The sequence below is a fragment of the Pleurodeles waltl genome, chromosome 8 (assembly GCF_031143425.1).
Source record: "Pleurodeles waltl isolate 20211129_DDA chromosome 8, aPleWal1.hap1.20221129, whole genome shotgun sequence".
Classification (NCBI taxonomy): domain Eukaryota; kingdom Metazoa; phylum Chordata; class Amphibia; order Caudata; family Salamandridae; genus Pleurodeles; species Pleurodeles waltl.
Window position 1 is genome coordinate 89665034 of NC_090447.1, and position 576716 is coordinate 90241749.

The 576716-nt window shown below is 45.2% G+C and overlaps 1 protein-coding gene across 1 annotated transcript; it reads right to left on the bottom strand.

Moving 5' to 3' along the window:
* Window positions 1-91522: 91522 nt before the first annotated feature.
* Window positions 91523-471244, bottom strand: CHRDL2 (chordin like 2). The gene is made up of 11 exons (XM_069203810.1): window positions 471131-471244; window positions 356498-356610; window positions 309684-309777; window positions 287679-287821; window positions 240727-240820; window positions 224858-224913; window positions 222131-222296; window positions 218107-218301; window positions 203638-203820; window positions 191665-191757; window positions 91523-94630 (listed from the first exon to the last, which is right to left on the bottom strand). The coding sequence occupies exons 1-11, from the start codon at window positions 471219-471221 to the stop codon at window positions 94545-94547; spliced, it is 1314 nt and encodes a 437-aa protein (XP_069059911.1). The 5' UTR covers window positions 471222-471244; the 3' UTR covers window positions 91523-94544.
* Between the last annotated feature and the right edge of the window lie 105472 nt (window positions 471245-576716).

Consider the following 576716-nt stretch of genomic DNA (forward strand, 5'->3'; position numbering starts at 1 on the left):
TGTATTAAACATACGCATTGATTTGTCAATTGTTTCCTATTTGACTCTTACTTCATGTACAATCGTTCAGTTATATTGTCTTCCTTTGTTGTCTATTCTGTGTTAACAATTATGATTTTCTGTTTGCTTAATATACGTCTTTCAAATTCCTAAAACTTCTTTTTTAGTATTCTCAAACTTCGATTTACAGATATTAGTAAAGTGATTTATTTTTCCACAATTTTGTCATGCCATAGAGCTGGACATATTCTGGTATGAGAAAATTATACGCCACACCTATAACATAGCCTCTTATCTTTCTTTTGGCTTTCAAACTTCTCATTATTAATTGTGAGTTTCTTTATCATTTGTTGTGCTTCCTTTATTCACTTAATTCTTCATTACTCCATATTAGCTGCATGGATTTTTGTTCTCAACTCTATGCAAGCCATTTGTGATATAATTTGAGGATCAATAGTTTTTTTCTTGAATTCTCGTTATAAACTTGAATTATCTTTACTTGAGTATGTCCTTCATTTTTAAATTTTCCAAACTCCTGGAATGCTACCAGCTTGTACAGCATCCTAGCATATTCATCTATTCATTTTTCTTCTCCTTGGCAGGCCATGTTAAATGTACACTTTGCTGTGTATCTTGTACATGTTTCCTTTAGAAAGTGCTTAAATATTCGTCTCCATTTTTGCTATCTTGATTCAACACTTTGCTAGTCAGACATGGTAAGGTCACATAATTCTTATTTTAGTCAAATAAAAACACCATCTTCCCATTGTTATTGTAGTCTTTGTTTATGTGCCTGACCTTGACATGCCTGACTAAAAAATCCCAAAATATCTGCTGAGAATTCGGTTTCTCACATTGTTTCCTTTGCCTGACTTTGAAATGGCACCTTCTACTGCAATACTTCTTTGTGGCTCACTGCTTGACTTCATTATGGCTAGCCAGCAAAATCTAGTGTCACTTCTGACAAGCTACATTCAGTTGATAACGCATCCCAATCTAGATAATTTATTCCCTCTGGGACTCGTTTTAGGCCAATTAATCTTTTGACACTGATTGAAGACACCTTAGGAAGAGGTAACTAATTAGCATGTCAATCAAAGATCGATAACCTAATCAATATTCACAATAACAAATCAATCACATTAATCAATAACATCGAGAAGAATTAACCCCACCATGACCCTTTAGTCATGAATAACCACACCAGATTTAGTAAGATTTATGACATTTATTCCTAATTGATTACACTTCTACGAGTAAGTTCATTAGTTTCAATACCAGAAAACACATCAACAATGTCACAATATGGCAACTCGAATAAGATTTCATTAAAGCAAAGATCATAAACATTAGAACAGAAGCACGACGTCAACATGGATTATCTTTAGCAGAGTATCATTAGCGCATTGTTCAACAAAGCATAGATTCAGTCATTTGTCTATTTGCATCCGTTTTTGTGAACTCCTTAACTAACCTCGAATTAGCATTAGCATGTTGGGCTTCATGCAAAACAATTTAGCAACACAAATTTAGAAAACATCTAGCTACGGTCTCTATCAAAAGAGCAGTTGGTACCTAGAAAGGAAAGGCAAACAGACAATTACAATTTTATTGTCATATAGTTACCCTCCAGAATGAGTCAGCATACAGAGTCAGTCTTCGTCCTGAGGACATCAGTTGATTCGCCATCAGCCAGGAAACACAGCAAAGTTCAGCAAGGCAGAATAATAATGGACACTTCCCTCATAAGGAGGAAAAGTATGAATCGGACAAGACAAGGAAGGTGAGGATAGTTTTGGAAGTTAATCAGCAAGTCAGAGTGACAAAGGGCCTAGGACAACGGCAAAGAATGGCAAGGAATGGCTCCTAATAATGGCAGAGAATGTCTAATTTCTTCTTGTAGCATGACATTATATTAATCTTGTTGTACAGTCCCCTAATTTCCAATTGGGCAAATTTTGGTGCATCATTATCTCCATCCAATAATCAGGTAATCACCTCATTAGAATTGTCACTATAGAACAGTTCTCACGTAGTTTATTGGCTCCAACGGGTAGAATGTCAGGTACAATTTCATAATCTTGTGGTCCTCTCACAGTCCCAGTCAGTAGTTCCATTGTCTTCACCAGTTTAGGCGACCTTGTACCTGTTGCACGTTTGCACTGTTGCATTCAGCAAGAATGTCTCCTTCAGCAAGTCGAGTCTCATGAGAAAGAATTTACTACGGTTACACACATCTTCTAGCTTCTGGAAAAGTACGGCTACATGTCCTTCAGCAAATCAGCACATTGCACGTTAGGAAAACACATTTTATATGAAACTGGGCAGCTAGGCCCTGACTCATGCTAACTAAGGCCTAGTGATTAATTAGAAAAAACCTCAACATATAACTCTTAAATGCTAATACAAAATCACACGTTAGTACATTAATATTAATTATTAGTCAGTTTCATTTATCATCGTATACATTGGTGGCCACTCCCCGTGGGCACTTTTCACACACACGTGTTAAAAGCATATTAATACATTTTCTATGCGGCATTATTATACATTAATTCGCAAACATTTCATGTTAATTTTGATTATAAAACTACACTCCAACACAGTTACACACAGGCTCTTTGAACAGTAGCCCTTTTGCAGGACAGTGCTTCAGCATCTCGTCTTTCCTTCAAAAGCATGGCCTCTGCAAGTTCTGCATCTTCTGGGCACAACAATAACAGCTGACATGTACGGTAAAGAAAACAAGCTTTCCCACGTCATTGATTAGTGTCAGCTGCCTCCTTTCTTGAGAGTCAATCTAGCTAGCCGGTGCTAAAATGTAGAAGCCATACTTCAATGCAGCCAGCAACACTTGGAAGACATAAAATAGGGCCTTAGATTGTTCTTGGAAGTGGCGGCTTTATGCACCAACATAATGGGCAAAAGATGTACTGCAAATCCCCTTACATCATTCAACTGATTACCATTCCAAATGCCTCACTATGTCCCTCTCACTTGCGCTCTTTATCTCCTATCCCCCCTGTGTACCACCATGCCTTTGCCCCTCCCTCACTCACTGCCTCTATCACTCGTCTTTCTTTTTATCCCCACCAGAAAGTTGTGATTCGTTTTCGAATCTCAAATTTCCCAAAATGGTAGACAATCCTAAAATGGCGGCCCTGCAGTTACAGCCCATTCTTGAGTCATGATTCACATGCAATTAACTCCACTTGTTCCTGGTATATCACTCCTATACTCCTTTCTTCCAAACATTTATTTCCACCATACATTGATCCTGGCGTTAGGCAGCTTGCATGGTCTGTCCCACCGCCTGCTGATTTTTTCCTATAGCACTAAAGTCGTGTTTCATAATGAGTAACAATATTCAAGATAGGGTGAAAATATTCTAAAATGGCCATCCTCAACCAATCACATTTGTCAAAAAATTTAAATGTGATTGACAGAAGTCGCAAATCACAAAATTGCAATTCTAAACAGCACAGTTATGTAAAAGAGTTAGCACCTTGTAGCTCACCCAGCAACTTTTTCAAACATTCATCTCCTCAACTACTGAATGGGTTTATGCTAAGCCAGCAAAAGCATGTTTTCTGAGTAAAGTTCTTCTTACATTCCAAGTTTGGTGTTAATCCATTCAACATTTTTGGCTCAAGCAAAATTTCCTATGGGAGCTAAAATAGGAAAATACAACAGTTTCTTCACCATCCCTTAACTTTTTTCTGTGTAAGAAAGTGCACAACATTTGGCATGCCTGACCTTAGCTGGCTATGCTGATTGGCTACCACATTTCACTTAGATCCAGCCTGGGGAATTAAAGTAACAGAATCATAAAACAATGCCTTTTTGAGACAGTGCAGAGGAACAGTAACGAAACAGTGAAAATAGTATGTAAACTTCTCCCTGTACTTCTATATTTATATGTAGATATAATCTAAGAACATAAATACTATATATTAAATTAATATATACATACATGCAAAGTATTGACCCTGCAAAGTTATAAAAAATAACAATACGTTAAACATTGTTTACCTGATTTCACCACTTCAAAGAAGATCCGGCCCTGCAAGGATGCTGTAACAGTCACTACAAGTGTCTGATATTGATTTGGTGGTGCATCACCTCCTCCTCTGACAAACTATTTCCATGTGTGACACCTAAGTGCTCCTACTGGAGTTTCAAAAAGTTCCCTAAAAAGAAATATGTGAATTGTTCAGAGGCCCAATTTTAAGGAAACAGTACCCCTTTGGTCAATTTCTGATCAAGGTCATGTAGCATGGACAGTTTGCATAGTCGTTAATCCACTCTGCTTCCAAACATGAACACACCTCCAGGTGACTGCCTCCCTCTGGGTCCCTGCAAAATCTAAGCTAAGAGGTGAAGTCCACAAATGTGTAAAGGACAGCACAAATCACAAATACATTTGAACCATATTTGCCCAGTCTTGATATAGGAATTGCTATAGCACTCCCAGGGACAGAGTTACTAATACCTTGCATACACTTTGGCCCTCATTCTGACCCTGGCGGTCGGCGGAGAGACGGCGGTCGGACCGCGAACAGACCGGCGGTATTAAAAATGGCATTCTGACCGCGGCGGTCCCCGCCGCGACCGACCGCTACTTCTCCACTCCGACCGCCGCGGCGGTCATGACCGCGGGGCTGGAGTTTGCGCACTCCGGCCCGGCGGTCGTCCCAAGACCGCCAAGGGTATTATGACCCTGCCTACCGCCGCGGTTTCTTGCGGGCGGGAACCGCCGTGCGAACCATGGCGGTAAGCACTATCGGGGCCAGGGAATTCCTTCCCTGGCACTGATAGGGGTCTCCCCCACCCCCCACTACCCACCCGAGTCCTCCCCCCACACCCTCCACCCCCCTGCCACCCCCCAGAGGTGGTACGAACCCCCTCCCCACCCCCACCCCGACATGCACATACATGTACCCCGACATGCACACACCCCCAACATGCACATATACACACCCCCTACACACACATACATAACGGGGACACATACCCGCACACATACATGCCGACATGTGCACCTGCCGAACAGCACACATTACCCATAGACACAGCAGCACCCCCCGCCCGCATACACGCACTCACACACCCCCTCTACACACTCACACGCACACCCCCATGCACGCCCACATCACACAACACCCCCCCACCCCCTCCCCTCACGGACGATCAACTTACCTTGTGCGTTGGTCCTCCGGGAGGCGACGGGAGCCATAGGGACGTGACCGCCAACAGAAGACCGCCAACAGAAGACCGCCACACAGAAATGTGGGTCGTAATTCTGTGGGCGGTGTTCTGCTGGCGTGGCGGTGGAGGTTGACCAGTCTCCACTTTCCCGCCGACCGCCAGTGTGGCTGCTGGCGGTTTTCCGGCGGAACGCTCCCAGCGGTCAGAATGCGCACAGCGGCACACCGCCGCGGTCGGCGGTCTTCACCGCGGCGGTAACTCAGCGGTCTTGCGAAAAGACCGCCAAGGTCAGAATGAGGGCCTCTATGTTCACAAAAGTTGAGATTTTTTTAATATGTGAGAAGGTTGTTTTGTATTTCCTTTCGGCAGTGCCTTTGGCTTACAAGAGTCATATGGTGATTAACATTTATGATTCATTTATCATTGTTCATACATCCTTCTGATTACGAAAGAACACGCCTCTTATGCTTTTAAGGTCTGGCGTTAGCCACGACCAAGAACTTTAGAATTTCTTTAAAAATATACGTATGATATACTTATTTAAAGATGCTTTCTGCACCATGTCTGCATCCATTGGTCTGTTGGTGTGTCAGTCACATTTTGCTTCTGCCCACTACAGCACAAAGCATGGCATAGGGGGTCAGCCCACTTCATCCACAGGATAACTTCACTTTGGGTAACTGCATTTCGCTCTTTCACAAGGATCACATCCACACACAATGTAGTTCTCTTCAGTGCCAGTGTTTTTGTTTTTACTCCATTGCTTTGGTGTTGCCTTTGCGTTTGGAGTCTGATGTGGAAGCAGGAATCTTCTCCCAGCTCTTCTATATTGAACACATGGCACATTCCAGCTTTATCAGATCCCGTCTCCTGCTAAAGGTGTTGTGAATTCCTTTTGGAGCGTCTTGTTTTTCTGACTGCTGCTATTTCACAGTATATCAAAATGTGCCCATTTGAAGCTGCTCTTCATGGAGTTGCTATTTTTCTAGAATGCAAGCAATGGAGTACATGTATAACTGCACTCCTTCATGTCATGCTGGTATGTATTTTAACTGAGGACTGCGGTTATACTTGTAAACCAATGTAATCTGTATGTCCTACTTCTATGTCTTTCTGTATGCTTTCAGTGCTCTCATAAGTATTGCTCATATAGACAATTAACTGTTATCTTTCTAATTTTAGCATTACTAATTTTAGCTCTGCTGTTTATTCCTATCTATCTATCTATCTATCTATCTATCTATCTATCTATCTATCTATCTATCTATCTATCTATCTATCTATCTATCTATCTATCTATCTATCTATCTATCTATCTATCTATCCATCTATCTATCTATCTATCTATCTATCTTTGTAACACTATCTATCTATCTATCTATGTTTGCAAGTCTCTCTAGTCATCTGTCTTTGCAACACTATGGCCCTTATTACGACTTCGGATGTCTTTTGAAAAGACCGCCAAAGCCGCGGACGCCAACATACCGCCAGTGTTGCCGGTATGTTTGGGACCACGTCATGACATTTCCGCTGGGCCAGCGGACGGAAACAGCGTTTCTGCCCGCTGGCCCAGCAGAAAAGTCATCACAACATTGCAGCTGGCTCGTAATGGAGCCGGTGTCAATGTTGAAGTGCGTTGGGTGCAGTAACACCCGTCACACACTCCACTGCCCGTAATTCGGGCAGTGGAATGCGCGATGGGGCTGTACATGGGGTCCCCTGCAGCGTCCATGCCAGGTGCATGGGCTCTGCAGGGGCCCCGGAGTCACCCATACCACCAGCCTTTCCATGGCGGTTTTTACTGCCATGGACAGGCTGGCGGATTGGGACTCGTAATCCCCAGGGCAGCTCTACCCTAGCAGATTACACCCGCCTGGACCGCCAGGCTGCAGGCTGGCGGCAGCCTTGCGGTATCAGCGGTATTATCGTCGCGGGACTGCCACGGTCATAATTTAGCGGTAAGTACCGCCAGCCTGTTGGCCGTACTACCGCCAAATTATCGCCTCACGCCGGGGTCAAAATTACCCCCTATATATCTTTGAAAGCCTATCTATTTGTAAGAACTTTTTACAAAAATATTACAAAAAAAATGTAGGAACAGCAAGAGGCTGGCAGCCAAGGTCAGACCAATTAGCTTTTTAGGTCTGTTATTAGCCAAGACCTTCTAACTTTACTACAATTACAGGATAGTATAGTTATGCGTATAGGTTTTCAGCCAGGCTTCATCCATTAGTCTGTTGTGTTATTCACAGCTTTCTTCCTGCCACTGCAGCATGTATCATGGGGCAGTAGGTAGCACATTTCAGCCTCTGGATTATTTCACTTTGAGGTACATCATGCTACCCTTTCACAAGCAGCACATCTACCAAAGTAGTCCCCTTCAGCGTCAGCGACTACTATGGTAATGTGTGCTTTTTGTAAAACAAACAATATATTTTTAACTTTAGCCAATGCTTTTTAAGATTGATGATGGCCCTGATGCCTCACCAAGAATAAGGTTTTGCATAATCCATGAAAGAACAAAGTAAGCATTGCCAAAGCCAAAAGGCTGGCAGCCAACTCAGACCTATTGGCTTTCCCAGTGCTGGTTGCATGTTAGGGCCAATACAGATTTTTCACAGAAAAATATAATTTGTTTGATTAGATTTTTTTGTAACGTCTGCTGGGCATGCCGCCTGCTCATTTGCAGATGACATACCACTGTAGATTTACGTTCTACTTTTATCAGCTTTTGTAGATGTATTACTCCTTTTTACAGGCTAACTGTACTTGTTCACATCATAATGTAGTGAAAAGGGGAGTTCTCTGCCATTTAACTAGGAATTCTTCAAATGGAAAACAGGCGTCCTCTGGTCAATGACCATTTAGCCTCAGGATGTCCAGAGCAGACAAAGATGCCAATACCCATAAGAGACAGCTCAGAAGGCTGTTTTCTACACCCCCAGGTCAGGTCATCCATAGGTTAGGATGGAGCATGTAGGTTAGGAAGATTCCTGGTATTTGCTCCAGCAGACAAAAGCCCAGTTGCCAGGATATTTATGCTTCATATCTTCTTGTCCAGGTTTGCACTGAGGAGCAGTGGACTCTGCATGGTCTCTTCATGAGTTAGGATTAGTATTTCATTGATAGGTGGACTTGGTGGGAGACTGCAGGCCTGCAGATAGAAGCCCATAAACAGCACAGTGAGAACAATATCATGCTAGAGTGGAATGGTGTGGGACAGAAAAGAAAGAAAAGGCAGGGAAGAAGAAAATGTAAGATGGGAAAGAAGAAATCTAAGGGAAGGGAAAAAGAATAGAAAAAAGGGGACAGAGTAAAGAGAAAGGGAAGGAAAGATAAAAAGAGAAGATCTAAAAGTGCAGATGAACCAAGAGAAAGAATGGGTTCAGTGGATGTGAGAGAACTGTGAAATGAAGGGGAGGAAATGAGAGAGATGCGCCTGACTGGGGTGACTGACACTACTTGAGACCCATGCTCCCTATAATAGGGATGCATGCTTAGAGGAAAAGGCAGCCACTAGTATTCACCAGGGGAGGGACATTAACATCCTAAGACAAATGTTGATGCCCGCATGACATGCTTATAAGCATCACTAAAGTGTAAACGTGTTGCCCGGGGAGGGACACCTTTCTGCCACCACCTCTCATGCAAACTAATGATGGCCCCTGAAAAGTCTTGCTCAAGCCCACAGTGCCCAAGCAGTATCCTGACCACACCCTTCTGACTCAGGGACATCTCAAGGATTTTCGGGTCTTGGGCCAAAAACTTTTTTGTGGGTTACCGTTCGGAACAGCTTTGAATTTATGATCCAATTTCAGCTCTTTCATGCCCTCTTTTGCCCAGGTCACTGACTGTATAGGCACACTCATCCAAATTCTAAATGTGTTTACATATAATATTCAGGGATAGTGACCTGTGTTTTTAATATTGTAACACAGAAGCAGCTCACTAATATCATTGCAAATAATCCCTGTGACACTCTCCCATTTCTCATATGTGACGTCCTGTTTTGATGTAAAAGAAACTTTTTATGGCTGTTGCATGAAACATAAACATTTCTCTGCAAAAAATCTGTAATAGACGATCACATTACCCACATTAAAAATGCATTAAAGGCAACCAGTTGTTCAACCAGTCTGTTTAAGAACTATTCATGGTCACTAAGGCCCTATCAGGGGGAAGGAACCCCTCGGAAAGGTTGGGGCTCTGGGGAAGAACCCACTTTGTCCAAGACTAAAAAACGCCTCTGTCCTGGATAGTTGAACGCTGGCACTACCTTGTTTTCTTTTAAGAAGTAAAATGGGACTTTGTCTTCTGAATTAATGAATTACAATTGTATAAAAATGATGTTCACGTCGAAAATGTGATATGTAAATCTTGTCTGCTACACCTTTAAGTACTAAAATGCTTTTCACTCGCCCTGCACAATGTAAGTTCCTTGTGTGGCAAAAGTATGTTGTAGGAAAGTACCCTCTTCCTTGGCATGATTACCCCCATTTTCTGCCTGTTGTCACTGTGTTTGACTGTGTTCACTGCGATCTTGCTAACCAGGACCTCAGTGATTTTGCTCTCTCCCTTCTAACTTGGTAACTTGTACCATCTTCATCCCACATTTGGCAAACTGGTACCTACATGTAAGTCCCTAGTAGATGTTACACAGGTACCCAGGGCATTGGGGTACCAGAAGATCCCCATGGACTGCAGCATGCCACCCCTGGGGAGCCCATGCAAAGTGTTCTGCAGGTCTGCCATTGCAGCCTGAGTGAAAGGGTGCATGCACCCCTTTTCACCATAGGTCACTGCACCAGGTCACTATATGTCACCCCTATGGCAGGCCCTCCTAGCCCACAGGGGAAGGTGCAACACCTGTGTGTGAGGGCACCCCTGCACTAGTAGAGGTGCCCCCATGAACTCCAGTGCCATTTTCATGGACTTTGTGAGTGCAGGGACACATTTTATGCGGTACTGGACATACGTCTCTACCTATGTCCAGCTACATATTGGTAACCTCGAACCTAGGCCTGTTTGGTGTCAAACATGTCAAAATCATACCTCAATACTGTTGCCAGGATTGGAAGTATGATTTCATGCTCTCTGGTGGCTCCTTAGCTTTGCTCCAACCAGCCTTCTACGGTTTTCCGGGCAGCCCAAGCTGCTGCCACCCCTCAGACAAATTTCCGCCCCCCTGCTGCTTGAAAAGCCCAAGCCCAGGAAGGCAGAACAAATGATTTCCTTTAGGAGAGGGGGGTAATATCCTGTCTGTTAGAAATGGGGTCTTTGGTTGGCAGTCAGGTTACCCCCTGTCCAAGCAAGGACCCTCACTCTAGTCAGGGTAAGTCACACACAATCCAAATTATCCTGTGCCCACCCTCTGGTAGCTTGGCACTGAGCAGTCAGGCTTAACTTAGAAGGCAATGTGTAAAGTATTTGTGAAATAAATCATACAATAACATAATATAGCACCACAAACATACACCACACAGTGTTTAGAAAAATATATAATATTTATCTGGATATTTGCAGGTCAAAACGATAAAAGATGCAATATGAGATTGTAGAGATATCACTGAAAAGTGATATAAAGTGTCTTAAGACTTTAAAAAGTAAACAAAGTCTCTTTCAAGCACAAAGTACCTGGTTTGGAGTGGAAAATCTCCACAGAGGGCCGCAGAGGAGAAGATGCGTGGAAAAATGGAGTGTGCGTCGGTTTCGCCCCTTCACACACGGACTTGCGTTGTTATTTTTCACTCGGGGAAGATGTGCATCGTTTTCCGGCATGTGGACCGCCTCCTTCTGTGGGTCCCAGGATTACCAGATGTCCCAGCGTCTGTGCGTGGAATCCTAGGCTTGTTATCCGGCTGCGCGTCATTCCGGTGGGCTGTGCGTGGAATTTTCTTCCTCACAGCAGGCGTTGCGTTGATTTCCTCTCTGGAAGTCGGGTGGCGTTATCTAGGCGGGCCGTGCATCGAAGTTCCGGTCGCACCGCAGGCGTCGCGTCGGCGGCGTCTTTCCGGATCGGCGTGCAGTGAATTTTTCACCGCGGAGCAAGCTATGTGTCAAATTTTTCACCGCACAAGGAGTCCAGTTGAAAAAGAGAAGTCTTTTTGGTCCTGAGACTTCAGGGAACAGGAGACAAGCTCTATCCAAGCCCCTGGAGAGCACTTGTGCAGCAAGACAAGAGTTCAGCAAGGCAGCAGGCCAACAGCAAGGCAGCAGTCCTTTGTAGAAAGCAGTCAGGTGAGTCCTTTGAGCAGCCAGGCAGTTCTTCTTGGCAGGATGCAGGTTCTGGTTCAGGTTTCTTCTCCAGCAAGTGTCTGAGGTGGTAGGGCAGAGGCCCTGTTTTATACTAAAATGTGCCTTTGAAGTGGGGGAGACTTCAAAGAGGGGCCTAGGAGTGCACCAGGTCCCCTTTCAGTTCAATCCTGTTTGCCAGGGTCCCAGTAGGGGGTGTGGCAGTCCTTTGTGTGAGGGCAGGCTCTCCACCCTCCCAGCCCAGGAAGACCCATTCAAAATGCAGATGTATGCAAGTGTGGCTGAGTACCCTGTGTTTGGGGTGTGTCTGAGTGAATGCACAAGGAGCTAAACCAAGCCAGACGTGGATTGTAAGGCACAGAAAGATTTAAGTGCAGAGAAATGCTCACTTTCTAAAAGTGGCATTTCTAAAATAGTTATATTAAATCCAACTTCACCAGTCAGCAGGATTTTGTATTACTATTCTGGCCATACTAAATATGACCTTCCTACACCTTTCAGATCAGCAGCTACCACTTCAACAATGTATGAGGGCAGCCCTAAAGTTAGCCTATGAAGGGAGCAGGCCTCACAGTAGTGTAAAAACGAATTTAGGGGTTTTACACTACCAGGACATGTAAACTACACAGGTACATGTCCTGCCTTTTACCCACACTGCACCCTGCTCTAGGGGTTACCTAGGGCACACATTAGGGGTGATTTGTATGTAGAAAAGGGGGAGTTTTAGGCTTGGCAAGTACTTTTAAATGCCAAGTCGAAGTGGCAGTGAAACTGCACACACAGGCCTTGCAATGGCAGGCCTTAGACAAGGTAAAGGGGCTACTAAAGTGGGTGGCACAACCAGTGCTGCAGGCCCTCTAGTAGCATTTAATCTACAGGCCCTAGGCACATATAGTGCACACTGCTAGGGACTTAAAAGTAAATTAAATATGCCAATCATGGATAAACCAATCAACAGTACAATTTACACAGAGAGCATATGCACTTTAGCACTGGTTAGCAGTGGTAAAGTGCCCAGAGTTCAAAAGCCAACAACAACAGGTCAGAAAAAAATAGGAGGAAGGAGGCAAAAAGTTTGGGGATGACCCTGTAAAAAGGCCAGGTCCAACACTGTCCCTTTGGAAATAGGTGTTACATGCTGTGTGAGGAGTAGCCTCCACAAGCCACTGTTATGCTTTGAAGGGCACATTTGGTGGCTCCATGCATAAACCAGTCTACAACGGTTCAGGGACCTCCAGTCCCTGCTCTGGCGTGAAACTGGACAATGGAAAGGGGACTGACCACTCCCCTGTCCATCACCACCCCAGGGGTGGTGCCTAGAGCTCCTCCAGAGGGTCCCTGGGTTCTGCTATCTTGAATCCAAGGTTTGCAGGGACCTTTGGGAGCATCTGAGTGGCCAGGACAGACAGGTGACGTCAGAGCCCCCTCCTGATAGGTGGTCACCTGGCTAGATGACAGTCCCCCTTTCAGCGCTATTTAGGGTCTCTCTCTTGGGTGGGTCCTCAGATTCGGCTTGCAAGATTCCAGCAAGACTCCTCTGCAACCCTACTTTGACTGGACCCTCCAAAAACCGACAATCTGCATCCACGACGAAGACTCTGCTTGCAACATTGTTTCCACAGCTCCTTCCAGATTCTGCAACATTTCCTCTGAGGGAGGCTAATCTTCAGTCTGCATGAGAAGGAAGAAGGAATCTTCCTTCGAGGGAAGGAGTCACTACCCTGCATCCGCAGGCACCAACTGCAACGACGACTGGACGACTGGCTGCGTGGATCTCCTCTCATCCTGAAATGCATGGATCCTGCATCACGGGTGGTGGTCCAGAGTAGTCCTCTTGGTCCTCTCTGCAAGCTTTCCAACTTTGGTGAAGGTAAGCCCTTGCCTTCCCACGCAGGACAGTACCCCCATGCACCACATCTCTTGCAGTTGCCAAGGCTTGTTTTCATCTCCTCCAAGGGATCTTCAGTCTACGTGTAGCCCCAGCCCCCAGCACTCCTTCCTGTGACGCACAGCCCTCTGTGAGCTTCTTCTGTGGCGTGGAACCCTTCTCCAGTAGTGCTGTGTGGACTCCTCTGTGACTCCTGGTTCGTTGTCCAGTGTGTCTCCTGTGGAGGCTGCCTCTTCTTCTTTGACTCTCTGCCTTGTTGAAGGTCCCCCTTGGACTCCTTCTGTGGGTTGAGTCCTCCTGGACCTTGCCGGTCCCTGACAGCTCCACTTTTGCTTCACCTCGACTTCTGCCTTTGCCAAGGTTTGTTTGTGGCTTTTCCAAGCCACTGACCGCCTGCAATCTTCCATCCGGCATGGGACATTGACTGCATCCTCCAGGAACGCTTCACCTGCTCCAGGGCTGCATGCCCAACTGTCTTTGTCTCACCGTCAACCAACTCCTGCTTCCACAGCTGGGTGGGTAGTAGCTCCTACTCCTCCTGGACTCTTCTGTGACTTCTGGACTTGGTCCCCTTCTTCCACAGGTCTTCCTCTTCAGGAATCCACCACAGTTTTTTGTAGTCTTGTCTGGGTGTTGCATTTTCTTCTTTTTGGATGGTTTGTGGAAAATCTAGAAATGTACTCCTTTCCTCCTGGTCGCTAGGATGCACTGTGGTACTTATCTTTGGGGTTTCCTAGTACCCTCAGCTCCCCTCTACTCATTCCTCTTACTTAGGTGGGGGTCCTGTGTTCGCATTCCATTTTTTTGGTTTGGGCTCCTCCTCAGCATCATCATGGTCTAATTGCATTTGCACTGTTTTCTATCACTTTCTATGCCTATTGCTGATAACTAGTCTATGTATTTAGTGTGTTACTTACCTCCTATTGGAGGGTTGCCTCTCTAGTACTTTTTGGAATTGTGTCACTAAAATAAAGTACCTTTATTTTTGTAACACTGGGTGTTTTCTTTCATGTGTGTGAGTGCTGTGTGACTACCGTGGTGTTGCATGAGCTTTGCATGTCTCCTAGGTAAGCCTTGGCTGCTCATCCACAGCTACCTCTAGGGAGCCTGGCTTCTGGACACTGCCTACACTACACTAATAGGGGATACCTGGACCTGGTATAAGGTGTAAGTACCTTAGACGCCGCAGCCGCCGCAGTCCAAAAAAAACATGACGCTATAGTGGCATAAGGGGCGTGTAAATGAGCCCCATGGTTCCTTGCTCCCTTCCTAATATTTCGTCTTCCTCCACTTGAACTCTTTTTCCGCAACTTTTGTGCTCACCATCATACTCCGCATAGTATGCATGTCCCTTCCTGCACAAAAACAATCCTGCCTGCAAAGGAGGCACCCTTGCCCAATCACGCAAGAGTCGCTGTGTTGGCACTAGGCTACACTAAGGCCCATATTTATACTTTTTTAGCACCGCAATTGTATTTTGTAAGTACGCGCCGCTTTTGCGTCAAAAAGCGGCACAAATTCGGCGCTAAACAAGTATAAATATGGGCCTGAGTGAGCCAGCGCAAGGAGAGAGAAATCTTGATAGATGGCACGTTCCTGCCCTCTCCATTTGATGCTGCGCATCATGTTGTCTTGCTGTGTTGTCCTGCGTCAAAGTTTGCTAATTGTGGCCCAGAATGTTGACATAGAATGATTGCCAAATGAGAATGGCAGGACATAACACAATCCCATGTCCTTATGAACATCAAAACAAGCACAATTGACCTTTTTTCTACAGGGCAAACTAATCATTCATTCATTGTACAAAATAAATGCAATTCTAGCTTTGGGAATACATTTTGACATTCAGTCTCTCTCTCTAACAAACTCTGTCGAAGAACTTTTGCTGGCCTTGGGCTTGAGGGACTTCCCTGAATCCTGGCCCCAGAGGCACTGAGACAGACGACCAATAAAACGCTGCAGGCACCACTGACCTCACCACAGACATTAAATTGGTTTCACGTGCAGGGATATTTCTAAAAAAACGAAAAGGACACCTATTGTGTGAGACATGTTTTTATAGAGCATAAATTAGGATCTTGTTGGAGTAACTCGCAAAGACTGTCCCACTGTTTGGAAAATTCCTTCCCTGTAATCCTCAAAACAGAGTTGGAGTTCACGGAGCAGTCACCCCTTATGGAGGAAAGGAAAAGAAAGTATCAGAGGAAGGCGCCATTTCTTTTCTCTTCTGTACATACAGTTAAAAGACAGATGCAATTTTATCAACGGGCTATTCTATGGGGCCGATAGAGGTGTGCTCCTGCCGGGGTCCTGGCCTTCCATGCAATAATCTCCCTAAGTAGGGTTACAATCAGACCACACTCGCCACCTCCCTCTGTGTCCAACTTCTTCTAGGCACTGGTTCCCATGCACTGCATTGCATTGCAGGACATGGTGGTGCTTCCTTGTGAAATATTGCAGTGCTGACAAACTCTACAAAAATATCTGCATTGTTAGACCTGACAGCCTTAGGGTGGTCACCCCTAACTTTTTGCCTGCCTCCCTCCACTTTTGAGATACTGTTTTTGCTGGCTTTTAGACTCTGCGCTCTTTACCACTGCTGACCAGTGCTAAAGTGCATATGCTCTCTCCCTTTAAACATGGTAACATATGATCACACCCAATTGGGATATTTAATTTACTTATAAGCCCCTAGTAGAGTGCACTATGTGTGCCCAGGGCCTGTAGATTAAAAGCTACTAGTTGGCCTGCAGCACTGACTGTGCCACCCACTTAAGTAGCCCTCAACCTTGTCTCAGGCCTGCCATTGCAAGGCCTGTGTGTGCAGTTGCACTGCCAATTCGGTAACCCCTAGGGCATGGTGCTGTGTAGGTAAAAGGCAGGTCATGTACCTGTGTAGTTTACATGTCCTGGTAGTGTAAAACTCCTAAATTCGTTTTTACACTACTGTGAGGCCTGCTCCCCCAGGCTAACATTGGGGCTGCCCTCATACATTGTTTGAGTGGTAGCTGCTGATCTGAAAGGAGTAGGAAGGTCATATTTAGTATGGCCAGAAGGGTAATAAAAAATCCTGCTGACTGGTGTAGTTGGATTTAATATTACTATTTTAGAAATGCCACTTTTAGAAAGTGAGCATTTCTCTGCACTTAAATCTTTCTGTGTTTTACAATCCACGTCTGGCTGGGTTTAGTTGGCAGCTCCTTGTGCATTCACTCAAACACACCCCAAACACAGGGAACTCAGCCTCACTTGCATACATCTGCATTTTGAATGGGTCTTCCTGGGCTGGGAGGGTGGAGAGCCTGCTCTCACAAAAAGAACTACCACACCCCCTACTGGGACCATGGCAGACAGGATTGAACTGAAAAGGGACCTGGCACACTTCTAAGCCACTCTTTGAAGTCTCCCCTACTTCAAAGGCACATTTAGGTATAAAAACAGGGCCTGTGCCCCACCAACTCAGACACTTCCGGGAGAAGATACCTGAACCAGAACCTGCACCCTGACAATAAGAACATTCCTGGCTGCCCAAAGGACTCACCTGACTGCTTTCTGAAGAGGACTGCTGTCTTGCTGTTGCCCTGCTGTCTTGCTGCTCTCTTGTTGTGCTGCAGAAGCGCTCTCCAAGGGCTTGGATAGAGCTTGCCTCCTATTCCCTGAAGTCTCAGGACCAAAAAGACTTCTCTCCGCAGTTGAGATCCCTGTGCGGCGCAAATTCGACGCATCGCCTGCCAAGAACGACACAAAGCCTGCTTGCAGTGAAAAATTCACCGCACGCCAAGACTGGAACGATGCAGTCTGGACTTCGCGACAGAAGAGCGACACAGCGGCAGCGACACAACAGGAACTTCGACGCACGGCCCCACTGTATCGACGCAAGCCGACTCAGAACGACGACGCCTGACTTCCTGAGAGGAATCGACGCAGGGCCTGCCGTGCAGAAGAAAATTCCACGCATCATCTACCGGAATCGACGCAGCCCCTGTGACTTCGCTCCGCAAGCCCAGGATTCCACGCATCGTCCCCGGGGCGTCTGAAAACCCCACAACCCGAAGAGGATCCAAGTCCGTGCGCCGGAAATCGACGCAACGTCTTCCCCGCGTGGAAAATAACGACGCAAGTCTGTGTGCGAAGGGGCGAAACCGACGCACACTCACCGTTTTCCACGCACCTCCTCCTCTGCGGTCCCTTGCGGGGATTTTTCAACGCAAACCAGGTACTTTGCCCTGCAAGAGACTCGTCTTATTTCTAGGAGAACTTAAGACACTTTTTATTGCTTTTACAGTAATATTTCAACTCTAAGACACTTGATATCACTTTCAGTGATATCTCTATATTTGCTTATTTCATCTTTAATCGTTTTGACCTGCATTTATCTCGATAAATATTATATATTTTTCTAAACACTGTGTGGTGTATTTTTGTGGTGTTATAGTGTGGTATTGTATGACTAATTGCACAAATACTTTACACATTGCCTTCTAAGTTAAGCCTGACTGCTCAGTGCCAAGCTACCAGAGGGTGGGCACAGGATAATTTGGATTGTGTGTGATTTACCCTGACTAGAGTGAGGGTCCTTGCTTGGACAGGGGGTAACCTGACTGCCAACCAAAGACCCCATTTCTAACAGAACTTCTTTGTGATGCAAACACAATTTACTGCACTCCAAAGATACTCTTTGAATTTAGAAACACTACCTCTGCTTGGTGTTGAGAGGACTGTGTCCACATATGGACGTGCCATGATCACAAATGTTCTACTACAACGTGTTGGGGAGCGTGCAAGTGTTGGCAAGCTCATTGAGCCTTGCGTAGAAGGTGTCCACGATTCCTTCGGAAGTTGTCTGGCCTGACTGAGAAGAAACCGCTCATAGTCAGGGTTTGCAAGCGGTTTGAAGTGTGCAGTATGGGCCCGTTTCAGTGTCTGGTAGGTGAATGGGGGGCCTTCCTCCGTCACTGACTTGCTTAGCTTGTGGATAGTCGCACCCGAGGTGTAAGAGCATGGGGTGTTGTCTGTCATTGTCTAGCACCACAGCCACAAAATAATGCTCCAGTCTCGCCACCCATTTCTTCCATCTTGCAATCTGCACCAACGGGGGACCGAATGTTACGAATGGTTTTAGAGCCTGAAAGGACGCCATACGGTGGCAGTGGCAGCTCCCTCAGCCAGAGGAGACGTACGTGTATGGGCAGCCGGTGGGGTGGCTGTGTGCCTCTTCTCAGTTGAGGGTGAGTGAGGCAGGTGTTCGCCACAAGTGGCAGTCACTGTGCCTTACCCGTGTGCCAGTGATTGTTTTATTAATTTCATTTACTGTCCCCTGTTCTCAAGCGATACATGTCTGGGTAGGCATTCAACTCTGTGCCCTCATTTAGTCATCTTATGGGTGCCTCGGGTACCAGCTGTGTGGTATTGTGTGAGCCAACGCATTGCAGTCTGTGCCCTGAACCAGGGAAGTTCATAATGGGGAGGGAAACATGTAGTGGCACCCAAGAAGTTGGTTTTGTTATGTGATCATTGGGTGTTTATTTGATTTCTTATGTCCGTTCCTTCAGTTATTTGTTTTTGCACCTTATTTCCATGTGGTGAGAAACGGAAGCGGTGCACATGCGTTGAGCTGCCCGCTGATACCGCCTCCAGTCGGCAGAGTATCTATGTGAGCGTGGGTCTGCCCTCCAGCTCCATGGAAGCGTATGTGAAGAGCGGTGGGAGGGGCCGCTGCAGGTCTCCCGGTCGCAAGCTGAGCGGTGTGGCTGCCGGAGAGTAGTGCCGTCAGCATTTGCAAAGGGTGCCGCAAGGAGTCACAGGCAGCCGGAAACTCACCACTGCAGAGCACCGCGCAGCACGCCCTGAAGGTGAGTGGTGCACCAGATATGCTGCTACGATAGCGCGTATGTAGCGCACAGCCAGCTGAATGCCACTGGATGTTGTAGCGTGGCCTCAGTGTTGGAAAGGTGGTGGGATTTCACCACCACCCTCATTGCCAGTTTGTTGGGTTGTAACTTTGGTCCAGTCAGAAGGGTGGCAGATGGGCTATCAATAAAACACACACAGTGTAGTGGGCTAATCCCCCAAGGCAGGAACCGCCCAGGCTTTTTATTATTTCCCCCTCGCACGTCATGAACCATACCAGTCCTGACAGACGCAAGGGGCTTTGACCATTTCCCCCACCTTCTGGTTTTGGATACAATCCGAGATAGTATGTCCCGACATAACAGTCTCCAGTTTCACATCCTATAAGGCTACTGTTCAGAAATTTTAAGAGTACCTTGCAAAATTGTTCAGGGTCCTCGTCATTTTTCTTACCAGACGTGGAGGGTGTAAGAAGCAGGTTGAGTAGCATGACTGGGGGAGTTGTGTTGGTCTGGTGAATGGCTGCTCTAAAGTTGTAATGTACTATATTATTAGGGATTCGCCTGTACAGATCACATGCCACACTCTAGTTCTGATTCACAAAGGTAAACTTACACTTTAGTGTAGATTTATGATTTTTGCAAATTCAGAAAGGAATTTCACCAGTAGTATCTTCACGACTGCCTATTTTTTTATGTGTGGAGTCACCACCGCATGTGTGAAGACTCCGCACTCATAAAGATACTACTTGTAAAATTCCTTTGTGAATTGCAAAACATTATGTCCCTGATTTATAATTTTTTGAACCACGTTAGCGCATTTTTTGACGCAAAAGCGGAGCAAACTTACAAAATACAATTGTATTTTGTAGGTTTGCGCCACTTTTGCGTCAAAACATTACACTAATATGGGGCAACAAAAGAATAAATTAGGGCCTATAATCTTACAGTGTAGTGTAAGTTTATCTTTGTGAGTCAAGTCTTCAGGGGTTTGCTAGATGCAATTTGCAAACCTAGAGGTGGCACCAGTAGCAGCCTTCTGTGGACTCCACTATTTACTTCACTTCATGTTGAACGTATACTACTTTCACTGAACCTAAGGCATTCTAGAAGTTATATTCTTGGTTCACAAATGAACTAATTAGAATTTACATAATTGAAAGCAATACTTAATAAAAGGAACGCTTGACTGTTTATAACCCTCAATGCTGACATGGTGTGATCTGACAGTGCACTTTAGCGTCCGCATTATTCAGTGTACCAGCAGATTTAGGGCCTGATTTAAGGAAAGTGGAGCTGCACCCAGTACAGGGCCACTTTCCTTGCATCCGTTAGCTCCTCCCTAACGTCACCATGTGTGCGCTGTATCTAACATACGGCGCACAATGGCGGTAGTTATGGAAACTAGCATCAACATTTGTAACACTAGTTTGAAGCTTTGCAGTATTAGCATGAAAAATGGTGACGCTAATCCTGCAAAACCCATTGAGGCCCTTTGTAAACAACGGTGTGCCTCCTTGTAACGCCTGGGCAGACGTTAAAAGTGACGAAAAAAATGATGCAAAGAAAGGCCTGGCGCAGGCATAATGTAGCGCAAAGGGATACAAAGTGGTGCAATACATGCATTGCGCCACTTTGTAAATTTGGCATGACGATTTTGGCCTCGTTGGGCCACATTAGAGTAAAAAAAAAATGATGCTAATGTGGCACAAGGAGGTCCTTGGGGCTCTTAAGTATGCCCCTTAGTGGCTGAAACAGGGCACACACTAGCATTAGGGGCTCTACAGAGCACATGTACCTACAGGGGCTGCACCTCATCACATTCCAGAATGTGCATTCTTTATTCAGATCTAGAAGCTGAGGCATATGTTTACTTATTATGCATTGGCATCTAAAATCTCCCTTAGTACATTGTACTCTTGTCAAATGTATAGAACTTCATAGCTGGTATGTTAGTTCATCAGTCTTATGCTGGCTGTGGAAAGCTGTGTAGAAGGAGTGCAGTCACAGTTACAATTCCCAGATAGAGGCTTAGCACCTCACTCATCACTCATCTCATTCATCATTTTGTGCATGTAAAACTAAACTATTATAATTATCAGAATATTTTGTCTGTATGACTTTGCTAAACATATCACTGATCAAGCTAAGAATGCTGACACTAGAATAAACACCCCAGTTTCCTAAGAACATAGGCCCTCATTATGTTACTGGCGATTAAAACCGCCTACCGCCGCGGTGACGGCTGCCAAAAGACTGTCGCCACAGCTACCAGCCGTCCTCCGTAATATGACCACCGACGGATTTCTGCCAGAAGGATGGCGGAAATCCAGCTGTGGCCGTGCCGGCAGATGCCGGTAAGGTGGCGCTGCTGCCAGCAGCAGCGCCACGCCAGTAGACGCCAGTAGACCGCCGCCAGCCGTATTATGAGAAATAATACAGCCTGGCGGTGTTCTGCTGGCGGACGCTGCTGCCCGTCCCGTCTCCTGCCGGAGGACCCCCTGCACACAGGTAAGTGGGTGCTCCGACAGGGGAGGGGGTGGGGTGTGTTGTGTGTGTGCAGGTGTGCGTGTATGTTTGTATGTGCATGTATGCAGGTGTGTGTTGCATGTTGGATGCAAGCGTGCATGTATGAAGGTGTGAGTGCGTGTATGTTACGTTTGTGAATGCGTGTGTGCGTGCATGTTTGTAAGTGTGTGCAGATGTGTGTGTGAATGGAGGTATGCATGCGTGGATGCTTGTGGGAATGTGTGTGTGACGGGGCGTGAATGTAAGATATGGCGTGGGGCATTGGAGAGGAGGAGGTGTGGGGGGTAACTGGAGAGGGATGGGGATGGGGGAAGACTCCTATCAGTGACAGGGAAGGAATTCCATGTCACTGATAGTGCCTACCGCCATGGTTTTCGTGGTGGTAAGGAAGCCACGAAAACCATGGCGGTAGGTGGGGTCGTAATACCGCGGGTGGAACAGTGACACCTCCGGGCTGGAAATAGATATCTCCAGCCCAGCGGTTGTCACCGCCATGGCGGTCAGAGTGGTACATTGGCGGGTTGGCTTCAGCCATCCTGCCAATGTCATAATATGGCGGTACGTACCGCCTGCCTGTTGGCGGTACTTACCGCCATATTTCCACAGACCGCCGGGGTCATAATGACCCCCATAGTGAGTTGTTAGGGGCAGAATCCACACAATTTAGTATGCTGTATTAGCTGAGTTCCCATACAGACTTATTCTGAGAGGTGTGTGAGCCTGCAAACATGCTCTTATGAGACTAAGAGCCAGATTTATAAAAGCCCTATCCTCACCGGAGCGTCACTTTTTGCGACGCTCTGGTGGTGCTAACCACTGCTCCATATTTACAAGGAGGTGTAACGCCACCTTTTTGTGGCGTTATGCCTCCTTGTTAATATGGTCCCCTCCGACATGGTTTTCTGCGTCAGAGGGGCGTGCAATGGGTGTTGCTGTGGGCGTTCCATCGCAACACCCATTACTTTTGACGCTGCCCCAGATTTACGAGAAATTGTAAATCTGTGGCAACACCAAAAACTAACGCCACCCCAGGGGTGGCGTTAGCATGGCAAAAGGAGGAATGCTTTTATTTCTCCTCGTTTTTTGCTTTTTCTGTGTGTGCTGCATTCTGCAGCACACATTGAAGTAACAAAATGCCCTGGATGATTGTTTATGTGCAGGAAGGTGTCCCTGATGCAAAGATGACGCTTTGGTACTTAAGTGCCTAATCAACATGGTAGGTTGTTTATGTGCAGGAAGGGATACCTTCCTGCACATAAACAATCACTCCCATTAACCAGACACCCTTGTACTACGGTGCAAGGATGCCTGCGTTGGCGCAGACAGCTTAATTTAGTGCATGCACAGAGGGAAACGCAGGGCTGCACCATATTCTTGTGAATACGGTGCAGCCCTGTGCTTCAAAACTGGCGCAGCGTGGCACTGCTGATTTTGGCGCAGCAGCACGCTGCACCAGTTTCTTGAAAATCTGACCCTTAATGTGGGCATATGGGTATATTAGGGCATATGACCTGCTCTGCCTTAGCGGCTCTACTTGGGAATAAGATGGCTGTACTTTAGAATATGATGGCTGTATTACTGGACCATGATGGCTTCTATCAAGTGTGCACCTCCGGCATACCACAGCTACACCTTGATTATTATATTGGTTATGGCTTTAAGAGAATTGTATCAGCTTTGTTAGTGTTTGTTATTTTGTTAATTGCTTTTATTGTTGGTGGTTTCGAAGTTCAGTGACAGTGACTACTGTAATATAAACAGGGTCAAAGGACACCTGACATAAATTCCTGTGGTGTTATCATGGTCAAAGGTCATGTGAGGTTACTTCTGGAGATGTCATGATCTCTTCTCTGCACGAAAGAAAAGAATAGTCATATCTTTACCTCCCTTCATTTCTGTAATCAACATAACATCATTAATGCAATGAGGAAGTGCAAACATCACATACATGTGAATTCTACATATTATTCATTGAAATGTATGCTCCACAATGTTTTAACAATTTAATATTTCCAGGAATAGGCTAATCCTGGCTTCAGTGTCCATAACAGAATCTAAACTTTCAGATGCAAAAAGATAGAAAATATTGGGGGTTATTACAACTTTGGAGGAGGTGTTAAACAGTCCCAAAAGTGACGGTAAAGTGACGGATATACCACCAGCCGTATTACGAGTCCATTATATCCTATGGAACTCGTAATACGGCTGGTGGTATATCTGTCACATTTGGGACGGATTAACACCTCCTCCAAAGTTGTAATAACCCCCATTGTATTGTTGCTCATCACCGGAGGTGAGCATCGTACTAATTCAAGACGTAGGACTGTATTTAGAGTTTGGTGGATAGGATACTTGTCAAAACGTGACAAATGTCCTGTCCACCATATTACAAGTGCCATAGGCTATAATGCCCTGTTACTATTTGCACTTGCCACATTTGTGTTGGAGGTCCGTGTCCAATAAACTCTTAATTATCCCACAATTTGGAGACACATTGGGCATAGCTTTGAAATGGAGTTGTTCAAAAGAAGAATCAGTGGGCCTACCTGCTGATTCCACAATCTCTCCCATCATGATCCCCAAAACAAAGGACTTAGGGGCATATTTATACTCTGTATGCGCCGGATTTGCGTATTTCTTTTATGCAAATCCGGCGCAAACTTAACTCCATATTCATATTTTGCCTCTAGACATGTCTAGCACCAAAATATTGGAGTTAAAGTCATTTTTTGCCTGTGGAAAACTACCTTGTGTCAATGAGATGCAAGGTAGGTGTTCCCAGGCAAAAAATAACGCCTTATTTAACTTCCTGTGCAAAAATCACACACAGGAGGAGGAGGGCCTTAAATAATGGTGCTAAGCCTGCTTAGCGCCATTATTTAACGCCTGGGTATGGCCGGGCATTAGGGGGCCTGTGAGCCTTGTCCCATGGTCAGAGACCCCAGGGACACCCCCACCTACCCGCACCCACACCCTGAGGACACCTAAGGATGGGGGGAACAATCCCAGGTAAGTCCAGGTAAGTATTTAAAAACTTTTTCGAAGTGCCATAGGTGGGCCTAACTTGGGCCCCTTACATGGCCATTGGGCTGGGGGGGCATGACTCCTGTCTTAACTGAGACAGGAATCATGTCCATGGGGTTTTAATGTCAAAACATGACGCTAGTCTGGGCAGAGGCATTTTTTTTGCCTCTGCTCGTACTAGCATCATCCTCTGACGCTAAGCCACCTGTTCCCCCTACGCCTCCCCTACCCGGCGAGCGTCCTTTTCTGTGGTACTAGCTGGACCTTACCGCTGGCTAGCGTCATACCATAAATATGATGCCCGGCCGGCGTCTTGGTATGGCCCCAGCCGGCGGTAAACTTTTTGACGCTGAACTGCAGTAGCGCAGTTCAGCGTCAAAAAGTATGAATCAGGGCCTTAGTAACCACGGCTCCCCTATAAGAGTGAACTCCAAACCTGTCAGTGTCTATGCCTGCTTCCATTATCATCCATCTGATCCAAGAGCCAAGAGACAGCTGAATCTGGGGCAAAGAATTCCAGATACAAAGAAGTAACTGTCTCATCTGCGAGGCTCCCGTTCTCCTATTCTATCCCATTCTCTTGGATATTTTACTACACAAAGGCGAGGATTGTCAGGGAAACTAGGGTACCAGGTGGAACCCAAAGATCACCTTCCTAGCCACAGTGAATGGAAGCCCTTCCTGTGTATGCACCTTCACAACACCCTCTTACATGAAGTCAAACAGCACAGCACGGCCATATTTGGAGATAACACTGCATGAAAGGTCTTTGTTAGAAGGTCTTTGTTAGAAGGTCTTTGTTAGAAGGTTGCTGTTCAAACGCACGTTAACATCCCACAAATGTGAACAATGAGCCTCTGGTGGAATCGACTAGCAAATTAATTTCAACACCGTACACACTGTTAGGATGTGAAAGGTTCCCTGTGTGGCTGTGGAGAGCGCGTGCCCCTGTCTTGAGTTCCCATTAAAAACTTACAGCTTTTTGTTTTCTATCTCAGCACACATGACATTCATGGGTGTTTTGCGGGATCCCTGTGACGTGGATTGAGACCTAGAGGAGGGTTTTCTGGCCTGGGAGGGCACACCAAGTGCACCTTCTGTTAAGGTTTCACAAAACGCTCCGAAGTAAATGTGTAATAGCGCCTTTCATTCGTCATTGAATGTTACTCAACTGTCAAAATGGAATGTTTTAAGTCATGGGAATGGTTGGGGGAAAACATGAATATGGATTGTACCATTTACAACAATACAAAGTGTCAAAAAAATGTGATTACATAAAATTATAAGTTGTTTCATATAGAGTTCCAGCCTGACAAGTCAGTGGACTTCTGTCATTCGCTGTGCTATAGAAGACTGACAGTTCTGGCAGCACCAAGTTCTAGAGGTAGGACAGGCCTTTGTATCTGCCACCTACTAGCAAGAGAAGTATACTGTCCTCTATGTTTTAAATTGGCCTGTCGAAGCATTAAGGTTGGGTCCCTCCAGTGCTTAATTTGAGCCGGGGTTTTGCCGGTGGGGGGCACCAGCAATTCTTTTTGTGGGTTGGCACCTATTTTACTGCATCAGGCATTTACTATGAGCAAAAGACACCTATGGGAAAGACGGAGGAAGAGAAGGACGGAAAAGTGTCACAAAGGGATTAAGCAGAAAGCTGCAAGAGTGAGCTGAAAGGGCACGGAGTGCCAGTAAATGGATTTAAGAGGCTCAAGATGGTTTCAGGATTACGCTGCCTCAGTATACTGTGCTCACACATTTAAATTGCAGCAGCTGTGTTTCAGAGGAGAGCTTTGAGCACCTGCACATTTTTATTTACAAATTAAGCACTGGGTCCCCCACTCCGTCCATGTGGGACATTGATGGCACACAAATGTAGGTGTAGTAAACATGTACATTGGAAAGTGCACGGAGCAAGCATGCTGCATAGGACTGTGGCATGCTAAACACCATTATTATTTCTTGAGCCAAAGTGGAAGCTGGAGAAAGCCCCAGAAAGCAATGTAATGTAATGGGCATTTCTAAAGCACACTGTTACTCCGAGGAGTGTCCTGGCACTCTGCACCACTTGTGAGAACTAACTGAGAGGAATAACACTAATCCTACTTAAAAAGCCAAGGGACTGATTTATGAAAAGTTAGCACTGACTTTGCGTCATGTTTCGAGGAAAAGTGGTGCAAACTCACAAAATATAATTATATTTTGTGAGTTTGTGCTGCTTTTGCATAAAAAAATTACGCAAAGGCAGGGTTAACTTTACATAAGTCAAGCCCCAAGTTTTTAGTTTCTTCTGAAACTGGGAAGTGGCTGAAACACTCCATAGCTCTACAGGAAATTTGTTCCATAGTGAAGGTCCTAGGAAGGAAAAGGTCCTACCCCTTTTTCTGGACTGCCGAATCCTAGGGGCTTTGGCCATAAAAGGTTGCCTGAGTGTAGGTACCTAAGTGGCGCATAAAAGCAATTTCTTTCTTTAAGGTAACCAGTGCCAGACTGATAAAGTGCCGTATGTGTCAAGAGGAAGGTCGTTATTAAGGCTGTACTACCAATTTCCGAACAAGAAAAGTAAGAAAATGCAAGACCTTCCTCAATAAACATAACAGACCAAAACAGGTCCAAACTTCTGCACTGACCTGAGACAGAAAAGAGAGCTCACCATCAAGCTTGTTTTTTGACAAAGCTAGTATGATGAATTGGCGGAGGAGCCTCCACTGGCCAAAAGGACTGCCAGGGCTCATCTGCTCTTCCACCAAAGAAGAGTAACGCAGTCTTTCCCGCATTATGTTTAAACTGGTAGTAAGTCATCCACTGAAAGGCTGCTGACAAGCAGGATCTGATTTTTTCACAAGGGAACACTTCATCCCTGAAAATGTAGCTGTCCAGCGAAATGGCTGAGTCATGAATTAGACTGGGCTGCTGAATGCCCATCATAATCTCCTCCATCAGCAAAGAAAGGGGAGACTGGCTTGAATATTTACAACCTTGTTCTGGAAATAGTGAGTCAATTGTTGGCACCATCCCACAGTGGGCTCCTGTCACCCAACACAGACCTCCAGGGATATGAAGACTTTCACAATTAAAAAAATTACTTTAGACGTTGTGACAGGTCGAACAGTATAAAGACAACGGAGAGGCGTTGTTCTTACTTTGGTAAGTGGTTTATTCTAAGTTATATGGTGAAATAAAGTGTTTTCTTAACAAAAAGTACGATTGGCTTTTCCCGTAATTCTGTCCTTGTTCTTTCTCTTTTCCCGGATAGGTGATTTCTTATGTTGATCTTGTTGTCTTTTCCAGGTTGAAGTACGGCCTTGCCCACTCAGAATGAATCCAGGAAGATACCGGAAACAGAAGGAAAAACGCTGAGGTAAGTATTGGGACTATAACCAGGTTTTCTCTCTCTCTCTACTATCGCTGACTGGGGAAAAGGTAAACACAAAAAGGAGGGGGTTGGTGCCAGTGAGGAGTTGGGGAATGACGTGACCGCATCTAATTTTAGTGAGGAACAAGTGTCACAGATGTGCTGGTCGTGGTGCCCCTTTCTAGTCCTCCCTTCCCACCCCTCCTCTATACCCCCTCCCCAGTCCCCTTTTTACTTGTGCCTCTTTTCTGTGCCCACAAGGACCGTACCTTGTTTAGCCACGACCCTCCAGGGTCGTGGCTGGCGTCGTAGTGATCCTCCTGTTTGTCTCCTTCCTCCAGGCTCTGGCTCTTCTCTCTTCTCCCGTACTCCTTCTGTGCCTCGCTCTCCTCTCTCCTCCCGTCCTCCTTCTGTTCCTCGTGCTCCTCTCTGCTCTCGTCCTCCTTCTGCTCCTTGCGCTCCTTTTTCCTCCCGTCCTCTTCCTCCTTGTCCTTCTCTCCCCGTCCCAGCGCGTCTCCCCCTTTTCTTTTTCCGTCCTGGGAAACCGTCTCGGTTTCCCAGGCAACGCCGTCCCGCCTGCCTCGCTCTCGCCGCATTTCCCCGGCAACGGGAGACGCGGAAGTGACGTATCGGCACCGTCCGATACGTCACTTGTGATTCTCTGTGCCGGGAACACCCGGCCCACACCTCTCCCCATGAACGGTCCTGCTCGAGGACCGCAGTAGAGTCCGGGAACCGAGACAAATAATCAGCCGGGGCTTGTTGGGGTCCTGGTATGTGACGGACCTGAAAAGAAAATGGTTGTAGTTCAAGGAACCATCTTAAAATCCGTGAATTGGTATCCTTATGAGCCGATAACCAAGTGAGGGGAGCATGATCCGTAAATAGTATAAACGGTCGACCCAAAAGGTAATACTGTAATGTATCCACGGCCCATTTAATGGCCAAACATTCCCTTTCGATGGTTGGATAGTGTTTTTCCCGGGGAAACAGTTTTCTACTGACATATACTACCGGGTGATCCCTACCTTCCCCGTCGGGTTGGGCCAGTACTCCCCCCAAACCTACATCCGAGGCATCCGTGTATAGATGAAAAGGTTTCGAAAAATCCGGGCACCGGAGTATTGGGTCTCTGGTCAGATAGGACTTCAGTTGCTCAAAGCTAGCTTTCTGTTGATCCGAAAAAGGTGCTAACCGATTAGGATGAGATTTAGATAGAAGATCTGTGAGAGGGGCGGCAAGGGTGGAATATTCGGGTATGAACCTTCGATAGTAGCCTACCAACCCTAGGAACGAGCGCAAATCTTTCTTGGTTGTAGGATTAGGTGCATTTAGAATGGCATCTACTTTCTTTGTTTGAGGTTGTAGGTTCCCTTGACTGATTTTGTATCCTAAGTATGATATGTCGGGTTTTCCTATAACGCACTTTTTGGGGTTGGCAGTTAACCCAGCGGTGGTGAGAGTGTGGAATATCTGTTGTAAATGTTTTAGATGATCGTCCCAGGTTTCACTAAAGATGACTACATCATCTAGGTAAGCTGCTGCAAAGGACTGAAATGGGTTTAAGAGTCTATCCATTAACCGTTGGAACGTAGCTGGTGCTCCATGGAGACCGAATGGTAGCACAGTGAACTGATAAAGACTGGACTGAGTGGCAAAAGCTGTTTTCTCTTTATCCTCTGGAGCTAAGGGAATCTGCCAATACCCTTTTGTCAAATCTAAAGTGGACATTTATTTTGCTTTTCCTAGTTTTTCTAGGACGTCATCTACTCTGGGTATGGGGTATGTGTCAAACATTGAATTTTCGTTAAGCTTCCGGAAGTCAATACAGAATCTAATAGTACCATCAGGTTTTGGCACCAGAACAACTGGGGAGCACCAGGGACTAGTCGAAGGCTCTATCACTCCTAATTCGAGCATTTTCTGTATTTCGGTCTCCATAAGCTGTTTCCTTGCCTCGGGGATACGATACGGTCGTACCCTAACAATTTTACCTGGTGTAGTTCTTATTTTATGGGTTATCAAGGTGGTTTTACCTGGCATTACTGAAAAGAACTTTCGGAAGGGCTCTAGTAAGCTATATACCTGTTCCTTCTCTGATCTCGTTAAGGTTTCATTTACTGCGGGTAGTCCCTCCTCCTCGTTGTGTTCGGTTGGACAGAACTCGATATTTAAGTTGTTGCTAGGACATAGGAATCTAGCCATTACTCCGGAAGTGCCCGAGCTATCTGGTTCTTCCCATTTTTTTAGGAGATTTATATGATAAATCTGGGTTTTCTGAGGAGTGTTCGAGATTTCAACCAGGTAGGTGACAGGAGAAACAGCTCGTAGTACCTTATAGGGACCCTGCCATTTGGCGATCAGTTTTTGTTCAGACATGGGACGCATTATTAAAACCTGATCTCCTGGTTGTAAAACCCTTAACTTACTCCCTCGGTCATAATACTGTTTTTGAGTTTGTTGAGCTCGTTCCATATTTTCTCTGACTGTTTCCCATAAACCTTGTAGCTGAGACCGTAAATTGTGGGCATATTCTAGTAGGGGTCTTCCTCCTTCTTCTGCCTCTTCTTCCCAGGTTTCAATGGCCATATCTAAAAGGGATCGAGGCTGTCTTCCGAATACGAGCTCAAAAGGGCTGTGGCCTGTAGAGGCCTGTTCATGGGTTCGTATCGCGTATAGCACTAATGGTAATTTTTGATCCCAGTCTCTCCCTGAGTCTTCTACTACTTTTCTCAGTAAGGTTTTTATCGTTCGGTTATACCGTTCCACCAGTCCATCCGTCTGGGGATGGTATACCGAAGTTCGAATTTGGGAAATACCTAATGTCTTACACACCTGCTTCATGAGAGTAGACATAAAGGGAGTCCCCTGGTCGGTGAGTAGTTCATGCGGAAACCCAACTCGAGAGAAGATGTTTATCATTGCTTGGGCAACCGTTTTGGTTGTCATACTTTTTAGCGGAACGGCCTCGGGGTATCGGGTGGCGTAATCAACCATGACTAGGATATACGTGTGACCTTTCGTTGATGGCAGTACAGGCCCAATCAGGTCCATCCCTATTCTACTGAATGGAATGTCTATGATGGGTAGGGGCATTAGAGGGGCTTTCTTAGGTCTACCTGGTTCCGTAAGTTGGCATCTGGGACATTGGGAACATTATTTGCGTATGTGGGCGAAAACCCCCGGCCAATAGAACCGTCGAAGGAGATATTCTTCTGTTTTTTCCCTCCCATAATGACCCCCACCTGGTTGACAATGAGCCAGATTTAGGACCTGATCTCTATAATGTTCAGGTACCAATAATTGTTGTTTATGTTCCCCTGTACGAGTAGTGGTTATCCTGTTTAAGAGATTTTTCTTAATGAGGAAGTAGGGACCCACCTCCTCGGTTTCCTCCTCTTTTGCTGACTTCCAAGCTTGGGCGAGAGAAGGATCTTCTCTTTGTTGCTGGGGAAAACTGACAGGGACCTCATGTGTTTCGGCAATAAGACCTGAGCTCTGTCCTGGTACCTCTTTCCCCAGGTGATTCGCTTTTTCTACTCGTTTTTCTCTTCGCGACAATTTCCTACGGGTTATGGGGCATTCTATAACACTGTCAGAAAAGGGAGCTTCTGTCCACCAGTCCTGTGTCAGTTTGGGTTGTCTAACATAATCCAGGATCTCTTGAAAATGTTCATAATCAGTTCCGATAATACACTCCTCGATCAAGTCTGACATTATTCCCATAGGTAGGACATCCCGGTAAGTTCCCCATTCCACCGTTATTTCATGTAAGGGGTATTGTTCTTTATCTCCGTGAATACAGCAAATATTCACCCATCGCTCTGCGTCTTTATCTACCACGTTTACTATATCTTTCCTCACTACAGATTGGCTGCACCCTGAATCAATAAGAGCCCATACCGCTCGTCCATTGACGTTCAGGGTCTGCTTAAACTTCTGGTTACCTCTTCCGGTACACAGTACCTGTCGCCGAGTAACTCCGATCTCCATTGGCTCACTACTATCCTGTTTCCTCGGGCACATTCGGGCAATGTGTCCCCATTCCCCACAGTTGTAACATTGGGGTCCGGCTATCGGTGGATGGTCGATTAATCTGTGAGGAACTGGTGCATCGGAAAGGGCTCTTGGAGTGTTTTTAGGGTTGGAAGGCCCCGGTTTTAGGCTGGGTCGGGGTGGTACACTTCTTATATCCGTCGATCGATGATAGGCACATGCTAATTCGATCGCCATGTCAGTATTCACCTTTGGATGTTGACGGATCCAGTGTTTTGTGGACGTAGGCAGGGCCTCCAGATATTGTTCGAGAACGATTGTTTGGATTACTTCCTCCCTACTATTCCCGGAAGGACCCAACCATTTCAACGCCAAATCCTTTACTCGATAATAAAAGGTTCGGGGATCCTCATTCGGTCCCCATTTGATTTTCCTGAATTTGACCCTATAGTATTCAGTGTCATGTCCCACACGTTCTAAGATACTAGTCTTTATCTCTTGGTATGGCGTGGTTCCGCCTGGGTTGGCTGCTTGATAAGCTGCTTGTAATATTCCTGTAAGTAGGGGGGCGACATACTGACCCCATCGATCCTCAGGCCATTGGGCTGATGAAGCCACTCTCTCAAAATTGGTGAAAAAGGCTTCGGGGTCTTCCCCGTCTTGATATTTCTGCAACACAGAACTAGGTACATTGGGGTGAACCTTACTACTAGCGATCGTCTCAGTCAATTTCTTCATAGCCGTCTCGTGGACCAGTTGATTATTCGCGAGGATTGTTGCTTGACTTTTCAAAGCCGACTGCAAGGCTTCCCTGTCCTCTTTCGCTTCTCGCTGGTGTGCCTCCCACACCAACTGCAGATGTCGCTGGCCTTCGGCCAATTGTTTTATCATATCTTCCAACGAGGGGTTGTCACTCATTGTATATACTGTTCGTTTGTCGGAAAGGGTTCAACAGGACTGAATCCCACTTCTGACACCACTGTGACAGGTCGAACAGTATAAAGACAACGGAGAGGCGTTGTTATTACTTTGGTAAGTGGTTTATTCTAAGTTATATGGTGAAATAAAGTGTTTTCTTAACAAAAAGTACGATTGGCTTTTCCCGTAATTCTGTCCTTGTTCTTTCTCTTTTCCCGGATAGGTGATTTCTTATGTTGATCTTGTTGTCTTTTCCAGGTTGAAGTGCGGCCTTGCCCACTCAGAATGAATCCAGGAAGATACCGGAAACAGAAGGAAAAACGCAGAGGTAAGTATTGGGACTATAACCAGGTTTTCTCTCTCTCTCTACTATCGCTGACTGGGGAAAAGGTAAACACAAAAAGGAGGGGGTTGGTGCCAGTGAGGAGTTGGGGAATGACGTGACCGCATCTAATTTTAGTGAGGAACAAGTGTCACAGATGTGCTGGTCGTGGTGCCCCTTTCTAGTCCTCCCTTCCCACCCCTCCTCTATACCCCCTCCCCAGTCCCCTTTTTACTTGTGCCTCTTTTCTGTGCCCACAAGGACCGTACCTTGTTTAGCCACGACCCTCCAGGGTCGTGGCTGGCGTCGTAGTGATCCTCCTGTTTGTCTCCTTCCTCCAGGCTCTGGCTCTTCTCTCTTCTCCCGTACTCCTTCTGTGCCTCGCTCTCCTCTCTCCTCCCATCCTCCTCCTGTTCCTCGTGCTCCTCTCTGCTCTCGTCCTCCTTCTGCTCCTTGCGCTCCTTTTTCCTCCCGTCCTCCTCCTCCTTGTCCTTCTCTCCCCGTCCCAGCGCGTCTCCCCCTTTTCTTTTTCCGTCCCGGGAAACCGTCTCGGTTTCCCAGGCAACGCCGTCCCGCCTGCCTCGCTCTCGCCGCGTTTCCCCGGCAACGGGAGACGCGGAAGTGACGTATCGGCACCGTCCGATACGTCACTTGTGATTCTCTGTGCCGGGAACACCCGGTCACAGACGTGTTGCCAGATTTTATAATACTATGATCAAAGAAGGATTTTTTCGCATTTTTGATCTCTTTGTAATAGTTTTTTTACGCAGCTTTATATGTATCCTTAGCCGTTGGGGTGTATGATTGCCTCCACTGTCTTTCAAGATGTTTGCACTCGCTCTTAATCTGTTTGAGGGAGTCCCTGTACTGGGGACAGGAAGGCTTAGCTTAACGTGAGAGCCGAGAAAGTTAGGGCGTTAGCTCGCACGTGGTGGAGCCAATTCAATCGTCCAAGAGGCCAGCATCTGTATCCACATCCCCTGAGAGAGTAGGTTTTCTCTCCTCCAATGCCCTACAGAATGCCGCTGGCTGGATCCTATGAAAAGCTCTTGACACTGAGACACCAACCCTCTTGCCACATTCCCATCTAAATTTGATCAAATAGTGGTCCGACCAGACTAATAGGGTAGGAGTATTCACTCACAATGTTACAATAGAGAACATTTGATCTGGAACATGTCCCACTCAACGTGTAGGCTTGAACTCAAATTGAGACAAGGCCAAGAAAGAAATGCTCTCCTGAAGGGAGACTACCTCCTTCTCCTCAGAAATATCCATGCGGAGATTGAAGTCTCCCAAAAGAATAAAGTGAGCGCATCTCAAGACCAAGTGTGTTAAGGCACTGTACAAGCAATTGAAGAAAGGACCTGCCGGGCCCGGAGGTCCATAGACTAATACTCCCCCCTAAGGATTGATTAGGAATTAGGGTGAGGCAAAAACCCAGTGCCTCTGCTCCTACCAGCCCCCCAATAGGGATTAATGTGCAGTTAAAGGAATCTGAATTGCTGGGCTCCTTCAAAGTAATTTTAAAGTCCTGTGTAGTGGACCAGTCTCTAGGATATGGAGGAAAAGCAAGAGAGAGTTCTAAGTGTAGGTAAGTTCCCCTGCCCTTTCCTCCTTCATTGTTTCCTAGAAGTCTTACCCCCAACAGGTTGACTGATACTCAGGTGGGATTCTCTTGTTGCCCTTTGTGCATTTGTTTTGAATCACTCCAGACTAGATACTTCCAGCTCCATCCCACCACTATGCTGATACAAGACAAAGACTGTACGGTAAACAATCTGGAAGGAATACCCAAATTCGGGAACTGCTTGAAACGAGTCCCACACTCAGCTTACCAAATACTCATACTTTGCAAACTCTGGACCTGATTTAGAGTTTGACGGATGAGATACTCCATTACAAACATGATGGATATCCTGTCTGCTGTATTACAATGTCCATAGGATATAATGCAATCATAATACGGCTGACGGGATATCTATCATGTTTGTGACAGAGTAAACCCATACACCAAATTCGAAATCAGGCCATTAGTCTAAGTGTGGGGCAGAAAACACCACCTAGTGTTCCAAGATTTCCCTACCATAATCCAGGATCCCTCAGTAGTCATTGACAAGAAACTTTTTTGTCTGCTCTAGGATTAGAGGACTGACAGCAACCTCCCCTTGCTATGTTTGGGAAGAAAAACTTTGGGAGTTTGACAGCCTGCAAGAAGAAGCTGCCTTATGGGAAAGATCTGACCAACTGCTTAGGAGGGGTTTTGGAGGTGCCCTGGCAAGAGGAAGCCTCCCTAGAAGAGAGGGACTGCCAAGAGCTGAGGCAGGACTACTCGAAGCTGCCGACTGTGACGGACAAGGACCAGCATTCCTAGGCCGTGAAACTCGAGTATCCAAGTCAAAGTGCCTGTGACTACGAATACCAAAAGGAACCACACACCTACCTTGCAGGTTTTGCACCATAACAAGATATAGAGCTTGTGACACGCAGTGCTGAGAAGTAGTTACCACAGTTGACAGTCTCACCTGAAAAACTGAAGTGCTTAGAGAGATGCTGCATTAGGCTAGTATTACTCCCCAAGGTTGTTTGGGGCATCCATCTACACCTATTCATAACTCCTGCTACTCAGGGTGTCTCTTTGCCTTGTATGAATTGTAGGCTTGTGTGTGGGTGCAAGAAAGATCCCTCTGTGAGGTTTAACCAGACCATGAACAGCAAGACCTGACTGTGGCACTTTAATAACTGGTGTAAGCAGGGCCCAGGATTATCCAACCTGAAAGTGGAGGTGCTTACCAGATACAGACCACAGCAGCAATAGCTGTGTTTGGGCAAGATTTGAGCGATACCACTCAGGCGAGTGTGTGAGGACATGTACCACCGACGCCAGCACTCACAGTCACATCCTGCAGGCAACCAGGTACTGTGCAAGTATGAGGTGCTCGCAAGGAAGTAAAACATTGCACTGGGACTGAGATAACGTCAACTCTGGATAAGGGTCCGCAAGACCTGCAAGAGCAACACATACACATTGCCTACTAGTTTTCCCAGAAGGGCAAGTGTGTAATTTGCATTGCACAACCATGCAATACATGTTCTAATGGTGAATAGAGCCTCCATGCAAACCACGGTAATTGTTATTTAAAAACTGTACAGTTTGTGATGTGCCTTCTGATGATTATGTAACAGTATTGTGTTGTGTGCTGAAATATATTTTTGTTCCAAGCAGAACTGACTGATCTTTGATTTATTAAGTGTTATTGGATGTTTCATTGAGTGCTGAGTATCTAAGCTCCACACCCACTCCCTAAATATCCCCAAAATGTGTTTATGTGCAGGAAGAGACACCTTCCTGCATATAAACACAATCCCCTCAATGCAGACACCCTTGCACTATGGTGCAAGGATGCCTGCATTGGCGCAGGGCAGCTAAATTTAGCGCCGGCGTGGGGGGAAATGCAGGGGTGCTCTGTATTCTTGTAAATACGGCACATCCCTGCATTTCAAAACTGGTGCAGCGTGGCGCTACTGATTTTATCGCAGCACCACGCTGCGCCAGTTTGTTGTAAATTTGGCCCAAAGTATTTCTCCATGTTGTTCCATGCTAACACCACCCCGAGGGTGGAGTTTTTGGCACTGCCTCAGATTTACAATTCCTTGTAAATCTGGGGCAGCATCAAAAAGCAATTGGTGTTGCATGGGTACGCCCACAGTAACACCCACTGCAAGCCCCTCTGCAGCAGAAAACTGCAGCGGGGGCCATATTTACAAGGAGGCATTAAGCCATAAAAAGTGGCTTAGCGCTGTCTTGTCAACATGGCTCAGTGCACAGCGCCAAAAGAGCGTCTCTAAAAGTGACGTTCCGGTGGTGCGAGGGGTTTGTAAATATGCCCGCTAGATTTTTAGACATGGCTGTTGCAGTCTCTGATCGCCTCGCAGCGCTTGTATCTCTTTTGTCATCTTTCTTCCCTTCTCTAAGAGGCGGGGCCCTGGGTTTTGCCAGGCTTTTTAATTATTTGCTTTAAGGCTTTAAAGCTGGCGACACCGTTCTTTGCGCTTTGTCATAGAATGTGCCACAAATATCCTTGAAGAGAGCGCGGCCAAGCATGTATGTTGTGACCTGCTCCTCAACCAGGCCCAAGGTCTGGATATATTTCACCCTGGCAGCCGCAAGGCTGAATGTATAGGCTAATGAAAACTTGCTTCTATGAGTACCAGCTAATTGTATAAAAAAGTAGGCCATCTGATCGGGGTGAAGGGTGAAAATAAATTATGACGACCTTGTCCCCAGTCTGTATATTTCTTTTTGAAGAAAAGACTATTTCGAAAGTGTTTTTTTCTGAAAATAATGTTCCCTGTTAGACCCAATAGCTAGCTCTGATGGTGCAGTGGAGGCACTCATCCTCTGCATTTGGGTTGGAAACATTAAGCTTCTGTCACATAAGTCAAGAACCCCTGGGGTGGCCGCATGCTGTACCAGAATGACGTATGTATCTAATAAAAAGCTAAAAATAATGCCTTATACCACTCATAATATAATATGGGACAGATTTTAGCGCCCCTTATTGCCCCCTAAAGCCACCATGTGCGCACCGTATCTAAGATATGGTGCACCATGGCGGTAGTTAGACAACGAGCGTCAGAATCTTTGACGCTAGTTTGGAACTTTGCAGGATTAGCGTAAAAAATGCTGACGCTGCTCCTGCAAAGCCCATTGAGGGCCATTGTAAACAATGGCGTGCCCACTCTTAACGCCTGCTCTGAACCGGCGTTAAAAGTGCTGGAAAGAAAAAAAAAGGCGGCATTATTTTGGCCTCCCCCTAATGGGAGAACGACCCCCTTACATACATTATGCCTGGCGCAGCATAATGTAGCGCAAAGGGGTACAAAGTGGCACAATGCATGCATTGCGGGCACTTTGTAAATATGGCGCGGGGAAAAAAAGGCCACCGTAGCGTCCCTTAGCATACTAAAAATGACGCTAAGGCAGTGCTTAAGTGGCGCTAGGCCCTCTTAAATCAGGGCCCAAGTATTCAATAGTTCTACTCCACAAAGCCATCAAGGGCTGTAACCAGGAGGCGCCTCTATGCTGCATTTGCTGATGGAGATGGTTAAAATAGATGAAGTTACCAATGAACTTTTAATTGCAAGATCCATATGTTGATGAAACATTAAAGGCTAATTAATGTTGTCCGAATGTTCCTTCTTTGCTGTAAAGTTTTGTGGGTACATAATATTTGAACCATCTGTGGTTTTCCAAGGCTGGTGGCAGAAGACCAAGGTTATGCCCTCGTAGGACAATATATTTCCGGTTGAGACAGTCCCCCTGACAGTGCCAACCCTGTCCCTTTCTGAGCGAATGACATGTTATTTGGATGCCTTGAAGTCGATCCAAACCTTTAAAGCTTACACATGTGACGTGTGTTTGATTTGGGGCATTAAATCCCAGCAGAGGCCATTAAGCTTACAGGAAGAGGCATATTTAGGAGCACCTAGCTTCACCTTAGCGCCAGCACAGTGTCATTTTTTACGCTAAGGAGCGCTAAAGTGGCTTTTTCCAGCGCCATATTTACAAAGTGGCACAACGCATGCATTACAAACCCTTGCTCCACATTATGCTAGGAGGTCTGTAAAAATGTTGCAGTGTAATTTAACAGTTTTCGCTGCACTAGTTTTGGTGTCAGTTTTAATGCCTGCTCGGAGCAGGCGTTAAAATGACGCTCTCATAGAAGCCTCCCTGTGCGTTGCTGCACTAGAGTCAACATTTTTGACAGTAGTGTAGCAAAGCACTACAACTTTGATGCAATTGTGCTAACGACCGCAGAGGTGCGCCGTATTGTTAGGTGGCGGTAGGGTGGACGAAGAAAAAGTGGGGCATCAGCTCTGATACGCCACTTTTTCTTAAATCTGGAGCTAAGGCCCGTATTTATACTTTTTTAGTGCCGCATTTGCGTCACTTTTTGACGCAAAAGCGGCGCAAACATGCAAAAAACAATTGTTTTTTGTAAGTTTGCGCCGTTTTTGCATCAAAAAGCGGTGCAAATGCAGCACTAAAAACGTATAAATACGGGCCAAAGTTTCACAACTAGGAGTATATGTACACTGCAGACAATACCTCTGCAGTCTCTTCAATACTTCGCCTGTCTCCTTGCCAAAGAGAGTGATGGCACTGCCTTAGTGATCAGAACTTCAGGTTCTTCTGGTTTATGGCTAAGGAACACCACCACAAACCCACCATCAATCCAAACGGCCTGGTGGGAGATTGTGCAATATAATTTATTGTAAAAGTGATCTTTTTCACACAAAACTAGCAAAGCTAAAAAATGCGCCATTTAGCAAAGTTGCAAAGGTTTTCATAGATTTTTGCAAAGGCAGTAGGAAAAAAATGATCTCAAAACTGGGTTAAAATGTTAGGCTGTATCATTGCTAATCTTTAAATGGAAAAGTCAAGTTTACAAGACAGTGTGGTCCAAAATTACACAACCATGTACCAGAACAAAATTACAAAACCATAACATATTAAGCTTATTTTACAATCCATTGCATTTCTCGATGCTCATTAGAAATCGGTGAACCTTCAGCACTTTTTATGAATTGTTTAAAGCAAAGAGAAAATCCATTGCAGACTTGGTTGACCAAATCAGAGTTTCACAAAATAAAGGCTGACTGAACAGTGTGTAAAAAGCTAAGGGGCATATTTATACTTTTTGACGCAAACCTGCGCTAGCACAGGTTTGCATCAAAAAGTTTACAGTAGGCTAGCTAGAGCCATTCCATAAATATGGCGCTCGCCGACGTCCAGGAATGGTGGTAGCCGGCGGTAAGGCCGGCTAGCGTCTTAAAAAAGAACGCTAGCCGGTGGGGGAGGCGTAAGGAGAACAGGGGGTTTAGCGTCAAAGAATGACGCTAGTATGGGCAGAGGCATGAATATGCCTCTGACCATACTAGCGTGATTTTGTGACGTTAAAACCCCATGGACATGACTCCTGTCTTAGTGAATACAGGAGTCATGCCCCCCAGCCCAATGGCCATGCCCAGGGGACTTATGCCGCTAAGGCCATATTGTCATTTTCTGCACTGATGCAAGGTAGGTTTCCACGTCCAGAAAATGGCGTTAACTCCATAACTTTGGCGCTAGACGTGTCTAGCACCAAAGTTTAAATATAGAGTTAAATTTGCGCTGCATTAGCTGGAAAAAAATGACACTAATCCAGTGCAAAGTAAGTATGAATATTCCCCTAAGAACCAAGGGCATAAGAGCAGAATAGGCATAAAATGGAAATAATCTCTTTTCCCTAGAATCCCATTTAACAAAATGGTGAGAGCAAAGAAACCTAAACAAACCTTGAAAAAAATGCAGCAAAACAGCGGGCTCAGTAGAGTTACCTTATGACTTAGCAACAAACGAAGGGAACTTTTAGTAAATGTGAATGCATAATCCATGCCAACATGTTTACACTTTGGAAGGCAGGGCTTCACAATTCTTCCTAAGAATTCACATCATCCAATGAAAGGGTCTGGGGCCCGGGAGTAGCCAGAAAATTAAAATACCCCCCACTTTGAACCAAAGCTCTCATGGTACCGAGCAAGCGAAGCAAGTCATCACAACCATCCCCAGAAGAACTTACTTGTCTTTTCCATCAAAACATCTATCCATTCATCTTTTCACCCTTCCATCCACCCCCTGAAAATCACCATTTCACATTGAACATTCTGTTATCCATTCAGTCTTTCATCCAACATTCAGTCTCTTGTAATTCGGTCCATCACTCAGCCCACCAATGTCCAGATCTATCCATCTATCTTCAAACCTATCAATCAAACATATCCATCCTTTCACTCAGTCATCCATCCTTTCACTTATCCTTCCCCCTTTCATCTATTCATCCATCCATCCATTTATTCCTACTCCATCCTTTTGCTCATCAATGTACCCTTTCTCTTGTCCATTGTTTCTCTCCATCTAGCCTTCTTTTCACTCGTCCATCCTTTCTCTCCATACATCTTTCATCCTCCCTTTCACTCATCCAGCCATTCAACTTTTCACTCAGCCATTTATCCTTCCACTCATCCATCCGCCTTTAGACCCATCTATCCATTCAACCATCCATTCACTTGCGCTTTCCCTCATCCATCTTTTCACTCATCCATCCATCCACCCACCCTTTCACTCATTCATCCATCCATTCACCCTTTCACTCATCCATTAGTCCACCCTTTCATCCATCAACCCATCTACCCTCCCTTTCACTCATCCATCTATTCCTTTACTCATCCATACTTACATCCATCCTTTCACTCATATATTCATCCATGTATTCTTTCACCCATCCACCCATCTACCCTTTCACTCATCCATCCACCCTTTCACCTATCCATCAATCTTTTCACTTATCCATCCAATCTTCCTGCCTTTCACTCATCCATCCCTTCACTCATTCATCCAGGCATCTATCCATTCACCTTTTCACTCACACATCCATCCATCCATCATGCGTCCATCCACCCATCCATTTACCCTTTCACTTATCCATCCATCCTTTTACTCACTCATCCACCCAACCATTCACCCTTTCACTCTTCCATCCATCCACCCTTTCATCCAGCCATCCATTCTTTCACTCATCTGTCCTTAAATCCATCCTTTCACTCATTCATACATCCACCATCCATTTAGTCTTTCACCCTTTCAGCCACTCATCCATCCATCTTTTCTCTCATCATCCATCCATCCACTCTTTCACACATCCATGCAGCTTTCCTCCCTTTCATTCATCCATTCTTCTATCCATCCATCCATCCACTCACCTTCCCACCCTTTAGCGTTAATTATGAGCCTATGTCTACCAGTTGCGGCCAGAAGAGACCCATCAAAACCTTCCCCCTACTGTAGCTGCTAATGTGGGGGATGATGATGCCCCTGCTCTGAGGTTTAACATTAAGCCTCTGGGCCATATTCACAAACGTAAGTATCCGTGCGGAGATCTCTGTGTATGGAGAGCCCCACATCTGCCTAGGTTGGGTTCTTCTCAGGGATGGAGTTCATCATTTCCATGCAGAGATCTCTGCTTAGATGTCTCCATCACCTCAAAGAAGCGATGGAGACTGCAACACCCAAATGTAGAACCGTTAAGCTATCATTAGTAACTTTCTGACTGATTGTAGAAGTCTTTGCCACTGGGACGGAGACATCTGTATAGAAACAAATATGGAAAATTAATTAAGTAATTCTGAAAACATAAGATATATTAATTTAATTTTAAAAATATAAAACACCCTTGCCTAATTCCTCTTTACTATGGACTATCACCAGGGGTGGCTCGTCCATTAGGGCAGAGGAGCATCGCCCCCCTGCCAGCAGCTGCAAAACCTTTCAAAGAAAACAATAATAAACTATGCTTATTATCATTTTCTTTGAAAAGGGCGGGGCCACAGGGGTGACGAGCAGTGAGGGGGAGTGCACAGCACCTGCCTCAATGCACATGTATGTTTGGCCGGCCGCCTCGGGCCAGCCAAACACACATGCGCGGTAGGTTCTCTCCACCCTAGCAACACAGTTGCCAGGCTGGAGAGGGCCTACACAGGCTCAGTCTGCTTGGGAGCGCCCTGGCTGGGCGCTTCAGAGGAGCAGAGCTTAGCTGTGCGATGGCGAGGAGATAAGTGTTTTTTTTTCTTAATTAATAAAAAATGTATTCCCCCGCCACATGCCGCCCCGCGAGCCGACACTGACTATCACCCAAACAAGGCATGACACACCAACCCCAAAACATAACATCCTAATTAATAATTTTTTGAATTAAATGTTTTACATTTAAATTATTTTTGTAATAAATTATGCTAATTGCCATGTTAATTTCCCACTTTAATGTAGTTATAATTTACATTAAGTTACATTAAAATGGAATTTAATGGTGCAGACATTTAAAGAGCATTGTAACAAGTCCATCCAGGTAGATCTCTTAATCCGCCTTACCTTTGTTGGATCCATAAAATTTAAGAGCGGACAACCCATCAATCATTCACACTTGTAGAGCGCAAAGCTGCCCAACCACGCTTCACAGCACTAAGAAGCAATGAGTAACACATCAAGGTTGACGTTAGTCATGGAAAAGCAGAATTTTGAGCTGAGATCCCAACAGGTGTTTGTTTGATATTCTATGTAGGTGGAGGGTTAGCTTATTCCAGGCCTCGGTGACCAAATAGGCAAAAGAACAGCCTCCAGGCATGGCGAGCTGAAACTTATGAACTCTCAATAGCAGAGCTTCCACTGATTTTAAGGATCTTGCAGGCTGGTAATGATCTGTTAATCAGGTAACTAACAAGTACTAGTCTTATAGAAAGCTCAATGGGCAATTCCAGGTGCTTCAAATGGGATCCTCTTTCCACTGGCAGCCAGTGCAGTTCTTTGAGCCTGTGGGGTTGTCTGTGAGGAATTTGTAAAGTCATCCTCGCTGCCGCATTCCGTCTCTGCAAATGCTCAACTAGATATTCAGGAAGCCTCAAGTACAGAGTATTGGCCTAGTTAAGCCTGATGTTATTGTTGCATGTACAATTGCTTTCCTAGTTTCAATTTGGAGGAACATCCTGGTTTTGCTTATGGCCCAGATCAAGAATAAGAAAGTACTTGCTCCAGACAGAATCTGGGGACGAACCACCGATCCTTGGACCAGTCTTCCAATGTCTTACCAAACAGCAACACCTCCGTCTTATCAGAGTTGCATTTCAGGCAGTTCTTTCTCACCTACTCAAAAACATGGACGAGAGAGTTGTTAAAAGCTAGCTGGGTTGCATCTGTCTTCTTGACTAGGGATTAGGTAAAATGAGAATCCTCTGCATAGAAGGTGAATCCTGTGGGACACCATAACTCAATGCTTTAGGTGCTAATGTAAATAGCTGAAGGGAGACCACTTACTCCCAATCAGTGAGAAAATAATAAATCCATTGTAAGGCTGATCCTCCTGTCCCTATTCCATCAGGCACATCGAACATAGGAAATCTGAGAACTGAAAGGAAAAACTGCCAACACAAACAGACCTATAGGGTTAATCAGAGCTGCCACTAAGAAAATGTGTTTCTGTCTCTCACACCACCATATCCATCACACTTCTGTGGTTAATTCCAATATAATTTCCAATATGGAAAGTCTGTGGTTAATTCCAATATAATTTCCAATATGGAAAGTCTTGCTACTCTTAAAGCAGCCTTTCAGCAAATTCAGGGCAACATTCCCACACACTTCCAGGCCTAGTGAGATTTCCTGGGACTGTCCATGAATTCCCTGAATTGCGTTTCAGGAGTCAGTCTAAACCTTCTGAGTAGGCCCTAGGGGGCTTATTTACAAGTCCTGTGGGCCTTCGGAATGTCCCTTTTAATGACAGATCGGCAGTGCACACTGCAGAGGCATGTACGCAAGTCCTCTTAAGACCACCCTGCGTAGCTTTTCATGGCCTTGTAGATATGGGTAAGGCAACACAGTGCAAGTCTCAGCATTGGCTCACTCTGCGGTAGGGAGGTCTGCCATGGGCATTACAGTGGGTGTTCTCATGTAGCATTTGACACATTCCCTGATTTACAACATGCTGTAAACTTGGGAATGCTTCAAATGCCTACGCCTTCCCAAGGGAGGCGTAAGGGAGGAGCAACAAGGATAAAAAAAATAGAAGTTTTTCCCTGCAGCACGCATAGTAAGAGGAAATTACCTCCATTGATTGTTTTTGTGCAGAAAGGTGTCCCTTCCTGCACAAGCACAATCATACCTACAATGTAGCATCATGGTGCAAGGGTGCCTGCATTGGCGCATGGCAGGCAATTGTGCACCAGCGCTGGGGAAAAGGACAAGAATGCGGTGTATCTTATAGATACGGCACATTTCTGCCCTTTTCTTTTGACGCAGGGGAGAGCAGCAAGAAGGCTTGCAACGCTACCCTGCACTAAAAATTTGTAAATGAGGCCCTTGGTGTGTTTTTATTCAGTGCATTGTGTGAATTGTAATGTCAGGAAGACATCCTACTCCATTGAAAGTCAGAATGGCATCTTTTCCAATTAAAAGTCTGCTCTAGCATGCCTGGAAGCCTCCAGCGAGTTCAAGGATTTCACAGATATGGACACAGCATCTTCTCTACCCGGGCTGGTTTTAGGGAGGGTGCTGTGTTTAGAAATAACTTATGGGTTAAAAGCACTTGCTGCCGAGTTCCTTGTCTTGCCTGCAGTTTTCAGCCAACAATGTAAATGTTCTCTGGTGATTACTGTTCCTGCCGAAGAGAGAGATGAGATTTTTGCCTAGTGGCAGTTTTGACTCATTATAAAATAACACACAGGGTTGATATTCCTGCTGCAAATAACATGTCCCATGCAGCCCACAGAACAGTATTTTATGTGGGTAGCTCAGGTGTTTACCTCTTTGTCACACAGATCCTTTTGTTACTTGCAGTTCATAAGTTACAATCCTACTATAGCACAGAGACCTATGAACTGTCATCAAAGAGCTGCAGGCAAACTACATGGTGTAGGTTAGTTCGTTATGTTTTTTCTCTCAGTCTTTCGTTATCTTAATGTTGGTAAAATGCGTTTGTTTGGGTAGAAATGCATTCCTATTAGTAAAGCTAACCCTAACCACTGTGGTATGTTTCAAATCCTGAGTTTGTGCTTCTTCAGACCAAACACTCTTAAAATATACTGCCTACTCGTATGGATGACATGTGATCCCTATGCCTCGTAATCCTCACTGCCTTATGTAATATGTCCTATAGAATGATTTACACAAGTATGATTCATAGTCTCTGTATAATGTGTGTGTGAAGTAAAGTGCCCTGACACCCTACACTGGTACAAGCAGCGCTATAAAACAAATTAAATGTATGTGAGAGAGGGTCTATGGAGAGATGAAGAGCACAATTGGAGGGTAGCAGTGAGGAATCCATAGAGAAGGAGGTCATTGTGGGGCACCAAAAAAGATTGTCACAGAGGGCACCACCAGCACTAAAGGTGGTTTTCTTTTCTAAGAGCGGTCAGAGAAAGCCGTCTCAGGAAACTACTGCTGGCGGAGGAAGTAAGCTGTGCGGTGACTATATGGCAAGCACCAGTGCTTAATTTGTAAATAAAAATGAGCTGGTGCCCAAAGCTCTCCACTGAAACACGCGGCTTCTGCAATTAAATTTGTGAGCACATAATACTGAAGCATCTCGGGCCTCTTTAATCCATTTAAAGCCACTCCCTGCCCCTTCAACTCACTCTTGCAGCTTTCTCCCTTTGTGACACTTTTCCGTCTTTCTCTTCCTCCGTCTTTCCCATGTGTTTTTGCTCATGGTAAATGGCTGATGCAGAGTAATAAGTGCTGATTCCCCCCACCGGAATCCACCGGCTCAAATTAAGCACTGGCAACCACACTTCCTCCATGCACAATGTTTTTGATGTCTTGCTCTTCTCTTGGCCTTACCCTTTGGGAAGATATCCAGCGCCAGGCTAGCATGCATGCTAGCCAGATACAGCTGGACCTACATGGTCCAGTGTAAGTCCTGTGTCTCTGTAGGCTTGCCCACTGTGTCCCATGGGTCAGACTGTAGCTTGCTCCCGCGATAAATAAGGTTTCTGGAGACTCAAAGAGAGTGAGAGTATCCATTTTCCAAGTTAGTGGGGAACACCAGCGTCCTAACCTTTTGCTAGTGCTTGGTTGTCCTTGCAACTGTAAGGATAGCTGAAAACACCTGATAGTTTACCAGTTTACAACAGCAAACGAAGGAGAGTGATGAAAATGAATGTAAAGACTTTGCAGGAGCCTATCTATCACTAGTGCGACTGGTGCACTGGCATCAGAGTCATGGGCGATCAGGACCATCTGTTACCATACCTATTTCTGTCTTTTAGTGGGGTCAGGCAGGTCTATTTTCCTTTGTCAAAAAATACAAGGGGACACCAGTGTAGTCCACAGTGTTCATCCAAGTCACAGAGTAATGGGTAAAAATCAAAGTCCAAGACGCGTTTCTGTAGTTGATTGAGGTTTATTCTTCTCAAGAAAACAGTAAATCCAAAATACAGGAGACACGTGTTTCGTCATTTAGACTTTCTCAAGGCTGCAGATCAAATATGCAAAGAAAAGGGTACAATAAGAACGTAAAATACGGTAACAGGGAATTCTCATTGTGTATTGCCAAATGTTGGGTGATGAAAGGAGATCTCTTAGGTGGTCATGCTGTCTAATAAAATGGCCGATATCCCTATGGGATATAAGGAGAGTGGACATCTTAAATGCAGGTGGAGAATAGAGATAGTGTGCATGCAAAGCACATGCCTGGTATCATTGGATCATTGAATGTGCATATAGTAGAACCCGTGTGAGGTTAAGATAAGTATTATAGTGCCGCCATGATGCCAGACAGCACACTAGATCTTCGGGAAAAAAAAAGAAGAAGAACGTACCCAAAAGTCTCTTGAAGATAGTATCCAAAAGTATTTATTTAATATTCCCCCAGTTGGAAGGAAAAGAAACAACTGTGAAGTCTTGAATCAGGCTGAATTCCCTGTCGTCTTTCAATGCATATGTCTGTAAGGAGTGGCTATAATAAGCCTGAAAGAGACTCGAATGAGTAAGTGAAGTGGGCCAAACAAAATAAATATCAAGACAAAATAGTAGTGATGTAGAGAATGTTGTCACACAATGGGGCTACCCCCAAAGCATTATATGTATAGCCAGCAACAGGATCAAAAAAATGAAACAGTTAGTTCTACTGACTACATCGAAAAAAAGGAAAAAACATACAGCAAATTATCTCTGATTACCCCTCACATTGCTCTAAATCCACAGATCTACAAAATTTTGCACAAACATTGGTCTTTCAATCCCCTTTAGTAAGGGCCTTCCCGGTAGACCCAGCGTCACCTACAGCAGAGGTCGTACACTATGCGATTCCTTATGTCATAGTTTCCTACCACCCAACATCACTGATACATGGTTACCCAAACCGCCCAGTGGTTCCTATAAGTGTGGGTACTGCAATATTTGTTGTTACATAAAAGACAAGATGGTCAGTTTCCAATACAACACCAAGACTTCTCAGAAAATTCTTAAGTTCATCAACTATAATACAAAATATGTTGTGTACTGTCTAATATGTATCTGTGGCCGCATTTATGTTGGTAGTGCCATCAGACAACTAAAGGAGAGAATCCAAGAACATATAAGGGCCATTCGCATGAACAACACCAACTACCCTTTTGCCACACACTATAATACTGCCCATGGACAACAGGAAATCTTAGGCATTACTGCACATGGGATGGACGCTATAAGTGCACTACCACAGGGCGGAAATAAAACACTGATCCTGAGACGTTTGGAAAGCAATTGGATTATTAAACTCAGGACAGTGGAAGAGGGACTAAACATGGAAAAAGATCTTCATGTGTTCCTTTGATTAATGGTAAAATCTCTGATTGTTTTTAATTTCTTTCTGCTCAGCCATAAGAACAACTTTTGTCTAATATGACCTCTCTTGTTTCAAACAAACCAGTAAGGAAACAAAGGGAAAGATTCCCATATTCTAACCTTGTTTGCCTATGTTTTTTGACGTATATGTTAATTTAATGCCTAGTTTTTCTCTGGGATCAATTTGTTACACGCAATATATTCCATGTTTCCCAACACAAGTTACTGGTTATCGTGCTTCTCATAATTACTCCACTACAAGATGGCGCCAATGGTCTTTTCCTCACTCCTCACTGGCTAGTCCACTTTCTATTTCTGTTATTGCACATAAGTAGTACACTCACTCGTGAACGCACCAGATACAACCGCCTTACTTTACACGGCACTAGACTCTGTCGATCAGCTGAGTGCGCTGACTTTATAGATGGAGGGGCGGGGGCAACATGATTTCTACTTTTTCTCGTTTTGGCACTTTGTGCCCTTGATCAATGCTTTGCCATACTCAATTGTTGCATGTTACCGGGGTAGTGATTAACAGAAGAGAATGCTCGTTCACAAGAAGGCGTAGATTTTAACTCGTCGACAATGCCCTTACGCCACGGCACGGCTGGATACTTAATGATAATCTCTTGAACTCTTGCTCTTACTGATGATACGATATATGATATTGATAACCAGGTGGGCCTGCTGGGGCATCAGCGCTGCTACGGTATGGTTTATTATATATTGGATATCCTAGCAAATTATTATTCATTTTTACAATATATTTGGTTATAACGCTTGCACAGTACGGCTTGCCAGATATGTTATTTTTAACAATTCCTGCTTACACTTACTACTTTCTGGAATGGTTTACTTACCTGATGACAACTGTTAGACCTGACAGCCTTAGGGTGGTCGCCCCTAACTTTTTTCCTGCCTCCCTCCAGTTTGTGGACACTGTTTTTGCTGGTTTTAGGACTCTGCACACTTTACCACTGCTACCCAGTGCTAAAGTGCATAGTAACATTTGTTCACACCCAAATAGCTTATTTAATCTACGTATAAGTCCCCAGTAAAATGCACTACATGTGCCAGGGCCTATAGATTAAATGCTACTAGTGGGCCTGCAGCACTGATTGCGCCACCCACATACGTAGTCCCTTAACCATGCCTCAGGCCTGCCATTGCAAGGTCTGTGTGTGCAGTTATACAGCCACTTCGACTTGGCATTTAAAAGTACTAGCCAAGCCTTAAACTCCCCTTTTTTATTACATATGTCACCCCTAAGGTATGCCCTAGGTAACCCAAAGGGCAGGGTACTGTGTAGACAAAAGGCAGGACATGTACCTGTGTAGTTTACATGTCCTGATAGTGTAAAACTCCAAAATTCATTTTTGCACTGCTGTGAGGCCTGCTCCTTTCAGAGGCTAACATTAGGGCTACCCTCATATATTGTTTGAGTGGTAACTTCTGATCTAAAATGATTAGGAAGGTCATATTTAGTATGGCCAGAATGGTAATACAAAATCCTGCTGACTGGTGAAGTTGGATTTAATATTACTATTTTTGAAATGCCACTTTTAAGAAAGTGGGCATTTCTCTGCACTTAAATCCTTCTGTGCCTTACAATCCATGCCTGGCTAGGTTCAGTGACAGCTCCTTGTGCATTCACTCAGACACACCCCAAACACAGGATACTCATCTTCACTTGCATACATCTGCATTTTGAATGGGTCTTCCTGGGCTGGGAGGGTGGAGGGCCTGACACTTGCATGTCAAAGAACAGTATCCTGCCCTCACACAAAGGACTGCCACACCCCCTACTGGGACCCTGGCAGACAGGAATGAACTGAAAGGGGACATTGTGCACTTCTAAGCCACTCTTTGAAGTTTCCCCCACTTCAATGGCACATTTGGGTATTTAAACAGGGCCTCTGCCCCTACCAACTCAGACACTTCCTGGAGAAGAGAACCTGGACTAGAACCTGCATCCTGCCAAGAAGACCTGCCTGGCTGCTCAAAGGACTCACCTGTCTGCTTTCTGTGAAGGACTGCTGCCTCGCTGTTGCCCTGCTGTCTTGCTGCTCTCCAAGGGCTTGGATAGAGCTTGTCTCCTGTTCCCTGAAGTCTCAGGACCAAAAAGACTTAGGTGGTCATTACAACCCTGGCGGACGGTGTTAAAGCTGCGGTAATACCGCAAACAGGCCGGCGGACAAAAAAAGGGAATTACGACCCTGGCGGAAACCGCCAACTAAGACAGCCACTTTAACACACCGCCCGCCACGGCGGTACAGACAAACAGCGCGGCGGTCACCGCCAACAGACAGGCGGAAGACAATGTACCGCCCACACTATCACAACACACCAATCCGCCACCTTTTCCGGGGCGGATTCACCGTGGATAAAAACACGGCGGAAACAGCCATTTCAAAGGGAAAACGCTCACCTCTACACATCCCACGAGGAACGAGGACACCATGGATCCGGAACTACAAATACTCCCTGCCCTTACATTCCTGCTCATCTACGACCAACAGCGACGTAGGTGCCGAACATACCGGTGAGTACAGCACCTACGACACGGGAGGGGGAGGCAAAAGTTACGGGGACACCCACCAAACACCCCCACCCCCACCCTCGCATATTACAACATACACACCAATGCATTCACAAAAATCACAGTAACAACCCACAATCCCCCCGGAAGAATGCAAAGACAAAGCGAATAGCGGTCAAACTTTGTATTGTGCCAATATACTACTCATTAAAAAATATACGGATATACAGTATGTAAAGAAATGGCTCCCTGTTGCAGTTACCCCCCCACTTTTTGCCTGATACTGATGCTGACTTGACTGAGAAGAGTGCTGGGACCCTGCTAACCAGGCCCCAGCACCAGTGTTCCTTCACCTAAAATGTACCATTGTATCCACAATTGGCACACCCTGGCATTCAGATAAGTCCCTTGTAACTGGTACTTCTAGTACCAAGGGCCCTGATGCCAAGGAAGGTCTCTAAGGGCTGCAGCATGTCTTATGCCACCCTAGAGACCCCTCACTCAGCACAGACACACTGCTTACAAGCCTGTGTGTGCTAGTGAGAACAAAAATGAGTAAGTCGACATGGCACTCCCCTCAGGGTGCCATGCCAGCCTCTCACTGCCTCTGCAGTATAGGTAAGACACCCCTCTAGCAGGCCTTACAGCCCTAAGGCAGGGTGCACTATACCATAGGTGAGGGTACCAGTGCATGAGCATGGTACCCCTACAGTGTCTAAACAAAACCTTAGACATTGTAAGTGCAGGGTAGCCATAAGAGTATATGGTCTGGGAGTCTGTCAAACACGAACTCCACAGCACCATAATGGCTACACTGAAAACTGGGAAGTTTGGTATCAAACTTCTCAGCACAATAAATGCACACTGATGCCAGTGTACATTTTATTGTAAAATACACCATAGAGGGCACCTTAGAGGTGCCCCCTGAAACTTAACCGACTGTCTGTGTAGGCTGACTAGTTCCAGCAGCCTGCCACACCAGAGACATGTTGCTGGCCCCATGGGGAGAGTGCCTTTGTCACTCTGAGGCCAGTAACAAAGCCTGCACTGGGTGGAGATGCTAACACCTCCCCCAGGCAGGAGCTGTAACACCTGGCGGTGAGCCTCAAAGGCTCACCCCTTTGTCACAGCCCAGCAGGGCACTCCAGCTTAGTGGAGTTGCCCGCCCCCTCCGGCCACGGCCCCCACTTTTGGCGGCAAGGCTGGAGGGAACAAAGAAAGCAACAAGGAGGAGTCACTGGCCAGTCAGGACAGCCCCTAAGGTGTCCTGAGCTGAGGTGACTCTGACTTTTAGAAATCCTCCATCTTGCAGATGGAGGATTCCCCCAATAGGGTTAGGATTGTGACCCCCTCCCCTTGGGAGGAGGCACAAAGAGGGTGTACCCACCCTCAGGGCTAGTAGCCATTGGCTACTAACCCCCCAGACCTAAACACGCCCTTAAATTTAGTATTTAAGGGCTACCCTGAACCCTAGAAAATTAGATTCCTGCAACAAGAAGAAGGACTGCCCAGCTGAAAACCCCTGCAGCGGAAGACCAGAAGACGACAACTGCCTTGGCTCCAGAAACTCACCGGCCTGTCTCCTGCCTTCCAAAGATCCTGCTCCAGCGACGCCTTCCGAAGGGACCAGCGACCTCGACATCCTCTGAGGACTGCCCCTGCTTCGAAAAGACAAGAAACTCCCGAGGACAGCGGACCTGCTCCAAGAAAAGCTGCAACTTTGTTTCCAGCAACTTTAAAGATCCCTGCAAGCTCCCCGCAAGAAGCGTGAGACTTGCAACACTGCACCCGGCGACCCCGACTCGGCTGGTGGCGATCCAACACCTCAGGAGGGACCCCAGGACTACTCTAAGACTGTGAGTACCAAAACCTGTCCCTCCTGAGCCCCCACAGCGCCGCCTGCAGAGGGAATCCCGAGGCTTCCCCTGACCGCGACTCTTTGAACCTAAAGTCCCGACGCCTGGGAGAGACCCTGCACCCGCAGCCCCCAGGACCTGAAGGACCGGACTTTCACTGGAGAAGTGACCCCCAGGAGTCCCTCTCCCTTGCCCAAGTGGAGGTTTCCCCGAGGAATCCCCCCCTTGCCTGCCTGCAGCGCTGAAGAGATCCCGAGATCTCTCATAGACTAACATTGCGAACCCGACGCTTGTTTCTACACTGCACCCGGCCGCCCCCGCGCCGCTGAGGGTGAAATTTCTGTGTGGACTTGTGTCCCCCCCGGTGCCCTACAAAACCCCCCTGGTCTGCCCTCCGAAGACGCGGGTACTTACCTGCAAGCAGACCGGAACCGGGGCACCCCCTTCTCTCCATTCTAGCCTATGTGTTTTGGGCACCACTTTGAACTCTGCACCTGACCGGCCCTGAGCTGCTGGTGTGGTGACTTTGGGGTTGCTCTGAACCCCCAACGGTGGGCTACCTTGGACCAAGAACTGAACCCTGTAAGTGTCTTACTTACCTGGTAAAACTAATCAAAACTTACCTCCCCTAGGAACTGTGAAAATTGCACTAAGTGTCCACTTTTAAAACAGCTATTTGTCAATAACTTGAAAAGTATACATGCAATTTTGATGATTTGAAGTTCCTAAAGTACTTACCTGCAATACCTTTCGAATGAGCTATTACATGTAGAATTTGAACCTGTGGTTCTTAAAATAAACTAAGAAAAGATATTTTTCTATATAAAAACCTATTGGCTGGATTTGTCTCTGAGTGTGTGTACCTCATTTATTGTCTATGTGTATGTACAACAAATGCTTAACACTACTCCTTGGATAAGCCTACTGCTCGACCACACTACCACAAAATAGAGCATTAGTATTATCTATTTTTACCACTATTTTACCTCTAAGGGGAACCCTTGGACTCTGTGCATGCTATTCCTTACTTTGAAATAGCACATACAGAGCCAACTTCCTACATTGGTGGATCAGCGGTGGGGTACAAGACCTTGCATTTGCTGGACTACTCAGCCAATACCTGATCACACGACAAATTCCAAAATTGTCATTAGAAATTGATTTTTGCAATTTGAAAAGTTTTCTAAATTCTTAAAAGTCCTGCTAGGGCCTTGTGTTAGATCCTGTTTAGCATTTCTTTTAGAGTTTAAAAGTTTGTAAAAGTTTGAATTAGATTCTAGAACCAGTTGTAGATTCTTAAAAAGTATTCCAACTTTTAGAAGCAAAATGTCTAGCACAGATGTGACTGTGGTGGAACTCGACACCACACCTTACCTCCATCTTAAGATGAGGGAGCTAAGGTCACTCTGTAAAATAAAGAAAATAACAATGGGCCCCAAACCTACCAAAATACAGCTCCAGGAGCTTTTGGCAGAGTTTGAAAAGGCCAACCCCTCTGGGGGTGGCAACTCAGAGGAAGAGGATAGTGACTTGGAGGAAAATTCCCCCCTACCAGTCCTATCTAGGGAGAACAGGGTCCCTCAAACCCTGACTCCAAAAATAATAGTCAGAGATGCTGGTTCCCTCACAGGAGAGACCAACACCTCTGAAATCACTGAGGATAACTCCAGTGAAGATGACCCCCTGTTAGCCAGGATGGTCAAAAGATTGGCTTTGGAAAAGCAGCTCCTAGCCATAGAAAGGGAAAGAAAAGAGATGGGCCTAGGTCCCATCAATGGTGGCAGCAACTTAAATAGGGTCAGAGATTCTCCTGACATCCTAAAAATCCCCAAAGGGATTGTAACAAAATATGAAGATGGTGATGACATCACCAAATGGTTCACAGCTTTTGAGAGGGCTTGTGTAACCAGAAAAGTGAACAGATCTCACTGGGGTGCTCTCCTTTGGGAAATGTTCACTGGAAAGTGTAGGGATAGACTCCTCACACTCTCTGGAAAAGATGCAGAATCTTATGACCTCATGAAGGGTACCCTGATTGAGGGCTTTGGATTCTCCACTGAGGAGTATAGAATTAGATTCAGGGGGGCTCAAAAATCCTCGAGCCAGACCTGGGTTGATTTTGTAGACTACTCAGTAAAAACACTGGATGGTTGGTTAACTGGAAATGAAGTGTGTGACTATGTTGGGCTTTATAATTTGTTTATGAAAGAACACATTTTAAGTAACTGCTTCAATGAAAAGTTGCATCAGTATCTGGTAGACCTAGGTCCAATTTCTCCCCAAGAATTGGGAAAGAAGGCAGACCACTGGGTCAAGACTAGGGTAACCAAAACTTCCACTGGGGGTGACCAAAAGAAAGGGGTTACAAAAACTCCCCAGGAGAAAGTGGGTGACACTAGAAACAAAGAAAAAGAGTCCTCAGTAGGCCCCCAAAAACCAGAACAGGTGGGTGGGCCCCAAGACACAACCCAAAACAAAGGTGGGTACCAGGGTAAGAACTGGGATGCCACTAAGGCATGGTGCCACAACTGTAAACAGTCTGGGCACCACACCAAGGACACTTCTTGTCCCAAAAACAAACCCCAGAACAAAATTCCAGGGGTAACCAGTGTAGCCATGGGAGATGACTCCTCAGATGAGGAGGTCTTCCTAGCCTTCAACTGGAAACAGGGCCCAACAGGTGAGTTGGAGATTCCAGAGGGAAGTAGACACTTCCACCACCTACTGGTGAATGGAATCCCAACCACTGCCCTGAGAGACACTTGTGCCAGTCACACTATTGTGCATGACAGGCTGGTGCTCTCAAACCAGTACATCCCAGGTGAGACTGCCAGGGTAAGAGTTAGCCTAGACAGGGTCACTAAGAGGCCTGTGGCTTTAGTGCCCATAGAAGTGGGTGGCACTCTTAGCTGGAGAAGGGTAGTAGTCAGTACAGACCTCCCCCTTGATTGTCTCCTTGGAAATGACTACCCAGAGGTTAGTCAGAGCCCAAGAGAGAAACTGGTCCAGTGCCAGTCCTCTCCCAAGGATTCTGGAAGTCCTGCCTCTGCAGTAAATGCAAGCAGGCCCCAGAAGAAGAAGAAAAGAAAACAGAGTAGGAAGGGTGGACAACCTTTAGCCAAGGTTACAGCAAGCCAAGGAGATTCTGCTCCAGTAGGGGAGAACTCCAAAAATGGCCCTGATAAAGTCCAACCTGACCCACAAGAAGTCCTGGCTAGTCAGGCAACTGTTAAACCTGAGTGGGTGGCTCCTCAGCTAACAGAAGAAAGAGTGGAAGAAGGGTGTTTACTACAAGATGTGGTAACCCCCCACTCCAATACAGCAGACAGGCAACCTGAACCCAAAGAAGCCTGTAACTTAGCCCCTTCCCTTTTAGGTGAAGAGCTAAAGGTGTGGTTCTGGGCACTGACAGCTGTCAGTGGCCTCTGCTGGGTGTTAGCCTTTATGGCTGCACTATCCTTAGCATGGTGGTCTGACCCCATGCCAAATAGCAAGTTAGGCCCCCTGACCCTATTGGTCATGGTGGGGTTACTCCAGCTCTGGGTAACCTCTCTGGGTAAGCTAGGGGTAACCCTGGCCAAGATAAGATTAGCAGAGGTGGATACCTCTAAACCCAAAATAAAAAGAATGGGTGGAGACATTGAAGAGGCAGACAAGAGGCAATTCAGACTAGGTCCTATCACTGTGGAAGTGGGTCAGTTCCCCAAAGGGAATGACCTGAACAGAAGGATGTAAGGCAGAGTAGGCCCTGCAACTAACCAGCCTATTTCTCCTACTCTTCCTCGCCTGACAGACTAGGAAGACTCTCCCAGCTTGGGCTGAGTCTCCTGGCCTGTGGGCTGGGGGGGGCTTGTGTAAAGAAATGGCTCCCTGTTGCAGTTACCCCCCCACTTTTTGCCTGATACTGATGCTGACTTGACTGAGAAGAGTGCTGGGACCCTGCTAACCAGGCCCCAGCACCAGTGTTCCTTCACCTAAAATGTACCATTGTATCCACAATTGGCACACCCTGGCATTCAGATAAGTCCCTTGTAACTGGTACTTCTAGTACCAAGGGCCCTGATGCCAAGGAAGGTCTCTAAGGGCTGCAGCATGTCTTATGCCACCCTAGAGACCCCTCACTCAGCACAGACACACTGCTTACAAGCCTGTGTGTGCTAGTGAGAACAAAAATGAGTAAGTCGACATGGCACTCCCCTCAGGGTGCCATGCCAGCCTCTCACTGCCTCTGCAGTATAGGTAAGACACCCCTCTAGCAGGCCTTACAGCCCTAAGGCAGGGTGCACTATACCATAGGTGAGGGTACCAGTGCATGAGCATGGTACCCCTACAGTGTCTAAACAAAACCTTAGACATTGTAAGTGCAGGGTAGCCATAAGAGTATATGGTCTGGGAGTCTGTCAAACACGAACTCCACAGCACCATAATGGCTACACTGAAAACTGGGAAGTTTGGTATCAAACTTCTCAGCACAATAAATGCACACTGATGCCAGTGTACATTTTATTGTAAAATACACCACAGAGGGCACCTTAGAGGTGCCCCCTGAAACTTAACCGACTGTCTGTGTAGGCTGACTAGTTCCAGCAGCCTGCCACACCAGAGACATGTTGCTGGCCCCATGGGGAGAGTGCCTTTGTCACTCTGAGGCCAGTAACAAAGCCTGCACTGGGTGGAGATGCTAACACCTCCCCCAGGCAGGAGCTGTAACACCTGGCGGTGAGCCTCAAAGGCTCACCCCTTTGTCACAGCCCAGCAGGGCACTCCAGCTTAGTGGAGTTGCCCGCCCCCTCCGGCCACGGCCCCCACTTTTGGCGGCAAGGCTGGAGGGAACAAAGAAAGCAACAAGGAGGAGTCACTGGCCAGTCAGGACAGCCCCTAAGGTGTCCTGAGCTGAGGTGACTCTGACTTTTAGAAATCCTCCATCTTGCAGATGGAGGATTCCCCCAATAGGGTTAGGATTGTGACCCCCTCCCCTTGGGAGGAGGCACAAAGAGGGTGTACCCACCCTCAGGGCTAGTAGCCATTGGCTACTAACCCCCCAGACCTAAACACGCCCTTAAATTTAGTATTTAAGGGCTACCCTGAACCCTAGAAAATTAGATTCCTGCAACAAGAAGAAGGACTGCCCAGCTGAAAACCCCTGCAGCGGAAGACCAGAAGACGACAACTGCCTTGGCTCCAGAAACTCACCGGCCTGTCTCCTGCCTTCCAAAGATCCTGCTCCAGCGACGCCTTCCGAAGGGACCAGCGACCTCGACATCCTCTGAGGACTGCCCCTGCTTCGAAAAGACAAGAAACTCCCGAGGACAGCGGACCTGCTCCAAGAAAAGCTGCAACTTTGTTTCCAGCAACTTTAAAGATCCCTGCAAGCTCCCCGCAAGAAGCGTGAGACTTGCAACACTGCACCCGGCGACCCCGACTCGGCTGGTGGCGATCCAACACCTCAGGAGGGACCCCAGGACTACTCTAAGACTGTGAGTACCAAAACCTGTCCCCCCTGAGCCCCCACAGCGCCGCCTGCAGAGGGAATCCCGAGGCTTCCCCTGACCGCGACTCTTTGAACCTAAAGTCCCGACGCCTGGGAGAGACCCTGCACCCGCAGCCCCCAGGACCTGAAGGACCGGACTTTCACTGGAGAAGTGACCCCCAGGAGTCCCTCTCCCTTGCCCAAGTGGAGGTTTCCCCGAGGAATCCCCCCCTTGCCTGCCTGCAGCGCTGAAGAGATCCCGAGATCTCTCATAGACTAACATTGCGAACCCGACGCTTGTTTCTACACTGCACCCGGCCGCCCCCGCGCCGCTGAGGGTGAAATTTCTGTGTGGACTTGTGTCCCCCCCGGTGCCCTACAAAACCCCCCTGGTCTGCCCTCCGAAGACGCGGGTACTTACCTGCAAGCAGACCGGAACCGGGGCACCCCCTTCTCTCCATTCTAGCCTATGTGTTTTGGGCACCACTTTGAACTCTGCACCTGACCGGCCCTGAGCTGCTGGTGTGGTGACTTTGGGGTTGCTCTGAACCCCCAACGGTGGGCTACCTTGGACCAAGAACTGAACCCTGTAAGTGTCTTACTTACCTGGTAAAACTAATCAAAACTTACCTCCCCTAGGAACTGTGAAAATTGCACTGTGTCCACTTTTAAAACAGCTATTTGTCAATAACTTGAAAAGTATACATGCAATTTTGATGATTTGAAGTTCCTAAAGTACTTACCTGCAATACCTTTCGAATGAGCTATTACATGTAGAATTTGAACCTGTGGTTCTTAAAATAAACTAAGAAAAGATATTTTTCTATATAAAAACCTATTGGCTGGATTTGTCTCTGAGTGTGTGTACCTCATTTATTGTCTATGTGTATGTACAACAAATGCTTAACACTACTCCTTGGATAAGCCTACTGCTCGACCACACTACCACAAAATAGAGCATTAGTATTATCTATTTTTACCACTATTTTACCTCTAAGGGGAACCCTTGGACTCTGTGCATGCTATTCACGCAATATATTCCATGTTTCCCAACACAAGTTACTGGTTATCGTGCTTCTCATAATTACTCCACTACAAGATGGCGCCAATGGTCTTTTCCTCACTCCTCACTGGCTAGTCCACTTTCTATTTCTGTTATTGCACATAAGTAGTACACTCACTCGTGAACGCACCAGATACAACCGCCTTACTTTACACGGCACTAGACTCTGTCGATCAGCTGAGTGCGCTGACTTTATAGATGGAGGGGCGGGGGCAACATGATTTCTACTTTTTCTCGTTTTGGCACTTTGTGCCCTTGATCAATGCTTTGCCATACTCAATTGTTGCATGTTACCGGGGTAGTGATTAACAGAAGAGAATGCTCGTTCACAAGAAGGCGTAGATTTTAACTCGTCGACAATGCCCTTACGCCACGGCACGGCTGGATACTTAATGATAATCTCTTGAACTCTTGCTCTTACTGATGATACGATATATGATATTGATAACCAGGTGGGCCTGCTGGGGCATCAGCGCTGCTACGGTATGGTTTATTATATATTGGATATCCTAGCAAATTATTATTCATTTTTACAATATATTTGGTTATAACGCTTGCACAGTACGGCTTGCCAGATATGTTATTTTTAACAATTCCTGCTTACACTTACTACTTTCTGGAATGGTTTACTTACCTGATGACAACTGTTAGACCTGACAGCCTTAGGGTGGTCGCCCCTAACTTTTTTCCTGCCTCCCTCCAGTTTGTGGACACTGTTTTTGCTGGTTTTAGGACTCTGCACACTTTACCACTGCTACCCAGTGCTAAAGTGCATAGTAACATTTGTTCACACCCAAATAGCTTATTTAATCTACGTATAAGTCCCCAGTAAAATGCACTACATGTGCCAGGGCCTATAGATTAAATGCTACTAGTGGGCCTGCAGCACTGATTGCGCCACCCACATACGTAGTCCCTTAACCATGCCTCAGGCCTGCCATTGCAAGGTCTGTGTGTGCAGTTATACAGCCACTTCGACTTGGCATTTAAAAGTACTAGCCAAGCCTTAAACTCCCCTTTTTTATTACATATGTCACCCCTAAGGTATGCCCTAGGTAACCCAAAGGGCAGGGTACTGTGTAGACAAAAGGCAGGACATGTACCTGTGTAGTTTACATGTCCTGATAGTGTAAAACTCCAAAATTCATTTTTGCACTGCTGTGAGGCCTGCTCCTTTCAGAGGCTAACATTAGGGCTACCCTCATATATTGTTTGAGTGGTAACTTCTGATCTAAAATGATTAGGAAGGTCATATTTAGTATGGCCAGAATGGTAATACAAAATCCTGCTGACTGGTGAAGTTGGATTTAATATTACTATTTTTGAAATGCCACTTTTAAGAAAGTGGGCATTTCTCTGCACTTAAATCCTTCTGTGCCTTACAATCCATGCCTGGCTAGGTTCAGTGACAGCTCCTTGTGCATTCACTCAGACACACCCCAAACACAGGATACTCATCTTCACTTGCATACATCTGCATTTTGAATGGGTCTTCCTGGGCTGGGAGGGTGGAGGGCCTGACACTTGCATGTCAAAGAACAGTATCCTGCCCTCACACAAAGGACTGCCACACCCCCTACTGGGACCCTGGCAGACAGGAATGAACTGAAAGGGGACATTGTGCACTTCTAAGCCACTCTTTGAAGTTTCCCCCACTTCAATGGCACATTTGGGTATTTAAACAGGGCCTCTGCCCCTACCAACTCAGACACTTCCTGGAGAAGAGAACCTGGACTAGAACCTGCATCCTGCCAAGAAGACCTGCCTGGCTGCTCAAAGGACTCACCTGTCTGCTTTCTGTGAAGGACTGCTGCCTCGCTGTTGCCCTGCTGTCTTGCTGCTCTCCAAGGGCTTGGATAGAGCTTGTCTCCTGTTCCCTGAAGTCTCAGGACCAAAAAGACTTAGGTGGTCATTACAACCCTGGCGGACGGTGTTAAAGCTGCGGTAATACCGCAAACAGGCCGGCGGACAAAAAAAGGGAATTACGACCCTGGCGGAAACCGCCAACTAAGACAGCCACTTTAACACACCGCCCGCCACGGCGGTACAGACAAACAGCGCGGCGGTCACCGCCAACAGACAGGCGGAAGACAATGTACCGCCCACACTATCACAACACACCAATCCGCCACCTTTTCCGGGGCGGATTCACCGTGGATAAAAACACGGCGGAAACAGCCATTTCAAAGGGAAAACGCTCACCTCTACACATCCCACGAGGAACGAGGACACCATGGATCCGGAACTACAAATACTCCCTGCCCTTACATTCCTGCTCATCTACGACCAACAGCGACGTAGGCGCCGAACATACCGGTGAGTACAGCACCTACGACACGGGAGGGGGAGGCAAAAGTTACGGGGACACCCACCAAACACCCCCACCCCCACCCTCGCATATTACAACATACACACCAATGCATTCACAAAAATCACAGTAACAACCCACAATCCCCCCGGAAGAATGCAAAGACAAAGCGAATAGCGGTCAAACTTTGTATTGTGCCAATATACTACTCATTAAAAAATATACGGATATACAGTATATATCACAAAATCTGTCAAAAATAAATGTACAATACAAGAAGTAGTGCAGATATGTACACAACAATGTCCGTGCACCAACAGTCCAAAAATGCATGGGCGACGCCCACAATAGATACCTGACTAAAATCCGAGAGAACACTTCTGGGGCATCAGATAGAAACACTACAGGCACCTCAGGGGGAAGGTGAATGCGAAGCCAGATCCACGACGGGGCTCCATTCCCATTGATGTATCCTGGGGAGTGCAAAGCCACAGTCTCTCAAGTCACTTCAGTGGGTGGGTTGCCCACTGTTACATCCTGGGGAGTGCAAAGCCACAGTCTCTCAAGTCACTTCAGTGGGTGGGTTGCCCACTGTTACATCCTGGGGAGTGCAAAGCCACAGTCTCTCAAGTCTCTACTGTGGGTGGCTTGCCCACTGTGACATCCTGGGGAGTGCAAAGCCACAGTCTCTCAAGTCTCTACAGTGGGTGGCTTGCCCACTGTGCCATCCTGGGGAGTGCAAAGACACATCTTCGCAAGTAGATGCAGTTCTCTACTGGTACTGGGTGGGACTGGTGCCCAGACTGGATGAGTCTCCCCGTGAAAGTACATGTCCTGTCACAGTCCCAGCTGCACATGGGAGAACGATGCCTGATGTGCCGGACTATTCATACCCACTCGGTCTTTGCCCTGTTCAGCGGTGCTTTGCCATGGCAGTATTTGCCCTGTTCAGCTGTGCTTTGACATGGCAGTATTTGCTCTGTTCAGCGGTCTTCACCATGGCGGTCTTTGCCCTGTTCAGCGGTCTTCACCATGGCGGTCTTGGCTTTGTTCAGCGGTGCTTTGCCATGGCAGTCTTTGCCCTGTTCAGCGGTCTTCACCATGGCGGTCTTGGCCTTGTTCAGCGGTGCTTTGCCATGGCGGTCTTTGCCCTGTTCAGCGGTCTTCACCATGTCGGTCTTGGCCTTGTTCAGCAGTGCTTTTCCATGGCAGTCTTTGCCCTGTTCAGCGGTCTTCACCATGGCGGTCTTGGCCTTGTTCAGCGGTGCTTTGCCATGGCGGTCTTTGCCCTGTTCAGCGGTCTTCACCATGGCGGTCTTTGCCCTGTTCAGCGGTCTTCACCATGGCGGTCTTTGCCCTGTTCAGCGGTCTTCGCCATGGCGGTCTTGGCCTTGTTCAGCGGTGCTTTGCCATGGCAGTCTTTGCCCTGTTCAGCGGTCTTTACCATGGCGGTCTTGGCCTTGTTCAGCGGTGCTTTGCCATGGTGGTCTTTGCCCTGTTCAGCGGTCTTCACCATGGCGGTCTTTGCCCTGTTCAGCGGGCTTCACCATGGCAGTCTTGGCCTTGTTCAGCGGTGCTTTGCCATGGCAGTCTTTGCCCTGTTCAGCGGTCTTCACCATCGCGGTCTTGGCCTTGTTCAGCGGTGCTTTGCCATGGCGGTTCTGGTATGGATATTGGTGTGTGGCATTACGATCTCCACAATGGACATTGGTGTGTGGCATTACGATCTCCACAATGGACGTTGGTGTGTGGCATGACGAACTCAAAACTGGACGTTGGTGTGTGGCTTGACGTTCCATCATTGCCCAGCGGGGCTGTGGGATTCTGGACCCTCCTGGGCTGTGACTCCGGCGGTGGCGGTAGTCTCCTGACCAGTAACGATACTTGGGCCCTCCTGGGCTATGACTCTGGCGGTGGTCTCCTGACCAGTTACGATACTTGAGCCCTCCTGGGCTGTGACTCCGGCGGTGGCGGTGGTCTCCTGACCAGTAACGATACTTGGGCCCTCCTGGGCTATGACTCTGGCGGTGGTCTCCTGACCAGTTACGATACTTGAGCCCTCCTGGGCTGTGACTCCGGCGGTGGCGGTGGTCTCCTGACCAGTAACGATACTTGGGCCCTCCTGGGCTGTGACTCTGGCGGTGGTCTCCTGACCATTTACGATACTTGAGCCCTCCTGGGCTGTGACTCCGGCGGTGGCGGTGGTCTCCTGACCAGTAACAATACTTGGGCCCTCCTGGGCTATGACTCTGGCGGTGGTCTCCTGACCAGTTACGATACTTGAGCCCTCCTGGGCTGTGACTCCGACGGTGGCGGTGGTCTCCTGACCAGTAACGATACTTGGGCCCTCCTGGGCTGTGACTCCGGCGGTGGCTGTAGTCTCCTGACCAGTAACGATACTTGGGCCCTCCTGGGCTATGACTCTGGCGGTGGTCTCCTGACCAGTAACGATACTTGGGCCCTCCTGGGCTATGACTCTGGCGGTGGTCTCCGGACCAGTAACGATACTTGGGCCCTCCTGGGCTATGACTCTGGCGGTGGTCTCTGGACCAGTGACAATACTTCGGCCCTCGTGGGCTATGACTCTGGCGGTGATCTCCGGACCAGTAACGATACTTGGGCCCTCCTGGGCTATGACTCTGGCGGTGGTCTCTGGACCAGTGACGACGGTGCTGGCGGTTGTGTCTGGACCGCCGGAAATGATGGCGCACTTCTCCGCCGTGACACTCACAACAGGTTGGGGAGACTTCCTCGGGACCTTCCCCACCTTCTTTTGAGTTACAGATGACTCACCAATCGCCTTGGATCCCATTTCACTGTGTGTCCCACCAGGAGTCTTGACACAGTCCCGTCGTCCACTCTCCAATTTCGGAGCCTTTACAGGGGGTGGGCTGACAGTGCCTTGGCTCCGGGTCCTACTGCCTGCCCGGGTGGACGGGGCACTCCAAAAACCTGGTACACGCACCACTGGTACTGGAGGCTTTTTGCCTGAGGCGCTACAAGGGACTGATGAATTGGAGGGGGGGGCAAAAAGGTCAATTTGACATAGGGACAGTTTCTGACGTACACTGGGATGGGTAGCTGGAGGGGCTCTGGGAGTGGAGGAAGAGGAGGTGGTTGTAGGAGGTGTCACTTTAGCTGTTTTGGGTGCAGGTACTGGAGGCTGTCGTGAGGTGGATGGATGTTGGGTGAGTGATTGCCGGCGTTTGTGTACTTTGGGAGGGGGCGTCACAGACATACTGGGAGAGGACACAGGGGACGTGCATATGGCAGTGGAGGTTGTGAGTGCAGGTGAGCGGCTTGTGGTGCTGGGTGTCCTGGTGCGAGTCCTAGTGCATGTAGATGTGGTGCATGCAGGTGTGTGTGTAGACAACACTGGGAGGGAGGAGGGAGAAGAGGAGGAGGGGGACACAGTGGAGACAGTGGATGTTGCTGTGTCTGTATGGGTCTGATGCTTGTGTGAGTGCCTGTGGTGTGTGTGGTGCCTATGTTTGCTTGAGCTACTTGTGTGTGTTGACTTGTGTGCATGCTGGTCTGTAGGTGTGCTTGGGATGGGCTGGGGTACAGGGGATTGGGTCTGGGTGGAGGAAGTTGGAGGGGGGAGGCTGGACACAGGGACAATGGCTGCCATCAGTGCTGAGACCAGAGATTGCAGGGTTCGCTGAAGGACAGCCTGACCAGAATGAATGCCTTCCAGGAATGCATTACCGTGTTTCAACTCTCGTTCTACACCCTGGATGGCATTCACAATGGTAGACTGCCCAACAGTGAGTGACCTGAGGAGGTCAATGGCCACCTCACTGAGGGCAGCAGGGGTGACTGGGGCAGGGCCTGAGGTGCCTGGGGCGAAGGTGATGCCCACCCTCCTGGGTGAGCGGGCACGGGCGAACGCTGAGGGGCTGCTGGGAGGGTGGTGCTGGTAAGGGAGGTGGCGGCTGTACCTGTAGAAGTGGGGCGCACAGATGGTGCCGCCACCACAGGGGAGCTCCCATAGGCGGACGAGTCTGTGTCGCTGTTTGGTGATCCTGTGGCCGACGTGAAGCTCCCCTCGCCCTCCGTCCCACTGGTGAATTCAGAGTCTGTGGTGTGGCCCTCCATGGCCATGTGGGATGCAGCTCCCTCGTGCTCCGGTGCCACTGTACCTCCGCCTGTTGATGCTGATGTACAGAAGGACAGGGAGAGCAGAAAAAGGGTGGAGACAGAAGAAAGAGAGTTTTAGTGCATGGCATACCGCTACCGTTGGCGGACAAGACAAACTCAGCAGCCCCCTGCATTACACCGCGCTCCTGCCCTCTGCACATGCAATTTCTGGGATATGGCCTACATGGCAATGGTAGAAATCTGCCCACATGGATGGCAAAGGGGCAACTATACATCAATTTGCCTTTTTATTGAGCTGGGGTAGAGTGCCACATGGCCTACATAACGGAGGGGCCTTGCCTACCTAACTCGCCCTGGCCTAGGGACACCCACAGCCCACCCCCCCACCCAGACAGCTCCACTGCACGCAAAGTCCATAGGATGAGGTTGTACTCACCCCCTTGTGTCTGCTGTGATGTCCTTAAGCGCCCATCCAACTCCGGGTAGGCCACCGCCAGGATCCGGAACATCAGGGGGGTCATGGTGCGACGGGCACCCCTCCCACGTTGGGAGGCCATCCCTAGCTGAGCCTCCTCCGTCTTCTTGCTGCAGCGGCGAATGTCCTCCCATCTCTTCCGGCAGTGGGTGCCCCGTCTCTGGTGGGCCCCTAGGGTCCGGACTTCCTTGGTGATGGCACGCCAAATGTCCCTCTTCTGGTGGGCGCTGACCTACATGACATGGACAAGGAAAGAGGAACAGTCATTACCTACAGCACCGTCGTTGTAATTGGCCCCCTCCCAACTCTATCCCTGTGGCCCATTCATCCCCATGCATGACTGTTCTATGTACTCTGCCCCCTTCCCTCATCCACCCAGCCCTGTCCACCCAGGCCTAGCCCATACGACGTGCTCCCTGTGTACTAACCTGTTGGTCTGGAGGACCGTAGAGTAGCGTATACTGGGGGAGGACCCCATCCACAAGTTTCTCCAACTCCTGTGCAGTGAAGGCAGGGGCCCTTTCCCCAGACGCAGCAGCCATCGTCGCTTCCAGACCGAGGTCACAGCAGCACTAGCAGTGTAGGTCCTCTCCTGTCGAAGGTCAGGTATCTAGTGATTGAAGAAATAGAATATGGTGGTGACGCCCGCGGCGGTGACGTCCGCGGCGGTGCGCATCATCACCGCCAGCGCACCTGTTCATTGGCTCCTGGGACCCATAGGGTCCAATGCTAACCAATGCAGCATTGCGCCGCGCTCTACGACCGCCTACCGCGACGGTGTCCAACGCCAGCGCAGTTACCCCACAATTCCATTGTCCCAGTTTAGAGGTCAGGCAGCCGCCATTTCAGGGGCCCACATGGCTTCAATTACTACTGCGTCACACATACCGAGGCCTACCCTCAAAACCTTTCCCGGATGGGTTAATTGTCTGGTGTAGTCTTGTGTGTGACTGTGGGTACATACCTGGAGGAATGCTGACAGTTTTTTCGCTGTTGCCCTTCTTAGGCACCGTCAGTTGGGACATATTGGAAGATGGCGGAATCCGCCGGTGTACCGACCGCTTGTGGACCTGTTGACAATGGAAGAGCGAAATGTCATCGTGATCTACCGGTTTGACCGTTCCACAATCCGGGAACTATGTACCCAGTTGGAGCCAGACCTGATGTCACCAATCCGCCATCCGACTGGAATCCCCCCTGACGTGCAGGTGCTGTTAGTGCTCCATTTCTTTGCAAGTGGGTCTTTTCAGACAACAGTGGCCATGGCATCAGGGATGTCCCAGCCTATGTTTTCCAACGTTTTGTCCAGAGTGTTGTCTGCCCTGCTGAAACACGTAAGGAGATATATCATTTTCCCTGAGGTGGCGGATTTGCCTACAGTGAAAAGTGACTTCTATGCCCTTGGACATATCTCCAACGTCATAGGTGCCATTGATGGGACCCAGGTAGCTCTGGTCCCGCCCGCAGGAATGAACAGGTGTACAGGAACAGGAAGAGTTATCATTCGATGAATGTCCAGATGGTCTGTTTGGCAGACCAGTACATCTTGCAGGTAAATGCAATGTTCCCTGGCTCAGTGCATGACGCCTACATCCTGCGGAATAGCAGCATCCCTGATATGATGGGTGAACTCCAGAGGCACCGTGTATGGCTATTGGGGGACTCTGGTTACCCCAACCTTTCCTGGCTACTAACCTCAGTGAGGAATCCCAGGACCAGGGCAGAGGAACGCTACAATGAGGCCCATGGGCGGACTAGGAGGGTGATCGAGCGTACCTTCGGCCTCCTGAAGGCCAGGTTCAGGTTCCTCCATATGACAGGAGGGTCCCTATTCTACACACCGAAGAAGGTGTGCGACATCATCATCGCCTGCTCCATGCTCCATAACTTGGCATTGTGACGCCAGGTGCCTTTTCTGCAGGAGGATGATCCAGATGACGGTGTTGTTGCAGCGGGTGAGCCTGTGGAGCCTGTGGACAGTGATGAGGAGGAAGCTGAAGAAGATGAAAACGACAACAGGGAGTCAGTCATACAGCAATATTTTCAATGAGACACAGGTGAGTACAATTTCATGTTTCACATTATATTACATTTCACACGTCTACCTCTATCCTCTACCTACATTTCACTCCCTATTTGGTAACTGAGTTGTCCCCTTCCATTTCAGTTTCAGTAATGTGGTAATCTAAGTGTCAACAGCTTGCACCCTTGAAAGGCTTGTGATGTGTGACATTGGTATGTTGACCTTCCAATGGGTAACCTTTTTTAACACTGTAATTGACAATACAAAGTTCACAATCATTGACTGACTCCAATATTATTGAGGTTTCAAGGGTGTTTATTGAAGTGCATAAAAATATAGGGGGGTTGTGAAATGGGGAGAGGTCATGGTGGAAGAATGTCCATGGCAGAGTCCAGTCTATTAGTCTCACAGGTACATTGCACATCTGGCCATTGGTAGTGGAGCTGGGGCAGTTCCAATCTGGACAGGGTAACAAAGTGGGACAGTGGGGGACAATCAGGGTGGTCTTATTTCCTGGCGGGGGTCTTGCCATCTTGCTCTGTCCTGTTCCTGGATCTCAGGGCCCGCTTTCGTGGTGGTTGTCCGTCTGCAGGGGGTGGGGTGCTGGTGTGGTGGTCCTGTGGCGGGGCATCCTGTCCACTAGCGCCGGCGGAGGTGGTGGGCATTTCATCGTCCTGGCTAGTGTCAGGGGCCCCTTGGAGTGCCACGGTGTCCCTCAAGGTCTTTCGAATGTCCGTCAGCACCCCTACGATGGTGCTCAGGGCGGAGCCGATGGTCCTGAGCTCCTCCCTGAACCCCAAATACTGCTCTTCCTGCAGACGCAGGGTCTCCTGCAACTTGTCCAGGACCGTTGCCATCGTCTCCTGGGAGTGGTGGTATGCTCCTATGATGGAGGATAGGGCCTCGTGGAGAGTGGGTTCCCTTGGCCTGTCCTCCCTCTGTCGCACAGCAGCCCTCCCAGTGCCCCGGTGTTCCTGTGCCTCCGTCCCCTGGACCGTGTGCCCACTACCACTGCCCCCAGGTCCCTGTTGTTGTTGGGGTGTTGGGTTAGCCTGGGTGCCCTGTAGTGGTGGACACACCGCTGATTGACCTGTCCTGGGTATGGAGGTATGGGCCCGCTGGGTGGGTGCTGTGCTGGGGTTACCAGAGGGTGGAAGCTTGGTGTTGGGCTGTGGCTGGGCAAGGGGAACCGACTGTCCTGAGGCCCACGATGGTCCGGGCTGGTCATCAAGATCCAGTAGGGCAGAGCTGCTGTCTTCACTGTGGGCCTCTTCTGGGGGTGGAGTGGTGTTGTCTGGACCCTCTGGTGTGGTGACGTTCCTTCGGGTTCCTGCGGGGGTATAAGTACATGATTATTGCATGTGTGTGTTTCATGGTGTGCAATGGTTGGGTGTGCGTGAACCCCAGTGCAGGCATTCCTGTGTGTGGGCTTGTGTGGTGATGGTTGGGGGGTGTTCTGGGTCTGTGCAGTGGGCATGCTTTAGTGATGGGTGTCCATGCTTAGTTGTGTCATGCAGGTCTTGGGGTTGGGATGGGGGGTTGGTGTTATGGGTAGATTAGTAAGGAGTTAGGGTGATAGGTGAGGGTGTGAGGGTGGGGGTGTGTGATAGCATGCAAGTAGGGTGGGGGATATGATAGTGAAGATTTGACTTACCAGTGTCCGTTCCTCCAACGACTCCTGCGAGGCCCTCAGGAAGCAAGATGGACAAGACTTGCTCCTCCCATGTTGTTAGTTGTGGGGGAGGAGGTGGGGGTCCGCCGCCAGTCCGCTGTACCGCGATGTGGTGCCTGGATACCGTGGAACGCACCTTCCCCCGTAAGTCGTTCCACCTCTTCCTGATGTCCTCCCTATTTCTTGGGTGCTGTCCCACAGCGTTGACCCTGTCGACTATTCTTTGCCATAGCTCCATCTTCCTGGCTATGGATGTGTACTGTACCTGTGAGCCAAATAGCTGTGGCTCTACCCTCATGATTTCCTCCACCATGACCCTGAGCTCCTCCTCGGAGAAGCAGAGGTGTCTTTGGCGTGACATGGGGTGTTGTGTGTGATGTGTGGGGTGGTGTATGTGTTGATGAGTGTGGTGAGTGCAGTGGTATGTGGTGTTTTGTGTGTGGATGTTGTGTGGGTGATGGTTTAGTGTGCCTCTGTTTGATGGTGTTATCTATTCTGTACTGTCTCTCTCTGGCCTTCGTCTCTAATTTGTGGTCGTAGGGGTTTGTGGGTGATGTGGGTGTATGTTTTATATAGTGTTGGGTGTGTGGGAGTGCTGTTTGTATGTGTATCAGGTGTGTGTCTTTGTAATTGTCCAATGTGGCGGTGTTTTGGAGCTGTGTGTGTATTTTGAGCGCGGCGGTGTGTACTGCCAATGGAATACTGCGGTTGAAAGACCGCCTGTGGATTCTTGGGTCGTAATAGCATGGGCGTGCTTCTGTTGGCGTGGAGGTGGAGGATTTGTTTCCGCATATTTATCGCTGACCTTTGGTGTGGCGGACTTGTGTGGGTGTCTGAATTTCGGCGGATTCCGTGATGTGTGTCATAATAGCTGTGGCGGTCTCCCGCCGCCGCTGCGGTGTATTGGCAGTCTTCTGCACAGCGGTAAGCGGCTTTTACCGCCAATGTTGTAATGACCCCCTTAATCTCTACAAGAAGGACTTCTTGTGTGGCAAAATTAGACGCACAGCCTGCCAGAAATGACACAAAGCCTGCATCGCAGTGAAAATTTCACTGCATGCTGAACCGGAACGATGCAGCCTGACTTCGCAAGGAGAAGATGGAGGCAGTGCCAGCGTAGTGACTGGAAATTTGATGCACAGCCCTACCGGATCGACGCACAGCCAAGCCGGAACGACGCAGCCCGACTTCCAGAGAGGACTCGACGTATCGCCTGCTGTGCGGTAGAAAATACGACGCAACGCCCACCGGATCGACGCAGCTCCTGTGACTTCACCCTGGCAACGCCGGAAATCCACGCATCATCCCCGGGGTGTCTGAAAACGTCACAACCCGAAGAGGATCCACGAACGAGCGCAGGAAATCGATGCACAGCCATCCCTCCGTGAACACGAAACAACGCATCACCGTGTGCGGCCCGACAAATCGACGTACACCCCTTTGCTTCCACACATCTCCTCTTCTGCAGTTCTTTGCTGAGATTTTTCACGCGAACCATGTACTTTGTGCTTGAAAGAGACTTTGTTTTGCTTTTAAAAGACTTAAGACACTTTATATCACTTTTGAGTGATATGTCAACATATACTTATTGCATTTTAATCATTTTGACATGCATCTTATCAGATAAATATTCTTTATTTTTCTAAACACTGTGTGGTGTATTTTTGTGGTGCTATATGGTGCTATTGTATGACTTATTGCACAAATACTTTACACATTGCCTTCTAAGTTAAGCCTGACTGCTCAGTGCCAAGCTACCAAAGGGTGGGCACAGGATAATTTGGATTGTGTGTGACTTACCTTGACTAGAGTGAGGGTCCTTGCTTGGACAGGGGGTAACCTGACTGCCAACCAAATACCTCATTTCTATCAACAACATTCTCTACATCACTACTATTTTGTCTTGATATTTATTTTGTTTGGACCACTTCACTCACTCATTCGAGTCTCTTTCAGGCTTATCATGGCCACTCTTTACAGACATACGCATTGAAAGATGACAGGAAATTCAGTCTGATTTAGAAAACACAGAACGTTCAAGACCTCATAGTTGTTTCTTTTCATTCCAACTGGGGGAATATGTACCTCCCAACACTTTTGAATACTATCTTCAAGAGACTTTTGGGTAAGTTATTTTTTGATTTTTTTTTATGATCTAGTGTGTTCTCTGACATCATGGTGGCACTATAATACTTATCGTATCCTCACACAGGTTCTACTATATGCACATTCAATGATCCAATGACACTGGGCATGTGCTTTGCATGCACACTATCTCTGTACGCCACCCTGAATTTAAGCTGTCCACTCTCCTTTATATCCCGTAGGGATAGCAGCCATTTTATTAGACAGCATGACCACCTAAGAGATCTTCTTTCATCACCAAACATTTGGCAATACACAATGAGAATTCCCTGTTACTGTATATTACTTCCTTTTGTACCCTTTTCTTTGCATATTTGATCTGCAGCCTTGACAAAGTCTAAATGATGAAACACGTGTCGACTGTATTTTGGATTTACTGTTTCTTGAGAAAAGTAAACCTCAATCAACTACAGAAACACCTCTTGGACTTTGATTTTTACTCTATGACTTTAATGAACACTGTGTACTACACCGGTGTGCCCTGGTATTTTGTGGCAAATTTCAATCCTGATTGGTCTTCCAGTTAGCATATTCGACACTTTTGGTGGTTGGGTGTTTAACCAGGCTGGCACCCACCTTAATTTTTCATCTCTATAGGACAAGGAATTCCACCCCTAGAATTATACATACAGATTGGATTGGATGTGCAAACTCTATAGCATAAACCACCAGTTTTGTTGTATTGTAGGTCTATTTTCCTTGTTCATGTGAAAGTCTCTGGTCCTTGGTACATTGCTGAAATTTTGCATTGCTGTAAGTAGACGTTGGTCAAAGTCAGACTTTGATGAGATGTATACCTGAGACAAACTATGCAAAACAGTTTCAAAGTTGTAGGATGTCATACTTGCACACAGTCTGTGACAAAAAAAGAGGCAAGATTTTCAGGAGTCAAAAAGGCTAATTTGCGTGCTTATAACATCACCGAATATTACATCTCAAGACCATTGCGTGAACAAGGGCATCACAGGAACTCAAATAACATGTAATTGAATCTAGATGAGAGGGAGTGATTGTGTGGCATCTGACCATGATCAAAACAGAGTAAACATAAACTACATGCCATATGTGAGTAACCTTTTTTTATGTCCTCATGTGCCATCAGATGTCTGATACCAAGTGCCCTTGCCATTTCAACACCAATATCGCCAGGGAATATCTTCTGCCCCCTCAAAAGGTTGGCTTCTTTTGGCTTAATCATTGGACCCATTATGTTTTGTGCTTGTATTATTAGGCTGCTTTCCTCCAGGGTATGAAATTCGACTGTAGGTCGCAAGTTTTCTTGCTCTCATTAGTTTCTACAACCAAGCAGTGTACTCTATCCACGGACTCCCACCAGATCTGTCCTATGGAGGATTAGATTTTACCAAATTTATATATATCTTCCTTCTCACAAGTAAAATCATGTACAAGTGGAATCTTCTCTGGACCACTGGTAAGATCAAGTTCAGTTAGATTTCAGTGTCAAAGAAGATCGGATAGAGGCTTAATTTGATTTTTGCCCCTGGTATTTCTGAGACTGTTTCACTTACACAATTCAAGTATCTTTCCAGTGTCTGGTAGATGACAATCATGTGTGTCATTTGCAGCATCCTCAACACATCTTTTGCAGCATGCTTTGTCTGATTTGCTGAATTTTTCACATTTCCTCAGCATGAGGTATATTCTGTGGAAAGTATACAAATGGTTCTTCTATAAGGTAGCATATTTGACTGTAGAATAAAGGAGCATAAAAGTTACTTGCTATTGAGTTGGATGGTCTAGTGATGGCAATGTCCTTCTCACGGATGCGCCAGCATCTTCAGATTCCTGTAATCAGCCTTGACTAGCTCCCAATACCAAATTGATACCCACTTTTTTAACTGCTGCGAGTTCTGTATCTGACCTTCATATTCCTTGCTTTCTTCCACACTCCACTTCTGTACCCTCCACATGATGCTGACTGAATGTACTTGAACCTTGATAGTGAATCGTTGGTAACCACATTGAAATTTTCACAAGAAACTAGATCCGGTCCCTGTTGTATCTACCCCGGCACCCCCAATATTTCAATCCTGCCTTGATTGGGGGGGTGACTAATTTGATTTGGAAGCCCAGGATCGCTGGAGAACCACAAATGGGAGCATTTGTTATGTAATATTCAGAACCCAGAATTCTCCTAACTTTGTACCAAATATCTGTAGAGGTCCTCAACGTTTTTATCTTTACCTTCTTCAAGAACTTAGTAGAGCTGAATTTGTGAAGGAAACTGTGCTGACCTAAGATCCCCAACATGGTTATAAACATTCTCACCGTACATGAATTGTCTGGTTGTTCCAAAATCACCCTACAGTTCTCAAAGTGTAATAATACAGGCAGGCATCCATCAGCGCTAGGCCTCATTTACTTAGCCTTCTCCTCAATTTCCTCCACGCCAACCTCCTTCCATTAGAAGCCCTGATATAACCACCTAGAAAAGTAAGCTTAAGCAAAATTGACATTTTGAGTAAGTTAACTTGACCATATATTGCTGTTTCTGATTCTCCCATCCTTTCCACAGCCCATCTATCTCTTTCATGGTTTTCATTAGATTGACTTTGGGTATATCATCAATCCCTAGTGTGATAACTATGTCCAAATACCTCAGCTTGGATTAACTGGTATAGCTTGTCTTATTCATAATCCAAGTCATTATCTTGGTCTTGGACGTATTTATCAGGTATACTGAAATTTTCCAAATTCATCTACTATGTGAACCATGCAAGGTAATGTTTGTGTGAGGGCACTGGTGTATAGGATAATGCCATCCGAATGAAGGGCTATTCTATGCTCTAATTGGTTGGTCTTAAATTAACTTACTTTTTTTCCTGTATGAAGGCCTAAGCTAGGGGCTCTCTATTTAAATCAAAGAGTAATGGGGAAAGAGGCCATCCCTGCCAGGTGTCTCTAGTTATGTTTATCCTCCTGGTTAGATTCCCATTAAATGAAAGGTGCCTTATGTAGGTTCTTTATTCCTCCTATAAATATAGTACAGAGTCTGAATATATCTAGTGCTTCCCACAGGTATGCCCAGTTAACTCAATGAAAAGCTTTGGCAGTATCTATCACTACTGCTAGCGAATTAGAATTCTTGATGGCCAAATCTATTGAAGAGATTCAAATATTGTCAGGTCATGCAACTGCCTCCCTGGACCCCTTTCTGGTTGGGATGTATAACGCTGGTGACCACCTTAGTTAATCTATTTGCGAGGATTCCAGCATAGACTTTGAAATTGCAACTAAGCAGGGAAATATCCCTGTACGAGTCAACATTTTATTGATCCGTATTAGGTTTTAAGATTAACATGATTATAGCATCCTGCAAGGTGGGAGGGCTCAATGTTCTGTTGAAATAAACTGAGTTAAAAAGTTCCAACCAGATGGGAGAGATAAAGGCCCAAATTTAAGAGGACCTAGCGCCTCCTCGCATCACATTAGCATAATTTTCTGTGACGCTAATGAGGCTCGACGAGGCCAAATTTGCAGTGCCAGATTTACAAAGTGGTGCAATGGCATTGCGCCACTTTGTAATCCCTTGCGCCACATTATGCCTGCGCCAGAGCACAGAGCAGGCATTAAAAGGTGCCACACCATTATTTATAATTGGCCTCCATTTACTTTGCAGGATTAGCGGCAACATTTTTGGCGCTAATCCTGCAAAGCACAATAGTGTCAAAAATGTTGACGCTATTGTTCCAAACCTGCGCCATGGTGCGGGGTGCTAAGAGGCGCAAAGAAAGTGGCGCTGCGTATAATGCAGCGCCACTTTTCTTAAATTTGGGCCAAAGTCTCCTAAGGTTTTATAACACTCACTTGTCAACCCAAATCCATTCTGCAGCTTTACCCTTGCTAGATTTCTTAATCTGCTAAATTATTTCTTCTACAGGATTTCTTCAATAAGGCTTAGTTAGTCATCCTCTGTAAGAACTCCCATCTGCTTATATTTTAACAGTCTATTTGCCCCGATCAATCTACTACTTTAGTTTCAGAGTAAAGTCTCTGAAAGACATTTAATATAAATGCCTTCATATGATTAGGGTCAACCGAAATCTCTCCACTTTCTTCCAATCTGTAAATCATAGATATGATTTCTCGCTCTATTGCTTCTTGGTTCAAAGGTTAATAATCTGGTGCTCTTTCCCCATATTCAAAATGTGCTAATTTGCTTGCCTGTCACTTTTGCCTGTGTCTATTCTCCAATCCCTTCTTAAAATCATTCTGCCACTCCCCAAGTTGTTCTTTGTTGCTCATCATCTGATGTGGATTGTAGCAGTGCCCTCTCTATTAACCAATTTTCCCCTCTACCTTCTTTTCTCTCTCTCTCACTTCTATTCATTCTCGCTCCCTTTTACATATGATGCCTCATATATATGCCTTGTATGCATCCCAAGCTATGCCCAAATCATCCATCTACTGATTAAGCTCAAAGTATTTCCTTCTTTCAAACTTCAACTCTCGGATTACATCAGGATTTAGTAGTAGAGTTCTGCTTAGTATCTACCTAGTGCAGTGTTAATAGCACCATGGAGTGAACCGAGCAGTGTGCAGGCAAACCAACAACCACTTTTATCTGAGCCACTAATGTGTTGTCTACTAGGAAGAAGTCTAGCCTTGAGTGGTGTCTGTACTTTTTGATATATCAGGTGTTTTCTTTCCTTGCACAAGCTCCTCTGTGCAGTATATTACACAGCTCAGGTTCTGGATCAAATTCCTCACCTCACTCCTCACTTTAGGGATGCTTATTCTCCTACCTCCCTCTATTCGAGTAGTGAAATTGCCACTGATCTGGATTGGGGAGGGGCATTCTCAGTTTGTCACCAGGGTGCTGATAAATTTTGGGTCATCATTATCTGATCCATAATACCCCACACACATAAAGGTCATTAGACTAGATCCTGACCTAAATCTCCCAATAATCCACCTGCTGGAGCAGTCTGACTTAAAACTAATAAGTTCTATGTCTGTGCTCTTCTTAATTATTAGCTCCTCACCCTTGATACATCCCACCTGATCCATACTTGCCACCACACTCATCCAACTTAGGCCCATATTTAAAAGGGCCTAGCGCCTCCTTACGCCACATTAGCGTCATTTTTTTATGCTAATGTCGCCCAACGAGGCCAAAATCGCAGCACTAGATTTACAAAGTGGTGCAATGCATGCATTGCTCTACTTTGTAACCCCCTGTGCTACATTGGGGGTCATTATGATCCTGGCAGTCTGTGGTAATGTGGCGGTAGTACCGCCAACAGGCTGGCGGTACATACCGTCACATTATGACATTGGCGGGTTGTCTGAAGCCAACCCGCCAATATACCACACCGATCGCCATGGCAGTAGCAGCCGTCGGGCCAGAGATAACAATCTCTAGCCCGGCAGCCGCTAATGTACCGCCGGCGGCATTTTTATCCTGCCTACCGCCATAGTTTTCGTGGCATTCGTAAAGCCACGAAAACCATGGCGGTAGGCCCTACCAGTGACCGGGAACTCCTTCCCTGTCACTGGTACAAGGACCACCCACCCCCCTAACACTACCCAGACGCCACCTACCCCCTCCATCCACGCTCAACCCGTTCCAATCCCCCACTCTCTCATACACGCACACTCGCAGACACGCACCACGCATACACACACTCACTCACTCACACAGGCATACATGCATTCATACACCCATGTATCCATTCATTCTCAAACACTACATTCACACTGACACGCAGACACGCATTCATATTTCCATTCATACACGCATTCTCCCACACGCACACACACATGCAAACAACACTACACACATTCGCATTCACGCACACACTTACACAATTATGCACACACACCCCACACACACACACACACAACACCCCACCCCCCTCCCCTGTCGGAAACCCAATTTACCTGCATCCAGGGGGTCTTCTGGCAGGGGACAGGGCACTGCTATAACCAGCAGCGCCAGCCAGCAGAACACCGCCAAGCCGTATTATTTGTCATAATACGGCTGGCGGCGGTCTACTGGTGTGACGCTGCAGGTGATAGCAACGCCACCTTAACACCATCCGCCAGTACGGCCACAGCCGGATTTCCACCCTTCTTGTGGCAGAAATCCAGCTGTGGTCATAATTTGGTGGACTGATGTTAGCTGCGGTGACGGTCTTTTGCAGCGGCAGTCGCCGCTGCGGTAGGCAGCATTTACCGTCAATCTCAAAATGAGGGCCATTATGACTGCACCAGAGATAAAGTATGCAAGGGGGGTGGTCCCTCATTAGGGGGGCCCGAAAAAATGGTGCAAAGAAATTTAAAAGATTTCTTTGCACCTTTTTTGATGCATTTTTAAGGCTTGAACAGAGCAGGCGTTAAAAGGAGGCACATCATTATTTATCATGGGCCTTAATGTGCTTTGCAAGATTAGCGTCAACATTTTTGCTGCTAATCCTGCAAAATGCCAAACTACCCTAACTACCACCAGGGTGCGCCGTATCTGAACTCTGGCACACACATGCAGGCGTTAGAGGGGCGCTAAGGGGCACAAGAAACGTGGCGCTGCATTGGATGCGGAACCACTTTTCTTAAATCTGCCCCTTAGTTTGCTAGGGGTCATTCTGAGGGTGTCAGGTGTGTTTCTTGAAGTATCAATAAATGGGCTTCACTCTTGAAGAAACAGAAAATGTACCTTTGTTTTCTTTTGATATGGAGGCCAATGTCATTCCGTGTGAGTATTTTAATTTTTTTGTAATACCACACCCAGGTTTTTTGTGCTCTTCTTTTCCAATTCAACTTCCTGTTGGAGCTTTTGGCAGGCCTGAATCTTATCTGATGCCGGTGGGGAATGAAGACTACTTTTTTGTTTTTGTTACAATATACTCACCACTATGTGGTCATCCCAGGGGTACTCCCCGAAATTCCCTGAGAGCTAATTTTGATGACCTATCTGTGAAAACAAACAGCCCCAAGTACCCCCATCTCTTTGCTTGTCTGCAGCTCTGCATATCACCTTATCTGAGGCCTGTATACTTTTAATCAGCTCGTCCAATACCTCTACCCTCCTTGTATCGCAGATCCCATTCTTCAAAATGACAAAGTATTTCAGGGAACCTCAGCTGCACCTTGCCTCCTCTTTCTGCACATCCCTCCATTGTCCCAGCTGCAACTGCCTCAGTTCCGTAGCCATGCACATGTCTGATCTGATGATATATGAGAAACATTCCACCTCCAAAGTTTTGGCTTTCAGAGCCAGTCCTAGAATCTGCTCATTCACACTTTCGGGCAGAAAGTTTGATAGGATTTTCCTTGGCGTCTTCTGATTTTGTCTAAAGGTGAAGGGATCACTATGTGCTCTTTGGATATCCTTCCCAAGTCTATCTCTGGCTTGCTCTTGAGCACCCCCTTGTTAAGTAGCTTGATCACAAAACCCTTGAGGTCCGAATCTTCTACCCCTTCAGGTAGTTTTTAAATTCTCAGATTGTTACATCAGGAGTGGTTGCTAGCCTCTTAAGATCATATTATAGACCTGAATTTTGCAATCTCAACAGCTCAAAAATCTGAGAAGAGTTGTGTTTTAAGTCCTGCTGTATTTTGCCCATACTAAGTTCTCTAGGTGACTTCATCAAGTTTAGCTTCTACAGCCTGGCATTTCCCTTGAATAGGTTTCTGATTCAATTCAGATATCTCAAATCTTTTTTGTATCTTGGATCAAAGGTCTAGGAGAAAGTGTTGCAATGAGGTTGGTTCTGATGGGCTAATTGAGGACCTACCGGAATTTGATGTTGTTAAACTGGAATCACCCACTTTGTTCAAGCTAGTCTTCTCTTGCTTTGTCCCTCCCTCACAATCTCGTGAGCCATCTATCATACATCTTAGTGCCTGAAAACGATTGTTAGTTGGCACTCCCAAGCTGGTTGCAGAGCAATTTTGAGAGGTATTCTAGACTCCGACCTCCCCCGTTTCTATCCCCTGGCGGTGGGGTGCCTCTGCAACTATCACATCCGTCTCTGTATTTACCAAGGTGCATCCATATTATGTTCTACATGGGTGGTTGGGCTGCTTCCATAATGTGCCATGATTCTGAAACATGAGTTGTGATGGTGTAATCTTAGAACTCATAGATGTATCCTGTGTGGGTTTACAATTACCTTTTCCCTTCCCCTTAGTATGTGCACCACCTGACTTCCTGACCAGTTATTTAAGGGGCTGCAACTCTGCAGTTTTTACCGGTAAGGCAGTCTCTATTTTAGCCATATAGTGGCTGCCTATGAGTCTACTCTGCCCTGCTCTTCCTCATTTCTATCATTACAAAATGGGTTTGTGAAGGAGATTTATTCCTTATGTAAAGCATGTAAAATTATACATTGTAAATAAAACAGGCCTTTTTTAATTTCAAGATGATGAATTTGGCCACTGTAGCCTACATGTATAGGCTGCATTGTCTGTCTTTTTCTTAAGTGTCTTTGCAGGCCTTCCTGAAGAAAGGTGAATATTTCCGCTTAAGAAGACATATTGAAGATCTTCTCTGGGGTCCCCACACATGGACGGGACTATTCAGTGCTTATGACTATGAGAGAACACTGTTTACATTGGTAAAATACGCTTATAGCTACAGGCATTTTATCATATATGCTTTGTCTTTCCAGTCATTGATCATCCCTCTTTGCTTTTGTGTGTATTATTCACATCCAAACGTAGACTACAGACAAAAAGGGATTTGTCTCATTTTAATTATTCAGAGCTTCATCAATCCTTTTATTAAGCAACTGCGGGCAATAGCACACGCTCAAAAATGAAAAGTTATAATTTTTGCAAAGGTAGACGTATACTGTGACAGCATACATTGAAGATATATTTTTCTCGATTCCATCAGTTTTGGGGGTAATAGAAGCAAACAATGTCATAAACCTGAAGTTATGTAAAATATAAAAATGTGTTCACTTTTCAAAAACATATACTTTGCTATTTTTACATTTTTTTAAAACTGATGGTACTGGTTGCATAACTTACAGGACTGAGCTACAAGGCTTTTTATAAGAGTAGATTTAAGTAATTTCTGGAAATTTGGACATTTTGCATGTGATTTATGGATGTGCTGTTATAGCCTACTTTACATCAGTGTGTCTTCCAAAAGAAGTGTCATAAGCACAGTCAAACATTATGATTGTTTTCTAGTCACACGTCTAACATGTTTATAAACAGGTGTATACATACATCAGCACATTAAAGTTACATTTCAGTCACTGCAAGCACGTCAGAAAGCTGCATGTATTGAACATGCAGTGTTTTGCCCATTTTCTAACCTAATTTAACAGAAAAGGTAAGGTTGATTTGCTTCAAAATTGTGACATTCTTTTTGTGCTCACACCTGGTGGTAAATGGGAGAAGATTTGTCCATAGAATGTTGAGCCTACACATGGATTTGAACCTGGTAAATTTGGGTCTGCGTGTTATTCCCCCATTCATGAGACAACAACTGGATTATCCATACGTCGACGTTGTACTTGCCACAGAATCACATACCCTAAATCACTGTGGGGGTTATTACAACTTTGGAGGAGGTGTTAATCCGTCCCAAAAGTGACGGTAAAGTGACGGATATACCACCAGCCGTATTACGAGTCCATTATATCCTATGGAACTCGTAATACGGCTGGTGGTATATCCGTCACTTTACCGTCACTTTTGGGACGGATTAACACCTCCTCCAAAGTTGTAATAACCCCCTGTATCCCCACACCTAAATTCAGCCCACTGGTAATGAAGGTCATGTGTTTGTGCAATCTCTTGAAATCTTCGAGTTAATAGACAAATGGGTTGTGGAGGACATCATTCAAGGAAAATGGAAACGAGGTCTCAGAAACAAACATGATTCAGGAACGAAAAAATATTTTTAAAATACTTTAATAGGTTGAATTAAAATAGATACATGCAAAATAAATAAACAGCATGTAAAAAAGGAAAGGATGAATACACTGTACATTGTTACCATGATATATTTTAAACTCTCCGCACCCCGTAGGTGTAAAAATGTTTAGCAAGCACAGAGATACCCTCTCGTCTAACTCTGTGAAACAGTATGCAATAGCTATGATGCTCACACAGCGGATTCTGTAATTAATTGGATCTTGGATAATTTGACTTAGTACCCAGTATGCAATTTGTAGGAAAAAAATCTTAATATAGATGTTGTATTTGTAAACAAAGATCACATTGTCTGGTTTTGGCATGAAAACATCTACTCCTATTCTGGGCTTGTTTCAGAGATACAAATCTAGATTTATTATCCATCATTGAAATAGTCAAATAATTCTGAGCAAGATGTAGCAGCTGCCTTGTCACAAAAAGCTGTCACAGACTGGGCACTGACTTCTGCAACCAGTATTTGTGGTCAGTTCTCAAAATGAGGAATCTCCAGGGCTCGCAGAATGACCCGTCTAATTAAAGGTCATTAAGGAGGTCACAATTTGCAATTGGCAACACTGACAAGGATGGTGGCTTGCAAGGGACATCACACCACCATCCCTGTGACTACATTCTATATTTTTTAATCAGCCCGTAATCCTTAAAGGAATGATGGCTGCTTTAAAAACAAAACGTTTTCTATTTTGGAAAACTTCAGTGAGGGTAGGCAGTGGTCCTTGCCAACCGTTTGCAAATTAATTGCAAATGAATTGCCACCCCAACATGGGGTTGATCAATAGATTGCAACTGATGTGGTAACAAAACTATTGATACATTCCATACCACCTCGCAATTGGGAAGGAACACCCCTTACATGCTCCTTCTAAATCATGATTCAGTATGGGTCATAAACAGCATTTTATGATTTATAAAAACTTTTCCAACTCGCAAAATGTGGTATTTATGTAAAAGGATTTTAACAGCCGCAAACCCTGAGATTTAGCAAATCACAGGGTTTGTGACTGCAAAACCCCTCAGTACATCCGGACCCTTGTTTTCAACAGATTGCATATGGGAACTACACATTCTATAGTTCATAAACAACATATTGCAAATTCAGAACTATAGTCCAAGGTCAAAGTACTCTCTAAGATAATTGTGTTGTACTTACTGGTACAACAGAACAAGAAAAAAATGGAAGCTTTCAGACTGACTTCCCATTATATGGTTCTCAATCGGTGCTTAGACATCCCCTCGCTGAGATTCATAAAACACGTTTTGAGAGCATCGTAGATCTGCTTTTTAGCATATTCTATTTAGGAGCAAATTAAGGATATTTTTATGCAACATAGGGGGTCATTACGACCTCGGTGGTCTTTCAAAAAGACCGCAGAGGCCGCGGGAGACAGAATACCGCCATTGCCGGCGGTATTCCTGTCTCCCTATTTTGACATTTCCGCTGGGCCAGCGGACGGTAACAGTGTTACCGTCCGCTGGCCCAGCGGAAATGTCACATCAACATTGCAGCCAGCTTGTAATAGAGCCGGCGGCAATGCTGATGTGCAGCGGGTGCAGTAGCACCTGTCGCGCATTTCACTGCCCGAAATTCGGGCAGTGAAATGCGCGATGGGGCTATGCCTGGGGGCCCCTGCACTGCCCATGCCAAGTGCATGGGCAGTGCAGGGGCCCCCACGGGCACCCCCAGTCCCCTTACCGCCAGCCTTTCAATGGCGGTGTTTACCGCCACGGACAGGCTGGCGGTCGGGGACTCATAATCCCCAGCGCAGCGGTGCTTGCACCGATGCCCTGGGAATTATGCCCGCCAGGCGGAAACCTGGCGGGAAAGTGGAGGGGCCGGCGGTATGACCGTGGCTTTTCCGCCACGGTCATAATTGCTGGCGGAACACCGCCAGCCTGTTGGCGGTGTTACCGCCAACATACCGCCGGCCGCCAGGGTCGTAATGACCCCCATAGTAGTAAGCCCCAGGTTGATACTTTGCAGAATGATAGTGATCATCCCCGGCGGCTTTTTAGCATGTCAGGTATATGTTTTTTGCAGATTTTTGACAATGAGAGACATAGGTTTTTATTGACCAGATTTCACCTCCAAACAATACATTTTTGGTGGCTTTCCAGCATAAAGGCACATGGTTTTGTTCTCTCCCTGTTTGACATTGTGAATTCCCATCAGAAAAGAGCACAATGCACTTTACGCTGATTTGCACTTTTTACACTGCTCAAAATGACAGTTTCTTTGCCCTGTCTTGTGGGCAGTGAGTTTTAAATCACATGTTGCTGCTTTTGCATATTTGTACCAGCTGGGCGATCAAATGGTTGTTTATGCAATTTTAAATTTTATAATGAGCGCTTTGAAGATACGCTCCAGATATTGATCATTGTTTGCTGTTGTATTTTATTTTGCTTTTATTCATGTGTGGGTTTTTTTCTGTGACTTTTATGGCTCAAATAAGTCGAATAGTGTTTGAAAGATGAGACTTTCCATTAGGATTTGTCAGAAACCTTTACACGCAAGACACATGATGATCTGCTGAGCTTGAAGAAAGATAGAACGTTTTCTAGTAGTTTGCTGATTTCAGATTTTGTCCCTTGATAAGATCAGAAGAGAGAACTGTAGGCCTCCATATGCTCTGCAAAATTGCTGTTAGTAAACCCCAGTTTGCCAGTCTTTCAGGATCAGGCAGAGGCAGAGGAGAGATCATTAGTGCAAGATATCGGCTTTGTTTGGAAGAAGAAATTTACAGACTCAAAAATTCATGTACAACTCCACAGCTGTTTATGTAGGCCCAGATTTAAGAGGCACTAGCGCCACATTTAGGGTAATTTTTTTGATGCTATTGTGGCGTTAGGCTTCAAAAATCACCACGCCATATTTACAAAGTGGTGCAATGTATGCATTGAGCCACTTTGTAACCCTTGCACCACATTATCCCTGCGCCAGACATAATGTATGCAAAGAGAGTGTTCCCCAGGTGGGGGAGGGCAAAAAAATGGTGCAATGAAATCTATAAGATTTTTCTAAAAGGGGTATTTTTTAACGACTGCTCTGAGCAGGCGTTAAAAGGAGGCACACCCTTTATTAAAATGGGCCTCATTGTACTTTGCAGGACTCGTGCCAACATTTTTGGCTGCAGTACTGCAAAGTACATCAATAGAGTCAAAGATTTTGACACTACAGCACCTACCTTGTGCCATGGTACGCCATAGATTAAATACAGCACTCATATGGTGGCAGTAGGGGGGGTGCTAGAAAAGTGGCCCTGCATTGGATATTTTTCTTAAATATGCCCCGTAGATTTAAAAAATGTTATTTATGATTTGTTATTGTGTGTTGTTCTGCAGATGGATTTGGTACTATATAATAAAGGCTGTATATTGTACGTTTTGGTATTTGTTACATTTGGTTCACTATTGCACAGCAGTTTTCATTTTTCAAAAAGTGGAGGTCATAGACATTTCCCGGCTGGCCTCCCAATATGGCAGAGGCTAATTTAACATGTAAAGCACAGCAGCCCTGTCCCTTTTCATCTCAGTTTAAAAATAAGAACTACTGGAGACCAGAACTAAGTTGAAAACATCAAACCCTACTTCTGATGCTATTCCTGGTTCCACCTGTAATGATCTCTCCAAACAGCTCCTACAATTTTGGCCCACCCTGGTTAACTTTCCCTCAAACAAGGCACTTTCTCAGACAATCTCAAAGTTAGCCAAATCTATCCTTTTAAAAAAAATATATCACTGGCATCGGTGACCTAACAAACCTTTGTTAGTTTTCACCCTTCCCTTCTTAGGTAAGGGGATAGAAAGCTGAGCAGCCTCTCATTTATTATCGCACAGTCATGCAAATAACCTCCTAGACACTCTCCAATTTGGATTCAGTTATGGTTACAGCTCTGAGGCTGTCATTCTGAAGATTGCTGATGCCACAAACCACATCATTGACACTGGAAAGTCATGTCTTCTTGTTCTCCTCAAACTCTGGGCTGCCTTTGATTCAGTCAACACCACACTTTGATCAGCATCCAGAGGAACTGAATGGGCTTCCAAGGGGCAGTTCTTGACTGATTCATCTCCTATCAGACGAACCGTTCACATGCAGGGAAAACTGAGAGCTCTGCCTCTTATCAAGTCAGCCTGCAGCAAGGGGTTCATCAAGGCCCGACCCTTTCACAAAACCTATTTAAAGTCTATTTTATCCCCTTTGTGAGTACCTCAGGAACTCTGGGATCGTCTTACTCCAGTATTCTGACAATACCAGATCTACCTGAAGGTCTCTTCCCTGGACAACATTATTCTACTTTCCAACACCTTGGCAAGAATTTAAACATGGATGTCAACTCATCACCTTAAAATGAACCCTATACAATTAGAATTCTGTCTTATATCACAGAAGAAATCCAACCTACCTATACAAGAATTAATCAAATCCCTTTATGCCCAGGACTATCCACCCAACACTGAGCAGAGTGCCAAATGGCTTTGCTTCACCCTCAACAGTTGGTTCAACCTTTAGAGTAAAAAGTGGCTTCCAACTAAGGCTGCTCTTGGTGATCAGGCAGCTCATTCCGGAACAGGACTTAAAATCAGTCCAGGTGCTGGTTTTCTCTACACTACACTACGGAACTCACGCCTCTCAGGCATCCCCAAGCACACTTAGCTCCACTCAGAGCAGTTCTACCTGCAGCGCCCTGCTATACTGCAGAATACAAGAAATTTGATGACATCACATTGATCCTGTTATTCCGACAATAGTTCAATTTAAAATTGCCTAAATCACACACAAGGCCCTGCATTTCTCTTCACCCAACCGCCTAACTGGAAAATTGAAAATCTAGGAAGCAAAACCTGGGTTCGAGAAACACACAATCCCTTCCCTTCTCCCACCTTCAAAGAATAATGATACATGAACCAATTACTCTCTGGAGCTGCCACAAGACTTTGGAACACCCTCCCACAGCCCTCCGTGCTACCTTTAACAAGGAACTTAAGACTCTTCCCCTTAATAGACACAGGGTAAATCTGTGATATTCCACACACTCTTGAATGCCTGTTTTTCTCTTTTCTTGTGCTGTATCTCGAATACATTCTCACCATGACTGTTGGCAATTGAACTCAAGTAAAGTTCTTTGATGTCACTGGACCAGGTCCGCGCTATATAAAATCACAAAAAATAAAAATACATAAGTAAAACAAAAATATATTTATTTTGTCTGTGCCTTAAGGAGGGGTTCAGGTTGTGGAACTTCAGACATGTTGATTCGAGCCAGGCTTTCTTAAGGTGAGTCAGAAGGCTGTCACTGAATAGTGAACGTTCTATGAAATAGTAGTACAACTTTCTAGAGATCTTGTTGGGCACAGTTGTTATCAAACTGGATATCAATGTAATCTTCACCTCTCCTTAGTATAAAATGACCCCAAAGTAGCATTTTTTGCCTGCAATTGTCAGCGAGGAAGGTACATTTGCATATATATCCACAAGGGAATACCCACATCCAGGTGTGAGACGGGATGGTGACACAAATATTTCAGAGTAGGATAACAGTAGGGTGCATTATAAAGAGGGTTGAAAATGCACATGTGAAAGAACGTGTTTTACTGGATAAGGTTCCAATTGTGAAAGTTGGGTATCTGTGTTCAGTTCCTCCATTTCTCACTTGGCCATGTTTGCGTGATTCTGGGCAAAGCAAATGGCCCGATTTATCCTAATTTTCTGGCTGGGGCATGTCTTTTCTAACAATACTTAGTAAGAATAGCTGCACTAAATGTGTTTGAATCACTACTCTGAAACTTTGAAGGGAACACATATCACTTTTCAACACAATGGCACCTACAAATAAAGAACATACTGCATGCTTTATAGGATTCCTTCATTCAAAAGGGACACCCCCAACGCCAAAGTGGCATTGTGAATTGCCAGTCAGTTTTGTATGTTGAGTTTCACATTGTTTTTATATGGAATTATGGGTTTGTGACTCAAGCGCCATTTCTCAGTGATTCAGTGCCCTCACCTTCCCATAAATTGAGAGAGCATAGAAGCAAGCTAACAGCTTGTATTAATTGGTACATAAAAAATGGAAATTTAAGTAAAAAGTTGTTTCATAGGAAATTCAGGTGACCATTTTAGGGTATAATAGCATGTGTCTCTGCAGGCCCCACTGCTGCTATCAGTAGCCTAGCACTAATGCTACTGCCTCTGCTAGTGAAGGGTATCCATGGCAGGATTTATGTCACAATATTAGTGTCAATAATAATGACCTAAATATCTATTAACTCTAGAATATCATCTACCAACATGCCATCAAGGTAACCGTATATGGGCAAGTACACATTCTTATTTTCACATCTACTTACCTTGAAGATATGTTGGCATTCAACATTGTTGAGTTGATATAAGTGCAGATCAATATTAAAACTTCAATATTGTGCTAAAACACCACATTGCAGATACTGTGTACCTATAAAGTATTTAACCACACTGCTTTTCTCCTAGGCTAGTAGTCTGTGTTATAGTCTTACCAGGATTTTAGATGCGTACTCTTGAATATTCCAAGCAATGCAAACCTGGTTGTCCAGCGTTTTGTAAGAAAAGGAGGCATGGCAACAGAATTCATTTGCAACTTATTTCTGACTGTGGTGTTACAATTAATCTCCTGCAGCTGAATGTAACATTACTTATTCTGAACACATCTGAGAGTAGTAACCCTGTCCGGGGTTTACCTGGCAAAGGCTGTGACTATTCATGTCAGACAAGTTTGAAACATTGGAAATCCCTGCACAAAGTTAGCAAAGCTTATGACATGAACTGTGGAATTGCAATACTCAACTTAATTCAACTTATTTCAAATGAAAGCCAACAGATAGACAATGATGTAGCAATACAGCTCACTGCTAAGGGCTATATAGGTTGTTAAAGGCGCTGAACCTGTGTTGTATGCCCAAGCAGCAGGCATGAGAGAGAGAGGGCCTTTAAAATCCATATATCTCAAGGCTGATGTTCTATAATGTTAGTAGAACATTGCAGGCACTAGGGGAAGAACGTTCTAAATTAAAAAGTGAGAAGCAGAAAGGCAATCTGAAGGTTCATATGGCTATTGTCTTCAATAGAGAACCCAACATTCTAATGTTCTTGCAATAGCATGTTTATTACTAGCTCTGAATGCAAATATTTTGCGACGTGCTTAAAATAACAGGTGTCACTTAGGTCCCATTTATTTGCTCTCTATTTATGGACCACAGGAGGGTGAATCACTATGGCCAGATTTGCAAGGCCCCAGCGCCTCCTTGAGCCACACTAGCGTAATTTTTTTGTACGCTAATGTAATGCAAGGAGGCAATTTTCACTGCACCATATTTAAAGAATGGTGCAATGCATGCATTGCTCCACTTTGCGACCCCTTGCGCCACATTATGCCTGCATCAGGCATAATGTATGCAAGGAGGGCGTTATGAGGCCCGCAAAAATGGTGCAGTGAAATCTGCAAGATTTAACTGCGCCATTTTTGGCGTAATTTTTAACACCTGCTCAGAGCAGACATTAAAATGACGCAACCATAGTAACCTATGGGCCTCCTTACACTTTGCTCCACTAGAATCAAAGTTTTGACGCTAGTGGAGCAAAGCACCACAATAGCGTCAAAAATTGTGACGCTATTGGCCTAATGCCCGCCATGGTCCGCCATATTATAAATACGGCACACACATGGTGCCATTAGGTGGGGCTCGAGCGACTCAAGCAAACTGGTGCATCAGTACTGATATACTAGTTTCTTGTAAATCTGGCCCTAAGTTTCTGTCCCTGAACAAAAAAAACCTTGCTCCCACAATGTTAGTTGTAGCCCATTCGTACTTGTGTGAGTTTAGGGGTGGGAATCCCTGATGATGAGGAATGTCATGAACTGTGGGTGAGGCCTTGCAACTCCAAGTGGCACATCTTCACCAAATTGATGCCTACAGATATACTTAGCTCTATTCTTCTTCTTTTTTGTGTGCTAAAACCCTGCGTTGGTCTTGCTTGCATTCAGATATGTGACCTACAGATCACATCGGGGGCCTGACAACCAACTAGGAGTATGGCCTCAGTTTGTGCCGGTGTCCCCATGCATTAGCTGCACACAACTTAGATAGGGCTGTGCTCTCAATTAACTAAAACCACAAAACTTTCTGCTATGCGTCTCCTAACTTACCAAGTTATGATATACAAGCACAGTATGGAAGCACAAAGCAACAGTTCAGCAGTCGCTCTATTGTTCTGTGAAGATGGCCCCCAAACTCTTGAGAAGCATGGAGGAGGCCAGGCTTCACAGATTATCTCCTGTGACAGAGTACTCAATGCAAATGCCTCTTGGGGCATTACCGATTTGCCTTTGAAGGTTGGGGTCTGAGATCCCCTGCAACGAGTGCCTTGGAGGTACTTGAGACTCTTAGGGGCATATTTATACTCTGTTTGCACTGGATTTGCGTCATTTTTTTAATGCAAATCCAGCACAAGCTTAACTCCATATTTATATTTTGGAGCGACATGTCTAGCGCCAAAATATTGGAGTTACAGTAATTTTTTGCCTGCGGAAAACTACCTTGCGTCAATGAGATGCAAGCTAGGCGTTACAGGGCACAAAATGACTCAAAGGCCCTAGCACCCTATTTATCCTCCCATGCAAAAATGGCACACAGGAGGTAGGTGGGCCTAAATAATGGCGCTAAGCTTGCTTAGCGACAATATTTAACGCCTGGGTCAGGGCAGGCGTTAGGGGACCTGTGGGCCCAATTCCATGGTGGGACACCAACCATGGAAAGAGCCCACAGGTGCCCTCCCCAGGTCCCAGGGACACCCACACCCCCACCAGAGAGACTGCGGAGGATGTGGGACCCCATCCCAGATAAGTGGAGGTAAGTACAGGGAAGTTTTTTGTTTAATTTTTAAAGTGCCATTGGGGACCCTGAAATGAGCCCCCCTCCATGACACATGGTGCAATGGCCATGCCAGGGGACCCTTGTCCCCTGTGCTGGCCATTGGGGTGGTGGGCATGACTCCTGCCTTTTCTAAGGCAGGAGTCATGTGGCATTGTAGGTTTAGCGCCATAAAATGACGCTAATCTGGTTAGAGTCATCTTTTTTTACTCTAACCAGCCTAGTGTCATTTTTTGGAGCTAAGCACCCATCTCCCATACCTCCACCCTCACCCGGCTAACGTCATTTATTTTGACGCTAGCCCACCCTTTGCGCCAGATTGCGCCATTCCATAAATATGGCGCCCGGCTGGCATCCTGTAATGGCGCAAGCTGGCGCTATACTTTTTTACACAAACCTGCTCTAGCACAGGTTTGGGTCAAAAAGTATAAATATGGGCCTTAACGCCCCATACAGATGGGTGCACCAGTTCCTGGGTGGTGCACAGAGAGTGTCTTGCATCAGTGCTTTTATGCTTACATCAGGGTTAATACACAAGAGCAAAGACATTTCGAGGTCTGTCTGATGTCCTGAACACTGTGCGGGCTTTAACCCTATATCCACAGAATGGGTCTTATGGAGGCTTCAGAAACTTTGGATGGTCCTCCTGCGATAGTGAAGTACCACAAATATACTAAATACTCATTTTTACACATTTTCTCTGATTGCTGATCCAGAAAGAAATGTGCTTAAAATGTGCACAATTGACTGAAACTCAGCCTAAGCGGGTAAAGTCTTTAATGTATGAGGCATGACATCATATCATATGCTAGGGCCTGATTCAGAGTTTGGCATACGGGCTACTCCATCACAAATGTTATGGCTGTCCTCTCCCCCTCTTTACAAGTGTTTTATCTCCTGTGGCACTTGTAATAAGGTGGGCAGGGTATCCAATATGTGCACTCAAGCCCATATAGTCATAAATTTGGTTCCCCAGCTGGCTCTGATCCTAGCTAAGCATCAGATAACAATTAATTGGAAGACTTCAATAGGACCTCAAGCAGGAAAGTGGAAAAAGGAACAGACTTGGGTGGGCAGAGTATGAGAGCGGTGTATCTTTGACCCACGCTAAAAGGGGTAGGGGGTCAATGGAAATGACAAGAGTAGCACAAAGCCTGTTGGACAGTATAAAAGACTCAGACTCCTCAATAGCCAGTCCCCCTCACCCCCTCAAGATGATTGGTATCTAGAGAACACAGCAGGCTTGGGATCCACCACTAGGCATGTTTTGGGGGGCCTCAAGCCCACTGAGAGGCACAACACCCCAAAAGGCAGGTCTCTCCACCCTCACACAGGTTTATAATTGCCTACTACTAGGATTATCTATGCAGATGATTCATGGCGATGGAGTACCTAACTATCCCACACTAGACAAATCGGGACCAGAGGTGGCGAGGAGGGGGGGTGATAAAGTTATAAATGAATTGATAAATGAATAGGGATGGCTGAAACGTCGGAGACTCCAGGCCGGAGCAATGGATGTAACAGAAACCTACAATATACTGCACTGAATTGATGGGCACATAAATTGATATAACACAAACGCGCCAAGCTGGGCAGGACCACAGCTACTGTAGTGTGCATGGTGCAAAGACACCTGCATTGGCGCTAGGCTCCAATTTTTGCGCCGGTGCAGGTGGAAAGGACAGGAATGTGTTGTGTGTCATGAATACGGTGCATTCCTGTGCTTTCTTTTTGACACAGGGCAGGCAAGAGGAAGCCTTGCGGTGAAGCGCTGCACCAAAAAGTTGTAAATGAGGCCCTCAGTTTAAAGTCTTTTATAATGAGGGGTATTCTGAATGATTAAATAAACACAGAAAGTAACATATATAATTATACACATCACCGAAATACTGGTAGGATACTGGTTCAAGCAGAATATCTTGCGGCCACAGCACACTTCGGGTTCATATTTAAAGCTCAAACCAGTTTTCAGGGAGCAAGAAATCTGCAAAATTCACATAACCAGGCGGGAAAAAGTTACCTGAAATATGTGAAACATAATTACATAACATTTTGCTCACATAATTAATTTTGCTCTAAACAATCAAAACAGGTATTTGCGTTGCTCTTTAGTATGTCAGTATAGATGCTACAGAGATGATTAGGAATACCAGAGATGAACTGTGGTTGTACCCCAACCAGGGGAGCAATGGCATCAGCAATATCAACTCACTTCGGGATTGGCTAGCATAGCCGGGCGTCACCAGTGGCTAATCCATCTCTAATGCCTGCTGTGTAGCCCCACTAGGCCAATGGCCACTCGCTCATGAGGCGGTCGCAACACTCCAAACATCTCTGCTACCAGGTGCTCTGTATTTCTTAACATAAATTGCCCCAGTGCACAACAGAAGTCTCTCTTATTGAGCTAAACTCTTCCAAGCACTCTGATGTAAGTAAACTGGAACACAGTTATTTAGCAATGCATACAACAATGGATTCAGTCGCCTTCACCGTGTGGATGGCCACTAAATACAGCTAATGTGCAAATAAGTGTTGCCACTGCTTTAAACACAATTGTATTTTTCCTGGTCACCAATAGGGTAACATTTGCCCGTTTAATGAAAACCATTTGTAGTGCTTTTCCTCCATTATAACATCAATACAATTATTGTGAATTTTAAAAAATGCAGGTACAAAGTACTTGGACTCCTTATGTTCTAACAGTGAGTACTAGCACTTCTCAGAAGGAGTGCAATACTTGCAATAAGAGGGGTGTCAGCACTTCTCAGTAGCAAGCTGGTACTCTGGGCTCTTTTATATTTCTGTCTGTATGTGATTCCGAAATGCAGATACTTACATTGCCCAAAATGCCTGTTTTTCTCCAGATTCCATTTAGTACTTAGTATTCAATACTCTTGCGGGGGGTTAAGGGATTCCCGTGGCACAAAATGTATCATGTACATGTAGTGACTACCAGGATGCCACTGAAATTTACACTTTGTGATTGCTTTGCTGGCCCATACAAAATAAAAGAAGTCAAAAGCTGAAGCAAGGAAGGCTCACAGACTGTATAGCTCATCAATCATCTCATGAAAAGTGCCATGAAGTCAAATATCTGGGAACCAAAGCTACATTCCTTTCCGTAAGGAAGACTTTAAGCATCACTGATGGTGCCTTCTGCTTTAGCCCGGCAGCCATCTTGGATGCACATTTTCTTTGATGAAACCCAGTGTCCGTTTGCTACCCTAAAGATGTCCTCTGTTGGGGCTGCTGTTCCTTTCAACTTCTTGGACAGTCCATGGGTATCTTTTTGTTCTGACTTGTACTCCTTTTTCCATACGTTACAAGTTCTTTGTTTCCTTTTCTGGACTTTCAGTCATCTTGAGGTCTACAGATGGGGATGGTGCTTTGAAGGCATTCCAGTTACCTAAAGGAAGAAGAAAGAGGACAGCTGGGTAGAGAGTATTTAACGTGAATTAGAAACAAAGGTTTATTTATTTTAGTGTTTTGTAAAGCAGTTTGCTCTGTTATAGTGAATATAAAAAAAGAGACAAGGTCCACTCCTGCCAATGCACGCATCAGGAGAAAGAAGTGCAGAATTGTATGTGGTCAAGGACAAACATAAGCCCAAGCTGTTTATGATGTTAGAATAACCTCTTCGCTGCCAGGCCTTTCCCCCCTCCTGTGCCAAGCCTTTTTTTGGCTATTTGGGGCAGTTCGCGCTTAGGCCCTCATAACTTTTTGTTCACATAAGCTACCCACGCCAAATTTGCGTCCTTTTTTCCCAACATCCTAGGGATTCTAGAGATACCCAGACTTTGTGGGTTCCCCTGAAGGAGACCAAGAAATTAGCCAAAATAAAGTGAAAGTTTTGTTTTTTTCAAAAAATGGGAAAAAAGGGCTGCAGAAGGCAGCTCGTGGTTTTAGGCACTCTGTTATAGTGAATGTAAATAAGAGACAAGGTCCACTCTTACCAATGCACGTATCAGGAGAAAGAAGTGCAGAATTGTATGTGGTCAAGGACAAACATAAGCCCAAGCTGTTTATGATGTTAGAATAGAGAGCCAGAATAGAGGGGGGCCTGGAGGCAAAGCAGACACAAGTTCTAGTAGATAGGGGAATATAATTATTAAACACAGCAGAAATGGAAGGTCACAGCATGCACCACAGCCATGCAGTGCAGTACAAGTCTCTGAGAAAAAATGTAGACACAAAGAAACAAGATAAACATTGCAGAGCAGCAGACGCGTAGGGAAGAAAGTACTCATATGCTTCAAAGCATGAGACCATGAAGGACACCACAGTTTAGAGTAGGTAAGAAATGTATCAATAACTTGTGCACTTCAATCAGAGTCTGTAACGTGGGTTAGATGATTTTGCAGAAACTATTGCTTCTGTGCTTGAGCAAGCCATTGATTAGATATGCATACCAATGAATAACACATTATTGTGGTTTTGAGACTATGGGGGTCATTATGAACACGGCGGTGTTTACACTGTGTTCATGCTGGTGGTCATTTCACTGACCGCCAGCCCCCCTGGGACCCTGCCAGCCACAAAATGAATATTCTGCTGGGCCGGCGGGTGGAAACATTGTTTCCACCCGCCAGCCCAGCATAATGCATGGCCGGGACATTGCCGGCGGCTCATTAATGCCGCTGTGCGGCAGGTGCAGCTGCACCCCTCGCACAGATCAGTGCCCGCCTGCACGAGGGGGCACTGAACAGGGGCCCCTGCACTGCCCATGACAAGTGCTTGGGCATTGTAGGGGCCCCCTGTGGGGCCCTGGAGCACCCCTTCCGCCAGCCTTTCCATGGCGGGGGGACCCGCCAGGGAATGGCAGGTGGCAGAAGGGATCATTATCCGAGTGGCAGCGCTGCCCTGTTGGAAAATGATTCCCTCCACCGTCAGGATGCCTGTCAGCGGCAATCTAGCGGTGGAGGAGGGCCGCCACAGGCGGCCCTCCCTATGTTGTTTATATGTCGGTTCAGACCGCCATGACGGTGGCGGTCTTTTCCGCTGTCGCTGGCATGGCGGTCTGAACCGACATGTACATAATGAGGGCCTATATATGACACTGTCTGTATTGTAGCAGTTTGAGTTCAGTTTCAGTTTTACAGAACGGTTCTGTCCTCCCGACTGTCTTTGATAAAAACATATACTATATTGCCAACCGGAGTTGTGTCACTTCTTTATTTCTTCTCCGACAACAGCTCCATGGTTTAAGCTATGTCCTTGCTTATAGGTCCCTAAGTTTCTCATTCTGCTTCTTCCTTATTCTTTTTTTCCTCAACCCTCTCTTCTCTCATCTCAATCTAGACTTTCACTTTCTCACCTCCATAGTCTCTTCCACTCTTTTTCTACCACTCCTTTTAATATACTTTCTCCTTTTGTTACTTTATCTTCTCCTCTTCATGCTCTCCTTTACCCTCTCCTCTTCGACATTCCCTCTTCCCCTCTCCACTAGTTCTCTTCAATCTATATGCTTCTCCCCTCCCCTTAGTCATCCTCTCCTCGCTGTCCTTACTCCCTTTTGCTTCTCAATCCTCCTCCTCTCTGTCACTCCTACAAATTGTCTTTATTTCTCTTCGTCTCAACTCCTTCCTCCCTTTCCTTCTCCTCCTTATTACTGACATCCTCATTATGACCCGGTGTGTACGGCTTGTCTTAACCATCTTTTTATTAGTTTTTAACACAAATAGAAATAGTAGGGACCAAACGTCACTTGCCAGTGTGTACAGCTCGTCAGGGCTGAGTTCGCCAGTACCTACCAGGGGCTTATCACTATCATAGTGGCAGTGACTCGTCCCCCAAAACCCCAAGTCAAAGTCAGCGCAGAGCCAGGCCCCCGGGAGAAACTTACAAAACGTACTCCAAACATGCAGCTTTTAAACCAAACTGCAGCTGGTGCAGAGAATGTTGGAGACCTTCCCAGCTCTGCGGCCTGGCGCCACTGCACTGGTTGCACCACTGATAGACAGCTCACTGTCTATACCAACCGACTGTTTGGTAGGCCCCACTCAACTGCACCAGTATACAATTGCACCTAATACCAGAACCTGTTCACGATGAATGAGGATGGGCCATAAATTGGCCAGCTGACCTTCTAAAGTTGAATTTTAGTAAGTGGGAGAAATGAGCAAGGGAACAGATTGAAATTCCAGGGTCCATAGAAGAAGATACAGCTACACTTTACCACCTGGCCTGGGAGCTGCTGTGTCAGTATCCTATGGAGGGTTAAGTGGATTACTTCTTTAAGGAAAGGCTCACCAACTAACAGGCCCGTAATACAAAATTCCAGAATCACCCCCCTTTTAAACTTTTCTATTGTGACTTCTGTTAATTTGTTTCCATCTTTAACTATTGTAGAAGGGAGTATCCAAGGCAAAGTATCGACAGGTCACAATATTGAGACCATAATATTGAGGTCCAAAAACCTAATTGGTACGTGCTCAGAGAAGGTATGGAGTTACGATTCTTAACGCTACCTTGAATATATATACATCATCGGCATACATATGTGTGGAGTTCGGTATAGAAAATGTATACAAAGTTACATTTCAATATTTTGTCACTTGTTATTTAGGTTACAACAGTATGACCTGTCGATATTCTGGTTTAAATCTTTATTCACGTTTCAACTGGCAACAGCCATCTTTCACCCTCATCTGACCCTTATCTGACACATCCAAAGTGAAAAAGGACAGGCTACTTTGTTACCTTATGTGGTGCACTCATGCCCATGCATACACAAAATTTAACAACAAGTTTTTAAACCTGTCATTTAAAGTTTAATATCTAGAGGAAACAATTTAGCAGTTAGAAACACATTTCTATATTCTGAGCCTACTACAAAGATGTCAGTTTGAATTAATTTAGGGTTAACCAGGAGCCACATAAACCAATTTCAGATACATATTTCTTTCCACAACTTTCTTTTCTCACCGAAACTATGCAGAACTCAACATGTGCTAGAAATGGAGTCCTTGGTTGGCAGTCAGGTTACCCCCTGTACAAGGAAGGACCCTCACTCTAGTCAGGGTAAAAGAGAATCACCCTCAGCTAATCCCCGCTCACCCCGTTGGTAGCTTGGCACAAGAAGCAGGCTTAACTTCTGAGTGCTAGGTGTAAAGTATTTGTACCAACACACACAGCAACTCAATTAAAACACTACAAAATGACACAATACAGGTTTAGAAAAATAGGAAATATTTACCTAAACAAAACAAGACCAAAACAACAAAAATCCACAATACACAGGTCAAGTTATCAATAAAAATGCAAAAAGTGTCGCGCCGCGTGGTGCGGCGTGAGCCGAGTGTTCGGCGCAAGCCGGGCGTTCGGCTCGGGCCGCGCAGCGCGCTTCCAAAACGCGGCGCGCCCCTAGCCTTTCCTGCACATTAAGAGGCCCCAGAATTGGCATGGGGCCTCGCTCTGCTTTTCCTCACTGCATTTTTGGGGACTCCTGACCCCTCTTACCTGTTCTTGCTCCTTCCTTTTTCTTTTCTTCTTTCTTGGGTCTTTTTGTTGTACCTTCCTTTATGTCTTTTCCCCCTTCCCAGGTTACCTTTTTCTTCCCAGCATTCCTTGTTCCCTATTCTCTATGGTTCCTACTCTATTCTGTTCTATGTAATTTTCCCTGTCTAAGATGGTGTCCTTTTACTTCCTGTGGGTCACTTCCTGTTTTTTGGTATTTAAGGGATGTGTTTTCTTCTTGTCTTTGCGCTGCAACACTTTCTGTTCGGATAGTGTCTTCGCTCCTGATTTCCTTGCCTTTCGGTTCTGCATTTCGTCATTTCTGTGTTACCTGAAATTTGTTATTTTTGATTCCTGTTCTTTTGTCCTTGTTTTCAGGAATCTTTCTGTTTGGAGGTTTTTTCCCCTTTTTTAAAGGTTTTTTTTCCCTCTGGCGCTATTTTCTGAAGGGCACGGTCTGTTCTTGGCGTCTCCATTGCCTACAGCACCTTGGCTACCAGAAAGAGTCGCCCCTTTTTGGGCCAAAGCCGAACACTGAAGACCCACGACACTAGATCTGCAAATTCCAGGCGCAAGCAGCACGTGAGTCGTGACAGATTGCAGCGCCAAACCATTCCGACGTCCTCAAACACCATGGATGACACAGTGGCGGCGGCTGCAGATCCTGATCCATCTCTTCTGACAACGATTCAGCAACAAGCTCAGGAATTGCAACAACTACGCAATGAAAATGCTGCGTTACGACAGGCTTTGGCTTTTCGCAGTAGTGATGTTCCGACTATCTCCGCTTCAACCCCTCGTTTCTCCGGTGAACCAACCAAACTACGTGAGTTCCTTGATGCATTAACGGTGTACTTCGCCTTCCGACCTACCCAATTCTCCCATGACAGGACAAAGGTGGGTTATCTTATCAGTGCTTTATCCGTTCCTGCCTTGGCCTGGGCAACCCCGATGGTATCATCCAACGACCCGGTATTGTCGGACTATTCCACCTTCGTGAACCGCTTCAAACAAATGTTTAGTCGTCCAGGATTGGAGGCCTCTGCGGAAGAAGCCTTATGCGACATCCAACAAGGCTCACAAGATGTCCTTCAATATATAACACGTTTTCGTCAGCTAGCGGCAGAGACCACCTGGGTGGAACGTACTCTGGTGACTTTGTTTCGTAGAGGACTCAAAGAAGAAATAAAAGATGAATTAGTACATTCCACCAGAGTGGAAGATCTTCGTGGCCTGATGGATCAAGCACTTTCCATCGAGTACCGTCTTCAGGAACGGAGATCGGAGAAGAGAAGGAGTAGAGGGTCTTCCCAGCCAAGCACTTCACAAGCTTATCTGCATCGTTCTGAGGAACCTCGCCCTCCTGCTAGAGACATCGAAGGGGAACCCATGCAGGTGGATACTACTCGAGGCCCGCTCTCCGCTAGCGAGCGAGAAGACAGACGTAAGAAAGGGTTGTGCCTGTACTGTGGTTCTGCTGGTCACATGCTTCGTACCTGTCCTGTACGTCCGCCCAGGCCATCGGGAAACGCCACTTCCCGTCCTCTGTAAGAAGGGAGGGGACGGGATCATCGGCTATACCTTCCATCAGCTCCTTTAATGACAATACGACATCCTTGTTCATATTACCTGTCATGTTACAACTTCCTGACAGCCGTCAAGAAAAGACTATGGCATTACTAGATTGTGGTGCTAGTGGTATTTACATGGATAAGACGTGGGCCGCTGCTCAACAAGTTCCTACACAACCTAAAGAAATTCCCGAACAAGTGCACACAGTGGATGGATCCTTGATATCCTCTGGTCCAGTTGATACTACAACCCTGATGTTAAGTTTACAGATCGGGAACCATCAAGAACACATCTCCTTTGATCTCATAACATCCCCCAACCATACCATCATTCTTGGAATTCCGTGGTTCATCAGACATAATCCGTATGTGAATTGGGTAACCCGGACTGTTTCCTTGTCTTCACAATTTTGTCATGAGAACTGTTTTGCTTCCGACAAGTATTGGTCACCGAAAAGATCCATATTTACTGAAGGTACTACCGGTTATTCCATTAATACTGTCCAAGGAGTCCCTGAACACTATTTGGAGTTTCAAGATGTGTTCCAAAAACCATCCAAACCTGTGTTACCTCCACATCGAGACTACGATTGTGCTATTCCCTTGGAACCCGGCACAATCGTTCCTTTTGGGAGGATGTATTCCCTCACGGAACCCGAAAAGGAAGTACTAAAAGAGTATCTGGAAGAAAATGTACAGAGTGGTCTTATTGTTCCATCGTCTTCTCCGGCCGGGGCTCCTCTCTTTTTTGTACCCAAGAAGACAAAGGATCTTCGTCCTTGCCTGGATTTTCGAGGCCTGAATAAGATAACTATTAAAGATCGTTATCCTTTGCCTCTCATCAGGGATATTCTAGAAGCAGTCAGAGGGGCTCAACGTTTTACCAAACTAGATCTACGAGGAGCCTACCACCTTTTACGCATTAAAGAAGGAGACGAGTGGAAGACAGCTTTCAGGACCCCATTTGGTCACTTTGAATACAAGGTTATGCCTTTTGGTCTCACTAATGCCCCGGCAATCTTCCAGAGATTTATGGACTCAGTGTTTTCTGACCTTCTGAACCAGACAGTTGTAATTTACTTAGATGATATTCTTATTTATTCTAGAAATCCCGAACTCCATTCTTCCCATGTGAAACAAGTCCTTCAAAGACTCCGGGCACATCAACTATTTTGCAAACCAGAAAAGTGTGAGTTCGACAAAACGGAAGTCAAATATCTGGGTTATCATTTAAGTCCTACCGGCATAGCTATGGATCAAGAAAAAGTACAAGCTATTCCAGATTGGCCTTCTCCTTCCTCTATTAAAGAAACACAATGTTTTCTAGGATTGGCAAACTTTTATCGGCAGTTCATCTTAGACTTTGCGAAACAGACCAGTCACATAACTCACACTTTAAAGAAGGAAAATGTAACGAAAGGGTTTGTCTGGACTAAGGCGGCTGAAACAGCTTTTCAAGATTTAAAGAGGGCTTTCACTCAAGCCCCCATCTTAAGACATCCATATACCAACAAACAATTTATTGTTGTCACCGATGCTTCCGAAAGAGCCATCGGAGCTGTCTTACTCCAAGAACAAGAGGATGATGGTCTTGAACATCCTGTTTTCTATTTGTCTCATATACTCTCTACCGCAGAACAACATTACTCAGTACTTGAAAGGGAATTATTGGCTCTGAAAACAGCCTGCCTAGAATGGAGACAGTTTCTGATGGGTTCCAAGGAGCATTTTGAGGTGAGAACAGACCACCGTAACCTACAATTTTACGAAATTTTGTATGCCAGAATAGTCGCCAGGCTCGTTGGGCCTTTTTCTTCAGTCAGTATGATTTTTACATCACTTATATTCCTGGATCCCAAAACATTCTGGCTGATGCTCTGTCTCGCCGTTATCCAGATTGTACTCCTTCCCCATCTCAGTATCTACTGGAACCTAGTAAGATCATTGGAGTGGCTCAGTCTTTTCTGGAGGAGGTACAACTGGAATACGCCAGCCTATCTGACCACGAAGTAGAAAAACTAAGACCTTTATTAAGTAAGAGACAAGGATATTATTATTATCAGAACCTGTTATTCCTCCCTACTAACAGAGTTAAAGAAAAAGCATTACAAATGTGCCATGATTCACCGGTTGCTGGTCATAGAGGCCTCAAGGCCACACAAGAACTTCTTTCGCGATTTTTCTGGTGGCCTACCTGCAAGCTGGATGTTGAAAGATACGTTCAGGCTTGTCCCATATGTGCTCAAGTCAAGATTCCCCGTACCAGACCTGCAGGATTGCTACAGCCTTTGCCTGTTCCGCCAGCTCCATGGCACACCATCTCTACTGATTTCATGTGTTCGCTCCCACCATCAGCAGGAAACCGGGTTATCATGGTCACTGTGGATTCCTTTACTAAGATGGCTCACTTCACTGCCCTGAAAAAGCTACCTACATCCCAAGAACTAAGCTAGATATTTATCGATCATATCTTCCGTCTCCATGGACTCCCACATACCATTATATCTGATAGAGGACCTCAGTACATTTCCCGGTTTTGGAGGTATTTTTGTAAAACACTTAATATCAATAGAGCCCTGTCATCGGGGTTCCATCCTCAGACCAATGGACAGACCGAGCGTCTGAACCAAGGATTAGAGCAATACCTTCGCTGTTTTTGCAATTCTACCCAAAGCAACTGGAACACTTATCTCCCTATTGCTGAATTTTCCTACAATAATACTGTCCATAGTGCCTCCAAGGTCACTCCTTTTTTCTGTTCTTATGGCTTTCATCCTACCTCTTTTCCTACTTCTCCTCGGTCCACCTCTCCCCTGCCCGCTATTACTTATCTCTCCAAACGACTTCTACAAATCCATAGACTAATTCGATCCAATTTGTTACACACCAAGAGATATATGAAGAAAGCAGCAGACAAGAAACGTAGGACCACTCCAGACTATCGCCTGCAAGATAAAGTCTGGCTTTCATCCAAATTCTTACCCTCACGTCTTTCTCCGAACAAGTTCACACCTCGCTACTACGGGCCTTTCCGTATTCTTCAGTTGATTAATCCTGTCACTGTCCGTCTTCACTTGCCTCATACATGGAAGATTCATCCAGTCTTTCATGTTTCCCAGCTCAAACCTTATGTACCTGACCCTTACTCTCGTCAGTTCCCTTGTCCTCCTCCTGTACTAGTGGATGATGTTCCTGAATATGAGGTACAGGAAATTTGTGACTCTCGTCTTTTTCACAAACGTCTTCAGTATCTGATTCATTGGAAGGGTTATCCTCTCAGTGAATGCTCTTGGGAAGATGCATCTTCTGTTCATGCACCTCTTCTGATTGAACGCTTTCACCGTTTATTTCCTCTCAAACCTGGACCTTCGGGAAGGGGACCTACTGTCGCGCGGCGTGGTGCGGCGCGAGCCGAGTGTTCGGCGCAAGCCGGGCGTTCGGCTCGGGCCGCGCAGCGTGCTTCCAAAACGCGGCGCGCCTCCAGCCTTTCCTGCACATTACGAGGCCCCAGAATTGGCATGGGGCCTCGCTCTGCTTTTCCTCACCGCATTTTTGGGGACTCCTGACCCCTCTTACCTGTTCTTGCTCCTTCCTTTTTCTTTTCTTCTTTCTTGGGTCTTTTTGTTGTACCTTCCTTTATGTCTTTTCCCCCTTCCCAGGTTACCTTTTTCTTCCCAGCATTCCTTGTTCCCTATTCTCTATGGTTCCTACTCTATTCTGTTCTATGTAATTTTCCCTGTCTAAGATGGTGTCCTTTTACTTCCTGTGGGTCACTTCCTGTTTTTTGGTATTTAAGGGATGTGTTTTCTTCTTGTCTTTGCGCTGCAACACTTTCTGTTCGGATAGTGTCTTCGCTCCTGATTTCCTTGCCTTTCGGTTCTGGATTTCGTCATTTCTGTGTTACCTGAAATTTTTTCTTTTTGATTCCTGTTCTTTTGTCCTTGTTTTCAGGAATCTTTCTGTTTGGAGGTTTTTTCCCCTTTTTTAAAGGTTTTTTTTCCCTCTGGCGCTATTTTCTGAAGGGCACGGTCTGTTCTTGGCGTCTCCATTGCCTACAGCACCGTGGCTACCAGAAAGAGTCGCCCCTTTTTGGGCCAAAGCCGAACACTGAAGACCCACGCCACTAGATCTGCAAATTCCAGGCGCAAGCAGCACGTGAGTCGTGACAAAAAGATTCTTCATGTAATTTTAAACACACACTAACACTGTTAGCATGCAAATGTACCTTGGGTGTGTCAAAAATAACCCCGAACGGGTGAGTGTGCATCAAAAAGGGCTTGCAATGTGTTGATTTCATTCACAAGCGAGACCTTGCGTTGTTTCTCCTTTCATCGGGTCGGGTGCGTAGTTTCTTCTCTCCTCAGGAGAGCAATGTGTCGATCCGGTCAGCACTCTCGGGTCCGGGCAGGCATGGCGTTGTTTTTACACGGATGGGCACCACTTGGCAGAGTAGGAGTCTCTCCAGAGGCTCCAGGTGATGGCAGAGAGACGTCTTTGCTGTCCCTGAGACTTCAAACAACAGGAGGCAAGCTCTAAATCAAGCCCTTGGAGATCTTCACAAGATGGAAGGCACATAAAGTCCAGTCTTTGCCCTCTTACTCTGGCAGAAAGAGCAACTGCAGGATAGCTCCACAAAGCACAGTTACAGGCAGGGCAGCTCTTCTTCCTCAGCTCTTCAGCTCTTCTCCAGGCAGAGGTTCCTCTTGGTTTCCAGAAGTGTTCTAAAGTCTGTGGTTTGGGGTGCCCTTCTTATACCCAATTTCTCCTTTGAATTAGGCCTACTTCAAAGCAAAGTCTCTCTTGAATGTGAAATCCTGCCTTGCCCAGGCCAGGCCCCAGACACTCACTAGGGGGTTGGAGACTGCATTGTGTGAGGGCAGGCACAGCCCTTTCAGTTGTGAGTGACCCTCCTAGTACAGATAGCTCATCAGGAAATGCAGACTACACCCCAGCTCCCTTTCTGTCACTGTCTAGTGTGAGGTGCAACCAGCCCAATTGTCAAACTGACCCAGACAAGGAATCCACAAACAGGCAGAGTCACAGAAAAAAAGTGTAATTTTCAAACACACAATCTTGAAATCAACTTTACTAAAAGATGTATTTTTAAATTGTGAGCTCAGAGACCCCAAACTCCACATGTCCATCCGCTCCCAAAGGGAATCTACACTTTAATCATATTTAACAATAGCCCCCATGTTAACCTATGAGAGGGACAGGCCTTGCAACAGTGATAAACACATTTAGCAGTATTTCACTGTCAGGACATATAAAACACATTACTATATGTTCTACCTTAACCATACACTGCACCCTGCCCTTGGGGCTCCCTTGGGCCTACCTTAGGGGTGTCTTACATTTCAGAAAAGGGAAGGTTTAGGCCTGGCAAGTGGGTACACTTGTCAAGTCGAATTTACAGTTAAAACTGCACACGCAGACACTACAGTGGCAGGTCTGAGACATGATTACAGAGCTACTTATGTGGGTGGCACAACCAGTGCTGCAGGCCCACTAGTAGCATTTGATTTACAGGCCCTGGGCACCTCTAGTGCACTGTACTAGGGAATTACTAATAAATCAAACATGCCAATCATGGATAAGCCAATTAAATACACATTTTGAAAAGGAGCACTTGCACTTTAGCACTGGTTAGCAGTGGTAAAGTGCCCAAAGTAATAAAAACAGAAAAAGAGTCCAGCACACATCAACAACCTGGGAAACAGAGGCAAACGTTTAAGGGAGACCACGCCAAAGATGAAAAGTCTAACAACATGCATCTCGACCTATAGTTAATAGTGGGAGTGCATGGGAACAATAATTGAAAAAAATTATCTGTTTTAAAATCACAAGGGTGGTGTGTGCACATTACGCCAACCATCAAAGCATTCTCGTCGGAGTTTGGAGCAGAGCTCTAATTCTGAGGTCTCCCCACCACCCCGGCCTATTTTTGCCCCAACGGACCAATGGCTGAGCTGCTTAATTGAGGAGATGGCCAGGATGTAAGAAAGGAGAAGGAAATTGGCACCTATCTATGAATCCACAGAGGAGCCAAGATCGAAGCCAGAACCCCCCTGGCAGAGATAAGCTGAGGCCTGCCTCATGGATAACATAATCTCTGGGTGGCGGATGGAGGAGATCTGTGACAGAGAAGATGAATGGGAGTCCATACAGATTGGAGCCTCAGTTCCTCAATCAAGACATGAAAATCTTTCTCTTGGCCTCCAGGCAACCCATGTCTAGAGCAGAAATTACAGTCAAATATATAAGACCAACGTTGATATTCTAGGCCCCTGGATTCAAGGCTCCTCTAAGTGCTTGTATCTTAAAGGAAATAGTCAAGGTTTCAAACTTTGCACAGTAACAGTTCTCCACAAAACCCGAATAAAATAAATACATAAATAAATAAATAAACCAGATTTGCGAATTCCAGAATTTTCAACAAGGAATCTGTGAGCAATAATGATTAATGCAAATTTCATCTTAATATAAGCAACAAGAAATTAAGGGCCAGATGTATGATTCTGGCCCATTGCGATTCGGTAATTGTGATTTTTAAGAAATCGCAATTACCGACTCGCAAAGGGCCATGTATCACATTTGCGATTCGGTAATTGCGATTTCTTAAAAATCGCAAATGCAATTACCGAATCGCAAATTGCGATACTGGCCCCATTCGCAGCTATGGGCCTGTTGGCCCATAGCTGCAAATTTTTTGCATTTCCTAAATTGCGATTTCTGAACCAGAAATCGCAATTTGGGAAATGCAAAAGGGCAGGGTGCTGGGGGTCTAAGGCCCCCTCTCCTGCACCCCAATTTTTTTTTTTTTACTGCCAAAAGGGCATGTGTACTTTACATATTAAATTTATAAATGCAGTTTCACTGCATTTTTAAATTTTGCACCAGGTTACCACCTGGTTGCAGACAATGGTATTTTGCATTTGCAATTTGCGATTTTTTGCAGAATAGCCTTGCGACCTGGATTTTGCGAATCGCAATTTGCGATTCGCAAAATCCAGGTCGCAACGCAGAAAATCGCAATTTTTGCGATTTTCATTTTGTGGTCTGCGAATGCCTTTGATGCATTGCAGACCATGATTTTGCACTCGCAAACGGCCGATTTCGCAGTTTGCAAGTGCAAAATCATTTGATCCATCTGGCCCTAAGTTACTTACCTGCAACTGTAGTTCTCCAGTATTGGAATCTTTTATAGATTCAAAGGCTTAAATGTTTCCCTGTCGTCAAGATGGGAGTCCCATGGTACCTTAAAAAAGCAGTGCAATGATAGGTATGGACTAAAAAGACCCTATGCCCTTCACTTTACTAACATATCCTAGTCATTTTTAAAAAGGAGACCAAACTTAAGTGTTAACCAATCAGGTTGCACCACCCTCTAGGTGAGGAGCTCTATTACCTCAGATTTTCAGCGCATGAGTGTATATAAGAAAAACACCTACTGAGAGAAATAAGGTGAGCTCCCCAGGGGGGGGTCGGGTGGGTCGGATGTGAATCTATAAAAGATTCCAATAATGGAGAACTACAGTTAGAGGTAAGTAACTTAGGCCCTCATTACAATATCGGCGGTAAAAGCCGCTTACCGCCGTGCAGAAGACTGCCAACACACCGCCGCGGAATTCCGCCACAGCTATTATGACCCACAGCACGGAATCTGCCAAAATTCAGACACCCACACAAGTCCGCCACACCAAAGGTCAGTGATAAACTGGCGAAAACAAAACCTCCACCGTCACGCCAACAGAAATACGCCCACACTATCACGACACACAAATCCACATGGTGGTCTTTCAACCGCAGTATTCCATTGGCGGTACACACCGCCGTGCTCAAAATACACACACATTTACAAAACACAGCCACATTAGACAATTCGAAACACACACACCTGATACACATACACACACCACACCCACACACCCAAAACAATATAAAACACACACCCACATCACCCACAAACCCCTACAACCAAAATCCCGAACGAAGGCCAGAGAGAGACACCACAAACAACTACCAAGCATCCACAGGCAAACAATACCATCACCCACAGAACTTTCACGCACCTCACACAACACACCACTAAATATCACCCCACTTATCACTACACACACCACTCCACAGATCACCCACACCACCCCATGGCACAACAAAGACACCCCAGGATCTCTGAGGAGGAGCTCAGGGTCATGGTGGAGGAAATCGTCCAGGTAGAGCCACAGCTATTCGGATCACAGGTGCAGCACACCTCCATAGCTAGGAAGATGGAGCTATGGCGCAGAATAGTGGACAGGGTCAACGCAGTGGGACAGCACCCAAGAAATCGGGATGACATCAGGAAGAGGTGAAACGACCTACGGGGAAGGTGCGTTCCGTGGTCTCAAGACACCACCTTGCGGTTCAGCGGACTGGCGGCGGACCCCCACCTCCTCCCCCACAACTAACAACATGGGAGGAGCAGGTCTTGGCGATTCTGCATCCTGAGGGCCTCGCAGGAGTAGATGGAGGAATGGACTCTGGTAAGTCAAATCTTAACTATTACATCCCCCACCCTACCTGCATGCCATCACATACCCCCACCCTCACCCCATCACTCCTACTCCTCACAAATGTCCCACTATCACAACCCACCCATCCAAACACCAAGCCCTGCATGCAACAACAAAGCATGGACACCCATCACCAAAGCATGCCCACTGCACATACCCATACAACCCCCTAAACCATCATCACACAAGGTCCTACACAATAATTCAAGCACTGGGGTACACAGACACCCACCCATTGCACACCATGGCACACACAGATGTAATAAACATCCTTTTATACCCCTACAGGACCCCTACCCAACGTCACCGGACAGGAGGGTCCACACATGTCTACACCACCAACAGAAGAGGCCCACAGTGATGACAGCAGCTCTGTCCAACTGGATCTAGATGACCAGCCCGGCCCATCGGGGACCTCGGGACAGTCGGTTCCCCTCACACAGCCACAGGCCACTACAGACCTTCCCCCCTCTGGAAACACCAGCACAGCACAAACCCACCGGGCCCATACCTCTGTCCCCAGGACACGTCAATCAGCAGTGTGTCCACCACTACAGGGAACCCAGGCTAACCCACCACCCCAACAACAACAGGAACCTGGGGGCAGTGGTAGTTGGCACACGGTCCAGGGGACGGAGGCCCAGGAACACAGGGGACTGGGAGGGCTGCTGTGCGACAGGGGGAGGACAGACCAAGGGAACCCACTCTCCACGAGGCCCTCTCCTCCATCATGGGAGCCTACCACCACTCCCAGGAGACGATGGCAACGGTACTGGCCAAGTTTCAGGAGACCCAGCGCCTGCAGGAGGAACAGTATTTGGGCTTCAGGGAGGAACTCAGAGCCATCAATTCCGCCCTGGGCACCATCGTAGGGGTGCTGAAGGAAGTACTCAACACCAGGAGGGACACTGTGGCACAAGGGGCCCCTGACACTAGCATGGACGATGAACTTCCCACCACCTCCGCCGGCGCTAGTGGACAGGAGGCACCGCCACAGGACCACCACACCAGCACCCCACCCCCTGCAGAGGGAGAACCACCCCGCAAACGGTCCCTGAGATCCAGGACAAAGACAGAGAACGATGCCAAGACCCCCGCCAAGAAATGAGACCACCCTGAATGTCATCCTTCTGTCCCACTTTATCACCCTGTCCATCCTCAAACTGCCCCAGCTCCACTACCTATGCCCATTTGGGCAATGCACCTGTGAGACTAATAGACTGGACTCTGGCATGGGCATTCCTCCACCATCACCCCTCACCATTTTACAACCCCCTCCAATTTTGAGCACTTAAATAAACACCCTTGAAGCACAAAACAATCTGGAGTCAGTCTGTGATTTCGGAATAGTGTATTAGCAATTACTGTGGCAAAATGCTCTTTCAGTTGTAATGTCAACATACCTATGTCACACAGCTCTAGTCCATGAGGAAACAAAGCAGATGTCACACTGTGGGACACACATCTGTGAAATCGTAAGGGAAAGTGACAACTCAGTGACCATACACTGGGTGAAAACGACAGACAGTAGAGAGGTAGTAGTGTTAAAGTACATGTAGTAGGCAGGTTTGTATTCTTACCTGTGTCTCACTGGAAATATTGCAGGGTCACCGAGATCCTGTTGTCCATGTCCTCTTCTTCTGCTTCCTCGTCTTCACTGTCCACAGCCTCCACAGCTGCAACAACACTGCCATCTGGACCATCCTCCTGCAGAAAAGGCACATGTCGTCGCAAAGCTAAGTTGTGAAGCATACAGCAGGCCACGATGATCTGGCACACCTTCTTTGGTGAGTAAAATAGGGATCCACCTGTCATATGGAGGCACCAGAACCTGGCCTTCAGGAGGCCGAAGGTCCGCTCTATTATCCGCCGAGTTCGCCCTTGGGCCTCATTGTAGAGTTCCTCGGCCCTTGTCCTGGGATTCCTCACTGGGGTCAGTAGCCATGACAGGCTGGGGTAACCAGAGTCACCTGCAAATGGCGAGGGACAACTGTTAGACATACACTAACCTGGAGGGATATCCCCAGACCCAGACAACCATTCCCAATGACTTGCTTCCAGGTGCTCACCTATTAGCCACACAGGAGTTGACCCATCACATAAGGGATGCTGCTATTCCGCAGGATGTAGGCGTCATGCACTGAGCCAGGGAACTTGGCATTCACATGGGAGATGTACTGGTCTGCCAAACACACCATCTGCACATTCAGGGATTGATAACTCTTCCGGTTTCTGTATACCTGTTCACTCCTGCAGGGGGGTACCAGAGCCACATGTGTCCCATCAATGGCACCTATGATGTTGGGGATATGTCCCAGGGCATAGAAGTCTCCTTTCACTGTAGGCAAATCCTCCACCTGAGGGAAAACGATGTAGCTCTGCATGTGTTTCAGCAGGGCAGACAACACTCTGGACAACACGTTGGAAAACATAGGCTGGGACATCCCTGATGCTATGGCCACTGTTTTTTTAAATGACCCACTTGCAAGGAAATGGAGTACTGACAGCACCTGCACTTGAGGGTGGATTCCTGTGGGATGGCGGATAGCTGACATCAGGTCTGGCTCCAGCTGGGCACACAGTTCCTGGATTGTGGCACGGTCAAGCCTGTATGTGATGATCACATGTCTTTCCTCCATTGTCGACAGGTCCACCAGTGGTCTGTACACCGGAGGATGCCGCCATCTCCTCACATGTCCCAGCGGACGGCGCCTATGAAGGACAACAGCGAGCACAGAGTCAAACAACTCAGAGGTGCGTACCCACAGCTTACACAGAACACGAATCATAATCCGAAAATTGGCCTGTATGTGTGTTGAGGTATGTGTGACGCAGTTAAAAATTAATCCATGTGGGCCCCTGAAATGGCAGCTGCCTGACCTGTAAAGTGGGACATTGGGATGTGAGGTAACTGCGCTGGCGTTGTACACCGTCGCAGTAGGCGGTCGAAGACCGCGGCGCAATGCTGCATTGGTTAACACTGGACCCTATGGTTCCCAGGAGCCAATGACGATGTATGCCGGCGGTGACGGTATGCACTGCCGCGGACGTGACCGCCATTTTCTATTTGTTCAATCACTCAATACCTGATCTTCGACAGGAGAGGACCTACACTGCAAGTGCTGCTGTGACCTAGGTCTGGAAGAGACAATGGCTTGTGCGACTGGGGAAAGGGCCCCTGCCTTCACATCGGAGGAGTTGGAGAAACTCGTGGATGGGGTCCTCCCTCAGTACACGCTACTCTACGGTCCTCCAGACAAACAGGTAAATACACTGGGAGCATGCTGTATGGGCTATGCCTGTGTGGAGTGGGGTGGATGAAAGATGGAGGGGGGAGATTGAGGAGTGCATGAAACGACGGTGAGTGCATGTGCATCATGGCAAGGGTAGGGATGGGGGCCAATGACTGTGACGGTGCATTTGGTAATAACTTTTCTTTTCCCCCTGTACAATTCATGTAGGTCAGCGCCCACCAGAAAAAAGATATTTGGCGTGCCATCGCCAAGGACGTCTGGACCCTGGGGTTCTACCACAGACAGAGCACCCACTGCCGCAAAAGATGGGAGGGCATTCGCCGCTGGAGCAAGAAGATGGCGGAGGCCCAGCTGGGGATGGCCTCCCATTGTGGGAGGGGTGCCCGTCGCACCATGACCCCCCTGATGTTCAGGATCCTGGCAGTGGCGTACCCAGAGTTAAATGGGCGCTTGGGGGCATCACAGCAGCCACAAGGGGGTGAGTACACTCTCATTCTGCTGATTTTGCGCGCAGTGGAGGTGTCTGGGTGGGGGAGGTGGGCTGTGGGTTTCCCTAGGCCAGGGCGAGTTTAGGAGGCAAGGTCCCCTTGTTCTGGCAGAGCCTGTGGCACCCCACCCCACCTGTGTACAGTGCCAAGTACACCTAGTCAGGCTCTTGTGTCATCCATGTGCGCAGATGTCGTCCATAGCCTTGTAGGCCATGTCCCAGGGATTGAACAGTGGAGGCGAAGTGCGCGGCGAAGTGCAGGGGGCTTCTGTGTCTGTCGTGTCCGCCAACAGTAGCGGTAATGCATGCACTCAACATGTCTTTCTTCTGTCGTCCCCCCCCTTTTTGTGGTCTCCATGTTGTTGTGTGCATTAGCATCATCAGGCGGAGGAGCAGTGGCAACGGAGCAGGAGGGAGCTGCATCCCACATGGCCCTGGAGGGTGAGACAACGGACTCGGAGTTCACCTGTGGGACGGAGGGCGAGGGGAGCTTCACGGCGGGCACCAGTGACACGGACTCGTCCTCTGATGGGAGCTCCCTTGTGGTGGCGGCAACATCTGTGCCCCCGCATCTACAGGTACAGCAGCCCCTCAGCCTTTGCCGCTCACCCAGGAGGGTGGGCATCACCTTCGCCCCAGGCACTCAGCCCCTGCCCCAGTCACCCCTGCTGCCCTCAGTGAGGAGGCCATTGACCTCCTCAGGCCCCTCACTGTTGGGCAGTCTACCATTTTGAATGCCATCCAGGGTGTAGAAAGGCAGTTGCAACAAACAAATGCATTCCTGGAGGGCATTCATTCTGGTCAGGCAGCCCTTCAGCGAGCTTTTCAGACTCTGGCCTCAGCACTGATGGTAGCCATTGTCCCTGTGTCTAGCCTCCCCCCTCCAACTTCCTCCACCCAGACCCAATCCCCTCTACCTCAGCCTATCCCAAGCACACCTTCAGAGCAGCATGCACACACATCAACACACAAGGGAAGCTCAGGCAAACATAAGCACCACACATCCCACAGGCACTCACACAAGCATCACACACATGCAGACACCCCAACTTCCACTGCCTCCACTGTGTCCCCCTCCACCTCGTCTCCCTCCCAATCCCGTCTCCACTCACACCTGCATGCACTACATCTACAGTAGCCACTACTGCCATCACCAGCACACACACCACCACACCCCGCTCACGTGCAGTCACCACCCCCACTGCCATTCACACGTCCCCTGTGTCCTCTCCCAGTGTGTCTGTGACGCCACCTCCCAAGATACACAAACGCAGGCACACACCCACCCAACAGCCATCCACCTCATGACAGCCTCCAGCACATGCACTTTCACCCAAAGTCACCAAACGAACACCTCCTACAACCACAACCTCTTCCTCCACTCCCAAACCCCCTCCAGCTACCCGTCCCAGTGTTTCCCAAAAACTTTTCCTGTCCAACCATGACCTCTTTGACCCACCCACCCCCACCATCACGTCCATCTCCTAGGGCCCGACTCTCCAGGTCCCAACCTAGCACCTCAGCCACAACATCTCCAGGACCATTGGTGCCTGTAGTCACCGGAATCTGGAGTGCACCGGCCACCAGGGCAGCCAGTGTGGCACGGAGCCACAGCACGGACAGTCCCCCATCTGTGAAGCATCAAAAGTTGGCCAGTGCCCGGCGGGAGAGGGTGAAGACTCCAGCCACCAAAGCCGCTCCCAGGGGTACAGGTGGGAGTGTGGAGTCAGCTGCGACACCTTCCAAGGTGGGGAAGGGCCACAAGAAAGTCAGCAGGTCTGGGAAGAGCAGCACGGCGGAGAAGACCGCCATCATCCCCGCTGCCCAGAAGCCCACTGCCATCATCCCCGCTGCCCAGGAGGCCACTGCCAGCACCTGCCCTGCTGCCCAAGAGGCCACCGTCAGCACCTGCCCTGCTGCCCAAGAGGCCACCGCCAGCACCTGCCCTGCTGCCCAAGAGGCGAGCACCAGCCCCGCTGGGCCAGACAGGACCGCCAGCACCAGCCCCGCGGGGCCAGACAGGACTGCCAGCACCAGCCCCGCTGGGCCAGAGAGGACCGCCAGCACCAGCCCCGCCGGGCCAGACAGGACCGCCAGCACCAGCCCCGCTGGGCCATGAAGGACCGCCAGCAGCTGAGTCACTGCAAAGGACACCACCGCCACAAGCACCGCTGAACAGGGCACCGCCGCCACAAGCACCGCTGAACAGGGCACCGCCGCCACAAGCACCGCTGAACAGGGCACTGCCGCCACATTCACCGCTGGCCCATGAGCGCCAAGGGCACTGACGCTACTGAGTCTGTCACGAGCAGGATGAGGCACTCTGGGCAACAAGCCCCCTCCAGAACCAGTGGAGAGATCCATCCACTACCTCAGTCCTTGGCAGGATGAAGCACTCTGGGCACCAAGCCCCCTCCAGAACCAGTGGAGAGATCCATCCACTACCTCAGTCCTTGGCAGGATGAAGCACTATGGGCACCAAGCCCCCTCCAGAACCATTGGAGAGATCCATCCACTACCTCAGTCCTTGACAGGATGAAGCACTCTGGGCACCAAGCCCCCTCCAGAACCAGTGGAGAGATCCATCCACTACCTCAGTCCTTGGCAGGATGAAGCACTCTGGGCACCAAGCCAGAACAAGTGGAGACTGTCATCCACTTGAGAGACTGTGGCTTTGCACTCCCCAGGATGCAGCAGTGGGCAACCCACCCACTGTAGAGACTTGAGAGACTGTGGCTTTGCACTCCCCAGGATTGAACAGTGGGCAAACCACCCACTGTAGAGACTTGAGAGACTGTGGCTTTGCACTCCCCAGGATGGAACAGTGGGCAAACCACCCACTGTAGAGACTTGAGAGACTGTGGCTTTGCACTCCCCAGGATGGAACAGTGGGCAAACCACCCACTGTAGAGGCTTGAGAGACTGTGGCTTTGCACTCCCCAGGATTGAACAGTGGACATGTGGCCCCCTCGTGGATTTGGCGTCGTGCACTCAACCGGCTGAGGTGCCCCCCCTTTCCCTCCCCTGAGGTGCCTGTTTTATTGCTATCTGATGCCCCTGCAGTGTTCTCTCCGTCATGGTCGGGAATCTTGTGTGGGCCTCGCCCATACCGTGTGGGCCCAGTGTTCCACGGACTTCAATGGAGCACTACCTGGACTACTATTCTCGGTGTATATTTTGTTTATAGTGTATATATATATTTTTGCGTACTGGATTTTAATATATTACAATGGTTACACTCATTTTCTTTGGTCTTTGCATTCTTCCGGGGGGGTTGGGGGATGTAACTATAATGTATCATGATGTATTAGTGTATGTGTTGTCGTGGGTGAGGGTGGGGGTGGTGGTGTTGCGTGTGTGTGTCCCTGTTTTTTCCCTCCCCCCTTCCTTGTGTCGTAGGTGCAGTACTCACCGTGGTCTTCGCCGCCGGCGTTCGTGCTCCTGGTAGAGGAGCAAGAAGATAAGGGCTGGCATGATCTGCAGCTCTGGTTCCATGGCGTCCTGGTTCCTCGTGGGGTGTGTAGAGGTGAGCGTTTTCCCTTTGAGGTCCTGTTTCCGCCGTGTTTCTGTCCGCGGTGTATCCGCCCCGGAAAAGGTGGCGGATTGGTAGATTGTGATACTGTGGGCGGTACTTTGTCCTCCGCCTGTCTGTTGTCTAGATTAGGTTTGCCCCACCGGAAAAAGATGTTGTCCGGGATCTCCAGATCGAGTTCCCACTCGTGACATGATGTCCTTAGTCTGATGAGAGTGTTCGCTATATATTCTGCTTGCCAGGGACATGTTCTGCTCAAAGAAGCATGTTGTGTCAGATAGACCATTCCCAGATCTGTTGTGCTTTCTGGGACAGCAGGCAAGATCATGTGCTGTCCTGCTTGTTGATGTAGTGCATCATGATTGTACTATCTGTGCAGATGAGCACAGCAGAATTGCATATTCTGGGAAAGAACATCTGTAAGGCTGGATGCACTGCTTTGAGCTCTAGGAGATCGATGTGTAGATGAAGCTAAGAAGGTTGCCATTTGCCATTGATGAAAGTCTTGTTGATAAGTTCCCCACCTCTCTAGGGAATAGCTGGTGGTGATGACCAAAGGAGAGGTCTGAGGCAGGAAAGACAGACCGAGTGACAGATGTTCCTATTGCGTCCACCAGGATAGGGCGCTGATCATTCCTGGAGTAATCTGGATGAGGCTGTCAAAAGATCTTGTAGCCTGGATCGATTATCTGTCCAATTCCTATTGTAGCTGACGCATCCGCAGACAGCAGAATGGAACTTGAGGAATGACGGATTACATAATCCCTAGCTGGGATTTGTAGAGGCAAACTGAAAAAATACTTTTTTACTTTGCACACATTTCGCTAGAGTAATTATTGTCTCTCTGGCGTGGGGCATGCCTTGGTGAGTGTGGTGTTGAGCCTGGTGCCTACAAATGTAGTCATAAGTGATGGGTAAAAAACTGACCTTATCGGGTTGAGAGTGAGGCCCAGTTCGCTGAAAAGATGTAAGCAGGCTGCTGTTGACTCCTGAGCAGTCTGACTGGAAGGTGCCTTGACTAACCAGTGGTTGAGATACAGGAACACCTTGTGTTGTTTTGTCTCAGAAGGGCCGCCACAGGTGCTAAGCACTTAGTGAACATGGCATATTTTAGGCCAAAGGGAAATACCTTGAACTGGTAATGGCTGCAGGCTGCTGTGAATCTCCCTGTGTTTGGGGGGAATTGGAACTTGGAACTATGCATCCTGGAGATCGAGGCTTGACATATAGGGGGTCATTCTAACTCTGGCGGGCGGCAGAGGCCGCCCGCCAGAGTTCCCCCAACAGAACACCGCTCTGCGGTCTGAAGACCGCCGCGGTGATTCTGTGTTTCCCGCTGGGCTGGCGGGCGGCTGCCAGAAGGCTGCCCGCCAGCCCAGCGGGAAACCCCTTCCCACGAGGAAGCCGGCTCCGAAGGGAGCCGGCGGAGTGGGAAGGTGCGACGGGTGCAGTTGCACCCGTCGCGAATTTTAGTGTCTGCTAAGCAGACACTGAAATTCTCTGTGGGGCCATCTTACGGGGGCTCCTGCAGTGCCCATTCCATTGGCATGGGCACTGCAGGGGCCCCCAGGGGCCCCACGACACCCCATACCGCCATCCTGTTCCTGGCGGGCGAACCGCCAGGAACAGGATGGCGGTATGGGGTGTCGGAATCCCCATGGCGGCGCAGCAAGCTGCGCTGCCATGGAGGATTCCTGAGGGCAGCGGAAAACCGGCGGGAGACCGCCAGTTTTCCTGTTCTGACCGCGGCCAAACCGCTGCGGTCAGAATGCCCTGCGGGGCACCGCCAGCCTGTTGGCAGTGCTCCTGCCGACCCCGGCCCCGGCGGTCCTTGACCGCCGGGGTCGGAATGACCCCCATAATCTCCTTGGTTGAGGAGCGGGAGTAGGTCCTGCAGCAAGACTATACGGAAAGACTCCTTTCTGAGATAGGTGTTGAGGTTTCTCAGATCCAGAATTGGTTGCCATTACTTTAACTTCTTGACCAAGAAGAAACAGTATTAGAAACCTTTTCCTTTTTTGAGGTGCAGGAACTCTCTCAATAGCTCCTTTTTTTTAGCATGGTTTCGACCTCCAACTTGAGTTGTAGATTTTTTGGAATGGAATGTTGGGACAGGTTTGGTGGTGTTTCGATGAATACCAATTCATGCCCTAATTGAACAAGGTCCAAAACCCATTGGCCTACTGTTGTTTCTTGCCAACGATGAAGGTGTTTGAGTACTTTTTCAACTAGGCACAATGGAAAAAGCAGGGAGGTACCCAGAGCCTGAAGCTGGTCACTGACGGGGGTCAGTGCTTTTTCCTTGGCGGGTCTATTATAGGCTGCTTGTGGTAGTTATCTTTGCTGATATTGGGGTCGAAACTGCAGGGAGGTTGACGAATATGAGGGGTAACAGTATTGCTGGTAACCACATCTGTAACATGGGAGACCTCTTCCAGAGCACCCCAAAAAGGGCACTTTCCTCTACTGGAGGGTCCCCGATCATTTTGATGTGTCTGTTTTTATGGCCTGGAGGGCATCATCAATATGCTTGTCAAAGAGGGCTTTCCCATCCTAAAGCATATCAAGGATTTTATTTTGGACCTCCAGTCTAAAGGAAGTGGCTTTAAGCCAGCCCTGTCTCCTTAACACTGCTGCTCCTGCAAGTTGCCGGAGGGCAGAAGTAGAAATGTCCATGGTGCAATCAATAACTTCCGCTGATGTGCATTCACCCTCTTGCTGGATCTTCTTAGCGCTTGCTTTAGCATCCTGTGGAAGCTTGTCCATATCAGGCCACATCTGGAGGTCGAATCACCGATAACCGACAAAGAGTTTGCTACCCTCACTGTCTAAGTGCTGACAGGGATGAAAAACGCTTGCCAATATTGTCAGGACCCCTACCCTCTTTGTCCAGAGATGCTGAAATTGGTGCTGAAGGATTTCTGGATCTGTGCTGCCTGCTTGATCACCAAATCTGGTATAGGATGCTAAGTGAGACATGCAGGAGCGTCCTCCAGGGCCTTATATTTCTGTAGGCTCAGTAGGTCTGCAGCAACCTTAGCTGGGTTCTTCATGCCCCTGTCCCAGATATAATCAATAATGGGCATAGGCCTCATGCTTTTATGAAAAGGGTTCTTTAAAATCATAAAGGAAGCAGTACATTTTCTTCGTTTGGCATTGGTAGTTTAAACCTTGCTGCTTTTTCAAGCAGGCTAAGGAATCCCCCAATGTCTTCTGGAGGGGATTCCACTGGAGGCTTGATGGAGGTGATGGCATCATTTCATTCTGACTGAGCATTTCGGAGTGCACCTTTTTCCATGCCTTCATCAGAAAATGTGGGATCTTGGGGGAGATCTGCCCGCGGAGTATGTTGTGGCGAAGTAGATATTAGTAGTGGCTTGGATGGACGGCTGCACAGATGGAGATTTTGTCGGCAGACAACTGTGTGTAGTGTCAGACAATGCAGGTGGAAAATGCCTCCTGTAATCAGTCAGCATAAACTGTCGGTCACAAACAAATGAAGAGGGAAGGCATACAACTACTTCTTGATATTGCTGATGGTATTGCTCCTGAGGGGCGTAATACTCCTGTTCATAATATTCACCCTCGTTGTAGTCATCCTCCTGACACTTGACGTGTAACTCAGATGGGTTGTGAGCCACACTGAAGGGACCACCATCATCAGAGTCATCCTCATGTAACAGAAGTGCAGGTAGTAATGGTAACACCTTGCTTGGAAAAGTTTGAGCAGGTGTAATTGATTTGGATTTGTCTTGTTTCTGCAATTTTTCAGAAATGTTTTCTGTTGTCGGCAAAGTCCTCAATGAGGATATGGTCATAGACAGAGGCTTGAACAACGCCAAAGTTGGTTTTGCCATAGATGGAACAGTAGTCGCCTTCATTAGCAGGAGTACTGTCGTCGACGGGAGCGCTGTCGTCGACGGGGTTGATGCGATCTTCAGTGTCGACGGTCTAGGTGAGCGACCAGACGATGAGGATGTCATTGTTAAGAATGATGACGCTGTTGACAGCGTGGAAATGGTACTGCATGTGGCCGTCGTAGATGCTGAAGTGAAAGTCTTTGTCGTCTATGGTGGTGACAACGACTTTCTCATTGACGGTGAGTAATTCATTGACAATTTGTCCGTCAACGGCATGGATGAAGACTTTTTAAAAGTGTGTTTCACCTGCAGTGGAGGTGATGAGGCTCAGACCTTGTTTTTCAAGGTCTTTTTGAGCTGAAAGATAATGTTTTTTTTCTCCTTTTGCTTTGAAGAAGCCTCGCCTTCATGTGGTGACCTGGATGGACTGTGTTCTCAGTGAGACTCTTGAGAGCACTTTCTCTCCAGAGATGGCTCCAGAGATGACTGAGTACAGGTCGAGAATCTCTTCCTTTCATGCAACCTTCCAGAGGAAGATCATGAATCCTCACTGTCACTGTCTGACACAAGCTCTTTTCTGGTATTAGGTTTTTGGAGCCATAATAGCAGTCCCCCTTCATGGTCCTTCAAAGATTTTGTACAGAAGGTCCAACATATCTTACAGTCATTAACTTTAGGTGATGGATAGAGGCAGTAAATATATTCCTGATGAGGGTCATCATAGCACAGCTTCTTTTTTCCACCTGTAGCGCAGTCTCTAAATAGGCTCTTCTTTGCTTTTTCTGACATGCTGAAGTCTGATTTTTAGCAAGATATACACAGATATACAGGAATAAGAATACTTCTGTATATATCTGAAGAGCTATAGGTCCCACATTCTCTATAGACTTAGGGGGTCATTCTAAGTTTGGCGGGCGGCGGTTGCCGCCCCCCAAACGGGAACCGCCAATTGGCCGCTCCGCGGTCAGAAGACCGCTGGGGCCATTCAGACTTTCCCGCTGGGCCGGAGGGCGCCCGCCAAGTGAGTGCCCGCCGGCCCAGCGGGAAAGGGCCTGCAACACTGAAGCCGGCTCCGAATGGAGCCGGCGGTGTTGCAGGTGTGCGACGGGTGCAGTAGCACCCGTCGCGGTTTTCACTGTCTGCTATGCAGACAGTGAAAAGCTTAATGGGGCCCTGTTAGGGGGCCCCTGCACCGCCTATGCCTGTGGCATGGGCAGTACAGGGGCCCCAGGACACCCGTTCCCGCCATCCTGTTCCTGGCGGTGAAAACCGCCAGAAACAGGCTGGCAGGAAGGGGGTCGGAATCCCCATGGCGGCGCTGCTTGCAGCGCCGCCATGGAGGATTGGGCCAACCGGGGTTAATCCGGCGGGAAACCGCCGGACCCGGTTTTCTGACCGCGGCTTTACTGCCGCGGTCAGAATGGCCCAGGAAGCACCGCCAGCCTGTTGGCGGTGCTTTCCGTGGTCCGCGGCCCTGGCGGTTTTTACCGCCAGGGTCGGAATGAGGCCCTTAGTCTGGAACAGGAAAAACTGAGCAAGTGGAGACTCTCTTGCATGACGTGCTGTAGAAAATCTGAGGGAATAGAGCTCCTCACAGGAGAGTTCTAGAGGTTGGTGCAACACTTAAGTTTGGTCTCTTTTTGAAAAATGACTAGGATATGTTACTACAATGAAGGGCCATGGGTCTTTCTTGTCTATACAGATCACTGCATTACTTTATTGCTTTTTTAAGGTACCGTGGGACTACGATCTCGACGACAGGGAATGATTCAAGCATGTGAATCTATGAAAGACCCAATACTGGAGTAATCTAGCTTCCTTTCCTTTTTGAAGCCTGATCTGTGTTGTTATCTATATTTGTGTCGTTTATTTTTTTATCCAGTGGCAACAGAATAAACTATCCAAAGAGAATACTCATAAATTTTAGTTCTCTACATCACAACCTACTAACACAATGAAACTGAGGCCTTCCGAACTTCTTAACCTTAGGGTGGTTGAGGACAGTGGTGGAAATGATGAATTGTTAACAGTCCACACAGATGTCAGGCTAGCATGAATCCAATCCTTGCCCTCCCCTTCGGCTGGAGATGTGAGAGGAAAATGAACACTTCAATTTTCTCTCTGATTTTGAATGAAACTACCATCTCAATGAGGTGAGTGTAACAGCTTGCACGTGGGGGTCGTTAAGAAGACACCTTGTGTTCATTGCCAAACTGCCGACAAACATGGCCGCCTCTGTGAGACTCTCTGGTCCTACATTGAGCAATCCAAAAAGCATAAATTATTAAATATCATCATTCTACTTCTAAAACCCATGTGGGATGGCCTGGATGGCAGCGGATCATGGCATCAGAATGCCAACACTTGAGCGATGAGGATGGTAGTGTCAATCCTCTTACGCCTATGATGACAAACAGCCTTGGGGCATACAACAGGCAAACTTCTGCTAGTGGGCCTATAAGGGAGCCTGGATTGTCTTCAATGGACCCTTCGTGCATCCTGATTGGCAGCAACTAGTGGGGTTTACTTGGGTGGTGCGCCACATTGGTGCTGCCTGCCATCTTTTGCTTGCATTGGGGGCAGTTGTACACACGTGTCACATGTGTGTCCAACTGCCTCTCAATACTGGTGCATGTGACAAGCTAATCTCACAGAAGGAGTGGCCTCTGCTATGAAGGTGAGTGCACAATACAGCTCATGGTTATGTTGCTGCAATAACCTGAGAGTAAGGGTTCCCTGATGACCCTTCTTTGCATGGAGTGTGGGCAGACACTGCCTATGGTGACATCACACTGATCATAGGTTGGCATGCACTAAAAATGATGTGGCTCATCAGTGATAGGACCAAGAGAGAGGGTACCTCAACAGTTGAATTGAGTGAGTACTGAGAAAGGCTGGGCCTTTTACCATTGATTCGCCATTACTGTCTTGGGCCACTTTGTTATAAATCAAGGCAGAAGTCAAACGGTGGGGGTTGTGACCTACTTAATAGCACGAAGCCATTTGCTGAAGAGACAGACCACACATTAAATCACTAGCAAAATGAGGAAACAAGATCATCGTAAACTAAATTGTCATACGATAAAAAAGAAACCCCAAGGCTTACAGAGACATACTGATAATGCAAAGTGCAGAGGATCAAACAGAGGAAGCTGGAAACGACAGCAGCAAGGTGTAGGCGATAATTCTAGGAATGAACAATAGCATTCAAGCTATTGATAACAAGAGTGGCACCCTCTCTAACCGCCTTGGAGAAATGAAAGAACATGATGATGGGTTTGACATCACAGAACGTCAAATAGATGCTCTGGAACAGCCTCTCATGAATCCTTACTGAAAAAGGAAAAAGTTATGAATATTCTTAAGATGAAAAACAATGATTTGGAGCCTAGATCTCACAGTAATAACATTAGAGTAGTAGGTTTGCCAAAATCTAGTAACAGTTGGAATTCTGAGGCATTTGTGAGACACTATTTATAAATGTAGTCGGTAGAGCATAGTTTCCTGCCATTTTTGTTATTAAATGAGCACATTGCAAGCTGGCACGTACAGCTCCACTTGGCGCGTCCCACAGTATATTACAGCTCGATTCTATAACTATAGCAATGGAGTGCTGCTTTGCATCTAGCCAATGACATGGGCCAGCTGGAATACCAATGCAACATCTTAGCCATATTTCCAGACATCACAGCTGGAAGAGAAACATGCCATTCAGGAGGCCAAGAAAATGTTATGTGATGTTTTACCCAGAATTACCACACTTATTCAGACTGTTAAATACACACATTGGGTGATCTGGAGGATTATTTGGTCAGCAGGTAATGCAAAGTTATACTCCCTTTTATCACTCTCCCTGAGATTAACCTACAGCCCTCAAGCTAGATACAGCAATAATTGAATTATTCACCCTCAGGAGTATGAAAACGTATGGAACATTTGTTTAAAGAAAGGGTAGTTCTGCAAGCAGAGCAATTCTGAGGGAATGGGAGCTTGACAGCGTTGGAAATACTGGTACATTTCAGTGCAGGCCAGTTTTCAATCATTAACGTAGAGCCGCCAGAGTCTGCACCACTCTCACAGATGATACGAGCCCCAGATACAAGTTGTAGCATCTCTGAACTATACCCTATGTTTACAGAGATGAATTTGAATATAGAACGCCCTGCCTGTGGGAGACCAACCTAAGTCCAGAAATTGGAAGAGATGCTGGCAGTACTGCTGTGCACAGACAAAACATGTCTATGAACTACAGACACAAGCTTGCACACTTTAAATTTCTAAATATAATTAACTACACTTTGGTACTTCTGCATAGCGTTGATCCCACTGTTAGCCCACAGTGTCCGTTTACAGATGTAGAATTTTTTTCATCTAGCATGGTAGTGTCTGGCACCATGACGTTTGGGAAACAGGTGCAATTGCAATTCCCACAATCACCTAAGCAAGTTTCTAATCTTCTCTTTTAGTGCTGTTCATTGGGCATGTGGCCAATGTCCTGCACTCGGCCAGTAAGCTGACCGCTCTGCTTTGAGGGGTAAATGTGGTATTGATAAATTAAGCCCAAAGGGACCTTTCCCACTTATATATAACAAAGGTTGAAAGATGGTAATTTTTGTAAAGAAACTACCAAAACATATTCAACCTTGAAAACCATAGCATCTCAGGTAACAAACATATTTTGGAGACCAAGATGCGAGATTGAGCACTGACTCAAGTTGATGTGTTGTGGTTGAATAAGAAATGGGATTGGTTTATATTCTGTTGATTTCATCCTTATATTGAAAAAATTACAATGGGCCTGATTATGAGACTGGCAGCCTTGCAGTGGCTGTCGGATTGCCGCAGCTGTGGCGGTCCAATCACAACATTACGAGGTTGGTGGGCAGACCCGCCAACCTACCGCCGTCCCCGCCAGGATCTCAGATCCCGATGGGCTGATGGCGGTGCAGGGTATAATCAGCCAGGGTGGTGCTGAACTCACTGTTGCCCTGCTGATTACAGCCTTGCGCTCCGCCAGCCTTATCATGGTGGTTCAACCGTCATGAAAAGGCTGCCAGAGAACAAGTGCAGGAGGCAACAGGGGGGCACTGCACTGCCCTTGACCTTGGCCTGGGCAGTGCAGGAGTCCCCTTGCCCAGCTCCCCCGAAATGCACACTGTCTGTTGTGCAGACAATGCGCATTTCGAGGGTGCTGGAGCCCCCTTCGTGCGCTGCTGACAATGCTGCCACACCTTTCCCACTGGGCTGACCGGTGGAAACCTTAGTTTCCACCGGTCAGCCCAGTGGGAAAGTCATAATGGGGCTGGCTGGGAGGTGGCCATCACAGCGGCGACCACCCCGTTAATTGGCCCCAATGTTTTGTTACCATGGGGGAATGCCTAAGGTGTACTTTATTCTTTTTTAAAGCTGGAGGGTTTATTAGTAAATAATTCCTTCAGCTACTCATTGGAACAGCTGGAATCTCTGATACATATGAGATATGTGGCATATTCTGTATCCCAACGATTCTCATAGTTGCGCTTACAGTCTTTAGGTTTTTGTTTAAAAAATCATAAATAAAAATTAAGACGTTTTGTAAATTGCAGAGGGTTCTGTTCAGGTTGCTTGACATATTTTGTTTAAGATGCAACACCCAAATAATTGCTTTTAGTTTTTAAATACAGCAACAATATAAGAAAATATCCAGAGATAAAACTCATACTTCTTGTATTCTCTTACTTCACAACCCATGATATGATGAATACCTGAAAGTCAATTATTCCAAATTGAGTGTATCCACTACAGACTATCTTCTGAGTAGTTTTTTCCATTCTTAGCCAAACATTAAGATATTTTCTGAGCAAACAAAGCCATGCATGACAATGTTTCTCAAAGCAGAACACTAGCTTGATGAGTTTTATAAAGCAACGTTTACATGAGAGACCTGACATCCGTAGCGTGGTATTCCCTTGGACTTTTGCCTTCACTCCCATGTTTTGGCTTAACTTGTTTTGTTGATATAAGAACTCTGTGCACCTTGCCCCTGCTAACCAGTGGCAAAATACATGTGTTTTCTCCTTTGAACTTGGAAAATTGGCCTAAACCTGGGAATAGTACATTTGATCTACTTATAAGTTCCTAGTAAATGATACTACACATACCCAGGGCCTATAAATCAAATGCTTTTAGTAGGCTGCATCACTCTTTGGGCCACCCATTAAAATAGCACTGCAAAACATATTTCAGGCTTGCCACTGCAGCCTATAATGCAGTTTTAAACTGTCATTTTGATCTGACAGAATAAATGTTTTCCCAGGTCTTAACCTGCCAATTTAATACTTATAGGTGGCCCCTAAGGTAGACCCTAAAGGCTCATAATGCAGTGTGCAGGATATTTAAAAAGCAGGACATGTGTACTTAACTTTTACATGTTCTGAGTGTGGAAACTCATTTTCAAGGTTGTATGGCTATCTCTCCCATATGCTAACTCTGGGTTACCTTAATATACTTAATAATTGATAACTGCATTTTGGGAACAAATAGAGAAATGGTTCTTTCACTCTAATGAATTGTAATTTAAAATCCTCTTTAATGGTGAAGTTGGATTTTAGATTACTTTTCTGAAAACAACACTTTTAGAAAGTTGACATTTTTCTACCTAAACCAAATGTGCCTTTCTGCCAGTGTCCAGGGGCTGTGAATGGCTCTCCTGTGGTGTTTTGTGTATTCCTTTCAGACATGGAGACTAAAGGGCCTTGGGTGCGAGGCAAGATGTTACTCTCCTGAGCACAGTGTTCTGAGGGACTGTACTCAGTCCTTCCTGAGCTTCAAAGGGTAGCCGTGGCATTTGCCACCCACTTCATACTGTCTAAGAGCTGCCTGCCCTGCCACTGACAAATGCAGCTCACACCTAGGTCTGTCTGCCCTTTGGTAATCTAGACAGTTTGGAACCACACCCAGGAAACGGGAAGGTCAGACAAAAGGGGCGCCTCCCACACACAGGCCAGCACTGGGGATAGGGGGTTCGCTTGGTCAGTAAGATTGGGGGTGTGTGAGCTTCAGATTTCCCAACAATCCTGCTGGTTAATATACATTATATGAGAAGAAGGGCAGGGGGGGACTAAGGAGCAGTTGGAAGGAGGAATGCAGATTGTGAGGGGTACTTAAAACTCAATATTTTGTAAAATAACATTTTTATGCCTTTAAAGCAGAGACAAGTGTGTGTGTTTTGTCTGTATGTGTATGTAAAAATCTCAAGTGAAATCCAACACACAACTCACCATACACGACTTAAAACATCTGCACCCAAGTATTTACTACAGAATACATTTATTAGGGGGTTGTAACACCCCTAACACCCACCCCCCATCGAAGCTACCCCCATCTGGAGATAAAAGTGCCACCGTAAGAACATCTCAGTAGAACATTCAAAGAATGCTGGATAATTCAGAAAAAGGACTGCTCTACTTTAAGAAGAAGGAAGATTAGTCTTGCTTGCTGTGCACACCAGAAGTGACTCTCAGGGTCAGCGGGCTGGTCTCCTTTTAGACCTACAGGGAGACAGTAAGTATCCAGAGTCCTTCCTACAACTGCCCAGCATCAACTGGATCTGCCTAGACCTGCCTGATTCCTGCTGCTGGCCTCTGCTGGAAGGAGCCTGATTCCCAAGAAGTGCCATTCCAGGTAATGGACCCTTGGCCCGCATCGGTTATCTCCTCCCGCCTCAAAACCGCAAGTCCTGAGTTCCAGGTGAGGACCCAGAAGTGTTTTGGCTTGTCGCAACCGCAAATGAACTCTGTGTTGCCTGGTGACCATTCACGACACCCGGCAACAAGAATCCCCAGAGACGACTTGCTGTTTGCATTCGCTCTGAGAACCAGTGCCAACAGCGACAGCCCGTGTCGAATACCAAAGCAAAGATCCAGTGAAGATTCTTTATGCCAATCAGCGAGCACCCGCGATGCCCGATCTGCTCCTCACATGACAACGGTCAATCAATGGGAAGCTCTGCTGCAGCTCTTTGAATGGGCTTGGACTCACAGAAGGTAAAACCTTCAGCAGGACACACCTAGTCCCTGTATTCGACCCACGCTCCATAGCAGTTAACTTGAACTTGCAACTTTAACCCAAGCTAGCGCAACCCGATAACCACAGTTTATGCTTTGTGGCTTTGCCACTATGTTCACTAGTAACTTTAAAAATTCAAAAGTCTGGTTCTGCTTACTGAATTTTCTTTTGTCATGTTGGTATCATTTTATTTATATATGTATTACTTATTTATTAAATTAACCTTTTTTCTAGTTTGGAATTTTGCTTGTGTTGTGCTTTTACTTTATTCCTTTTTGAGAGCTACAAAATACTTTACTCATTGCCTTTAAATTAAGCCTGACTGCTCTTATGCCAGGCTACCAGAGGATTAAGCACAGGTTTATTTAGTGACTTTTGTGGTTCACCTTGAAAAAGAATATGTTTATTATTTGAGTGGGGCTTATGAAGTCATGGCAAATTTATGCTACATAATATATTGAGTACATTTGACAATATTCCTGTAATAGCTTAGGTTCGATTTTTTGTATTCTTGTATTGTGAAATGTAAATAGTCATTTGGAATTTGTTCTCTTCAACCCACACAACACATAACATACATATAAGTACACATGTACATATGCAAAAGGACTTTTGGATGGCCTTTACAGCCATCATGTTGTTGGTTGAGCTCCATTGGCATTCCATCACATTTTGGATCAGCCCATGCATTTAACGCTTGATATAAGCCTTATATCAAGTTTAAATTGGCAATCCACAAGAAAGTAGTTCTTCATGAAAGCATTATTTGTGGTTAATGTTGTCCAATTGAACAAAAATAATTGCACCACTTAGGCCACAAGCTTGCAGGGCGAGGAGCATGTCCCACTACCTCTCAGTTATACCTCTGACCCTGCTGCTCCGCCCACAACCCTCAGAAATTTTCTGGCTACTGGCACTGGACACTAAGTGCCTGATTCACAAAGGTAAACTTAGACCAAAAGTCTACGTTTAGACTTGAAGTCTAAGTTTAGACCTAAAGGTTAACTTTACTAGTAGTAAATTTAGACTTCTGGTATAAGTTTAGACCAAAATTCTAACTTATACCAAAGGTCTAGCCTTACTATTAGTAAAGTTACTACTACTAGTAGTAGATTCTAGTAGTAAAGTCTAACTTAGACCAAAACTCTAACTTTTCTAGTAGTAAAGTTAGACTTTTGGTCTAACTAGTAAAGTTAGACTTTAGGTCTAAACTCAGACTTCAGATCTACTTAGACTTTTGGTCTAAGTTTACCTTTGTGAATCGGGCCCCATATTTTTTCGACCATTTGTACACGGCCTCCAGACATGTGCACTCTTTCATTCCAGTAACGAGCATGACTGGTGGCTTTATAAGAATCTCTTGGCCCAACACTACATACCTCTTGTTTCCTGCTTGTCTTAAAGGGTGTAACTCCCAGAAACTGTACTTCTGCCACATCATATGCTATATACCTCGTGTTCTTCTTCCCTCATCTGCTTCTGACCCACTTTGCGCTCCCTTGTGCATGGTCTGCTGTTCGTGCCCCAGCAGGAACAAATAACAGATGTGTAGCCCCGCTCTTTGCACTGACATGACTTTGGTCTGTTTCAATGAGAACTGGAGACTTCAATAAACAGCAAGCATCTGATACAGAGATGCTGCTTCAGCGTAAACAAGTCTTGGCAAAGGCGCTGGATCTGGTGTTTCCCACCATTGTTTTAGCTTTGACAATGCTTCTTTTGTTTTGTTGTGTTTTTTTTAAAAACTTTATTGTTGGGGAAGCTGCTGGGCCCTCATCAATGTAAAATAAAAAAAGTTTGGGCTAAAAGCAAAATTATTTTTGTGCATTTAAAAAGCACTAATGTTTATAGATATCCCCGACACTTAAGGAGCTACTTTGTATTTGTAAGGGATTCCAGTGCTGCATTTGCTTCATTTTTTGACGTAAAAGCGGAGCAAACATACAAAATTCAATTATATTTTGTAAGTTTGTGCGCCTTTTGCGTCAACAATGACCCAAATGCGGCGCAAAAAAAGTATAAATATAGGCCTCAGTTAGCCAGTAGGTTTATGGGCTCACCCACCCAGAAGGAAAATGTGAATGACACAATAACAGACCGGTAAATCAAGAGGGCAGGCTGAAGGCTCGTGTCATTATATCATGCATATTATTTCACTAAAATCAAAAGGTCTTCCCTATAGCCAGACCTAAAAATAGCCATTTTTCCCAGCAGTGCTTGTGTGCCTTTTACCATGCATGCTCGCTTTGCTTTCTGTCTCACTCGCACACCAGCCACACCTGAAGCCCAGTCAGCCCTGCAACGGAGCCCTGTCAGCCCCTCATTGGTCTGTCCCACACTGCAGCATGCTCACCGTGCTTTGCATTTGGAGCTGAACAAAGTTTGCTCTGCCACACATGCCTTTATTTCACAAAACTGCTCAAAAGACACTGTCCATCACCTCACGCCAGGATGTGGTGGCCAAAAGTGCTATTCAAACAAGTGCCTGCTCTGCTTTCAAATCTCCAGCCAAGAAAACGTCCCCTAGTGCTAGCGTGCACACACTTGCATGCAGAAGTTCACTATTATGCATGCTCTGTAACGCATGCAAATTCAAACATACACAAGAATGCATTTGTGCATCATGGACGTTACTTAGGGGTTTATTTGCCCCTTGCGATCTCTGGCACCATCTTTGCAATCCCTGGCATCAGAAGTGGGCACCTGTCCTAATGGACATCGGTTGGGGCTCCACTTCTCTGGTTTTCTAGGTTTCCTATTCGCTATTTGTGTAATAAAAATAGAGTACAATTAGCTGGAATATGTCCCTATCTGTCAGCTCAGGTAAGTAAAAATGCTTTTAAACGTATGTTCTGTGCGTGCTTGCCGGTGAGTGTGCTTATGTGAGAGAGTGTGAATGTGTGTGTATGTGTAAGCATGTGTGTGTGAGTCAAAGTAAAGGTTAAATGGCGTGTGATATCACTCCCGCTACCCCAGACATTTGCGTGAATTGACGCCCACCTTGTGCATGCCTTTGTTTCCATAGGTTAGCACTTTTAAAAACAGACCTGCATGCAATGCTTCTTTTATGGGCACTTTCTTCTTTGGCTCCCTCATTCCCCTAGAAACCTATATTTATCAAGTTTTTATTTGAATAGCCGTGTCCGATTTGCACCTGAACCTTCAGGCCTGATTTACAATGCTTTTTTTAATAACTGTATCGTACTCCAGGCTTAGGAATGTCTGACTTGTGTACTTCCAGGTCTAAGAAATGCTTAAGGAAAAATGTTTTTGAAATAAAACTTTTTTTGTGAATTACCATGTTTTGCTCCCGGAGATTCACGATACCCCTGACTATATTTCATTTTTTGACCTCTGCATTATCCACAGGACCATTGCCTCCTGCATGCAAAATATGTCTGAGCTCTGTGGCTTTTATGAGACATCGACCTCACACCCCAGTGTTCCACATACATCCTGCAGTATATTTCAGAAGTAATATGTGAAACCCCCGACACCCTCACCCCATGTGGTATGTAGGACCATGTACACATGCTGAATGACTTCCCCTCTCAAACCAACTTCCTGTAACGCATCAGGTTATTTGCCAATGCTATAAATCATTCTGCCAATATTTTATAGCCCTGAAACAGTATTCTCTTCCCCCGGGACAGTCTTGACTTGTTTAAAAACTATAAAATAATGTACAGTGAGCCTATAGTGAACTTATTGGCAACAGACTGCCATGAAAGCCTTCCAGGGGTGGACAGAAAACGGAGAATCTTGGCGACAGCTCAGTTTAGCCCTTTTGTAAAAAAAACAAAAAACGCATTGATAAAGCAAACAGGCGTTATCACATTAAAGACAGACCTAGCGCCTTTGTCAATACGTTCGTTTGAAGGTGACATTTTCTGCATTTGTTTTGTGTGCTGTACACTTCATCATGGGCAGTACACGCAGTAAAAGTCCTCTCCCCCCCAGGGATGCACCCCTACGCACAGTGAGGACCCCCCATCATCTCTTGCTCTCACCCCCATCTGCAACATACTCTCTTTACTGGGAGTGATTGTAAGGTAAGTGACAATAATGCAGGTGGAAGTAAATTACAGCGTTGAGAGTGCTAGTAATAGCAGTGATAGTAATGGGCAGGAAGAGAAGAGAAAGCAAGTAAAATATGGAAAGTAACTGTAAGTGATAGTGAGGGTAGAGACACCCAGGGAAAAGACATCCGAGCAAGTGACAGTGGCAAAGGAGTGATAGCGAAGAGGGGGGCAGTATTAGAAGTGATCGAAATGAGACTGAGTGCACAAGAAGTGATAGCACATGGAGTGAAGGTAATGCATGTGACATCAAAAGAAATGACATTAATCGCAGCGCCGGTAAGGGAGGTGGCGGTATTAGAATTGGTAGTTATCTTAGTGGCAACAAGGAAAGCAGCACAGAGTGAGGTGACAGTCAGAGGAGTCACCATAATGAAGAGACTGTAGCGTGAATTACTGAGCGACGGTAATGAAAGCGACACTAGGAAGTGGCGGTAAGGAGAGTTACAGACAAGGGAGTGTTAGTACAGGAAGTGACAGTAAGAGAAGTAGCAGTAGGTGACTCCCTCGCCACCTTCTTCCATCGCAAGATCACGGAAATCCATGACAGCTTCAACTCCTTGACCACCACCAACCCCAACGCACCCAGCCGCACCAACCTCTTGCTCTCCTGGACCCACATCAACGACGAGGACACCGCAAAAACCATGAGCACTATCCACTCCGGGTCTCCCTCCGACCCCTGCCCCCACCATGTCTTCAACAAAGAGAGCTGCATCATCGCTCCCCAACTCCGCATGATCATCAGCAGCTCCTTTGAGACCGCAACCTTCCCGGAGGGATGGAAGCACGCCAGAGTCAACGCCCTGCTAAGGAAACCCAAAGTGGACCCTGAAGACTTCAAGAATTACTGACCCATCTCCCTCCTTCCCTTCCCGGCAAAGGTCATCGAGAAGATCGTCAACGGCCAACTGACCCACTTCCTGGAGGACAACAACACTCTGGACATCTCCCAATCCGGATTCCGTAGGAATCACAGCACCGAGACTGCCATCATCGCCGCAACCAACGACATCAGGACCATGCTCGACAACGGTGAAACCGTGGCCCTCATCCTCCTGGACCTCTCGGCTGCTTTTGACACGTCTGCCACCACACCCTATGCACTCGCCTCTACGATGCCGAGATCCGCCACAAGGCCCTGGACTGGATCACGTCCTTCCTCTCCAGCAGAACTCAGAGAGTCCGCCTCCCTCCCTTCCTGTCGGAAGCCACCAAGACCATCTGCGGCGTCCCCCAAGGGTCTTCTCTCAGCCCAACTCTTTTTAACATTTACATGGCACCGCTCGCAAACATCGTCTGATCCCACAACCTCAACATCATCTCCTACGCCGACAACACCCAGCTGATCCTCTCACTCACCAAGGACCCAGGCCACCGCCAAAACCAACCTCCACGACGGACTACATGCCATCGCCAACTGGATGGATAAGAGCTGCCTCAAACTTAACTCGGACAAGACAGAGATCCTCATCCTCGGCTCCAACTGCTCTGCATGGGACGACTCCTGGTGGCCAGCCACCCTAGGAACCGCACCTACACCCACCACCCACGCACGGAATCTAGGCTTCATCCTAGACTCATCGCTCACCATGACCCATCAAGTCAACGCTGTTTCATCTTCAGCTTCAACACCCTCCGCATGCTTCACAAGATCTTCAGATGGATCCCCATCGAAACAAGAAGGACGGTCACCCACTCCCTCGGCACCAGCAGACTGGACTACGGCAACGCGCTCCATGCAGGAACCACTGCCAAGCTCCAGAAGAAACTACAACGTATACAGAACGCCTCCACACGTCTCATCCTCTACATCCCACGCCACAACCACATCTCAACCTACACTGGCTTTCCGTTACCAGGAGGATCACTTTCAAACTCCTGATCCACGCCCATAAATCTGTTCACAACACGGGCCCTGCCTACCTCAACGAGCGACTCACCTTCCACGCTCCCCTTCCAACTCCGCTCCGCCAACCATGCCCTCGCTGCCGTCCCTCGCATCCATCGAACTACAGCCGGCGGCAGATCTTTTTCCCACCTCGCCGCCAAGACCTGGAACACCCTCCCCGCCCACCTACGACAGACCCAGGACTTCCTGACCTTCAGGAAGCGCCTCAAGACCTTGGTATTTGAGTAGCAGTTCCTTAACCTTCAGTGCCTTGAGACCCTAGTGGGTGAGTAGCTCGCTTTACAAATGCTTGATTGATTGACTGATTGATTGATTGAAGTGGCAGTAATGTACTTGACTGCAATGCACTGAGGGTAACGCAGGTGGCAGTAATGGAGGAAGAAGAAATCATAGTTAAAAATGAGAGGTAGAGTATTTGAAGCAAGAGTATTATAAGTGACAGTAAGGAAAATGACTGTAAAGAAAGTGATAATAATGAATGTGGCACTGATGCAATGAATGTGACAGAGATGCACTGAATGTCACACTGATGCAATGAATGTTACACTGATGCACTGAATGTCACACTGATGTAATGAATGTGACAGAGATGCACTGAATGTGACAGAGATGCACTGAATGTGACAGAGATGCACTGAATGTGACACTGATGTAATGAATGTGACACTGATGTAATGAATGTGACTGATGCAATGAATGTGACACTGATGCAATGAGTGTGACAGTGATGCAACGAATGTGACAGAGATGCAACGAGTGTGACAGAGATGCAATGAGTGTGACACTGATGCAATGAATGTGACAGTGGTGCAATGAATGTGACAGTGATGCAATGAATTGGACAGTGATGCAATGTATGTGACAGTGATGCAGTGAGTGTGACAGTGATGCAATGAGTGTGACAGAGATGCAATGTATGTGACACTGATGCATGTGGCAGAGATGCAATGAATGTGACACTGATGCAATGAATGTGACAGAGATGCAATGAGTAGGACACTGATGCAATGAGTATGACAGTGATGCAATCAGTGTGACAGTGATGCAATGAATGTGACAGTGATGCAATGAGTGTGACAGAGATTCAATGGATGTGACACTGGCGCAACAAATGTAACACTGACGAAAATAATGTGACAGTGATGCAATGAATGTGACTGTGATGCAATGAGTGTGACAGAGATTCAATGAATGTGCCACTGATGCACAGAATGTGAAACTGATGCAATGAGTGTGACAGTGATGCAATGAATGTGACAGAGATGCAATGGGTGTGACACTGATGCAATGAGTGTGACAGAGATACAATGAATGTGACACTGATGCAATGATTGTGACAGTGATGCAATGAGTGTGACACTGATGCAATGAGTGTGATACTGATGCAGTGAATGTGACAGATGTGCAATGAGTGAGACACTGATGCAATGAGTGTGACAGTGATGCAATGAGTGTGTCAGAGATGCAGTGAGTGTGACAGTGATGCAATGAACGTGACACTGATGCAATGAGTGTGACACTGATGCAATGCACCGAATGTGACACTGATTCAATGAATGTGACACTGATGCAATGAATATGACTGATGATAGAAAGAGCAGTGAAAGTAAGGGGAGTGGCAGAATAGCAGGTGACAGTAAGTGGAGAGACAGCAATGGAAGTGGCACCTTGTAAGATGACAGCAATGACAGAAATGAAGTGAAACCAACAGAAGTGACAGTAACACAAGTGAAAAAAATGCAAGTGACAGAAAGTAGGGTTGCAAGAAATTTGGTTACTGGTTGAGGGTGGGAGAGTGAAACCCAGCACAAGCAGGAACCACAATCCTTGTCAGGGAAGTCACAAGCAAACCCTAAATTGACCTTTGCTCAGCCCTCGGGTAGCTTGGCACAAAGCAGCCATGCTTAGCTCTGAGGCAATGTGTAAAGTAGTTGTGCTGTACTTTAAACAATAACAAAGTGAAATCACACCATAGAAAGGATCGCACACCAAATAAAAAAACAGAGTGCATTTTAATAAATAAAACATGACCAAAACAACAAAACTCCAATCAGTAGAACAGGAGATATGCAGTTTTAATGTTTTAAGTGAAAATAGTGCCAAAAAGCATAAAGGGCCAACTGCGGATATCTGGTCACACAAAGTCCCAAGTTCAGGCCAACCACAAAGGAGCATGGGCTGGCATTAGGGACCCAGTTAGGCCCACTGAACAAGAGTATCCTAGTTGTGGAGCATTGCAAGCTCCCGTGCTGAGATGCATTGCACAGCCAAGGCAATGTGTTAGTTCAAGGAGCTGCAGGGCTCGGTCCTGCATCGTAGTTGAGGAGGCTGCCAATGAGAGAAGCTTCAGATGCAGAGTCTTGCATCGAGAATGCATTTTTCACACTGGCAGGTTCTGAAGTGACTGAGGGTCTTGCAATGCGAAATCCTGCATTGTCGTCGAGGATGCCATCGAAGACATGTTTACAATACTGGGGTGTGTGTTGCACTGCGTATTGGTGTTCCGAATCTGACTGTAAGGGCGGTGCAGAGTTCTTGCACTGGAAGTATTCTCACGGCAGAGACACTGCATCGGTTCTGCTTAGAGTTATGCAGCACAGCAGAGGTGGTGCTTTGTTTCTGCTGGATTCATAGACAGACTGGCAGAGCACCTTCAAGTCCACTTCCAAGGGTCCAGGACTGGGGTGGCACTGCTTGGCAGCATACGACGAATCACAGTTGCAGAAACCAGGTGCTAGTTTTAAGAGACTGGCCCTTGGAGACACTCTGGTGGCCCTGAGTTCAGGTTAAGGTCTAGTCCTTCTCACCCAGGCAAAAACAGCAGGTCAGCACAGCAGGCAGCAATCTTTCAGGGCAGGAGTCGAGCAGAGTGGCAGTCCTTTGAGAAGCACAGTAGTCCTTTGTTCTAACAGAGTCTTCCATAGGTCCAGAAGTGACTGAAGAGTTGGTGTCTGAGATCCAATATTTATACTTGGTGCCTCCTTTGAAGTGGGCAAAGCTTCAAGAGGTTTCCCTTTGTAGCGCACAGGTTTCCTGCCTCTCCTGCCCTAGCTCCAGACTCAGGTGCTATCCTTTGTGGGAAGGTAGGACACAGCCAATCCAAGTGTAAGTGGGGCTGTGCCTAACTCCGCCCTTCCATCCTGCCAATGATAGCCCACCCAGGCACACCTAAGCTCTATAGTGTGCATGCTGATTAGGAGAAATACACAAATACCAACTGTCAACTATACCCGGCCATGTGACCCATAGGCAGGCTGCACTCACTAAATGCCTAAAGCAGGAAAACAACATCTTCCTAAAAGCGGCATTTATTTTCAAAGTTGTAACCAAAAGTACGACCACCATAAAAGAGGGTTTTTCCTTACAATTCCAAAGGCACTAAACATGAAAGGTTAACCTGTTCTCATTTGAAAGTTACAGCTTATTAAATGTAATAAGGTAACTCCAATGTTATCCTATGGGAGAAGCAGGCCTTGCAACAGTGAAAAACAAGTTTGCCAGTACCAGTACAAGCACAACTTAAAGTGACATGTTCTACTTTTTAAATACATTGCACCCTGCCGTGTGGGATGTTTAGGCCCTACCCTATGGATGTTTATATATATTAAAAAGGAAGGTATTGGCCTGGCAAAAGGTTTATTTTGCCAAGTTGGAATAGCAGTTTTAAACCGCACATAGCGGCTCGTTACACTAGTCTAGTACTTTAAGGGACACCAAAGATGGCGCCTGTGTTGCACGCTGTTCATCGTATTGGGACACCATGCAGACTGTGGAGCACTCTCCATGGTAAGTGATTTACTGCAAGGGAATCAATTGCAGTACTTAGGAGTTATCAAATGCATGGTGCTCATATGAAGGGTTTGGGTTTATATCTTCGAATAACTATGACTCTACAGTGATGCAGCAAGTCGGGTTGGGCTCAAGTTATATGCCGGTAGTTACGCTGTATGTTATGTGCTTGCAGTCTTTTGGTAGGACGCAAATATGAATTGATACAATAGGTTTCATTAATTTCATGATCCTTTAACATGGTAATAATCAATACTGTATGGCATACCAAATTAGATATGGTTAGTTGTGAATACCAAGTGGCGGCATTATTGAATTAAATAGAACAGATACATCGCATAGTGAGGCGCACAACTGTTTAAATAGCAACATGAGGTTGGACTATTTTTTTGACCTTCTAATGTGTCCGTCACAAGCATTTTGGTACATATACAGTTAGACAAGGTTATTTGTGAACTTTAATTGCAGTGCTGGTTTCATTGCATTGAATAGATATATTACATGTAAACCTCATATTTAAGATTGGAGCGAAATCATAGTGTCAACACACCATAGAATTTTTATTCTATGTTCAACTGTATTTGAGGCATTCATTTCTACTGTACTGGACGGACATATTCGATACTCTGATTAGATGTAATAGGGTTCTCTGTCCATTTACATTTTCTACAGATTAGGCATTTATAATGCTTACGATGACCACTGGTGCTGTTTACTGGTCGATTTTGGAGAGCATTTATAGTTTTGCAATTATATTGAAATCACAGGGGCTCAGTGTTTAGGAATACTAATGGTATCATGATTTGGTATTATAGGGTTAGATGGCTTCTGGATGGCAACAATGAATCATATATCGCACATACAGATTGGGTGAGTTTCTTTGGACACTCTAGCTTGTAGTACTTGTCTCTTATTTTGACTTTTAGGGAGATTTTCTCTGCACACTTTACACTTGGGGTTTCAATCTTCTTTGACAATGGGAAAATGGTAATTTGATTTTCCTTCACCCTCTGTGATGTTGGTGGTGGTCTTAGCAGTGACCTATTAATTATATAACATATTAATTGATGTAATTTTGATATTGTAGCCTTGATGAAGTCTGTGATGATACCCGCTTAACAGACAAAACACGTGTTGGCTATTTTTGTAAGGCGATGCTACTTGTTAATTTAGCCTGTGGAAATTATATTAAGTGAAATAAACAGAAAACTCATCGAGTGGAGGACTTTCTTTTGGTACTTTACCACGACACAAGAGTGGAGTGCTTGAAACTACCTTCTTATGTTTGGTGGATTACCCAGCTCCTGGGGAACAGGTGGCTCCCGTGTTTTCCAGCACCCTTGAATAATTCTGAAAAGTGTTGAATATACACAGACTTAGTAATGAACACTGGTAGAGAGAGCATCATTTTACCAGCCACCTATCGCCTTCTGTTGTGCTGTACTTTAAAGGGTACTGTCAACTGATTAGCTGGACTTTGGGTCATTTCTAATAAAACTGATAAACTATTAAAGTGAGTGTGTTTTGCATTAACTTCAATGTATTTTTTTCTTTACTGCTTTCTATGGTCCCGTGGGAGTCCCACTTCGACGACGGGGAATGATTCAAGCAAGTGAATCTATAAAAGATCCAATACTGGAGAAGGTAAAAAGTTTGGGGGAAGTCCACCATAAGGTTGACAGGTCCAATTAGGTTGATGATAATATTGACACTATTGGAAGTGAATGCAAGGGGAGCAACAGTAATGGGAATGGCATAAAGGAAATTGGCAGTACTGCGAGTGACAGCAATATAAATGAGAGCATTACAAGTGAAATTAAGTGAACTGACCGTACAGAAAGTCACAGTACTAGGAGAACTAGTAATGTCAGTGGCAGTAATGGGAATGGCAGCACAGAAAGTGACAATAAAGTAAGCGACAATAAAGGGAGTGGCAGCAAGGGAAGTGAAATCAATGAGAGAAACAGCACCGGAAGAGTCATGACAGTAAACATAGGACAGTAAAAATAGTCACAGTGAGGGGGTCACAGCAATTCAAGTGACAGTAAAGAAAGTAGCAGCAACTAAAGTGGCAGCAATAGAAGTAACAGTAATAAAAGTGACATTTATGGGGCGACTGTAAGTGAAGCAAAAGTCAGAGGAAGTGGCAATAATGGAAGTGGCAGTAAGGGAAGTGATAGAGAGACGTGACAGTAACAGGACTAACGATGATGGTAGGTGCCAGTAATGGCAAAAGTCAGGAAGAGTAAAGGGAATGGCAGCAAGTGAAGTGACAATAAAGGGAGGGACAGTTATGGGACTGAGAGTAAGTGATAAGTAGTAGTAATTTGAGAGTCAGGAAGAAATGTGACAGTAAGGGAAGTTGTATTAAGTGAAATGAAAATAATGAAGTGACAGCAAGGCCAACATGCTTTATGGAAATGTATGTGAGGTGACACTCAGCAGAATACAGGAATACATGTTCAGACGTCTGGTATAAGATATGCCACATCTGCTCCATCATAGTGTTAACTTTTCACCACAAAGAGTTTTTCAGAGAGGGACTACTTTCTGGCCTGTTCACCAATTTAAAATATAGAGGCCAAAATGTATACGTCTGTGAAATGATTTGAGATGTTAACAATGCACGAATGACAACCAAGCTAGCCAATGTCCGACAGGGGTCTTGCACATTCAAGCCATTGGCTAAAGGGTTTGACCCAAACCTCTTCATCTATCTTAGGTTGTATGTTGTGTTGTGCAAGCATGAGCTAAGCTGTACCAGTAGCAGTATGTTTACCCAAAAACTGACTGTATGGAAAGGCCTTGGGTCAACACAAAAATGTAACTTATATTGGTTACTAAACATCATACTCTTGACGGGGGTTCATTTGGTTAGGACATTTTAAATACTTGTAACTTGTCCACTTTTTGTTCCAATGTAATGATTGCCATCTGGGAAGCTGCGACCTCAAGACACAATGCTTTGCTCTGCAGACTAGGAGAACCTACTTCTCGTCTTAGGGTTTAACTCTTTTGGTGGTCTAGTCCTTAAAATGGGAATGTTCATCTTTCCATTTGGCTTAATATAGGTATTGCACTGGACTGCCAATTATTTTCACTCATATTAGGTCCTTTGCTTATCTGTTCTCTGAATGGCTTTCATGAGACCAAAATAGTGGTCATAATTACCCTTTAGTATTTTCCCAGTGATTTTTCGACAGCATTTTACCAGTCCAAGGCTTGTCATACTCTGAGAGGGTTGACAAATGCTATACTTTAGGGTTGGAATGAGTGGTTGCTGGAAATGGCCCTTTCTGCAGGGTTATCCCTAAACTTTTCGTCTTTCTGCTATTTTTTCTGACCTTGTTTTTTTTGGCTCTAAGACAAACTTACGGTTAAGTTGGATTCTAATTGCAATTCTGAAAATGCCACTTTTAGAAATATTGCATTGTCTTACTTTGGCCATTTGGTGCCTGAAGCCTGTCTCTGATCATATGTCTGGGGTGGTTGACAGCTGGGCTTTGTGTATTCCTCCTAGACGCCCACATACAATGGAAGCTCAGGTGCGACTTCATGGGCCATCCTGGGGGATGTGTGGGAAGAGCTGCACAAAGCCTCACTTACACCTAAATAGGCTGTGTCCTGTACCCACACAAAGGGCTGCATAAACCCCTGTAGTGAGTCTGGAGCAAGGGCCGGAATGGCAGGAACCCTGTACACTTCAGAGGCCTGTCTTTGAAGTCTCCCACACTTCAAAGGCCCAACTGGGTGTAAATACTGGACCTCTGACACAACCACTTCATTACACTTCTGGACCTGTGGCTACTCTGTCAGGAAGAAGGGCTGCAGTGCTGCTGAAAATGCTGCCACTATACTGGACTGCCACTCTGCAGGAACTGGTGCTTTGCTACCCTCTCACCTGGAGAGGAAAACTGGATCTGGAACTCATCTTGAACCAAGGACCCCAGAGTGACTCAAAAGGCTTGTCTGCTGGCCTCCTGATCTGAGCCTTCGGGACATAACGGGCTCCCCACAGCTCCTGGGCCCATCTTCAATGAGCTGGACCCTTGGTAGTGGTCTTTTTGCTCTTTAAGTCAAGCTTTTGGACTTTTCGCGAATGGGCCCTTTCGCTCCGGAACCTCGTCGCTCATCTGGAAATCCAGCATGAGCATCTACAAGTTTGTCTATTTGCACAGAATTATGGTGACTCGTGGCCACGAGACTCCAGCCTTTCCGTTTGCGATGCCCTGACAGCTCTTTCCGCCATGTCTGACCATTGAAGTGGACACCCTACTTGCTACTAGCTAACACCTTCCCCGTGAACGGGACTCTTGGCACTATTCTTGAGAAGAAAAACTTCAGCTGGACTAATCTGGGACTGTGTCGGACCCGCACGCTATCACAGTCGGCTTGAATTTTTGTCTTTCATCCGGTCTAGTGTGAAGAGATGCCGTGGTTGTAGCTTCCTGTTTCTTGGCACTATTCTACAGTTTATTCTGAAAAAATTCATAACTCTGGTTGTACGAGGGGCGGAGCTTGCCCGGCTACAAGATGGCCGTGTTGTAGTAAAGCTCCGCCAGCCACCGTAAAATCTCTCCATAATCCCACATGTCACATTCGAATTATGCCACCAGGTGTGGTGCTAAGGACAGCTACGAGGAGGGGGCGCGTGCTGATGCCCTTTTTCCCCGGAAAAAAAGGACGAACGGGAGCCCTGTAGTGCGAGACGCGCTGGCAGCCAGCTGAGAGCTGGACGCGTGGTGGGCCGCATGAGCGGACGGGTGCGGCCCCAGGGGAAGGACGGTCGGAAACAAGAGCCCGGAGCGGTAGGGAGAGGCGGAGCGGCTCTCGTGCCCCGCGGCGGCAGGTGGCCCCAGCGGCGAACCTTGGACACCGAGTGACAGAGGGCGATGAGGAGGACTGGCGATCGTTGCGAGAGTGCACCGGTGGCACGAGTGCGTTTGAGAAACACGGCACGTGGATGCAGGTGGGCACCTCCTCCCCCCTCAAGTCAAAGAAGGCCTTTTGGGGAAAATTAGAAGCGGCGCATTAGGGGCGACGGAGAACGCTGGGGTAGACGGCGTAGCGTGGGGTCTGGCGGGCCCTGGAGGCCTCTGGTGCCGTGGGAAGGCCCCACTGTTGGCTCACTTTGTTTTAACGCGACTGGAACATTAAAGAGACTGATCAACAAACGTAGCACTTTCAGCACACAACCGAGTGAAACGGGGTGATTGCATCTAACATCAGTAATTATCAGCGCGCAGCGCCATCCATCATGGGGTGGGGTGCGCTGGTGGCGCGGGCCTTTTGGAACTGAGAGGAGAATCTCCACGACACCTAAAACATGGGCAAGACAGACAAAACGCAAGCCTGGCTGCAATTTGAGCAACGGAAGACGCAGGGCCCAGCAGGAGATGGAACAGTGACGGACTCAGAGAAAGGCCCGGAGGGCACTCCTGGGGAAGAACAGGACTTAAGGCAGCTCCTAGTTTCAATGCAGCACAGTCTTAATCAGATAGACAGGAAGATCGACGCGCTCACCTCCCGAATGGACAGAATGTCTGAACGCATAGATAAGCATGCGGAGCGATTAGATCATGTGGAGAATAGGGTGTCTGCGACTGAAGACGGGCAAACGGAACTAACAGGCGGCCAATTGAAACTCAGCAAAGAACTGGGAGCGCTCAAGCTAAAGGTGGAGGACATGGAAGCCCGGTCCAGAAGGAATAATCTGGCCTGGCAGAGTCCACTGCGATCACCAACATGGAAGGCTACACTGAACAATTACTGGTGCTACTACTGAGTCGTACTACCTTTTCGGACCTATTTGTAGTAGAGAGAGCGCACAGATCCTTAGCAGCTCGCCCGCCTCCGGGGGCCCCTCCGCGCCCCATCATCGCTAGGTTATTGAACTTTAGGGACCGCGATGCTGCCCTACGTCGCGCAAGAGAACTTAAACAATTGCAATATGAGGGGGCGACTTTGTCGATATACCCACACTTTACAGTGCAGGTGCAGGAGGCGAGGAGAAAATTCATTGAGGGGAAGAAACTGTTTCGGTCCATGCACCTGGAGTACAGAATGCTCTACCCAGCAAAATTCAGAGTTGACGTGGGTGGAAGTCCGATTTTTTTCACAGACCCTAAAAAAATGGAACAATTTATGAAGCGCAGGAAGGCGAACAACGGTGCTGAAGCTGCCGCAGACAAGGACATGTAGGTAGCGACAAGAGGGTGGTGTTTCCACTACCACTGTCATTTTCAATACACTATCAAACCTGCAGAAGATGGAGTTCTCGTGATACAATGGAACAGAGAGATCACATGTACTGTACGTTACTGAACAATCTGGGCGCATTATGGGAGCGAAAAGTGACATGATTACTCACTAGCATAGGTGGCTGGCACACTAACACACAAAGACAAGGCAGGGTAACATCCGCCCTGATGTGTGCTCCACTTATACCCCAGAAAAAAGGAGGTGTAGTTTTGGGTGGGTGGAGGGGAGTGACGAAGTTGGGTAAGGAATGGGTAAGATGGGCAAGTTGGGGTATTGCCTATTGTGGGAGGTGGGCGGGATGGCAGTGGGTTGTTTGGGAACAGTTATTTGAGTACAGACTATTACACAAAGATATAGAGTTGCAAATTTACAACACAGGTAGGATTAATACTGTACTGCACTATAATAGAGAAGACAAACCTCTACACACACACATCCCAACATAAATAAAGATCGCAATCAGCTTCGATTGATCACCTGGAACATTCGGGGCCTCAATGACACGCGGAAGACTCGTAAGGTAATAGCGTATCTACGTAATCATAAGGTAGATATAGCCATTTTGCAGGAGACACACTTGGCCCCAAATAGCCCTATGCTTACGTCTCGGAGATTGCAGGGACAATTTGTTGCGGCAGGATACACCTCACATTCCAGAGGTGTGCTGATCTGGGCATCAGAAGAAACGGATATTGGTCTCTCCTTGGTGGCAGCGGACCCAGGAGGGCAATATGTGGTGGCACGGTGTACTGTGCGAACATTCACATTCTTACTGATAGGCATATACGGCCCAAATTATGATGACCCCCTATTTTATCGAGAATTGGCACTCAAGGCAGACTCCTGGGAGGGCAACCACAACTCTGGTGCAGTGACTTCAACTGTACATTAGACCCAGCACTGGATAGGTCGGGGGTGGCTCGTAGGCCGGCAGCAGCATGCGAGATATCACGTCTAGCCGCCGAACTGGGTATGGTAGACATGTGGCGAGATAGACACCCTGAGAGAGGAGGCTATACACACTATTCAGCTGCGCACAATCTACATGCGCGTATAGATTTTTGGCTAGTGGCCCGACGGTTGCTGAGCAACCTGACCCCGGAGACTCCTTGGCCTCGTACATATTCAGACCACTCCCCAGTACCAATACTGTTGACAACTGGAACGATAATGGCTCCTCCGTTTTCGTGGAGGTTTCCTCCCTTTTCGCTTTTAGATACTGTCTTTAAAGCCGAATTGGCCTCAGAGATTACAGAGTTCTTTCAGATTCGGCCTGAGCAAGCTGGTTTTGTCCCCTGCCGCAATCTGTCCATGAATTTTCGCACATTATTTGGCACAATCCAAAATATTAACCCGGAATTGAGGGCAGTGGCAGTCTTCCTGGATGCCGAAAAGGCGTTCGACTCGGTAGAATGGGAGTTTTTGAGGACGACTTTGCGCAGATTTGGGGTAGGAGACACCTTCCTTCAACTGATCTTTACATTGTATAGTGACCCCCGAGCCAGAGTTTGCGCCAACGGTACGGTGATGGAATCGTTTGGGGTTACGAGGGGTACCAGACAGGGTTGCCCGTTGTCTCCCGTTATATGCATTGGTGGTGGAGCCCCTGGCGTGCGCATTAAGAGAATACCATGGACACCGAGGTCTCAGATTTCAAAATTACACCCTTGTTTTGTCTACGTATGCAGACGATACTCTACTGTACATTAAAAATCCTAAGCGTAATGTCGCCCCAATACTTTGGGAAATCATAAAATTTGTCTCTCTGTCAGGGCTAGTAATAAATTGGAATAAGTCCATTATGTTTCCCTTGACTCCAGTAACAACGCAGGTCGACGTGGACTTCCCGCTAGGGTGGGAGACGAACACTGTCAGATATTTGGGGATACAGGCACATACTGACCCTAAGAGAGTGATAGAGGATAATTTTGAAACTGCATTGAAAAAATTGTCGTTGGATGTGGAAAGGTGGATCAAACTACCATTGTCATTACTTGGACGCATAGCGCTGATGAAAATGGTGGTTTTACCGCGCTTTTTATTCCTGTTTCAAAATATACTGATAGTCCTGCCAAAGACATATTTTGCCGATTTGAAAACGTTATTAATTAAATTGGCATGGGCGAACAAGGTACCTCGCATGAATTGGTGAACTCTGACGCTCCCATATGAGATGGGGGGCCTGGGCGCCCCAGACCTTGAGATATATTACATAGTAGCGCATGCAGCAGTGGCGCAGGACTGGATTCATGGGACGGGAGAGGCCTCGTGGCTAATGATTCAGAGGGAGTTGGCTGCCCCAGAGCAGCTGAGTTGTAGGTTGTTCCATACCCCCCATAGACGAAATAAGGAATTTGCATCCATAAATTCGGTACGCGTGCATGGCATGAACTCATTAGCAAGCAGGGACTGGTATTATTATATTCTCCGCATGTCACGGTAGAGTGCTGTGCCTGGTTCCCTCCTGGGAGAGACCGTAGTTTGGTGCAATCCATGCGTGAAATAGGAATTGACAAGATGGGGGACATCTTCGAGGAGGGCATAGTGAAGTCCTGGGACGTAATAGCGAGGGACACGGAGACCTCAACTTCCTTGCAACGATATCAGTATCACAGGGTGAGACACGCTCTGACAGAATTATTGGGAGACGGTATGCAAGAGCCCCCGGAGGTACATGCTCTCTCGGTGGTACTGTTGGGAAAACAGCCTCACCGACTGATTTCTTGTCTCTATGCGCATGTTCAGGGGTCAAGGGAGCACGCGTTATCGAGAGCCCGTCTGGAGTGGCAGAGAGAGCTGGAGGTGCAGATCACAGACGCGCAGTGGTGATACTGCTGCTCCAGAACGCGTTCTATATCCTTGAACGACCGACACCATCTAATACATTTTAAATATCTGAATAAAGTCTATTATACCCCCCTGCGACTCTATCAATATGGTTTACGAGAGACAGCTAATTGTCCCAGATGTGGAGAGGAACGGGCTGGATTCTTACACATGTCTTGGGGGTGTGTGGGGGTGCAGCAATTTTGGAGGGCAGTGACACAGGAACTAAACAATATTGCTGGAGTGCAGATGACCTGTGAGCCGCTGACAGCACTTTTGGGATGGGATAAACAATTAGCGTTGCATAGTCGCAGGCTAGTGGTGATGGGGTTCCTACTGGCCAAATGGCGGATAGCAATGCGATGGGATCGCGGCCCAGTCCCTATAGTAAAAAAGTGGCATAGAGATATGAAATATTGTAACACACAGTCAGACAACTATAACGAGATGCTCCCCCCTGCCACTAGGCCAAAGAAATACTGGGAGGCCTATAGCCGCTACCTTGTTGTAAAGGAAACAAGAGAACCAGAAACAGGAGAGACATTCTGATGGGGCGTAGTAAAATAGAATCGCACGAACATATGTAGTAATTGTGGCTAGATTAACAACCCGATGTTTCAGGGTAAGGTGGAAATGTGTAGTACTGTTTAATGTATGCGACCTCTTAAAGTACATCAAGTGATTGATATGTTTGCAACAAGATGAATACATTGTTATGTTGTAAATGGCAACATTAAAATATAAATAAAGATTATTTTTTTTTAAACTCTGGTTGTACGATTGGATTTTTGTTGTTTTGGTTTTGTTTTATTTATTAAAGTCATACCCATTTTGCTAACTTGGTGTGGTGTCTTTTTGTGTGGTGTTGTCACTATTTTATTGTTTTAAGTGTTGCACTAATACTTTACACAACACTGCCTCCAAGTTTAGCCTGACTGCTGTGTGCCAAGTCACCAAAGGGTGAGCAGAGGTTAATTTAGGGTTTGCCTGACACTTACCCTAACTAGGATTGTGGTTGCTGCTTGTCCAGTGCTCATACCCCAGTAAACCAAAAACCCAATTTCTAACAATGATGTTTTGCTGTAATGCAATTATCTTCTTTGCTAGAAACTAAAGATCTGAGATGGCAAAATGAAATGTCACTGATGATGTCATGCCTTTCACTTGGAATGCTTTCCACCTGAAATGGGAGCTTTAGCATTCCTCTGTTCTTTTTGCATGGTATAAACATCATGTGAAGCTTTTAACGGTTTACTTTCACTTGTAAATAGTTGGTCTCTTGCTCCTGACTGGACCATGCTTCATTCAGTTAATCATCTCTAAAGACAATAAACCATGTCATATATTACTTTTGCTCAATCGGCAGTGGGCCTGGATATCATTTTATTGATCAAAAACATTAATACTCTATCTGGATAGGTAAATGCCTATGCGTGATGTTAAGCTAGTCTAATGTGTAAAGACTTTGCAAGAATGCATGTATCTGTGCTGATATGATGCAGTGTGCTACGGTAGATTAAAGAATTTTCAATGAGAAAGTTCTCCACACAAAATGGAAGCTTTCCCAGAGTTGCTTGCTCTGTCTTGCATTATGTCTTTACTAACATGTCTTGGACATATTTTGGAAAGCTTTGCCAAAAGTTTATGATCAGCTGGGATACTAAAGGGCAATAGCTACTGAACTCTCAGTTTCCTGAAAATACATCTTCAGTATCTAGAATCCCACCATTCCCCACTTACTTGAGCAATAAACAAGGAATCACAGCCTTATTACACAACCCAACCCAACCCCTATGCCTCAAAAATAGCTATTTAGACAAAACCTATTTATAAGTTCTGCACAGTTACATTATTCCTTTTTCAAGCAAAAAAGTAAACCCACAATTCACTTGGGTCAGAAGCCTCTCCTGTGGCTGCTTGCTTAGCTCCATTATTGTGCTTCACTTTAATATTCCAGAAGTATATTTACCCATGTATGGTGCCGGACTTATCTTTTTGTCGACCTGGTTGAACACATCTTGTTGTTGGCACTACTGCCTGTAAACTATCTATTAATTCAGAGTAAAAAAAACAAATTGACCTTGCTTTGTCCAGTATGAAAACAGTTGTACATAAATGACCTGGAGGTGATTGCCCACATAGTTTGGAATGCAGAGAAATAAGGATGCTTGCTGTCAGGCTGGTGTTGTGTAGCCACCCAACGTCACACGCATAAGTGGGTCTGTGGGTGTGTGCATGAGTATCTCACTGGTTTTGTCAGTGGGTGCATGGGTCTCTGAGTGGGTATGTGAGTGGGTGCATGAGTCTCTGAGTGGTTGTGTGAGTGGATGCATGACTGTTTGAGTGGGTCTCTGAGTAGGTATGTGATTGTCTGAGTGTGTCTATGATTGCATGCATGAGTGTCTGAGTGGGTCTGTGAATGGATATGTGAGGCTCTATGTGGTTCTGTGAGTAGGTGTGTGAGTGTCTGAGTGGCTCTCTCAGGGGGTGTATGAAGGTCTGAGTGGTCTGGGATTGGATACATGAGTCTCTGATTGCATCTGTGAGTGACCGTATGAGTTTCTGAGTGGGTCTGTGAGTGAGTGAGTGCAAGAGCCTCTGAGTGGGTGCATGAGCCTGAGTGGGTCTATGAGTGGGTGCATTAATGTCTGAGAACGTCTGTGAGTGGGTGTGTGAATGTCTGAGTGGGTCTGTGAGTGGGTGCATGAGTGTCTAAGTGGGTCTGTGAGTGTTTGAGTGTGTGTCTGAGTGTGTCTGTGAGTAGGTGTGTCAGTAGCAGTGTGAATGAGTCAGCCACAAAGGAACCTCACCTGCCCTTTTATCCAACAAGAGTCCACAGCTTTAAACAAGATATCTACCCAAGTGGAGTTCTTTCTGCCTCCTTGTGTAAATGTCCAGTATGTATTCTACACTACAGCTGTGTCATGGAGCACCAGTAAATGTCACCAGTGACCTTGGGTGCGTTTTGGCAACATGACTGTTCCTGGTGCACCTTTCTCTAGAATTCTGTGATAACAAAAATCATCCTATAGAGAGGCCACAGAGACTGCAAAGACGTAAATCTCCACCAAACAAGGGTCCTTCTCTTATCTATATGACGTAAGTGCTTCTTTGTTTTCTGCAGATGTCCCCATACTCCTCAGCATCCAGAACGCACCACCATAATCAGTGGGAAAAGCACTTAGGGGGGTGCCTTTGTTAAGCTGTCCGTTATCCTGGCAAAAAGATAGGAAGGCATATGCCTACTACTAAGGTGGACAGTGCGGGGCCAAGCAGACGCAGTTTCCTGGTGTTTTGCACATTTGGATACCCATAGCAATTTAAAGGGAGAACCATGGACTCTGCTCTCACCAGGAGAGGACAAGAAAGAACTCACTTGCCACAGTCACATACAGATTGCGCTCCAGTGGATCAGCAATGCATTCACCTCCACGAAGGATGTTAGAACATTTTTCGATATGGAATAGCTGAGTAAACATACTTAATAGGGGAGGGGGGCCTATCTCGGCCCCGAGAACCCCATCTCCCGGCCCTGGTTTCATTGAATAAGGGATGGGGGCCGCGCATCCCTCCTCCCTGGCCTGATTTTAGCCCTGGGGACCCCAGGTCCCAGTCTTCATTCAATAGAAGAGGAGGCCACCCTCCCCAAGCCGATCTCAGCCCCGGGGACCCCATTCCCCCGTGCCTGGCCATGTCTCCTGGGTGTCCTCCATACCTAGTGCATGCACAGCTCTGCTACCATAACACAACCCTGACCTGCGCATAGATGCACACACACACACACACACAGCTCTACCAGTATACCTCAACTTGACCTGCCCATAATCATGTACAAATAAAGCTATGCTAGTGCTCTTCAGGCATGACCTTCAGCTCCTCTGTGTGCACTCACAGCTCTGCCAGGGTATGTCAGTTGTGGTCTGAACATCCCTCTGTGCACAACCATAGCTCTGTCAATGCACCTCAGTCCCAAAATACATCTTCAGTCGGGCACTGCTCTGCTACCGCACCTTGAACCTTATTTGCAGATTCTAAAGTTCTATAAGTGTACCTCACTCACAAATTGTACACACCTACAGCTCTATCAATGTGCCTCAATCCTTAACTAGAGCAGCCAATGCACGCTAATCTTAGTTAAGCACAATCTGTGCACACAAAGCTGAGTCAACACACCTCAGTCCTCACTTGCACATAGGATGTGAAAACAGCCCTCCCATTGATCTTCTGTCCTGATCTTCAGTTGATCAGGGCACACAGAAATCTGCCTTCTTACAAGAAAGACTCTCTTGGTGTCCTGAGTGTTAGCAGGAGCCCTGGGGACAGAGGAACTAAGGATTACCAGCAGACTTAGGAACTGGAGTTGAACAGTAGTCTGAAGAGACTGAAGGCGAGTAGGAGCCTCATGGAACTGAGTATGACTTATAGCCTCGTGGAAAAAGAGTGAGTAGGATCCTCAAGGAACTGAGGGTGAGTATGAGGCTTAAGGATCTGGGGGTGAGCAGTAGCCTCATGGAACTGAGGGAGTATAGGAATATCAAAGGTAATGAGTGTGAATGGAAGTCTCAGGGAAGTGCTACTAGGAATCCCAGTCTGAAAAAGAGCCCCAAGGAACTGAGGGTGATGAGGAACCCCAAGGAACTAAGATTTAGCAGGTGCCCAGGAAGCAGAGCATGACCAGGAGCCTTAGGGAACTATGGGTGAAGAGGAGACTCAGGAAACTGTGTGGGTGGAAGCCCAGGGTACTAAAGTGAGTAAGAGCCTGGGGGAAGTGAGGGTGAACAGAAGACTTGAGGATCTGGACCCTCGTGGACATAAATGAGGATGTGCCCTTGCTGGGAATCTGAAACTAAGCAGGTGCCTGTGGGTCTTGGAAGAGCTGGAGCCTCAGAATCTTAGCGTGAGTAGGTTGATGGGTTCCTGATGAAGAGTAAAAGCCTCCAGACATAAGGATGTGGTGATACTCTTGGGCCTATCAGGAACCCACTTGAAGAGTAGGAGCCTTAGAATGGGCTGATGAATCTGGCATTCAAGTATTTGTGGGTGAGCACATTTTTAGGAACCCAAAGGTTTGCGGTTGATGAAGAGACCTAAGGTAAGAAGGGCATTTTTAGACCTAAGGTTGAGCATTAGGAGACCTGCAGATGTTTGCAATCTTTGCTAATGCTACTGCCCCCGAAATATGCATGATGACACTAACAAAATAATGCTTTACAAAAGGTCGCAATCTGCGAATGTGGATCACTTTTTTTGCAGTGCCTTATTTTTGGTCCCAATCAGACCCTGCCGTGGACGGATTTGCACAAAAGTTTGGAGTTGCTTGGTGTAGTCGGCTGAGGCTCAGCATGCAATTTTATGTGCAGATCATTAACGACAAAAAAAGTTAAGGAGGCCACACAAGAAAAAAAAAAGATTTTCAATTTTAGCTCCCATAGGAAAGTTTGCACTGAACAAAAATCAGAATGGACTGGATAGAGCTGGAGATGGGACTTCAGTTGCCAGGCAACAATCCTCTCCGTGATCTACATTTCTAACATTACAGAACGACTTTGAATGAAGCTCAACCCACTGAAACCGCCGTTCTGCAAGCAAGAGCACGGACAGAAACCCTCTGGACAGCGATCCACAAACTTGAAGCCTCTGCAATAGATGCCCAGGATCTCTTGCTCAAGAAAGTGTGGGCAGACAACAGTTCCCTGAAAGCGGTTGGGACGCATAACTTCACTCCACAATTCTCTAACATTCCGATGAATGCATCCGAGATTTTTTTCAGGCAAGAATGGTCCATTATTAATGTGATCACTAACTGCATACGACTGGCGTCAGTTGTTTTTCTTACAAAAATATGTGATTCTGAAGCCCTGAAAAGAAAACCATCTTGGGCCATTTCCAGGATATTTCGAAAGGCAAAACAATGGAATTCCTTAACAGAAGCTGTCAGAGTTAGTGGCACTGCCAGCACGTACAACGTTATACATCCTAATGCATTCTTAGTGGTCAGGACATGTCTGGACCAGAAACAATTCTGAGGCATGCTACGAGCAAGGCCCCCTTGTGACAGGCACAGGGGAAAAGAGAACTCAGGAGGGGCCAGAAATACACTGAACAGGTACTCCATAGCGAATATGCTATTTTAAAGCATAGTAAATTCAAAGTCTAGAAGGTACGCTTATGTAGGATTTCAGTTCGATACCACTGAAGGGGGAATCCATGGACGCCAATTAGGGGCTGCTGCGTCTTGTTATTGGTAAAACTTAGTCAATATTTCATGCTTTGTATAGCATACTTTAATCTGTACAACATATTCGCATATAATGTGAGTTTCCCGCTAAAGATGACCATAGTAATGTATGCCTCAGTTTGAGTAACTCATGTTAAAATGAAACGTTCTGTGTTTGCTGTGTATTTTTTTCTTTTTCCCATTCCAGGAGATAAGCTGCAATAGTTCCCAATAATTAGAATTTTACAAATCTTTTATTTTTTTGTGAGAATTGTTTCCTTGTAAGCACTGTATGGACATACGAATAATGAATCGCTGCGCCTGTATGAGGACCGGCCGGACCCGAAGTATCATCCTGTTACGAGATATCTGTTGAAGGCCATGTCACCATTGCGATGGAGTAAGTAGCCCGTCAATATGAATTCGCCCCTGAGTCTTGGGTTTTTGCCATTGTTGTCAATGGTATCTTTGCATATGAGGATTCTACGAGCCAATCAAAGATTGAACACTCAGTAGTGAATGACATGAGAAAATGAGGAAATCTTCTTTCCATTTAAAATGTCTTAGAGCTGAATGGAGCTACAGAACCTCACAGGCTGAAATGGAATTGTCCTTCATCCATGCAGGGTGATTGCAGCCAATTCAACAGGGTGGAGAGGGGCACCTGGTTAAGGGAGAGTAGGAGGAGAGGGGTTGAGGGAGGGCTACCTAGAGGAGGTGACTATCAGGTCAGCACACCTCCCCTGTCTATACGAAAGGTTTCCGGACAGGTGTCAGCTAAGTGATCCTGTGTAAAAAAAGGTGGCTGCATTGCAATTTCTTTTTTCTATTTTGTTGGGTTTGGTAAGACACTGGGAGAAAACATCCAAAATCTAAGTGGCCTTCCTGAGTCTTGAAGATATAATTTACATACATACTTATTTAGAGGTTTTTCTTTATTAAGTGCACATCCATCCATGGGCATCATGGAGCGAGGGAGCCCAAACTACTTAGGGTACCAAGAGCAAAGTGCTGAAGTGAACAGCCAAGTCTTTAAACTTATTATGAATTTGAACAATGCTGATTCCCTTCTAAGGGACAATGCAAGAGAAGCTCACTGCCTCTTCTGCACAAGCTGGAGTTTTTTGCCTGCACATGCCGGCAGACCAAGCTATACAGCAGTGCAATAATCAAGCCTAGCTGAAAGAAAAGCATTTAGAAGGAGAACTTTTATACATGATTGAATAGCAAAGGATCCTTTTTAGAAGGCACATGTGAAAGAAATAATTCTTCACTGTCATGAACTCTCGCATTATAACGAGACTGCTGGATTTGGGGAGGCAGCACCTCTGCATTGTAGGTGACTGAGTCACTCCCACACCAGTCGGCAGTTGTTGGCCCAACCCTCCCGGCTCTTTAGCAGCACCTCACCAAAATCCACTCGGAAGAAGTGATTTGGTGCAGCCTGGCATGGAACTCTGAAGACCCTCAGAGAAATGTTGGTAAAACAAGCCTTACCCCTTTATCTCCACATTTAAGTCTCTTACACGCACATAGCCAACAAAACAGATGCAGGACAGTTTTCAATACAATTATTAAAAAGTCTGCTATCTACAATAAAATATATGAGCTGCAATGATTAGAATAATGAGGAAAAACAAAATCAGGATTGTGAAAATTAGAGATGCAACTATGAACAACCCCAACATATTGTCATAATATGAGTATACAATTCCTACCTAAAAGACTGATCTCTATCCTATTAGCGAGAGCATGGCTATGTAAGCCAAATCTGTCCATACAGTGTCCTGGTACAAGGTCAGGCCGCCAGTCTCCAGATCGGGATCCGTGGAGACACAAAGGCTCAAGTCGACCGAAAACCGGCATGCAGCATGGATGGAAATTCTGACTGGACCCCTCTCTAAAGCCCTTTGTCCTACAAGATGTTTTTATAGGAGACATGTTTATGTTCATGCACAGAGGCCTGACGAAGGTATGTACCTAAGCTCTGGACTGTTTACGCAGTCTTGGGGCTGGCAATACAAAGTAGCATTCTGTGTGCCTCCCATTCCGTTCATGTAAATCAGAGGAAAAGAGCATGATCCAAAGTATGTCATCCATAGCACTTACACTTTCGCAGAATAGTGGCTGATAATAAAATTAAAACAACAGCACAAAAAGAATCAATAATAAAATGAATAAAAAATGAATACAGGAATACAGAGCATAGCAACTAAATAAAAGGGCACAGGCCGCAAGCCTAAGCGAAGCTATCACTATGCCCTATAACTATAACTAAAATGGACCCACGACATCACCACAGACTTAATCTAATCATCCAATCAGAGTCTGAAGTCAATTGACACACCTTCGAATTTGTCTTTCAACATCAAATCAGGTTTTTTGGTCCATAGACTGAGAGTAAATGGGAGCAGCGTTTCTGTGTTATCACTGTTTAGTTTTTCTATCACTTCTACCAATGTTGTCATCAATTCTGTAGATGATTTATGTATCATCAGCATAAATTAAAGATACCACACCTGCCTTTTAAATCATCTTCTTGAGAAATAGCATGTAAAGTTTGAACAATATAGGGGACACAACGGATACTGGGGCATTCTACGGGTAAGTTGTTTGCATTCTGAAAGCTGTCCTCCCAGTTCCACCAGGACTGTTCTTGTAGCCAAGAATCTATGAAATCAGCTCAATACAGTATTACTGACACTGAGGACCCCCAGATGGTGCAATAAAATCTGGTGGTCTATGGTGTTGAAAGTTGTGGATAGATCAAGAAGAATCGAAGCAACCTGAGTGTTCTGATACACCTCAATCCCTACATCATCCAGGGCAGCTGTGACTAAGCAATCTGTTTTACACCCAGCTCTAAAACCTGCTTGTGTTGGGTGAAGTAGAGACAACCAGCCACCAAAGCTTGATAACTGATTAAAAACAACTTGTTCCAACAGTTTAGAGTAAAATAGTAATGGAGAGAAAAGTTTGTAGTTTACCAGCTAATCAGGATCCAGTGGCGCTTTCTTTAGTAAAAGAATCTTTCTAGAGCCATTCGAATAAGCGTGAGTGACTGGAACACGTGACTGAGGAAGTCCTTAACTAACTCAACACACCTGCTAACTGGAGAGAAAGTAGATGCTGCATAACCCTTGGTTGTATTTCATTATATTCATAATTTTTCTAGTGCAATGACATCAGACAGTTCTTGATAGAGAGAACATTGATGCTATCTGCTTCCATGCATGCCAATTAATATATAGGTCACTTTCTCTCTTGATAACATCACTTTATATAGGAGCACACACCTTTTTAAAAACAACTTAATTTTTCTGATTGCAAAGAAGGATACATTGCTTACCTGTGATCCTAGTTCTCTTCCAGGGGTATCATCATCAAAGCCGTCAAAGTCATAAGCCTTGAATATTCCTGCCTACGTGTGTGGACCCCTAGAGCACACTTTGAATGATGATATATATATTTATATACACACACACACCCACACATACATATACATAGTCAAATGCAGAATGAATGCTGAGCCGACCAACGTGCCAGCTGACACTGCGCAAGGGTACTGGGGGAAATTCTAAGGTAAGGAATCTGCAACTAGAATATGTCTCTACCAGATAAGGCGTTAACAAAGGTAAGTAACGTGTGTGTGTGTGTGTGTGCAGGAAAAACAAAAGAGAAAGAAAGGTGGAATTACAGCGTTTATTAAACAAGAAACTGCAATGGAATGAACAGCTTGTGAGCCAATAAGATGCATTTAAAAGCACTATGTTGAAAACTGGCACTCTGTATCCCTTCATGCCCCACAGGTGACAGTGAGGTCAGATCTGTTTACAGTGACATAAAGATAACAGTACTAAGGATGTAAATGCTGCTGTAAGGCAGATTCCTGGAAGAGAACTAGGATAAGAGGTAAGTGATTTATCCTTCTCTTCGAGGGGATCCTCATCAATAGTCAAAAGCACTGAATAGAGTAGCAAGCCCATCTCACACCTCTTCAAATGAATCTAGATCCGACAAAAGCAGCTGTTGCAATTATGGAAACAGATTTCTTAAAGAACTACCCTGCCCTACTTGAGTATCTGCCTGGGTATCTGAGTGTAGACAGTAATGTCTGGAGAAAGTATGTACCGATCTCCATGTTGCGGCTTTGTAAGTTTTGGCAATGGAGACATTTCTCAGTGGAGCAGTGGAGCAGCTGTTGCTGCCTTACTTCTCGTAGATGTAAATGTTTGCTGGTAGGAAAGTGCTATACAAGAGACTATCTATCTAGAGATGCTCTGTTTGGAGGAAGTCATACCTGTTTTCAGTGGACTGTAATTGAAAATTAGACGGTCAGATTGTCTGATGTCTTTGGTCTCATCTAAGTAAAATTTGAGAACTCATTTTATGTTTAAGGAGTGTAACGCTCTTTTTGTTGAAGTGGAAGGATTAGGAAAAAACGTGAGAAGGCAAATCGTCTGCTTGATGTGAAAATCGGAAATCACTTTAGGTTTTCATGACTACTCTGTTAGCGTGAAAAACAGTATAAGATTCTTTAGCACAAAGAGCCTGGATCTCGCTGACTGTGGGTGCTGAAGTAATTACCACTAGAAAAGCAGTTTTCCATGTGAGGTGTTGTAAAGATGCCTTATGTACAGGTTGAAAAGGCGGACCGATCGGTCTCAAGAGGACCACAGAGGAGAGAGGGAATGCAAAGTTGGAAAAACTTTTTCAGGCCTTTTAGAAAATCTTTCTCTACATGCATTTGAAAAAAATAAGGAGGGTTGGAGACTTTCTGTAAGCAGTGATAGCTGCTATTTGTACTCTAACAGATGACAGTGGTAGACCAGACTTTGCTAAGTGGAAAAGATAAGGCAATATGACATCCTCCTGTCCCAGAATTGAATGAAAATTATTCTGGATTCACCACACATAGAACATTTTCCACTTGAACACGTAAGAGCGTCTGGTAGAGGGTCTTTTGAACTCCTTTGGAGTGTTCATGCATTCCTGTGAGAGGCCTAGATGCCCATTTTGGAGGAATTCAGGCACCATGCTGTCAAGCTCAGAGTGGGAAGGTTGGAGTGGAACATCTGCCCTCCCAGCCTGTACAGGAGATCCTGTCTGCATGGAAACCTCCTGTGCAGTCTTTCTGATAGGTGAAGGACGGCCGGGAACCACCACTGGTGAAACCATTCCAGGACTATGAGGATCATCCTGGTCCTATATCTGTAAAGCTTGTTGATCATCACCGGGATCAGGGGAATTAAGAGAACTGTCTAAAGTAATTTCCTGGACCAATTTATCAAAAGGACATTCCTTTCTGCCCCGGTCAGGAAAACCTGAATGCGAAGTCTCTCGATTTTTTTGTTGTTTGCCTGCAAAGAGATCCATTTGCGGCAGCCCCCACTTTCGAAAGATGTCTTCTACGACGTTGTTGTGCACAATCCAGTTGTGTGCTTCGGGAGAGAGAGTCGGCCTGAGTATTTTTGACTCCTGGAATGTGAATGGCAGAATCTGTTAAGTTCCTGGCTATTGACCACTCCCAGATGGTCTTCGCTTCTAGAGACAGGGACGAGAACAAGTGCCTCCTTGTTTGTTCAAATAATGCATTGTGGCCGTGTTGTCCTTCTGGACCAGGAGAGGGTTGGTTCGTATTTATGGATAGAAAGACTTGAGGGCCAGATGGACCGCCGTCAACTCCAGCATGTTGATGTGATAGTGCTGCTCTCTGTCCCGCCACATGCCTTGCGTCTGTACAGAACCCATGTGGGCACCCCACCCCTGGAGGGAGGCATCTGTTATGAGAGTTTGCATGGGAAAATCCTGTTGGAAAGGGACCACTACCAGTAGATTGTGTCATTGTGACCACCATATTAGTGATTCCTTTGCCTCTTGTGACAGAGTCAATTTATCCTCCCAGTGGTCTGAGAAGTGACTCCACTGATCCTCCAGATTTTGTTGCAGATGTCCCATGTGCAGCCTGGCATGAGGAGCAATGAAGATGCAAGATGCCATTGATCCCAGAAGCGACACAACTCATCTGGCTGATGGATGGAGAGTGTGCAAGAGATTGTGACACTTCAGTTTTATTGAGAATAATCTCTCCTCTGAAGGACACACTCTTGTGGCTTTGTTTCCAGGGTTGCACCCACATAGTGGAGTCTTTGTGCTGGCTTTCATATGTATTTTGCAAATTGACCTGAACCCCCAACCTCTGCAGAGTGTTGAGACATATCTGAAAATGACGTTCCGTTTGGGGCTCAGAGGAACTTTTTATAAGCCAATCGTCTAGCTAGGGATAGATGAATATCCTTTGTCTTCGCGAGGGTGCTGCTAATTCGGCCATGCACTTTAAGAACATGCGAGAAATGCGTTGTTCTGGTTTGAGACCTGTAAGGCAAAGCCATGAGGACCTTCTGGCGCATATTCGATGTGAGCTTCCATGCGCAGCCAGATCAGAGACATCTGCCGCTATGCTGGTAATCTGACTGGATACCAGACCCCCTTCCTGAGCTATCTCCTGGAAGTCTTGCCTGTCTTGCATTGGTAGTCGTTCTGTGAAGCTGGAAAGGTAGTCCCAGAGAGATCTGTTGTATATCCTCAACAAGGCATATGCACTAGCCACCTTCATGAAGGAAGTGGAGGTACCACACATTTTCTTACCTGAGGCATCCATGCGCTTGCTGTCTTTATCTGGAGGCATAGACGATGAAGCAGCCACAGCATGTGTCTTCTTTGCCGTAGCTATGATCACAGAGTCTAGTGGTGGGGATCAGACCTAAAAAATAACGGATTCTCATCAGGTGCTCTATTCTTTATGAGGATCCGTGATGGAGCTGCTCGCAGAGATGCCGGGGTAAGAAATAGGTCCATAGCAGGTTGGAGAAGGCCTGGAACTAGAGGAAGCAATGGTCTTGATACTGATCGATGGTGCAAGGTCTCAAAGAAAACCAGTGATGATGTTGGGGGGGGCAGGAATGTATAAGGTTAACTTGGCTGCAGCTTGAACCAACACTCAATTGAACATTGACAGATCATCTATTGGAGATACTCTTGCCAATGGAGCGTCTGTCAGTGTGGGTTAATAGTCTCTTACTGGCGACCTAAAGGATACAGACCAGGTAAGAGACCTCTGTTGTCGATGTCGCAACTGGATCTTCAAGACCGACGGGACATAGAAGTGGATCTGGTTCTTGATGTTCTGGAGCTTGACGTATGCCTTAGAGGTGTTCTGAATCTCCTTGGTGATCTAGCTACAGGAGCACTCCTGAGGAGAAGTGGAAGCCAGAGGAGAAACAGGTGGCGTTGTTGACTTTGGTGATGGTGAGCGTGAAGCAGCTCTGGATGGAGAGTATGTACATGAGTAGTATGATCCTGGACTTTGTTGTTCCCTGCGCTTGCGTAGACTGTCCATCCATTGTGGAGAAATATTTATTAGGTTCACAGGGGGTGCAGACTGTGCAAAAGATGCAACATTTATTGGTGGCACTGTCACAATCTGAATATCTTTGATGCAGAATGCCCTGCTGGGGCTGAGGGTATTAATGATTGAGACCCTGGGCTAAAAGGTGAACACTTCCCAGCTCTCTCTGTTCTCGATGTCTACGGTGGTTGCAGTGTCGACAGTGGCTGTACAGATCGTGATGTGGAATGAATAGATTGTGTGTGCCTTGACGTTGAGAAGGCAGCCTGTCCTGACGACGGCCCGATGTAGAATGGTGTCTCGATGTTGAGTGATGCTGTTCCCTGCTCGACGGAGCCGTTGACATCGATGCATGCCCGAAGTTGATAAGTGGTGTCTTGGCGTCGACGGAGGCCTAACAGGTGCTGCATGCCTCGACGTCGACGAGTGATGTCCTGACGTCGACAGAGGCCTAGATAGCCATGTGTTCATTGAGGTCGGGTGACACTGGGTTGACGTCAACGGAGGCCTTACCAGTGACGATTGAACTCTCGATGCTGACGGCAAACAACCTCGACATCGACCAAGAACACAGTTTTTTCATGCCTTTCTGCAGATCTTCCTATGGGCGCCTTCTTGGGGGGAGAGGAGAGCTTCTTGAAGGTAGGTGCGGGTTCTCCAAGGCCACTTGAAGCTGTTCTTCCTCTCTCCTGCAGCCCAATGAGACACATTTTCTCTCTGTCTTTTAAAGTTCACCTGGACATCTTCCAGCAATGGTGACAGTTTTCAGGCAGATGATTCCCAGAAAGACAGATGATACAGACAGTGTGAGGATCTGTTTGTGCCTTCTTTTTGCAGCGTGACAGAAAAAAAAAAAAAATCAGTGAAAAAATGACATTTCATATATTGTTAGACCTGGTCCTTTTTGCAGGGCCATTCCTAAAATGTTTGCCTCCTTCCTCCTTTTTGTTATTACCTGTTTTTGTTGGCTTTAGGACTCTGGGCACTTTACCACTGCTAACCAGCACTAAAGTGCATACGCTCTCTATGTAAATTGTATTGGTGATTGGCTTTTTCATGATTGCCATATTGGGTTTACTAGTAAGTCCCAGGTAAAGAGCACTAGAGGTGCCCAGGGCCTGTAAATCAAATGCTACTAGTGGGCCTGCAGCACTGATTCAGGGCGCAAAAAAGCTGCTCGACCACTCACTACGGCGACTGTTATTTGATCAGGTCCAGCTATCAAGTCGAGCTACTTTAAGGGCCTACTCGCCCCTCCTGGCGAGTTGACAAAGAACAGATGTTCTGTTCAGCTGAAAAGTGGAGGGGCAATAAAAAGTACCTTTAAATCTTGTTCTTATGTCACATTTGCTCTGTGTTCACAGAGGTCAAAAGTCAGTTTTTCTTACAATTAATTTTTCTTCTGACTGCAGAGTTCCAGGACTTTGTAAGATGAACTGTGGGACCTGTTGTTTATAATGTAAAATAAAAGGAGAAAGGGTGTCAGGTTTTTCCTAACACACAAAGTTTAAATGACTAAGTCAACTGTGCAAACATTTCAAAATATATTTCAGTAGTTGTTAAAGCCCATTTTTTTATATATTTCTATGTGATGAAAAAATATTTTAATAGGATGAAAACAAATCAGAATACTTTGTGTTGATGTGCAAAGGATATGTTTTCTGAAACCCAATTTTTACAGATTTATAATACACTATATAGTTTTATCAGTAAAGCTGTAAGTTAGTGGAGAGGTGTTTGGACATTTCTTGGAAATTTACTGTGAGTAGATGATAATATGCTACCACATCATAGTTTAGTAATATACTTATTAAAATTGAGGCCCAGATTTATGGTGGCCTAGGGCCATTCTAACGCCACATTAGCATAATTTGGTGACGCTAATGTGGTGCTGGAAGGGCAAAAATGCCGTGCCATACCTACAAATGCTTGCACTGTGCCACTTTGTAACCTCTTAACCCACAATATTCCTGCGCCAGGCATAATGTATGCAAAGGGGGCGTTCTGGCGCTGGGGGGGGGGGGGTGTGTACAGATGGTGCAAAAGAATCTATGAGATTTTTTTGTGCCATTTTTATCTGCAATTTTTAATGCCTGCTAAGTGCAGGCATTGCAAAGAGGCTCCCATTGTGTTCAATAGGTCTCTGGGTGCTTTGCAGGATTAGAGACATAATTTTTTATGCTAGTCCTGCAAAGCGCCAGAACACTGTAAACAATTATGATGCTAGTCCACCTGACTACCACCATGGTGCACAGTATTTTAAATACAGGGCACACATGGTGGTGTTAGAGGGGCACAATAAAAGTGGCACAGCACTAAGTGCAGTGCCACTTTTCATCATAAATATGGGCCTGAGTGTTTACAAAAACTGAGAAACACTCCTGTCCTGGTGGCAATGCTGTTAGTAAACTAAAAGAATTCATGGGTTATGTATCCCTATACATGGGCTAGATTCTTGTGATGCATGCAGCAAACTTTAGCCTTCTTAATCAAACATATTTTTATTTTGTACTGCTGAAATGCTGAGCTCACATATTTGAAGTACAATCATGTGAGAATGAATAAAAAGGTGACTGTAAACTATTTGCCTAGGATCACACAATTTGAGACCTGTTTAAGGGTCAAGTACATTACAGTTAGGTCAAGTAGATTATTTAAGTTACTTGACCTGCAGGTCTACTAACATTTTTGTGATTTTTTTTAGGCCTGTGATTGTGCCACATACATGAGTAGCCCTGTAAACATGTCTCAGACCTGCAACTGCAGTGCAAGTGTGTGCAGTTTTAAACTGCCAATTCGACCTGGCAAGTGTCCCCACTTGCCAGGCCCAAACCCTCCCTTTTTGTACATGTAAGGTAACCCTAAGGTAGTCCCTAGGTAGCCCCATGGGCAGGGTAAAGGTAGGACATGTATGGATGTGTTTTATATGTCCTGACAGTGAAATACTGCCAAATTCGGTTTTAAATGTTGCAAGGCCTATCTCTCTCATAGGTTAACATGGGGACTGCCTTTAAACATCTTTTAAGGGTAGTTTCACATTGGGAGCAGATAGAGATTTGGAGTTTGGGGTCTCTGAACTCATAATTTAAAAATACATATTTTGGTAAAGTTGGTTTTTAAATTGTCAGTTTGAAAATGCCACTTTTAGAAAGTGGGCATTTTCTTGCTTAAATTCAGTGACTTTGCCTGCTTGTGTATTCCCTATCTGGGTCAGACTAACAGTTGGGTTGTTTGTGAATCTCTACTAGACAGTGACACAAAGTGAGCTGGGGTGTAGCCTGCATATCCTGATGGGTCATCTGGGCTATAGTGGAGGGAGAAGCTGACATTTACACCTGATTGGGCTGTGCCTGCCCTCACACAATGCAGTCTCCAATCTCTGGTGGGTGTCTGGGGCCAGGCCTCGGCAAGGCAGGATCTTGTGAACAACAGAGATTTTTAATTTGAAGTTTGCCTATTTTAAAGGCAGAAAGTGGTATACGTAGTGGACCCAAAACCCCAGTTTTTTAGATTACTTCTAGAACCAAGAGGAACCTCTGCCAAGGAGAAGAGCTGAAGAGTTGGAGGAGGAGTACCGCCCCTTTGCCTGAGACTGTGCTTCGCTGGGTTGGCCTGCACTTGCTACTTCTGCCTGAAAGAGGACAAAGACTGGACTTTGTGGTATATTCCTGCTTGTGAAGTGTCTCCCAGGGCTTGGACTGAGCTTGCCTCCTGTTTTGAAGTCTCAGGGCCATCAAAGACTTCCTCTGCCAGCACCTGTACTCTCTACTGAGACTCCAACCCTGCCAAGTGGTGCCCTATCCAGTCCCTGGGCCCTTGAAAGGTAAAGCTGGTGAAACCAAGGCGGAAATCCATGCACAAGAACCGTGCAGGGAAATATTTGATGCACCACCAGCAATGTGGCTGCAAAATCGAGACACCACCTGCATCGTGTCTGGGAAATTGACGCATCACCTGCATCGCAGTGGTAGAAACAACGGAACACCTGCTTGCAGCTGCTGAAGTCGACACAACCCCTAAGCAGCACTGTTCCTCCTCACAATGCAGCCGGATTTCTCACGCATCACTGCTGGGCGTCAAAATCGACGTGAACCTGCCTGGACACCAGGGTGCCCTTCTAGAAATCGACGCATAGCTCTTTTGCGGGAGAGAAAACAACGCATCGCCTACCCGTCTGAAGAAGAAATGACGCACTCCCTCACTTGCGAGTAAGGAATCGGCGCATTGCTGACTTTTCCGATGCTCGCTCGCCAGTGCTGCTTAATTTTTGATGCAAACTAGGTACTTTGAGTAACATCAACGCATCCATTGTTTTCTATGGAGTAAGACTCTTTTTATTTTAAAATCCATAACTTTACTTGTGTATGTTGGATTTTTGTCGTTTTGGTCTTGTTTGATTTATATAAATATTGGCTATATTTTTTAAGTTGGTGTGGTGTCCATTTTGTAGTGTTTCCACCAAATTACTGTGTGTGTTGGGCAAATACTTTACACATTGCCTTTGAGATAAGCCTGACTGCTTGTGCCAAGCTACCAAGGGGGTGAGCAGGGGTTATCATAAGTGAGTATCTCCCTTGCCCTATATATATATAGTGTGTGTTAAAGGTACTATGTGCATGAAGAACAAGTTGCTTTCCTTCGGTAACACCTTATCTGGCAGAGACATATTCAAGTTGCAGATTCCTTACCTTAGAATTTCCCCTAGGTGTCAGTCTGAATCCGGAGATTTTTCTCGAGCAATACCCTTGTGCGCTGCAAGGGGTTGTCGGTTGGCTCCACGTCTGTCATCGGCATCATGCGCATTGTATATGACGTCCTGGGACCTATATATGTGCCACCCCATCGCACTGACGTCAGTCTCTTTTCACAACTTTCCTCACCAGAAGCGCGGACCCATGAAGAACACTGATGCTTCAAAACTAGGGCCCTGAAAAGGAAGTCCCTGTTACGAGAAATCAGTTCGCAGTGCGGGAAAGATGGGTGGGTCGGTAAGGAATCTGCAACTAGAATATGTCTTTACCAGAGAAGGCCTTACCGAAGGTAAGTAACTTGTTCATCTGATAGAGACTTCTAGTTGCAGATTCTTTACCTTATAATAGCTACCCAAGCAATACCATCCCAGGGAAGGGTCTGCGAGCCAAATCATACTAAGAAGTCCTCAGGACAGAATGGACAAAGTACCCATCCTTTGGACCTGACTATCCAGACAGTAGTGTTTGGTAAACATGTGCAAAGATACCCATGCTGCCACCTGGCAGATATCCAGGACTGGAACTCTGCATGCTAATGCAGTGGCTGCAGCTGTCGCTGTGGTAGAGAGCAAGCCCTCCAGGGGTTTCTTTTTAGCCAATGCGCAGCCCATTTTAATGCAGAGAATGACTCATCTAGAGATGTTTCTCTTCTGCACTGCCCGACCTTTCTTCGTACCCACATATCCAACAAAGAGTTGATCATCCACCCGTAACTCTTTGGTACAATCAAGGTAGAACAGGTGCAGGCAGTGGAGTCTCTCCTCTTCCTTAGAAGGATGTAGGGGTGGGTAAAAAATAGGCAAGATGATGGATCTGGCCTACATGGAAGGGCGTAACCACTTTCGGAAGAAAGGAAGCCTGTGTGCGAAGCACGACTCTGTCAGGATAGATGGTAAGGTACAGTGGCTTCGATGACAATACCTGTAGCTTACTCACCCTGCAGGCAGATGTAATGGCCACAAGGAGGGCTTTTTTAATGTCAGAAGCCTAAGAGGGCAATTGTGAAGAGGCTCAAAGGCAGCACACATGAAGAATGTCAGAGTCAAATTCATATCCCATTCAGGCATGATGAATGGTGATGGAGGAAACATGTGGGTAAGACCCTTAAGAAGCCCAATAACAATAGGAGACTTAAACACAGAGGGTTGGTCAGGTAATCTCAGAAATGTAGAGATAGCAGACAAATAAGCTTTGAGTGTGCCCAAAGCAGAGCCCTGCTGGTCCAAAGAAAGTATAAACAATATGACCTCAGAAAGAGGGGCAGAGAGTGGGTCAACAAACTTGTCTGTGCACCATGCCACAAATTTGTGCCAATGACAGGTGTATACCATTTTGGTGGAGGGATGCCTGGCTGCCAAGATAACATTACAAACTTTGTGCAGAAGGTCAAATGCTGTCAACTGCCGCCGCTCAATCTCCACGCAAGGAGGCAGAGACTGGACAGGTTTGGGTAGAGAACCCTCCCCTGCAGCTGCAACAGAAGATCCTCCCGAAGGGGCAGTCTGATCGGAGGATCGATGGCCATGCTCAATAGCTTGGGATCCCAGACTCTTCATGCCCAGTCTGGAGCCACAAGGATTACTTGGGCCCGGTCGTTCTTGATCTTCTTGAGAACTCTGGGCAGAGGTGGTATGGGCAGAAAGGCCTACAGGAGGCCTGAGCTCCACTTCAGATGAAAAGTGTTGCTGAGCAAATGCTGCCTTGAAAACTCCAACATGCATAACTGCTGACATTGCATGTTCTCAGCAGTGGCAAACAGACCTAACCATGTCTCTCCCCACTGCTGAAAGAGACCTTGCACTACCTCTGAATTTAGATGCCATTCGTGATCAAGTAGGCATTCTCAGCTAAGTGTGTCATCTATGGCTTTTGGAGAGCCCACCAGGAGGTGATCCACCAGGGAAATGCCCTGAAGTTCCAGCCATGTCCAGAGGCGCAGAGCCTCCTGACAAAAGGTCCACAACCCCACATCGCCTTGCTTGTTGCAGTACCGCATGAAGGTGGTGTTGTCCATGAACACCTGCACTACTTTCCCTTTGAGAGAAGAAAGGAATGCTTTCAGTGCCGGTCTGATCACCCTAAACTCCAAAAGATTGATGTGGAGCTCGGACTCCGCAGGAGACCAGACGCCTCTAATCCCTGCCTCTCCCACGTGGCTACCCCATCCCAGAAGTGACGCAGCTGCCACTACTGTCAGATGTGGTTGTCGAAGGGAGAGGGATTTGCCTCTGACCCAATCGCAGCTCAAGAGCCACCACTGCAGATTATGCACAGTTCCCTCTGAGATCTGGACCATGACGGAGAGATTCCCCTGATACTGCACCCACTGGAACTTCAGATTGAACTGCAGAGTCTGCATATGCTACCTGGCATGTGTCACCAGCAGGACGGAAGAGGCCATGAGGCCCAGCAGCCTCAGAGTCATTCTCACCGAAATCCAGGATAGAGGCTGAAACATTGGCATCATAGCCTGAATATCCTGGACTAACATCTTGGGAGGATAAGTCCGAAACAGCACCGTATACAGAACAGCTCTGATGAATGGAAGTGTCTGAGAGGGAGTCAGGTCTGACTCTGGCATGTTTATAGTGAACCCCAGCAAATGCAGGAGGTCCGCAGTCATCTGGAGGTGGGAGATGACAGCCTGGGGCGAGCTGCCTTCAACAGCCAGTTGTCGAAATAGGGGAAGACTGAAACTACTGACCGGCGACCACCTGTCATCATCTTGGCACCTTGGTGAACACCTGAGGGGCGCTGGTGAGGCCAAAGGGGAGCACAGTGAACTGAAAATGCTTATGGTCTACCATGGACTGCAAGTAACATCTGTGGGCAGGCAGGACAAGAATATGGAAATAGGCGTCCTGCAAGTCCAATGTTACCTTCCAGTCTCTGTCATCCAGGGCAGACAGAACCTGAGCCACTGTGAGCATTTTTAACTTCTCCTTCTTTAGGAAGAGAGGGATCGAAGGTCTAGGATAGGGTGGAGGTCCTTGTCCTTTTAAGGCACCAGAAAGTAGCAGAAATGACAACCACAACCTACTTCTGGCACAGGGACCCTCTCTATGGCTCTCTAAGCAAGAGAGCCGTAACCTCCTTGTGCAGAAGTGCCAGGTGATCCTCCGTCTTCTGATCATAGTGGCATGGATGGAGTAGTAGTCTCGAAGGGGAGGGAGTAGCCCCTTTGGACTATTTGCACAATCCACCTATCTGACTTGATGGACTGCCAATGGGGCAGGTGATGCCGAATCCTGCCGCTGACTGGTCCCTGCTGTCAGAGGTTGGGTGTTGCGTTAGCAACATTGGGTCATTTGGAGCAGGTCTATGGCGGCAGGTGAGTGTCCTGTTCACAGGAGCCCCTGTTCTGGGTTTGGACCAGGTCCCCAGCAGAACATCAGTAAAAGCTTCATTAAAGGGCAAAGGGATTCAGAAGAGGAAGCCTCACGCTGAAGTACCTCTCTCAGGAGGTTAGTCTTGACTGCCAGCAAAGGCAGCTTAAGGCCCAGGACCTCAGCCGCTCTTCACACCACCACTGAGTAGGATGCTCCCTCCTTCATAGCCATAGTAGTGGAAGAAAGCGTGCCAGTGTCGGGAGGTGTCCAGACCACGGCCTCACCCAGATTCATCCACCAGTCCAGGGGATCTTCTAGCTGGTCTTCTAAAGGGTCCAGTGACCTCTCTCAATCCTCACAGTACCCCAACCGAAAAGAATAATGGTCAGGATCCAACCTACGGAGCAAGGTCCCATGTCGAAGTCAGAATACGGCCCTGTGTCAGAGTCGGCAATAATAAGGATGGGGGTCGATGCCACCCGGGGGCATGGGCGGCATCGGGAGTGTCAACGTCAGAACTGGGGGAAGGTCGAGGTGGTATGACCGACGCCGGTTTGGATCCAGGAACGGATCCATAGGTGCCCCTGGGAGCTGAGGCCAAATCCACTGGCGTGGAACCCAAGGGGTCCCCTGCTAACCCTGTGGAGCACACGGGTGCAACAGCGGAGTCAGACTGCCCAGTTATGAGGTGCATGGCCTCATGAAACTCTTGGAATTGGGTAGGGGTCGCTCTGGCTCCTGGAAACTTGGGGAGGCGCGGAGTCGACCCAGATGCAGGCTCCAAGGATGGAGGCCTGAAACAACAATGTTCCTTTTCCCTCGTCTTGTTGGCCAACGGACGGGGTGAAGTCAAAGAATGCTTGTTCATCTACAATTTCTTCTTGTGCCTTGACTTACCCAACTGTCCTGAGGACTTGGATTGGGACGATGATAAATGTGGGCTCCGTGACTGTTTTCGGGACATTCCTCTTGACCGAGATCAGGAACGACACAGAGCCGGGCGCCAGACCGCAGTGGGCTTAGGGACCACTCCCTCAAAGCTTTTGGATTCATGGCCCGGCACTCGGAAGACAACTTTGGGTCGTGGTCACGCTCCAGGCACCACCAGCACACAAGATGCAGATCTATCACAGACATCCCCTGATGACAGGGATCCACAGGGCTTGGATCCCGTCTTATGTGATGACATTTTGACGCTCCAGGAGTTTAGACACTCAAAAATCTTGAACGAAAAGTCGAAAAAGACCAGTCAAAAAGTGACTGAGAGGTAGCTCTTTTTCAAATCAGGGCTGGCTGGGGTGGCGCCTATATAGGTTCTGCGACGTCATATCTGGTGCTCATAATGCAGATGACGGGCGCAGAGCCGACCAACACAACCTGACGGCCGGCAGAAGTACTGTTCGAGAAAAATCTCCAGTTCCAGACTGACGACTGGGGGAAATTCTAAGGTAAGGAATCTGCAACTCTATCAGATTGGGGTTATACGTGTGTGTGTGTATATATATATATATCTATATATATATAGTAAAGCAAAAAAATTAATCTATATATATATATATATATATATATATATATATATATATGTTCTGTGTGCTTCAAGATCCACACATGTAGGTGGGTATAGTCAGTGCTTATGACTATTGATCAGGATCCCCTGGAAGAGAAGGTGCATATTTCTCTCTACAAGCTTTTTTGGTCCTGTGTCCACTTAATTATCATTTGGCATTTGTAAGTTGGTCAAGTGCCTCAATCAAATATTTCTGAAATTATTGAGCCTTTACTACTGCTGTATAAGAACGGTGCAGTTGGTTTAGTGCCTGGCCATCTTACTGCTATACTGCTATCCCTTCTTATCCCCCTTTGATGAACTGCATCTATTCACTCTATAGATGTTGGTGAGCCACTGAAAATCAGTTCTCATTTTATATTTTTCTAATGCTGTATTGTAAACTAACAGGAAATGGTGTCTCACTTTCTCAGAAACATGGGCTGAGTTTATCTGAACCCTTTAACCTCCCTAACATGTATTATGGCCTGATGCGCTATCTCTCACTTTCCTGTAGGCTCCTTTACTTTAACTACATATAGTGATACCACTTTATCTGCTGTACTAAACATATTTCCACTCAAATGTTTATTTTACGCAAGATGGACAAATACATCATTGATGAAGATAAAGAATACAGTGAGCTGAAATAGCAATATTTGACAGGGGCTTGACATAATGCTCACATCCTAATTCTCAATTCTGGAATGCCAGAAGAATGAGTGACTCCATCCTGTAGCCTCAGTCCTGCCTACGCCTTATAGTAAACATGTAAGTCAGCAACTGTCTCCAAGAGTAGGTCACAGGTTCAAGGAAATAGCCTCAAATGCATAATAAAATCTCCGGAGATAGAATGGCACAAATAATAAGTTATAGTGTACGTAAAAATACCATCTACTAGCCATCCCTAAAGAAGGCAGGACAGGATCTGAAAAGCCATGAAGCTCAACAAAGATTCTAGAAGAAAATACTGGCGAAATATAGGGATAAAAATCAGAATTAAAGGGCCAAAAACACATAGAAAAATAAACATTTACAGTATTGTGGTGGCAATTATCTCTTATACATATTGAAACAGGAAATTACCTCATTAGAAAAAAAGGAACCCCATTATAGTTTGGGAAGAGAGGTTGGTTGGGATAGACGTTAAACCATCTTTGATTGGCTTACACACAAAAAACAGATCCTCCCACAGAAAGAACTTCCTGTCTGGTGCCAAGAAGGAGAAGAAGAAACAATGGTGCCATTCTTTGTACAATGCAAAATGTTAGAAGAACCCTGAGCAGTAACAGAATCGGCTGCACTCACATAAAACAGTGCATAGCATTGACAAGTTCATAAACAAAAGCAAGACTGATCACCCATGCTGCGGTCTCTGAACCATATTTGCCACTTTTTGTGTGCACCCGGCATCTGTGACAGATGCATGCTGAAGGGTGGCCAGAGCAGGATGGAGGATCTGGTTTTGCTGTAATTTATTGTTCCTTTGTGTCTACATCTCAGATGACTCTCTGTGGTAGGGGACAGGAACTCTGGAATCGCTTAGAAAATATAAAAGGATCCTCACCCATTAATACCACCAGTGGCACGCTTCATCATCAGATTTTCATCCACTGGACCTAATGTAAGTGGGTGGGCTCAACGCTGTTTGTTAGCAGAGCTCCGCATTGCTAAGGGATCTGTGTTTAAAATTGCCTGCAGGTTTCATGAATCGCAGCTGAGTTAATTTCTTTATTCTGTATACCTTTGGAAAGATTAAAAAATGCCTACGAGAGGATGTTATTAGGATATACTATGTACCCAAACACCTTGGTCGACATGTTTCAGTCACATCAACTGACCAGAAGGGTCAACAGGCTTTCTTCAGGGCTCGGTGTACTCAACCATGTATTCCAGCAGGCGAGAACCCTTGATGAATATGAGACTACAGGATCTGCCTGCCTGTGAGACTCTATGGAGCCAAGAAAACATATGGGAAGTACAAAAATAGGGAAATCCCCAAATAATGGTTGTTACTGGTATGCATGTGTTTGAGTTTGTGAAAGTGTCACAACTGATCAATACACTGTATTACTGATAAATTATCACTGATCTAGAAGGAACTTGTCCTGAAGAAAGCCTTTGACCCTTCTGGGCAATTAATGTGGCTGAAACATGTTGACCTAAGATGGTGACACACAAAAGAACAATAACATACAGGAGTGCCCTCTCTTTGTGATAGAGTTAATAGAGACTGGGAAGCCGAGGTATTCCGGACTATTGCTTCTCACTCCGTCCAGTGATAAATAGAAAGGATGTGGTTCTGCACCTGTCCAAGAGAGAGAAGACAAGCAAGAAAATCTGCGGGCCCTGAGAAAAGAGAGACTTCACCTGGGAGCAGCCCCATAAATAACTTGACCACCGAAGCCAAAACCCTCTGCCATGCCACAAGCCTGCAGCACCCTTTTTGGCAGGAAATGTAACAATAATAAACAAATATTCATATAAAATTGTCTTATCTGTAAACATTATTTTGCTATTTAAAACCTTTAAAAAGAAACTGTAACTATTCATGCCAAAACTCTGCTTGGACCTAAACTATATACATATTTCCTTTTCTCTTTCCTAATAAGTTACAAACATGTATGTAACCTCTATGCATTAGAAGATTTCACTTGCACTCCTTAGATATTGACTTGGTGAATCACATTCAGCAAATGCATTATTGGGATCTTCCTTATGAACTTGTCTAAGCACAGGACTTGTACTGGCAAGGTTTGCTTCCAGTACAACTCTGTTCTAGACAGCACGTGCTCACCCCTGAACCATGGTGCAGGTTGTACATCACACAAGGCAGCCTTGCTATAGTGCAGGGAAAGGTGATGACAGCAGCAGCAGGCCATATCTAGTAGGTATGGATCTGCGCTGCATTTCCCCCCGTACAACACAGTATTCAGTGCAGCCCATTTGGTTGCTTCACTCCGTTATGTGAAAAATGTGTAAATCTGGGCCTCATTGAATACTGTCACTAACTCAGATGTGACCTTTCCAGCATTAGGTCTTTGTCTAAGTTCAAAACTGAAATACATTAACTCATCACTGACCATACATAAGCTTATTTGTTACCTGACACTTAGCAAATTCACTGCACCTCTTGCACTTATTGCTTTCAAGTTATTGGGGAATGGAGACTTTAATATTTTGGAGAACACCCCTGAATTACCTGCAAACTAGGGCCCAGTGTAACTAAAAAGTAAAAGAACGGAGTGCATCAACTAAAGTTGCTGTGTTGTGTTGCGTGTCAGAAAGAGAGCAGCAGAGCACCATATCCACTGATGTGTGCCACAGTTTCCATTTCTTCCTGCTCTGGTGAACATTAAGAGCCAATGGACCAAGGATCACACCTTTGCTCTAGAAACACATGTAGGGAATAGTTTTTGTTCTAGAAGGGGACCCTTCCAGGATAAAAACTATTGTTTAACAATTTTTATTTTTTTGCATGTGTGCTGCAGAATACCGACCGCCGAAGTCACGCCCGCCACAGACCACCATATCCCTGACGGTAAGGATACTCAAAGTATCGCAGGTGGTGTTAGGTGGATCGCCGGGTCGACGGGTCCTACCCCCCTGGCGGTACAGGTGGTGAACTGGCTGCAATGCAGCCAGTTCACTACCATTGTCATAATTTGGCGGGCCTGCACCGCCATGCTATCATCATAATGATTCCATGTTTATGAAACGTTAGTGCCACCTTAGCATCATTTGATTTTACGCTAAAGCGCCACTAACTTAACTCTATATTTATATTTTGACGCTAGACCCATCTAGCATCAAAATATCAGAGTTAGCGTCATTTTCTGGAAGCTCCAACCCACCTTGCTCCGCATTGCGACAATAATATGCAAGGTAGGCGTTCCCTTCCAAAATATGGCGCTAGCCCCCTAGCACCATATTTACCTCCCTACGCTAAAACGATGCGCACCTAGAAGGCGGTGCCACAAAAAGAGGCTAAGGCCATTTAGCTTAAAATTTCAATGCCTAGTCAAACCAGGCGTTAAAAGGATGTTAGGGACATTTGCCAAAGGAAACACCATAGAGTCCACCATGGTGTCACTATTTTGAGCACATAGATGCCTACCTCAAGGCCCAGCATCACCACCACCCATACCACAGGGACACTACGAGTGGAGGGAGCTCATCCCAGGTAAGTATACAAGCATACCTTTTGTGTGCCATTGGGGGCTTTTTACAAGGCGTCCCCTGGCTGGCACCGGTTCTTTTGGAGTTGTCCTGGGGACACTGGTCCCCTCTGGTGAGCATTGTGGTTTGGGTAAAGTGTCATGTCCATACCTGGACAGGCATAATTTTTTGGCTGATGTGCAACCAAAAATGATGCTAGGCTGACTAGTGGCAGATATTATGCTGCTAATCAGTCTAACATCATTTTTGGTCCACTAGCACCATTCTTCCTAACGCCTTCCAGCACTGGCTACGGTCATTTTCCATGACGCTAACCATTCCTTAGCACCATGGTGCGTCTTTTTTTTTTAAATATGGCGCTAAGGAATGGCGTTAGCTCGCGTTAATATTTTTGAAGCACAACTGCACTAGCGCAGTTATGTATCATTTTCCTTAAATATGGGCTTAAGTGTATTGTCAGGTAACACCTCAAAACACACCCAGATAAAAAGAAGAGAAAGGCGGAGACAAGAGTAGGACTCTTCCTTGTCACATCTGAATAGCTCCCAGAGGCTCATTTTGATCAGAAGTAGCAGGGTGTTGACTGAAAAAGCAAAGGGTGATGAGAACAGAATATAAAATCAAGAAAGTGATAGAATGGGGAAGGGAATGATAAGCAGAAAGAAAGACAATAGGGAAGAAGAAGAAATAGAGGTGATACCTTACCCTACAAGCACAAATCATAAGCAGCAAAACAAAAACAAGAATAAATAAATAAGCAGCATATCAAAAATACAAAGAACTCTTTTTTTAAAGCAGTCCCAATGTTTAAGACTGGAAAACCCCGAAAATCCTGGACTCATGGCCAAACTCAGTGTAAGATTCCCACCTTGATGTCCCGAGTTGTACCCTTCGTTTAACTACTTGAGTAGGTTAATAAAACCCAGCATTGAGAGACAACCAGTGCTTAATTTGAGCCAGTGGTTGCCAATGGCACCCACTGGTACTCATTTTTGGAGCCAGGCACTCAGTTTTCTGCATCACACATTTACCAAGAGCAAAAGAGGGAAAAACAAACAAAGAGGCAAAAAGGAGGAAGAGAATGGCCGAAGAAACGTCACAAAGGGAGAAAACAGGTCTCTGTGAGAGTGAGATAATAGGGCAGGGAGTGTCTGGTAGTGGATTAAAGAGGAGTGAGGTGAACTTAAGGGTATGCAGCCATGGTATTGGGAAACATTTTACACTGGCCACAGACGTCTGAGCAGAGCTTTATGCACCAGCACTCATTCTTGTACAAATTAGGCACTACAGCCAAATCCCTAATTTGTGTAGACCAAAAGTAAGAGGCCCTAACACTGCTGGATCATTCGATTAAAGATTTGACATTATGACCTTCTGGTTCCACCCAGAACTGTGCAAGAGATGCATTGGTCTGCTCAGCTATCTTAGCTCTGATTATTTTTTCAGGCATGCAGAAGTGGTTTCCATCTAACAGTGAGCATCCAACCTTGCTCAGCTAAATTCAGGATTCAGAGTGTGGGGACAGGCAAAGTAACCTGAATCAACAAATGAGTGCCCTCAAAGATCAAGGAAACAACTACCTGTCATGGGAAAATAATTAAAACTAGCCCTACACTTCAAGCAGCAGGCAAAAATCTTTTTTCAGGTCAGGGAGACAGATTAGGAAGCCCTGGCCTGCTTCTCTACCCAACGGCCCATCCAGGACCTGTGGCGCAATCACCCTCCAAAGCATCTCACGAAGCTGTGAAACATCTGCTAGGCTTAGTCGGGCTGGTTCATGTGGTGGGAGGGGAGAGGCTGACTTCTCTCAACCTCAGAGTCAGTGGCAGCAAGGCAGGCAGGAACTGGGTGGTGAGGCCTGCTACACTCAGATCCTGCTGTCACTGCCTAAGGCATTTAGTCCACCAATCCCCGCAAGACAGGGTAGTAGTGCATCAGGAGTCCATACTGCTGATGGCTCGCTTTCCGACACTGAGCCACCCAGGCAGCTTACCAATTGAAGGTTGGCTGGAGGGAGTGACAGGTGGGCCATGGGACACGCACCATCTCAAAAGAGTGATCATCATATTCATGAGACCTGGCTGCACACGTGGAGGAAACTCTTGTGATGACTTTACACCATTGAATGCCACGCCGGGTGGAAACAGCACATCATTAAAGTCTGAGCGGGCAGTGTACTGGTGAGGACAAGCAGCCGGCGTACTGACTCAAGACATTTTTCAGCTGGTTTGAGAACTACCCGGACTGCTGCCTGTAGGCGGGACTTAAGGAGCCCCTATGCGGCTCAACATTTCTAATTAACCTCTGTTAATAGTATATACATTTTACAAACCATTTGGGGTGGCAGCTCTTTTACTTACCTAGTGACCAGCAATTCGAATTCTCTTTGATTCTCTGTCTGGAGAACATCTAACCATTTTACATTCTGTAAAGTACTCACAACATGCATCCTCACCATACATTGATGTGATCATCTTTATATCTATATCTATCTATCTATCTATCTATCTATCTATCTATCTATATATATATATATACATACATATATATATATATATATATATATATATATATATATATATATATATATATATATATATATATGTGTGTGTGTGTGTTTTTATTCCATGAAAAAAGAGAGAAAGTGAGCTATGAATGACATTACACATCATTGATGACATTACCTATGACATCAATACTGATATCCACTGCTAGTTGGTTTGGCGCTTGATGGTTTGGTGTTAACAGTTGAAGTTGTGGCTTTTTTTTTTACATAAAGTCATGCTTTAAGGCTTTCGTTTTTTGATGAATCTCCTTTTTGCTAATTGTTTTAGTATTTTTACCATTTTACGTTTGCAAGAAACACAACATATGCTATTCCTCCCCCACCAGCCATGTCCTTTTGATAGCTCTTTTTTGTTGGCATGGCAGGTGGCGCGAGTCATGGTGTTTGTTATTTGTGCTCTGACCACAAATGGCAAATTTCGGTGGATTTGGGTGTTTGACCACCCATACCTAAGTTTTTCTCTGGGAATTTCACAGATTTTTTTTACTGATATTTTTAATTTCTAACCTCTGCTGTACAAGTCTTCTGCCTGCACCTTTCCCACTTTGACGGCCAACCACTGCTGTGCATGGCCTTCGGTTGAGCACAGCAGCAGGTGGTTGCTGGTTCTGGCCTGTGGCCAGACCATCTGCCCAACCCACTGTGGGTGGCCAACACTGACTGTGCATGCCGTTCAGCTGCGTGCCTAAGATGTTCGGCAAATGACCTGCCTGTGTTTAGGCCCTGTGTCCAACCCACTGTGTCCTCCTCCTCATCTTCCAAATGACTGATTTTCCATTTCTGCTTTAGTATATTCTCTGGGGTGTGTGAAAAATGTTCACACTAGGGAATCTCATGCAGAACGATCTGCTATTCCACTCTTGGAAGTTGTTGCCACTTCCAATACGTTATCTTTTTGATGTGCCACAGAAGAGTGACTGGACATGACTAATTCTGGCTGCTTGCACCCGATGTTCCCCTCCATGATTCTCTGCATAGAAAGTGAATATTTGCCCACCAAAGGGTGGGTTCTGTTTTTCTACAGGTTATTGACATGTTTTTAGGGTTGAGCGCAAAGCGCTCCATCCCTGTTGTTTTCTCTATGAGCTTGTAATCACGCCCATGTCCTGCCCATCAGTTAGGCTGGTTTGTGGGCTTTCCTTTCATAAGTCGCTTAATTTCATTAGTGAAAGGTATGCATACGTCATGCCTTTTCCGGTGTTTAGCCCTCCTCGAGCGCACCGGCAAGTCATTTTCTGCATCTGTAGCTTTCATGCAATCACAGAGATGTGACAACCTTTCAGAGTTCCGTAAACTGAAATACAATCCATGAACCCATTAAAACTTAAAAAAGTTGTGTTTGGTAGAAGAAAGAATAGTGATCTATTGCTTGAGGAAAACATCACACCTGTGGTGGTACGTGTCAAATTTGCCATATTCTAAGCCATCCAGGATTTGTAGTACCTTGCTCAGAACCATGGTTGAAGGGCATGGTGGATCCGCCCATGCTTATTTCCTAGGAACCGCAGAGAAACCGCAGATCACGGTGGACCACTGCAGAGGTTTAATTGGTTCACGGGCATGTACTATTCCACATGTTATTAATTCTTGAATTTCTTGCATAGATCATTGCACTTCTAACCCAAGGAAAGTTCTGTGGCAAAGAAGACTGTTTCGTTTTTTGTGCTGTGCTTTTCTTTCTTTGGGAATCCAAAAGGTTTTGCTCTTTTGCAAAGGATTCTGGGCAGAAAAAAAGGAGAAGGCAACATCAGAGGAACATAGAAAGGAAACAAATAAGGAACGGAATGTGTTGAGACTGTGGGTTCAAGATCGCCACCAGAAACTATTGTCTGGAAAATGTTCATGATTCCAACTGGTGATAAAAACTGCCTTTCAAGTGGGTGGTGTGCAGTCTGTGTAGCCGAGCTGAAGGAACCGAGGTAAATACAGCTTTAGATCTGCACAAGCACCTTAATGCCAGACATGAACAGCAGTTTATTGCTGAAGAGAGAGAGAAGGATGCAAAAGAGACAAGTATGTCTTCTTCAGCAATGCAACAAGCCATCCTTCCTCAAGAGAGCGGTTCCCTGAAGACGTCCAGTAGGAGGAACAAAAGTAGATTTATCCCTCCTTTGAAACTGTGGGCTTGCATTGCTTGGAAAGCCACAAGGCTATCTTTTATGAAAAAAAAAGAGGAAAAGTGCAGAAAAGTCAAATGTTTCTCCACCAGGAGACATGGAAAATATGTAGATATCTGTATCCAGATAGATTGTCCATTGTTCAAGTTGCATTTTGTTCTGTTTTCCCCAAAAGATTATTTTCAGAACCAACTTTAAGGGTTAAAAAAAGTTAATAATATATGTTGTTTTTTAATGTGACAGCGAGTGATTATGAGTGAAAGTGGAGAACACGAGAAGAGATGGATGAAAGAAACAGTGAGCGAGCGGGTGAGAGTGTGTGTAAGTTAGGAATGAGTGAGAGGAGTTATGCACTGGGGATTGGCCAACCCACTTTGGATGGCCAACCCGTTTTGGGCGGCCAACCCTAGCTACACATGGCCAAAGGCAGAGTGCTGTGTGGCTTTGCATCATCAAACCCTGCAGTGCCCAACCCACCTTCAGCTGTGTGCCGTGGAAGCAGTCTACATGGCGTGGACTCCAGGAGGTCCTGCAACCAACCAACTGTGGGTGGTCAACCCCCAAACCTCCACTGCACATGGCCTCGGACATGCACAGTGGAGATTGACCACAAGACTCGGGCCCAACCCATCGCAAACATCCAATCCCCGCTGCACACAGCCTTTAATAAACGGAATGGTGGTCATTTTAGATGTCAGGGAGCCGCAGTTCCCAAAAACGTTACCGCTGATCCCTCAATTCTTGTGAAACGTTCTTTGTTTTTATTTTTCCCAAGGGAGGATTCCCTGGGGATCAAGGTTTATTGATCCTGCCCCTATGTGGCCTTTTAATTTCTGCTGCAAGTGCTGGGGGTGTGCCCCAAATTCTAAAATGGCCCATAGGGTGTACCCCAAGTTCTGAAATGAGATATTTATTTTTTCTCTTGCAGCAGTCAGTGAGAACTCTCAGATCTGCAATTCCAGCTTTGGAACCATAGATTTGAAAGGACTGATGGGAGAAAAGGCTCCCATGGATAATCAGATTACTTTTTTTTTATAATTTCAGTATTTTCAGTGGATGAACGAATCCCAAACAGCAGAGATACACAAAAGTGATAAACATTTAAAGTGCACTCAATAATCTTTTTAATGGTTGTACTGCAACAGTTCAGAAATTGATTTACGCCAAACCAAAAAAAGGACACTTTCTGAGTAAAGTTCTATTTTCATGTCAAGTTTCGTGTTATTACGTTCAGCAGTTTGGGCTGTAGGTGCGAGCACCCCTATGTGATATATATCTAGCTATCTATCTCTCTGACTGTCTGACTATCTATCTATCTCTATATATATTCGTTTGTCAAACGTGAACTCGAGGCTATTCGTAAACTTTTGCTGTCATTCCCATTCTGTAAACGTTCGGACATTTACACTGTTAAGAAGCAAGTTCATTTGCAGGTTAAGAATGGGTTGAAAATACAATCAAACTGACGAAGATGAAGGAAAGGGAACTTTAAAAAGGAGGGAAAAAAAGTGCAATTGCAAATAGGAAAAAGCATTTTTGCATGCATCGTTGTTCACTATAGACAATTACATGTGTTTAACTGCTCCCGGAAAGCCTTAATTCAGGAGCACTCCTGGAAGTCTGTGACTGGCGCTGTTTTCTAAATGCACTTAGAAATGCTTGTGCTCCTTGAAAGGTTTGGGAAATTGTAACATTTGTATATCTACATGCATAAAATGCAGACACGAATTTCTTTGTGAATTGTGTCCATAACATTTGGGCTACTGTCTGTGATTACAGCAAATTTGCGGCATGCTTTCTTTTGGAAATGGAATAGCAAACGGTTTAATTATTTAAAGGGTGTGTATGTTCCTGAGAAATAGAATTTTCAGTCTGCAAAAAAAAATTCTGATGAACTAGCACAAAGGAATATTGAACTCGTTACCATGGATAACCGTGTAGTTGAGGTGACAAATATAAGGTGTTTCCGGGAAAGATGCCATTATGGCAAGATGTAGTGAAGCATCGTCTAAGGTAGACGATGCTTCAATATATCTTGCCACCCAGAGGCCCCTTTTAAGATGGAGCGTCATGCACACCCCAGGAACATTTATCATGAATTTTAATGCTTGCAGCCTTGCTTTCGCACCAAGACTGCAATAGTTTTCTTCGAAATCCAGATGTATTCTAACTGAAATAAAAACAGTTTTACGGTGGTTGGCGAGATGTAACCTCGAGGTTTTGAAACCACTGCTCTTCTTTTACGAGGCCCTCCTGGCCTTTCACAAGGCACGGAGTGAAGGTCAACTTCATACCGAAGAAACCCTCTGAAGTGCACACTGGGGGACCGCTGTCCGCTCAATGGTGGGTGCATCCCTCTCAGGGCTTGTTCCTGCCACACATTTTTCTTCTCTCAATAAAATAGCGCCGCTCCAGCGACCTGTGAAATGAGCATCCCCCAGGATCACAGAGTGTGAGACCCACCGTGTCTCAGACTGATGAAAGTTCTTGGCTCCGTTTACACAATTATGTACTGGGAAGAGGTCCCGCCCTCTCACAATATGCACCACTAAAGCACTTCACGAAGAGTCCATGCAGTATGTGGCTTTGGACGGTGGTCTGAGTAGGTGGCTGATGAGGATATCTGATGATAAAGGCTGGTACAATGTCAGACGACAATGCCTGGGTTCAATGGCGGATCTCAGGCTCAGTTGATTTGGATGCAGTTGCCATGACTCCAAGAAGAAACCATATCTCTCGACTCAATGGAGCTTACAGCATATATATTTTCTTTAACACAGTCACGTGATCCATAAAGGTTTCTGGCTTAACAGTTCTTCTCATCTAAGTAAGGTATAAACATGGTGTTTCCCAACTTCCCGAAAATTAAAACAAGCATTTGCAATGCAACAGTTTTCGTATTTGCTCGAGTTAGAGCTGTTCGCATTGTAAAGTGATAACTGTTCTTTTCTTGCCTCATAAACAAGTAAAACTGTACAAGAGCCTTGTTCTCAATTCCCAGAGGAATACCCAATTAGTTTTATTCTAGCTGCAGACAACATTAATAACCCCCGGACAAAAAAAAAAAAGAATAAATCAACAGATTAAGATAATACAGCCTCTGTTGACTGACAGTAGGTTGTGTCTGGTCTCAGAGACTTTCATATCCACTCCTAAAGATTTTCAAGTTTGGCAAAAACAAGTATAGTTCCAGCCCATTCACCAGATGTGGAAAGGAATGCACAGTACCGGATGAAAACTAACACTTGCTACAGCAGAGCTACCCCTGTGGACGAATGTCATGGCCCTGGAACCAGAACCCTCAAGATACCAAACTGGGGGTGCTCTGGCCTTTCTCAGTCAGACCCCTGCGTAATCAAGGATGCAACAGCCCTCAAGCACCCGATCTTCTAAGACTAAATAAAGGACTGGAAGAAGAGTTAAAATAATCAAGACCAAATTAAATTTTGGGGAAGGGGAAATCACCACCAGACTGTGAGCTGCTGTGGTCCTGTGAACAGTAGCTTTTCCTTGAGCGAGACGAGAGTCCAGCTCATGGATCACAATTGGCAATTTATATCAGTTGAGGATAGAAAAGCAAATTATTACAAGTGCTTTTACATTTTGGTCCAACAAACAGTGGTATGTTGCCCTGGGTTCTCATTCCACCTCCAGGAGTATACCTTTTATTCTTAATATCGGTTGTTGGAATTAGATTTAGGAGATGCTGTGGTTTGCTACGCCTTGTCTACTCTAGCTCAGACTGAAACTGGCCTCCAGAAAAAAAATTGAGCTTTTCCCAACAGGTCAATGGCTGCCTGGTCTTTAGCTCACTGGGGCCTGCAGCCTATCAGGTGGTCTGCTTGTAACCCAGTCACCAATCAGCTCTAGGGGCTATAAATTCTATATTATCCAATCAGCTATAACTAGATGGTTTGGTGGTGGCATGGGAGCTATGAGGGGCTGAATGTCAGCTTTACAAAGCACTTCCGGATGACGGGTTGGTCTAATCTGCATATGACATCACTTTCGGTATCCTTGCTCACTTCTGCCACAAGCTGATTTCAAAGAGTCACGCAGTTTGAAGGTTTAGACGCAGGCCTGGCCGGAAGTGTCTTTGGATTCCTGAGTGAGCATTTTCAAGGAAAAATACACAGGTTTGGTATCTTTGTTCTGGTTCCTGGACAGCATCTGGGGGCAACTTCAAATATGAAGTCACAGCTGTGCGCATGCAAAGCACATCCGTTTACATGCGTCTCTGCGCTTGAGAAATACTACGTTCACCTTGAGCACCCCAAGACATCAATGAACTAAAGATCAGACTCACAACCACTGACCAGGGTTTGGGATAATCTGCAGCTGACTGAGAAGATAACAGCTGACGCAACCATCTGAGTTCTGGCACGGGATGAAGGGAGACAGATGAAGTGGTAATATTGTAAAAACTATTGAAGACATCTCACATAAGCAATCAAGATGGCGAAACTGCACAATCAGGCTAGTGGAATGGGCTTCTCGTCACAGGAGTATCTTTTTAATATGGGGGTGAATGACTGTACATCAAGGCTTTGGTCAATCCAGCTCAATTCTGAACGAATTACCATGGTGCCAATCACAGCCATGTAATTTAGTCATGTTACGTCCCTGCTTTAATGTCGGTCATCTATTCACAAAGACGTACAAACATTCTCGGACTCATTACTGTTTCAAAATGTGTCCCAGAAACCACCCATACTTCATTCAATGAGGTAACTAGGCACATGGTAAAACCACTGGTGTATGTATGTTACCTCCTTTTAGTTACATCTGGCCAACAGGTTTCAGGTTCTCCCAAACATGTGACCCAGAAAGGACAGAGTCAGGCCCGGGACTAATTCGACTGGGGCCCTACTGGTGTGTCAGAGGCTCTGGCCTGCTGGGACATCTTCCACTTCCTTATAGGTCAATCCTGTGTCTATATTCAGTTAGCCAGACCCAAGTCCCACTCAAAACATGGAAACTTTGCCCAGAGGAAGAGATGCACGCCAGCCATGAAAAACAAGCCTAGCGTCTCCCTGGTGTGGAGACTGAGTGGAAAGATAAAAACAAGCTCATGTTGGCCTACGCGAAATGTGCCATTTACTCATAAACTGAGCCGCTTCCATAGAGCTCTTAACAAAAATGCAAACTTGTGGTATAACGGCCAGAGCTGCGAACTTTGGAGCTGCGAAACCAGGTTTGAGTCTCAACATCAGTTCTCTTGTGCTTACATTTTTTAAAAAATAAATATATCATCGGTTCTCTCATGCTTATTTTTTTTTTTAATAAATACAAATACTCCTTTTGGGTAAATGCATACAGGAAGTAAAACAACATCCTGAAACCGGAACATGAGCCGAAGCAGGCGTGTAAAACAGCATTTCAAAATCAGAAAAGGAGCAGGATACTCCAGTCTGGCAGGAAATAATTTTAAAAAGAGTTTCCCCCTGACAACAGATAAACAATGAAAGTGAAAGGAAACTGTACTGGCCAGTGCACCTCTGCCAAGAATGGAAGTGAGGCATGGGATGCCCGAACCAGTTAGGAGGTCGCAAGGATGCGCGATGCTGCAATCAGCCAGTGGTAAGCAGCAGGTGGGATCAAAGTCCTTTTGCTGAATACAGCAGGTCTTTGCAGACAGCACGCATCCACCTAAAAAGAGAAACTTGTGACAGAAGATTATTAATGGTACCCTGAACTGTGCTCTTCAAGTATTTCTCATTAAGGATGAAACTCTAAGGCCCAGATTTGCATTTTGTTTTGCACTAGGTTTGTGTCACAAAAGTGATGCAAACCAGTTAACCAGTTTAATTTTTTTTTTTACATTTATTTTCTACTGCAAAACTTTTTTGCACCAGAAAACCTCCTGAAAGTAACACAAAGCAGTGCAAAGTGCTGCGTTTTGTTTTCTGCATCAAGCGGGCATTCTATGGGTGGTAAACGGGTGTTACCATGCAACAACTCATGGTCTTTGACACAAAATCTTATCTACTAAACAATAGCAGACAGGGTTTTGAACCAAAAAATAACACCAGTTTGAAGCTGGTGATAAAAGGAGAAATGCTTTTATTTCTCCTAACTTTGCCTTGGACCACTTTGCTGTGGTTGGATTATTAATCTAATCCTTTCGAGAAAGTAAATCAGAATCGTAGGCAATATTAACATCCACGACCAAAAAATACAGCGATGACAAAAGGACATAAAAAGACTATAGTCCCACTGGAAGTGGAACGAGGGGCCAGATGTAGCAAAGGTTTTTACCCATTCTGTGCCTATGGGAAAAAGTGTTCGTACATATGGCCCGAGGACTCTAGACCTACCAAAAGGACCATAACTTGTAAATGGTCTCTTTTCATCATTTCATCATAAAATATCCCAGCATGAAGAAGCGTCTCCTCAAAACTCGCAGTGCAGACTTCCTTAACCCACAGATGAAATTCATAACATCCCTGCATTCTCCATAAGTGGATTGTGTTAGGCTTCCATAACTTTACAAGAGTTGTGGTTTACCACAGTAATGCTCTGCTCTGAAAACAAAGCTAAGTGGGTTTCATTCTGGAAAGCAGAATCATCGTGACCGCTGGATCCACTTAACAGTAGCTGTAGCCTGTAAAATAATAGTCGGTTTAAGTCAACCAGCTTGCACGATTGGAAACAAACTGCAAATTTGATCCAGTGTGAAACGTAGAGGCTCCAGCCAGGAGAGAATATAGTTGTGGGTTTCTGGTATGATATGTAAAAGGACCAAGAATGCAGATTAGTTTGGGTCTAGACTTATTATCCACAGCGCTATGTTAATTATGGTCAGATTTATCCAGAAAAGCAAAGCAAAAGGTATTATGGAGCTGAATTAACATGACTGCAATTAGGATCAACAGCCTAGACCCAGCCTGAGCAGAATGTGGGAGTCCAATGCTGCAAGTGAAGGAAAGGTAAAGCCAAGAGAGACAGAGAAGGGCGAAGTAAGAGAAACCATCTTGAGCTCAGCGTCGCATCTATAGTTCACCCATAGTGTCTGTGGAATGAGGAAGGCGAGGTAGACTGGAAAGCTATAGAGACCGAGAGAACACAAAGGGACTTCCTCAAGCATGGGCAGGATGCAAATGGTATCCCTGGCCTGAGCGCTGCTGTGGTAAAACCAATGCAACTCGGGTTGTACAAAGGGGATAGACACTATGGCTGCTCTTATATAGGGCAACAGTTAGGATTCGGACTTTACAGAGACGAACAATCTAGCATACGGCATGGAGGTTGGAGAATGTGGAAAACAGGGAAGCGGAAACTCAAGAGGCTGGAAACACTGCATTCCTAACTGACAGACTGCTTGTTATACTCAGTTCCTGATTTAAGGTCCAATTCCAGGTCGTTGTTGGTAGTTATATTTAAGACCATTCTAGACACGCAGCATCTGTCCGGCACGTGACTTTCTAAAGTTTAAAAAAAATTCTATTTCCTAACTATAACGTCCCTTTAACCTTTGTTTTTTTCAGTGAATTTCTAGGTTTTTTTAACATAAAGTAATATTTAATTACCACACGTTAATCCATGTGCCGCTACACTTGGCCAAAGGCTGTGCATGGTGGGCGGTTAGCCGCGGGGCCTGGCAGCAAGGTCTGGCTTCATATCCTTCAGCCCAACCCCAGGTCCCTATGTTTTTAAAAAAGGTAGTGGGGCCCCAGGGTCCACACTCCTCCAGTCTTGAAAAGGCCCTGGGGACCCCATCTCGCAAGACCGAGTGGTGGATCTCTGCTTACTACCAGTTAGCATTGGTTATCGGCCCCTAATGTTTATTGTTTTCCTCCATCTTGATTGACCTACCCTTCAGCTGCCTGGCACTGTTAGTGCTTGCTCACACTCCTGCTCGCCTCTCAGTCTGACTCCGTGCTCCAGTCAATATGAGAGCAGTCCAGTCGCAATCAGCTGGATTCCAGCTCTGTTTACTGCTCAACACAGCAAGATAGGCATCTCTAGAAGTGATTTCAGGGGGAGATCAGACAAGGGGATCATACAAGGGGCCAGAAATACAACTGTTGGGGCCACCTACAGCAGACAAGCATTTGTGAAGATTATGTGTGAAGACACACACACACCACACACACTCACTCACTTTCTCACATATATACAATATACGCATGGCACAAACAGCTTCAAATACATATATTTGAATATATATTCACTGAAAAAAAACAAAGGTTACAGGGACCTTATAGTTAGGTTCAGATTTTACATACACAAAACCATAAAACGTCAGAAGTTATAGTTATACTTATCTCAAGAAACTATAACTCGTGTCCCAAGGATACTATAACTCGCACCCTTGCTGTACACAGTTCTCTCATCAATAATTTTACTGCAAATGTTGCAGTGATATTATCAATGATGTCATAAAAAATGTCATGACTGATGTAATATGTGGGGTAATTAGCAGCGCATGTAGAGGGTGAGAGTTATAGTTACCTTAGGGCACAAGTTCTCATTTTTTGCGATAAGTATGGCTGTAACTGATTAATTTCTATATATATGTATATGTATATATATATATATATATATATATATATATATATATATATATATATATTATAGTTAGGTTCAGATTTTACATGCAGAAAACCACAGGAATTCAGCTGTTGTAGTTAGAGTTATTTCAAGTAAATATAACTCATGCCCTAAGGTAATTATAACTACCGCCCTCACCATGCAGTTAATTTTACTGAAAATGTTACACTGATATTATCAATGATATCATAGAAGATGTCATGAGTGACGCAATATCTGGGGTAATTAGCACGGCATGGTGAGGGTGCCTGTCAGTATTGACAATCACCCCGATTGGCCAGCTCTCCCTGCAGGCAGCACCATATTAAGTATGAAGCGGGCAGCCAGAGGCACACATAATTTTTAAAAAAAATATACATGGCACAGCGCCTCACAATAGGGGCTACGCTCCAATGCCCTAGGGAAGGAACCACCACTGATACACACTCTCTTGTATAGTTTGGATAGAGGATACCATAAAACATAATGCAGTCAGCCCCTGCTTCATATGTGTGCAGTCCATGTACTGTAATGGTTAACTTGTGTACAAATGTTTTCTACAGTCACTGCAGCTATTCCCTACTAGTCACAGCCAAAATGTGTAAACAGAAAAGTTTAGAATTTATAGAGGGATGTTGCACAGCTCGGACATAGACTAGTTCTTGGAGGCAACCCCTGATGTGCATAAAGAAGACTATATGGTGAAGGTATTGGCTATCCAGAAATGTTTGGGTGCCAGGCAGTAAGCTCTGCTGCACAGGATAGACTGTGATATAGACTGGGTGTAGCTGGTGTTGGTTTGTGACAGGCGTTTCAATGTACTTGGAGTGGAGCGATCAAGGGGAGTAAATTGCCTCATTTCTGGGCAGGTGGACAGCAGGGCAGCCATGGGTCAAAACCACCAGCCATTGACGAGAATTATGGGAAACCACTTACTGGAGTTTCAGTAGCGCCCTCTGTACAGTCACACCAAGTAGTTTACTGCTACAGGTGTTGCAGTATGTTTCAAAATACATCCATCATGATTCACAGTACAGAATAAAGTAGTCCTTAGACAGTAACCTTTATTGTGAAAGGTGCAACTCCTGTGGTTCTGCTGCTTCCTTGTCCATCAATCAGCACAGAAGGGTGGAAAGTGTGGTAACCACAGCAATGTCTATTTCCCCTTCTTCCTTGTGATGTTGAAAAACTCTACAGCATCGAAGTCGAGTGCTTTGTTGCCTGGTGCTCACCAACGTTTGGCGCAGGTGTCGAGCAACTTTTTGGTGCAGATGCTGACCCGGTTTTCGCGGTCAGTGTCGAGTCACTTTTTGCCATCTTCCACACATGTTTTTGATGCCTTGGCATAGTGTGCCCGCTTCTGTTTTTGCCTTGCCCTGGTGGTCTTCTGCAAGAATTCTTCTCATGTTGGGCAGTCATACCAAATGTGATTCTTTGGGAGGCAGAGATTACAGACCTCATGCTTGTCTTTCTGGGCATACTAGTGGTGACACTTTGAGCAAAAGGGAGTACATTCTATGCCTCTTTCTTATTCTCTGATCATGCGGTCTTGGTGTGTCAGTCTTTTCATCTGTGGTGTTTCACTGTGGTTTTCAGTGTTCTTTTGGTGCTTTTCCTTCTTTTACCGGTCATCATAGATCCCCTTCCATGGGCAGTGGTTTTTGATGGAAAACTATCTTCCTCTGCACAGTTTGTTCTTCCTGAACTCCAGAGCACTCCCTTAGGCTTCAAGACCCAACAGCAGAAAAAAGAATCTGAAGATGGAGACTACGTCAAAGGATTTCTGGGGTATACATCTGACATCACTCAAAGAGGGGTTTAAGCCCAAATGGTAGATAGTGCCATTGAAATAAAAAGAGAAGAGAGACTACAAGGAGACTATCCTGGACTCACCACTAGATGGCATAATAATGCACAGCATGTAAATCAGGAAATGACTCACTATGCAAAACCCAACTTCTTACACCACTGATAAGTAGAGTTGTCTAAATGAAATAGAGGGCCCATATAATCCACTGCCGACTTGTGCAAGAAGATCAACAATGAGGGGAAGAAAATAACAGTGCTTGCAATTAAGACAGACTGTCTGACAACTGTAGCCACCGGTTCAGATGGGAATATCCAAGCCTGGTTGTTGTTTACACAGAAGACAGTAGCAGGAAACTTTGGGGCTCTCAGATTAGCAGATGAAAGAAGAAAATGAATTACTTACCTGTAACTGTAGTTCTTCAGTATTGGTATTTTTCATAGATTCACATGCTTGAATCATTTCCCGTTGTCGAAGTGGGAACTATAGAAAAGCAATGTGCATTACTATAATAAATAGACTAGCTTTGAACCATAGGTTTTATAGTCTATCTATGTCCTTTTAAAAAAAGGACCAAACCACAAACCTTAGCCAACCAGGCCACAGTACCCTCTAGGACACTCTCAACAGAGGCTGATTCCTTCAGATTTTCTACAGCATGTCGTGTGATGGGAGTCTCCTTGAGCTGTCCTCAAATTACTAGTTTCCTCTCAGCTTTTTTCAAAGGAATTTGTTTCCAAACATCAATTCTTCTACTACCTGCGGAGTTTGACTGGGCACTATGCCCCAATTCACCAAGAAAGGACTTTTCAGAGCCTGTGACACCTGTGGGAAGAAGAGGCTTCATTTGAATGACCCACAAAAAGAATGCATTTATTGCCTCTATCCAGAGCATAAGGTGAGAGACTGTAACATTTGTCGCACCTTTTCTCAGAAGACTCTAAAAGACAGGGAAGGCAGACTTTTGCTGTGGCTACAAAAGCTAAAGACCAAAGAGTGCCCCTTATCTGAAGAGGAAAGTGATTACTCTTCACAGACTTAATCTTCCTTTAAAAGACCTAAATCTGGGGAAAAAATCACATCAGAACCACCTGCAAAGGTCATTCAAAAATCAGAACATACAACTAATGGGCACGAAAAGAGGCACGAGGACCTTCCTTCATCCTCCAAGAAACAAAATCTTGCCTTAGAACACACTCGCTCTGAGCCTAATACTCCTTTCCTGAAAGAAGCACTTCCAAAACATGCTTTACAATGTGCCGTCGATGACAAAAACCAAGAAAAATGAACCCTCGGCGACGAATGCACCGTCGACAATGTGCTCGTCAACGACCACATCTACAGTAACGACGACAGCTACATCTACCTTTACTACATCAGCATCTCATATGATAATATTGTTGTCAATGCTGACATCGACGACTGTTATCACAACGAGGATACTGACCTGCCAGTCGACGACCTCCTTCCTCAGCTTACCACTGACGACAAAGATCCCGTCCACATCACAATACTCACAGTTGCGATTGAAGCTGTGTTCAACAATGATACAGTCGCCGAGGGACTCATCGATGACACTGTCAACGATGATACCGTCAACAAAGGACTCATCGATGATGATAACGTCGACGATGAGCTTGTCGACCATGATATCATCGGCATCCCTGCCAATTAAGACACCACCGATGATACCGTTGATGATGCTACCATCGATGATACAATCAACGACGACCTTGCCATCGACAAAGAGAACACTGACAAAGGAAAAATCTATGTCAGGAGAAAACCCACCTTCAAAGATGACATTTTCTCCGTTGTATTTAATCTCTGTAAAGGAGAAGTTTTTACAGGACTCCACACTCCAAGCGAAGCGCAGAGTGGCAAAACTCTGACAACTCTGCCGGCGAAGCAGAGTTTACCACCCACCTGTAGTTGTCTCACATGGCTGCCTTACTCTTGAAGAAATTATTATACAGTTACCATAATAAAGCATCCTGACAAATAAATAAAACTTGTTAGACAATAATATTTAGAGTACTTATAACTGACAAAACATATAACACTTAGAAAATGTATAACCCTATAACTGACATAACACAATGAATTAAAAAAGGTAATATGTTGCAAAATAACCAAAAACATACCAGAAAAGCTGACATTATTAGTGGATTTTTTTTTCTTTTTTTATTTCAACAATCTAAAGAAGGTACAACCATGTGGTAAGTGTTGAACTACTATAAGCTCATGTGTTTTAGTAAATAAAGTAATCCACACTTAAGATCAACATTTAATACAGGTGGCATCCAAGTAACTTTGAAAACCGCGCCTGTTTCTAATTTGTAAAGTTTCGTATTTAAGTACCTTCACTTGTTCTTGTGACGAGTCTGAAGTTGTGTGCTTCTCGTTTAAACTCCTGTTTCCCAACCTTCTTGATCTGAACCAAATGAAATATTCCTGTAAAGTGAAAGATGTGTGATCAGGAGTCCTGCAAACTACCACTATGGTAAAAAACATACAGCTAACATGTTGTGTCCTGATAGAGACTATGCACATATCATAATGCATCAAGTCAGTGAAGTATGGTACATATCATTAAATTAACCATTATTTACTGTCCCACTTTGTCACAGTCGTTACCAGAAGCGGTCAGTCCTCAACAAGGAGACAAAATAAAATGAACAATTTCTTTCAGTTATGTTCTGTTATGTATAATAGAACTCCACTACAATCCTATGCCTACGAGACCTGTAGACCCTCACAGCGGGCTATGTTTTATTTCTCCTTTTGAGACAGGTATGGCTGTACCACCTATGATAAGGTTAAATGAAGCAGTGTCACCCCGCTGCAAGGAAATCCATCTCTTTTGCATGCACCCCACTTTTTTGATCTGGGCGCCTGGATTCAAACCAACATTTGTTTTTTGATACCCCAGAATTCTAGAAAAAAAGATGAAAAGCTCATTTGAACACAAGGTAGTACAAGTTACCATCTTGAATTATCCAAAACGCCATCTTACCAGAAATATATATTGACCCCTTGTGTGTTTTACAAGGGTCATCCAATGAATGATGTCCGAAAAACCTAGGCATACTTCATCTGAAAGCTCTGAAAGATCTACAAATGGATACCCACCGAAACCAGAAGAACAGTCAACCAAGCCCTCGTAAGCAGCAAACTGGACTACAGCAATGCCCTCTATGCAGGAACCACGGCCAAACTCCAGAAGAGGCTGTAACGCATCCAGAATGCCTCTGCACGCCTCATCCTGGCATCCCCCGCCACTGCCACATCACAGACCACCTGAGAAACCTGCACTGGCTCCCAGTCAACAAGAGAATCACATTCAAACTGCTCACCCACGCTCACAAAGCACTGCAAAACACTGGACCAGAATACCTCAACAGACAGCTCTCCTTCTACACACCGACCCAACATCTCTGCTCCGCCGACCTCGCCCTCCCAAACATCCCACACGTCCGCAGAACTACGATCGTCGGTAGATCATTCTCTCACCTCACCGCCAAAACGTGGAACACTCTTCCCACCCACCTGCGCCAGACCAAAGACCTCCTTACCTTCAGGAAACTTCTCTAGACCTGGCTGTTCGAGCATAAGCAGCATCTCTCCCCCCACCCCTTACCCCCCCTCCTCAGCGCCTTGAGACCCTCACGGGTGAGTAGTGCGCTTTACAAATTCCTGATTAATTGATTGATCAAACAAAGCAACATTCTAGAATGCCTCTCAATGGAGATTGTTTGTGATGCAGGACAGGGTCAAAAGATAAATTTTTTCCTCTTCGCTGCAGGGCCCCTTTAAAGGGTTAAGAGAGGCGTGCTTTTTCGCTTCACGGGTTGGCCTATTTAAAGGTCATGCAATGAAGAGAAAAAACAGTTCTCTGTATCCAGTCCTGCATCACTAACAATCACCCAGACATCCCAAAATTGTTTCACAGACCCCACACTTCAAATGGAGTGTCTCAATGTCCCAATTCAGAGAAGAACTCTGATTTCCCTCGCGCTTGGGTTACTCTCGACCTCAGAATGGTAAAAGAGTTAAGTATGCACAGCTGTGTAGTTGAGTGATTTTATGTAAACAAAATACTTATTGACCACAGTAAAGATCCATATTTTCCTTTTAGAAACGATCTGTTAGTGATTTTCAGTAAAGACTTGAAATTAGTGACTATCCCTGACCTCCGGGTATGTTAGCCATTGTCATCCACCATGCTCAATGGTCAATGGTCAAAATATATGCACAGTTCCCTGTCGATCTGTCCCCGTTAATCAGCAGCGCATGGCCTTTAGCTGTTCACAAGAGGCTCTTGAGCAGTTTCACGACCCCATAGTCAGCCTGACCCTGAGAGCTCATGGTGCACACATGCTCAGTGGGCACAACATTTTGCCATTGTATGTGATGGTCCATTCTCTCCAAACCCTGCTATGCACAACCTTCCGACTCCACCAGAAGCCTCTAAGCGCAGGGTGTGTTTTTTGTTGATGCCCTGTCTCTAGAATCCACTTTGCAGGGACTTTGGCCATGTCCAAAGTTCTCTAGGCAAACATGCAGCCTTAATTCAAGTTCCACTCCCAGGTACCTAATCATCAGATCATGCAGAACATGGCAGGATGGTCCTCCTTTTAGCCAGGTTATGAACAATATCCTCATACTCATTTCTTTTACTGTGCCTAATATTTTGTGGTGTTTACCACGTTACCTATCATGTTTTGATAATTTCATTGTTTCCACTGCTTTGAAAATGGAAAATGTTCCTCTATTGACCTTGTCAAATAGAATACTTTCCCCACACTTTTCTTATAATACGCAAATTATGGTTCCTTCTATAATTTGCTAAAGGTTATGGAATAAGAGATGTACAACCGACTGTCTAAAACCAAGGAAGAAGAGAAATTTGCGACTAAAGTGGTGTTAATGGGATTGACTAAAACAAGTTCTTGGTATGGGAAGGACAAGGATCAGAAAGGTAGGATGCTTCATATTAAGAACAACTGCAGGACAGACTGGAAGAAGAGCTGAAACTATGGTGAATTTTTCAGTGCATATTTTGTGCCAGTGGTTGCAGGCACTGGCATTCAATTTAGGGACCAGGACTTATTTTCTTTTTCAGACCTTGACACAGTTTAGGAGAGAGAAGGTCATAAAAGGGAGCAAGAAGGAACATTAAAATAGGAAAACAGTGATAAAGGTGGAAAGCAAGAATAAAAAAAAATTTAACCTGTAAGAGTGAGATAAAGAGCGAGTGAGTGTGAGGATGTAGAGGAAGAGTTGTGTGTTTGAATCAAGACTAGGCAGCCTTGGTATTTATTCCACGACTCCGGCATTCAGCACATACATATTTTTTTGCATATTAAGCACTGGAGTTTTGGCAAAATTTGGTATAAAAGAGTGAGTGAGAGAGTGGAAATCAAAATGGATTTCTGGGGAACAATAGTGCTGAAGAGATGCCTAGTGGTACAAAGTCCTCAAGTTCTTCACCTGCATTGACGGATGTAGGTAAATTGCCGGTCTTAGATATAATATAAAACAATTTTCATAAACTAAATTGAGCTGGTAATAGCCCATGCTCAATAAAAATCAATTTTGTAGGTACCATGGTGCTCACTGTACGCTTTTTTGTTTCTTTCCTGTAAAACATCTCAATGAGAGTCTAAACGGGCGGAAAGCCCAAGTCTCGCCATGTGCCTTAAATGGTGTTTTCATTCTTCAAGGCGCTGGTACTTTAAACTTTTGACTCTCTGCCTTCAGAGGCTGAGATTACCCGAATGTATGGAGTAGTGTCATGATATGATGCCGGCAGATGGTAATAATTCTGCTGGGGTATCAGAAGTTGTACTAACATTTGCATGGTTTGAGTTGACATAAAGGGAAAAAAGTGTGAAATACTGAAATGAATGTGGAGGGTGATCAGGCACACCTGAGATAACAAGCTTCAAAGAACAGTGAAAAGATCTGGAAATTCTGACATTAGGCTTTCTACGTTTAAAATTAAAGACCTGGCTTGTGATGTTGTGGGTGCAGCATAATTGGTAAGGAGAAAGAGACAAGGTAAGAAGGCATTGTCCCATCAGCAAAATGTACAGGCAACACAAACCCACCCTCCAGTGAAGCTAGGGTATGTGTGTTAGTTGTGTGTATGATGGTCCCATTCACATAGATTCTGGTGTGACACTCTCTTGCAGTATTGCTGCAATTCACGAGCACACCAGAAGCATTACATGGGCAAGGCACACTTATTCATAGGTTAATCTTTGTGAACTGGGCCCAAAGTATCTGCTCCCCTTAGTGTATGATAAATGTCATAACATTCATCCTCTTCCTCCTGACATTTTACATTTAACTGGGAGGGACTGTGTTCGATCCCATATGGCCCTTTAATATCCGAGTTGTTGGACTTTTTTTTGCTTATGCAGGGTCATCCCCAATCTTTTTGCCTCCTGCCTCCTATTTTTTCTGACCTGTTGCTGTTGGCTTTTGAACTCAGAGCACTTTACCACTGCTAACCAGTGCTAAAGTGCATATGCTCTTTGTGCAAAATTGTATGTAATTGGTTTATTCATGATTGGCATAAGTCCCTAGTAAAGTGCACTAGAGGTGCCAGGGCCTGTAAATCAAATGCTACTAGTGGGCCTGCAGCACTGGTTGTGCCACCCACATAAGTAGCTCTGTAATCATGTCTCAGACCTGCCACTGCAGTGTCTGTGTGTGCAGTTTTATCTGTGAATTCGACTTGGCAAGTGTGCCCACTTGCCAGGCCTAAACCTTCCCTTTTCTTACATGTAAGGCACCCCAAAGGTAGGCCATAGGTACCCCCAAGGGCAGGGTGCAGTGTATGGTTAAGGTAGGACATATAGTAATGTGGTTTATATGTCCTGACAGTGAAATATTGCTAAATTTGTTTTTCACTGTTGCAAGGCCTGTCCCTCTCATAGGTTAACATGGGGGCTGCCTTTAAATCTGATTAAAGTGTAGATTCCCTTAGGGAGCGGATGGACATGTGGAGTTTGGGGTCTCTGAGCTCACAATTTAAAAATACATCTTTTAGTAAAGTTGATTTTAAGATTGTGTGTTTGAAAATGCCACTTTTAGAAAGTGAGCATTTTCTTGCTTATACCATTTCTGCGACTCTGCCTGTTTGTGGATTCCCTGTCTGGGTCAGTTTGACAGTTGGGCTGGTTGCACCTCACACTAGATAGTGACACAAAGGGAGCTGGGGTGTAGCCTGCATATCCTGATGAGCCATCTGTGCTAGGAGGGAGAGGATGAGTGGTCACTCACACCTGAAAGGGCTGTGCCTGCCCTCACACAATGCAGTCTCCAACCCCCTGGTGAGTGTCTGGGGCCTGGCCTGGGCAAGGCAGGATTTCACATTCCAAAGAGACTTTACTTTGAAGTAGGCCTAATTCAAAGGAGAAATTGGGTATAAGAAGGGCACCCAAAACCACAGACTTGAGAAACACTTCTGGAACCAAGACGAACCTCTGCCTGGAGAAGAGCTGAATAGCTGAGGAAGAAGAGCTGCCCTGCCTGTGACTGTGCTTTGTGGAGCTATCCTGCATTTGCTGCTTCTGCCAGAGTAAGAGGGCAAAGACTGGACTTTGTGTGCCTTCCATCTTGAGAAGAAATCTCCAAGGGCTTGATTTAGAGCTTGCCTCCTGTTGTTTGAAGTCTCAGGGACAGCAAAGACTTCTCTCTGCCATCACCTGGAGTCTTTGGAGAGACTCCTACTCTGCCCTGTGTTGCCCATCCAGTTCCTGGGACCCTAAAAGGAGAAGCTGGCAGCCTAAAGACAAGAAAATCCACAAGCAGAGCGCCGTGCGGGGAAAAGATTGACGCGAATCCGATCTGCGGCTGAAAAAATGACGCGCCGCCAGCTACGCAGCTGAGAAACGACGCTCGCAGGAAAAGCGACCGAAGAATCGACACACGGAGCAGGAGAAACGGCGCACAGCATCGCTGACGGAGGCTGGGAGATCACAACCTGCGCTGCGGGATTTTCGGATCATTGTGCGGCTGGATTTTTGACTCAAGTACCGCCGTGCGGAGTTATTTTTGACCCACACCCGCCCGTTCGGGGTTATTTTTGACGCACACCCGCCTGTGCTGGGTTATTTTTGACACACACCAGGTACATTTTCACTCTAGCAGCGCTAGTGTGTTTTTAAAACTACTTAAATACTCCTTTTGATTTTTAATTGATAACTTGAATTGTGTATGGTGGATTTTTGTCGTTTTGGTCTTGTTTTGTTTAGATAAATATTTCCTATTTTTCTAAACTGGTGCTGTGCCATTTTGTAGTGTTTTCATTAAGTTACTGTGTGTGTGGGTACAAAAACTTTACACCTAGCACTCTGAAGTTAAGCCTACTGATCTGCCAACCTACCAAGGGGGTAAGCAGGGGTTAGCTGAGGGTGATTCTCTTTAACCCTGACTAGAGTGAGGGTCCTTGCTTGAACAGGGGGTAACCTGACTTTCAACCAAAGACCACATTTCTAACACGAGTTCTCTTCCTCCTCTAGCAAATGAGTTGGCATGAGGGGAGTCAACTTACTAGGAGAGGTGTGCGCAGGGTCAACAGCCTCGATTTCTGATGTTTGAATCTTTTTCCTGTCATCTACGGGGCTGTCGTCAGAGTGGTGGAGGATGTATCAGATGTCATCAGAGTCTTCGGCGACGAGAAAGAGGCCATCTTGAGCATCAATGGCTTAATCACAGGCGCTGTTGTCGTCAATATCGTCGTTGAGAAGGAGGTCGATGCAGGTAGAGAAAAGATGGTGACTGTCATCATCGTTGAGGATGCTGTGTACGTTTATATCATTGATGGTGTCAGCAACGATGCTCTAGTCGATGGTGGGGTGCTCGTTAATGCTCTTGTCAACGATGAGGTGCTCTTCGACGACTTGCTGGCAGGCAGAGTTGAGGAAGAAGTGTGGGAGACCTTAGGAGGTGGTGTAGGCAGCTCTGAGGAGGATGCTTTAGTCTTTTCAAAGGATGTAGAATGTTCTTTTCTCTTCTTTACTGATGAATGACTGGATCTGTGAGAGAATTTGGAAAGCTGTGACCTTTGTAAGACACTGAAGGGGTCTTTTTTTAGGCTTTTTTGGGTTTCTCTAAGTAGGATCTAGCATGGGGTGATCTCTGTCTTGTGGGATCTCCTGGAAGATGTAGAGGAGTCCTCACTGCTCGCTTTTGGAGCCATATAAGCAGCCTTCCTTCTCTGTCCTTTAAGGTTTTCATAGAAAAGGTACAACATACCTTACAGTCTTTTGCAGAATGATCTAGGTAGAGGTAATAAATTCAGACCTGATGTGGGTCCTTAGAATGTAACCTCTTTCTGCCACAAGTATTACAGGGTCTGAAGAGACTTTTCTTTTCCTTGTCAGACATGATGTTAGCCATCTTATAAGGTGAAACTGTAAGTACTGAAGGTGGAAACCTTCAGAGCAGTAGAGAAAATGAGACTGTATTCTTATAAAGTATTCAAATGTTGAGAAGCTGAGCAGAGCTCAGTGGAGACTCCATAGCACAACGTGCAATAGAAAATCTGAGAGACTGGAGCTTCTCTCAGGAGTTTTCAAAAGAGCATTGCAGCATGATTGGCTGAGGGGTACGTTTAGTCTCTTTTTTAAATTGACTCTGATAGACTGCAAACTTGAAGGGTCTAGGGCCTTCTTGCTCTATCTTTATCATGGTATTACTACTACGTGGTAGCAGGGACTCCCATCTCAACAATGGGGAATGATTCAAGCATGTGACTATGAGAGTTCCAATACTGGAGTAAACTTCTTTACCAGCTATACTTGAATAAATACGTCTTTTGATCAACTGCAAGCCGTCAGTTTACATCTTTCACACTTCATTTGATCTTCTTTTCGACCGGAGAATAATGCAACCAAAAAAAATATTTAAATTTTTACAGTACAGGGTATTTTTGCATGATACTTACAGCTCATAATTCAGGTCAAGTACATTGTGTTTTTTTAAAAAACCTCTCATCAGTTTGTGTCCTGCGATTGGCAATAGGAGCAAGAGATACCCACAAACTCATTTAGACTCCAAGTGCTGGGGGGGGGGAATGGATTGGATATCATTTATTGGCGTGGAAGGGTGAAAGAGCTCACAGCATGGCCACCTGTGATCAATTTGAGTACCCAATCATTGTGCTAATGCACATTTGTCATCAGTTTTGACTGCCTGGGTCAAGGAACTTCTTTGAAGCCTTGTGATTTTGGTACTCTCTGAGTCCCCTTGCCTCTTCTCTGCAGGGCTTGACTTTCCTTGGACATCAACCCTATAACTGCGCTAACCCACTGACGTACACAAGGGCCCGTCTTTCAATGCATTGTGATGGTGCGCTCAGCTAATATATCAACAGGAGTTCAGCAAATCACGTTTGAACTCTGCTCGTTTTGAACTGAGGGGTAAAATTCAGCACACAGCTTTGAAGTTTGTTTTAATATTTTGACTGTGTTTTAGTGTCAGCGTATTTACCCACTGCCTTCCAAAAGAGGACCACAGCATGGCCAACCAATCTGCTGTGAATTGGAGTCAGCCTGGCCCACTGGTTTATGTGGCCAATTACTTTGGTGGTTAAGTATGCCCTGTGCAGGTGGAGACACTGTAGGTTTTGAAGCCTGGAACTGGGAGCTATTTCCAACGGTTATTCTAACATCCTGCCCCATTATTTGTTGTGAAGCTCCCTCCCAAGGGTCGACTCGCATTTACCTTTCAGGTGGTCTAACAATACTCTTCCCCTATACAGTAAGCCTTCTACAACCATGTGATCAAGAGATGGCCGCTCCCAATTGTATAAATGGCCTGTGCATACTCGTGCACATGTGGTTCGGTATCAATGGTGCCCCATAGGGTGCGCATCTCTGCCAGCAAAACCTTATGCCACAGAAACTACACAACAGGTAGAACCCCACCCTTAGACAATGTCTCAAACGCTAGAAGACGCCCACTCTGAAACAGTTCTCCAACTGTGCAGTGCATTCAGGCCCCAGGTCTGCAGTTCTCTAACCAAGCAGATTCCCTTGGAAGCTGGAAAGACATGCAATGGAATTGCCAGAGCATAGGATGCCCCAGTGGGAGTCTTCCATAAAGCCCTCAAGTAACAGAGGTGAGCCACCGATTTGAGCCTTAGGAGATCCTTCTGTATCCTGTTGATGTGAAGCAGGTGACTGTGAAGACCTGCCATTTTGTTACATTGCTTCCCCTCTGCTAGTTCCTTCAAGTTGCAGCCAGCTAGCCAGCGTGCAATCCACTGTGTTTTGAGCTGCACTGTAATGGAACCTGGGACCTCCATACCCTCTTGCGCCCTCACCTCCCGCCGAAAGATCTGTCACTTCTTTTCCCTAATCCATCCAATGAGAAAAACAACTGTAATTCCAGAAAAGTGTATTTGCTACATGTACTCCGTACTGGAAACTTGCGGATGGGGTGCGAGCCTGGCCCATTGCAGCCATCCACACCGTGATCGATTGCCCTGTTGCCCAGTAGCCCAGCCTGTTCCTCAGTCCTAGTTTGCATATCAGGACTGGTCAGATGGTGTGCCCACAATTCGGCTCACATCATGGGGTAGAACTGGGTGGGGAGTCATCCCACTCAAATCCCCACTGACTGGGCCCATGGAAATAGAAGAAATGTGTTGTTTAATTGTGTGAATCTCCCTTGCTTCTCATCATAGGGTCACCTGATCCCATCCCTCCTCAAACTGAATCTCAATGGGACTACAGGTCTAACTAATTTGTCACTCTCTCGGCCCATACTGCGTGAGGGCGGATGTGGTAGGGGTAAGTCACAGAAGTTCTTCAGTCGCTGGCAGTGTGACCCTTGCGGGTAGCATGGATGCCTTGCTGTTGCGATCTGACTCTGATTGCTTGTCTGAAAAAGGGAAGTGTGACGTGTCTACTAGGAAGTGCACTTGGCTAACTCACAGCAATGGCAGCTTGCTGTTCGTGAAGTGTCTGAGATGAGGATGGGGACCTGTGGGCCTCAAGCCCCCGTCTATCAGGGACCCCCCATGCTCCTGTGCCTCTCCCTCAATATAGTGCATGTTTATCAGTTCAGTCCCACGTGGGCTCAATTTTCGAGAAGAAGTATGTGCACTGCTTCAGAATTATTTTTAGCTTTGCTGCCAACAAAAGGGCATATTTCATATTTAGATACCTCAATTTCCTTTAAACTCCCTTATAGCGGGTATTACAATGTTTAGCTGCACCTGAATAGTTGAGGAAAATCATGACCTTTCCTTCTTGCAGAGCAAAGTAGCCCTCTATTAGGGTCAGCTACAAGATCAAGTCTCTATTTTGGAAAGTTAATACCTTGGCAACAACAGATTGTGGAGGGGAGCATGCAGGCGCATTTCGCAGGGACCCTTGTGACTCTCTCGACTACAATATAAGCTGATGGACTCTGAGCGACCATTTTTGCAGAAAGCCATGATTCAATGGTCTGAATGAAGCTGCAGCCCTCCACGCCCCTGCAGGTTCAGATAATCTGTGAATTGTTCCATAAAGCCCACATCAGGCTCCTTGCCTCTTCCCTTAAGGAACCAAACTCGGTCAGTCTGTTCCTCCACTTGCTTCTGCAGGTCTGATGTCTGAGGCTTCAAATCCTTGATTGCAGATGCAATCTCGGCAACCTGGTAGCTAGCCTGCTTTGATCCTCATCTAGCAGTCCAACGTCTAGGGCCACCACATCCACCTTCAAAGTAGCCTTTGCTACCACAATTGGATTTTTCCAGCTTGGCCTGTGTTAGCCCCTCTGTGTCCATTTGTTTTATAATCTCCTCATCTGGGCTGCCATAGTGCAGTGGTTCTGCCCTGGTAGGGGCTATTTGCTTTGTCCCTCAGAGGACTGGGGAACCGTCCCTGCCAGTACCCCCAGGATTAGTCCAACCCTCCAACAGAGCACAAATGATTCCTGCAGTCCCTCAAAGAGATGAAGGCCACCTCACGCAAACCGTGTGGGAGTTCTAGCCCGCCTCCCCAGAACACTACCTCCTTTGCCCAGCCAGTGACTGAGGGCATCCCCAGGGGGGCCGAAGGGGAAGCCAGGCTGGGGCACGAGCAGCTGGCCCCTGCCTCTTGTTCCAAAGGTGTGCCCAACGCAGGCCTCATCCATCTCATTGGAATTGAAAAGTTGCTAAAAAAAATTGAAACACTGAGTTTGCAGCCAGGGACAAGACTCGTGCAGCGCTTTATGCTGAGGCAGCCAATACATCTGGAACAGTCAGCACTATGTGAGGAATGCTGACTGCAAAGCTCTCCATATACTCTCGTCGCATGGTGCCCAATTATGCAATGCTTATCCCAGTCTTTCACAGGGAGCCACATCCCAATGACTAGCGCATCTGATGCACATGCAGAAACGAAGGACTCCTCTGCTAAGCACGTTGGCGCCCCAGCATTCATAATCGGAAACTGCGCAAATGAACCCTTAGAAATGTTCACGAGACAGGTCAGGCTCCTTGCGTCAAGTCCCTTCTCCCAATTCTGAGTTTTAAAGTCTGTTGCTGCACAAACAGAAGGTGGCAGCTGGCACTATGCAAATAAACTCTTTTTTGCCGATATCATTATGTTTAGGTTCTCAAACCAAAATCCTTCCATGCGCGTCATAGGGCAGGCACGAGATAAAAGATTCAATGGGTGCCCAGGGTCACTTTCACTAACGTGGTGTCTGGGGGGCAGTTTTAGAGCCCCTACAGACGAACGATCTAATGTATATAGGTTCGAGCTGACTTGATGGTTTCTGATGTTACTTCAAATCGATTTCTGGTTTGGAAGGCATGCTCAATTTATGCTCAATGTTTGCAAATTGCATCTAGATTCTTTATTGTCATACAGCAAGTGTGACTACTATTATAGGCACTAATTTAAAGTTCTAATATCCTTAGTAAATATATATATAACAATGTTATATAGATGTGGCACCTTAAAAGCATACGTTCACCTAATTAGCAAAGCATCAGGACAAGGGGAAAAATGAAAAAATGGACAGTCATTACCGTACAAATATGCGAAGAAGCAGGTGAAAGAACTGAAAGAACAATACTGTTTATACCATACCTAGTAGACAATCAGCTGCGCGGAAACATTAACAGCAAGGATGCCAGGAAGTAACTCCGGCAGGAGTCTACCAGAAGTAAACATGCTCGCCACCTCGGCCCCCCACGCCCGAGCAGCGGCTCGCTCCTCGCAAAGAGTTAATTCTTTTGGATTTTTACTTATTTCGTTTGGCACACGAGTCCCCCCCCCCCCCCAAGCTGCACTCACGAGCCACCGTAGGCAGCTCGTAAACCGCCAGAAGCCTCACCTTTCACCATCTTCCAGACGTAGATGTCCACATCGTCCGAAGACTCCTTCTCTATGGCGATCTTGCGGACGTTCTCCTTCCTGCTCTCGGACTGCGGGGACATGTACATGTAGACCGAAACCTTGCTCTGGTTCTTCACGCACTTGGTGGGGTTGATTTCGTCCGTGGGCTGGACTTTTGGCTCTAGGTCAAGATGAAGAGTTAAACTGTGAGAGTTTGACAAACTATTGCCGCGTGCCGCGGGTTAGAGAGCGCGAGGCAGATCTCCAGGATGCAGCTCCAACATTAGTTCGATACTTTGCAGGACTCCAGAGAGGCACTAAGTGACCACCACGTACCACCATCCAAGCAGCAACACATTGCCACTAAAATAGACACATATTTTAACTATAATTGGAAGAACACCACAAAATAACACTTTTCTCAGGACAGAAAAAATAGTACTGGACCTACAGCCAGTGGACTCTCCTAGGACACATTTCCTCCATTTTCAGTATATTTATGGACAAATAATTAGGCTGACTAATGTGATACCCCTATTTCAGGGGCTTCACACTCACTTGTCTCGTGAGACTTCCAGTAGACATGCTGTCAAGATGCAACTGTGGAACCCTTCATTATGGGTTCTAGGTTTTTGCTTTGCAGGATATTAAATAAATGTTATCCAGGCAAACAACGTTGATTCCCTTTACATCAGGACCCTTTAATCCTGGAATTGGGAGACTAACAGAAACTACTATGATGTTTTCAGCCCCTTACACGGGGAAGGGGGGAGAGAGGGAGGTTGTGTGATCTGCCAGTCTGACAAGTGGATTTGAATCAAGGATTCTATCTTAACACAAAGAGACTATAAATGGAGATTTAGAATGATTTGAAAATAGAAATTTTAATATTGCTTACCATGACTGTTTTCTTAAAAAAGTGTTTTAAAACAACTATCTGTTTGTGAACAGTCTCATCAGGTAAATCCACCTGGAAACCTCATAGGCGAACTAAGAGGGATCCGCTTAGGAATAATGGTTGCAGCATTGATTCAAAAGCTTGACTTGTCTATCATTAAAGAAATACACAGGGGTCACCATCAATTCTGTCAGCTCAAACACCCCTACTCAGTAGCAGTGACTGACACACTACCTTTAATATTCCCACACTGCCCAGAGAGAAGCAGTCACAGAGTATCTGAAGCAATCCCACACCCTTCACAGGCCAACAGTCACACATTACACCCCTCACAGACAAAAAGTCACACACTAGCAGAAGTGTTATAATATACTTCATAAACTAGCAGTCACACACTACTGGAGGTTTTCTGACTCCCTTCAAAGACAAGTACTCTCACACCCCTCACAGAATAGTAGTTGCAAAGCACCAGAAGCATTTTACATCCTCACATTCACACACTACCAACAGAGCTCTCACACCCATTGTAGTGAATCCTAGTTTGTTTTAATGGGATAACAGGATTTAGCTTAGCCTTCGGCTTGCAGACTCGTGCCCCCGTCACCTAGTGACTTTTAACCTACTTAGCGTGCTCTGTCTTAGCCCATTTAATTATTTAATTCCTCTAAGATGGCTGCCTTGTTTATAGTTAGGCTACTTGTTATGATTTGCATTATCAGTGCACCGCGCTAAGGCGTCAACAACAAGTGACAAAGACAAACAAACAGTAGGTGTTCACACTTAGGGACTTTCCCTCTCTATACTTTCGAGGGATTGTTTATATTAATTGCTGCCCCAAGCATGCCTGTTATCTGTTGTTTGGGAACACACCTACGTCAGGGGTCCAAGTAGATCTGTATAAATCCATCACACTTTAGACAGATAATCAGAGGGATTCCGACCAGAGGGCAACGCCACCATCGCTGATACCGATGCTGCAGGTCGTCTTGACACTGACCCAGTCTTCGTACCCCTGCGGAGTCTGAGATAGAGACCTCATTCCAGGGTAACAAGGGTTGGGGGCTCCTCTCATGGACATGGCATTGGCAGATTAGGTTTAACATACCCAGCTCTCCTTTAGGTAGGAGGTTAGGCCTATCATGGTAGGGTATTATGACATATTACAGACTTTGGGGGTCATTCTGACCCTGGCGGTCCGAGACCCCCAGGGCAAAAAAGACCAAAGCACCGCCAACAGGCTGGCGGTGCTTTTTTCTGTATTCTGACCGCGGCGGTATAGCCTCGGTCGCACCGCCGGGGCCGGCGGTTTACCACCGTTTATGCCCCGGCGGTGATAATCCGCCAGGGCAGCGCTGCAAGCAGCGCTGTCCTGGGGATTATGACCCCCTTACCGCCAGCCTGTTTCTGGCGGTTTTCACGGCCAGGAAGAGGCTGGCGGTAAGGGGTGTCCAGGGGCCCCCTAACAGGGCCCAGGCCAGCTTTTCACTGTCTGCCTAGCAGACAGTAAAAAGCGCGACGGGTGCAAATGCACCCGTCGCACAGCCGCAACACCGCCGGCTCCATTCGGAGCCGGCTTCTGTGTTGCAGCCTCATTCCCGCTGGGCCGGAGGGCGCAAACTTGGTTCGCGCCCACTGGCCCAGCGGGAATGTCGGAATGGGGGCCGCGGGAGTGCGGCCGCATTGGTGGCCGCATGACGGTTTCCGCCTGGCGGGCGGCGGTAGCCACCCGCCAAGGTCGGAATGACCCCCTTTATGTCTTTTCATGTTATTGCAAGATGGTGGGGGTCTTTGTAATAATGACTCTTGTCTTTACAATTCTGTTCCTTGCACTGTTCATTTTTCTAATCATTGCAGCCCATGCGATTAACCGCAGATTGCAGTTGTGTTAAATAAAAACCATTGAAACTTTACTGGAACTTCGTTATTGCCTGTGTTTGGTTGAGACATGATTTATTTGTGAGAAAGGGATAATCTCCGTTTAACCACGACACTCCCTGAGATTTCATACTCTCGAGTCCATGCGTAAAGGCTGCCACAAATCACCTTTTACTGTTTGGGTTTTTGGTGAGGTGCTGCTAGTGTGCCGGAAGGGTTGGGAGGACAGCTGCGACTTGTTGTAGGATAGGCATAGCCGCCTACAAACATAAGTACTGTCATCCTTAAACCAGCAGTCTTGCCCAGAGCAAGAGTCCAACTACGACACCATTAGAGTATCAGTCACACATTAGAAACACTCTCACAGCCCTCACAAACTAGCAGTCTCACACCACTCAGATTAGTGGTTTCACCCCACTATCAGCACTCTCACACCCATTCAAACTAGCAGCAAACTACATAGGTCTGGCTTATAACCGAAACTGCCTTTTCAGGGATTATTGAGTTTATGTGTGGCATTGTGAAAGAGCAGAGGGAGGAACTTAAGAAAGTCTATGGGAGGGTGAACTGAGGCATGAGTGCAAGCAAGAGTATAAAATAGAAACAAACTGATGGGGAAGGAGAAATGAAAACCAGAACACACCTTCCAGTGAAACAAACAAGGAAAAGCAAAGAAAAGGGATATGTCTTTGTTGAACTTGGCCCTTTTGCAGGGTCATCCCCTAACATTTTGCCTTCCTCCTTCTATTTTTTCTGACCTCTTTTCACTGGCTCCAGGACTTTGAGCAATTTATCACTGCTGATCAGTGCTAAAGTGCAGGTGCTCTCCCTTCTAAGTTTGATTTAATTGGCCTACACCCGATCATCTTATTTAATTTACCCGTACATCCCTTGTACAGTGGTATCTCTGAGACCCAGAGCCTGTAAATGAAATGCTACAAGTGGGCCTGCAGCACAGCTTGCGCCACCCACAGACGTAGCCTTGCTATCCTGTCTCAGGCCTGCCACTGCAGGGCCTGCATGCACAGCTTTCTGCCACAGGGACCTGGCATCAAAATGTATTTGTCAGGTCTGGAACTCCCCTCTTACTACATATAAGTCACACCTAAGGTAGGCCCTGGCTAGTCCTATGGGCAGGGTGCTGTGTAGGTAAGAGGTAGGACATGTGTCTTGTTGTGTGGCCTGTCCTAGTAGTGGCAAACAGCCTGTTTGGTTTCTCACTGCTATGAGTGCTGCCTCTCTCATAGGATTGTATTGAAAAGGCCCTTTCATATGGCTAAGAGGTATTGTCTTATATATGAGGGGTGGTGTGCACGTTTGGTGTGGATGGAATGGTAGTGAGAAATGCGGCTTAATGGTGTAGGTGGATTTTTTAATACCATTGTAGAAATGTCACTTTTAGAAAGTGAGCATTTCTCTGTGCTTATAACTCTGGTGCTTTTGCAGCTTGACTCCAATCTACATCTGGGGTAGGGTGACAGCTGGACTTTGCGCATACTTTCCAGACAGCCATCACACAGGGAGGGTGGAGGTGTACGAGGAGTACATGTGCATACTGATGGTCTTACTGAGCTGGGAAAGGTAGGGGTGGGGCACACTTACATTTGTATAGGCCGTGCCCTGCCCTAACACAAAAGGCTTGTTTAAAAGGCTTAAAGATATGGATAGTGCACCACTGCGCAAAGTCAAATAACTTTTTGCCGACCGGGACGGACATGGCTGATCCCTTATGTTAAGGGTAATAATAGGTTGGACATTTAATTCCAATAATATGAAAAGACAATCAATTTAAAGACCATGCAAATATAAGCCCTGAAGAAGTCCTTTTGTGTAGGACGAAACGCGTTGGCTGATTGCTCGTTTGTTCAAGAAAAAGCAATAATAAAAAATGAAGATTTTTAAAAGACAACGTTGTGTTACTGGACTTTACTGACTTTGCGCAGTGGTGCACTATCCATATCTTTTTGCATGTAATCCTTTCAGGATTGCCCCTGTGGTGGCAGGTGCTGTGATTTGTGCACAGGTATAGCCATAGATATTCGGCGACAATATAGTTCACAGAGTTTTAATATTTATGGTAGTCCAAGACAGGTGCATTTGTAAGGTTTAACCCACCACCAATTCAGTAGCAGTTTGTTTAAAAGGCTTGTTTACCCCCTACTGATGTCTGGAGCCAATGTGGAGGAGAAGGGCATTCCTGGAACTGGTTAGAACTGGTTGGAACCTCCTCCTCACTATTAGAGGCTGGGCAAAATGAGTGTAAGTATAGGGGTTGTCCCCCACAGTATTAGACACTGATGGAATTTGATGGACTGGGCACTAGTTGCTGGAAGAACTTGCTAGGAACCGCCTTGAAAATGCCCCGCTGTTGTGCTGACCTGTGACCTGATAGGTCACTAAGAGGGACTGCCACTGTTTTTAAACCCTTGTGCTGGCCTGCTTGATTGGGCCCTGCAGTCCTGTGCCCCCACAGTTGTTTCCAGGGGCTGGGTGGGGTGACCCTGTCCCCCTACCCTTATGTTGTTGTGGTGCTGCTTCCTGCAGCTGGACACGAGTGGGATGTCCCCTGCCCTTGGAAAGCACCTGGAGAGCGCTTCACTCTCCCCTACAGTACGTGCAGAGCACAGTATTTTTCTTGGTCTAACCAGCGTGTGAAAAGTGCTTTAATGGTGCCTGCTGTGGCGCAAGGGTGCCCTCCCCCCATGTCGTGGAGTGATAAGGAGCCCGTCAGCAGCCTCTTGAGCAGCGCGCAAGCTGCGCGCTCTCGGCGATGCCCCCATGGGCACGAGCAGGCCCCCATCCTTGTACTCAGTCACCGTTGCGGCCTGGGCTGAAAGCAGGAAGGAGGCGCCTTCCCATGGTGCGAGGATATCGGAGAAACCCCGAGGGCTAGGTGGGTCCACTGAGGAGCAAGATGTTTGGACCGCAGACCCTGGAGGGCTCTAGATGCGCTCCCCAAGGACTCGTGGCAGGTGGTAAACCGCCACTGCAGCCTTGCTGCATGGTTACAGCTGGCTGCACAAGAACGTTACCTCAGAAGGAGGGAGACCGGGAGAGGTCTCTCCAGGGGTTCAAAACGGTGCTCTGCTTTGCTTGCCTTCTTCCGGCTCCAGCAGTAGAAGTAAGTGGAGGCTGCGGGGTTTTTGTCTGTTTCAGGTGAGCCCCTCTGGGCATTTTTCTCTTCTTTGGCAGCAACACAACACGGCTGGCAGGATGGGAGGGAAACCCTCAAAGGAAGTCTTGTGACTGCCCAGCCTCCTGGAGGGAAATTGACCATCTGTGTGGGAATAGGAGCACAGGAGATCCTAGATTGGGACACAAGCATACAGGGTTATGGCATTCCTCATAAGAGAAGGGCAGAGGCACTGTGATTTTTATATAGGAGGAACCGTGGACTGGTTACCCCTATGATCTTGCTTCCTTCCGCCAGGATATGCTTGTTCCTCCTACTCTGCTAGGTATTATTGTATGACCTGATTTATGTAACATGGCGTACTTGCCAATTTGGAGGGACATATATACATTCTCAGGGGCTGCAGTACACGTACCTTGCAGGGTGGATTTATGACATATGCAATATAGAAAGGTTTTCAGGATATGTGCATTTATGTTGGTGATAATGATGACTTGCCTTTGGGGAATGTTTCATTCTAGATGCATTTATTCTTGGTAATAATGTGTTTACCTGACTGCTGCTGGTTTGCAGAGTACTAATAATATGTGTGATAATCTGACATCTGCTTGTGCAGCAGGGCATTACTGAGACATGTCGTTGGTGGTCTAATTTTGTTTTGTGCAATACTGTTTATTTTTAGATAACTTGTTGTGGAGTTGTCTTTGTGGTGTATTTATTGTGTCACTGGTGTGAGTGTGTTGTGCAAATGCTTCACACATTGCCTCTGGGATAAGCCTGACTGCTTGTGCCAAGCTACCAAGGGGATAAGCAGGGGTTGCCTTAGGTGTGTAGCTCCCTTGTCCTGACTAAAGTGGCGGTCTCTGCCTGGCTGAGGTGCCTACCCTACTCACCCAGGAACTCCCATTTCTAACAGTCTTGAACAAGGGAGTGATTCAACACAGAAAGGAGACAAGCTCCACAGAATATATGTGCAGTGACCACAACCACAGTTACACATTGTGAAGCTTGTAAAACCAAAGGCAGCAGGGGCCCTTATTAGAGCCCACAAGTGACCCAGTGAATATTTACAAAATTCAGTGGGAGACCTATACACTACCTATAGTGGAATGGAGAAAGAATGCACATCTCACTCATCATCAGTAACAAAGATGAAGGAAACAAAAAACAAATGACTAAGGACAGCTACTTGTTACATAGCATAGAACACACTCCTGTTCACTACCGATTATTATTATGGTTCATGAGATGGTCCAGCACTACAGAATATCTTAATGGATGAAAGAAAGTCATATCTGCCTCAAAGATGCTAAACCAAAGGTCCTGGAAGTAGACAATGATAGGATGACCTTCTAACCTTAACCTAGTTTTGATCCCTGGGAGAATCCCCAATTCTATTCTAAAAATAAATACATCCTATATATTCTATTGAGTTCACATCTGGATTTTTCCATTGGGTAAATTTAAGAGTGAATGACAAAACCTATTGAAATCTCCCTCCAATTAACTAGCAACAGAATGGAACTGATCAGATATTCAACCATGGCTGGCTCCCATGACAATAACCACAATGGCTTTTCTAAAAATATATTTTGCAAATGGCTCAACTTGTTAGTTGCCTCTTAGATGAGTGCATGACAGCTTATTGTGCACAAGGCTTTATTTGGGCGACAAAAGGAAAACACAAGAGTGTAAGCACAGAGTTGTCCCTATGGCTTTTATAATGATCAGTCTGCACTTGCTTCAACAAAAGTTAGTTACACTTACTATACAAATCCCTTTCCAAGCATAAGACCTTGTTGTACTAAAACTCCAACACAAAGCTAAAGTTTTCATTCATGTATACAAACTTTACATTGCAAACAATATAGGTGTTGTGGTGTCAGCATGCATCATGGAGGTGGTTTTCAGCATACCGAGCAAGGTGACTCTTGAAGGCCTGCGTGAACGCCTTGGCCTTCATTACACACACAGTAGCTATGAGGATAAAATCCATGAGGATTAATACGCATACACTGCTCTTTCTGGCCAACGGATATCCTATAAGAATGTGGGCTTTGTATTCGTGCAGCCATACAGATCCCAGTTGGCTGAGAAACTACTGGACTGTGTTGCTTTCATATAAAATGGCATCAATAATAGTACAATTCCTCATCAATATTTGAATACTTAACTGGTTCTGGTTAGTTTCTGGAAGTCATCAAGCAATGAAGAACTCTCACTTCAGCCAGTCGTCCGGACGTTTTTACTCAGGTACAATGCTTCATATTTTGCCCAATTTCTTTGTAGTAATGCTGGCTACTCAGCTGCATGTCAGTGATACTGGTTTATTTATGTTGTGATTTTTTTTGGTCCTGGAGTGGGGAGCTCTATAGCACTTTCCTGAACTGTACCTGAGTCTGCCACAGTCCAGCAATGCATATTTCATGCATCATTTCTTCTATGAACGCATCTTATCACTTCAGAAAATACCATTATTGTATGGTTACTTTACACTAATTTTGCATGTCTAGTTTATTATGGGTGTGTATGTCTAGGCATGCATAGTCCCCACTGTGGGGACCAGACTCTCGTGTCTTAGGATACACTGAGATGCATGAGCCAGATTGCTGGACAGAAAGTCATGAATTGAATGAGCTTGACATGTGTAATCCAATATAATACAGACTTATAAAGCGCTCGGCTACATAGAAAGGTGTCCTGGAGCTTGCCCAAAACATTATGACAAATTGGAAAATAAGGAATGGTTTCTTACGTGTAATCCTAGTTCTCTCTTAGGGGAATCTCCATTGAAGTCATAAGCACTGGATAGTCCTGCCCACTTGAAGGGATTCCGGAGCACTTTTTCACAATATATCTTCTTAAACGTAGATGTTTGCCTTTCTTCCGGAAGGCCTGCAGAGTCACTTAAGAAAGAACAATATTATGCAGCCTAAAGGAACAGGTGACAATGGCCCAATTGTTCATCTTGTACTTAAAAAGGGGGCCAGCAGATATATATATATATATATATATATATATATATATATATATATATATATATAGAGCATGATGTTTCAGCATGTCTTTCACGAACCCTTTTTTTGACCGAGTATAAAGATGAAGGAAAGCAGTACAGTGTAGCCCCTTAGGCTGTCATGATTTGAGTTAAAAATAGAGACTGTGCCTTTAAGAACTTAGAGACCACCAGTATCTCATAATGCGTGGTGGGTGAAAGATATGTAGGTCCCATAGTTACCTCTGTCCACTCCACTGGGGAGGAGGGAGGGTTGCTTATGACATCAATGGAAATTCCCCTAAGAGAGAACTAGGATTACAGGAAGGAAACCATTCCTTCTCTTTTTGGGGATCTCCACTGATAGTCATAAGCACTGAATCGAATAGCTAGAAGACCCCCACTAGGAGCTGTGCAGAAGAGAGAGGCATGAGTAAGGTAGCCTTTTAAGCAAATAGATTCCTGAGGGAGGCTTGTCCTACTTGAGCATCTGCTGTAGCAACAGAATCCAGACAGTAGTGCTTGGTGAATGTGTGAACAGATCTCAACGAAGCAGCTTTGCAAATTTCCTCCATGGGATTATTCCTCATTAAAGTTACCCCTAGTGGAGTGTCTTTCGGTCTAGTTGATAGGGTCTTATTAGCTTTTTCATAGCACGCCGCGATACAGGAAACTATCCACCTGGAAATAGATTGCTTGGAAGTGGCTAGTCCTGTATGGAACGAACCATAGTTGATAAAGAATTGGTTCAACATGTGGATGTCACGTCTTTTATCAAGGTAAAACCTCAAGACTCTCACCACATCTAGAGAATGAAGTGTTCTTTCAGCTGGAGTAGAAGGATGCTGAAAAAAGTTTGCTAATGATATTGTCTGATTGATGTTGAAATCAGAAATACCTTAGGGCATTCCCCATTGTCCCTGACTTGGACTACCTCAAGATGAAGCTTTGTCATTTTTTGTTTTCTACGGTGGCGAACAAGTCGATGGTTGGAGTATCTCAGAGTTTGAAGATGTTTTCTATTACTTTGTCGTGTAAGACTCATTTGTGGTATTCTTACAGAACTCTGCTGAGAGCATGTGCTTGAGCATTTTGGACACCTGGAAGTTGAGTTGCCACTATCGTCAGGTACCAGGCTGTAAGCCATTTCCAGATTGTTTGGGCTTCGTGTGACATGGGCCTGGACCTCATTCCCCCCTGCTTGTTAAGGTAGTACATGGTGGTTGTACTAGCCGTCTGAACAAGCAGGGACTGGGTCGTGAATGATGGATGAAAAGCCTTTAGCGACAGATGAACTCCCCATAGCTCGAAGAGATTGATGCGATAGGTCATCTCTCTCTGGGACCGTTTGCCCTGAATATGGAGGTGAGCCACATGGGCTACCTATCCTGGTAGAGATGCATCCGTTACTATGGTTTGAGGAGGAAGCTACCGAATGAAATTGCATTCCTCGAAGGAAGTTGGCTGGAGAGCACCACCATTATGGGGACTGCTTTGCATGAAGGGATAGTTCAAACCTGTTGTCTCAGTTGCCCGTCAGTTGGTTCCACATTCCTATAGAGGCTGCATATAGAGACAGGCATTTGGAGTGAGAAAAATGCAGGAGGCCATCAAGCCGAGAAGAGATGGCACTGCCCTCACCATTGGATGAGAGACTTTCATGAGAGAGTGACACTTCTGAAGGATTGACACGTGTCTCTCCTCCGAAGGACACGATCCTGCCTGTTTGATGTTGATGGAGGCTCCCAAATAATGCAAGGTTTGAACCCAGGTATGTGTTGATATGCTGAGGTTGACATGAAGCCCCAACTGCTGAAGGAGATCGCAAATCCAGTTGCAATAAACTTGGGCTTCCTGAGATGTTGATGCCTTTATTAGGCAATCGTCTAGACGGGTAGACGAAGATTCAGTGTTTTCTGCGGTGGGCCGCCACTACTTCCATGCACTTTGAAAATGTTCTGGTTGCTGACTTTAGGTCAAATGGAAGTACTTGGTAGTGATAATGGTCCTGCCCTAAAACAAACCTCAAGAACTTTTGATGCTTTCCGGTGACTGGAATATTAAAATATGCATCATTAAGGTCGATGGAGCAAAGCCAATCTCCCTGGTGTAATTGGGGACAGATTTGATGCAATGCCAGCAACTGGAACTTTTCTTGCCAAATCCATTTGTTGGCTATTTTGAGGTAGAGTGCGGGCCTGAATATGCTTGTGTCTTTCTTTTTCACCAGAAAGTATCTGGAATAAATGCATGTTTCCTGTGAGGAACGGCTCCCACCGCATTCCTCTGTAAGAGGATGTTGACTCCTGTTCGTAGCAATGGTAGATGGAAATTGGACGGTTTTGGAGGTATGAACGGTGGGAGACTCGTGAATCTGAGACAGTGCCCATTTTGCACAATATTCAGAACCAAGGTGTCTTGCATGATTCTTTTTTTTGCTACTCTGCCAGATAATGAGAAATGCTTCCCCCTACCGGAGTGGGTAACTGAAGAGAGGGAAATTAGAACTCATGGTTTGGATCCTGTTGCCAGTTTACCCCCACTGTGAGCCTGTTGGGTGGCTCTTTATCTTGTCTGCTTTCGTTGTTGTTCGTAGGGTCTTTGGTGTTGTTGCTGTTATCGACCTTGATACCACTGAGGGGTTTGAACCCTCTGAAGGTAAAACCGGAATTGGTCTGAAGGAGTTTTTTTTGCTCTTTTGGTATCCCTACACCGACCGCTTTAAGTGTGACTTCGGAATAGAGTGGAACCTGAGAATGGTAGGTTTTGGATCCTTTGCTGAAACTCTAGTTTGAGCGATGTTAAACGAAGCCAAGCATGCCTCCTTAAAGCTACTTCGTGGCAGTATTTATGTGCTGTTGAGAGGTAAGAATCTGCTGCTGCTCTACTACGACCCCTCAATGTTGATCTGCTCCTCGACACTGACCACTGTAGACACCTCGACATCGATCCAATCCTTCCGGATGTAGAAACACTCCTCAACATTGATCTCGGTCTGTGCATCGACAGTGTATGGGCCTTTAATGTCGACTGATGTTGGGTCGATGATGACCGATGTCTCTTCCTTAACACCAATCTAGGCCTTAACAGTAAAAAGGTAGGAGTTGTACCTTGCCTTGAGCTGTATTTGACTTGGTCCCAAGGGCAAAACTTTGGGTGGTTCTGCATGGGATCGGGTTTCCGAGTGGTCTATTGCCCCTAATACAGGTGCTACATTCAGAAAAATGTGTGAGGGTCAGGTCAGGCCCCTTAGGGGAAATGATAGAAGATATCTCATAGGGAGAGGAGTCAGACAGGGATGCGTTTTGGCCCCTAAGCTTTTCCTCCTCTATATAACTGGATGCATTCCCTATCTTTTACATTGTGAGAAACATTCCTCCAAGGTGAAAACACCGTGCCCACTCTGTGCAGATGATACTCTCTTGCTATCTAAAACACCTATTATTAGTTTATCTATATTATAAGACAAATTCAGTGTTTTTTGGAAAGAGTATGGGTTAGCAATCAATAGCAACAAAACAAAGTTTATGGTGTGCGGTGATAGCAAAAAACATAAGGAACAAGATAGGTTTAGAGGGTAAGGCATTGGAAAGGGTCTAGAGGTTGACTATTTGGTCTATTTGGACTACTGATGGCCCAGATAGATGATCTGACCTTGAAGCAAAAAACAGGGTCCATATTAAGCTTTACTCATAGGGCTTCTGCCTTTGCAATCTCTCCCTCCATGGAGATATATAAGATCAAGGCATGCGTGCTGCCTTTTATGGGGCAGATTTGTGGGGACACTATAATCTTGCTACTCTTGAAAAAATAGAAAACATATTTATATAGTCCCTTTTAAGACTCCCTGCTAGTACATCTACGTTACCAATTAGATTCAACTTCAATCTTAGGCAAATTTCAGATATTGCGGTATTGAAGCCCATCCAATATTGGATAAGACTTTGGTCCCTAGAGGATATAGAACCCTATGGAGACTACATTAGATAAAATAATGGATGGCCAATCTACTGGGAAAATTCTTTGATTTGTTCACAAAATAAATTGCCTGTGCAAGTAGGGTGTGGAAGGTGTTTGGTTACATCCCTATATGTTACCCGGAGATGCCAACGACAAGCTAAAATCATAATTCTGTAATTTCTCTTTAGGTGCAAAATCTCTGGAGTTCCTTCAGGCAGCTTGGTAGACTCTTTTTTGCTGTTTAAATGTGTGCCGGATTTTTAACCATATTTCAGTTTCATTTCTAACCCATTAACACAGGAGCTTTCTGGGAAACTCAGACTAGGAAATCTTTTCCTGGCTTCTTTCACCTGCCATTGGTCCAATAAGGGTGATATATCAAATTTTTGACCTATGGACTGTGAGGCAGTGGAGAACATTAAACAAGTTTTATATTTCTGTATGGCCTATGCAAAGCAACGTTTAAAGTGAATTGTACCACTGTGCAGTCTTCTTGGTCTTGGGGATCGAGTTAATGCCCTTAGGATTTGTAAAACTTGTACAAAAGATTCTGTTCTGGTCTCAATTGCAAGCTACCTAACATCAATATGGCACATTAGGTTGAATGCACTTACAAGGAGGTAAAGGGTGCAACTGTATCTAAGGCAATATTTTTCAGACCCATGAAATGGTGTGTCATGATGAATCGGATATTTTAAAATAAAATGTTTGTTTTATGCTTGTTTTTGACGATATTATGATGCATATTTTTATGTACCTTTTATGGTTCCATGGAACTGAAATAAAGGAATATGATGATGATGAATTCATATGATGACAGCCTATAGGGCTACACTGCCATGCTTTCCTTCATCTCTATATTCTATCAAAAAAGGGTTTGTGAAAGACATTTATGCTGTTTTACAAAAACATAATGAAATTATACACATATATAATTCTCCTGTCCCCTTTTTTAAGTACAAGGTGAAGAATCCGGTATTGTTCCTGTTCCCACTGACTGCATAATAGTTTTCTTTCTTAAGTGACTCTGCAAGCCTTCCCTAAGAAAGACGAATATCTACACTTAAGAAGTTATATTGTGAAAAATTTCTCCAGTATCCCCACACGGATGCAGGACTATTCAGTGCTTATGACTATCAATGGAGATCCCTTAAGAGAGAACCGTTTTTTCAAAGCTTTACGAAATGAAATGTTTTCATATTATTGACTCAGAACGTGCAAATAAAATCGGTCTTTTACAATTTGCTCACATTTATGAAGATGGATTTATTAAGCTTTAATTTGCCACTCTTAGAACAAGACTGACCAGGAGAGGAACAAAAGGGAGGAGGAACACTGATATGTATTTGGAACACTGGTACATTTGAAAATGTATAGTGAGTGTTTACATTACAGTGACCTGTAGAACACACGTTAATAATATAATATACACACCCATTTGAAGTATGTTTTTGTAAACCATATTTAAGATGCAATATTTACAGCAAACATTCAATTTGTCAACAATATTCTGATATACAAACCTGGTTTTGCAAGCGCACAATACCGTAGGAGAATGACTGTACATCCTCTTTCCTTGGTGCAAGCATGGCGGTTCTCCACATACCTTGGCAGATTTTGCAGCACTTCCCTTCCACCTTCTCCGGGTGGGCACAGGGGTACTCTTCAGGGCATGTGATTCTCTGGCACTCTTGCTGGCCATCTTTGCAGCTGCACAGAATGCAAGGTAGAGTGCCAAAAGACCGGAAAACGGGGTGCCAAACTTCACCGTGAGAATAGGTCTTTCCATTGTAAACACAAGCTAATAAAAATGAAATAAAAGAAAAGACTTCCTCAATGTACTTTCAGAAACACAGTGAAACTCACCAATGTAGTTCCCTACAAATTAATAAATTAATCTTAATATAGAGCAGGGGTCTTGAAACTGTGGGGCGGGCCCTCCTACGGGGGCCTCAAGCGACCCCCCAAGGGGAGCACCAGGCTCTGGTCAAAAAAAGCATTACACAGATAACAGTGCTTTGTTCTAAGAAGAAACATGTTATTACATTTTTAAAAGGGTAGCAGTACTTAACTGCAATGTTTAAATACGTCTACACATATTTAAACATTGCCATCTTTATAAAATATTTGTGAAAAAATCAAGGGGGGGGCAATGATTTTTATTTTTCAACTGGGGGCGTGGCATTAAAAGGTTTGGAGACCACTGATATGGAAATTTATTTCCATACTATGCCCAGTTCTTCAATATAATTATCACAAAGTGGATCCCCCATTTCTAATATCCAACTGCACACCATATTTTCAGACAAAATATCTATATGTTTGAGCCAAATTACGATTAGGTTGGACCATCTATTCTCATTTCCTAATTGTGGGTGTGTAATAATGACCTCAATTTGTTCAGATGAGACTCCCTCAGATTGCTCCCCATATCCTCTGCCCAGGGGCATACATTTAAAAACAAAAACATGCTTCGACTTTTCTAAGCACCAGTCCCCATGTGGGGCCAGATATATCAAACATTTTTGCGATTGCATTTTGGTATGTAACAAGTCCAATTTGAGACTACATACCGATTCGGTATTAGGAAGGGGCGTGTCATGGGCGTCCCTTCCTAATACCGAATCGCAGAGGTATGTATGAATGTTTTGTGACCGTGAATGTGGTCGCAAAACAATCGCAGTTACCACCAATTTCAAACTGGTGGTAACTCATTCGCAAATGAGGACCCCTTCCCCTTTGTGAATGCATGCAAAAAACGTTTTTTAAGAGCAGGCAGTGGTCCCACTCTTAAAAAATGAAAAGAAAACTTTTAATTTTTCATTTTTAAACACATCCCGTTTTCCTTTAAGGAAAACGGGCTGCATTTAAAAAAAAAAAAATTGCTTTATTGAAAAGCAATCACAGACAAATTGCGACCTACTTCATGAATATTAATGAGGTAGGTCCATTTGCGAGCCCTTGCGAATCGCAGTATGAAACTCCTGGAGTTTCATACATTCCAATAGCGATTACTTAATTGCGATTTGCTAAAAATCGCAATTAGGTAATCGCTATTGTGAAGAATGATACATCTGGCCCTTAGTTCTTAGTACTGGAGTAGTGCAATTTAGACTCCATCCACTACATGTTATCGTTGTTCAATTACGCATTTATTTCTGACATTTTTAATATGTGTCTTGATAACATGTGTGAACATTTAAATTAATTAATGAAATTTTACCACTGAGAAACTGAAGTTTATAAGTGTGTGCACTAATGTTCATTTAAATTGCATTCATGTATTCATTCTTCACGTTTTATGTTTACACTTTAAGTTGTATTTGCAGAAGTAAAATGCATTTTTTATTCATATTTTGCATTTTTTTTAAAGATGTACGTGTGCATGTATAATCATGTATTCGAAATGCACATTAAATGTTTAGTTAAAGTTAGCATGACTAAAGTCATTAATTTAGAAATGTATTTTGCTTGGTTAGATTGTTCTTTCTTTTGTAGGTGCATTCTGGTGGTTTCATTAGCTAGAATAAACGAGTAGTGTTGCCTGTAGTTTACTAATAGTAAGACCTGTGAAGAGAAATTTTGGCAAGAAACGTGGAGACCTAATGAGCAGATGAATCTTCCTATTCATCGAGTATCAGGAGCGAGAGATTCTCAAGGCTGTAGTAATGTTCTGTGTTTTATAGGAAATTCAGGTGATGTTGCAAATGCACATGAAGAGAAGTGAATGATGGGTCCCTGGTGGTGAGGGGAGAGATATGATTGTTGCTAAAGTTTTACTTGTTTTAATTAATGATCACACCATCTGAAGTTAGGACAGATTCCTTTAGACTAAGAGGGGTACAGACCTCTCTGCTTGCTGTATACTAACACCTTCCTATCTTTCTGGATTTCCTTGAGACCCTTTATACTAACTATTCTCATACTTTAATTTTGAACTTAGATTTGATGACTTCAGAACTTATTCCTATTTAGGAGAGAGAATCTGAGTTTCTTTATGGAACACCTATTTCTAATTCTCAGTTACTGTATTGCTGTCAATATGATTATCTTGTATTTTATCCTACAGAGACAGAACCTACTGCGAGATTTTAGTATGCCAGCAATAATCTTGTATCTTTTTTAATGTTTTTCTGACATGCATATTTACCGGACTGATTATTAATTGGTAATAAAACTACTTAACTTCATTCACCGAATCCTGGTCCTTATTGTGTGGTTACATGGGCTTCATGACAATTAAAATGTCTTATTATTTTGAACTGAAACTTTGCGTCTCAGTCCACTTAAAAAGATCCATCAGATGAGATATTATAAATTATGCTCCTGCGTGTTCACAGTATCATGATTGGCCGATAGCTAATTTTATGTTAATTAATTTCAAAGGTGATATTATAACATATCAGTGCTGCCCACGAAATGGGGGCTGAGACCCAAGCGTTATCATCGCACACAATTTTGAGCGTGCTAGATTATTAACATCAGATCTTCCATTTTGGAGGATAGTGGTTGTACCCAGAATAAATTCTGTGCTTTGATGAAGGTCATGGGTCTGATTCTAAAGAAACTGATGGTGAGTTAGGCACCAAAGCAGTGATACATGTATTTACATGATTAATGTATCAACAATCAATGTAAAATTTCTACAGAACTTCCTCGATTTGCCAACATTCTTTTTTTTCATCCCACAATCATACGATGTATGATAGCCTTTCTCTAATAATCTACTTACTTGTTTGTGTTTATTTCTGTTATTCACTAATCCCTGTTGTGGCAGATGCCATTTACGTTATAATTTAACTATGCTTTGTCTGTTCTGTTTATTACTGGCTTCTTAACTTCTATCATTATAGACCCACATCACCTTTAACTTTGCTCATCAAATCAATATACATCCCATACACCTTATTTAAAACTATGTACAGCTCCAAATGCTCCCCACTTGCTCTGTAAACAATACATAACCATTTAAATAAACTAAGTGCTTAAGTCACGGAGTCTGCTTCAAGTAGATTCTAATAACTTTCCTAATGGAAGCATGTAAAGCAAATGAGCCTCTTTCCATCAAGAAACTGGTCCTCACTATTGGTAAGACTTGTTACATAAATAATATGCCATTCTATAGTGAGAAAGAGATTCTATATGTCACACTTGTTCTAGGTAAACAGTGCTAATGGGGATCGCAGAAACACTTTGCAAAGAAAGAATTAACATAAAATAACCTAACATGGCATAACACAACATGCAAAAACTGGTCATATATCTATCTGCTCAAGCTGAAAACTCACAAAGTTTGTGCATGAAGCACACCCTCATCTCACTATAGATCAAATGACCCTCTTGTAGAGTTAGGTCAAGTATACACATGAGCTGGTGAGCAAAATGGACAGAGAAATTTAGAAGTGGCCTAGACGTTCTGAGAAACGTCTAAATGTTCCCTAAGTCCCTACATCCTTGGAAACTGAACCAAATTCCATTCTTTTATAGTAATGTTTTGTGAGTCTTAGGTATCAGTTTATTTAATTGATAGTTCGTTAAATCACCTTGTCTACCCCACGTATCCATCAGAAATCACTGCCCCTTGAAAAAAAACAAAGAATAGCATTGTCCACCTGGGGAGCACCAATTACCTTTCTTGTGTTTTTCTTTCATGTAGATCTTTATGGTTGTGCCTCCTGCTTTCTGCTTGAAGCTCCTGGGATTGAATCCAAGTGAAGAGCTAATGGCGGTTGAGGCAGTGGCACCAAGAAACTTCTTACTTATCATCTCGCCTGAACACTGTTCTTGTGAGTGCCTCTGTGGAGTATCAAAAAAAGTTTAAACTTTAATATCCAGGTATCCTTGTTGTACCGTACTATACTGATACCTAAGTTTGGAGTGGAATTATTTCCAAAGTGTGGAGCATTGGTTTTGAGCGATCCTCAACTGTAAGCACCACGCAGAAATTGTAACACATTCTCATTGTCTTCAGTTAGGTTTAATGGACTTTTCACAACTAGGGATGGAAAAGCTTTTATCCTGTTGACGAAACTGGTCTTAAATCAAGACTTTGCACTTTGCTAAATTCTGAAAGTCTTTTCCAATTATGACTGTGGGGAAGATTATCTCACAAAATATTGTTTAATAACTATTTTGAATTCTAACAGATCAGCCCAGTGAATGTTTTTGAATTACATCCATTTGCAGGAAAAAAAGTACAATGACATTTTAGGCATGTGTCTTACAATACTATGGGGGTGATTCTAAGTCTGGCGGGCGGCAAAAGGCCGCCCGCCAGCCCAGTGCAAAACTACCTTCCCACGAGGACGCCGGCTCCGAATGGAGCCGGCGGAGTGGGAAGGTGCGACGGGGGGCAGTGGCACCCATCGCGAATTTCACTGTCTGCAATGCAGACAGTGAAATTCTTTGTGGGGCCCCCAGGGGCCCCACGACAACCCATACCGCCATCCTGTTCCTGGCGGGCGAACCGCCAGGAACAGGATTGCGGTATGGGCTGTCAGAATCCCCATGGCGGCGCAGCGAGCTGCGCCGCCATGGAGGATTCAAATGGGCAGCGGAAAACCGGCGGGAGACTGCCGGTTTTCCACTTCTGACCGCGGTCAAACCGCCGCGGTCAGAATGCCCAGCGGGGCACCGCCAGCCTGTTGGCGGTGCCCCCGTCATTTTAGCCCTGGCGGTCTTGGACCGCCAGGGTTAGAATGACCCCCTATGTGTCATGAGATTAAAATTGTATTATCATGCACAATGTATACATGGTACCAGTCAAATTGTTGATCTAATTTGTTCTACTGATCTAAATATTTTAATTAAGTTATTCCACTTTAAACACCAAATTTATGCAGTAGAAAAAGAGTAACAAAATAAAAAATCACAGCAAGAAATGCAAACATCGGTAACTAACCAGTCATGTAAATTTGTGAAGAATCTGAATATTCTACACATGTTTTGATTTACAAAGACAGGTGTAACACCAAAATATCTTGTTTTAAATATCAACATGCAAAAATATCCTGGCAAGAATAGGGACTACAACTGTATCCACATGCATTTATTTATAGGTGAGAATACATTTACTATACTTTTCTTTAAACACTTGGGGGCTCATTCCGACTTGGGCGAAGCCGCGGGCACCAGAGGACCGCCATATTCCTAGTACTGAAGGATTTCCGCCACAATTTATGCGCAAATCCTCCAGTAGTCGAGCTGGTGGTCGGAGGTGCAGAGGCGGTTCCACAGCCGGCCCCCCACCGCCCTGCCAAAATGACTCCGCCAGCCGTATTACGACCTGTATTACGGCCTGGAGGGTCCTGATGGCGGTGCGAGGCCGGCAGTGGGATCCAGGTCCTGTCCCCTCAGGAAAGAGCACCTCGTCGGACGAAGTAAGTGTCCTCTGCAAGGGGAGGAGGGTGGGTGTGTGAATGGGAGTCTGTGAGTGTGTATATGCGTGTCATAAATGTGGGAGGGGGAGGAGAGTATTTGTGTGTGTGTGCGTGTGTCTGTGTGTAAATGTGGTGATGGTGATGTATGTATGTGCGTGTGGGTCTACGGGTGTTGTGAGTCTGAGTGAGTGTGTGTCAGGGTGTGCGTGTCTGTGGGTGCGTGTGTGTATGCGGGGGCAGGGTTAAGTACGGGGTTCAGAGGGGTGGGGGGTCACTACTAGGAGTGGAAGGGGGTCATCTACCGGTAACAGGAATGCAAATCTATTGTTGCTGTAAACCCTATTGTTTTTCTACACTAGAGATACATACCATGGCCATATATATATATATATTCAAAGTAGATAGATGTAAAGTTAAGAACAGTGAATATATATTTACCTTCACAGTGGCCTAGTTGTCAATGGTTTTTCCTACTGTATAGTTGTATATTTTTGTATGTCGTAGTTTTGTACTCGATATTCTGACACATAACCTAAAGAGAGCCTAAACCTTCTTCAAAAATAAAAACATGATGCCAACATGTCTTAAGATTATATCAAGAAAAAAGGAAGAGTATGGGCCTGATTTAGATACTGGCAGAGGGGTTACTCCATCACAGCACAGTTGGATATGATGGGATTTAGATTTCAGTGGACGGGATATCCTTCACCGTTGTGATGGAGTAACCCCTCTGCCAATATCTACACCAGACCCTATGTCTTTCAAGCACTCATAGAAAATGTGCATAAAGAGTTTAAGGAGAAATCCCAAAGTGAATATATATTGACCAAGCTAGTGTCAATAGACAGAGGTTTTGTTTTTACTAAAGTGGATAATCTTGTACCAGTGCTGCAAGAAATCTGACGACTCATCAGAGTAGGGTGCACTGCTTTTGATCAGAAAAAGCTTTCTTTTATTTAAAATGTAAACATCACGTACAACACCTCTGTTTAATTGCAGGGGCTCCTCCTCCACAGACTTCTCATAGGAGGTGTCTGAAAGAAAGAAAATACCCTGTTACAACATGAATGATAGCATCATTGCACTCCCAGTAGGGTAACTTCAATATACGAGGCCTCTTAAAACAAATATGTTCATGTTCAATTAAAGGTATGCACATTCTTTAATAGGTTTCACTATATTGAGCATTACTTTTGTGAGGTGTTTATTCCTTGGCTCTAGTTGTTTTGTTTATGGATCACTGGAAAGATCATGGAAAGTTCGATCAATATCAGCAAGGCGGGATTCAGCTGCAGCTCATTATTTTAGAATCCTTTTTGGACAGGTGATGTTGGACCACTTATAGAAAGCTAGAGCAGTCACCTTGTATACCTATGAAGAAAACTGCTTCATATCACAAGGATGTCTTGAATGGAAACTGAACTACAGTAGACACGGAGAGAACAATTTGAACTGTAAGGATAGGCAACAATATAATGCATGGGTTAAAGCAGTATGGTTTAATAGAAGATCAGGATAATTCCAGATAGGCCATGACCCCTGGAATGTGGTATGCCTGAGGCAGGGTCAATCAGAGGCTGGTCGGAAAGCACTAATGTAGACCTTCTGCATTAAACAATGTGCTGGGCATCTTGTGGTCATCATTGTATCTTTTAACCTTGGGCAATTTATGATAAAACAAAATACCTATTAAAAGAGTCTGTAAGTGGAGTAAGTAGAACCACAAGAGAGAAGCTCAAACATTCTCCTGAAATGCTGTATTAAGCACAGACCTTACCCTCTAAACAACTTTTACGTTTTTAGTTTGAAATCTAGACATCGAAGGAACTCTAGAATCGATATCACAGATCAGTAAATCAAAAGGCATACAAATTATGTTGACTATGGGGATCATAATAATTTACAACCATACATGCATTCATAAACTTTTATTTAGTGTGAAGATTATCAAGAGTGATAAAAACTGTATGTTTTCAGCACATGCAAAAAAATCAAATTGTAACCTACCTTAGTCTGGTAATCTAGTTAAGAATGCATAACTAAAGATTTTAGAAACATAAATGTAATGAAAACTCTGGAGTTGGGATTTTTCTCTCTGAGTGCGTGTTTGGAAAATACTGAAAGCTGAGTTGTCTAAAAGAACAGCATGGAGGCATTGGGGCGATAGTGAACCATGGATTTAATTTAGATAATGAAATGGCTCTATGAGGAGACATTCTTGAAAAGATGGAGGTTACTAGTTTTGGTGACACCAAGAAAGAGCAAGAGGATGGGGTGTGAATGAACTTCTTTTCCATGGCTATTAGACCATGCAACCTCCAACACCCAGATGCGAAACAGCCATGTTTGTAAAACACCACACTCTTCCACTGCTGAATAAGCAGTGAATGCTAACCAAGGAGCAAGTATCGGTCAACCTTTATCTGCTCATTGGATGAGGGATAACTCTCTCAAACCAAGCTCTCATTCCTGGAAGGTTTCCTTACTTCCTTGTCTTGTAACTGGTGGCCACCAGAGCTTGGCACTGCACCTACTTTTCATGAGGCTGCCAAAAACCTGGGGTAATATTCAATCGTTTTCCTTCAAACTACACATTAGTATGCTCTCACCTTCCTACTAGTAATCCCTCACACGACTTAAGAAGATCCTATTTTTTCTTCTGTTAGACTGTTTTTCAAGCCACTACTATCTCCAGAAATGATTACAGCAACTTTGTATTTGGCTTATCCAAAATACCAGCTCCAAATGAGTCAAATTTCAGAAGCCAGACTTTTGCACGGCTTCCCGTCCTGCTCTTCATCCTCTGTTCAGGAGCCATTACAAATACATAACATTACAGTGGAATGTATTTGTTTTACTGGAGAAAGGTCCACTGCAGAATTCTGAAAAGCATGCACAGTTGCCTCAAATTCATTGTAGGAAGTTGTAGGTATTTGACCCTCCACCTCAACATACACAACCATCAGGCACATGGGTTGAAGATAATTTTAGTGACACAGATTGAGACAGACAGGGACTCTATTATTAAGAAAGGCACACCATTTCACCCCTGTTAAATTAAGTGTGACTACTGTCAGACTGTCAAGGACTGATAGGTTTGGCAGCGAGATTATGGCCCTCATTACAACCCTGGTGGACGGTGTTAAAGCGGCAGTAAGACCGCCAACAGGCTGGCAGTCTTACCTCATGACCATGGCGGTTACCGCCATGGTCATCCGTCGGTTCTCCGTTCCGCCCGCCGGGCTGGAGACCTGGCTCTCGAGTCCGGCGGCCGTCACTATACCGCAGGCGGTATTTTGACCCGGCTTACCGCCGTGGATTTCCAGCGGTTGGAACCGCCATGAAATCCATGGCGGTAAGCACTATCAGTGCCAGGGAATTCCTTCCCTGGCAATGATAGGGGTCTCCCCCGCCCCCCCACCCCCACCCAGACTCCCTCCCCTACACCCCCCACCACCCCTGCCACACCCCAAAGGTGGCAGGGCCCCCCTCCCCACCCCGACCCCCAACATCACAGAACTCACACACACCCGACACGCACGCAGGCACCACCAACACACACACGCCGACATACATGCCTACATCCACACACACAGTCAGACACGCACACCCACATACAAACATACACGCACTCATTCCAAATACACGCAACACCCCCGCAAGCATACACGCACTCACACACCCCCTCTACATACACACACGCACACCCCCATGCACCCACACAACACCTCCCTACCCCCCTCCCCTAACGGACGATCGACTTACCTGTTCCGTCGATCCTCCGGGAAGGGACGGGATCCATGGGGGCTGCTCCGCTGACACCACACCGCCAACAGAACACCGCCACACCGAATCACAGGACGTGATTCGGTGGGCGGTGTTCTGTTGGCGTGGCGGTAAAGGTGGAGCAACCTCCACTTCCCCGCCGCACGCCAGTATGGCTGTTGGCAGCTCTACGTCGGAAAAAGGACGGAGAGCAGCCAACAGTCATAATACGCCGAGCGGCAAACCGCCACTACTGGCGGTCTTCCGCACGGCGGTCGCTCGGCAGTCTTGTAAAAAGACCGCCGAGGTTGTAATGACCCCCTATATTGGTAAAATGCCTTTCTTTCCTGACCCTGCCTGGGAAAGACACCCATTAGCTTCTTGTACTTTTTTTTAATTTGTCTGACGGTCCCCTGCAAATAGGTCCTTCACCCACCCCTATCCATGACTGCTCTTTCAAGCTCAGGGAGTCCTTTGGCTTTCCCCCTTCATTGCTCACTGGAAGAACTACTCCCTATTGCTTCATAGAGAATTAAACGAAGCAGCCTCACTTTTTGTTTGAGTCCTTGGCTTGGGTTTCTGCTGACATGAGACTCCCCACTCAACCCAACCTTCTTGCTAGCACCGGATTTGTATCTTGCGGGTCGCTTCATTACATTGCAAGACGAGGTGGATGCCTTCTGGTTCGGGAAAAGCCAGTTTCTGAAATATGGCAAAATAGAAGTGACGGCGAGACAGGTATGGCCTTCGTTTCCAGCGGCACCTGAGTCCATACACAATCTGGTGACAATGCTCTGGATGGCAGGCGGTCGAAAACTTATAACGCATATATACAGATTGCTACGAACGGATAGGTGACTGTCATCGCTTAAAATAGAGGAGGCTTGGTAGCGGGTGCGTGAGGAACCCCTCATTCTCAGGGAATGGCAAAAAATACCTGCAGGGGTGTGTATGGTGTTGCTTTACATGAGATTCAAGCTAACCCAATACTTCATAGTACAGATGGCTTATCTCGCCCCAGAAAGACTTCACACTATTTAGCCGAACCGATCTCTGGGCTGCGCTAGGTGCCACAGGACAGAGGCGGAGTTCACACACATAGTATGGCAGTGCCCCATCACAGCGGTATTCTGGAACGGGATATTGCACCTTATTACACCCTCCACAGTGCATTCTGGGTCTCCTTCTAGACAACCCAAAGAGGAATCTCAGTAGGCACTTTGTGATGCTGGGGCTCATAGTGGCTAAAAGGCGGATTGCAATAGCTTGGTCAAGCCCTTTCTACCCTGCTCCGGTGGACTGGCGGAGGGACATAGTGGAATGGGCTGGAGCTGAGGAGGTCCATATGAGGAGATCCCGTAGGGATGAACAGGTGGCAGATGACTTGTTAGCTTGGAGTACCATGACTCAAACAGTGATGGACTCCACAGTTGAGGGTTAGCCTGTGTGGGATGCTTATTGGGGTAACAGAAGAGGGATCTGGAAAGGGGATGGGAAGAGGGACTGCAAATGTCCGGTGTCTGTCCAGGATCTGTATACGAAGACACAATTTCTGATGCTTGTTGCTGCTGTATTCAGTTGTATTTTACCTGTCTCCTATTTTTCCTTGTTTCTGCTTTATAAGGTGATTGGAAGCGTGGGGGGTGGGGAGGGTTTGGGTGAGGGAAGTTTAAATAGTAATGTTGCTTTCTACAAATGATAACATGATATTGTTGGAAATAGTGTTGTCCACTATTAATGAAACCATCCTTTCTAAATGATGAATAATGTCTTAAACTCACAATGTGTCCATCACAGTTGGTCATTTGAAATGTTAAGAAGGTAATTTGAAAAAAAAATATTTTCTTTCTAGCACCCTAACACAAAGTCTGAGTAGCAAATGTTGCAGCTGCTTACAGAGCTGACTGGTGGAATGCACAATTACTGTCTGCAAGTTACGTATAACAATTGAACAGAAACTTCCAGTAAGTGTGCCAAGATTTCTCTCCCAGCATCCAGAGTCTTCACATGAGTGGCGACAGATAGACTGCCTGTGCTCCAGGGCTCAGGTTTTTACCGCCAACTCCATTTGCCAGGTTGCCAGCCAGAAATCTTTCAACATCGACAAAGATTGCCAGGAAGGGTTACCTGGGCACTGCTTCGAGGGTGAGAGCTGACTGACAGTGCAGGAGGGGCATAGAAGGTGCTCTTGCATGGAGCTGACACTGCGCAGGAGCAGTGGTGGACTGGCCTTTTAGGCAGTCTGGTACTGCCAGAAAAGTGATCTTGAAAGGGCCAGTGAGTGGGCCAATATTTTGTGGTCTTGTGGGCCATGACGGGGCCCAAAAAACCTGCCCACACACTAGTCCTCTAAAGATGGCACATTTGGCAGTGCCAAAAAGCCAGAGCAACACTGTCCAGAATGAGAAGCAGATAAAATAACTGAAGTGAGACTACTCAAAGACATCCACTACAGCTGCAGAGACAGACCTGCACTTCTTTGCAAGGGTGAGACCCAGGAGTCACAAATTGTCACTGCATTGTGAGTAGACTATCTGGCCCATGGACGGTTGTACTGAGGAATTCAAACCTGTATCCAGAACTGAACTGTCTGAGAGGTCTGCACAAAGACCTAAATACTCATGATGATATGAGCTCTGTTCTGGGCCTGAGGAGTAACCCAAACTGCACGATCTGCTGGAGTGTGAGTACTGTAACACCACGGCAGCTGCTCAAATGCTACAGGCACTGCCTCCATTTATTTGTCAAATCACAAGGGCGGCTCCTGTTGAGGCAAAGTGGCGGAGCACAAAACAAAGAGCAACATTACAAATAAAAAAAGTACCTTGCCCGCCGCATCACCGCCGCCACACCGCTCTTCTGGCTGTACTCACTGCAGGCACAGGCTCTCAGCCGGCACTGCGGCCAATCCTAATGCTGCTCTCAAACTGCTGGTAGCATGACAGCAGCATCAGGATTGGCCTGAGCACCCTGTCTTTGCCCTCCCAGGCAGACGGGGAGCCTGCACCTGCTCTCTCTCCAACCCGGCAACACAATGCCAGGTTGGAGACAGCTCAGTGCGCATGTGTGTTTGCCCGTCCTGAGGCAGCTAGCCAAACACACATGCGCGGAGGGGAGTGCACCTACCACCGCCCCCCCCTCCATCCCTGTTATCCCCCATGGCCAAACCCCTTAAAAGATCAAAATGATAATAAACATTGTTTATTATCGTTTTTATTTTTCAATTTGCTGCTGCTGCTGGTGGGGGGTTCCTATGCCATAGCGGATGAGCCGCTGATGCAAAGCAAATCACTTTGCTTTTATAATCACTGTTTGTGCACTATTAGGCAGAGATGGCACAAGGTTAATGTCTCCTGCGACCTGTGGGCAATGCAATTTATGAGTAAAGTTAGGTTTTTGGTCTAAGTTTAGATCAAAAGTGTAAACTTAGACCAAAAGTCTAACTTTACTACAAGTACTACAAGTAAACTTAGACCAAAAGTAGTAAAGTTAGACATTTGGTCTAAGTTTTCACTTTTGGTCTACACGTAGACCTTTTGTCTAAGTTTTCCTTTGTGAATCAGGCCCATGGTTTTAAATACCCTGTTTATTTCATTTATGTTTTATGTGGGTGGATGTGTATGAGTTTATTACAGACATTTTGAAAGAAATATTGTATTTATGTTTCATGCAATATCCATGAAAAAGGTTTTTGAGATCAAAACATGACCAGACATAAGACAAATGGGAGGATGTCACTGAGCTTATTTTCAGTACAATTAGTGAGCTGCTGCTACCTTATAGTGTCGAAAACACCTGTCACTATTCCTGCATATTAGATGTAATCACATTTAGACTTTGGAGGGGTGTGCCTGGGCACTGTCAGTGACCTGGCCGAAGTGAGCATGAAAGAGCTGAGATTGGATCACAAATTTAAAGCTGTTCCGAACAGGGGCCCTCAAAACACATTTGGGCCAGGGGCCCCTAAGATGTCCCTGATTTACCCTTGAACATCTCGATAGCTCACTGAAAGGCTGGACCACCTTAGCCACAAATGTAAGCAATTATTAGATGAACCTCAGGCACACTGGCTCCTTTAAACGAGTGAGTTTTCAGAGAGCTGAAGAGCGCAGCTTCCTAGTTTTTCTGGTGAACTCTTACCCTTGGGGCGTCTTGGCTGGCAGCTGCTGAGGAAATGGGGGAACCTAATCCTGCTTTGGAAAAACTGGCGTGCAAAATGCATTACTGTCCGCATGGCTGCTAAGAGCAACAACTATGAGGGCAGTAGTGACTGAGATGAAACTCAATGCAATCATTAGTTATAAAAAATGAAAACATTCGTCGGGAAGTATTTAAGGCATTCAATCCACCAACCAAGAAATTTGTGACAAGTTGGGGAACTTTACCACCCGAAAATGTTGGAACTAAGATTGAAGACCAAATCAGACCCTTTTCTGGGTCTGGCCTAGAGTGAGCTTTAGTTGTGCATCAGCCTCCTGAAGTTAAAAACATTCATTAATAAAACTACTGGCATATACACACATAGAGGGACTTTGGGTCAGCCCTGATTATCAATTGGCCTGCTCAACCATCATTCATATTATGCTGCCGACCTCTATACGGGGTAGTGGCTCAGCCCGCTTCACTCTTCTCTGAGAGGGACAATGGCATTTTTCCTAATCACATGTACTAAAAAAAGTACACTTCAGTGCTTTTGGCAAATACTTGACTGTGCCAACGTTTTTATTTTTATCTTTTTTTTTTTAAGTTTCTGTCTTGGTGTTTTTGAACTATGTCTTCGGGATTAAGTTATATGAAGAAGTACATTTTCTTTGCTCTAATAAAATATCATATTTTTTTATTCAGTCAATAGTACATTTTCTTTGCTACAATAGAAATCTTATTCTACTACTGTTACAAAAGGTTTCCAAAGTAGGTGCAACATGCGTGCAAGGAAGCACCCTTTATCGTCACCATCATCAAGTAAGGCCAATGTCATTGATCATAAGCTTTCTCACCAGGCAGTCATCAGTCATAAAATTACAAAAATATATAAATTACCGTTTGGAAAAACAATACACAACTCTTCTGCGGTCCAACTAGAATGATTACACAGCAAATGTACTTTCCTAAGAATGTTTCTGAGTGGTATTCAACACTAAAACCCTTAGTTAGTGTGAGATGCCAAGTAACAAACTTCCAGCTCATGGCCTTCAAAACAGTGTACCAGCAATCCACCTTTAAACACATATTGGCTTTAATAAATGCATTTCACAATAGGTAAGTCAGGCCTAGTACTTTTGTCCTAACTTTTCATAATAAACTGATCAAACACAAGGCATCTGACATAATATTTCCCAATTACCTAATCAAGCCCTCCAGCCTTTATTGTTGGCTTGTTGCCATTAGGCAGACTGTTATAAAATTTCAAATACATACAAAATGAATGGTCATAAAACAATGTACAACCCTTCTGAGAAGGGTCTCTCAAGGATTAGCGCATTGCAAATCTTTAGCTTCAAGTATTTGTCAGAGGGGGAAGTCAACTTCAAAACCCTTGCGTACTACAGTAATTTCTGAGATTCCATGTAACAAAATAATCTGTCTACAGCTTTTAACAGAGTGTAACGACAATCCACTCTTGAAGTCCTATTGGTTTAAATAAACACTTTTTACATCAGACTTACATCCTTTCATAATAAACATATCCGACTTATGGCTTCTGATATACATTTTCCTAAATAACCAATCAAGACTATAGACTTCAACATTGGCTTGCCACCATAACCATTAGCCGGCTTCTGAATAAATGTTTCCATAAGCCAACCCACAGGCATACAGTCAGAAAATGACAAAAGTACACACAATTACAGTTGGCCAAACAATATTTAACACATTATAAGAGGTTTAACATGGATTATCAAAGTGAAAACCTTATACCCACAAATTTTGTCACAGGGAAACCAGGGGATCAGACCAACACCAAAATACTTCTCTACCATGGTAATATGTGAGATCCAAGAAACAAAATACTGCTCAACAGGCTTTAGCCCAATGTATTGACAGTTTGTCCTTAAAATGCAATTGACTTTAACACATGTTTTCACCATAAATAAGTCAGGTTCTTTGCTCATATCATAACTTTTCATAATTAACTCATCAGGCTTTTAGGCATGATCGGTGGATTGTTACACTAAGCAGTTCAGCCCTGCTGTATATAAGCTTTCCCAGATGGCTAAATGTGCAACACAAGCTATCTTTTTCAGCAGAAGCACACAACCTCTGCCCAATAAAAATCTATACTCGAGGGACTCCACATCTGGTTGGAACCAAAGCCTCACTCTCAGTGGTCATAACGTTAATAATATGCACAAAATTACAGCTAGAAAAACAATATACAACCCTTCCAAAAACAGCATCGAAGTGCTTCTCAAAAAGCAAATCTTCTACCCGAGCGTTTATCAAAGGGGGTATAAATACTGAAATACTTGCCTACTACAGTAAACTCTGTGAATCCCAATAAAAGAAATACCTGTCTATTACACTGCTTAATTTGTCAAATATTAAGTGCTGGTGCCCAAGGTTTTTCCCACAAGCATACAGCCAGTGCTGACAAATGTCGGGATTGCCAAAATCCAAGGTTGCTAGTCTGTATTCCACCTCATGCATCTTAGTTCCACCGCCATGCACTCTCTGCCCCTCGATTTCACCCTTGCAGGTTCTTTTTCATCTGTGTTTTCTTCATTTGTCACTGTTTTTCCAGCATTATCTTTTTTCTCATTTCCTCCTTTTGTATTTTTCTCATTCTTGCTCTGGGCCAAAGTCTGATGAGGAAAATGTAAGTGCTGATCCCCAGGATTGAGTGCCAGTGAGCCCCACCCACAACCACTGGGTCAAATTACACTCTGGTCTACAAGTTTTAACTCAGCTTAGTGACAATCCACCCTGAAATGGCTATTGGCTATAGTGTATGCTTTCCACAATAAATAATTTAGAACTACTGTTTTTGTCTTATCTTTCTATAAGACACTGACCAGAGACACAGCCAAAACTTTGTCATTCTGTGCTTGGCATAAACTTTCCTACACAGCAAAAAGTGCATAAGAGGGACTCTTTTTCAGTGACGCACACTTCTGACAATCAAAATCTGTATTCAAGGGACTCAACATTTTTTGGGGGGAGGGGCAAAGGGATTCCCTCATTTGCATGGGTGGGAACACTATGGGCCTCATTATGACCCTGGCGGTAGAGAACCGCCAGGGCCAACGGGGGCGGGAGAACCGCCGACAGGCCGGCGGTGCTCCCTTGGGCATTCTGACCGCGGCGCTTTGGCCGCGGTCAGAAAGGGAAAACCGGCGGTCTCCCGCCGGTTTTCCACTGCCCCTAAGAATCCTCCAAGGCGGCGCAGCTCGCTGCGCCGCCGAGGGGATTCTGACAATCTTTACCGCCATCCTGTTCCTGGCGGCTCGCCCGCCAGGAACAGGATGGCGGTAAGGATTGTCGTGGGGCCCCTGTGGGCCCCTGCAGTGCCCATGCCAATGGCATGGGCACTGCAGGGGCCCCCGTAAGAGGGCCCCGCTAGTATTTCACTGTCTGCGTAGCAGACAGTGAAATACGCGACGGGTGCAGTAGCACCCGTCGCACCTTCCCACTCCGCCAGCTCGATTACGAGCCGGCATCCTCGTGGGAAGGGAGTTTTTCCCTGGGCTCGCGGGCGGTCTTTTGGAGACCGCCCGCCAGCCCAGGGAAAAACTCATAATACCCTCCGCGGTCTTCTGACCGCGGAGCGGTATTATGGAGGGCGGCATCCTGGCGGGCGGCCTCCGCCGCCCGCCAGGGTCGTAATGAGGCCCTATCTGTATTACAAAAAGGGCTGTACAAGCGTCTTGTACCAAAGTGCATCAGGGGCGAGCGAGGCGGGCACACATGACCGTTGCGCCCTGGGGCACTTTCCATAATACGGCCTCAGGGAAGTGAAGCTGCAAAAGGTGCTGAGGGCTTTGTCAGAAGCATGTGCTGCTTTGAATGCAACCCAAGGAAAGGGTGAAGAGTTGGATGACCCTGAGGGGGGGGTCCCTTCTGAAGAAATACCTAGAGTGGATGGGAGGAAATGGCCCCTGAACTGGAGCCCCCCAGGAGACCAGAGAGCAGTGGCTCTTCCCGGGCTCTCTTTACAGAGGAGTTAGCTGAAAGGAAAGAGGAGAGGGAGTTCAGAAACAAGATGGCAAAATTAAAAGTGGAGGCAGAGGAGAAAAAGGCAGAGAGAGCCTTAGCAGAGAAGAAAATCTTACTGGCTCATGAACTGAGTCTAAAAGACCTGGATATCAAGGCAGACAGGCGGATTCCAGCACTGTTTATGGCAGCATACCTGTAGCACCTGAAGGAGAGAAAAGGGTTTGCATACCCAAGGATTTGGTGCCCAGTTATGTGGTGGGAGATGACATTGATAAATGGTTTTCTGCTTATGAAGTTTCACTAAGGGCAGGTTCCTGAGTGGCACTCGGAGGGATGGTCTGTGGAAACACCTGCCTGCTGTGGGTAGAGACACACTTCTAACACTAGAGGTTGGGGACCAAACCAAGTACACCCCTATAAAGGCCATTTTCATTGCCAAATCTGGGCTGACTCCTGACAACTATCACCAAAGATTAAGGGACAGCCAGAAGCTCCCCAACCAATCTGGGTTGAATTTGTGGACTTCTCCAATAAGGCACTGAGAGGTTGGTTGCAGGGCAGCAATGTTAATGATTATATTGGGTTGTACAATTCAATCATGAGAGAGCATATGCACAGCATCTGCTTTACAGAGTTGCACCACCACCTAGTTGACAGTAAGCCGACTGACCCAGGAAGCTTGTTGAGGAGGCGGGACTCTGGACCACTAAGAGAGTGTACAAGAAGGTACATGGGAGTAGTCCCAAGAAGGGTGGTTCAGGTTCCCCAGAACAGACGGAGGGGGAAGTTAAAGATGATACAAGCAAAGTCCCAGGGAAAGAGGGGAGAAGAGGGTTCCCATGCCCCTTCTGGGAAACAGGGTTGTGGTTGTGCTGGAGGGTGGCCCAGGGCGTCCCATTTCCAACCCCGCTGCTTTGAGTGCTCCAAGTTAAAACACAAGCAGGGGGTTTCCATCTGTCCAAAGAAACCCCCACTGGTGGGACCTCTAAATGTGTAGCCAATGTGGCCTTAGAGGCAAATAGTCCCCAAGGGCAGGTCATAAAATATGCCATGAACTCCCTCAGTTTGGAGATAGACTCAGATCATGAGCTGGTGAACCCTGAGGGTGGGAGTCATCCGTTCCACCAGGTAGAAGTGAATGGGATCCTGATCACTGCTCTGATGGAAACCAGGGCTAGAAACACCATGATGGTTGAAAGGTTAGCTTCCTAGTCAGACAGAGGCTCCGGTTCTGACATCGCTCAGGAGTCAATGTGCTTGTTTCTTCTAGGTTACACCAGAGCTCACTTCCAAGGGCCCAGGGACTGGATTTGGCACCACTTGGCAAGTCAGGACTCTCAGCAACAAAGTCCAGGTGCTGGCAGTTGACTTCTTTCATGTCACTGAGACTTCCTAACATGATGCAAGCTTGGTCCAAGCCCTTGGAGAATCTTTGGAAGCAGTCCTTTCACTCCCAACTACCAGGACAGAAGCAGCAAGCAGCAGTCCAACAAAGCAAAGCAACATGCAGTGGCAGTTCCTCCTACAGCATCCAGCTCTTCTTCCTGGCAGAATGGCCTCAGTCCAGAAGTAGGCAAACTTCAAAGGAAAGTCTTTGTAGTGCACAAGACTCTGTCTTTCCTGCCATGGCCCTGGATACACTCCAGAGGGGTTGGAGACTGCTTTGTGTAAAAACAGACACAGCCCTATTCAGATGCAAGTGTCAGCATCACCCACCACTCCAGCCTAGGAAGACCTATCAGGATATGTAGCTCACAACTCAGCTCCCTTTATGTGAGTGTCTAGAGTGAACTCACAAACAGCCCAACTGTCATCCTGACCCAGACGTGTATTCCAGCAGACAGGCAGTGGCACAGACGGGTTAAGTAAGAAAATGCCCACTTTCTAAAAGTGGCATTTTCAAACTTACAATTTAAAAAACAAATTCACCAAAAGATGTATTTTTAAATTGTGAGTTCAGAGACCACAAACTCCATTTCTCTATCGGCTCCCAATGTGAAATTACACTTGGAAGATATTTCAAGGCAATCCCAATGTTAACCTATGGGAGAAATATGGCCTTGCAACAGTGAAAACCAAATGTAGCAGTATTTCACTACCAGAATATGTAGGAAACACTGGTATACGTCCTGCCTTTTAAATACACTGCACCCTGTCCAGGGGGCTACCTTTGGGCCTACCTTAGGGGTGATTTACATGTACTAAAAGGGAAGGATTGGGCCTGCCAAGTGGGTATACTTGCCAGGTCAAACTGTCAGTTTAGGACTTCTCACACAGACACTGAAGTGGCAGATGTGAGACATGTTTACAGGGCTACTCTTGTGGGTGGCACAATCAGTGCTGCAAGCTCATTAGCAGCATTTGATTTACAGGCGCTGGCCACACCCAGTGCACTTTACTAGGGACTTACTAGTAAATCAAAAAGGCCAATCATGGACAAACCAAATACCAATACCATTTTAGACAGAGAGCGCTTGTACTTTAGCACTGATCAGCAGTGGTAAAGTGTCCAAAGTCCTAAAGCCAACAAAAACAGATCCGAAAAAATAGGAGGAATAACGCAAAAAGTTTGGGGATGGCCCTGCAAAAAGGGCCAGGTCCAACAAGTTTGGTGTCTCTGGAATAGCAATTTAAAATCACAACTTATGATGAAGTCGGATTTTGAATTGTAATTATGAAAATATAACTTTTAGAAAGTTGGCTTTTTTATGTAAGCCATTTGGTTTATGCTGCCTGTCTCTGATCACATGTCTGGAGTGGGATGGCAGCTGGGCTCTATGTAGTCCTCCTAGACAGTCACACACAATGGGAGCTTAGGTGTGACCTGATGGGCCATCCCCATCCTGATGGGCCATTCTGGGTAGGATGGGAGGGAGAAGCTGGGCACAGACTCACACTTACACCTGAACTGGTTGTGTCCTATCCCCACACAAAGGGCTACATACCTCATGTAGTGAGTCTGGAGCCAAGGCAGGAAGGGCAGCACCTCTGTGCACTTCAAAGGCCTGTCTTTGAAGTCTCCCCACTTCAAAGGCCAAACTGGATATATATATTAGACCCCCGACACCACCAACTCAGTAAACTTCTGGATCTGTGGACACTCTGCTAGGAAAGGAAGAAGGACTGTTGTGCTCTACAAGTACTGCCACACTGCTGGACTGCTACTCTGCTGGGCTCCTGCTTTGCTGTGCTGATATGCTGCCTCTTGCCGGTTTCCTGGGAGTGAGAATAACTGGACCTGCATCTCTCCAACCCAGAACTCAGAGTGACTCCAAGGGCCAGCTGACTTTTCTCCTGATTAAAGTATCAGGGACATAAAAGACTTCCAACCCACCCACATCTACACCTGGACTCTGCCATCTGTGAGTCTAGCCTGCCAAGTGGTGCCACCCCAGTCCTGGACCTTTGGAAGTGGTCTTAGGGTGTTTTCTGCAGCTAAAATGAGGCAACGCTGTTGTTGCACACCAGAACCGGTGCATCGCCCGTGTTGCGTAGATCGGACCGTCGCATCGGCCCCTTGTGTGGATCAAGTCAATGCATCACCTCTCCAGCAGGGATCGACCTCGGCGCACCGTGATCAAACCCGCCACATTTCGGACCCATATCATAGCTGCAGTTGCGTGTAGAAAAACAACGCATATTTGCTACTACGCAGGAAGGATCAATGCATTACCCCCACTGCGGAGATGGACACTGATGCATCACTTCAACCTGCTCCCCGCATCTTTGACATTGACACAACCAAGAACAAGGTACTTTTGTTCAGTGGGCCTAGCAGGGTCTGTGTAGTCGGCCCGTGTTCCATCGCTGTCGGCCTGAACTTTTGACTTTGTCCCAGCCCGGAGCAACTAGATATCCCCGGTTGGCGCTTCTTGTTTCTAAGTGAAATTTGACAATTTATTCTTTAAAAATTAATATCTCAAGTTCTATTTATTGGATTTATTTCGTTTTGGTCTTTATTTACTAAATTCGGTTTTATGTTTCTAACCAGGTGTGGTATCCTTTTTGTGTGGTGTTTTTTTTTACTGTTTGAAGTGTTGCACAAATACTTTACACATTGCCTATTAAGTTAAGCCTGACATCTCTGTGCCAAGCTACCAGAGAGTGAGCACAGGATAACTTAGTCTGTATTTGTGACTTTTGCTTGAGCCACATGCACTCCTCTGTCAACCAGAAACCCAATTACTCACACAAGGTATCTCCAGGTGTGAAACAACTACACTGTAACATCTCATTACCCTAGCAAGGAACGGAAGCACTTCTGGTGGAAGAGGAAGCGGCTGCCACTCTCATTGTGCCTGGCTGGTGGGATGTGGGTCCTTGAGAGTAAGAAGACGTTTGGTATTGCGGATGAGTGAAGGAGGGGAACTCCAATTATGCAATGGTGAGCTGATAGCTGTGATTAAGCCCAGACTAAAGTGACGAGGACCACAACATCTGTTTTATGCAGACATCACCTCAGAGTCTTCTACATACTTGTAGAATGAAAACCAGTCTTATGAATGACAGCCTTTGCTAATGGTTGTCCGAGCTACACAGGGTGCTTTTGTCATTTTATTTGAGCTGAGTTAATGGAAGTTTTGGGTTGGTGTTAAACCTGGTGGTACTGGTGGTTTTGGTATTGGTACTGTGGTGATGTCATTGCTGGTGTTGGCAGTGATGGTATTGGCATAAAATTGATGATGGTATGTATGGTGGTGATACTTACCACTCATACTTATATGGTCATCATAGTTAATTATGGGGGACATTATATGCTTCTAACCTTCAGCTATTTCGACAGTAATGGTATATGTCGCATTAATTCCATTTGGATAAAACAATAAAACTATCAGCAACAGAAAAATACCCACATATACTAGAGGTACAAGCTACGTCAATGGAAGTTTTGACAGTTTATTTTAATGTATTTCTTATCCTGTTATCACCTTTACAGACGGGGCAGCAGGAATCTGGAATGCCTATGGAAGAAGCACACACCAGCTCTGGGCAGGTCACCAAACCACAGTAGATCTGTCCATCCTGTTAAGTAGTAGAAAGAAAGGCAACAGTTAGAGATGTATTTATTGAAAGAGCTGCAGTTTTGTATGATGCAGACCAGAGTGCTTTACAGAAACACACTCAGGCTTATTCACAAACTGCAATTTGTAGTATATAAAGTACTACTCCAGTAGTACTACTCATGTACTGCAAAATTCTATTCACAAACCTTTGCCACTACTGTATTTTCTGTGCAGAGATCTCTGCACACATAACTATATGTTTCAGTAGTAAATGTTGGGGGGGGGACAAGAGGAAGTTGCTGGAAAATGTAGAATACATAGTACAAAATGTGGGATGTTTAGGGAAATTGGAGAATACGTAGTACAAAACATGGGGTGTTTAGGGAAAATTAAGGGGGGATTTAGGGAGCGATATACAAACACACTCACACACAAAAGAGTAGGCCCACTGCTTAATAAAAACAACACTTTCAAAGCTAGAACAGGAGTAACCAATTTTGGCTCTAAAGCTGTCATAACAGCTGTTAATGTACTCCAGACCAGCCTATGAGTAAGTCAAGCACCACAAATGGCCAAGCACAGGTACTGCCACACACTCCCATAGAAAACAATGGAAGCAAAGGAATAAAATAACATCCCATAAGAACTAAAGTTGAAATAATTAAATTATTCCCATTAATCTCACACACACAAACACTGTAAACCATCTGATATAAATACTGAACACACATTTTATTATTTTGAATGATATTAATATAAATTTATTTAAAAAATAGAGTAATGTTTTACAATTTTATTTAAAAAAAAATATTTTTAACTAACTAAACACACACATTTTAACACAATCATCTACATATTAAATAGGAGTTCTTTTTATTTAAAGCATATCATTTATACATTAAATTGACATAATTGTTTAATACACATTTTATCTGATGAGTTAGTATGCTATAACATTTTGTGGTATCATATTTGTTCTAGATCATAAATAAATATTTTAAATTAATTTACATTTATATTTGACATTTGAATATTTTAATAGTTTATTTAAAGAATAAGAAACTCAACAAAATTTCCCTGTACTCCCATAGTGACATCTCCTCCACAGTGATCGGGATCTCGAACTGCGTGTGCAGAGTTATTAGTAGTAACTTGACACTTTTTAATCCTTTTGTAGGAGGCTCCACCCCATGATCTAACCGGGTGGTAACATGTAAGTCTACATCTATGTTTCAATCTAGACTGAAGTGGTGAACAGCAAAAAGTGTAGCAATAGAACTAGGTGTAGAAGTAAACATTCACGTAAATAAATCTACACATCTACATTTACCTCAGTCAATTGGCTTCTATGAGTATAGGTTGTAGTAAGAAACATAGGGCCATATGTACGAAGCATTGCTAGTCGCAGTCCCATGTATGATTGTTTGCAGTCCCATGTATGATTGTTTTGTGACCGCGAATGTTAGTACCAGTTAGCACCAGTTTCAAACTGGTGCTAACCCATTCGCCAACGGGAAGGGGTCCCCATGGGACCCCTTCCCCTTTGTGAATGGCAGCAAAAACATTTTTTCAGAGCAGGCAGTGGTCCGTAGGACCACTGCCTGCTCTGAAAAAATGAAAAGAAAACATTTCATTTTTTGTTTTTGAAATGCATCTCGTTTTCCCTTAAGGAAAACGGGCTGCATTTCATTAAAAAACTGCTTTATTTAAAAGCAGTCACAGACATGAAGACAGATTTTTTTAGTCTTCATCCATGACAAGATACAAGAGGTAGTAACTGAACACCAATAATAGCCTGACCCTCATAGGGCTACAACCTCTTAAACTGAGACCTCATTCAGTAACTGGGGAGACGCTGTGGGCAGGTAATCGTCCCCAACTCCCTCTATTACTGAGCCTTGTCTATAATCATTGGACATCCAAATTTGCCCTTTGATTTCAAAACCAACCCTGGTTAAAAATTAATTTCCCTAGCAACCAACTTACAAATTCAATCAGTCCAGGACAAATGAGAAGAAAGGCTTCCAAATCTTACCCCACTTCTCTGTCCCCTTTATACATCTAACCTAGCTATGGTCCTCTATGAATTAACCCATTCCCTAATAGTGGGAGGAGAACTAGATAGCCACTTTAGACAAATTTCTCTACAAGCAATTACTATCAGTACAAAATTTAGTTGAGCCTGCCCCCTGCTCAGCACTGGTCCCCCCACTTTCTTGTATGCCAGAAATATTCAATACTAGGCTTACCTCAACCTCTATTCCTAAAACTGTCCTCATTACCTTACTCACTTCCTGCCAGAAGGCCTGGATACATCGACACTGGCAAAACATGTGAACATCGTCTACATTTTCCAAGTCGCACCTTGGACAACATCTCGTCCTCGTCCTCTGTCCTCCCATTTTTGCCAAATCTTTTAGAGACCAATAAGCCCTGTGGGTAGTAAAGAGATGATTCCTCCTAAGCGGTGTGGATTTCACTGTAGACCAAAGCATAGACCATGATACTTGCCAGAGGTGGAATACATCCAATGAAGGCAAGTCCGCTCTCCAAACCTTCTCTGGCAACTTGGGAGGTCCTTCCTCGGACTGTACCAGGGCCCAGTACCATTTAGATACCTTCTTCTTTATCAACTTCACAGCCAATAGTTCTTCATAGCATTCTGTTCTGATACCCACTTTAGGTTCACCCCTGAAACCAGCTGGCTATTTGGAGGTATTTGAATCTCGAAAGGGAGCTGTTTGTAAGCCTGGCAAGAGCCTCCCATAAAATCAAATTGTCACCTTCAAGCAAATGACCCCATCTAGAATTTCCTGCGTTCAATAGCGGAACGGCCAGCTTATCCTGAAGACACAATGGAGTTACAGGAAAGTGCCATATGGGGGCCATAGCACTGTAGTATGTCATACCGAGAACCTTCCTAATGCAGGACCATAACTCACATGCCACCTCTTAGACTCTGAAACAGATGTGCTTGACATATTTGGGGTGGCCAAATTTAAAGAGAAAATGGTCACCCTTTTCTGTTAAGTCTGCAGTTAGCACTTGATAATATAGGGGAAAGAGCTGGCAACCTTAGATAATAATGTCCGAATATTTTTTTAGTTGGAAGGCCCAACAATAAAATTGCAGGCCTGGCAATATCTCCACCCACTTTCTTTTTTCATAGCTTTTTCAGTGCAAGTCTCACGCTCTTATTAGACCAAATAAAGCTAGTCAAAACCCCCTGTAATCTTTGGAACCACTCTTTCCTAAACGGTAGGGGTAGTGAGTTAAAAATTAAAGTAAACTTAGGGTTGATCGACATTTTAATCAGGTTGTGTTTTCCTAGGATTGATAATGGGAGATATGACCATGACTAGTGAATTTTTCTAGTTTCTGCTATAGGTCTATTAAAGTTCAGGCGGAACTGCCTGTTCAGACTGTATGTAGATGGGAAAGGCTTATAGAGCTACCCTTATTACCCAAACAGTGGGAGAAGATGCATGAAGGGGTTCAGGAAGCCAGCCCCAATGCACGTTTCAAACTCCTTCAATATAATTTTGTTCATCCCACATATCTCACACCCCAAACACTGCACACAATTTATGAGACCTTACAGGCAATTTGTCCCCGTTGTAGCACCCACCCAGCAGATTTTCTGCATATGGTCTGGACATGCCACTCTTCACAGTCATCACAGGATCGCATGGGCTGCCGCATTCATGATAGCTGCCCTTCTCAATGCAGCGGTAGAGAGACACTCCAACTCTTGTGATCACAAGCCGCTTCAGGATTAAGGCAGGACTGGCGTGCTATGGCCCAGATTTGGCTTTCAGGGCCCAGAGAGCAGTGTCAGTACAAGCCAGCATTCACCATCTCGCGTTGTGCCTACGGACTCTATGATCACAACACTGCAGAGCTCTCCGTCTTTTCCACACATGAGCCCCGTGAGAGGTTTTGCAGTTATGGTTAGGCATGGGGCAAAGACCAAAAGTAAAGGTGCTGCTAAGCCATCTGCTGCTTTTACCTCCAGGAGGACCCTGGGCACCTGAATTGATTTCATATCATCAAGATCTTTTGGACCACCAGACTCAGAGACAGTAAGACCCAGGGGAAGGGGAGGTTGAGCCACAAGAAGTAGCCAAGCTGGGCCAGGTCTCTTGCGGTCAAAAGGGATGGGGGCACAGTGAGGTCATCCTTTCTACGCAAGAAGGCTCAGGCCATTTTGAGAGCGCTGATAACTCAGCGAGGGGGAGTCAGACTTACACCCTCTCTTAGGTCCTTCTTTAAGATTAAAAAACACTCAGGACCTCCCAGGCAGACACCCTCCCTACCCAAGCCTGACGGGTAAACATTCACACACTCTCCTGATTCAGAGCATGTTAACCTGAACCAGACAGCTATGGGGGAGGCCTCGGCCCCGGAGCTCACTAGTAAGTTTTAAGTCCTTGCCCAACTTATTGAGGGGGTGGAGGCTTGCGGTAGCCGTGGAGAACACAGCACCTCAGGAGAGTGAGGGTCGGGAGTCTTTACTACGTTCTTTGATGAAAGAGGTTAGGAACACATTTGAGATCTCTGAAAGCAATCAAGTAAAAATTCAGTACGCTTGTGACAGTTTGGATAATAAGTTTAGCAAGCTCTCTGAGAGATTGAGTAAAATGGAGGCCTTTCTAGGGCAATTAAATCAATCAATCATAGTATTTATAGAGCGCGCTATGTACCCGTCAGGGTTTCGAGGCGCTGAGGGCGGGGGCGGGGGGGGGGGGGAGCTGCTGATTTAGCGGTCGAAGAGCCAGGTCTTGAGGAGCCTTCTGAAAGCGAGGAGGTCCTGGGTCTGGCGAAGAGATGTGGGGAGAGAGTTCCAGGTCTTGGCGGCGAGGAAGGAGAAGGATCTGCCGCCGGATGTCTTGCGCTGGATTCGGGGTACGATGGCGAGGGCGAGGTTGGCGGAACGGAGTTGACGTGTTGGAGTGTAGAAGTTGAGTCTGGTGTTGAGGTAGGAGGGTCCGGTGTTGTGAAGTGCCTTGTGAGCGTGGGTCAGGAGTTTAAAGGTGATCCTCTTGTCTACCGGAAGCCAGTGGAGTTCCTTTAGGTGAGGGGAGATGTGAATTCGGCGGGGTATGTCTAGGATCAGTCGGGCGGAGGCATTTTGGATACGTTGGAGGCGTTTGATGTCTTTGGTTGGGATGCCTGTGTAGAGTGCGTTGCCGTAGTCAAGTCTGCTGCTGACGAGGGCCTGGGTCACCGTCTTTCTGGTTTCTGTTGGAATCCACTTGAAGATTCTGCAGAGCATTCGAAGGGTGTTGAAACAGGAGGAGGAGACGGCGCTGACCTGTTTGGACATGGTGAGGGCGGAGTCCAGGATGAAGCCGAGGTTTTTTGCGTGGCTGGCAGGGGTGGGTGGGGGTCCGAGGGCGGAGGGCCATCATGAGTCGTTCCAGGCCGAGGGAGTGCGTCCGAGGATGAGGACTTCCGTCTTGTCGGAGTTGAGTTTCAGGCGACTGTCGTTCATCCAATCGGCGATGGATTTTAGTCCCTCGTGGAGGTTTGTTTTGGCGGTGAGCGGGTCTTTGGTCAGGGAGAGGACGAGCTGGGTATCGTCGGCGTAGGAGATGATGCTGAGATGATGTTGGCGGGCCAGTTGAGCGAGGGGGGCCATGTAGACGTTAAGGAAGGAGGTGGAGGACAACAGTAAGGAAATGCATACTCTGAAACTAGAAGAAAAAGAACTGCGCGGCAAACTAGAAACTTTAGAAAACAATTCTAGATAGAATAATCTAAGATGTTTGAACATCTCAGAGGGAGCAGAAGGTGGCGATATCAAGGGCTGTATTATAAGGTTAATTAAGGTGCATATTCCTTCATTCGCCTCTCTGGGTCTCGAATTAGAAATATAGAGAATACATTGTCATTCAGGTGAACTTTCGCTCCTATGTCTTAAAGCAACAGATTCTTTCGGAGGCCTTGAAAACAAAGAGCTTTAAGGAGGGTGATTGGCATTTCTAAATTAGGTCAGACATCTCTAAGGCTTCTCTAAATCATCAATGGGAATTGGGGGGGGTTACATACAGGAACTGAAGTCCCTAGGTGTAACACCACAACTGAAGTTCCAAGCCACTCTTAGGGGTATGTGGAATAACAAAATGTTTAATTTTGGAGAGTCCCTAGAGGTAGAGAACTTGATAAAGCAGCTTAAGTCAAAGAAATAGCCGCATTGGAGAGGTGTACCTCAAGAGTTATGGCTAATTACCCATTTTGAATAAAGGGAGGGTTCCCCAGGGAGGGAGGAGAGGGTATGTGGATTGTACTTTTGAGTGGGAGATTTGCACAGGATGTAGTAGTTAGGTCTGTAAGTCACAGGGTGGGCAGCATGTGGGAGAAAAATAAAAAAAATGATAGACTTCGTCCATGGCAAAGATAATGCTCTCAGGAGGGTAACACTTGAGACAGTAGGAATAAAATAAAGAAACTAACTAAAGAACGTAGCCTGAACATTTTAAGTTGGAATGTAAATGGACTTAGGGTAGCTGGTAGAAGGAATACTTGAAACAACTGGATATTGATATTATTTTATTGCAAGAAACTAATTTATGTCTGGAGGAGTGAAAGGAAATGTCAAAATCTCAGAGATGGATTAGCCGGTATGCAGGATCAGATCAAAGTTATAATGTGAAGGGGTTGAGTATTATAGTGAAGAGATCGGTGCAAGCCTGTTTGGAAACGGTCAGGACTCATCCAAGGAGCAGGTGGCTGTGTGTTAATATTAAAATATTTGGCATTGGATAACCATTTTTTGTATATTATGGCCTCAACTTAGATTTTCCCACTCCTCTTTCGTAGTTATATACACACTTGGCGGGAAATGGGAACCATATAATCATGTCCGGCGACTTTAACGTTGCATGTTTTTGATGAGGGACTTAGGCCTTTTTGATGTTTGGCGTAGGAGGACGGGTCAGAAAAGAGCCGCTATCATAATAAGAAGTATGGCCAAGCCTCGAGGATAGACTATTTTTTAATAGACTCCATATTGAGCGACAAAGTCGAGATATTCCACCAACCAGTACACCTGTAAGATCATGCTGCTGTAATATTGGAGCTGCACCTGGATTACCCTTTCACTCTCCCTAAGTGGACTCTTGATAAATCAATATTAAGGAGAAGGAACTGGTTCAGCAGCTGAAACGCTCACATATAAAGCTTCCAAGTACTATTTCATTGGCTCTTTGGAACATTTTTTATGTTTTGCCTGTGCTGTGCTTGTTGTACAAGTTACTTACCTTTGATAACAAAATATCTGGTTGAGACATAGTCTAGCAGATTCCTTACCTAAGAATTTTCCCCAAGGCGTCAGAGATTTTTTTCTTCGAGCAATACTCTTGCACGTCGGTAGACTCCGCGGGCGTCGTTGGCGTTGAAGTTATTGTGATGATGTCGGGAGTAGTACATAGACGCCGCCTTAGCGCAGTGACGTCAGTTTCTTTTTATGACTTTCCACGCCAAAACGCAGAGCCGCTAAGAACACTGAGATTGGTACGCCAGAGCTAAGAACCTGACGGGGAGAATCCCTGTCCATAGAAATCAGTTCGCAAGTGGGGAGGATGGGTGGGTCGGTAATGAATCTGCAACTAAAATATGTCTCTACCAGATATTTTGTTACCAAAGGTAAGTAACTTGTACATTTGATATAGACTTCCAGTTGTAGATTCCTTACTTTCAAATAGATACCCAAGCAATGCCATCCTCGGAAGTGGGCTGTGAACCAAGATCATACTAGAAAGTCCTGCAGGATCGAACGACCAAAGTAGCCATCCCGACGGACCTGACTGTCCAGGCAGTAGCGTTTAGCAAACGTGTGCAGGGATGCCCATGTAGCTGCCTGTCAGACATCCAGGACAGGAACTCTGCGTGCTAACGCAGTGGAAGCAGCAGTCGCTCTGGTGGAATGTGCACGCAATTCCTCAGGGGGTCGCTCCTTGGCCAAAGCATAGCACATCTTGATGCAAACAATTACCCATCGAGAGATGGTACGTTTTTGCACCACCTTCCCTTTCTTCGCACCCACATACCCGACAAAGAGTTGATCGTCCACCCGGAAATCTTTAGTACAATTAAGATAGAACACCAACACTCTTTTTGGGTCCAGTGGGTGGAGTCTCTCCTCCTCATGGAAAGGATGTCAGGGTGCGTAAAAAGTAGGCAAGGTGATGGACAGGCATACATGAAATAGCGTAACAACCTTATGAAGGAAGGAAGCCTTAGTGCGCAACACTACCTTGTCAGGGTGCACAGACAAGAATGGAGGCTTGGAAGAAAGGGCTTGAAGCTCACTCACTCTGGAGCAGAAGTGATGGCAACAAGAAAGACAGTCTTGAAAGTGAGGAGCCCTAAAGGGCAATTGTGCATCAGCTCAAAGGGAGTACACATTAAGTAAATAAGGACAAGACTGAGGTCCCACCGAGGCATGATAAATGGAGTGGTAGAAAATAAATGGGATGTGTGAGACCTTTAAGGAATCTATTCACAATAGGAGATTTAAAGAGTGAGGGCTGATCTGGTAGCCTAAGAAAGGCCGAAATGGCAAATAAATACCCTTTAAGGGTGCCCAAAGCAGAGCCCTGCTGGGCCAAAGAAAGAATGAACAAAAGAACCTCAGCCAGAGGGGCAGAGAGGGAATCAACAGATTTGTTGGTACACCATGCCACAAATTTATGCCAACAACAGGAGTATACCGTTTTGGTGGAGGGAAGCCTGGCTGCCAACATAACATCACAGACTTTGGGTGGAAGATCAAAAGTCGTCAACTGTCACCGCTCAATTTCCACGCATGAAGGCGGAGATTGGACAGGTTTGGGTGGAGAACCGTCCCCTGTTGCTGCGACAGAAGATCCGCCAAAAGAGGCAGTCTGAGTGGAGGATTGGTGGCCATGCTCAATAGCTCTGTATACCATACTCTCCGTGCCCAGTCCGGAGCCACCAAGATGACTGGGGCCCGGTCGTTCCTGATCTTCTTGAGAACTCTGGGCAGAAGTGGTATAGGCAGAACAGCGTAAAGGAGGCCGGATTTCCACTTGAGACGAAAAGCGCCTCTGAGCGAGTGCAGCCTTGGAAACTCCAACACGCAAAATAGCTGACATTGCGCGTTTTCTGCAGAGGCGAACAGATCTAACCGAGGCTCTCCCCACTGCTGAAAGAGACCGTGCACCACCTCCAGATGGAGACACCAATCGTGATCAGCTGTGCATCAACGGCTGAGTTTGTCCGCTCTGGCGTTGAGAGAACCTGCCAGATGTTGAACCACCGGGGTAATGCCCTGATGTTCCAGCCATGTCCAGAGGCGTAGTGTCTCCCGACAAAGGGTCCAGGACCCTACAGCCCCCTGTTTGCTGCAGTACCACATGGTGGTAGTATTGTACGTGAACACCCGCACTACTTTCCTTTTGAGAGAGAGAGAAGAAATGCTTTCAACACAAGCCTGATCGAGTGGAGCGCCACAAGATTGATATTGAGCCCAGATTCCACCGGAGACCAGGGGCCTCTGATCTTCGCCTCTCCCATGTGGCCGCCCCAACCCAGAAACAACGCATCTGTCACTATGGATAGATATGGCTGGGGAAGGGAGAGGGATCTGCTGTGGACCCAATGCGAATTCGAAAGCCACCACTGCCACAAAGCAGGGGAACAAAGCAGCGTTGTGTCGCAGCAAAACGCCGGCTCTTCGCCCTGAAATAGGAGAAAGAACATGGCAGTAATCTCAGATTACTGTGGAATTTCCACCAACAGTGACAGAGAAGGTTCATCCCTGTATACCACCAACACGTGACAATAGGAGGTTCATCCCCGTATGCCAGAGCAATACACCTATTCTATAAGGCATCTTATGGGCTGGAGTCTGATTTTAGTATAAATATGGAGATTCAGGTTGCAACAATTAGCATTCGTTCACAATCTAGGCAATCAAAGTGTTTTTGTTGGGTGAAATGGTGAACTGGGTGGGAGCTATAGAGAATTTGTTTATTAAAAAGAAAGCATTTCTCTACTTTTTTCATTCAAAAATTGTTCCAAGACACTCGTTGTCATGCCTGACAGCCTTGGGGTTGTTTTCCCCCTTACATTTTGCTTTACTCCTCCATTTTTTGATGATGTTGTTTTGTTGGCCTTTGGACTCCATACACTATACCACTGCTAACGAGTGCTAAAATGCATGTGCTCTCTCTCCTCTAAACATGGTAAAATTGGCTTACACCCAATTGGCACACTTAATGTACTTGTAAGTCTCTAGTAAAGTGGTACCATATGTACCCAGGGCCTGTAAATTAAATGGCACTAGTAAATTAAATGCAGCACTGATTGTGCCTCCCACTAAAGTATCCTTTAGTAAACACGTCTCAGGCCTGCCTTTGCAGATTGTGTGCAGTTTTAAACTGCCATTTCAACCTGGCAAAATAACCCCCTTGCCAGGCCTAATCTTTCCTTTTTAATACATATTTCACCCTAGGGTAGGCCCTAAGTAGCCCACATGGAAGGGTGCAGGATATTTAAAAAGTTGGACACATACTTTTAACTTTTATAAGTCCTGGTACTGAAAAACTCATACATTTGTGTTTCACTACTGCAAGGCCTGCCTCTCTCATAGAATAACATTTGGTTAACTTAATGCATTTAATAAGTGACAACTTTCAATTGAATGCAGGGATGCATATCAAGTTTAGTGTCTAAAGAATTATAGTTTAAAGCCCTCTTTAATGGTAAAGTCGGATTTTAAGTAACAGTTCTGAAAATGCCACTTATAAAACATTGGCATTTTCTTGTCCCAACCATTTGGTCTCTGCAGCCTGTATACTGGGTCCCATGACGAGGGGTGGCTGGCAGGTAATCTTTGTGTGTTGCTCCCAGACAGTGACACAAAGCGCAGTAGGTGTGTTGGCAGAATGAGCCATCTCTGACCTGATGAGGAAGAAGAGCTGTCACCTTCCACACTTGCATTTCACAAAGGCCCTGCCTGGGCACACTCGTAAAGGGTTCAACACTAGTCTTCGGTGACCCCGGACAAGCTGAGGCCAGGGTGGGAAAGCCGAAATTCCAAACACCTCTAGGGTGTAAACCTCCAGTACCTTCTCCTATGTCAAACCTGGCATGAGGTATGGATTTAAAGAACTTTGTTCAGCGGACGTAACCTGGTCCCTGTATCCGGCCTGCGCTCCTTGCAGTTAGTCCAGCACAACCAGATAAACACATTTGGCACTTTGTTCTACTAGTCACAATTAAAATTTAAAACTTTTAAATTGCATATCTCTAGTTCTACTGATTAGATTGTTGTTGTTTTTGTCTCAAATATTTATTATGTTTTACTCTATTTTTAAATTGTTGTGGGATTTTTTGGTTGGTGTGGTTTCACTTTATTAGTGTTTGAAGTGCTGCCTAAACACTTTACACATTGCCTCTAAGTTAAGCCTTGCTGCTTTCTTCCAATCTACCAAAGGGTTAAATGTAGGCTATTTTGGGGTTTGCTTATGACTTAACCTGGATAGAAGTTGTGGTTGCCTCTTGAGTAGGGTTTCACCATTCCTTAACCAGCAACCCAAATTCCAATGCCTGTTGGTAGGAAAGTTAGGGCCGTTATAGAGGTTATGTCTTAGAGGGAGAGCCGGGTATGGGAGCAGATATTCAGGCCGGGCTTCTATGGCACTCAGCAGTCATAGCCGCTGGGATAGTATTAGAAAACCATTTGTGAACACATGTTTGAGGTACTGATCTTGCTTTTAGAAGCAAAGATCAGAATATCCGGAGCGTACGACCAAGTGGTTCAAAAAGTATTATACATATAATACAAAAATGCGTAAAGACAATGATTTCCCATACACAAGTACATGAAATACAACAAAATACTAGGGACAGTAACCATCGCAATATGTATGAACAGTGTTGTTCTTTACAATGAGCACCACAGAGCAATGATTTGTTTCTCCAATTTTTGATCTTTGAATATTTGCAGAGACCCCCAAAGATAAATGTTCCTTGCGGATCTCTAGCAGTGGATTTCCGGGCTAAAGTAGCTTATTCCATACTGTGTTCATCATTTGTGTGCACCATAGATTCCAAGAGGGTCAGTACCGGCCACCTTGTTATAGGTCACCTCTGAATTGCCACACCTTTAGGTGGACCAGCTGCCCCACTATCTATTTCTAAACAGCAAATGCTGTTTTATTGGACAGAAAAGTCCTGACAGTGGGTAAAAAACGTAGATGGAAATGTAAGGCCCTGGGAGCTCACAACATGACTCAGTTCACAAGCCATCTCTTTAGAGCAAAAAGTAAACATCTCCCTCTGTCACAAGGAGCCCTGGACAGTCCTGGTTTAATACGCTAATGCTGGGGCTGGTGGTTGTGGAGGCACTGTAAAAGAGAGCTATTAGCATAACTTTTTATGCTGCGGGTGCATCATGGCCTACAGAGGGATTTGACATGATCATACGTGAAAGAAGTAGGTCTTCCCCCGCTTAGAGAATCCAGAAATAATCCACCAGTAGGTTAAGGTGGGCTTGCAAATTAGATCCTTGGATTAACACAAGCAGATCAGAAATGAACATGAATATCTATAAAGAAGAAGTAGAACAGGACTCTGTCCGGGGACACTGAAAAAGGTGAGGAGTCCTCAGGACATTCACCTGACAGGATGAAGTTGTCACAGTTTACAATGAGTGGAATTTACTTCTAACTATACACTATCGTTTTGAATATTGTAATACAGTTTATTGTATTCTATACTAAAGATTCTCAGCCTGATGACAGAGTCAACCATGGGAATCTAACAAAGATCCAATGCTGAAGAAAAATAGAACGACCAGCCAGAGTTGGCATTATTTATGAAACACCTAAAATACAGATATATAAAAGGTACAAATAACATCCAAACAATAGATATCTCATAAATAAATGTAGCAAACAAATATATCACTTAAAAAATACGGTTGCAACACTGGCCAAAACCTTGCTTGCCTCAGGCGGACCATCCTAAACACAATGGTGCTGATGTATATTTTCCCTGCCCAAGTCTGCGATGCAAGGCATGGCAGATCACAAGATGGACCCAAACAAGCAAATCAAACAATATCCCTGCCGTACAGAAAAAAAAACTCCCTGCATTTAAGGACCAGCTTTTTTTCTCTCACATGGCATTAACTTTTGCCAAAAGTGCACCTGCCTCACTGATAGATGCACTTTTGGTAGCTATCACGACAGGCAGGCGTAGATCTCTTAGCACGGTAGGTGGTCTTCTGCAGGACCACAGAGGTGAAGGCCTGGGGTGGGCTGACAGATCATCCACCAGGATCTAAATGACCTCCTTAAGCATCCCGTGCTCAGTAGCTTAGCAACTCATTATTTCATCCCACTTTGGGACCACTTTTTTTTCCAAATGGTTGGACGCTGCCTGTAAATCGCAGGAGTGCAAACAAAGGCTAATTAGAGTAATTGACAGTGGATTCAAAATGTTTGCCTTGTTGCTGGAATTTTGGACTCACTTTCGTCTCTTATTGTCGGTGGGGGTGTTTATCCACTTTTCTCCCTTTCGCTCTCTGTCTCTCTTTTCTTCATTGTACTTGCCTGTCTAGGAATCTTGTTATGGGGCAAACAACTGCCTGAATTAGGATACCCTGAAGCCCACTGTTGAATAATTCCTGATAAAAAAATACTGAAATGAAATGTTTAAAACTTAGTTCACACGTCTATGTGATGTTTTTGTACGAATTCCCAGGGTCTGAAATTAAAATTATTAAAGCCTCCAGCTCAGTATTTTAACACCCTTGGATTACAGCGCCTCAGTGGACCACACGCAGACTTGTAACTGGAACTGAAATCCCCTTATTGTGATGTGATACCATCGCCACCGAATGAATATACCCTTCTCTCACTTTCCCGGAATACAGAAATGGTGTAATTGTGAAAATGTGCTCTCCGGGTAGTCAAGGGCTTCTCAGTGGTCAGAGGGTTGTTACCGGAATACCTGAAACCCTTTCAGTGTTGAAAGCAGACTGACTCAAACCCCCTAGGAGCCACCATTAGCACAGGAATGTTGGCAGGACCCCTGGGTACAGGAAATATAAACAAAAAACAATATGACAAATCAATCGAATGCAGGATTCCTGCAGGAGTTTCTTTACTGTAAGGGCAGTGATGCAGAAATCCACTATACCAACAGCGTTTACAAATATAATCTTTATTCTTCGGGGAAAGAAAATTGCAGTCCTCCTGCCAGCTGGCCTTTCTTGACATCACCTCTCCAGCTTCAGAAAAGCACTCAAGACCCATTTCTTTCCCCCACTATACTAAGCATCCCCATACAAGTCAGTCTATCACTGTAGGGAAGTACCATCTTTCTTGGCATGTTACCCCCAATTGCTGCCTGTTTGTCAGTGTGTTTTTACTGTCTCACTGGGCTCCTGCTAGTCAGGACCCCAGAGCTCATAGTTTGTGGCCTATATGTCAGTGTGTTTTACTGTGTTGTCAGTATACTTGACTGTGTCGCTGGAGTTCTGCTAACCTGAACTCCAGTGCTTATGCTCTCTTTGTTTACCAAATTTGTCACTATAGTCTAGTGACTCCAAATTCCAATCTAGATTGGCTCACTGGACCCCCCTTCTAAGTTCCTAGTGTATGGAACTTCGGTACCCAGGGCATTGGGGTTCCAGGAGATCCTTATGGGCTTCAGAATTTCTTTTGCCACCCATAAGGAGCTCATACAAACACTCCTTCAGGACTACCATGGCAGCCTGAGTGAAATAGTGCAAACAATATTTGAAAGCCATTTTCACTGTACCAGGTAACTTATAAGTCACCTATATGTCTAACCTTTAGTTACTGAAGGCTAGGTGCAAAGTTACTTTGTGTGAGGGCACCCTTACACTAGCAAAGATGCCCCCACGTTGTCCAGGACCAATGTCCCAGGCTTCGTGAGTGCGGGAACACCATTATAAGCGTGCACTACATATATGTCAATACATATATGTAGTTTCACAATGGTAACCCCGAATATGGCCATGTGAGGTGCCTAAGATTGAGAAAGTGCACCCCCAATCCAATTCTGGTATTGGGGGTCCTATTACATGCACCCTGGGGGCTCCAACATGGACCACCAGTACTGCCAAACCAGCTCTCTAAGGTTTCCACTGCAGCCCCAGCTGCTGCCACCTCACAGACAGGTTTCTGCCCTCCTGGGGACTGAGCAGCTCAATCCCAGGAAGGCAGAACAATGCATTTCCTTAAGGCGAAGGGTGTAACACCCTCTCCCATTGGAGATAGGTATTACAGGCATGGGAGGGGTATCCTCCCAGAGCCTCTGGAAATGCTTTGAAGGGCACAGATGGTGCCCTCCTTGCATAATCCAGTCTACATCGGTTCAGGGACCCCAGTGCCTGCTCTGACGTGAAACTGGACAAAGCAAAAGGGAGTGACCACTCCCCTGTCCATCACCACCCCAGGGGTGGTGTCCAGAGCTCCTCTAGAGTGTCCATGGAGTTAGCTATCTTGGATTCCAAGGTGTGGGGACCCTCTGGGAGCATCTGAGTGGCCAGAGCCAGCAGGTGACGTTAGAGATCCCTCCTGATAGTTGCATACCTGGTTAGGTAGCCAATCTCCCTCTCAGGGCTACTTAGGGTCTCTCCTCTGGGTGTTTCCTCAGATTCAGTTTGCAAGACTCCACCAGGACTCCTCTGCATCCTCTGCTTCAGCTTCTGACCGTTGGATGAACCGCAGACTGCTCAGGAACATTGTAACTGCAAAAAAGTAACCAAGAAGGCTACTGTGATCCTGCAACTTCTTCTTCAGCCAGCAACTGCAACAGTTTCCAGGTTGTGCACACTCTGAGGACTGCCTGTCATCATCATGCACCAGAAGGACAGAAGGAATCTCCAGTGGAGTGACGTAGTCACTTACCTGCTTCAGCAGACACCTCTCTGCAGTGACAACCGGTGGCGTGGGTCCCCTCTCCTGACGATGAGCATTGATCCAGCAACACGGGTGGTGAACTAAAGTGACCCAACAGTCCCAACGTCCAGCTGTCTAACTTTGGTGGAGGTAAGAGCTTGCCTCCCTAAGCAAGACACTATATGGCAGGAGCTGAAGAAACAATGTTGCAGAAGTCGTCTTTGCTTCTTTGATGCAGTTTGTAGAGTTCCTGGAGGGTTCAGCTGCGGGTCAGTCGGTAGAAGAGCTCTGGGCACCACCCCTGGGATGGTGATGGACAGGGTAGTTCCTTTGTCCAGTTTTGCGCCAGAGCAGGGACTAGGGTCCCTGAACCGGTGTAGACTGGATTATGCAAGGAAGGCACCATCTGTGCCCTTCAAAACATTTCCAGAGGCTCTGGGAGGCTACCCCTCCCATGTCGGTAACACCGATTTCCAAAGGGAGAGGGTGTAACACCCCTCTCCCAAAGGAAATCCTTTCTTCTTCCTTCCTGGGCTTCAGCTGCTCAAGCAACAGGAGGGCAGAAACCTCTCTGTGAGGTGGCAGCAGCTGCCAGGAAAACCTCAGAAGGATGGTATGGCAGTACTGGGGGTCACTGTGGAGCCCCCAGAGTGCATTGGATTGTACAACCAATGCTAGAATCAGTATTGGGGTACAATTCCCAGTTGTTAGACACGTTACATGGCCATATTCGGGGTTACCATTGTGAAGCTGGACATAGGTATTGACCTATGTCCAGTGCACGTGTAAAATGGTGTCCCCGCACTCATGAAGTCTGGGAAAATGGTCCTGGGCGACGTGGGGGCACACCTGCTAGTGCAAGGGTGCCCTCACACACAGGTACTTTGCACCAGCCTTCAGGGTTGGAAGACCTAACATATAGGTGACTTATAAGTGACCTGGTGCAGTGAAAATGGCTGTAAAAGGGTGCATTCACCAATTCACGCAGGCTGCAATGGCAGTCCTGCAGAAGCCTTTGCATGGGCTCCCTATGGGTGGCAAAAGTAATGCTGCAGCCCATAGGGATGTCCTGGGTACTTAAGTACCATATACTAGGGACTTATAAGAGGTGACCAGTATGCCTATTTGGGATGAAATACTTTGTTACCAGTATGTAGAGACAAATGTGGGAAAAGAGAGAGCATAAGCACTGGGGTCCTGGTTAGCAGGATCCCAGTGACACAGTCAAGCATACTGACAAAACAGTTAAACATACTGACAAGTAGGTCACAAACCATAAGCACTGGGGTATTGGCTAGCACGATCCCAGTGACACAGTCATACACACTGACAAACAGGCCAAAAATGGGGGTAACCATGCTGGAAAGAGGCTACTTTCTCACAGTGGCCTCGTTGATGGTGGCTTTGTCGACAGATGGGACGCAGATGGCGGAGGAGTCTTCGTCAACAGTTCTGAAGGTATTGTCTTCGATGTAAGTTTCTTCTTTACTGGCGGTGATGTCAAATCCAGTATGGCACATACCATCGTTGAGGAGATTGGTGTCTGTATGGCCATCGTCGACTATGTTAGTGGTGACAATGGCCTAGTCGACGAGATGGTGGTGATGGTGGATGTAGTGGTTGTCGTCGACAGCATCGTCGATGGTGGTGTCGTTGTTGACTTGAACTTCAATGATGCTTTCTTTGATGTTGACGATTCAGAGGAAGGAGAGCAATGACGAGTCTCCTTTTTCTTTAAATATCGAGTGTGCAGCTATGAGGAAGTTGACCCTGCAGAGACCAGGTGAATTTACTACTTTGGAGGGTGTATATGATGAATTTTAGCAGCTTTCATACTCTCCTCAGAACGCCACTTCTCAGATGATCTTGACCTTTTCTGGGGTTTTGAAACCATGTCACTGTCCTCACCTGAAGTGCTGGACTTTGCCTGAAGCCATAAACAAAGCCTTCCTTCCTGTCCCTCAGAGTTTTAGAGGAGAAGGTGCAACAGATTTTGCAGTCCTTCATTTGATGTTTGGGGTACAAGCAGTATGGGCAGTCCTTGTGAGGATCATCAATATGAAGCATTTTCTTGCCACAGGAATTGCTGGGACAAAAAAGGCCTTTTTTAGAAGTATCTGACGTATTTGGTTGGAGATAAATAGGTTTGAAAAGAAAAAAAACTGAGCAGGACTCAGCAAGACTCCCTTCAGACGATGTGTGGTAGAAAATCTGAGGAAAAGAGTCTTTCTTGGGAGTATTCTACAGGGTGCTGACGCCTGACTGGTCATAGGTCAAGTTTGATTCTTTTTTCAAAAGGACATAGATAGGCTATTTAATTGAGGGCTACTGCCGTTATAGCCTATGGTGATTCCTACATACTGCTTTCCTAAGGTACTGTGGGACTCCCACTTCGACGACGGGGAATGATTCAAGCATGTGAATCTATGAAAGATCCAATACTGGATAACTTTATTTCTCCTCGTTTGTTCCTCTTTCTATGTGTGCTGCATTCTACAGAAGTACAATACCTCCACTGATTGTTTTTGTGAAGGAAGGTGCTCCTTCCTGCACAAAAACAATCATTACTACAACGCAAACAACTTTGCACCAAGGTGCAATGGTGCCTGGTGCATAGCAGCCAATTGTACGCCAAAGCAGTGGAAGAGGACAGGAATGCACTGTATTGCATATAAACGCATTCCTGCCCTTTTCTTTTAACACAGGGCAGCGCAGCTAGAAGCCTTGTGGCGCTGCCCTGCTCCAAAATATTGTAAATAAGCCTCTTTGTTGTGTCTAAGTACCAGGCATTATTATTACCCAATTAAATGGTACCAAATGTACTGATCTGAATAGGGTCAAAAGGCTGAGTTAGCATTCCCTTGCGACCTGCAGATCACAGGTGCGAGCAGTTGGTGTTAGCTCACTGAGCCATCCTGCTTAATGTAATGAGTCAACCAAGCAGAATTGTAACCAGTAGAGCCCAGCTCATAAAAGTAAGTCATACACTCTAAAAACCAAGGCAAAGCAAATGTATCAACCTAGCCGCAAATCCACCCCCATCGAAAACTGTACTCACTGATAATACATTGAGCACATGCAACATCATTGCACACGTCTAGCATTCTTGCTTTCCAAAGAACATTGGAAAAGGGGGGCAGGCGGGTATAAATCAGATGGACATAAAGGAACAACCACGATGAGTAGACATGGTGTCGAAACTGGCATTTACATGTAATTGTTTTTTAAACTCTTTTTATTGATTTTTTACAAATAAACCAAAGAAAAACAATACAGTGCAAAACATTTGAGACCTCCCATACAGTGGTCTCCTAAGAGGGATACCCACACACTCTGAAGTACATATCAACCTTGTCTTGTCGAGACGAGCATCATAATAGCTCCCAACGCATGATATTGCTATACTGTAAATAAATCGCAAACATGGCAAGCATACCAGAATTTCGAAATAAACAAAGCTAGTTGTAACACAAATTTGGGTCATAAGCGGACCCCATCCATCAGTCGTCATAGTCTGTACTTATCTCAGAACTCGATTCCCCAGTATCAGTGAATCGCTCCAACAATCGTCCCCACGCCATCAGATCGGCGGGTGCACCCTCATCCGTGCGCACAAGCCTCATATGTTGTTCCTCTGCCACACCCCACTCCAAAAGATCCCACATTCATTAGTCAACCAAAGGGCTCCTAGTGCTCATCCAGCCTATGGCCACACTGCGCTTTGCCAACACGAGAGCCAGCTGTGCTAATTTGTATGGGAGTTTCCACCCCCTGGTATGTACCACCACCCCGAGTATGCATATCATAAGTAGTCCCGTAGCCTCCACAATCTTGGCAACTACCTACCTCCAGAACTGCGGTACTCCGCCGCAGGAACTTGCCAGGTGTAAAAAGGAGGCATCTCTTTCACTACAGCGAGTATACACGGCTCCCCTAGCTGGATCAATCTTGTTAAGATGATAAGGTGTAACATAGGTGCAATGTACAAAATTAAAGTGTAGGAGCATAAATCTATTATTGCACAATACGCTGCGCACTAATGACAATGCCCAAGCCCAATCGGAGTCAGCCATTGGTTCCCCCAAGTCCTGCTCCCAAGCCGGCATGCTACATAGGCTGTACTAGGCATATCCTCCCTAACAGCCTTATAAAATAGGGTAATTAAATGCCTCCCTTTCCTTCAGTTTATCAGTCTCCCCATCACCTTAGAAGATAGTGGGGCAGGCGGGAAATCCCGCCAAACCTCCCGCACAACACTTTCAAGCTTTGCATATTGTAGGAGTTGGCCTGGGCCCAGACCAAAGGTGTCCTGCCCCACTTGAAAGGAAAAGGAACATCTCATTAGGAAATAAATCCCATGCCACTAGACATCCTCCCGCTCTCCAGTGGTCCATAGATATGTGGTTTTCAATATCACGAAATGGAGTCAGGTCCCATACCTTCAATGCCCTGTCGAACGGGGCAGGACGAAGCACCTTCTAGACAATGTGCTCCCAAATCCTTGCAATACTGTAAACCAGGTGAGGAATTGCTCCCACCGAGCGGCCCCCTCTGCATTTACATAAAATTGAAATAAAGTTCTGTCTCTGCACATTGCCAATGTCAATGTATACTGGAAAAATCCACTGGTGACAAGGCAGCACCTGTTCACTGATTGTGCAGGATTGCTTTTTGTGCAAGAAGGGGCTTCTTCCTGCACAAAAACAATGATCTTAGTTTTTTTCCTCTTTCTATGTGTGCTGAAGAACACAGCACACAAAGAAAGAGGAAGAATCGAGGAGAGAGAAAAATATTTCTCCTCATTAGGCCTCTCCTGGGGAGGCATATCTTCCAGGGGCATTCTCATGTCTACCAGTTGTGGTAAATCTGGGAATACGTCAAAAACCATGCGCGTTGCCTGGGAACATTCAAGCAATGGCCATGGAATGCCTACCTAGTGAAGAGTAAGGCAATGCAGCAATTTGCGCTGCATTGCTTTACTCCAAATTTATAGAGCCATGCAAGGCCACCTTAAGAAGGCCTTGCGTGGCTTCATAAATCTGTGTTAAGAGCTGCGTCGCGCATGCACCACATTGCGTGATGCAAGTGCGACCTGACTGGCTCATAAATAATGGTCGATTTATAAGTGATTTAGCAGTTGGAGGGTTTGTGACCACTAACTCACTTTTCCTATTTAATAAACCCATTTTGTGATTCTGAAAGATTCTCTGAATTGCAAAATGGGTTTAAAAGTTATAATTGGTTCACAATTTGGAAGGAGCATATTTTGGGCATTTCATCCAAATTGAGAACTGTTAACACATGAATCATTTGAAGCTGTCATTCCAGTCGCAACTTACTGATAAGTTACTGGCTCCCATTTGAAAATCTGGGTGGCAACTTTGAGGGAGTAGGCAGTGGCACAGCCAACTCTCCCTGAAGCTTTAAAAAAAGAAACATATTAGTTTAAAGCAGCTGCATTTCCCTAAAGAAATCTGCCTCCTTTTTAGAAAAAAAAAAGTTTCCACTTTGAAATGCAAAGGGATGGTGGTCTGCTTTGCCTTGCAGGGAATTGTGACCTGCCTCACCAATATAAACTAGGCATTTTTTTTTGCAATCCCTGTAATTCCATAATTTGCAGACCGACCTACTAGTACCCAGGTTGCTTCACTAAATCAGACTGAATCTATTAAAGTCGGTGCACAACCTGCACTCACTTTTTAGGGTTGAGGGCGCAAAGTGCTCTGTCCCTGGTGTAATCCCTCTGTGAGCTTTAAACCACGCCCATGTCACACCTATCAGTTTGGTTGGTTTGTGGGCTTTATTTTTAAAATTCGCTTGATTTATTTATTGAAAGGCATGCATACGTCATGCCTTTTCCGTTGTTTAGCCCTCCTCGAGAGCACCGGCCAGTTACCGAAAACATACGAGGCTCCATGCTTTCCGTATGGTTTCTGGACTATTTTTCTCTCTATTTCGTAGGCAGCGCGATGCGGCTGGGCAGTAGTCGAGGGCTTTGCATGACATCGACCCCGTTACATGGATAATTGCACTTTTGCCAGTTACATGGATAATTGCACTTTTATCAATAGGTTTCACTGCAAACGAACTTGTTTCCTTTTGTGTGTCTAATTTGCGCTCATGGCAGCCATCGGCCCACTTATTTGAAACTGTTTTATTTTTAATTTTCAGTTTATGTGGCAAGAAAAGTCCGGTTAGTTATGAGAAAGTGTTTTACTTTTCATTTTCAGTTTATTTGGCAAGAAAAGTCCAATTCGGAGTTTACAGCGCTTATAGCTTTAACTCGAGCAAATGTGAGACCCATTGCATTGCATTGCAAATGCTTGTTATAAATCCAATCTTAGTACTTCTGGCCCTCAGTTTGAAAGGTGGGGATCGCAATGTCATCCTCAGGTGGCAGCGCATGTGTGTTCGAATTGAAGCTGAGCCCGCATCACTGATCAACACAATCAAAAAATCCAGGGTGAGAGCCCTCGCTGCTCCCAGCGTCATGCCATAGCCAATGCCATGACACTGGGTGTGCCACCTTTAAATCTGAGTAAATTCCAGAGTCTGAGTTCTAGGTGGCCAAAATATGTCAGGCGCTTTAACATCTATGTGGTTCATGACACCTAGGTGGCATGAGGAATGATGAATGCAGTACAGGTCTTGATAGGCACAACATTGTGCCTGAGACCCCATGAGAGTATTAAACAAAATATTGGAATTAAGTATAGTCTCATAAACAACTTTCAACCCCAGGAAACATGAGTGTTAGTTTTAGTCCAGGCATAGCTTCCAAGTTTTCAGACTGCTTATATGTGACATTTCTGTGGTTTCAATGCACCTGAGTGACATTCGGCCTCCAAATGTGTAACACTTTCTCGCCAGTAAAACCAGGCAATAAAGTGCATTGAAAGAGCTAAATATCAGAAATTACAATAGTTTGAACAAAGAGAAGCTCTAAACATATCTTGAAACTAATGCAAAACTCCTGAAATGAAAGGGCACTAACCTACAGCCTATTTCTAAGATGGCCAGACTGTAAAACGATTATGGCGCAATAATAAGGACACACTATGAGGAAGTTCGCAGGGGGCCTGCGGAGCCACTTACTTAGTCTGACAAGGCATAAATCGTGGATTAACACTATGTAACAGGCTCTGAGTACGTTTTAGAGGCCAGTGCATCTGAAAATATAAAAGAAAAGTACGCCTCTGGTTGCCAGTACAATATAACTAACAAGCATTTGCAATGCAATGGGTCTAGCATTTGCTCGAGCTTAGAGTTATTAACGTTGTAAATTCTTAAGTGGACTTTTCTTGCCACATAAATTTAAAATGAAAAGGTAAACAATTGATATAAGCGAGCCAATTCAAAGCGCCACAGCTGCCATGAGCATGAGCGCAAAGGACAGACACAAAAGGAAAAATAAGTTCACTCGCAGTCAAAAGTATCGGCAAATGTGCAATTATCCATGTAACAGGGTTGATGGCCAAGGTGGCAATAAAATTGCCCCGAGGAGGGCCAAACTTAAAACATTTACCAATGATAATAACGGATTTTTGAAAGGCAAGCCCAGGAACGAGTAATAGTGATGGCCTTGCGTGGGAGTGGTTAAAAGCCCACAGATAGATTAAAACACGTCAGAGCACTTGTGCACTGGACCTAAAATGGAAGGGTGGCCTAGTAGGGTAATGCACATGCTGCAGGAGTGAGTCAACTTCTGAGCAGAGAGTGCATGACCCACTTGACTAGACTATGCGTCCTCAAGTGCCACTATAAGCATTTGCCTGGAGCGTCTTCCAAGTTCTTTGGCTGGGATGGACATGGGGGCAACCAGGGTGCAGCAGCATGTAGTGCTGGGTCATGTAGGCTAAAAAGCTATGGATGATCCAGTTCAGAGCTGTCATAGAGCTCACCTATGTCTGACAGTCAGACAGGAGATGAAATACCTGCCTTTCCCCCCATCCGCCACCCCCAACCTGGGACAGGACTGGGGCAGAAAATAAACCGTTGCACCAAAATAAAAGTGCTCCTTTATTAGCAAATCAGAAAATTTGAAAAGTAACCCACACCTGTAAATCAGTGTGGTTTTGAAATGCCAAGATATGCATTAGATGGGAGACTGCTTGCATCTAAGCTTGCTGCCTGTAATATATGTTGTAATATCAGGGAATTCAACAGTAAAACAACCAGGCCTACAAACAGCCAAAAAAGCAGCCCACACACTGAACTGTCACATGATCTTCCCTTCGGGAACTGCACTGACAGTTGGCATGTCAAGGAACAAGAAAGCTGCTACCCACCATCTATCTCCATTGTAGAGGAGTTTTGCAATACAGAGACTCTTTGAATTTAAAAAGCTTCTTAATATTGGGAAAACCAACAGTAAAACCTTGTGTTGCGCATCGGACCTACCAAATAGCAACATAAAATTTGTCAACATAGTGACATCCAAACTTCGGGAAGATATTGCACTAGCGGCAGGTGAAGTGATGAATTGAAGTGATGAAAACCAAAGCTGCCCGCGCCACCTCAGCTAACCTGTAGAGATGTTTTACAAGGCAGAGATTCCCCGCATTTAAGCTCCATTTAAGGTTTGTTAATATTGGGGAAATCAACAGTAAAACCTGGTCCTGTGCACTGGACCTAACAGGCCCTCAAATAGCCAAAAAATATTAGGCCATACACTCATCTGTCAACCATCCCTCCAAACTACAAAAGCTGGACTGGCTGCAGCAAGGAAAAAGCAAGCTGCCGCCCGCCGCCTCAATGTCTACGGGAGCCAATCATCGGACACACTGTGTGGTCACAGTGAGGTGGCACTTTGCTGGAAAATACCAAACAGCCAATGCACCACCCTCAGAACTGCATGAGGGTTTTGCCAGGTCCTCCCAACTTTATTTTATATCTTTGATAGTGCTGACACGGGCGGCTCCTCCGCTAAGACAGAGGAGCGTTGCCCTGCTGCTTTCAAGCAGAAGGGGAAGGAAAAATAAAATGAAAATAACAAGTTTTCCTGGGAGATAGGTTAGGGCAGGGGGAGTTGGGTTGGATGAAGGCAGGAGGGTAAGTTTAATGTGCACAATTGGTGCTCATGTCTATTTGGCCAGCCATGTTCCGCCGGCCAAACATACATGCGCACTTTGCATTTCTCCACCTGGCTGTATTTCACAGCCGGGTGGAGAAAGCGCACAGGCCTTCACTCCTTCTGTGAGCCCCGAAGCAGGGCACTCACACCAATCACAGGGCTGCTATCATGCTACTCGCGGCAGTGTCGTGATTGGCTGGGAGCCTGTGTGCAGTGCAGCTGGGAAGAGGATGGAGGAGAGGCAAACATGTCCTCGAAAGAAACAGGTAACTGTTTTTTTTAATGCATTTTTTCCCCCCACCGCCACCCCTGTTCAGTGGCAGTCACTACTGGTGCTGACAGACAAGGGCGTAGCTTCAGAAGTGGTGTTTGAGGTGTTAAACACCTTAATAAATATATTTTCTGGTAAATAGTTGGGTACATGTAGTCTCAGTTGGGTATGGTAAGGTGTTTGTCGAATATGACCAGGAATTTTTACATACACAAACAAAAACACACATACGTCCTTTCCCTGTCTCTGTTTTGAAAGTCTTCAAAAATGTTTTTTTTATACAAACGTCTGTGCTTTCTCTCACTTACTACTCCTATCAATCCACATTCCTCGCCTTTCCATTGTTCTTTAAGCCCCTCTCATGCACCCTGCTAGTCGTATAATGTATTTTAACAAATGCCAGCATGATTGTTGGAAATTCTGAAGCTCACCCCACCCCCCCCTTACACTTTGAAGGGACCAGGGAATGGAGTTGGCACCACTTAGCAAGTCAGGGCACAGCAGGAGAGCCCATGCACCAGAAGATGGAGTCTTTGATGTCCCTGAGACTTCTTAATAGGAGGCAAGCTCAGTTCAAGCCCTTGGAGAACTTTGGAAAGCAGGATGTAGAAAGCAAAGTCCAGTCCTTTCATTCCCAGTACAGACAAGGCAAGCAGCAGGTAAGCACAACAAAGCAACAGGCAGAGTGGCAGTCCCTCCTTTAGCATCCAGCTCTTCTTCCTGACAGAATGTCCTAAGTCCAGAAGTGTTCTAACTATGTGGTGTCAGAGGTCCAGTACTTATACCCATGTCTGTCTGTGAAGTAGGCAAACTTCAAAGAAAAGTATTTGTATTGCACAAGACCCTGCCTTTCCATGTCCTAGCCCAATGGGGTTGGAGACTGTTTTTTGTAAGGACAGGCACAGCCCTCTTCAGATGCAAGTGTCAGCTCCTCCCACCACTCTAGCTCAGGAAGAACCATCAGCCTGGTGATGGCCCTTCACTCCCAGAATAGAAGTAGCAGGCTAGCACAGCAAATCAATATGCAGAGTGGCAGTTCGTCCTACAGCATCCAGCTCTTCTTCCTGGGAGAATCCTCAGACCAAAAGGATTCTAAAGTTGTAGGAGCAGGGTTCCAATACTTATACTCATTTCTGCCTTTAAAGTACGAAAACTTCAAAGGAAAGTTTTTGCAGTGACTAAGATCCTGTATCTTCTGCCCTGGTCCCAGACACACTCCAGGGGATTGGAGACTGCTTTGTGTATGGACAGGCACAGCCCTATTCCGGTGCAAGTGTCCGCATAACACACCAGTCTAGCCCAGGAAGACCCATCAGGATTTGCAGCTCACACCTCAGCTCCCTCTGTGTGACTGTCTAGAGTGAATACACAAACAGCCCAACTGTCACCCTGACCCAGCCGTGTATTCCACAGACAGGCAGAGGCACAGAATGGTTAAGTAAGAGAATGCCCACTTTCTAAAAGTAGCATTTTCAAACCTACAATTCAAAACCCAACTTCACCAAATGATGTATTTTTAAATTGTGAGATCAGAAACCCCAAACTCCATATCTCTATGCGCCCCCAATGGGACATTACACTTACAAGGTATTTCAAGGCAATCCCCATGGTGCCCTATGGGAGAGACAGGTCTTGCAATAGTGAAAACCGAATTTAGCAGTATTTCACTACCAGGATATGCAAAAAAACACCAGCACATGTTCTACCTTTTAAATACACTGCACCCTGCCAATGGGGCTGCCTTGGGCTTATCTTAGGGGTGACTTACATGTAGTAAAAGGGAAGGTTTGGGGCTGGCAAATGAGTGCACTTGCCAGGTCAAAATGGCAGTTTAATACTGCCCACATAAAAACTGCAATGGCAGGTCTGAGACATGTTTACAGGGCTACTCATGTGGGTGACACAATCAGTGCTGCAGGCCCACTAATAGCATATGATTTACAGGCCCTGGGCACATATGGTGCACTATACTAGGGACTTACTAGTAAATGAAATATGCCAATCATGGAGAAACCAATCACCAATACGTCTTAGACAGAGAGCATATGCACTTTAGCACTGGCAAGCAATGCTAACATGCCCAGAGTCCCAAAGCCAACAACAATAGGTCAGAAAAAATAGGATGAAGAAGGCAAAAGGTTTGGGGATAACACAGCAAAAGGGGCCAGGTCCAACAGCAACCCATACCTAAAATATATCCAAAATATGTAAGCACTACACAATTTGCATAATTAATAATCAATTAAATATTTAATTCTAAATTAATAATTAACTGCAAATTAATTATTACTGAATTAACCTCCCACCATAAACCACTACAAACCCAACAACCTTGTGCATTATAATTTACAATTAACAATTAAATAAAAATTCTAAATCATTTAAAATTACAAACTATATTAAAAAACATTATTAACAACTATACAAACACTAATAGCACATAAAATTAATATATGAACTGAAACACATTAAAATAATTAAAAAACTACATTTTTCACAACTATATTACTGAAAATTATATTAAAAGCAATGATATTCTTAAAATAATAGTACTTACCTAAAAAATAATATTCTTGACAATGATATTTTTATATCACAAGATTTTTGTATCTCGATATTTTATTTCCAATATTTCTGTCTTCCAATATTTACAACTCAATATTTTGTCCAAACACCTGCTGATGCGTGGAACTTGGCAAGGCGTGCTTCTGTCGGACGCAATGGGTGTTTTCATGAAGTGGTTAAAATCTAGTGTCAAAGACTAAGGGCTTGATTATGACCTTTGTGGAGGGGATTACTCCATCACAAGCGTGAGGGATATCCCGCCCACCGTATTACAAGATCCATTAAATCCATTTAATCCATTGGAATATGTAATACCACGGGCGGGGTATCCGTCACGTTTGTGATGGAGTAATCCCCTCTGGCAAGGTGTTAATCAGGCCATATGACTTTCATAAATACAATTCAACAAAGCGTTACAGTGACAAATACTTGCAGGTTATGAATTACCTGCTTTTAGACAGAAGATGTTTCACACACCAAGAGAACTGGAGGACATTTCTGTTATGACATACATCAGGAATATACAATCGGAAGTTGTGAATGGAATCAGAAATATCAATGCTGAACACAATGAAATCTGCACAATAAAAATGTCTGAATAATGAAAGAACAAATGTCCTGAATGTGGCTGTCACCTCCACAAGTCTTGCCTGCACTCATGAATGACTCTGATCTAAATCGGTGGAGAGGCCATTTCAATACGTCTGAAGATCCAGAAAGGCAAATAAGAACTTCTTGCACCTCAATAGCTGTTTCTACAAAAGCTCAACGTCATCTAGTGATTGAAAACACAAGGCACGCCAAACAACTAGGGAACCCTCTACTGAAAAATAAGCCTATTGTGAGCACACCAAACAGAGACCTTTCTTAATATACTCTGTCCACAAAAGTATCAAGACTGAAAGTGACAATATTTCCAAATTCGTGCTGGACATTGCAATTTTTGGACAGGAAGACAGCTTTTCTGGTGGACGTCGGACCATAAATACCTGTAATGACCGACAATGAATTTGCTAAGAGGTAAGGTTGCATTGTGGTTCATTCTGCTGGCAAATGTGAAGAGCTACACATACAACTCTAATGAATCACCACCCTGCAAGGGCTATTTCAGTGCATCGCTGAAGCTGTTGCTGACATAGTACGCATGCTAAACTTTGGCAAGGTGTTGAAGCCTGGCCTGCTTCAAGTGCTGTGCCAGCTTACTGAAGCACTAGAAACATCTGAAAACACTGATGTTTTCAAGTTTTTCCTGGAAATCTTTCATGTCTTGGCAAACTTAAATTCAAGGAAATCAGACTATGTACTGATGAGGAAGTGATACCATTGGTACAGCATTTTAAAGGATATTTAACATTCTAAAAAGTTAAAAAACCATCTTGGGAACCTATTACAGTAGGATATTATCAAAAGAACCTAATGCCCCCTCAATACTTCAAGTGCCCAAGACAAAGTCTAGAAGTTAGATCTTCAGATATGTGGAAATGAGACAAACCAAATGTGCAACACAAAGAGATAGTCATTTAGCTCCAAAGATCTAATATGTGATACACCAGCTCAGTGGACAGTAGGTCTTCTCAAAGTTGAACACAGACAACAGATAACATTAGCTTGAGAAGAAGTAGTCAAGGAGCTACATCATCACTTTTGTCACACAAACGTTCCTAGTTTGATACAAGTCACTTGGTTTTGGCATATCTTCAGTCACGAAGTATATCAGGAAGAAACAGACAAAGCATTTAGAAGGGTCTGAAAAGCACTAAAAAAACATCTCATGCTAAACAAGTGGGAATTTAAACATAAATGTGTTAGCTCTTCAGTCATTTCTTGGCAAGGTCAGATACTCTGTGAGATATATTCAAGACTCGGCCTGATTTAGAGTTTGTAGATAGGAAACTCTTCTACAAATATGGTGGACATCCCGTTCACTGTTTAACGAGTCCCATTATATGCAATTAAAGTTGACAAGATATCCTACTAAATACTCCAACAAATGCACTAGAAACCACAGACAACTTTCAAAGACGTATTAACCACACTAAAAAATACACCATAAATAATAACATCTTCTCCTACTGGGGATACTGATCTTCATTTGCAACTATAGCAATGAGGATGGGAGCCGTACTTTGATTACAACCCACTTAAGGATTGTCACAATTCAGTGAAGTATAAGCACTTCCTGCATTGATGCCATCAAAGCATTTCCCATTGCTCAAAGATGTATTATCTCTGCAATTGCTCTGAGTAGAATTCCTTACACCTTCAACTTCTGCAGATAACATTTTAAAGAAAATGTTACCATCATTACCACTAGCAACACCATCATCAGCTCCCACCGATCCAGCCATCTCAGGTGCCTCAACTATATTGCAACGCTACACCAAACCATACTCAACATTGTATACACTATGTGTACATCCATGCAAACCAACATTCTTACATGTACACAGATCAAACACATAAATATCAAAGTAACCAACTAGTATAGGTGTCACCAATGAGGGAGTGCTCCGGCCAGGCACTCGCCAGATCAATCCTATAAAAAAGAAAAGAGCAGTTGATTTGGCACATGGCGGTCATCAAGGCATTCTATCCATGAAGAGACCACCATCGGATAAAGTGTTGTCCATTTTTTGACCACCTGTTTAGGAATATGCCGGGTATCTGCCAATTATGTCAAAGTCTAGGTGAGAACAGTGGTCCTGAGTGACTTCAAATGCCTCTGTTGCTGAACAGCATTTGGAGGAAATGGCTTCGCATTTCTTTGGTCCCTGCTAGCGGTCATTGACGAATACCAGATTTTCTTATGCTGCTCATGCTCCCAGTATGGCTACAACGGTGGTCATTCCTGCAATGAACAAAATATTCACAGATAATGGAATAACTCATGTCACAGTCCAGGCCTCCAATCAATGGAAGAAACTTTGCTAAATCCATGGGTTATGACCATCACAAGGTTACCCCAGGGCCATAGGCAAATGGCATGGAATAATTTTTACTTGAAACATCCAAAGAAGCCACCCAGCTTGCTAAATGACCTGTGCAAAAGATCTTATGACAGATCTTGAGAGATTATTGTGACACAGCACAAAGTATGACAGGTAAATCCTCAGCTGGCCTGTTATTTGGGAGACACACAAGTAAAGAAAAGAAGAAAACAAACAAGTCCATATCTGCTATGAAAGGGGCAATGGAGCTCGGGAGATCAAAATTCGCTCACAAGAAAGATCCTTCTTTTGACCTCCAGCTGTATTTGAGCATTTAAGAAAAGGGGCCAACACTTACTGTTTGCTGCGATGGTCACACAAGCAACTGAGGTGGTCATTCTGACCCTGGCGGTCCAAGACCGCCAGGGCCACGAATGACGGAAGCACCGCCAACAGGCTGGCGGTGCTTCCTAGCCCACGGTCAGAAAACCGGGTCCGGCGGTTTCCCGCCGGTTTTCCCCCGGCTGGGCGAATCCACCAGGGCAGCGCTGCAAGCAGCGCTGCCCTGGGGATTTTGACCCCCTTCCCGCCAGCCTGTTTCTGGCGGTTTTCACCGCCAGGAAGAGGCTGGCGGGAACGGGTGTCCTGGGGCCCCTGGGGGCCCCTGCACTGCCCATGCCACGGGCATGGGCAGTGCAGGGGCCCTCTAACAGGGCCCCAGCCAACTTTTCACTGTCTGCCTAGCAGACAGTGAAAAGCGCGACGGGTGCAACTGCACCCGTAGCACGCCCGCAACACCGCCGGCTCCATTCGGAGCCGGCTTCTGTGTTGCAGGCCTCCTTCCCGCTGGGCCGGCGGGCGCTAACATGGTTAGCGGCCGCCGGCCCAGCGGGAAGGTTAGAATGCCGGCAGCGGTCTTTTGACCGCGGAGCGGCCAAATGGCGGTTCCCGCCAGGCGGGCGGCAACCGCCGCCTGCCAGGGTCAGAATGACCCCCTCAATGTATTTCCACAACCGCAACAGGGACCCTTGCCATTGTTGTCACAAGAAGAGACCGCAGACCTTGATGGCCTACCTGAAGTAAGTACTTCCACGAGAACGTTATACTGACCTAACCTTTTGGGAGTTTGATCACACAATCTCATGGTCCTCAGACTTCCAGTCCCGTCCCGAGCTTGACATCCTAACATCTGTTCACACCTTTTGTGTCACCCCTGGCTACTTCCTCCTCTTGTAACGTTAGACACCCCCCTGAAAGACTCACCCTCATCAGGGATAAGGAATTTTGAGTTAAGCAACAGGGAAATGTGATTGTCAACCCACAGAACATCGTCATAAAAGAATATCGATGACAGAATATCGAACGGTAAGTACAAATAGAAAAGTATTTATTTACAATTACTAACTCCACATCTGCGTACTTTGAAGATACATGTACTCAACAAGTACATACATGTTGAGTTAGGTATAGAAAATGTATACTAGCTTCCTTGCCCTTATTTATTTTTGTATATTCTATTCTTACTATTCTGTCCCTTCACTATTCAGGGGGGATATTCAGGATGCTCACCGGGAATGTAGAGTTATCACTGCAGTGTGGAGCGTAGGTTGGTCAGTAAAATTGGGGGGTGAACTTCATATTTTCCAACAATCAGGCTGGCACATAATGTTAAAATACATTATACAACAAGTAGGGTGCATGAGAGGGGACTAAGGGGCAATGGAAAGGGAGTCGGATGTTGACTGGAAGGAGTACTAAGTGAGAGAAAACACAACATTTTGTAAAATAACAAACATTTTCGAGGACTTTCAAAACAGAGGGAAAGATTGTGCGTGTTTCTTTGCCTCTGTTTTTGTTACAATTCCTGATGAAATATGACAGACACCTCACTATACCCAACTGAAAGCATCTGCACCTAACTATTTATGAGAAAATACATTTATTAGGGGGGTGTAACACCCCAAACAACACCCTTACAGACCCCCTCAGACAGTTCTAATGGTGCTGGTGGAAATGAGGCAGACATTAGACGACTGCCATGATAACCAGAGTGGCGCCTCCTGGCTCTTCTTTACGTCTGACTGTACAGCATTTACAGGTCCAACTGGTATCTGTACATAGATGCCAAAAAGTTCAAGTTACGGACCTTGCCTGAGTATCAGTGTTTTCTGGGCATTACTACTTCACCCCCTTTCATTAGAATAAAAAACGTAACCAGGGGTGGGGTTAGGTACAGGGCACAAGTCTGGGGTACACGCGAGTACACAGCGTCCACCCACTATTTTCACAAGGTGGACGCCATCCACCCTGCAAGAAGTAGGCCCCACTGAAATATGCTGAACTTGTCCTGGTATCATTTTTGGACACCGGGACACAATCAGCAGCATCTGCACCTTGTCTGCTTTCATTTTCCACCAGTAATGTGCAGGCAGTGAGGGGCCTTTCATGTTTCAAAATCCTACAAAGCCCATAACAAAGGCCAAATTTAAGAGACCATCAGGCCTCCTTTTGTTCCACTATTGTGACTGGGAGCTATTTAAGTCTCACACCTAGATGCAAATGCAGGGGAGGGGAAAAAAAAGCACACAGCTTGTTGTTATCACTTCACAAACACTTGAGAGGCATGTTTTTTACATTGTTCAATCCCTGTTTATAAAAGATTTCCGTGCACTGTAAGAATGTCAGATTTGTTGGTCTGTTCCACTATTTGCACAAATAACAATTTAAATACCACTACTGTTTTATTTCTTTTACAGCGCTACTCATCCAACTGCAGGGTGTCAAAGCGTTTTATATCACACTACATAACATGCATTGGCAATAAAACCTATAAATGTGTAAATTAAAATGTGTTACATGAAATAGTGAGGGTTACAAGGTGTAGGAGTCACACGTCCTTCATAGCTTGATATATTAGAAAAAAATACCATTTATGAACTGTGAGTAACAAAAGGATCTCTGTGTTAAAATCAGTAACTCACTTAGCTAACAACAAACTAACAATCTGCCATTTGCAGATAGATGATGTGCTCTGAAGCAGCCACATTAACCCACTATGCTACTTTGATTCAAAACTGGGACTAGAGAAAAAACAGGTTTCTCCAGCAAACGCGCTAACCCCAAAAGTTATTGTACCATTATTATTATTCCCTGAGATTTACTGGGACCACAAAGATTTGTGCAGCACGTTCCTTAACCCCATATTTTAAAATGTAGACTTTGCAACCAATCAAGCAGAACATATGTATTGCCATGTTTGTCCCTTTCCAAGTTCTTTGTGGCAGGGTTTTTAATGTGGCATTGTTTTTAAAAAATATATGTGCAAGTTGAGGCCCAGATTTTGCATTGGGTTGTGTCACTTTTTTTCTCGCAAATTGTCATCTGTTAAATGTGCTCAAATGTAACCATGGTAGACCTGCTTAACCTGTGTGAGATCTTAAGATTTGATGTCACGTCATGTAATGTCACTTCTGGTAAGGTCATGGGTTGTGATGCCACTTCCTGTGATGCTACATGCGATGTCATGCAGTGATGTCACGTGCCATGATGTCACTTGCATACTGCCTAACTTGGTTAGCCCCCCCCCAGTTATTTTTTAGGACTTGTGCCCTGGTTAGGCACACACCTTACACCGATCCATACTTCTATTACTTTTCTCTATCAAAAGGGAGGGTAAACACTGCATAAACTGATCAAGTCAAAACCGGATCACGACAATATTCAGTATTTTGAATACTTCAGAAATCAAAGGAATTGTGAAGTAAACTGATTAGCAACCACATGAGGGGTTTATTCTTAAAACGGCTTTCCGTCCCGTTTCACGGCACACACAGTTCATCCTTTTCACCCCTGTCTGACCTTCCAGTGTAACGACAAAGAAACAGAATTTACGCAGACAAATCCTATTTTTGTATGAACTTGGCGGTCGGGCCAGACGGAGCAGCGCTGAAAAGGTCCATTATCTGCGCGGCGGAGGCCGGCAGCACCGGGCTGACACTTTCTGAACTTCTCACCTCTGCTTTCCACCGAGGGGCTGCGGGGAGCGGCCGCGCAGCTCGCGCGGGCACCTCCGGGCCCCCCACTCCCCGGCTGCCCCCTGCACAAAGGCCCTGGTGTGCAGGGCCCGCCCGGGGGCGCAGCGCGAGCCCCGGCGCCTCGCGCACACGTGTTCCCGGGCCGCAGCCGGCTTCCCGCGCCCGGCGCGCGCCGCCGAAGATGCGCTCCGATGAAGCAGGGCATTGTCCGGGCCCGAGGGCCGCCTCATAAAACCCGCAGCCTGAGGTATTTGCAAGCTGGTGAGAGGACCGCACGTGCGAGAGGACGCCGGGGCTTCCCACAGCTCTGGGCTGCGCGTTGCTGTAAGATAGGGATGTGTTTTTCAGCTGGTCCGCCATTGATGCTCCGAGGTGCGATAGACGTCTGAATACCTTCACCGTATGTTGAGCGGTGCCGTTCATGTATTTATAGATGCAGTGACTGAGTAATGTATGTACTACAAACATGCCTCACTCTATTGGCATACATTATTTGAAATGCAATAGCTATTACTCGACTAAAACATTCTCTGTTAGTGGTCTGAGATACCTTTCAAGATATATAGTGATCAAAGGTCGGTGGTTTGAATGGGCAGGTACTGTCTGGTAGTGAGTTCCAAGCTTCTTCGATCTGAAGAGGAGCCTACCCACACTTCCGAGCACTAGCGCAATACCGTTAATAGGAGAGTACCTGCGCGTGTCATTAGCCCACAGGTACTCTGGAATACGAGCACCAGGACCTTTATATTCCCATTTCAAACACAGGCATATGCATTAAATTGCTTTGCCTCCTATGCATGACGTTTCTTTACCACATATGCATGAAGTTGTTTTACCACATTCAGCAGGCCTTTGTTTCATGGTATGTAGTTACGATGGCACACATTTCACTCCACGACGAGCAGAAGTTCAACACCGAAAGCACCCGAGCCCTGCCTAAGTAAGTGCTGTGCACAGAATGTGTGACGACGCAGGCAGGGGAAACAGTAAAGTAACCTCCTCATTATATTGGACCACCCACCACCACATTTACAGGCCAGGCAGCGCATCTACTGCACAGGAACCAGCAGGTATATATTTCCCCAGCACCTTACACTGATCTATACTTCTATTACTATTCTCTACCATAGGGAGTGTTAACCTTCCAACTACATTGTTTATATATGGAATTATGGATGGCGAATGGTGAATTACATGGATGTTTTTCACAGAGGATTGCTGTCACTCAAGTTGTGTATAATGTCACTCAGAACCCCCAGGTTCAACTACTGCCCAAAGGCACAGGATTAATGTGGAATCATACATAGCATGGCCTCTCCTTCCTGCCCCAAAGGTAAAATAAAAATAACCGCCCTCAAGTCACCAACCCACCCTATGTGGTGCCATCCCATACCCTCCCCTCCCAAAGCTGTGCCCTCTGCCTTTCATCAGAGCAAAGAACCAGTGTTGCACCGACAAACTCTCTGAGAGGCCTCTTAAAGCAGTCTGGAATTTAACAGTTGGTAACAACTTTTATGACCCACTGTTGCCACATCATAGCAGTGAATAACCAGGTTTAGAATTTAGTATGTAGGCTAGTGACTCGAAGTGCAAGCCATACATAACAAACAGAGTTATAGATGGGTAACAGTGCATCAAGGGAATGTTTTTCGCTAGAGCTCCCGAGTGCTATCAAATAGATAGAAAAAGTGAAGTTCCAGTTGTCTATGATGTCACTCAGAACTTGAAGGTGAAAAGCACCGCCTTAATTCACTGCTACCTATCTATAATTTTATGATATTTCCCCTGCCTTTGACTGCTGTACATAGGCAGAGGAGTCATGTGGAGACATATGTAATGCGGTCTCTCCTTCCTCTCTCAAATGTAAAACAACAGGCTTCAACTTACTACATCTGGTACCATCCCACACCCTCCCCTACTGGAGCTGTGTCCTCTGCCCTCCATGGAAGCAGAAGGACTGCTGAGCAGCTCTAAGAGAGGTGTGTCAAAGGCATCCTGGGATTGTTTTATGATGTGGCAACAATAGCTAACACCTTTTGTGACTCACTGTTACTACATCATAATAGTGAATAACCAGATTAAGAATTTGATGTTCACACTAGCAGTTCCCAGCGAGAGCCATACGTAACCTGTACAATTATAGATGGGTAATAGTGAATCATGGGGATGCTTCTCATCAAGGGCTTTGGAGTGACAGCAAATAGACAACTCTTCGTTCTTGTTGTTTCTTTGCTGTCACTTAGAACCCATCAGTGAAAAACATCCCTGTAATTCACTTTTTACCATCTACAATTTTGTTATGTCTGCCCCCAATTTGCTTTGCCCCTGCTTTCAACTGCTACGCAAGGGCAAAGTAGTAACGGGGGAGCCATACACAACATGTCCTCTCCTCCCTCTCCCAAATATAAAAAAGAAAATAGCTATCCTCCTGCCACACACTCCCCCCACTCTGTGCCTTCCTCCAGAATTCTGCTCACTGCTTCCCAGCGCTATTGTGACAGGCTCTCAGAGAACTGAGCTACAGCAGCCTAGAAAGTCTTTATTTGTATGTAAAGCGCTCTGATGTCCTTTCCGGCAACGTTTTTGCTATAGAAAAACTGAATAAAATTGCATGTGTTCAAACTATATTCAACATACTGACAATTCAGTGTATATGGGAATTAAATTATTTGGTAGTAGTGGCTAGAGTACTTTGAAAGTGATGTAATTCCTTCCTTGGTGTCGACTGAGTACTTTAGGTATGCCCGACCTTTGCAGGGATTCTGAGTGGCTTTGTGTCCCCGTTAGAAACAAATAATATCTTCCAAGTTGAGTTGAAGATCACAAACATCCTAAAGTCCTGATTCTGTGATTTACGTTTTGGGATTAGGGGTCCTAGATACAAGTTTCTGGGATCATAAATGTTATTTTCAATGGCAAATTAGTTTTGAACGAAGCCTTCATTCTATCTGCAACCTTACTGTCTCAAATTTTGTATACATGAATTTACGGGTTAAGTTGATTGTCTTCCCTAACTTAGACCTAACAACTTCTCCATTTAAATTGTCTAATTTTATTTGTATTCCATGCACTTGAAGATAAGGACCATTCTCCCTTAGCCCACATACCAGCAGCTACTGCTGACTATCCCATATAATCAATCCATGAACTCATCGGTAGATGGGAACATCTCTTCTATTGGTTACGTCTGTGCATACAGAAAAAATAGAAAAATTAAGTACTTCTGCTGTCAACTTCCAGTTTCGCCCATTTCTCACCAGAATCAAGTATCAACAACAGGCACTTGATACAAAGTATTCACATAAGCAACGGGGTGATGAGAACCATCACACACTTCGCACAACAGCTGCCTCACGTCAGAGAGCGGATCAAGTTTAGCCAAGATGGAGTCACCCCGCTCCAGAAAAAATGAGCTGCACAGAGATGTGTTTGCACAATTTCATCACCTCGGTGCCTAAAATTAAACGGTGTTTAAGAAAGCCTTGCCTGTATTTTTTTTTCTTGGCTGTGTTCCCAGGATATTTTGGGTGGAATTATATGGCACTGGTTATTTGGCTGTAAAGGCTGTTTACATTTTTCCTTGCGGAAGTGCTGGGTCTTTTCTTTACGTTTTGCAATATGATGCTCACTGATGGAAGGAGGGTGACTTTCTGTACGACACAAAATACAATGGGGGTTATTACAACTTTGGAGGAGGTGTTAATCCGTCCCAAATGTGGCAGATATACCACCAGCCGTATTACGAGTTCCATAGGATATAATGGACTCGTAATACGGCTGGTGGTATATCCGTCACTTTACCGTCACTTTTGGGACGGATTAACACCTCCTCCAAAGTTGTAATAACCCCCAATATGTGCAACAGCCCGGTGGAACAACCTTTAAGCACACTTTTGATTGATATTTTAATCAGTATTAAATATGGATGAGGAGTGACTTGAATGAGTAGAAATAGTTATCCCTCGGCACTTGGGGAGTCGCATAACCTGTATTACCAGTAAATGTTTCAAGAAGCAGCACCCACCGAGTTATACAGCCGCCATGACTAGCTGCTTTATCCCTAAGAAGAGTCTGAAAACACAATTCTTCAAGAAGTCCTTCTTTCAACAGCAGGAGACCTGGGGAACCGCTTGAACCCCTATAACGAGGATCTGGTGCCCTTTGAAGATATAGACCATAAGAGTGCCTAGATAAAACATAGGGCCTGATTACAACTTTGGAGGATGTGTTAATCCGTCCCAAATGTGACGGATATACCACCAGCCGTATTACGAGTTCCATAGGATATAATGGACTCGTTATACGGCTGGTGGTATATCCGTCACATTTGGGACGGATTAACACATCCTCCAAAATTGTAATCAGGCCCATAATCTCAACATCCAGATGGCAAACAGTGTAACACGACCCAGACAGAAGTGTTTTAGAATGAAATGGAGGAGGCTAGCCCAACAGCATTAATGAGGTTTACATGGCTACTAATTAAATAGCACACAGAGTTTAAGATACTTTGCATAGCACATTGATTTCTCCCTATTAGGAGGGGCGCCTACCTAACACAAGATTGAAAGACCAAGCAAGATTGTTATATTCCAACTCTCGCCTACACTACTGAGCACTTTGTTTTAAACTACCAAAATATATATATATATATATATATATATATACGTGTGTGTATATATATATATTTATGTATGTATATATATATATATACATATATATATAATGTTCCAAGACCCCTCCTCAAAGAAAGGAAAGTTGCACTCACGAAGTTGCAGTAAATCCGATTTATTTTTATTTTTTATATATATATATATATATATATATATATATATATATATATATATATATATACACACCTCATTTTATCCGCACCTGTACTGTGGTCTGAGGATAATTCCTATGGAGAGTTTTAATCTCAGTAAACAAGCTTTAAATAAAAGTCTTGCTGGCCGTGACGCATGGACGGATGGTGAGTTTACTGGCAGAATGCTCATCAGTTATTAGCTTGTTACATCTCTGTCACTCTTTACTATCCTTTGACTCTCATGGTGGCCCATCACTGATGGCTGCTTCATGGAGTCACAAGACAAAAGTACCTTTACTACTTCGATAACTATAGGCCAGAGGGCAGCTTCAGAAGCAACCTTTCTGGAAGTCCCTCTTTGTGTAATACAGAAGTAGCAAGAGTTGATGTGCGCCCTCGATAACTGAAGTTTTCTAGAGAAGTGATGAGACCTTCGTGAAAAAGTCGCCCAAATGTATTCAGATACCTTCTCAAAATAGCATTAGTGTAATCTTTTTCATAGATGATCTTGAGCCCATAGAGTTGCCAAAAAGGACAAGAAGGGGTGCACACGTGTTGTACGTCTGCTCTGTACACCGGAAAGAGCGCCGTCACATAGGTCTAGTTCCCTGAGTACCTGGAGGAGTCTAGTGTATGTATGCATGTTTTAAAATACTTTTATTGAGTTTACATTTGCCTAAACAAAAAACAATAACCTGGAACTACCATGAAAAATTAAGACATATGTGAGCATCTGCCTCATGCAGACATCCATGAGGGAGCATGGTTGCCTCTTACAGCTGTGTGTGCCTCCACTATCAATTCAATTCTCCGTCACCAAAGTTTATTCAGGTAGAATCATCATCACATAAAACTACACATATTTCTTCACAAACCATCAACTCTTCTCGTGCCTCATCCTCCACTTTCATTAGCTGCATTCAGGAATCTTCCACAAAGAGAAATTGCTTCAAGTCCTCTCACGGTGCACTTTCGATGACCCGGAGTCTTTCAGCCAATGAATCTTTATGGACTCTTTGTGGCAGAAGAAGTCCCACCAGTTTCAACTTCATCTTCCCCATTTGAGACCCTGGAGTAATGCCAACATGGAGTGTTTCTGTGACAACTCCACTGTCTGCCCTTTGCCCCGTGCAGGTGCGTCACAACTCTGCCCCAGTAGACACCCACCACCGGGCATTGTCAAATCATGCACACAGAATTTGCTTGTTGTGTCCGAGGGTGCTATAATTAATTATCTGAAAAATGTAAGACAACCACGCTTTAAATTTTAAAGGGGCGAGCTCGAGAATGATGTCACAGTAGGATGTCGGTGATTGTTGATGATGTAAGGTTTGGCGTGGGGGGGGGGATTACGTTTTTACTTTTGGGGTGATGGTCCCTTCACTGTATGAGTGTTAATGTTTGAGTCCAAAACATAAAGAGGCCTACTATGCTTGGTCAGTTACCAAGTAATATATTTCGACAACTAGTCCACGTGTACCATTGTTGTGTATTATTATGTCATGTTTGAAGAAGCGAGGCACACCATGAGATCTGTAAAACGCCAACGGCTTCAGCTACTACAATCACTCCAGATAGGGAAGCTCTGAGAATAAGGTTTAAATACCTATGATTCACCATACATCCACTTAGTGTTCAATGGTTCCTAAGTGGAGTGGTGCATCAGAATGAATGAATGACTTAAGCATGTTAAGCACATTGCTTTATGGTCACTGGCCTTAAGGGTCGGGCATAAAGCTTGCTGAAAAAAGGGTAACTCTCCACCATTAGATGGCAGAGGGATTGCAATGTAAACGAATGAAGATTTTCAGCCACTGATAATGTATGAGTTGAAAACAAGGCTAAGTGTATGAATGAACATCCCACCAGCATTTCTGTATTTTTGCATCAAACTGGAGGGCGTTGGGAAGCAAAACGAACTAAAGAATAGTCAAACAAGAGTATATAAATCACAGGTATTCTGGATGTTTCATTTAAGCGACATAGCATACCACCACTTCATGTTAATTACAGTAACAACGACACACCACCACTACAGGCTATTCTACAGCCAAACCCAGTCATCTCTGCACTTTGAAAAGGGCACCCAAGATTCAGATGCCTGTCAGAGCGCTGTGCAGCCTCCTCTGGGGTATTAAGCGCTAAATAAATGGTAATACACAATACGATATATTTTGAATTCTTACCACCGCGCCAAGTTTAACAACAGGGACATCATGACAGAAGTCCGAGTATTTTAAAGAGAGCATCACACATTAATCGTGATGTGTAACCCACCTTGCTCCCCTGGCTATAAATAATAACACGCTTGTCTTGAAATTTAGATCAGGTTTTGCTGGGCCACATATTTCCCACACTGCACCGCGGTACAGGAGGAACGAACATATTCAACTACGTTTTGTGGGTGACTTGACACCAGATGTGTTTTAGCCTTGAGTCACCTGTAAATATAAATTGTTACATTTTCCTCACTTCCCACCTGGTTTAGATTTGATGCTGTGGCTTAGAAAAGACAGTCTCTGTAACTCAATTCGAAAAGCGTTAAAGCTTTTCCAGATCAAATGTTCAGCTTTCATTGTAGGTTTTTGAATTTCCAACAACCGCTGGATGTTGTCACAGGGATGAAAATTCCCATATTATGAAAATCATTCCAGCTATAAACTTGTGTTGTTGGACACGTTTTATCTTTGTTATCCATCTTTTGTTATAATAATCCTACATCTCAGAAACCTCATTCAAATTTCTCTTACATTATTGTTCTACTCTAAATAGATGTTATTGAAGAACAATTGAATGGGGCATGCTAACTGATAAAACCCTAATAAAAAAAGTTATAAGCTAATGTACAGTATCAAAATAAAAAAATAATAATTTGAGAATTACCAGCAAGCATCTCAAAATGTTAAATTCCACAGTAGGCATTCTCTCAATACATTCTACACATGCCACTGTAAGATTTTTTCTAATGAAAAAAAGAGGAGAGGGTTGTCATATTGTGAAATGGAAAACAAGAAAAGAACAAGGCAATAACACTATCAGAAAACATTGCAATATCCTATAGATCCAGAAAAGAAAGCCAAAAACTACTGAGCTACAATTCATTACAAGCAATGAAGTTCCCCCTTTCTGTATTCACTAGTTTTGAAACATAATCTTTTATCACATTGAAAGAGTTACCCCTGAATATATAGATTCAGTTTTTATGGACAGATGCTTTTTTTCCACAGTTTTAATGTGATTCTCTTTGCTCAGGCTAAGACGCTATGACATCACTTCCACTGTGCAGCATTCATTAAATTGCTATGCAGTAGGTGCTGCAAATTGCCAAGATTGTTGATGCTAAATTGCATTGCATTACACCCTGAACACTACTCTGTTCTGCTTTTCACAAAGTAGCATTTCTTACTCCAAGCCACCGCATTCTCATTTGTGTTTCTTTTCCCACAGTCTACGACCTCCGTGACTCTCTTCTGAACATCTGAGTGACTTCCATTCTAAATGTTCCACACTTTGTACGGTCTTCTCCCACCTTGGACCACGGCTCAATATATTTGGTGAGTCCCACCGTGATCTACTGAAACTACTACTCCAATTACATGTTTTGAAAACAACATGCGATCAAGACATTACATTAGTGTCTACTAGAGAGGCGGAGATTACTTAACACTCCTCTATACAACTTAACCAGCTTCCCTTACCTAATATTCTTGTTGCTTACTTTTTACTATTACAAATAACGAGAACTCTCAAAGTTTCTTATTTATCATCCTTCTGGTTGCCCAAGCAAGTTTCTTCGGCCTTTCTTAGAGAATCTTTCCACTGCTAATTTCCTTCTGATCAATTTCGTAATTCTTAGTGATTTCAGTTTTATGATTGATGACCCCTTTCACAAATCTCAGCAATAGGTTAGTAATGTGCTGACCTAAATTTCATACAACTTGTTTCTTTCTCCAATCTTAATAAAGGCAATACCTGGGATCTTGTATTCCCCACTCCTCACTTGTTTTCTTATATTTGTAGTATCAATCTTTCCTGGACTGATCACAAGGCATTACATTCACTGTGGCAATGTCCAACCTACTGAAAAGCCCCATATATTGTAAATGGTCTTTTATGAGTTGGGCTTCGACTCATCTCTCGACAACAAATATGACTGATACGCTGCACGCATCGAAACCCGGGCTAATGGAGAACGTGCAGTGAAGTGCTACCAACTTCTTATGTTAGATCACCAATGCTGTGTATAATAATACTCCTCTTAAACTGTTCAGCTCCAGGTGAGCCACGCATTCGGCACCATGTTACAGATATGGCACTCCACCTACACTCACTCAAGCAAGTCGGTGTGTACCTTAATTTGCTCTGAAATTAGGTAAAATAGATAATTTAGACTCATGAACATGATTATCAAAATATCCTCCAACTAAAATTGAAGTTTTCAAAATGTTTAAAACACTTGTCATCCCTGCAGCTATCAGAACAGTTATTTATCCTTCCAAGTATCTCTGCTCAGGCCTGTGTCTACATTTACATATTAGAAAGAAGGAGATTTCATAGATTTGTTCTAGTTCTGTCTCCCCTCAAAATTCTAAGACTTTCTGCCTTGCTTTTAAGGTAACAAGTAGCCTTGTTGATACCTTTTTTACCTGTTAGCAACGGAGAGGTACTCATTAAAACCCTCTCCTCATATGGCTCTCCTTTGGACCCTTGACCTGTATAGCTATTGAAAAGGTTCCTGTGCACAGTTACTTCTGCACTAACTAATTTATGTAACGTTTCCCTCTCTACTGGAATAGTACCACTTGTATGGAATAAGCCAATGGTGGTCCCGCTCTTGCAAAAAAGCCTCTGTAAATCCCAGCGGTTTAGCCAACTATAGGCTATTCTGCCTTTTACCGATTCTAGCTAAGTCGCAACTCACTGTCTGATTTTTTAAGACTAATTGTTACTTGATTACCACTACTCTGGCTTCCGTTCCTCGTTCAGCGCGAAAACATTCTTGGTTGTGACTAGCGATGAAATCACAATGCATCTTGATTGCAAGGTGATGTACTTTGATTTTGCTCAATCTCTCTATGGCCTCTAACACAGTCTCACCCAAAGTCCTATTGAATAGACTTCAGGAGGTGGGTGTGGAGGGCTTAGCCCTTGCTGTGCCTACCAGCCTTATTGAGGACCAGGGTCAGCCTGTCTCACTATTTCACTTTTCAGCCATTTTTAAATACATTGGCTATGGCCTTCTTCAGGGCTCCGCTTTAAGCTCCACCTTACTCAGTCTTTATCTTGCTCCACTGCCTGCTTTCATTCTTTTGTATGATTTTTTTTCTCTTTTGCAGATGATACACAACTTATTCTGCATCTTGATGGGAAGCAAGCCACATTTCAATCTCAGTTTAGAGACCACTTATGCTGAGGTGCCCAAGGGTTGTATGCCAAGCCCTTTCATTGTCACGCCTTCAAAAAAAATACTTGATGCTTGATCACTCTTCTTCCTGCAGTTATGATTGATGGCCTTCATAACTGGGACCCTCTCCTCTATCAAATTGTTTTGTGTACATACAGGTTAAGCATCTTCTTTGAGTCTTGGTTAACTTCGGTGGAACATAATTCAAAACTTGCTTTAACCTGCTCCTTTCTTTTCAGGATTTTTCAGAAAATGCTAAATGTTCTCCCTTCAACCTTTCACAAGACTGTGTTTGACCTTCTTTTGAATAGAACACAGCACCTCATTTTTTGTTAGACTTCCCTAATACCTCATATGTCACCTTAAACATATTCAGAATTCTACAGCTCACCTTACTCTGGTATTGAGTCAATGCACCTCTACCTCTTCTCAGTGAAGTCTTTTCCTTAGCTACTGACTGTTGCAAAAAAGCAGTGTGTTCAAGCCTTTATGCTTTTCGCCAGCTTGGTTTGCCTTATATTCAGGCCCCATTTTCGCAATAATGTCCTTCGCGTACTCTGTGCTCAACTTTTGGTCCAGTTTTGATGTGTGAAGTAAAGATGCAAATCTTCTGCCTACTTAAAGAGTTAAGATCTGGAATTCACTGCCCTGACCCTGCACTCCTCTTTCAATCCTACAGTTTATAAAACGGACAAAAACATATTTATTCTCATCAACATAAATGGTTGCTTTTCTTGAGGTCACTGCCAGGACAAAGATCCCTTATGAGAATGCACTTTATAAAAATTGAAATCAACCAACCAACCAAGCACCAAATCCATATGCAGAAACATTTATGGCCAAAACACAAGACTCAAAGGGCCAGATGTATCATCTAACCCTTTTGCGATTCGGTAATAGCGATTTTTAAGAAATCGCTATTTCTGAGTCGCAAAATGGTATGTATCATATATGCGATTTTGTAATAGCGATTTCTTAAAAATCGCAAATGCTATTACCCAATCGCAAATTGCGATACAGACCACATTAGCACCTATGGGCCTGTAGGCCCATATTTGCCAATTTTTTGCATTTCCCAAATTGCGAATTCCTAACTGGAATTCGCAATTTAGGAAATGCAAAACCCCAGGGTGATGGGGGCCTAAGGCCTCCTCTGCTGCACCCCAAAAAATATTTCAGGACATGTAAGGCGCACACATGCCAAAGGGGCATGTGTGCGTTGCATGTCAATTTTAAAAATGCATTTTTTAAATTTGTACATGGTTACCACCAGTTTTACTTGGTGGTAATTGCGATTCCTTAATGCCCAATTCGCATTAAGGAAAAGCTTGATACATGTGCTTAAGAAATCGCAAATAAGGATTCCTTATTTGCGATTTCTTATTTAGAGAATAGCAATTTGCGATTCTCTAAACGGGGTCGCAATTTTAAGGAATCGCTATTTCAGCGATTCCTTAAAATTGCATAGCGAATGCCTTTCATACATAATAAAAGGTATTTTTGCATTCGCAAACGGCATTCGCACCGTTTGCGAATGCAAAAACGCTTGATACATCTGGCCCAAAGTCCCCTTGACAGGTGAGTCACAGTATCTCTGGTTTAATATCGACCTCTAGCAACACTGACTCCACAATATCGACGTCACAACATAGTAAAGGTGAGCAGATGTGGAATAACAACAGTAAATCTGTACTTCCCGGTGTATGTTTATCTTGATGATATAGTAGTTGTCAGTAATGTGGAGTCAATATTTGTGCGGATCAATATCTTTATAGTTAATATTGTAACATACAACCTCTTGCTACTTTTCATAAGCCCAATAAAATTAATTCACAAATCTACACGTTACAGATCCACACCAGATACCCCTTGTCGTGTGAATATTCCTTACCGAGCAACTGCACTGGACACACTGATTTGTCTGCCGGGAAGGGAAGAGTTCATGAGAACTAAACATCTCACCATGCTGGTAGACCGTCCCATTGTACAGGCAAGACTTCATGGGAGCCCGGAGGCCGGAGGGAGTGTGCGGCTCTACAGAGGGGAAAAGAAAGACATGCATGTGCTCAGGCTCAACTTTTTTCTTGGAGCTCATCATTACAACGGAGACAGGTGACAGATGAATTCAAGACCACCTACCAGTGCTATCTTTGTCCCACTATTGCTTTCTCACTTTGGCAAAATATTCCTACCTTTCTCTTCCTCCCATGTTTGCCTTTTTCTCTCTAGTTCTGGTCAAAGTCTTTAAGAATCTAAAATAAAGTTGGTCCTCAAAATTGATTGCTGGTGCTCACCACCGAGTATCACCAGCACAAATTAAGCACTGCTCCACATTGACATATCCTTAGTGTAATAATTGTTTTTAATTATGCAGATTTTGAATTCTCTCACAACAAATGTTTGAAATGTGGAGGGCCTTTGTTATAGACACCTACATAGAAAGCCAGACTTACTTTGGACACATCTGTGGTGGCTCATACATCTATTGATGCTCTCCCTGTGTAGCCTCCCTGAGGTGATCACTGTCAAGTTGTGTTGAAAACATAACCTGATTCCTCTATTCCAAGCAATGCCTCTAAAGAAACCGTATTGAAAGCCATGTTTGAGTTGTGATGTGGAGAAGAGATATATGGAAGGGCCATGCTATGGAACACCATTACTTTATGGGAAAAAATATCTTGGTCACATTAAAAAAAAAAAATAGAGGTAAAAAAAAATAAAGGTTAAGAATGTTTCGAACCCAAGTTATGGAACAAAAGATCCTCAAGCTGTAAAGAGATTCAACCACCAATGTTGCTTAAAGACAACAAGGCCAAGAGCCCTGTAGATTTGAGCAGTGGCGTCTGGCGCCATTTGAAAGTGGCGGTGCGTAAAAGTTTGGGATTAGTGCCCTGTGGGAAGCTAACATAGCAAGCGAGCCTGACCATGATTGGGGGCTAAGGGGAGTACTATTCCCGAGAAAAATTGAAAAAAGAGTGGGCAAATGGTGGATTTTCAAGCAAATCTGAGAACGCAAGAAGGTTAACAAAGCAATTGGTCACAAAGCCTGCAATAAAGACAAGGCTGGGCCCTCCTGGGATTTTCGTTTTGGAATAGTTACACTCCACTCTGAAGCCAAACATACTTCTTTCCATTTATAAATCGAAGTGTAAATCATATGTGCAATTTCGAATTAAATCAATAGTTGCAACCAGACCATAATAAGTCCGTCCGTCAGTCCGTGTACGCGTATTTGTTTCACAGCATGTATTTTCTCTGTAACTTATTATGGTCTGGATGCAACTATTGATTTAATTCGAAATTGCACATATGAACTAAACATGAAGTATCTTCACATACGAAAGGATTCCGCTCTCTGATTAATAGATCGTGGACATAAATGACATATATTGAGTATCATACGTTATATCAGTAAGCCTTGAAAAAGTCGTTATCACGACGAAACACGTGTCGGCTGTCTTCACATTGAACACTTTTGGGGATGTTACAACGGATAAACTATATGGAAGAATAAAGGACATTATTTGGAATATTTGGATGTGCAGTGGTTCCTTTTACTCGATATACTTCTTTCCATTGTTTAGGCAAATTCCTTATGAGTATTGCTTGCATTTGCGAGGGGCTGTAAAGGCTGCTTTCCCCAAACCACCAGCCATTTGTCAGGCCATAAACACTGGGCTCAGGAGAGGCTGGAAACCACTTTGGGCTCTGCAGGATAAATTCCATGCCTCTGATGCACAACTAGTGGAGTGAAGCGAACAAAGATGACAGGGCATACTATAGCATTGTTAATAATGTCATGAATTGCAGTGAGGAAATGCACTTGAGAGTCCCATGCATTTTTCTGCAAACCCCCCAATGCACGTAACTGAACTGAGGCAGCATCGTGATGCAGAAGAAACTCAGTTTGTGATGTGCCAGCCCATGTAAACAATATATATTAGGTATGGATTTTCCATGAGCATACTTTCTTCATTAGAGTGGTTTCTAGATTTTTTTTCAGTTTCTTTTCCAGCCATCAATGTTAATGTGTTGCCATATAAGAATCACTCAATTGCATAGGTAATTGCATGGATGGCCTCACCTTTCTCCACAATCAATACGTTAAGCATTGCAAGTCCTCGTTATCTTAATTTAAACTCCGAATATTACCATGAAGGTAGCGTGGAACTAAATCATCCTAACAGCCTGCCTGCCTTGCGTGACACTGCAATTGCAAACCGAGGGCGAGGCAAACTAAGAACACATGAACACAATACACAAAACTGCTCTTCAACCAGTGACCACAACCACAGTAAAAAAAAAGCACTGAGTCAACTATTCAAGTGACTGAACTTAAGTAATTTGCGATTTATTTGAACTCTTATTTAGTTTTGAGGTTGAGCCCTCAAGCGCTCTGATCTGTTGTAATCTATCTGTGGGCTTTTATTCATGCCCATCACTATCACTCGTTTGCGGACTTGGCTTTCAAAAATCCTTTGTCATCATTGGTAAAAGCTTTACATTTGTCCCTCCTTGAGATGGTTTGGTTACCGCCTTGGATACCGACCCTGTTACATGGATAATTGCACGTTTCTTTTTCCTTTTTGTGTCTCTCCTTCGCGCTCCTGGCGGCCGTGGTGCTTTGAGTTGGCTCGCTTAGGTCAACTGTTTTATTTTTCATTTTCAATTTAAGTGCCAAGAAAAGTCCAGTTAGAAATTTACAATGTTAACATCTCAAACTCGAGCAAACCCAAGACCCATTGCATTGTTTTTTTTTTTTTCAATCCGACTCCAAGTGCTGCTGCCTTTAGGTCGGGCCCAGAAATGGGAGAGTGAGAGAGGTGACAAGGTCAGAAGGAAATACTAGCGCTCTCTCCCCGACTCCACCGCTTTGCTCCCTGTCGTGTGCGCCGTGCCTGCTGTGCTTAACACTGCCTGTGTGAGTGCTTAGTTTATTGTTACAGAATGCAGAGTCAGGCTTCATGTAGCAGAACCTGCACCATCCATCCTCCATCACCCTCTGCATGTCACTCCCTGACGGCAATCAATGCGGTTGTGGTGGCAAATATGCACGAACAGTCTCATCGAGGACGAGACTAAAACAGCAGCATGCCAACAGCAGAAACAAAGTGAGAGCCAATCACTGCATGGCTTTAAATAAAGCCAAGCCACGCCATACAGTGATTTCCAACTGCTCTCCAGCGACCACAACCAAAAACACCCAACTAGTAGTCAACTGTCTGAACCTAGTTAATGTATTTATTTGGATTTATTTTTCTTAATTTGTTTCCACACAGTGCGCCTCGGACTCTTTAAGTGCTGCTGCTTTGACGCCAGGACCGGGACATGCGATGCAAGAGTGAGACAGGTGACGAGGAGGTCAGAAGAGGAAATAAAACGCCCTTCTCTCTGACACTCCACCGCTTGGCTTCCTCGTCGTGTGCCTGGTGCCGTGTACGATGTGTCTGACTAGGTAACACTGGATATGTGTACTGCAACTGCAATGCCATAGTGGTGGTCTGGTGACCAATGCGTAGGATGCGGCATGAAGAGTCTCTTCTACAAAGAGACTAAAAGAGCATGCCCCAGCAATGGTAGAGGCCAGTCACTGCATGGCTTTACAATAAAGCCACACAGTGATTGGTCATGAGCTCCACTGGGACCTCTCACCCTCCCACACTGCCTCAGAGGCCTACTAACCACGTCTCGCCGAGCCAATCCGGACACTGCTCTCTTGCTTTCAAAAAGCAAGACGACGGTGTCAAGTTTGGCTTGGGAAGGCAAAATTAACGCTCATTAGGAGACAGGGGAGCTACAGCTATGATTTGCCCGGGCTCACTACTTGAGCATGTGAGAAAGGCCTCTAGCGCGCATGTCGGGCTGACCATAGAAAGAATGCCGTCCAACCCGACATGCTCACTGCCAAAGAGTGAGTGACTGGTGAAACTGCTGCACGATTATCTCTTTTCGATTGTGTTTCACAGCGACTGTCAATTATTTTTAGGCCCCTTCCACCTTCCTCAGGTACTTAAAATAACTGGCCCGCAGCTGAAAAAGCTGACTGTTGCAGCTGGGGTAAAAACTTTATAGCATGTTTTAGATTTAATACTAGGGATGTGGGAGGCCACAAGCAGGGGCCAGAAATATAGGGTGGCAACGCCCCAACGCCCTCAAACAGGAACCACCCCTGGATTAGAGCAATGTTAAAGAGCTCCACACTGCCATAAGAATGGTGTCGGTAGCTGTAAAAAGTGTCAAAGATAGTTGTTTGAGCAGCAGTTTCTGTAGTGGCCACATGCACATTGCCACAATAGAGGCTTTCAAGACGTTGCAATACTTCTGGCCAGCCCCAGTGCTCAGTTTCTCCCCTTTGCTCCTTGAAAGTGGCCTAGGAAGGAGGCTAATTTCATATCCCATCCAATTCACCCATGAGGTCTGAAATGTTATCTGTTCAATATAGCCAGAAATCCAGTGTCCCGCTTCATTCCCACACTGTATGCATGTATCAGGCTCTCTCACTGGTGCATCTAGGTCACCGTTCAGAGATGCTTGGGGACATTCTTTCAAGAGTGAATGGAGTCCATATTCATAAATAGATAACCAGCTAATACATCCTTCTTTTTAAAATAGCTCTCTTTACCATTCTAGTCAATGTCCCTGATGACTCTAAAACCGGAATTTATTTCGGTCCAACTGAAGCAGATCTCAGCAAACAGTAACTGCATGCACTAGTAGTCCTTAGTATAGGAGTTGCCCACTTCTACTAAAGTCTTCTCTTATGATGGCTGCACAGATAACCCTGAGCTGGAGCTAAGCATGATGCTTCCTGAGCAGACATGTCCACCAATATGACTTGCTGAAGTCTATGAGCATAAGAGGATGGAGAGAGGCACCTTCTTTCAGTGAGATTGATACCCAATGTACTCAACGCACACTCAGCATTGACCGGCACAGCACAGATCAGCTGATGCTACACAGCGCTCCCAAGTAGAAATGGGAAGCTCCTCTCTTCCTCTCTGTAGGGCCCAGCAGAAGAGAGGTGTAATTCCAAATCGAGCCAGAAACCGTGTTTCCATCTGAACCTTGAATTCCAAGAAATGTAAGAACACTGCATTACCACTTTTCTCCACTAAGACATTTCCATAGCTAAAAGTGGGTGAAAGTACCAAATGGGGAAAGACCAAAAACGCAAAACTACAGTGGGAATCAGGTGCAGTATTGTCAATTCCAACAGTAACTCCTCATTGCTCTTGTGGTCCCTCAGGTACAACGTTATAATTCTGCGGTTTTCCCAACTTCTCAAATTATGGATACTTTTTTATCACTCATTTTGGAAGCAGAAACAATGGGGCATCCCCAACATCCATGTAATTGTATTCAAAAGCTGTCTAGGAGCTTTCCGCCTCAGTGTAGCACTGTTCACATTTAGTGGCTGAGATCCCCATAACCCATCACCAGCAGAAAGGTGGACACTCCCAGCCATGACCATCAGTACGGGTAGACGAGCAGATGCAAAAAGCATCTCAACACCAGTGTAGGAACACTGCAACCTAGGCACAGGACCTAGGTTTATTGAAGGTCTTCAAGGCCCGAGACAGGGCCAACAGGACAGGCTGGACCTCACAAAACTCAACCTTTCCAAGAGCTATTCCTAGAGGGGCCAAAGTGAGACCAGCCTCTAACCATGGCCATGGTCATTTAGAAAGGATACTTGGTAAAAGGAAACATCCCAAGTCAGTGCATTGTACCCTGGCCTGGACAGAGGAAATGAAACAATTCTTCCTTAGCCTTGCTCATTCATGTCCCGTTTTCTCAATTTTGTAGATGTTACAAGCATGTGAGTTTGCAAACATCGTTGTTTTGGATGGAGAACAGCAAGTATGGCCACACCTTAGTAACTACATGAGCATCTATAGAAGATAAAACATGCTTTCCCATTGACCTTTCTTTGTATTAAATGATGCGAGAGATGCACCCGTTGCTAGGCTCGGACCGGGGAACCAAAAGCAGCCCTGGCAAAAATGTTCCAAGCAGCTCCGCTCTCTCCTCTCAAAATCTCTCTCTTTCTACGCATCCGTTCACCCCCTTCTTTCCTCTCTCTCTTCTCCCTCTCTGATCACTTTTCATCTCCTTTCCCCTCCCTCCCTGTCTCGCGCTCTTGAAGCCTCCCCTGACTATTGAAATTAACCCCTGGAAGCTGGGGCGAGTGGCCCCAGGAGTGGGCCTGGGCTTCAAAATCCGACCTCCAAGGGCTCCAGTCTGCGGGGGAAAGGCCCACTGGAATAAAAAGCCCGTTCGGCACTGCATGTTGCACATGGTTTACATATTTCTGAAATATAATTTGGTATGGCATGTTTTTTAAAAGTACGCAGACGTCTAGCTAGACCTCGGGTCTCTCAAATTAGGAAAGACGCCTGCACCTCCTTATCGGCGCCAAGCCCTGGGAGCAGCACACGGGGCACTGAGCAGGCAGCCCGAAGGGCACGTGAGGATTCCCGCCAAATGTCTACAATTCACGCAGGAATGACGGGGTCTAGTGCCAAGGAAGGGATGAACAGGGCAGACCATTTAAAGCGTGATTATTTTATGTCTGCTTCTGAGGCAAGAGAGTACTTGATGCGCAGCGCAGGGCGCCGCTAGAGCCAGCTTTTCATTTCTGTGGGCATGGGCTGGCAGACCCCGGGTTCCGCAACAGCAGGGCCAGCCACAGACCAAACCCCACTTTGGAAGATTATAGCCTGGCTTTAATCAGAGGTTCGAGCCCCCAACTAATGAACCGGAGGAGCATAACCAGAGCAGTGCCCAGAAAGAAGCCTAGAAATCCAGGGGAGGGAGAGTAAATATTGACATGGCCAACTATGCCAGGATGTTGTATAAACAGGTGGGAGGTTGGGGTTTCCAAGGGGACTTCTATTTTCCAGAGCACAAGGGGATTCCACCTACTGGGGGAAAGCTGTGGCTTGTCAGGTACAAAACTGACCTCTCTTCTCTTCCCAACCAGTGGCTTTTGAAGCAGTGAAATGCAAGTCATGGACGGCCTGGAAGGGGCGATGCAGACTGTCATTGGTTGAGGCGGGAAACTTTTCTTCTAATGAGAATAATAAAATAACATGTTCTATATTATAGTTGCCACTTCACTTGCAACACTGTAAATAATGCATTAACTCCCTCGTCCCTCGCACTTAGGGCCAGATGCAGCAAAGGGTTTTACCCATTCTGTGTCTATGGGAAAACGTGTTCGTACATATGGCCCTTAAATTCATAACAATATGAGATGATACTGGCTCCACAGACACCACACCCACTTCCGTTTTTTTTTCCTATGAAGGTCCCACCCCCACCTCCAATCAATCTGTTTTTAATTGTCTCAAGCACCCTACCCGTTGGCAGTGGTGGGTCCGCGCTGGTGTTTGTTCGATGTTGTTGGCGGCTTCATTGAATCTGGATGGGAGCCCTTGGGTCATCTGCAGACCGTGGGCCTTAAGAGGCATATTTCTCGCCGCAGTAGGTGGCCAAGGAAACCGAGCAGGTGAGCGGCTGGCGAGCAGTCATTACGGAGTCGGGAAGGCTCTCAAGTGGCTGGAGCTATTCATCTGGATAGAAAGTGACGCCAGCCATATGAATAAGGAGACTCATGAAGAGCTGTGAGCTGGCTTTCTCCTATAGGCTGCTGATGCCAGGAAGAAAAGGGCCTAACAGGCAGCTTCATGGCATTTTTATGTGATTCACTGTAATGTGCAGTCTAACATTTAAGTGGCCAACTGTATAAGGAGGATATTGGTCACTTGAAATATACTCCTGTCTTTTGGTTGGGTTATAATCAGCCAGTGGGGCTGCATTTAAGTATTGGCGATGCCAGTGCGCATTTGGTGATTCATTATGGAAGTGAAACATTCATGCAGAGAGAATGTTCTCTCTTCCTCTTCAGATGAAGGCTGATGTGCAGGAGAGGATTCTTCTACATCGGTGGCAAAGAACATCAGAGGGAAGGGATGATGAATATTCTCTCTCATATGAGACAACATTTGGGATTCCTTCCTTTTCAGAGGGACACAGATGAAGTGGGACTGTTCCCTTAATATGTCAAACCCACAACCCTGGCCATGCCTTTCCATGGGAAGATTAATGACTTGATATATATGAAATGGAAGGATATGGGTAAATAGACAGTTCCCGAGTTTCTCCAAAAATTACATCTGCTGGAACAATCAGATGATGCACTACCTCATTCTATTACGAATGATGCAATTCTAGCAACCTTGATTGGTAGAACATCTTTGAATGCAGAATGCTGTACTCCAGTGAAGGCTACAGATAACACGCATTTGCAATGCAACGGGTCTCGCATTTGCTCAAGTTAGCGTTATTAGCTTTGTAAAATCCTAACCGGACTTTTCTTGCCACACAAATTAAAAGGAAAAAACGAACGCGATCGCACTGTGTAAAACACAGCGCGATCGTGCTTAAATTGAAAACCAAAAAAACGAGCGTGATCGCGCTATGTAAAACCCAGCGCGCTCATGCTGCGTGGGCAATAAAAAGATAAAGTAGTCCGGAAACCATGATGAAAACATGGAGCCTCGTATGTTTTCAGTAGTTGCCTGCTGCGCTCGAGGAGGGCTAAACACTGGAAAAGGCATGACGTATGCATGCCTTTCACTAATGAAATCAAGCAGATTTTAAAAGGCAAGCCCACAAACAAATGAAAGTGAGAGGCGTGACATGGGTGTGGTTAAAAGCCCAAAGAGAGATTACATCAGGGACGGAGTGCTTGTGCGCTTGACCCTAAAAAAGGTGGATCCAGCCTTAAGAAAGGATTTCTTGGCGCAAAATCTAGCATTGAAAGCAAGCACATATTCACTTACATAGCCCGGTCATTGGTCAAAGATTTTAACTTTTCTGAGGCCATACAAAAGAGTACTGCTAAGCAGAGCTATCAGTGGTGATAAGCTAAATTGATGGCAGACACTTCATCAGATATGGTTTGCTCAACGACGATGGGGACAGGACCTGTGGTGTTGGCACGCTGGAACCTGAGGATGGAAAATTTGAAGGCCAATCCTGCAGAGTAAATTGCCTTATTGAAGATACCTGTCAATGGGAAAATATTTTGTGATCATTTAGATGGCATAATTATTAAGGCATTTAAAGATCAGAAACATTCTTTGCCATGTAGGGGTTCATCTTCATCAGCCAAGAGGGAATGGAACTGTGCTTCCAGACATTTCCCTAAGAAGGGCCATGGTAGAAAGAGACCATATCAACCAAAGAAATCATACAAGAAGAGTGATTTCTCTAAATAGCCAGTGCACACAAAGAAAATGTCCTGACAACTACAGAGATTCTCAGGCCCCAGTCGGCACACGGTTTCAGCTGTTTTTTTTTCATGTTTGGTAGACAACAGTGTGAGATTGCTGGGTTTTCAACATTGTAAAGGAGGGCTACGCAGTAGACTCTGTCCAATGGCCTTCAGGGACAGGAGCAATTGTGACAACTGTTCCAATGGATTTGTGGAAGAGAAAGCTCTTTCATGAGGTTCTACCGGCGTTATTAGTCAAGGAAGCAATTGTCCCAGTGCCAGAAACCAAAATAGGAGAAAGGATGTACTCCACTTTGTTTCTGGTGCAAGAAGATTTGGTATCTATAGTCCAGTGCTGGATCTGAAATGGGCCGATTCATGTGTAAGAATGACCCATTTTCAAATGGTAACATTACTGTCTATAATTCGGATGTATTTGGCTTCCAGGGATCTACAAGACACTTATTTGCACATTCCCATCTCATCATTATTGTCTACGTTTCACCATTGGAGATCAGCATTTTCAATACAGGGTGCTACCCTTCAGTTTTGCATATAGCTAAAATGGCGTGGCGAGCAAAAAAAAAATGGATTTAGGCCCAGATCTATGACTGGCGGTGAATGTTTGAAATTGTTCAGCATTCCATCCATCATCTGTTCTTTTTGCATTTTCGCCCTAATTGGGAAGGGTATGTCAAGAGGTGGGTCCTGTGCTCGTTATGCCACTGGAATCAAACTAGCCTGGATGTTGAGGGATGATAGCTCAACACCGGTCCCAGGATGCTAGTTTACGGTCTAGGGAGAACCTCGCCTGACAGTTCAGGCTGGACTGTTTCCATCAGGAGCAGGGCCCAGACTGATTTGCATATGGCTGGGTCCAAAATGGAATGACGTGGTGAGCAAAAAAATAATGCATTTAGGCCCAGATCTGTGACTGGGGGTGAATGATTGATATTTTTCAGCATTCCGTCCAGCATCTGTTCTTATGCAGTTTACAAGCATCTCAGAGGGCCTTAACAAACACTTTAGCAGATTTTCATCACATTTTGTCAGAGTATCTTATCAGTCAAACTGTACATTTAAGAAATTAGATTTGTAGCAGGACACCCCCATTTGCTTTGAGAAGCTTCAGCTTCCACTATGAATTTCCTGATGGGATGTATCCTGTTTCAATATTTATGAGAGTACTGAACAACAATTCAGCCTGATAATCCCATTGAATACCTCTTTACATGTTTTCTTTCTTCAGAATGCAAGTGATACAAATAGGCAAATGTGCAAATCCTTTGAAAAATTATCAGTAATAATTTGCACACTTTAGAAAAATGTCCACTTTCCCTATTTTTGTGTGGTCACGCCCAGTTTTTGCTAAATTTTATTGCTGTTTTTTGGACTGCACACTGGGACACTGCTGTCCAATGCCCACTGTATGTGTTCGTACCCCTGGAAACATGTTGTATTGGTCTACAGCTGACTGGCATAGTTGACTTACCTGTAAGCCCCTGATATATATTACAAAGTGTACCTATGGGCTGTAATTTAAATGTCACTACTGGACTGCAGCATGTTATGCCAACACTAAGCATGACTGTTAGCCTGGGCCTAGTAACTTGACTGTGCAGGTTACAAAATTTGATGTGTCAAAAACACCCGTTTTGACAGGCCTAACCCCCCTTATTGAATATTAGTAGGTCTCCTGTAAGTAGGACTTTAACAGCCATATGGGAGCATCATATTTAAAAGTTGGGCATGTAAAAGTTTCATGTTACTGTGGAAAGACCTAGGAAGTTATTTTCACTGTTTGAGGGCTAGCTGTTCCATAGGAAGGCATCCGAAAAGTTTATCAAAGTTAATAAAGTTATCTCCACCTAGGAAGCAGATACAAAGTTAATTCGTGGGCTTTTTGTAATATTGATTATGAATCCAGTACATTTGTAAAGCTGGATTTGGAAAAGTTACCTTTAGCCTGCCAAAAGCCTCTAAAAGCCTATTTGCCTGAGCTTCCAGCTGTCACACAGGGATTGATTAAGTGTGAACTGGCTCCCAGAGCAGAGACAAAAGGTTTGGGTATGTGGGGGTGTCCTGTTCCTCTGACAGGATAAACATTTGTGCAGTGCCTAGGAATTTAATTATCTTCAAAGGGGCATGCTTTGTCACAGGCAGATAGCTCAGACCTGGGCCTGCCCCTTTTTTGTCATGTAGCCAACCAGGAACTAATCCCAGTAGGAAAGGAGCTGCCCCCAGAACCAGTTTTGAGTGACCACAGCAGAAGGTTTTCCCTGAGCTTCCAGCTGTCACACAGGGGCTGAATGGCTCCTTGATTAAGTGTGAACTGGCTCCGAGAGCAGAGTCAAAGGTTTTGGGTATGTGGAGGTGTCCTGTTCCTCGGTCAGGATAAACATTTGTGCAGTGCCCAGAAATGTAATTATCTTCAAAGGGACGTGCTCTGTCACAGGTAGATGTATCTCATACCTGGGCCTGCCCCCTTTTTGTCATTGTAGCCAACCAGGAACTAATCCCAGTAGGAAAGGAGCTGCCACCAGAACCAGTTTTGAGTGACCACAGAGGAAGGTTTAGCCCTTTTCCTGTGCCACACTGCTAGGGTGGGCACAGGAACATTGCACAAGGAAAAAAGATTGTGCTCTCTTGGTTTTAAGTTGAGAAGGGCACTGTAGGATTGTTTGTAGTAAGGCACACAGGAACCTTTGCAAAAGTGGGTAGGGTTACCCTGGGAACTCTATCCCATTGGTCAAGGAGGGACCAGGCATCACCCCTACCCACATACTAGTGCCAGGCTTGATGTATCCATGAGCACCTTCTTTAGAACTGAACTGGGTTGGATCTGCTCTCACTTCTACCTACGACAAAGAAGTGGACTCTATTTGTCAGTTGGCTTCCCCCGTGGGAAGCTACAGGGACACAAAAGCTGCAGGAAGCCCACTTTCCTGAAGGAGCTCAGCTGACCAGTTTCAAGTGTACCCTATTGGTGGCTTCGTGGAGTGACTACTGACTCCTAAGTGCTGCACCTTAGGTCCTGGAACCCTTTCCTGGTGTCAGAGCATACTCATCCTGCCTAACCCTAAAATGTGGGACTGGGAACATTTTCAAGGATTTGCGCCTGGAGAACAGACAGCAGTCCAAGACCAACCTGCCAAGGTGATCTCCAAAGGGTGCATTGGCAGTGGGGCTGACTTTTCCGCAGATCCTGATACATTCTTCTCTGCAGCAGCAAATCTGATTCAGCTGGCTCAATGCCAACCAGCATCCGACAATGGTAAACCCTCTCCTAATACACCCTAGAGCCTTGCCCTGCTAATAGAATCCGACTTCCAGAATAGAGTGTAAATCCAACAGTAGAAATCTTCACTGGACCTGTCGCCGAGTATCATCCTACTGATGCCCATGGCTTCCTCAGCGCAAACTTTGATCTTTTCCTGCTCGCAGCCTTTCCAGGTCATCATATTTCACCACCTTGTCATCAGCAGCCACGTCTTCGGATCCAGCCTGATGCCTTGCCAGGATGAGGACTCTACCGTCACAAAAATGTTTTAAGTCAAGAAAGTAGGTCTTTCAACATGGTCCTTGTATCTGATCCTCATCCCATTGCGTCAGCCTTAAAACTTACCTTTGTCCCAGTCTAGGGCAACCAGTCGCTAGCGGTTGGGGCCTTGCACTTTTTGGTGCCATTTTTATTTAAAACGTTAAAAACTCAAACCTCCAATTCCAATTATTGGATTTCTGTTGTTTTATGGACATTTTGTTAATTAAAATAGTCATTGTTTTTATATATTGGAGTGTGATTTTTATTGTGTTGTGTGATCAACTTTTTAACTGTTTTGGTACTGCTAAATGCTCTACACATTTTCTTATGTTAAGCCTGTCTTCTCTGTGCCATAGCTACAAGGGGACTGAACTTGAAACCTTTACTGGACCGAAGAAGGGTGGTGACATTGGGTCAGATGTGCAAAATGTAGGGATTACAAGTTTCTAATTGCAATTCCTTGTGAATCTCAATTAGGAAATCTAATTTCCTAATGCACAAAAATGAACAAGTCAGTAATAGCAATTCCTAATGAGGAAGCAACAGACTTACCTCATGAATATTAATGAGGTAGGTTGCAATGTGCGACCCATTAGGAATTGCAGCCATCACAGGGATGGTGGCCTGCTGGGGTCAGCAGAACACCATATCTGTGATTGCTATAAAATAAAGCAATCTTTTATTTTTTGAAATGTGGCCCATTTTCCTTAAAGGAAAACATGATGTGGTTCAAAAAACAAAATGAAACATTTAAGTTTCATTTTTTAAGAGTAGTCAGTGGCCTCTTGGACCACTGCCTGCTCTTAAAAAATATTTGTTTCAACATTCACAAAGGGGAAGCGGTCTTGTGGGGACCCCCTCCCATTTGTGAATGGTTACCACTACCCTTGAGATGTCAGCTAAAAAATGAATGTATTGCGACCATAATTCGGTCACAAAACATTCATACATAGCAATGCAATTCGGTATTTGGAAGAGATGCCCTAAACACACCCCTTCCAAATACTGAATCGCTAAATACAAATTGTGATTCTGTAACATATTACCGAACCAAAATTTATTTTCTGTTCATGTAAAAAGCATATTTGCGGTCGGTAACAGCCCAATTCTGAGAATCAGGCCATTTCCAACCACAAAAATGCTTTTGTACATATGCCCCATAATTATTTGTGGTGAACTACAATCCACCCCAAATAATTATCAACTTTCTCATAGACACTCAAGGAAACTTTAGGTCTCCTTAACATTAATGGGAAAGAAAGGCCATTAAAAGATTGGAGAAATCGTCTTAGGACTCATTGACAAACGTGAGGTATTCAATCTAAACCCTAGAATATTCAATACCTTTCACTTCAAATTCCCATTTGTCAGGTTTACAGGTCACTTGCAGCTTCTTTAACCTAGATATGACGGTAGACATAAGCTCATGATGTCCAGTGAGGTACTTGGAGAATACAAGAGTGCTGTCAAGATTAATCAGTCTGACGAGATTTAAAATACCAGCAAACATATAATCCATGAAGCATTGGAAAAGTGAGTGGGCCCTGCACAATCCAAATGGCATCTCACAGTATTCAAAATACGCAAACAGGGTACAAAAAGCTGGTTTACACTCATCACCTTTGTTTTATGCACAAATGTTGATAATCACCTTGCAGATCAAGTATAGTAAATACTTGTGTTCCTCATACACATTACAAAATGATGTTAATAACTGGCAGCTATCTATTCTTGGTATTAATTTGATTTAAACCTCTACATGCAGCACATGATTTGGGATCTTGATCTTTCGTTCAAATAAAAAATAAGGATGCTCCTCTAGGTAAAGAGGAAGGTACTCTAAGTACATCCTGTAGGTTTTCTTTAAAAAAGGTCACCCTTTGCTTTTCTGATGGTGAATGAATCATTCCATTTGGAATGATGGAACCTGGTTCGGGAGCGCTGAGCAGTCATACTCCTGATAGTGAGCTAGGGAATGAAATAGACGTTTGGTAAAGGCTGTAGAAAATGCATGATAATGAGAAGTAAGCATTGAGAAATTGACCACAGTTAAACCTGAATGTGTTTGTTAATGTTAGTTAATGTTAGTTTCCCTATGGATGACCAGTAAGTTCCTGTAGCATAGCAACGGTTGTTTGGTCCCTACCAGATAATGCGTTACTGAAGGTAAGTAACTTGCTCATCTGCTAGAAACTTCTAGCTGCATATTCCTCACTTTTGAATGTATACCCAAGCCATACCATCCTGGCGGTGGGCTGCGGACACATTTTGGTACACTAGGAAGTCTTGTAGTCTGTACGGACCTGACTGTCTAGGCAGTGATGTTTCGCAGACGTGTGTAGAGATGCCCACGTTGCTGCCTGACAAATGTCCAGGACTGGAACACTGCGTGCCAACGCCATGGTGGCAGCTATACTCCTGGTGGAGTGGGTCCTCAAGCCCTCAGGAGGTTGCTTTTAGGGCAGTGCGTAGCAGATTTTTATACAGAGAATGACCCAGTGTGAAATGGTTTGTTTCTGTATTGCCCGACCTTTCTTTGCTCCCACATAACCTACAAAGAGTTGGTCGTCCACCAGAAACTCTTTTGTGTTTGGGTCCAGTCAGTTGAGTCACTCCTTTTCCTTAGAGGGATGATGGGGAGCAAAGAAGGTGGGCAGGGTGACAGTCTGTCCCAAATTAACTGGTGCCACCACCTTTGGAAGGAAAGAGGCACGGGTGTGAAGCACCACTTTATCACAAAACACTGTGAGATATGAAGGCATGGATGACAAAGCCTGCAGCTCACCCACCCTCCGGGCAGACGTTATGGCTGCAAGAAAGGCTGTTTTGATGTTGAGCAGCCTGAGGTGACAATTATGAAGCAGCTCAAACGGAGCACACATCAGGAATGTAAGAACCAGGTTCAGATCCCACTGAGGCATAATGGAGGGCGAAGGTGGAACCATATGTACAAGCTCTTTCAGAAACCTATTTAAACTAGGGGATTTAAATAAAGAGGGTTGGTCAGGCAGCCACAGAAAAGCGGATAGAGCAGACAGATAGCCTTAAAAAGTGCCTAGAGCAGAGCCCTCCTGGGCAAGGTACAGAATGAAAAGAACATCAGAGAGGAAAGCAGAAAGATAACTATAGACTTCGCTTTACAATATTTTACATTTTTTGCCAATGGCAGGCATATACCGTTTTGGTGAAGCAATGCCCGGCTGCCAGAATAACATTACGGACTTCGGCCGGAAGGTCAAAGGCTGTCAGCTATCGCAGCTCAATCTCCATGCATGAAGGCGCAGAGTTGACAGGTTCGGGGTGAGGACCATCCCCTGCTGCTGCTACGACATCAGATCTTCCCTAAGGGCAGCCTGATCAGAGGATCGATGCTCATTTTCAGAAGCTCTGGATACCCGACTCTCCATGCCTAATCCGGAGCCACATGGATTACTTGAGCCCAGTCATTCTTGATCTTCTCGAGAACTCTGGGCAGAAGTGATACGGGCATAAGTGTACAGGAGGCCTGATCTCCAATTGTGACAAAAAGCATTGCAGAGGGATTGCCGTCTTGGAAACTCCAACAAGCAATACTGCTGACATTGCGCATTCTCTTTGGAAGTGCACATATCTAACCAAGGCTCTTCCCACTGCTGAAAGTGTCCTTGCACCACCTCCGAATGGAGACACAGTTCGTGATCCACTAGCCATTGACAGTGGAGTTTGTCTGCCCTGGCGTTCGGAGCACCTGACAGATGTTGAACCACCGGGGTTATGCCCTGCTGTTCCAGCAATGCCCAGAGACACTTGGCTGCTTGACAAAGGGCCCATGACCCCACACGGCCCTATTTGTTGCAGTACCACATTGAGGTAATGTTGTCCATGAACACCTAGACTAACTTCCCTTTGACAGAGGGAAGAAATGCTTTTCATGCTAGCCAGATCACCCGGAGTTTCAGCAAGATTATGTGGAGTCCGGATTCCGCAGGAGACCAGAGTCCTCTGATCTCCACCTATCCCAGGGGTGATGCATAAGTCACTTCTGTCTGGTCTGGTTGGGGAAGGGAAGGAGGATGAGCCTGCCTGTAAGCCACCACTGCAGGTCTTTTGCAGTTCCCTCCAAGATCTGGACCATGTCGGAGAGATTCCCCTGATGCTATGCCCACTGGAACTTCAGGTCCCACTGCAGAGCCTGAATATGCCATCTGGCACGCTTCACCAACAGGATGCAGGAGGCCATGAGGCACAGCAGCCTCAGAGTCAGTCTCACCGAACCCAGGATAGAGGCCGAAACATCAGTATCATAACCTGAATATCCTGGACTCGCTGCTTCGGAGGATAAGCCAGAAACTGCACTGTGTCCAGAACAGCTCCGATGGAATGAAGCATCAGAGAGGGAGTCAGGTGTGACTTCGACACGTTTATAGTGAATCCCAGCAAATGCAGGAGATTCGCCGTAGTCTGGAGGTGGTAGAGGAACGCCTGGGGTGAAGCCACCTTCAACAGCCAGTCGTCGAGGTAGAGGAGGACTGAAACCCCTAAAGTGCGCAGATGAGCTGCGACCACCGCCATCACCTTGGTAAACACCTGAGGGACATTGGTAAAGCCAAAGGGGAGCACGGTAAACTGAAAGTTCTCGTGGCCTACTTTGAACCGAAGGTAACGCCTGTTGGCAGGCAAGATGGGAACGTGAAATACGTATCTTGCAAGTTACCAGCCAGCCTCCTTGGTCTATGGCAGACAAGACCTGAGCCAAAGTTAGAGTCTTAAATTTCTCCTTCTTGAGGAAGGGACTGACGGTCCGTAGGTCTAGTATAGGGCAAAGACCCTTGTTTTTTTAAGGTATGACAAAATAGTTGGAATAACAACCACTGCCTACTTCTGACAACGGAACCCTTTCTATGGCTCCCTTGGTCAAAAGAGTTGTAACTTCCTCTTGTAGCAAAGTCATATGATCCTCCGCCAGCTGTACGTGCGCTGGCGGTGATCGGTGAGGAAAGGATTGGAAAGGCAGGGCGCAGCCCTTCTTAATGATCTGCAAGACCCATGCTTCCGATGTCATGGACTACCGTGGAGGAGATGATGTTGAATTACCCCTCAGCTGGACAACCATGGTCCTGCAGAATCAAACTAGGAGGACTTTGGAGGATGCAGCTGGAGGGTTGGTGGCAGACGACTTCTGGCTTCCAGACCCTCTAGGTCTAAAGACACTGCACCCACACGAAACGCAGACTGGAGACGGGTGATCGCTGCGGGACGAAAGACTTGGCCGTAGCCCAAGAGTCCTTAAAGCTATCCAGCGCCCAAGCCTGCCTTCTCGCCAAATAAGTGAGTTCCATCGAAGAGCATGTCCATAAGTTTTGCCTGGACATCCCCCGAAAAGCCATATGTTCTCAGCCAGGCATGGTGCCGTAAGACCACTAACGTCTAAACCACTCTGCCCAGCAAGTCAGTTGTATCCAAGCCACACATAATGGTGAACTTTGCTGCATTTCTCCCATCTTTCACTGCTTGGGAGAGGACGGTCTGGGCCACCTCTGGGACCTTGCGCAACCCTATCCCTTAGGGTATGGGAATAATGGCCCAAAGGGCATGAGGTGTTCACCAACCTTAATGCCAGGCTGGTGGAAAAAAACATATTTTTCCAAGCTGGTCCAGCCTCTTGGATTTCCTGTCCAGGGTAGTGGCAGGGAATGCACCATGGGAAGTTGAGGCTTGAACTACCAAGGTCTCACCCGGGGCAGGGCAATGGCGTCGGGCAATTGTCCTGTTTACAGGAGCCCTCGTGCTGGGCTTGGACCAGGCTCCCAGCAGGACATCAGTAAGTGCCTCATTAAAGGGCAAAAGGGGTTCGGAAGAGGAATCCCCAGGCTGAAGCACTTCTGTCAAGATATTAGTCTTGACAGCCTCTGAAGGCAGTTTGAGGTCCAAGACCTCTGCTGCCCTGCACACCACCACTGCAAAATAAGCTCCCTCCTCCATAGCCACAGTAGGACGAGAAAGAATGCCAGAATCTGGAGATGCATCCAGTCCACTGGCCTCGCCTAGTTCGTCATACCAGCCCAATGATTGTTCTAACTGGTGTTCTAAAGGGTCCAGTGGCCCCTCCCATTCTTCTCCCAAGCCTGGCTGTTGACAATAAAGCTCAGGCAATGATCTGGAATATATTGGTTCAGTCGGAACCGAAATCGGCGTCGAGCAATGCTGTTCCGGCTCTGGATCGTCTGAAATCAGAATGGGGCTGGCACCACCTATGGGCACTGCCGGCGCCGGGAGCATCAGCGTCGGATCTGTAATTGGATCCAAGTGACCCCATCAGAGCCGAGGCCAAAGTTGCCGGCGTGTGCAACCTGATCCGGACTCTTCCAGCCCCACGAGGCCCGTAGGCGCACTGGCGGGGGTTGACCCGCTCTAATACGCGGCACATGGCCGTGTAAAACTCTTTTATCTGAGCGGGGATCACTCTGGCTGCTGGAAACAGGGGGAGACATGGAGTCGACTCTGGCAATCGCTCCATGGAACCGTGCCTGGAACACCAATGTTGCCGACGGACAAGGTGGAGTCAAAGTCCACTTGGACTTCTTCTACTTTTTGTGTCTCTTCTCTGTGTGTCCCAAGGACCTCAACTGGGAGGAAAAGGACTTGGGGCTCCTGGAGTGGTCCTGCGATCTTGTTTCGACTGGAACCGCCAAGGAGTCGCGCTTGATGGCATTGACTGCCGGGGCACAAGCAGCTTTAGGGATCACCACCTCAAAGCCTTCGGCGGCATGGCCCGGCAGTCCGAGCACGACTTTGAATAGTGGTCACGCTCAAGACACCATAGGCAGACACAGTAAGGGTCCGTAAATGACATGGCACTGTGACAGGCGCCACGCGGTTTGAATCCTACCTTTCTGGATGACATCCTCAACATACTTTCAAAAATATTCGATAAAATGCTGAAAAAAGCCTGTCAAAAAACGACAGCAGGGTAGCTCTCTCCGGATCAGCGCTAACTTGCGCAGAAAGAAAAGAACTGACATCAGCACACCTGGTGGCACCTATATAGGTGACCGCAATGTCAAGTCCGGTGTCAACAACGCCACGCAGAGCCGAACAGAGCCACCCAAAGGCGTGCCCAGGGGTCTGCTCACACAAACGTTTCCGAAACCAGTCTACGCCTGGGGAAATTCAAAGGTAAGGAATTTGCAGCTAGAAGTCTCTATCAGATAGTGTTATATGGGAGATCATAGTAGTAGCAAGATGAGGTTTGGGATGATTAGAAGTAGAAATGGAGGAGGGACGATGCTCTAGAAAGGGATTAGGAAGATCACAGTAGTGAAATGAGGTTTGGGATGAGTCCATTCAGGGATAATGAGGGAAGAATTTAGAAAGGGTTGTTTGTGAGATGACAGTAGTAAAACGAGGTTTGGGGTGAGCCAAGGAGGGATAGAGGAAGGAAGAGTGTAGAAAGGGTTATTTTGGAGATCGTAGTAGTAGAATGAGGTTTGGGATGAGTCAGAGTGGAGGTAGAGGATATTGAGAGAGGTATAGGATGTGCATTTGGGAGAGTCAAAGGTTTATTTCTTCTACAGTAGGAGTAAAGCAATAAATATATAGATACATATCAATATAGATGGGGCATACATGAGGAAGATAATATATTGAGATATAAACGGGGCATACATAAGGAAGATAATATATTGAGATATAAAGTGGTATTGTATAAACTCAGACTTTTAAGTGTTGCTGCATCTGAAGCTAATTTATTTGTGTATTTTTATAACTATTTGTTAGAACCTTCCCATTTAAGTCACTGATGACATTGAGACGGTTCCAATCGTGCTCAAGATCAAGTCTCTATCAGTGTTTTTTGGGAGATCATAGTAGTAAGATGAGGTTTGGGATGAGTAAAAGTAGAGATGGAGGAGGGGCGAGGCCATAGAAAGGGATGAGAGAGATCATAGTACTAAACTGAGGTTTGGGATGAGTCAAAGGAGGGATAGAGGACGGAAGAGTCTAGAAAGGGTTATTTTGGAGGTGATAGAAGAATGAGGTTTGGGATGAGTCACAGTGGAGGTAGAGGATACTGAGAGCTTTACGGGATGTGCATTTGGGACAGCCAAAGCTGTTTTTCCTTCTTCGACAGTAGGAGTAAAGTAATGAATATATAGATACATAGATATATATAGAGATGGGTCATAAGAGGGTATAAGGAAGATAATATATCAAGATATAAAGTGGTATTGTATAAACTCAGACTTTCAAGTGTTGCTGTACCTGAAGACAATTATTTTGTATTTTTGTAACTATTATTTTAACCTGCCCATTTAAGTCACTGATGCCACTGAGACGGTTCCAATCGTGCTCAAAATCAAGTCTCTGTCAGATAGAGTTAATTGGGAGATCACAGTAGTAAGACGAGGTTTGGGATGAGTCAGAGTAGAGGTAAGTGATATTGAGACAAGAATATGAAGTGTGTTTGGGAGAGTCAAAGCTTTTTTTCTTCTTTTATACCAGGAGTAATTTTTTTTCTTCTTCTACAGTGGGAGTATAGTAATAAATATATAGAGACATATCTATATAGATAGGGCATACAAGAGTATAAGGAAGATAATTAATGGAGATATAAACGTTGCGTTGTATAAATTCAGACCTCCAATTGCTGTTTATTCGTACATTTATGTAACTGTTTTTTAGAACCTGCCCATTTGAGTCACTGATGGCACTGAGACGGTTGCAGTCCTGCACAAGATCACGGGCTGGTAGCCAGGATGCTGACCCGTCACTCAGGGCCCAGTGGTCTCGTGTGTTCCTTAGCACGCCAGCATGGCGGCTCCTACCTGCTGACAGCCCCAACCAAACACCCCCGGGATGTACTGAGCAGGAGGGAGGCTCGTGTTACCCCCCGGCGCTTGCCGAGGAAGCGGAGGGGACGAGGGCGCGATGACAGCTGCTCTGAGCCCGACACAAACCCCCGGCCGCTGCTAGTTGGCGTGGCAGAGTGAAGCGCCTAGACACGCTCTGCTAGCGCTGGATCCCGCCTGGGGCCACAGCCCTCCCGCCCCGGCAGTGAAGTGAGAACTGGGGGGGCGTCAGCCAGGACTGCAACTTACCCACACACCTTGGGCAGCACTGGTGGGGGTCGGTGACGGTGTGCGCGCAGTGCACGGCCGGGCACTTCATCCGGTAGCAGCTCACGTTTGCGGTCTGTTTGAGAAAAATGAAACATGTTATAGTTTGTCTGCATTACCTGTGCCCGTGCCTCCAGCTCTTCCGTGTCTCTCTGCCGCCCCCCACCCATCCACACCACGCCGTCCTAGTTGTCTTCACCCACTATCATCCTTTCTGCCACATTTCCTGCAGTGTGCCAGGCTCTCATTCCTTCCCTTACAATGGCGTTACGAAACTTGAAGGGGTGGGGGGTCGCAATGTACCTGGAGGGGCCCCCTGCCCCCAATCAGGGTGCTGCCGCCCATGCACAGTGTGCTGTGCTGAGAAGGTCCCCTGGAGCTCGGAGGTCCCGGCTGCGGGGACCTTTGTTACACCACTGTTCTCTTATATACCACTTTCCATCTTTCGACTTTCTCTTCTATCTTCCTCCTCCCTCCTTCCCCTTCATTATGCCACCCACCCCTTTCTTCTTTGTGCTCTGTTATCTCCCCTTTCTCATTCAATGTTCCCTTTTGTCATGCCAGCATACCACCCTGCCTTGCAACTTCCGTTCTGCAGTACCGCCGTGCTTTAGTCTACCTCACTATCTTTCATGCAGCCCTCAGCTCTTATTTCGTCGCCCGCCCTATGCTACTCTCTGCACCTTCCTCAACGTCTCCCCTTCCTCGCTGGTGTTTCATCTCTTCTATGCAGCCTTCACCCCATCCCCCTTTACCTTCTCACACGGCGCCCCTTCTTTCCTCTTATCTATATCCTACCACCCAACCGCTTTCTTTCACCTTCAAAAAGTCACCACACTTATTTCATCTTTACACTCCATTACCACCATCCCTTCCTCACCTCTATGCTCTATTATCCCCCTCCTCCCCATTTTTTGCACTTTTATACAGCGCGAACTGGACCCAAGGACATTGGAGAAGTGCTTAATTTTTAAATAAAAAGGTGCCGGTGCCCAAAGCCCTCCTCTTAAACACGCGGCTGCTGCAATTAAATGTGTGAGCACGGAACACTGAGGCAGCGTAATCCTAAAGCCATCTCGGGCCTCTTCAATCCATTTACAGCCACTCCCTGCCCCTTCAGCTCACACTTGCAGCTTTCTACTTTCTCCCTTTGTGACGCTTTTTCGTTTTTCCCTTCCTCTGTCTTTCCCATATGCGTCTTTTGCTGGCAGCAAATGCTTGAAGCAGAAGAGTAAGCCCCGGCCCTCGAAAATAAGTGCCGATGCTCAGCACCGGAAACAACAAGCACAAATTAAGCGCAGCATTGGAGCTCTTAATTTGAACACCAGTTAAATTACACAAAGCAGGGACACATACCCATCTCTGTTCGGGAAGGGGAGATCAGGCGATGTGCCCAGGATCACAGGATGTTGAGCCCTCGCCGAGCCCCCTCTTACACCAGCCTACTCCTGGCCTGTTCATAATATTACGATTCCTTTCCTCCTTCTGCTTTTACCTTATTATGACACACATTCCCTTCTAATGGGTGCTGTTATATACCACCTGCCTTCCCTGGCCCCCGTTATACCATCGTCCCCAACTTGTTTCCCCTTAATTAAGCTACTTTCCATGCTTCTTCTTTCAATTCTTTTACACCACCCACATTCTGCTTTTTCTTCTGCTAAGCTATCGTTTCTCCCTTAGAAATTCCCATCTATCACGCCTATTTGTTTCTTTACTCTTCATTAGGTGCCCTGCATCCTTCTACTCTCTCCTCTAATGTGCCACCCCCTTCTTCCTCACTTTTCTATTAGCCCGCCTCATGATTTTGCCTATCCAATTTTTTACCTCCCTACTCAATTTCTTCTCTCTGTTGTGCAACCCATTTTCATTTTTCTCTACTAGTTTGCCACACTTGCTTATTTCATATTTCACTTGGACTATTATAAATCTAATAAATATTTTTTTTCTCCATTTTGTTTCTATTTTCTTGTCTTTTTCATTTTGTACATTTCTCTTTTTCATATAACCTTGCCCTTCCATGCTCGATTGCATTCTTCCTTGTCTCGCCTTCATATTTTTGTGTTTGTATTCCTTTTTAAATTACTTTCAGATTTTCATGTTTGGTTCTTTACTTATTCATTTATTCATTATTCAAACTGATATTTATTTTCAGTTTTCTTGCCACCATTTTCACTTTTTTCATTTTTCCTTTTTTTTTTACTAATCTCATCCTCCTTTTCATCTTTTCTGTTTGTTTTCCCTCATGTGGTTCAATATGTTTCTTGTTTTTTTCTTTCTTGCATTTCACACAGTCAATAATTAAACCACGCGAACACAGAGAAAATCAACAGAGAAAAACAAATGCAAAACATAAAGTTCCTGTTCTTCCTGGAAACCACTGCTGCTGCTAGTGCCTTGAAGCTCCCGCCTCCAGTGATTGAAGTCCTCAACCTGTAGCTCATCTCTGCAATTGGACATGGAGAAGATGCTCAATATAACTGAGAGGAGGTATCTATCTAAGATCCTAATAAATTGGACCTGGCCAGCCATCAAGGTGTGTATCGAGGCGACCCTTAGATCTCCCTCAGATGTGATAAAGGTGAATGGCGAGGTCTCAGGAGAGAGTTTCCTGACTAGGCGTATGGAACCACTGGTACAAGCAGATAACTACTAGGACAGACACTGTCAGTATTCAGATGAGGAGTGGCCAGCAATAGTGAGACTATTTGCAGATGATATTAAGTACTTTTTGATCTATTCAGTGCATTCACTTACAGCCGTCCTTTTGGACATTCCTTTGCAGAAATATCATTGTCAAGTGGAATTACTCCACCTCGTAAAGCTTAGGTGTTCCGAACCCCACAGACAGCTGCAACACACTTTAGACAAATACTGGTTTCAGCTGGCCTGCAGACTGTATAGAATATGCAGAGGTCAACCTTGCTGCCTCAACAAGGGACCCATACCACTGTAATGCACCACACCTGCTACATACCTTGTACAGAGACCTATATAGGTAAGGGAGGCTTGAGATTTCTTGGTGAGGCAAGATCACAAGAATAAACAGAATTCCCTTCCAGGCCTTCTCCATGTGGTCCAGACTCTATCCCTGAGACTCCCCAGGACTGCAATGCAACCCACACAGAATAACCCACTGGCATTCAATTAAGTTGGCAGAACCCTTCTCACAGTATGAACGCCCACTGGATGGTGGCCTAGGTCTTCCTTATGTGCCATACTACAAATATGCCACGCAGCGGTGCCCTGCACTAGATCTGAACAGTCACACCCCCATGAAGCCCTAGATTAAATAAGACATGATGATAAGCACACTGCATTTGATTCTGTAGCTCATCATTAGACACAGGTCTCCTGATTGCAAGTCTCTAACTTCCATGTCCATATTATTAGAATACTGGGCCATATTACATAAAATATATACAAAAACCAAATCTTATGTCCTCTATGTCCACAATACCTTCAAAGCGAGATTCCATTTCTGCTGTTTCTTATTCAGAAGTCAGGAGGTGGCAGTCCTGGTACTCTGCCCTTGATGGGGGATTTGTTTTCTGATGGAAGGCCTAAAAGCCAGTAATCAGGCACATCTGCATAAAGGCTGTACACCTGTATAGCCTTGTTCTTAGGCGGGTGGCTATCAACGTATCCAACTCTTGCACTGGGTAGGCAAGCCGAATATCTAAGATAAAGTATTTATGGATATAGCACTTCTATCGGCAACCTTCTCACAGAGTCTGACAAGAAAGACAATCTCCTCACTCTACACACTGATCAGTATCCTGTGCCTCACAAGAAACACTCCTATATGGCAGCTTTGGTAAAAAGATCTGGGTGTTGAGGTACCAGAGAAAACAAGCCTTAACATAAGGCTGAGAGCAGCAAAATCATCAATTTGCTCGCAACATAAGGGGAAGAAATCATTCCCAACTGTTACTTCACCCTGTAAAATGGAAGTGATGTTTGTGGGCCCAGACCTGTGTTGGAAATACTGCGGGAGCAGGGATTATGTTAGATTATGTAAACATTTATAGTGAGTGTATGTTCGCATACAAGTCTATCGGAGGGAGGAAATGGGTATTAATCGATCATAGGTATTATTTTCCTGTTGGACCCTGTTGTGATTCTCTTAAGAGAAATGTGGGAGACAACAGTGTTTACCCTCTCTCTCAGCATTGTCTGGTATTTTACTGTCACACCTGCTTTTAGATTCACACCTCACTGTAGCCCATACGTGGAAGCTACTCACCCCTCCTTTGAGCCCATTGTAGTGGACATAAAATGGAATATATGTGCTATGGAAAAGCTTCCAGCTCTTGTTAATGATAGAGTGGATAAACTTCAAAGGATTTTGTTACCTTTTAAGACATTTGCCAAAAGGGTCCACTTTGGGATGGGGGGCTTCCAGCTGCTGTCCTGCTACGAAGAGCTGACCTGCTGGAGTGACTTCTACCGAGGACACTGACAGTTTTGATGCTTGATGTTTATTACAATTATGCTGTGTAATCATTGCAAGTATCCGTGCCTAGCACACTAACAGCCCTTTCAGTGATAGTCACCAACGAGTGACGAACTGGTGGCAGGCTGGAGCCATTACCAGCCTTTTGTGCTTTATATTTGTCAATCCCAGTCTACAGGTAAAATTATCTAACTAAACTAGATTTTCAAACTAAGAAGGGAAATCGAATAGATGATATAGATTAAGATTTATTGGAAAATAAAATGTTTTGCTATGATTTACAATATGTTTTAAAATTACCGTTCCAAATCAAAATCTAAAGAAAAGTATTGCGGAATACATCAGATTACACATCAAATTAATCACAAACGATGACGATCAATTCTATGCTGCATTACACTTTTAGAGAATATGCCAATAATTTAGTCAGTCATATATACAGTATACTGTGGCATCACTTACATATGACACAACATCCCAGTATAGGGGGATCGAATACAATGTTTGCACACAATAAAATAGGCGTGTAAATTTTAATTAGGCAGCTAGTGTTCACATGTAAAACGAAGGGACCAATTATATTTTGCAAATATTGGAATTGTTATTTCTATAGGTTAAATTCTGTTGGAAAACGTGAGCATGTATTTGGAGATCACCTACCCATCTACCAAAACATTTACAAAAATCCTCAATATGTCCGGAAGTTGATAAAAGTGCCAAAGGTGTTCATTAATTTTCTTTAGCATCTTCAGTTTTGAAATATAAGACATAAAAAAGTAGTTTTGACAAAATAAAGGCTGAGGTATTTGCTGTTGTATCAGCATGTCCTTGTTCTTTTTTTTTAATGTGAATCACTTCCCTTAATAAACAAATGTAATGTAACCGATTTAAACCAGCAATAGTCATTGATTTGGTGGATTAATTAATTTGGTGGATTAATTAAAATCCCTGCTGTTACAATGTAAGAAAAAGTAATTGTTAGAGCTAACACCTTGATTGGCAGTTCCCCAAACATGTTTGCCTTCACCCCTCCTGTTTTTCTGAACTCGTTTTTGTTAGCTTTAGAACTCTGTGCACTCTACCACTGCTAACCAATGCTAAAGTGCTTGTGCTCTCTCCTTTAAACATGGTAAAATTGGTTTGCGCCAAATTGGCAGATTTTATTTACTTGTAAGTCCCTACTAAAGGAGTACTCAGGGCCTGTAAATTAAAGGTGACTAGTGGGCCTGCAGCACCTATTGTGCCACCCACTTAAGTAGCCTTTTCAAACATGTCTCAGACCTGACATTGCAGCCTCTATGTGCAGTTTTTACTGTTATTTCAACCTGGCAAAATAACCATTTTGCCTGGCCTAAACCGTCCTTTGTAATACCTAATGGTCACCCTTAGGATCTTTTGCCACTTTTAGAATGTTGCCACAGCAACAAGGTGATAGATGGAATAATTGACTTAATCTCAGCCACTGGGAATAGCTCGGACCACATAAACTGCTACTGAATTGGTGGCGGGTTAAACCTTACAAATGCACCTGTCTTGGACTACCATAAATATTAAAACTCTGTGAACTATATTGTCGCCCAATATCTATGGCTATTCCTGTGCACAAATCACAGCACCTGCCACCACAGGGGCAATCCTGAAAGGATTACATGCAAAAAGATATGGATAGTGCACCACTGCGCAAAGTCAGTAAAGTCCAGTAACACAACGTTGTCTTTTAAAAATCTTCATTTTTAATTATTGCTTTTTCTTGAACAAACGAGCAATCAGCCAACGCGTTTCGTCCTACACAAAATGACTTCTTCAGGGCTCGGAAAGTCCTTGTGCCTTCCTGACTTCCTATTCTCTGTGGTGTTTTGTTCTGGTGTGGCCGACGGAGAACATTGGCGCTGTTCTTTCTGGCGCTTAAGCGGCTTCCAGTGCATCAGAACGACAAACAGTTTGAGGATTTTGGTGAGCTCTGTGTGAGTCACACTGCTCCGGGAGCGGGGCTGGATGATGCATCCTGCCGGCAGCCCTCCGGGTATCAGTCACTGCTCTCTGGCTCAGGGTCTCCTCTTGATTGAAGATGCTCGGGGTCCTCCTCTGCTTCTCGAGCTTCTCCACTACGGCTTCCTCTCCTTCGGCTGTCTCTTCGGCATTGCCCGTTATCTCGTGACTCCTGAGCCAGCAGAGGCGGTGGGGTGGTGGTACACAGGATTACATAGAACTAATGGATACAGGATCACAGTGCTGAGGTGGCCAGAGCCAGGATTCAGAGGCATTTCATGATGGAAGTAACCCAGAAAGAAGACAAGGTCAGGTAGCTGCATCAGGAAAAAAAGCAATTGAGATGGACTAGCAGCTGAGAGGAGATGACAAGAGGCGGAGTCACGAGATAACGGGCAATGCCGAAGAGACAGCCGAAGGAGAGGAAGCCGTAGTGGAGAAGCTCGAGAAGCGGAGGAGGACCCCGAGCATCTTCAATCAAGAGGAGACCCTGAGCCAGAGAGCAGTGACTGATACCCGGAGGGCTGCCGGCAGGATGCATCATCCAGCCCCGCTCCCGGAGCAGTGTGACTCACACAGAGCTCACCAAAATCCTCAAACTGTTTGTCGTTCTGATGCACTGGAAGCCGCTTAAGCGCCAGAACGAACAGCGCCAATGTTCTCCGTCGGCCACACCAGAACAAAACACCACAAAGAATAAGAAGTCAGGAAGGCACAAGGACTTTCCGAGCCCTTAAGAAGTCCTTTTGTGTAGGACGAAACACGTTGGCTGATTGCTCGTTTGTTCAAGAAAAAGCAATAATAAAAAATGAAGATTTTTAAAAGACAACGTTGTGTTACTGGACTTTACTGACTTTGCGCAGTGGTGCACTATCCATATCTTTTAGTTCGGACCACATCCCATTGTTTTTTGCCCAACACGCCACCTCAGTTTGGACCCTGTCCTATGCAAATCAGCCTTAACCCTGCTCCTCAAGGGAACAGTCCAGCCCGAACTGCCAGGCCAGGTCATCTCTGAACCGGAATACAAGCAACCTAGGACGAGTTTCGCCCTGATAAGGACTCATCAGCCAGGTATAGCGTGATTCCTGTGGCACAGTGAGCAGGGGACCTACGTCTGGGCATACCCGTCGCAATTAGAGCATCAGTGGCAACAACAAGGTGATGAATGGAATGCTTGAATTAATCTCAGCCACTGGCTCATGAGCCCATAAAAAGGGTGTAGCCGGTCCTGGATTCTTGGTGTTTCAGTTCAAGAAGGACCTGGTGTCGCAGTTTGGACTGAAACAAGTTCTTCCACAAGCAGGTGTCTGTGGATTAACTCCCCAGTTTTCTATTCAACAACTTGAGCTGTAACATTCTGTAGTTATGAAAAAAGTACACATGAAACCATCTTCATGGAATCAAAGCTGTAAAACATAAAGCATTTATCTCACGAAATATCAAAATGAGGGGGTCCTTTTTTGCTACAGAATTTTTAGTTAGTGCTCTAGGAAGCTAAAAAGGATACACATTTTCTATGAGTTCTCAGATATCTTGCTCATCTATTCCAGTAAAACATTCTAACATGTAGAGCGAAACGTGTACTTCCTACGCCAGCAGCAGCCGACCAAGTAACTTCCTACTGATCAAGTGCAGATTGATCATCAGTTCTAATGAACAACTAGAGCGCTAACATTCTAAAATGATGCCCAAAAACAGATATGCTAACTAAATAAAGAATTCACAGTGTGAGGAGGGTGGGACTTGTAGGGGGTGGGGCCTCGTGCTGAGAAGTAGCTACGAGGCACTTCTGACCCCAATCCCTCCCCTCACCAAACCTCCTCCACCTAAAAACCAATAAATAAATTGCTCGCTGAGACTGGCGCCAATGTCAAGGGGTGCTTTCACATGGGGACATTAGCTGTTCAAAGCCTCGAAAGACAAGCTGGAAATCCACTATTTGCAGTGGTTTCCAGCTCGTTTTCATTGCCACAGTGTGATCTTGTCTCTTCACTGTGTGACCCTGTGAAGGGAGCTGACATTGTGTGACACACGGTGGCACCACTTGAGTTGGCAGGCCTGCAAGTACGTGGCAAACGTGGGGGAGATGTTTTTTTCTTTTCTTAATTTCAAGTATCTTAGAGATTGGACATGGAGTAACATGAACTGAATTTGTGTTTCTTCCATCTTGAAATGACGTCGTCATACCCCACGTGACTGATGTTGTTTCGCTGCTTCAATAAAGAATTGTGAGCTTTGCACTAAAAGGCAGGGAACATTCCCGGAGACCTGTTACCATGCTGCACCTAACAAAGGACAAACTAACTGTATCAGACGGTCTTGTATTCAACATTACAAACTGCATTACCCCAGTAACCTGTGAGAACCACTGAGTTCAATGTGATAGGACTATGAGAGAATTCTCAAAAGTATTCTGTAGTAAAAAGTTTCTTCTTGCTCGTCCCTTATTGGTGCATATCCTGAGAATCATGTAGTTGTGTAGAAATGTATGAATTCCTTTGCCTAAAGTACTATACAAGGACTTACTTTCTTCTGACTGCCAATGCCCCCCATTTCCCATTCTTAGAATGTGAATCTATGCTAGAAATACTCATGAGCTTTAGTGAGTTCTTTGTACTTCTGATTTGCATGCTTTGCTGCTAACCTTTTTCATAATTTTGGGCCATATGCACTAAAGCATTTTCCCATAGACACAGAATGGGTAAAATCCTTTGGTACATCTGGCCCTTTGTGATTTTTAGTGGGTCTACATGAGCACAGTGAAATTCTGTTCAAGGCACAATCCATAAATCCATATGTAAGTTAAAAAAATCTCCCTGCACATCCTGTATGATTCTGGGATATGCAAGAGTGTTTTATTCAATTCTGTCCAAAAGTGGGGGTCATCGCCCATTTGGCATAAAGTTAGCCAGATAAAAGATTTTATCATCTTTAGAAAGTTTAGAGATTAGCTATCTACCTTCCTTATCATGATTATTTTCCAGGCAGCGGATACCTGCTGTTTAGAAATCAACGTGATGACACCATTCTTTTTTCTAACGGCTGGGAAGAATGCAACTGTATCAAAACCAACTATAGGAATAATTTCCCCCAGTCTTGTTTCTTGTAGAATGATGTCACTTTTGAGTTTACAACAGTAAATAATTTTTCTTCTCTTAAACAGGTAGTTTCTTCCTTTAGTATTCAAGGAGATTACCTTAATTGTTCTAGAGGACACGGATTATTAAGCATGTTGGTGTATACATGATGTAGAAAGAAATTAAGGTATAAGTGACCCAGCAATACTGGTAATCTATCTATCTATCTATCTATCTATCTATCTATCTATCTATCTATCTATCTATCTATCTATAGATATCTATCTATATATATATATATCCTATATATAGACATCTATCTATATATATATATCCTAAATATATATATATATATATATATATATATATATATATATATATATATATATATATATAGAGAGAGAGAGAGAGAGAGAGAGAGAGAGAGAGAGAGAGAGAGAGATATGAATACCTGGAATACTAGTGATGTATTAGAAGATACCTCCCATCTGAAACAGAGACTGTTGAAATGACATCATTGACTCCTAATGGAACCCCCATAAAGAAGTAACAGCTGCACAGATGAAATATTCATCGTGGCCAAACAACATCACAATTCTTTAAGACAGTACACTGTGTGCCAAAGGTTGAGAAATACTGATGAGGGAAAACGAGGAAAAGAAGAAGGGGGAGAAGGGAAAATAATGATAATAGTAATATTGGCACCAGAATATCAATCCTAGAAAGAAACATCAAACTCAAATCAACTCCTGTCCCTCCAAATCAACCCCTCCTCCCCTTTCATGAAACTAGAAGGCAGTGGAGGCCAGGAGCAACCCCTCTGCTCCCCCCTCCAAAAAAGGACCTGACCTCCGAACGCTGGACAAAAAATGATGAGCACACATATTGAATATAAGCTTCCTATGTAAAAATATAAACTGATATTATAGACATAATAATATCTGGCACAAAAAGACACAATACAACATGCTACAATGTCCTAATTTTGTGAAACAACAAGAGATACAGCATTGCATCCAGTGGTTAATTTGTAAAAAAAAGAAAATGTGCTGTGCCCAAAGCCCTCCTCTGAAACACGCAGCAGCTGCATTTAAATGTGCGACCACAGATTACTGAGGCAGCGTAATCCTAAAGCTATCCCAGGCCTCTTTATTCCATTTACAGCCACTCCCCACCCCTTCAGCTCACTCTTGCAGCTTTTGACTTTCTCCCTTTGTGACCGTTTCTGTCTTTCTTTCCCCAGTCTTTCACATATGTGTCTTTTGTCGCAGCAATTGCCTGCTGCAGAAAAATAAGTACGATCACTCAGAAATAATTGCCAGTGCCCCCCCCCCCCAACAGACAACCACCAGCTCAAATTAAGCACTGGTTGCATCTAGCAACCAACATTATCAGGAATATATATATATAAATACACTTTAAAATCAAACAGCCATATTAAAACTGACAATTAACTGGATTTAACTGTGAACAGACCTATGCAGTGTTGATAAGGCATGCTTTAGGTCTCATATTTTGCAAACATGAATATACTAATCTGAAACTTACAGTAGCTATATATACATGGTCCTTGAACCTGAAGAACAGCAAGCAAACAATACATTGAAAACTTGAAATGATTATCAACAGAATGTATCAATAGTAGTCATTGTTTAGTACCACATAATTTATATTATAATACCCTGACTACCTATAGTATAATTAAGAAACCATACTGTATTCATGGAGATTTTTAAGATACAAGTTCAGTTCATATGGTTCATAAAATATCAGGCCTTTCCCTACATGGACAAATCTCATTTTAGATGGACTTGCAATAATGTGTTAAGTGAGTTCAATTCTGATCTTAGGGCTAAGAAGCCTTTCCTGCGTATAACTTTCGCTTTGACGAGGTCTTGTGATCTGCCTATTTTTGTTCCATTTCACGTCATTGATATGATTTTTCGTCATTTGATCAAAGAGGTCTCAGTGTTGTGGCATTCATTCCTGGTCTAGATAGGAATCTTATGGACTCCTTCAACCTTGAAGGCATTGTCAAATGAAATACCTAAAGTATGTAGAATCCATGATGTAAAAAATGTATACAGTCCTTAGCCGCAGATTCTGAATTTTCTGGTAGCCCAAAGATCCTGAGATTTCCACACCTGTTTCTATCCTCTAATTCTGTTAACTCCCTGCACGTTATTGCTACTTCCTTCACAAGAATATCTGTTTTCTTAGCAAAGGGCAATTGGGTTTCCTCTGTTTTAATTATTCTCGTTTCAGCCTTGTCCATTCTGTTTGTTAATCATTTAAAGTCATTCCTCAAAGTCATTTGTAGGAATTCAATGTTTGAATTTATGCTCTTGGTAATGAATTGAAGCTTGCTGAATTTTGTAGAATAATCTCCATGCTGGTGTCTGGTTTTCCTTCAATAGGATAGTCTGGGATGGGTGATTCTTATTTGGATATTTTACTGCCAGGTTTCTGATCTTTTAGGTCGTCCTTGTGTTTAAGCTTCTGCCATTTTGCTCACTGGGAGTGCTGTGCTCAACTTGGAGATGGTATTAAGATATTGGTGTATGACTCGTAGAGACTGCTTTTTCCTTGGGTAGAACGCAATGGCAATAAAAGTTGTCAAAGAGCCACCAGAACAAGAACCCTTAAAACATATTTGGCATTAGAAGAAAATAGTTCAAGGTGATCTTATACACTGGAGATAATGCTTTGGAGACATTCCATATCTCTGGATTCATTAAACATCCCAAAGCGTAAGCTCACCAAACCCGGAAAAACATACACTCAGCAGACACTCAGAGAACAGACACTGATTGGCTCCATATGTAAGAGCCATGCTATGCTACAACAGCTGATGAATACAAAGCATCCCCAGGACAGGAAATGATTAGGTATAAAGGCACATAGCATCAGTCATCAGCGTGGAGCCAGTAATAAGATATTGCAGACTGGGTGATAAATTACCATTAGACATATCAGATGCTACAGCGTCTGTATTTTATAAAGCACGATGGCTCATCTTCTAACTGCAAAGGCATAGGAGACATCTTGTTCTAGATCAAGAATCTTTACTGATTTTTGTGAGGCACTGTAATCTCGCCGTTTTACATACATTGTGACAGATTTCTGCAAGGATTCTTGGTATAGTACAACAGTTTTTTAAATGCCTGGGAGACATTTAGCACATTTGTACACACCTAAACCATCACATTATTCCACCAAAGGGTAGCATTCAAAGAAAGCGTGGTCATGTGAAGCCAACTTGTGTACATGAATAAGGCATCAATTTGACTGGCCATGTATTGCAGATGCCCTGCGTACAATGGAGCTTGTTTGTTAATAATAGCAGTAAGGGGTCATATAATTGAGAGGCAGTCTGCCTTGAATATGAGGCCAGAGCACTGGGGTGAAACTGTTTTAAAGTACCTCAATTTAACATAGGAATATGCAATGCCAAATGGCCGAACGGCCCAACTTGTGTTCTGACTTCTTTGTTCTCTCCTGAGCTGCTAGGGCCATATGGCTTTGCTGCATTTATGAGCAGATAACTTTGGGGACTGCAAGTCAATTCAGCCAGGAAGCCACATTCCCAAGTAAGCATGGCACCCCATTCAAATTCCTCTAGCGTGTGAACGATAAGAAGTGTCTAAGAAGTATAAATCTCCGTTTGTTGTATGTGTCACAGAGGAGCTCCGTATTCAGACGGCCATCTTGATGGTTGCAGGCCATGCCCCTTGCTGCCCAAGCTCTTTTTTCCCTTGCGTGAAACCTCGCCCTACCGATAGAAATTTAGATCTCACCCTACTGGTAGAAAACCTAGACCTCACCCTAATGTTAGCAAATGGAATAATGTTCAGAGTGAGGATTCCTAGTCAAAAAGGAAGATAATCCTGGAGTCACCCGATGACTTCAGCTGAGCTATTTCTGTAATTATCTGGGGAATTCATCCCAAACCATCCTGAAGTACTGGGCCGGCTTTAGGGCAGTGGATGCGGTGCGGGCGCACCAGGTGCTGACCTGGATTGGGGGGCGCTGACCTCAGGGGGGTGCTGTGTTTAGCAATGACATTCAAAACTTGCGATTTAAAAGCACTTGCTGAAAAGTTCCTTGTGCGTTCAGCCTTCAGGAAACAATTAAAATGTCTAATTAACGTTCCTGCTATAGGGAGAGAGACAGGAGTTTGGTCTAGCGGCAGCTTTGACTCGCCATAAAGTAGTGGAGAGGGTTAATATGCCTGCTACAAACAACAGAACTATATTTTATGTGGATAGCTGAGTGGATTAGTAAAGCCAGCCGTGACCTGGCATTTAAAACAAATGAACTGTATGTGAAAGGGGGGCAATGTAGAGATGAGGAGCACACTTGCTGGGTGGCGGTGAGGGAATCTGAGGATGTGGCCATGGGGTGGGGGGGGCAAAAAAGACTGTCGCACAGGGCACCACCAGTGCTGAAGCCGGTCCTGCCGAGGTATGTGTATAGGGCAAGATATTTAAATGAGATGACTCTACAGTCATCACAGAAACTACTCGAGGATGAGTTCCTGACTACTTCAGTGGAAAACAAGTGATGATCTTTTACTACTGCAAGATGATCCCAGGATGATTTCAGGATACGGCTGGATTACTCCAGGATGGGTTCCAGATTACTTTGGTGAAAAACATGTGAAGATATTTTACTACTGCAAGATGATCTCATGATGATCTCAGGATTAGGCTGTATTAAACCAGGATAATCCTAGGAGTATTTCAGGATGGGGATGTACTACACCGAAGTGTTGCGTTACTCAATGATGATCCCAGAATTACTTTAGTATGGACTGTAATAGACTATGATGATTTCATGATGGGGATATATTACATCAGGTTGCATCTGGCTAAATTAATGCATGATGATTTCATATGGCGAAGGTATTACTCTACGGTGATCATTCATAGTAATTATTAAACATTGTTTAAAATACTGTGGAAGTTAAGAATTCCACTTTTTTTCCTTTTTTTTTCTTTTTCTGCAGAGCAGATCACAGCTACATAAAACACAAATAACTGCTTCAAAGGCAGACTCCAAAAAAGAGTGGATTCCTTTTCTTAACAGAATAAAACAACTCACAGCCTGCTCCATGGAGGCATGCGCTGCCCATTGTCACCATGAACGAGTACTCAGCATACAATCACAAGGGTCTAACCACAGGGAGCTATCCTGATTGCCTGAAAGCAGCAATTCAGAATTCATCTAAGAGAAGGCCGTCCATAGACCCTTCTGATTAGCTTGAAAGAAGTCATTCACCCTAGCACTGTCCTTCCTCAACCCGTCACAGATTGAGATCAGACGGATGGGCAGGTATTCCCTCAGCAGTTCATGGATCACCATAGGATACTTTTAGCTGCTAACTATTTTATGTGTGCACAGAAAACAGAGGAGTAAACCTGAAAAGGCAGACTTCGCTTTGAATTTAATTCAGCTTATCACAGACAATTTACCCAGCCTTACCTTTGAGTTTAGTTTACTCCAGGTCAAATCAATGATTACTACTTTACAGGTATTCTATGATCATCACATTGCTATTATACCTTAATGGCATGGGTGTGTTAAGTTATTACACAAAACGGAGAACCATTAATAACATTAATGCACTCCTTTTAATCCTGCCTCACCTCTATTCTTTCATTTTAATCTTTGTCACTCCAGTCAAGTAATTTTGCTGACAGCAGATGTTAAACTGTAAGTGTAGGGGTTGGCATCATGAGTGCAGGATTAGTGATGCCTGAGTCACTGTGCTTGCACGAGGCTGCTCAAGGTGTAAGTAAGCCTCCAAGTGGTTTTGTGAGTGGTCATGTGGGTGCTGCAGTTCAGTGGTGGTGTACCTGAGGGATGCTAGCTACAGAAAGTGGCAGTAGTGGGTGACTGGTCTTGGGGTTGTGGGTTGTATACCTAGCTGATTGAGTGTGGTTTGATCACATGATATGAGCGGCCACGGATCTTGTGAGGGAAGAAAGAAAAAGCGTTTTGTGTGGCTCATGGGAATTTTGAGTGGTTTCAGTACGTAGTGTCAGAGAGGTCCGCAACCCGAGAAGGTGCTGGATGTATGTGAATGACAGCTGTGGTTCAAATGGGCTGAGGATGGTTATATGATATATGTAGGTGAAGGCGAGCTTTTTTGGGCGGTCAGTGATGTTCTGAGTGGAGGCTGTGAGTGGCTGCAGATGAGTAATGCAACTGGATTACTTTATAAATGTGGATGAATAGTGCAGTGAGTGTGGTGTAAAGGGTGGAGAGGAGTCGGAACAACGCATGCTGGAACCACGTATGCCTAAACAACACGGTCGGAACAACAACCGTGTTGTTACCACAAATGCCTTTCCCGCGAATGCCTTAACAACAATTTTGCATTGTAAGGCATTCCTGGTAAAGGCATGCGTGAACGGCATGCGTGGTTCCAGCATGCAACTCCCCCCACCCCTAAAACAATCGTACCCCAACCCCCAGTCCTAAAAACAATTCTACCACTACCCCAAACCCCACCCCTAAAACTTAAACTACCCCTGCCTCTAAAACTACAGCGACCCCCACCCCCTAAAACCTAAACTACCCGACCCCCCACCCCGCCCCTAAAAAATAAAAATACCCAAACCCCCACCCCTAAAACTACAACAACCCCCTACCCCGCCCCTAAAACTACTGCAATCCCCCTCAAACCTAAACTACCCCAACCACGCCCCTCAAAACTAAAAATACCCCACCCCTAAAACTACTGCAACCCCCACCCCTAAAACCTAAACTACCCTGACCCCCCACCCTACCCCTAAAAATTAAAAATACCCCAATCCCCCACCCCTGCCCCTAAACCTACAGCGACCCACCCACCACACCCCTAAAACTACCGTGATTGCCCACCCCTTAAAATCTAAACTACCCCGACCCCCAACCCTGCCCCTAAAAACTAAAAATACCCCGACACCCCTACCCTTGCCTCTAAAACTACCCGACCCCCCACCCCGTCCATAAAACTACCCGACCCCCCACCATGCACCTAAAAACTAACAATACTCCGACCCTCCCACTCCCACCCCTAAAACTACCGTGACCCCCACCTCACCTAAAACCTAAACTACCCCGACCCCCCACCCCACCCCACCCCTAAAAGCTAAAAATACCCCGACCCCGCCCCTAAACCTAAGCTACCCAGACCCCCACCCCAAAAACGAAAAATACCCCGACCCCCCTACCCCGCCCCTTAAACTACAGCGACCCCCCACCCCGCCCCTAAAACTAAAAATGCCCCGACCCCTCACCCTGCCCCTAAAACAGCTCCAGCCTCACTTACCTGATCGCATCCTCTGACGAAGCCGACTCCCTTCTTCTGTGTCTTAACCACGCATGTGCGCTGTTCAGCACATGCGTGGTTAAGGCACCGAACAAGGAAGTTGTGGTTAACAAAAGCACTGTTCCGCAGGAATGTAGAAAGAGAAACTGCAACTTACTATGAAGGACATTGCTGGATGGTGCGAGTGATATGAGGTGGGCGGCGTTGCTGGGGATGAGTAGTCGTGCTGTCAAGAACTTTGGTAAGTAGGGAGCGGTATGGGCTGCAATTGATGAGAAGTAGTGAATGAGTGTTACAAGTTGCAGAGTTGTGAGTGATGGCACGTTGGGATGTGAGAAGTGAAAGAAAAGTTGTGAGTGGCTCGGTCATGCTGTGTGGGGCAGGATAGAGTTACGCACAGCTGAGAATGAGATGTGACTAAATGGTTTATGTGAGTGATTACATGGGTGAGTGGTGTTTAATATAGCTAAAATGGGTGAATGGTGGGAGCAATCTGGACAGTGTGTGAATGGCTGCAGCTCATTGCTGGTGTGAGTGAAGGATGGGTGTGGCTTGTGTTGCTGACTACTGGTGGGGATGACTGGTGTTGCTGAATAGCTGAGAGTGAATGATACATGTAGCTGAAGGCGAGCGATTTGATTAAAAGGTGATAAAAGCTGTTCCAATTGAGGTTGTAGTCAAGTGACAACAATAATTCTTCTGAGGAGTGGTGTAGTTGCTGGGTGGGAAAATGACAGAATGAGTGGCTACTGCAGAGGTGAGTAATGAAAGTGATGTGACTTGTCAAGGGATACACATGCTATAGTAATGTGGCAAGGGGTAAAGCTAGTGGTTGAGAGGAGAAACAGTTGTGCGGCAAGTTATCCTGTTTCTGTATAGTAGTGTAAGTCGTTGGACTCAAATAAAGTGATGTTGCAGCAGCCATAAAGCAAGTGAACGGAGCGAGTGACGGATGCAGTAAGTGGTGCTGTGAGCCTATTTCATAGTTCGGGTCACTTTAATTAAGCGATTCTGCGGCCACAGCCAACTTTTGCATCATTATGGATTTGCCACATTTGCCACATAATCCATTATCTGTAGCATAATCTGCTGATTTTAACAAAAAGATTGTTACTAACTCAAACAGACCAAAAGTTACAAATCATATGGACTCATGTTCCTGTGCACCAGAAGGCTTTTGGCCAGATTGGCTGAACTCCTTTCAGTTGTTTATTGCTGTGTTGTTAAATTGGTAGCAATTAAGGTGAAATCTTTTGTCAGACACTGTCACCAGGTGTGAAAATGACGGTGATAAATTAATACTATCACAAAATGTGCTACTGCTTTTCATTTTCCTCTGCTGCGTGCAGAGTTTACCCTTCCATCCTCAAGCTTTTCCTGAGAACAGCGCAGGCCAATCCCGGCATTCATGCAGTTAAAATGTTAAAACAAGGCCTATCACAGCCCAAATGCAAGGGTTACTTGAGACTGGCAACAGTCTTAATAGCCAATCAGCTGCTAAGCCAGTGCCCAGCCAGGGCAGAGTTGGCACCAATCACCGCCGTCTCTTGAGCCATGTGACCAGGTGAGGTAGCCAACGAATCTGGCGATTGGCACTGGAGAATGAACCCAAGTGATGGATCATTTGAAGCGGAGCTTCTCCAAGTGAAATGAAAAAAAGCATACAGAAGTTATCATAAAGAAAGTCAACAACCGTGCACGTCTTAGGCCACAGAACAAGGTATGGGTGGACTCTCGAGTTTTCGTTCACAGACTCGGCCCAACCGACTGGCACGTACCCTGTGCTATGTTAATGACAAGGCACAAGACATGTATGTAGCTCCCTGGTAACTCGTGCTCTCCAACATCCAGCAGCAGCCCCCGACTCTTCAGTCACAGCCTCAGGTCTCCATCTTTGAATTTTGAAATGGAAGGCTTCTCTTACTTTAGGATGCTGCTATAACTTTCTATTGAAAAGTGTGGAAGGTGGTTTTTATTTTTCCATCACAGAGGACAACTGGATTTTGTTTTCTACAAATGAGTGTAGGAATGCCCCAAATGTTGTCAAGACTTCACTGATTACATACACCTTCCTGTCACACACCCTTTTCGTCCCTCTGCTAACCATCCTTCCTGTCTGTTTGTCACTCCCTTTTAGCCACCCCATCATCAATCACTGCCTTCTGCTGCCACTAATACTGCCCAGTTCCTATCACTCACTCCAGTCCTGCCTCAGTTTGTCCCTCTCCTTGCTCCCAACATTGTCTTCTTCCTGTCATGACCTCATATCCGGTCACCATTCTGTAATCCTGTGTTGGCACCAAAAAGACCCCTTTTAAAATCTGTTGTCCTCTTATGTAAGCCATCCATCTCTTCTTCTACCCTCTCCTGTGTCCCCCAACGCGGCCTTCACCTGCCCCTAATTCACTCCTCCCACACACCCCTATTCTCAACCATGGCCATCATGCATCTCATTCCCTTTCCTGTCACCTGTACACAACACCTCCCATCTCCCACCCGTCACATGTCTCCTTTCACTCACCCCGCCACTCATCAGCTATAACACACATATTCCCTGCTCCCACCTGTGGCCCATCCCTTGGCTGCCCCTTAGGCTATGAATTCACAGCTCTCCCATATTTAAAGATATACTCTCACAACTAACTATGTCAACTTATTTCTTCTCTCATCTACAATTTACTTCTCCTGTGACTTGACTCGGCTACATTCTACTAGCCGTTCTCACAACATCTGTCCAGTGTCGCTCATTCCCTGTCCACTTCTGTCAATCAAAACCATCACATTCTGCCACCTGTCCTTCGATCCACTATGCTCTAATCTCATCGCCTTCCATGAACCTATAATATTCATACCTGGCCTCTTCTGCCATAATCCCTTCCTATTGTCTATTCTGTTGCAATGTCACACTCATTAGTCTGTCCTGACAACCTGCTCCCTTCCGTCAGCCTGCCTTCTTTGCTGACAATGTGTGCTTTAGAGACCAAAACTATTTTGCTTTTAGCCAATTATTTTTTTAGATTCATGCATGTCTGACAGGTTTCCTAACAAAGTTTTGTGAAAAACATGACAAAATAATAACATTGATAAAGCAAAAAGGCTGGTGATCATCGCCAGACCCCTTGGCTTTGCCATTGTTTGTTTTGTGTTCTAATATATTAAAACCCTTTCAAGAAGACACAATTTACTCAAAAATGTGCATATATGTTAATATTTAAAGACTAAAATGAGGGTGGTACTAGAAATACATCATGGTAATTTTCGAGAAATGCTTCCTTGGCAAGACCACATGAGATTCCGCCCAACCTGTCACTTTCTGACATAGCTGTGACCATTGCTAAGCATTAGCATCATTGTAAGTGAGTGACTCGGTGGCCCCTGGGAAGACGGGTGGGGAAGTTGCTTTCAGTCACTGTTTGTGCTATCTTGAGAAGACAGTACGCTAAGGTTTGTCAGACGTCTGAGTGAGAATGGGGCTGGGGACTTGAGTCGAGAACAAACAGTTCTTTTGTGTGTGTGTTGGTGGGGGTAAGGGTGGGGAGTTGGTAGTAGTATGGCACAAAATGAGGAGAATTGGCAAAGCCAATAGGTCTCGCCTACGTGAGAGCTACTGGTACTGTCAATGTCTTTCAGCCATGTGGAACGGTAGCGTGGCAGCTGGTCGGCATGATGAAAAGTTAGTGCGTGGCATATAGGATAGTGGCTTAGATTGAACTGGTGTAAAGTGGCATACAGCAGAGTAGAGTGGCATAGACTGGAGTGGCATAGCGTAGAGTGGCGTAGATAGGCATTACATGGAGTGGCACAGAGCGATATAGAGTGGGGTGGTGTAGAGCATCGTTGCTTGGAGTGGCAGAGTGTCGTAGTGTGGCATTGTGTGGAGTGGAGCAGAGTGAAGTGACTGAGTGGTGTGGTGCACAGTGGAGTGGTGTGGCATACAGTGTCTCAGTGTGGCACTGTATGGAGTGGAGTAAAGCAGCATAGCGTGGAGTGGCCTAGCGTACACTGGTGTAGATAGGCATTACATGGAATGGCACAGAGCGATACAGAGTGGGGTGGTGTAGAGTAGCGTGGCATGGAGTGGCAGAGTGTCGTAGTGTGGCATTGTGTGGAGTGGAGCAGAGTGAAGTGACTGAGTGGCGTGGTGCACAGTGGAGTGGTGTGGCATACAGTGCCGCAGTGTGACACTGTATGGAGTAGAGTAGCATAGGGTGGAGTGGAGTAGGGTAGTATGGTATAAGTAACTAAAGCGTCAACAGAGACAGACAGGTTGAAAGCAACATAAATAAGAAGACGGATACCTGTGTTAATAGTAGGAAAGCACATTGCACATCCAGGAGTAATACTGAAATGCTTATAAATTTTAAAAACATAGTGCATTGCAAAAAGACGAGGAAGAACAAAGACGACGAAGAACACATGTACTCGGTCCTTGATCCAGGGAGGAGCTAACACAAGACGGGAAGGGATGCCAACAGGAGCCAGGCAATGGAAAGACTGCAAATGAGAATGACAACGAAAACAAGTAATGGTATGCTGTGGGTGGGCTGTAAGCCCACTGAAGAATTAACAATATGTCTCCCAGCACAGCGCTTGCGCTGTGTAGGTGACACATACAAAAAAAAAAAAAACATTCTCACACTGCATGAACCATTAGTGCACTATTGTACCAGGCCTGGATTAGAATGTGAAAACACTCTCTCAGGTGGAGGAGTAGGGAGAACAGTGGAAAAGAAGGAAGGAAGTAGGCAGAGGTGGAGATCATGAAGAGAGGTGCGAGAAGGAAAAACAGATAAAAGGGAGAGTGAGGAAGGTGGAGAGATCAGGGAGGGGTCAAAAGACAGACAGAGTAAACAAGGATTGAGAAGAGAACTGGGGAAATCAGAGATTGAAGTGTAAGAAAGGAACATGATGAGAATGGAAAGTGGAAAAAGGGGAACAGGAAGGGAAGAAAAGTGAAAACTCTGCCCAAGCCCATGCTTGACTTCTGGAGTTAAGCGCACTTAAGAGAGGTTAACCTTCAAAAGGATACTAGCTACACTCAACTTTGAAGCTATAAGGGAAGACCACTGCTCTTTATGTATAATAAAGTATGTTGACATCATTGAATTGCCAAAGCTTACATACCAACCTCTTCCCTCCACGTTCCTTTATTGCTCATGTGTATTCTGTTCTTGGACTTGTTTTATTGTGCTTTGTTGAGGGGGCTCCTGTAGCTACTTGTTAGAGCTTCACTGTGAAGCTAAGGCTTTTTAAAATACATGAGTTCAAATTATTGTTTATAAGACTTCTTGCCCGTAAAAACACAATTAACAAAACAAGACAGTTAAAACATATAGTTAAAATCAAAGAACACATATAAACAATAATATGCCTACAAATAAAACCACTATTCATTCACTAATTGTGTTTTAAAAAGCCACAGCAAGTACTGTCAGTGCCTAAATCTAATATTCAAAAACCCTTTGTTGTTATTCCAAATTCATAAAGTATTAGTTTAAGGTAAGCCTTCAGTGTGGCTAATGCAAAAGGAAAAAAGAAGCAAATAATCTAGTTAATGTGGGTGATGTCTTTCACAATGGCAAGGGAAAATGCTTCTCTAAAGGTTTATATTGTAATAGTTCTGATAAATTCCTAGCCAAAACCTTAGCAAATATTTTCAAAATTGCAGATAGAGTCTGACTACCGTATAGTCAGCTACCACAGGAGATTATTTTTATATAATTATATAACTATTATAAATGTCTTTTGAGATGCTATAATGTTTTATCAACCATATACAACCTCCTAGTAGCAAAATATTTGAAATTGATTGTATTCATGTGAACTTCCGTTCCTTCACTTATTCCCTGATAATCAAAACTCACTTCATAAATTTGTGACAGTGAAGACATCTTTTGCATTATCCTTTCCCCCTGGCCCTTCTCCTGCAGCAATTCTTTTAAACAACCATGTGCCATACTATTGTCATCAGACACTGTTGAAGCTGCAAGGGATTTCAAATGTAATTTCAATTTTTTTTTTGTAGAAAGCATAACCCTAAATCAAGATGGATCACCTCTACAGCTACACTACTTGGTACTTGGTAACCCTAAAATATGTTGCCAAGTCCTATCTCTCGGAATTTTAAAATCCGATGCATCTTCTATGCAAAGGCCAGCCACGTCATGTAATAAAATAGGGGCTATCTTAGAATGAAAAACCTTGACCAGTGCAGTTACAGATAAACCACAGTTCATTTAATTAAAACAAAGTGAGCCCAACACAATCCCCTCTGCTTTGTTGACTGTTTGATTATGATATTCCGTAAAGGTCTACCTATCATTAAAATGATAGCAAGATATTTGTGATAATTGACAAATTCCAGCCTTATACTTTTAATTGCCCAATTAAATGCTAATTTTCTTGCACCCAACTGTAAAACATTAGTGTTATTTATGTTTATCCACAACTTATTTACCATGACTGAAGTGTTTCAATAATATGGGCAAAAGACTGATACATAGAACTGTTCTTCATTTCCCTCAGTTACTGTTTGTACTTTGTTTAGCGTGGCAGGACAAGCTGTGTAAAGATGCCTTTATTACCATCTTAGATAGGTTCATAATTCTCCTTGAACCTTACGATGAATCTTTCCACGTATGTATACAAGCCACTTTGAATGGAGCCTGATTTTTTAACAAGAAGTAGAAAATTCTTTCAATTCAGATTCAAGGGAAAGCAGATTGTTAGGGGATGTGAGAGACAACTTTCTTGATCAGCCTTTAATAAATTCCATGCCTTTTCCCAATTAAATATTTTTAATTATTTTTTGATAACTAGTCCTCCATTTTTCACTAAATGATTAAGCCCTAGCTCTTATCACCTTATGGGAGGGAGTGTCAACATGAACCTCTTTGGAAGGGGATCATTACCTACCCACTCTAGAACTTTAAATGATAACATACCTGATTCACATGAAATTAGTGAAGGCACAAATGTTTATGAAGCCTTAATCAATAGGATGGTTGACAGCACTTTCCATAAAAGTTTTATGTGCTGGCTGATCTTTACTAAAGCAACTGTTTAAAATCACCAGTCCTAAGTTAGTGAAACACATCTCTAGCTTTGCTCCACTTCAACATGGCTCTTCTATTAAGTGACTAGAATTAGTTAAAGTTCCTGCCTTAATTCTTCTGCTAATATTTATGGTTTACCCACCAAAAGTCTTTACATTTATATGTTAGTGGAGTTAACCATAACTATAACTGCTGAATTTCAATGGTTTTGTGCGAGTAAATTCAGAACCTAATATAACGCCCCGGTGGTCTTTGTTTTTTTCAGTGAATTTCATTTTTTTTTTGCACACACATACGTAAATATAATAAGCGCTGCACATGGCCTTTGGCCTTGCACAGTGGGGGTTGGCTGAAGGACCTGGCCAATGGCCAGACCCAGCGGCCAACACTCCTGCATGCACCCAAACCCAAGCTGCGAAGGGCTTTTAGCCATGTGCAGCATGAGGTTGGATGCAGTGGCCGGGGTTTTTCTTTCAATTTTTCTCTGGGTCTGTGCATCCACTGGTGGATCCTTGGGTCCACGGATCCGTGGATCCACCCGTGGATCCGCAGATCAGACAACAAAATAATAATTGGGTAATATTTTGCCCATGAGGGGTCCCGTGTTCTAAGGGGTCAGGATACCTGTAGCCTGACACGTATGTGTTTTTGCACTCTTACTTTCCCACCCCCAAACCAAATGGCGGCCACAATTTTTCTGTTAGGTTGTGGCCAGCCAATAAGGGCCTTGCTTTTCAGACAGATTGGAAGGTGCGGATCCGCAGAGGATTTGCATCCCTATATATATATATTTTGTAAACTTCAATATATCAGAAACTGCTGAAGAGATTTACACCAAATCACAAAAAACATAATCTGCTTACCAAGATCTAGCTTTCTGCCAAATTTGGTGGTAATTCGCTTCAGCTGTTTGGGCTGTATGTGTGTTCCACTGGGAAAATGAATTGAGAAAATGTGTTTTGGGATCTCCCCTTTTTCTCAGTCACAGCTTCATGGATCACCCCAAAACTTTCAAGATAGCAGCTGAACTAAGCAAAGTATATGTTTTGAAAGTTTTGTGAAGATTTGTCAAGTGGCGCCAAAGTTATTGGCAAAACAAAAAATGCTCTTCTTATGGAAACTAGGACCTAACTATAACTACCTACTGGTGACCGCTAGTAGTTTATATATATATATATATATATATATATATATATATATATACTGAAAAAAACAAAGGTTACAGGGACGTTAAAGTTAGGAAATAGAATTAAAAAAAACATAGAAGCTCACTTAAAAATCCAAAGCTTAGAGGGATGTTATATTTAGGCTCACATCTTAAATGTACGAAATCATAGAAATTCACCAGTCATAGTTAGTGTTACCTCAAGTAACTATAACTCGTGCCCTAAGGTAACTATAACTTGCGCCCCCGCCATGCACAGTTTTTTCGTCAAAAATGTTACTACAAATATTACATTGATATTATCAATGATGTTATCAAAGATGTCATGAGAGCCGTCATTTGTGGGATAATTAGCGGTGTATGGCAAGGGGGCATGTTATAGTTACCTTAGGGCACGAGTCAATATTGGAATCTGGGGACTCCCCCCCACTGAGTCATTATTGAAAGCTAGGGACCTAGGGTCAGATGTATCAAACAGTTTTGCCCATTCTGTGTCTATGGGAAAATGTGTTCGTACATATGGATCCTAGGGCCATATGTAGGAACACATTTTCCCATTGACACAGAATGGGAAAAACCCTTTGCTACATCTGGCCCCTAATCTGTTAAAATTATAAAATTTTCCAATCAGTCGCGGACACCCTGAGGAAGCTTTGCGGACCCCCAGGGGTCGCCGGACCAGAGGTTGGGAACCACTGACTTAGTATGAAGTAAATATAGAATGGATCCGGCCACCCTGGATTTATGTGAGACACCTCTGGTTAAAGGAATAGAAAGAGCCCTTTTTAGGAATGCCCTATTTCTCAAGGTGCAAAGTGATGGTAGGGTTTATCGAGCCACCTTATGCGTTTAGATGTTTCTGATGTTATTGGTGGGTACATGGTTATCAAAGAGGTCTCTTACTTCTGGACTATAAATACGTCGTGCAGTGTTGTGCTAACTGCGGCCCAGAGTGTCACATTTAGTGAACTTGCTGGATCACTGACAAATGGCTTGCATTTAATGCTTTCTTTTGTGTCAGACACCTCCTGCTTCAGCTACAAGGTTTTGCTGCCACCCAAAACAATCCTTTCCACATACCTATGTGTAGAACCACAGAAGACCTGAAAACCATATTTCTTTGGTACTTCTGAGCAGGCAAATAGGCCCAGTTTAGATTGGGGACATGAAAGTCAGGAGCTTTCTTTATGTAACCACTGCACATAGCACAGCTGATCAGAGCTGCAGCGTACTGGGAACCATAAACTGTGTGCTTGTCTCTCGCACTTCTCTATCCACACTGATAAGCACTGCATCCCATAACACAATACCTGAGGCTCAGTGGTCCTCACACATGAGATTAAAACATTTCCTACATAGGATCAAAAAACAAATAAAACATCCTTCCAACCACATACCCTAATCTGTGTAGTGTGCGACCCAAGTAGGCAAGTACTTCAGCACCCCACGTAGAGGTGATAAGCGCTATGTAATTCTGCAATAAAATACCATACAATATGAATCCTTTCTGCAGCGGGAGGTGGCAAGGAATACATCGAAGATGCTACAAGTGTTGCACATAAAAGCAGTTGACTGGTATGCTTTGGCTTGACTGCAGTACAATAGGGTTTCTTGTCATCCCAGGTATGGAAGACTATTTACATCAAACCCTCTTATAAATTCCTTTAAATTACATTGAGTATATTATTGAGTCTGTAAGTCTACGGAGAGCAAGATGGCGGCCGCGTAACGCAGCCGCGAAGCGTCTGCTCCGACCAAGGAAACCTCCCAGTGCTGCGGCAGCTCTCCCGCGGGTCGGAGCCTCCTTCGGCAGCCGCGCTCACAGGAAACAATGTAGCGGCATTGTAGCAGCATTGTGTTGACTCGCGTTGCTTTACCTGCTCCCTCTTTTTTTGGGGATGACTGTCCCAGGGCTGTCAGGAGGGGCGGCACAGGGGAAATATTGCGGATGATATCATTTTTTGAAGGACTGCTTTTCATGTGAGGATTGTTTTAGGCTACTTGGCTCCTGGTTTTTGCGGGGCCCTTTTTTTTTTCCTCTGGGAGAAGCAAACTACGTGGATTTGTTGACGGAGGCTAAAAGGATTGCAAAGTGCCTCCCCGGTATGCGGTCTGGACTGCTCCTGTTCCTACCTGAAGACAACTACAGGTCTGTGCTCACGGGTGCCAATTGGGGGCAATTTTCGCCGTGGACTCAAAAAACAGTCAGAGTTTCTTTATTCTATTACAAGTATTTGACACTGGGCGTATATTGTAATAACGCATTTTGCATCAAAAAGCAAAAAAAAGTAAAAATGCCACCTAAGGGAGTGAAAAATGTGACTCTGTCTGGATGAGGCAAGCCGGTAAGAGTAAGCTTGTCAGCACGGCAGGGGGGTGGTACGGATATAAAACAAGGCTTAGGTGAGAAGGTTGTCTCCAAAAACAAGAGTGCTTCACTGGACAGGTATTTTGAGAAAGGGAAGGACTACTGGTGGGGGGCACAGAAACCCCCCCCGCCGCCGTGGAGGAGGCCGATCCTCTAGTAACCGAGGAGATGGCGGCTATAGATGGGCCCCCCCCGCATGAAGATGGGCAGAGTGATGTTGTAGATGTGACAACTTTACAAAAACAAGCTACCGGGAGTCAGATGGAGCAGAGGGAGCAGAGGGAGGGCGCACAAAGCGCTAGGACATTATCACAGGTGGAGCGGAGGCCGGTGGAATTACGTGATAATGAGACAATACAAGGAGACAAGTTTTTCTCACTATCAGATCATTCAAGTTGGTCAAGTAACGAGCAGCTGGATTTGGAGGCGGATAAAACTTCTTCTGAATTTGAATCTGAGGTATCCTCCTTGGCACTGGGAAAGGAATTACAGGAGAGTAGCAGGAGTGCCACTGTTAGGAAAAAACAGAGGAAGAGAAGTGAGCAAGTAGGACCTAATAAGCACTCCACTAACCCATTGGACACTAAGGGTCTTCAGGGGCTTCAGTGGGAGTATTCCAAGGATGATTTAACTCTATATGATAATGGTGAAAAACAGCCTAATCCTGTGTCACTGGAAACCATATATCAAAGCATTATGGAACACCGAGAGGAATCTAAATTAGAGAGCCGTAGGACTCAAATGGCTTGCCGCAAGATGCAAATCCAAATTCGTCGAGTAGCCAAGACATGTTCAGAGTTTACTACACGGATGGAAGAAGCAGAGACTCGGATCTCGCGTCTGGAGGATGAGGCTGGAGCTCGCCAGTCATCTCGAGAAATGATGGAGAAACAACTTGAGGACACTCAGTGGAAATTGACAGATTTAGAGGACAGAATGAGGAGGAATAATCTGCGCGTCCTGGGTGTACCAGAAGGACTTGAAGGATCAGACATACATAGTTTTATGGTCGCACTTTTTAAGGAAGCTTTTCCGGATTTACACCAGTGGGATTGGGACAAAGAGGTTCAAAGAGCCCATCGATTTCCTTTTAGCAAAATAGGACCAAACTCAGAAGGAGGAAGTGGTAGACCTAGAGTAATATTAATCTCTTTGCTTAATTATCAGGCAAGGCAGGCTATATACGACCGAGCTCGACCCAATGCTAGAAGTAAGGCTAAGGGATGTGAGTTTTTTGTGAGACCAGACTATTGCCATAGTACTGTTGAAAAAAGGTGGAGGCTCCGGCAGCTAATTCAGCCACTTCAAAGTAAGGGGGCACAGGTTTTTTTATTAAATCCGGCTAAACTGAAAGTAGTAATGGATAATAGGACTCACTTCTTCACGACAGAGGAGAAAGCAAGGGCTTTTTTGGGTGGACTTAACGGTCCGGTTTCCTAAGATAGATTTTCTGGATTGGGACATAGGGGTGGGGGTAAAGTAGAGGGTAAAGTAGAGAGGGTTAGGAGTTAAGCCCTGAGAAGTCGAGCCGGGGGTAAGAGAGAAGCCTCTTAGGATTAATCCCCCCTTTAGGAAAAAAGAAAAAATATATATATATTTCTTTGGCTGAAACAGGGGTAGATAGAGAGAGATAAAGACAAAGAAAGGGAGAAAAGGAAAAAAAAAAAAAAATCATGCACTGGGTAGGGATGGTCGGAGCGGAAGCTTTACCATCATTAGGGACAGTGAGATCCCATACTCTCCATAAATTGGGTGTAAGGGTAGGGGTAAGGGGTGCAGGGGGGTGGGGAGGGGGGGTTGGTAGCAGGGTTGGGGTACAAGGGGTGGGAGGATGGGAGAGAGGGGAGAGGGGTGATGGGGAGTGGGGGGGCACTAATATAGGCAGAAACGTTCAGAACAATTTAAGGAAGACATATCAAAAGAAGAGGATGTATAGGATTCAATATCAACAAGTTGGTTTCTTTAAGGGAGAAAGTATTGACGTGAGATTGGTACATCAAACTGAGTGATATGGCAAATAGATTAAGGATTTGTACATTGAATATTTGCGGTCTAAATAGCCCCCAGAAAAGGAAAAGAGTGGCAGCTGGTCTTAAACTAATTAAATCAGATCTATATTGCTTGCAGGAAACACACATTGCATGGAGTAAGCGAGAGCTCATACGAGAGCTTGGGTTGACGCCTCTTGTTTGTACCAGACAGGAGGTTTCGACACGTGGGGTGATGATACTTGCCAGAAATAACAATGTACAAGTTTGTATGGGAATTTTGAGTGGTTTCAGTACGTAGTGTCAGAGAGGTCCGCAACCCGAGAAGGTGCTGGATGTATGTGAATGACAGCTGTGGTTCAAATGGGCTGAGGATGGTTATATGATATATGTAGGTGAAGGCGAGCTTTTTTGGGCGGTCAGTGATGTTCTGAGTGGAGGCTGTGAGTGGCTGCAGATGAGTAATGCAACTGGATTACTTTATAAATGTGGATGAATAGTGCAGTGAGTGTGGTGTAAAGGGTGGAGAGGAGTCGGAACAACGCATGCTGGAACCACGTATGCCTAAACAACACGGTCGGAACAACAACCGTGTTGTTACCACAAATGCCTTTCCCGCGAATGCCTTAACAACAATTTTGCATTGTAAGGCATTCCTGGTAAAGGCATGCGTGAACGGCATGCGTGGTTCCAGCATGCAACTCCCCCCACCCCTAAAACAATTGTACCCCAACCCCCAGTCCTAAAAACAATTCTACCACTACCCCAAACCCCACCCCTAAAACTTAAACTACCCCTGCCTCTAAAACTACTGCGACGACCACCCCCCTAAAACCTAAACTACCCGACCCCCCACCCCGCCCCTAAAAAATAAAAATACCCAAACCCCCACCCCTAAAACTACAACAACCCCCTACCCCGCCCCTAAAACTACTGCAATCCCCCTCAAACCTAAACTACCCCAACCACGCCCCTCAAAACTAAAAATACCCCACCCCTAAAACTACTGCAACCCCCACCCCTAAAACCTAAACTACCCTGACCCCCCACCCTACCCCTAAAAATTAAAAATACCCCAATCCCCCACCCCTGCCCCTAAACCTACAGCGACCCACCCACCACACCCCTAAAACTACAGTGATTGCCCACCCCTTAAAACCTAAACTACCCCGACCCCCAACCCTGCCCCTAAAAACTAAAAATACCCCGACACCCCTACCCTTGCCTCTAAAACTACCCGACCCCCCACCCCGTCCATAAAACTACCCGACCCCCCACCATGCACCTAAAAACTAACAATACTCCGACCCTCCCACTCCCACCCCTAAAACTACCGTGACCCCCGCCTCACCTAAAACCTAAACTACCCCGACCCCCCACCCCACCCCTAAAAGCTAAAAATACCCCGACCCGCCCCTAAACCTAAGCTACCCAGACCCCCACCCCAAAAACGAAAAATACCCCGACCCCCCTACCCCGCCCCTTAAACTACAGCGACCCCCCACCCCGCCCCTAAAACTAAAAATGCCCCGACCCCTCACCCTGCCCCTAAAACAGCTCCAGCCTCACTTACCTGATCGCATCCTCTGACGAAGCCGACTCCCTTCTTCTGTGTCTTAACCACGCATGTGCGCTGTTCAGCACATGCGTGGTTAAGGCACCGAACAAGGAAGTTGTGGTTAGCGAAAGCACTGTTCCGCAGGAATGTAGAAAGAGAAACTGCAACTTACTATGAAGGACATTGCTGGATGGTGCGAGTGATATGAGGTGGGCGGCGTTGCTGGGGATGAGTAGTCGTGCTGTGAAGAACTTTGGTAAGTAGGGAGCGGTATGGGCTGCAATTGATGAGAAGTAGTGAATGAGTGTTACAAGTTGCAGAGTTGTGAGTGATGGCACGTTGGGATGTGAGATGTGAAAGAAAAGTTGTGAGTGGCTCGGTCATGCTGTGTGGGGCAGGATAGAGTTACGCACAGCTGAGAATGAGATGTGACTAAATGGTTTATGTGAGTGATTACATGGGTGAGTGGTGTTTAATATAGCTAAAATGGGTGAATGGTGGGAGCAATCTGGACAGTGTGTGAATGGCTGCAGCTCATTGCTGGTGTGAGTGAAGGATGGGTGTGGCTTGTGTTGCTGACTACTGGTGGGGATGACTGGTGTTGCTGAATAGCTGAGAGTGAATGATACATGTAGCTGAAGGCGAGCGATTTGATTAAAAGGTGATAAAAGCTGTTCCAATTGAGGTTGTAGTCAAGTGACAACAATAATTCTTCTGAGGAGTGGTGTAGTTGCTGGGTGGGAAAATGACAGAATGAGTGGCTACTGCAGAGGTGAGTAATGAAAGTGATGTGACTTGTCAAGGGATACACATGCTATAGTAATGTGGCAAGGGGTAAAGCTAGTGGTTGAGAGGAGAAACAGTTGTGCGGCAAGTTATCCTGTTTCTGTATAGTAGTGTAAGTCGTTGGACTCAAATAAAGTGATGTTGCAGCAGCCATAAAGCAAGTGAACGGAGCGAGTGACAGATGCAGTAAGTGGTGCTGTGAGCCTATTTCATAGTTCGGGTCACTTTAATTAAGCGATTCTGCGGCCACAGCCAACTTTTGCATCATTATGGATTTGCCACATTTGCCACATAATCCATTATCTGTAGCATAATCTGCTGATTTTAACAAAAAGATTGTTACTAACTCAAACAGACCAAAAGTTACAAATCATATGGACTCATGTTCCTGTGCACCAGAAGGCTTTTGGCCAGATTGGCTGAACTCCTTTCAGTTGTTTATTGCTGTGTTGTTAAATTGGTAGCAATTAAGGTGAAATCTTTTGTCAGACACTGTCACCAGGTGTGAAAATGACGGTGATAAATTAATACTATCACAAAATGTGCTACTGCTTTTCATTTTCCTCTGCTGCGTGCAGAGTTTACCCTTCCATCCTCAAGCTTTTCCTGAGAACAGCGCAGGCCAATCCCGGCATTCATGCAGTTAAAATGTTAAAACAAGGCCTATCACAGCCCAAATGCAAGGGTTACTTGAGACTGGCAACAGTCTTAATAGCCAATCAGCTGCTAAGCCAGTGCCCAGCCAGGGCAGAGTTGGCACCAATCACCGCCGTCTCTTGAGCCATGTGACCAGGTGAGGTAGCCAACGAATCTGGCGATTGGCACTGGAGAATGAACCCAAGTGATGGATCATTTGAAGCGGAGCTTCTCCAAGTGAAATGAAAAAAAGCATACAGAAGTTATCATAAAGAAAGTCAACAACCGTGCACGTCTTAGGCCACAGAACAAGGTATGGGTGGACTCTCGAGTTTTCGTTCACAGACTCGGCCCAACCGACTGGCACGTACCCTGTGCTATGTTAATGACAAGGCACAAGACATGTATGTAGCTCCCTGGTAACTCGTGCTCTCCAACATCCAGCAGCAGCCCCCGACTCTTCAGTCACAGCCTCAGGTCTCCATCTTTGAATTTTGAAATGGAAGGCTTCTCTTACTTTAGGATGCTGCTATAACTTTCTATTGAAAAGTGTGGAAGGTGGTTTTTATTTTTCCATCACAGAGGACAACTGGATTTTGTTTTCTACAAATGAGTGTAGGAATGCCCCAAATGTTGTCAAGACTTCACTGATTACATACACCTTCCTGTCACACACCCTTTTCGTCCCTCTGCTAACCATCCTTCCTGTCTGTTTGTCACTCCCTTTTAGCCACCCCATCATCAATCACTGCCTTCTGCTGCCACTAATACTGCCCAGTTCCTATCACTCACTCCAGTCCTGCCTCAGTTTGTCCCTCTCCTTGCTCCCAACATTGTCTTCTTCCTGTCATGACCTCATATCCGGTCACCATTCTGTAATCCTGTGTTGGCACCAAAAAGACCCCTTTTAAAATCTGTTGTCCTCTTATGTAAGCCATCCATCTCTTCTTCTACCCTCTCCTGTGTCCCCCAACGCGGCCTTCACCTGCCCCTAATTCACTCCTCCCACACACCCCTATTCTCAACCATGGCCATCATGCATCTCATTCCCTTTCCTGTCACCTGTACACAACACCTCCCATCTCCCACCCGTCACATGTCTCCTTTCACTCACCCCGCCACTCATCAGCTATAACACACATATTCCCTGCTCCCACCTGTGGCCCATCCCTTGGCTGCCCCTTAGGCTATGAATTCACAGCTCTCCCATATTTAAAGATATACTCTCACAACTAACTATGTCAACTTATTTCTTCTCTCATCTACAATTTACTTCTCCTGTGACTTGACTCGGCTACATTCTACTAGCCGTTCTCACAACATCTGTCCAGTGTCGCTCATTCCCTGTCCACTTCTGTCAATCAAAACCATCACATTCTGCCACCTGTCCTTCGATCCACTATGCTCTAATCTCATCGCCTTCCATGAACCTATAATATTCATACCTGGCCTCTTCTGCCATAATCCCTTCCTATTGTCTATTCTGTTGCAATGTCACACTCATTAGTCTGTCCTGACAACCTGCTCCCTTCCGTCAGCCTGCCTTCTTTGCTGACAATGTGTGCTTTAGAGACCAAAACTATTTTGCTTTTAGCCAATTATTTTTTTAGATTCATGCATGTCTGACAGGTTTCCTAACAAAGTTTTGTGAAAAACATGACAAAATAATAACATTGATAAAGCAAAAAGGCTGGTGATCATCGCCAGACCCCTTGGCTTTGCCATTGTTTGTTTTGTGTTCTAATATATTAAAACCCTTTCAAGAAGACACAATTTACTCAAAAATGTGCATATATGTTAATATTTAAAGACTAAAATGAGGGTGGTACTAGAAATACATCATGGTAATTTTCGAGAAATGCTTCCTTGGCAAGACCACATGAGATTCCGCCCAACCTGTCACTTTCTGACATAGCTGTGACCATTGCTAAGCATTAGCATCATTGTAAGTGAGTGACTCGGTGGCCCCTGGGAAGACGGGTGGGGAATTTGCTTTCAGTCGCTGTTTGTGCTATCTTGAGAAGACAGTACGCTAAGGTTTGTCAGACGTCTGAGTGAGAATGGGGCTGGGGACTTGAGTCGAGAACAAACAGTTCTTTTGTGTGTGTGTTGGTGGGGGTAAGGGTGGGGAGTTGGTAGTAGTATGGCACAAAATGAGGAGAATTGGCAAAGCCAATAGGTCTCGCCTACGTGAGAGCTACTGGTACTGTCAATGTCTTTCAGCCATGTGGAACGGTAGCGTGGCAGCTGGTCGGCATGATGAAAAGTTAGTGCGTGGCATATAGGATAGTGGCTTAGATTGAACTGGTGTAAAGTGCCATACAGCAGAGTAGAGTGGCATAGACTGGAGTGGCATAGCGTAGAGTGGCGTAGATAGGCATTACATGGAGTGGCACAGAGCGGTATAGAGTGGGGTGGTGTAGAGCATCGTTGCTTGGAGTGGCAGAGTGTCGTAGTGTGGCATTGTGTGGAGTGGAGCAGAGTGAAGTGACTGAGTGGTGTGGTGCACAGTGGAGTGGTGTGGCATACAGTGTCTCAGTGTGGCACTGTATGGAGTGGAGTAAAGCAGCATAGCGTGGAGTGGCATAGCGTACACTGGTGTAGATAGGCATTACATGGAATGGCACAGAGCGATACAGAGTGGGGTGGTGTAGAGTAGCGTGGCATGGAGTGGCAGAGTGTCGTAGTGTGGCATTGTGTGGAGTGGAGCAGAGTGAAGTGACTGAGTGGCGTGGTGCACAGTGGAGTGGTGTGGCATACAGTGCCGCAGTGTGACACTGTATGGAGTAGAGTAGCATAGGGTGGAGTGGAGTAGGGTAGTATGGTATAAGTAACTAAAGCGTCAACAGAGACAGACAGGTTGAAAGCAACATAAATAAGAAGACGGATACCTGTGTTAATAGTAGGAAAGCACATTGCACATCCAGGAGTAATACTGAAATGCTTATAAATTTTAAAAACATAGTGCATTGCAAAAAGACGAGGAAGAACAAAGACGACGAAGAACACATGTACTCGGTCCTTGATCCAGGGAGGAGCTAACACAAGACGGGAAGGGATGCCAACAGGAGCCAGGCAATGGAAAGACTGCAAATGAGAATGACAACGAAAACAAGTAATGGTATGCTGTGGGTGGGCTGTAAGCCCACTGAAGAATTAACAATATGTCTCCCAGCACAGCGCTTGCGCTGTGTAGGTGACACATACAAAAAAAAAAAAAACATTCTCACACTGCATGAACCATTAGTGCACTATTGTACCAGGCCTGGATTAGAATGTGAAAACACTCTCTCAGGTGGAGGAGTAGGGAGAACAGTGGAAAAGAAGGAAGGAAGTAGGCAGAGGTGGAGATCATGAAGAGAGGTGCGAGAAGGAAAAACAGATAAAAGGGAGAGTGAGGAAGGTGGAGAGATCAGGGAGGGGTCAAAAGACAGACAGAGTAAACAAGGATTGAGAAGAGAACTGGGGAAATCAGAGATTGAAGTGTAAGAAAGGAACATGATGAGAATGGAAAGTGGAAAAAGGGGAACAGGAAGGGAAGAAAAGTGAAAACTCTGCCCAAGCCCATGCTTGACTTCTGGAGTTAAGCGCACTTAAGAGAGGTTAACCTTCAAAAGGATACTAGCTACACTCAACTTTGAAGCTATAAGGGAAGACCACTGCTCTTTATGTATAATAAAGTATGTTGACATCATTGAATTGCCAAAGCTTACATACCAACCTCTTCCCTCCACGTTCCTTTATTGCTCATGTGTATTCTGTTCTTGGACTTGTTTTATTGTGCTTTGTTGAGGGGGCTCCTGTAGCTACTTGTTAGAGCTTTACTGTGAAGCTAAGGCTTTTTAAAATACATGAGTTCAAATTATTGTTTATAAGACTTCTTGCCCGTAAAAACACAATTAACAAAACAAGACAGTTAAAACATATAGTTAAAATCAAAGAACACATATAAACAATAATATGCCTACAAATAAAACCACTATTCATTCACTAATTGTGTTTTAAAAAGCCACAGCAAGTACTGTCAGTGCCTAAATCTAATATTCAAAAACCCTTTGTTTTTATTCCAAATTCATAAAGTATTAGTTTAAGGTAAGCCTTCAGTGTGGCTAATGCAAAAGGAAAAAAGAAGCAAATAATCTAGTTAATGTGGGTGATGTCTTTCACAATGGCAAGGGAAAATGCTTCTCTAAAGGTTTATATTGTAATAGTTCTGATAAATTCCTAGCCAAAACCTTAGCAAATATTTTCAAAATTGCAGATAGAGTCTGACTACCGTATAGTCAGCTACCACAGGAGATTATTTTTATATAATTATTTAACTATTATAAATGTCTTTTGAGATGCTATAATGTTTTATCAACCATATACAACCTCCTAGTAGCAAAATATTTGAAATTGATTGTATTCATGTGAACTTCCGTTCCTTCACTTATTCCCTGATAATCAAAACTCACTTCATAAATTTGTGACAGTGAAGACATCTTTTGCATTATCCTTTCCCCCTGGCCCTTCTCCTGCAGCAATTCTTTTAAACAACCATGTGCCATACTATTGTCATCAGACACTGTTGAAGCTGCAAGGGATTTCAAATGTAATTTCAATTTTTTTTTTGTAGAAAGCATAACCCTAAATCAAGATGGATCACCTCTACAGCTACACTACTTGGTACTTGGTAACCCTAAAATATGTTGCCAAGTCCTATCTCTCGGAATTTTAAAATCCGATGCATCTTCTATGCAAAGGCCAGCCACGTCATGTAATAAAATAGGGGCTATCTTAGAATGAAAAACCTTGACCAGTGCAGTTACAGATAAACCACAGTTCATTTAATTAAAACAAAGTGAGCCCAACACAATCCCCTCTGCTTTGTTGACTGTTTGATTATGATATTCCGTAAAGGTCTACCTATCATTAAAATGATAGCAAGATATTTGTGATAATTGACAAATTCCAGCCTTATACTTTTAATTGCCCAATTAAATGCTAATTTTCTTGCACCCAACTGTAAAACATTAGTGTTATTTATGTTTATCCACAACTTATTTACCATGACTGAAGTGTTTCAATAATATGGGCAAAAGACTGATACATAGAACTGTTCTTCATTTCCCTCAGTTACTGTTTGTACTTTGTTTAGCGTGGCAGGACAAGCTGTGTAAAGATGCCTTTATTACCATCTTAGATAGGTTCATAATTCTCCTTGAACCTTACGATGAATCTTTCCACGTATGTATACAAGCCACTTTGAATGGAGCCTGATTTTTTAACAAGAAGTAGAAAATTCTTTCAATTCAGATTCAAGGGAAAGCAGATTGTTAGGGGATGTGAGAGACAACTTTCTTGATCAGCCTTTAATAAATTCCATGCCTTTTCCCAATTAAATATTTTTAATTATTTTTTGATAACTAGTCCTCCATTTTTCACTAAATGATTAAGCCCTAGCTCTTATCACCTTATGGGAGGGAGTGTCAACATGAACCTCTTTGGAAGGGGATCATTACCTACCCACTCTAGAACTTTAAATGATAACATACCTGATTCACATGAAATTAGTGAAGGCACAAATGTTTATGAAGCCTTAATCAATAGGATGGTTGACAGCACTTTCCATAAAAGTTTTATGTGCTGGCTGATCTTTACTAAAGCAACTGTTTAAAATCACCAGTCCTAAGTTAGTGAAACACATCTCTAGCTTTGCTCCACTTCAACATGGCTCTTCTATTAAGTGACTAGAATTAGTTAAAGTTCCTGCCTTAATTCTTCTGCTAATATTTATGGTTTACCCACCAAAAGTCTTTACATTTATATGTTAGTGGAGTTAACCATAACTATAACTGCTGAATTTCAATGGTTTTGTGCGAGTAAATTCAGAACCTAATATAACGCCCCGGTGGTCTTTGTTTTTTTCAGTGAATTTCATTTTTTTTTAGCACACACATACGTAAATATAATAAGCGCTGCACATGGCCTTTGGCCTTGCACAGTGGGGGTTGGCTGAAGGACCTGGCCAATGGCCAGACCCAGCGGCCAACACTCCTGCATGCACCCAAACCCAAGCTGCGAAGGGCTTTTAGCCATGTGCAGCATGAGGTTGGATGCAGTGGCCGGGGTTTTTCTTTCAATTTTTCTCTGGATCTGTGCATCCACTGGTGGATCCTTGGGTCCACGGATCCGTGGATCCACCCGTGGATCCGCAGATCAGACAACAAAATAATAATTGGGTAATATTTTGCCCATGAGGGGTCCCGTGTTCTAAGGGGTCAGGATACCTGTAGCCTGACACGTATGTGTTTTTGCACTCTTACTTTCCCACCCCCAAACCAAATGGCGGCCACAATTTTTCTGTTAGGTTGTGGCCAGCCAATAAGGGCCTTGCTTTTCAGACAGATTGGAAGGTGTGGATCCGCAGAGGATTTGCATCCCTATATATATATATTTTGTAAACTTCAATATATCAGAAACTGCTGAAGAGATTTACACCAAATCACAAAAAACATAATCTGCTTACCAAGATCTAGCTTTCTGCCAAATTTGGTGGTAATTCGCTTCAGCTGTTTGGGCTGTATGTGTGTTCCATTGGGAAAATGAATTGAGAAAATGTGTTTTGGGATCTCCCCTTTTTCTCAGTCACAGCTTCATGGATCACCCCAAAACTTTCAAGATAGCAGCTGAACTAAGCAAAGTATATGTTTTGAAAGTTTTGTGAAGATTTGTCAAGTGGCGCCAAAGTTATTGGCAAAACAAAAAATGCTCTTCTTATGGAAACTAGGACCTAACTATAACTACCTACTGGTGACCGCTAGTAGTTTATATATATATATATATATATATATATATATAAATATATATATACTGAAAAAAACAAAGGTTACAGGGACGTTAAAGTTAGGAAATAGAATTAAAAAAAACATAGAAGCTCACTTAAAAATCCAAAGCTTAGAGGGATGTTATATTTAGGCTCACATCTTAAATGTACGAAATCATAGAAATTCACCAGTCATAGTTAGTGTTACCTCAAGTAACTATAACTCGTGCCCTAAGGTAACTATAACTTGCGCCCCCGCCATGCACAGTTTTTTCGTCAAAAATGTTACTACAAATATTACATTGATATTATCAATGATGTTATCAAAGATGTCATGAGAGCCGTCATTTGTGGGATAATTAGCGGTGTATGGCAAGGGGGCATGTTATAGTTACCTTAGGGCACGAGTCAATATTGGAATCTGGGGACTCCCCCCCACTGAGTCATTATTGAAAGCTAGGGACCTAGGGTCAGATGTATCAAACAGTTTTGCCCATTCTGTGTCTATGGGAAAATGTGTTCGTACATATGGATCCTAGGGCCATATGTAGGAACACATTTTCCCATTGACACAGAATGGGAAAAACCCTTTGCTACATCTGGCCCCTAATCTGTTAAAATTATAAAATTTTCCAATCAGTCGCGGACACCCTGAGGAAGCTTTGCGGACCCCCAGGGGTCGCCGGACCAGAGGTTGGGAACCACTGACTTAGTATGAAGTAAATATAGAATGGATCCGGCCACCCTGGATTTATGTGAGACACCTCTGGTTAAAGGAATAGAAAGAGCCCTTTTTAGGAATGCCCTATTTCTCAAGGTGCAAAGTGATGGTAGGGTTTATCGAGCCACCTTATGCGTTTAGATGTTTCTGATGTTATTGGTGGGTACATGGTTATCAAAGAGGTCTCTTACTTCTGGACTATAAATACGTCGTGCAGTGTTGTGCTAACTGCGGCCCAGAGTGTCACATTTAGTGAACTTGCTGGATCACTGACAAATGGCTTGCATTTAATGCTTTCTTTTGTGTCAGACACCTCCTGCTTCAGCTACAAGGTTTTGCTGCCACCCAAAACAATCCTTTCCACATACCTATGTGTAGAACCACAGAAGACCTGAAAACCATATTTCTTTGGTACTTCTGAGCAGGCAAATAGGCCCAGTTTAGATTGGGGACATGAAAGTCAGGAGCTTTCTTTATGTAACCACTGCACATAGCACAGCTGATCAGAGCTGCAGCGTACTGGGAACCATAAACTGTGTGCTTGTCTCTCGCACTTCTCTATCCACACTGATAAGCACTGCATCCCATAACACAATACCTGAGGCTCAGTGGTCCTCACACATGAGATTAAAACATTTCCTACATAGGATCAAAAAACAAATAAAACATCCTTCCAACCACATACCCTAATCTGTGTAGTGTGCGACCCAAGTAGGCAAGTACTTCAGCACCCCACGTAGAGGTGATAAGCGCTATGTAATTCTGCAATAAAATACCATACAATATGAATCCTTTCTGCAGCGGGAGGTGGCAAGGAATACATCGAAGATGCTACAAGTGTTGCACATAAAAGCAGTTGACTGGTATGCTTTGGCTTGACTGCAGTACAATAGGGTTTCTTGTCATCCCAGGTATGGAAGACTATTTACATCAAACCCTCTTATAAATTCCTTTAAATTACATTGAGTATATTATTGAGTCTGTAAGTCTACGGAGAGCAAGATGGCGGCCGCGTAACGCAGCCGCGAAGCGTCTGCTCCGACCAAGGAAACCTCCCAGTGCTGCGGCAGCTCTCCCGCGGGTCGGAGCCTCCTTCGGCAGCCGCGCTCACAGGAAACAATGTAGCGGCATTGTAGCAGCATTGTGTTGACTCGCGTTGCTTTACCTGCTCCCTCTTTTTTTGGGGATGACTGTCCCAGGGCTGTCAGGAGGGGCGGCACAGGGGAAATATTGCGGATGATATCATTTTTTGAAGGACTGCTTTTCATGTGAGGATTGTTTTAGGCTACTTGGCTCCTGGTTTTTGCGGGCCCTTTTTTTTTTCCTCTGGGAGAAGCAAACTACGTGGATTTGTTGACGGAGGCTAAAAGGATTGCAAAGTGCCTCCCCGGTATGCGGTCTGGACTGCTCCTGTTCCTACCTGAAGACAACTACAGGTCTGTGCTCACGGGTGCCAATTGGGGGCAATTTTCGCCGTGGACTCAAAAAACGGTCAGAGTTTCTTTATTCTATTACAAGTATTTGACACTGGGCGTATATTGTAATAACGCATTTTGCATCAAAAAGCAAAAAAAAGTAAAAATGCCACCTAAGGGAGTGAAAAATGTGACTCTGTCTGGACGAGGCAAGCCGGTAAGAGTAAGCTTGTCAGCACGGCAGGGGGGTGGTACGGATATAAAACAAGGCTTAGGTGAGAAGGTTGTCTCCAAAAACAAGAGTGCTTCACTGGACAGGTATTTTGAGAAAGGGAAGGACTACTGGTGGGGGGCACAGAAACCCCCCCCGCCGCCGTGGAGGAGGCCGATCCTCTAGTAACCGAGGAGATGGCGGCTATAGATGGGCCCCCCGCATGAAGATGGGCAGAGTGATGTTGTAGATGTGGCAACTTTACAAAAACAAGCTACCGGGAGTCAGATGGAGCAGAGGGAGCAGAGGGAGGGCGCACAAAGCGCTAGGACATTATCACAGGTGGAGCGGAGGCCGGTGGAATTACGTGATAATGAGACAATACAAGGAGACAAGTTTTTCTCACTATCAGATCATTCAAGTTGGTCAAGTAACGAGCAGCTGGATTTGGAGGCGGATAAAACTTCTTCTGAATTTGAATCTGAGGTATCCTCCTTGGCACTGGGAAAGGAATTACACGAGAGTAGCAGGAGTGCCACTGTTAGGAAAAAACAGAGGAAGAGAAGTGAGCAAGTAGGACCTAATAAGCACTCCACTAACCCATTGGACACTAAGGGTCTTCAGGGGCTTCAGTGGGAGTATTCCAAGGATGATTTAACTCTATATGATAATGGTGAAAAACAGCCTAATCCTGTGTCACTGGAAACCATATATCAAAGCATTATGGAACACCGAGAGGAATCTAAATTAGAGAGCCGTAGGACTCAAATGGCTTGCCGCAAGATGCAAATCCAAATTCGTCGAGTAGCCAAGACATGTTCAGAGTTTACTACACGGATGGAAGAAGCAGAGACTCGGATCTCGCGTCTGGAGGATGAGGCTGGAGCTCGCCAGTCATCTCGAGAAATGATGGAGAAACAACTTGAGGACACTCAGTGGAAATTGACAGATTTAGAGGACAGAATGAGGAGGAATAATCTGCGCGTCCTGGGTGTACCAGAAGGACTTGAAGGATCAGACATACATAGTTTTATGGTCGCACTTTTTAAGGAAGCTTTTCCGGATTTACACCAGTGGGATTGGGACAAAGAGGTTCAAAGAGCCCATCGATTTCCTTTTAGCAAAATAGGACCAAACTCAGAAGGAGGAAGTGGTAGACCTAGAGTAATATTAATCTCTTTGCTTAATTATCAGGCAAGGCAGGCTATATACGACCGAGCTCGACCCAATGCTAGAAGTAAGGCTAAGGGATGTGAGTTTTTTGTGAGACCAGACTATTGCCATAGTACTGTTGAAAAAAGGTGGAGGCTCCGGCAGCTAATTCAGCCACTTCAAAGTAAGGGGGCACAGGTTTTTTTATTAAATCCGGCTAAACTGAAAGTAGTAATGGATAATAGGACTCACTTCTTCACGACAGAGGAGAAAGCAAGGGCTTTTTTGGGTGGACTTAACGGTCCGGTTTCCTAAGATAGATTTTCTGGATTGGGACATAGGGGTGGGGGTAAAGTAGAGGGTAAAGTAGAGAGGGTTAGGAGTTAAGCCCTGAGAAGTCGAGCCGGGGGTAAGAGAGAAGCCTCTTAGGATTAATCCCCCCTTTAGGAAAAAAGAAAAAAAATATATATATTTCTTTGGCTGAAACAGGGGTAGATAGAGAGAGATAAAGACAAAGAAAGGGAGAAAAGGAAAAAAAAAAAAAAATCATGCACTGGGTAGGGATGGTCGGAGCGGAAGCTTTACCATCATTAGGGACAGTGAGATCCCATACTCTCCATAAATTGGGTGTAAGGGTAGGGGTAAGGGGTGCAGGGGGGTGGGGGGGGGGGTTGGTAGCAGGGTTGGGGTACAAGGGGTGGGAGGATGGGAGAGGGGGGAGAGGGGTGATGGGGAGTGGGGGGGCACTAATATAGGCAGAAACGTTCAGAACAATTTAAGGAAGACATATCAAAAGAAGAGGATGTATAGGATTCAATATCAACAAGTTGGTTTCTTTAAGGGAGAAAGTATTGACGTGAGATTGGTACATCAAACTGAGTGATATGGCAAATAGATTAAGGATTTGTACATTGAATATTTGCGGTCTAAATAGCCCCCAGAAAAGGAAAAGAGTGGCAGCTGGTCTTAAACTAATTAAATCAGATCTATATTGCTTGCAGGAAACACACATTGCATGGAGTAAGCGAGAGCTCATACGAGAGCTTGGGTTGACGCCTCTTGTTTGTACCAGACAGGAGGTTTCGACACGTGGGGTGATGATACTTGCCAGAAATAACAATGTACAAGTTTGTAGATCTCGAGCAAGTAATGATGGGCGGTGGGCTCTCTTAGAATTATCCGTGAATACATTTAAATTTACCCTCTGCACTATATATGGATCAGTTTTGGACGAGGCTGAGCCTCTGGATACGTTGAACATGGAACTAGTTGGATGGCCCTTACCAATAATTATTTGTGGCGACTTAAATATTCATTTAGAGGTAGGTAGCAGGAGCATGGGCACCCAGAGTTTATATCAGGGATGAAAGCCTAAAGTATGGAAAGCTCTAAGGAGGTTAGTAAGGGAACATGGGTTGAGAGATGTCTGGGAAAATATCAAAACTTTAGATCCAGGGTATACCTATTACTCGTTCCCACATGCTAAATTGGTAAGGTTGGATTATTTTTTTGTATCACAAAACTTAATCCATGGGGCTGAAATAGAATGCAAACCCAGATTCTTATCAGATCATAATCCATTAATATTGTCCATAACAATTAAGGGACCATCTAATCCGCGTCGTGTATGGACATTTGATAGGAAATTGTTGGTTGACGGTATATCCCATATGAAAGAGTGGATTCACCACTTTTTTGATATCAATAGGAATACGGCAGATCCGGATGGTATGGGACTCATTTAAAGCTGCAGTGAGAGGTGAAACTCTTAGCTATAGTTTGGGAATACAGAAAATTAGGGGGAAGGAAATTGTAGAACTTCAAGAAAGATTAATAACAAAAGAGAGGGAATTAGCTAGTAAAATTACTAGTAGAGAAGACATTACTCTCACTCAGACCCAAATGGCGATTCTTAAGGCTAAAATAAATGCTTACTTGAATAAAACAGTGGCAGCCGTCTATCAAAGTCACCGATTGGAGTGTTATGAGTATGGTGAATCCACAGGAAAAGTCCTAGCTAGACCGGTCAGCCAAAAGGCAGTTAAACAGAATGTTTTGAATATAATTGATGGTAATGGGCGGAAACATACAGAGCTAGAAGGAATTCTAGAGGTTTTTAAGGGTTACTATCAGGAGTTGTATAGTGAAGATATAGTGTATTCTGAACAGCTACAAAAAAAGGTTAGTGAATTTCTGGGGGGATTAAAAAGTACAAGGCTCTCTTCTGAGGAACAAATTACATTAGATGCACCAATTTGTATTGATGAGATAATTGAGGCAGTAAGCTCCCTGGCAACAGGGAAAGCTGCTGGGCCGGATGCAATACCACTTGAATTTTATAAGACCTTCCTGACAGATATTAAAAAGGATATGCATAGCATTTTTTGTATAGCGCAGGCAGGTCAGGCACCTTTATCGTGGGAATGTGCAAGTATTATAGTGCTAAAAAAAAAGGATAAATCAACAGAGCTCCCCAGTTCATATAGACCCATATCTTTGTTAAACGTAGATGGAAAGATTTATGCAAAGATTTTGGCCAGTAGATTGGCAAATGTGATAGTCAGGTTGGTTAGAAAACAACAACATGGGTTTATTCCGGGTAGAGATACAATAGATCATATAAGAAGAATAATAGCCATGTTTGATCTTGCAGAACTATATCAAACAAATTTAGGATTATTACTTTTGGATGCCGAGAAGGCATTTGATCGTGTATCGTGGAAGTTTCTATGGGAAGTCATGCGCTGGAAAGGTATAGGGAGTGGATATATTACAGCTATAAAAACTTTATATGTAGCCCCAAAAGCTAGAATTTGCATTGCTGGTTTGGAATCAGATATTATCTTAATCTCTAGGGGGACTAGACAGGGGTGTCCATGTTCCCCCTTGCTCTTTGCTTTATATATTGACTCTTTCTTGCTGAGATTAGAAGAATGCAAAAATATTCAACCTCTATTATATCATGGAGAAACATATAAGGTGTTTGCATATGCTGATGATGTAGCTATAGTGACAAGTAACACGGAGGAAGCTATTAAGGCAATAGAAATAGAGGCAAGAGAGTTTGGAAGATACTCCGGATATAAGCTGAACTCAGATAAAACACAAATAGTATGTTCTGGGCACGTTTCACTAGTAGATAGACGATTGGTATCTGAAGCAGTGTATTTGGGGGTGAAGATTACATCAGTGGTTAATCGGTTGGTGGAAATCAATTTTATCCCATTATTAAATAGAATAAAGAGGGATTTAGACCGAATGCATAATTTGCACTTATCGCTAGAGGGTCGCTGCAATGTATTGAAAATGATGGTTCTGCCAAAAATCCTATATTTATTTCGGGCTATTCCCCTTGAGGTTGATAAAAAATGGCTTAAAAGATTGGAAAAGATGGGGAATAATTTTTTATGGGGATATGCAAAAAAAAAAAACCAAAGAAAAGAGTATATTATTGAGTAATCTCACAGGTAGTAAAGGGATTATTTTTCTTGAGCTGCAGACCTGCACAGAATTCTTTTTTCAAAGCATATTCGGCAAAAGCCCCAACAACGGTGCTATTGACTTCTAATGGCCAATCCATAAACAGCCATCAAAACGACTTCCTATGTACTGAAAGTATACCATCATCATCACTCTCCTCTTGTACATGTTGAATCCTCAGATGGGCCGATGGGCATATATCATTCACAATGTTTTATATGTAGTTACCACTGCCAGCCAAGCTTAACCAAAACCTTGCCACTGGGCACATCACTCCATCAACTGAAACCAGATCAAGTCACAGCTAAAGGAACCATCTTTATAAAAAATCATGTAGACTTAAGATTGTTTGTCGGTCATTTCATCAACATAAAATCATAGTCAGGCATTCAATATTTGGAATCTCTGAGGATTGCCTTCCTACATAATGGAGTCAGGATTCTTGCTATTGGGAGTACACAATGTATTCAACACAAATTAAAAGAAAGTTGCATGCCTCAATCTTACACTGAAAATAAGAACTCAGGAAGTGCACTTGGCATGATGTGCTAGGTTGTAAGAGACTGACAACCATCCTATATAACAAATGCTGTATTTCAAGGTCACTTACCTCAGAGCAGGTGCATCGGATGCAGTACATAAGACCTTGAGGTTCTAAGTAGGGATGCCAGCTCTCTCCTGGTCCATATCTCTTCCCGTTAAAAATACAGAACATGTCAGGACCTAAGCATACAAAAAAAGGAAGTGATCATCAATGTGAAGGAATAATGGCATAGGCATGCTTTATTTTGCTGGATGCTGAAATCTGTACCCTCTTTCCAGGACCTACACATTATTGCATTAACGCTACAGTGGATTTTTGGGAATAATAAATGCAAAGAGAAAGAGAGGGTCATAGTGGACAACAAACTAGCTAAGAGCAATCATTGAGATTCAGTATCATAAAATGCCAATCCATTACTCAACTGTTACGGAGATGTATGTGCTGTATAAGGGTGAACAACTGGAGCTGTTTGTTTGAGCAATCCTAGCCCACCATTTGTTTTTGCTTTTGTGTCCTTAAAGTTCCCTGCATATTAAATAGTTCGCTGTGCTTGATTAGTCCCTTAAATCAGGAGCCACCAGAACACCAACTCAAGTGCATCCAGATCTTAAAATCATAGACAGAGATCCCTGGAGACCAATTATCAACATGACTTTTGAGGTAGGAGCTTACAGAAGGTACTCCAGGACTGTGAACCATTGGCCCAGGCTCATTATTGGCCCCACTAAAGTCCCATGCACCCCTATGCCCATGAGACCCGAGATGCTACAAAGAACCGTCGAACACTATGAGAAATGGTCGATAGACTGGAGAATCAGGACCTTTCTAAAAAACCTACATTGACTATCACCTGAGAACCGTCAAAGCTACAAACATCAGATTAGCAACATTATTTCTAAGTATAACTGTTGGAAAATGTCAGGGTGTTAATTAACCTATCATTCCTTTTCAAGAAACAGCTCTCCTTCAGAAAAGGTGCTTTGGGGGATATGTTAATTGTACAATGTTTAAAAGGTGTAGTCTAACTTAATAGAAACAAAATATTGAAGAGAATCAATACTAATACAAGTGATAACAGCATGGAGACAAGATTCTATGTAAACATTAAAAGAAAAACCTTATGTTGCCTTAAGAAATCTGGTTACTGAAATTATGTTCCTTGTGAGACAGTTGTGCAATTCATAATTCATTTACAAGTTTCAAGAAACATACCCTTGCTTTAGAAAAAGTAGATATTAAAAATATTGTTGAAACTCTAAGAAGCTTTTACAAGTACCTAAATTCTACTATTGGTTGAAGATTTCACATTTGTATTACATTTTTGGTAAGTTCAATTTAAACAATCATTGAGAAAGACATTAGTTATTAGTATTTTCCAAGTAAAAGTACTTCTTCATTGGTGAGTTTGTATGGATGAGTGAGTGTGAGAATGTGCAAATGTTTGGGTGGATGAGTGCAATGATGGATGCATAGATGAATGGTTTCATAAGTGAGTGCATGGATGGATAAATACGTAAATGCATGAAAGGGTGAGTGGGAATATGGAGAGACGCAGATGGGTTAATCAGTTTTATGAGCATAGGGGTAAGTAGAAATGATAACGTTTTTAGAATGTAAAGATTTCCAATATTATGCCAGTGCATGCATTCCACTAGGGCCAAGCATTATTGCCACCAATGCCGACATTATATATGGAACCAATGCCATTATGTAAGTATTACACAGGAGTGGGCACCACCATTCTATAGATGTCAGCAGTGTGTCAATAATTGCTACCAATATTAGCAGACCAGCAATGAATGTGAGGTGGGCATGGCATGGATGCCCATATTCTTTCAAGCATTGCCATCTTTATGACAATCCTTACCCCCATGATGCCAGGGAGAGCATTATTCCAGACGTAGGTACCAATGCCATTATGTCATGGGTGTGCACAATATGCATAGTCTAATGCCATTTCTGCCCAGAGCCTACAGAAGGGTATGGCTCATTCCACAAATACTAACATTAGGCCAAAAATGTGAGTGCCAATCTCGCCTAACATATTATACTGCACAAGTACGCAAAGAATAGTGTATATCCCTTCAAAAACATGCACGGAGTAGAAGCAAACATAATATAACCTTTCTGTAGCAATCACAGGCACAGATATTGGTAATGCTCATTTTCCCTAAGCTCTCAAAAGATAACAAACTCATGGCACATCCTTGCACATCAGAAGCCTCGATTTATTCTTTCTTTTAAAAATGTGAAACATCTGAACCTCCAACGTAATGTGATAATACAGCAAAACAAAACAACAAAAACAGCAAAACACCAGTAGCACATCATATTATATAAACACATCATAACAGCACAACAGACATAGAACACACAGCATACACCCAATTTACCACACCAGAATCACACATCACAATTGCATTGCTGTGTGTGTTCCTGTGTAGTGTTGTAACAGTGTGCGGTACTGGTGTATTGTTATTTAGGTTGTGTTTGTGTGTGTGTTGTTTTATATTAATAAGCCATGTTGTGTTTAGGTTTAGTGTTGCTGATGGACTGGACTGTGTTGTGTTGCATGTTGCGTTATATTTTTATGTTGTGTTGTAATATGTGTGCCCACGTGTGATATTTTGTTGTGTTATTATTGTTGTGCTGTTACCACACCGAGTTGCTGTGTTACTATTGCTGAATTTTGTGTGTTGTCTATTGTTGTGGTTTGTAGTGTTGTTATTCTTGCTGAATTTGTGATGAGTTGTATTTTTTGAGTTGTGTTATTGTGCTGTGTGTTTTGTGTTACTGTTATGTGAAGTTGTGTCCTATTGGACTATATTGTGAATGTAATTGTATATATTGATTTATATTGTGATTTGTCTAAGTGTGCTATGTTGATATGGAGCGGTGGTCATGATTTTGATATTGTGTGCTGTTATTGTGTTGTGATGGTGTACATTGTTGTATTTTTGTATTATAGTTTAAATATACTGTGTTGTGTTGGTGTTTTGATAATTGTCTTTGTTCGTGGTTGAAATATTATTGCACAATTGTGTTGTGGTATTCTGTTGTTTTGGTGTGCAGTAGTGTTGATCTGTTGTGTGTTGGTGTGCTGTTGTATTATGTTGGTGTTTTGTATTGTGTGATGTGGCTGTTTTGTAGTGGCTTTGTCATTGCATTGCCGTGTTTTGTTGTGTTATGTTAGTGTACTATTGTGTTGTGTTATAATTTCTTGCTCTGTTACTGTGGTGTTGTTGCTCTCGTCTGCTGTATTATTAGTATTGTGTTTATACTATGTTCCTGTCTAGTAATTGTGCTTTTACCATCCCATTTTGTTGTGAAGTGCTGCTATTGTGTTTGCATTGCTATGTATTGCACTGTCAATGTGTGGTCTGTATTTATGTGCTGTATTTCATTGTTGTGTAAGGGGTTATTGCATAGTAAGTTATGTTCTTGTTACTTGTTGGTGTTGTAAGGTATTTTGTTGTACTTTGACATTGCTGTGAGTTGTGTTGGGTTGATACTTTATTTGTGTTTGGGTATCAGTGCATTTTCTGTTGTTGCTATATTCTTTTGTGTAGGTGTTTTATTGAATTATTTTGTATTGTTTGCATGCAGTTGTGCTGTTGTGAAATTCTGTTGTGTTGGGGTGGTATTGTGCCCTTTTTATAATATATGACGGGGTACTGTGTTATGCTGCAGCAGTCTTGTGTAGTGATTTTGTTGCTGCACTGTAATGTTACTTATGGGTTACTTGTGTTGTGTTAGTGTGTTGTTTTGTTGTGATGCATTTTGTGTTGTGTTGTGCAACGTGTTTTGTACTATTATTGCTATGTTGCTATTGAGTTGTCTTTTTCACTTTTTTGTGTTTTGTGTGTTTGTACGATGTTGTGTGTTGTTGTAATTTGTTGTGTTGTGCTGTTACTCTGGAGTTATGCTTTGCTTTATATGTTGATGTCTTGCTATTGATCTTATATTGTTGTGTTTTCCTGGTGTGTATATTTTTAGTGTTGTGTCATCTAGTTTGGAGTGTTGTGTATGCGTTGTTGTTCTATGTTGTGGGTAGTTGTATTGTTGCACACTGTTTGCTGTGATTGTGCTGTATGTGTTATTGATGTGTTATTTTGCTATTTTCTGTGGTGGGTCATTAGGTGAGTGTGTTATGACATTATTATGTAGTATTACTGTGTTGTATTATTGTGTTGTTGCCTTAGCACTGTACTACTCTATTGCATTGTATGCTCTTGAGTTATTGTGCAGCAGAAGTGTTCTGCTGTGCTGCTGTATTTTACTGTTTTAATTTGTTGGACTTCTCCTATATATTGTTAATGTGTCGTGCTGTATTGTGTTGCATTTGAGATGCTGTGTTTTGTTGCATTGTATTTTGCATTATGTTACTGTCCCAGTGTTCAAGTGTTGTGTTTTGTTTTATTAGGGCTGTTGTGCAGTTATCAGTATTTTGTAAAGGTTTGTTGTGGTTTTGTGTTGGCTGTTTTTGCGGTTGTGCTGATTGTCCTGTTCTTGGCAGTGGCCCTGCTAGTATGCGGGGGGATATGAGGGAGTGGTTTCCGAGGGGTGGTTGGTAGCAGCGGGGAACTCAGAAGGGAATATGATTGCGAGCACACTAGTAGGTCCCCAAGCAGTCAACAGCAAGTGCCCCGGGTTGACTCAACAAGGATATATTTTCCAACAAGCTCCTGGCATTAAACATGAACATGAGGTTGTAAGACAGAGCCACAAGTGTAGTGGGAGCACTCTTTAAGTAGCAGACTGATAAACCTAATCCACCAATAAAGTGATGAGGGGATTCCCTGGGCTGATCTAAAATGTGATTGACACGTTCATCCAGCAATGGCTGAAGGAGGCTGAGCTGAAATGAGAATGACTGAAGGAGTCCCAAACAAGACCCCTTTCTGTGTATGTTTTGGTTTTGGTAACATAAACAGGAAGACAGCAGCAGCTGTTGTGGCATTTAACAGTTTTGGCCGTCAGCCCATTATTCTTTGGGTGGATCCGACCCTGTGGCACTGACCAAAGACAACCTGAGCTTGAGGCTGTTGGTATTATAAGGTGGGCTCCTTAGGAGATACTTTAACAGCACATATAAGTTGCTTCATTTCTACTTTTAGGTTTTGTACCAGGAATTCTGCAAAACAGAAGTCCTCTGCCAAATCCTGGTGGTGGAATAACAATAAAGCAAACTTATTTTGTTTGTGAAATTGCTAGCTTTGTGATTGGTTGGACTGCCAGGTATTGTTCCCAGAATGGTGAGTTAGCATCCGATAGTGTTTAAACCACATTTGCTGTTTTCGTGGGTCTGAAATGTCTTGACACCATACCAAAGCGCGATCTTTGGTTACAAAAAACACACTTTCTTCTATTCCCACGAGCCCAAAACAAAGATTTACTGCATGGGGTCACGAATCTGCAAACATGGACACATGGATAAACAACATTGATTTACTACTAGAAAATAATCCAGATGTTTAATGCAATTCGCTGCTAGATACCAAAAACTATTTATACCTTTTAGCGTACGTTTCTCTGACAGCACTTTGTAGACATCAAATAAGTGTAGAAAATTAAACATGGTATAGTTCAGGCATGCAAAATGCAGATAGCAGCTAGGATCACCAGGTCTACCCACGTGCCTCTGTGGTGCTGGACTCTGGGACCTGGAGCCTCTGGTTAATTGAACTAACACAGTTTATAACAATAATTTGTAAAGGCCTAGAATGGGCACACCTTGTTTAGTGTCCAGGTGGTGATCTGTCAGTGTACATGGGGCGATCTGGGAGTGTCACCGAGAGATGCAGACATTGACTTGCTGGGCTACATATGAATGTTCAAAGCAAAAAAGAGCAACGATGGACTGGCCATCCAAAAGGACTTAGGTGTCCATCACTCATTAGAAGTGATGCCTCGAAGGAGAGCCAAATGAATAAATATGCCTTGACACACCATTGCTTTCTCCACCTCAGCACTGATTTCCTCCACCGAAATACTCATTAAGTGCACATGAAGTCTTCCTCAAACCAATTAAACATCCACCCATTCATTTATATTTTTTCTAGGCACATTTTTATTTCTAGAAGAGTAAATGGCACCTGCCAAGAGCCTTCAGGAGTGGTGGATTAGTTACAACAATTGAGATTGTGACAGCAGTTGAGAAATGCTGGTCTCTTTTAGTCTAACCGTTCCCTAGATAATCGTGCCACCCATCCCTACATGGTCTCCAGCTTTACTTTTCCTTTTCATCTTTACCATCGTTCTGATGTGTCTAAATGCAGACACGTCTACAATAAAACTTGCTAGAGCCTTCTGCTGTTTCCATTTTCTGATTGCTCATGAAGCGTGAGTCCTACATGGTCTCAAGCTTTTACTTTGCATTGTTCCCCTGTTGCCATATGCAAGAAATATTTAAAATGAATTAATTTACTCTTCTATCACTTGTGATGGGAGGTTGTAACAATAGGCCGCCCGTTCATGAACACAACTTCCAATGTTACTCTTAAACAAGGCTCGATTAAGCATTAAGCAAAAAAAGCATGTGCTTAGGGCATCAAGGGATGGGGAAGGTCACCACAGACATTTTCCATTGTTGAATTTACCATGGACCGTATGGTGCAAAACTGCAAATGGTGCAGCTGATCCAGGTTCCACAAAAAGGGGCTCCCACAATAAATAAATAAATATATATACAATAATAAAAATAATAATAAAATAATAATGATATACGTTAATGATATACATTTATCTTGGAATACAACAAAATTAGAATCTGGTGACTGCCACACGGTGTGAACTTAGAAACATGCAGCACTGTGTGGATCATTAGCTGACCAACTGTGCACTTCACAAGATGAAGATAGATGTAGATGATGCTACCAGATGTTGATTACAAGCTCAAACTCACAAATGTATCAGAAAGAAGTTGCCCAATGACTGAGATAATGCACCAGAAGAATACAAAGTATACAAAGAAACAGCAGAGAGATTTTCTTTTCGAAGTGATGTGCCATATAATGTCACTCCATCATCTACTGAAATTGAAAGATATTCTCAGAAGGTCAAAAGCCACCTGATGCTTACCCAGAGGACTAGAACAGTGGTTCCCAACCTTTTGACGTCTGTGGACTCCCACTTTAACACTACAGGAACCTGGGGACCCCCAGTGAATCATTTATTGGAATCCAGGGACCCCCCACTGAATCATTCTTGGAAGTTGGGCACCAAAGCCTAAACATTTCCTATGATTTCAACTGCAAAACAATACACAACAAATACAGAAACAAGCATTCTATCAAACACATACACAAATAATAACACATTTTATTTAATTTGCAAACAAATACAATTTAAAAAAGAATCGTTTTTAGAAAGGTTGGAGTTTTTCTAAATTCAACTGAAGCCACAGATCATCCATACTATATTCGGTGTGAATCACCTGCACTGCTCCACGAATCAATCTGAGAATACTAATTTAATTTTTAGCCTCCAATTCCACATCCCTTGACATTTACAGTACGTTTTACAATTGTACATTTAGCCATTTTATTTGTATGCACTTTAATATTTTGTTAATATTAGTTGATTTTCAAAGCAGTCATGGACCCCCAAAGGAGGCTTTGCAGACCCCCATGGGTCACCAGACCACAGGTTGGGAACCACGGGACTAGAACACTAATTTCTCAGCTGAGCTTCAGCAGTTTCACTCAGATGTGCGTCATAACTTCAGTGCAACAAAAAATTTAAAGACAAGATTCAGTCATGCTGATCTATTTAAAATACTTCTAGAAGACAATATTGAGTGTGCCTTTCCAAATGTAGACATTTGCTTGAATATATTTGTAACATTAATGGTCACAAATTGATCCACTGAGCGTTCATTTTCAACAGAACAACTATGCAACAAGGCAGGCTGGATGCCTTATCTTTCCTAAGTATAGAAGCAGATGTGTTACATAAGATTAGTTTTGAGGATGTGACCAAAAACCTTGCAATTAGAAAAAGTAGGAGGAATCTTTTCAAATATAAATAAAGTGGAAGTATACAAAAATAAACATTATTTGCCATCCTTCTGCAAAGCTTTATTTTTGTTTATATTTTGAATTAGATATATATGGGGTCACCAAAATCTTTGAAGTGCTTCGGGCCTTTATAGGTCTTAATCCAGCCCTATTCCTAAGCCTCAACCCTACTGTCTGACACTGTGCCCCACAGCTCTAAGAATACACCTCTAGTAACAATGCAGACCGCACACATTAGAGTAAATTAAAACACAGCAGAGCATGCCCAGATGTGCACTCCATCACTCAGCAATTCTCGGTGACTGCAGGTTTCTGCACCCAGCAGTCAGTATTCCTCAAGGAATACTCAAATACTGCCCTTCACTTGCTAATTCTTAGAATGTGTCCAGATTAATCACTAATCTCTTAGTGATCCTGAAAGCATGCTACTATTTGCCAGCAATCCAGGAGGGACTGTCTCTGTGTATTTGTATGTGGTATGTGTGTATGAGCATCTGCTTGATGGTCACCAAACTGACAGCATGTTTGGTGCATGGGTGATAAGATAGTACATCTGGCCTTTTTGCATGTAGGTCTCTGTGGATGAGTGTGTCTGTGTGGTGATCTGAGTGGGTCTGTGACTTTGTATTGGTCTGAGTGTGAATCGATATCTGTAAGTGGGTGGATTATGTGATGTGAATATAGATATCTTTATTTGTGTTACTCTATTTGTATATTTGCATTTCTGGGGAGGTGGCTTGCACATGGCTCAAATAGCTTGTGGCATTGGTACAGGGTGTTTCCAACAAGGAATTTGTGAGAATGGATATTTGCACAGGATACCATATTTTCTAATTAGACAGTTTACAAAATTCTTGTTTCCCCTTAGAGGATGCTGTAGCCAGATCAAATTTAGCTTTGACTCATCACAGTTTCCTTAGGACATTGGTCACGACATAAGGAATCTGTGCATTCCTGAGCAGACCCTAGGCCCGCTAAACAAGAAGACAATTCAGTTGTCCAATTCCCAGGTAAAGATGTTAGATTCTTGTATAACTCTGTCTCATCATTAATTTCAAGACTTCATCGAATGCGCCAAGCGAGAGAAGGTCGGCAAATAAGACTGCATCTTCTGAACAGATGCACGTGGATCATAAAAATCATAAAGGATCACCTGCAGCATCCCTGGACAAGGTCCAGCCAGGTATGTGAATCATGGCTTCTTGAAAGCAGTGGTCATTGTCAGTGCTTTGTCTTTGGGAGTTCTAAGATCCGCTGTTGTGGAGTGGAGACTTTAAAACATCAACACTACAAAGGTTTGGGTACCTGAAACTAAGATGCTGCTTTTTGTGGCTACATAGAAGAGGTGATGTGGCTGAATGGATGTTTAAACAACAGAACTGCAAATACATTTATCATATAGTCACATACACATAATTACAGTGGCAAACCAGTTGCTACTGTAAATGAAATGATCTAAACCAATATGCTGCACATAGAGGTTTAATTGTATGTAGGAGATTTTGATGGCTGAGCGTAGGTTAAGAGTTAGTTTATAAAACATGCAGGGTTTCAGAGAAGTAATTAGGGAAGACCAGGATCAGTAGAATATAAAGAGCTCTTCGCTCAGCTGCCAGCCATTCGGCTTTGTGATGGTGCTGTGATATAGGGATTTGTCAGGAACATTGCAAATTATTTTTGTTGTGGAATTTAGAAGTTTGTCCAGAGGGATAAATGTATATTGAGGAGACCTACTACTTGGCTGTTACAGTGCCCTAGTTTGCTCAGGACCTATTTGCTGTCTTTGACACGATTGACCATCCTATCTTCACCCACACCATGAAGTCTGACATGTGGTGCGCTCGTGAAGTCCTCCACTGGTTCCTATCCTTCCTCTCCAACCATCACCAGGTCATTAGTAAAAGCTCTCACAAATTTCCCATCACTTGCAGACTCCTTTAAGAACCCATCTTGTCCCCTATTCATCTATATAGAACCCCTTCAACTCTACTCACTGATAACAGCAACAGATGTTTAAATATGCTGACAATACACAACTTCACACATGTTTGTAAGTCACCTTCTCTGTAGACATCTGACACATCAAGCACTGCCTACACCTCATTCAGACCCAGAGTCCTGCAACCTACTGATATGTAACCCCATCAAACCAGAAATCCTACTATTTGTTAACAACAGCCAACCCAGCACAATGACACAAATTGTTCCAGATTTGAAACCCAACTTTCAAGTATTGACAAGCCAGGTGGGTTTACTCAGGATCTCACCATCAAGGAAGACATCACCAAGACAGTACGATATCAGCTCTCTCCACTACAAAAAAGTAAAACCATTTCTTCTAGAAAATGATTTCACAACAGCTGTTCAGCCTCTCATATTCTTACACCTGACTGGTGGCAACACCCTGCTCTGTGGCCTCCTAGACTCCATACTGATCCCACGTAAGGGCATTCCACCTGCCACATAATGCCCCACCAAGGGCATGAAGAATAACCAAGTCACCAACACCGTAATAGAATTTCACTGGCTCCCCGTGATTAAGCCGACGTCATCATCTACATGCCATCATGACCAGCACCACCACATATCTGGCTGCAAAGCTCACGATCTCCAGTAGCTCTTGGCACACCTGCATCCAGTACATCATCAGACTGGGAAAAAAGAAGTTCAAGAAATCAAAAACTATGCAGCAGGGCTTTTCTATGTACGTGCCCAGAACCTGAAATGATAGACATGTATCCAAGACGACTTCCCATATCTTTGTTCAGTTGAAGAATGAGCTGAAGACGCACCTGACTAAAGAATATTACATCACAATAAAGTAAATAGTTCACCTTCTCTCTCAAAACCCGGAAGACTAATGGGAAGATCAGTCTCTTGGGTGTACAGAACATGTTGTTTGGACAGATTTTCTGTATATTGAAGACCCAATATACGGTGGTCTTACTTATGAAGGTTTCCATTTTCGTTGAAGGGTTAAAGTTCACCCAAAGTTTCTAGCTGAAGATGATGAGGTCATAATGTCTAAGACATTTTGACAGATGGGAGCCAGTTGCAGAGGTGGCAATAAAATATATTATTTACATTTTAGATTAATTTAAACTAAGTGAGTGACCAGCCTCCTGCGGCTATGACACAGCTTGAGATCCATGTCTGGAGATGAGGAATAAGGTGGGGAATGAGAGACAGATCTTTATACAGTCTACTTTGAGCTGATGGGGAAAGCTGATGAAATAAATGATACTACCAATGGTGACACGAGAAACAGAAGAGAAAAACAAATCAAAAAGAATTTAAATTTCGGAATTGTATGCAATTTGTATGCATTGCTGTCTCGTGAAATGGGGTCATCAAAAGGCTGCAGTGAGTGGCAGGGTCATACAGCATTATAATCGATGAGCTATACTCTAGGTTCCCGGCAATAAATCTTTACAATATACAGCAATCACAGATGCCCTTCAATATGCAAGAAAACACATAAGTTATGATACTTGAAAATCATCCAAAGTGAGGAAGAGGGTAATCTAAAACACAGTTAGTGGAACACATTGCCTTATTGCCACTGTTCAATATTATTTTAACTAATATTATGAGACGGGTCCTGGATCCAACTCTAGAGGCCACGTCTTCAGAAGAATTAAAGTAGAGTGGAGCTAAATCAGAGATGGCTACCAAAATGGTGCATTTTCCAAATTATAGAATCCAGGAGTAGTAACTGGAGATGGAGTGCTCCAGGCTCATTACTGCCAAGTCTGGAATGAACAGTGCAATACTGCTAGCAGTATTATTCTTCAATTACCAAAGAAGGGAGTATCACTTGGAAAGGGTAATCAATATAGTACCAATACATTATTGGAAAGGGTAATCAATATAGTTCCAATACATTCAATATTTCTGTAATTCTAAAAAATGACTTCTTAGATTGTAGCCTGATAACAGCTTACCTCTTGAGGATTTCTGTGGGGTAAGAGCAAAAGTTGCCAGTAACGCAGTAAGAACTCCATTCTTTATTTTACTGCACCTGTTTTAATTCAACCCTATAATGAGATGACTTCAGATCATGTGACAAGGGATGAATTCCACTACTGTTTCAGGTTCTGGAACTTAACAAGCGACGTCAAACTACAAGAAATTCTATATTGTTGTAGCATATTCAGCATTCCTCTACCAAAAAGTAATGGCCAGAAGGAACAAGAAAACAGGTTCTAGCTACCAGAGCTCAGAAAAGATGATGTAACTGGCCTCGTTGCATCACTATGGCCCTCATTACAACCCTGGTGATCTTTGACCGCCAGGGCTGTTCTGTCGGAAGCACCGCCAACAGGCTGGCGGTGCTTCCCTGGGAATTACGACCGCGGTGGAAGCGCCGCGCTTGCACCACCGGGACTGACGGTTTCCCGCCACTTTTGTCACAGCAGTTTAAATCCCCCAGGGCAGCGCTGCTTGCAGCGCTGCCCAGGGGATTACGAGTCCTCCTCCCGCCAGCCTTTTCATAGCGGTTTGAACCGCCATGAAAAGGCTGGTGGAAAAGGGAGTCGCGGGCCCCTGGTGGCCCCTGCACTGCCCATGCCACTGGCATGGGCAGTGCAGGGGCCCCATGCAGCTTTTCACTGTCTGCATAGCAGACAGTGAAAAGTGCGACGGGTGCAACTGCACCCGTCGCACAGCTGCAACACTGCCGATTCCATTTGGAACCGGCTCCCGTGTTGCGGCCGAAATCCCAGCTGGGCCGGGGGGCGGAAACCAGATTTCCGCCCGCTGGCCCAGCGGGGATCTCCAAATAGACCCCGCGGGAGTGTGGCCGCACTGGCGGCCGCCAGGCGGTTTCAGCCGCCAAGGTTGAAATGAGGGCCTATGTTTGCTCAGCAACTTTAGCTGCAACCTGGTTTTTCACGTGTAGGCAGACAGCTCCGCCAACAGGGTGTTGATACCCCAATGAAGGGAAAATAATGGTGTGCTAAATCTTAAAGAAAAATGAAAAATATTTTAATGTAAATTAAAAGTTTAAATTGATTCAATGTAATTATTAACCTAGAACTAATAAAATAAACTGCCATATGCACTACCATATCAAATTAAATATTTATTCAATAACTAAAATGTATGAATTTAACTTAAAACGTTTATTTTTAATCAAAATATAAAAACCCACCCTAGCTGGCATTGTAATATTTAAAAAACATTTAGTAAATCAGATTACAAGTTGAGTGGTTTTGTATTAATGTAAAATATGTTTACATTTTTATTAAAATGGTATGTTTAATATCATTTTTTAACAAGTTATTTTTTAACATTATAACATATGTATTTTTTAAAACAATCTAACTTTTTTAACACTGAAAAAAATCTTATATATTTAATTTAAAAGTCCAAATGATTTCATTTATTTAACATTATGTTCAATGGGATGGTATATTAAGTCCCTGCCTCCTTTCTTTTCTGTAGGAGTGAGTTGAAGTACCTTTGAGGGGCCATGTATGGTGCTAGATGTACACTAGGGCTGGTCTAGAGTCCATTTACTGCTGTTTTGTGACCTTCTGAGTTGTTATATTACATTATGTCTATTTGTATGGCACAGCTTGTCACCCGTGGGAGTATCCAGGTGCTGAAGCAGGAACGTAGCCCGGGAGGTGCTCCTAGCTCGACAATCAGGTCTTCAGTTTCTTGCAGAAATTGAGGAGTGAAGTAGTTGTCCTGATGTGTTGAGGAAGTTCATTCTAGCTTTTAGAGGTGATGGATGAGAAGGGGCACACCCCTGACTTGCTTTTGCGGATGCGGGGGACACATGCAAGGGAGATGGAGGTAGAGAGTAGCTGTCTGGAAGGTTGGCAGAGTTGAAGTCGGTTGTTGAGGTATGCTGGTCCGTGTTTGGGAGGGCTTTATGAGAGTGGATGAGCAGCTTTCTTGGCAATGTATCTGGATGGGTAGCAATTGTAGTTCAGTGTGGCAGCGAGTGATGCGAGCCCTTACAAGGGGCTTCTAGGATGAGTTTGGCTGTAATGTTTTGGATGGTGTGGAGTCTTTGTGTGAGCTGGGTGGAGATGCTGTAGTCGAGTCTACTGGTTATATGGGCCTTAAGACCATGTATCTAGTTTGCATGAGGAGCCATTTTAAAATCTTGCAAAGCATTCTGAGGATGAGGCAGCAGGATTGGATCACAGCATTGATCTGTTTTTTCATCATGAGTTTGTCGTCTAGGATGATGCTGAGCTTTCTGGCGTGGTCTGTGGGGGTGAGTGTGGGACCTCATTTGGGTGGCCACTATTTTGTCTGTGTTGTGTTTAAGGCAGGTCTCTCTCATCCGGTTGGCAACGTTGGACATGCAGGAGATGAAATTAGCCTTGATGGTCTTGTTTTTGTCAGTGAGGCTGAGGTTGAGCTGAATGTTGCTGGCGTAGGAGACAATGTTGATGCTGTGGTGCGGGTGAGGGGTGCCATGTACATGCTGAACAGGGTTGGGCTGAGGTGTGAACCCTGGGGGATCCTGCAGACACACTTCTTGTGTTCGGCGGTGCAGGGGAAGAGTCTGACTCATTGAGTTTTGTTGGAGAGGTAGGAGGCAATCCAACTCAGAGCGGGTCCTTGAATTCCTGCACCCTTGACTATGGCGATGAGGGTGCCATGGGAGACGGTGTCAAAGTCTTTCGAAAGGTTGAGCAGGATGAGAGCGTCAGTTTCCCATCTGTCCATGATGGACCAGAGGTTGTCTGTTACTTCCAGGAGGGCCACAGCCATGCTGTGGTTGCTCCTGACTGGGTGGAGTCCAGGAGGTGGTGCTGTTCTAGATGGGTGGAAAGTTTCCTGTTGATCTCTTTCTCCAGGACTTTGGCCGTGAAAGGAAGGAGCAAGATGGGTCTGTAGTTGCTGAGTTCTTTTGGGTTAGCTGAGAGTTTCTTCAGGAGAGCTGTGAATTCTGCATGCTTCCAGCTATGCGGGAAGGTTCTGCAAAGTATGGAGGAGATGATAATGGTGGTGAGGTTGGCACTTATCATTGTTCTTACCAGGTTGTACATGTGGTGAGGGCAGGGGTCTTTGGTGGACCCTGAAAGGTTGGCCTACATCATTCTAGCAGTGTCTTATGTGGTGAGATGGCTCCAGTTTGTTAAAAGGTGGGCGCTCCTGACGGTGTTGGGAGGTTGTGTGATGATGTCTTCTATGGTAGGTTGGGGTGTAAGGTTGATGTAGATCTGTTTTTTTGTGGAAAAAGTTGGAAAGGTCATTTCAGAGGTCCTTTGAGGGGGAGGTGATGTTGGTGGCTGCCATTAAACTGGTGAATTCTCGGACACTGTTGAAAAGTTATTTTCTGGAGTTGGGACAGGATTCTAGTCTTAGCACAAGGGCAGCTTTCCTGGCTTCTTTGATGTGGGGGTGGCACCTTCTGAGTGCACATTTTTAGGCATCTGTAGAGGTGTCATCTCAGCTGTCTCTTCATCTTCTTTGTAACTGTTTGCAATATCAAATGTAGTCTCTTATGTCTTCTGTGTGCTGGCTAGCTGTGAAGACTGGATCAAGTGTGTGTCCAGAGATGTGAGTCAGGCTTTGTACGAGCTGTGTGAAACCAATGTTGTTGAGGCTCTCTAGGAGGGCAGTGGTGTTGTGGTCCATTGGGTCATTAAGATGAATGTTGAGGTCACGGACCATTAAGAAATTGTTGGATTTAATGGCGATAGGAGTGATGAAGTCTCTGAAAAGGTTATTGAAGGCGGTGTGAGTTCCTGCTGGTCAACAGCAAGGGTGCATGAGGTGGTTGCGGAGTAGGTGATATACAGTTGGAAGTGCATGAATTCCATGACCATGGTGGGTCGTCCATTTTGGTTCTGCAGGTGATGATGTCTTTGTGGATGATCACAAGACCTCCTCCAGGTCTGCGGTGCCTGTCTCTGTGGACGATCTTGTAGCCAGGAGGAATGACCTTGACGATGGCTGGAACGGATGACGAGTTAAGTGAGGTTTCAGTGAGAAAGAGGATGTCTGGGGAGTGCGTGTCGATGAGGTCACAGACATCGGTGTCGTGTTTGCAAAGAGATACGGTGTTGAGGGACATGCAGGAGATGCAAGGTGAGATATGTGCAGTGGATGGAATAGGAGTTATGCTGTAGGAGGCGGGACTGGTTTCTAGTGAGTGGAATAGGAGTAACGCTGTAGGAGGCTGGCCTGGTTTCTACTGAGTACCAAAGGTGCTTACACCTTATACTAGGTCCAGTTATCCCTTATTAGTGAAATGTAGTCAGAGTGTAGCAGCTAGGCTGTCTATAGGTAGCTGTGGCTAAGCAGCCAAGGCTGAACTAGGAGACATGCAAAGCTCTTGCAATACCATTGTAGTCACACAGTACTCACCCACATGAAAGAAAATACTCAGTGTTACAAAAATAAAGGTTCTTTATTTTGGTGACACAAATGCCAAAAATACCTTAGAGACTATATTCCCTTAGGAGGTATGTAATATACACAGTATATACACTAGAATCTAAAAACAGGTAAGTAAACAGTTAGAAAACAGTGCAAATAGTGAAAATCATAATAGACTGCAATGGGCCTTGGGGGGAGCACAAACCATATACTAAAATAGTGGAATGCGAAAGTCGGTTTCCCTCCTAGGCAAGTGTAGTGTGTAGAGGGGCGTTGGGAGTGTAAGAAAACACAAAAGGTAAGTAATAGACCCCACCCCAGAGCCCAGGAAAACAGGAGTAAATCACAGTAAGTTTCCTGAAACACACAAGGAGACGTGATAGAAGATTATGCAAGAAACAGAAGAGAATGCAAGACACCAACTATGGATTCCTGGACCTGAAAACCTGTGGAAGAAGGGGACCAAGTGCAAGAAGCACTGAAGAGTCCAGGGGGAACAGGAGCCCCTGCTAACCCAGATGAAGGTGCAAAAGTAGAACCACTGGTGAGAAGACAAAGTCATCTATGCACCCAAGAAGACAGATGCAGATTCCTGGTTGGGGCAGAAGATGTCCCACGCTGGATGGATGAATGCAGTCTGGTTTGCATCGCTGGATTCCGTCAACAAGCCTTGGCACACGCAAAGCTTGTGGTTAGCGGAAAATGAAGCTGCCCGGGATCAGGAGGGACGTGGTGGGCTCTACCCAGGAGGCGGAGACAGAGGGGGCTCTCAGCAACTCAGAGAGCCCTCAGAAGACCAGGCAGTGCGCACAGGAGTCCCACAGCACGGTGACAAAGAACATGCAAATGGAGGCCCACTCAGCACGAGACTAAGGGATCCCACGCCGCTGGAGAACCACTCAGGAAGCTGTGCATCGCAGGATGGAGTGCTGGGGGGCTAAGCTGTGCTGTGCACAAAGAACTTCTTGGAAGGTCGCACACAAGCCTTGGCAAGTGCAAGTCTCAAGGTGCAGGGGGGTACTGTCTTGCGTGGGAAGGCAAGCTCTTACCTCCACCAAAGTTGGACAGCAGGATCTTGGGACTGTCGGGGTCACTTTAGTCCACCACCCGTGTTGCTGGATCCACATTCGTCATCTGGAGAGGGGACCCACGCCACCGGTCGTCGCTGCAGATAGGTGCTTGCTGAAGCAGGGAAGTGAATCCGTCACTCCACAGGAGATTCCTTCAGTTCTTCTGATGCAGGCTGAAGACAGGCAGTCCTTGGGGGATGCACGACCTGGAAACTGTTGCAGTTGCTGGCAGGAGCTACAATGTTACAGAAGTCGTCTTTGCTTCTTTGTTGCAGTTCCTAGAGTTTTTGGAGGGTTCAGCTGCGGTTCCGTCAGTAGAAGATGAAGTAAAGGATGCAGAGGATTCCTGCTGGAGTCTTGCAATCCTAATCTGAAGAAACACCCAGAGGAGAGACCCTAAATAGCCCTGAAAGGAGGATTGGTCACCTAATCAGGTAACCACCTATCAGGAGAGGGTTCTGACGTCACCTGCTGGCACTGGCCACTCAGATGCTCCCAGAGTGCCCCACCACCTTGGAATCCAAGATGGCAAAACCTAGGGACATTCTGGAGGAGCTCTGGGCACCACCCCTGGGGTGATGATGGACAGGGGAGTGGTCACTCCCCTCTCCTTTGTCCAGTTTTGTGCCAGAGCAGGGACTGGGGGTCCCTGAACCGGTGCAGACTGGATTATGCAAGGAGGGCACCATCTGTGCCCTTCAAAGCATTTCCAGAGGCTCTGGGAGGCTACCCCTCCCATGCCTGTAACATCTATTTCCAAAGGGAGAGGGTGTAACACCTCTCTCCCAAAGGAAACGCTTTGTTCTGCCTTCCTGGGCTCGAGCTGCTTGAGCCGCAGGAGGGCAGAAATCTGTCTGTGAGGTGACAGCATCTGGGGCTGCCTGGAAAACCTCAGAAGGCTGGTATGGCAGCACAGGGTTTCCACTGTGGAGCCCCCAGAGTGCATGGAATTGTAAAACCAATCTTGGAATCAGTATTGGTGTACATTTCCCAGGTGTTAGACACCTTACATGGCCATATTCGGAGTTACCATTGTGAATCTGGACATAGGTATTGACCTATGTCCAGTGCACGTGTAAAATGGCATCCTTGCACTCACGAAGTGCGGGAAAAGGGTCTTGGACGACGTGGGGGCACCTCTGCTAGTGCAGGACTGCCCTCACACTCAGGTACGTTGCACCCAGCCTTCAGGGTTGGAAGGTCTGACATATAGGTGACTTATAAGTGACCTGGTGCAGTTAAAATGGCTGTCAAAGGGTGCATGCACCATTTCACACAGGCTGCAATGGCAATCCTGCAGAAGCCTTTGCATGGGCTCCCTATGGGTGGCAAAAGTAATGCTGCAGCCCATAGGGATCCCCTGGAACCCAAATGTCCTGGGTACGTATGTACCATATGCTAGGGACTTATAAGGGGTGACCAGTTTGCCAATCTGGGATGAAATACTGGGTTACCAGTATGTAGAGACAAATTTGGGAACAAAGAGAGCATAAGCACTTGGGTCCTGGTTGGCAGGATCCCAGTGGCACAGTCAAGCATACTGACAAAAACAGTGAAACATACTGACAAGTAGGCCACAAACCATAAGCATTGGGGTTCTGGCTAGCAGGATCCCGGTGACACAGTCATGGCCTTTTAATGTTATAACATCTCAAACACTCACCCACCAGTGAATTGTGGGTGGCATACCTCTCCCCTCCTTGCTGGTCACCCTGCATCCTCCACAAGGGCATGCAGAAACTTGCTTGCTAGTCATCAGAGGGCCAGGGTGAGAGTTTGTTGGTAGCTCATTCACAAAACTATCATTTGCCAAGCAATAAACAGGTGTCATTTTTCCAAGGATGCTTACACCTTTGTACCTCCTTCAAACTTTCAGAAACAAATATGGCCTAAGTGCTGTAAAACACTCATTCTTTCTAAGTTGGGTGCAAAGGCATACAATTTTACATCTTTGGTACGACCTGAAAATGACCAATTACTGATCTGGCAACTCAGCAGGGACCCTAATTATACAAGCACAGCACGTGTTTCCTCTGTGACAAATGGGTGAGAGACCAATGCACAGCTGCTATAGGCACTCTAACGCAATGGTACAATGGTTTCTGTCTCTTCATGTTTACAAAAGCCTCCTATTCTGCTGAGGACCATCCTCTTCATTAAATAAGCTTTTCAACTCTGGGAGAACGCATAAAACAGGTGATGTAGCCCTCAGAGGGATAGCTACAATCCTATAGAAGAATTTCATCAAGCAACCATAAAGTTAACTTCTTTAGACTTTGCAATTTCATTTATTAGAGCCTTGCTGTGCGGTTGAAGGTCCATGAATGTCCATGGTGAAGTAGCATAGTGCTATCCTGCTTCTGATATCATCATTCGCATTGAGCCCCCTATGTTTCGTACACTAGAATCTCACAGACCATGGGCTTGAGTTAGATATTGGTCAATGGTGACAGATATCCCGTCAGTCGAAACCTAAATCCCATAGGATATAATGGGATTTAGATTTTGGCCGACAGGATATATGTCACAGTTGTGACTGAGTAACTCATCCGCCAATATCTAAATCACCCACTATATCTTTCTATGAGTCACCAGCAGAATACTCTTCATTACTAGAGATAAGGTCTACATTTGTGTTACTCCTTTTACCATGGGTGAGAATCATCCCCATGTTCCCAATGTTGAGGCTATGGTACTAGTCAGAGTCGGGGCAACTGATTCAGTGTCATGGGGCAGTAGCCTTTTTATCTGCACACCAAGATGGGACATCCTTGCTACCTCCAGTATGAGATATGTGCCTGCAGTTGTTGTATATCTATTTTAGTAGTGTCTCTAGGCACATTATTTTAGCAACTAGGCCTGCTGCTTGTGTCCTTTAGCCTAGTTACATTTTAGTCTGCTTCATTTATTATTTTAGAATCAGCCACATTTGTGGTGCTGTTTGTTTTTAATCTAGTTATCTTTTTGCCTAGGAAAGCATTGTGCCTTCTAGCACGACACTCTTTCACCCTGTGCTTTCCTAAAAACTGCAGTAGAGATAGGGTTATCAGTACAAAGTGATACATTGCGACTCTAACATACACAAAAACACACACATATTTAGACGTGGGGACATTTTCTTACAACACAAGCTGTTTTACTATAAAACATTCCCTTGTTCTATGCACATTATAGGGAGGTTCGAGTCAGATGACCACAACCGCATGCTGATCGATTTTTTACAGCTGCTTACCCAGATTACCGGTTCCCTGGCCTACTTGGGAATGGTGGCTCTCTAGACAACGAGCACATTGAGGTATGGGAGATGATGTCTTCCCACGGGGGAATCCTGAAGGGTGGATTAGGGCTTAGCACGCATTGCTCCAACATAGTTTAGGTAGGAATCATACATATATATGCTTAGTGACAGTATGGTGGGACTTTTTCTGTGTTTCACTTTTCTTGTCACAATCTTGCTTTTAGCATGTTTCATCATTCTTATTATTGCATTTCATGCCATTTTATCTAAGACACAGCTGATTCAATAAATCCTATTGAACCATTTTCTGCCTGTTTGTCTTTGCATGTGTGAGACCTTTTGTAACTAAGAGAAAAGGATGGGATCTGATTCAGCACAATTTCCCTGAGAAGTAATTCTTGTCATGCACCCGGTTGCCACAATCATCCCTGCTCTTGGACAGATGTGAGGTGCTGCTAGTTAGCCGGAAACCAGATTAGGCCGACAGTGACATAGGGTGTGGGATTGGACTCAGTTCCCCACAATTCCGATGGTACTGCCACCCAAACCCAGCAGCCTCATTAGAAGAATGAGAGCCCACGCAACACAGTGATTCCGGTGGAACATGAGAAGTGAAAAGAATATATGGCCAGATACAAATGTCAAAAGTGTCCCAATGGACTGTGGGGAAACACACATGGAATAGTGATTGCCCCAAACTAATACTCACAAACAGCAAGCTGTGCATGTATTGCACATATTAGTCGAGATTGTATGATCGATGAGCTGGCATCCACTGGCATCCACTGGCTTGCATCATATTATCCTTCCAATGCTTAACAATTCTGACATATGTGTGCCATACTTCAAGACTATAATGCTTTTACTGGTATCAAGACTGTTCTATCTGTGCAATCCCGCCTGTGGGATCCATTCACCCATATGCAGATTGATTTCATCCAGATGACCCAGTGCTTCTCTTAAGTTTATATACTGTATTAGAGGGTATGTTTTTTGCTGGTGGCTCAAGACTTACTCATTTGATCGAGCTGACACTATCCCTGTCACTATCACTGTTGTCAAGAAACTGTTGTGAATTTTTATTCTACTATTCTGAATACTGCTTCAGATAGGAAGTGATCATAGGACTCAGTTTGGTCCTCTAAAGTTCAAGAACTTTGCAGGGCCTAGACATCCAACTACATTTTCATTATGCCTATCTACCTGAATCCTAGCTGGATACAGCAGAACTTTGAAAACAAACTATCTAAGTTATTCAAGGAAACCGGCCTTATGTGACCTGATGCATTACCCTTAGCAGTTTTGTCTACCAGAGTCCATATAAAATCCTAATGGGCAGACCCATAATTCGTCTTGCTACCTCATCCTTGCCTTAAGCTTTACTTGGTTTACAATTTTCTGATAATGCGACTACTGCACACAATTAATTTACTGTCTCAGCAGCTTCCATTCTTACGTTTCCAGATGCACTGCCCACCAGGCCGACTGAGGTTCTGGCGATCTATAGCACAATGTCAGAGCATATATTAAGATCCACCACTGGAAGTTGGCACTCCATCCCAGATGGTGAGGCCTGTATCAAGCCCTGCTCATCACCAATATCACTGTAAAGTGATGTGGGCTTCCAACATAGATTCATGCCTAATACCGTAAGTGGACCACAGACTCGAAATACACCAGTCTTGTTACAAGAAGTGTATCTGCCACAGAAAGTGTAAGATGATCATTTTATTAGGATGTACACTTTCCTCCTCGTTCTGCAACTCCGCTAGTGGGAAGCCTCCCAGCTAACCTAGTCATTTGATGGGTCTGACCTGCTCTTTTTGCTGCAAGCTTGTTTGGTTAACTCATTGTGTAGCTGTGTCAGATGGGAGGTAGCAGTAGATTGGAAGAAGACAACTGCACAAAGCCCAATGCCCGCTTCTGGAACAAATGGTTTATATACTGTTGGAAAGTGGGCCATTAGTTGTGTGACCTGCACAAGTAATGGGTCCGCGCTTGTCCACTGCTGGCAACCAAACATCCCATGGCTTGACTCTCATAAGGTAGTATTGCAGAGCAGTCCAAGGCTTACTCAAGGGAGGTGGTGTAGGCTATTATTCACCATTCACAAGTACACAAGAATACCACTCAATAAATGATTGTCCAGTCTGTGCTTCTTCTTTTGAAAAATAAAAAGTACATTTATTACACACACATTACTCAATACTATGCAACAATTTACAAATATACACAAGTTGTTGGAATTACTTTTGGATAACATTGCGTAGTCATTCTTGTCTCTCTCTAAGGGAGATGCAGACCAACAACCCACATGGCAAAACATTCACTATTCCAATGCAATATCTGATGGTAACTTGGAGTGAAAGCACTTAAATCTGGCAATAAAGGACATCTACTTTGATCAATAGTGGCTGTTAGTCTCATTATCCAAATAAATCATTAACAAGAATCATGTATAGGCCTGCTGGAATGATTTGTGCTGCTACAAATACTCTCAGCGTGAAATACACCGTCTAACCATACCCCTAAAGATTGTTGGCAAAGTTTCATCCACATTGAAGCATTCAACATAAAAATGATGTACTGTTAACATAGTCCCTAAATGATATCACATGGTTATTCACAATTGGATAACAGCATCTCTCACCCCTTGAGGATTCCTTTCTGCATGACACATCGTTGGCCACAACCCCGGAGCCATAAGGTTTTAAACACATTCAGCATAAAATGCTACACTTTAACCATATAGGACTTTATTTCTGTAAATAGACCTGTAATTACAGCCTTTAACCCCTAGAGGGTGTTCACTAATATGACAATCAATATTAATCACATTCAGGACACAAGGACTGCAGCCCTAATAATCACCCTTAGAGTGTGCAGCTTCTCCACCAAAAGTTCCAGCTGGAACAAAGCTTTGAAGACATTTGGAACCCCTGAGGGGTTACCCTTTCCATGTCCCCTGAACCTGAGGGTGGGGACATCTGAAATCTTCTTGGGGGGAGGCTGAGCTCCTCCAGCAGCTTCCCCTGCACTTGGTGATCATTTTCGTGGTGACCTCACTCTCCTAGGGTCAACACCGAAACGAGCGGCTTTAAAAACAACTTAGGCCAGGCCTCCAGGGCATTATGGGGCGCTCCTCCAAGAGTGCCGTACATAAGTGGGCAGCGGTTCTCCCGCTGCTCCGGGGAGAGCTGCTCCCCTTTTCAGCTTTTGTTCCCTTGTTTCTGTGCGGCCTCACGCCACAGCTGTGTTTCCCTTCAGGGTGTCCAGTCTCACCTGGACACCCCGCTTGCAGAGTTGGTTCACTGGAGAGTGGCTCAAGGAGCCCACCCTCAGCCACTCTCGCTGGGTCCCCACACAGCCAGCACCTTCTCTTGCTGCTGCGGAAGCTGGCTACTCTTTCTGGTCTGCCTGCTCCTGAGGGCAGAAGCTTGCAGGGTGGCTGGTGAGTGGGCTGCCGGGGGGAGCGCGCAGGCCCTCCCCCTCCTTTAACCTGGGTCTGCCCGCTCCAGTGGGCAGACACGTTGGGTGCGACGGCCTTCTGGGCCACGTGGGGGAATTTGACAGCACTCTCACCTTCTTCCTCCTGCCATCAGGGTCCAGGGATGAGGGCTTGGGACCCCTTTCCATCTTTGGTGGGTGGTTGGGGGGAGGGCACGATGCCACTCCCTCCAGGCTCAGCTCTTCGTCGGGGTGCATGGATGGGGTACTGGGCTCTGGGCGGCTCCACAAGGACTTTTTTTCACAGTCGGGCCCAGGGTTGGGGTACTGGGCTCCTCCTGCTCCGCTTCATGGTTGGGGTTATTATGGTGCTCCCAGTCTTGGCTTGTTTCGCTGGGGCCCAAGGATAGGGTCCTGAGCCCCTCGTCTTCTTCGGGGGGAGCGTGATAGCACTTTCCCTGTCAATTTCTTGCTTTTTGGCAGCCCCCGGTCCTTGGCATAGTCCGGAGCAATGGCAGAGTCCCACGTGCTTCGCTGCTTGCGCTGAAAAGGTCAAGGGTCACAAATCTTCTGACAGCAATAACTCGGGCCCCCTTAGGCCAACTTGGACAATTTTTGTCTCTTTTTGCTCCTGGTGGTGAGCCTTTACCACCTGGAGAACTTTCTTCAGGCCTCCTGGCCTCAAAGGTCCCCAACTTGGTAGGGAGCCAGTCTCACTGACTCCCTGCACCAGCCTTTCACTTGGGTGTCTCTCTCTGGGCAGCGTGCTCTCCTTGCGCCGAAGCCCGGTCTTTCCCGCAACTGGGGAGTAAGAGGACCAGCTCACCTGGTCTTGGGATATGCCCCTCTGGGGTCAATCAGAGGCAGAGTCACGCCACAGTGGGCAGTCAGGGGGTTCTTCCTTCCATCTCTCCATGGCGCTGGCCCCCAGTCCCAGTGTTCTGCAGGAAAGCACATCCAAGAGAGAGCTCTCTCCCCTGTGCAAGACCTTTAAGTGGGGACAGAAGTGTGCAGCAAGGCTGCACCTCTGGCCTATCCTGATGTGCCACATCACCTCTCCATCCCTGTCCCAACCTTCCTGCACAGTCTTCTGGGACTGCTCAAAATGATGGCGTCACCTAGGAGTCAGTTGCCACATGTGCTCTGAGGGTCTCAGCTCTTCTCCTCCCTGACATTCCTACCAGGGCCTCCCCCAGCAAATCTTTAAAGGAGAGACCCCTCTGGCTTGGCTCCAGAGGTCTGGGCTCGCTCCCTCATTAAGTGGCCTGGGGTAGGCCCGGTTTCTAGCGCAGGTGTAGGAGGCTGGCCTGGCTTGTAGTGGGTACCAGAGGTACTTGCACCTTGTGCCAGGTCCAGTTATCCCTTATTAGTGTAGAAGAGGTGCTTCTAGCAGCTTAGGCTGATAGAAGGTAGCTATGGAGAGCAGCTTAGGCTGAACTAGGAGACATGTAAAGCTCCTACTATACCACTGGTGTCATATGCACAATATCATAAGAAAACACAATACACAGAAGTACTAAAAATAAAGGTACTTTATTTTTATGACAATATGCCAAAAGTACCTCAGTGAGTACCCTCAGTATGAGGATAAGATATATACACAAGATATATGTACACAACCCAAAATTATGCAGGTAATAGCAAAAGAAAGTAATGCAAGCAATGTAAAGTTACAGTAGATTGCAATAGGTGCACATAGGTATAGGGGCAACACAAACCATATACTCCACAAGTGGAATGCGAACCACGAATGGACCCCAAACCTATGTGAGCTTGTAGAGGGTCGCTGGGACTGTAAGAAAGCAGTGAGGGTTAGAAAAATAGCCCACCCCAAGACCCTGAAAGGTAGGTGTAAAGTGCACCTACTACCCCCAGAGAGCACAGAAGTCGTGATAGGGGGATTCTGCAGGAAGAACAAACACCAGTAATGCAACAACAGTGGATTTCCGGACCTGAGTACCTGTAAGGCAAGGGGACCAAGTCCAATAGTCGCGACAGTGTCGAGAGTGGGCAGGAGCCCAGGAAATGCCAGCTGAGGGTGCAAGGAAGCTGCCACCTGTTGGAAGAAGCTTGGAGTTCTGCAAGAAAGAAGAGGACTAGGAACTTCCCCTTTGGAGGATGGATGTCCCACGTAGCTTGCAGAGGTGTTCCCACACAGAATGACCGCAAACAAGCCTTGCTAGCTGCAAGGGTCGCGGTTAGGGTTTTTGGGTGCTGCTGTGGCCCAGGAGGGACCAGGATGCCGCCACTTGGATGAGGAGACAGAGGGGGCGCCCAGCAACGTAGGGAGCCCTCTCAGAAGCAGGCAGCACCCACAGAAGTACTTGAACAGGCACTTAGAAGAAAAGTGAACCGAAGTCCACCCAAAGTCATAAAAGGGAGTCCCACGACACCGGAGGACAACTCAGAAGGTCGTGCACTGCAGGTAAGAGTGTCGGGGACCCAGGCTTGACTGTGCACGAAGGAAATCCTGGAAGAGTGCACAGGAGCCGGAGCAGCTGCAAATGACGCGGTACCCAGCAATGCAGTCTAGCGTGGGAAGGAAAGGACCTACCTCCACCAAACTTGGACTGAAGAGTCACTGGACTGTGGGAGTCATGTGGACAGAGTTGCTGAGTTCCAGGGACCACGCTCGTCGTGCTGAGAGGGGACCCAGAGGACGTCTTGCTACTTTGTTGTGGTTTTGCAGGCGTCCTGAGCAGTCAGCGGTCGATCCTTTGGCAGAAGGTGAAGAGGGAGATGCAGAGGAACTCTGGTGAGCTCTTGCATTCATTATCTGGTGAGATGCCCAAAGCAGAGACCCTAAATAGCCAGAAAAGGAGGTTTAGCTACCTAGGAAGGAGGATTGGCTACCAAGAGAGGTAAGAGCCTATCAGAAGGAGCCTCTGACGTCACCTGCTGGCACTGGCCACTCAGAGCAGTCCAGTGTGCCACAGACACCTCTGTTTCCAAGATGGCAGAGGTCTGGGACACACTGGAGAAGCTCTGGGCACCTCCCCTGGGAGGTGCAGGTCAGGGGAGTGGTCACTCGCCTTTCCTTTGTCCAGTTTCGTGCCAGAGCAGGGCTTGGGGATCCCTGAACCGGTGTAGACTGGCTTATGCAGAGATGGGCACCATCTGTGCCCATCAAAGCATTTCCAGAGGCTGGGGGAGGCTACTCCTCCCCAGCCTTTACACCTATTTCCAAAGGGAGAGGGTGTTACACCCTCTCTCAGAGGAAATCCTTTGTTCTGCCTTCCTTGGCCAGGGCTGCCTGGACCTCAGGAGAGCAGAAACCTGTCTGAGGGGTTGGCAGCAGCTGCAGTGGAGACCCCGGAAACGCAGTTTGGCTGTACCTGGGTTCTGTGCTAGAGACCCGGGGGTATCATGGAATTCTGGCATTGGGGTGACAATTTCATGATCTTAGACATGATACATGGCCATGTTCGGAGTTACCATTGTGACGCTGTACATAGGTAGTGACCTATGTACAGTGCACGCGTGTAATGGTGTCCCCGCACTCACAAAGTCAGGGGAATTTGCCCTGAACGTTGTGGGGGCACATTGGCTAGTGCCAGGGTGGCCACACACTAAGTAACTTTGCACCCAACCTTCACCAGGTGAAGGTTAGACATATATGTGACTTAAAAGTTACTTAAGTGCAGTGGTAAATGGCTGTGAAATAACTCTGACGTTATTTCACGCAGGCTGCAGTGGCAGGCCTGTGTAAGAATTGTCAGAGCTCCCTATGGGTGGCAAAAGAAATGCTGCAGCCCATAGGGATCTCCTGGAACCCCAATACCCTGGGTACCTCAGTACCATATACTAGGGAATTATATGGGTGTACCAGTATGCCAATGTGAATTGGTAAATTTAGTCACTAGCCTGTTAGTGACAAATTTGGAAAGCAGAGAGAGCATAACCACTGAGGTTCCGGTTAGCAGAGCCTCAGTGAGACAGTTAGGCATCACACAGGGAACACATATATATAGTCCACAAACTTATGAGCACTGGGGTCCTGGCTAGCAGTGTCCCAGTGACACATAACAAACATACTGAGAACATAGGGTTTTCACTATGAGCACTGGGGTCCTGGCTAGCAGGATCCCAGTGGGACAGTGAAAACACCCTGACATATACTCACAAAGAGGCCAAAAGTGGGGGTAACAAGGCTAGAAAGAGGCTACTTTCTCACAACAGGTGACAGCTGACTGACTAATGCAGGGTCCTGTTCCTGCAGCTGGAGAGAACAACAATTAATCCAGCATCGCAGGGTTACAAAAGTCCTGGGTCCTGGTCCTGAACTGAGTCAGAGAAAGATGACTTTCCTGGATGACCCATAAGCTGTACAGTCATGCTTTTGTAACCTACTGCAGTGTTCTTTTCATACAGTCTGTGGACCCTAGGAAACTGGAGTTGCACCCTAGGGCAGCCTTTCCCATTAGAATATAATGGAGTGTCACTACAGTCAAGGCTGTAAAGCACACTGACTATCCCTGACATGTGTACACCCACATGATAAGGCCTTTTCCAGGTCACCACCCACTCTACATATTCCCTTCTATGTCAGGCTACCTGTGTGCAGTTCATGGGCTGCGCACACCAGGATTCTTCCCCGTGCAGCCCTACACGGGTACACACATATGTGCACATGTGATCATGAGTAACCAGCCCCAGGCAGCCTACCCTTGCTGCATCACAGAAGCCTTGCCTGAAAAAGGCAGCACCGGTGGTAAACACACACAGTCCAATTTTACCATGAGTTTACTGTGGGTGAGTCCAAGGCTAGGAGCTTCCCTTACAGTAAAAGGTGAAAATCGGGTGATCCAAAGGCAAAAAATCAGGGCAGACAAGATAGTCAGAAGCACCCTCTCACATATACAAAGGCAATCCTTTCCTTCAGGTTTTTTATCAAAATGAGTAGGATCTAAATTCATTTTCATGCTAGCCGTGTTGCTATGCGACCTCTAACTCCAGTGGGGGTGTAACAATAATCCCAGTTCTTTTCAACTCGAAGGAACAATGTGATGGCTTACACATGTATCGACCATTATTCCTGGATGTGTCAACTACACCATCAAAGTTACTCTTGATGACTTGACAATGCCCTTGCATAATCAACATATTTTGCCCTGTCTCCACATTTTGCTCTGACTGTCCAAGGACTGGTTTATGAGGTCAGAATAGGCCGCATATTCACAAAACACTGTGAGTGCAAGGAGCCCATTATCAAGTGCACAGTCCCAAACCCTTCGCCTGTCTATACCGAGGTTTGAATTCCACAAACAATGTTCTGATATTCATCAGCAGTGACGCTGCTAATCAAAATGGAACTTACTGCGTCTGTAGCAACACAGCTTACATGTGGCTGCCCAAGGACTCCTCTGGATCCTTTTATCCTGCTTAGGTTGTGCCTGCCCTTAGACATTTCCCTGTTCAACCTCCTGCCCTGCGTAGAAGACAGGACAGAGACATTTTGGACAGTTCCCGATTCCTTACTATCTTGATCCCGAGCTGTGGAATAAGACTCTCTCTATGAGATGCGCTGAGTTGTCAAAGTGCTGGAGGAGGTAGGAAATTCAACTACAAATACACTAGGCTTAAATACCCCCTATTAGCAGCTTAGCAATCTATGATTTGCAAAATAGAAAGTGTCTTGAATTTGTCCATTAGAGTCATAAAATACATGAAAGTGTCAATGATTTCAATACTAGTGAGGATGGGATAGATTTTGAAGGAAGGGTCCTTTGGCCATGGTTAAATGTTTTTTGATTAATGGGGTATGAAGATACCCAAAAATGGTTTGAACATTTTTACCACTTGACATTATTTTTGTTAAAGACCCATTCTAACTCTGGGGAAGGCATGAAATAGCTGATTTGTCCCATAGGGAGAGAACTGTAATTCTGTAGCAGTTTTTCATTCAACCAGAAAATGATTTCATCATTCAGTTGTGCCCTGTATGTTTCCAACACCAGAGACTCATAGACTATGAGTCTGTGAGTTCCTCACCAGAAGAGTACTCACCATGGGGTCTACTTTAGGACTACTCCTTTTAACATGGGTGACAACCATCTCCATTTTTGACCCACCCATGTTCAGACTATGGTGCAACCAATGGTTGGTGCAAGTGATTCAGTGTAATGGGGCAGTAGGTTTTTCACCTGCACACCAAGATGGGGATACTACCTACCAGCCCTAGGACCAGAACTTCTCACTTCCCCCAGAGCGTGAGATATGTATGCCTAACGTGATGGTGGAGTACATATGGAGTTTGTGGTACCTCAGACAGAGGTTCCACCACATGGTTGGAGCTCCAAGAAGATGGGCTTCTATAAGGGCTTTAAGTATCTGTCATCCGTATCCCATCCATCTCCCTGTGTTGCTCACTCTTCTTCCTCCTCCTTGCAGAAGCCATTGTAGGTAAATAGGTTGTTGGTTTTCTAGTTCAGTTCCACCAACTCAATGGAAAAAGAAAGGGATCTTTGTGCCAGGTCACTCAGTGCCCTACAACGAAGAATCAACTTCATAAACAAACAGGATGCTGTGCCGAGTGTCCATTCCCTCTCCTTTTGGTCATCACTTGCATACGTGGACTGCAGTGCAGTATCAAGAAATTGATTGACTGAAGGACTTCAGAAGTTCGGGAGATATCGCCACTGCACCACCTCCACGAACGTTACAGAATGACTATTATGAAACACCACACTGAAATTTGACTAAGATCCGCTTTAACAACATTGGATTCCCTAAATGACTATACTCCAGAATTCTGAGTGTCTGATTGGGTCAATCCATAAACTATTGTAGGAGTCCAAAAGAATACGCTTACCACTGACTTCCAGCAGAAATTATATTCCCAGCCAGGAAAAGTCTGCACCATGGACAGGAAGATTGGCTTTCTCCCGAACAGGGACCAGACCCGAAGGATGGCTGAGATCATCTATTGGGAAAACCCTCTCTGCAGGGCAAACACCGCTGTACATTCTGTCAGAAAGACCATCCAAATTACGGTGGCCCATGCAATGCATTCTCACTTGTTTTTATTATCTGAAGAGAGATACACACTTATCTTTAGAAAATAAAAAACACACAAATAGATCTGCCATGATGTCATTACCTGGCAGACAGGTCTTCACTGTTATTTTTGCAGAAGCAGCTCCCATCAATGAGGCAGGAGCTGCTTTTTGGAGAATAAATGCAGACTTAATGGCCTACTATAGACAATGTATCCACCACACTCTCAGTGGGACCTCAAGACCTTTGAAAAGTCAGCACAGAAACTTCACAATTCTTACTCTGCAGATCAGGCTCCGCACCTGCACGGAAGTACAGCAGAAAGTCTGTCCAGATCATCGGGGGGTTTTAATGCACGGAAGGTCTCACTGCATACCTGTCCGCGCTGGACGGTGTCCGCTGCCGCGTGCTGAGCATAACTTACTGAGTGGTTAACAAAAAACTTGATATGATGCTATTGAACTCATTAACTGTGCATCTTTATGGTGTTCACTTCATCTAAAGCTTTATGTCCCCACCACCCTCCATGCGTAGTCTTGACTTACTAATGCCCTGAGAGTCAGACCCTCACCGAGAGGCTCTCTGCATTCAGGGAGCTCGCAGCAGCATCTGGTTCATGGGTCCCCAGGGACAAAAGGCATTGCTTGTCACAAGGAGTTTCCAGTTGCTCCAGAGGGCTAACACCACACTTACAAACTCAAAATCAACCTCACAGCACACCAAACAATGCTTCAGCAACAATGAACGGCAGAGATTGTGTTGTGTGTCATGTTTTACTGCAATATATAAAATCCCTAGGCTTTAGATATTGTAGTAACACATGATGCAATCACTGCCATTCATTCCTGTGCCACAACAATTGAGGTTCTATTTTTAGAGGGCCTTCTAAAATTGCTTGCAGTTTTTAGAGGGAATGCTAAGCCTGGCTCCTGAATGTTTGCTCTTGTGATGGCCAGATCATCTTTCCTACCTTGGAAATGCCCAGCGTTCATAACGAAGTCGCTGTGCACAGAATGAAAATCTGCCAAGCATTCTCACGCACAGGCTGGAGGGGTGGCGGGGGTGGGGTGTACATGGGGCTGCAAAAAAAAAAAGTTTTAAAAAAAGGCATTCTTCTTCTACGTGCAGTTAGAATGCTTTGGTTGTCCACAAAAGATATTCCATTCGCGGACCACAACACAACAGTTAGGCAAATCTCACCCCTACACTCAAGACCATCTAGCGCCTTGAGACCCTCACGGGTGAGTAGCCGCACTTTACAAAAACAGATTGATTGATTGATTGAAGGACAAGTGACAAGCAGTTTTATTGTGAAGCCAATATTCTCACTGCTGTGAAGAGAGTGACTGTGAATAATTATGCTCAACACATCGATTTTTCACGTGTCAGAGCCACTGCTACGATTGCACACATTTGCAGGGGTATTAAAGAAGGTTTGCAAGAACTCCTGTACAGCGCCCTCCACGGCAAGGGACGCGCGTGGGACCCACCCGGGTGCGTGCCCAGCCGAAGACCGAGCCGTGACCGGGCCAGTCTTCGCCCGTAGGACGCCAGACTGGGCCAGCGCGCTAACATCTGCTGGAGCAGCTAGCAGTTGTTTTTGGTTAAACTCCCGTAGAGCCATGGGGAATGGAAGCCATCCACAAGTTCCACTAAGCCCCATACTCCTGGATGGCTTCTTGCAACATGCTGTAGGAATCATTAGCAAACAAATCGAATTGGCTGAATGCCATTTATCCCTCTTCACCTCTTTCGACATCTATTGTAGCACTTCCATTGGGTTTCTTCTATAGACCTAATCTAGCCGATTCTTCATTGCAAACTTAATAGTCATAAATATCAAGGAACTCCACAATGGAGCAGGCCTGCCAGCCTATAGCTCATGGCAGAGTGGACACATCTAATAGATTTACCCCGCTGGCCACCCTGGATGCCTGTGTTTGACTTGGTGGGCGCGCCAATATGAGTGACTCCATGCGGGTGTCACCTGGACACTGGACTCAAGCCTCCGGAATATCCATTCCAAAGGTGCTTGATCTAGCTGGTTGAAGCATTGCTGGGCTTGTGTCCAAGTTTGAGGATCCTGCCGGGCGGTTTCTTTATCAGAGGATTCGAGGTAATCTGTCTACAAGAAACCTGGGTTATTACAAACCGTCATGCTCTTGACGCGTACAAGACCTTTTTCGTCCCTGCCATCGAATCCCAGGTGGGCAGACCGAAAGGGGGCTTGATTGTCTTTGTCTCCTTGGGATTAAAGGGAAGGTTTGAGGTCCTTTCTACAGGATCCTCAACCATTCAGGCTACATCTGAATTATGCCGGGTTTTACAAACGTGGTACAGTTGAATTTCTATGATACCAAGGCAGCTTCGACAGCTGTATGTCATATTCAATTGTTGGGTTCTTTTATGAGAAAACTGTACAGATCAAAATGGGACACAGCCAACATCATTTTGGCAGGGAGTTGTAATGTTCATTTGTGTGGGGATCCAATGGGGAGGAGGAATGTCACCCATTGCTGCATGACCCTATCATGTCTCCCTATAGAACATCCGAATCAAGGTTCGGCCCTATATTTGATCATTAATGAGTACAACTTAGTATTATCTCTTGATATGCTGCCTCTAAAGACAGTGTCATTATTCCTACATTTACCGGGAGGGCGTGTGAATCCTTTATTGATTTTATTTTTGTTTCTGCGTCTTTTAATCCCTGTGTAACATAGGTGGAAATTCAGTTGAGCCCCTTTAGTGACCATAATCCAGTGACTTTATCACTATGCTGGTATTTATCCCTGCAGGCGCGAGTGCCTGATGCAACAGGTGCCTTAAGGTCGACCATTAAAGGGAGAAGACTTAGGTGATCCCAGGTTGTCCACAATAGCTTTTTTTACGACTCCCTATTCACATTGTAGAATGGAATCTAGTATCTGTCACTCAACTATGTCTAGTTTTTGTGATATCTTGGGAGCCTTTGTGACGATCGCCACCACTGTATCCTCCCTTTTGGAGTCGGGGCACGGGGGACTACTACTGAGACCCTGAAATAGTTTGACAAGGGATGCTCCCTAGCTTTAAAGAACCTCAAGCGCGCTTTGAGCGCTAGGCCCAGGGATTCTGCCCTTGTTAAAACCTGTCATATGCAGTGCAAACAGGAACTGGCGAGGCAGAGGAATGTTTTAAGGGACACTGCTTGGGAGTCTCTCTCAGAGGCAAGAAGACTGAAAAGTAGCGCCAAATTCTAGAGCATAATCAACAGCCCTTCTTTAGCTCCAGAACCGGTAGGTTCTTTGGGGGTCCCATATCACCGAGGACAGCTAAGTGTCCCACTTTGAGAAGGCTTATGATGTAATTCTGGACACTGACTATAGTTAGGATAACTTGGTGTAAGGGGACTTCTAAGTTGTCCTTCACCCTTGACGCGGTTGAAGTGGGCATACTGGGTGTATCCAAGAATGAGGCTCAAGGTTCCGATGGAAAGACTTTCATCGTCCCTATACTGAAGCGAGCCAATTTTACTCAAGTTCGACCGGCTCTCATGTATCTCCAAATGCTCTCAGTTGATATCATTTTGAATGTGGTCAGTTTTTTAAAAGCCACTGTGAGATTGAGAAATAGCCGTGAACGCTAATATGTAGTTTTTAGGGTGAACCCTACTTAGCTCTCTCTGCTCTGTATACATATGTGTTTGTAGTGTATTTTATCTACCTTTTTCATCATATGAACACTTGCCTTCTTGTTTTTAACCTTTAAACTTTTGCACACAGTGTTTTACACATGGATTTAGGCCTGAAAATCTGGGTATGTATTGTATTTTTTATGATGATGCTTTTATGGTTTGTTCAAAAACCGAATAAGGCTTATTTGATTTGAACTGTGGTGGCTTTGATTGGAGCCACAGCTAGTCATCTGGCTTGTGCTTAACTGGCTCACCCACTTCTACTAGGACTGCAGTCTAATCACGGTATAATTCAGAATAATACTTATTGTACCTTTTCTCAAAAGCCATTTTAGGGTTGTAATTCACAACAAAATTGTAATTTTCTGCCTCAGTGGAGCCACGAGCAATATTGAAACATTCCATCATTTGTTTACCAACACTAAGGAACTTCTTGCTTTTGACATGAGTGATGTTCAAACCACAGTATGGTTACATTTGACTTTAATGTATAATTTATCTGTCTGATTGCACCACTAATTATGGAGGATTTGTTCCTGGTGTCTAGTGGGGTTTCTAACCCCCACCCTTCTTGCCCCTCCCCCTGCCATGGGGGAGATTGAGGTAATCGCCCCCATCAGCCATCGGCAGAATGACTGTACCTATTATTGATGTGGGCATGGCCTTGCCTATTGTGACATAACAAGGGACCCCCTGATATGGAATACTGGTGCCTGGGGCAGGGAAACCACTGAAAAAAATTAAATAAAAAATCCCCCAGGCCACCACTCTCATTTTAGATATTCTCAACAGTCTTCATTTAAAAAACAAAAACAAATGAATAACATGTATGGCTTCAAACATCATCATATGTCATTTATTTGTCAATTCAGTATTGATACATCACAGGCCATTTATCAAGCAATAAAAAATAACATCATAAAAAACCAAAATTCTGTCTCATTCTCATTCTGACATCTGCCCTCATTTATAAACTCAATACACTGTCATCCTTCACTCAACCATAACCTCACAACCTGACCCACTCATTGTCATACATCCATTTAATCTCATTAAAACCGTAATAATTGTGCAAATTTCACGATACAGTCTTTATCAAAAAAACACTCTATTCATAAAAGGAAGTTATTTCCCACAACCCTTTCTGAAAAACAGGAATAGAATATATATCAGGAACAGTCTCTCATTAATAGAATGTTCAGGCTCCAAATACAATTCATTACATTGTCAAATAGATGGATCCCACATAAATGTGACTCAAATACAATTCTTATTTCAATTACACATTGGTGTGGCTCAAATTGAATTTGATTGTACGTGTGTTTCGGCATGATGCCTTCCTCAGGAGCGCCACAACACACAATCTTCAGTAACTGCAATATCCTGACTTGGAATAATGTAAATCAAAGCTCACAAAGCCGTACATGTAAAATAATGTTGCATTCTATGCTTCCAGCCCCTATGACGTGCTTGTTAAGGGGAATCTCTGCCTGCTTTACTTCCAACATGCAATGTTATTCACCCAATCTTGTGAATATGATCAACTATTGCCAACCATGTGACATCCCAAAATCGCTCATCCTTTCCATGCACTGTGCCAGCTGTTCTGATCTCCACAGAGCCTTGTGAGTTAGGAGCATGCATTTCAAAATTGCTCAAAGGTCCTTGCCAACCCAAACAGAAAGGCAAACCAATGCCCAAGGGCTTCTCCAAAAGGATGTAAGCCACCAGTCTTCTTAATCCCAGGTGAATATCTAAAATGGCTTCTCACAATGCCATAAGTGCTAAGCAAGGCTCAAAGGACCCGCCTAGCAAGCCAAAAATAAAAAAAAGGTAAGTGCAGGGATGATTTCATCATACTATCTGGTCCTAGTCACGTATTAAGACTAAGGCACCCATTACGAGTGTGGCGGTCCGACTGCCACATTAAAACCCTGGTGGTCAGACCGCCAGCACCTCCAGGATCCATGATCCCGGCGGCCTGGCGGTGGCGGAGATCGTAATCCGACAGGACAGCACTGCATGCAGCGCTGCCCTGCGGATTACAACCTTGTTCTCCACCAGCCTTTTCATGGCATGAACACCGCCGTGAAAAGGCTGGCTAAGAACAGGTACAGGCGGCTACAGGGGGGCCCCTGCACTGCCAATGCATGTACATGGGCAGTGCAGGGCACTCTCTGCCCACTCAGCTTTGCAGACAGCGAACATTACGAGGGTGCTGGTGCACCCTGCTGGCTACAGCATTTCCAACAGCGTGATTACGAGCCAGAGACGATGCTGTAACCTGTTTCCCCACTAGGCCGGAGGGCGGAAACTGAGGGCAGTTTGGCGAAAGGGCTTTCCCATCCGCCAAACTCTTAATTAGGCCTTAAATCTACTCACTTCATAAAAACCATCTGTCGGCACCTTTGCTTTAATATATCCTTGTTCTTATTCCTGATATCAATGCAACATATTTCATATCCAATTGACGCTGTAGGAAAAGTAAAAAAGACTATTGGTCTTATTAAGACCACCAGACTCATGGTGGTGGTCAGACCGCCACACTCCTGGCGGTCCCACTGCCAGGGGACCGCCGCCACCACCAGGAACATGGTTCTCAACGGGGTGGCAGCGGTTGGAGTTGTGGTCAGCACCGCCTTGTCTCCACCATGAAAAGGCTTGTGGAAAGCCAGTGCTGGAGGCCGCAGGAGGGGCTCCTGCACTGCCCAGGCCCATGGCATGGGGTAGGGGTCGCCCTGCCAGCACCCTCGGAATGCAGAAAGGGAGCCAAGGCCAATGCCGTGGCACTGTTTCCGCCCGTCTGACCGGTGGAAACATCGTAATACGACTGGGGCGAGGCCGCAGGGATGATGGCAGCCTCCTCCCCGCTGCTTTGGTGGCCGGCTCAGTCTGACCGCAAAAGTCTTAATCAGGTCCTATATCTATAAATTGGTGCAGTAGGCCTACCTATCCAATTAGACTACATCTCATTTGAGGAGTCCCAAAACACAATGTATTAGACACTTTTGTAACTGTACTGTGACTGCATGCGTGAAGAGATGGCTCACAAAAACACTGTCTCTTACAACGCACGCCAAACCGTAAATGAGCACAGCTACTCTTCCCTCTACATCCCCAAAATACTTTTGACTTACAGCTAACATTCTTTACATTGCATAGCCGAGTTGTGGCAAAAACACCCAAATATCTCAGTCTAGTGCGTTCAGGAGAGAAAGACGACTATATTAACAAACTGTTACTGTTAAGCTTTCCTGTCTCCTTCGATTACATGTCATATGAGGAGTTTCCAGGCACAATAAAATCTTCTGGGGCTGTAATATAGCTTCATGCGTGCAAAGGTGACTCTAAAATACATCAGCTCTTACTGCGAACACCACACCATGAACAAGCACAGTGTTTCTTTCAACTCCATCGCAGAAATACTTTTTACTTCCAGATAGGATTGTTATCGTGGCATAACCAAGTTAAGGCCCAAAACACTCAAATGACCGAAACTAGTGCATTCAGAATATTGTATATAACTTACTCATACTATGCTTCTTTGTTATCCTGAATCTGAATGAAAGAGATTTGAGTGGTGCCCCCCATGTAATGCTAGTTGAAACCAGTGCGTTCTCGCATCATACTGCGGCGCCCGTCTGATCATACTACTATATATCAAGGTAACCACTGTGGTGCCACCTTATAACCCTACGTGAACCTGCGTGCACTTACATCAGACTCATGCACCTCACTATGTCTAAAGTCCGCTCTGCCCACCATGTTGGCGTGGTGTACATCTACATATGCTCCCTATTAACAACTAGATTCTCAGTTTAGATGAAAGGACCCCACAAGGAGGTTTTCCATACTTATTGGTCTTTTATGTGATCTAACTTATCATCTACTTGTACAGAAGTATATTATAGATCTTGTGTCAAATTCCGGCGCCACACTATGTCTGAAATCCGCTATGACCATCATGTTGGAGCGGTGAACTTTTACACTCTCTATTAGTAGCTTGATTCTGGATTTTGAATTGAAGGACCCCACAGACAAGTATTCAGTACTTATTGATCTTTTATATGGGCTTTCTGATCCCCCTGGGAGTATCTGCCCTATCTGCCCCCAAGGGGCAGAAACACTAAAAGTTTAGAGGGGGCCTTAGGGAGCACAATCCCTTGCAGAAGGGGCATCTACCCCATCCCTATTTGTTAGTGGGTGGATCCCTGCTTGGAGATGGTTCTCTTGTGTTTATCCACAAGCAGGAATCCACTGGGCAGAGGTACCCTCACCCCTTTCCAACGATACCGCTTCCAAAGGAATCAGTGTTCGTGGGGGGCTGAGATGTGCACTGAGTCAGTGAAAGTGAAATAGGCCTTTTGGCTCATTTTACTTTCACCTTTGGAAAGTAATGACATCGGTCATTACAAAAACCAAAGCTCAGGCTGTTCAGGAACCTCTTCCTGAGCAGCCTGAATCTCGGGGGGCCTTTCTATTCCTCCCCAGTGTCGGCCAATGACCGACAGATGCACTGGCGGGGAGGATGCAGATGTTGGCCATTGGAGGACAACCACAACAAAAGGGCTGAAGAAGTGTGTCTTCAAATCTTTCCTAGATTGCAGCAGTGTTGTGGGTGGTGCTGATGGTTACAGGGATTTTGTTCTAGAGCTTGGGTGCATAGATGAAAAAGGCTTGCAGCCTTTTTTTTTTTTTTTTACACTGCAGTGATGGTGTCCTGTCTGCAGGACTGCGAGAGCCACCAGAGATGGTAAGCATGTCCTCAAGGTAAGAGTGGTGCTGCTGAGCACGATGGCTTTGCTGGGACACTACATCACCAAAACCGGCTGCATCTTTTACAATGCCTGAAAATGATGCCGCTGATTTTGATTATATAGAGGGCCAGCAAGTTTAGCTGATGTAGTTCCATCAGGATCGGGATGATGTGATCATATTACTCCAACCCCAGGATAAGACATGAAGGCTTGTTGAGTGCCCATCAAGGCTAATATCTTGCGTTCTCATCATTGTGGCGAGTCCAACAAATCACAATGACTAGACCTTGTATTTCCTTAGTAGATGTCATCTGTAAAGGTATTTAGATCAATAAATCTGTGAGGCACTAAACATTGTTATCAAAAGTCAATTATGATGTTCTCTGATTACCGAATCGAGCAGTCACATCTCTATCATACTGAGTGCCTTTATGACGTCATAGCTCGACCGTAAGAAGACACTCTCAGACAGGTTCCTATTTATAAAGAGACTGGCAGCTCATATTGTGTGATATATTTGCATAGTTAAGTACTACATACTGTCACCATGTTTGATCAAATTATAGTTTACATATACATTTTAATTTTGCAATGGCCATACTTTTCAGGTTATCATCAATATGGCAGGAAGAGTTTTCAGTTTTACCAACCAGATGCAGTGCAGAGACAGCCTTGCTGGTCTCTCCCTCCCAACTTTTACACCCCACCATTTCACAAGCCACCACTGTGATGTGGTCCCCCCTCCTCACCATTCTAGTAGCCTTGCGAATAGTGTTACACTGTGCATAACCTCGGTTTCTTCCTCTCTTTGAAAGATTGCAGTATTGTATTTTACAGCCTTCTGGGGATCCTGTAACCTCACACATGGCTAAAGCAGATTTAATCAGCCCTCTGGGAATTTTGTAAAGACAGGCTTTGCTTCAGCAGCTCCCAGAAATAACACACTACAATGCCACTGTTGTCAGTGAGGGAGCCATGAAAGGCATGGTTGTTCTGCTTTGGTAATGGTGTCTGTGGGGCACAATAGCCAGTTGCCCTACAAAAGAGTGCACCGCAGCATTTCAAGCATCCTATACAGTGTAGACTATCGGCTGTGCTACGCACGACTATTCATTCACTCATTCACTAACCCTCTTGAAAGTTGAATAAATGTGTTTGTGTTGCATTATTAAAACCCAGGTTGAGCTGCTTTGCCTGTTTCAATCCTGTGTTGCCTGAAACGATTGCTTTTACCTCCAGTTATTGTGTTATGTTACACTGTTTTTCTCCAGCACAAAATCACAAATTATTTAGCCTCTTAGCGCTGTTCCATGGTTCAATATGAACACTTATCCATCAGTGTTTACGGTTAGCGCCGAAATAGAGTCAGGTCTTGTGTCTTTCCCCAAACCCATTGTGTGTTACCTGTCCTGCGTGCACAGAATGTTGTCTGGTGATTGTGAATATCCCTAATAAAGATTTCTACGAAATGGGGTATGCTATGTTTTTGCTGGAATGTATTGTTAGAACACACACGACATTCCGAAGGCGCGTTCGAGCCACAGCAGTTACTGCTGGGCTTCGCGACGATCTGGTGTGAAGGTTGTGTTCTGTCCTGTATTTCTTGAAGGAAATAAAGTCCTCTACATATTTTTAAGTGACTTCGCGTTTGGATGTGACTCTTCCTTTTGGAGACGAGGATGGGATCCGAACCCACGCGTGGAAAGTGTTTTTATTGGAATGTATTGTTAGAACAGCGCAAGACCTCCGGTGATCCTTCTCCTACCTCGCAGCCAAGACCTGGAACACCCTCCCGACCTCCCTGCGACAGACCCAGGACCTTCTCACCTTCAGGAGACTTCTTAAGACCTGGCTCTTTGACCAGTAGCAGCACCCCCCCCCCTTTTTCAGCACCTTGAAACCCTAACGGGTACATAGTGCGCTTTACAAATGTTGTGATTGATTGATTGATTGAACACACACGACATTCCGAAGGTGCGTTCGAGCCACAGCAGTTATTGCTGGGCTTCGCGACGATCTGGTGTGAAGGTTGTGTTCTGTCCTGTATTTCTTGAAGGAAATAAACTCCTCTACATATTTTTAAGTGTCTTCGCGTTTGGATGTGACACTTGCTTTTGGCGATGAGGATAGGATCCGAACCAACACGTGCAAAGTGTTTTTATTGGAATGTATTGTTAGAACACACACGACATTCCGAAGGCGCGTTCGAGCCACAGCAGTTACTGCTGGGCTTCGCGACACGCTGGTGTGAAGGTTGTGTTCTGTCATGTATTTCTCGAAGGAAATAAACTCCTCCACATATCTTTAAGTATCTTCACGTTTAGATGTGACAGGGTATAAAATTGCATATTTCTACTGAACCATATAGGTTTTGTCAGTTGAACCTTGGTTGTAGTCAGACTGAGTTAATCTGTATCTCTGGTCTATCATGTGCAGAAGGGTTTTGTCTAAGTATGGCTTCACCTTGGAGGCCAGCCCAGAGGAGGCAGAGGTTGGGCGTTGCAATGTTCAATAATCTGTGTTCTCAATCCTGGTCCTTTGTTATTATGTATATGATTCTAAAGAAACTCTCTCTCCAGAAATCTTTAGTCTACCACCTCCCACCTGGTTCCACATGTTCTCCATGGCAGGATACAAGGCAGGGCATTCTCGTATGTGGCTGTAACAATATGGCATGCGCTCCCCGTCTGGTGACACAGGCATTGTTTGATCAACTTGAGTTCTGAAAGATGTTAAGGCTAGATTTTCACTTTATCTATGCAATAATAGTCTTTGTTTAGCTGGCTCTTCTGCGGCATCTCTGAAGTGTCTGGATAACTTTTGAGGTTGCTGAAGTGTCCTACAAATGTTGTTCATTCAGTCATTTCTACCTCTTCTCTTAAGTGGGCAGGCTGCGGTCTGTTGGCTGTGGGGGATCCTAGCGGTGATGCTGAGAAGGGATGGTGAGTATATGTTGTCATTTTCCAGAAACTTGTTTCTTTTAGTCATCTGTTTGGACACGATATTGTCTCCTAGTGGTCTTGACTATTTCCTTGTGTGCCTGTGTCATCATGTTTCAGTCTTGAGTTTGTGTTTATACTCCAGGCAGAGTAGAATTATTGAGCAGTGTGTGGTCTTTCATGTTAGTGGGTGCCCACCTAAGAGTTTGAAGTCGGTGGTGCTGCGGTTGTTGAATTGCTGGATAGAATCTGGTACTGTTGGGATTTTGATCACTATTAACTTTATGTGTTCGTTCTTTCCTCTTCTGGAGTCATCCTCTCCTAGTGTAGCACTGTCCTATGCATCATGAGATATCAAACCCAAGAGGGGAAGGAGAAGCAGAGAGAGGTGACAAAATCATCATTCATATGTACTGCAATTCAAAGTTTGATGTCAGCAATGGAAGAATCCATCAACCAAAATGTGGGACCAAAATGTAAACACATGAATAAGCAGGAAAGCCATCAAATAAGGAGAAGAAAAAGGGAGAAAAACAACAAAACCAACCAATAAGGAACAAAAGGTGGAACCAAAACCCACTCGATGTATATGTGATGAAAGGAAACAATAGGCCTCAGACAGATAGCTAAAGCTGTCCTTAGGCGAGAACTAAAAAGTAGGAGGTAAAAAACAAGCCCCTCTTCAGGAAAAACAAATGCGTTAACATTTAGAAAACTGGTATAAATATTAATGTTTTTATACTGAATTATTCACATGCAGCAAAGGGACTTTGATATTCATGTGGAAACGATACTGCAGGTGATCCTTTCGACCATTAGTTGATACTTTCAGATTAGAGAAGCCTGTGGTATTTTGAGCCAGGTCAAGGTGATTGTGGTATAGGAGTGAGCAAAGAACAATATGTTGTGGGCAGTAACATGAGTATTTGATGACCGTTTCCATCAGTTTGGCAGTTCCTTCCTGACTGCAGCACAGGTAAGAATACATGTTTGATGGCCAGAAGCCGTGCCCAACAAGACACGTACAAAGCACAAAAGAAATCATGCTAAAAAGTCTGGAGTCTCAATGAATTAACTGTCAAGTGGGCAAGTTTTTACATTTTTTTAACATTTCAGACTTATCTTCAGCTACAGAGGTAGGGAGTTTTACAAGATAGCCCCTTGCACTCTAAAAGACCTATGGCCTCATTACGAGTTTGGCGGTCCCGACTCTGCCATGTCGCGGTCCGACTGCCATGGTCCTGGCAGTCCTGCCCGCCGTATTACGGGACACAGTACTGCAACCAGCAGGGAGACTGCTGGCACTGCCAGCCCAGTGGGGACCGCCATGTTGGCGGTTGGCAGAAAGGTGCTGCCATTGAGAGCTTAGAGCTAGCGGAATCGAGGGAAATGGGGGATAGCTCCCCCATTTCCTTCTCTTTCTGGCAGTTCCCTGTGTGGACCACCTCGCTCAGGTCCCTCTGCTCACAAATTCAACCACAGGTAGTACCTGTGGCATTGTACCCCCGTTGACTGGACTGGGCATATATGCCCAGAGTCCAGCAATGGGACAGTACATGCATAGATGTTTTTTCCACATGTGTCCAAGCACATGTTTACATTTTGTACAAAATGGACACAGTTGCATGGACACCTGGAAAAAAAGTCCTGTATACCTACTTGCAGGCACCGTCGCCCACAGCAAGACCACCGTCGATATGGCGGTCCACTTGTAATACAGCTGGAGGGAAGTGGTCTGCTCGGCGGTATGTTTGGGCCCGCCAACATGGCGGTCTCGGACCGCCACCCGTCAAACTCGTAATGAGGCAACTAGTCACAAAGGTAAATATACACATGTGTATTTACACAAGTGTATATTTACTGGTACATCTAGGTGTAACTCTACAAGTTTTTGATATTCACCATTTTAAACTGTAGAGTTAGGCCTGCACTTTTTAGACAATCACCTTTTTCAAGTGCAGAGTTACACCTACACTTTTTTGTTATTGGGCATTTTGAGTGTAGAGTTACACTTTGGTGTAGATATACACCTGTCCACATTTTCAAATCAAGGAGTGCAGCCTCCTACAAAAGAATGTGCATCACTATAGTGCTGTAACTATACAGAACTGTGCACATGTAGGTGGAGATCTCTGCCACAGTTGCAGATATCTTAAGGGAAAGTGTAGAGAATATTAATAAAGTTTATTAATATTTAAATAAATAATAACATGTTTAAGGTGAGGTATAGGCATAAATTAACTTTTTTATTTTAACCTAGACCTAATAAAGTAAAATGTTACAGGACATTAACTCATCAATCTATGTGTTCAATAATGAATTACTTTAAGTACATTAATTTAATCCATTACTTATACTTTTTTTTTAATAATTACAAAACAATTTCCACCCACACTAACATTTTACTTTTATTTATTATGTGGTATATTTTATTAAGATGTATCTGTTTATTTTGTGTAAATTATTTTTAATTTTTCAACACAAGCTTCAAAGTTAATTAAGTGTTAAGAATAAACATTGTAAGAAATTGGATTACTAGTTGACCGAGGTGAAACCCTACTCATGCAGCAACCACAATTCTTATCAGGGTAAAGTCACAAACCCAAAATTAATCTGTGCTCAACCATCTGATAGCTTGGCACAGAGCAGTCAGACTTAACTTAGAGGCAATGTGTAAAGTATTTGTGAAACACTTATAACTCTAATAAAAAGAAAACATACCATTAAGGGAACCCACACCAGATTAGCAAAATAGACTAGGTTTTACTAAATAAAACAAGACAAAAACAACACAAATCCAATCAGTAGAACTGGAGATATGCAGTTTTAAAGATTTAAGTGGAAATAGTGCCAAAAAGCACCACTTTTGGCTAACTGGTTGTACGAGACCAAGAGAAAGTCACTAGTTCAGGCTCACCGCGATGGAGCACGTGTCAGATACATGGACCAGGTTAGTTCCGCTGGAAAGCTACCTTCTCAATCCAGCACAAAGAGTCCTGTTCGTGGTAGAGGGGGCTGCGAAGAGCATGGAAGTGTTTTGGTCAGTCATCGCTGTAGTGTGAAGATCCTGTTGTTGTTGGGAAAGGTCGGGCCGAACTTCATGATGTCGCTCCCCGTGAGCAATCGATACTGTAGCGTGAAGGGTTTGGTTGACGGAACTTTGAGTTGGTGGGCAGTGTGAGCAACAAGGTTTTGGCACCAACTGGCCCATTCACAGTCGCAAAAAGCCCAAAAACATCACTTCCCCTTTACTGGGGACACACAAAACGTCCAGGACCTAAAGGGTACCACTTTAAATCTGGCGCTTGCTCCAGCTGAATCTGGGAACTGGTTCACATGGTTGGGAGCCTATTATTTCTCTGTAACTCTTAAAAGGAGGCCAGCATACTAGCCCTTGGAGTCACTCTGGGAGTCCTGGGTTCAGGTGCAGGTCAGAATCCCTCTGATTCAGGCAGGAGGGCAGCAATCCAGCAAGGCAGCAGTCCAGCAAGGCAGGAGTCCAGCAAGGCAGGAGTCCAGCAAGGCAGCAGTCCAGCAAGGCAGCAGTCCAGCAAGGCAGCAGTCCAGCAAGGCAGTATTCCAGCAAGGCAGCAGTCCAGCAAGGCAGTATTCCAGCAAGGCAGCAGTCCAGCAAGGCAGTATTCCAGCAAGGCAGCAGTCCAGCAAGGCAGCAGTCCAGCAAGGCAGTATTCCAGCAAGGTAGCAGTCCAGCAAGGCAGCAGTCCAGCAAGGCAGCAGTCCAGCAAGGCAGTAGTCCAGCAAGGCAGCAGTCCAGCAAGGCAGTATTCCAGCAAGGCAGCAGTCCAGCAAGGCAGTATTCCAGCAAGGCAGCAGTCCAGCAAGGCAGCAGTCCAGCAAGGCAGCAGTCCAGCAAGGCAGTATTCCAGCAAGGCAGCAGTCCAGCAAGGCAGCAGTCCAGCAAGGCAGTAGTCCAGCAAGGCAGCAGTCCAGCAAGGCAGCAGTCCAGCAGTGCAACAGTCCAGCAGAGTGCAGTCCTATCAGAACTGTTGTCCTACTTTGTGGCAGAGTCTCCACAGGTCCAGAGGTGTACTGCAAATGTGGTGTCTGAGGTCCAATATTCATATCAGGTGCCTCCTTTGAAGTGGGAGAATATTCTAGAGGCTTGCCTTTAAAGTGCAAAGGTTTCCTGCCTCCTGTACCCTGGCTCCAGTCTAACTACAGGGGACATGCAGCCCTTTGTGGCAGGACACAGCCTATTCAGCCCCACTCTCCCATCTTGCTAGGGAATGCTCATCCAGGCACACCTAAGCTCTCTATTCTGTGTGGTTACTTAGAAGGAATACACAAAGCCCAAATGTCTTTTACACCCAGTCATGTGACCCAGAGACAATCTGCAGGCACTAAAGGGCTAAGACAGGAAAATGCCAACTTTCTGAAAGTGGCATTTTCACATTTGTAATTTAAAATCTGACTTTACCATAAGGGAGGATTTTTCCTTACAATTGCAAAGACAGCAAACACGAACTGGTTACCCGTTCCCATTTGGAAATTACAGCGTAATAACTGTAATAAGGTAACTCAAATGTTATCCTATGGGAGAGGTAGACCTTGCAGTAGTAAAAAAATAATTTAAGAGTTTTTCAATACTAGGACATGCAAAATGTATAAGTACATGTCCTACTTTTTAAATACACTGCACACTGCTGCCTGGGTTGTCCAGGGTCTACCCTGGGGTGACTTATATGTATGTGTTTAAAAAGGAAGAGTTGAGCACGGCAAAGGTATATTTTGCCAGGTCGACATGGCAGTTCAGAACTGCACACACGGGCTGCAATGGCAGGCCGGAGACATGGTTAAAGGGCTACTTAAGTTGGTGGCACAATAAGTGCTGCAGGCTCACTAGCAGCAATTTACAGGCCCTAAATGTAGTACCACTTTACTAGGGATTTACAAGTAAATTAAATAGGCCAATTAGGTGTAAGTTAAGTCTACCATGTTTTAAGGAGAAAGAACAAGTGCTTTAGAACTGGTTAGCAGTGTTAAAGTGTGCAGAGTCCTAAAAGCCAACCAAAACGAGTTCAGAAAACAGGAGGATGAAGACACAAAGTTTGGGAGTTGCCCTGCAGAGAGGGCCAGGTCCAACAAAACATAATTAAAAAAATAATAATGAGTAAGCATATAATTATTATATAAGTTTCAACATTTATGACAGAGTGGCCAGACATAGAGAATTTGGGGATTTTTGTCTCATAATAACTTTGCACCCTTTTGACAAATGTCAGCAAAACTTTGCAGACCTGCTGCCCCATTTCATTTTCGGATTCCTGAAAAGTTTGTGGCGTTTCGTCGAGGGGGTGCAAAGAACAAAGGTGGGGTCCCAAAACAAGCTTGAAATCCAATACTTTCTCCATAGACTTTTGTATTTCGCGTAGTGCAAACCATCTGCTGGATTTTTCTGACATTTGGCAGTATTACATAGTAGTATGTGTAGATGATTCTTTGGTTACTACATAAACTGTAACTCACAAATCTATCATGCACTGTGTTCTAAAAGAAAAATCTCAATTGAGATGTCATAAGTGTTGTTAAGAAAGCTATGCTTTCACATGGTATAAGTATTATATGCAACGTACAACCAGTGCTTTAGGAGACAGCATGAGTTATAGTTTATGTAGTATGACAAGTGAGGTGAAATATTGTGTATGAAGTAATTATAAGGTGGCGTGTTAAGTTAAAATGTAAGTTATAAGTAACACTATGTACGTAGGTCGGCGACTTATAGTAATGTGAATGTGGTGTGTAAACTGTAAATTAAAGTTATAACTATAACTTTACAATTTCTAATGTTTGTGTAGTTTAAGGTTGGTTTGTATGAAAAAAAATAAGGTTTTCCTCACTATAACTTATTGGTAACCTTTAGTTTTGTCATGGAATAATAACATGTACGTATACATATACATATATAATAATTTCCCTGCCTCTGTTTTCTATATATCTTGCAGTACATGTGAGCTCGACTGACCCGAAGACTGGGCTGAGGATAGTTTTGTCATAATTGTCAAATAGGCAGATTCCAAGAACTCCTTTTAAAGTGGGTTGTGGTATATTTTGTTTGGTGGTCAATCATGACCACAATTAAAATGCGGAGATGACACTCAAATAGTCGCTAGACTGCATATGTTAGAACACAGAAAGTCAGAACTCACGAACCTTTGGTGACCATGTTGACAAACTGGTTTGAACTGTTGTACCAGAATGAACAACAAGCACAGAGGTGAAGTAAACAATATTTATTGCTACTTAGGTAAAAGAGGTCCTAAGGGGAGGGGAAACATCCACCTCTTGTTTTTGTACCTCATATACGGGTCAGCGAAGGTGTGCTGAGGGTTGACTGCTTCAAGTTTGTTTTGCACTCAGCCACAAAGGCACCTTCACTCCCACTCATCTCCAGTGGACCTAGCTCAGAGTGTATGTTTTATTGTATGTTATAGTGGAGCTTTTTGTCAAAGTCTTTTAGAGTTTTTGTAATCTTATTTTTATTGACATTTTGTGAGACAGTACAAGTATACTCAATCAATAAGCATCATAGACTACTCAATACAACTCCATTCCCTTTATCGTTTGTCCTCAGTTAGGGTAAGTGGTACATTGATCACTAAGAATACTCTGCTCTAAGGGACGTTTATCATCATGCGAGGTTGTAAGCGTAGCCAGCACGTACAATAAAAGAAACAGTTTAAAAAAACTTTAAACAGGTTAATATACAACAAACCATCCATCCCTGGCCATGTCAAGAGTAGCTAAGAGGAGTCGGTGGTTGCGGCTCCCCCTCCATGGGCCCATGGGGGTCCTCTCCCTTCTCTCCCCGTCTCAGACTTCGGTTTCTAGATATGGAAGAGGTGCAAGTCCCTTAGTCTGGGGCTATAAGTCGTGAGGGGAAGCCCCCTGGAAAGGAACCGAACTAGGGGATCCCATATGTAATCACAACTTCTGCGCATACCCTCCCCTTTATCAACATGCCGCTCCATGGCGAGGCTTTTCCACAACTGCGTGAGCCACAAATTTATAGGGGGTGGGTCTGCATTTTTCCAGAAGGATTCTAGGGTTGTCTTCGCCGTCCCCAAAGCCAGCCACAGAATAGCCCGGTCCCCGTATGTTTGATGCTGTAGTTCGTGGGCTCGAAGGCCCAAGAGGGCATGCTCCATCGTGATCGGAATGGGATATCCCAGCATCTCTTTCAAATGAGAGAGAATTTCATTCCAATAGGGGCGAATCGTTGGGCAGTCCCACCATATGTGTTTAAAGTCTCCCAACATGCCACAGCCCCTCCAACATCTATCTGACACCTGAGGATAAAGTTTCTTAAGCTTCCCAGGATACAGGTACCAATTATAAAGTAGTTTATAGTGAGCCTCCCTAGCTGCCATGGAGCGGTTGTGCTTGAGAATATCTTGATAAAGATAGCGCCATTGTTCCTCCTCCACCGAAGTACCCAAGACTTGCTCCCAAAAGGGGATGTGTTGAGGGGTCGGCGCTGCTTGTGCCGTAGTTAGTATATAGTATAGTGTAGAAATACTGCCCTTTGTCGCTCCTCCCCTTTGCACACATTTCTCCACTGGGAGAAGATCCCTTGTAGCTGCTTCCTTTATATGTGGCTGCGGGACCCAGTGCACTAACTGTGTGTAATGGTAATGTTCGGATTGTGGGAGTTGGAAGTCCCTACAGCAATTATTGAAGGTCCTAAGTTGGTTTCCATGGTATAGATCTGCAATGCGTAAGCAGCCCCCTTCTCTCCATCGATCAAAGGGACCCGGAAGTTCCCCTGGTGGGAATGCCTTGTTAAGGTGGATAGGGGTGTGTGGCGAGCGGAAGTAAGTAAGCCCATAGAGTTTAGTTATCTTGTCCCACACTTTTAGGGTAGTGGCGGTGGGTGTGCTAATGTATGCGTTTGGTGGTCGTGCCCCCTTGGGCTTCCGTGGGATATCCCACAAGGTCTTGCCTGTCACTGCTCTGTCCTTGTGCAGCCAAATCTTATCCGACTCTCGGAGGGACCACTCAGCTAAGACTCGCAGTTGTGCTGCTCTAAAATATAGAAGGAGATCCGGGAGCGCCAACCCTCCCCTCTCTCTGGGGCGCGTCAGTACTCTGTATGAAACCCTAGCTCTTGTACCCTGCCAAATGAATTTTGTGAATAGCGTTCGAGTATCCGCAAAGAAATCAGTGGGATCTCAACAGGGAGGATCTGAAAGAGGTATAAAAATCTGTGGAGCACCGTCATTTTAATACTATTGATGAGCCCCAGCCAGGATATCCATAACGGGGACCACCTCCTGAAGTCCTCTCGTAGAGAACTAATCAAAGGGGGGTAGTTAGCTCTAAACAAATCAGCCACCTGGGGAACAATCCAAATGCCCACGTAGGTAATATCTTTCTTGGGCCAAGCAAATGGGGTCAGGGAGGCTATCTGGGTCATCACACCTGCGGGCAGTGTCAGATTGAGGAAATAGGACTTCCCCGTGTTTACCTTGAACCCCGCAACTTGTTCAAAACAAGCCAGTTCTTCTTGTATGGCTAAAAGGGATGCGTAGGGCTCAGTGACAAACAATAAAATGTCGTCTGCAAATAGGGAAATTTTATGTGAGTCTGCGCCAAATGTAATGCCTGGGAGCTTCGGACATCCCCTCACCCGCACCGACAAGGGTTCGACACTGAGCGCAAAAAGCAGAGAGGAAAGGGGGCACCCCTGCCTCGTGCCTCGAGAGGGATCAAAAAATTCAGATGTTACCCCATTGACCGAGACGTGGGATCTAGGGCAGGCATAGTTGCTCATCACCATGGATATAAATTGTTCCCCAAACCTTCTCATGGTTGCTACTAGAAAAGACCATTCAACCCGGTCAAACGCCTTTTCGGCGTCTAAAGCCAATAGTAGTGCCGGGACCTTTTTCTTGTGTACCTTTTCCATCAAGTGTATGACACTCCTAAAGTTGTCATGAGTCTGGCGACCTTTAATAAAGCCAGACTGGTCTGGATGTATCAGCTCTGGCATTACATCCTCCAGCCTCTGCGCCAGGATTTTAGAGTATAATTTGGCATCCAGGTTCAACAGGGAGATGGGCCTGAATGAGGCACAGAGTTGAGGGTCTTTCCCGACCTTGGGTATGAGAGTTATCAGGGCCTCCCCCATGGATGGGAACACCGTGCCTTCCCCCGTATACAATTAAACAGTATCGTGAGGTGACCCGCTAATTCTGCTCCGAAAGTCTAATAAAAAAGGGCTGTAAAACCGTCAGGGCCCGGGGCCTTAAGCAGGGCAAGGGCGTCAATGGCCGCCTGTACTTCCTCCGCCGTAAAGGGTGCCTCTAGCATGTCATTCGTCTCCTGAGAGACCTGCGGTAGGTGGACTGAGCGCAAATAAGACTCTTGGGCGTGGGCGGGTGAGGTGTTCCCCATGCTCGTCTTTGACCTGCTCAATGTAGTCTCGGGCCTGTTGGACTCGCAGCTGTCTTGCTAAGGGGGTGCCTATCTTATTGCCCTTGTCATAATGAGCTTTCCATAATCTCAATAGGGTCATCTCAGCCCTATTTGTATATGTAGCATGTAGCTTACCTTTGAGGGTCGCCACCTTTTATTGAGTTTGCAAAGTCGGGGATAACTTATGTTCGCGCTCAGCCACCTTAAGTTCGCTTTCCAAAAGGAGTTGGTCTTTAATCTTTAACCTGTGCATGCCAGTGGCAAGCGCAATGCATTTACCTCTTATGACCGCTTTAAAGGCATCCCAGATGATATGAGGGTTAGTATCATCCGTCCCATTATGTTGGAAATATTCCCTAATCGCTAGTCGCAAATCCCCACGGGATGTTGCATCCCGGGTAATCACCCCTGCAAAGTACCAGCGCTTGGATGGTTTACATGCTAGTGACCAATTTAAACCTACCACCACCGGAGCGTGGTCTGATATGACAATTGGATTAATAGCTACAGTCGTAAGGATCTGTCTTAGCGGTTTGCTCAAAAATACATAGTCAATCCATGAATATGAGCGGTGAGTATGTGAGAAGAAGGTGTAATCCCTCCCCAGGGGCTTCAGGGCCCACCAGGAGTCAAACAACCCCAAGCGGCGAAAGGAGGATTTCACTGATTTGGCAAAGGCACTCGTTTGTGATCTCTGTGGGTGCGTTGTGTCTAATGTTGAGTCCCATACCAGGTTGAAGTCTCCCATCAGAACAACTTCGCCCTCCGCAAAGCCCTCTAGCTCGTTCAAGAACTGTAACAGAAATTGGGTTTGACCGCTGTTAGGAGCATAGACAGTAGCTATCGTACACAGTTTCCCGTCCAGGCTGCCCTTCAACATCAGGAACCACCCCTCCTTATCTTTCTTAGACCCTGTTTCCTTAAAGTGGACTGATCTGTTAAATAGTAACACCACCCCACAGTGTTTTGTGGGAGCTGAGGCTAGGGCAATTTGAGAATAGTGTTTGTGACGAAGACGGTCTCCCTCCCCCCCTCTTCAAATGTGTTTCTTGTAGGGCCACTATATCGTACCGATGATCCTCAAGGTATTTTTTCAATTGAGACCGTTTATTGGGGGAGTTTAGGCCCTTCACATTCCATGAAAGTAGTTCCAGCATTATCTCTGTGAAGTATCAATTTTCTCACCCAGGCCCCCTGTAGTATCTCCAGAATCCTCCATCTTGTTTCCCGCCCTCGTCCTCCGAGAATACTCAATCAGCTGTGATGCTTTCCCCTGACCCTTTGCACCGTGACACGGATGGTTAACATAAAACAACTTGAAAAAACATCTCCTAAAAAAAATACAAACATGATCTTGGTAGTAAACAACCGCCAAGTGTCTTACAAACTTCATGTCGTGGACAGGATCCAGTTCCGTCTCCTCTCTCCCCCCAGGCCTGAACACGCCAACGGGCAGCGCAAAGGCGGGGCTCCCCGGGCCCCTGGCGACCAGCAAAGATAGAGTATGCTCGAGTAGCGAGCGACACTGGGATTCTGAGCATGCAGATCAGCTCTACCCCCTCCCGTCGAGAGGGGGGGAGGACCTCCCCAGTCCCTACAGTATCCCTGGAGCCCCCCCCCCAGGGTCGCCCCGCCGCTCAAGTCAGAGAAATTATAAGACTCTCCTCGGTACCAGATTGATGCGTGGCTTCATTTTCTAGGGGTCTTTCTACCTCTCCTTTGTTGTTTCCATTGGTCCGCCAAAGCGGGAGGGGCATCTCCTCCCTGCCCCCCTCCCGTCGCGAAGTCAGTGGCACCCCTCTCTCCTCTAGTCTCTAGACCCAATGCGGCAGCCGCCGCCTCCACCGTCAAGAAATGGCACGCTTTATTATGGAGTTCAAACGCCACGCAAAAGGGGAAGGTCCATCGATATTTTATATTCTTCTCTCTCAGCGCCTCTGTCACTGGCCGGAACTGTTGTCGTTGAGCTAGGGTTGCTGGCGCTATATCCTGGAAGAGTGAGCATTGCGCACCCTGGAAGGAGACGAGGTCCTGTTGTCTCGCCCTTAGAAGTATCCGTTCCTTCACTTTGAATGAGTTCAATTTAGCCAGAACGTCTCTCGGTCTCCTCCCGTCGCCCGAGACTCTGCTGCCTACACAGTGCACACGTTCCACTTGTACCTCCGCTTGGTCCTCTCCCAGAAGCGAGGAAAACAGCCCTACTACAAAGGCCTCTAGGTCAGGCCCCTCTGCTCCCTCCTCCAGGCCCCTCACCCGTATGTTATCTTGGCGTGCACGGTTTTCCAAGTCTTCACACTTCATTGTGGTGAGGCGTAATTGCGCTTTAACATTTGCGAGCTCGGTCTCCACCGGGACCACTTTCTGTTGTAAGTTCTGCATGTGTGTTTCCAAGTCCAAAGTACGGGCCCCTACTGAATCTACATCTGTTTGGAGAGCGGCTAGCTTCCCATTGACGTCCGTCTGGAAGGCCTCTAGTGTCGCTCTGATATCTGTTGTGAGCTCTTCACGCAATTCGGTTTTAAAGGCACGAAGAGAGGACAGGAGGTCCTCCTTTGTAAGCGCCATATCCTCTCCCTGTGTCTGGACAGCACTCTCCACGTGTGAGACAGCTGGAGACCCGATTGGCCTGGATTTTACGTCGTGGCATATGAAACTGTTAATGGCCAAGCCCCGGTGCTAACTCGGGGGCTCACCCTCTTCTCAGAACTACACTCCTTCACTGCAGGGGCCCCCTCTGGGTCCTCGCCCTTCCATCGCACCACACTTCTTAGGGGGGAGGTAGGGGATGTCTCCTTCTCTTCTGTCTCAAAGCTAAATCCTCTCCCCTCAATGGGCTCTCGCCCCCCTTTGTGGGCTCACCCCCCAGTGATATTGACCTGCCGGTCGGGCCTGCACTCGCCTCTGCAATCTCTACTTTCTCTGAACCTCCAGTAGAGGGGGCTCTACCACTCTGTGCCTCTCAAAATGGCTTCCAACAGTCCTCCTCTGACCCCAAAATGCACAGCTTTGCCATCCCAGCTCAGGGGTATGTTTCTTGTGTTAGTTGCCTTCTCCCATCGGGGGATAACCGTCCTGTTGCTGCTCTATGACCTCTAGCGGGTGGGGGCCCCCCGCGAGCTCCAGCCGCGCACCGCAAACTAGGCCTCCACCGACTGCGCCATTCAGAATGGAGAAGGTAGGGCCCCCCCCCGATCTCACCTCGCCATGGTCCTCTCAATGCGGCCCGCCGCCGCTCACCCGCGGCTTCGGTGGTGCCGCACTCCCCCCGTCCACGGGTCACGCGCCGTCACTCCTCCATCTTGGGGCAACGGCCCCTCTCCGGCTCCAGCCGGCTCCCGCTCGTCCAGCGCGGTTCCGCAAGGAATCGCCTCACCACGGGACGCGCGCCCGGGCGAGGAGCCCGGCCGGGCGTCGCACCCTTCTCCACCGGCAATCCCGCTGGGTTCCGCCTCTCCCGGGGATTCGCGGCCGGCTCTCGAAGCGGGGGAGGCCGGCAAACGCCTCCCCACCGCCTCACTGCATCAGGCCTGGGGGAAATCAGACGGAGCCGACGGAGCTCACGTCCGATCGGCCATGTTGCTTCTTTTCGAGTTTTTGCTCAACGTTGCATTTTGCTGACCTCTCATTAAGGTACGATTTTTACTGAATTATTAGTGCTTTCCTTACATATAACTTTTCTTCCACAACCTTATATTTATATGCGTAGTTTTGCTACCTTCACATGTATTGGGCCTAATTCTGATGAGGATCACCTCCAAATCACCCTTGGGGTCCAAACACCGAGCCCTTGTCTTCTTAAAGATGCAACAGGGCAATAAGATTGCCTCCTGATCTCTAGTCCTACAATTGTTGGCAGCTATTCTATTTGTTGTGTGTGTGTTTAGTTGTTGTGTCACCTCTATTGCTGTTTGATAAACTGGAGCACTGCACTTTCACATCACCTAACTGTATACTGCAATATTGTACTGATAACAATTCATAGTTGTATGATTTACAAAATTAGGCCCTTTATTGTTTTTGGTCATGCATATTCAATTGACTTCAGACCTACTTGGTACTATTTCTTTATCCCCAAAAGTGTCAAATTATTATCTGTTAAAAAATAATCCCGAATGAACTACTGTTTCCTGTACACATAGACGAAATCACAGCAGGATTTCAAATTGCAGAGTTTCCACTTCACTGGGAGTTCAGCCAACAGGGGGCATAAGCACATAAAACTCTACACATACGAACATATTCGTTCCTTAAATACTACAATATGCACTATAAACATATTAACCAGAATACAGCCAGACATTAACACTGGTACAATCCCAATTCTGTTCTCCTTCACTTAACTAGACTATGACAGAAACACATTCCCTCCAATCACTCGACCATCTATCTCACTGCCTCTTGGCGTTCCCGCCAACACATAGGCCCTCATTACAACCCTGGTGGTCAAAGACCGCAAGGGCTGTTTCGACGGAAGCACCACCAACAGGCTGGCGGTGCTTCCCATGGGTATACGCCGCGGTCGCAACGCCGGGACCGGCAGTTTTCCGCCACATTGGTCCTGGCAGTTGTAATCCCCCAGGGCAGCACTACTTGCAGCGCTGCCCAGGGGATTACGAGTCCCCCTCCCGCCAGCCTTTTTATGGCGGTATGAACTGCCATGAAAAGGCTGGCGGAAAGGGGAGTCGCACGGCCCCATAGAGCTTCGAAAAGCGCGACGGGTGCAACTGCACCCGTCGCACCGCCGCAACACCGCCGCAACACCGCCGCAACACCGCCGGCTCCATTTGGAGCCGGCTCCCGTGTTGTGCCCCAGATCCCCGCTTGGCCGGCGGGCGGAAACTAGGTTTCCACCCACCAGCCCAGCGGGGATCTCCAAATGGCCACCGCGGGCGTGCGGCCGCATTGGTGGCCGCGTGCCAAAGTTGAAATGAGGGCCATAATCTGGTGCAGTTGCCACCGTGCTCATGGTCATCACATTACCATTACTCAAATATAGGACACTTCTTCCTTCTCTCACTATTTGCAATGGTTCATAGGACCTCAATAAACTCTTCTTCAATCAGAGGGTCATTCTCACTCTCAACTACTTTGATTTTTAGTCCGCAAGACAATGTCTGGCTTCCTCCTTTTTTCTGCAGCTTGCTTGACCTTTCCTCTCATACCTCTCTCTCTTTTTATTCAATTCTGGTTGAGTAAAGGACTTCGGGGGTTATTCTAACTTTGGAGGAGTGTTAATCCGTCCCAAAAGTGACGGTAAAGTGACGGATATACCACCAGCCGTATTACGAGTTCCATAGGATATAATGGACTCGTAATACGGCTGGTGGTAAATCTGTCACTTTTCCGTCACTTTTGGGACGGATTAACACCTCCGCCAAAGTTAGAATAACCCCCTTCGTTTCCTCCTGCTCATGGATTCATGTGGGCTCCTTACCCCATTACCATGCAGCATAGTTCAAAATGCCTAGATCCCTTTCTCTGTTGCTTAATTCCAACCACTCCCCTCACTGCAAACCCTCCTTCCCAATCTGACTGCTACGTTTAACAAATCAATCTCTTTGGGCCTGATTCATAAACTGAACGCTGTAGTATGTTTTGTAATATTACAAAACATACTACAAATTGCAATTCCCAAACTACTTGCAGAAGTTTACCACTCCAGACTCTCTTTACGTTTGCTGGTTTTTCCGTGCCCTCGGACTCTGCAATCGGGGCAGAGAACTGCGCGCACATAAGTATAGGGAGTGGGGAGTCATAAAACTCCACACGTAGTCTGTGAATACTGAAAAATAGTAAACTTACATAAAAGTGTAAGTTTACCTTTGTGAATCAGGGCCTAAAAATGTAATAATCTGACAAGTGTACACGGCTAGTTCACCTGTATGATACTTTCTTGGAAACCAACAGGAGCCCATTGTCATTCACTAAATGATATGGAACCTTCCTACCACACACACCACACACACCTTTGTCACAAATAACTCACATTCTTGTAGACAATACACGTCCAATTTAGTGTTGGTCAACATAAGAAATGATTAATAGATTCCATGGAGCACTTGGACTTTTCCAATGTACTATTTGACACAGACATATATAAGGCATATTTTACAATGGGTCCTCTCCTCTTTAAACATTGTTTCAGGGTAGACAACATTATTTTGTGATTTATGATTCTAAGCACAAGTAATGCACTGTGGCACCCTGCCCTCTGTGCCGTGATCTAGACCTTGTCACCAAAGTGAGATCTAGTTCACCAAGCATGAATTATGTGCCTTTTATATACATACCCCTTTCAATATTATTTTCTGGCTAAACCCTTACACAGTCCTGAATTGTAGTTAAATTCATCAGGATATTTTTCCCCCATTGTTGACCATCATCTTCATGCTCCACTCTCCAGACTTGTTTGAGGTTATTTTGGTCCAGCTTTACTTTGAAGTTTCTTTGTTGAGGTCAGCCAACGAAACATGACTTATTCTTGGCCATATACATCTTGCATTGATGGTGATCACTCTACCTTTGAGAGCTGAGCTCAACTCAAAATATCCCACTACATCTATACATCCTGAGTTTTATGTCAAGAGGTTTTCGGGTCGAATCGCCAAACACGGGTAATATCTAGTCCCACCTCAGTGTGCACCTAGCCTCAAAATTTGCTAATACCTGGTCCTCCTTTCCTTCTATGCTTATTGTAGAATAAGGTCCATCCCCTCTAGGACATACTAAAACATATGCCAGGACAATAAATTCCTCCACGACCTCTCCTTCAGTTTCCCATTGTTTATCTCCCTTGCACACCCCTATATATTTTCCCTTGTAGTTTCTTGTGCAGTGGTCTTTATTTTTGCATCATCTTCATCTTGGGCTACTGCAGGGTGTGCCTTACTCGTAACTATTTGGCCTTTTAGCCCATAAAGATAAAACACACTTCTTCTGGTTTTTATGTCTTTGTCTTCCCTAAGCCCCTTCCAGCGACCCTTTGAGTTGTTGGGATAATTCCTCCTCTATGGTCTCGATACACTTCCTTTCCCTTGAGACAACACCCCCCCCAAAGGTAGCTCCTTAATTCCTTGAGCCATAGACTCTAAAACATCCACTATTAATCATGCTATTGATATATAATTTGCAATATTAAAGACTTGAAGTCTGATTTAAGTTTTGGCGGATGGCCTGTTGTTTTGCCATGGGAACATAAGGGGTCATGGTGGTTCCTTTCAATGTATATCGGTGTTTGGTGTAAGGCTGGATCAGCAAAATCTTTTTACTGTCCCTCACCGCAAGGGTTCGTCTGGCACTGACAGGCAGTAAAACCATGTCTATATGTCCGATCAACCTGTATGCCCGATGGAGTAAGGGCTGTTGGAGAAGTTTGGCTATGATGGAGTAGTTGCTGTAGCCAAATCAAAACTCCGCCGCATATTAATTTAGCAGGTGGACCATTATGTTGGTGGTATCTATTCCATTGCCATTACGATGGAGTATAATACCACCAACATATAAATCAGGCCCTTATTCAAAAACAGCTTAACCTGGCCCTTGATTTTAACATTACTTGATCTTTAAGCATTACATATGAAGCACTGACAATTAGATATTGATTCTATATTTTTTAGAGGTCTTAATTCAGCTTTGTAATTTTCTACTGGTTCTCCATGTAACTACCTAAAAAATCTACTACGTTTTCCCAATTATTTCAAACTCATCTAAATATTCATCTTCTTAATCACCTAAAAATACTTCAAAATATACTTAAAGCATTCTTTGATTTGATTACAATCTAAAATGAATTCTTGCCACCACTGTAGACACACTGACATCCCCTTTAAGGTAATGTGGAAAAGTACTTGATTGTTTAAGAGTGCATTCAGCAGACAACACAACAGAATGGTCAAGGAACAACAAATGTACATTTATAAAGCATGGAATACAAAAAGTATTTAGGTACATACACATTGTAAAATAAATACTATTAATCACAGTCTCTGAGGTACTGTTGTTACCTGATGGCTAGAAACTATGTCTTACATATAGATGAAGTCAGAAGACTGTACGGTAGCTTAATGTTCATAATTACCAAGCCAAGATATCAGATTAAAATGTCATATTTAAAAAATTTCCACAAAAACTCTATGATTAATTAGTGCACCGCTCCTTATGTCTCTGCTTGGGCACGGCACCCCGCATGACCTTCAGGATCACACCTCAGGCCATATTAGTGCAGCCTGCCGCACACCACAAAAACTTAACTGACATGGAGGGCATCAGGCATGACGAATATTCCCTCACACCACAGTCAGGCGCGCGCTCCTAGTAGTGCTCGTACCATGCTTATTCCCGGAACTGTGAAGCGTGTGCTCTCTTGGCACCAATGTCCCAGCCAGCAGGACAAACTCAAACTCCAAGGGTCCTGCAGATGCCACACAGAGGCTGCAACATTTCCTGGAAAACACATGTCCATCATGGCTCAGCCTGTAACATCTGTAGTGTCATAGAAATGCAAGTGTCAGGACCCAGTGACTATGGGCGGACTTATGAAGGAAATTACGTAATTGATCTGAGAGGTATCAAAGTGTGGGCTTTAACGGTTGTTGTGATGTTGAAAGTTCAGTTGAATGTTGCACGCTGATGAGTAAAGACATTAACTACGAGCTCCGTGTGTGGTGTGTGCTTGTGCATGCTACCGGGCTGCGGACGACGTGACAGCATTCAGGCCGGTGTCCAGACAGCACTCCGGAGATACATTAGGTACAGGACAACAGTTCCCACAGACACCTGGTCACGTCTGTCATTCCTATGCTTCTTCTGACAGATGAAAGCTGAGCTCTTCACTTGTTGCCAGGGCAATCGTGCAACGATCACACAAAAGCAGAGAGGTGAAGTAAACAATATTTGTTGCAGTTTAAAACAGGTCTAAATGGGAGAAAATCCAACAGCACAGATGTAATTTAGGCATGATTTCATCTCCACTCACCTGTAATGTCACCAGATTAGACATCAGTGAACATAAACACTTGAAACACTACAGGCTCACATTTTCTTTCTTTGGCATCCATTTCTTTCCTTCGTAGTCATTTTTTATGTGTCCCTGATTAGAAATTTGATGATAATATTCCAATATATATTTAACTTTATTGATTATTTATTCTAAATGTATAATTGATCATTCATAATTTTCTACAGATATATAAATAAAATGATATATTATACTAAATTACTCAAGAGCCCTGGAATTATAAGACTTTGCAGCTGAGGCACTTTCCACATAATTATAGATTTGCCACATTTTGTCTATAGCTCAAAGGGGGTAAAAGTTACTACGTGTTTCCGCGCAGTGGAAGGCACTTCGCAAACGTTGACTGGTCACCTCTCTGTTGCATCATTGGTGCAGCTGGGTGTCAAACTGGGACTCATGGGGTAAAAACATTTGCCCAGATAGTGTTAACCTGTGTAATGAGAAAATAATGCGGTAATACTACGACACAGGTGCTGCATAATTTGCCTTTCTTGCTGCATAGTTTAGCCAGCCCTGCCTCATAATTTCGTCCACCCTGACCCATAGTTTCAGTGGCTCTGACATTACTGAAACTATTGTATGCGTCATGTCAAACATGTCATTTTTCATTTGGTACATTTATTTTTCATACGTGTATATTTTGTATATTTCTTTCAAGTTTCATTATCTCAATTAAAAATAAGGCATTAAAGGAAAAGATCATGAAATGCTTTGTGAAGGGCACACACGTTTGCATAACCTTAAATACCTAGTAGGATACAGAGGCTCACAAAAGATTTCACACTGATGCGCTTGAGTCAGACACAAGGTAGAAAACATTAGATTACAATTGCTAGCATTAAGTACCAATGTATTTTGAATTGTTGAGAATAGTGCTACACTTGGGCAACACTTTTTGTCTGACTCTCTAAATATTGTGAAACAACATTATCCCTCTTTCCCAATCACAAAACAACTAGGTAAAAAAAAATGTTTGAGATATACTTAAACATTGCCTTGCAAGCTCTCTCTTCTTCTTCAGAACAATCCTGATAAGAATGATTGTTTACCTTGTGGCTCGACAGCTCCCCTCTGAGGAGGCAAGCAGAACCACAAGAGATACTCAAAATAATTTTGGTTTTGAAAATGACAGTGCACTGCTCTCACCGTATCAGCTGGTAGTACTTTAGATGAGTTAACTTGCTTTTTGCTGGTTTTAAGTGAGGTTCACCCTGTGTGGCCGATTATGGGCAGTGACAGTAATGTATATAAATGGCAGCACACATAATTAGGGGTCACTGTGGAGTGATTAAACATTAAACTGAGGGGCAATGAATGAGCGGTTCAGAGCTGGAGCACCCTATGACTTTTTCCAAACCCATGAACTTACACATCTTTGGGTGTTCACAAACTACTCAGCCACATTGGAAAGATCAGAGATTTACTCCTAACAAGGATAGGAGTAAATACATCTCCATAATCTGAGGGGGATCAGAAAACCCCCAAAATTAATGAGGCGTAAGGGAAGCAGTTTCTCCACCCCGTGGAGAAAATTAGTTGGCCAACTAGTAGACCCCTCTGCAGCCGCCCCAAGTTGGCGCCAATGGATAGGGTATCTCCAACATGAGTGAGACAGACAGGGTAGGGAAGAGATCTATGATGCTCCACATAGGTGGCGTGGAGTTATACTACACAGTCAAAGACCTCTCTCACACGGGAGGAAAAGATGGCTTTGATGCTGCCACAGCAGCCCTCAACCAACACTTTCACCCCCAACTAAACCCCGATTCTGAAAGGTTCAAACTGAGGCAGGCGCGCCAAGCAGAAGATGAATCCACAGATGTCTTTTACGTGCACTTGCTCAAGCTAGCAAGCACCTGCACTGACATCAAACAGCCAGATGAAATCAGGGCCCAATCCATCCATGGTTGCCTCTCGCCTACCCTACGGAAACTCAAACTTCATCAGCCAGGCATCTCCATAGATGATATCCCGATATTGGCAAAATCCCTTGAACTGGCAGACAGCAGGGCTGAGGACATGGAGGTGGCACTAGAAGGAGGCGCAGCCCCATCAAGCGCGACCCGGACAGTCAAGTTCAAAGAGGAGCAAGTAGATGCATTCCAAAGACGACAGGCCCCGCACCTCTCCCGCTCCCAAACAATCAGAAAGGATGCGGGAACTGCAGATTGATGCACCAAATGCCCAACGGGTGCCCAGGCAAGGGGAATGTGTTCTCGAAATGTGGCCACGTGAGCCATTTCGCCAAAGTATGCCGCAGTGGCAGGCCAAGAACGGGGTACCATGGCAGAGGGCGATCTACCCTCTGGCAGCTGTCTCTCGATGAAGAGGTGCATTCGGGGCAGCGGCCGGAGACCAAGATTAACCCTGAGGATGATAATGACGACAAAGTCTTCATGGTACTTTCGCTGGCAGAGAGAACCTTCGCAGGAGGCCCGTGCCGATGCTCAAAGTGGCAATAGTTGTTGTCACAAATCACCACCCTGGTATTTATAGGCACATCCGTGAATGTCATGGACACAACCCAGTTCCACAAACTTGTTCTACAACCAAAACTGGCACCCACTAAAGTCAGAATTTACACATATCTGGGGAACAGAACTGCTACCCCTGAGAGGAGTTGTGGATGTAAAAGTAGAAAACAAAGGAAAAACAACTGAGCCAGATTTCATGTAACCAGGAGAGACACAGGCACCCTCCTCGGGTGCCACACAGCGGAGGACTTAGGTATGGTCTTCTTTGCCCGACAGGTGCATGAATCGCATGCAACGAGCATCCTAGAGGAGTTCTGGCAGTTGTTTGTAGATTTGGGATGACTAAAAAGGGGTTGAAAATAAAGCTCCACATCAATGAGACCATAAGGTCCGTACCTCTCAGACACAGAAGGGTGCCATTCCACTTACCTCCACTAGTCTAAAAGGAATTGGACCATCGACATGCGGCTCCCAAACAAAGCAATACACCGGGAACGGGACATCACCCGCACAGTGCACGACATAGTGGCAGACCTGAAAGTAGCTTAGTGGTTCTCGAAACTAGATCTCAATGCAGGATACCACGAGCTCAACGAAGCGAGCAGATACATCACCACATTCTTGACCCCACTGAAATTGACACAAGGTTCTCCAAAGCTTAAGAGGAGCTCCAAAGATGACAATGGCGCAACTTCCAAGATGGTGAAAAAGCACACACCGTAGTGGAGGAAGCAGCGATGAGCCAAATCTGAAGAATACGAAACGAGCTCAGGACGAGTGAGGAGGGTCTGCTCTGCAAGGATGACAGATCGTGATGCCGAGAAATCTGTGGGCAAGTCATCAAACTGGCATAGCAGGGCATTGCAAAGACCAAAGTCCATCTCAGAGACAAAGTGCGGTTCCCTGGCATGGACAAATGGGTGGATGAGAGAGTCAGAGACTGCCACTACTGCTCCATCACGAGTGGAGATACCCCAGCAGCCCCGATAATCACCAAAGAAGCCTGCCTAACACCATGGCTGTGTGTTAGTATGGACTTTGGAAGTTTCCTGACGACAGGCTCACAGCTGTAGTTGTGAACAGCTACACAAAGTACGCTGGGGTGGAACTACTGCGAACCACAGCACTCAGATGTGTCAAGTCTACACTGGAAAAGATCTTTGCATTACTAGGGATTACTCATGAGATAAAAACAGATAACGGACCCCTCTTCCAGGGGCAAGAATTCCAATCATATCGACACAGATTAAACATAAAACATCGAAAAGTGACCCTGCAGTGGCCCCAAGCCAACGGAGAGGTTGAGTACTTAATGCGCACTCTGAACAGAACACTATGGATCGCAGTAGAGTGCGGAGAAGATGCAGATTGCTCCCTCCACTGGTTGCTGAAAGTCTACCGGCAGACGCCGCGCAGCACCGTGGGGTGTGCTACCAGTGACCTGCTGATGAGAAGGTGCGCTCTAGACATCATACCAGCTGAGCCCAGGTGGAGCCCCACATTCATTGACATTCAAGCCATGCAAGAGAAGCAGCGAGCCACAAATGACAGAGCCAGTCAAGATCGCAGGGCAGTTGTGTCGGACCTAGCCAACGGAGACAGGTGATCATGAAAGATCGACACCCAGGATGGAAGTTCCACACTTCATTCGAAAAAGAAGCGTGGGAAATCACAAAAATCCAAGGGATCATGGTCACTGTTCTACCAGGATTGTCTACGGTGTCCAGAAACATGCTGGTTCAAGCAGGTCAGGCCAGGGGAACGGCGACAGCAGCCGAGAAGCAGCAGATGACGCATACATATCCGATACGGCAACACTCAGCCCCCATCAGGATACAGCATCTGTAAGGCCATATCAGGCGTTGGTGGTCCCGAGAGAAACAAGTAGCCAAACACCCCTGATCCAAGTGGGCATGGATGACGGACAAACCACAAGGCAAGGAGCTAGTGGCCGCAGCCAAAAGTATGGACTCCGGCCCAATCCTGCACCCAGCCAGAGTCTATGTATGTTACATCCCCGTCAAGAGAAGGACCTGTCATTGTTCCATGTTAGTAAAAGTTGGGGGGGATGTAAAGCGGCTCCCGGCCTCTACTCTACAATGTTGCACACATATGCAGCTGGAGGGCTGGGCACAGCCTGAAGCTATAGCTAAAGGCTGGGTGATCACTCGTGGTCACTCGGCGATACCCAGTAAAGTAGGTTCTTTTTCAAGTAATTTATATTCTGCGCAACATAGCTATAGCATCCTGCTCCCCTGCCGCAAGACCTCACAGTTTCCAGGTGCACTTCCGGAAACCTTTGACTTTTGCAGGTTTCCAGGTGCACTTCCGGAAACCTTTGACTTTTGCAGGTTTCCAGGTGCACTTCCGGAAACCTTTGACTTTTGCAGGTTTCCAGGTGCACTTCCGGAAACCTTTGACTTTTGCAGGTGCACTTCCGGAAACCTTTGACTTTTGCAGGTTTCCAGGTGCACTTCCGGAAACCTTTGACTTTTGCAGGTTTCCAGGTGCACTTCCGGAAACCTTTGACTTTTGCAGGTTTCCAGGTGCACTTCCGGAAACCTTTGACTTTTGCAGGTGCACTTCCGTAAACCTTTGACTTTTGCAGGTTTCCAGGTGCACTTCCGGAAACCTTTGACTTTTGCAGGTGCACTTCCGTAAACCTTTGACTTTTGCAGGTTTCCAGGTGCACTTCCGTAAACCTTTGACTTTTGCAGGTGCACTTCCGTAAACCTTTGACTTTTGCAGGTTTCCAGGTGCGCTTCCGTAAACCTTTGACTTTTGCAGGTTTCTAGGTGCACTACCGGAAACCTTTGACTTTTGCAGGTTTCTAGGTGCACTTCCGGAAACCTTTGACTTTTGCAGGTTTCCAGGTGCACTTCCGGAAACCTTTGACTTTTGCAGGTTTCCAGGTGCACTTCCGGAAACCTTTGACTTTTGCAGGTGCACTTCCGTAAACCTTTGACTTTTGCAGGTTTCTAGGTCCACTTCCGGAAACCTTTGACTTTTGCAGGTTTCCAGGTGCACTTCCGAAACCTTTGACTTTTGCAGGTTCCCAGGTGCACTTCCGGAAACTTCTATGAATCCCTGAAAGTCGTATGAGGTCGTAGTCTGTTGGGTACTAATTTACAACTTTCTTTAAGAATTTCGGCACTGCACTTTTGTACATCTGTCCACTGTGGAAGACGTCGATCATTAGTTTGCGCGTATCAGCAGCTGAAAGGAGTAAAGTAAAGCGTTTTGACGTAAAGTAAGGAATATGAATCTTATTTGGGGTTGCTATGGAATCTTGTGAACAACAAAACATTTGAGCAATGCACCAACAGTCAGCATCCCTGCATTCAGATGGCTAGTGAAAAAGCAATAAAATGTTAATGACAGGGTCACGGGAGGGCCAGATAATAGTTGGATTGCAGTGACTATCAGCAAAGTCCAGTGGTTTAAAAACTGACCTTAACTTGTTTATTCACTAAAGCTGAACCACAACAGCGCTCACTGTCCCAGAGCGGCTTGAAGCACGCAGCACTGATCGTGCAGGCCCTGTGCCAGCCAGTAAAGAAGAAAGCGGAGGTCCCCGAAGAGATTGCAGCTGCTCCTCTATCCGATAAATCACACAGGGGGGGCAATGTTTCAGATAGAGAAACAGGAAAAGGGAAAGAAATAAAAAAGTGAACTGTTCAATGCTTCCAAGCTTCCTCTTTTTTGTTCAAGTCTGAGTAAGAGGTTTACAAAACAAACAAAAAACAAAGTAATCGATAAGGGCACAGGACTAATTGGGATCAGCCAAACCTAAATCTTCAAAATGTAGAAATAATACGTAATGACTTATGATTTAGGATTGCAGTACAGTGAATGAGATCACCTCCTAAAAGAAGCAAATAATATTAAGTGCATTTCTAAACAGAAATAGAATTCAGCAAGGGTAAACTAGTGCTTAATTTGTAAACAAAAAGTGCCAGTGCTCTCGCTAGGAGGCCACTGCAGTTTGCAACACACATTGCCCCTGCCACTACTGCCAATGACTGTACCAACAGAACTACTGACCAACTATTCCAGGGGCCCAAACCTATCAGAATGGCTTGGACAGCAGGTAACAGTAATTATATGTATATTGAATTAATAATTAACTGCTGTTGTGCTCATCTCTAAATTAGACTGACAATTAGAGTGTCACCTTTTGGTAGGCTGTCACAAGTGCTGGTGTCGACAACCGTCAGTCCTGAGCACCGGAAACCACCAGCTCAAATTAAGCACTGGGCTAAACAAAAGTATAAATCAACCAATCAGAGCGTTTAGCGTGCAACAGTCTGGCTCAAGCGCACAGCCTTGGAGCTCTCAGTACAAGTGCTCGGTGACTGGAAGACTGTGTGCAGGGTGTACGGCGTCCTCTGAGGGACACATCAAGGGCCTTCACAAACGTCTATACCCCTTCTGGTTGTATCTGTGGATATTCAGACAGGACACCAAGTCGGAGAGAATGTCAACACTACAAGAGCCTCTGAACTCCCTTCCCACTCAACGAGGTGCTCGACATTTTCCACAAAATGACACCAATGGCCCAAAGGGCATTGCAGCAATGGTGCCTGACCTGGAAACAGACGGCGAGTGTTAGCTCTAAGAGAAAGCTTCAGGGACAGAGACAGGAAGCACAGTTCCCACGGATCTAATGATTTCTACCACCTGAGGAGGGAGATGATCGCTTACATTTAGTTAGACTAGCTTCAGGTCTAACAACACCTGAGGCATTGTCATTTACAATATTTCTAATTTGCACTTGCGTGCACACTGGGAACAGCAAGCATTGGCAAAACCAACAGAGCGTGCTGGTAACAGATGTGTCTAGATGCTTCCTTCAATGCAGCCGCGTAGTCACTCTTCCATTCACTCAGCCACTCCGCATCCATGGGCTCAGTCACTCATCCTTGCATACACGCATCTATCTATTCGCCCACTGACGTTCTTTCATGCACAGCTGGCCTATCCACTGTACAACACGCGCACATCAACCAATCGGTGGAGAGGCATTTTCAGTTGAAAGCCAGTCTTATTGGATTTGCTGCTAGTCCATCGACCAAAGCAAAAATAATACAGTACTTTTATAGGTTAGGTAAGAGTTTTTAATTGGGAGGTATTGTCAAAGACCCGAATAGGATTGGTTCCGATTCAGTGCCGTAACAAAGGCCCCCGCGGTGCGGGAGGAGTGGGGTAGTGGTGGGGGGGTCGCCCGGCTTATGAGCTCCTGAATGAGTTTGGGGGGTGGGAGGGGAATCCCTCCATGTACTTTGCAGGGGGCCCTCAAGTTTCCTTAGGCCGCTGTTCCAATAGTGTGGGTCTGTTAGTCCCCGAGGGGTGAGAGAGTGCTGTCAGTATTGTGGGACTGATTCCCTGTGAGAGAGGTGACAGTGCTGTCGGCAGAGTGAAACCGTCACCCTGTGAGGGGTCTAGCAGTGCTTCCGATGCTGTGAGACTGCTGCCTGTGAGGTGTGGATGGCGTGTGAATGCTGTCAGCAGTGTGTGACTGCCAGCCCATAAGAGGGGTGTGAATGCTGTCAGCAGTGTGTGACTGCCAGCCCATAGAGGGGTGTGAATGCTGTCAGCAGTGTGTGACTGCCAGCCCATAGAGGGGTGTGAATGCTGTCAGCAGTGTGTGACTGCCAGCCCATAGAGGGGTGTGAATGCTGTCAGCAGTGTGTGACTGCCAGCCCATAAGAGGGGTGTGAATGCTGTCAGCAGTGTGTGACTGCCAGCCCATAAGAGGGGTGTGAATGCTGCCAGTTGTGGGGTGTGAATGCTGCCAGTTGTGTGTGACTGCCAGCCCATAAGAGGGGTGTGAATGCTGTCAGCAGTGTGTGACTGCCAGCCCATAGAGGGGTGTGAATGCTGTCAGCAGTGTGTGACTGCCAGCCCATAGAGGGGTGTGAATGCTGTCAGCAGTGTGTGACTGCCAGCCCATAGAGGGGTGTGAATGCTGTCAGCAGTGTGTGACTGCCAGCCCATAGAGGGGTGTGAATGCTGTCAGCAGTGTGTGACTGCCAGCCCATAAGAGGGGTGTGAATGCTGCCAGTTGTGGGGTGTGAATGCTGCCAGTTGTGTGTGACTGCCAGCCCATAAGAGGGGTGTGAATGCTGTCAGCAGTGTGTGACTGCCAGCCCATAGAGGGGTGTGAATGCTGTCAGCAGTGTGTGACTGCCAGCCCATAAGAGGGGTGTGAATGCTGTCAGCAGTGTGTGACTGCCAGCCCATAAGAGGGGTGTGAATGCTGTCAGCAGTGTGTGACTGCCAGCCCATAGAGGGGTGTGAATGCTGTCAGCAGTGTGTGACTGCCAGCCCATAGAGGGGTGTGAATGCTGTCAGCAGTGTGTGACTGCCAGCCCATAAGAGGGGTGTGAATGCTGTCAGCAGTGTGTGACTGCCAGCCCATAAGAGGGGTGTGAATGCTGTCAGCAGTGTGTGACTGCCAGCCCATAGAGGGGTGTGAATGCTGTCAGCAGTGTGTGACTGCCAGCCCATAAGAGGGGTGTGAATGCTGCCAGTTGTGTGAAACTGAGAGTGTTTCTGTTTGTGTTTGTGTTTGCCTGCTAGTCTTTGATGGGTGTGGGAGTAAGTTTGTGGTGTGAGGCTGCTACTCTGTGAGGGGCGTGAGAGTGCTGTCAGAGGTGTAACATTGCTAGTTTGTGTGAGGTGTGAGTGTGCTGCTGTCTGCAGTGTGTGACTGCTACTCTGAGGAACGTGAGAGTGATGTTGGCAGTGTAAGGCCACTGGTCTGTGAAGCATGAATACTTGCTGTCGGTAACATGAGACAGTGTGCTGTCAGTAGTGTGTCAGTCTGTGAGGGTGCTCTCAGCAGTCTGACAGTGCAGCTTCCTGTGAGAGTAGTGTGACTGCTGGTGTGCAAGGGATGTGAGAGTACTGTCACTGCTAGTGTGACTCCTAGTGTGCAAGGGATGTGAGAGCAGTGTGACTGCTAGTGTGCAAGGGATGTGAGAGTACTGTCACTGCTAGTGTGCAAGGGATGTGAGAGTAGTGTGACTGCTAGTATGCAAGAGATGTGAAAGTAATCTCACTGCTAGTGTGACTGCTAGTGTGCAACGTATGTGAGAACAGTGTGACTGTTAGTGTGCAAGGGATGTCCGAGTACTGTCACTGCTAGTGTGCAAGGGATGTGGGAGTAGTGTGACTGCTGGTGTGCAAGGGATGTAAGAGTAGTGTGACTGCTAGTGTGCAAGGGATGTGAGAGTAGTGTGACTGCTGGTGTGCAAGGGATGTGAGAGTAGTGTCACTGCTAGTGTGCAAGGGATGTGAGAATACTGTCACTGCTAGTGTGCAAAGGATGTGAGAGCAGTGTGACTGCTAGTGTGCAAGGGATGTGAGAGTAGTGTGACTGCTAGTGTCCAAGAGATGTGAGAGTACTGTCACTGCTAGTGTGACTGCTAGTGTGCAAGATATGTGAGAGCAGTGTGACTGCTAGTGTGCAAGGAATGTGAGAGTACTGTCACTGCTAGTGTGCAAGGGGTGTGAGAGTAGTGTGACTGCTAGTATGCAAGAGATGTGAGAGTACTCTCACTGCTAGTGTGACTGCTAGTGTGCAACGGATGTGAAAGCAGTGTGACTGTTAGTGTGCAAGGGATGTGAGAGTACTGTCACTGCTAGTGTACAAGGGATGTGAGAGTAGCGTGACTGCTGGTGTGCAAGGGATGTAAGAGTAGTGTGACTGCTAGTGTGCAAGGGATGTGAGAGTAGTGTGACTGCTGGTGTGCAAGGGATGTGAGAGTACTGTCACTGCTAGTGTGCAAGGGATGTGAGAGTAGTGTGACTGCTGGTGTGCAAGGGATGTGAGAGTAGTGTGACTGCTAGTGTGCAAGGGATGTAAGAGTAGTGTGACTGCTAGTGTGCAAGGGATGTGAGAGTAGTGGGACTGCTGGTGTGCAAGGGATGTGAGAGTAGTGTCACTGCTAGTGTGCAAGGGATGTGAGAGTACTGTCACTGCTAGTGTGCAAGGGATGTGAGAGCAGTGTGACTGCTAGTGTGCAACGGATGTGAGAGCAGTGACTGCTAGTGTGCAAGGAATGTGAGAGTACTGTCACTGCTAGTGTGCAAGGGATGTGAGAGTAGTGTGACTGCTAGTGTGCAAGAGATGTGAGAGTACTGTCACTGCTAGTGTGACTGCTAGGGTGCAACGGATGTGAGAGCAGTGTGACTGCTAGTGTGCAAGGGATGTGAGAGTACTGTCACTGCTAGTGTGCAAGGGATGTGAGGGTAATGTGGCTGCTAGTGTGCAAGGGATGTGCGAGTACTGTCACTGCTAGTGTGACTGCTAGTGTGCAAGGGATGTGAGAGCAGTGTGGCTGCTAGTGTGCAAGGGATGTGGGAGTACTGTCACTGCTAGTGTGCAAGGGATGTAAGAGCAGTGTGACTGCTAGTGTGAAAGGGATGTGAGAGTAGTATGATTGCTGGTGTGCAAGGGATGTGAGAGTAGTGTGACTGCTAGTGTGTAAGGGATGTAAGAGTAGTGTAACTGCTGGTGTGCAAGTGATGTGAGAGTAGTGTGACTGCTAGTGAGCAAGGGATTTGAGAGTACTGTCACTGCTAGTGTGCAAGGGATGTGAGAGTAGTGTGACCGCTAGTGTGCAACGGATGTGAGGGCAGTGTGACTGCTAGTGTGCAAGGGATGTGAGAGTATTGTGCTTGCTAGTGTGCAAGGGATGTGAGAGTACTGTCACTGCTAGTGTGCAAGAGATGTGAGAGTAGTGTGACTGCTAGTGTGCAAGGGATTTGAGAGTACTGCCACTGCTAGTATGACTGCTAGTGTGCAAGTGATGTGAGAGCAGTGTGACTGCTAGTGTGCAAGGGATGTGAGAGTACTGTCACTGCTAGTGTGCAAGGGATGTGAGAGCAGTGTGACTGCTAGAGTGCAAGGGCTGTGAGAGTAGTGTGACTGCTAGTGTGCAAGGGATGTGAGAGTACTGCCACTGCTAGTGTGCAAGGGATGTGAGAGTAGTGTGACTGCTAGTGTGCAAGGGATGTGAGAGTACTGTCACTGCTAGTGTGACTGCTAGTGTGCAAGGGATGTGAGAGCAGTGTGACTGCTAGTGTGCAAGGGATGTGAGAGTACTGTCACTGCTAGTGTGCAAGGGATGTGAGAGCAGTGTGACTGCTAGTGTGCAAGGGATTTGAGAGGACTGTCACTGCTAGTGTGCAAGGGATGTGAGAGGAGTGTGACTGCTAGTGTGCAAGGGATGTGAGAGCAATGTGACTGCTAGTATGCAAGAGATGTGAGAGTACTCTCACTGCTAGTGTGACTGCTAGTGTGCAACGTATGTGAGAGCAGTGTGACTGCTAGTGTGCAAGGGATGTGAGAGTACTGTCACTGCTAGTGTGCAAGAGATGTGAGAGTAGTGTGACTGCTGGTGTGCAAGGGATGTGAGAGTAGTGTGACTGCTAGTGTGCAAGGGATGTGAGAGTACTGTCACTGCTAGTGTGCAGGGGATGTGTGCAAGGGATGTGAGAGCAATGTGACTGCTAGTGTGCAAGGGATGTGAGAGTACTGTCACTGCTAGTGTGTAAGAGATGTGAGAGTAGTGTGACTGCTGGTGTGCAAGGGATGTGAGAGTAGTGTGACTGCTAGTGTGCAAGGGATGTGAGAGTACTGTCACTGCTAGTGTGCAGGGGATGTGTGCAAGGGATGTGAGAGTAGTGTGACTGCTGGTGTGCAAGGGATGTGAGAGTACTGTCACTGCTAGTGTGCAAGGGATGTGAGAGTAGTGTGACTGCTGGTGTACAAGGGATGTGAGAGTAGTGTGACTGCTGGTGTACAAGGGATGTGAGAGTAGTGTGACTGCTAGTGTGCAAGGGATGTGAGAGTACTGTCACTGCTAGTGTGCAAGGGATGTGAGAGTAGTGAGACTGCTAGTGTGCAAGGGATGTGAGAGTAGTGAGACTGCTAGTGTGCAAGGGATGTGAGAGTAGTGTGACTGCTATTGTGCAAGGGATGTGAGAGTTCTGTCGGTAGGGTGTGGCTGCTACTCTCTGAAGGCTACTGGAGGGATGCTGGTTGTGTGTGACATCTAGTGTGAGGGGTGTGAGAGTGCTGTTAGTAGCGTGACACTGCTTCTCTGAGTGCTGCCAGAATTCTAATGATAGTTTGAGACTGCTGCATGGTGAGAGGGGTGTGTGCTATTGCTATTATCTGACTTGAAGGGTGATAGTGCTGTCCGTACTGTGTAACAAAGGCTGGGTAGCACACAATTTCATGAAAGAGGCTGCTTCTAAGGTGCACAGTTCATGCACGTTTTCAAGGAGTGTGTCTGATAAAATAACAATGTGGCAATAGCAGGGGAACACAGATAAAAGAGTCAGCATTGTGTTGCATCGTTAGTAAAGCCTATGTGCACGAACATCATGACTTTCTATGCAAAAAACTATTAGGAAATAACACATTCTCATAAAAAGAATGAAAAAGGAGTCAAAGAAAATCTTGGCTCCATAAAATCTGCGTGTAATAGCCACTCCTCTCTGGCTATTGCTGGTCTTCTTTCCTGGCTCAGTTTTCACAGGTACTGTATAGCCCATACATAGGTGCTTGAAAAGTGACCAGTCTCAATGTGACTTTGCTAGATTGAGAGTCTGGGCAGAGAGTCACCACCGGGTGTCAAAGTGAATGTTTGTGCGTGGCCCTGCCACTGCTTTGGAAGGCTCCCATTCCAAAGCTATTGAGATGCCTAGTGCTGCCATCTACTTAAGGCGCTCTGAAGTATGGACTGCACTGGGCTCCTATTCAGAGAGCTACTCCTAGTATACCAGAGAGCTGGCAGTAGCTCCCCAGCTACCCGTTGGAGACCCCTGTGATAGAGTGTGAAACTGCACAGGTATGCACATGTACACTGCTGTATGTGTGTTTTGTGAGATGCTGGTGCTGTGTCCCTCCTTGAAATACATTGTCTCACTATGAAAACCATTCCTGGGGTCAAGGAACACAGAATGTATATGGTGCCCTCAATATAAAGAGTTTATCTCTTAAGCAATTGTGACTGTTCTTGACATAATGTTGGCACTGACATAATAATGGTAAATCCTAACATATAATGAGCATCCTTGGACTAATCTTGGCATAATGGCAGCTGTCACTGTCATGCTGTGTGTATGACCAAGTTTTTAGTAATGTCCAGCTAAAATATTTTATCCATAATAACTGCCAAAATCTCATGAAGGTAAGAATTTATAGGTAATTATAATTTTATTTACATTCCTAACTACACATCTGTTTATCTTTAAACCTATGTAGCATCAAAGTTAGTAGGTGTGAAGTTAACAATATTCGATATATACTTACCTGCATTCACATGCTTTCATGATATTTTATTAGCCATTTTTTTGGGTATGATATTGTGGCTTGACGATAGTTTGTCAATCTATACAGCGACATCTATCTGGGTTGTCACTTCTAGTGACCCTGCAAGGTGTGGTAACTATTGTTATTGCATTTGGTGTGGTCAACAGCGCAACAATGGTCAAAGCCATTAGTAGATTGGGATTATTGTCATATACCAGAAGACGCTCTCGTTATAGAAAAAGTTGGAGACCACTGCACCAAAACATTTGAGAACTACACTGGCTTCCAGTAGAAGCAAGGGTAAAGTTTGAAGTGGATGGCTGCTGTATAAAGCGATCCACATGCGTTGGTTGTGCATACCTCACGCATCTACCCAAGCTATTGGGGGTGAGACAAAGAATTCTAATGCATGAGAGCAGTCCAGTCCTCGCCTTAAAACCTTAAACCAATTGTTCTCTGGAAGTGCCTTATTATTATGGAATCTCCAATAAAAATGTCAGCATGAGCTAACCTGGTGCTCACACTCAAATGGGAACAATACACCTCTAAAGTTTGCTCTCACCAACTCCACCAATGGCCACATTCATGAGGCCGTCAGTACAAAGGAGGAAAGATGAATGGGATAAGAGCAAAAACAGAGAAACTGGACTCCACCACTTTGATTAGTCATGCCTGCTAATTACTGATGTCTACTGGATGCAATGGATATATAAGGGAAAATGGGATATCTTTATAAACTTGCCATCAAGCTTCGGCACTCAACTGTTGTAGTGAAGTGATGTACCTCAGCTGTATCTCTTTATCACCAACTCCTTGCCTTTAATGTGTAAAGTGTAATTCCTGAAACTAAACATACAAAAATAAGTACCTTAAATGTATGTTCATTGACAGTTCACCCAATGAATAAAAAAAAACACCTCAGGTTTTGCCACTATGCACTCTCATTGGGTGATGAGTTGTAATCTCTACTTGACACTTATAACCCTGCAAAATAATAAACAAATGTGGGAGGCTGGCCTGCTTTTTAGTGGGTACCAAAGGTACTTACACCTTATACCAGGCCCAGTTATCCCTTATTAGTGAAATGTAGTAAGTGTCTATAAGCCAGGCTGTCTAGGGGTACCTGTAGCTGAGCAGCCAAGGCGTATCTAGGAGACATGCAAAGCTCTTGCAATACCACTGTAGTCACACAGTACTCACACACATGAAAGAAAATACTAATTGTTACAAAAATAAAAGTACTTTATTTTTAGTGACACAATGCCAAAAATACCTTAAAGACTATACTCCCTTAGGAGGTAAGTAATATACACAGTATATACACTAGAATGCAGAAACAGCTGTAAAAACAGTTAGAAAACAGTGCAAATAGTGAAAATCACAATAGGTTGTAATGGGCCTAGGGAGAACACAAACCACATACTAAAATAGTGGAATGCAAAAAAGTTGGTTTCCCACCTAGGCAAGTGTAGTGTGTAGAGGGGCGCTGGGAGTGTAAGAAAACACCAAAAGTAAGTAATAGATCCCACCCCAGTGCCCAGGAAAACAGGAGTAAATCAGGGTAAATTTCCTAGAACACACAAGACGTTGTGCTAGAAGATTATGCAAGAACCAGAAGAGACTGCAAGACACCAACAATGAATTCCTGGACCTGAAGAAGGGGAACAAGTCCAAGAAGCACAGAAGAGTCCAGGGAGAACAGGAGCCCCTGCTAAACCGGATGAAGGTGCAAAAGAAGAACCACCGGTAAGAAGACAAAGTCAGTTATGTACCCAAGAAGACAGTTGCGGGTACCTGGTTGGTGCAGAAGATGTCCCACGCCGGATGGATGATTGTAGTCTGGTTTGTGTCATTGGATTCCGCCAACACGCCTTGGCACACGCAAAGCTTGCGGTTAGCAGAAAATGGCACTGCCCGGGACCAGGAGGGACCTGGTGGCCTCTACCCAGGAAGGGGGAGAGAGAGGGGTCTCTTAGCAACTCAGAGTGCCCTCAGAAGACCAGGCAGCGCGCACAGGAGTCCCACAGCTCGGGGACAAAGTGGCGCAAATGGAGGCTCACGCAGCACGACACAAAGGGATCCCACGCTGCCGGAGAACCACTCAGGAAGCTATGAGTCGCAGGATGGACTGCTGGGGGCCTAAGCTGTGCTGTGCACGAAGAACATCTTGGAAGGTCGCACACAAGCCTTGGCAACTGCAAGTCACGGGGTGCAAGGGGGGTACTGTCTTGCGTGGGGAGGCAAGCTCTTACCTCCACCAAAGTTGGACAGCTGGAGCTTGAGACTGTCGGGGTCACATTAGTCCACCACCCGGGTTGCTGGATCCATGCTCGTCGTCAGGAGAGGGGATCCACGCCACCGGTCGTCGCTGCAGAGGGGTGCCTGCTGAAGCAGGGAAGTGACTCCTTCAATTCAAGGGAGATTCCTTTGTTTCTTCTGGTGCAGGCTGAAGACTGGCAGTCCTCGGTGGATGCACAACCTGTAAACAGTTGCAGTTGCTGGCAGGAGCTGAAGATACAATGTGGCAGAAGTCATCTTTGCTTCTTTGTTGCAGTTTGTAGAGTTCCTGGAGGGTCCAGATGCCGTTCCATCGGTAGAAGATAAGGTAAAGGATGCAGAGGATTCCTGCTGGAGTCTTGCAATCCGAATCTGAGGGAACACCCACAGGAGAGACCCTAAATAGTCCTGAAAGGGGGACTGGCTAGCTACCCAGGTAAGCACCTATCAGGGTAGGGCTCTGAAGTCACCTGCTGGCACTGGCCACTCAGATGCTCCCAGAGTTCCCAAACCTTGGAATCCAAGATGGCAAAACCCAGGGACATTCTGAAGGAGCTTTGTGCACTACCCCTGTGGTGATAATGGACAGGGGAGTGGTCACTCCACTTTCCAGTGTCCAGTTTTGCGCCAGAGCAGGGATTGGGGTCCCTGAACCGGTGTAGACTGGATTATGCACGGAGGGCACCCTTCAAAGCATTTCCAGTGGCTTAGGAATGCTACCCCTCCCCAGCCTGTAACACCTATTTCAAAAGGGAGAGGGTGTAACACCCCTCTCCCAAAGGAAATACTTTGTTCTGCCTTCCTGGGCTCGAGCTGCTTGAGCAACAGGAGGGCAGAAATCTGTTTGTGAGGTGGCAGAAGCTGGGGCTGCCTGGAAACCCTCAGAAGGCTGGCATGGCAGTACTGGGGGTCCACTGTGGAGCCCCTAGAGTGCATGGAATTGTAAACCAATACTTGAACCAGTATTAGGGTACAATTCCCAGGTGTTTGACACCTTACATGGCCATATTCGGAGTTACCATTGTGAAGCTGGACATAGGTATTGACCTATGTCGAGTGCACGCATAAAATGGCGTCCCCGCACTCACGAAGTCTGGAAAAATGGTCCTGGATGATGTGGGGGCACCTCTGCTAGTGCAGGGGTGCCCTCACACACAGGTATTTTGCACCCAGCCTTCCGGGTTGGAAGGCCTGAAATATAGGTGACTTTTAAGTGACCTTGTGCAGTGAAAATGGCTGTGAAAGGGTGCATGCACCATTTCACGCAGGATACAATGGCAGTCCTGTAGAAGACTTTGCATGGGCTCCCTATGGGTGGCACAAGTAATGCTGCAGCCCATAGGGATCCCCTGGAATCCCAATGCCCTCAGTACCTAGGTACCATTTACTAGGGACTTATAAGGGGGCATCAGTATGCCAGTTTGGGATGGAATACTGGGTTACCAGTATGCAGTGACAAATTTGGGAAACAAGAGAGCATAAACACTGGCTTCCTGGCTAGCAGGATCCCAGTGACACAGTCAAACACACTGACAAACAGGCCAAAAATGGGGGTAACCATGCTAGAAAGAGTCTACTTTCTCACAACAAAGATTACGTTTTCCGGTATTTATCTGATCAATACATGTGGACAAACTGAAATTCTAATACCTTCCACACTGACCTTCATACGTACCATGAGTGAGCAAATTCACGTTTCCCGCATGGGCACCCAGATTTTTCCCTTTTTGCTGGACCTTTTTTTTGTTGGTATGAGGACTCTGTGCACAGTGACAAAGCTATCCAGTGACACGGTGCATGTCTTCCTACCCTAAAACTATCGCTAGGATTGGTTTCACTCAATTGGTCTAGTTAACTGTCCTGTAAGAACATGCAGATGGCCCAGAAAATGCACCTACGGCATGAAAATTTCCTTTTGTATGTCAGCTGCAGTGTGTACTTACCCCACCCACACATATGACAAGAGTATATGTTTACCAGGAGCACTACTGTGGTCTATCAGGGCTGATGTAGTTAAAATGCTTTGCACATGGCAGGGAAAAGTGCCTTTACAATGCAGGAAAAGTCTATTCCTATATTTTCATGTCACCTCTAAATTGTGTCCATCTGGGACAACAGCACGCCTCTGAGCCCAGGAAGAGCAAATTGGTGTTTTCTGCTGACCACATAGCTGTGATTATCCATCGAGTAGTGGACAGGAGCAGCTGGCAAAACAAAGGGCAGGCTTAGCACTAACTTTTTGACTTGGAAATGGCTTTTGCTATTTATTTCTAGGACTCTCCTAGGCACTCTGGCTCCAGCTGTAGTGGGGCAGACAGCTCATCGACACATAGGAGTGGCCGAGGGCTGAAGACAGACTTGCCTGGTGGCTGAAGGGTTCTGTCGCCCTGAAACAGGGGCTCCTGCGTAATTTTACAATAAGGCAAAAGGGAAGTGATGCAAAAGGAGTTGGGGGACTGCACTAAAAAATTAGGACTGGGTGGCAGAATTCCTACAATAACTGGCTAGTGGGCAGGATAAACCTGTCACCTTAACCACTCCTGCCTTAGATATCTGTGGACCTGACGAAGAAAGCCCTCCTGGAAGAAGACTGATGAGTCCTGCGGAAAGAAGGGGACACGCTCAAGTAAAAAGCAGAAGGACTTCTGTAGGGCCCAGATGACCGCAGAGGACTGGGCCCGGTGTAGACCGGACTGGAGAGAGGCCTGGTGCCCAGGAGCCTTCCCTGAGAAGCTAAGGTCTGAAGGAACTCTACCAGCATCTGTAGACTACGTTTCGAAGGTAAAATATTTTGAACCGCTAGACGTGTCTGAGGTTTGCTCCATCCTTGTCAGCCTTAAATTGTATCTAGGTCACTCAACAGTGAATTGTTGTTTTTCAATGGCATTTTATGTTTTCTAGATGTTTTTACCTTAACATTTCAAAAATGTATATCTTCAGTTTCCCTCGGCCTATATTAATGATGATGTTGTCTTTTTGCTCATTAAAGTTTTAGAAATTGGTTGGGGAATGTTATTGTGTTGTTTCCCGGACTTTAAAACTGTTGGTAAAGCTTGAACATAATAGGCACTTCTCTGAGATTTGGCCCTTAAGGGCTGAACTGAGATTCACTCAGAACTATGTTTTGACTTGACTTGATTGTGCGTATTAAATTGGAAGAGTTGCCCCCTTTCCCAACTTAATAACATAATTTCTGAAAATTAGCACTATAATGCTGGCTTAAGAATCCTTCCTGTTCTGACACAGGATAATCCTTAAGAGAAGTGCAACAATCCCACTGTCTTAGATGAGTATGTGTTAAATGCTCAAATAGTTCAAAGTTTGTTTCCACCCTAAGAACACAACTTTTAGAAAAACTCCTCAGTATTCCTAATGTCCTTTAATACAATCCAAAGAAAACAACCGGTCTTCATCAAAGGAAATCCTAGTTCCACATAAATGACTAGTGGGCAGGATAATCTGTCATCTAAACCACCACTGCCTCAGAACATTTGTGGACCTGAGGAAGAAAGCCCTTCTGGAAAAAGACTCCTGACTTTTGAGGAAAAAGGGGGACACACCTCAGCTGTGGCAACATTGTATCACGAATGCCTGACAAGGACTCAGTGGGACAGTAGAGAAAATATGCCTAAATATCCAAGATGCCTGCTGTGTCTCCAGACCATGTGATCGTTAATGGTCTGCTGGGAAATGTAGTTCGTTGTCGGAGTCCACACTGGGCCATGACTCTGCAGGGGCCACCGGCCTTTCCTTCCCTCACAATGACTCAGCACTAGAGGATTTGGATTGACGACCCCCAGCGTTCGCCCTCCAGTCCTGGTTACCGACACAATAACCAGAAAGGTCCTCGTAGTACTAACCTTCAGGAAATACCTAAACATTCATCTCCTTCATTTCCATCTAAATACCTAATGATCTACTTCTAATTAGATGCTAAATTTTCAACATTAAGTTGCCCAAGAAGCAATTGCTTGTTTAATACTCTTATATAATCCTAATCTTTTTTAGTTTTTGGATGTGTATTGTAATTTTTTTCTCTCTAAGACACCTCAATGACTCATGGTGAGGGAGTTCTATATGAACCTGATAAACAGAGTGAGCCACTCCATAAAGGCTAAAACCTCACATGGAGCATTTTCAGAAAAACTACCCTGAAAGCACTTGGAAGCTCAAATATTACGTATGTCGCATGATTACTCTGAAAGTGTTATCTCTGATGGTGTCTGCTGTTCAATTAACTTCTGCCTATGTCTTTGAGACAAATGAGATAGCAGTATTCATGGAAACATCAAAAAAGTGGGGGTTGGCTCAATTTCTTCTGTGTTTAGACACCTTGGGAAGAGGAGACAAATTACATTTGGATCCACCTGTAGTGCATTTACTTGATGCCGGATCGAACCTCGCGTTGGACGCTCCCAAGGCTTTTAAAGCTGTGGTCTGGAAGGGATCTCTTCCTCAACCTGTACCATCCAGAATGATCCGGAAGCAGTCAATCGACTCTATTTAAAAGATGATTGTCCGTAAAGGTGCTTTTCCCTCCCAGGGAGCGGTCTTCTAATCGCCAAACCCTTAGTTGGACTCATCTGTAAAGCAGGAGCTACGGCACACCGAGTGTGAAGCTCATGGACCTCCCCTGCTTAAATCTACCCCCATCACCCAACCCTATCAGTTTTTAATCAGAGGATACATTTGATGGTGTTCTTTTTGCTGGGTCTACCATTGCTTGACGTCTGCAGCAACTAGCGCCTTGGGGAAGGACAGTAAGATAACAGCAAGCAGGCCTGGGCCTACTGGTTGTCCGAAAAGCCGGCGACTCAAAGCATCAGAGAGCCTAAAGCCACTACGATGTGGCATAGGCGACCCGTCAAAAGAGACAGAAAAAAGTAACCAATGAATACTGGACAGGAGGTCCCTGGCTGGCAAGAAAAGTGCTGAAGTCAATGTCAAGCTGTTTTGAAAGAGCATCCAAGAATGTCATAATAAGTCTCAGAGCTTAAGCAGGTGTCATGAAACAATCAAACATTCTAGAATGCTTATTGTTGATGATTGTTGAACAAGCAGGGAAGGGTAGAGAAAACAGTTTTTACTCTGCACTGAATTGGCACTTTAATTCTGCAGCTTCCGACAGATCATATGTGGACGTGCATGGAATAAAGTGCAGCTATGTTCCCACAAGTATCCCCCATAAGAGTATCATATCTCACCCAGCTTAGGTGAACAGCTCAGGGGGCAGTTTTGGGTTAAGAGGCAGGGTGGCACGGGCTTAGGAGAGAGTCAATGTGTATGAACACATTTGTTTCTACAATGTGAAGGGCTGCATATCTTCGAAGTTACCATAAAAGTGCAGAAGCTATCCTTAAGTTTGCTGTGGTCAGACCCTCAGCAGTAGAAAGTTTATCAATAACATAATCCATGGTATCCTGCAATTCCTGTATAAAGGCCCATCACTAATTTCATTGTAAATAGGGATTTATGAAGCCCCCAGTCAACGATTATAAAGAAAAGACGCCAGAACTCCACTGTAATACCTTGTTACAGTCAAGTTCTGTTGCTACAAGGCCTACTGCCAGCAGAAGAGGTGAAAGGCAGGCCAGGTCATGGTGCGGCTGTTTAAACTGTTTAAAGCAACAAAAATGAAATGTTGCTTTTTTTTAACTCTGCTTTATTTTTCTAGCTTACAATGACAAGCAAAAAGAACTTGTTTATTTTTACACTGAGATAATTATAGAGAAGTTAGAATCTTTCTGCATGTTTCAACACATTACAAGTTACTGCAGTGTTTTTTTACTGAAAAATGTAATTGTATTGAACTGTTTGTAATATATCTTTGCAACAATTATCTAACAGGTGTTTGACGTATTTAACACTGGATGTTCTATGTTTATTCTTCATATTTACAAACATGAATCTCTTTCTTATGAAAGAGCTACATACTAAGGACTTAAGTGGTTTATGGGAAAGATGATGGTGTGACCATGCATTATACGGGATAAAGTACCCTCTGTTGTACATGATAAGGATATGGCAAGTCACCTCGGAGTTTCAAAACCTTATAAGGGAACTCGGCCTCGCTCCTTTATATGGTTATGGAACTCCTTCGTGCCTTGCAATATTCTTGTTATGTATGACAGGGAGTACTTTATCCCTTCTATATGCCACGCTAAAGGCTAATTGCTTGTCCTTAGACAATGCTTTCCAAGGCTACAGACTAGCGAGGCGTGTCACATTCCGTCACGTAGTCGGAAACTCTCGCTAGTTCCGCGAGCTTCGGATTACATTCAATAACACAATGTGTGTCCTATAAACGTGTGGCGAGCCGGGCTGGCTGCAGCCCAAGGGCTGAAGGAGCGAGGGCACAGCTGGGCCTGCCCATCACTGCCGGCGTCGGGGCTCCCAGACGGCTCGGGCCTGCAGGGAGGCCTCGGTCATCACAGCCGCTCGCGGGGCGCGGCGTGAAGAACAGATTCGTATCTGTCAAATTAGAGGGAAAGCTGCTGGCCCTCGGCAGGAGAGAGGGCAGGAGAACGGGCAGATGGGCCATACCAACAGGCAGGGGAGAGGAGCTCCCAGCTGCTGTGTGGATAATCAGGCGGGCCCCAGAGACGTCTGCGCTCCGGTGCCACTGCACCCGCTGCACCAGTGGAAGCCGCGCCCCTGCTTCTCGAAGGATTCAAGAACTCCTGCACCTGTTGCATATCCCCATAAGTTTGCACATGCATAAATATTGTATAAGTATTTTCAGCTAAGAAAACGCAGGCGCGTGTACATTCCCACAGGGTAACTGCGTGAAGTGCATTTGCACTTTAAGACTTTATTTTCCTATTTGTTCAGCAACATTTTTTTTTACTAGTGGGGACGCCCCTTCCTTCAAACACCCACAAAGTATTGTGGGCGTTCCCTCCACTTCCCCACCCTTGAGATGAATACAATGGTCAATTAACTGTAAAAGGTGCGTGACAACCAAAAAACATATACGTTTGTGCATGTCGATCATGTTTTTGCCCGAGTCCAACAGAGGACTCACAGAGCTGCTCCTGTGATCAGATCTCCTCACACAGAGGTGTCACCATTGTGGTGGAGTTTTCTACCAGCTTCTTCAATTACAGGTGAAAAATCACAGTCTGTGAGTCAGAATAGTGGTTTCCCGCACATAGATCAGTGCAACTGAGCACAAAAGTAACACTTAGGGCCTGGTTTAGATCTTGGCGGATGGAGTTACTCTGTCACAGCCTGGGTGAACAGCAGCAAGCAAATATGGGATCCGTTCTGGGTAGCCCTTACATAAACAAGCATTGGCAAAGCCAATAAGTCTCATGAGCTACTGGTTTTGCCAACAATTGCTGACACTGGCACTTGAGCTCACGCATCAGACGCACGGACATGCGTGGCAGGCAGTCTTGAAGGAGTTTCCTGTTAAACGTGTCCTTCAACAGGAAACCCACTGCCATGAGTCATGATACATGTGCACGTATGCAACACACGCATTAACATGCATCAAGACGCATGCATGTGTTTTGATACACGGTGACTGTGACGGGAAACAGAAAGCAAGGTGGTGGGTTGTGAAACCCAAACACACAGGCAGTTGGGGCAAATTTACAAACATGAAAAGGGGAAGAGAGCACGGAGACACGAGCACCCATGTGAGGTACCTAAAAGCAAATTAACATAAGCTTTGGCAAAGCCAATATGTCTGGCCTTTGGAACCTATTGGATTTGCCAATCCTTTTTGTCAAAGCTGTATAGCGTCAGGCATTTTCCAGATGCTGTGCGGTATCATTAAAAAGATAAATAAACATTGGCAAAGCCAATATGTTTCACCTATGCAAGAGCTACTGTCTTTGGGGATCTGTTTTAGCCGTGTTTTTCACCAGTGTGGCTGTTTATGACTATCAGTGGTAGAGTTAGTGGGGTAGGATGGACTGGGGCACATTGGAGTGGGGTAGATTGGAGTGGCGTTGGGCACACTGGAGTGGGCTAGAGTGTGGTGGACTGGACTGGAGTCAGGTAGGTTGGAGTTGAGTGGGGTAAATTGGGGAAGACTGGGGTAAAGTGGAGTATACTGAATTAGATTGGAGTGGAGTGGGGTAGATTGGATCGGGATAGATTGGAGTGGGCTAGATTGGAGGTTGGCAGATTGGGGTGTATTGTGGTGGAGCGGGTGGAGTAGGGTAGTCTGGGGTAGATTGGGAGTGGAGTTGGATAGATTACAGTGGAGTGGGGGAGACTGGTGTGGAGTGGGGTACAGGGTGAAATAGATTACAGTGGAGTGGGGTAGAGTGGTGTGGAGTGGGGTACAGGGTGAAATAGATTACAGTGGAGTGGGGTAGAGTGGTGTGGAGTGGGGTAGAGGGTGGGATAGATTAGAGTGGAGTGGGGTAGATTGGTGTGGAGTGGGGTAGAGGGTGGGATAGATTACAGTGGAGTGGGGTAGATTGGGGTGGAGTGGGGTAGAGGTTGGGATAGATTACAGTGGATTGGGGTAGATTGGTGTGGAGTGGGGTAGAGGTTGGGATACGTTAGAGTGGAGTGGGGTAGATTGGTGTGGAGTGGGGTAGAGGGTGGGATAGATTACAGTGGAGTGGGGTAGATTGGTGTGGAGTGGGGTAGATGTTGGGATAGATTACAGTGGAGTGGGGTAGATTGGTGTGGAGTGGGGTAGAGGTTGGGATAAGTTAGAGTGGAGTGGGGTAGATTGGTGTGGAGTGGGGTAGAGGGTGGGATAGATTACAGTGGAGTAGGGTAGATTGGTGTGGAGTGGGGTAGACGTTGGGATAGATTACAGTGGAGTGGGGTAGATTGGTGTGGAGTGGGGTAGAGGTTGGGATAAGTTAGAGTGGAGTGCGGTAGATTGGTGTGGAGTGGGGTAGAGGGTGGGATAGATTACAGTGGAGTGGGGTAGATTGGTGTGGAGTGGGGTAGACGTCGGGATAGATTACAGTGGAGTGGGGTAGATTGGTGTGGAGTGGGGTAGAGGTTGGGATAAATTAGAGTGGAGTGGGGTAGACTGGGGCAGCGAATGGGGTAGACTGGAGTGGAGTAGACTGGAGTGGGGTAGATTGGGTAGAATGGAGGGGCATGTTGGAAACAATATTCTGCCTAAAGGCAGATAAAGCTGCCTGTAACTCAGTCCTAAAAACTGACCTCTTTATGTCTGTTTTACACCAGCACTCGGTTGTAAATGGGTTTAGGAAATCAGAAGGATTCACTAGTGGGAAGGGGAGTGTTCAGTGAGTCCCTTTCAAACATATTTCTTAAGATACATATTAATGTTTTGTGACCAAATTCTGGTCGCACAACAGTAATACCTTACCGCCTTCCCTGGCGACGTGGGAAGCCATTCGTAAACAGGAAGGAGTGCCCAAGGAACCCCTTATGCTTTCAGAATGTGAACAAATATATTTTTAGGAGCAGGCAGTGGTCTTAGGAATTACTGTCTAATCTTAAAAAAAGAAAGTTACGTTTTTCATTTTTTCTTTAAACACATCCCGTTTTCCTACAAGGAAAATGGGTTGCACTTAAAAAAAAATGTTTTATTGAAAAGCAACCAAAGACAAGATTGCCTGCTGACCTCGGCAGGCCAACATCCCTGTGAATGTGCCAATTTCTAGAGGGTTGGAAACTGCGGTCCACCTCATTATTACTCACGAGGTAGGTCGATTTGCGACCCACTAAGAATAGCCATTTTAAAATTACAACTTTCCTACATTATTAGTAATTGACATTATTTCCCAATTGTGATTCGGAAAAAAATCACAATTTGGAAATTGCAATTATTAATCTTGACACATATGGCCCTAACTTATTTTCTTTGCTTTGGTGAAGGCAGGACGTTTACTAACACGCTGAAAACAATTCATTGATAGTATTAACATTATTTTGTTTTATTTTAACCACGGTGCTTGGCTTTCATTAGAGACAAAAATGGTTTTGACAAAGGGTTGATTAACTTTTTACACCTAGTGGCCTCAGCTGTCTCTGTTGGCCACACACCTTTTCATGCTGACCACACACCTTTTCATGCTGCACACACCACAGTAACATGAGCTCAGAATCTGATGTTTTTTTCTTCTAATTTCTCTATCCAAAAGAATGCGCACTGAATCCACGGCGAGGAATCACAATGATATGGTGCTGCTCCCAAAGGCACAACCACGCGCAGGCTGGCGAGATTTCACCCCGATGACGTAAAGCAACACAGGAATCATAGCTGTAGACTGCTAGGCAGACGCGTAGCTTCCATTGGCGCGGCAGGTGCAGTGGCACCGGGCCAGAAGCTGGAGGGGCCCACCGAACCCCGAATACTTCTGTATTTTATTCAAACAGCTGCCAGGGAGGTCATTTCCTTCCCTGAACTGCAGCCCGTGGCTGGCACTGGGCAGCTTATGAGTTATTCAGGATATCTGCTGTGACCAATTAACGATTCATAACAGGAAGAACGCTCGGGGGAGTGGGGGGCAGAGTTTGTCCCTCACAAATGTCTGGGTTAAGTAGATTTATTGGAGGGTTACCATAGAAAATCATTGATGGACCGTAAATAGAAAAATGGATGCAAAAATGTAATTTTTGCAACTATCTGGTATTATATTTTGCAACACAAAGTGACGTAAGTGTGCATCAAAAAGAAAAGTAACATTTCCCATCCCGAGCCACAACATAAGAAGAGGAGAGACAAGAATAGAAAACCACGTGAGAAAATAGGAGAGGGGCAGGTGCAGCCAATTATTTCTACAAATCAAATGTGAAAATAATGTAATAAAAACAGGGAGCTGTGGGAAACCTTGAGGTAAAAATAAATAGTGGATCAAAAAACAATAGACAGCGTTTCACTACTAAAGGTAATAAGATTGTTAGTATTTTTTTCTGGCAAAAATCAATTTGATTAAATTAACATCAGGTAACATATTATTTCACCTACCAGTATGCAGAATAATAATAATTATAACAATGAAAATGTTAAAACAGCATTAATTCTCCTGAGAAATAATGAGTCTTGCCAAGTCACTGAAACATCAGAAGACTTGGTATCGTTAGGCGTCTTCAAGGGGGTTTCAGATCTACTGGAGTTTTTGGGTGGAGTATTGATAATCTGATGGCAGAACATGGTTTAAACAACTTCACAATATCTTTGACCACCCTCAGAACATTGTCCACAGCCCTGCAGAGCAATGATGGTGATAAATGCAACATTTTCACCTGATCTGGAGTCTCTCAGCTAGTGAGCAGCCACCTTTGAAGATGAGAGCAGAATGCTCAAAGTAAGAAACCAAACTTGGACCACTATCTGCCGAAATTCATGGGTACTCACAAATAGGAAAGCCTTATCTCCATGGATTGAAGAGTATGTCCGTGCCCACGTGTAGTAAGCACAGTCTATGATCATCCCTTTGAGAAAGGGGTATACTGGTTGCAAAGGATATGGGTCGTTCACAAGTAACAAGTCTGCAACCTTCCATCTACTGTGAACCATGTACACCATTGTAGGACGTAACTCCCTCAGGGTACAGATGTAGAGCAACCCAAAGCCTACTCAGGGCAGGTGGTGTGGGTTAGTCTGCTAGTTTGCAGGCACACAAGAAGCAACACCCAATAAATCATTGTCCAGTCAGTGCTTTTTCTTATAAAAGGGAAATCTACTTCTATTACACACTCACTACTCAATATTACTCACAAATTCACACATATATACATAATGGCAGGTAGAAATAGCTATAGTGACACCCTTCTAACAGTTCACACCCTTAGCGAGCAATGGACCTTAATCCATTATACTCCCCACACCCCACATATACCGGACACAATATAAGGGGGTGCAGGAATGAAGGCAGGTCTACTGGCTTTGTCGGGGGGTCATTAGATTAATCAAAGCAGTAATAGGTCATAATAGACTAATGCAACTCCATTAAACTGCCATGGTTATTCAATGACATTCATTCAGGTATTTTGTGACTCACTGTTAACCTAGTGTTTATCAAGAAAAGATTCCAAACCGTTCAGCAATCTTCACTAAATCATTTAATGAATGAATGTTAGCTCTGTGTTGTCAATAAAGCTTCTACATGACCTTGATTATCACATTTAACATTCCATTGTCAACTTTATCATTGGTAATCCAGTATTACAACTTCTATAAAATAAACATGAACCTTTTTCTATTTTGGACATGCTACAGATACAGTCTGAGGACTAAACAACAGAAGTCCCCACAGTCTTTATCAAAAAGCACTAGCTCTAAGGATGGGGTCATCCATACAACCACCTCGGAGACGTAGGGTGACATCTGGGGCTATTCTTCTGCAGAGCTGCTGCATGTCTGGCAGCTCCCACAGCACTCAGTAAAGCTGCTGATGGTGTCCTTGCTCTCTCTAGGGCACCACATAAAACCGAAAATACAACATCCTCAGGTTCCCCAGAGGATTCTGGGACACTCCTTTGGCTTGAAGCTACATGAGCAGATTTGCTCTGCAACAAAGTTTACCCTTTTTGTTTGATACCCGGGTGCCTGTTCCCACTCGTACTGCCTTTGTTAGGGTCCCCAGGGGAGCCTCAAAAGGCCCTGCAGCCCCTGTCAGGTGTACTCACCTGTGAAACCACTAACTGTGGCAGCTGACTCCTGTTCTCCGGCGCCTGGCAGAAAGGCACGGGACATGGACACAGGGGGCAGGGGACGCATCACACACACTTTTTGGTATCTGGAAAGTCAGGCCCCAGGGGACCCGTTCTCTATGAGAGTGTGGTGGAGCTGAGAGTTCTTTTTCCTCATCATCTCCAACTCAAAAGGGGTCCCCGGGAGCAGAAGAACTGCGAGAAGGGGGCAAAACGCACACCCTCTTCTCTACCGCCATACTTTTTTCTCACACCAACTCCCGGGTCTCCTGCCCTTCCTTGGGGGTATGGTGGAAAATCAGGAGGGTGGCACTTCTTGTGTCCTGGATGGACCCAGTCCCCCGGGGCACCAAACTTTGTCATTGGCTTTTCCCAGCTCCACTAGGCCAAATATCATTGGTGAGATGTTGTTTTCCTCCTGGGGAGCTCTAGCCACCAGAAGGGGAATCTTTAGGCACCCTGGCCTCTAAATGTAACTTCTTCTTTCTACCGCTCTGCGTTTTTAAGATGAGTCACTTCCAGTGGAACATCTCAGCCCTCAAGGCTGAATACCCTCTCTTCCTTCACTCTTTAGGCCCCATAGCCTCCAATGCCTTTTGAAGGGCACTAATGTTAAAAGAGATTAGAGGGTTACCCTCTGATAAGGGGTACACACGAATAGGCCCAGCCCTCAGAACTCACCATCACCAGAGGCCACATTTCCCCTACAGGGCACCCCTAATGGTCCATCCTTTTACTGTCCTATTAAAGGCCTAAGGGGACCAACACCACTGGACCTGGAGAGGTGAATCCACAATGTCCCTTCCAGGAGAACTCCAAGGTGCTCCAGCACTCAAAACAAGGGGCCGACCTTCTAAGGTGTCCTGTAACATCCATCTTGCTCTCCCCGGTACAAAGGTTTTTAAGTAGGGGTGGAAAGTTCCAGAAGGTAGACAACTCTGTCCAATCCTAGAATGACACATCACCCTGTCCCAACCTTCCTGCACAGCATTTTGGGACATTCTAAAATGGAGACCTGAAGTGTTCTATGGAAAAAACTTCTTTGACTACAGGACACCCCTAATTGCCACAGCTGCCATCCAAAACTTCTAAGAGCCTCCCCCCTCTGGTTGGCTTCAGAGGTCCGGCTGTCGTCATGTTTTGTTCTGCTTGGGATGAGTCCTCCTTGGCCTGTGCAGTGTGAAAGGATCATAGGCACATTCCAGTTCTGCTCCCACCCCTGTCTCTCTACCATGCCCTGGCCTAATCTTGATGAATGGCCCTCCGCTGCGGGGAGTGCGTTTGATCCTCTGGCCAGTCAACAGAGTCGTTAACATAGCCCAGCAGGAAATTCAAAACCAGAAATCCAATTAGGGAGCTGGCTCAGAGTTACAAAAAGTTGAAGTGCCAGAAGGAATGCACATCTGATGGAACCAAGACCATATTCGCATTTCTGATGGTTCGTTTCCTATGGTTTGGTTCATCGCATTAACAGGCCTTCCTAAGATGAAACTATGCTTTGGTGCAGACTTTGCCCATAATGTGAAATGCATTAAGCACACCATCTTTTCAGTTAAGCACTTCAGACTTACACTACGAATGCTCACTCACATTATAAGGCATACCTAAGGTCGGCATCAATCCCTAAAGGGTCCTCCCTGAGACAGGCTAAATGTATGCAGATACCGGTGTGAGCTGGATGGTAAACCCACTTGCTCACCCTATGCACATGCGCAAATGTGTGTGTGCGCATGTGTCCATATGCGGCCACCGTAGTGCCTCTTACTTCAGCTGCACCGCAGCAGCGCTTGTTTTAAAAGGTGGAAAGTGACAGCTTCCATTATCAGTCCATTTTAACAGAGTTTGAAGTGAGTGAGACTCAATTAAGAGACTCACAAGAAAAGTATAAAACAAGAGGTAACCTAAAAGCAAAAAAACTCAGGGACTTTTCCTCCAGTCTCCTCCACTTGGGGGGGGGGGGGTCATAGTAGAACAGGACATACACTTCAAACTTAACCAAGGTTAAGTCAGCACAGGGCAATGGATGACTGCTCCGTGTACATGATGTGCTCAGGGCCTGCTAATATAACCAGGCCTATACGTGGCAATCAAAGCACAAGGCTTCTGGCTGTGAAATGTACTGCAACATATCCCAACAAATCTCAGAAAACAGGCAATATTAAAAAAAAAAACTGAACTAATCCACATCATTCAATAATGTAATTTGAGATTATAGTATGCCACGTTTGTGGTCGAACAGTTGAGTGGTTATCGTGCTTTGAAATAAAAAATAAAAACCTAAGACAAAATCAACTAACATGTTTTTGGACTGCTGCATAACTTTTGACCCCTCTCACGGATCTTCAAAAAAAGGGGCACTCCTCCCAGAACGCAATGACAAATAAAAGAACTAATGTGTTGCACTTAGAATTGCCTCCTTATATATGGTTGTATCAGGAATGAACATCAAAGGAAAGGGACCTTACTTCATCTTGGATTGGGATGCTTAGATAATGCCATGTGACAGACCACCATCTTTAAAAGGGCATGTGATAAGCCTTGACTATACCCTCATTATGGAAATCACAGAGTCTGTGTGGAAAGCAAAGGAAATAGAGAAGTCAACCATTCATATACCATTGCATTTCGCGAACCTGCGGCTGCAATTCTCACCTCATAGTTCAGACAACTCGTGGAACACCTCTAGAGCAGCCGCAAGCAGAGAGACTTGGGGCCATATGTACGAACACTTTTTCCCATAGACACAGAATGGGTAAAAACCTTTGCTACATCTGGGCCTTGGTGTAGGAGGTGTCGAAAGCTTTCTGCCAAGAGATGGGTAGTATCTATCATCATTAAACGGGCTCAAGGTCGATATTTTAGGAACATTGATGTGCCAGTAGATCACCCACGTACTTCCCACATCCCCCCCTTCCCTCGCTGCATGCCTGTCAGCTGTACTTCCGGAGGTATCTTTAGCTGAGATGTTCTACTGTTGGCTCCAGACTAGATTCCTAGATTCCAAGCAACACAATTGTCAGTTCTGCAGTATGCAATGCACTGAATGTGCACATTTGTGTTATTTGATCTTTTATGAGTTTGTTAGGTACATCTTGTCAGTATCTAGATTTATCTACTCAGCAAGAGAGTCTGGTGCACAACTCATGTTGTGATGTAACTCCTTGATCTCTTGAAACATCTGTGTGCTTAAGAAACAGACTACGATTTGTGAGTTTTGACTGGAAGGGCCTCTTTAACACCACACCTAGTACTATCAATTCAGAGCAACCAGTGAAGCATGATAGTGTTTCAGAAACAGAAACACAAGGAAAAAATAATGTGAACGAATGGAATTGTTCACAGTATTTTCTCTTTATTTTCATTTTTTTAAAATATCAGAGTATGTGTAATAATTTATGTATGCGCTGCATTGACGATTTATTTTTTATGATTTATAGACACTGGTGGGGGGCTGGAAATACCTCAAATTTATGAAACAACTGCAATAAAAAAAAAAAGAATCCACTGGCTGAATTTTATCCACCATACCCCCCCTTGTGGGGGAGGACGTTTGACCCCTGGATCCTCTTATACAGAAGAGCCTGCCCTTTCCAACAAAACTCACATATAATATCCATTGAACAATCTAGAACTTTACAATTCTTTAAGCATTTTTAATTATGTGCCTCCATTTTTCTATGCATTAATTTGGACAAGTATGGATGCTGCTAAGCTAAATATTTTACAGGTTACTTCAAATCACAATCACACTTTTATCTCCTAAACCCAGCGCAGAGGCGCATCTGCATTATGTACAACAAATATGGCTGAGCCGAAGAAATAAATTGTTGGAAGGTGAAAGAATAAAGATGAATATATCATTCTCCAGTCTCCTTGAATCAATAAACTGAACTGAAAAATCAACTATACACTTGGACTTTGAAAAAATATTATTTAATTTCATATTAATGATTGGAATTTGTTTTTTAAAAGTTTCTAGAGTGCTCCCATTTTTTGTTGTATATATTTGTTACGTTTCTGGGGGTCTAGTGGCAGTGAGACCCCAGGGGTGTAAGCACAACATTTGCAATAATTTTGGGATTTCCGACTGGTGCAGTGGACCGTAACCGTCATTGCCTCTTACTTTTTGTGACATCTACATTATGCTCTCCTTTTTCAGGTTTGGTTCACCTTGAAAAGAATTCAATAAAACTGGGTGAAGAATATTGGCTGCTTTCCTTCTAAAGATCACTCACTCTTTGCATGATCAACTTTGGAGACTGGGAAAATGTCCACACTATGCTGTTCTGCGATAACATATTGACCCTTTTAAAAATTGACTTTCTGTCCATCCTACCATACTTTCAGTTACTCTTGAAATGTGGGTGGATGAATGTGTAAGAGAAGGAGTGAATGGATGAATACGTTCTTTAATATTATAAGAGATTGGGTTATTGATTGTGGTGAGGTCAACAACCACAATCCTTGTCACAGTGAACCACAAAAGTCACTAAATTAACCTATGCTTAACCCTCTTGTAGCTTGTCACAAACGCAGTATAGGCTTAACTTAGGGGCACTGAATTAAGTATTTATGTAGCACACAAGAAGTAATAAGCGAAAACACAAAAAAACCTGACCGAATTTAGAAAAATAGAGCAAACTTTAATAAATAATAGGAGACCATGACAACAAAAATGCAATCAGTAGAACCAGAGTCATACATTTGTTAAAGGTTTAAGTAACAATAACGCCAAGAAGTAAAAATCACTAACTGTGGGTATCTGGTCATGCTAGACTGGGTCAAAGTCAGAAGTTCAGGCCCACCACGATGGGACACAGGCCAAGCACAGGACCAAGTTTGATGCACTAAGAGTTGTACCGTATATCCTTGGCGCAAGATCTGCATGGCGTTGCTTTGTGAAGCTTCACGTTGCGTTGCATTGGTACCAATGAGGCTTGCAGCTGTGTGGCGAAACTGTGCATCGCCCAGTGTCCGTTCTGATAAAGCTTCCAGCTGTGCAGTGAGGCTTTGCAAGGCTTTGTGTTGCTCGACATCGGCCTCGATGAAGCCTGTAGCTGTGCGGTGAGGCTTTGAGGGACTTTGAGTCACTCGGCATCAATTCCAATGGAGCTTTCAGCTGCGTGGTGACACTGTGTGGTGCTCTGCATTGCCCGTGTCGGTTTCCGATGAAGCTTTCAACCTTGCAATGAGGTTTTGTGGGTTTTCGCATTTCTTCACACCAGATTTCATGGAACCTTCAGTTAGGCAAGGAGGAGTTCTCTCTGAAGCTAGCAAAGGGTCCAGAACCTGGGAAGGCACCTCTTGAGGATGAGGAACCCCTCCCAAAAAAGACTAATAGGGCTCAGACAGGTCCACTTGGAGGTACAGGAAGGTCCAGTTCAGCAGGACAGTGTTGCAGTTCCAGGGGGCCTCTGAAGCTTGCTGTGTCCCTCTACCTCAGAACAGGAGGTTAGCCAAGTGACCCTTGAAGTCACTCAGGTGGCGTGGGAACAAGAAGATGGTCCCATTCTCCTTCAACGAGGGAGGCCTGAAGCATCAGGACAGATCTCTGGGGGTCCAGGCATGCCTCTCGCAGCAGGACAGTCTTCTTGTAGCAGCAGGGCAGTCCTCTGGGGGTCCAGCCAAGCCTCTAGCATTAAGGCTGTCTTCTGGGGAGCAAAGCAGTCCGTCTGGAGTCTTCCACAGGACGAGTGACTCAGGAGGTCCAATATTTACACCTAATGCCAGCCTTTGAAGTGGGGAAGAACGCCCTGGCCTACCCCTATATCTGGTTCAGAAAGTTACTGTGTTCCGCGGCCAAGGCTCCATGATGTCTAGAGTAACAAACGACTAGTGTTGTTTTTTTTTGTGTGTGCTGGAGCCAGCCGCTATTGAAGTGCAAATGGAGCAGGGAACACCTCTGCCCCTACCCATACTGGCATGATGGCCCATATTGCCCATAACTAAGCCCTCACTGTCTGGGAGGATTACACAAAGCCTAACAGCGGGATCATGTGACCCAGGGCACTGGCAGCGGGCACCAAATGGTTAGGACAAGAAAATGTCAACTTTCTAAAAATGGCATTTTCGGAAATGTGACTTAAAATCCAACTTTACTATTAAAGAGAATTTTAAATTACAATTCATTTGAGACCAAACTTGACTCTATGGGGAGAGGCAAGATGGTGGTCATGAGAGGGTGGCCGAGCAGTTCTCCTCCTGACTGAGCCTCTGGTAAAGAAGCCTGGCTCCTGCTACTTCTCCCCTGATTGGAATGAGGACAGGGACATCAGTAGCGAGTATACCACTAGTTCTCTGTTTGCTTAGCGGCAAAGGAGGTCCCCTTAGGGTGCGCATCCAGGTGCGAGTCCAGGCACTGGGGCGCAGAGGCGATCGGACGGCTTGTGGGCCGGTCGGTCCTGTGATGGTCGAGATGCTGCGAAAGCTGTGGATTTCACAACAAGCTGACAATGGCTTCAGAGGTGGCGAAGGGCTCCAAAACATGTACTGGCAGTTCGCTGTTGGCTGGATGGGAGCCCAGCTCACAGAACTCCGATGTGACAGCCCGGAAGAAACCCACGTCGAGGTGTGGCCCTGTGGCGGTGGTCTGTGGCGCCACACGATCAGCTGTATCAGCGGGACGAGGGACAGAATTTTGTAAGAAATCGAGTCAGCTACAGGGCAGGGAGGCAGCACAGAAGAGGCCGGCGCTGGAATTGTTCCATCATGGCTTAGTGAAGGGCCCGGGCGGAATGGCTACTATTGTTGCAGATACCTCGGCCTCCTTGGGTACCGCAGCTGTTACAATTGTTTCAGCTGCTACAATTGCTATAGTTACTTCAGCGGATATAACAACTGCTGCTACAGTTGCTACAGGTACTGTATCTGCTTCTGCTTCAGCCTAGAGTGGGCAGCATGTAGAAGGCATGTTGGGCTTTGAAAAGCCTGTAAGTATAATGCACATGGATCAGCTCGTTGGTAATGTTACTCTAAAAGGTACAGGGGGCCCTCCAGACGTCATGAGGGGGTTGGGAGGTCAATAGTAGAAGCCAGACAGGGGTCAAGAGAGGAGGTTCCCCAAGTGGCTTTAATGGACATGGATGGTAAACCAGATACAAACCTGGTATATGCAAAGACCCCCCCAGGCTCACATAAAGGGCTGGGTATGAACATGGGCCCAAGAGAGCACTTTTTCTCCCTCTCTAATCAATCATAATGTTCAGATGAGGACGTAAAGTCACCTGGTAGGCACCGTAGAGAGAATCTGATTTGAGCAGTATGGAGGAGAGTCATGCTTTGTCACCACCCGAGGTATACACTCAGATGCACCTGGCATGGTGAAAAGGAGGGGAGTTCCTTCGCAAAAAGAACAGAAAGCAGGCTGTAAATGTTATGGGACTACTCAGTACCACCCTGCCTAAAGGGAGTTGCTGTGGGGGGGGACACCTTAGCCTCCAGTCATCTGGATTCAGTTTCACTGGATACTATCTACCAAAGCATTATTTCTTATCGAGAGTAAACCCGGGCTAATAGTTGGAAAGTGCAATCTGCTTATCTGAAACTGCATGGTGCTATACGCCAGGTGGCTAAGACTTGCTCAGAATTTTCGGAGAGGATGGTGGAGGTCGAGAGTCGGGTTGTATACCTTGAGGGCGAGATGGCAGCTCAAAGGAATATGAGTCACTTGAGGCTCAAATTCTGGACACTCAGTTGAAGCTCGAAGATTTGGAGAAAAGACTTTGACAAAATAATCTTAAGAGTGCTGGGTATACCTGAGGTGATGGAAGGAGGGGACACTCACAAGTACATCATTGGACTCTTCAAGGGGGCTTTTCTGGAACTCTCCAAGTGGAACAGGGATGCAGAGGTTCAGGGAGCCCACAGGTTCCCTTTTAAGAATTCCCCAGCTGTGCAAGATGGAGGGAAGCGGAGGGCAGTTTTAATATATCTTGGTAACTTTTTGCTGCGTCAGGCACTTTTTGACCTTGCTCGCCCAGATCGGAAGTGAACATTTGAAAGCTGTACTTTTTTTGTTAGGCTGGACCTTTGCCACTTCACTGTTGAGAGAAGGTAGTGTCTTAGACAGAGGATCCAGCCATTTCAGGAGACAGAAGCTCAAGTTATTTAATGAACCCTGCAAAACTGAAAGTTATTTCTAATTACAGAACCTATTTTTTCACATCAGAAGTTAAGGCAAAGGAGCTTCTCAATAGCTTTGGTTCTGGCCCTTGCTCTGGCTCAGGCTAGCTAGTTAATGGTCGATTTAATTTTAATATAGCTTGCTGAGCCTGCTGAGCCTTGAATTGATGTTGATATCTTAAGAGGGTTGTTTTGAGTTTGTTTGATATGTTTGTCGTTGGGGGTAGAGGGGGTGGATGGGGCTCCCGACGACTCTAGCCAGCCCAGGGGTTTATGTTGCTGGTGGGTAAAATATACATTATCAGCTGTAAATGCAGGCTGGTAACCCTTTTGCATTAAGTAGGCTGATGGGTTTGGGAGGATGGATGAATCCTGTCTCGACAGAGCTGGCTTGGTTGGAATGTGACAAAATATCTATGGTCAAAATGTTTCATTACGTAATTATTATAATGTGGGAGGGGAGGGAGCAGTATGATCTATGTATGGGACTCTTTAGGGTTCTATGTAGGGAGCATTTTGGCTTATTTCTGGTTTTGTTAGTTTGGCTCAGGATGGAGGGAGGGCATTTACCATCAATGAACCTAGGTGGTCCTACTGCTCCCAGTAGGTGGTGGGGGGGTAAGGAAAGGGTGGGGTCATGTGGGTGGGATGCAGGGGTGGGTGATGGGGGTTAGGTGGGTGGAGGGGGTAGGGAGACAAGGGGAACATGGTGCAAGCTTATTGGTATCCACCACAGCAGACGTGAACAGCTGATCAGGATGCGGAGGGCAGAAGTTGGCAGGTTTCTGGATTGGCAGGGGCAGGCTCACTGGGTACTTTTCTATTTTGGTCTGTAATTCTTTTTTTATTTGAGGTGGTATTTTTCTTTTTTTTTCAAGGATTGGTGAAGGATTGCTGGTGGAGGTGGGTGAAATAACTTTGTCTATGTGGCAAGATGGCAGGGCATACGTTGCAAATTTGTACGATAAGTATCTGTGGTCTCAACAAAAAGACTAAGAGGGGAAGGGTTTCATAGGGCTTAGATATTGTGTGCATGCAAGAGAACCACATCCCTTGGAATAAACGGAAGTGTTTTAAGGATTTGAATTTCTCACTGTTGGCTTGTACACAGCAAAGCTTCACTTCTAGGGGGTGACGATTTTTGCTAATGTTTAGCTGAGCATACAGCTGCAAACAAGATGAGCCGTTGCGCTATTGCAGAGTGTTGTGTGGGGGAGGCGTGATTCACATTTTGTTCCGTTTATGGTCCTAACCTGGAAGAGGCTGGTGTTTTTGATCTGCTTAATGTGGATTTGGCCTTCTGGCCCCCCTCCCAAATTGTATATGGAGATTTGAGTGTCCATTTTGCTGTTAAAAGTGATCAAGCTGTTAGTCAAGGGTACTCAATGCGGAAGCTGGTGGTATGTAAGGCTCTGCAATGATAGGTGAAGGATCATGGCCTTACAGATGTAAGGGATAAGTGCAGGGTCCTGGACCGAAGCTTCACGTTTTATTCTGCTCCACATGGCAAGTTGGTCCAGCTAGAGTATTTTTTTTCCTAGCACTCTGGTCAATCAAGTTAAGATAGAAATATTGCCTAGGGTTCTTTCAGACCAAAGTCCTCTGGTCCTTGAGGTTCCAGTGATGGGTTCTCTGAGACCATGGAGATCTTGGAATGTGACAGGAAGTTGTTACTAGACATGGTATATGTGGGCAATATGTGTGATTGGATAAGGCGATTCTTGAAAAACAAAAGAGGGACTGCCTCGATTGGCCTTGTGTGTGGTTCCTTAAAGGCGGGAATTAGGAGGGAAACACTGAATTTTAGTTTACATCAGCAGAAGCTAAGACAGAACCAGATATGTGAACTATATAAGGAGCTTTTGCAGCAGAGCAGAAACTAATCTTGATGTTGACTAAGAGGATGGATTTTCAAGAGAATCAGAAGGAAATAGCCATTTTAAAGTCGAAGATGACGCAATATTTTAGTAGGGAGGTGGCTTCGAAGTTTTATAAGTTCTGATCAGAATGTTATGAATATGGTTATCTAGGCTGACAAGGGAGAAGAAAGCAGCTATATCTGATCCAGAGGGGATGATTTTTTAATCTCCGCCTGATATTGTTTGGGTCTTTAGGGACTTCAATCAAGGTCTGTATATGGAAGAACTTGAAAACTCGTTTGGTGGTAATTGGGATTTTCTGAGGGGTATGGATACAACTAGACTAAGCGAAGAAGATCAAGGGATGTTAGATTCCCCAATAACATTAGATGAGATCTCTGAGGCAAAAAATGTCATGGCCACAAGGAAAGCTACAGGATCCGACAATCTCCCACTAGAATTCTACTTTTTGCAGGGTCATCCCCAATCGTTTTGCCTATTACCTCCTCTTTTTGACTATATGCTGCATTTCCTTTTTGCTGGCTTTAGGACTCTGGGCACTTAACTACTGCTGACCAGTGCTAAAGTGCAAGTGCTCTCTGTCTAAATGGTATTAGTGATTGGTTTATCCATGATTGGCATATTTGATTTACCAGTAGGTCCCTATTAGAGTGCACCAGGTGTGCCCAGGACCTGTAAATCAAATAGTACTAGTGGGCCTGGAGCACTGATTGTGCCACCCAGGAGTAGCCCAGCAAACATGTCTCAGGCCTGCCATTGCAGTGTCTGTGTGTGCAGTTTTAAACTGCCATTTCGACCTGGCAAGTGCACCCACTTGCCAGACCCAAACCGTCCCTTTCACTATATGTAAGTCATCCCTAAGGTAGGCCCAAGGCAGCCCCATGGGAAGGGTGCAGTGTATTTAAAAGGTTGGACATGCACTGGTGTGTTTTTCATATACTGATAGTGAAATACTGCTAAATTTGGTTTTCAATATTGCAAGGACTATCTCTACCATAGGGTAACATGGGGATTGTCTTTAAATATCATTTAAGTGTAATTTCCCATTGGGAGCACATTTAGATCTGGAGTTTGGGGTCTCTGAACTCACAATTTAAAAATAAATATTTTGGTGAAGTTTTTTTTTTAATTGTAAGTTTGAAAATGCCACTTTTAGAAAGTGGGCATTTTCTTGCTTACCTATTCTGTGCTTCTGCCTGTCTGTGGAATACACGCCTGGGTCAGGATGACAGTTGGGGGGTTTGTGAGTTCACTCTAGACAGTCACACAAAGGGAGCTGAGTGTGCCCTATATTTCCTGATGGTTCTTCCTGAGCTAAAGTGGTGCGAGGAGCTAACACTTGCACCTGAATATGGCTGTGTCTGCCTTCACACAAGCTGCTTCTGTCCTTGGAGTGAAAGTACTGGACTTTGCTTTCTACATCCTACTTTCCAAGGTTCTCCAAGGGCTTGAATTGAGCTTGCCTCCTGTTAGAAGTTCCAGGGACATCAAAGACTTAATCTGCCAGTGCCTGGACTCTTCTGCTGAGAGTCCGGACTTGCCAAGTGGTGCCAATTCCAGTCCCTAGGCCCTTGGAAGTGTATGCTGGCGACCTGAAGAAGGAAATCCAGGTGTTTTTCTTTGGACAATGAGGATCAGTTGCCCAATGGCTTTTGGCTTTACACATATAACACCCAGGTTTCTTATCTTTGTGAGAAAAGGATTTGGACCCACCCCCCCAGAGGATGTTTGTGGGCCTGATGAAGACTCTGATGATTTTTTATCTTTGTCCCCACCCTTGTCATGTGACTTACCATCCTTCTTCTTGCCATCCTTGTCACCCCCTGTATGAGCTTTTCTGCTCACCCTTGATCTGACCCATTTGTCTGCCTTCTTTCCCAATTCTTGGGGAGAGGTAACGTCTGAGTCTACAGGATATTGATGCAACAAGTCAGACACACAATTATTCAAGATATGCTCTCTCAGAATCAAGTTATATAGGTTTTCTTAATCCGTCACCTTACTGCCATGTAACCAACCTTCTAGGGCCTTCACAGAACAGTCCACAACGTCTGTCCAGTCCTGTGATGACTCCTTTCTGGTCTCTCTGAACTTAAGTCTGTACTGTTCAGTGGTTACACCCAGACCATCTAAGAGTGCATTTTTAAGAACCTAGTAATTATCTGCATCATTCTCTCTGACAATCAGAAGTCTGTCTCTAACTTTTCCAGAGAAGGATAACCAAAGGATAGCAGCCCACTGTACATGAGGGACCCTCTGAAATTTACAGGCTATCTCAAGTGCAGCAAACCACTTGTTGATGTCATCACCATCCTTGTAAGGAGGGACAACTTTGTGCAGATCCCTAGAATCAAATGAAGGTTCCCTAACATTTGTATTTCTAAAACTGCCAGGGATTCCCGGTCTAAGGCCAACTGCTGCTGCATTAGCTTCAGTCTGGCCTCCTCTAACCTCAGCTTTCTGAGTTCCCTAACTAGGGAGTGGTCCTCAGGGTTAGAATTATGTGAAGCCTCTGAAACAGAGGTAACATGAGAGTGTGCAGAGGCAGACCTATCTCTAACAGGGGCCACTCTAGGGGTGAAGGAAGCCCTACTTGTGTGTGAACCCTTCCAACTACCAGTTATACTAGGGGACCTGTTCACAGATAGGTCTGTGGAAGGACCCTCCCCAGGATTGTCATTGTGCTCCTCTGAGCCTTCCTAGTTGGAGTTATCCTCTACCTCTTCTCCTGTCTGATCTGGACCAGTGCTCCTGGTCATCTTGGAGGAGAAGATTTAAGAGGAACTCCTTATTGGGGTTCTTCCCAATCCCTAAACTTCTTTAAATACAGAGACCCCCTCAAACTTTTAAAGTTTAGATTCTCATATGTTGTTTTCACAACTCTAGGGGTAGCATCTACAGAAGACATATTGAAAGAAAAAAGTTTTGGGAAAGTGAGTAAAAGGTTAGTAGAATAACAGAGCTAACTTTTTAGAGAAAAGAAACAAACTATTCAGAACTTTGAAAAACGTTTGCAAAGTTGAACAGAACTTTTAAGAAAGTTTGAAAATTGTTTCTAGGTATATATTATATATGCTCTAAGTATTGGAGCAAGCTTTTCTTGTGAAAAGCACAGGTAACAAAGTGGTAAAGCAATTGCAAGTACTTATCCCACCGCTGCACCACCAATGTAGGAGGCTGGCCTGGTTTGTAGTGGGTACCTTGGGTACTTACACCTTACACCAGGTCCAGTTATTCCTTGTTAGTGAATGTACTAGTGTTCTAGCAGCTTAGGCTGATAGAGGTAGCTATAGCAGAGCAGCTTAGGCTGAACTAGGAGACATGTAAAGCTCATGCAATACCACTTACAGTTACACAGTACTTATACACAAGTAAAGACAACTCAGTGTTACCAAAAACAAAGGCATTAATTTGGGTGACACAGTACCAAAAATATCTTAGAGTCAATACTCTTTATGGAGGTAGGTATTATACACAATATATACACTAGACACCAAAATAAGACAAGTAAATAGTTGCAGAACAATGCAAACAGTAGGAGATCCTATAGCATGCAATGGGAGAAAATAGGTCTAGGGGCAACACAAACTATATACATAAAAAGTGGAATGTGAATCACGAATTCCCCCCTAGACAAGTGTAGTGTGTGCAGAATCGCTGGGAGAGTAAGAATACAGTAAAGGTAAGTAAATTACCCCAGCCCAGAGCCCCAAAAAGCAGGAGTAAAGTACTGCAAGTTTCCTTGGGACACACTACACCTCGTTTTTGGGATTTTGCAGCATCCAACCAAGTCTGCAAAGAACAACTGCTGGATTATTGGACCTTAAGACGTGCAAAGGAAGGGGACCAAGTCAAGAAGTCGAAAGAAGTTCCAGGAATGACAGGAGCCCTTGCCAATCTAGAAGAGGGTGCAAAAGTAGAGTCCCCAGTTAGTCAAAGACTGCAGAAATGCACCCTAGGAAGATGCCAGCGGGTTCCTGCGTGATGCAAAAGATGTCCCACGGCGTGAAGATCGTTGCAGATGAGATTTCGTGTTGGAAGGCGCCAACAAGCCTTGGCTACGACAAAAGTGCGTTTTGTGTCAAAATGGCGATGGATTGATCCAGGAGGGACCTGGGGGCCTCAACTCCATGTGAGGAGGAACAGGGGGCTTTCAGCACTTTAGAGAGCCCTCAGGATGCCAGCCAGCACCGCCAGGAGCCGCAGGACCCGGGTTCAAAGGAGGTGCAAAATGCGGTTGATGCAGCACAACAAAAGAAGGTCCCACATCGCCGGAGAACAACTCAGCGAGTTGAGTGTTGCAGGAAGGAGTGCTGGGGATTTGGGCCAGGTTGTGCAGGAAGGAATTGTGCAAAGAGTGCACAGAGGCCTCAGGAGGTGAAGAAGACACAGTACACAGGGGTAACGTCATTCTCGGGGAAGGCAAGGTCTTACCTCCTCCAAATTGCATCAGCAGGACCTCAGGACAGTCTATGTCAATGATGTCCACCCTCTGTGTCCTTAGGAGCACGCTCGTCGTTGTGAGAGGAGTCCCAGGGTACCGGTCGTCATCTTGGAAGGTTCCTGCTTGGAGCAGGGGGGTGACTCCGTCACTCCACAGGAGATTTCTTTGTTCTACTGGTGCATGGTGAAGACAGGGAGTCCCCAGACCGTGCACACCATGGAAACTGTTGCAGTTGCTGACTTGGAGCTGAGGTTGTTGAAGAAAAGTGTCTCTTGTAGACACTTTGTTGCAGTTACAGCATTTCTTGGAGCAGGCTGCAGTTGATCCGAGGTCAGAAGAGTCTGAAGTTGTGGCAGAGGATTTCTAAAGGAAACTCGCAAGCAGAACCTGACGAAAACCCACAGGAGAGACCCTAAATAGCCCTGAGAGGGGGATTGGCTACCTTATCAGGTATGGACCTATCAGGAGGGGTCTCTGACCTCACCTGCTGGCACTGGCCACTCAGAACCCTCCAGAGTGCCCCCACACCTTGCAAAGCAAGATGGCTGAAGTCTGGGACACACTGGAGGAGCTCTGGGCACCACCCCTGGGGTGGTGATGGACAGGGGAGTGGTCACTCCCCTTTCCTTTGTCCAGTTTCCAGCAGAGCACAGGAGAAAGGGTCCCTGAAGCGGTGTATACTTGTTTATGCAAGGAGGGCACCATCTGCGCCCTTCAAAGCATTTTCAGAGGCTGGTGGAGGCTACCCCTCCCCAGCCTGTAACACCTATCTCCAAAGGGAGAGGGTGTAACACCTGCTCTCAGAGGAAATGCTTTGTTCTGCCTTCCTGGGACTGGGCTGCCCAGACCCCAGGAGGGCAGAACCCTGTCTGTGAGGTGGCAGCAGCTGTAGCTGCAGTGCAAGCCTCAGAGAGCTGGTTTGGCAGTACTGGGGGTCCATGGTGGAGCCCCCAGGATGCATGCAATTTGCTCCCTAGTACCAGATTTGGAATGGGGGGACGATTCCATGATTATACACATGTTACATGGCCATATTCAGAGTTACCATTGTGAAGCTACATATAGGTACTGACCTATATGTAGTGCATGCGTGTAATGGCGTCCCCGCACTCACAAAGTCTGGGGAAATGGCCCTGAACTATGTGGGGGCACCTTTGCTAGTGCAAGGGTGCCCTTATACTTAGTAACTTTGCACCTAACCTTCAACAAGTGAAGGTTAGACATATAGGTGACTTATAGGTTACTTTAGTGCAGTGAAAATGGCTGTGAAATAGTGTTTGCACCAATTCACGCGGGCTGAAGTGGCAGTACTGTTTAAGGGTTTGTCTGAGCTCCCTATGGGTGGCAAAAGAAATTCTGCAGCCAATATGGATCTCATGGAACCCCAATGCCCTGGGTACCTAGGTACCATATACTAGGGACTTATAAGGGGAGTCCAGCATGCCAATTGAAATTGGTAAATGAAGTCACTAGCCTACAGTGACAAATTTAAAGGCGGAGAGAGCATAGGCACTGAGGTTCTGGTTAGCAGAGCCTCAGTGACACAGTTAGGCACTACACAGTCATACACATTAGGCCACAAACTATGAGCACTGGGGTCCTGACAAGCAGGATCCCAGTGAGACAGGCAAAAACATACTGACATACATGTGAAAAATGGGGGTAACATGCCAAGGAAGATGGTACTTTCCTACAGAAGCATATTTACTATTTATCGCTATGGCAGTTGCCCCCTTGTGTACTGATTCGGAATGGATAAACCCTGACCCCCAACCTTCGCAATGTGGAGATCAAGATTGTTAAGGCTGTACAACATGGAAATTAACCTCTAAATTGGAAGGGGCAAAAGAAGCAGAAGTGGGGGGGCCAGAATATGGGCCGAGGTTACCAACTGGATGCAAGGGCTGATGACCCAGGAATAGCTCATGGAACGGTAATTAAGTTTGTAAATGATGTGCTAGCTATTGTATGTGTAGCCTCCTTCGTTTTCTAGGCACCTGTCTCAATGATTATGCATTTGCACTTTACAGACTAATGGGGCGGAATGGGAGCCTCTCATGCTTTTGTTTTGGAAATATTTTGACTGCTATTATTGAGCTAAATTCCCTGCCCTATGTGCTTTCTTTTTTCTTGGGGTGGGGAGGTGCGGTAAAGCCTGCTAGCCTTAGGGTGTGGATTGGTTTGTCTGATCATGGTTTTTAAATACAATGCACCATACCCTTTGGGCCATTTAGGGCCTACGTTAGGGGTGACTTATATATCTTAAAAAGGAGAGTTTACACCTGGAAAAAGGTTTATTTTGCTAGATGGAATTGACAATTTAAAAATGCACGACAGTATCACGCTTGAGACATATTATAAAGTGCTACATTAATGGGTGGCACAGTAAGTGCTGTAGGGTCACTAACAGCATTTGATTTACAGGTTCTGGGTACAGGTAATACCTCTTTACTAGGGACTTATTAGTAAATGAAATGTGCCAATTGGGTGCAAGCCAATTTGACCATGTTTTAGGGAGAGAGCACAAGCATTTTAGCACTGGTTAGCAGAGGTAAAGGCATATGGACCTAATGTCAACAACGATGAATTTCAGAAAACAGGAGGGTAGAAAGTAAAATGTTTGGGGGAAGACCACACCAAGGATGTCAGTACTAACAATACATAAGAGTTTTAACTGATAGAATGAACATCAAAGAGCTCCTGGAGCAGGTATTCTGAAGAAGTTGGAGCAGGTCGGTCAAGTGATGCTGCACTCTGGACCTCAGACTGTAGTTTTTAAAAAACATACTTTATTTTTTTTGGTGTAACAAGGCAAGTTCAAACTTACAAGCATTAATTGTTCATATACCATGCTGAATGCATATTGTGAACTGGACCTCAAACTGGACTTTAGGTCATCTGCATGAGAATACACTTTACAATATATGAACGGATTCAAAGCATGCATGCACTACAAGAAACAGTGTCTTCAATAACACCGACACAGTTAAAGTAGACAGGGCTTAGATATACCATAATACTTAGCACATGAGCACTTCCGGTTGTAATACAGTGGGGAGTCTTGTTAGTAAATGGAGGAGGAGTGGGCGAAGTGAGCAAGGAAAAGCAAAGGCAGGATTAGCCAACCACAAACAGGCCAATTACTGTATGAAACCCGCATACCAACAATGCTCTTGAACAATCATGGTTCCTTCTGGTTCTTTATTATCAGAGGCAAGTAAAATGTGTAGCTAGCTTTCCTGAGACTGTTGTAGGTTTATAGGATCCATGCACAATAGCATTGCAGGATTCTTACTGTTATGATGGCAGTTTGATGTGCTAACCATCATTAGTAACAGAAAGTTGTATAAAGTGTATTTGCTGGATTTACTTACACTTTGTGTGGCAGTGATTAAATATGAATTATTGAGGAGTTTTTGAATATTAAGAGGGCCAAAATCTTTGTTCAAGGCTTCATGGCTCAGGAATAGGCATTTATATCAACAATTATTAAAGTGCTGATAATGCATGCTGAAATGTGAATCTCCAACGTGAAAGGACAGGAAGAACCGGAACCACTTTGTATGATATCAGGACAAAATACAAACTAGTAACCCATTTATATATTTGTTTTATAAAATGACTGTCAGTGGCCTCTATTCAAGATGCAACCAACAGCTCGTGAGGGCTTATAAAGCTCCATGGCAGTGAACAAGCACCTGGAAGCTTGTTTCGTTTCTATGAGTAGCCCTTCTTTTCTGTATCCCAGGTGTCCTCACAAATGAAGTACTTAAGAAATAAGGGGGCGGGGCAAAAGGACAGGGCAGCGTGGCTTCTATAATCACTGCTACCATTTGCTTTAAATATTCTGAGACTACAGCTCTAACCTCCACACTGACATTGCATGTAGGATGCAACAACAAACCCATTGTCCAGTCACCCTGCAGAATGTGTAACTGCACAATACCCCTGTGGGTTGGCACAACAAGTGAAAGATGGCGAGGGTGTAATCAAAAACATGACTATCATCCCTCCTGTGACTGCGGGGATATCACAGCGCCCTGATTCACGACTAGCAAATCAATGTCACCAGTTATGAAGGCAAGGATGGCTGGAATGCTGTTTCCCCTGCAAGTTACCACGGTTGTGGCAAGGGTGGAGTGGGGTGGGTACGTGACCAGCCCTACATCCCACAGAAGAAAGGGTCCGGTCATTCTTACCGTGTGCCACCGGCTGATAGCCTTACCACCTCCCCAAGCACAAACACCAACATGCCACCTCCACGAAAGGGAATGTGATGGGCAGGGCTCCTGGAGAATGCCAACACAGCCACCATGGCCGGGTCAGCGCAGACACAGACTCCCGTATTCAAGGGGCAGCGCCTAGTTTTAGAGCAGTGTGTCTTGGCACATTTTATGCTACCAGCACCCAACGGAGTCCCTGCTAGAAAGATGGAGGCCTGGGGTAAGAAGATGCCCTTTTAAGGTCGGGGTATGCGGGTGGGGCCCAGGCAGGGACTCGATACAAAGGAGGCCTAGTTAGTCGTGGATGAGCCAAGGGTCTGACAACTCTTATCCCAAGTAGGCCGTCTGTATTTGCAGGGAGACTGGAGTCCATCACAAGGATACAAAAGAGACAAACACGCCTCGACAACCAATGGGCATTGCCTGTCACACTGAAATACTGGTGTTTAAACCTCTGAAACACTCTGATCTGATTTTCAAGAGACAGAAAGACATGAACTGAGATGTCTATATGTAGATAGATAAAAGATTAAAGAATAAAGATCCTAACATTATCTTTTCTCGAGAACGTGTTTTATTAACAAAGTGGCACGGAAACAATGGCAGAAATGGCCGGCCACGGCCAACCCTCTTGCGTTTGCCTGTGCTTGTTTTCCATTTCATATCAGTGACGCATTTTAGGCATAATTTGAAAGTTGGCCACCTTTCAAAGCCTAGAGTGCAGCTCTTTTACACAGTTAAATGTTGGGCCATTCACGCGTGTTAACACCGCTATGTAAACAACCCGGGGGGAAACATGTCAACCGCTCAGCAGGCGCTGAAAGAGCGGGAGACAGATTAGATTTCACACGGCCTTCCAAGACACACTGCGCACCAACCACACTGAAAGCGCGGAGGGAGGTATTCACTCTTAAGTTGGGCAGAGCTGGCATGAGGGCTGTGCGCCCGGGGCTGCCGCACAGGGCGCCACGCCGTGGTGGGGGGCGGGACTATCTGTGCTATGACAGGAAGGGGCGGGAGGGCAGAGCAGACAGGTCAGGCATGAGAGGCAAGAGCATCCCGTAGAGAGCTTTGTATGGCCACCAATTTTCAGAAAATAATCACAACAGAAAAATAACTCTGGTGGTTCATGCACTTGCTGGGGAGATCTGTGTTTAGTCTAGTCACTATAAAGTAGCAAAGAGGGCCACGTGCCACCTACAAAGCACAACGTGTTATGCTTTTGTCACATAGGTATTTTTTTTACTTGCACATCATAAATTGCAATCCTTCTCATAGCAAGTGAAATGTGTGAACTGGCATTAAGGACCTGCATGCAAACCGCAAGGCTTAGGTTTAGAACCTGAGTGCTCGCACGCTGAGGGCCACCTTTGATGGCCTGGCCAACCCGCACACCTTTCAAACAGAAGCCACTCGCTCACAAGCACTGCCCACAAAGCCACTCACCACAAGCACTTCTGGGAGCTGGTAGAGCAGGCTTTGAGACACTCCAGAGAGGAACAGACCAGAGGGGGCTTGGAGAACTTCCGCTAGCGAGGGTGCACGGGAAAGGCTGGCAGACCCGGGCAGATTCCATCACACGACAGACTCGGGCATTCCGCCTGTGTATCTGGAGTCGTCTTATTCTTATATGTGAACGCACAGATTTACAAAGACATCATGCAACACATTGCGGCAAGTAAAGTAACTATACTGCGTTGCGTGAACAGCACCATACTTACTAACATGTGGGGGCGTTCTGCCCTCTCCTTGCTCTGGGGCACTTTAAGCTGCCATACGCCAATGCAGACACCTTTGAGCCATAATGAAAGGGTATCTCTATTGTGGTCAGCATAGTGTTTGGGCAGGAAACTATGCGTTAAGGCATTACCCTCTTTCTATGCGTGCTACAGAATGCAGCAGACATTGAAATACGAAAATCCAGGGGGAAATTAAAACGTCTCCTTGTTACACCTCCCTCAGGGAAGCACAGGATTTTCTTGCAAATCCCTGTCTACAAACCTCTATAGATAAGAATTTGCATCAAAAGCCATTGGCGGTTGCACGGGAACACCCATACACTGCCCTTGGATTACCTCCTTGATGCCAAGTAATGCAAGGAAGTGTATTGCCAAGCTTTCCCTTACTTTTGGTTACAATCCAACGCAAATCGTCATTTGTGTTGAATTCTAAATAACACAACATTTTGTGGCAGGTTTGTCGTACTAAAGTAATGCAAACCCGACGCAAAGTATTGCTAAATCTGGAACGAACTCTACGTCATATAGCACTGCATGTGGGAATCTTTGAAACACTTTGGTTTCATCAACCCAAGGATGTTTAGGTCAGGCCTCCAAGCATCACTTAGGTGCATATATGCATGTCTGAGTGCAGGTGTGCTTGTGCGCCCGCAATAGGCGAGGGGATATATATGTTCAAAGACATGTTTTCACATTATTTTTAAATTGTAAGAGGATTGTTTGTGCATCTAAGAATGTACTTTAGCAGGAAAGATACATTCATGCTGGTGAGTGAGTCTGCGTGCCACTGAGCAACTGAATGAGTGTCCGTGTGTGTTATTAACATGAATGTCTGGGTGAGTGAGTATTTTAACAGTGAGTGGGCGTCTGAGTAAGCATGTCAGTACCTGTATGAGTGTCTGTCAGGTGCATGTCTGAATTTGTGAGTAACACTAAAAACTTAGCCACCAAATAAGTCCATAATGTTTCTCGCTGCTCTGAATTTTACTTGAGGCGCCTAGATACGACAAAGAGTAAGGCCAAGGGTGAAACATGGGCCCCTGTGGACAGGCTGGGAGGGAACCTTTCAGGACACCCTCTTTGGGCTAAGGCCTTTGAATATTCGTCTGGTATGGGAGTCTCTGTGGGCCACACATCACATTCTGCAGGGGGTAGGCATAATTTTGTGTTATGTGCAGTGTTTTAAATGGGCAGGTATTGTCCAGTGCGGAGTACCTTTAGCAATACAAAAGGATGATAGACGGAGTGCTGACACTTTTCAAACACTCACCCCAAGTCACAGATCTGGGTTTAATCCATCGATCTTTTGCTCACCATGCAACCCCAGTTTGGACCCAGCCATTGTGCCTGAATACCTGCACTTCTTTCAATTTAAAGGGAGAGTACCGGCACTTCTCAGCACTGTTGCAAAACATTTAATGGGAGAGTACTGGCACTTCCAAGGAGCAAACAGATATTCTGGGTTACTGAACACCAGCACTTCCATATTTCCATTTAAAGCACTGGTTAAGCCACTGGCATAGATGCCATATTCAATCGCCAGCTCGAGCGACTGAGTGAGTGAGAGAGTGAGGGTGCAGGGACACTTCTATGGCGTACACTGCACTAGTGAGTTTGACGTGGTCACTGTCCAGCTCACAGATGCCGCTCTAGGAACCACGCAGCGCTACTTCTAGTCACAGCTGGCCGGGGAGGAGGCGCATACACTGGACTGCTGTGCTGCACGTTGGTCTTGAGCCAAAGGGCTGGCTCCGGCTGGCACAGCCCTCTGCCTTCTCTCTCCCTTTCCAAGTTTGCCAAGGGATCTCATGGCTTTAAGTGGGCCGGGTCCTGCCGGTGCTCAGCGCTAGCAGTTCTGAAAAGCAGATGTAGAGCCTATCGGGCTCTACAGTATTGCCCTCATCCTCAGGGTGAAAAAAACTTCACAACTCAGCAGCAGTACCCCCTTCACTGCTTTTTATGTAACTTCAAAGAGAATCGTTATAAATGTTGTACAGTCTCATCATTTCAGAACTAAAGCATTTTCAATATTATATACAACAAAGCCATTGTTGTGCGTGTTTATCTTAGACAACTAACAATGCTTAATTTGTGCTTGTTGTTTCCGGTGCTGAGCACCGGCACTTATTTTTGGGGTCCGGGGCTTATTCTTCTGCTTCAAGCATTTTCTGCGAGCAAAAGGCACATATGGGAAAGACGGAGGAAGAGAAAAACGAAAAAGCGCCACAAGGGGAGAAAGTAGAAAGCTGCAAGAGTGAGCTGAAGGGGCAGGGAGTGGCTGTAAATGGATTGAAGAGGCCCAAGATCGCTTCAGGGTTACGCTGCCTCAGTATTCCGTGCTTGCACATTTAATTGCAGCAGCCGCATGTTTAAGAGGAGGGCTTTGGGCACCGGCACGTTTTTATTTACAAATTAAGCATTGATAACAACCACTGACAAAGCCAATGGTATTGGCTTGATTTGTGTGTAATGTCAGTTGTTGTATTATATATCTGGATGTAGTGACAGAAAGAAGCAGCAAAGTACCACTCGGGCGGCACACTATGCTAAGAACAAATTTTTAGCCAAAGTGTTTTAAGCCACGCCCTTAATTATATAGGTCATGCCCCTTTGAGAGCCTCCCCCCATCACACACACACACACAGTTTTTTTTAATCCCACTTGAAGCCCCGGGGGATGTGCATTTACGTGTGCCCGAGAAACACTGAGTTCCACGCCGGCACCGGACTGTCGCACAGCGGAGGGAGAAGGTTCCGAGCACGCAAAAGACATCTTTCAGCTCGGTTCTAAGCGCTACGCCTGTCCGTTAATGTATTCACCCCACACACGAAATCTGAGAGAATGTCACGCACTGCTCACAGACGAATGAACGTAGATGTCATCAAACTGCCCACTGCCAATACTCAAGCAACACGCGCACGTTTTTGCTGTTTATTACACATTTATTTATGTTCCTAACGTATTTGTAAAGCGTCACACAGTCATAAAACTGCTTCTGAGCACTACACAGATCTGAACCAAGAGGACGGGGGAAATACAGTACAAATCATGGGATAACATTTATCAGTCGAAGGGTTTTATGGAAGAGAGGGAGTAGCATGGCGGATTCTCTCTAATACAGGGAGCAGCGGGCGAAGTCGTGATTCGCACAAGATCAACTAACGCCGCTTGCGGAGCTGGGACTGGACCTGCAAATTACCTTCAAAGAACCAAACACTTAATTAATCGTAACAACTAAACACCTCTGGGCAAACGGGCGCTACTCACCAAGAAAGATACTTAGTAATTAGCCTGTCAGGTAATTCTCAGCTCTGTAGCATCAGCATCGGAGCTGTCAGTTGTCTACGGAGTTCATGTGTCTTTCTCCAACATACTCACTTCAGACCTCTCTCCATCAGAGGGGCGACCCCCTCGGAGACTCTTATAACGCACCAGCCCAGCTCTGGGAAGCAACAGGTCGCCTCTGCAATCTGTTCTTTGGCCAGCCGCGGACCAGTCGATGTTACTTTCCTCTCACAAACTAGCGCCTCTCAAAATGTCACTTCCCAAAATCAAACATGGACCCGGTCGGGGCAAGTTTCTACAGCGCCTCATTCACAACACACACTGATTCTAAGCACTTTATCAACAGATCGCACTGTCTCCTAACTCGATGACGTCATTACCTCTTACGAAATCATTCATGCCTCATTTCGTAATGATCGGAAGAGGGAAGTCTGGACTCAGAGTAATGACATTACCGGTAAATAATCTATGCATTTTATCAAATTCAGAGTTGCAAAGAGCAGTTCTGGGGTACGCAGCCCCGCGCTACAGAAAGACCACAGAGTACCAACTCCCAGTTTTTACAACAAATGACAGCTGCTTCTTTGGGCAATCGCATGTGCGTCATGAAAGCCCATCCTTCCATATCTAACGCAAAACATGTACATAAACTTTAAGAAATAGTTGTACAGATGGGCAGAGACAGAACGTAAGATAGAGACACATATAGAAAGAGGGTGGAAACATATACATACATGGGAACGCAGACAGAGGCAAACAACTGTATATAGAGCGTGCCAGATACAGAGACAATCACATATCCATACATATTCACATATATGTAGACAGAGAGACTAGCGCACATACGTAGGATAGAATTGCACAGAAAACAGAGACCGGGACGTACAGTCATATAGGAAGAAACAAAATACAGACAGAGAACTAGAAAGATATAGTGACAGACAAGCATGCAGAAGAAAGAGGATAGATGGACAGACAGACAGATAGATAGAAAGACAGACAGAGAGACAGATGAAGATAGACAGATAGATAGACAGATAGATAGATAGATACGGAGTAAAAGAGTTCGGTAGAGACGACGAGAGAAAGGGGGAGCACAATGGAGAGAGTGGGGGACAAGTACAAAATACACAAACTGCAAATAGATCAGCTATTCTTTATCCAACAATGCTAATATCAAATCAAGCAGAGACATTTGTAATCTGGATGTGTAAAATAAATTCATTGTTCAGGGCCACCGAGACTAATCAGGGTTAGTATAATGATAACAACATTAGCTCTAGCATTATCATCGAGATTTCTAACAATAAGATGAATTCCCTTGCAAGGGGTCTGCAGAAGGCGGTGAGTGCGCAGCGCGCGGGGCAGGCTGCTACTTACGCGCCCGGGCCCTGGCGTCCACCGCGGGGGCGAGCAGCAGGAGCAGCGCCAGCCCCAGCACGCAGGCCACCTGCCTCAGCTCGGGCGCCATGCTCGGGGAAGCCCTGGTCCTCTCACAGCCCGGGCGGACCACCGGGCACTTTTAAAAGCGGCCGCGGAGCGCGCGGGGAGCCCGCGTGCCAGCGGCGCGTGCGTCAGCGCGGTGGCCGCGGCGACCCCTGCCGGGCGAGCGCGGGACTGCAGCCGGTGGGGAGCGCGCGCGCCGGAGGAGGCCGGGACCTCAGAGTTTGCAATCACTGCGGCTGCCGGGGTGGGCGCAGAGAGACTGTGGGCTGCCAAGAACTGGGGGGCTTGGTCCTCCGCTCTCGCTTATTACGGTGCACCTCTGCTCTTGCTTATTACAGTGCACCTCCGCTCTTGCTTATTACAGTGCACCTCTGCTCTTTCTTGTTACAATGCACCTCCGCTCTTTCTTATTACAATGCACCTCTGCTCTTTCTTGTTACAATGCACCTCCGCTCTTTCTTATTACAATGCACCTCTGCTCTTTCTTGTTACAATGCACCTCCGCTCTTTCTTATTACAATGCACCTCTGCTCTTTCTTGTTACAATGCACCTCCGCTCTTTCTTATTACAATGCACCTCTGCTCTTTCTTGTTACAATGCACCTCCGCTCTTTCTTATTACAATGCACCTCCGCTCTTGCTTATTACAGCGCACCTCTGCTCTTTCTTGTTACAGTGCACCTCCGCTCTTTCTTATTACAATGCACCTCCGCTCTTGCTTATTACGGCGCAACTCCGCTCTTTCTTATTACAATGCACCTTCGCTCTTGCTTATTACAATGTACCTCCGCTCTTGCTTATTATGGCGCAACTCCGCTCTTTCTTATTACAATGCACCTTCGCTCTTGCTTATTACAATGCACCTCCGCTCTTGCTTATTACGGTGCACCTCCGCTCTCGCTTATTACAATGCACCTCCGTTCTTTCTTATTACAATGCACCTCCGCTCTTGCTTATTACAGTGCACCTCTGCTCTTTCTTGTTACAATGCACCTCCGCTCTTTCTTATTACAATGCACCTCCGCTCTTGCTTATTACGGCGCAACTCCGCTCTTTCTTATTACAATGCACCTCCGCTCTTGCTTATTACAATGCACCTCCGCTCTTTCTTATTACAATGCACCTCCGCTCTTGCTTATTACAGTGCACCTCTGCTCTTTCTTGTTACAATGCACCTCCGCTCTTTCTTATTACAATGCACCTCCGCTCTTGCTTATTACAATGCACCTCCGCTCTTTCTTATTACAATGCACTTATTACGGTGCACCTCTGCTCTTTCTTGTTACAATGCACCTCCGCTCTTTCTTATTACAATGCACCTCCGCTCCTGCTTATTACAATGCACCTCCGCTCTTTCTTATTACAATGCACTTATTACGGTGCACCTCTGCTCTTTCTTATTACAATGCACCTCCGCTCTTGCTTATTACGGTGCACCTCCGCTCTCGCTTATTACAATGCACCTCCGTTCTTTCTTATTACAGTGCACCACAGTGTTTTAACTCTGTGAAGTCTTCGTTCCTAGAATCCCAATTACACCTCTCAACGGTGGTTTGGGAATTAAGTTGGTGGCAGGGCAGAGTTAATATAATAAACACATTTTTTATGTTCAGTAGGGTGGTAACACCAGATATTGAGCCTGATTTTTCACTTGTGACCAAGGCCGGCCTCTGCGCTGGTGGCGCCCTGTGCGACATCATTTTTGGCACCCCTACGATTATTTGCTTCTAGTGCAGCACATCTCTCCATAGCCGCTCTCTGACAAACATTTCCCTTTTAAAGCGCTACTCATAGTTCACTCACGCTCAGTTGTGTGATCTGCATGGTACATGTTCTTTGCAGCAGGCGCATCAGCCCTCCGCGCTACTTACGATGAGTCAGCGCTGCCGCTACACAAACCCCCTATCTCTTACCAGCTGGAACATTAATCACCAGACTTATCTTGATATTTTTCTTGTTGAATGAAAACTGCTGGAAGCGCACGGAAGTTTGCACACTTTTAACCCCTTAAGTTATTTTTAAACACAGCGCCCTGCACCAAAGTCAGCGCCAGGAACAAGTCGCACCGCCCTAAAGCCGGCCCTTCTTGTGACGTAGCAACAGCGGTCTACAAAAGCTGTTATCCACTGTTGGCATGTCATACACGAATACCAGGCTACTCGGAGAGCGTGTGAAATGCAACACGGGAAGTAGAGCGCACAGCTGCAGAGGGTGGTTGGTGGGCTGGCTGGAGGCCATTCTGTTTTACACATGGTATAGTGAGGCGAAGCTTTGCTGGGAGTGGCTCTCCATTACTCCCCTGACCTAGCACAGCTTTTAAACGGAGGGTCATAAGCTTTTTGAAGGTCTTACATAACATGCATTTATATAAAATAAAAAGTGAATTATAGGGATGTTTTTCACCTTGGGGTTCTAAGTGAAATCACAGACAACGAAAGCTATGCTCTTCTTGTCTATTAGAAGTTACTCAGAACCACTCGGTGAAAATATCCCCGTAATTCACTGTTACCCATCTATTATTCTATATGTTGTCTATAGCTCCCGTAGGAAGCCGTTAGCGTGAATAGCCAATTCCGAATCTGGTTATTCTTTGGAATGACGTCACAACAGTGGTTAACCATAGTAGTTATGCACTGTGGCTAACCAAAGTGGTTAACCATTGTTGTGACCTCACTCAGGAAGCAATTTTCGCCCCTTCATTCCAAAGCCTCATCCAGGTCCCTAGAGACCCAAGTGCAGCAGCAGAAAGGCGTCTGGCGTCTCACTCACCTTCTCCCACCTCTCCTGGGCCTCACAGACCCAAGGGAGTCAGGAGAAAACAGGCAGGCAGCGCTTTACATCCGCAATGCGCCTTCTCCCATGTCAGTGTCGATTTCTGTAGACCGCCGACTGACAAGGAGCTCACACAGAACCACCCGTACCATGGCCCCGCTCTCAGGATGAGAGCAAAGAACTAGGTCGGCTCCTCCGCTATGGCAGAGGAGCATCACCCCTCACCCCTGCCAGCAGCAGAAGCTGCAAACCTTTAAAAATAATGTTTATTATCGTTTTATTTTTAAAAGGGTGGGGCCATGGGGGATGACAGCCACGGAGGGGAGTACACAGAGCACTCCCCTCAGTGCACATGTATGTTTGGCCGGCAGTCTCGGGCCAGCCAAACACACATGTACACAGGGTTCTCTCCAACATGGCACTGTGTTGCCGGGTTGGAGACAGCAGGCCCAGGCTCCAACTCTGCCCTGGAGCGGTCAAGTCAGGGCGCTCCAGCCAATCATAATTCTGCTCTGAGCAGGCTCATGATTGGCCGCAAAGCAGGCTGGGAGCCTGTGTCTGGAGAGCGGAGGTGAGCTTCAGGTAAGTTTCTTTTTTAATATTTTTTTTATTTTTGTACTATTCCCCCGCCCACCGCTTTGCCAAGTTGCCAGCAGCGACTGCAAAGAACATGGCTTTCAGCTCCTATTGGGCAGAGGGAAGGTTGTGCAAAGGTGGGTGAGGAGGAAGGCAGGAGGCTAGGCATTGAGTTTTTAATTTAGGGCAATGGCGGAGGAGCGACACCCCTTCCCCTCCCCCGCCAGCAGCAAAAGCTGAAAACCTTTCACAACAAAGGGATAATAAACTAAGGGATAATAAACTATGTTTATTATCATTTTGTTGTGAAAGGGGTAGGGCCATGGGGGACGAGCAGTGAGGGGAGTGCACTGTGCACTCCCCTCAGTGCGCATGTATGTTTGACCAGCTTTCTCAGGCCAGCCAAACACACATGCGCATGGTGCTCTTATAACCCGTCACTGTGTTGCCGGGCTGGAGAGAGCATGGCTCCCAGCCAATCCTAACGCTGCTCTGAGCAGCATCAGGATTGGCCGCAGGGCAGGCTGGGAGCCTGTGCCTGCACCGCAAGATGGAGGAGCAGCGGCGCAGTGCGAAGGGGAGCGGAGTAAAGTTAATTTTATTATTTTAAAAAAAAGAGTTTATTAAAAAATATCCCCTCCCCCGTGCGCCACCCCACCCCCTGTAACCCTGGCGAGCCACAACTGATTTAGGGTAGAGTATCTCAAGAGTGGTGAGGGTGGGTGGCTCGAGGCCGGCTTCTTTTCTTACCTTTTTTTAATAAATGTTGCATGTGGCAGCACAATTTCCCCTCCCTCCCTATGTATATGTTGGAAGTAGTGGCAGAAGATTTTGGAGGGAATATATAACATGAAATTACAGATGGGTAAAATGTGCAAAACAAGGATGCTCTTCACCTTGGGTTTTGAGTGACATAATTGATTACTGGAGCTTTGCTCTTGTTGTCTATTTGATGTCACTCAAAACCCCTCAGTGAATTACGTCCCCATTACTCACAGACACTTGTGTATAATTCTGTATATAATATCCACGTAAACAATTCATACTGTAGTTTTATAGGTGGCAGCTGGTCAGTGCTTAATTTGAACTGGTGGTTGCTGGTGGAGAGCACCAGCATTTAATTTTCGGGACAGCACTTATTTGTCCACATCACACATTTCCCAAGGCCAACAGATGGAAATACAAACAAAATGAAAACACCTATTAAAAGAAAAACAGATAATCCATCACCAAGGGAGATAAGGGGGCAGGGAGTGTCTAGCAGTGAATTTAAGAGGCCTTAGGTGGATTCAGGACTGCCTACCCTTGCTATTGCTTCTCTTACATTTTATCGTATCAGTCATGGGTGTCTGAGCAGCACTTTGGGCATCAGCATTTATTATTATACAAGTAAAGCACTGCTGCTGGTACATATTCAAACACAGCGTGAATACCACAAGCTATTTACAAAGCCCTCAAGCGTTAACAATTATTTTGGATGAAACCTAATTAGCAAATTTGACGAAATCACAGGAAGTGATGTTACACCACCTTTGATATCATTCACAACATGAGACCTGGCATGAATGGGATACTTAAAATAAATAAATGTAAAACAATTACTGTAACACCAACACGTCACTAAAGTAGTGCTATGGCTTGCAAACGTAGAAGAGCCACTGTCCAGGAAGCCCAAAGCATCTCTTCCCATTGAGCTGCAGGGGGTCTGTTGGAGGGCTCCCTGCCGGGCCGGCTTTAGCACTAGTGGTGCCCAATGCAAAAAAACATTTTTTGGCAACCCCCCACCCAGTGCCCCTTATCCCACCATTGCCCCACCCTCACATACTTTTAATTTGTTTTAACGTACTGGTTGGGATTGGCTTTACTAATAAGAATGTGCATCTACCCAAATGAACCCTCTTCAGCAACATAAGGAATAGATGATGAAAGACTGAGGAATTCTCCCACCCTCCCCCACCTCTCTCCACTCTCCCACCCCCTTCTTTTCCTACCCACCCTCCCTTCCCCATGTACTCCCTACTTTTCTTCTTCTCTTCTCTCGTCTCTGCTCTTTTACTCTGTCTCATTCACCTACAACTGAGGCACCTTAACCATTCACCACAACATTAGAAACCGCTTCGTCACAATACATACACTGATTAACCTCACCTCGCTATCACAAACAAATATACTTATCTCTACCCTCTACTTTTATAAATGTGGACCGACTCCTTATGCTATATCCTAAACTACTGTTCCCACTTGATTTGATGGTACCATACAATGTATTGTTTATTTTCATGTATGTTATTTAATTTTCCTATTGTACAAAATCCCAATAAAACACTCTTGAAATTGAAAAAAAGAAAGACTCAAGCAAAAACATAACGTTCTAACCTACACTATGCAATTTGCACGAATCTCTTGGATAAAAACTCATAGGGCACCGTAGCATATTGGAATTGTAGGCTATGAACTGCAAGTAACAAAAGGATCTCCACGACAAATGCAGTAAATCCCCCGAGCTAGCCACAAAACGTACAGTTCTGAGGTCTGCATGGTACGCGTTCCTAGCAGGAGGCACAATAACCCTGTGCGCTACTTTATAATGAGTCAAAACTGTCACTAGACAAATCTCCATCCCTCTCCAGGAGGAACATTAATCACCAGAGTTATCTTGACCTTGTTATTGCTGCCTGAAAACTTGGGGACATGCAACTATCCCTGCAGCAGGTATCGTAAAGCCATAGGTTACTCCAATCACAACCACCACTCCCCAGGTAAGCGCCAGGTGCAGCTGTACCAGTCGCACTGCCCAGAGTCGGCCATGGCTACCTGTGTGGATACATGACTTCTTGAAGTTCCCGACCATTCAGAAAAGCTCGTGGGCACCAGAGCACAGAACGGTGTCACATTCTGGTGTAATTTTTTGCATCCTCAATTTTACCCTCAAAAGCATGTTTCACTCACAGGGATGGAGACTTGAGGTCTCTGTTATTATTCCAAGCAAGTGGGGTAAACAGTAGCAGGGAAGTTCAGGTATTCACGTCGGTAAACAAAGCACTCCTGCCAGAATCTTGAATAGACCTGTGGGCCATTGCTTGTAACAATGACAGTCACCAGGGATTGGATTCAAACTGCACTCCCGTGACAGCCTGAAGCAACTACTGTGCTAGTGGTACTTACATACAAAACAGGCACAGGAACAGTTTCTGTACGATTATGCTCAATTTTCCTCCTATTTCTAAATCAGGTGCCAAAACACCAGCACCCAGTGCTATTTGCACAGTGGCGTGTTGCATTAGATCAAAGACATCACAGTGGTTCTGCAGATAAGTGGACGAGATAATTGGCAAATTGGCGATGGATTAGAAAGTGTAATGTCGGTTAATTTCAGATACATAAATTCAGACGTGTTTGGGTCGAAGGGCCAGATGTAGAAAGCTTTTTGCATGGTGCAAACTGCGAAAATTAAACTCATTCACACAATGTTTTTTTCATTGAATGCTATACATTACAAAAGATACTGAGACACTTCGTCAGGAAATAATCTGATGATCTGCGCATAAAAAAAGAGAGGCTCAAATAGTTGTCGAAATCTTTTGACCACACAAGGTATGCACTGCACACGTCTGCCTCACCTGATTAGAAATGGACAACAACTAAAACATTAAGGCCCATATTTATACTTTTTTAGCGCTGCATGTACGTCATTGTTTTGATGCAAAAGCGGTGAAAACTTACAAAATACAACTGTATTTTGAAAGTTTGCGCCGATTTTGCGTTAAAAAAACGACGAAAATGCAGTGCTAAAAAGTATAAATATGGGCCTAAATATCCAACTTTAGACTCTAGTCAAATCTGATTTGAGAAAATTGACAATAATAAAGTTTTAGTGTTTGGATGAATTAAAAAACTACAGCAAGGTTATGGGTCATGTAGTGGTGTAACAAAACTACGCTCCGGACCTCAGAATATCTCCATTTGTTTTTGCGCCTTTCCCTCTGCCTTGTTTCAGCCTTTTATTGTCATCGCAAACTAGTTTTGTGCCTTTCTCTCTTCCTTGCCTTAGTTCCGACCTGCCCCCTCGGTTTTGACGCTGCTTTCACTTTTGCTCTCCGACTTTGCCCTTTCTTTGTCGCTCGCTCTTTCTGCTACTTTCACCTCTTTTTCTGCTATTTTGTTTCATCTTTTTTTGTTTCTCATCCTTGCCCTGCGCCTCCTGTGCCGTTCCGTGCACTTTCTCCCCCGCTAATACTCGCCTCCTCCTTGCGCTCCTACAGCTCCTACAGCTCCTCCCGCTCACCCATTTCCCGCTCGCCTGCTTCTGCCTTCCACGCCCCTCCCACCCCTCCCCACCCACTGCTCCCTGCACTGCTCCAGGACCTACTCAATGGCAGTAACAGCACAGACCACACATTAAGCAGGTGTGGAGCCGCTTCCGTCCTTTAAGGCGCTGCCTCGCCTCTCTTTCTGTTGCTCATTTGCTCTCTCTCTATTTCTTTCACTTAGGTTTGTTTGTTTTGCCATTTCATTGTTTGTCTTTGGCACTGTTTGTTTTTGTCATTGCTTGTCCCGCGCCATTGCCTGTTTTGACATTTCATTGACATCTCCATCATTTTTTGTGCCCTTCTCTCTGTCCTGCTTTAATTGTTTAATCATTTTATTTTCATCTTCATCTATTTTTGTGGCTTTTTCTCTGCTTTATTTGTTTCTCCATATCGTTGTCATCATCAACTGATTTTGTGCCTTTCTCTGTGCACTTTGCCACTGCTAACCAGTGTTGAAGTGCATGTGCCTTCCCCTTTAGATATAGTAAAAATGGCTTTCACTTTATTGGCATATTTAATTTACTTATAAGTCCCTAGTAGAGTTGTGTACCATATAACCAGGGCCTGTACATTACATGCTTCTAGTGGGGCTACAGCACCTATTGTGCCACCCACTGAAGTAGCCCCATGAAACTTGTCCCAGGTCTGCCAGCGCAGCCTGAATGCAGTTTTAATCTGTCAAATCTGCTTGGCAATATAACCCCCTTCCCAAGCCTTAAACTCCCCTTTTATTGCATAAATGTGCCTTCTAAGGTGCGCCATAGGTAACCAATAGGGCAGGATGCATTGTAATCAAAAGGTTTGACATGTACTTTTAAGTTTTACATGTCCTGATGGGGAAAGACTCCCAAATTCCTTTTTCCCACTGTGAGGCCTTACCCTCCCATAGGATAACATTGGACAGCCCTATTACATTTAATAAATGCTAATTTTGATTGGGACCTTTTTGTGTTTAGTGTCTTTGAAATTGTACTTAAAAATCCTCTTTGAATGGTAAAGTCAGATTTTACAATCGTGAAAATGCCACGTTGGAATTTCCTGTCTTAACTATTTGGTGCCTGCTTCTGGGTCACATGACTGGGTGTAGTTGGCAGTTGGACTTTGCTTATTTCTCCTAGACAGCCACACAACAAAGGAATCACTTTCTGGACCTGCAGAAGGACTCTCAGAGGATTTCATGCTGCTGTGGCCTGCAATGTACTTCAGAAGACTGCCTTGCTGCATCTGGAAAGAATGCCTTGTTGCCTCAATTCTGCCCTGAACCCCCAGAGATCTGTGCTGCTGTTTCAGCCCTGGTCTATTGCTGAACCATGGAATAACAGAGTGACTCCAATATCTTGCTGCCTGAACTCCTGATCAGAGCGTCAGGGACAGAATCAATCAATCAATCAAAAAATTTGTATAGCGCGCTACTCACCCGGAGGGTCTCAAGGCGCTGGGGGGGAGGGGGGACCGCTACTGCTCAAACAGCCAGGTCTTGAGTTGCTTCCTGAAGGAGAGGTGGTCGTGGGTCAGATGGAGGTGGATGGGGAGGGAGTTCCAAGTCTTGGCTGCCAGGTAGGAGAAGGATCTTCCTCCCATGGTGGCTTTTCTAATGCGTGGCACGGCGGCGAGGGCGTGGCTGGTCGATCGTAGCTGGCGGGTGGGAGTGTAGAAGGTCAGGCGGTTGTTGAGGTACCTGGGGCCCAGGTCGTGGAGGGCCTTGTGTGCGTGGGTGAGGAGGCGGAACGTGATTCTCTTGCTGACGGGGAGCCAGTGCAAGTCTCTCAGGTGTCCGGAGATGTGGCTGTGTCGGGGGATGTCAAGGATGAGGCGTGCGGAGGCGTTCTGGATGCGTTGGAGTCTTTTCTGTAGTTTGACTGTGGTTCCGGTGTAGAGGGTGTTACCGTAGTCCAGTCGGCTGGTGACGAGTGCCTAGGTGACCGTCTTCCTGGTTTCGGTGGGGATCCATCGGAAGATCTTTCGGAGCATGCGTAAGATGTTGAAGCATGATGAAGAGACGGCGTTGACTTGTCTGGTCATCGAAAGGGAGGAGTCCAGGATGAAGCCCAGGTTGCGTGCGTGGTCCGTTGGTTTGGGTGCGCTGCCCAGGGCAGGGGGCCACCAGGAGTCGTCCCAGGCAGATGGTGATGATCCAAGGATGAGGACTTCCGTCTTGTCTGAGTTTAGTTTCAGGCGGCTGTTCATCATCCACTCGGCTACGTCTTTCATCCCTTCGTGCAGGTTGGTTCTGGCGGTGGCTGGGTCGTTGGTGAGGGAGAGGATCAGCTGAGTGTCGTCGGCGTAGGAGATGATGTTGAGGTTGTGATGGCGTGCGATGGCTGCGAGGGGGCTCATGTAGACGTTGAAGAGGGTGGGGCTGACCAGGATTGTTGTCTATTGCTTGAGCAGAGTTAACACCTCACTCAACTAACAACCCAAATTCTCCCCATGTCCTCCATCTACCCTTCACTTCCCTCCCTCGTCCCTTCACACTCTTCAACCTTCACTGCTTCACACTCCTCCACCCAACACTCACTACTCCTGCACCAACAGCAATCAGTTCCCCACCTGCTCACACATACAATAACCAGCTACTATCCATACACTACTCCAAACTATCAACAAACACACCACAAAGATATGTGACCTGAGGCACAATCACATTCTAGTCCTGCTCTTCCTCACAGAAACATGGCTGAACCCAGCCTCTGTAGTGGATATCGTTGCTGCCATACCCACTGGCACAGGATCACCAGACAAGATCATCAGCTCAAGCCCTGGGGCAGACTCGCCATTATATTCAAGGACACCATCAGCTGTACCATCACCATGGATATCACAACCCGGTACATGGAGCACCTCAGCTTCAAGTTACAGATCATAGTCAGCTTTACCTTCTGCAGAACCATCATACAAAGACCACCAGGACCCCACACCAACTTCACCACCGATATTATGAACATAATCGTGCCCCTCATCATCAACTATGGCACCTTCACCCTCCCAAGAGACCTGAACTTTCATCTGGAAGACCACACAACCCTAACTCAATCACCTTCCTTGAAAATCTCAGGAATTTCAGGCTCATCCAACACGTCACCGGGCCCACCCATCCTGCCAAAAACCTCTTAGACCCAATTTTCTCCTCCCTCAATAACATCAGCTCACAAACAATCACCTATCACATGCACAGGTCACGTCCTTGTAAGTTTCAGCATACCCGTCCCAAACCACAGGAGACCCATCACCACTGGACCGGGCCAACCTGCTGGAAAAATGTCCCAGAGATGGACTAGGCTTTCCTCCTCTCCAAACATTGACCTGGGCCAACCAGCAGCCCAACACAAGACATAAAGAAATTCAATGACAGGATCTCTGCTTGCATTGATACTCTGAACCCATCAGGCACACCAATACAGCAAGAGAATGAACACAAGCCAGCTTTTACACAGAAGGACTCAGGCTGATAAATCAGCACTGAATGAAAACTGGAGTGCAAGTGGCGAATGAGACAAGATTCTGTGGACAAAGACATCTTCAAAGTTGACCTTAGTCTCTACCACCAACAAATCAAGGAGACCAAGCACACAGACTTTGCGGACCGCATTGACGCAGGCACCAGCAGCAGCAAGACAATTGCCACCATCAGATATTTCACTGCCCCTGCAAACCATGGTCAACATTACCCCCTCTCAAGACCTCTGCAACAATCTCTCAGATTTCCTCTGCAAGAAAATCAATATATGGCAACCTTGGCTCAATCCCTTTAACCTTGTAGCAAGTCTCCCGATTTTGAAAGAAGAACAGACCATATGGTCTGCCATCACCATAGATGAGACCCATGGTACCATGAAGTCCATCCACTCCAGAGCTAGGTCAGACCTCTGTCCTCATCATGCCTTCAACAAGGAACACTGCCCCATCAGAAAAGCTATCTAATCCATTGAGCCTCACTCGAATCAGCCACTTTTCCAGAATCTTGAAAATACGCAGAGGCCACCAACCTTCTCAAGAAACCTTCTGACGGCCCAACCAAGCTCACCAACTACAGTCCAATTTCCCTCCCTCTGTATGTGGCTTGAAAAAAAAACTAATTAACATAAGTCTCACCGACCACTTCATCAATCTCCAGCCACTCAACTCCATTCAATGCCAATTCAGACCCAAACACAGCACATAACCAGCACTCATCACCATAGCAGAAGACATCCACATGATACTGGGCAGAGGACAGACTGCAGCCCTCATCTTACTGCATCTCTTGCAGACTTTAACACCGTATCACACCTCATCCTCATCAGATGCTCACAGGAGATAGGCATTCAAGGACTTGCTCTCTGCTCGATCCGACGGAATGAAACACTCAGTCTAGCACCATACACCTCAGATGCCCAAGATTAATCAATAGAGTGTCTCAAGGTTCATTCCTCAGCCCTACCCTCATCAACACTTATATGACTCCACTAGCCAACCTCATCCGTGCCCACGACATCAACATCCTCTCATACGCTGACAAGTCACAACTCATACCGTTTCTCTCGGATAAACCCTGAAACACAAGGAACAAGTCAACTGCCTGCATGACTGAGGTCACCACCTAGATGAAATGCAACTGTATCAAGCTCAACACCAAAAAGACACAAGTAGTGATCTCCAGAAAAAACACCTCATACTGAGACTCCATCCCTGGTGGCTGTCCTGCCTCGGACCTACACCTACCGCCAGGGATCATCACTGACAACAAGCTGGGCATGTCTGCACAACTCAGTGCCGTCACAGCATCTTACTTCCACACCCAGTGGATGCTGAGGAAGATATTCAAATTGCTCCTGAGAAAAACCTGAAAAACCATCACCCACACCCTTGTCACCAGCAAGATGGTCTATGAGAACACTCTCTATGCTTGAATTTTCAGGAAGCTCACCAGAAGACTAGAACTATCCAGAACATGGCAGCCAGATGCATCTTCAACCTTCCATCCAGTCTGACGTCACACCACACTTCAGGGAGCACAACTGGTTAACATAGCAGAGAAGGCAGATTTCCAATAGTTAACATAGGCAGAGCTGATACAGTTTACCATCTCTGTGGAAAGAAAGATACATTTACGTGATGTGCCTTCCTTCGATGCTTATAATTATGTGGTGTAGGAAAGTACCATCTTGCCTGGCATGTTACCCCCATATTTCACTGTATATATGTTGTTTTAGTTGTATGTGTCACTGGGACGCTGCCAGCCAGGGCCCCAGTGCTCATATGTGTGCCCTGTATGTGTTCCCTGTGTGATGACTAACTGTCTCACTGAGGCTCTGCTAACCAGAACCTCAGTGGTTATGCTCTCTCCTTACTTTCTAAATTGTCACTAACAGGCTAGTGACCAATTTAACCAATTCACATTGGCATACTGGAACACCCTTATAATTCCCTAGTATATGGTACTGAGGTACCCAGGGTATTGGGGTTCCAGGAGATCCCTATGGGCTGCAGCATTTCTTTTGCCACCCATAGGGAGCTCTGACAATTCTTACACAGGCCTGCCACTGCAGCCTGAGTGAAATAACGTCCACGTTATTTCACAGAATTTACCACTGCACTTAAGTAACTTATAAGTCACTTATATGTCTAACCTTTACCTGGTAAAGGTTGGGTGCTAAGTTGCTTAGTGTGTGGGCACCCTGGCACTAGCCAAGGTGCCCCCACATCGTTCAGGGCAAATTCCCCGGACTTTGTGAGTGCGGGGACACCATTACACACGTGCACTATACATAGGTCACTACCTATGTATAGCGTCACAATGGTAACTCCGAACATGGCCATGTAACATGTATAAGATCATGGAATTGCCACCCCAATACCATCCTGGCATTGGGGAGACAATTCCATGATCCCCTGAGTCTCTAGCACAGACCCGGGTACTGCCAAACTGCCTTTCCCGGGGTTTCACTGCAGCTGCTGCTGCTGCCAACCCCTCAGACAGGTTTCTGCCCTCCTGGGGTCCAGCCAGGCCTGGCCCAGGAAGGCAGAACAAAGGACTTCCTCAGAGAGAGGGTGTTACACCCTCTCCCTTTGGAAAAAGGTGTCAGGGCTGGGGAGGAGTAGCCTCCCCCAGCCTCTGAAAATGCTTTGATGGGCACAGATGGTGCCCATCTCTGCATAAGCCAGTCTACACCGGTTCAGGGATCCCCCAGCCCTGCTCTGGCGCGAAACTGGACAAAGGACAGGGGAGTGACCACTCCCCTGACTTGCACCTCCCAGGGGAGGTGCCCAGAGCTCCTCCAGTGTGCTCCAGACCTCTGCCATCTTGGAAACAGAGGTGCTGCTGGCACACTGGACTGCTCTGAGTGGCCAGGGCCAGCAGGTGACGTCAGAGACTCCTTCTGATAGGCTCTTACCTATGTTGCTAGCCTATCCTCCTTCCTAGGTAGCCAAACCTCCTTTTCTGGCTATTTAGGGTCTCTGCTTTGGGGAATTCTTTAGATAACGAATGCAAGAGCTCATCAGAGTTCCTCTGCATCTCTCGCTTCACCTTCTACCAAGGGATCGACCGCTGACTGCTCAGGACGCCTGCAAAACCACAACAAAGTAGCAAAGATGACTACTGCAACCTTGTATCGCTGAACCTGCAGGCTTCTCGACTGTTTTCCTGGTGGTGCATGCTGTGGGGGTAGTCTGCCTCCTCTCTGCACTAGAAGCTCCAAAGAAATCTCCCGTGGGACGACGGAATCCTCCCCCTGCAACCGCAGGCACCAAAAGAACTGCATCACCGGTCCTTTGGGTCCCCTCTCAGCACGACGAGCGTGGTCCCTGGAACTCAGCAACTCTGTCCAAGTGACTCCCACAGTCCAGTGACTCTTCAGTCCAAGTTTGGTGGAGGTAAGTCCTTGCCTCCCCACGCTAAACTGCGTTGCTGGGTACCGTGTGATTTGCAGCTACTCCGGCTCCTGTGCACTCTTCCAGGATTTCCTTTGTGCACAGCCAAGCCTGGGTCCCCGACACTCTAACCTGCAGTGCACAACCTCCTGAGTTGTCCTCCGGCGTCGTGGGATCTCCTTTTGTGACTTCGGGTGAGCTCCGGTTCACTCTTCTTCGTAGTGCCTGTTTCGGCAGTTCTGCAGGTGCTGCGTGCTTCTGTGAGGGCTCCCTAGCTTGCTGGGTGCCCCCTCTGTCTCCTCACGCAATTTGCGACATCCTGGTTCCTCCTGGGCCACAGCAGCATCCAAAAACCCTAAGCTAGCAAGGCTTGTTTGCGGTCTTTCTGCGTGAGAACACCTCTGCAAGCTTCTTCACGACGTGGGACACCCATCCTCCAAAGGGGAAGTTCCTAGTCCTCTTCGTTCTTGCAGAATCCACAGCTTCTACCATCCGGTGGCAGCTTCTTTGCACCCTCAGCTGGCATTTCCTGGGCATCTGCCCAATCTCGACTTTGTTGCGCCTCTTAGACTTGGTCCCCTTGTTCCACAGGTACTCTCGTCCGGAAATCCACTTGGGTTGCATTGCTGGTGTTTGTCTTCCTTGCAGAATTCCCCTATCACGACTTCTGTGCTCTCTGGGGGTTGTAGGTGCACTTTACACCAACCTTTACAGGGTCTTGGGGTGGGCTATTTTTCTAACCCTCACTGTTTTCTTACAGTCCCAGCGACCCTCTACAAGCTCACATAGGTTTGGGGTCCATTCGTGGTTCGCATTCCACTTTTGGAGTATATGGTTTGTGTTGCCCCTATACCTATGTGTTCCTATTGCAATCTGTTGTGACTGTACATTGCTTGCATTACTTCTTTTTGCTATTACTGCATATTTTTGGTATTGTGTACATATATCTTGTGTATATTTGCTATCCTCATACTGAGGGTACTCACTGAGATACTTTTGGCATATTGTCATAAAAATAAAGTACCTTTATTTTTAGTATATCTGTGTATTGTGTTTTCTTATGATATTGTGCATATGACACCAGTGGTATAGTAGGAGCTTTGAATGTCTCCTAGTTCAGCCTAAGCTGCTCTGCTATGGCTACCTTCTATCAGCCTATGCTGCTAGAAACACCTCTTCTCCACTAATAAGGGATAACTGGTCCTGGTACAGAGTGTAAGTACCCCTTGGTACCCACTACAAGCCAGGCCAGCCTCCTACATGTGGCCTCTCCTATTTCCCATAGATCTCTTTCTAGGAGCGCCAAATGGCTTCACATTGCCACCAACTGGCTGGTATTTCCTTCATGTGCTTAAGGACTCATAGCAAATGCACACACACATATCTACACATCCACCACAAATATACACAAAACTGAGGCAGATGCACAGTGAAAAATATATACTGCCTGGTTGGATAAGAATACAGAGCTGCCATGTAGAAAGAGGAAAACAAAACACAGCCAGACAAGCACTTGCAATCTTCTAGCATTTTTCAATTGTGGATCAATGACTGGTCAATGGGCCTTTGCAGGACCATGGAGAGCGCACAATAGGTGTGTGTTGCAGAGACACTGGCTGATGATGTGCAGTCCACCTTCTGCTCTGCTGATCCTCTCCCTGGAGTTCTGCAAGACGTCCATCTGCTGTTTTACTACTGAGTTTCCTATGAAGTCTGAATGACTTTATGCTCAGCTCAAGGGCTTTAGTTGATGGATGATCGTCAGTCAAGTCATTCTTTCAGAGCGAAAACTATTAGGTTTTAAAATATGTCTGAAATACTTATTTTTCTGTGTTAACCAGAGCCAGTGGAATTATGCAGCAATGAAGGGCCGAATTATGTGGCAAGGATGAGTAAATTGTGTGGCAAGAATAGGCAAACGTCATATTCTGTGGCAGTATTATGTTCGTATTTGTTTTTCAATTTAGCATATACTGTTAGCCATCGGGCACAAGATTCACCTCGTTAGTACTAGCTTAACAGCGTAATAAAATTAAAAGCTTTATTAAACTGTTAAAATTTCATTTTTAACAGCTAAATACATCAATCAACAAATTAAAAGAGACCAGTAAACCCGCGCAAAGGTTCTGCCGCTGTGCGGCACCAGGTGTCACACTGTTTAGTAGATTTTGTTTCAGAGAAAAAATAATCTGAAAATGATGCAGCAAAATGGCTGAATATTTGGCAAGGGTGATAAAACCGGAATTATGCAGAAAAGTCAGAATTGTTTAATTCCAAGGGCACTGGCCACAGCACATGATCTATGTCATGTTAGTAGTCATTTGCATGTGTCCTTTCCGGGTGAAAGTCCAAACGAGCACCAAATTGGACCTGGCCATTCCAGGGCAGTGTTTCTAAGCAGTAGTTTTAAAACCAGAGCATGTGCTCGGGCCAATCAGATTAAAACCAGTTTCTTAATACCGGAAGCTACTCTAAATTTGACAGGTCTTCAAAAAACTTGTGAACCCAAGCTAAAGAAGGCTAATATGATGACCCAGAAAGCGGTTTGTGCAATCCAGTTAGACACGAACCTCAAATCTACCCGGGACAGAACAATTTCATGAATGAATTGGACAATGAGATGACGACATATCGAGGGATGCAGAAAACATACAAATCGTAAAGACGTTCCAGAGAGATCTTTAGCAGAATTAGAAAATATATCTTCATGTGATCCAGTAGGGTTTAGAGAGAAAGTGAATGATCAAGTGTATCCAAATACCTTCACTACAAGAATGTTTTATGTGAATCCTGAAAAGTGTGACAATTTTCTGATTTGGTTTCAAGTGCCCCCAAAGACACCAGTAATGTTTTCTTTAATTTTGGCTCAGACAAGCAATTGTCCTTCATTCAGTGCCAGTGTTGCAACAGAAAGACTGCACTAAGAATTTCTATCTGAAGACTGATGGTTCTTGCACAGCTACTGTGCGCTTGCTGGAGTGTGCTGGACTATTTGATAAAACTCTTCAGGCAGTAATAAAGGGCAGTCATTGAAGGCAATAGTTGGGAGATGCAGATACCTTATAAAATTATTGGTGATCAGAGAAACTTGCGGTACTCGAGGATAACAAGGTAGATAAGTTTAAATGTATCATTGCCTCTTGGGCATTTTCCAAGTCTAGTAAAGGTGATGTACAGTCAAGAGCAAGCCAAGGAAAGATGCTGACAGTTGAGTCCTTGCTTACTGTTCCGATACATTGTGTGAAAGAACCTCTTGGAGATGTAGTCAGGTGTGAAAAGACTGGACGTGTTGCCATTTCCAAAAGGGATCATTGAACAGATGAACACAACATAGCAATAGCTAGTGGAAGGGGATTTAGCATCAGTGGGTGAACTGTTATATGTACTAACTAAATCATGGCAGTAGGGGCTTCTGAACTGAAACATTGATAGTTTATTTGTTGGCAAAAATATTGCATTATGTCAACTTGATTTTGGAGAACTTTGAAGTGCTAACAAATTGTCGAAATTGGAAAATCATGTGACTATGTCAAGCAAAAATGTCTAAGGAAAAATACAGTGGATTGTGAACTCCATTATCTATTCCTAAGTCATTGACATTTACGCCTGATTTAGAGTTTGGAGGATAAGTCACTGTCAGAAACATGGTTGCTATGCCACCACCTTAATACCAGCGTATTATAGCCTACGGCACTCGTAATGAGGTGGACAGGATACCCGTCACATTTTTGACCGACCAATCCGCCTCTAAACTCTAAATGAGACCCATGTTTTTTCTTGATTTCTCCAGTGACTTTCCTTTGTGATAATGGAATAATAATGTTGTCTTAATGATTGTTCAGGTCTGTTTTCAAACACAGGTCCTTTTAACTTTAACTTCAACTGTTGGCACAAATACTGAAGAAAAATGTATATGTGCATAAAGGTCCTACTAATTTGTTGAATCGTCGAGCATCCGGGTTTACTTCTACTTTTTGGGAAGCATTAAATGTGCTATTGAATATCGATCCTGAGTTTTTTTTATAGCATTTCCCACACAATAGGAGGGACAAACTGAGAGAACTACACTGCACAATATTAGATATGTTTTATCAGTTCTATCCGGGATTACACCTTAGCAGCCCTGAGACTTTGACAGTACTTGAGATCATTCAAAATAGAAAGCTAAGATCGAAGGCGACCAGTTTCCTCAGAATATCGAGATGCTTGTAATTCTGCTCTCTCTCGCTCCAGCTAAAAGCACCGTTGGCACTATATGTAAGGAAAATCACAAAAAATGAAGTAGGATGACCAATCAATTGACAGCATCAAAGCTAATGCAGAAACACTTCTGGAATTGCTGCAAAACTCAAAGCAAAATCTTTCGGCCATGTGTGAGCAGTTCACCTTTCATTTGTTGACAAGAATTCCAATTCCAGTTTCAAAACAAAGAACAGTGGCACAGAAAAATTATACGAAAAAGCCTTCAAATGACCTTACACTGGCAAAAACTAAGATGAATTAGGAACTGAGGAAGTTAGGAAAGGCTCCCACCAGCAAGGATCAGCTTGATAATTAGAGGACTGCATGAGCCGTACACAAAAAAATCCTATGGAAAGAAAATAAGGACCATGAAGATCGATTCAGGGCAAACTTATTCCTCTAAGGTAAGGATAAAATCTTGAAAAATAGTGAATTGGATTGAGAGAGGACATCACACAGCAAACAACTTGAATATTGCTGAAACAACTTGGAGAAGGTTCAGACAAGAACAATTCTAACTAGTGAAAGGGGAGGAAAAAGTGAAAAAAACTGAATGAAAAGTGTAAAATTGCACAAAATAATATCAGTCCCCCTGAAGTGATAAATTTACACCATCCCAAGTTCATAAGGTAAACTTACAAGGACGTCGTAACGGCGCACCTGAGCCAAATGGGATTCCTCAGACACTATATAAAGTAAACCGTGAGTATTGGTCATCTACACTGGGCCTGCTGGTTGACGTTGCCATCCGGAGAGAGGAAGCCTTAGGCTGATTGGGAGAATCTCTCTTTAACCCAACTTACAAGGGCAGGTATAAATCCCTGCTGGGTAAGTACTGCCGCATAGCACTTCTTGACAATGAAGCAAAATACTCTGTAGCTCTACTCTTGGAACACCTGACCAAATGTGCAAAAGAAAGGAAACTCGTTCCCATAAATGGAACTGGATGCTGTTAAGGTAAAGGAACATCAGCTTATCTCCTGGCACTCTCTAAGACCCACACGTCTTTGCATCTTTGCTTTCTGGACTTCAAAGCTCCATTTCTATTATATCCCAAGGACCAGTGCTTTAAATGGGCCGGTACTGTCCGGTACTGAGTACCGGCACTTTTTTATTTTGAGAGGGTGAGTACCGGCACATCTCAGGAAAAACGTAATACTTTTAATTGGAGAGTACCGGCATTTCTCTGAAACAAGCAGGTACTCTGCCACAGAGTACCGGCACTTTATTTTTTCCATTTCAAGCACTGCCAAGGACCAAACCTTGGGAAAAGTTGGTGCCTTGTGGAATTCCAGCCTTGCTCCGCAGACCATCCAACTTCTTTGGAGTGAGACATGGGTAATAGCCAGAAGAACTAAATGAGGTCTCCAAAGATTGCGAAACAAACTTGCAGATTGCTCATTAAACAACTTAATAATCAACTTGAGTAAAACTAAGGTAATGCGATAGATAGGAGAACCCAGAAAGAACAAAGCAGGCGCTTATATGGACGTCAGCATGGGAGAGTTAATAAACATAAGTATCTGGAGCTCATGATTGATTTAAGAGGCTCCTAACTCCCACACAGATATCTTCTTAAAGCCAAGGCTTGTGCCTTGATGGCAGCATTCACTACATTGTACAAATCTCACTCACTTGACCCAATGCTGACAATCATTGCAGCCAAACTACTCCCTTCACTTACGCGTGGCAGCGAGGCCTTGCATGGCTGGGATGCCACTACATTGGATAACATTGTTTCAAAAACATATAAACATCTATCTGGACTATCGAAGCAGGTCTTTCCGGCACAACTTTAACTTGAATTCGGAACCATATTTTAGACCTTGGCAAGGGAAGGGACTTAGATAAAGTGATGCCAGAAACATAGAGCAACAATGGAGGAATTTGATATGGGCTGAAATAAACAATGGTAATGAATTTTCTCCAGCTAGAACTCATTCAGAAACTTCCCTGAAAACTCTCTATCTAAATGAACCAATGAACCACTATATAAAAAAAAACTCTTGATCACCAACATGCAGGCTTTATCTCAAATTCTGGACAAAGGAATTCTAGCGAAGCGCACTCACGCCTGGATGCTAATAAAAAACTATATTGGTCCACAACCCCAAACCTATTTCAGATGAGGGCACTCAATATATTTGGAGCAAAAACGTATGCTCTAAGGATCTGGTGTGCCACCATCCCTTTACCACAATCCAGCTTAGGACAAGCTCAGTGGAAGCGGGACCTGCAGACTGTGTGCAGTGCTTTGGAGAACCTGATCCATCTGGTGTGCATTTGTCCTGTTCTCCTTTAGGAAAGGAGACAGCTTCTCCTCTAAGCCTTTCCTTCATAGGAGTATTTGTCATGTAGGCAACCGAGTTTTGGCTTGTCTGGATCCTGCAGACATGATCCCGAACTTCCAGTTTGTAAGGTTTTAGTTTAAGGCTGAAAAAAACTGAACGCACTCAATTCCATTATTGTTGATTGCTTCTGCTCTTATTTTTTGTGCTTTTTTGTGTTGGTATTTTATATGTCTAGTCCTTCAATGATGACAGAACTTGCATTGCTTTTAATTATTGAAGCATTAATAAAATGTAGTTACTAATATGTTTTATCAACAGTCTTTTGAGGAGTAAGACATTGTTGACTATGGAAGTTTGCTTACAAGAATACACCACACTCTTCTGTATGAGTTTGATCATTTTAGGGAGTAAAGTCAAGGCATCCACACTGTGGTCCAGTAGTACAACTGGCAAGTAAAGCATTTAAAAGCAGAAACATTAACACTGATCATCAAAGGAGTCATCATGTTCAATCAAGGGAGGGTCTTACAAGAAATATGTTGATGTGAAATGAAAATCAACTCCTGATTACAAGGTTCGTGCTATCGGAAGATTAGGAACTAAGGGCCAGATGTATCAAAGGGTTTTACCCATTCTGTGTCTATGGGAAAATGCTTTAGTACATATGGCCCTAAGAATCTGCATGTTCGTGGACTCATAAAAGCTCTGTCAGCCCTTCACCTTTTAGATGCTGAGATGAAGCAAGTTGCAGGAGACATCTGTGCTAGGGTGATGGTCAGCATAAACAGAGGGACATCAAAGAGAAAGGCAGACCTGCTGCTACTGCCTCTTCTGGTCTGTGGTTCCTCCTGAGTCCTCACTGCTGTTTACTTGGTTCCTGGCTCCAGGTTACTGATAAATGATAATTTACGTACACTTAAAATAATAACAACTTATAATATAAGACTAATAATGTTTAAAAAAAATAATCATTAAAAACAATATTATGTTCAACCATATCTAAGAAACAATTTAAAGTACCTTAAGTACGTATTCTTGCCTTCAATATTCTGTCCCACGATATTCTTGACATCATATTTTTGACACAACATTTGTTTCAATTTCTATTTTTGAAACAATATTCTGACGGAACACCATTCCTGGATCCAACATAAATGCCAATTGTGAACGTAGCTAAAAGGAAGATTTACAAGAAATCATGAAAAAGTTGTTTTGCTAATAAATTGACATGGAGTCATGTAGGTTGTAAGTGAGTCAGAGCTAAAAGAGTGCAATTTTGTTCATGAAAGAATGTGTGGCAAGTCCTACCTTTAGGTTCCTGGCTTTTCCTTATGCTGGTGCTGACTCCTGGTTGAGGGGTAAGGTGTGGGTGAAACTGAGCAAAGTGGAGTGGGGAAGAGGGAAACGGGAAGAAAGATCTGGACATCTGCCACTTCTCTTGGTTCCTGGCTTCTAGCTCTTGTTTCCTCATTAGGCCTGACTGCTGATCCTGGCTCTTGGTTGCTAGTTAGTGGCTGCTGGTTCTGACTGAAGTAAGAGGGGACAGAATGGAGGGGAGGGGGAGTTGGAAAAAGGGACAAGAAAAGTGGGGATGAGTTGAAAAATTCAAAAGGACATGGAGATCCGCTGCTCCTGTTTCTAGGATCCTGGCTGCTTGTCTCCTGGTTCCTAGTTCCTCCGAAGTCCTGGCTGGTGGTTCCTAGCACCTGGTTCCTTCTGAGTACTGGACTATTGTTTCTGGCTCCAACTAGTCAAGTCAAATCCTTTATTTCTAAGAAATACATTCTTACAGAAATTTAGCATAAACATAATTTAATTTAACATACACAATTACAAAAATCATAAAATCCATACATAACACTTAATTACATTTAATCCACCAACACATACTTCAACCTGAAATGAAAACAAACAGTATAACATTTAGAATGTCTTCATATTAAAACTCAATCAAAGATCATAACATTGTCATACGCCTATTAAGAACATTTGAGGCATCATTATTTACCCAAGACATACAGCTCATTGAGCTTTCTCAATTCTCAAAGTCTCGTTCCACCTAGTACCTTCCATGATCAACAGCAGCCTATCTAAGGGGAACTGATCTTAGTGAGTTCACAACACATTAGCAAGCCTTTTAATAACGTTCGGAAAGATACTGAGGCATACAACTCGTTTAGCCGTGTAGAGCGTTCAAGTGCAAAGTGCGACGCCAAAGTACCATGAACCCGGGGTTCCATTCAGTCTATTTACTAACGTGATGGATACCCACCTATTTAAAAAGAACAAAACTCAATAGGTTACAGGGCATTTCCACATACCTATAAAAAGCAGTTTGAAGGGGGTGGGGGGTGTATCACCGAGGTCAGGCAGCTCACTTAAACAGCTAGAGCAGTACAGAGTGCAACATACACACCAATCCTTTTCACAATAGCAGCATTTGCAAAAGATAGCAAATTGCCCAAGGCATCCATCTAATTTGCCAACCAACGTTCTAAAGTGCAGTGTGCAGAACACTACCACAACCCCTACTCTCCCCTTCGATCAACCTCCTAACATATTTTGGGTCAGTCCATCTAGTAAAAAGAAGTCACTACCAAACCTGGGAGTACATATTCTACCCTTAGTCTGAATCAATAAAGAGATGGAGGCTGGTCTAGGAGGTTCCAATTTTCCGCAAGAATTGACCAGTAGCAATAGCTACATCCTGGAACCCTGAGCCCACATACCAGGTTACGGCCCTCATTTTGAGTTTGAATCACATATTTTATAATAACAGGGTGGAGAATCATTCTCCTTTCCTCAAGGAAGAGTACACAGTCCATCAAAAGATGACTTGCTGAGTACTTACGACCTGGCCTGCAAGGACACTATCCAAGGTTCTCCATAATTTTCAGCTGTAGACCTGGCATGCACCATCTGAGGTCAATGCCAATCCTTAGCGCAAAATTTCATATCTCAAGGACTTCTCTAGGATTTTATACAAATATGGGAAAAGGTCCCAACTCTCCTGAAAAAAGGAGTAACAGAACTCTTATTCTTTAAATAGTGCAAATCCTCCCTTTGGCTAGTTTCCACAGCACGCTGCCTAAGGGCTCATTTTATTTGACTTATTTGTATTACTTTTGTTTCCTCCAGATGTAAATCAGGGACCCCAAGGTGCCCTAACATAACTGACACAGGGTTATTCTTGCAAGAAAAAGTTGACAATACCCTGGGAAGGATTTGGGCCAATAGCTATTCACCAGGAACCTTGTTTGTGATCACAGAGTGAAAGTGCAGGGCTCTTGCATCTGCCAGGCACTCCAGGCAGCAGAGCCTATTATAGCTTGGATCATCGCACTTTTGAGAAAGTCGAGGAGCAGTTTCAAAATTCACTCTTCTGGGGTCTCCCATGGGACAAGCCTTTCCATTGCTAACACCTCAGCCCCATTAAGAGCCTGAGGAATAAGTTTGCCCTGGATCACCCTACTTAATGGCTCAAAAGTATAACTACCAAATCTATGATGAAACCTTTTCAAGGCTTTTACTTCAGCTGATATTACAAGTTTCCGAGAGGCCATATGTTTTTCCCAGCGCAGATCATCTGCAAAATTAAAGCCCAGATACTTATATCATCTGACCTGCTCCAGCCGTACATCCCCTAGGAACCAAGTAAAGCTCCATTGTTTTTTTGTTGTTGCAAAGAACAGTGTCGTTTTATCAAAATGTATAGTTAGTTTATTTTCAAGACAGTAGGAGTTCAGAGCATCAAGTTTTCTTAAAAGTCCAATAGGCATAAGATCCATCACTGCAAGATTATCTGCATACAAGGGGCAGCTGGCATGCCTGTCCCCAATCTTTGGTGAAAAACTATGAGTAGCAATAAACATCTGGGAAAGGTCCACAACGAACATGCTGAATAGCAGTGGAGCAAATACGCACCCCTGGTGCAGGCCATTCTCTACTGGGCTTTTACTCGACAAACTACCTACCCCAGTTAGGTCAACCTGAAACCAGTTATCCCTGTGCTGCCTCATCAGCAAACCTAACAGTGCCCCGGAGAACTTCCACTGATGGAGTTTGCGCCAGAGCGTACTTCTGTCCACTCTGTCGAAGGCCGCACGGAAGTCAACGAAGCAGCAGCACAGGCCATCTGCCGACTCCACTGACCTCCTTGCGACTTCCCATAGGGTGAAACAGTGGTCCATTGTAGAATACTTTCTTCTAAAACTCCCTTGCTTGATGGGGATCAGCCCAAAATCAAAAGCCCAAGCAGCTAAGTACCTCAACAAGGTTTGAGCAAAAATTTAGAGATAATACCTAACAAACTAATCAAGCGATAGTTAGCAGGCTGGTCCAAATTGCCTTTTTTTTTTATAAATGGGCTTCAATATGGCTCCTTCCCAAGAATTCAGGAGACAGCCTGAATATGTTACCCACTGGAAGAACACACTCAAAATTAGACTCCACTTCCTAGGATCTTTCTTAAAAATCACAGATGGCAAACCATCAGGGCCACCTGTCCTAGAGGCCTTCATTTTGCTGAATATTTCAGACTGAATTACTGGTGTCTGAGTATTAGCGAGCACCTCTACATTGGCTTGAGAACAGGACGTGATCGCTACCCAGTTCTCGGAATCACCACCACCATCCAGTGTGAGAATAAAAATATACCAGTCTTCCTCACTAATCTGTGCCCCAAGGGAAGATGGTGATGAGAGAGTTACTGAATAAACCAGCCTCCAAAACTTCGAACTATTTTTGTCCACAATGGCAGCCAGCATTAATTCCCAGTTTGACCTACAAAACTCCATCTTTTTGAGGGCACACAAATTTTGTTAGCCGGTTTTCGAAGCCACCATGGCTTCTCCTAGGCTGGTGTTGCTTTAATCAAGATACAAATGCCGGTGATTCCTGTTCGTCACTCCTCCACCCTCCCGACAATGGCCATCAAACCAGCTATTCCCCTTCACTCTGGTCCCACTGAATTTGTGAGGGACCCCCCATTACCAGCTTGTAATGGGGCAGAAGTTACTTTGTTAATCTGCAGTACCAACCCATCTCATCCATACTTGTTTGCAGGTCCAAAGGTTCTAAACTGATTAATCAGAGGGTTTGCAAGGCCTCTTCAGTGATCATAACATGCATGCTCCTGTGTTAAACTACCTCCAGGGAAAATGTAAAACATGCAAATGATGGGACAGAGCCCTTAAACTCCAAGCTAAGAGCAAGATGGTCGCTTGGACCTGAATCAAGGTCTCTAAAAATGTTCACCCAACAGAACTGATCAATTTGAACAAAAACATAATCAATGCACATATTACTGTTGCCATGTTTAAAGGTAATGGCCGCAGGGATGTCATCATTGCATCAACCGTTAACATTGATCAAATTCAGCCGGGCTAGACAGGCCAAGACCTTAACATCCCTTCCCTTGCGCTCACTGAAAAACTACAGTCAGGAACGTTCAATGCAGGCCGCAGATCTTTTGTTGACTCATCAAATTCCTTAAAAGCGGATTTTTTTAATTAAAATCACCTCCCACCACAAACAAAGCATCTGGATAACCCAGTAACATTTTTTGCACATCATAACCAAATTACATAATTCTCATTACAGTAGCGGACGCAATGGAGAGACATATATTTGAACACATATCGTCTGATTTAGCATCATTAGGAAATACGTCAATAAGGACAGCAAGAGCCCATACACAGGAAGTTTGGAGCCTGGTTACCTTCCTCCCAAGATGGACGAATACCAATATTAACCACATCTCCTCCCCACAGCTCTACTTCTTCCTGAGGCATTAGCTCTTTGCTCTACAGCAGCAAACCCCTCAACTGCTGGGCCCTCCAGCAGCCAGGTCTCCTTAAGGAACAGCCCTGGGTAATTGGTCAAGTCCTCTCAGTAGTTTTCTGCTTCCAAAAATTATTTAAACCCATGCACTTTCCATATCAAGACGTGACCCGGCCGTGGATGCCCTGCCTCCTGCCAATCAATATCCTAGGCCCCTCCCCATTCCTGGTTGAGCTATTGTGACCTGGCACATCATCAAAGTGGAGGAAGTCCACTCTCGTGGGGAAATGTCCCTGCCTCACATAACCGCCACAACTCCTACGTTCATCAAACTCTGATGGGTGTGAGGACTCTCGGTTTCTCAGTCTCCAGCACACAGAGGAAGAGCAAAATGCCATTAATGATTGTTTATGTGCAGGAAGGTTCCCCTTCCTGCACATAAACAACCATTAAATAATGATGATTTGCTATTCCTATGTGTGCTGCATTGTGCAGCTCACATAGGACTAGCAAATCGCCATTATTGATTGTTTATGTGCAGGAAGTGACACCTTCCTGCACATGAAGAATCATTCCCTCCAATGCAGGCACCATTGCACAATGGTGCAAGGGTGCCTGCATTGGTGCTAGGCAGCTAATTTTAGTGTCAGTGTTAGGGGAAACACAGGGGTGTGGCGTATTTTCGTAAATACGCCGCATCGCTGCGTTTCTGAAGTGACGCAGCGTGGCAATGCCAATTTTGGCGCAGCGCTGCTCTGCGTCACTTTCTTGTAAATGAGGCCCTGGGTTTTTAGAGGGCTTGAAACATGCGCCAAATGATGGGTTAATAACCTAGGAGTATCCAAACCTGGTGCCACTTTCCAGACGTTTCTGAGAGTGCTGTTCTGCATTGGGCAACAACGATTCCAATATGTCACTGCTTTTCTTCAGACAAGATCCACTCAATACCTAGATCACCCAAGCACCCGATATTTGACAGCCATTTTGCCTATGTCACCAAGAAGTAGCTTAACTATTGTGCCAGGATTCGCTGGCTCCATGCATCAGTCCACCTAGGTTTCCTGGCGGCTCTGCACAAGTTAGTGCCAGCATTACACAGTCCATCCATTGTGCCACACACAAGTGATTTTTGTGCAGCACTGCCAGGCTGTGTGGGCAGTCGTGATTGCCATGGTTCCTGTGCCCAGGTGAGGACACACTTGTATCCCCAGCAAGACAGGCTGTGATCTTGTACATGTTTCCATGGCAATGTTTAAGGTACCAGACATCTAGAAAGAAATAAGTGCTTCAAACATCTAAATGCAAAAACACTTTTGTACAGAGGGAGAATGAGTAACCTCTCCTTTATAGGAGAGCAGATGAGCCTCTATTTAGCAGGGGTTTAGGTCAGACACCTGATTGAGAAACAGCAATAAAATGCTTCCATCACCTCTCAAGTGCCCAATAGAAGTGAGTGTCACCAACCTTTAAGACCCAGAATTGTATTAGTTTGTGGCTCGCTCTCAACTCCTTCTGTGTGTGCAGAACTTGGGTTGGGTTTTTAATTTTCAGAGCCATGTGCTAATCAGTAGCCCCAGCTGTAGGATGGGGCTTAATAATTATGAACCATACACCATGGTATTGTGTATTTCAGTAGAACTTAAGATGAAAGAATATGGTTGCATTTGGTATCTATAGCTGACTTTTTAGCAGTGAAGCCAGTTGCCTTTTCCAAAACGGCCAAGCCAGCTGAGTTTGTATTTCAGCAGTGGCCTGGCAGAAAGAACTGGAGAGGGGCTGGGCACACTAAGGCGGTCATTCTGACCGCGGCGGTCGGCGGTCGCCGCCCGCCAAGCGGTTCCCGCCGAAAGACCGCTCCGCGGTCAAAAGACCGCAGCGGTTATTCTGCCTTTCCCGCGGGGCCGGCGGGCGACCGCCAGAAGACCGCCGGCCGGCCCAGCGGGAAAGCCCCTTCAACAATGAAGCCGGCTCGGAATGGAGCCGGCGGAGTTGCAGGGGTGCGACGCGTGCAGTGGCACCCGTCGCGATTTTCACTGTCTGCAAAGCAGACAGTGAAAATCTTTGAGGGGCCCCCAGGGGCCCCACGGCACCCGTTCCCACCATCCTGGTTCTGGCGGTGGACACCGCCAGAAACAGGCTGGCGGGAAGGCGGTCGGAATCCCCATGGCGGTGCTGCAAGCAGCGCTGCCATGGCGGATACCCTGGGCCAGCGGGAAACCGCCGGGAAACCGCCGGCTCCCCTTTTCTGACCGCGGCTTTACCGCCGCGGTCAGAATCGCCCAGGAAGCACCGCCAGCCTGTTGGCGGTGCTTCCGCCACCCTCCGCCATGGCGGTCATGGACCGCCAGGGTCAGAATGACCCCCTAAATCCTATCAGTGGCCCAGCAGCTGAATGTGGATGCCAGGGGCTCCAAAGGGCTGTTCCTCTATTGATATCGTTTGAAGCGCCTAGAAATTCGCCTGTTTAGCCCATATATACCCAATGTGCCTTCCAGTAATAAGAAAGAAAATACAAAAAACAAGCACTGGTAAAGCCAATAGGTCTGACTAGTTTAAAAAAAGCAAAAGTATTTCCAGCTTTTGGCACTCATTTACGCAAGCCACAGTACCTTAGGCTGTGACTAGAGGGCCTCCGGTTAGACAGAAGTGCTTTCTGTAGGAGGCTGTAGCGCTTTACGAGGTTAGTAGATGTCCGGCTCTCACAAAACTGTCATCTCAGCGCAGGTGCAAGATATACGCAATGCACAGAAGGAGGCAGATTTGGTAGGAAAGGTAGATATATATAGAAGCTTCTATATGTGGTAGAAAAGTATGATAAGGAAGGTATATTTGGATCCGCATGGTGAGTAATTAGGTGCGTTATGGTAAATATGGTAGGTAGTCATGGTAGATTAGCTGTGGTAGATGGGTTTGGTTTGTAAGTATGTTAGGTTAGATATATTGGGTAGGTAAACTATGATAGCTTAGGTATGGTAGTGAGGTATAGGAGGTATATGTGGTAGTTAGGTAAGTCATGGTATTTGTGGTAGATTAGGTTTGGTCACTACCTGTGGTAGGTAAGTAGGCATGATAGGTTGGATATGTTGGGTAGTTAAGATATAATAGCATAGGTATGGTAGGAAGGTAGGGGAGATATAGTAGGTAGTTAGGGGTGTTATGGTAGGTAGTTATGTAGATTAGGTGTGGTAGATAGATATGGTGGGAAAGTAAGTATGATGGGTTAGACAGGTAGGTAAGGTGTGATAGGTTAGGTATGGTAGGTGGGTATGGGAGTTACTGTGAGATAATGATGGTGGCCACAGACAGGTAGTCAATGTAGGTTAAGTATGGTAGGCGATGAAGATTTGTGTGATAGGCAGGCACTTAGGTAGGTAGGTACTGCAGGTATTTTTGGGAGCTTGGGTAGGATAGGCTCTGTATGGTAGGTTAGCCATGGTGTGCATTGCAGGTTGGTGTGGTAAGTTAGATACTATAAGTAAGTAGGGTAGGTTAGGTACATACTGCATACCATATACCTTACCTAACCTACCACATAAGAAGTATGCTAGGTCAGGTATGGTATTGTATGCTCAATATGGTAAAACAAGACATATTTCCTGATATTTAAAATTTGAGAAATTAAAGGACTTCCTAAACTTCTTGCTTACAAATCAGAGCATTCTTAACCAGACACTGGAATGTACTGGTAAAAATAGAGCCCATTTTTCACCACGAGGTGAGGGTTTCATTATATTTGGTGCTGTAAATTGTTTATGCATGTTGTTTACAATTCATAGCAGAAACAAATACTGAAAAATGTGCTCCTATAGGAGAATACAAAGAATGTTTTATTAACATAATTGTATTGAGATGTGTTTTCATTCTGCTACTACTGCAAATAATAATGAATAAAACAAGCTTTAGCAAAGCCACTATGTCTGGCCCTGACCAAATGATGCCTGTGCCAATAATTAAGCTTGAGGGCAGCATCAAATGCATTATATACAAGAATTCAGCATAATTCTGGAAATTATTTAAAAAATGCCATGGAAGTGATACAAATACTCAAAACTGAATTTTCCATCAAAAAAGTCTGCAAAAGATTATAGCAGTCGCTCAAAAACATAAAATAAATTCAAGTATTCCTTGCTGACGTGGCGCGATGCCCGAGGTTATGAATTCAAAGCCTGGCAGTGTCAGCTCAGCCTTTCATCCTTCCTAGGCTGGTACCCATCACATTGGGCAAGGGTAACATGAGTTCTTTATAGTGCTTAGTAATGACAAGCATGCCATATGAAGTGCTTTGTACAAAACGATAGTTTGTGATCCAAAAAGGCCAGAAGGCACCAAGGAAGCTCCATCACTCACAAGCCATACTCTTTTTCTGAGGTAATATGTCGCACACTGGTGCGTTTCTGCACAGCGCGGCCTCTCTGAAGCCCCCCTTCGGTAAAGTCACTTGAAAACATATGTGTAAATTCTAAATTGACTGCACGTCGGTGGGAGCTCAGACTTTAAATGCATTCCAAGACCACAAGCAAATACTCTGGTATGAAAACACTTCGAGTTTCAGAGCACACCCTGATAGAGCGGTCCGTAGTAATAATTTACCTGTGTTCGGACGCTCTTTAGGCCGATGAATCTTTTGACTAAGTGGGAACTCTCTGTACTCTTAATCAATCAATTTCATTAAAATCAATAATCAATAACGAACATAAGCAATACCTTGATCAACATAACACTTAACAATTAATCCAGAATACATTTCGGCGAACCCTGACCTTTCAGCCAGGAATAACCACACCAGTTTATTGCAAAGTTAGTGAATTTATTTCCCTATATTAACAAAGCTAGCACAATATAGATGTGTCTCAACACCAAATGATAAACATAAATGAACATTAATAGCTGTCCATAGCGGCGAAACAGGTGCAATCTATGCAGCATTTGAATAACAAGGCATTCGATAATAGCAATGCAAATCACTAATACTATAATCTGTATTGAACTTATTGCATACATTTAGTCAGCATAACAAGGTCTCAAATTGCATTGTGCAACAAAAGGAATCCTCGTCTAACCTCAAATTAGCATCGGCATGTGGGACTTCATGCAAAAACAATTTAGCAACATTAATTTAGAAAACTCCTAGCTAGGGATCTTATCAAAATCAGCAGTTGGTTACCTAAAAGAAACACAATGCAATTGTACATTTCCTTTCATATTTACCAATTACGATCAGCATACAAGGAAGTCTTCGTCTCACAGGTACCGTTCTTCGGTCAGCATGGGTACCGTTTCGATCGGCATGGGACGGGGCAAAGGGGCAGGGGTGGACGGGGCAATTGCCTCACGGCGGCAAGGTAAAACTATTACTTCATGCAAAGGATCAAATCAAAGTTAAAGTCTCTAGGGTAAGAATCATTTAAAGTCTCTTTCTCTCGGTTAGAGAAAGCATCAAAGTCTCTCAAAATGGCGTCGCAGCAAAGTGGGCCATAATAGCTACGAAGTCTGCAAAATGGCGGGTAATGGCTGATAATAGCTGTAATGGCTGCCTTCTTCTCGTGCACCTGGGTTTTATAGACAATAGTTCGAATCCAGTAGGGTCTCCATTCGAGGGTTCATAGGTTAGCTTCAAATTGTCCAATCAAAAACGACAGTTCTCAAGCTTTTACTTAAGCATACATTATCCTTGGAGATGGGTACGCAAGTTGCAACATTGTATACCAATTAGTTCACTTTCAGAGCCTCCATTGTCCGCACCTGCAAATCGACCTTGGAATAAAGAGAAATATGCCAGGCTGGCACGAAACCTTAAGATAAGCATGTGAACAGTTTCTGTGGAAAAGTACAGCTTCAAGCAAAAATACACGTTTATTAGCACAGTGGAAAAATACGGGCATCTAAACCGTGAGACCAGGCAACTAGGCCGAAGCCTCCGCTAAAGTAATGCTAAGCTAAAACATTTCAAACAAGCAAATCGTAGCACACGTTTATGATTATGTCGGATTAGTGCAATTCTAGCACACCACGTTATATAAAGCACGCTTATAAATGTTGGCAAACTACTCTGAGGGCACATTTTGTCCCCGCACAATCTTTATTAGTTCGGTTAAAGTCACACATGATTATTGCAGCACTACGTTTACGCGTTAATAAGTCAAAACCTTCATTTTCTGCTTCATCAATCCCTCCTCTGATGACTACTTGTCATCACACCAAATCATGCCCACAAATTTTATTCCATTAAAATTCTGTCAGTTCCCTTTTCCTTTTAATTCCCCTAGTTTGCGCTTTGTATTCTTCTGCCATTCTTTTCATAATTTTCTCTTCTTTTCTTCTTTTAATTCTTTCCATAATCATTATTATTCCCCTTTTTATTCCCCAAATTCCAAATACACAAATTATAACTATTAAAATTCCCTCTATTATTTTTATCAATATTCCATTCCAAATTCCCCCAATCCAATGTCCCACTGAAGCAAGTCCCTTTCCAACCTTCTCCCACACTCCTTGTTCTTTCAATTCCTTCAAATCTGCACTTTCTTTTGTTAGATTAGCAAGCATAGTTTTAATCTTCACACTATTGTCGGGAATATAAGTACAACAGTGTTGTGCACCAAGCATTTTGCAAACGCCACCATCCTTTGCTAAAAGAATGTCTAAAGCAAGCCTATTTTGAAGAGTCATAGCTCTTTCCGCTGCAAGTTCAGCATCTATCAGGATTATAGCACCTGAAAACTTTGTCAACATGTTATCCACTATAGTAGACAACTTTCGTATTTTGATGGAATTTAACACAACTCCCAATGAAGGAATCATGGCTCCAAATATATCTCCTACCACAGCAGCTGCGGTCTCTCTTTTCTGGATACGATGGGATCCAGATGTCTTTTGAATCATCGATAGGTCATCCAGTTGATAAACCTTTGGGAACACTATACCCAAATAACATCTCCCCCACCATCCCTTTGGAAGACGATAATAGGCATTATGCCCACAAATGTAATATACACCTGGAATGACAGGGTCAAGTCCGTTCATCATGAATGTCCATTGGCCTTAAAGATAAACGTATGTTTACACTCACTCGCTCCTACAAAAATGTTGTCATAATAAGATTCACCTCGATATATACAAAATTTCCCTACATGCCAAGCATCTAAAGCTATTCTCCCTTGTGTCTTTATTGCGGCAAAATCATAATTATCTACTGAAGTCCTCTTATGTAGCTCTTTTTCTAATTTCGCATTCATTTGTGCCCTTCTATCATCTGTGCGATCTAAAAAGCTTATCTCTACTGCAGAGAGCGAGCAGGTAAGATTTTCCCTATGAGCGTGAGCCGTTTCAAAAGGTAGCATTGGCTCGAAAAATTCCCTCATTATCTTAGCATCCCAATCTTTAGCAATCTGGCTTAGCTGCGCTATTATAGGAACATAAGCAAAGGTAACATCATAATTTGAATAAAAATACTGTATGTTAGTTTGACCATAAAATCTAGACATTACTGTACTACATGTAATCCCGTATGTAAGAGGCATGTGGTGATAAGTCACCCCTTCCTTTACTGAGGTCGGTATTTGTGTACACACATAACAATCCTTCGCATCCACAGTCTCAACATATTCTGTTAGCAAGCGATAGAAAACATTATACGAAAGTTCTTTCTTATCATGCAAAAGTCTCTCATCTATTTCTAGTCTTTTCAATGCAGTTAGTTCAGTGACAGTGACAGGAGCAAAAGTAGAAGCATCAATTTTCTCATTCTCACCCTTACCATGCATTCCGAGTACAATTGCCATTATTATTAGTACACATGCAATTATCAAGCCTATACACACATATTTACAATATTTCTTTCTATTGTTTTGCGTCATGATCTGTATAGAATCAGAGAGCTAGAAGCACCTATAAAGAAACTATTTAGCAATTCAGTTACAAAGCTGAACGAGCGCAATGTTCACACAGTCTTCTTCAGGAGGCCAGTCACTTATCGGTTAGCAGCATTTGTCTCAATTCGGCAATAACTCAGTCTTTATCGGTTTAGCAAATGTCCCATCCGGTTTAGCAATGTCTCAGCTTATTTCTATCACTTTAGATTGTAGCAGGCAATGTCATTTATCACCCTTTCAATCAACACTGTCCATAAAACTTTTCTTTTCTATTGGTATCTCTTCCTCTTCTTCGTTCTCGATGCTTAGAGATACAAACTCGTCAGTCCAATCGTCATTGACTGCATATGCCCACTCAGGACCGGAATATCTTCTGTTCGGTATCCTTTTCCTTTTCAATTTTGCTTCTCTTTTCGATTCTGCTTCGCTGGTACTTTCCTCTTTTGTCAAGTCTTTTTCCTCACTCGAGGTTGGTACCACGACAGACACTTCTTTTCTTTTCTCTTTCACTTTTGGCCTTTCTCCGTCGTTCAAACCTTCTCCAGTCCTTTGTTTTACTGGCGATATACTTAGTCTCCTCTTTGCACCATGTCCATTTGACGGACCTGCAACCTTTTCTGTAGAAGTTTGAACTTTTTCGTTCTGTTCTGCCTTGTCCCCTCTTTCTGGGGAATCAATCACGTTCTCCTTTTCTTTTTCTGTATCGTCTGCTTCTGGGAAAGCCCTCCTCTGATCAGGCTCTCCTGCCTTTTCACCTTTTTCGAGCCCTTCGTCACCATTACTTTCGTCAGGCTCTTTATCACTTTCAGCTGCTTCAGGTTCTTTTTCACCCTCAGCTGCTTCAGGCTCTTTGCTACCCTCAGCTTCTTCGTCGCTGCCTGAACTTTCTCCTTGGTCTTCCCCAAGTGAGTCGGACTCTTCGCCCTCCAATAATATCTCTTTCTCTCCTGCTTCTGCCTGTTCGCTTTCAGTTCGATTTTGTTCTGTCTCAGCACTCAGCACTGTTTTATCAGGCACTGGCAGTTTCAGCGCTTCAACTTCCTCATCTGTGGGACACAACACCTTCTTTGTGTGACTGGCGTGGATCCAGTTGGGAACCCCCGCACACTTCACCGCGGTAGTTGTCGTCAGGATCACTTGGAAAGGGCCTTTCCAACGGGGTTCCAGACACGACTTCCTCACGTGCTTCTTTACCACGACCCAGTCACCCGCTTTCAGTGCGTGTCCTGGACCTTGGATCGGTGGCAAGGTGGTCGCTTCCACCTGGTGAGAGAAAGAGCGAACCACGTCAGCCAGACCCTTGCAGTAGTCTAACACCATATCATCTGTAATATTCAAAAGCGCGTTTGCGGGAACTGCAGGAAGTCTCATAGCCCTGCCCATGAGAATTTCGTGCGGAGACAATCCAGTCTTTCTATCAGGGGTGTTTCTCATTGACATTAGCACTAAGGGCAATGCGTCAGGCCATTTCAAATTTGTCGATGCACATATTTTCGCCATTCTTGATTTCAGTGTACCATTCATTTGCTCCACCAGTCCTGATGCTTCAGGGCGATAGCTACAATGCAGCTTTTGCTCAATGTTCAGCGCTTCGCAGAGTAACTTTATCACCTCGTTATTGAAGTGACTTCCCCTATCTGATTCTAAAGAGATCGGGAATCCGAAACGTGGTATCAACTCCCTCAACAATAGCTTTGCAACTGTAAGGCTGTCATTTCTACGTGTGGGGTATGCCTCAATCCAGTGACTAAAAATGCACACAATCACCAACACATATTTTAGACCTCCATGCACAGGCATCTCAATGAAGTCCATTTGCATTCGACTAAAAGGCCCGCTTGCCCTACCAATGTGACTCGCGTTCACAACCGTTCCCTTTCCTGGGTTCATCTGCTGGCAAGTGACACATCGATCGCAAACTGCTTCTGCAGCTTGACGAAATCTGGGGTTAAACCAATCAGTTTTGAACAATCTTATCATGGCATCTCTCCCTAAGTGAGCTTGCCCATGATAGAACCGCGCAAGCTGTGATAAGAGACTGTTTGGCAAAACAAATTTTCCCTCATTTGAAACCCATAACTCATCTGGACTTTTTATACATTGTGATTTAATCCAGGAATCTCTTTCATCCTCCCTGACATTATTCTGTAATGCTTTTAGTTCCTCTATTGTATCTACGACCTTCAAGGCAAATGCTTCAGCTGGTTCGAGTTCTGGTTCACTTATTGAATTCCATTCATCTCTGAGTAATATACAGTTCAAGGCACAAAATCTTGCGACTTGATCCGCATATGCATTTCCCAGAGAAACATAGTCCTGTCCTTTTGTATGAGCACTACACTTTACCACTGCAACTTCGGCTGGCACTTGAATGGCGTGTAACAATTCCCTTATTCTCTCCCCGTTTTTCACTGGGGATCCTGAAGAAGTCAGGAAACCTCTCTGTGACCATAGTTGTCCAAAGTCATGCACAATCCCAAACCCGTACTGACTATCAGTGTAAATGGTGACTTTCATCAATGCAGACAATTGACATGCTCTTGTAAGGGCTACAAGTTCTGCTACTTGTGCAGAATAGACTCCTTGAAGCCATCCCGCTTCCAAGACCCCTGTTACAGTACATACAGCATATCCTGCTTTCAAAATTCCCATCCCATCTCTTAGACATGAACCATCAACAAAAAGAATTTGGTCATTTTCATCAAGCTGAGTATCCTTGATGTCCGGTCGAGGTTTTGTGCAAAATTCAGTCACCTGAAGGCAGTCATGCTCGACGTCTTCAGCATTCTCGATTTCAGCATTTTCTCCAGGAAGCAATGTTGCTGGATTCAACGTAGTGCACCTTTTCAGCTGCACATTCGGTGAGCCCAGAATTATCGTTTCATACCTTGTAAGTCTTGCTCCAGTCATGTGTTGCGTTCGGGAGCGGGTCAAAAGTATCTCAACTGAGTGAGGGACCATGACTGTTACTGGGTGTCCCATCACTATTCCTTCACTCTGAATGAGGCTGATACCAACTGCTGCTACGGCGCGCAAACACCCTGGGAGTGCTGCTGCGACCGGATCCAAAGTAGCTGAAAAATACGCTACTGGTCTGTTTACACCACCATGGGCTTGGGTCAAGACAGACAAAGAACATGCATCACGTTCATGACAAAACAATGTGAAAGGCTTTGTGTAATCAGGCATACCTAAAGCTGGAGCCCTACACATGCATTCTTTCAATTCAACAAAAGCATCCATCTCATCTCCTTTCAGCTCAATTTGATCCAAGGCATCCTTCTGGGTCAGTTTCAGTAAAGGCTTTGTTAGAGTCGAGAAGTTGGGAATCCACTGGCGACAGTAGCCCACCATTCCCAAAAACTTCCTCACCTCCCTCCTTGTCTTTGGTGGACTCATTTGAAGTACACTTGTTATTCTTTCCTTCATTATTTTCCTTGACCCTTTCTCTATCTGGTGACCCAAGTATTTCACTTTCTTCTGACAGAACTGCAATTTGGAAGGAGACACCTTATGTCCATTCCTTCCCAAATGGTTCAACAGAGCAATGGTATCGGGTGTGCAGCCACTTTCTGTCTTTGACGCAACCAGTAAGTCATCAATGTACTGTACTAGGGTTGACTCAAATGGCAATTCTAATGCTTCCAAATCTTTCTTTAGAATCTGATTGAAGATTGACGGTGACTCAGAAAACCCTTGAGGAATTCGACACCAACTGTACACTCTGTCTAGGAATTTGAAACAAAAGAGGAATTGGCTGTCCTCATGAAGGGGCACAGAAAAGAATGCTTGTGACAAGTCGATGACTGAGAACCACTCGGCATCGCAAGGGACCTGGAACATTATTACAGCTGGATTTGGTACGACAGGGCAACACTTGACTATGATGTCATTTATTTTCCTCAAGTCCTGCACGAGTCGGACCTTTCCACTTGGCTTTATTAGTCCCATTATTGGTGAATTGCATGGACTGCTTAACACTTCTTTCAGTACTCCCTGTTTTACAAATTCGTCAATGAGTTGGGCAACTTTCATGAGGGTGTCTTGTGCCATGTGGTATTGTGGGGTCTGGGGAAAGATTGCATTGGGCTTTACAGTCACTTTCACTGGTTCCACTCCTTTCATCAATCCCACCTCTTTCCCTGTCATATCCCACACTTCCTTTCCGACTGTCTCCCGTAATTCGGCTGGAATATCTTCTTCAGTTATCATCGGGAAAAGGCAAATCAGAGGATACTCTTCATCGACAGTTTCCATCTCATCCCCCTCTACACTGTCCTCTTCTTCCCCATCACTGCTCGTCTGGATTGTTATTCCTTAGTTCGAACACATGATCGAACAACCCAATTTGCACAATAGGTCTCTCCCTAACAGTGCTATCGGGCTTGAGTCACATACCACAAACTGATGTACCCCTTGATAGTTACCGATGCTGACTGGTACCGGATCTGTTATTGGGTTCGTCAGGTGCCTGTTTGCTACTCCCACCACTTGAACTGTCCTCCCTGAGAGTGGCAAATTTGGTACTTCACTGCTCTTAACAGTTGAACGTGTTGCTCCCGTGTCAACCAAGAACGAGACACGATGACCCATTACTCTTCCCTCCACGTACGGACCCCTTTGATCAACTTCCAAGGATGCTGCAAGCACACAATCTCCTTCTTCTTCTGAGCTTTCACTCTCCCATACATTGTTTATTCCACTCTCACTGTGTAATGGGAACTGTTGTAAGGTGCCATTTGTACTCATTACCTGACCCAAGACCTGTGGAGGAACCATCACTTGCTGCTGACTCATTGGTGCCAAGGGTATTTGCATTTGCTGATTAGGTACCATAGGTAACTGCTGTTGCATTGGCTGCATTTGCGTCATCTGCATACGAGGCATCTGCATCTGCTGCGGCTGCATAGGTTGTAACCCCTGCAACTGATTTACGGTCTGAAAATTTGGGCTTGGACCTCTCATTTTCGGTCCCCTCATTGTCTGAAATGCATTGACATCATTGTTTTGCTGACCAACGCCTGCACCTGCACCTGCACCTTCCTGCACCACCATCGGGCACTAGCGTTTCCAATGACCGACAATTCCGCACACGTGACACGGCATCACCTTCTTCATTGCCTGCACACCCGTCACAATAGTGTTCAAATCCGGACCATTATTCACAAAACCTCCTCTGCCTCTGCCTCTCGCCTGTGGCTGAAACGCCATGTTTCCCTGCAACTGCGGCTGCGGTTGCGGTACCTGCTGTTGGAACCCTTGCATCCCTTGCAAACCCTGCAGACCTGTCTGAGCTGCCTTAAGCTGCATCATCATCACCTTCTCTTTCAATCTTTTCTGTTTCACTTCAATTTCGTCGCTACAGTATTTCGCATAATTCAACACCTCATCAATCGGTTTCGACTGCCAACAAATCAAATGCGACTTTATCATCTGACTTATCTCTGGTCTCAGCCCTTCCACAAATCTAAACACAAAATGAAGCATGTCCTTCGCCTCTATTGTTTCCGTGCCGCTGTAGTTCTTAAACGCCTTCAACAGCCTCTCATAGTAACTATGAATCGACTCTTTAGCCTCTTGGGCCGTTCGATCAATCTTCTGCCAATCCACATTTTTCGCGGCAACTTTCGTCTTCAAATGCTCAATCACCTTGTAGTACAAGCTCATCACCATAGGTGATGGTGCACCTGTCTCCCTGTCTCTTTCTGGTTCACTTGTCGGCCAACCTACAGCTCTTTTGCAATCCTCCCACAAATCTGCTGGAACCACAATCTCAAAGAGAGTGTTCAGATCTTCCCAGAGACATTTTGCAAGCTTCACAAACCTGTCGGTCTGCTGATACCATTCAATCGGCTTCTCTCTCAGTTTGGGAAAATCGTCCGTAAAAGACTGAATGTCACTTCTGTGCCATGGTACATGTATTAATTTTCCCCCTGCTGTCTCCCTCATTGGCAACATTGTTACTGTATCACTACTCTGCGGTCTTTTCTCATTGTGCTCTGTAGCACTGTCCCTCCTCTTTTCCTTTCTCTTTACCCACCTGCTTTCCCACTTGTCTAAACACCTCCACACTTGTGCACTCTGCAGCAATTCTCTAAGGTGTGCCTTCATGCCTGCTGACCTCATGTGTTCAAAATCTGTGGTCCCAAAATCCAACCTGTAGCTTCTGCTCAAGTGTTTCATCTTGTCTATGTCAACCCCGTTTCTGTCAGCTGCTTCCTGCAAGCTTTTATGTACCTTGTTCACTTCCTTCGTAATCCTGGGACATAGATACCTCAGCTCTTCTTCCGTGTAGGACTCTAACCTGTTCACACCCATAGTCCCTTCCACCAATTCTTGTGCTTCCATGTTCAACCTGACCCTATTCATATAGTCTTCTCCTTTCCCACTGGCTGAGCTTTGTGTGGAATTTAGACTGTTGAACCACTGTGTCAGCTGTTGTGCATTCAACCCCATCAGTGTAGCGTTCACATCGACTGCCATTGATGGTTGCGGCAACTTTTCAGTATTCGATGTTAAAGGTATTATCAGTGGGGGACTCGACCTCACCAGTGTCGACTGAGCACATACGGGACTAAACTCCATCAAGGTCCCAGATCCCGTTGGCTGAGCCGCTATCGGAGTTATCCCTGGAGTGTTTTCTATGCACCTCCTCTCTGTCCCATTCTGCAGCATTGATCCCTGACCGCTCATACCTATATTAGGCTGACTGTACAGAGGTACCGGTGGACCTACAGTAATGGGTAGCGATACCGCATCTGGGTTTTGTCCATTTCCCATGTTCTGAGGCATGTTTATTCCTACACCATGGGTCATCATTGCCGGCATGCCCATCTGGCTCCCCGTCATCTGAGTATGTGCGTTTCCCCCTTGTATCTGCTTTTGAGGCATCAAAAACTGGGTTGATTCGGCTTGTGACAATGTCTGGTTGTGACCATTCTGTACCCCCCCCCTTACGGTTGGATCTAGAATCATTCCTGCACTGTTATCACTGTTGTAGTACCCTGGCATCTGCGGCTGATAATTTTCTGCTGGTTTCAACATGGGCACATCTGGATATATTCTCCTAACCTGCGGTATCTGCGGGGTGAACAGTAGACTCGGGTCCTTAGATCCCGATGATGCTCCTGAACTCTGAGTTTCACCGTTCTGTACCGATGCCGGAGGGGCAGAACTGGTACTTGGACCTTGTCCACTCTCTGCATAAGGTGGTGGACGGTCGTTCAGCAACTGCATGATTAACTCCTCATCCTCTAACTCCTCTTCTCTTCTCAACTTTTCCTCGTCCTCTCTATCCTTGGAACACCTCCTGTTTGTCTTACAGGTAGCTTTCTTACCTGTCTCCTCTTCTTCCTTAGTAATTGCGGGAAACAATTTTATCCCCTGCAATACATCTGACCTCCACACCTTCTGTGCATTATCCCACCTAGCGTCCGCTAGTGTCTTTTCTACCTTTCTCATTCTGGTCTCAAACTTCTTCTGCTGTTGCTGTCTGGCCATTAGTTCCCAAATCGCTAGAGCCTCAAACTGTGCTGGCCTTGGAGGCACCTTCATGTCGTACATCGTGAATCTCAAATTCTCTAGGATCCTTATATTGAATGTCCCATGGATCGGGAATGTTACGCTCCCATGTTTCTCTGTCAGTTTGTGCCATTGCTTTAGCCAAAGACACGGAGCTACCCCCTTCTCCTCCATTACAATGTAAGCTGGTGTACCCTCGGGCGGCGTCTCCTCTCCTACGCTCACTTTAATGTAAGACTCCCCCTTCATCGCACTCCTGAATGCTTTAAAGAATTTCATTTTCTCGTCTTTTATTTCACAAAGTTTGTAATCAATGGGTGACTTTAATTCCCAGAATACTCTTCGCTTGCCTTTCCCCTTCCAACCGAGTCCCACGGACTGCGTCCAATCCGTGCGCGACCCTTCTCACCAACCAACCTATCCCAGCGCGGCTCCTAGTGACGTCACACTCACACACACTGCGGCTGACAAAGCCTTGCAGCTAGTCCTCCTTCACTCACCTCTTTTCGTAACAACTTTTTGCATTTATCGCGAGCTACCAAAAAATAAAACAGATCTGTCGGTTTACTACAGGAAGGGTAACACAATCGCTTCAGGACCTTAGGGACCTTTCACTAGCCTCGGCCGCTATTCCGTCTTTCTCGGTCCCCACTTTTGCAAGCAAATCTGACCCGCAGACTGCTCTCAACTTGTCAGTGATCTATTCTAGTGCACTTAGAATCTTGTCAAAGCCCGAAGTCGAAGTTTCTTTCATTCCCTTAACACACGTACCGACTCGTTGACCACGCCCGATCAACCTACTAAACCGCCCAGACCACAACATAGATCAACATACTCCGGAGTCTCTTGACCTCGCAGGGCCCGTCTCAACAACAACAACCACGTGGACCTTTTTATGCACAAAGCGCCACACGCACATGAAGTTCGACGACTTCCCTACTCTCACACTCGGAGCCGCACCTCCGCTATTTCTATGAAGTTCGACGACTTCCCTACTTCTACACTCGGAGTCGCACCTCCGCTATCCTCTAAGAAGAAAAATCCTCGCAACCTTTTCACACACCCTGCGGCAATAAGCTGTGCAAGCGCAAAACCCTAACTTCACTCAAACCATCACTAGTACCGCCAACGCTGTTTCCACACCTCCGTTCTCTCCATTCGCAAGCTCCGAGATCCCGGGAAAGTCGCGGTGGACCTAGCCCATCATCATTCTGTCAATCAGTTTTACCCAAGAAAAATCTAATTCAACTTCTCGAGTGGGGTCTCAAAATGCGTAACCGTTAATTCAACACCATGTACTCTAAGAGTACAGGGTCCCAAAAGACGAAACCATCCTCTGCTACCATCTACTGATAGAGCGGTCCGTAGTAATAATTTACCTGTGTTCGGACGCTCTTTAGGCCGATGAATCTTTTGACTAAGTGGGAACTCTCTGTACTCTTAATCAATCAATTTCATTAAAATCAATAATCAATAACGAACATAAGCAATACCTTGATCAACATAACACTTAACAATTAATCCAGAATACATTTCGGCGAACCCTGACCTTTCAGCCAGGAATAACCACACCAGTTTATTGCAAAGTTAGTGAATTTATTTCCCTATATTAACAAAGCTAGCACAATATAGATATGTCTCAACACCAAATGATAAACATAAATGAACATTAATAGCTGTCCATAGCGGCGAAACAGGTGCAATCTATGCAGCATTTGAATAACAAGGCATTCGATAATAGCAATGCAAATCACTAATACTATAATCTGTAATGAACTTATTGCATACATTTAGTCAGCATAACAAGGTCTCAAATTGCATTGTGCAACAAAAGGAATCCTCGTCTAACCTCAAATTAGCATCGGCATGTGGGACTTCATGCAAAAACAATTTAGCAACATTAATTTAGAAAACTCCTAGCTAGGGATCTTATCAAAATCAGCAGTTGGTTACCTAAAAGAAACACAATGCAATTGTACATTTCCTTTCATATTTACCAATTACGATCAGCATACAAGGAAGTCTTCGTCTCACAGGTACCGTTCTTCGGTCAGCATGGGTACCGTTTCGATCGGCATGGGACGGGGCAAAGGGGCAGGGGTGGACGGGGCAATTGCCTCACGGCGGCAAGGTAAAACTATTACTTCATGCAAAGGATCAAATCAAAGTTAAAGTCTCTAGGGTAAGAATCATTTAAAGTCTCTTTCTCTCGGTTAGAGAAAGCATCAAAGTCTCTCAAAATGGCGTCGCAGCAAAGTGGGCCATAATAGCTACGAAGTCTGCAAAATGGCGGGTAATGGCTGATAATAGCTGTAATGGCTGCCTTCTTCTCGTGCACCTGGGTTTTATAGACAACAGTTCGAATCCAGTAGGGTCTCCATTGGAGGGTTCATAGGTTAGCTTCAAATTGTCCAATCAAAAACGACAGTTCTCAAGCTTTTACTTAAGCATACATTATCCTTGGAGATGGGTACGCAAGTTGCAACATTGTATACCAATTAGCTCACTTTCAGAGCCTCCATTGTCCGCACCTGCAAATCGACCTTGGAATAAAGAGAAATATGCCAGGCTGGCACGAAACCTTAAGATAAGCATGTGAACAGTTTCTGTGGAAAAGTACAGCTTCAAGCAAAAATACACGTTTATTAGCACAGTGGAAAAATACATGCATCTAAACCGTGAGACCAGGCAACTAGGCCGAAGCCTCCGCTAAAGTAATGCTAAGCTAAAACATTTCAAACAAGCAAATCGTAGCACACGTTTATGATTATGTCGGATTAGTGCAATTCTAGCACACCACGTTATATAAAGCACGCTTATAAATGTTGGCGAACTACTCTGAGGGCACATTTTGTCCCCGCACAATCTTTATTAGTTCGGTTAAAGTCACACATGATTATTGCAGCACTACATTTACGCGTTAATAAGTCAAAACCTTCATTTTCTGCTTCATCAATCCCTCCTCTGATGACTACTTGTCATCACACCAAATCATGCCCACAAATTTTATTCCATTAAAATTCTGTCAGTTCCCTTTTCCTTTTAATTCCCCTAGTTTGCGCTTTGTATTCTTCTGCCATTCTTTTCATAATTTTCTCTTCTTTTCTTCTTTTAATTCTTTCCATAATCATTATTATTCCCCTTTTTATTCCCCAAATTCCAAATACACAAATTATAACTATTAAAATTCCCTCTATTATTGTGATAGGCAGGCACTTAGGTAGGTAGGTACTGCAGGTATTTTTGGGAGCTTGGGTAGGATAGGCTCTGTATGGTAGGTTAGCCATGGTGTGCATTGCAGGTTGGTGTGGTAAGCTAGATACTATAAGTAAGTAGGGTAGGTTAGGTACATACTGCATACCATATACCTTACCTAACCTACCACATAAGAAGTATGCTAGGTCAGGTATGGTATTGTATGCTCAATATGGTAAAACAAGACATATTTCCTGATATTTAAAATTTGAGAAATTAAAGGACTTCCTTAACTTCTTGCTTACAAATCAGAGCATTCTTAACCAGACACTGGAATGTACTGGTAAAAATAGAGCCCATTTTTCACCACGAGGTGAGGGTTTCATTATATTTGGTGCTGTAAATTGTTTATGCATGTTGTTTACAATTCATAGCAGAAACAAATACTGAAAAATGTGCTCCTATAGGAGAATACAAAGAATGTTTTATTAACATAATTGTATTGAGATGTGTTTTCATTCTGCTACTACTGCAAATAATAATGAATAAAACAAGCTTTAGCAAAGCCACTATGTCTGGCCCTGACCAAATGATGCCTGTGCCAATAATTAAACTTGAGGGCAGCATCAAATGCATTATATACAAGAATTCAGCATAATTCTGGAAATTATTTAAAAAATGCCATGGAAGTGATACAAATACTCAAAACTGAATTTTCCATCAAAAAAGTCTGCAAAAGATTATAGCAGTCGCTCAAAAACATAAAATAAATTCAAGTATTCCTTGCTGACGTGGCGCGATGCCCGAGGTTATGAATTCAAAGCCTGGCAGTGTCAGCTCAGCCTTTCATCCTTCCTAGGCTGGTACCCATCACATTGGGCAAGGGTAACATGAGTTCTTTATAGTGCTTAGTAATGACAAGCATACCATATGAAGTGCTTTGTACAAAACGATAGTTTGTGATCCAAAAAGGCCAGAAGGCACCAAGGAAGCTCCATCACTCACAAGCCATACTCTTTTTCTGAGGTAATATGTCGCACACTGGTGCGTTTCTGCACAGCGCGGCCTCTCTGAAGCCCCCCTTCGGTAAAGTCACTTGAAAACATATGTGTAAATTCTAAATTGACTGCACGTCGGTGGGAGCTCAGACTTTAAATGCATTCCAAGACCACAAGCAAATACTCTGGTATGAAAACACTTCGAGTTTCAGAGCACACCCCGTCCGTCTGAGTAAAGTGTGAGTCAGGGGTTTCAGGCTGGCAGGAGTGAACTCTCTGCCCCGTCATGTGCCCGCCTGTGACACACACTGGGCACCAGCCTCACCCTGGCGTAAGAAGAAAACTGTCCCTAAACAGGCCTAGCTGCTGCCAGGCCTTCTACAAAGATTTACGACGGCTGGCGGGCACGGTGCCCACCAGTGCTGGCACTGAGTTGGCACACGGTCAAAGAGCAGCGATTATCCAAGCACTTGGCGGGAAAATGGCTTTGGGCCCAGCAGGAAGGCCACGTCTGTGTGCAACAAATCACAGAAACGCAAACACTGGCAGCGCCAATTTTTAATGCACTTTTTACGGAGTATGTGTTAATTACCTTCACTAACACACAGCACAAGCGTGAGGATCTGTCATAAATTCCCACCTATGTATGTATGGATCAGCAACACAGCCAGCAGGAGCTAAAAAGTGCACACACACAGCACAGGCACGGCATGTGCAGTACACGTGCAAGCTTCGTGCGCATACAAAGCCGTCCACAACGTCGGACCTGCCTACCTCAACCACCACCTCTCCTTCTACACCCCCTCCAGGCAACTCCGCTCAGTGCAGCTGGCCCTCGCTAGCCTCCGCAGAACCCAGAAGGACACGGCTGGAGGAAGATCCTTCTCCTGCCTCGCAGCGCAGACCTGGAACCTGATGCCGCGTGACCTCAGGCAGTCCCCCTCGCTGGCTCTGTTCAGGAAGGACCTCAAGACCTGCCTCTTCGACTGACCCACGTCCCACAGCTAACGTCTTGAGGCAACATGAGTGATAAGCAGCGCTTTATAAATGTTGATTGATTGATTGATAAATACGAGGATGAAAAATTATTTTCATGAATGCCAGAGGAGTGGTTATTAAGAAAGGACGACACCAAAACCGAAACATTAGTTTAGGGATAATTCACAAACGCATTTATGAATATGTGGTGCAGTCAGTCCGACACCTGTAGTGCTACTTACCCTGCTGTAAAATTCCTTTGTGGGTTGCTGTGAGGGTGGGGTCTCTCACCGGCAGCTGCTGTGCAAGCTTACAGTGCTTAATTTGAGCCGGTGCTAAGGGACTGGCACTTAATTTTCCTAATCAGATATTAACGGAGAGCAAGAGAGGGAAAACACACAAGTGGGGAAAGTTAAGTAGGAGAAAGAGAAGGACAAAAAACATCACCAAGGGAGAAAGCAGAAACTTCCAAGAGTGAGATTAAGTGGCAGTGAGTGTCTGGTGGTGGATTAAAGAGGCGGGAGGTGGATTTAAGATTACACAGTCTTGGTATGTGGTGTGCTGACATTTAATAGCGCCGGCCCGGGCTTCTGAGCAGAGTTTGGTTACCGGCACTCTTTATTTTATAAATTAAGCACTAGAAGCATCCCTCATGGTCTGTGTAATCAATATCTTGTACTTAAACAGTGAGCAAGACAACAACACTTTTGTTGCCTCATTATTCTAATGAAGGAGTGTTAGAAATGGGGTCTTTGGTTGGCAGTCAGTTTACGCCCTGTCCAAGCAAGGACCCTCACTCTAGTCAGGGTAAAAGAGAATCACCCTCAGCTAACCCCTGCTTACCCCCTTGGTAGCTTGGCACGAGAAGTAGGCTTAACTTCAGAGTGCCAGGTGTAAAGTAGTTGTACCAACACACACAGTAACTTAATGATAACACTACAAAATGACACAACACAGGTTTAGAAAAATAGAGACTCCAGGTGCTGGCAGAGAGAAGTCTTTGCTGTCCCTGAGACTTCAAACAACAGGAGGCAAGCTCTAAATCAATCCCTTGGAGATCGTCACAAGATGGAAGGCACACAAAGTCCAGTCTTTGCCCTCTTACTCTGGCAGAAGCAGCAACTGCAGGAAAGCTCCACAAAGCACAGTCACAGGCAGGGCAGCACTTCTTCCTCAGCTATCAGCTCTTCTCCAGGCAGAGGTTCCTCTTGGTTCCAGAAGTGTTCTAAAGTCTGTGGTTTTGGGTGCCCTACTTATACCAATTTCCTCCTTTGAAGTAGGCCTACTTAAAAGCAAAGTCTCTCTTAAAAGTGAAATCCTGCCTTGCCCAGGCCAGGCCCCAGACATTCACCAGGGGGTTGGAGACTGCATTGTGTGGGGGCAGGCACAGCCCTTTCAGGTGTAAGTGACCACTCCTCCCCTCCCTCCTAGCACAGATGGCTCATCAGGATATGCAGGCTACACCCCAGCTCCCTCCTTTGTGTCACTGTCTAGTGTGAGGTGCAACCAGCCCAACTGTCAAACTGACCCAGACAGGGAATCCACAAACAGGCAGAGCCACAGAAATGGTATAAGCAAGAAAATGCTCACTTTCTAAAAGTGGCATTTTCAAACACACAATCTTAAAATCAACTTTACTAAAAGATATATTTTTAAATTGTGAGCTCAGAGACCCCAAACTCCACATGTCCATCTGCTCCCAAAGGGAATCTACACTTTAATCAGATTTAAAGGTAGCCCCCATGTTGACCTATGAGAGGGACAGGCCTTACAACAGTGAAAAACAAATGTAGCAATATTTCACTGTTAGGACATATAAAACACATTGCAATATGTCCTACCTTAACCATACATTGCACCCTGCCCTTGGGGCTACCCAGGGCCTACGTTAGGGGTGTCTTACATGTAAGAAAAGGGAAGGTATAGGCCTGGCAAGTGGGTACACTTGCCAAGTCGAATTTACAGTTAAAACTGCACACAGACACTGCAGTGGCAGGTCTGAGACATGATTACAGAGCTATCAATGTGGGTAGCACAACCAGTGCTGCAGGCCCACTAGTAGCATTTGATTTACAGGCCCTGACACTCTAGTGCTCTTTACTAGGGACATACTAGTAAATCAAATATGCCAATCATGGATAAGCCAATTACATACACATTTTACACAGAGAGCATATGCAAGTTAGCAATGTTTAGCAGTGGTAAAGTGCTCAGAGTTCAAAAGCAAACAGCAACAGGTCATCAAAAATAGGAGGCAGGAGGCAAAAAGATTGGGGATGACCCTGCATAAACTAAAAAGTCCAACACAACCCCCTACCAGCCTAAATCCAGGGGAGAACAATCAAATCTTTGATGTACTTCACTGATTGGGGTGATAGAACAGGGACCCAGGCCCACAACAGCAGGGCCATGTTCCAGTTCTACACCTTCCTGACTCCAGTTGGATCCCTCTGTCCATATTCTCAGGGCCCACTAAGCTAACCCATGGGGAACCCTACTCCACATCTGCAGATACTATCTGTGCAGCACCTAACTTTACTTTGCTCGCAGATGTATCCCAATGGGCAGATAGCACCACCAGGGCCAACACAGTGGTGTTGCCCACTCCACCCCGGGGTGCGACTCGTCTCCCCCCCCCCATAGGCAACTCTGTCCACCAGGACAGCAAGCCACAGTGGCCACTGACAGCTGTCAGGGATGAGAGCCCGACCTCAGGCCTCTACAGCCACTGTGACTGTGGAGAGTGGGGGGCGGTAGCCCCAGGTGCCTGGCACCCTTTGACCACTCTCCCCTCCACCAGGTCAGGGATGACAACCTGACCCTGGTCCTCCCCTCTGGGGCTCTGTACCCTCCCTGCAGGAGCGGCACCCCCAAAGTAAAACATTGTCAGGGTGCTTGTAGAAGCAGTCCTGCACAATTCTTTCACCAGTGGAGGGATGTTAACCTGCAACTGATCCTCCAACCTGGGGTCTGTACCTTCAGGTTGGACCAGGGACAGGGGTGAGGCTTCCCTCCCCCTGCACTCCCTTCTGGGGTCCTGCACCCCCCAGCTAGGAGTGGCCCCACCAGAAGACAACATGGTAGGGGCACTGTTAGCACTAGCCCCTTTCCTCCAGGTCAGGGGGGACACCGTGAACCTGGCTTTCCAATCCAGGGTCTATACCCTTAGATTGCACTGAGGTCAGGGGTGAGTCTCTCCCTCCCCTGCCCCTACTCTCAGGGTTCTGCACCCCAGTCCTCCTTCAGGGAGAGTACCCCTTGAAATCACACCGGGTGGGGGGGGGGCGATTGGGCAAACCGACCCCCCCCCCCCCTTCAGGTCAGGGCTTACCTCCTGCACCTGATCTTCCAGTCCAGGGTCTGTACCCTCAGGCTGGACCACTGCCTGGCAACCCAGGACTTCCTAGGGGGCACACCTACCCCCACTAGGTCAGAGCTTACCCTCTGAACCTGGTCATCCAACCCAGAGTCACCAACCTGCGGCTGAACCATCGCCTGGCGCACCAGGACTTCCTGGGGGGCACAGCTACCCCCCACAAGGGACACACCATCCCCAAGGGCCGCACAAGAGTCTGGCTGGCGCAGGTCTCCTGACCTCTGCCCATCTGACAGAGTCTGGATTCCCCCCAACCCAGAAATGTTCTCACCAAAGTCATTCCAGTAGGGCTCTGCTCTCCGAGCTGACCCCTTACCCTCCAGGTTCTCCACTGGGGTCCGCAATCCCCTCTCAACCCTCTGTCTGGACTTCTTCACCCCCTCACTTGGAGTGGTACTGCCAGACACCAGAACTGGTGGGACGCTGGCTACAGCCGTCCCCCCCAAGTTCTCCTGACACTGTGGGGTCTCCCTCAACAGATGGCCTTACGGTACAGGCTAGGCTTCCCTCCTGGAGGTCCCTCATGGAACCCTCCAGGACCTGGGACCGGATCTTGGGCACCTTGGGCCTCAGCCCATCCCCATTCCCTCTCCTCTGAGACTGGACATGGGGTCCCTCACCCATCCCACTACACTGGGACCTACCTGTGACACTACAATCCTTCCCTACCTCACCTGGTTGGGAAATACCTGGACCACTCCTCTCAGGAGCACCCCCAAATACCTCTTCAGACTCGCTGGTACTCATCCAGAGGTCTGCCTCCAGTGTAAGTTCCCTGGGGTCAGAGAACTCGCACTCCACCTGGTATTGGCGTAGCTCTGGAAAATAAGGACTAAACATATGCTCTCCAGCAATGACATCACTCAGTCCCTCACATGTATTAACCAAACTACCCTTCACCTAACCATCCTGTGACTCAGCTCAGACTTGAAAAAGTACCCTGCATCACCCTCCTAAGACTGGTGAGACAGTACCTGACTGTCCCTGACACTCAACCCACACTCTTCTGGGATGTCTTCACACTCCATAGCCAGGACGTCTACCTGGGGGGAACCCCTCTCACTGTCAGTCTCATCTAGAGTCAGTAGAGTGTCCCTCCCATCACTAGGAATATGACTCCATATGCCAGTTCCCCAATCCACCTCAAGGACCCTGTGCATCACTGGAGCTACCTCATACCCCTGAACCTCCTGGTGTGTGTTAACTCCCTCCTTCAAGAAGGGCACCACATCTCTGGGCATGTGCACTTCTTCAGCAGTACTGGATACAAGATTTCTGCTGCCACCATCTGAACTGGACTCAGCCCTCATGGCTTCCAGTTTCAGCTCTTCACAGCTCAGCGCTTGAGCTGCCAACCTTTCTTTTTCCAGGGCTAAGGCTCTCTTCTCCTCAGCCCTCTCAAGCTCTGCATCTAGCTCTTTCAGACTCCGGATTCGAGCTAGGAGCCATTCATCTCTTTCTGTTCCTTCCTCCTCAGAGTAGTCCTCCTCCTCAGAGTAGTTCTCCTCCTCAGACTCATTTGGTGGTGTTGCCTGACAACGTTTCAACTCATACTGAAACAGGGCTGACTCAAAATCCTCCCTTCTGGATTTATTATTCACAGCCAGTCCCCTTTCCATGCAGAATGCTATAAGCTGCCACTCTTTATAGATAAATAGGTGCCAGAAATTGACTTCCATTCTGCAAAGGCTTCACAACCAAAAACCAGAGTCCCAAGATATCAACAATATTTCCAGGAGGACATCAGAGAACAAAAATCAAAATCACAAGACAAGTAGTATGTGGTCACGTGGTGGCCTGAACTCAAAACAGTAGTGTACACTTAATTACTGTATGTCAAGTACAAATACAAGTCCAATCCCAACCGCTGATCACCAACGTTAGAAATGGGGTCTTTGGTTAGCAGTCAGGTTACCCCCGTCCAAGCAAGGACCCTCACTCTAGTCAGGGTAAAAGAGAATAACCATCAGCTAACCCCTGCTTACCCCCTTGGTAGCTTTGCACGAGCAGTAGGTTTATCTTCAGAGTGCTAGGTGTAAAGTATTTGTACCAACACACACAGTAACGTAATGAAAACACTACAAAATGATGCAACACAAGTTTAGAAAAATAGAAAATATCTATCTAAACAAAACAAGACCAAAACAACAAAAATACACAATACACAAGTCAAGTTATCAACTGAAAAGCAAAAAGAGTCTTCATGTAGTTTTAAACACACACTAACACTGTTAGCGTGAAAATGTACCTTGGATGTGTTAAAAATAACCCTGCGTGGGTGAGTGTGCGTCAAAAAGGGCTTGCGATGCGTCGATTCCACTCATGAGCGGGACCTTGTGTTGTTTTTCCTTTCGTTGGGTCGGGCGCATCGTTTCTTCTCTCCGCAGGAGAGCGATGCTTCGATCTGGTCAGCATTCTCAGGTCCGGGCAGGCCTTGCGTTGTTTTTACACGCCCAGCGGTGTTTGCGTCGGAAATCCAGCCGCACGATGATCTGAAAACCACGCAGCCTCCGTCAGCGATGCTGCGCGTCGTTTCTCCAGCTCCGTGCGTCGATTCTTCAATCACGTTACAGGCAAGTGTCGATTTTCAGTGGCAAAGCCGGCAGCGCGCCGATTTTTCAGCCGCAGATCGGAGTTGCGTTGATCTTTTCCCCGCACGGCATTCTGTGCGTGGATTTCTTTCTCTTAGGCTGCCAGCTTCTCCTTTCAGGGTCCCAGGAACTGGATGGGCACCACTTGGCAGAGTAAGAGTCTCTCCAGACTCCAGGTGGTGGCAGAGAGAAGTCTTTGCTGTCCCTGAGACTTCAAACAACAGGAGGCAAGCTCTAAATCAATCCCTTGGAGATCTTCACAAGATGGAAGGCACACAAAGTCCAGTCTTTGCCCACTTACTCTGGCAGAAGCAGCAACTGCAGGATAGATCCACAAAGCACAGTCACAGGCAGGGCAGCACTTCTCCTCAGCTCTTCTCCAAGCAGAGGTTCCTCTTGGTTTCCAGAAGTGTTCTGAAGTCTGTGGTTTTGGGTGCCCTTCTTATACCCAATTCCTCCTTTGAAGTAGGCCTACTTCAAAGCAAAGTCTCTCTTAAATGTGAGTGTCTGGGGCCTGCCTTGCCCAGACCAGGCCCCAGACACTCACCAGGGGGTTGGAGACTGCATTGTGTGAGGGCAGGCACAACCCTTTTAGGTGTGAGTGACCACTCCTCCCCTCCCTTGTAGCCCAGATGGCTCATCAGGATATGCAGGCTACACCCCAGCTCCCTTTGTGTCACTGTCTAGTGTGGGGTGTAACCAGCCCAACTGTCAAACTGATCCAGACAGGGAATCCACAACCAGGCAGAGTCACAAAAATGGTATAAGCAAGAAAATGCTCACTTTCTAAAAGTGGCATTTTCAAACACACAATCTTAAAATCAACTTTACTAAAAGATGTATTTTTAAATTGTGAGCTCAGAGAACCCAAACTCCATGTGCCCATCTGCTCCCAAAGAGAATCTACACTTTAATCAGATTTAAAGGTAGGCCCCATGTTAACCTATGAGAGGGAGAAGCCTTGCAACAGTGAAAAACAAATTTAGCAATATTTCACTGTCAGGACATATAAAACACATTGCTATATGTCCTACCTCAACCATACACTGCACCCTGCCCTTGGGGCTACCCAGGGCCTACGTTAGGGGTGTCTTACATGTAAGAAAAGGGAAGGTTTAGGCCTGGCAAAGGGGTACTTGCCAAGTCGATTTACAATTAAGACTGCACACAGACACTGCAGTGGCAGGTCTGAGACATGATTACAGAGCTACTAATGTGGGTGGCACAACCAGTGCTGCAGGCCCACTAGTACCATTTGATTTACAGGTCCTGGCACCTCTCGTGCACTTTACTAGGGACTTACTAGTAAATCAAATATGCCAATCATGGATAAGGCAATTACGTACACATTTTACACAGAAAGCATATGCACTTTAGCACTGTTTAGCAGTGGTAAAGTGCTCAGAGTTCAAAAGCCAACAGCAACAGTTCAGAAAAAAATAGGAGGCAGGAGATAAAAAGATTAGGGATGACCCTGCATAAACTAAAAAGTCCAACAAGGAGAAACCAACACCCTACAGCTCTCTAAGAAGTAGCATTCCAAGACCTTTGGGATGACATAACATTCAGGTGGTTCTTGGAGTTCAGAAGAAATAGCAGTAGACAGGGAGATTTCTTTATCTATTCCACCAAAGGATTTCTTTACTCACTCTGATTACAGAAGTGCCCCAAAGGAAGGGGCAGAAAGGCTTGAAAAATATCAAAATTCGTCCCAAGGGAAAACTTTATGGAAAATGGGTACGCTGGTCTGTGTAACTACATTTGGTCCCAAAGTCAATGGAATAATGAAAAAGGTTAAGAACTGCTGCATCCTGATAACACTTAATTCCCCTTTGAAAAAACTCTTATTCGCATCGAGAAGGGGAGGAAATCGCCTTTTATCTTAGAGACACAGCTTTTGTACACCTGATCTTGTGGGAATTACATAGATCAAATTGGACACAGGTGTGCAAATGGCTGAATCTTCTCCAGAAAGATCAGAGTGAATAATGGCCTAAGACTGGGTTACATCTCGGCAACAACTCTGTCCTACCTATCTTTGCCATCTTCGTAGAACTCTACCAACAATGTGCTTCTTCTCCCTGAAAGTCAACGGTATTCATGCAATGAAATGTTTATTTTGAGGAAGTGAGTTCCATAAAGTGGGAGCCACCCCTGTCAAAGACCATGAAATGGCTATAAGAGAATTGAATTTTCTTGCCTTTACTTCTGAGGTTTTTTCCTCCAGAGATTAGATGAGGCAAGGAAGGCAAACTGTTGGAGGTGCACCACCTTGAATATGATCCAGGCTAGCATTAATGCAGTTCTGGCTTCGGGAAGCATCTAATGTAGATCTTTCATCACACAGGTGATGTAGTTACATTTCTTACCTGATACAAGGCTTGCACCAGATGTAAAGTAATGTTGGGCGGTGTCAGATTCTTCTGGAAGACCAATCAGGGTGACATTTACACAGTCTACTAAAGAGATTATTAAGGACTGTACCAAAGAGAGGAAGTCTCTTGGGTTGAGAAACAGTTTCAGTAGTTTTGCAGAATGTAGAGGGGTTCTATTACACTTTAGTGAATGATCATTATGTGCCCTTATTAAGGAAGGCTTTTTGAACCAGAATCCCAGATATTTTAACTAGGATGAGGGATATGGAGTGAAGCTATCAGCTCTCAGAGCCTTTCTTTATCACCTTGGATGTGTTATATGCTGATAGCAGTGTAAATTCTGCCTTTTTTGTGTTGAATTTAAGAGACTTTGTTGACATTGAGTTATGTAAGATACATTTAAAGATAACAGATTTGAAGTCCAAGTGTCACTTTTCAACTGGTATGTCCACAAACATGGCTTAAACCCATGTTTGCATTTAGGGTCTGATTTAGTTCTTTGTGGATTTGAATACTCCGTCACAAATGTGACAGATATCCCGTCCGCCATATTATGATCCCATTAGATCCTACGGAGATCGTAAAACAGCAAACAGAATATCTGTCACGAGTGTGATGGAGTATTCCCTCCCTGGCTTCTAAACCAGGCCCTTGATCTCAACTAGGTCATTCGATTATTCACATTTACAACCTAAGCATTGACGTTTAACATTTAATGTACCTTTATAGCAAAAATACAAATTTGTAAATTTGTCAGGTTAAATATGGAAATGTTTATATTTTTGAAAACGCAGGAGTGGCCTGTGCTGCGGCGGGGCTGTGCTTGAGCGTGCGTTGCAGGTTTTGCTGTAAATGAAAGTGGGATATTTATAATTTGAATTCTGGGCAACTTGCACCATCTATTCTCTTATTATGGCTTTCTTACAAAAGGCCAAATATGTAAATTTCATTGGAAATATATGCAATTGGTAGCTGTTTAGGAGGCCACACACGTCTCTATCAAAATATCAGTCATCAATAGTCCAGAAATTAAAAGGGTTCATGGGAAGCATGGTGAAAAGATGGATTACCTATGCAAATGTGGTCAAGTAAGGGAACTAGTATTTAAACAATTATGTTTTTAGTTAGCTGTCACAAATGAGAATTCAGAAATACATCGGTTTCCTTCATACACATTTATCATTCTTGATATGTTACTGTATGAATTGCTGAATACTCGGTACACAATGGGAAGTTGTAAAGTGCGGCTCAGTTGCTGCCTATGGGCTCTATGTGCTTTTGGAGAACTTACAAACCCTACATATTGTCTGTCTGATGTGATGGTATATTGCTTTTGTAAATCAGCCATCTTGGCAAGAAGTTACAGATGAAAACGTTGTCACAAATGGGAGTTTTTCCTACTAATTTTCTTTTTTTTTTCCAACAGTTAGTTTCTTTGAGAAAACCATGAGGGATCAACACAAATGACCCCTTAATGATTTCAGAATTGTGTCTACTTTTCAGAAATGAATACCTGCCCAGGACAACACTTGGGTTTCACACCTATTTCTACCACAAATGGCAAGCATGTTGAAACCATGGACTCTCTTAGAAAAATGCAAAACCTTTGGGAGAAAAATGTTTTTGACGCTTATTCCTGAAAGCTGGCAAGATGTTCATCCTTGATCAGCAAACTTTTGGTTGATGCCATTTTCAGAAAAATAATCATACGCTTTCTTGCACAGGACCCTTTTCAAATTTTTTAACACAAAAAAACAAAAAGTATCTTTATTTTGACAATTTTCATTATTGCCTCTAGGAAATCTATATACCCTGGGTACCTTTAGAATCCTCAGAATGTTAGAAATAAAGGATGCAAATTTAACATGAATACTGTTTGTGGGAAAAAAAAGTTTTGAAGGTTTAACACAAGCTACCCCCAATGTCCCAAAAAAGAGCTTAGCTGGTGGGGGAGTGGAGGGTGTCAGGAAGGGCAGGAGGTTGAGTAAGGAAAGCCCTAGCAGTCATGAGGTTTACGAGGCAGGGAGTTTTTACTATTCCAATGTAGACCCAGTGCTTAATTTGAGCCATTGGTTTCCTGAGCAGGGCACCTCCACTTACTTTTGAGGGCCGGCACTTATTTTTCGGCCTTAGGCATTTTCTGCAAGTAAAAGACACCTATGGGAAAGACGGAGGAAGAGAAAAGTGAAAAAGCGTCACAAAGGGAGTAAGCAGAAAGCTGCAAGAGTGCGCTGAGGGGGCAGGGAGTGGCTGTAAATGGATTGAAGAGGCCCGAGATGGCTTTAGGATTGCTCAGCCTCAGTAGTTTGTGCTCTCACATTTAATTGTAACAGCCGCATGTTTCAGAGGAGAGCTTTGGGTCCCGGCCCATTTTTATTTACAAATTAAGCACTGTGTAGACTACTTTAATTTTCTGGTTAAATGAAGTTAAAATTTTGAACTACTTCGTTTTTGGAATTGTTATTTTGAGTGTTCGCGATAAAACAACATCATGTCAAGAGGTAAAATGTTTTTCTATAAAGGGCTGCGTGTTCTCCACTGAAATGACTTTGTCATGTACTCGCATGTTAAGTGAGCTTTCACTTAACTAGAGTGAGGTCAGAACACGTCTCGTTGAAATGCATTGGCAAAGACAGTGATTCAGAGGTGGCACTCCTAAAAATATCTAACCTTAAACAGAACCTCTAAAGACGGAGGGAGAGCTGACACCTCCATCCATCAATATCACCTTCATGGCTCTCCAAGCTGGCCACTGCTGTGACTAATGCCCTGAGATTGATTGCAACAAGCGAGGTGTGACCTGTGGAAAATGGAACCTTGAAAGACATTGGAAAAAGTTCTTCCCAAGAAAATGCCCTTGTATCTGAGTGACTGACGCTTGTCGAGCACTGACTGCAGGCTGCGTGTCAGCCGAGGTACAGTGATAACTCAAGTGAGAAATAAATGAAATTCTCTCATGAATTGTAGGGTGGGAGCGACATCTAGTGGTCAGCATGGATAGCTGCAGGTTCAAGAATTAAAAGTACAAATACACAACTCTGCAAATGCAGCTTAACATTGACACTCTATTCCAGGGGTCTCCAACTTTTTTTGTAACAAGAGTTACTTATGTTCAATGAAATTTCTCTTGGGCTACATATTAGTGAGTTATTGGTGTTGTAATAGTGACCACAACAGGCAAAATCATCTCATTTAGTAGGCTTGGCTGCACACAGGAGAGCTAATCCCTGGTGGATGGAGAACTGCCAGCAGCTCACGAGCTACTCATTGAAAAAGCCTGGTCTATGGCTTTCAGAGCTGGCCATGGCTTAGATAGCACCCTGGGCGAAGCCACATTTTGCGCTCTCTCTCTCTCTCGTCTTTAGTTATTGTGTGTTAAAAAACTTTGCAGGGTTAAAATGAGGTGGGGAAGCCTAAGGGTTCCACGAGATAGAAAATAAAACTAAGGAGAACAAACTTCCTAAAAGTGTTTAAGCGCATTTCTGTTTGGAGCTCGGTATAAGCGTGAATATGGACGGCAGGCCATGCTCTCCTCAGAAGGGTAGCGCCCTGGGCGTGGGCCCAGCTCGCCCACCCTAAAGGCTGGCCTGATTCAACTGAAGCACTCACTCATATAGCGTTTCATACCCTTGAAGAAGTATCAGTGCGCTCCCATTTGCATCTGGATTCTGGGCGCAATTTCAAAGTACCCAGCTGGAAGGATGTTGGCAGCTGTGTTACAGGGTGGTGTTGGAATTGACACAGTCACACAAGCATATACGTGAAGTCCGTGGTCCTTAGTAAAGACACATGTAGATCAGGGGCCAAGATGAGCAGCTTATTCCAAGACGCCTGCACCACAGCCAGAGCAGGAGACTTCTAATTCACATATCTACAACCAGATGTTTACTTACCTCACTGTACATTGTGGAACCCCCGGGAAGGATGGCTCCATGACACAACATTGTGTGAAGAATACCACACAACCTCAGGTTTTGTTTTTTTAAATATCACGATGAGCAAAGTAATAATGAAAACTAATAATTCAAAATACACAACTAAAATAAAGAAGAAACAGAATACGAGTTAACCTATATAAATGAACACTTGGTGACTTTATTAAACTATCTGGTAACCTAGTCTTTTAAAAACCCCGGATGATAAAGGCGTTCACGCCATCTCCGGGCCCCACAACTTGGGTTACTTCAAAATATATTACCTTTACCCTCACTGGTAAGACATCTACTGTCCGTTCTTTACTGTCCCAGCTTGTTTCATTATGTAGAGCAATTACAATAGGATATAGAGCACTTTGCAGCTCTTTCTAGGTTCCAAATCTTCCCATCCTGGGGTTTGCCTGCACTCCAAAAACATCTTCAATACTTTCACAGGCCTGGTACATTTTGACCACACCTTATTTCCAGGAGGAACTCTGACCTTTACCCAATCTCCTAACTTTGCTACCACTGTTCTTGTGTTACCCACTTTGCCATAAACTTTCTTCCATTCATGTTGTAACTTCAACTCTCTCTGTGCCCAGGAATCACTAGGATCCACATTCATTCAACTTTTCTGCCATTTCACCCACCTGGCACTAGCTTGGTGTTAGATATCCCTCGCCTAAACAATTCAAAAGCAGATTTAGCTGTTGCTTGTTGTGGAGCCAGCTGATATGCCAGAAGGCATTTAATTACTTTCTTCTAGTTCATTCCATGGCACCTAGCCAACTGAATTTCTTCCTTTAGCATTTTGTTAAACCCTTGTACCACACCTTTGGTGCCAGGATGATACAAAACACAGCGGTGATGTTTTAGCTCCTTAATCTCCAAGAATGCTTGCGTTTCCTTGGAACACAACTGGACCCAATTGTCTGTAAGAACTGACGAAGGCAGTCCTTCTCTTGTCAATGTCTTCACTAAGAACTTGATGACACTCCCAGTGTAGATATCAGAGACAAACTTTAGCCATCTTGGAAATAAATCCACAAGCAACAACACGTATGGACAAGTCACCTCATCAGCCCATCACCCACAATATCCATTGGTATCTTCACCAATGGCCCACCAGGAATCTAACAGCAATGCATTGGTGTTTTTTGGTTAACAAAATCTTATCACTGTTACAACACTGTACACAATTCCTGACCAACCTCTCAATTTACACATCCATGTCTGGCCATCAGAAGTGTTGCCTTAGTTTTTCTTTCATTTTTCAAAGCCAAAATGTTCTTCATGCTGCATGTCTAGCTCTCACAACACCCTGGGTGAATCAGCTTTGGACCCCTGAACAAACAACTATCAACCTCCACCAATTCGCCTTTAATCACCCAGAAAGGTCCTATTCACTCCAACTCCATTTGTCTACAGTCCCACCCATCAGTAAGCATTCTCCCTACCTTATCCAAACTTTGTCACCTTCCATTTCTTCTTTCCACTTTTTCTGAAAATATTCCTCTTGTTACTGCAGACACCTTCTCTGTTGACTAATCCGCCTTTCCTTTCATTTAGACAACAGAATCATCCATCTATACAGACAAGCAATCAACCGCTCTGGGTTGGATTTTATGTATTTATTCAACATCAATTGTGATTTCCTGCAAATTGTTGTCCCTGCATCTAATTCTGCTGGACACTGCTTCCAGGCCTTTCTTCATAAAACATTCTTTCAGTGGACCGTGGTCTGTATGTACTTTGAATGTAGCACCACAATTGAAACTTTTGAACTTACACACAGCCCAGAACACAACCAACGCCTCCTTCTCCATGACTCCCAACTGACTTCCACACCTTGTAAGGCACTGAAGGCAAACGCAATGGTCCCTTCTCCTGTAACATTTTCCTGTAACACTACAGCTCCTAAACCTCTTGACCTGGCATCCATCGTTACAATGGCCTTTTGTCTTCGAACAAATGCTTTCAACATCGGTTCTTTTGACAAAGACTTCTTGGCATCGCTAAACTCTTCACTGCATTCCTTGTCCTCATATTAAATGTTCTGTTTGCCAAGTTATCAATGAATTTACTATAAAAGTCTATCACTCCTAAAAATGAATGCAAGTCCTCCTTATTGATGGTAGCAACTAACTTCAGCATGGTATCTACTAATTCTTTCTTAGGTTCCACGCCGCCTGCTGCTACGCTGTGTCATAGGTAATTGATCCTTTCATATCCAAACCCACATTTCTCTATTTTGATTTTTCCTAAAAATAGTGTCACTCTCTCATCGTGTTGTAATGGGGTGTTGCCACACATCAACACATTGTCTTGGTAGTAAAACACACCTAGTATGGACGTCAACATGGAAGGCATGGCTCTCTGAAATACAGAGGGAGAAGAAAGCAGTCTACATGGCATCTATTTACACTTATATGCTCCATTTGGTGTAACAAATGCAGTCAACTCTTGTGAGTCTCTGTGTTACCACACTTGATAGTAGGCTCACACCAAGTCTAACATTACAAAAACCTGGCCCCACCTAGTTCTCTTAAAACCTCAGAGGTATTCAGTAGAGGAAACCTGTCTGCCACCATCACATTAAGGGCTCTCAAGCACAAGTAGATTTTCCAATCAGCTTTGTAAGCCACCACGATGAGGGCCAACTACTTTGAGGCTTCCACTACCGCACCTATTCTGCATAGTTTTCCGAATTCTTTCACTGCACCTTGCACACTGATTGGTAACTTCCTCACTCATAATACCACGGGAACAGCTTCTTTGTATAATCTAATTCTGTGTATGTAGGTCTTAAGACACACCAACACTTCCTTTAATACTTCAGGAATTTAGTTCTCAAATGTTGGTTGACGATGAATGTAGGAAGCTGGCCTGGTGTGTGGTGAGCACCTATGGTGTTATCACCTTATACCAGGTCCAGGTACCCCCTATTACTGAGGTGTTGGCAGTGTCTAGGAAGCCAGGGCTCTTTAGATGTGGATGTGTATGAGCAGCGAAGACTTATCTAGGAGACATGCAAAGCTTATGCAATACCGCTACAGTCACACAGCACTTACACACATGAAGGCACCACACAGTGTTACAAAAATAAAGGTACTTTTTATGGTAACACAAATACTAAAATACTGTATAGGCAATACTCTACAAGGAGGTGAGTAAACACACTATTACATACACCTTAGAAGTCAGTGATTAGCATTGAAAGCAATAGCAAACAGTAAAACAATAGAAAATAGTGAAGGCCCTAGGGGGAGACCAAACCATATGCTAAATAAGTAGAATGTGAAAGGCAGTCCACCAACCAAGGAAGTGGAATCTGTAGAAGGGAGCTGGAGGAAAAAGGAACTCCAAAGTTCCAGGGTGCCCCCCAGCGACCAGGAGAGAAGAGGTAAGTACTTGATTTTCCCCAAACCCACAGGTAAACTTTGGAAAAGGATTGTGTAAGACCCAAGCAAGACTGGAAGAAACCAAAGATGGATCCTGACAGAAGAGGACCTGCAAAAGAAGGTGACCAAGTCCAGTTCAAGTTGGAATGTCCAGTTGAGGCAGGAGCTACTACTCAACCTTCTGGAGACAAGGAGGCAGCTGTGCAGCAGTGGAGCAGGAGAAGAGCTTCAGAGGTGATGCAGGCAATGTCCCACAACGCAAAAGAGTTGCAGTCAGTCAGTGGTGTTGGAAAACCACCAGCAAGCCTTGGCAAAGCCAAAAGTCGCAGATGAAGAACTGCAGAGCTGCCGGGGACCAGTAAGGTCCGGGAGGACTCAACCCACAGAGGGGAGTCCCAGGTGACCCTTAGCACTGTGGAGAGTCAGAAGACATGGATGCAGCCCCCACAGGCAGCAGGCACAGGAGTCGCAGTGAGGCCCACTCAGCACACCTGGAGAAGAGTCCTACGTCGCTGGAACAGCAAGCACAAGACTGTGCTTTGTAGGGAAGAGTGCTGGAGGTCAGGGCTACACAGAGCCTGATTATCCCTTGGAGGAGGAACAAACCAGCCTTGGTAACTACAAGAGTCACGGTGCACAGGGGTACTGTCCTGCAAGGAGCGGCAAGGGCTTTCTGTCTCCCAAGACCACGTGGACCACTCAAGACCACAACCTGTGATACAGGATCTCCTCCAACATGTTTAATACCAAACATGCCGGAGGAGAGAAGATCCACACAGCCGGTCGTCGTTGCAGTTGGTGCCTGCGGGTGCAGAGGAGTGCCTCCTTCACTCTAAGAGAGATTCCTTATTGCTTCTTGTGCAGGCTGAATACTCGTTGCCCTTAGAGAATGCACAGCCAGGGAAATGTTACAGTTGCTGGAAGGAGCCGGAGAAACAAAGTTGCAGAGCGGAGTCGTCGCTGGAGTTGCAGATTGTCGGTTCCTGAAGGGTCCACTTGCAGTCCTGGTGGCCAGAAGATGAAGTAAACAATGCAAAGGAGTTCTGCTGGAATCTGGCACATTGAATCTGAAGACCCACCCTAGAGGGAGACCCTAAATAGCCCAGGGGGATTTGTCACCTAGCAGGGTGACCACCTATCAGGAGGGGGCTGTGACATCACCTTCCTGACCTGGCCACTCAGATGCTCCCAGGAGCCCCTACCCATCTTGGATTCAAGATGGCAGAATGAAGTAGCCACCTGGAAGAGCTCTGTGCACCACCCCTGGTGGTTACTCCCCTTTCCACTGTCCAGTTTCGCACCAGAGCCGTGGTGAAAAACAGTTTATGCAAGGAGGGCACCAAATGTGCCCTTCAAAGCATACCGGGGGCTTGGGAGGCTACCTCTCCCAAGCCATGTAACACCTATTTTCAAAGGGAGAAGGTGTTGCCTCCCTCCACCAAAGGAACCCCTTTGTTCTGCCTTCTTCTGCTTGAGATGGCTAAGCAGCAGGTGGGAAGAAACCTGTCTGTGGGGTTGCAGCAGCACAGGTTGCCCGGAAAACCACACGACTAGTAGGAGCAATGCTGGGGGTCCGCTAAGGAGCCCCCAAAGTGCATGGAATCATACAACCAATACTGGCAACAGTATTGGGGTATAATTCCGACATGTTTGATACCAAACATACCCAGGTTCGGAGTTATCAATATGTAGCTCGACATAGCTAGTGACCTGTGTCCCGTACACGGGTAAAATGGCTTCCCCGCACTTACAAAGTCCAGGAAAAATGAGCTGAAGTTCGTGGGGGCACCTCTGTTCACCTCTGTTCATGCAGGGGTGCCCTCACACACAGGTACTTGCACCCTTCCCTCTAGGCTAGGAGGGCCCATCACAGGGGTGACTTACAGTGATCTGGTGCAGTGACCTGTAGTGAAAGGGTACATGCACCTTTTCACGCACGCTGTAATGGCAGGCCTGCAGACACATTTTGCATGGGCTCCCCTGGGTGGCACAATATATGCTGCAGCCCATTGGGGAACCCCTGGTGCCCCAGTGCCCTGGGTAACTAAGTACCATATACTAAGGACTTACATGGGGGCACCAGTATGCCAATTGTGGGGTGTGCCAAGTCCTACTCAACCAAATTTATAGAGAAAGAGCACAGACACAGGGTTTCTGGTTAGCAGGATCCCAGTGAACACAGTCACAACACACTGACAGCAGACAAAAACAGGGTACTTTCCTGCAATAAACTACTTATATTTGAACCTATGGCTGTTTGTTGGAACCCAAAATACCCCTAACTCTTTTTGTACCATCTACTCCAATATGTTGTCAACTTTACCTGCACATACGCTTTTGACAAAGCAAATCTATTCTTGCACTCTGTCCATGAAAATACCCCTTCAGTTTTGATAGGTTGTCCATATTTGTTCATCTATTCATCTGTTTAAGACACACTTTTGTCAAACAAATTGTTGAATGCTTCTTTAGAAATAATAGTTCTTAGACCTGGCATCCTTGGTGTGGTCTCCCCTGTCTTTGTGCCTCTGCTTCCCATGTTTTGACAGTGTGCTGGACACTGTTTCTGCTGGTGTTGTTGCTCTGGGCACTTTACCACTGCTAACCACTGCTAAAGTGCAAGTGCTCCCTGTGTAAATTGTATGTGTAATTGGCTTTTCCATGATTGGCATATTTGATTTACTAGTAAGTCCCTAGTAAAGCGCCCTAAAGGTGTCCAGGGCCTGTAAATCAAATACTGGGCCTGCAGCACTGATCTAGCCACCCACATGACTAACCTTGTAAACATGGCTCAGACCTGCCACTGCAGTGTCTGTGTGTGCAATTTTAACCTGCCAATTCGAACTGCCAGGTGTACCCACTTGCCAGGCCCAAACCTTGCCTTTTTATACATGTAAGGCACCCTTAAGGTAGGTCCTTGGTAGCGCCATGGGCAGGGTGCAGTGTATGTTAAAGGTAGGCATGTAGTGATGTGTTTTTCATGTCCTAACAGTGAAATACTGCCAAATTCGGAGGCCTATCTCTCTCATAGGTTAACATGGGGGTTGCCTTTAAATAACGTTCAAGTGTAGTTTCCCTTTGGGAGCAGACAGAGATCTGGAGTTTGGTGTCTCTGAACTCACAATTTAAAAGTACAACTTTTGGAGATGTTGGTTTTTAAATTGTCAGTTTGAAAATGCCACTTTTAGAAAGTGGGCATTTTCTTGCTTAAACCATTCTGTGACTCAGTCTGCTTGTGTATTCCCTGTATAGGTCAGACTGACAGTTGGACTATTTGTGGAGCTTCACTATTTAGTGACACAAAGGGAGCTGCAGTCTCCAAACCCCTCATGTGAGTCTGGAGACTGGCCTGGGCATGGCAGGATCTTGTGAACAACAGAGACTTTCCTTTGAAGTTTGCCAACTTCATAGGCAGAAAGGGGTATAAGTAGTGGACCCAAAACCCCAGATTTTCAGATTACTTCTGGAACCAAGAGGAACATCTGCCAAGGAGAAGAGCTGAAGAGCTGGAGGAGGAGTACTGCCCCTTTGCCTGTGACTGTGATTTGCTGAGCTGGCCTGCAGTTGCTGCTTCTGCCTGAAACAGGACAGAGACTGGACTTTGTGGTATTTTCCTGCTTGTGAAGTGTCTCCAAGGGCTTGGATTGAGCTTGCCCCCTGTTCTGAAGTCTCAGGGCCATCAAAGACATCCTCTACCAGCGCCTGGACTCTATGCTGAGACTCCTACCCTGCCAAGTTGTGCCTAATCCAGTCCCTTGGTCCTTGCAAGGAAAAGCTGGTGAAAAACCAAGAAGAACCAAGTGCACTGACTTCGGACAACTCCGGACTGACGTTGCTGGCGGATCCCGCAATGTTGCCTGCAACTGATGCCGTGGTCCTCGGTGGAGTGTGACGACCCCGCAGGCCCGACGCCGCCACAGTCACGCTGAAGTCCACGACTCCATCAGCCCCGAAGTGCTGTGTCACCGACATTGGTGACACCCGACTTTGCCGCACCACGCCGTTACCGCTGGATATCGACCCCGCCGGAAGTGCGAGGATCCAACACTTCACACCAATGCTATTTCACCTCCACAGCTCCGCAGCAAGGAGCCGACGCCTCGCACCGATGCCTCACCTCCTTCACTCTGCAACCTGGGAACCGACGCTGCACCAGATACAGCAAGGCCTCGATATCCGACTCCGTGCACCAGCTTGTTTCCTCATTTTCACCAGGTACTGTACCTGGGGGACTGTGCGACTCCGAGACCGGTGCCATTAGCGTTGGATTGTTGGGAACGATTCTGTCACGATGCCATGACATCACCAATTCGAAGCATTTGTGCTTCTAAGCGCTAAAGAAGTTCCATCTTGAAAAATTCATAACTTTGCTTGTGTATGTTGGATTTTTTCGTTTTTGTCTTGTTTGATTTAGATAAATATTGGCTATTTTTCTAAACCAGTGTGGTGTCCATTTTGTAGTGTTTCCACTGTATTATTGTGTGTGTTGGTACAAATACTTTACACATTGCCTTTGGGATAAGCCTGACTGCTCGTGCCAAGCTTCCAATGGGGTGCGCAGGGGGTATCCAAGTGTGTATCTCTTTTACCCTGACTAGAGTGAGGGTCCCTGCTTGGACAGAGTGCAAACTGACTGCCAACCAGAGACCCCATTTCTACTAATAGTCATCCTTGAGCATGAGTCAAACATGTTCTCAACTTCTGCATCATCTATTTTCACTTTGTCCTTTGGGCTCCCTGCAGAAACATCGCTCATCTGTAACACTATTCCATCACACACTTCTGTAACCGTATAGTGCTTCTTTTCACCACATTTACTGAACATCAGTCTTACTGCTGGCCAATCTTTACAGATGGCCACATGTTGCACTTGCTCACAATGAAAACACTCACTATTTAAACCAGTATCAGACCCCGTGCTGAGTTCAAATTATCTCTCCTTAATGGCATTAACCATACATTTTTTACCTCCTTTTACACAATCCATCATGTGTTCTATTTGTTTTGCCACTACTAATACATCAGAAGGGGGTGGGGTAAACGTCTAACAAGATCTCTTCTCTGATTCTATCTATATTACAAGTAAGCAAAAATTGATCTCTGATGCATTCATCGGTTCATACACCACCTTTACACGTTGAAGCTAATTTTCTAAGTGGTGATACAAATTTCCCTACTTTTTCACCTTCCTCTTTGTGTTTGCCTTCTGAAATGATAGCGTTCCAATATATTATTACTTATTTGTGGTAGAAAATTAACATTTAATTTTTTTTTACACAGAATGTGGATACATTCAGACCGCTGGATTGTTCTACATCAAAATCAGGCAACTACTCCAACACTTCTTGTTCTTCTACACCAAACAATGTTGTGGTGGGTATACCTTACTTTTCTAAGACAATATTAGGACCATAGACTGCAGGATAATTCTGGACCCTTTTTTTCTACTTACTTCATCTCAAGATTGATTCTTCCAGAAGGGACATAAAGAATATTGGGGTTAATATTTCTATTAAAGACAATAGCAATGATCAAGAGAACAATACAAAAATAGTTTTGAACAGAAAATGTATGGATGACTCTGTATGTCAATAAGCTGCAGAAACAACTTTGCATAAGATGTATATGTATATATTTACATAAATGTCTATAAGTACTTTCTATGATCCACTGTTGGTGTGTGGATCTCGATTGGCAAATTATCCGGTGTTTAACTGGCAAACACAATCCACCTTTAGAGTGTGGCTCACTGTTGAGTACTATGATTTTCCTTCCACTTTGCACAGTTAAAATAATGTGCTGTAATATCCTGTGAAAACAGGTGATGCTGCAGGTGTTCATGCCAATAACGAGAATCCACCCACCTTGCTCAGCTAAATAGAAATAACTTGCTGTAATATCCAATATTACAGGTGACACTGTGATAGGTTGTGCAAATATAGAGATTCAGACCACGGAGTGCACATAACAGACACCATAAGATTCAGAAGTGCCTGCTTAATGTCAGCCTCCCTCTGCTCATGAAAGTGAGCACAGAGTGCCTTCCATTGCTCATTAACCGAGCTGCTTTGAAGGTCCACCTGCAGGTGCACACCCACAGATGCAGATTACGCATACATTTAATCTATATCCAACGCGCATCCCACTTTTCAGTGTGCATATCAACTCCTACTATGAGCTCACAGTTGAGTCAAGCTGGGCCTGTGCACTTTGTCCCACCGCAAACTTATTTCCTCCTCTATTGCTTCTCAGCCTTTACTGTTATATATATATGTGGGTAATTCAAATTCTGTGGGCACCCATTCCATTGATAAGCAGCTTTTGTTGATCATCAAAATCTCACAACCACGCTCACTGCACACAACACAAGTGCCTCCACATTTAATGAACAGAGGGACTGATTTAGATTTTGATGGATGGGGCTATTCCGTCACAAACGTGAGGGATATCCCGCCCACCGTATTATGATCCCATTACATCCTATGTGAATCGCAATACAGTGGACGGGATATCCATCACGTCTTTGATGGAGTAACCCGTCCCCCAAACTCTAAATCAGGACGAGAATCTTTTAACTTGATCCAGCTTTTCATTTTACCTTGAACTCTGACTCATTCAGAACATAGGCCCTCATTACGACCTTGGCGGGTAGCTGAAGCCGCCCGCCAAGATCGGACCGACGGGCCGCCGCCAATGCAGCCACACCCCTGCTGCGGCCATTTGAGATCCCCGCTGGGCTGGCGGGCGGAAACCTAGTTCCCGTCCGCCTGCCCAGCAGGGATCTCGGCCGCAACACAGGAGCCGGCTCCAAATGGAGCCGGCGGCCATGCGACGGGTTCAGTTGCACCCGTCGCGCTTTTCACTGTCTGCTATGCAGACAGTGAAAAGCTGCACGGGGCCCTGTCAGGGGGCCCCTGCACTGCCCATGCCATTGGCATGGGCAGTGCATGGGCTCCCAGGGGCCCCGCGACTCCCCGTACCGCCAGCCTTTTCCTGGCAGTTCAAACCGCCAGGAAAAGGCTGGCGGTAGGGGGACTCGTAATCCCCTGGGCAGCGCTGCTAGCAGCGCTGCCCTGGTGGATTACTACCGCTGGGGCCATTGTGGTGGGAAACCGCCGGCCCCGGCGGTGCGATCGTGGCGCTTACGCCACGGTCGTAATGACCTGGGAAGCACCGCCAGCCTGTTGGCGGTGCTTCCGTCATTACAGCCCTGGCGGTCTTGTACCGCCAGGGTTGTAATGACCCCCTTAGTGTTGTGACAGTCATTCAAAATGTACAGTACCTTAAGTGTCTCAAAAGATCTGAAAACGACAGCCAGGGTCGATTATCACTCGCACTACCATAGTCTGCATAGGGAACACATTTTCCTCCTTCATTTTGTCACTCCTTTGTGGAGTTCCCATCCTGAGAACTCTGTCACTCCTCTGTGTGCACCTACTACAAGTATATGATCCTCCTGGTGTGTTGGGTCTTTCAATAGGTCACTCATCACCAGTGCGAAGTCTGTACCCCTGAGTAACAACACATGCAGATCAGCAACCAAGATGAGTAGTGTATTTGAAGACACCCTAGTCACAGCCAGAGCACCAGACTTCTAATTGAAATATCTACAATCAAACTCTTAATAGGCTAACTATACATTCTGTAACCACCAGGAAGAATGGTTCCATGGGAGAACATTGTTCGAAGAATATCAAATAAACTTACCTGCTCTAGGATGGTCTGTATAGAAGTCACCATTGATGAGGATCACAGGAGTCAAAAAGTGATGTTCTAGGTGGGCTACACAGGAATGTCCCCCCACCAGAGATATGGAGTTCAACTAGAAGTGTAACAAACCAACCCCCTGGAGCACGGTTAAGTGACCAAAGAATACTATAAGGAGTTCACTCAAAAGAAGAAGAGGAGAACCCTTTATTCAACAAACACAGCATTGTGAAATCAAAGTGTGGGTGCCAGGTACAGCACATAGAAACACGTACTCATATTTTCAGAATTATTATAGAGGCTGAGAGATCCATCCCAGAGTGGTGCAATCTAAATCCACCGGAAAGGAGATTGAGAGGGTTGCTGTCTGGCATGTTTAGTTTATGTGGATGTTATGACACAGAGATGGTAAGGGCTGCTTGCACCCTCTCCCATATGCTCCTGTCTGGGTGTCAGTGCCAAGATATTCAGATCCACACTGAATAGCACCACTACCAACCTTGATAAGCAGCAACTTAACTTAGCCATAAGATTCTTAGATTTCTGTGTCATCGCCGCAGTGTACTCCACTAAAAACTGTATTAGGAGGGTGAGTGGTTAGAGGTGTGGTAGATGGAGTGAGGCTGATATTCTGAAAAGGAAACATTAGAAGCCCTTGAAATCTATTAAGGCATCAAGGTTTATGTGTGTACAACTACCGTATGCTAAGTACATGCCATGGAAACTAGATGGTATGCATATTGTAGGCTCCAATGACATAACTATTGAGGCAGGAATGTGTGATGCCAGTCATCTGAAGTTAATCTACATCTTGTAGGCCCCAACCAAGGCAAGAGTTGTATTTGTGTTAATATCACAAAAAGCACCTGATTAACATGGGGGTGGAGTCAACGACTATTGATTTAAGTGCACTGTGCTGCTATATCTTGTGAATAATGTGTACACTTAAAAGTCTATTTACTTTTAAAGGTTTAATGCAGGAGCATTTACTTTGCTCCAATTTTATAATTTTTCCAGGTGATCCAGGTAAGAATAGTAAAAAAAACACTGAATAGATGTCAATGGCAGGTCCCTGCAGAGATATATAGGCCCTCATTATGTCCCTGGCGGTCTTCTGACCAACAGGCTGGCGGTACATACCGCCACATTATGAGATTGGTGGGTTGGCTGCAGCCAACCTGCCACTTCTCCACTCCTACCGCCATGGCGATATGAGCCACCGGGCCGGAGATGTCTATCTCCAGCCCGGTGGCTGACATAGTACTGCCCATGGCATTATGAGCCGGCCTACCACCATGGTTTTCCTGGCGTTAGCAACACCACGAAAACCATGGTGGTAGGCCCTACCGGTGACAGGGAATTCTTTCACCTGATGCCTCCCTCCATCCAAACTCACCCTCCCACCCCCTCTGATCCACAAACTAACTCCCCACCCTCCTCCGATCCACTCACTCACCCCACCTCCTATACACGCAGACACCACACAACTGACCCCACCCACCCACAGCCACACACATCACCCCACCTCCCCCACCACCACTACAGTCACAGCACCCCTCACCCCACACATCCCCGCATACATGCACACAGACACCCACATGCACCACACATACACCCATTCACTTACACTGGCATACACAAATTCATACATGCATACTTCCAAACATACTCACACATTCTTATACACAATCACACTGACATGCAGACATGCACTCAAGTCACCATTACTACACGCATTCACTCACACGCATACAACCACACAAACAACACAACACACACAGACGCCTTCACACACACTCACACATTCATGCATACACTCAGAAACACACACACACACAACACCCCCGCCCTCCCAGCCCCCTCCCCCGTCAGACGCCCGACTTACCTTGTCCGGCGAGGAAGTCGTCCAGCAGGGAACAAGAAGGAGCGCTGATATCGCCAGCAGCGCCCCACCAGCAGAACACCACCAGACCGTATTACTAGTCATAATACAGCTGGCAGTGTTCTACTGGTGGGGCGGTGCTGGTGTTAGTAGCGCCAGGTTACCACCTTCCGTCACTATGAACATTGCCGGATTTCCGCCCTTATTTTTTGCGGAAGTCAAGCAGTGCTCATAATATGGCAGACGGATGGAAGCTGACGTGGCGGTATGTTGGCGACCGTCACTGCGGTGGTAGGTGGTATTTACCGCCAATGTCATAATGAGCCCCATAGTCTATACATGGCATGCGAATAATACTGAGGTAAGGTTAGTTATTACATTGCATATACAATTTGAGGCAAAAGGAAATATAGCAATTTGCCTACAATAGCACTAGGGCTGGTCATATGCCAATACTAAGATTAGAACCCATGCCTGCATGTTCCATACTCAAAATAAGTGAAACTGAATGTGATAATAATATTGGGATGCAGGAGCCCATGGGCCTTTACCATGCTGCCTGTTCCTCCTATCCACTCCCTAACAATAGAAATAGGAGCTTTCTAGCCTGGAACAATTGATTTTGTGAAGAAACAAAACAATCTATAAACACGCAAACACGCTTGGCAAATACGGGTCAAGTCACGGAAATGTAATGGTCACTTTCTCCTGAGCTTCTGGAGCCACTCCTGCCTTTTAGCTCCCAAACGTCGCTTGCTGAGATCTGAATCAACCAGGGCTGATTATCACTAAGAGGGTGCCAGATGGAGAAACAACGGTTGGCTTGACAGTCCATGTATTCCACAATACAAGGTTGACAATCCCTGCTGCGGTGGGAAGCCTGGAGCGCAAAGTGACTGGGATGGAGCTTTCCATTCAAACAATGATTACAAAGGTACAACAATTTGAGATCTGGCTGAGATGAGTAGAAGTGGAAGTCTGAAAAGAGAAGAAGCGAAAGTCTGAGATGTCAGACTTTCAGGGCAATGTCACGGGCAATGCTGGCTGTAGAAAGCAACATTTATGAGCAATAAATTCAAGAAAAGGGGCAAACATAAGGAGTCTGGTGGTTCATGTAATCCTCTCAGAAGTCAAATAGAGTCCTTTTTAGTTGACCACCAGAAATCAGGCTCATCAGATGACCCCAACCTTATATCCAATCTTATGAATCTATTTCCGGCTTACTCACAGGACAGATATAAGCATTATCACATGGCCATCAAAGCCTCAGTAAATGAAGTAGAACATCTAAAAAAAAAGTTATTACTCCCTCACTCAAAAACCTGGGCCTGGATACATTTGACCCGATAAACTATTGCTCCATTGCGCTACTTTAAGTTATCGCCAAGATAATGGAGCAAAACCTAGTAAGATGGCTGAATACTCATCTTGCCGCATATAGTCTTCTTGATGAGCAGCAAGCTGTCCTTTGCCCTGGGCCTAGCAGTGAATATGTTCTGGTCACAATTTTGGATCTGCTGCACATATGGCTTGAAGAAGGATAGTGTGGAGGTATTCTCCTTCATTTCTCAGCCGTGTCTGGCCATTCCGGCAGCTTCATTTCTTAGCAATGGAGTCTAATCTGTATCACCCCCATGGGCTGGTCCAGCGACACTTCATTGCAATGAAGTGTTCCACAGAGGTTAGCTATGCCCCTGATTTTGTTTAACATTAACACCCTGACACTATTGAGCTTGATATGGTTACTTGGGTTTCCAACATCAGCCCATGCAGACAACACGCAGTTGCTGCTTAAAGTCATCCAGCACTCATCCAGTTCCATCGCACAGCTATATGATGTCTAACAGGCATCCAGCACTGGGTGTATTGCAATTTTCTGAAACTGAATGGTGAAATAAATTAGGTATTAATCACTGGTGGAGACTCTGAAACTTGATTTTCTGGCTTCTGGCTGTTGCAACATCACTTTCCTTAGCAACACAAAAGGATGATGAACGGAGTACTGAAACATTTCAAACACTCACCCCCATTCACAGATCTGAGTTTAATCCATTGTTCTTTTGCTCACCATGCCATCCCCGTTTGGACCCAATCGTATGCAAATCAGTCTTGACCCTGCTCCCCATGGGAACAGTCCAGCCCAAACTGCCAGGCCAAGTCCTCCCTGTACCAGAAACAAGCATCCTGGGACAGTTTTGGGGTATCACCTCTCATCTTCCAGGCTAGCTTGAATCCAGTGGCTCAGTGAGCAAGCAAGAAATCAAGTCAATGACCACCAAAAGATAAGGAGTAACTCTTTCCCCTCTCAACTGGCCTACCACATCCATGTATATTTCCTACCAAGGTTCCTTAGGTAAATCGCAGCACACCATTAGAAAATATCTAATTTTATGTATTGTTCCCACTGTCTTTGCACTCATAAAACTCTCATATTTTCCTTTCCATATCAAAACCTAGACCTGGCCACCAAAAATCAGCTCTTACTCTTTCTTTAGTTTTTACAACACCAAAGTGCCCTTCATGAGCCATATCTATGATTCTCCCTCTGATACCACTGGGAACGACCAAACAGTTCCCTCTAAAAACCATCTCATCATGAAATGTTAATTCATCTTTGATCATCAAATATGGGCGTACTTCATCTATCATTCATTCTTTCCAGGCCAACAATTCAAGATGAAAGGAATAATCATTTCAAGCACCTAATCAAGGATGACCACTGATTGCCACTCCTCCTCTGAATTCGCCCCTTCAGTAAGCACACACACACACTCTCATCCTAGCATTTAACTTCCTCCAATGTTCCATCCACTTCTTCACCCACCAAAATCAGACATGACAAACAGTCAGCCGTACTCTTTTGCACACCTGGAATATACCCCATTGGGAAGGTAAACACTTGCAATTCCACAACCCATTTACTTATTCTTACAGACACACAATCTAACACTTTCTTCATAAAAAGTTCCTTTAAAGGATTATGGTCTGTTTCCACTATGAAATGTCTCCCCCACAGGAAATGTATGAATTTCTTGATTGCCCAGCACACCCCTAACGCTTCTCTTTCGATGGCCAAATAATTAAACTCTGCACCTCTCAAAGCAGTAGACGCAAATGCAATAGTATTTTCTTTATCAATCACTACAGCACCCAATCCCTACCACTCACATCAGTGACCACCTTGGCCTGCTTATCTGCACTAAACTCTTTAAGGTTAGGAATTTGTCTCAAATCCTGTCTGAAAGTTTCAAATTCCCTCTAACAATCTGGACTCCACTTAAAGTCAACACCCTTCTTACATAGTCTTCTCATTCCCTGGGACTTGCTAGAGGGATTGGTAAAAAACTTGCTGTAGAACGCAATCATGCCTAAAAATGATACCACTTTCTCCTTTTTTCCAGGTTTTAGAGTACAAATTGTGCCAACCAGATCTTCCTTTGGCTTAACAGCAGAACTCGTCAATGTGTGTCCCAGATATGAGATTTCATTCTTCCCAAAGTTACATTTTTCCAAATTGAGTGTGAGTCCTGCATTTGGGACTTTTTCAAGATCGTTCACCATCTGTTTATTATGCTGCTCCCAGGTTTCACCATATATTAACACATCATCCTGGAAACAACAAACTCCCTCCAAATTGAGTTTGGGCATTGCTTCAGAGACTCTGAAAGTATTGGAAAAAGAAGAGACTTGGTCAGCCTTATAGAAACGTATGCACAATGTGTCAACAATAACTGACATTATGCTATGTACAATAGTTTATGCAAGTTCAATGTATTAAGGAAGTAATTGTTCTGCAGCCCAGAATCCTAAAAAAGTTTTTTGAGAAATCAGAATTCTTGACGCCGAACACAACACGACATGCAGTCAAGGGTCCAGCAGTCCGATTATGCAGTCCACGAAGCAAGATCTGGTATTTTCTCTTTTTCTCTTCAACAGACCCCTTTCCCCTTGGGGAACTGCGAGAGGGTAATGTACTCTTCATCGCGGTCACGTTAGTCCTCAACAGGATTGGGAAATTGTCATCACCCCATCGAAACGTCTGGAATTCATTTGAGGGGCTCGCACAGAACAGAAAGCCAAGCCACAACATTAAAGTTCCCTTGGGGCGAAGTCATCATGGATCACGGGTCTGTAAATGATTCAGATCATTTAACCCCAACTGAGCAGTTTGTAGTTCTAGTACAAAATTTACAGGAACAAGTCCTGAAATTACGAACCGAGAATCAAGAGCTTAGGGTTCCACATCCTTTACGCAATGGAGGGATCCCTCATGTCCAAGACCCATTATTAATCCCCCAAAAATTGGTACATAACACTTCACTTCCACTCCTGCTAATCCCTCTGACCAGAATTTACATGTAACAGTGACCACTCTGACATCTGTGTTGTTGGCCAACCCTGAAAAATTCACTTTGCTGCTTTCATGAGCCAATGCCAATTGCATTTTTTGTGTAAACCTCAAATATTTACATCTGATGCTGCTAAGGTAGCTTCTGTAGTTTCCTTTCTTGGTGGTGTTGCCACCAATTGGTCTATTCCACTTACTGAAAACAAAGAACCCATCCTATATTATTTTGCCACCTTTAAGGAACAATTGTTTGCAAAACATGTTTTTATCCAGTCTTGTGATAACAAATTATTACATTTACGACAAAGGTCCAAGGACCTTCTCACTTACATTACTACTTTTAACCGGTTGATTACTGAGATTAGATGGCATGAAGAAAAACGCACCTCACTTTTTTACAGTGGCCTAAGGGATGATTTAAAAGATAGTTTATCCCATATCATTGAATTATCAGACGATTGCGCTGAATTTATTAATTTAGTAGTGAGACTAGATCATCAGTTAGGAGAAAGGAAATCTGAACATCCTCCGAGTGAACCTAGGGTAGTTCTTTTAAAAACAGATTTTAAAAACAAAAATCGAAAAAATGCACAGGAACCAGAACCCATGCAAATTAGGGGAGTTAGAAGTCCTTTATCTATTGAACAGAAGGAACAGTGCCATAAGGCCAATCTGTAACTATATTGTGGTAAATCATGTCACTTCACACGAGACTGCACAGTTAAACTTAAAAAGAAAAAAGCTGTCACTAGATTGAATGTTCCCGAACTGCAGCAGGGAAACTAATGCTCTCGCAGAGAACTGAGATCGCCTCTCCGAGAGGGTCCCTTTACCAGATCTTCCAATACTTCACTAATGTACTAAACCATGTACCTAGACACCTGACCATTAGAGTAACCCTCATTCTATCCCCTCAGAATAGACAAAGTCTGTCAGTGATCATAGACTCAAGTGCTACAGGTAACTTCCTTGATCTGGCCATAGCGGACAATCTGGGAGTGCCACGTGTAACCAGGGCAGTACCCAAACCAGTAAGGGCAGTTGATGGCTCATCCTTGTCCTCTGGCTGTATTCAGTTTCACACTAATCCATTAACCATAGTATATGACAATGGTCATACAGAAGATACAACCTTTGACTTAATTGATACCCCCACCTTTGGCGATATTTTTGGTATTCCCTGGCTCGAATGCCATAATCCGAAAATTGATTGGGATTCTCTAACAGTCACCTTGGACTCCACCTTATGCAAGACCACGTGCTATCAAGATGCCCGCTGTCCTGGGACACCCCTACATTGTGCCGCAACCAATGACCCTTCTCCCACTATTCTACTAGAAGAATATCTGCATTTCCAAGATGTCTTTGACCCAGTCAAAGCAACTCAGTTGCCACCCCATACGGTTTATGATTGTCGAACAGAGCTAGTTCTTGGAGCAGACCTTCTTTGCAGTAGAATTTATGCATAAACAAAACCCAAGAATCAGTATCTGAGCAAGTATTTGGATGAGTTGTTGGATTTGGGGTTTAAAGACATTCTACTTCTCCCATTTCATCGCCTTTTTTCTTTGTGGCAAACAAATTTCAGAGATTTGAGGCTTGTATTGATTACAGAATGGTTCATAAAGGAACAATTAAAAATCATTACCCCTTCCCTCTGATACTGGTCCTGTTGGACCAAATCCGGGGGTCCACCATTTACACCAAGCTAGACTTTTGCAGTGCATATCAGCTGATCTGTGTCAAGGAAGAAGACAAATGGAAGACTGTCTTTCTGACAAAGTGTGGTTTGTTTGAATACACTGTGATGCCCTTTGTGCTATGCAACACCCCAGAGGCATTCCAATACTTTATCGATGATGTATTACATGAGTTCCTTGATGTCTGCGTTGTCGTCTCTATAGATGACATCTTGATATGCTCTCAAAATAAACAGGAACACACTCAGCACATTAGGGCCATTCTGCAACATCTACATGAACACTCCCAGTATGCCAAATTAGAAAAATATACCTTTAACACAGACAGAGTAGGGTTCCTTCAATATCACTTATCATCCAGCGGCATGACCATGGATCCCAAAAAGGTAGACACTATTCTTTCATGGCCAACTCCTACATCTGTTAAGGATGTCCAAAACATTCTTGGGTTCGCCAATTTTTATAGTCGCTTCATACTACAATTCTGACCAATAGTGGTCCCCATAACCACCTTATTAAAGAAGGGACAACCATTTATCTGGTCTCGAGTTGCACAGCAGGCATTCACAACTCTCAAAAGAAGTTTCACCTCTGCTCCTATTTTACGCCACCCAGATCCTGAGCAGCCATTTTATGTTAAATCTGATGCTTTTCTTATCATATACAGACCAGGGACCAAACTACATCAGGCAGATATGTTGTCACTTATAGGGCACCCAGAGGATGCTAGTTCTTGTAAGCCTCCCAGTATAATACCTGCAGACAAAGTGCTAGCTCTAAGCACAATAGATACCTTCATGGATAATGTCAAGACAGCATCTCATGACCTCACCCCTGAACAGTGGCTCAGAAAACCATGTAATATGATTGAATAGGACTATTACTGTGGGTAAATTGTACATTCTAACGCAGGAATTGCAACATCAAGTACTAGTCTGGAGTCATGATTCCACTCTGGCTGGGCATCCAAGTATACAAAAGACTTTAGAAAACGGTTCGCAAAAATGTTGGTGGATAAACATGTGCCAAGATGTTTATGATCATGTAAATTCATGCCCAACCTGTGCTCGGAATAAATCCTCACACCTCGCTGGTCTTCTCCAACCCTTGCCAATTACCCTTAAACCATGGCACACAGTCAGCATGGACTTTATTACAGAATTACCAGAATCTAACAGACATAATACTGTGTTAGTTTTAGTAGAACTCTTGTCAAAAATGGCACATTTCGTGCCACTCAAGAAATTACCAACGGCTGCTGAGTTTAGCACTCTGTTCCTACATCATATAGTCAAACTCCATGGCTTGCCCACAAAAATTATCTCCGATCATGGCAGTCAATTCACATAAAGATTCTGGAAGGCCTTTTGCTCTTCACTTGGCATAGAAATAGCCCTATCCTCTGCTTACCACCCTCAAATGGATGGTCAAATGGAGAAAGTTAACCAGACATTAGAAAAAAAACTCAGGTGCCTCCCATCCTCACTAACAGGGACTTGGGACCAAGCCCTACGATTGGCAGAATTGACATATAATAACTCGATCCACTCAGGGTTAGGGTGCTCACCGCTTTTTTTTTTCACCGGCACCCATCCCCGTAATCTCCCGGTAACCCTTCCAGACTAAAACCCCTTCAGTCCCCTCCATCACTGAAGGATTAAAGATTTTAGAGGACATCCAATGGAAAGTGATAAAAAAAGCTACCTAAACACAAGACCCAAATGAAATTACACGCTGACGAACACAGAAGCCCCGAACGGACGTACCAAATTGGAGATTTAGTATGGCTCTCTACTCGTAACATTACCTTAGCAAGTCCCAGAAAACTGCAACCACGTTATCTAGGACCATTCAAGATCACACAAGACCAGTTATGCTGAAGCTGCAACTACCTCCTGAATATACAATACACCCAGTATCTCATGTATCTCTGTTAAAACCCTACCACCCAAACACCAGACCTGACTCACCACCCCCTCCAGTCATTGTCAAGGGGCATCAGGAATACGAGGCACGTCGCATTTTAGATGCTAAGCGAATCCATGGTAAATTGCATTATCTGATAGACTGGAAAGGATATGATCCTTCTGAGCCTTCTTGGAACCTGCATCTTTCGTTCATGCCCATTTGGTGCAACAATTTCATCTGTTAAACCCTATGAAACCACGCCCAGCACATCAGCCTTTGAGGGGGTGGGAGAAGTGTTGTGGGTACACTAGCACATCCAAGAGCTTGATTACAGTAAGATGCTGTTGCTTGCAACATTCAGACTTATTTGGGTATATTCATTATATCCTTGAATATCAAGTTTGCAATGACCAATGCTTGTTAAATGTCTCATTAATTATAACCAATGCTTGTTGATCATGCACATTGTATCCCACCTGCTAAACTTGTGCCAACGGTAACTGCCAAAACATGTGCTCTTCACAATGTGATCTGTATCTAACATGTGCCACAATCAGGAGGATAATTGCTCATTTCCTTAACAAGAAACCAACTGCCTTTCCACCTGCTCTAACTGTAACTACCAAAACATGTGCTCTTCACAATGTGATCTGTATTGAACAATCAGGAGGATAATTGCTCATTTCCTTAACAAGCAATCGACTGCCAAAAGGCACATGTGCACATTTGATTATTTAAGGATGCTTGTGAGTCTGAGGCATTGCTTGGCTTCGTACCTCTTGCTCTGCTCACCTGTTTCCAGTCAAGTCAAGTTCCTTGTCCTCCAGCCTGCCTCCAGTCGAGTTCCAGTGCAAGTCAAGTTCCTTGTTCTCCAGCCTGCCTCAAGTCAAGTTCCAGTGTTCCTCGTTTCCTGACCAGCTTCCAGTCGATTTCCAGTATTTCACATCCTCTGGACAGCCTCCAGTCGAGTTTTAGTGATCCTTTCCCTCTGGTCGGCTTCCTGCTGAGTCCCAGCTCTCCTCTTTCATCTTCTGCCAAAGACTCCGTATTTCTGGTAAAAGAGAGAAAATAAGAAATGCGAAAAAACCCAGTTTGGGTTCTTATGAAATTTTTAAGCAAGTAACTTCACTTCAAGGTAAAGAAAGATTAATCACTTAAATGAAACAAAACAGAGCTCTGTCCTTTTAAATAATTTATGACACTAAGAACTAGTGTGATTTATTGTTTGAGTGGGAATTCAAGACACTACTAAACAGACATTAAGGAAAGATGTATTTCTTGTAACAAGCGCTCCCCTAAGAATTAGAAGATTGGAAATAGAGCAAGTTTATCAAAACTATTATTGGCAACAGATTACGCCAGAACACAAAGTAGCCCTTTAGTCAAGTTGATTGTTTTTGAGTTTGGACATTGCTTCAGAGACCCTGAAAGTATTGTAAAAAGAAGAAGAGACTTATTCAGCCTTATAGAAACATATGAAAAATGTGTCAACAATAACTGACATTATGCTATGTACAACAGTTTATGCAAGTTCAATGTATTAATGAAGTAATTCTTTTGCAGCCCAGAATCCTGAAAACCAAGAAAACAGTATTTTGAGAAATCAAAAGTCCTGACACCCAACACGCCACGTAGTTCAGGGTCCAACACTCCGATTCTGCAGTCCACAAAACAGAAGCTGGTATTTTCTCTTTTTCTCTTCCCAAAACCTCCTTCCCCTTGAGGACTTGTGAGAGGGCAATGCACTCTTCATCGCGGTCACGCCAAGGAAGGAAACTTTCCTTCTCGTTAGCTAGGACATTTTTCATTCTATGTCAGGACTGGAGGCGAGGATTATGCATGTTTAAAACTTACTGACAACCAGAGATGCGGGTTCTAAAATAGGTTTAAAATATACATTTTTGAAGGTGAATTCCGATTACCAATCCGCTGCATTCATGATGTCTTCAAATCTACCACTTACCTGTATGGCTTTAGAAGCCATTGCTCCTCTCGTGGAATGAGCTCCAAGTCTATGGATTTTAATACCTGCCTCTGCCATGATCCATCTAACCCATATAACCTGAAAGATATGCATCTTTGAGGTCTAGTCTGATCATCCAATCGTTTGGAAGAAGAACGTCTCTCAATAGATGAATGCCTTCCATTTTGAAGTGTTGATAAACTATCCATTCATTGAAATCTCTCAAGTTTATTACAGGACGAAAACCCTTGTTTTTCTTCTCTACCAGAAATTTTTTGCTTAAGAACCCATTCGGTGAAGGGTAGATTTGCAAATGGCTTTTCTGTCGGAGATCTTCTACTTCTAGATATATGAGATTCATCTCCTGAGTTGGGAAAACTAAAGGTCTGGGATGAGATTGCTGTATTGGAGTTCTGTAGAACTCTATGCGAAAACTACAAACTGTTTGAAGGATCCAAGGATCCTTTGTTATTGTCTCCCAATTGTGAGTGAATCTCAGAAGCCTTCCCCCTAGATCTAGAGGGGAAAAAGGGATAATGCTTACCAGAAAATCTTCCTGGTGAGTTAGCTCCTCCTCTGATGCGTTTGCCTTTTGCTCTGCCGGAACCTTGAGAGGGATAGAATGTTCCTTGACGACCATCATTCCAGCCGTTGTTCCTCTTTGAGTATCCTCTAGAGGGGCCTTGATGGTAAAGATGGCCGGGAGAGCGACCCCTTCCTCGCCCGACCCAAGCTAAAATCTTAGTAGGGAAAATCTTTTTAATAGGGTTTTGGGCTTTGTCAAGAGCCGAAAAGGTTGCCACAAACTTGCCTAGTTCCTTGACAAAAGGTTCCCCAAAAAGATTGCCCTGGGCTATAGCTCTTGCCTCAAATGTAGCTAACTAGTCAAGTTAGGGGTCAATTTTAAGAAGGGGGGATCTCATGCTTTCTGCAGCAAGAGCACAGTTGGCATTCCCCAAGAGGCAAATCGCTCTTTGAGCCCAACCAGCAATAACTTCCACCAAGAGCGGGGTACCAGATTGCTTAGCCTGATCGACTAATTGGATAATTTGTGTAAGCGGACCAACTACATCCAGAAATTTGTCTTGGCAACTTCTCCAAGATCTGTCAATACCCTTTTTAGGATCTTTAATATATTTCCTAAAAAAATGTACATAGCTTTGGATCGATGTTGGGAGTGACTGCTACCTTGCCCGGTAAAGAGGGTATGGGACATTCTGCCCTAAGTTTTGCTCTGACCTCCTTCTCTAGGGGTTGGCGTATTTTATCAGCCCCATAATCAGCTACCTTAGGTTCAGGTACCCATTCAGAAGTCCTGGGGTGATAAATTTCTGAAGGGTTAAACGTATCAGAGTCTTCTTCAGGAGAATCTGGGGAAACCGAGTTAGGACGCCAAGGTCCACTCAATTTTTGTTCCTCGTCTGAGGAAAAATCGGCATCCGAAACACCCTCCTCTCCAAGGTGAACCCCAAAGAGAGGGTCTGAAATTTTTCTGACAAAGTCGCTCATTTCTCCTGGGTTATCTTCCTCCCAGTAGGGCAAATGTTAAAGCATGCGTGCACTCTTATGGAAGGTTTCGGTTAGTTTATCAAAACCTTCCAGGTGCCCCGCGTCACGCTTTGAGGCCTTTTTACCCCCTGATCTAACCCAACTAGGGCCCGGTTTGGGTTGGACAGGATCAGTTTAAATCCCTAGTATGCTCTTTGTGAGCTTATCAACCTGTTCCCTAAGAGATGCAAGCGCACTGGAAATAGCCATGGAAAGCCCTTGACTCACCTCTAGGGGAAGACGATGGGGAGGCCACTCTTGTGCATCCTGAAAGGAAGCGCTTTCAATACAAATAGATTGGTCCGTTATGAGGGTGAGAGCACCAAACTCAAATAAGAGTATAATAGAAAAAATGTATAGTTTTCCTTTTTTTTTTATATATTAGGACAAATAAATGTTTTAAGGAAAAATATAAAACACCCAAACGATAAAAGGGTAGCCCCGTTGCTGGTGCTCAAATATTATATGACAAGAAAAATCTAAAAAAAAGAATACAAATATACAATATGGCCACAAGATGGGGCAATTTCTCTAACAAATATACACCAACGGTGTCAGAAGCGAGGGTTGGTCCAGGAAGAAACAACACGTGACAGGAATTCAAAGAATTTCCTGTCAGCATTTCCCTGAAGCGCGTGTCGCCGTCAGCTGAGATGCTCCAAGAAAGCCGCCTCAGAAAACATCTGACGTGCCTGACAGTTTGACTGGAGGCACGTGTGCGCCTCTGTTGAACTGCGATTAAAATAATAAAAGATAAGCGCTCAGGCCAAAAGCCTACCACGCTTTAAGTCAAGTGTAACAAAAAAGATATATTAAGCAATTAAGTTAAGGAAAGCGTTATTAAAGATTGTACTTAACTGACGAACAGTGAAGATAGAGGAACAGGAAGGGACGTCATATCTACTTATAGGCTGTACTGTGTTGTGATTGGACTATTACAGACTCTAATACTATAAGACTCATGGGACACATAGGCCCTCATTCTGACCCTGGTGGTTTGTAACCGCCAGGGCAGAGGAAGCACCGCCAACAGGCTGGCGGTGCTTCCGGGGCAATTCTGACCGCGGCGGTAAAGCCGCGGTCAGAAAAGGGGAACCGGCGGTTTCCCGCCGGTTTTCCCCTGCCCCAGGGAATCCTCCATGGCGGCGCTGCATGCAGCGCCGCCATGGGGATTCCGACCCCCTTCCCGCCAGGAAGAGGCTGGCGGGAACGGGTGTCGGGAACGGGTGTCGGGAACGGGTGTCGGGAACGGGTGTCGTGGGGCCCCTGGGGGCCCCTGCAGTGCCCATGCCATTGGCATGGGCACTGCAGGGGCCCCCTAACAGGGCCCCATTAAGAAAATCGCGACGGGTGCAACTGCACCCGTCGCACCCCAGCAAATCCGCCGGCTCCATTCGGAGCCGGCTTCATCTGTGCTGGGGCTTTCCCGCCGGCCCAGCGGGAAAGTCAGAATGCTCCCCGCGGTCATTTGACCGTGCTGCCTGTTAAACAAACATAAGCCTGTTGGAACAACCTAATGACACTGCATAGGGCAGTTAATCATTGTCCTGCTTTGGACTGGTCCACAAAAAAGCCTCTGGATAAGAGGAACTGTGATTTACCTGCCTGCAGCCTATATATGCTGCCTGTTTCTAGCTTGCTATCTTCAGCCTGTCCTCTTTGCATTCACGAGCACTCTAAAGCAGCCTGTGAATAGATCGTGGTAAAGTACAAACAAATGAATAAAAGGATAACATTAGCTAAATACTTAATTGTAGCTTTCAGAATTCCTATACTCTATGCAGAGAGGGGCATGGGACTGGAGAGAGACTTCTAGCTGCCTCAAAGCTCATTTACTTTTCAGGTCATTCCGGTTGATGATAAAGATCACTTTAACACATGTGGAGGATCCCACTGGATTCAAAGATGGGCTAGCAGACAGAAACTGGCAGTCAATTAAGAGTTAAATGGTTGGACAGCATTATTGCTAAATGTGAAATGTGGAATGATGAAGAAAGGAACATCGCTGGATTTGGCTGAGCTGAAATCCAGGACATCATTGGCATGATAGCCTCACAACTACCTAAGCTTATAATCAGCAGATGAGAAGAGCTATGTGAGCATCTAGTTCCACTATGCTGCCCTTGGGGCAGAAGAGCAAGAGAACAAGGGGACTGCCCATTACAGTGAGTCAAATGTTTCATCAGTGGGGGCGATAGGATGGAAACTGGTGCAAAAGAACACAGGGCAGAATTTCTTTTCCTGTGGTATGTAAACCCATATGACACCTAACCATTATTTTCATCCAATAACCATAATCCTTTTGAGCTAAATACCTGTATAAAGATGGATCCTCCTATGAGCATAATAGTCTCATCATACAACAATAACACATACTTGAAGTCTAATGTGCTGCTCCCTTCCACCTTGCATTTGATATATGGTTTAATAAAATAAATTAGGAGATGTTTAAAATAATCGTAAGCATTTACAAATGCTTTAGTCAGAAGCTGATTGCAAGTTCAGGATGGGGCATGTGTGTATGCACACAGTCACCGTTTGTATTCAGACAAGCACAGACCTGATCCAGCAATCAGCTTGTGACCAAAAACGATTTCAATTTGCTTAGGATTTTCTAGAAGATCGTAAACATCTCTACACTTAGACAGCCAGTGTTCTAAGCACTCAGTGATTACTGCAGGATAGACTCACAGGCCCTTCCAGGCTGTATGTTTGCCCATAACAAGCAAAATATCTGGGACAGCTAAGGAGCACCGCAGCACACCAAAAGTTCCCTTTCTAGTAATGTCAAATCATTGGTAGCTGCCCAACAGCTCCGTATTCATAATTATACAACCAAAAAGAGAGGCAACGTTTCCCAATCAAATGCAAAGAAAATTTGTAATAAAGCTTTAGAAATGTCCAGCTGGTACAGGGCACGATGTACCTCTTTGGCAGTTCAAAACGAGGACTCATGGGTCAGACGCCGTACAGGGGTATGTGAAGTTCAGCTTGTTGTGACTAGGTTTTTGCTTTCCATGCAGTATTTATAAGTTTGTATTTATGAGTTATGTTTCCTTGGGTGTGGGAGAACGTCAACAGCCTTGTGCTAGTGGTGAAGCCTGAGGTTTGTGGAAAAATGATTCTAAGCTTTGTAGTGCTTCAGTTTTTTTTACCTTGTCTAGCCTTAAAACTTTACGAGCTTGAGAAGTCTAGCAGACACACTTTTGTAAAACTGTCGTAATTGAACTCATAGATTTAGCAGTCACTGCCACTGTCTTATTTGAGAAAGTAGCCTCTTTCTAGCCTTGTTACCCACACTTTTGGCCTGTTTGTGAGTGTATGGCAGGGTGTTTTCACTGTCTCACTAGGATCCTGCTAGCCAGGGCCCAGTGCTCATAGTGAAAACCCTATGTTTTCAGTATGTTTGTTATGTGTCACTGGGACCCTGCTAGTCAGGACCCCAGTGCTCATAAGTTTGTGACCTATATGTATGTGTTCCCTGTGTGGTGCCTAACTGTCTCACTGAGGCTCTGCTAATCAGAACCTCAGTGGTTATGCTCTCTCATTTCTTTCAAATTGTCACTAACAGGCTAGTGACCAATTTTACCAATTTACATTGGCATACTGGAACACCCTTATAATTCCCTAGTATATGGTACTGAGGTACCCAGGGTATTGGGGTTCCAGGAGATCCCTATGGGCTGCAGCATTTCTTTTGCCACCCATAGGGAGCTCTGACAATTCTTACACAGGACTGCCACTGCAGCCTGAGTGAAATAACGTCCACGTTATTTCACAGCCATTTTACACTGCACTTAAGTAACTTATAAGTCACCTATATGTCTAACCTTTGCTTGGTAAAGGTTGGGTGCTAAGTTACTTAGTGCGTGGGCACCCTGGCACTAGCCAAGGTGCCCCCACATTGTTCAGGGCCAATTCCCCGGACTTTGTGAGTGCAGGGACACCATTACACGCGTGCACTACATATAGGTCACTACCTATGTGTAGCTTCACAATGGTAACTCCGAATATGGCCATGTAACATGTCTAAGATAATGGAATTGCCCCCTCTATGCCATACTGGCATTGTTGGTGCAATCCCATGATCCCACGGGTCTCTAGCACAGACCCTGGCACTGCCAAACTGCCTTTCCCAGGGTTTCTCTGCAGCTGCTGCTGCTGCCAACCCCTCAGACAGGTTTCTGCCCTCCTTGGGTCCAGCCAGGCCTGGCCCAGGAAGGCAGAACAAAGGACTTCCTCAGAGAGAGGGTGTTACACCCTCTCCCTTTGGAAAATGGTGTTAGGGCTGGGGAGGAGTAGCCTCCCCCAGCCTCTGGAAATGCTTTCATGGGCACAGATGGTGCCCATTTCTGCATAAGCCAGTCTACACCGGTTCAGGGACCCCTCAGCCCTGCTCTGGCGCGAAACTGGACAAAGGAAAGGGGAGTGACCACTCCCCTGACCTGCACCTCCCCTGGGAGGTGCCCAGAGCTCCTCCAGTGTGCTCCAGACCTCTGCCATCTTGGAAACAGAGGTGCTGCTGGCACACTGGACTGCTCTGAGTGGCCAGTGCCAGCAGGTGACGTCAGAGACTCCTTCTGATAGGCTCCTTCAGGTGTTGCTAGCCTATCCTCTCTCCTAAGTAGCCAAACCCTCTTTTCTGGCTATTTAGGGTCTCTGTCTTTGGGGATTCCTTAGATAACGAATGCAAGAGCTCATCCGAGTTCCTCTGCATCTCTCTCTTCACCTTCTGCCAAGGAATCGACTGCTGACCGCGCTGGAAGCCTGCAAAACTGCAACAAAGTAGTAAAGACGACTACTGCAACTCTGTAACGCTGATCCTGCCGCCTTCTCGACTGCTCTCCTGGTGGTGCATGCTGTGGGGGTAGTCTGCCTCCTCTCTGCACTAGAAGCTCCGAAGAAATCTCCCATGGGTCGACGGAATCGTCCCCCTGCAACCGCAGGCACCAAAGAACTGCATCACCGGTACCCTGGGTCTCCTCTCAGCACGACGAGCGAGGTCCCTTGAATCCAGCAACTCTGTCCAAGTGACTCCCATAGTCCAGTGACTCTTCAGTCCAAGTTTGGTGGAGGTAAGTCCTTGCCTCCCCACGCCAGACTGCATTGCTGGGAACCGCGACTTTTGCAGCTACTCCGGCCTCCGTGCACTTCCAGCGGAAATCATTTGTGCACAGTCCAGCCTGGGTCCACGGCACTCTAACCTGCATTGCACGACCTCCTAAGTTGTCCTCCGGCGACGTGGGACTCCTTTGTGCGACTTCGGGTGAGCACCGTTTCACTCCACTTCGTAGTGCCTGTTCCGGCACTTCTGCGGGTGCTGCCTGCTTCTGAGAGGGCTCCTTGTCTTGCTCGATGCCCCCTCTGTCCCCAGACGCAATTGGCGACATCCTGGTCCCTCCTGGGCCACAGCAGCATCCAAAACTCTAACCGCACGATTTGCAGCTAGCAAGGCTTGTTGGTGGTCTTTCTTCAGGAAAATACTTCTGCACGACTCTCCACGGCGTGAGGGATCCGTCCTCCAAAGGGGAAGTTCCTAGCCCTTGTCGTTCCTGCAGAATCTTCAGCTTCTACTGTCCAGTAGCAGCTTCTTTGCACCCACAGCTGGCATTTCCTGGGCATCTGCACATCTCCGACTTGCTTGTGACTTTTGGACTTGGTCCCCTTGTTCCACAGGTACCCTCGTTTGGAATTCAATCGTTGTTGCATTGCTGATTTGTGTCTTTCCTGCAGGATTCCCCTATCACGACTTCTATGTCCTTTGGGGAACTTTAGTGCACTTTGCACTCACTTTTCAGGGTCTTGGGGTGGGCTATTTTTCTAACCCTAACTGTTTTCCTACAGTCCCAGCGACCCTCTACAAGGTCACATAGGTTTGGGGTCCATTCGTTGTTCGCATTCCACTTTTGGAGTATATGGTTTGTGTTGCCCCTATCCCTATGTGTCCCCATTGCATCCTATTGTAACTATACATTGTTTGCACTGTTTTCTAACACTAATACTGCATATTTTGGTATTGTGTACATATATCTTGTGTATATTTGCTATCCTCATACTGAGGGTACTCACTGAGATACTTTTGGCATATTGTCATAAAAATAAAGTACCTTTATTTTTAGTATATCTCTGAATTGTGTTTTCTTATGATATTGTGCATATGACACTAGTGGTACTGTAGGAGCTTCACTCGTCTCCTAGTTCAGCCTAAGCTGCTCTGCTAAGCTACCATTATCTATCAGCCTAAGCTGCTAGACACCCTATACACTAATAAGGGATAACTGGGCCTGGTGCAAGGTGTAAGTACCCCTAGGTACTCACTACAAGCCAGTCCAGCCTCCTACATCTTGCATTTGAAAGATTTCCGTTCTAGGTCAAAAGGCATTTATTCATGAAACGTTAGATCCCCACAGAAATAAAATTACTTTTGTGCCAGGCCTAGTTGGCATACGTGGACTGGTGCAGGAACCCCAGTGGTAGCAAGACAACTTATACTGGAAAAGATCTGGCACAGGCCTACCAAAATTCAGGGGTGGGGGACATATTTTGACGTATGATCAGCCCTTAAGCGCTGAGGCTATTTGGTTGTGTTGTAAAGAAAGGGCACTTCTCAACAGTAATAACTTTATGAGGTTTAAATAGGTCTTTGGGGACAGATTGCATTCACTGGGTTTTCAAGGGCACTCACAACTGCTTGTGCAAGGATGGGCTACCTCCTGAAGAAGTAAAAAAGAAACGTACCTCACACATGTACCATAAGGCAGTGCCAAAACAGTTTCTGCATTCATACCTCAATGGGACTGATGGCATCTGGCCTAAGCCAGTTACCTTCTGCAGTACTAAGCCAGGCCAGTTTAAGATCCATAGAAGTTGATTTCTTCCGCGACCTTGGTTGGATTCCTGCACAAAATGTACAGAACTCCCTGGGTGAAAATTCCACAAGCAAGGAATGCACGCCTTGTCAGGTAAGATCGAGGAGAAACAACTGCACTTCATACACTGCTAAATGTTGGTGTTCAGAGGCTTAGGTGGAAGAAGGTGGCACCTTTTGAATCGTAAACTATCCACATCCATTGGCAAAGCCAATAGTTCTTGCCAATGTCCGATTTATTGGTTTGCTAATGTTTTTAGCTACGCTGAAAATGGCTGAAAGTAATGTAAAAAAGCTGTATGACACAGCCAGCATTGTCCACGTTATACCTCTTTATCAGTTGTGCTGTACTTAAGCTAACACTGCTGTATAATGGCTAAAAAACACTTACAAAGCCAATAGATCTCGCGTAGGTGAGACCGATTGGCTTTCCCAATGCTTTGTATGGCATGCCATATGCTAAGTTATAAGTATTTATACAGTGTTTACAACAGCTCAAGTGCTAAGGTAATAGAATGGTGAATGCCCTTTCCAAGGTGTTACTGTGTCCAGATTCAAAAGCAGTTTAGGACCACACAAAATCTGCGCAAATGTGCCATATAAATGCATTGAATGTAACATAAGTTGTAGGTAGACAGAAAAGTTCAAAAGGTTACAGCTTTTATTACAGTGATGCTTTAGGCTATATGTTACTTCGGGTGCAATGGTTATAAAAGACTCAAAAAAGCACTCCTGACTGCTTGTTTAGTAGTAAAATATTGCAATAATCGGTGTTCAGTGGGTTTCCTAGAGCTTTAGGCCCCTGTGCCACTGCACCTACTGCACCATTAAAATCGTTGCCCCCTAGTTCCTGCAACGTAACTGCATTTGTGGTTGCTTGTTTAGTGGTGACATATAGCAAAAACTGATGCTCGGTGGGTTCCTAGAGCTTTTGGCCCCTGTGCTACTGCATCTGATGCATCATTCAAATCATGGCCCCTAGGTGTCTGTGAGGTAACTGTGCCTGGGACTGCTTGTTTAGTGGTGACATATACCAATAATCGGTGCTCGGTGGGTTTTCTAGAGCTTTTGGCCCCTGTGCCACTGCACCTGTTGCACCATCCTAATTGTGGCCCTAGTGCCTGCAAGGTAACTGTGCTTGTGACCACTTGCCTAGCAGTAACATATACCAATAATCGGTGCTCGGTGGGTTTCCTAGAGCTTTTGGCCCCTGTGCTACTGCACCTGTTGCACCATCCTAATTGTGGCCCTAGTGCCTGCAAGGTAACTGTGCTTGTGACCACTTGCCTGGCAGTAACATATACCAATAATCGGTGCTCGGTGGGATTCCTAGAGCTTTTGGCCCCTGTGCTACTGCACCTGTTGCACCATCCTAATTGTGGCCCTAGTGCCTGCAAGGTAACTGTGCTTGTGACCACTTGCCTAGCAGTAACATATACCAATAATCGGTGCTCGTGGGTTTCCTAGAGCATTTGACCCCGGTGCCACTGCACCTGCTGCACCATCCAAATCATGGTCCTATTGCATGCAAGGTAACAAGGCTTGTGAACGCTTGCCTAGTGGTAACATAAAGCAATAATCATCATTAGGTGGGTCTCCTAGAGCTTTTGGCACCTGTGCCACTGCACCTGCTGCACCATTTAAATCGTGCCCCCGCCCCCCAGTGCCTCGAAGGTAACTGCGCTTGTGACTGCTTGTTGAGTGGTAACATATAGCAAGAATCGGTGCTCTGTTGGTTTCCTAGAGCCAGTGCACCTGCTGCACCATCCAAATCATGGCCCTAATACCTGCAAGGTAACATGAGGGAATCATTTATATCCAGTATGCGTTCTGAATTTACAGTTGGAGACAGAATACATAATTATTTTGTAGGTAAACAAACACAAAAGCTTTCATAAAAAGTGCCTTTAATCTTATCTAACTCTCCAAAACGAGTTGTCACAGATGTTATAAATAAAGCATATGATTTACACATCAAAGTGAAAAACAAGCATTGTTAATTTGTGTTACAATGTGGCTGGCTCTTTTCTGTGAAAATGTCTTATCCTGTGCTTGACAGTGAATGGTCCATAAAGAGTGTAAATTGCCTAAAATCACCATATATTAGGCTAACGCTGAGACTGAACTGCGGTTTTGCACTTTGTTCCTCAAAAGGCAATTTCACAAATTAAATGGACCCAGAAGAATTTTGCAAAATAAAATGCAAATGTTTTAGATACTTTTTGAGATGGCTATGTCTAAAATTAAATTAAGAGGGGTACAAGCAGGCTCCTTGGAGAAAGGCTGCATTCCTCTTTGCTATAAAGGTGGTCACTTTGAAGTCTGCAGAAAGCAAAACAAAATAACCAGACTCCCACGAAAATACAGCTTGACATTTTGCCTCGGTCTCTGAATGTCCAGCAAATGTGACAGATGAGTACAAGATTTAAAGGCCTGCTGAATGAAAAGGAGTTTGTGGAAGTATTCAGTGAACACAGCTGTATCACCCGGTGAAGAACTGAACCTGGAGAGCCTAAACCAAATAAAGCCAGCAAATGGGAAGCAAGAAAACGTGAGTTACCACCCACAACGCCAATGGTAATCAACAAGCAGGATGCATGTCAGCTTTCTGAAAGTCCTCAAGATGTATTTAGCAAACCAGGCAGGTAGGCTGTGACCTAAAATGTGCCACTTACAGGAAGAGTTGACAGCAAATAGAGAGAACACAACAAAAATGTGGGGCAACAAAAGAATCCCTTTACTGCAGGTAGGCAGAAAAAGACAGCTGCTTGGATGTTTTTTGACTTACGGGTACATAGCAGTACCAGTTTGAGAAGATGAAATAGTGGGTCTCTTTTATAAAGATTTTAAATTAACCGCATGTATTTTAATTCCTGACTGCAGTGCAGGCATTCCTAACTAGGTGGGGAGCAAGGGGAGTCAGAGTTACAAAATATGCCCCCTAAGGGACAGCAAATAATATCAGAAGGAAGCTGGTAGAATGGAAAAGGCCATGTGACAAGATGTTCATGGCAAATTTGCATTAATTTATTTTTGATAAATTCCCAATGTTTTTTAATGTGCTTTATTGATTTTATTTGCATATCATGACATCAGTGCATTAGGCAGACTATAGCAATGAAATGCTGTCAAACATCTCATAAGCAAAATGCTAGCATGTCTGGATGGTACAGTAGCTGTTGTCGTTCACTAATAAAGAGTAAGCAAAACGAACAGGTGGTGATTTCAATAATAACAATTGTAACCGTGGAGTCCGCTTGTGAAATGAGTGAGTCGTGTCGTGGGATTGGGCTGGTGGTGAGTGATCAGTCTCACGTGTGGGTAATGTGGCACGGGCGTCTTGTGAGCGTGGTGATAAGTGCCACAGGGCGGGGAGGCACACGTGCGACCAAGTCAGTGCCCGTTTCGCAGGCTGGGGGTACCGCAGGCCTGTCAGTGGTCACGGCAGGGCGTGTGACCCTTCGATGTGTGGCTCCAAATTTCCACTGTGCTCTCCCGCATCTATGGAGCCCGCAGTCGGCATCTGATTGGGAGCCCTCTTTAGCAGTAACGGGGTGCGTTTCATGGTGGGCATGTGCTGTTTTCCACCTCAGCGTTAGATAGGTTTCCCAGCATTCACCACCAGTCCTTGAGTTCCCCTTTTGTTTGAAGCGACTTAAGTCTGCCTGGGAGTACTACACACAGGACCAGGGCTTTATGTCTGCTACCACACCTGTCCATGCCAGCCATGTGGCCAGCCAGCGCTGGGGGGCGGTGCAGCGGGCGCCTTCCACAACATTGCTATCAGCCTTTCGAACAGGATGAAAGTGAGGTCGATGAACCTGTGAAGATGTTGTCCCCCTTGGCTCTGGGGCGGAGCCTCAACAGGCAGGATTCGTATGTGGGGGGAGGGTGTGTCCCTGAGCTCCTCAACTGTGCGCCAGGACGTTTGTAGCATTGGGCATTCCCATACCATTTGGTAGAAACCAACGTTCACCAATTTGCACAGGGGGCACTCAGGGGTCAAGGTCGGGAACATGCGTTTAATGCACTGAGAGGACAGGTAAGCACATAATTAAACTGTGTGAATTTGAATCTCGGATTGCGGCATACCTCTTTCACCTGCTGAAGTGCACTGCACAAAGCCTTGGCCGATAATGGTTGTGGTAGAACACCATCCCATCTAACACACACCCCCTTTGCGTACCCCGGCGGTGTAGCATTAAAGGATGTATAAAGGGTGGTAAAGATCTAATATGTGCTGTCCTGGGTCAAGAGTAAATGTAATGTGAGGGATAAAGGATGTTTTGCTTCCTCTGGTTTCATGTGGCATGCATGTTGTATAGTGTGGAATGCCAAAACATGACCCGCCCCTTTACCATAAATATCCATAATGTCTTGAAAAGACATGAGGGTGCCTACGTGTTAGAGCTCCCCCAATTGTTCAACTCCCTCTTCCCTCCAAGGACCCGTATCATGTCATTATGCCGTCCTAGTGAGTCGAGGTAGGTTCCATATTTCTATGGATGGGGAGTATGGAATGTGGGGCCCTTTGCCATGTACAAATCTACGTCAACATATAAGAGCCACAGACATCTGCCATGACTCATGGCGAAAGCAAGTGCCTGGGTCAGGCAACCACGTGTAATTGCTTGTTCTGGGCACGCAGCCATTCGCAGCCAGGACACTGGCCACTGTAGCTCCGCTGCTGCACAGTACAGGTCGAAATTGGGCGTGCCAAGTCCTCCTTCAGTTAGGGGGCGTTGGTGAGTGGTGAGAGCAACCCGTCGGCGTTCCTCGCTCCATAGTAATTTGGGAAGGAGGCCATGCAGCTCAAAAAAAGAAGGTTTAGGGAGCACTGCAAAAAATTCAATCAAGCGGGGTAGGACCAGCATCTTGGAGTTCGCCACCGACCCAGTGGGTATAAGGGTAGCAATTGCCAAAAGGGCAAAGACTTACTGATAGATCCCGCCGCCTTGTCCACGTTGCCTTCCTTGATGTCCTTTTCCAAGTGGTATATCTGAACACCCAGATATTTAAGTGTAGACGAAGTCTCAGGGAGGCAGCCCTGTGCAATTTAGGGAGTGGTTCCAGGGAAACAGACATGATTTAGGCCAGGCCACCTTCAGCCATGAAATGTCCCCAAATTCGTTCAGTAAGGCTGGTAAGGAGGCTTCTATGTCTCGAAGACAAATTAGGGCATTATCCGCATATAAAGAGATGACGTGATGTACACCCAACTCCACTGATGTGCCCGTTGTCGTAGTTGGCAGGCAAGTAGTCCCACTGCAAGAGCAAAAATCAGCTCGGTGAGCAGGCACCCCTGTCTGGAGCCTCTCTGGTAGAGAAGCTGTCTGAAATCAGCTGACCTGTCTTGACCCATGCCACACCGTGTGCAGATCCAAAACAGATAGCAAGAACCAAATCTCATGTGTCCAATGGCCAGCAGGAGGAAGTCCCTACCTCAGGGTATCAAACGCCTTTTCAATGTCTATTGACACTGCCACCTAGCCATGGGCTTCGGGGGAGGCGGGTTGCCTTGTATGAGGGGTAGTAGATGATGGATATTAGTGAAAGTACTATGTCCAGATATGAATCATGACTGGTCTTCATGCACAGAGTGCTGATTATGGGGAGCAGACAGTTCGCTGGCAGTCTGCCTAGAATTTTATAGTCTAGGTTCAGAAGTGATAGAGGGCAATAGGAGCAGATGTCCAGCAGATCCCTGCCAGGTTTGGGTAAGACTACAATCAGGGCTTCACTGAGAGAGACCAGAAGATGCCCTATTATTTTGGTCTCCTTAAACATTTCTAACAGGTGTTGAGTAGTGTGACCGGAAAAGGTGGCATAATGGTCGATCGGCAGTCCATCTGTGCCCGGCGATTTGTTCCGAACAATTTGAGAGATAGCTGCACATATTTCCTCCAGCTGCAGAGGTCCAGCTTGGCTCGCTGCAGCAGGTTCAGTTCAGTCAGCAGTAGGTTGTGTAGGAACCCCTGTATGTGTCCCGGTGGTGGGAACTGTGTTGCTTTGTACAGTTCCTGATAGCACGCTCAGAATGTGGAGTTGATGGTTGTCTGTGATGTGACTACTGTGCTGTCATCTAGTCTAATCACCACGGCTGGTGTCTGTCACTGGTCTTCCTTCACGAGTCAAGCTAGCAGTCTCCCCGAGCGATCCCCCTCAGCAGGCAGCATGGCTAGATGTCACTTCCAACTGTGTTTCCCTAGGCACGCTTCTGCATCATTACATTGCATGCCACCTGCTGTAGTTGCTCGGCTGTTGCTGTTTGGTAAGCCACCCTTATCTCATAAGGCTGCATCTCTTGTTTGACGGCCATCAGTTCCTTGTCCAGGAGTCAGCATATCACCCAGAAGGCCGCCAGGCTGTTACCTCGCACAACAACCTTGTGCGCATCCCACTCCAGTGCCTGGGACGGAGTGGAGCCTATGCTGAGATAAAAATAACGTGATGCACTGCATCAGGTGCTCTCAGAACGGAGGATCAAGAAGTGCTTCTGTTTGTAATCTCCAGGTGGGTATCCTCGGAACGTTGTCTGCCCTATTGCAGGGTGAGCTGCCGAGGGCAGCGATCAGAGGGTGCGAGCCAAGTATTCCGTCCAGGTTATCTGTATACCCAATAATTCCATACAGAGGCAGAGGTCTATCCTGGTGTGTATGTCGTGGACCAGGGAGTAGAATGATTAATTGTGGTCCAGCGGGTGAAAGTCACCATACATCGTACAAACGTTGCTGGGAGAGCCAGCTGTAAAAGTGTTGTGCCGTACGGACACAAGTGGCATTGTTCAGGGGAGGGGTAGATCGGTCAGTATCTACATCTGGCACACAGTTAAACTCACCACCTATAGCCCTGGGTGTTGGAGAGAGCTGGAGTAAGAGTGTCTAAAAAACCTGATTGGCTAGAGTCGTGTGCATAGATTGCCACTAGTGTGAGGGGGACTCCACCAAGGTGCCCTTCCAGTATCACAAATTACCCTGCATCCTCCCTGAGTGTCAACAACAGATGGGACCTTGGTATGATCCAAATGAACACCCCCCCTCTAGGCATAGGTGATACTGAAGTGCCATATAGTTGCACCCTCCACTTTGCACGGACCTTTTGCAGCTCCGCCAGAGAGAGATGTGTTACTTGTAGCATGACAACGTGCATGTGGGGCTGTCTGAGGTAAGCATAAATGCAGTAATGTTTGGCAGGAGTAGCCATGCCATGCACATTCCACGTTAGGAAGTTATACTGTGGGGTGTCAGCAGTGGTCTAGTGGTGAGTGGCATGATTAGGGGGGTGATGCCCAACTATACCTTGTGTGCAGCAACTTGCAACAGAGGAGGCCATCTTCCACCACAAGTGATGTCCTGTGAGAATGCATTTGTGATCAGCAGACCCTCCATTTGACTCCTTCAGAGCAGTAACTAAAACATAAACTTCTGTGTTCCCCCCCTCCCCAGGTTAGTAGCCTTGTGAGTTCCTGTCCAAAATTCCCCAACTTGTGAGTAATAACTGGAAAAAACTTTTAAAGAACAAACAAGTCCTCTAACGAATCCCCAATGTCTGAGATAAAAATCTATGTATTTACATCTGGTACTTGAGCTAATATAAGTCTGTCACAGGGCAAAGGCCCATCGCACCTCCACGAATCAAAGGCCTGTTCAATATCAAACACTGCCAGAATGTAATCCTGGTCCAACCAGCCCACCGTATGCAACCCGAGTCAACCGGCATATGTTTTGGAGAATGCCTCTAGCCACTGCCATGCCGCCTCTGGGGCGGTAGAGAAGTGGGCCCTTCCCTCATGTGGAGCTTTGATGAGTATATCAGATAGTCTTGAGTTCTCTGTTTTATTTTTATGGCCAAAAATATGCTCCACTTATCCTGGACTTTCTTTATGTAATCCCGGAACACTTGTTCCAAGGCATTCTCGTATTGCAATGGCCCCACCTTCCTAATACGTTGTATGATAGCATCTCGGTCTTCATAATTAAAGAGTTGTGGGGGGGGCCCTGGTAGGGGAGGTGTTGCCAGCAACCTATGGGCTTGCTCAGTCGAGAAGAATTTAAGGAGCCTGGGGGACTGCAACTTTTCTGTAATCCACTTTTCCAAAAACAGCCCTGCCGAAGGGTCATCTGCTTGTTCTGGAACCCGATAAACCAGAGGTTATTCAGCCATGATCTCCCTTCTATGTCCTCCAAGCGCTCCCCCACGACATCCGCATGAGTAGTCAAATAGCCACATTCAGAGTTTTGACTTCTTTTTGCAGAGATTCCAGCTGGTCTTCTGATTCTGTTACATGATCAGCACCTTTCTGTATACTGGCTCTCAGCAAGTTGACCTCAATTGTAACTGTAATTTTTTCCATCAAGAGCAGTCCATGTGTCCCTGGTGGCAGCCAAAATGTCTGCTGCGGATAAGTCCCCACCCCCATACTGATCAACTCAATCTCTCTCAACTTGCATTGCACCCTTATCAACTCTAGAGGTGGCATATTCATATTGCATGATTTCTTTTTTTTTTTTAGAAGGTGAGGGTTCAGCTAGCCTGGTTGTCCCTATCTCAGCTGTCCAAGCGCCTTAGGTTGCAGTCACAGGCAATGGTTATGTTCACAGTCATCATGCTCCCCAGGACCACTTAGTCCCTAATATTTCCCTGGGGTCTCAGTCATCTACTTCATCCTCCCACCAGAGAGGGCCAGGATCTATTATCACTCACCCTTAAACAAGCAGGTCCCCACAATGAATTAGGCCATCCTCAAGTCAAGGGGCCCCTCCTCAATCCGTGCACCTTCAAGGGCCCAGTACACTATTGTCTCAAACTTTTAGGTTTCCACCAGTCGCTGCCCCTCCACAGGCCTACAGCAGCTAGGCCACCATTGATTAATGCCACCAAGATCACCAGTCAACAAACTCACCTCAGCTTGACAGTCTTATGCAGGGGTGTATTCAGGCATCAGATCTCTGCTTCTTCCGTACACCACCAAAGTGGCCCCAACCCGCCACTCCTTATCTGCTCTCAATCCATCAAGTACAGCCTCCACTCACCCCAGGTAAGGTGAAACCCCAATCACAGCCAATGTCCAGGGCTGTCACAGCACTCGATCCACACCACCTTCAACCGCATGCTTGCCTCCTCACAGCGCGCTCTGCAACTGCCTCGTCTCACCAGGGCCCCATCTTCTTCGCCGGCAACATTGGGTGGCACCAAGACACCCGGCTATTATCCTCCACATGCCAACTGAAGGCATAATTATATGCTGTCACTTTTTAGGCCGGCACAGGGATCCGCTACAGTCATCTCTGGTAGCATGCCTAACTTTACCGTAGCCCCTCACCAGCTGCACTTCAGAGACCACGTCGCCAGCAATGTCATTCAGGCTGCCACTGGGAGGGATAAGTGAAACCCCCAGTCAGGCAACGCAGCTCGTCAAGCAGCCAGCAGCTGTGAATGGCATCAGCAGCATGCAGATGCAAGAACATATGCAGGATTTTTGACTTGTGGAATGGAGTTCAGGGCTAAGGCGTTTACGCGGCCATCTTGCTAGGCCACCCCAGACCCCTCCCCTAACCAACTATCTGTAGAGGAAAAATGCATCCTGCTGCCGTAAAATGAGGATTTTGACTGACTGACAATGGTCCATCAGATGTTTGTTCTTCAAACACCAACTCACAATTCTTTCCACTAAGAAATGTATGCCCAGAAAGAGAGGTAGTGGGAGGAGCTGTGATTAAAATAGTGAGCAATATGGAGAATCCTCAGCCCTAGTGTGGTTCAGGGATAAAGGATAATTATGTCAGAAATTCAGGAGCAGCCTGAGATTCAAACAAGAATGCCTTGTGGCTCTCTTGATGTCCAACCAGTCCACCACAGAATGTCTCCCAATTGTCTGGATGTCACAGTAGACCGGAACACAGTTGGGAGGACAGCAAGACGATCAGTCTCCATATTTAGTGAGAATGATTTTAGCCAAAACTTGCAGGGCTTTAAAAATCCTCTGGAAGGAGGATGAATGCCACTGGCATGCAAATCAAACATTTCAAATGTAATGTGAAGATTTGCGGGCACCCAAATAGAAAGGATAAATAGCTTGTATTCTCTCAGAATACAGCAAGCTGCAGCAACTCATGCAAGGCCAAAAGCCTCATAGGAGAATCTGTTCTGGTAAATCTTTCAACAAACATATCCACCTCCTAAAACACACCCAATGGAAGGCCTTAAAAGATGGCCTTTTCCAGCTACAGGTGGTGTTTAAAACTATGCATCACAATTATTATTCTTTAATAGCACAAGGGAATCAGGAGCTACTAGGCCTCAACAGTGGTGTTGTTTGGACCCTTTCACTACTCAAGTCTGTCCTACTATGGCCCAGCAAGCACAGCCAGGTACACCACTTGATTCTCAGGGTAGTGAGGGTGAGCAGTCCAAGGCATCTCAGGGAAGTAGTGTATAGGTAGAAACTTACATATGAAAGTGAGAAATAAGAAATCATAATCTGTGGATTATCCCAAATCACAAGAGCAATTTCTTATCTGTAATGTATGAAGACATACCCTCCATCGATAATGAAATGTTAGGATTCGAAATTTCAAAATAAGAAATGTTAATATTGATTCGCAAATTGCAAATGGTATTTGTAAATTGTGAATGTACACTGTCTACTGCTGATGACATCAGCAATCCAGGAAGCAGGAAACCACGTTTGTGTGCAGCAGAGAAGCACGGATTTTGATAGGTTTCTGACATCAAACTTTGCAGGAAAATGGCATGCCAGGAAGGTTCCCACGTTCAGTGACAAAGAATTGGAAAACTTAGTTGAGGAGTGCGTGGCGGAAAAGGAGCAACTATTTGGAAAGGCCTGATTCATGAAAAGGGTATAAAGGCCCAAATCAGCTCAGGCTTCAACTCTCAATTTGTTGCAAATGCTAGGCCAGCAGACTGGAGGCCTAGCCTTTGACTAACACCCGAGTGATTTCCTTGAGGATAACAAGGCTGCTATCATCTGACCATGCACAAATGACCAAAGCAGAGTGGAATGTGAGGTATATGCAGAGCTACAGGAGCTCAGGCAGCAGCGAGCGGCATCCATCTCTGAGACCAGGCAACGCCACACACACATCCTGAAACCTAATCACACTACACGCATTCACAAATCATAATTTTTGCAGGCAGCAGTTAGAAAATCTCTTCATTTTGGAGTACTTAGGTTTCAACATGCATGTAAAGCATGTTTTTATCAATCAGGAAACGTCATGCACAAACAGCAACAAGTCTCAAGTCAGACTGTGTTTACCTCTGTTTACCAGCAAACAAAAAGCTTTCTTTCTGAAGATTTCTCTCAAAGTTAGCAGCACTAAGTGGGGTCAAATGCTTTGCAGGAATAGGGCTGCATGCATGCAGTCCATCACCAGGAGCAATTTCCTGAGGCCAGGGAGAGTAGCAGCAAAAAAAAGCAGGTGCTGGGGCAAAAACAGTGACCACTGAAGAGAGCGCTGCCAGAAAAGAGACATTATTCTGGGAAGTTACTTCCAGATTGAAGCGTTCAGTTGTGTTTACCTGACGTCATAGCTCATTCTCCACCTTTCCTTCACTGGAGGGACCTGATGGCCATCAAACTAAAGATCAAGATTTACTTTTTGAAGATGCTGGTACTGCACAAGGGAGCAGTAAGAGAATTTGCAACTTTTTAAGTCCTATTTTGAGAGAGGTGGTCGGGAAATTCTGCTACGCAACGGACGGCAATTTTTTTTTGTCAAACTCTACGTTCTAAGCGGAGTGGCAAAACTCTGCGCAGTCCTCCAGCGGAGCGGAGTTTACAGCCCATCCTTAGCTAGAATGTCCCGAACTGGAGAATATCAGCTTAGTCCTACAAACAATTTTGATGAGAACCCCTACACAGGACTGAATGTGGAATTTATAGAACCAGAAGACATCTTTCCATCAAGATTTGAGGACATAATCATCCCATCCACCACTGCTACTGTTTCTGTAACAATAGGACAATCTGGAGTTAAGCCTGTAGCAACTAATTCTTGACCTAATAGATGTCAACAAAATGTACAAGAGCACGCAAGGCCCTTAGAACATTTCCACAAACTGGGGAGTACCTCAATAACTATCTAAAGAAACAGTATAGAGTGATTTGTGATGTGTTGTGTAGGGTTAGTGATTTACAAAAACACAATTTTTTGGACTTTGGCTAATGGTATTTCGACATGGCAGAAGCTGCACAAGCACTATGCCAAACGTCTATTGAATTGGGGAAAAGACTTAAGCAGCTCAAGCTTGATATTTGCATTAAAAAAAATTGAGTCTGTGAGAAAATTAGTCACTAACACTACATCAATGTGCCGCAGATCATAGCTGTCCAAGCTCAATTAAGTAGGCTGAATACTTTGATGAATGAGAGTTTACTAAGAAATAAATAATGTGTTCAAGGTTAATCTGAGAGGTAATTCAAATTTAAGATCAAAATTAACAACACCGAAAAGCGAGGAAGGTATAGGCGGCACTAACATTTCAGTGCATGTGTCCGTTACATACACAAAATAAAAGTAGTGAAGTGAAATCTGCAGGCAGTCAGCAGCCAATCATGTAGTAGATCAAAGCAGAAATGATTGTATAACATAATGGAGATCTATGTATGTTGGAATATGGCAACACAATTTTGATTTAATTATTGTTTTAGTTTTCTTAAAATAATGAACATTCATATTATGTAACAGAAAAATAAGATTTTAACAAAAGGTCAAGCACAATTCTGCTTATGTTTCTTTTTCAAATAATACATGTCATTAAAAATAAGCATTTCTGATCTCTGTTCTACGGTCTCTTCCTTTAGCTGAACCTAAATGGTCTTACATAAATGTGTGGTTGACCCTCATCACCATCAACTTCGTCAACAAGCATTTCCTTTGGTAATCCTCCCCATGTTATTCAAATTTGCACACACTACTACTATGTACATGTAGTCTCCGGTGTAAACTCCAAAGCACCCCCGCTTTTAAGAATGCATCGAAAATCTGCCCTTAGACATCCCAAAGGTTCTTTCAATCATGCTTCTGGGTTTCTTGTGGGCAGCACAGTAGCGCATTTCCCTTGCATACCTAGGCCACAAATAATGACTCAAGATCCAAGGATGAATAGCATATGCAATGTCCCCTGCAGGAAAAAAAAAATATAGGTCTTAAGTGCAGCGGGTATCGTAAAATACAATAAGACCAGTCACTTAACAAATACCCATCCCCGATGTCCCTTTGGGCTAGTCGAGTGTAGAGTGCACAACTGCAGAACAGGAACAAGTCATGAGTGATCTCAGAATAACGGGTAACAATGCCTGTTATAATATATTCTAAACTGCGCACCACTTGAATTTTAATGGAGTGCTGATGCATTCTGTTTCTGTAGTGGAGCTCAGTTGCAGTGTGGAATAATAAGTATGTGTGTACCACCCTCACATCCTATGATGTTTGGAAATTGCACTATTCAGTAAATTTTTAATTTATTTGACTGCAAATAAGCACGGCTATTTGGGAGGAAATTCGCACATTAATTCTAGGGAACAAAGCATCCAAAAAGTTCAAAAAACCGTAGACAACAAACTGTGGAAAATACCACCAGCAAAAGCCACATTATTTTGGTAAATCCCTGACACAAACAGATTTAGGGAGCATAAAACCTGAAAATGTGCAGGGATCCAGTGGGCCATGAAAGTCTTGGCTCCAAGTCATTAAGTAGATCCATAATGGCAGCCTTGCTGAGCAAGGATGACACATATACCTCCTATGTTTGATCCAATTAAGCTATACACTGTCTAAATGCCCTTCTGTCTCCTTGTCCGCCTACCGCATGCCTCCTGACCACCATTGTGTAGAGCGCAACCATTGTGGATGCCAGCCCTGGAATATAGCTGGCCTTTTATATCTGCCACCTGGTTACCACCTGCTTTCACATGATGGTATCTTGTATGTGCTCTTTGGCCTTGTGTAAAGTAACTGCAATTTGCAAATGTTTAGTACATACAAGTAAGAATTTGCACATTACGATTCATAATTAGGTAATAGCTGAAAAGGTTCTTTATTTAGCACTTCGTAAAATATTCATTTCATGTGCAATTTAAAAAATTCTTATTTTTACCGTTTGGTACATAAGGATTACCTATTTTAGTGTTCACAAACCAGCATGCGACCAATTTGCGAATCGCTAAAGACTTGTACATGAGGGCCTTAGAATACAGTCATACAATAGGCACCATAAGTGAACGTTCAGCCCAGTGTTTTTCCTTTTTTAACCTCTTGGATGCCCAGGACGAGCTGGTCTCGGCCACGGTTGCCCCAAGGGGGGGGGGGGGGGGGGAACAGAAACCACTAGACACCAGAGATTTTTTTTTTATGTCAGTTTCACGTAAGGGGAGCGACCCCTAAGGCAAGGGTCGCTCCCCTGGGGGGCAAATTTATTTTAGGCCATTTTTGCCCCCCTTGGGAGCAGATAGGCCTATTTTAATTAGGCCGATCTGCCCCCAAGGGGTGCACAAACCACTATGCACCAGGGATTTTTTTATAATT

What these genes read in the sequence shown, in the direction of transcription:
- CHRDL2 (XM_069203810.1), bottom strand. Translation starts at nt 471,221, where the DNA reads ATGGCGCCCGAGCTGAGGCAGGTGGCCTGCGTGCTGGGGCTGGCGCTG. An exon ending in GTGTCCAGTGCAGTTGCTCG is followed by an intron (nt 240,821 to 287,678) that starts GTAAGGAATATT and finishes ACTACTTAACAG; the next exon opens with GATGGACAGATCTACTGTGG. An exon ending in GTGCTGCAAAATCTGCCAAG is followed by an intron (nt 203,821 to 218,106) that starts GTATGTGGAGAA and finishes ATCTTGACCTAG; the next exon opens with AGCCAAAAGTCCAGCCCACG.